The 574,334-nt window shown below is 50.2% G+C and overlaps 3 protein-coding genes, 2 long non-coding RNA genes and 1 pseudogene across 16 annotated transcripts; 3 read left to right on the forward strand and 3 right to left on the reverse strand.

The window, feature by feature from the left end:
• Nucleotides 1–918: 918 nt before the first annotated feature.
• STT3B (STT3 oligosaccharyltransferase complex catalytic subunit B) lies at nt 919–111,645 on the forward strand. Its single transcript, XM_051858910.3, has 16 exons — nt 919–1,368; nt 41,862–41,970; nt 54,927–55,214; nt 73,098–73,163; nt 75,384–75,483; nt 86,250–86,348; nt 87,988–88,134; nt 89,030–89,078; nt 90,414–90,568; nt 94,339–94,550; nt 96,218–96,405; nt 96,977–97,148; nt 98,633–98,806; nt 102,154–102,267; nt 105,092–105,304; nt 110,030–111,645. Exons 1-16 carry the CDS (start codon nt 1,055–1,057, stop codon nt 110,108–110,110), a joined length of 2,481 nt encoding a protein of 826 aa, XP_051714870.1. The 5' UTR covers nt 919–1,054; the 3' UTR covers nt 110,111–111,645.
• A 20,295-nt stretch (nt 111,646–131,940) lies between these two features.
• OSBPL10 (oxysterol binding protein like 10) lies at nt 131,941–428,319 on the reverse strand. 8 transcript variants are annotated; one of them, XM_002716244.6, is made up of 12 exons: nt 427,476–428,301; nt 328,772–328,947; nt 323,812–323,891; nt 279,359–279,550; nt 211,830–212,040; nt 199,824–199,978; nt 172,612–172,761; nt 158,441–158,921; nt 140,580–140,766; nt 139,026–139,208; nt 135,373–135,526; nt 131,941–133,199 (listed from the first exon to the last, which is right to left on the reverse strand). In XM_002716244.6, the coding sequence occupies exons 1-12, from the start codon at nt 427,742–427,744 to the stop codon at nt 133,155–133,157; spliced, it is 2,283 nt and encodes a 760-aa protein (XP_002716290.3). In that variant the 5' UTR covers nt 427,745–428,301; the 3' UTR covers nt 131,941–133,154. The 8 variants fall into 8 exon arrangements, with proteins under 8 accessions (XP_002716290.3, XP_089187343.1, XP_089187342.1 ...); XM_089331217.1 differs by lacking the exon at nt 427,476–428,301 and adding an exon at nt 394,642–395,191; XM_089331216.1 differs by lacking the exon at nt 427,476–428,301 and adding an exon at nt 394,506–395,191.
• Nucleotides 428,320–467,537: 39,218 nt separating this feature from the next.
• On the forward strand, nt 467,538–468,264 carry LOC100346036 (large ribosomal subunit protein uL6 pseudogene; annotated as a pseudogene). Its single transcript, XR_016232144.1, has one exon. The product of XR_016232144.1 is annotated as a large ribosomal subunit protein uL6 pseudogene (transcript).
• A 30,323-nt stretch (nt 468,265–498,587) lies between these two features.
• On the reverse strand, nt 498,588–511,408 carry LOC138843062 (uncharacterized). The gene is made up of 3 exons (XR_016232922.1): nt 511,234–511,408; nt 508,336–508,426; nt 498,588–498,834 (listed from the first exon to the last, which is right to left on the reverse strand). It is a non-coding gene; the product is annotated as an uncharacterized LOC138843062 (long non-coding RNA).
• A 71-nt stretch (nt 511,409–511,479) lies between these two features.
• GPD1L (glycerol-3-phosphate dehydrogenase 1 like) lies at nt 511,480–559,108 on the forward strand. 3 transcript variants are annotated; one of them, XM_051858915.3, is made up of 8 exons: nt 511,480–511,671; nt 527,264–527,441; nt 537,737–537,877; nt 539,650–539,788; nt 546,295–546,407; nt 551,092–551,325; nt 551,545–551,651; nt 556,670–559,108. In XM_051858915.3, the coding sequence occupies exons 1-8, from the start codon at nt 511,625–511,627 to the stop codon at nt 556,764–556,766; spliced, it is 1,056 nt and encodes a 351-aa protein (XP_051714875.1). In that variant the 5' UTR covers nt 511,480–511,624; the 3' UTR covers nt 556,767–559,108. The 3 variants fall into 3 exon arrangements, with proteins under 3 accessions (XP_051714875.1, XP_051714876.1, XP_051714877.1); XM_051858916.3 differs by having other exon boundaries at nt 511,492–511,671; nt 527,264–527,438; XM_051858917.3 differs by lacking the exon at nt 537,737–537,877 and having other exon boundaries at nt 511,492–511,671.
• Nucleotides 512,575–514,011, reverse strand: LOC138849410 (uncharacterized). 2 transcript variants are annotated; one of them, XR_016232920.1, is made up of 2 exons: nt 513,887–514,011; nt 512,575–512,882 (listed from the first exon to the last, which is right to left on the reverse strand). It is a non-coding gene; the product is annotated as an uncharacterized LOC138849410 (long non-coding RNA). The 2 variants fall into 2 exon arrangements; XR_016232921.1 differs by lacking the exon at nt 513,887–514,011 and adding an exon at nt 513,005–513,251.
• Nucleotides 559,109–574,334: the final 15,226 nt, after the last annotated feature.

Genomic DNA, 574,334 nt, shown 5'->3' on the forward strand with positions numbered 1-574,334 from the left:
CGCAGCCCTCGGCCGGACGCTCGCACCCTCGGGCAGACCCCGCGCACCCCGCGCCGGCGGCCGAGCGCCCCGGGCGGCCGAGCCGGCGTGCAGCCCCGCGCCCCGCGCACTGCGCCTGCGCGCCCGGTCACGTGGCGGGGGGCCCGCGGCGCGCAAAGCGGGTTAAAAGTCACGCCCGCCGAGAGGCGGCGAGCGCCCGGCCGGCCGCCTCGGCTCTCTCTGCGAGCCCCTTAAGCCGAGTCTGACGGAGGCCGCCCCGCGCTGTTCTTGAACGCCTCCCGGCCTCTGAGCTCCATGAGGCGAGCGGAGTCGCCCGGCGCCCTTCCGGGCGGAGGCGCGCGAAACCGCGGCTTTCAACTGACAAAGCAGGCGCGGCCGCGCCGCTCGGCGGCTCGGGGCGAATGGGCGCGAGGCCTGGAGGGGGAGGGGGCGGGCGGTTGAGGAGGAGGCGGGCGGGGGCCCGCGCCGCCTCAGCTCGCGCTCCCATTGGCGGGCGCGGCGGCTCTGGGCCCGCCCCCTAACGGACCTGTCGCTTTGTGACAGGCGGAGGGGCCAGTTCCTGCTGGGCGGGGGGCGGAGCCAGAGGCTGGCCGAGCCCCGCCCGGCCCCAGGGCGCTCCTCCCCCTGCTCCTGTCGGCGGGGCGGACGGCGGGCGGGAGGGGGAATGTCATTGCCTCTCCGGGCCGCGGTGCCGCCTCCGACTGCCGCTCTCCCTCCTCGGGCGCCCTCGTCCCGCCGGCTCTCGCCGCCGCGCCGGGCATACGGATGGCTAGTGGGGCGCGGGGGCCATCCGGGTCGAGCGCGCGGCGGTCGCGGCCGCAGCTGAGGCGGAGACTCCTCGCCGCCGCCTCCACCCCCCGTCCCCCGGCCTCGCGGCGCTGAGGGCGGGAGCGCGCAGAGCGCTTCCCTCCGCCTCTTTTTTTTTTTTTTTTTCTTCCTCCTCCTCCTCCTCCTCCTCCTCTCCTCCTCCTCGGGTCCCCGCCCAGCAGCCCTCGCACCAGGCGGCGGCGGCAGCGGCGGCGGCGGCCAGCGAGACCCGCCGCCGGGGCACAACATGGCGGAGCCCTCGGCCCCGGAGAGCAAGCACAAGTCGTCCCTCAACTCGTCCCCGTGGAGCGGCCTCATGGCCCTGGGGAACAGCCGGCAGGGCCCCCACGGGCCCGGGGCCCAGTGCGCGCACAAGGCGGCGGGCGGCGCGGCGCCCGCGAAGCCGGCCCCCGCGGGGCTGTCCGGGGGGCTGTCGCAGCCGGCCGGCTGGCAGTCGCTGCTGTCGTTCACCATCCTCTTCCTGGCCTGGCTGGCCGGCTTCAGCTCGCGCCTCTTCGCCGTCATCCGCTTCGAGAGCATCATCCACGAGTTCGACCCGTGGTGAGTGCCCGCCGCCCCTCCCCCGCCCGGGACCCCCGCCCGCGTCCCGGAGCCGCCGGCGCGCCCCCTGCCCGTGGGCGAAGTTTGCCCCGAGGCGGGGCAGGGGGTGGCGGGGTCGGGGGGTGGTCTCGCGGCGGCGCCGAGACCCCCGGCCGGGCCGAGCCGGGCCGGGGCGGGCGCCGGCGGGCAGCTCGCTGCTCGGCGGACTCGTGGCCGCCTCCCCGCCCGCGGCTCGCGCGGTCCGTGCTGCGCCGGGTGGGATCGGCCCGGGGGCTGCCCCGGTGCCCGCTGGAGGGGAGTCCGGAGGGGTCGGAGCCCCGCGCGCTGCGGGGCTGTGCTGCTCCCCTGGTGCGAGACGGGAAGCGGAGAGGGTGGCGGCGGAGGCGAGGAAATAATACCCCTGAAAGTGATCCGAAAGCCGGCGACTCGTATTTATCCAGCATTAGGTATTTTCAAGAGTGGCTTTTTGTTTTGTTTTGTTTTGTTTTCCCCCAGGGCCTTAAGTGCGCTCAGCACTTCGGTGTTCCACAATCATCCTGGGTTGCTGTGCAGAGCAGGATCAGGACTCTGTTGGCCCGACTGCAGCCCTCCGTGTGCTGTGCACGCGATCCGAAAGCATTGCATTAGTTCCTGTATTGGCCGCTGCAGGACGGTTGTGGGCTAGAGAACCGACTGCAGCGCCGTGTATCCGATCCCCAGGGTTCCCCCTCCCCGTGCGCGAGACCTGCGTGGTGTCGGTAGGACGCGGCCCCAGCCAGTGTGGACACCCCGCTGCTCCGTGCGCTAGCTCGGTAGCAAGACTGCCTTCGCTTTCCCCAGCCCACGTTAAGTTTTCCCCACCTGAGAGTATGCCTCCTGAACTAGTTACCCTGTCAGCCTTGAGCTCACCGCACTCCCTTTCATTAGACGTAACGAAACTTTAGGAGGTTTGTTTCAGCATTTGAACTAGAGAGACCGCTCTTGAGAGTAACTAAATCTATAGATGTTTTAAACAGAGTGAGTTACCCATCTATTAACATGCCGGAGTTACCGTCTGCTGTTATGGAGAGAAAAATTGATACCGCAACATCCAGTGAACACCAGAGGGTTCAGTTTGGATAAACAGTTAATTACTGTGACATTCTTCCCAAGATGTCTTTAATGTCTTTAATCCCTCTTTTTTTGAGGCTTTTTTTTTTTAACACTTTGTTTAATAAGATTTATATTACTTGGAATCACAGAAGAAAATAATATTAATGTGGAGTATTTGTGAGCCTAAGAATACCTCTGAAACCTGTTAATGAAACACAGTATTCTGTGTAGTTTTGGCATTAAAACACTTAAGCAAATTAGATAAAAATGAAATTGGAACTAGAAAGTGAAAAACTGCTAGTGTTTACTGAACAGTGAGAACAGAGAAAGTTCTGTCTTTCCAAATTACAACAGAAGTGTATGGTTGACCAAACATTTTGGGTAACAAAAAAAATTGTGAATTTTCAAAGACTACCATTTTTACAAGTGGAAGACTAGCTACTGTTTAATTTAACTTTGAGGCTGAAATTAAAGATTGCAGAAAAATTCACAGATAATGAGGATATGGTTTTTGTTATCTTTCCCTTATTTTGAAGGAAGGTTACAAATCTGCATCAGGTCAGCCAGAGCTCAAGACTATAACTGCATAAGGTAATCATGACAGGGTTTAGCTGGTTGTTTCATGGAAAATGTAAATATATATCTAAATTTTCTTAAAGAGTGCACGGCTAAGAACTAAACGTGGATTTCATCAGTTTCAAGAATATCCTTGGAGGACATACTCATTCATTCACAGAAAATGTTTCACTGCTAAATTTCTATGTATGAAAACACATTTCTGGTTCCTCCTCTAAGTCTGTACCATTTGAATGCTAATTCATATATATCCACCTAAAAGTACATCTGTCTCTTTAGCCTTAAAGGACTATTTAGGTATTCATATTGATAATATTACATATTTTAATGTTCACATTTTTTTTAAAGATTTATTTGAAAGTCAGAGTTACATAGAGAAGGAGGCAGAGAGGGAGAAGTCTTCCATCCACTGGTTCACTCCCAAATGGCCGCAACAGCTGGAGCTGGGCTGATCCGGAGCCAGAAGATTCTTCCGGGTCTCCCACGAGGGTGCAGGGCCCAAGGACTTGCCATCTTCTGCTTTCTCAGGCCACAGCAGAGAGCTGGATTGGAAGTGGAGCAGCCGGGACTCGAACCAGCGCCCATATGGGATGCCGGCACTGCAGGCGGCTTTATCCACTATACCACAGCACTAGCCCCCATTTATTCATTCTTGATTAAATGGTTATACTCATAATGTTAAGTAATTCTGGTTAGTAAGAAAAATATTTATGGACTGAGATCTGTCCCTGTACCTTGCTGTGAATGGAGGTTTGTCAGTATGAGTCTAATGTGATGCCTGATTTGGGTGACTTGTGAAACAATCAGGTTTCAGATCCCAAAAAGTACTCCTCAGCCCCCCTTTTTTTTTGAAGAGCTTAGGTGGTTAGACATGTCGTTCATTCTTCTCATCTCATTCTTATAATCATTCCTGTTGAAATTTAAAATTGAGGGTGTGTAGATTGCCTAACATCTTGGGATTTCTAAAGCAGTTTTTCTCCTAAGCTTACTAATAGTACTAACAGTTTAACTGGTCTGAAGTCTGACATTTTAGTGTGTGTGCTATATGAGAGGTGCTCAGATTACCATTTTATCATGTAGCAGTGGCATACACCTTTAATGATATTTAACTATTTCTCTTAAGTTTTGTGTGCACAAACTAAGTTGTGCAGGCTTACTCACACTTTCCCAAATCCCCTTTTCCATGTCTCTCACAGGTTTCATTTCTAAAGTCTTTAGTGAGAAGTTTTTCTAACTTTGTGAGTTGTTTGTGCAATTTTTACAGTTGTTCTTGTATTGTGTAAGTCTTAATGTTATACTTGTTAAAATTTGTCACCCAAGTTATTTTGTAAATCTTACCAGCTGTTATAAAGGGGTGGCATATGATGTTGAATATGTTTATTGAACACTGCCCGTTTTCAGAATTTAGCAGTGTTAGAATTTAGCGGTGTTACAGTCTCGCCACTTTAGGAGTTTTCCTCTCAGGTGAGTTGATCAGACATGAGGAAGCAGTTTGAGACTGTTTTACTTGCCAAACACTTGGTTGATCAACTAGTTTAACAGTGCCTAACTGTACCTTTTTTATTGGGAGCACAGTGTAATTTTTATGTTTTTGTTGTAACTATTAATACACTTATATTAAGTAAGCCAGGTCTACCTTTTCGATAACTGATATCTTGTTAAATTGTCGTAGATTTTTCTGGGAAAGCTCCCTTTTAGTATAGAGCACTGTCTTTTCCTGCTTTCACACGTTAAAGTGGGTCCTCCCTATAGAGAATTATGAGTTTTGGGTTTTGGCTGCATTTACCAAAAAAGCAGCAGATGCCTTTTTGGTAGGGCAGGAAGTTGTAAATTGAAAAATGGAGTGCAATTTTTCCATAGAAACTCTGGTATAAAGATGTTAATTAGAACAAATATGTTTTCTTCTTATTTATTTTAATTTTTTTTAAACTTGATATGTTTTATTGTATTCTTAATTCCTCTTATTTATTTTTAAGATTTTATTTATTTGAGAAGCAGAGCTCTATACAGAGAGAGAGAGAGACAGAAAGGTCTTGCATCTGCTGGTTCACTCCTCAAGTGGCCTTCAGGGCCAGAGCTGGGCCAATCCAAAGCCAGGAGCTTCTTCCGGGTCTCCCACGCGGGTGCAGGAGCCCAAGCACTTGGGCCTCTTCCACCGCTTTCGCAGGCCATAGGTAGAGAGCAGGATAGGAAGAGGACCAGCCAGGACTCAACCAATGCTCACATGAGACGCGGGCACCGCAGGCAGACTCCGCATGCTCCGCCACAGTGCCGGCCCCAGTACAGACATGTTTTCAAAGGAATGATAAACCTTTGGGACAGAAGCTGTTAGGGACAACTTCCTGTACTTTGAGCTCTCCATGTTTTTCTTTACTTTGCAGATGACAAAAAAGAAGCTTTAGACCTCAGTTCTGAAGAAGACAAAGTGGATTAAAAAGAGTTTTAGAACACAAACAGCCCCAACTCTTAAAGTCATTTTGTTAGATTAGTAGCAACAGTAGTCCAGCCACACTTCAGAATGAGTATGCTTCCATGGATTTCATTGTACTTTATGATTTTCCTAGGTTTAGCATGTGAGGTCATTCTAGGTTTCAAGTACAGGCAGGGAAGAGGTGCAGGGAGTGCCTTGAGCTGTTGGCTTGGGTGCTGGAATTGAATCTGCTCTCATGCTGGTCAGTGTGGTGGCTCCCATGGGTAGTAATCATGGCTCTCATGAGGCATTGAATGGGTCCTGGGGTAGTTAGGGTCTGTCTTCAGTGTTCATCAGCACATGCATGCTTTCAGAAATAAAGAATGGAAAGGGTAATATTCTCAACCAAATCACATTTGTTTCCATTGAAAACTTAGTGATCTTAGGGAGCAACAATACTAAAATTAACTTGAAATATAAAGTATTGAAGTTTTCAAACATACTCGCAGGCTAAAAGAATTTTACAGTGAATACCCATATACTTGCCACCTAGATCCTATGTACTTTATTGGGGCAGGCATTTGGCACAGCAGTTGGGACTCCTACCATTGGTATTGGTTCCAGTGTGTACCAGTCCTGGTTCGTCTTCTGATTCCAGGTTTCTGATAAAGCACACATTGGGAGGCACTAAATGATGGCTCAATTACTTGAGTCCCTGCCACTCATGTGGGAGACCCCGATTGAGTTCTGAACTCTTGGCCTTGGCCTGGCCCAGTCTTAGCTGTTGTGGACATCTGGAGAGTGAACCAGCCCATGGAAGATTTGTTTATCTCTCTCTCTCTGCTGTCCAAATAAAATGAAAATAAATAAAAATACTTTATCATATCTGTTCATTGCTGCTTTTAAATTCTGTTTAGACACCTGGCTCCTGGCTTCGGATTGGCGCGGTGCGCCAGCCGTAGCAGCCATTTGGGGGATGAACCAATGGAAGGAAGACCTTTCTGTCTCTCTCTCTCACTGTCTAACTCTGCCTGTCCAAAAAAAAAAAAAAAAAAAAAAAATTCTGCTTAGAGACAGACATAACGCGTTGTTAACTGTAATGTGAAGAATGATAATGCTTGTTCTCCATCTCCATAATAAAGAGGATCTCTTATTTTTGTGTAGCATTTGTTTTCTATAATGTTTGAACACTATGTGTATCAATACTTTTTTTTTTAATCTATTAAAAGAGTTACAGAGAAGAAGAGGTAGAGCATCCTCTGCGGCTTTGCCAGGTGCACCAGTAGGGAGCTGGATCTGAAGTGGAGCAGCCTGGGCTCAGCAGGCACCCACACAGAATGTTGTTGCAGTCAGTGACTTTCCCCACTACACACCACAACGCCAGCCCCTAAATCCTGTTTTTGTGTTGTCAGTTGAACTGCAAGTTAAGATCAGATTGTATCATTACACGTTTTGGTCAGTAACTTGAGTATGTTGTAAGTCTGTACATTAACTTTGTCCTGTTAAGTGACTTGACTTTGCTGAATCTGGTATCTTGGGTGAAACTCTGAAGCGTATTGATGTTGACATTATTAGAATCAGTTTATGTGGTACTCCTAAATTGCTTTGAATTATTAGGGGACTTTTATTGGCCAGCCTGTTATGTCTGACATGTCTCATCCAGAGGTAGTGTAACTGCAGAAATGGCTACTGTCAGACTCTACTAAACAGGAGAAAAAAAAGGAAAACACTTTCAGATAATAGAAGATCCACAAATACACTTTATGGGCCAAAGTCTGTTGGAAGCAGAAACAATGAATGGCTAACCAGCTACTCTGTCTTCACCCCTCTGCTTTCTATGATTCTGGTGGATGCTTTATTTTTAAACCACTTTTTTAAAAAAGATTTATTATACATTTGACAAGCAGAGTTAGAGGCAGAGAGATTTTCCATCCACTGGTTCATGCCCCAAAAGGCTGAACCTGGCTGGAGCCAGGAGCCAGGAGCTTCATCCAGGTCCCCCACGTGGGTGCAGGGTCCCAAGGACTTGGGCCATCTTTAGGTGCTTTCTCAGGCTCATTTAGCAGGGAGCTGGATCAGAAGTGGAGCAGTGGGGACTCGAACCATTGCCCATATGGGATGCTGGTGCTGCCTGCTGCTTTACACTCTGTGCCCTAAACCACTTTTCTGAGAAGGTGGCTTTGTCCTGACTTTACCTACTTCTGACCATGAATAATTATTGGAATTTCAAAGTGGATAGAAAGTGGCAATACAGTTTTTAAAAAATAATTGTTAAAATAGGAGCAGTTGTCCTAAAAGGTCCCATATTTTAGGTAAATTTAGGTTAACCAACATTTGTAGACTTGTCAGGATATCTCACCATTATTTAGAATTTTTTGAGAAATGCTTCATAGACTCCAGTGAGACATGTACACATATTTTAGAACGTAACTAGTACGTAAGTTGGTGGATGCTTTCATGTTTCCGGTTTTACTGTTTGTAAACACTGACCACGTCATCTGGGACCATTTTTTCTTTCTGTGGACCTTAGTGTTACAGGTTAACTTTGTTTTAAGTGGTAATACATAACATAATTTTCAGTGCCTTATACAATATGATAGTATCTTGGAATTAAGATGTTTTATTTCCATAGATGAAAATACAATTTAGTATTCCCCCACAAGGATTAAAGAATTCAGGTCTGACTCCAAAGCCTGTTTTATTTATTTAGTTTTTAAATTGCACCTTCTGTCTTCAAGGCAGCCTTAAATGAAAATGTCCTCCATTTAGTTTGTTTTTAAAATCATCTGCACTGATTTAAATCTTAAAATATTGCCCTATGAAGATGCCTGGTCACCATTCCTGCTGTATCCAACTGAGCTCACTAGTTGAATGATGGCTGATTACTTTGCTTTGATATAGGAAAGGGGGAGTAAAACTGATATGGTCCTTAAGTTTTTTTGTTCCTTTTTAAGTCTGAATAAGGAGAATTTTTAGAAATGGGGCTTTTACTGGGAGTAGCTGAATGAATCCAATTGAATGTTTTTATTTAGATTTATTGTGTTGGTAAGAAAGTGATAGTAAATAGGTTGGAAGTATTAAGACATTCCTGTTAAGGGAGTTAGGAGGGGATAGCTGTACCTTCAGAGCAGGCTCAGGATTCAGCAGCCTGAAGAGTTTTTAGAGGATCTTTTGGGTTGCCTGTGTAAACTGAGGACCAGAGGGATGAATGCCTAAGGTGGTATAGTTGTAGTCTGCCCAGATTCCTTACCCCCACGATTTCTTCTTGTTGTTTTTTTGCACTGTGCTTACCTTGGAGGCAGTAGTTTGAGAAGTTGTTTGAAAATGTCAGATGAGGAGTTACTTTGTACCGCTCACTCTAAGTTGACAATTGAAGTTTAGATACCCAAACAGATAGAGCTTTGGGGTTTAGTTTAGCTTCCTTGGAGTTGGTGATTTAAAAAATCGTGTGCACCTCGACTATAATGACTGTTAATTAATAGTTTAAACTTTATTCTGTTCATTTTTTATTGAAAGGGAAATGTTATTGCATAAAGATATAGTTAAAGAAATTTTGTTTATTAGGGAAATATTTAAAAATTAGCCGGCGCCGCGGCTCACTAGGCTAATCCTCCACCTTGTGGCGCCAGCACACCAGGGTTCTAGTCCCGGTCGGGGCGCCAGATTCTGTCCCGGTTGCCCCTCTTCCAGGCCAGCTCTCTGCTGTGGCCAGGGAGTGCAGTGGAGGATGGCCCAAGTGCTTGGGCCCTGCACCCCATGGGAGACCAGGAGAAGCACCTGGCTCCTGCCTTGGATCAGCGCGGTGCGCCGACCGAAGCGCATCGGCCGCGGCGGCCATTGGAGGGTGAACCAACGGCAAAGGAAGACCTTTCTCTCTGTCTCTCTCTAACTGTCCACTCTGCCTGTCAAAAAAAAAAAAATTTAATTGTTAGTTTACAACCAGATTAATACTTTTTCTTTTGGAGTTATCTTAATTTTTTTCATGCTTTACAGGTTTATTAGTTATTTTTAAGTAGTTAAAGATTTCTCTTCAGGTGTGATATTCTTTTGTGATGTCTATCTAGCAGTCTTTCCAATCTACAAAAAACTCAAATGGATTTGTTTTCTAAAACTTGAAATACGGTATTTCTTTGTTTCCTTCCAGTTATAAATAATGTAGCATATGATATATAGCCACCCTAATGTTGAAGGTAAAAGTTTATGCTGTGGTCTACACAGTTAATAGAATGCAAATAGCAATTTGTAATTTATGAATTCTGAAGTTTCAGTACATGCACAGCCTGAATTATTGTTTATTGCTGGTCAGATGTGGTTTAAGAAGATCATAACCAACTTGTGACCACCATTCCAATTTTGTTACTTCATTCCCATTCCTTTTTTTTTTTTTTTTTTTTTTTTTTTTTTTTTAAGATTGGTTGATTGATTAGAGCAAAGAGTGAGCTTCCAGCCTCTGGTTCACTCTCCCAAATGGCTTCAGCAGCCAGTTTGGGGCCAGACCAAAGCCAGGAACCAGGAACTCCATTCTGGTCTCCCATGTGGGAGTTTTTAAGTAGCCCAAGTACTTATCATTTGCTACCTTCTCAGGTGTGTTAACAGGGAGCTGGATCAAAAGCGGAACATCTGGGACTTAACCCATACTCCTCCGATAGGGAATGCCAGTATTGGAAAAGGTGGCTTAATGCACTGTGCCTATTCTTAGAACACTGGTAACTCCTATAAAGTAGACTATAATCTGTTTAAGAAGGTGTTATTGTTACAGTAGATAATTATATCATCTTGTAATCTACAGCAAAAATAATGGAGTACAGGATTATTGGAAGGCAGGGTTCTTGTAATCTTTGAGATATTCTTTGAAAATAAGTCATAACATGTTTATATAAACAGCAGCCAAGAAATATGTTCTGCAAAGGCTTTTCTTATAGGTGAAAGGTATTCAGTTTTGGTCATTTTTTTAGTGATAGTTAACACATCCTGAAAGGTATAAGTCTGATGTACAGGAGAATGAATGCCTCCGTGACCGTTACCCAGATCAAGGTCACTGCACTCGCTCAGAAGTCCTGGTGTTTGCTTTCTCAGTCCCTTATCTCTTCTTCTCATAGGTGGTAAAACCCTGAATTTCTGAGTAATATAATTTTATTTTGCCTTTTAAACAATTTTAAACCAATGGAATTATGACAAGTCTTGCTTTTTTGTTCAGCAATTATTTTTGATTCATCTTTGTTAGTCAAAGGATTTTTGAGAGTATGTAGGTCGTAAAATTCAGAAGTAATTTGACTTAACCAGGCTTTTTGTCCACCTGAGGCGGTTGCCTGCCTTTTTTTTTTTTTTTTTTTTTTTAAAGCTGGAACTGCTTGTTGGAAAGAGGAGAAGGCATCTTTCTCATCACTTGAGATAAAATTATCTGGAAGCTAAACTCTGGAACTTGAGTTTAAATTGTCACCGGATAACCTTGCCGTTTTCTTCTGGCACTAACTGACCAGAAAGATTGACTCTCTGGGTGGATACTGAGAATAAAGAAGCAGTGAGGGGGACATGTCACTGTCTTTCAAGAGACAAATGGTAATCTGATAAGTGCAAAATTACTAGTTTTTAAGTGATGCCTTTTGTCAACCACTGCTCATTTTAAAGTTTATGTTAAAACTGATTGGGCCAGCACTGTGGTGTAGTAGGCTAAGTTTCCACCTGTTGCGCTGGCATCTCATGGATGCCGGTTCAAGTCCTGGCTGCTCCTCTCCCAGTCCAGTTTCCTGCTATGGCCTGGGAAAGCAGCAGGAGATGGCTCAAGTCCTTGGGCCCCTGCACCCACGTCAGAGACTCGGAAGAAACTCCTGGAACTCCTGGCTTGAGACTGGCCCAGCGCTGGCTATTGTGGCCATTTTGGGAGTGAACCAGCACATGGAAGATTTCTCTCTGTCTTGCTGTCTCCTCTCTCTGTAAACTCTGCCTTTCAAATAAATAAATAAATAAATCTTTAAAAAATAATACTAAGTATACTTCTTTTAGAAATAACAACCTAATATAGCATATTTGCCTTATGTGTGAAAGAAAGATACAGGTTTTTTTAGTCACAGTATAAAACAAACTTTAAATTTTGCTTAGAACTGTTCATTTGACTAAATAGACTACCATTTTGAAGAAGACATTAACACATAAAATGTAAAAACACACAGAGACCAAGTTGTCTGTTCTTGTTCTAATAATGTACTGTTGGGGAGTGGGAGTGGGGGTACATGTGTGGGGTAGCTTTAAGATGCCACTTGGGATATCCACATCCCATAGAGGAGTGTCTGGGTTTGAGTCCTGGTGCAGCCTTCACTTCCTGCTTCCTGCTAACCTATATCTTTGGAGGCAGCAGGTGATGGTTGGCTCAAATAGTTGCGTCCGGGTACCACATGAGAGACCAGGGATTGAACTTTGAGTTCCATTTTTTGCCTGACCCAGTCCTGGTATTTGGGGCGTGAACCAGCATATGGGAGATCTCTCTCATTTGTGTCTTTCTGCCTGCCTTTCCAAAAAAAAAGAAGAAAAAAGAGAAGCACTGTGGTGATTTTGTTCCTCCTTTCCTCTCTAATGAATAATAATAACTCATTGTCATTATTGTTATACAGAAAAACTAAAGATCCTTTAAGGCAAGAACATCTTTTCTACCTATAATATCCCATACGGTACTAGTTACATAGTACTCAAAGAAGATTTTATGTTTTGGTAGTCAATAATATAGCAAGTCTCTATCGTGTACTATGCTAAATCTTGAACTTGACTGTGATGCCAGTAAAATCATATGTGTAGTGAATGTGTATCATACTCTTGCCTTTCATAAAGGTATCATTTTAACCTTACAAAAGTTGATGTTGAAGAAAGGAGATGGTAATGTTTACAAAAGAATGATTTTTATGAGTATTGATTGTCATCAGCAGTGGGAGATGAGTGGCTTAGATACCCTTGGAAGAGCTTTGACGGAGATTGTAGTTTCATGAGTATGCCTTCCAGGTACAAAAACTTGAGTTTAAATTGTTTTAACATCACTTGTTAAGGAACTAGTTAATTAAGAGAAGACAGATTTGATAATATCCAAAAACCATACGAGCTCTAAAGGTTTCTTTGTCATTTTTGAGGTTATAAATGAAAGAAGACAATGTCAGTGATGGAAGTAAAAATTTAGAAGCTGGCATTTGAGTTGAGCGTGAGCACTACATCGTAGTTTGAAGGAAAAATAAGAATTGAAATGATTGTATGTATAGGCATTACTTAGACTATACCAAATTGATGAAATGATGAATTTGGGTGGGGTTTGGGTTAATGAGCCGTTTGGCTTACTGGGCTTTTAATTTAACTTTATTATTATAGGTAATTAATATGCAAATTAAGCAACACCTTAAGGACCCATTGCAGCTGTGACTGATCTCATTTAAACTTTACCATAAGAGGTTAAAGGATACTAAATTAAAGTAGTCATTAGGAATGAAGTGGGTTGCTTGTCTCCAGTAAAGTGTCTTTGCAATGGAAATAGCTTTGTCTGTGTCTAATTACTGGGGGAGGGGGGGAGGATCATTGAATATTGTAGATGCTGAGTGTCAAATAAGCCATTATATTCCATTTTTACCTTTTACTATGAATTGAACATTGCAAAATGGCTGGTTGGTGTTTTAATTATGTATTATTCCATATAATAATAGCCATATAATAAACATGTGAGTCCTAAAATGGGTATGCTGCAATGAGCTCAAATGTTTTTGCTTAAAAACTTAATAATATGACTTAAACAATCTAATATGGAGCTGGCATTTGGCCCAGTGGCTGAGACCGGTTAGGATGCCTGAGACTCACATCGAAGTTCCTGTTTTTTGTTGTTGTTTTTTTTTTTTTTTTTTAATAATTAACCTATTGCATTCTTTTTTTTTTTTAAGATTTATTTTATTTATTTGAAAGACAAAGATACAGAGAGAGAGGTCTTCATCTGTTGGTTCACTCCTCAGATGGCTGCAGTGGCTGGAGCTGTGCCGATCTGAAGCCAGGAGCCAAGAGCTTCTTCCAGGTCTCCCATGTAGGTGCAGGGACCCAAGCACTTGGGCCATCTTCTGCTTTCCCAGGCCATAGCAGAGAGCTGGATGGGAAAAGGAGCATCTGGGACTAGAACTGGCGCCCATATGGGATGCCGGTGCTTCAGGCCAGGGCTTTAACCCGCTGTGCCACAGCACTGGCCCCTGTCCCTATGTTGAAATCCCAGCTTCATCTCTTAATTTCAGTTTGCTGATACAGTAGGCAGTAGTGAGGGCTCATGTAATTGAGTCCTTGCTACATACGTGGGAGACTGGATTGAGTTCCCCAGCCTGGTTCAGATTGGTGCTTTGTGGATCTTTGGTCAGTGAACCAGTGGGTAGGAGCCTACTGCTGCACACTAATTTGTGCATGCTCTCTGCCTCTCAAGAAGTTTTTTTGAATAAATAAAAATTTGAAAATCTATTGTCGTGAACAGTTGAATACATTGACACTTAAAACTTTGTTTTCTTAATTTTTAAAATTAAATTAACTTGCTCCACAGAAGTTTAATTTCAATCCTAAGATGATTTTTACTCTAGACACAACTAAATAAGGCTTTTATTTTAACATGCTAAGCAGCTTTCTGGCATTTAAAGGAACGGAATAATGAAACTATATGAGGTAGATGAAATAAATCTGATCTTAAAGCTGTAAAGGCCAATCATGTGTTCAAATAGAAAAATGAGCTTGAGGAGCAACTAGACTCTGCTTAAATAAACGATTTCTTTGAAGGTTGTTAAAATGAGTCAGTTCATTAAAAAGGGAAACTTTTTCTCCTGTTTAGAATACTTTAGTTGGCTTAGAATTTACTATTTTTAAAGTGAAATGTCCATTACAACCAGCCTTTATATGAAAGGTTTTCCTTTTGAAATAAAAACCATTCTGGATGTTTGTGTAACTTGGGTTTGATACTATAACTTTGGTATGACTCATAACAGTTGCAAATACATTCATAATGCAGTATATTTTAAATGCAACATGACTATAAAATAGAATGTATATACTGTCTTATTGTGAAACTTAATGAACACCTGTGAATCTCCTATCCAACTACCAAGCCCAGTGGCTATTACCAGTTTCACATCTATCCATGTTCTTTGTGTACCCTGTTACCTTTGTTTTCCTAAGGCACCAGGAAACCATTACACTGAATTTTGTTTTAATTTTTCCTTTGCCATACTTTAAAATGTCCTGGTGTGTATGTATCTAAGCAATAGATTGCTAAGTTTTACTTTGGCTATTAAAGGATAGTCTTCTATAAATACATTGTTTTTGACTTGCATTTTTACATTTATTAAGTATTTGGATTTTTTTTGCTATTATGAACAGTGCTATTATGAATAATAAAACTTTTCTGATGTATGTGTGTGTTAGGATATATGACTGGGAGTAGAATTTTGTCATAATATATTAGATATTTATAAAAGTAATATCACCACCATAAAACTTAGTGACAGAGCAGCACTTTATTATTTTACAGTTCTGTAGGTTATGTGGGAAGCTCTGCTTCATATATCTGCCTGGGTGCTTGCATGACTACAGTAGTTTAGAAACACCATAGACTGCAGTCAACTGGAGTCAGAATGTGTTGGATGCCTGAACAACTGTCAGTCATCTAGAATCTTAATTGGTAGCTCAGCTAGGGACTTTGGCTGGTTTATGTAGCTGCTTGGGCTGCCTTGCAACATGGCTGCTGTGTTAGAAAAGAGGGAGCATTATGAGAGGGAGGAAGCTGGCAAGTCACTAAGGGCTTGAGTGGGTGTGTATATAGCATCATGTGTGCTGTAGGCTACTGTTGAGAAAGAGGTGTGCCCTTGGCTCAGTGCCAGGAAGAGCAGGCTGCTTCTGTAGGCAAGGGTGGCACTGCTGAGCGGCCATCTTCGGAGGCTCTTCCACAACACGGTTATTTTTATTTCTGCTGAAATATCTGTTCATGTCTTTGAACAGTTTTTTAACTGAGTTTACTTTTTTCTTTTCTAATGGAAAACTTTATACACGCATATACACACACACACACACACACATGTTGCAGATGTCTTATTCCAGTTTGTGGCTTATTGGTCCTTAAAACAGTCCTATGAGATATTTTATTTCCCCTATTTTATACATGAGAAGAGGGAGTACTACTTGATATGTTAAACAATAAAGTCAACCTCAAGAGTGACTTTTTCTTTTCTAAAGATTTATTTATTTGAAAGGCAGTTATGGAGAGGTCTTCCCTCTCTGGTTCAATTCCCCAGGTGGCCACAACTGCCAGAGCTGGGCCAATCCGAAGCTAGGAGCTTCTTCCACGTTTCACATGGGTGCAAGGGCCCAAGCACTTGGGCCATTTTTTACTGCTCTCCCAGGGCATGTGCTGGATCGGAAGTGGAGTAGCTGGGACTTGAACTTGTGCCCATATAGGATGCCTGCACTGCAGGCGGTGGCTTTACCCACTACGCCACAGCGCAACCACCTGTTAGACCCATTCCTCTCCGAAAGATTGAGGCTTGGAAAAATTTTCAAGTGTTATTTTTAAATTTTGGTCAGTTACAGTGTTTCAGAAAAAGGGAGACTTGTTATGAGGAGAATGAAGACAGGTGCTGACTAAAGATGGTCCGTGACATGCCTAGAGTGACAGTCACAACCAGTGCTCAGCCCTAATTTTTTCTAGATTTACCTTTTTCCCTTCTAAATTATTCATTTGGATCAGTCCATCAAAATCTGCCAGAACGCTGAAAATCCTTATGTGTTTAGATAGAATAATTGCTATTGGTTTTCCCTCTCTGAGGATATGCTGGAGTTCCTAGAGAATAGAAAGGAATTGGCTAATACTTGATTTTCTAACCTGCTCCTACCTGCAAATTTTATCACATGGCAGGAATTAAGATTCTTAAGTGCTGTAATCAAAATACTTTTTCAAAAATTATAGTGGAAGCCAGAGATTCACAATGAGTATTTGCCTACCACATTTTATAAAGAACACTGAAGGCATGTGTCAGATGCAACTGAGTTGCTTCAGAACTGAAAATGCCATAGAACAATTTCAAATTCTAAAATAGAAGGCCTTGTATAAAATGAAACACCTTTCTCTCATTTCTGAACAAATATCAAAAGATAGAAATGAACTTAGATACTTGTTTACCTTAAAGTTAGGAAAATTTGTTCGATGAATGAAAGTATAGTTTCGTGTTATTAGTTCTATATGTTAACCACTTTCTAGTGTAAAAGTAATGCTTTACGCAGCATGACTTCCTTTTAAAAATTTGGCCCCTCCCTCTTTCCCTCCTTTTCCTTCTTCCTTTTTTTTTTGAATTTTATTTAAGGAATACAAATTTCATGCATTTCATATATGCAAATTTGGGAACATAATGATTCTTCCTACCCTCCCTCCTGCCAACACTCCCACCCTTCTTCCTCCTCCCTCACCTATTCCCATTTTTTTTCACAAATATCTATTTTCAGTTAATTTAATTCATAAGATTAACCCTGCACTAAGTAAAGAGTTCAACAAATAGTATGAAGAAAAAAACCAAAAAACTTCCTCAACAGTCAAAGTAAGAGCTGTTTAAAATCATTGTATCTCAAAGTGTCAATTTCACTCTTATAGGTTACCTTTTAAGTATGCTAATAGTTACTGCAGGTCAGAGAGAATATATGGTATTTGTCTTTCTGGGACTGGCTTATTTCACTAAGTATAATTGTTTCCAGATGCATCCATTTTGTTGCAAATGACAGGATATCATTTCTTTTTGGACTGCTGTATGATAGCCCATGATGTACATATACCGTAATTTCTTTATCCAGTCTTCAGTTGATAGATATCTGGGTTGATTCCATCTTAGCTAATTTGAGTTGAGCTGCAATAAACAAGGGTATATGGGTAACTCTTTCGTATTCTGATTTCTTTACATTTGGGTTAATTCCCAGGAGTGGGATGACTGTGTCATATGGTAGGTCTATATTCAGATTTCTGCAGTATCTGCATACTGTCTTCCACAGTGGTTTTACCAGTTTGCATTCCCACCAACAGTGGATTAGGCTACCTTTTCCCCCACATCCTGGCCAGCATTTGTTGTTTGTTCATTTCTGAATGAGAGCCATTCTGTCTGCTGGGAAGTAGAACCTGTTTCGTATCACGTTAATTTCTTGAATCTAAGATTCAGAGGCAGAAGTGGAAGTGATAATAGTGCATATAATGAAGGCTGTTTGGAAAGTTTGTGGAAAATGTGTACTATGATAAAATCACACATGGATTAGATACTGGAAATGACCCCTTAAATATGTATGAAAATGTGGTCCCTTAAAGTTCCCCAGAAGTCCCCTCTGGGGTGCCACATCCATTATCGACATTTGGGATGCCATACGATATCACCATATGTTTATTAATAAATCCCCAATATTAATAAGCCTGGGAGGGTTCTTGCCTAATATTTAGAGAAGAATTCTAAATACTGGCATAAATAAACGAAGCAGCATGGTACATTTTAAGCTTTTTTAAGTGAGAGAAATCATAGGAGAGTGAGAGCTTTATCTGAGAGAGAGAGACAGAGGTAAATCTGGGTTCATACCGAGCACCAGGAACCAGCCACGTGGAGGAGCATCTAAGCCAGGAAGCCTGGGGCAGATGGCCTAAAGGCCACGCATCCTGGAGGCACAGGGCTACAGCAAGCCCCCTCCTGGCAAGAGGCAGGGAAAAGGAGAGTGCGGACACACTGACACACCGTGTCCCAGGCTTTTAACCCACTTCCAAAATGGAGTGGTTAACTAACCTGATTGGCCTGTGGGCACCCAGGTGTGGCCAGGTAGGGGCACGAGGTCACACAGGAGTGTGGTGAAGGCGTGGTCTTCCAGCTCACAGACTTAATCGATTTTAACCTGTATGCCTGCCTAGAAAATTCTTTCACCAAAATAAGTATAATTCCATTTTCCATAAACTTTTTAAAGCATCTTTATACTTGTTGGAAGGGTTCTTTGACATGTAATGGGATATTATACCATCTTAAGGCTTTGACCCAAGAATATTTTCCACTGGTGGTTCCAGCCATTGCATGACTGAGCCTCTCATTTTTATTCCTTCCTGCCCAGATTCTTAATCTTTTAGTGTCATAATTAGTTACTCTGCCTTCAGAAGTAAATAAGTATAATATCTTGGCTATAATGTTGATAGGTTACCATGATAAAATGTTGTCAAAAAATTATAACTGTAATGCTAGATTCCACCAGGTTGAGAGCATGGTATAATGCTATTTGTAAAACAGAGGGAAAAATTAAGTCCATCTGAAATTCTTTGAATGTATTTGTGACATTTATAATTCTCAAAATAAGTTTTAAAATGGAGTTGGTAAAATATGCTAATCTCTAAGGAGTTAATGTATTATTTTTAAGAAATGAATAAGCTTACTTTAAGTATGTTTGAGAATACTAAGCTGTCATACAGTTTGATATTATCATCTTCTTCAACATGGTTCAGAAGGTGGAGAAAACTGATATACTCTCCTTGTATTCTTTTTAGCTTGCTCTTTAGTATATTTGCTGATACTTTGTTAGAAAAAAAAAATAAAAAACAGGATAGTTTTTCTAGAATGTAGAATGACTTTCTTAACGGAAAAAAAATGTAGAAATTGTTAAGAGTGCTTGCCAAAGTGTGTTTTGCAGGTGACAGATCCCAGAAATTGCATTTCAAAACAAATAACTTAACAACTACTTAAATTTGAAAAAAACCTGCTTACCACAATTTTAATGTATTCTGCTATTATAGTATTCATATTTAGGAATCACTGCAGGATTTTTTTTAAAAAAATTGTCTTTCTGTCTCTCTGTCTCACTGTCCACTCTGCCTGTCAAAAAGAAAAAAAAAATTGTCCATTTTGTGCTGCTATAACAGTATTTTGAGATGGGGTCACTTATAATGAACAGATTTATTGAAATATTGAGACTGCAACTGATGAGGGCCCTGTTGCTGCATTACTGTGTGGTGGGAGGCGGAAGAGTAGGGGCAGAGAAACAGAGTTTGGAGAAGGAGCTGGACTCATTTTTTTAGTATGTAACAAATGCATTCTGACTGAACCCCACCCTGTGGTAACATTAATCCTCATTTATGCATTTGCCTCTTGAAAGCATCTTTTCAACACTGTTGGATTGGAGAGTGAGTTTCCAATGTGTGACCTTTTAGGGCACCTGCAAACCATAACAGTGTTCCTGCAATTCATTTTGGGAAAAGCATGATCTGGTTGCTTTATTTTGTGGATGAGGAGCCTGAGAATGTTAAGTGACTTTTCCAGAGTCATAGAGGAAAACTAGAACTGACAGCCTTGCAAGTTTTGTCTTGATTCATTTGAATTACTGCATTATTAAATGAAGCATATTTACATTATAATAACAGTTTTTAAAAGAATATCCCTTCGGATTTGTCTTTGTGACTCAGTTGACTATCGTGGCACTAAACTCTTCAATGCTGTCAGCTTGTAAATATGCCTCCCCTAAGTCTTAAAGGCTAAAGATGTCCCAAGAAGACTAAATATACATTGCTTATATTAAGTGATTATTTTAGTTGATCCCTTGTTAATTACCCTACATGCCAGAATATTCTCTGCAGATTGTTGTTCATTTCACTCTTGTGCTTATTAGTTGGCCAAATGACTGTTTTTCTTTTATTATAACAAGGGTCATAGAATATTATTACTATAAATGATGTTTCTTAAAAATCTTACTTGTATAGTATGATTATGTCCTAACTTACATTTATTTACTATTTATTTGAAAGACAAAGTGACAGACACATTCATTGGTTTACTCCCCAAATGGCTGCAACAGATGTGAATGGACCAGGCCAAAGCCAGGAGTCCAGAGGCTCCATCCAGGTCTCCCATGTAGGTGTCAGAGCCATCCTCTACCTACTTTGCCAGGTACATTATCTTTGAGCTGGATGGGAAGCCAAGCAACTGGGACTGGAAGCAGCAGTCCAACATGGGATGCTGGAATTGCTGTGTCGCAATACCAGTCCCCTAATGGCTCCTTAACTTACATTATTATAATACATGTTTATATATCTAATGACTGTTAGTTAAATCCTGTTTGTATAGTACATTATACATAATTATATAATGCCTAATGAGTTAGCTAGTACCTAATAATAGTAAATAAATGTAAATATAATGTTGCTGTTTTTCTGTAATATATGAATATGTTGATATGTATTCGTGCTATGTAGAGAGAAAACAGATAAGCTTGTCCCTTAGGCCTAGGTTTTTTAGATTTCAGTATTAATTGGATTGAGCTGAATAAAAAGTATCACTGGCAAAATTTTGTCAAGTAGACTATTTTAAATGTGATCCTAGACTTTTTTCAGATTGTTTTTGAGGGGGGGTTAAAATACTATCATTTTCTTATTGATATGTTTTTGTTACCTTCTCATTGTTTTTTCCTTCTTTCCAATTAGTTTATTACATGTACTATGCTTAAGGTTTTTAAATTTGAGAGAGACTGAAAGCCCTTATACTGGTTCATTCCCCACATGCTTTCAACAGCTGAACTGGGCCAGAAGCTGGGAACTCAGTCTGGATCTCCCATGTGGGTGGTGGGACCATCTACATGAGCCATCACCACCATCTCCTAGGGTGAGCATTAGCAGGAAGTTCGAATCAGATGGAGTCGGGACTTGAACCCAGGTACTCTGATGTGGGGTACAGGTATCCCAAGTAGTGAATTAATCACTAGTACAAATTCCCACTCCTAAAGTTCACTTTTGATTACATACTTTCACTAATTTTTTTGCAATATCCACATACACGCTTGGAAGTTTTGCTCTGTTCTTTTTGATTTGTGCATCTCACTTTAAGTGGGAAGATAGTAGTTGTAAAAAGTCTGCAAGATGTTTTTAGCATCTGAACAACTCTGATGCTTCAAAGTAGAGATAGAAGTATTTTGTCTGATCCTTAGAGCTTGCTCTCTGCTCATGGAAGATCTTGAATCCAAATGAGTCACATGTCTGTAAGTGCAGAGGTTAGTGAGAGAGGCCTAAGACTCAGTTGCACTTGACTTGTACATAAATGAATACAGTGTTCTTTCTATGTATTTGCATCTTTTCCTTCAGAGTTGACCTAGAAAAAATTATTTTTAAAATTGATTATTGTGGGGAGCAACTCGGACTAGACTAAGTTACTGGAATTAAGACTTAATCTATGCATCTGCTCTCCCACAATATGGCGCTGGGAGAGGAGTAAACAGCATCTACGCAGCTGCCTCCAGTTCGACCAATGACCTGCAGGAGCTGATCCTGCTCCTGATTGGAGGAGAGCAGCGTACTCAGCGTGTGGGTAGCAGAGTTGGGATTGGTGGAAGAGGACTATAAAGGAGGAGAGAGACAACATGCACCAGGAACACCTGAGGAACATCTGAGCAGCCCCCAAGAGAGCCGGCTGGCGGTGTGCCGCTCCCCTGCGGAAGTGGGGAAAGTGGCAGGGGGCACCGCCCTTCCACGGAGGTGGAAGGGTCGGTAGCCAACCCGGGAAGAACCAGCAGCAAACCCGGGGAGGGCCGAGCAGACAAAAGAACAGCGCAGGGTCCTGTGTCGTTCCTCCGCGAAGAGGGGGAGCGACAGATTATTCCTTAGGATTTGTATTGTTGTTGTTACCACCACTAATGTGTATTTTTTTTTTTAAGATTTATTTATTTACTTGAAAGGCAGAGATACAGAGAGAGGGTGAGACAGAGAGAGATCTTCTGTCCACTTGGTCACTCCCAAGATAGCCACAACGGCCAGGGCTGGGTCAAACCAAAGCCAGGAGCTTCATCCTAGTCTCCCAAGTGGATGGCAGGGGCCCAAGCAGTTGAGCTATCCTCCACTGCTTTCCCAGGCTGTAGCAGGGAACTGGATCTGAAGTGGAGCAGCCAGGACATCAGGCATCCAGCATCACAGGCGACAGCTTTACTTGCTACGCCACACCACTGGCCCTACAACCATTTATGTTAAAGGTCTATAATTATACTAGGCTTGAACATATTCTCACATATGTTAACATACTTTAAGTTATAAAATAGGCTGTAGCATGATTCTCTGGACAGTTTTCTTGTGATCACTTGGTGAGATGGGATTTAGATTGTTTTAATAAAATGTACCCCTGCCCCATGTGTACTTAATATATAGTTAATCCATCTGTCATGCTTATTTTTGTTCTGATCTGCCACTAGATGGCAGGATTTATAAAAAGTTGATTGAAACACAAACTGTAGCTGGGTGACTTAACAGGTTTGCACTTTGTTTACCTTAGTTGCCTTCTGTCCCCATTAGTGATGACTTTTGGTTGTACATGAAGTCTCTGAACTAGGGAGACATAGCCCCGTACACGAGATTTGGTACTTTATGTAGCCTGACAGAGCTTAGTAACAGGGTAAAGGAAAAGGAATAGAAAACCTTTCATTCTTGAAGTGATTACTGGTATTATAATATGCTTTTCACTTTTCTGCTTTTATTCTCCCTTTTTTGAATTTTATTCCTTACCTTTAGTTTTATTTCCTGATTGTCTCATGCATATGTTGTCATTCATAGTAGATAATTTCTGTTAGTGACATTGGTATGTTTCCCATTTACTTGGTGAGTAACAAGGTGTTTCAAAAGTTTGTGGGGAAATGGAATTAAATATCAATTTATTTTAGTACAAGAAATTTGAAACTCTCAAATGAAGAGTGTTAAAGTTCATGGAAAATGCATTTTATGAAAACTGTGTGAATTTCAAAATTTTTTCATACTCAAATCAGCTTAGCTTTTTTTTTTTTTTTTTAAGATTTTATTTATTTATTTGAGAGGTAGAGTTACAGACAGTGAGAGGGAAAGGCAGAGAGAGAGAGGTCTTCCTTCCGTTGGTTCTCTCCCCAGATGGCCGCAATGGCTGGAGCTGCGCCGAGCCAAAGCCAGGAGCCAGGTGGTTCTTCCTGATCTCCCACGCAGGTGCAGGGGCCCAAGGACTTGGACCATCTTCTACCACTTTCCCAGGCAGTAGGAGAGAGCTGGATTGGAAGAGGGGCAGCTGAGACTAGATCTGACACCCAGATGATACGCAGGCGCCGCAGGTGGAGGTTTAACCTACTATGCCACGGTGCCGGCCCCAGCTTATCTTTTATTTCTATTTTTCTATAAACTTTTTGAAGTACCCTCACATATGTTAACCTGGCAAGTTTTGGTATCTATTTATGTAAAACATTAAGCTATACTTTGCAAACAAATTCTTGAAGTTCTAAGTGTCTATGTACATTTTTTAACAAGATGAATTCATTTCAGGTAAGTGTGTTTCTTGATAACTTTTGAATTTGAAGAACAGAGTAGTGTACAGAGTCTCAGTTGTTGGCTTATGTGAGTAGCGTTCGTGATGATGTGTCATAATACACCTGTCTTCATAGCTGTCTTGGACCAGAGACTTTGCTTGCTGGTTTCATAAAACAAGCATCAGTATGAGTGAGGCCCATGCTCCAGGGATTAAAGACAGCCTCGCCTCCAAGATGCTCCAGTAAGAGACAAGGGCTTTCAGTCCTGTAGTGTCAGAGAAATATTCTGTCAAGAGACTTCAGTAAACTTAGAAGTGGATTCTCCCCTAATCAAGGGTGGGGACCCTTTTTCTGGTAAGGGTGTTCTGCATATTTGTAATGTCATTTGAGGGCCATACAAAATTATCAACTTAAAAATTAGCCTGCTCGAGATATATTGAATTTTGAGTCCTGCATTCAGTTGTTTTGGCAGGGCCAGGCCATATGATTTCACAGGTCTTGGACATTCCCCACCCCTACATGAGAACCCAGCAGTGGAGACAACTTGATTGCAACCATGGGAGACCCTAAGCAGAAGATAGAGTTAAACTGTCTGGATTCCTGACATGAAATTATGAGATAATGAATGCTATATTTGTGGTAATTTGTTATGCAGCATTGGAAAAACTTGTAACAAAATACCCTTCAGAAGCCTTTCTTCCTGTCTCTGAATGCTCCTACTTAACTTCTCCCCTGATTCCAGTAATCGAGAAATGTTTGTCAAATACTTCTCATATGCAAGGCACTGTGGACGTGGAGGTGTGAACCCAAATAGACCAGGGGAAATAGACTTGAAACAAATGACAAATGGCTGTGAAGGCACACAAGATAAAGTGACAGCAATATAGTAAGGAAATTTAATTATCACGGGTAACCTTTTCAGGTCTTAATTTTTTTAAGCTTGTGTTTCCTATGTTGCTTTCACACTTTTTTTTAAAGCATAATCCTGCCATCACAAAACTTGTTCTAGCTTTATTTTTTGATAGCATTATAAAAACGACATATGTGCATTTTTTAGCCCTTATACACTTTTTTGCTCTTAGACACTTCTGCTCTTTGCCTATCATTTTGCTTAGTAATCCATCCAGGTTTAAGTTAGATGTCAGTTATAGGGGCCTCCCATAAATCATTTAGACAAGCTTTTTTTGAGAGCAGGACAGTCCTGTTTACTAGTATCTACAGCACCCAGTGCAGTGTTAAGATTAGCCCTTAAAAACAAATATGATAACAGAGCAACTGAAATTCTTAAATACTGCTGGTGGGAATTTGAATGGTAATTACTATAAAAATTCAGTGATTCCTTCTTTTTTTTTTTTTTTCTTTTTTTTTCTTTTTAAAGACATTTAATTATTTGAGAGGCTGTTACAGACAGAAAGAGACCGGTCATCCATCTGCTTGTTCACTCCGTAAATGGCTGATGTGAAGCCAGGAGTGTATTCTGGGTCTCCCGCTCAGGTGCAGGGGCCCAAGCACTTGGACCATCTTCCACAACTTTCCCAGGCCATCCGCAGGGTGCTGGATTGGAAGTGGAAAAGACAGGACTGCAACCAGCATGCCCATGTGGGATGACAGAGACTTAACCTACTATACCACAGCACTGGCCTCAGTAGTTCTTTTTTTTTTTTTTAAGGATTTACTTTTTAGTTGAGAGAGTTACACAGAGAGAGGAGAGGCAGAGAGAGAGGTCTTCTATCCAGTGGTTCACTCCCCAGTTAGCCACAATGGCTAGAACTGTGCCGATCTGGAGCCAGAAGCTTCTGGGTCTCCCACGTGGGTGCAGAGGCCTAAGGACTTGGGCCGTCTTCTGATATTCCAGGCCACAGCAGAGAGCTGGATTGGAAGTGGAGCAGCTGGATCTAGAACCAGCGCCCATATGGGATGCTGGTGCTTCAGGACAGAGCATCAACCTGCTGTGCCACAGCGCCGCCCCCTCGGTAATTCTGTAACCTGGGAGTAGAATTGCTAAGCGTTTACCCAAAGAATGAAAACAGTTATCGTTACAAAGACCTTTCTAAGAGTGCTCATTTACATTTTATAAGAATGGACAGTCTTTTAAAAAAAATACTACTTCAACTGGAATCAACTCTCAGGCCCTCAACAGGAGAGTGGGTTGTAATGCTCATAAAGTGGGACGTTGCCTAGCAGTAAGAAAGAATAGACTACTACTTTGTGAATGAATCTCCGAAACATTAAGTGGAAGAAGCCAGACTCCGATGCAGAAGTAGCATTCTGATTCCATTTATACGACACCTGAAAACACAATGAATTTGTGGTGAAGTACAACTGTTTGAGAGAGAGCAAATGGATGGAAAGGAGCATGTGAGAAATTTCTGGGATGATGGTTTTGGGTAATACTTAAAGAGTGATGTTATCCATAACTTGTCAAAACGTACTGAATCAAATATGTGATTATATATTTTAATACATAATTATATTTAAGTTTTTTAAAATGGGAGGAAAAATAGCAAGGTATCCATTGACTACCCCACGTGTTACCTTCTCTGCTTGATTGTATTTGCTTGTTGCCTCCTCCTCTTGAAAGATTGCTAACTTTGTGATGTCTGGGACTACGCTTGCCTTTGATTGTACCTGTATGTGTAATGTCTAGGTTTATTGGCTTTGAGTGAAATGTTATTTGAAAACTTTTTAATTTATTTATAAGCTCATCTATTTTATGATCTCCTTTTCAAGAAAAATATTTGCATTGTTACAGAATCTTGTATTCAGTCCTATGCCTTGTGTAATTTTTTTAGCTTTTTCTGCTCCAGAATTTACAAAAGACATCTGTTTAAGTTTTGGCGGAGTAATCCTGCTCCAACTACAGTTTTGCCAACCACAGTTTGAGATAGTACGATACTATATTTGTAAACCAACTTTTCAAATTTTGATTTTAAAAAAGATGGTTCCTTTGACTCCCTAGAAACAAATGAAAACTCCATGTTAATCCAGGTTTCTCTTAAATCTCCGTCTGCTCTCTCTCCTTAGTTTTTGGAGACAGTAAAAAAAAACAAAGACCAGATTTTTTTAAAATCTTTTATAGAAAAGCTTATAAACACCAGTGTAATTTGAAAAAGAATCAGATGGTTACATACTATTTCTGCCTAATTAATACCATCCCTTGTTTCTGTGTTTTTAATTTTTCTGATGAAAATAAGAAAAAAATTTTTTTAGAATTATTTTATTTATGTGAAAGAGTCATAGAAAGAGGTAGAGCCAGAGAGAAAAGTTCCATTCTGCTGGTTCACTTCCCAAATGACTGCAGCAGCTAGAGCTGATCCGAAGCCAGGAGCTTCTTCCAGGTCTCCCACGCGGGTGCAGGGGCCCAAGGACTTGGGCCATCTTCCACTGCTTTCCCAGGCCATAGCAAAGAGCTGGATCGGAAGTGGAGCAGCCAGGACTAAAACCAGTGCCTGTATGGGATGCCCGTGCTTCAGGCCAGGGTGTTAACCCGCTGCGACACAGCCAGCCCTGGTAATAAAAAATTTTAAATGACTTCATGACTGTGTCAAAAACTAAGTCTGCATTTCCCAAAACTGCCTGAGCAGTTTCTTCTCTTTCATAGGGGATGATTTTTCTGCCACTCTTAAGGAAGGTAAGTCAGCAGGTTTTTTAGGTTTGTTTCTCAAATGTTTAACTTTTTTTTTTTTTTCCCAAATAAGATATGTATTTGAAAGGCAGAGTTAGAAAGTGCGGTATCTTCCGTCCGGTAGTCCACTCCCCAAATGGCTGTAAGCACCGGGGCTGAGCCAGGCTGAAACCAGGAGCCTGAACTCCATCCGGGTATCCCACAAGGGTGCAGGGACCCCAGCACATGGCTATCCTCTGCTGCTTCCCCGGGCACTTCAGCAAAGGAGCTGGATCAGAAGTGGAGTAGCCGGACAGGAACTGGTGCTCCTATGGGATGCCTGCATTGCAGGCAGCGGCTTACCCTGCTGCACCACAGTGCTGGTCCCGAAATTCTGCAAAGCTCTCTCATGCATTTTTCTGGTAAGAGAATCTGTATTTCCATCAGGTTCTCGGAAACTCTCGTCCAGAAAGTTCAAAGACCCTGCCTTTGCCTCTGTTTTCTAGGAGATTTTTACATCATCAGCTGCTGTTTTTGTCAGCTTTTCAGAAACATAACCAACCCTAAGGTCAGTGAGAAATTATTCCATGTTGAGTGTTTACCTGAATACTGTCAGTGTGTATTTGGTATGTTTGTTGAGTCTCTTCTTCATTGTTGTTTTCATTCTTTCTCTGACCCTTTTGGTTGCAGAACTGGGTCATAATTACTGAGTTCCATTGTCTGGCCTTTGTTTTTGTGTTCCAGACCATCTCAGACATAGGGATGAGAATGATGGAGTAGCAGTGTTCCCTTCAGCATACCTGATTTTTTAATGGAATCTCTGATCAGAATATTGTTCTCAGTTATTACATTTTGATTTTTTTATTTTAGTTTAAGAACGTCACCAAATATCGATATACTTTCCATCAAAACTTACTTTGAGGTGGTGGCATTTCTTATTCTTTCTATTGAAAGTTCTGTTACTCTTGCCTCTTTTGGGCTCTAATTAGTGGCAAATTCAGTTTTAACATTTAAGCTCAGGCCCATATAACCTGTATCGTGGGTTTTATTGAGTACTGCCTTATACTTGTTTTGTAATCTGCATTACCTTTGTCTTTCTATGTATTTTGATGGAACAAGAAGATAATAAATCATCATACAATTACAGTTTTTTAAAGTTTTTTTAGTGGACTTTGGCATATTTGAACTATGGTAGAACAAATGCTTTTTAGTACTAACAGGATCTTTAACCTTCATTCACTTAACAGATAGTTACTATGTGATGAATGTGCCCAGCACAGTAGGGTCTCTGTTGTAATGGAGCTTATTTTCCAAGAATAAAATAATTTTAGCTCATGATAAAGGCTGTGAAAAAAATAAAAATATTGCTAGCTAGTGTGTAACGGGTATTTGTAGAAAGTATGGGTAAGCCACCACCACTATTGATATGAAATGAGAGAAGGGCTTTTTGAAGTGATTCTTGAACTAAAACCAGAATGACGAGTTTAGTTCCATGAAGATCTGGATTGAGAACATTGCCTGCAGCAGAAAGAGTATAATAATGCTGAGGAATAAAACAAGGTCCTTATGGCCAGGATATGGTTAGAAAAGTGGTATGGGTAACAAGACTGGATCACATGCTGAGATTGGAAATCGTGGAAATGAAACCCTTTTTAGACTTTTAAAAGAACGAATGGAACAGAAATTCATTTGGCTGCAGCATATGTTTTTCATTTCTGTGTGTAATGCTGAATGGTTTTGTGAGTGATACAGAGAGGATTGATGAAAGACTTCAGAGGCCAGAATACAAAGAAGGACCCAAATGGCATTGAATAAAGTATGTGGAGTGTTCATGAATGAAAATTTAATTAAACTAATTATACAGTTTTTTATTACTCTCTACCTGAATAGTGTATTGCGGTAAAAATGGTTTAGTAGAAAGGGAATGTTAACACATTAAACATTTTACACAACTCATAACCTCAAACTAGCATAAAACTTAGGATGCAGTTATAAAAAATGTTTTAAGCAAGGTTACATTAAAAAATTTCAAGAGGAGCTTTAGCAGATATTTGCTAAACTATTTAAACCCAAGGTACTGTACTTGGGTTTGGAAGATTGATTCATATTTGCTTAGAGATGAAATCACATGAGATAAATTATCTTGACTTTGTAATTCATTAGTTGAATGACCTTGAACAAGTTATTTAACCTCTCTGTGTCTTTGTCTTCTCATCTGTAAATTGGGAATGGCAACTATACTCAGCTAGAGTTGTCTTGAAGAATAAATGAGCTAGTGGAAATAAACGTACCTATCGCAGTGCATAATGCATAATAAGCACTCATTAAATGCTAACTGTTTTTGGTTTTATGATTCATTTAAGTTGGGGATTTCTGCTGTCAGGGACCTTCAGTGCAGTGAAGGAGATGATTTGCAAATTAATACTACCTACTATATTCGTTTGAAAAGAGTGGAATATGAGTGCAAGATCCATTTAGGCCTGTGGAGGAGGGAGTGTCAGTGCTATCTAAAAAGGGTAGTTAGGGACTAGAAAGAGGATTTACTATTCATTCAACAAGAACAGCTTATACACTGCAGGCTCCTGCGAGGCCTGCACACTGTGGGATGGGGGGGTGACGGCGTTCTTTGACAAGTACTGGAGACAAGTTCAGTGAACATGTCTGCTTTATTAATGACCAAGCACACCTTTCAAAGGGCAGGCAGAGGGGGTGTAACTAATTCAGGGCAGTACTAATTCTATAGGATGAGGCCTATATTGGGCACCCCTCTTCTCCAATCAGCTTGAAGGTCACATAGCTAGAATAGCTTTCCAGGTGGGCTTGGGCCACACACGTTTACCTGTTTGGCCAGGATGGGGGAAATGTGCTTGGGGCTCCTGCTGCCTGCCAGCAGTCAGATTGTGGAGTCCATCCCGGAGACTGTGCCTTGCCCTCTCAGCCTCCTGCATGGGCAGGGCAGACAGTGTCACAGGATCACCCACAGTAGTACAGAAGTATGGGAAGACATGAATAGTGCCAGCACATGCTGGTCCATGAGCAGGCAGCTGGATCAGAAGTGGAGCAGCCAGGACGCCAGCCAGCATCCCTGTATGGGATGTTACCATTGTAGTCCAACATAGGCCCCAGACTGTTGGCTTCTCTTATTGTAAAAGTAGTATATAGAAAGAGATAAGGAAACTGAGGGCTCCAAATGCAGGTACAGCTCACAATGTTGTTAATATACTGTGTTTTCTCTGTAAGAGAAAGTTGAAGATAACTTATTCAGAAGATTCTATGATACTTTCTGGGAATTTGAGTTTTCAGAAATTTGCTTCATCGTGGTATAGAGATTATCATATAGCAGGTTAGTCTCTAAAGTAATAATGTGTATCCTAGGATCTGTGAGGTAAGTAAATAGATTGTATTAGAACTATCCTGTTTTGCCTTTTTTTTTTTTTTTTAAGATTTATTTATTTATTTGAAAGTCAGAGTTACAGAGAGAGAGGTCTTCCATCCGATGGTTCACTCCCCAGATGGCCACAGCAGCTGGAGCTGCACCGATCCAAAGCCAGGAGCCAGTAGCAGCTTCCACACCTCGCACGTCGGTGCAGGGGCCCAAGGACTTGGGCCATCTTCTACTGCTTTCCTAGGCCATAACAGAGAGCTGGATGGGAAGTAGAGCAGCCAGGTCTCAAACTGGCGCCCGTATGGGATGCCAGCGCTTCAGGCCAGGGCGTTAACCCTCTGTGCCACAGCGCTGGCCCCAGAACTATTCTGTTAACTGTAAAGCATGAACTATAGCAGCAAAGGCAGTATTAAATAGAAAGAGAAAATAGTGGTCAATTTGAGGGACATGAATTACAGTACAAACCTTTGAGTGCTTGCCATAGGTGAAATGTATCGCATTTGGAATTCTGGTGTTCAGATGTTCTCCATTAGAACAGTCAGGTTTTTTATATAGCTTACCCATACTTTGTTTTTTTAGCTTAATTTTATAGATTTTCATATATATATTTTAAATACTTTAGAAATAATAAGGCACCTATTTCTGTATTTACATTTGTTTAGCTGTAGATTTTCTTCTTTTATTTTATTTATTTGAAAGGCAGAGTTAGAGAAAGGAGTCTTCTACTACTGAAATGACTGCAATGGCTTGGTTTGGGCCAGACCAAAGTCAGGAGCTTCTTCCATGGATACAAAGGCATTTGGACCACCTTCCACTGCTTTCCCAGGTGCATTAGCAGGGAACTACATCAGAGATGGAGTAGCAGGGACTTGAACCTGCCACCTGTGTGGAATGCTAGCACTATAGGCAGTGGCTGAACCTGCTATACCACAACACCAGAAATTGAATATCATTCAACCCAGGATTCTTTACAAAACACTGTAGAACCCTAAAATTAGAAAAATTTGGTTGTGTTTTTTTTTTTTTTTTTTTTTTTTTTTTTTTTTAATTTATTTATTTCAAAGTCAGAGTTACACAGAGAGAGGAGAGGCAGAGAGAGAGATAAAGTCTTCCACCTGATGGTTCACTCCCCAGTTGGCTGCAACAGCCGGAGCTGCACTGACCTGAAGCCAGGAGCCCAGGGGCTTCCTCTGGGTCTCCCATGCTGGTACAGGGGCCCAAGGACTTGGGCCATCTTCTGCTTTCCCAGGCTGTAGCAGAGAGCTGGATTGGAAGTGGAGCAGCCGAAACTCTGACCGACACGCATATGGGATGCTGCCCCAGCAGGCGGTAGCTTTACCTGCTACACCACAGCGCCATCCCCCAAAAATCTCTTTTCTATAAAGCCAATCAATATATTTTTAAAGATAGTAGTTTTTCACAAGGTTTTCTTGTCTCATTTTTCTTGCTACATTTGAAGAAATAGGGAGAGTCTTTCACCACTTTAGACTAATGCTGGAGGCTGGAAGAGGGAATCTAGAAATGTGTAATGAAGGTGAACTCCCACTGCTTCCCTTAATGTGACACCGAGACATCACCTGTGGCATCTAATGGAAAGCTAGAGAAGCTGCAAAGTTGTCATATTTTTCCTTTAGAAAGAGAAAATGACTTAAGACAAAGTCAGTCTCAAGTGGGCTTTATTTCTTTGATTTTTGAATGTGTGTATATCAATAACTTTCTCATCAGTAATTAAATTGTTGAATGATTGAAGGAAAAACTGGGGGTAAAAGTGAAACATGACTTTTGAAACTCAGTGAAGAAATTTATTGAATTATACTTAAAATTTCTCTAAAATTAGAAAGTACTTGATAAGGGGAAGGGGAAAAGATTCAGAACTAATTGTTACATTTTAAATCCCACAAGTAGTTTGTTCAAATCAAAGTACTAGTAGATGGTTATGGTGATAATTAATAAAGAAAATTTATATCTCCTGGAAGATACTGCAGTAATGACCAATAGCTCCAACTTCTTAACATGCCTATTGGCCTTCTTTCCTTCCCTGCATTCTTTCTGTGGATAACTTTTTGATTCATTATTTAATAAAAGTAAACTGGCCTGTTTAGATCAAGTAGAAATTCCTAGTTTTTACCTCATAAATAGGATTCTAAAAGCAGGAAGGAAAAATCTGAGAATAAATGCTTTTATTTATTTTTTATTTTATTTATTTATTTATTTTTTTTTTTGACAGGCAGAGTGGACAGTGAGAGAGAGAGAGGAAGAGAGAAAGGTCTTCCTTTGCTGTTGGTTCACCCTCCAATGGCCGCCGCAGCCGGTGCACCGCACTGATGCGAAGGCAGGAGCCAGGTGCTTCTCCTGGTCTCCCATGGGGTGCAGGGCCCAAGCACCTGGGCCATCCTCCACTGCACTCCCTGGCCACAGCAGAGAGCTGGTCTGGAAGAGGGGCAACCGGGACAGAATCCGGCGCCCCGACTGGGACTAGAACCTGGAGTGCCAGCGCCACAAGTGGAGGATTAGCCTATTAAGCTGCGGCGCCGGCCTAAATGCTTTCTTATCCTTTCTTTTTATTACACGTAGTACTGAAACAAAAGCAGATATATTTATCATTAGACATTGTCACAAAGTAGTTCTTTAGTATTATGTGGCATGCTTCTCTGTGATGGTAGGAGAGTTTGTGATAAAACAAGCCTTTCTTGGGTGGGAAAGTAAGGTTTAGTGGAGTGAAAATTATCTGGAGACTGACAGCAGTTGAATTGGTAAATTTAGTGGATAAGTTTTAAAGCTCATAGAAAATGGAATTAAAGATTTTAGTGCAAAAAATTTTAAATCCATATATATTAGAAGTCTTTTAAAAAGTTTTTTGAAATGCATATTGCAGAAACTATGAATTTCAAGTTTTTTCCTACCAAAAATAAATTTAACTTTCTTTTTTTAAGATTTATTTATATGAAAGGTTAGATACAGAGGGGAAGAAGAGCAGAGAGAAAATCTTCCATAAAGTAGTTCACTCCCCAAATGGCCATCATGATGGGGACTGGGCCAGGCTGAAGCCAGGAGTAAGGAACTCCATGCAGATCTCCCACGTGTATGGCAGGGGTCCAAGTACTTGGAGCATCTTCTGCTGCCTTCCCGGGTGCTTTAGCAGGGAATTGGATCAGAAGCAGAGCAACTGGGACTGGAACCTGCGCTCTCATCTGGGATGCTGGCACCTTAGGCCACAGCTTAACTTGCTGGGCCACAATGTTGGCCCCTCAATTTGACTTTTTAAAAAAGATTAATTATTTTATTTGGAAGGCAAAGTGACAGATCTTCCATCTGCTGCTGTTTTATTCCCCAGATGCGTACAGCAGTTGAGGCTGGCGCCAGGCTGAAGCCAGGAGCCTGAAACTCCATCCAAGATTCAGCATAGGTGACAGGATCCACTGCCTTCCGAGGTGCATTAGCAGGAACCTGGATCCAGAAGCAGAGCGGCTAGGCCTTGAACTTGCATTCTGATGTGGCATACAAGCATCCCAAGTGGCAGTTTAACCTGCTGTGCCACAATGCCTGCCCTGATCTGGATTTTTGTTAATGTTTTCCATGAACTTTATGAAGTATCCTCACAGGAAGTACAGGAAAAGTCTCAAGCAAGGGAGAAATTTTAGGCAGGGGGCTAGGGACCACTCACTTTGGTTCTCCTTTGTGAGAATAGTACTTGAACGTTTTGGTTAAAAAAAAAAAACACACACACATAGTTATGTGCGATCCTCCTTATAAGCAGTACTGGTACAGGTTTCTAGCTGTGATTGTTGAAGAGGTATTATGTATGTACAAAATGTTGAAATCTGAAATGATACGATAAAGCATATGGTGAACTCCTGTCCTTTTGTTTCCAAAGTAACTCAAAGAAGGCATAAGCTTCAAGGTTCAAAGTTGTACCTTAACACATTTTAAGAGCATCATGCCAGTGTTTTTTATTTATGTTTTAAATGTGTACACCATTCTTTATTTCAGACATTTGTTTTAGCTTTTGAAGCTTTTCATCAAATTAGAGTCTACACAAGAGCTCAATATATAAACAACAAATGTAGATTAAATGAATGGTGCCCTGTACCTCACCTCGTCAGAAGTTTTCCCAGAAAAACCTTTGAAACCTTTGTAGTCCCTGGGGCGTCCTGGGGACAGTTTGAAATGGCACTTTGAAGATTCATAGTGCCCAAAAGATAATGCAGATGATCCATTGCTTTGATTTCTCTGTTGCTGTTTGGAGTCATGTGGTCATGCTTAAGAATGTGGGGACCAGAGTCAGTTGCCTGTTTCAAATCCCATCCTGACTACTTAATGAGTGACTGGACAAGTCATGTAACATACTTGTGCCCTGCTGTAGTTTTGTGGGTAGTGGTGTGGTGGTTTTGGTGACTAAACTTATATGTTAGTGTCTGACAAATGTTAACATTAAAAAAAACCTGAAAATAAATAGTGCTCAAAATGTGTCTTATTACCAGTCCACCTCTCAGACAACATTCTTTTCCTTAAAGATAATGGCGCTCCTCTCTCAAGGCCTTTGCATTTGGATACTCTCTGCCTAGGACAGCTCTTTTCCCTAACTGAGTGAGTGGCTCCTTTTAAAGGCCTCAATAGATGTTATATGATAAGATTTCATTTCTACTTTGTTTAAAGCCGTCTCTACCTTTTTTTCTTTATGCCTATCTTACTTTCTTTCACCAGGCCTTTTCATATCTTCCAAAACTCTTGTTTTAATCTGTAGTTATCTGGTTTGTGTTTATTGTATTTAAGTTCCAGGAAAACAGTTCATCTTTTTTCAGTACTTTATTCCTAAAGCCTAACAGAAACTTGGAACTTATTAGTTGTTCAAAAAAGTTTTAAAACTTCAGTGATTAGAAAGATAAAACATAAATGATTACCATTTTGTAAAAGTAAAACCCAGTGTCAGACTTAGAATAACCCTTTATAGAGGCATATATTCTATTGTCAGACATGATTTTGGGGGCGTGTTTTATAGATAAACTGTAAACATATGCTTGTTCTCTGTCTGTAAGAAACAGCTGAGGGCCCTCATTTGGAATCCATGTAATCCTGATTTTTGATAGAAACTTTAGTTAACCTGGTATCTGAACCCAAAGCAAATTAAAAATCGGGTGATTCAAGGTTTTGCCCTGTCTTAAAGGGGACTTTGTTGACGAGTGGTGAAGCAGTACTCCACCCACCTGCTCCCTTTTACATTACTGCTGTCTCTGTCTCTGTCTCTCTTGCCATCCTCTGTTTAAATGTGCTGCTCTTTATCACCATCATTGATCAAAAGCTTTCTGTCCTGAGTTTTGTTTGTTTTTGCTGTATTGTGGTCCTGATTGTTTATTTCTTGGGTTTTGTTTGGTTTTTGGAAGGGCTAAACTAGAAGTGTATTGGCTTGTGAAAATTAGATTTGAAAACTGAACATTTGTGGCATGTGGGTCACTTGTCTCCCAGTTCCCTGCTCCCCATATTGAGTCTGTGTTTTCACTGCCAAAATCTTTCCTTTTGCTGTTGTTCTTTGATTATTTCCTAGTCTGAATTTATTCTATAAAGCCTGGTTTCTAAACTCCCAAGTTGTCTCCTGAATTCATCTCAAGGTATGTTAATCCTGGATCTATATATGAATGTAGTAAATGGGCCAGCTTTGTGGCACAAGTAGCCACGCTGGTATCGCACATAAGAGCTGGTTCGAGTCCCAACTGCCCTACTTCTGATCCAGCTCAGTGATTACGTGACTGGGAAAGTAGCAGAGGATTGGCCCCTGCCACTCTTGTGGGAGACCCAGATGAAGCTCCTTGCTTCAGCCTGGCCCAGTCCCTGCCTTTCTGCCATCTGGGGAGTGAACCAGAGGATAGAAGATCCCCTCCCCAACCTTGTCTCCCTGTTTCTCCCTCTCTCTATAATTCTGCATTTCAAATACATTAATAAATATGTAGAAAAGAATGTAGTAAAGAAGTAAAGAGGGTAAGAAATGTTAAAACTGTTAACTATTATTTCTGTTAAAAGAACTATTAAGACAATTTTCAGATAGTCATTTTAATTCAAGACTTCACTTTAAAAAAAATGCAGAGACCAGCATCATATATGGGCTCTGCTTGGAGGCCCAGCTGCTCCACTTTCAATCCAGCTCCCTGCTGATGGCCTGAGAAAAGCAATGGAAAACGGCCTAAGTGCTTGGGATCCTGCAACCAACCACTTGGGAGACCAGGAGGAAGCTCCTGGCTCTTGGGTTTGGAAAGGCAGAGTTACAGAGAGGGATGGAGGGAGAAAGAGAGAGAGAGAATCTTCTATTTCCTGGTTCATTCCCCAGATGGTCACAACTGCCAGGGCTTGGGCTAGACTGAAGCCAGGAGCTTCATCTGGGTCTTGGTGCAGGGGCCCGAGCTCTTGAGTCATCCTACATTGCTTGCCAAGGATCCTTAGCAGAGAGCTGGATGGGAAGTGGAGCAGCCAGGACTTGAACTGGTGCCCATATGGAATGCTGGCGTGACAGGGATCAACTTTATCCTGTACGCCACAATGTTGGCTCCCTCATCACTTTCTTTAGCATATGTATTTTTTGTCTTTACTTAGCTATAAATTTCAAGCTCAAATTCTACACATGCCTTTTATATTATGTTGAAACATTTAGAACATAATTATTTTATGAAATAGGTATATATGAAATAATTTTAAAAGCTCCCTTCAGGGGTCATGTGTGGCTTCAGTTTGATCATTTTGTTATGGCTAGCGATATACTGTTTTTCATTTTCTTTTCCAATTAATATTTCTAATACAGTTTTGCATTTTAATAAGGACTGAAAATGTTAAACATACACAACCCCTTGCTACCTCAAGGATTTCTTTTGATGATGTGGAAGCCTTAGGTTAATTTGAGGACTAATGCTTTCTTTTTAGAAAAAAGAAAACTTTCAAGGTTAAGGGTATATTGTATAGAATCTTGCGTGAGATAGATATATAGTCATGAGAGTGCTTTGTTGTGGCTTTGAGTACATGTTAGGTATTTTAGTAAAATCTAGATGAAATAAATCTAGTACCAGATGTATCAGATGAGTATTTAACAAAAACTGGTTCTTATTCAGGGACAGCAATTGGTGACTTTGCCTCCTTATTCATAAAAGCAGCCATAGTTCGCAAATAGGTTTGTGCCTAGCCTTTGTTTTTCTTAAGGAATCAATACAACATATATTGAATAAGTCTTAGACCAGCTCATCAAGCCCTATTTAAGCTTTAATGGCTTTGAATCAGCATTGTTGTTCTCAAGAATTGTAACCATTTCTCAACAAATGGAATTACATAATTTTGTCTCCTGTTTCTACCTTAGGAGTTGGTCTGTTCTTCCTGAATCAAGTGCCTAGACTTTTCTTGGCCTAGACTTTTGTTGGGATGAAGAAATAAACCATGGGATTTACAAGAATTTTAAAAACACGTGGCTTCTAGCAAGTCCTATTCTTTTAACTGATTTGTTAAGTACAGTCAAAGGCAGTTGTAATGCAATGTATTTGAATGGCCAGTACACACAGTATTTCTACATATGTTGCAGAAGAAAAAACGTTTGTGTTTTAGCCTCTTTGTAAAGGAGAGTCTGTGAGACTTCTCCCAATTTGTAATATGGCTATTTCTCTTCCTTAATGCCTATATAAAAATCTATTTTATTATCTTATCTAACAATTTACATGTTTAAACTGTTTTATTGCCGTTTTCAAACTATCCATGTGACACTTAGTCATTTTTAATCTTTCTTCCATACATAGTTGTAATTGCAACATGGGCATAGAGATGCAGATTGAGACAATTTAGGGGGGATATTCTCTTTTTAAACTTTAATGAAAATTTCAAATAAACCAAAAGTCAAGAGAAAACCATAATGAATCCCTTTTATCTACTAATATTTAATAGTTAACCTTTTAACATAGTTAATGTCGATACAGATCCTTTTACTATAGTTAAAATACTGAAATTTGTTCTGACAGTATAAAAAGATAAGTGAAAATACTTCAAGTTAATGGAAAATGGAATCAAAAGCTAAGTTATTTTGGTGCACTTTTTTCATTTCCTGTATGTGAAATATCTTATTCATATAAAATGTATATATTTGGAAAACAGTGTACTGATTTCAAAAAAATAAGCTTCTAATAGATTTTTCTACCAACTTTTTGAAGTACCCTCAATACACGTACATAATTTGCTGTGAAACATTTCAGATATCCGGAAAAGTAAAGCTAATACAGCAAGCCTCCTTGATATATGGCACTTATCCTCTGATTATACAGTTACTGTCCATCTGTAACACTCTTTTTCCTGGCTATTTAAATGTGGTGTTTTTTTTTTTTTTTAAGATTTTTATTTATTTATCTGAGAGGTAGAGTTACAGACAGTGAGAGGGAGAGACAGAAAGGTCTTCCTTCCGTTGGTTCATTCCTCAAATGGCTGAGACAGCTGGAGCTGCGCCGATCCAGAGCCAGGAGCTTCCTCCTGGTCTCCCATGCAGGTGTGTGGGCCCAAGGACCTGGGCCATCTTCCACTGCTTTCCCAGGCTATAGCAGAGAGCTGGACTAGAAGAGGAACAACCGGGCCTAGAACTGGTGCCCATATGGGATGCCGGTGCCACAGGTGGAAGATTAACCCACCACGCCATGGCGCCGGCCCCTTAAATGTTTTTTAAAGTGTGTGAATTGGGCATACCAGAATTGGAGATCATTTTTGTGTTCATAATGGCTTGAGTTAAGTGAAGAGTGGGCAAAACTTTTAAGTCTGTTAATAGGAGTAATGGACTAAACAATTACTAATTAAACCTGAGGAGTTATGTGCCAGGAGCCATATCTCCAGGATGCAAAAAAATAATTAAGAAAAAATACTCCACTGTAAAGTGAGCTAAAGTAGAGGTTCTAACATGTTTTCAAAGCACAAATGAAAGTGGAATGGGAGGATAAGATATTAGAGAAGGCGTCTTCAAGAAAGGTTATGAACTTCAGCTCTGAGATCATTGCCTGAGGGGATTTGATTGATAAGCATATAGTTTTCAAGTGATTTACTATAATAGAAAAGAATATTTGCACGGTCCGATGCTATTCATATTTCCTTTGGATTTCTTAAAAAATTTTATTTTTTGAGAGCTAGCAAGACAGATACAGACAGATATTTCCCTGGCTCATTCCCCAAATGCCTGTAAGTGCTGGGGCCGGGCCATAGTGGAGCCAGGAGCTGCAGGGATCATGACCACTACCCTCCCATGGTGCACCTCAGCAGGAAGCTAGAATGGGAAGAAGAGCTGGGACGTGAACCCAGGCGCTCAGATGTGAGACGTGGGCATCTGAACAGCATCGTAACTGCTGCTCCAAACCCCTGCTCCTGGTGATGCCTTTATTAAGATGAGCATACAGACTTGAGAATTTCTTTTTAGATCTTAAAATTTTTTTGTGATAGTTTGTTTTGTTCTAATTGGATCTTCATTCATCCTTTATACTATTTATCCTTTTATGTTGATAATTATTTTTCTAATCAGTATCTTAAATATTAAATAGATCTTTGGAAGTGTTTCACTAATCATAGTCTTCAGAGACACTGTTGTTCACTCATAACTACCTTATATGGATGTAGTTTGATTATCACTGTTTTGCAGATGAAGAATCTAAAACACACTTGTCCAGGACATAATAACCAGTGAGAATGGAAACAAGACTGAAATGAGTTTAGAACCTGTGCTCTTAGCCTCTAGGTTATACTTCCTCTCAGGCTGCTTTGGCTTGTATTAGTCCTCTGAAGATACCGGTTTTGTTTGCAGTGGCATTACTTTTCATATTTGCTAATTTTGGTACTTAGCTTTCATAGGGTGCTTATTTTTCTCAAATATTTGATTTTTGGATGTATACTTGTTTTAGTACTTGGTAATTGTCTAAACATGCTATAAAGTTTGCATCTACTGGTTGTTGAGGAGAGGATTATAACTTAGAGCTGGAAAGGATTTTGGGTATGAGGATTTTCTTAAAGATTCTTTTTTTTTTTTTTTTAATTTATTTGAAAGATAGAGTTACAGAGAGAATTAGAGTCAGAAAGAGAGAGGTCTTCCATTCCACTGGTTCACTTCCCAAATGACTGCAACGACCAGAGCTGAGCCGATCCAAAGCCAGGAGCTTCTTCAGTTCTCCCACACGGGTGCAGGGGCCCAAGGAGTTGGGCCATCGTCTGCTTTCCCAGGCCATAGCAGAGGGCTGGCTCTGAGAGGAGCAGCCGGGACTTGAACCGGCGTCCATGTGTGATGCTGGCGCTGCAGGCTGGGGCTTTAACTCGCTGCACCACAGTGCTGGCCTCGGGTATGAGGATTTTCTGTGAATCCTCTTTGTGTACAGTACTACTCATCTTCTTGACTCATTTGGCTGTGTGTAATCCTCCTGCCTCCGGCAGACACTTGGTACCCACTCCTTGCTTGGCAACAGAGAAGGGGATCCATCTTCCAGGTTGTTCTGAATGCCTTTACCCTGAGGATTGCTCCATGGTTCTCCTCTGCCTCTTTACCCCAAAATAGCTGCTTTACACTACGCGTGGAATGTCTCTGGAATTCCCTCCACAGTTCAGTTTTCTTGTGCTTGCATTTTAGACTTTGGTTTCTCCAGTTTCATTTCTTCTTGTCTCTTTGTCTTTTAGAAATTATCTCTTTCTTTAAGGCCATATTCTTATTTTACAATATTGGTATAGTCTGTTTTTTAGTGCTGTTTATTATTCCTGTAATTTTTAGTTATGGGACTGTGAGTATTTAGATCCCATATATATATTCCTTCTTCTGTTTTGATGCTGTCTTCTGTCATTGCTTCTTAATCTTTTGACAGTCGTGTACTTCATTGAGCAATGATGAGTTTTGTAAACCCTTACCTCCCTTTTTCATCCAGATTTGTAGCCCTCTATCACCTGGACTCCAAACAATAGCCAAATGTCAATTTAAACATTACTAGTTTTGTAGATGTGTTTTTGTAAGGGGAAGGGGGAGTTATTTTTAGTTATATGTTAGAGGCAAAAGTATATTCCTTTGATATTTTCAGGCTTCCTACCTGTTACTGAAGATTACTTTGGAAGAGATATTTAAGTAGCCACAGTTTAAAGAAAGCTGTTTTTCTCCATTGACCAGTTTTATAACATTTCTTTTTTTCTCTTTTCTCTAGGTTTAACTATAGATCAACACATCATCTTGCATCTCATGGGTTCTATGAATTTTTAAATTGGTTTGATGAAAGAGCATGGTATCCACTAGGAAGAATAGTAGGTGGTACTGTAAGTATTAGCAGTTATGTATGTTAATTATGAAATTTTAGTGGTTTGGCTATTAGTTGCTGAGATCATAGGATTCTTGAAAGTTTTGTGTAGGTAATGTATTTTTCCATGTCTGATTATCTTATATTTAATTTACTACTTAGGCTCTACTTGTGACACACACACATCCTCCTATACTCCTGCCTGTTTTTGGGTTATTTCACCCTAGCCGTTATTTCTGACAAGTAGTGAAGACTGAATAAGGATCTGCTGTCACAGTGTATTTTGAATTCAGATTATTTATGTGTTTTTGTTTTATTCTGTAGCAACTTGGTTTGAAAAAATTTTTGGAAGGATCTAGACATTCAATATAACCAGATACTTCTAATTTTTTTTTGTAATTATTTCCTTGGGAGACAGCATGCTTTCTTGTGCATGGAGAGAAATGTGTACTTCCCCTCTTTGCATTCCTATCCCCTGGCTCCCAAATACTCAGAACATGTCCCAAGTCCAGGTTTCCCATGTACCTGGCAAAAACCCAATTTCTTGAGCCTTCACTACTGTCTACTAGGATCTACATTAGCAGGGGGGCTGGAGTCTGGAGCCAGGAATCCAACCCATGTCCTACAGAGTGGAACAAGTGATCTCTACTGGCATCTTAACTGCAAGGCAGAATGCCTGCTGTGTATAATTAGAATTTTTCAAACCACAGATCTCCTAAGTATTAGGTAACTAAGTATTGTCTAGACTTCATGGAGAATTCTGAGATATAAGGAGAATTTAGAAGAACAGGTGAAGGGCAAGGCAGCTATAAGGGAGATAATACATGTATTTAATATGTTTTTCCTTGATGAACTTTGCCACAGGTTTATCAATTTTATTAGCCATTTTTCTTAGCCCGAAGAAACATTTACTCTGATTATCTATGTTATTTCTGTTTTACTAATTTCAGTTCATTCTTTGCTTCTACTTTATTGAGTTTATTCTGATCCTTGACTCTCTTGTAAACCTTTATTCATTACTAATGCATAAATTTTAAAAATAATTATTTATTTTGAAAAGTGGAGTTAGAGCGCTTCCATCCACTGGTTCATTCCCCAGATGTCCACAACAGCCAGCAGTGGGCCAGACTGGAGCCAGGAGCTTCAGCTGGGTCTCCCACATGCGTGGCAGGGACCCAAACTCTTGGACAATCTGCTGCGGCTTTTCCCAGACCATTAGCAGGGAGCTGGGTCAAAGTGGAGCAGCTGAGTCTTGAACTGGTGCTCTGATGTGAGATGCCAGCACAGATGTGCAGCAAGAGACAGCAGAACCTGCTGCACTACAGTGCTGGCCCCTACACGCTTTCCTGGCCTGGCATTTCCTACACCCAGTGCTACAGATGTGGAATGGACATGCACACACATTTGAATGAGTTATTTTTCGTTCAAAGCTTGGAAGGAAGGCAAAGTTCTTTACTGCTTCCCTTGATGGTTAGGTAGAATTTGTCTACTATACTTTCATAAACAGCCTGACTTTGTGTTGGGAATTACATCCTAGTCCAATGGTTGTGGGTGAAAACTCCTCAACCTCCCATCCTTACGACCTATATCGGGCCTGGATTTTTTGGGGTTTTTTTCTCTTCCTCTGTGTGGGCTTCCATTACATCAGAACCTACTTTGAATTTCCTCTTCATTTTTGGCATCTGAAGAATTCTTGTGAGGTTGACTACACCTTTATGTGGTTGCTTTGTTTCTTTGCTTTTGGTCCTTTCAAATTCATCCTAGTCCCATTTGGGCTGTTTTTTGTGTGTTAGCCCAGCCTGCCATATATTTTACTCTATAGGTATGTTGGTCTACCTTGAAAGATGTTTTCAAATTTTCTTTGAATATTATTAGCGGAGTCATGCACTAGGATCTAGAATAGAATGTAAAATGACCCAATTTTTATTTTTAAGCATGATGGTTAATTAATGTACTTTTTTCCTTCCCTCCTTCTATACTTTTTTTTGAAAAAGCAGAGAAAGAGACAGACTAACACAGATGTTTCCACCTGCTGGTTCACTCTCAAAATGCCCCCACAATCAGGGATGAGCTGGGACAAAGCCAGGAACCTAAAGTCAATCCAGGTCTCCCATGTGTGGACAGTGGACAGTTACTTAAGTACTTGACCCATTGCCAGTGCCTCCAGAGGGCACATTAGGAGGAGTCTGGATTGGAAGTGGAAGAGCTAGAATTCAAACTGGGCCCTCTGATAAAAGATGCAGATACCCCAAGTGACTTCGTAACCTCAGTGCCAAATACCCATCTTCTCTGGAATTCAGTCTCTTTCCCTTCCATACATTCAGTAGGTATTGAGCATATGTTTTATGTCAGTTACTGTTAAAAACACACAAAAACTAGGGAAAAAATTCTTGCCATTCTAGAGCTTATATTCATGTAAAGGTGAGCAGTTACTTGATAATAAATAAGTAAAACAATTTCAAGCATTGTGGGGAAAAATGTGGGTTAAAGATCGTGGTGGGGGTGGCCTTGCAGTTTCTAACTCTGCCTGTCAAAAAAAAAATAATATAGCCAAGAAAGGAAATTTTTAACATAACTGCAGTTTCAGTACTGGAGTGGAATAAGAAAGCCGATGTAAATGCACATTTTTTTTTTAAAGATTTATTTGAAAGGCAGAGTTACAGAAAGAGGGAGAGGCCGAGGCAAAGAGATCCTTCATCTACTGGTTCACCTGCCAATTTGCCGCAACACCCAGGACATAGCAGATTGTAGCCAAGGGGTTCACCTGGGTCTTCCACGTGGGTACAGAGATCCAAGCACCTGAGCCACCTCCACTGCTTTCTTTTATTTATTTATTTATTTTATTATTTTTTTGAAAGGCAGAGAGACAGAGAGAAAGGTCTTCCTTTTCCGTTGGTTCACCCCCAATGGCCACTGCAGCCAGCGCACTGTGCCGATCCAAAGCCAGGAGCCAGGTGCTTTCTCATGGTCTCCCATGCAGGTGCAGGGCCCAAGCACTTGGGCCATTCTCCACTGCCTTCCCAGGCCACAGCAGAGGGCTGGACTGGAAGAAGAGCAACCAGGACAGAATCTGGCGCCCCAACCGGGACTAGAACCCGGTGTGCAGGCGCCACAGGCAGAGGATTAGCCTATTGAGCTGCGGCGTTGGCCCCGCTGCTTTCTTAAACCATTAGAAGGGAAGTAGATCAGAAGTAGAGCATCCAGGACATGAACCAGTGCCTGTATGGGATGCCAGCATCACAGGCGACAGCTTAACCCAACATACCCTGTAAGTGCACATTTTGATTACTGAGTAGTAGCTCAAAAATAGTGTCCTATTTACTGGGTTTTTTTTTCCTTAAAGATTTATTTTGTGTTTGAAAGACAGTTACATAGAGAGGTAGAGACAGAGAGGGGTCTTCCACCCACTAGTTCATTCCTCAGATGGCTGCAACTGCTGGAACTGAGATGATATGAAGCCAGGGTCTTCTTCCAGGTCTCCCACGTGGGTGCAGGAGCCCAAGGAATTGGACCATCCTCTGCTGCTTTCCCAGGTGCATTAGCAGGGAGCTGGATCAGAAGTGGAACAGCTGGGACTCTAACTGGCACCCATATGGGATGCTGGCACTGCAGGCCTGAGGCTTTAACCTGCTGTGCCACAGTGCCGGCCCCTACTGTTCTTTTAATCTTCTTACTGTTTTTTGATTTTCTTCTACTGTAAGGGTAAGTGTAACTGTTACCTGGTTCTTCTAACTGTTACCTGATTCTTCTATTTTATTATATTCCTTCTATTCCTAAGAACATTAAATGATATAAAAACTTTAAGCTTTCAAGAGTCTCAGAACATCTCTAAGTTGACCATCTGAGTGGTCTTTTTTTCCTAGAGTTGTTTACATTTCAAATCTTGAGCTTGAGAGGAGGGGAGAGTTATTTATGAATACACTTTATTGTGCTTTCTCCTTTTCTCATTCCCTTAAACATCAACAAGTATGAAAAAAATGGATTGCATTATAACCCCAACCTTGAAGATAAGTTAGAGTTAGGACACTGTTGAGGGATGAAAAAGTTACGGGATCGATGAGAAAGTGATCTATAGTTTAACATTGTTAAAACTCTTCAATCTGAGTTTCATTCTTGTTTCATAGGCACTCTGATCTTTTATTTAGATGTGCTTTCCTCCACATATGACAGAACTTTTAAAAATGGAAAAATGAAACTAAAGATACATTGGTGTGGGCATTGTGCATAGTGGTTAAGACCCCACTTGGGATGCCTGCCTCCGTATCAGAGTGCCTGGGTTTGAATACCAGCTCTACTGCTGCTTCCAGCTTGCTGGTCTTGTGCCTCTCAGGGTGTAGCAAGTGATTGCTCGAGAGGCTCTCAGCTGAGTTCGCTGTGCCTGGGTTGGTCTTGACCTGTTCTGCCAGTTGGAGGCATTTGGAAAGTGAACCAGCAGATGGGAGATCTTTCTATTTCTCTTTCAAGTGAATTTTTCTTTTCTTTTCTTTTTTTTTTTTTACATACTTTTCAGTTTATTTTATATTCATAAGATTAACCCTCCACTAAGTAAAGAATTCAACAAATACTATGAAAGAATCACTGCTCCTCAGCAGTATAGACAAAGGCCATAAACAACAATGTAAATCTCCAGAATGTCCATTCTGCTCATATACATCACTTTTTAGTGCTCTTTTAGTTACCACAGATCAGAGAAAACACACAATATTTCTCTTTTTGGGATTATCTCATTTCACTAAGTATAATGATTTCTGTTTGCATCCATTTTGTTGCAAAAGACAGGATTTCATTATTTTTTACAGCTGAGTATAGTATTCACATTGTATATTTATCACATTTCTTTATATAATCATCAGCTTATAGACATCTGGGTTGATTCCTTATCTTAGCTATTCTGAATTAAGCTGCAATAAACAAAGGGGCACAGATAACTCTTTCATATGCTGATTTTTTTTTTTTTTTCCCCTGGGGTAAATTCCCAGGAGTGGGATTGCTGTCATATGGTAAATCTGTTTTCAGATTTCTGAGGAATCTCCATACTTACTGAATTCCACCATGGCTAAACTAGTTTGCATTCCCACCAACAGTGGATTTGGGTGCCTTTTCCTCTACATCTTTGGCAGCGTTTATTGCTTTCTGATATCTGTAGGAGAGCCATTCTAGCTGGGGTGAGATAAAACCTCATTGTGGATTTCATTTGTATTTCCTTGATGACTAGGGATCTAAGCATTTTTTCATGAGTCTGTCAGCCAATAATTTTTTGAGAAATGCCTGTTCAAGACCAGCGCCGTGGCTCACTAGGCTAATCCTCCGCCTTGCGGCGCCGGCACACCGGGTTCTAGTCCCAGTTGGGGCGCCGGATTCTGTCCCGGTTGCCCCTCTTCCAGGCCAGCTCTCTGCTGTGGCCAGGGAGCGCAGTGGAGGATGGCCCAAGTGCTTGGGCCTTGCACCCCATGGGAGACCAGGATAAATACCTGGCTCCTGCCATTGGATCAGCGCTGTGCGCTGGCTGCGGCAGCCATTGGAGTGTGAACCAATGGCAAAAGGGAGATCTTTCTCTCTCTCTCACTGTCCACTCTGCCTGTCAAAAAAAAAAAAAAAGTCTGTTCAAGTCCTTTGCCCATTTCTTAACTGCTTTGTTTTGTTTTTGAGTTTCTTGAGCTCTTTATAGATTCTGAATATTTAGTCCTTTATCAGTCATAGTTTGCAAATATTTTCTCTCATTCTTTCTGTTGCCATTTCACTTTTTTGGATGTTTCCTTTGCAGTGCAGAAGCTTCTTAGCTTCATGGAATCCCATTTGTTTTTGCCTTTATTGCCTGTGTTTTTGGAGTGTTTTCCTAGAAGTCTTGTGCCAATGTCTTGCAGAGTTTCCAGGATGTTTTCTTCTAGTAATTTGATGGTGTCAGGTCATAGATTTAAATCCTTACCCATTTTGATCTGATTTTTGTGTATGGTATAAGGTCGGGGTTTTGTTTCATACTTTTGCATCCAGAGATCCAGTTTTTGCAGCATCTTTTGCTGAAGACACTGTCCCTTCTCCAGTGATTGATTTTAGCTCCTTTGTCAGAGCTAAATCCTTTGGTTGCAGATAAATGGATTGATTTCTGGGGTTTCTATTCTGTTCCATTCATCTATGTGTCTGTTTTTGTGCTGGTACCAGGCTGTTTTGATTGTAACTGCCCTGTAGTCTGTCTTGAAATCTGATACTGTGTTGAGTCTGGCATTATTTTTGTTGTTTAAGATTGCTTTAGCTGTGTGTAGTCTCTTGTGTTTCCATATGAATTTTAGTTTAGTATCGTTTGTTCAAGATCTGAGAAGAATATCATTGATATTTTGAATTGTATCACATTGAATCTATAAATTGGTTTCATAATATGAGCATCTTAATTATATTAATTCTTGCAATCCACTAACATGGAATATTTTTCCCTTTTTTGTGTCTTTTTTTTCTTCAATGGTTTGTAATTTTCATTGTAGAGATCTTTCACCTCCTTGGTTAAATTTATTCCAAGGTATTTAGTTTTTTGTAGCTATTTTATTGTGAGCAGAATTTATTTTAGAAATTTTCTCAGCTGTGGCATTGTCTGTACACAAAAGGTATTGATTTGTTTGTTGATTTTATATCCTTCAACTTTACCAAAGTCTTTTATGAGTTCTAGTAGTCTCTTAGTGGTGTCTTTTGGTTACCCTATACATAGGATCATTTATCTGTAAGAAAGGATAGTTTGCCTTCTTCTTTTCTAATTTGTATCCTTTTCATTTCTTTCTCTTGCCTAATGGCTCTGCCTAAAAATTCCAGGACTATATTGAATAGCAGTGGTGAGAGTGGGCTGGTTCTAGATCTTAGTGAGAATGCCTCCAACTTTTCCCCATTCAATAGGATGCTGGACTTGGGTTTGTGATAAATTGCTTTGACTATGTTGAGGAATGTTCCTTCTATACCCAGTTTGCTTATAGTTTTCATCATGAAATGGTGTTGGATGCTTTCTCTGCATCTATTCAGACAATCATATGTTTTTGTTTTTGTTTATGTTTGACAGGCAGAGTGGATAGTGAGAGAGAGAGACAGAAAGAAAGGTCTTCCTTTTGCTGTTGTTTCACCCTGCAATGGCCACCACGGCCGGCGCGCTGAGCCCGGCGCACCGCGCTGATCTGAAGGCAGGAGCCAGGTGCTTCTCCTGGTCTCCCATGGGGTGCAGGGCCCAAGCACTTAGGCCATCCTCCACTGCACTCCCTGGCCACAGCAGAGAGCTGGCCTGGAAGAGGGGCAACCGGGACAGGATCCGGCGCCCCAACTGGAACTAGAACCCGGTGTGCCGGTGCCGCAAGGTGGAGGATTAGCCTATTGAGCCGCGGCGCCGGCAATCATATGGTTTTTATTCTTCAGTTTGGTAATGTGATGTAGAACAATTGATTTGCCAATGTTTAACCATCCCTGCATACCAGGGATAAAATCCCACTTGGTCCAGGTGAATGATCTTTCTGATGTGTTGCGGGATTCAATTAACTAGTTTTTTGTTGAGGATTTTTGCATCTATGTTCATTTTTGGTCTATAGTTCTCTTTATTTGTGGTATCTTTTTCCAGTTTTGGAATTAAAGTAATGCTGGCTTCATAGAGTTTGGGAAGATTGCCTCCCTTTCAGTTGTTTTGCACAGTTTGAGAAGAATTAGAGTGAGTTACTTGTTGAAAAGGCTGGTAGAATTCAGCAGTGAAGCCATCCAGTCCTGGGCTTTTCTTTGTTGGGAGGATCTTGTTTACTGATTCTGTCTCCATCTTGGTTATTGGTCTCTTCAGGTTTTCTGTCTTCCTGACTCAATTTTGGTAGATTATGTGTGTCTAAAATCTATCCATTTTTTCTAGATTTTCCTTTGTTGGCAGACAGCTCCTTAGTAATTCCTGATGGTTCTTTTTTATTTCTGTGGTGTCTTGTTATGTTTCCTTTTTTTAATCTCTGATTTTATTGATTTGGGTCTTTTCCCTTATGTTTTTGGCATACAGCTCTTTGTAGTAATTCCTGATGGTTCTTTTTATTTTTGTAGTGTCTGTTGTTACATTTCCTTTATTGTCTCTCATTCTCTCATTTTATTGATTTGGCTCTTCCCCCCCCCCCTTTTTTTTTTTTTTTGGTTAGTTGGGTTAATAAGTGTATCAGTTTTATTTATTTTTTCAAAAAGCCAGCTTTGATTTCATTGATCTATTGTATTTTTTTGTTTCAATTTTGTTTATTTCTTTATATCTTTCCTGCTAATTTTGGTTTTGATTTTGTTGTTTTTCTGGGCCTTGAGATAACATTGATGGTTAATGTATTTTATGCCTTTCCAATTTCTTGATGTAGGCACTAATTGCTATAAATTTCCCTCTTGATACTGCTGTTGCTGTACCCCCCAAGTTTTGATATGTGTATTGTCATCTTCATTAGTTTGCAGGAATTTTTGGATTTCCCTTTTTATTTCTTCTGTGGCTCACTGTTCATTCAGGAGCATGTTGTTCAGTTTCCTTGTGTTCACATATTTTCTAGAGATTTTTAAGTTGTTGATTTCTAGCTTTATTTCATTGTAGTCAGAGAGTATACATGGTATGATTTTGATTTTTTTGAATTTGCTAAGATTTGCTTTTTGTCCTGGTATATGGTCTATCCTAGAGAAAGTTCCATTAACTTAAAAAGAATATTATTCAGCTATGGAATGAAATGTTCTATAGATATCAATTAGGTCCGTTTAGTCCATAAAGAAGATTAGCTCTCTTTTTTTGTTGTTGTTGATTTTCTGTCTAGTTGATCTGTCCATTATGCAAATGGAGTGTTAAAGCCCTTTGTTACTATCTTATTGGAGTCTGTTCTCCCTTTAACTTTATTAACAATTGTTTTAAATAGTCAGACACCCTGGCATTGGGTCAGATACATTTATTAAAATCACATTTTCCTTTTGAATTGCTCACTTAATCATTATATAGTAGCCTTCGTTGTCTCTTAAAAAATTTTGTGTTAAAGTCTGTTTTGTCTGATAATAGCATGGCTACACCTCCTTTTTAATTTCCATTAGCATAGAATATCTTTTTCCATCCTTTCGCTTTCAGTTTGCACGTATCTGTTGGTGAGGTGTGTTTCTTATAGGCAGCAAATAGCTGGGTCTTGTTTTTTAATCCATTTAGACAGTATGTTCCCTTTAATTGGAGAACTTAAGTCATTTACATGCAGGCCGGCGCCGCGGCTCAATAGGCTAATCCTCCGCCTAGCGGCGCCGGCACACCGGGTTCTAGTCCTGGTCGGGGCGCCGGATTCTGTCCTGGTTGCCCCTCTTCCAGGCCAGCCCTCTGCTGTGGCCCGGGAGTGCAGTGGAGGATGGCCCAGGTGCTTGGGCCCTGCACCCCATGGGAGACCAGGAAAAGCACCTGGCTCCTGGCTCCTGCCATCGGATCAGCGCGGTGCGCCGGCCGCGGCGGCCATTGGAGGGTGAACCAACGGCAAAGGAAGACCTTTCTCTCTGTCTCTCTCTCTCACTGTCCACTCTGCCTGTCAAAAAAAAAATAAAAAATAAAAAAATAAAAAAAATAAAAATAAAAAAATTTACATGCAATTTCTGTTTTCTATGGAAGTTTTATTTCACGTACATTCATAAATGAGAGTTTTTCAGGGTACAGTATTATGGGTTGACAGTTTTTTTCTTTTAGGACTTGGATTATGTCTCTTCATTCTCTCCTAGCCTTTAGGGTTTCTGATGAGAAATCAGCTGTCAGTCTAATTGGAGATCCTCTGAAGGTAATCTGGCGTTTCTCTCGTGCACATTTTAGAATCTTTTTTCTATATTTTACTGTTAAAAGTTTGCCTGTAATGTGTCATGGTGAAGATCTTTTCTGGTCATGTCTATTAGGAGTTCTATGTGCTTCCTGTATTTGGATGTCCCTTTCTCCAAATTAGGATAGTTTTCTTTTATTTCACTTAATAGGCTTTCTGATTCATTCTTTTCTTTCCATACCTTTAGGAACTCAAGACCCCTATTTCGGGTCATTTTATAGTATTCCATAAATATTAAATGCTGTTTTTAATTTTTCTGATTTCTTTTTTACCTATCAGATATTTCCAAAGATTTGTCTTCTAGCTTGAATGTTTTTTCTTTTTTGCCTCACCAAGTCCATTAAGGCTTTCCACTGTAATTTTTTTTTCCTTTTTTTTTTTGACAGGCAGAGTGGACAGTTAGAGAGGGAGAAAGGTCTTCCTTTGCCATTGGGTCACCCTGCAATGGCCGCTGCAGCCGGCGCACCGTGCTGATCCGAAGCCAGGAGCCAGATGCTTCCCCTGGTCTCCCATGCGGGTGCAGGGCCCAAGCACCTGGGCCATCCTCCACTGCCTTCCCGGGCCACAGCAGAGAGCTGGACTGGAAGAGGGGCAACCGGGACAGAATCCGGCGCCCCAACCAGGACTAGAATCCGGTGTATTGGCGCCGCCGCAGTGGGAGGATTAGCCTAGTGAGCCGTGGCGCCGGCCAAGTAATTTTTTTTTTTAAGATATATTGTGGCTGGCGCTGTGTACAGTGTGTTAGAGCCCCAGCCTGCAGTGTCTGCATCCCATATGGGCACTGATTCAAGTCCTGGCTGCTCCTCTTCTGATCCAGCTCTCTGCCATGGCCTGGGAAAGCAGTAGAAGATGACCCCAGTCCTTGGGCCCCTGCACCTGTGTAGGAGACCTGGAAGAAGCTCGTGGCTTCAGATCCGCAGCTCTGGCCATTGCAGCCATTTGGAGAGTGAACCATCGGATGGAAGACCTCTCTCTCTATCTACCTCTCTGTAACTCTAACTTTCAAATAAATAAATAAATTTTTAAAAGATTTTTTAAAAAAGATTTATTTATATGAGAGGTTGAATTACAGAGAGAGGGAGAGGGAGAGAGAGACAGAGGTCTTCCATCCACTGGTTCACTCCACAAATGACCGCAACGCCTGAAGCTGGGCCAATCGGAAGCCAGGAGTTTCTTTTGGGTCTCCCATGTGGATGCAGGGGCCCAACCTCTTGGGCCATCTTCAGCTGCTTTCTCAGGCCATTGGCAGAGAGCTGGACTATAAGAGGAGCAGCTTTGACATGAACCGGGACTCATATGAGATGCCAGTGCCGCAGGCAGTGGCCTAGCCTACTACGCTACACTACCAGACCTTCCACTGTGTTTTTTCATTTGAGATAGTCATTTCTTCTTTTCTAATTTCAATTTGATATCTCTTCAAAATGTCAATCTTGTGGGAAAATATTTCCTCCATTTCATGAATGGATATCTTTAACTCATGAATTTACTTCTCATTGCTTTTGAGTATTCAATAATCCTTCTTTTTAATTCCTTTCAGGCATTTCATCAGTCTCTTCATCTTTATGTTCTAATTTTGTAGTGTTGTGTTCCTTCGGGGGAGTCATTGTCTTCCTTGTTCTTGTTTCTTGTACTTCTATACTTATTTTTAGGCATTTGTGGAAACACTTGTTGGTTTTCTCCACTGATGTGTTTTATCTCTAAACTATATCTCTGTGGCTTAGTGGAGTGTCTGCTACTTCAATGAATTCCCAGAGGTGTGTGTTGGGTGGGACCAGGGAGCTCTGGTCAGTGCTTAAGTGTGGGTTGAGAATTCGGGGTGACAGCCACGTTGGGCATTGTCGGTCTTCTCTGTTGTCTGCAGAGGGCAGAGTCTGATCAGGCCTGTGGTGTAATCTCAGCATCGGCTCCTCTCTTCTAAGGTGATCAGTGGCCAGGTTTAGCCACAGCAGGTACAGCTCTCACCCACGCGTCCCAACAACTGCATGAAGGATCTGTGCAGTCTTCAGTGTGAACACGGAGCCCTGTGCACTGACGCACTGCACACAGGGCGCTCTCAGCATTCGACGTGAGACACAGTTATTGCCCAGAGCCCAGCTGACCCCATGCCCTATGCAGACACAGAATTCCCACAGTCACAGTGTGCAAGGCTCTCGTAGTTATGGAATGTAGAGGATCCCCTCTCAGCCCACAAGTCTCCCCATCCAGAGAGACAGCGACAATTCCCAGAGCGAACTGCCTGTGGGTGCTCCACCTTGGCAGTTTGTGCTCAGAGCTGTGATCGGTTGAGAGGATGGGAGCACCTCCGAATCCTAAGTCCCTGTCAGCCCTCTCAGCCAGACTCGAAGTCATTGGGAACTATATTTTTCCCTCTGGTAAAAATACCCTGGCTGCAGGTGAGAGCTGCCGCACCTCTACTGGTATCAAGATAGCACCTTCCCTCTGATTGCTGGGCTTCCTTGTGGAGGGATGTGGTTAAAGAAATGTGCTTCTCTCCCCCTCCCCACCCCCAAACCTCAGGGCTCCAGGCCAGGCTCCAAGTTTACGCAATCCTCAAGGCCCTCCCTAATCCAGTGGCATAGGCTACCACAGTCTGCGCTCACCTCGCTCTCAGAAGCTGGAGTCTCCTCCAGCCCCCAGCCACAGATGTCATGTGTGGTGTCCCTGCCCACGCTGCTCCACAGTGTCCTCCTTCCTTCTGTAGAATCCCCACTGCAAACTTTCCTTGAACTCTCCCTGGGAATGCATTTCGTCCCCTTCCTTCTGCTGTCTTCCCCTGTGATTCAGAAGGTTTCCTGGAGCCCCACAGCAGAAGGGCACACGTGACAGTGGCGTATCCCAGTGTGTTCTGTGGGAGCAGTGCCTCTAAGTGAAGTCCGTGGGAGAAGAGAGACTATGAAATCTTTGGTGCAGAGCGTTGCATAGTTGTTTTCATAATGCACTTTTTGTGAAGACCCAATCTATGCATGAATTACAAAATGGTTTGCACCAAAGTTAACATCTTTTGTATCCATTTTCCATGGACTTTTTGAAGTATCTTTATTCTTTATATTTTGTAATATAAAAAGAAGGCAAACTGTTCTGATGTCTTAAATGTACTATAAGTAATATGTAATTTTAAAGAAGAGTAAATATATTCATAGTTACATCATTTTATATGTAATTATCAATTTTTTTCTTCTAGGTGTATCCAGGGTTAATGATAACTGCTGGCCTTATCCATTGGATTTTAAATACATTGAACATAACAGTTCACATAAGAGATGTATGTGTGTTCCTTGCACCAACTTTTAGCGGCCTTACGTCTATATCTACTTTCCTGCTCACCAGAGAGCTTTGGAACCAAGGAGCAGGACTTCTGGCTGCCTGCTTCATTGCAATAGTGCCGGGCTATATATCTCGGTCAGTAGCTGGGTCCTTTGATAACGAAGGCATTGCCATTTTTGCACTTCAGTTCACGTACTACTTGTGGGTAAGTAGCACTTAGTATTTTGTTACCACTAATACCATATGACCTTTCTGCTGAAATGCTTTGGGTTGTACACTTTTGTCTCTTAACAGTTTTAGTTGCATACAGATAGCTATCTTACTGTTATAATAAATATAATAAAGGGTACTATTTTAAAATACATTAGGTACTGGTTTCTTTCTTTAGTTATAGATGTAACTTTAATGTTATGCCTGATTTACAGATAATGATTATCTCCATAATAGGGGCTATTAAAAAGTAACTTGTTGATTTTATTTGTTTCTTGGTTTGTTTTCAGAGAGAGGGGTAGAAATAGTTACCTAGGAAGATTGACACATGGTTTGATGGCTTGAGATTTTTATATTCTGTTTCTCAGACTACCTTACTTGTTTTACCCAGTTATTCAATCTTTTTTTCTCTATATGGAATGTGGTGCTACTTAAGACTGAGTTAACTTAAAGTTTATATTCATTATTTTAATTTTTAAGCTATGCTTACATTTCTTTAGTGATAAAATGGCTAAAAATTTTTATATTCAATATTTTTACAACATTTAACTGTTTTTAGACAACTAGATAAATGGCAGCGTAATTTTTTTTGCTAATATTTTATGACTTAAAACCACTTGAGTAGTAGACATTTTTGTTTTGACATGTAAATCTAGAAGAGAATGTTGATAAAGCCATTGTAAACAATCTCTTAAGGTTGACTTTAAAGAAAAACACCTATGAAAATGAAGGTTAGGGCAGGCTTTTGGCACAGTGGTTATGATGCTTCTTGGGAGGCCTTTGTCGTTTGGTGGAATGCCAGGTTTGTGTTCTGGGTCTGCTTCTGGTCCAGCTAATACTCAAAACATCAGAAAGCATCAGATGATGCTGAAGACACGGGTGCCCTTCCCAGCCTTGTGGGAGACCAGGATCAAGTTCTGGCTTCTGGCTTCCCCCTGGCCCAGCCCTAGCTGTTGGAGGTATCTGGGCAGTGAAGCAAGGGATGGTGTCTCTCTCTCTCTCTCTCATTCTGCCTTTCAAATAAATAAAAAGAGCAAGACGGGTCCCTCCTCACTCTTTGGCTTCCTCTCATCATTGTGTCTCTTCCTCTGGCATGTCCTCGTGCCCTGATGCCCTCTACCATGTGACACATCCGAAGGGGACTGTCACTATAGCTGAGATGTCTGCTCCGTGCTCTTAAACTTCCACACTGCAATAAACATCTTTTCTGGTGCTTTTTGACCAGTGATATACACACACACACACACACACACACACATATTTATTTATCTATTTTAGGAAATACCTGTTCAAGACCTTTCCAGTTTTGAGTTGGGTTCTTTGTTCTTTTTTGTTGTTGAATTTTAGGAGTATTCTATATACTTGTGATATTAAGCCCTTATTAGATACATGATTGGCACATATTTTTTCCCTTTCTGTGGGTTGCCATTTTGCTCTGTTGAAAATTTTCATGAGGTCCAGTTTGTGTTGTCTTTTGTTCCCATGTCTTTAGTGTTATAGCCAAGAAATCATGGCCAGTTTCAGTATTGTGAAACTTTTGTTCTATGTTTTTAAGAGTTTCTTAATTTTAATTCTTACATTTAGGTCATTCTTATATCCTTAGTTAATTTTTTTATGTGACTATGTGAAGGCCTAGATACTTTTTTTAAATTTATCTTATTTATTTGAAAGTTAGAAGAGAGATCTTCTATCTACTGGTTCACTTCCTAGAGTGGCTGCAATGGCCAGAGCTGAGCTTAATCAGAACTAGGCGCTTCCACATGGGTGCAGGGGCCCAAGGACTTGGGCCTTCCATATCCAGGCACATTAGCAGGGAGCAGGATTGGAAGTGGAGCAGCTGGGACTTGAACCGGCACCTGTATGGGATGCCGACGCTGCAGACCAGGGCTTTAACCCGCTGCGCCACAGCACCAGCTCCCAGATTCATTCTTTTATAGGTAGACTTTCAGTTTTCACTATTTGTTGAAAAGATTGTCATTTCTCTGTTGAATGATCTTGGCATGCTTATTAAAACTCACCATGTGGGGTCTGGCATTATGGTGTAGTGGGCTAAGCCTCTGCCTGTGGCTCCAACATCCCATATCGGTGCCAATTCTAGTCCTGGCCATTCCTCTTCCAATCCAACTCTTTGCTCTGGCCTGGGAAAGCAGTAGAAGATGGCCTGGCCGGCGCTGCGGCTCACTAGGCTATTCCTCCGCCTGCGGCGCCAGCATACCGGGTTCTAGTCCTGGTTGGGGCGCCGGATTCTGTCCCAGTTGCCCCTCTTCCAGGCCAGCTCTCTGCTGTGGCCCGGAAGTGCAGTGGAGGATGACCCAGGAGCTTGGGCCCTGCACCCGCATGGGAGACCAGAAGAAGCACCTGGCTGCTGGCTTCAGATCAGCGCAGCGCGCCGGCTGCAGCGGCCATTGGGGGGTGAACCAATGGCAAAGGAAGACATTTCTGTCTCTCTCTCTCACTGTCCACTCTGCCTGTCCAAAAAAAAAAAAAAAAAAAAAGCCCAACTGCTTGGAGCCGTGCACCCGAGTGGGAGTGGGAGACACAGAAGAAGCTCCTAGCTTTGCATCGGCCCAGCTTTAGCTGTTGTGGCCTTTTGGGGAGAGAACAAATGGATGGAATACCTCACTCTCTCTCCCCCTCTCTGTAACTCTACTCCTTAAGTGAATAAAATATTTAATAAAACAACTGACCATGTATGTTACTATTTATTTCTGAGCTCTGTGTTCTGTTTCTTATATCTATATAGAGGTACTTCAAATGGCCAATGAAAAGATTGAATTATGAGGCCGGCGCCGCGGCTCACTTAGGCTAATCCTCCGCCTAGCGGTGCCGGCACACCGGGTTCTAGTCCCTGTCGGGGCGCTGGATTCTGTCCCGGTTGCCCCTCTTCCAGGCCAGCCCTCTGCTGTGGCCAGGGAGTGCAGTGGAGGATGGCCCAGGTGCTTGGGCCCTGCACCCCATGGGAGACCAGGAAAAGCACCTGGCTCCTGGCTCCTGCCATCGGATCAGCGCGGTGCGCCGGCCGCAGCGCGCCGGCCGCGGCGGCCATTGGAGGGTGAACCAACGGCAAAGGAAGACCTTTCTCTCTGTCTCTCTCTCTCACTGTCCACTCTGCCTGTCAAAAAAAAAAAAAAAAAAAAAGATTGAATTATGAGTATTTTGGATAACAAATTTTGCAATCCACATGTAGTTTTTCTATAATAGTCATTTCTGTGAACTTTTGGAAAACCTTTTATATGTGCATTGCACCAAAATAAACTTATTTTTTAATTCTATTTTCCATGAATTTTTGAGGTACTATCATATGTCTGTCTTTATGCCAGTACTATACTATTTGATATTGTACTTTTGGTAGTATATTTTAAAATCATGAGTTGTTGAGTCCTCCAGCTTTGTCTTTTTTAAGTTTGTTTTGAGTATTTGGGATTCCTTGAAACTCTATATGAGTTTTAGGATGAGTTTTTCCTGTAAAAATAAGTTTTTTTAATTTTTAGTAGGGGTTACCTTGACTTAGTAGATCACTTTGGTTGTATTGAAATCTTAACATTATTAAATTTCCCAGTCTGTCAAGATGGGATGGCTGTATTTTCATTTGCATATGTCTAACTTCTTTCAACAGTATTATGATTTTCATTGTATAGGTCTTCCAAACCCTGGTTACCTTAATTACTAAGTGTTTCATTCTTTTTAATGCTGTTGTATATGGAATTGTTTTCTGAATTCAGGTTTCAAACTGCTCATTTTTAATGTATAGAAATGCAGCTGATTTTTGTTGAGTTTGTATCCTGTTGCTTTTCCAAATTAACTTATTCTAACATTTTTTTTTGTGGCATCTTTCATGTTTTTTAGCTATAACCTCATCGGAAAACATGGCTTTTATTTTTTTGTCTTGCCTAATTGTTTTTGCTAGAACTTTGGTGCTAGGTTGAATAGAATTTGTGAAAGCAGCATCCTTGCCTTGTTCCTGAGCTTAGAGGAAAAGCTTTTATTTTATGTAATTTTTTTTAAAGTTAGAATTTATTCTGTTGTCATGACTAGAAACATTACAGGGCAAGATGAGTAAACAAGACATATAAAGCAAACACTGTTTCTCCCCCTATATAACCAGAAGCAGTATTTTGGAGTTTTTATGATGTGCAGGTTGGCTTTCATTCAGCTTGGATTTAAAGCTGCAGCAGCAAGTCTTCTGCAATTCAGTTTTCCTTCATGGCTGCTCCGTGTGTCTTAGTTCCTGAAATGCACTGTGAGCGCTGAAGTGGTGTTCACAGCAACATGCTTGAAGGTTTCCCATCTTAATCTGACACCTCTTGTTCAAAGAAGAAACTAATTATTAAAAACTATTTCCCTTTTTGCTAACACAGGCCTACCTTCAGTCTTCACTGTTATTTTATAAAAATAAAGTTGTGCTCCCAGTCATCGATGGCAGCTGTCGTACACAGATACCTTGTCTGAGCATTAACTCCCTGAGAGAAAAAAATCTCTCACCGATTGCTTTCATAAACAGAGACCCCAGTATTGTGTACATAATGTCTTTCACAGCAAAAACCAGGTAGTCAGGTAGCCCTGATCTTCTGGCTAGTTTTTTGTTATTTACCATCAGGTGTATTTAAAGCTAATTCTAGACCAAGTATTGTACCCAGGATCCCAAGAAATTGGTCAGTTTTACCTGATGCTAGAGCAAGCTGAGAAATCATCTCAAAGCAGGAAGTAATAATGGCTCCTCCTCATTTACAAGTGGGAGGAAAACACCAAGGAGGAAGAGATGAAAGTCCCCTTGCTCATCAGATTCAGTGGCTGCCTTCTCAGCCTTAGTGGCAAACTCTAGAAGCCCTCAGTTTCCTGATTTGAGTGATCAGTCCATTTTCAAGGTGATCTCCAAGGTCAAGAAGAGGTTTCAGACTTTGTTTTTCTTGGCTCTGAAGCCCAGTCTTTCAAAAAGAATCTCTCCTTTCTTTCTTTCTGAACATCCTGCTGGTAACTCTTGAAGAGCCGGTGCACAGATCCAGGATCTAGAGGCTTTCCCTTGGAGGAGCTTCTTAGCAACCTCAAACTGAAGCGCTAGTCATACTCGGGCTTCGCGTCGGCAGCTTCCTTCCTTCCTGGTGCCATTTGTGGTGATGGCTGCTTCTAAAGGAAAGCTTCCAGTTTTTCACCACTGAATGTTCATGGTGGGCTGTCTGTATGTGCGTTTCATTATGTTGGGATGACTTCCTTCTATTCTTGGTTTCTTGTGTGTGTGTGTGTGTGTGTGTGTGTGTGGTTTTAATTTATTCAGGAGTCAGAGACAGACAACTTCCTGTCTGCTGGTTCCCTCCCTGAATGCCCAAAATGGCCAGGACGGATCAGACTGAGGTGTGGAATTCAGTCCACGTCTCCAGTATGGGGGCAGGGAACTTGCTGCATTGGCAGGAAGCTGGAATCAGAATCCAGATGCAGGTGTCCTAACTGGCATATTAACCACTAGCCCAAGTGCCTGCTTCTACTAAGCAGTTTATCATGAAAAGCTGTTGAATTTTATCTAGTTTTTTTTTTTTCCTTTATGAATTGAGATGATCATGTGGAACCCTTGCCCCTCTTCATTCTTCTAATATGGTGTCCTCATTGATTGATTTTTGTTTGTGGAACCATCCTTGCATTCATTCAGGAATAAGTACCACTTGGTTGTAGTGTATAATTCTTTCAATATGCTACTGAATTTGGTTTGTTAGTTTTTTGTTGTATTCATGGTCTCAGCACCATTTGTTGAAAAACTACTCTTTTCATCTCTGCGAGTGAGATCCCAGTGGAAAGAACAGGTCATCAAAGAAGGAGGTACCTTTCTCTGAAGGGAGGAGAGAACTTCCACTTTGACCATGGCCTTGTCTAAATATGATCAGAGTCAGTGAACTCAAAAGTCTTCCATAGCCTTGGCAACTCATGACAAGAGCCTAGGGTGATTACTGATGCCATAAACAAGAGTGTCAATTTGTTAAGTCAACAACAGGAGTCACTGTGCACTTACTCCTCATGTAGGATCTCTGTCCTTAATGTGCTGTACATTGTGATTTAATGCTATAACTAGTACTCAAACAGTATTTTTCACTTTGTGTTTCTATGTGGGTGCAAACTGTTGAAACCTTTACTTAATATATGCTAAACTGATCTTCTGGATATAAAGAGAATTCCATGTGAATGGAAGGGGAGAGGGAGCGGGAAAGGGGAGGGTTGGAGGTGGGAGGGAAGTTATGGGGGAGGAAGCCATTGTAATCCATAAGCTGTACTTTGGAAATTTATATTCATTAAATAAAAGTTAAAAAAATTAAAAAAAGAAAAACTACTCTTTTCCCAATGGATGGTCTTAGCACCCTTGTCGAAAGTCAGTTGACCATAGATGTATAGTTTTTTCCCCTGAACTCTCCATTCCATTTCATTCCCATCTATCTTTCTGGCTGTCTTTATGCCAAAAATCACTGTTTGTGCTTACTGTAGTTTGCAGTGAGTTTTAAAATCTGGAAGTATAAGTCTTCCAACTTCGTCTGCGTTTTCAGAAATGTTTTAAGTCTTTGAGGATACTTTGAAATTCCATATGAATTTTAGGATTAATTTCTCCATTATATCACATTTTTTAAAATGGTATACTATTTTATTCATTCAACAGCAATTTTTCTAGAACGTAGTATGAAACAGATGCTATTTAAATGTTGATAACCTGGAAAGAGAAATCGTGGGTATTTGTATTGCTTTGAGGGACTATAGGTTGACAGAATGATATAATATTCTCAGAAACCAGAGTGTTGTAAGATTTTTGTTGTTCTTTTAAAGTAAGATTGAGTAAATTAGGTTTAAAGTAGAAATAGCTTCAGTTTTTCAGATTAAAAGAATTGTGTTCTGACAAAAAAATTTCTTTTCTGACTCTTGACAACTTGTTTGACACTTTTTGAGTCTCATTCTTGTCTCTTCATAAGTAAGACAGATAAAATGTTTTGGCCTAGAATTATAGTATGTAATTGATATTTAAAGTTAGATTAGTATCAATTGAAAGTGAAAATGATTATAATTCTAACTACTATGAAAAGTTGTTTTTAGCCAAGATGAGGTTATGAAGGTGAAAGCAGTTTGTATTTGCTAAAATAGAAATCTACATTGTCTAGTTCTTCATCTGATGTTTTTATTTTTAAACCATTAGACCTTTTTTGCAAGGTAGATATTTTTAAAATTTAAAAGAGGAAGTATTCTGTCGTATTATTTTTAAAAGCACTATTGCTTTTAAGAAGCTGGTGTTTATACACATTTTTGTGTATATTTTCATCAGGATCCGGTAATTTACAGTTCAGTCTGGGGCCAAACCACCATGGTTTGGTTACCTTTCGGTTTGATTTCCAGCTCTATCACTTGAAGTTGTTTTAACCCCACGCCCTGTGCCTGTTTAATTAACTGTAAAATGGAAATAATAATGGTTCCTCTCTCATGGCTTAAGTGAGTTAATACATGTAAAGTTGTAGAACATGGTGGGGACATGTTGAGAGATGAGTACATTTCACCAACATCAAAGTACACAGTTTAGAAAAGTACTTAACTAATGAGATAAAATAGTGCTTGGAATGGTGTTTATCAAATTGCCTCTGTTATTTGCTTTTGTTTTTGTGTTTTAGGTTGCCTGCTATGCCTTGGTAATGAATCCTTTCCTTAGCTCCTATTTCTGGCAAGCCTGATAGAATTTCTGTTTGTTCACGGCTTTCAAGGGTTTCTTTTCCAGAATGCCACGTAATAGAAACAGTAGGGAGAACCCTTTGTGGCTTCCTTCACTCAATATAATCATCCATGTTGCTGCATGTTTTAGAAATTTGTTACCTTCTGTTGTTGTAGTATTCCATTGTATAGATGTACTACAGGTTCATTTTGGGGCAAAAATTATTTTACCAAAGAGAATATAAATACTCACATACGAATCTTTGTGTGCAGATGTACTGCTATTCCTCTTATGTAAATGTTTAGGCAGGAATGCTCATTTTTAATGATAGGTATATGTTTAACTTACATTAAAAGGTGTCAAATACTTTTTCAAGTTGTCTGCTTTTCATTTTGCATTTCCTCTACCATTATGTGAGAGTAGTACTTACTCTGCTTACCTAGCACATGGTATGTCAGATTTTTTAATTTTAGCCATCCTGGTAAGTAAGTCATGGTATCTCATGGTTTTAGTTTGCTTTTCCTCAGTGATTGATTAGCATCTTTCCATATGCTTATTTGCCTTCCCTATGCTTTGATGTCAGTTCAAGTCTTTTGTCCATGTTTTGATTAGATTGGTTGTTTTTATTTTGAATTCCGAGAGTTCTTTGTATATCCTAAAAATAAGTCTTTTATCTAGGTATGTGTTTCACAAACATTTTTCTGCCAATGTGTGGCTTGCCTTTTTAAAATTTTAATTTAGTAAAGTCTAATGTATCAGTGTATCTTTTTAATCTTGGTACCAAAATAGACATATCCAAATCTATAATTAACACAAAGTTAATTGATTTTGATAAGGCTACTATGATAGGTAAGTCTGGGGAAAGGGTTATCTTTCCAACACAATGTTAGAACAGGGGCTGGCACTGTGGCTTAGCAGGTAAAGCTGCCACCTGTGGTGCTGGCATCCCATATGGGCCCCGGTTTGAGTCCTGGCTGCTCATTTCGGATCCACTTTTCTGCTAATGGTGCCTGGAAAAGCAGTAGAAGATGGCCCAAGTCCTTGGGCCCCTGCCCATGTGTGGGAGACCCAGAAGAAGCTCCTGGCTCTTGATGGGCCCAACTCTAACCATTGCAGGCATTTGGGACTGAACTAGCGTGTGGAAAACTCTCTCTCTCTCTCTCTCTCTCTGACTCTGCCTTTCAAATAAATAAATCTTTTTTAAAGAAAGATGTTAGAGCTACCAGATATCCACATCCCACAAAAAAGGACCCTCAACCCTTATCTTGCACAGAAACGTAATCAACTCAATGTGGCTCACAGATATGAACATGAAACTTAAAGTTCCTTTCTAGAAATAAACATATGAGAAAATCTTTGTGACCTTGGAGTAGGCAAATATTTCTCAAATAAGACATCAAAACCAAGATTTTGTCTTCTGTTGATCTGCATGTGTCCGTCATTAAAAGCAGGATGCAGTGTTCTGAGTACTTTGTATTAACTCTTAAAATCTTTCAGAAAATATATTTGGACTGTTATCTGAATTCACTTCAATTTTTACTGGATTTTTACATTAGAAAGGAGCCAGTCTATTTGTGGTTTTTATGTCATGTCCAAACTATAGCTAGATTTTACTTTTATTAAAATTTTGATTCTTTTTGGAGTTTGAAGTTTTTAATTTTAATGATGGGTTGTACATTTGAGGTTATATCTTTAAAAAGAAAATTCATCACCAAACCCAGAGTTATTCAGATTTCTATGTTTTCTAGGAATTTTATAGTTTTACATATTAGATTTATGAGTTAATGGGTTAATTTAAGGTCTCTGTCTAGATTGACTTTTTTCAAAATTATGTGCATGTCCAGTTGTTCTGGTACCATACTATCTTTCCTCTGTTGAACTGCCTTTGCTGCTCTGTCAAAGGTCAGTTTGTATCCATGTGGGCATATTTCTGGGCATTTTCCCAGTCCATTTATATATAGTTTTCCCAGTCCCAGAGTGTTTCAGTTATTGTAGTTGTGTTGATAATATCAATCCTGTGATTTGTTCTTGTTCTTTAATATCATGTTGACCGTCTGGGTCTTTTGTCTTTCCATGTGAGCTTTCCAGGGACTGTCTTCATATGAACAAAGACTAACATTCCATTTGTTTAGATCTTTGATTTCTTTAATTTGAGTTTTTCTATATGGATTCTATGCCTCAGTATTACCACATTTTTATGCACTAAATGGTATGTGTCTTAAATTCCAGGTCATTGCTGGTATGTAAAATTGGCTTCTACTAATTAACCTTTTATTTTTCAATGTTGTCTGTAATGGCTTCTCAATCCTGGTAGTTTTGTTTGATGCTTTGTGATTTTCTACATAGATCATCATATTATCTTGGAGGAAAAAAAGCTTTATGCTTCCTTTCTAATGTATAGACCTTCCCAATCTATGTACTTTTCTTATCTTGTGTTATTGTTTGTGGTAGGTGTTCCAGTACAATGCTGAATAAAAAGGTTTGAGAATGGACATACTTGCCCTTTCTTGATCTGAAGGGGAAATCATGGGTTTAGTTCTGGACTTTATTCTGTTCCTTTGATCTAAATAGCTATACTCACAAAATTGGCACACTGTCTGCATACTACACTTTAAAATTCAGAAGACTATAGATTTCTATATATTGTTCATACGTATCCTGTGACCTTACTGAAAGCTTTCCTATTAAAATTTGCTTTTTAGTTTTTGGATTCCATGGAATTACCTGTATACAAGATCACGTTACCAGAAAGTATTTTGCTGCTTACTGTCTAATCTGTGTACAGTAATTGTTTCCTTGCTTGGTTGTATTGGCAAGAACCTTTAAGTCAAAGTTGAATACAAGTGGTAAGAATGGACATTCTTTCTGTTCTGGTTTTAGGTTGAGGGAATTCTTTATCATTATGGTGTTAGTTATAGTTTCTGGGCAGATGACCTTTATCATATTATAAATACTTTCCTGAACTTTTCTTACAATTTGAATGTTTTTATGATGAAGGGATATTTTCTCCAGTGCTTTTTGTTTGTTTGTTTTTATCTATTGAGGTGATGACATGGTTTTCTCATTTTATTAATTTCAGGATTTCTCAACTTCAACGGTATTGACATTTTGGGCTGGGTAATTGTTGTGCGTTGTATATATCTTGGGTATCGTAGGGTGTTTAGCAGCATCGCTTGCCCTTACATTCTGAATGCCAGTAGCATTCTCTACCTCCCAGTTTTTACAACTGAAAATGTCTTCAACCATTGTGTCCCCTGAGCGTCAAAATCACTCCCAGTAGGGAATCACCTCATTGGTTTATTTTCAGATGTGAAAACAGTTTTGCTGGAGATAAATTCCAGTTTCACTTGTTCATAGTGAATCATCCTTTGTTTACACTATCCTCAATTTGTATTGTTGATATTAGGCCAGTTCTGTATTGATGATAGATATCAGCCTGTAGGGTTTTTTTTTTTACGATTATAATATATATTTTAAGCACTATATCTATGAAAAAATTGTTTTATAACATTCTACTGCCTTTAATTATATTATAGTAATAAAAATTATCAGCATTAATATTTAGCATTTATTGAGTGCTTACCATATACCTTTTATTATTCTAAGGTTTTTCATACACCAACTCATGTATTTCTCACACTATTATTATCCTGTTTTATATATGTGGGGACTGAGGTGCAGACAGGCTAAGAAGTTGTAATGCTGTAAATTAGTAACAAAAATCTGACTAAAAACTGTGCTAATTTAGTTTCTTCTGACTTATATCCTGCAACCTCTGGCACAGGGAAATTATACATAATATTAGAAATACTTAAGTGGATGCTACACTGGGTAAATGCCAACAACAGCAACAAAAAACCCTGTTCCACTTTCCTAAATGAGTGTTGAAATCCTTCACTCAGAATCCTAAGAGGGTGACCATCAAGGCTCTAGCCCATACTGCTGGCAATCCCCAACCAATCAAGAAGGAGCAATTATTTGTCCTTGCCTGCTATCCTCCCATCCTCAAACCTTGCCCACTTCATGCTTCACATTGTCTCACCTTATCTGTATATACTTGTCATGTACAACCATAAAAAATGATGATGTGTTATGTTCTTAGCTAACAGATCAGAAAATTACATTCATATGGATTGGTTGCCCAAGTTCACAAGTCGCATTGCATAATACAGAATGGTTTTCCTTGTTCTGTGTCATCTGCAGCCTCATGTGGGAAGACTGAGGCTGGAGTTAATTGGGTGATCTGGATTTCTCTGGTGTGTAATCTGCAGCATGGTCTGTAGTTTTCTTGTGAAATTTTTGTCTATCTTTGGTATCCAGGTTATACTGGGCTCCAGAAATTAGTTGGGATAGTATGTCCTCTATTTTCTGAAAGATTTTTTTTCAATGTTTATTTATTTGAGAGAGTTAGAGAAGGAGAGGCAGAGAGAGAGGTCTTCCATCCACTGTTCACTCTTCAAATGGCCACAGCTGCCAGAGTTGCACCAATCCGAAGCCAGGAGCCAGGAGCTTCTTCCGGGTCTCCCATGTGGGCGCAGGGGCCCAGGGACTTGGGCCATCTTTTACTGCTTTCCCAGGCCCTAGCAGAGTGCTGGATCAGAAGTGGAGCATCTGGGACTCGAACCAGCGCCCATATGGGATGCCGATACTGCAGGTGGTACCTTTACTCACTATGCCACAGCACTGGCCCCTCTGTCTTAGTATTCACCATTGAAACTGACTGGACTCCGAAATATTTTTAATAATTCAATGTTTACTTTATATGGTTCCGTTGTAATTTCTTGTTTCTTAAATGAGTTTACTAATGTGTATATTTGAAAATTTTTTATTTCCTCTAAATAGTTTTAATTTGTTGGCACAAATTATTCAGTTTTCCTTTATATCTTCTTTCTTAGTGTAACTAATTTTTATTCAGCTTCTGGTTTAGTTGAGTTTTTTCCTATATTTGTTTCTGTTTCTTCTTAAAAATTTGTTGTAACATTTACTAGACAGAGAATGTGAAGGCACACACGCTCACATGCATTGGTTCACAGTCCACATGCCTGCAGCAGCCAGGGCACAGTTGAGGCTGAGGCTGTGAGTGGGTAGAGGCTGAAGCCAGGAACCCAGGAACTTAATCGAGGTCTCCCATGTAAGTGGCAGGGACCCAACTACTTGGAGTCACCTGCTTCTTGCCCGGATGTGCATTTGGCAGGAAATTGGGCAACCAAATTAAACCCAGGACTTGAACTCAGGCCCCTTCTTGATATGGATGTGGGCATCCCAAGCAGTGTCTTAATGTTGGGCCAAATGCCCACTGGCCTTTATTGTTTCCTTCTGCTTTGCATTGGTTTGCTCTTTTCTAATGTACTGAGGTTGAATCCTGTGATTTTGCCTATTCCCAATTTTCTCATACAGCCATTTAAAGTTATATTCTAATCACTGTTTCAGCTCTGTTCTGTGTATTTTAAAAGCTTGTATTTTCATTGTAATGCATTTGAAAAATTTTTTAGTTGATAATTTCTTCTTTAACATGTGGTTTTTTGGATGTCATTTAATTTCCAAATATTTAGGGATTTCTCCAGCATACTCTTTCTCTTTGATTTATGATTTCCTTGTTAAAGAACAGCCTGCATGGTTAAATGCAGTGGGACTTGGCACCCGCACTGCACAGCAGGTTAAGCCGCTACTCCCAATCCAACATCCCACATGGGCCCCGGTTAGTATCCCAGCTGCTTCACTTCCAGTCTAGCTCCCTGCTAATGCACCCACGAAAGCATTGGAGGATGGCCCAAGTACTTGGGCCCTGTACCCACGTGGCAGACCTAGAAGAAGCTCCTGGCTTCGGCCTGGCCCCTCCCTGGCCATTCGCTCCATTTGGGGAGTGAACCAATGGATGGAAGATTCTCTGTTTCTCTGTTGCTTTGACTACTTTCAAATAAATAAACAGATAATCCTTTTTTAAAAATGTAATCAGACTTGTTTTATGGTACGGCTTAGGAACCTGTGAATTATGGCTTTACAGACAAGCCACCTGCTTTAGTAAATAAAGTTTTACAGATTGGCTATAGCTGCTTTTGCACTACAATGGTAGAACTGCGCAGTTGTGACAGCTAGGGCCTCCAAGCCTAAATACATAGTCTATTTATAAAAAGTTTTCTTCGTGTGGTCTGTCCTGAAGACTTTAAAAAAAATGTATATCCTACTGTTTGTGGTTGAGTATTCCCAATTAATGAGCAGATCAAGTTGGGTATGTTGTTCAAGTCTTCTGTGTATTCTGTTTCTCTTAAAAGTTGTGTCAATCACTGAGACTGTTGATCTCCAGCTTTAAATGAATTATCTGTTTCTGCTTTTAGTTTCTGATTTATGTCTTTAATATGTCCCTATATATTTCAGCTTTTTTCTAATTTTTGTCAAAACACTATTTAAAAATCACCCATTCAAACTGACCATCTGTTGGCCTTTCTCTTCCCCATTAATGGGTAGTACAACAAGGCAGGAAGCTGGAAGTCCCCAGCTTTTTTGTCCATTACTCCAAGTCTCACAGCTTCCTTTGCGTTGCTACTGCTTGAACTTTAGAGCTCAAAAATCTTACCTTCCTAGCCTTCCAAGTCTTTTATCTCTTAATAAAGGTATATCCTGATCTATTCTTTTACTGGAGTTACCTTTTATAATAGCGTATCTGAACATGCTACTTCCCTATTTTCGAGGCTGCATTAATGGGCTCCGTATTGTTCATAAATGAAGACCAAATCCTGATCATAACAATCAAAGTCCCAGTCTGTCTCTCAGACAACATTTTCTAAAAGACATCTCGGTTCCTTCTGAATGGTTCAGGTGCTGTTCTCTGTTTCCTTTGTTACTGATTCCTCTTCCCCATTTAGAATCCTTCAAGGCTTGCCTCTTTGAAACCTTACTCATTCGTTAAATTAGGTTTTGTTACTCTGATTTTTCTCAGCAGGCTTATACTATCTGCCTCTGTTTCAGCATTTCACCTATGTGTGTACTATTTGTCATCAGTTCCCAAGACATAAACATTCCCCTCATATTTTAGCATCTCTGAAATTAAGATGTGGTAATTATAGATTCTGTGAAATATGGTACTAATTACTTCTCTATTTACAGTCATCTCTAGATTGTGAATTTTTCGTTAGTTCATAATTTTAAAGTCCTGTGCACCTGCTACCTCTGTGTGTGTGTACCTGCCACTGAATTCCTGTGAGTAGATGGATGCCTTCCATCATTCCTGCTTCATTGCCCTCAAGGTTTTGTTCCAGTTCAGCAAACATCTTGTGATGTAATTAATTAGATCAGAAAGGCAGACAATCAGGGATCTTGCATATGTTAATTTACTTCCCAAATCCCCACAACTGCCAAAGTTGGGCTAGGCAGAAGCCACCAGCCGGAGACCCATTTATTTCTCCCATATCAGTGGCAGGCACCCAAGTACATGCGCCATCACATGTTGCCTTCCAGGATTTGCACTGACAGGAAGCTGGAATTAGAAGTGGAATCAGGACCCAGGCACTATAAATGGGGTGAAGCATCCCAAGTGATGTCTTAACCTCTGTACCAGATATCTTCTCCTTCATACTTAGATATTTATTCTTTACTTATTTGATGGGCAGAGAGACAGAAAAACTTATTAAATTTTATCCCAGCCAATATTGTACTGCCGTTGGCATTCATCTGTCGTGTCTATACTCACTGTGTGGCTTCTCTCATAATGTGCTTTGACTAAAGTTTTTCCCTGTGTATTATTTCCCCAGTGGAGTAGGACCTAATTATAATTCGTATGTCCAACATAGCCTAGCAAAGTTTTCTGCCTATTAGTGAATACTGAGGAATATATTAGCTTTATTTTTCTTATTCTCTCTCAGCCTACACAGGTTTTTGTTGTTGTTGTTTTTTGTTTTTTATAGGCAGAAGAAATTTAGGAATATGAACTATACTTGGAAATTAAAAAAATCTTGATTTTCTTATATTAGTCTAGGTCTAGTCAAGAGACAGAAACAAACACAGTAAATTAAATAAGTTTTATAGAAACAAGTCAATTGGGGCTTGCAACGCCGGAATCCAGTATGGACACCAGTTTGTGTCCTGGCTGCACTGCTTTCTAGCCACCTCCCTGCTAATGGCGTTGGAAAAACCAGCAGCATATGGCCCAAGTGTTTGGGCCCCTGCCACCCATGTGGGAGACCTGGATGAAGCTCTTGGCTTCAGCCTCGCCCAACCCTGACTGTTGTGGCCATCTGGGAAATGAACCAGCAGGTGGAAGATCTCTCTGTGCCTCTTCCTGTCTTCTCTGTCACTCTAACTTTCAAGTAAATAAATCTTAAAAAAAAAAAAGTTCTTAATTCAATGGGGAAAAATTTTAGAAATCTTAACTATGATAAAAGAGCTATTAAGAGGGAAATTGGTATCCAAGGACAAACTTGGGAAGTGTTCATGTATCATTGGATGGGGTGTGCTTCTGCCATTTGGCAGTAGAGAGTTAAGTGGTTTGGTCAAACTGGAGCTGATTTGGAGCTGGTGAACAAACAGTAAAACAGCAGTGGAGTGGCCGTGGCAGGGGAGGGAAGTTTGAAGTGAGAGCCGGTGACCTTTGTGGCTTGGTGTGCAGTGGAGGCCAGCTGTCAGTGGAGCAGGTAGCTTCAAAGTGGTCATGGAGGCTCTGATTACTGGATCAGGAAAGGCAATCACCAGATCAAGGCTGCAGAGTTAGAGAGGGGCTGTGTTCTGGGTCCGTGGTTGGGATCAGCTCCACTAGAGGCCCTCACAACCCCTTGGCCAAACCCCAGCCATCTCTGACATAAGAGAGCCCCTTCTTCTATATTCCTCCAATGCCCTCTACTGAGAAGGCTTACCATTGTTCTCACATTAAAAGAGAAGACTTCTCTGGAAACTCTTTTCTATCACCCTGGTGTACCTGCTAGCCTTCCTAGAAATTATCTTCCTCTCCAGTCTCTTTGGAGATTAGATATCAGGAGTAATCTCTGATAGCCTTGGGAAATTTTCTCACTTATTCACATTTTGGACTAAAGCCCACTTTATTTTATTCTATCATATAGCCACTAGCTCTTCTGCTGAAAAAATCAAGGGATTTTAAAATACATATTTAGGAAATATATATGGTCATATACATTCTATGTTGAATTTAAAGCAAATTGTCTTTAGTGTTTTTAACTTTAACTAGTTAAAAAGAATTCAGCTTGATAAATTTTTAAGTGCTATAAACAGGAGATACAATTCTTTCTTCCAAAGTTCATATGTCACCTGTAGCTTGTTACAATCCAGTAGTAGAGACCAATTCTAAGGGTAAATAATTTCTTGAAATGTTCTCCGTAGACACTAAAATTTGAACTTACCTATCAGGTACAAGGATTTAAAAGAGGTAACTGTTACTACAGAATTACTCGTATTAGGACTTCTAGTGGTACGCACTACTCATGTTAAAGACATGACCTTTTGCCATCGGCGTAAGTATTTAGATCTTGTGTTTCCGAAATCTTTAGAAAAAAAAGTTTGCTGAAGGTGTTTGTTTTGCTTTTAGAAATGGAAAGATGAACTTTTATTTGGGAATGACTTTAATTAGCTTTTTAAGACAGTAGAAATTTGTCCACTTTTTGAACTTTACTTTGTTGCAGTTTGCCTTCCTGATTCAGAATAATTGAGAATTGTACTTAATATCATCAGGTCTTCTCAAAAATATCTTCGGTATATAAATTTTCTGAATATTGATTGTAGTTTCTGAAAATTTCTGAATGTAATGATGAAAAGTTTTTAAAAACAGATGGCTCAGAGTTACTGTGAGATGTATGTTATCACAATATTCAAATGAAGAAAAATTATGTATCAAGGTGTGGTATGTAAACAAATCAGCCATATGAAAATGTACATTTACTGAACAAATTTGTTCTTTAGTTAGAGTCCCAATTCATTAATATTAATCAATTTAAGATAGAAGAGTAATTTGTTCTGTTTAAGCTGATTCCTCTTACTGAGAACTGTAACCAGAAGGGAGGTATTCTTGAAATAGCTGCTGAGTGTTAAATATGCATATATGAAGTAGATCTGGTATCTGAATGACCTCTGTACTTTATTTTATTTATTTATTTTTTTTTGCAATAAGACATTTGCTATTTGTAACACAAGTTTACTAACCAAATTTTTTAAGTTTTAGGATTATTGATAAACATTTGTATTATATCAGTTGCTTATTTTGTTTTTTAGGTAAAATCTGTAAAAACTGGTTCAGTTTTTTGGACAATGTGCTGCTGTTTATCCTATTTCTATATGGTAAGATTTTTTAATTTGGAGCTATCTGAGGCCAACAAGTCTGACTATTAGAACAAATTCTCATCCAGGGCTAGTTTTCCACTTCCCTTTTCTTGAAGTCTTTAGGATTTTGATGTAGTTGAGTATACTCTTTCATTACTGTCATCCTTTTCCCTATTTTTTCCTACATACACAACCCTCAAAGTATTTTAACGTGTTAAGTATTATTTTTCTTTTGTTTCTATTTTATTTTTTCAGTTGCTCTGATAAGTAAAATGTAGTCCAAGTTAGATTACAGGCCGGTGCCACAGCTCACTAAGCTAATCTTCCATCTGATGCGCCGGCACCCCGGGTTCTAGTCCCGGTTGGGGCACCGAATTCTGTCCCGGTTGCTCCTCTTCCAGTCCAGCTCTCTGCTATGGCCCAGGAAGGCAGTAGAGGATGGCCCAGGTGTTTGGGCCCTGCACCCGCATGGGAGACCAGGAGAAGCACCTGGCTCCTGGCTTCAGATCAGTGCAGCACGCCGGCCGTGTCAGCCATTTGGGGGGTTAACCAATGGAAGGAGGACCTTTCTCTCCATCTCTCTCTGTCTAACTCTGCCTGTCAAAACAAAAAAAGTTAGATTACAAACGAAAATTAGAGAATAGGAAATTTTGATCGTCAATTATTAAATGTGGAACCATGTTTAGGTGATAAGCTTTTGATTAACACTCTAAAATGTTGTACTAAAGTATTACTTTCCCAAGTTGAAATTGACTAACTGCTTGACGGTAAAATAATGTGAGTTTTTAACAGTCATCATGTTTTCATTAGAGAGACGTGAGTATAGAGCAGTGTCTCAGTGAGAAGATGGAGAGGAAGAAAGAAAAGGTTGTTAGGAGAAATGTCCTTCTAGCTCATCCTGCTGTCTTTTCATTCTTTAAAGTGAAAGAGATAAAACTCTTAAGACAAATTTTTATGAGCAAGAAAATAAATAGAAGTCCTGTGGTCAAAGATCATGTGTAAGATCAACAAATACATTTCAATACTTCAAATTACTTTTAGCTTTTCTTTGTTCATAGTTGACTAGGTAGGGCAAGAACACAGTGATTCTGTACTCAATTTTCAAAATTCTAATAGCTACCCAAAGTCATTACCTTAATATTGGTCACATTCTTTAGGTTAATTTGTAAATTACCTACATGATTATTTAAGGTTGGAGTTCAGTATTACTTCTCTGTTTTTCTGCCTGTCATTTCTATGCCACAGCCCATATAGTAGTCTTGTGTTAAAAATTATAATTTTAGTTAACTTTTTTTTTTACTTTTAAAGTAATGTCAGAGAATAAATACAGGGGTCTTCAAAAAGTTTGTAGAAAATGTTTATAATTTAAAAAAATGCATGGATTTCAGAATTATTTTTGCCCCCAAATTTATCTTTTAATATGATTTTTCTGCAGACCTTTTGAAGTACTGTCACATGAGCATCCAAGTTATTTGTAACTAATTCAAAGTGGTGAAAGCCTGGGACACATTCAGTTCAGTTGTGCTCAGCAATAGCAAACCCCTTCTCTAGGACCAGTGCTCAATCAGGAAAACATTGTTTTAGTGAAGAAAAATATGTGAACTGCAGTAATAAGCTGGTGTTCTTGTATCCCTTGTAAAATAATGGTACCTACTTACAGGGTATTCTGAAACATTTTAGATATGTGGACATACACTCTCCTAAAGTAACTGTTGGGACAAATAATTCCATCAGGCTTTCATTAGAGTACGTCCTGATCTTGAAAAGACGATACTGCCCATTATTGAATGCACTAAAGCAACTAGCCCTTTTAATTTTGAGAATTTCAAAGCATATCCAGATTATCTTAATAGTCCTTTTAGTTGTTGTTGCTAAGTGCTTATATTCATTTTTCTTTCAGTCAACCATCTTGCAGTTTACCCTCAAAAATGAGTAAAATAAAAGCACTTTGATCTATAACTTAAAACTCCCTTATCTCTGTAATAGTTTGGTTAGTGCCAATTCACAAATAATAATGTTCTTAGATTTTGTATTAAGTGAATCTAATTTGAACATTTCTCCAGTGAATTTTGAAAAGCATATTTGACTTATGGAATCAATATAATTCTCAATAAGAGTAAGGAGAAATAGATCACTTATAGGTTAAATAAATGCATAAATGTCTCTCACATTGCTAAAAATCCTAGTGTGTTATATTTGCACAGTATTTGATTTAACTTAGCATTTCTTTCCCCATAGGTCTCTGCTTGGGGTGGTTATGTGTTTATCATCAACCTTATTCCACTGCATGTATTTGTATTATTACTAATGCAGAGATACAGCAAAAGGGTCTACATAGGTAAGTGATTTGACTTAAAAATGTCAACTAAGGAGTGTTTCATATACATACATTCTTTTCATTGGACAGATATTTCTGTTTTGATATGTTTTACACGTGAAATGATAAAAAAACAATGCTTGATATTACAAAGGAAGGTCCCTGTTTTTACATACATATTTAAGTTTACATATATACTTAGGCATCTTTGCTTTTCCTTGATGAGTTTTGTCTTTATAGAAATTAGTCTGGTTTTAAAACTTGTGAACCTCTTTTCTTAATTTTGAGGAATAGACATATATTTTATAGAAATCATTCTTATTTTTTGTATCACACTTAGATTCAGCTTATTTGCCATAAGAGATTTATATCCTCAAGGCAAATAATTGAGTAAGCTTTTTCAAAGTTTTTTATTTGAAAGGCAAAGAGAAGGAAGGAGAGGGCCGGCGCCATGGCTCACTCGGCTAACCCTCCGCCTGTGGCGCTGGCACAGGGTTCTAGTCCTGGTTGAGGCACAGGATTCTGTCCCGGTTGCTCCTCTTCCAGTCCAGCTCTCTGCTGTAGCCTGGGAAAGCAGTGGAGGATGGCCCAGGTGCCTGGGCCCTGCACCCCATGGGAGACCAGGAGAAGCACCTGGCTCCTGGCTCCAGATCGGCACAGCGCACCAGCCGTAGTGACCATTTGGGGGGTGAACTAGTGGAAAGGAAGACCTTTCTCTCCATCTCTCTCTCTCTCTCACTGTCTAACTCTGCCTGTCAGGAAAAAAAAAAAAAAAAAAAAAGGAGAGAAGAAGAGGGTGAGGTAGAGAGAGAGAATGAATCTTCCATCTGCTGTTTCACTTCCCAGATGCCTGCAACAGCCAGGGATAGGCCAGAGCCAGGAACTCCATCTGTATTGTCCATGTGTGGACAGTAATCCAAGCACATAAGCCATCATCTGCTGCCTTCCAGTTGCGTTATCAGGAAGCTGGAGTGGAAGCAGGGCTGGGGCTTGATCCCGGGTCTTCCGTGTGAGATTCAGGCTTCCTAAGTAGCAGCTTAACCTGCTGCGTCACCTTTCCTGCTCCTGAATAAACTGTTAAAAGCCTGTTTGGTGTAATATACAGACGGGTTTAGTCTGTTTTCATGAACACCTTAAAACCTGTCCTTTGACTAAGATGCTTAGTGGTAGAGCATATCTTGCCTTTCAGAGTTCATTTTCTGTGATAAATCTAGAACTTTTATAGGTTGAATGAATCACAGCAATTAAGATTTGAAACCAGTATCTATATTATTATTATTATAATGATGTTGGAAAATAGTAACAAAGATAAAGCTTGGTTCCTTAAATGGGTTCATTTTTTGAAGTATCAAAGTTTATCATAGAGTTCCCGTATGTCCAGTCAGTTCCACTTCTAAGTATTTGCCCAAGAGAACAGAAAATATATGTAAAATTATACTATTTATTATTCCTAATAATGAAAAAAAGTCATACATAAAAGATTACATAGAATAGGATTCTGTTTGTGTGCCATGTCCAGAAGAGGCAAATCTATAGAGACAAGAGAACAGCTTAGTGTTTGCTGGAAGTTTGGGGAGGCAAAGAATGGTGGAGAGGAGAGTATAGGAGTGACTGCCACTAGATACAGATGGTTATAGCATATGAATTGTTTATCAAGAAAATTAGAACTAAATAAAAGCAAAATGTATAATTATGTGTAGCTATTCAGTATAGTTTATAATAATTACCACTGAAATAATATGTATTAAATTCTTACTATGTACCACAAGCTACTCTCAATTCTTTACATGTATTTACCTCATGTAATATTCATAACGAGAAAACAAGAAGAGACAACATGAACTAGTAATGAAACTGAGCCCATGATGCTAAACTGTGTTCCTCCTGTATAGTTGAATATCATTCTATAATGTCTGTTGACCCTGAAATCACAATATACAATAATTGGTATCCAGAAGAAAGAAGGGTAGCTTTAAATATAATCCTGAGAGCTTTGGTTTTAATAAACTTTTTAAGGTGAGGAGCTAAGGTTTTTGGTTGATGTACAGTTGGGGTGGGCAGTGTCCTGCAATGTAATGATCAGGGAATAGAGTAGGGAGATGCATTTTTATATCCACTCCCTGCCACCCACTGTGTGAAACGTGAATTGGGTTCTTGACTCCGGTCTTTGGCCTGGCCCATCCCTGGTTTTTGTGGACCTTTGAGAGTAGACCAGCAGATAAGAGATACCTATCTCTTCCAGTATTTCAAGTAAAATAAATAAATAAAAATTAGAAAAAAATGAAAAGAGATGTACTGTTTTTGAAATGCCCATAGGTCAGGAAGAGCCGAAAGAGACATTAGAAGTAGTCTGGGACTGGGTAAGCCTCTGCCTGTGACGCTGGCATCCCTTTTGGGCGCTGGTTCAAAGTCTTCGCTGCTCCATGTCCATTCCAGCTCCCTGCTAACGGCCTAAGATAAGAGTGTAAGATGGCCCAAGAGCTCAGGCCCCTGCCCGCCACCTGGGGGACTCGGAACAGGCTCCCGGCTTCAGCCTGACTCAGCCCAGGCTGTTCACAGCCATCTAGGAAACGAACCTGCGGATGGAAGCCCTCTCTGGTCTCTCCTCTCTGTACCTCTGACTTCCAAATAAATAGGTCCTAAAGAGAACAATAAGTTAGTAGTCTGATGAATATATTGTTCTAGTGATCAGATGGAAATATTTTCTACATAAGGTTTAAAGCACAAGAAGTGTCCAGCTCCCCTTGGATATTTTACCTAAAAATGTGAAAATTGAGAAAGGACTTTGGCTCTTGAGAATATTCTTTCATAGGAAAGAAAATTAAAATGGTTTAGGGATGTGTGTAAATATATATATATATATACGCATAAAATTAGTAAATGTCTCAAATAATCCTTAGAGTGTTCAGATTCTCCACTTTATTTCATCTCTTTAACTATAATTAAGAATGTTTTTGGTGATTTTTACTTTCATTGGGTATACTCTTTTAAATAGATAGAAAGTAGTATTAAAAAGCAAGTGTTTCTCTTTCATTCAAAATGTCTCAGGATTTGAATATAGTTTCTCCTAATTTAATGGTCCTGAAAAATCTGGAAGCATCATAAAGTATGTGTACAGGTTGTTAGTTTTAGCACTTAACATCCTTTTCTATAGTTTTCACTTCCATTATGCAGAAATAATTAGATAAACAACAATTGGTAAGTGACAAAGTTATATTAATCAGAAGTTTGGTTATGTTGTAAGTATCAAATTAATTTAAAAAGAATTTAATGGAAATTCATTTTAATGGTTTTGTTATAAGATGTTAAATCCTGTAAATGTCTGCCTGATTTTATATTAGTGGCAGGTTAAGTTTTACCAAGATGATAGTAGTGTTATAACCTACTTACAAGGATTAAATATGTCTGTCTAACATTAAAATGATTTTTCTAAGCTCTCTGGAATGTTATCAGTGATGCTCTAACTTAAGTTACTTGTTTTGGATTTCTTTTAAATTGTACCTTCAGGGTATATGAGCCAAGAGTAGACAGGGAAACAGGACAATAACTGCCCTCCCCTATTTTTTTTCCTAGGTTTGCTTTAAAATTAGAAGTTTTACCATATTGATTATGTAAAGCTAGGTGTCCAGATCAATGTTGTAATGGGCATTGGAGCTAGTTGCGGGAAAGGTCTAGGGAATTTTCCTTAGACTTGTTTGTCCCACGTAAGGATCTCCTTGTAGCTTTGTCAGTCAGTGTTCTAGAGGTTATCTAGGGGGAGAATTCCCCGTCCAGTGCACATGCAAACGGAAGATGTTGCTGCTGCTTTCCCCATACCATTAGTGTCGCTCCGCATTTAGTTCACAGCAGGTTTATCTTCTAGTGTCTGTGTTAAGATTCAGACTATTTAGAGCAAGGGTCCTACCTACACTTTACTAGTAATCATTGGCTCGATCGAAAAGTCTTTTTTCAGTGAATTGGAATAATGTTCTACAAACTGAACAGATGTAATAATGTCATTTGGTACTCAAATAGTCCAGAAGAATTAACTTCTATATAGACATTAAAGGAGTCTTAGTGGTATTACATGAATTTAGGAACCCAAGTTATGGTAATGCACTAATTTAGAATGTAAAAAGGATATGGTAGAGGCCTACACTGTGGCATAGTGGGCTAAGCCTCCACCTGTGGGTGCCGGCATCCCATATGAGCACCGGTTCATATCTCGGCTGCTCCTCTTCCGATGAAGCTCCTGGCTCCTGGCTCTGGATTGTCCCAGCTCTGGTCATTGCAGCCATTTAGGGAGTGAACCAGTGGATGGAAGACCTTTCTCTCTGTCTCTCCCTCTCTCTGTAACTCTACCTCTCAAATAAATAAAGTCTTTAAAAAGAAAAAAAGATATGGTACAAAGGACAGTAGTAACATGGTTTGTGATTTCATGTAGTTGCTTCGACATGATAAAACTAGAATTTTAATCCAGATGCATTTTGACAAAAGTTTTTTCTATTCAATTATTGTTTTCATTGTAGATATCAGTATGAGATATATGTGCTGTTTTTTTAATGTTGTGCTTGTCTCAGGTGTTTTTGAACAAGTCTTTGTTTTTGCAAATCTGGAGCTTATAAAAAAAAAGTGTATGAGTAACACTCTTTTCTCTACATAGTTCGCTGTGAACTAGTGTCCTTAGAATAGAAAAATTACTTTTTTTCATTATGTATGCCTGTTAAGTTAATCTTATGTTTCTCTCTGCTGCTCAAGAAAAACGAGTTCTTGTGTTCTATGTGTTGGTAGTTTGAATCTTTAATACATGTCAATTTCTTTCCATTTTCCATCCTGCATATTTGTTAAGGTTCAGGTAACCAAAAATCACAAAGTCATAAGGCATCTTATTAATAAGTTGGCCATTCTTACAAATCTTCAATAATATTTGTTAATGAAGCAAAACTGATTGGATTTTACTGTATTTCCCCACTGTGTTTCTTTTGGTTGATGCCATTTTGGTTGAGAGTGAAATTGGCTAGCAAAGGCATATTTTGTTGGCTATTTCCATTAAATATCAACCAGGGGATAAAGCAGCTCCAAAATGCTAATGTGATGTCAACAAGGGTTTAAATTAATGGGAATGTAATAAGTAGAACAGTAACCTAGGAGTGTGAAGAGTTCTGCCCACCATCAGTTGTAATGCTTTTCAGAGAGAAGACAGTTCAAGCTTAGTTTGGAGAACAGCAGAAACTTCTTGAATACTTGATTTTCGGTGGAACTTGAACCAGACTTTTTGGTGTCGTTTGTTGTACAGAACAATTTGTTTGAGCAAATCAAGTCAAGGGCACTGGTATATTACCTCTGGATTATAAAATAAGTACAGCACTTTAAATCTAAAAATATGTTTAGGCTCTGTTTAAATTATTTTTTGTCTGTCCTAGATGAAAAATATTTTTTCTTTGGTTAAAAATAATTCAGTTGAATGATGCGTGTGTGTGTGTGTGTGTTTACACATATATGAGGAGGTTTTCAGAAAATTTATGGGAAATGCATATTATGAAAATGCAAGGATTTCAAAAAATGTTTGCATTAAAGTGTATCCTTTATATATTTTATAACACATTAGAAGGCTAATCTGTGGTGATGAATGCCAGTAACTGTGCTTCCACAGGATGGCAGTGTGGTAACATTTTCATGATGTAATAAGTGATTTACAACATTAATGGCGGTGTATATTTGCTTAGAGCTCACCACTTTGATGGAGTGCTTCATTCTTCTGGTTTAAAGGGTAAGAAAAATAGATTAACATGGTTGGTTAGAAAGTTGGAGTAGTTCAGGGATAATAGTTTGGCCAGGGTTTCTAGAGAGTTCTTAAGAAGAATTGGTGGAGGGTGATTGCTATGGATTTCTGTTGGGAGTTTTTTGAGACCATTAGAGATCAATATATTTGTTGTCAATTGCCTCTTGCATACCCATGTCAAAAGCAGAAGAGAGCTCCCCCAAACCCTGTTTAAATTTCTATAGGGCATTTTTTTCTTCCACCAATATTGCATATACTTGTTTCATTGTATTATGGTTGTGTACATCTCTGCTTTTACCAGCTCCTAGAGGAAAGGACTGATGATAATAGATTTTTCTGTTTTTAAAACGACTTGACCATCGTGCATGTAAAGTTAATGTTCAAATGAATAGGTTAAGTCATTCAAAGTATTAAGTGCTGTAATACAAAGTCAGGAGAAAAACAGTGGGGATACATTGTGTTTAAGACTTGAATTATTTCTCCATTTTTATTGATGTGCTAGTTTCTTTTTTATAATTGTTCCTATTTTAAAGTTTTATTTTATTTATTTGAAAGACAAAGTTAACAGAGAGGGAGAGACCGAGAAACAGAGATATCTTCCATCCTCTTTTACTCCCCAAATGTCTGCAACAGCTGGAGCTGTACTGGGTGAAGCCAGGACCTGAAACTCCATCCTGGTCTGCCACAAGGGTAGCAGGGGCCCAAGCACTTGAGCCATCATCAGCTGTCTTCCCAGGTGCATTAGCAGAGAGCTGGATTGGAAGTAGATCATCCAGGATCCCAGTCCGTACTCACGGGATGCTGGTGCTGCTTGACTGCATGTGCCACAACACTGGCCCCTAGTTTGTTTCTTTCTGTGGTTTGGAGGACACGCATCCCTATGTAAATGGTTCAGGATCATTGATCCAAAAAAACGGGAATGATTTGGGTCTAGTTTCTGGAAGATGCTCATCTTTGAATTATTGCAGATACCACATTTATTAGATTTGTTTCATTGTTGCATGTAAGCAGGTATAAATGAACCTAATAGGGATAGTTTCAATGGTACCATATATTTGAAACCTTGTCTATTTCTGTTAATTCACCTTTATTTGACATTAAGCTATGTTTATGATGTGATACAAATAAAGTCCCACCTGGCTTTTTGATTGCCTGTATTTTCTTGAACCATCTCCATCACTTATTATTAACTTCAACTCCAGGACATCTGCTTCTATAAAGTATTTTCTTCTTTACTAATGAAAGTGAATGTTCCTGCAAAGTTGCATAAAAGTGTTGATTTGTGAATATTATCAGGCTTATTTTTCTCCCTTTGTGTTTGCCTGGAAATGAACTTAAGCTTATGTCTCAGAAGGAACTCTATTTATCAAGCAAATGATTACTGAAATACTTACATTGTCAAGCAAAGTGTGATCCCACTTGAAAGGAGAATATGATAATGAATGTGTCTATGCCTCTATACCTTCTAGTGTTTATTACTGGAGAATGGGATGTAGAGGGAAATAAATGGAGTGAAGACTTCTAGTTTTTATGTTCTTAAAAAAAAATTTTTTTTTTACCTTTGAAGTTAAAGTCACCTAGTAATCCTAGATACAGATTTGTAGATACCATGGGCTGGAAAAATGGGGGAAGGGAGAGCAATTTGTTAGTAAGTGTGGTATTTCTTTGGGGGTAATGAAAATATTTCAAGACCGGAGAGAGGTGGTGGATGCACAACATTGTGAGTGTACTAAAGTCCCTGAATTGTTCACTCTAAAATGGTTGTGTTCTATGAATTTTACCTCTTTCCTTTGTTTATAGTCAATTTGCAATATTTGTCATAAAATCGAGTCCAAATACTGTGACAGTGCTACAGCATTCAGTGTTCATTCGTATTTATAAGTAAGAGAAATGCAGCCTCTAGTGGTTGTGATGTTTGGATACAAGTGGACTTTACCATAACGAACACCCAGAGATGATGTACGATACTGTCAGGGCTAGTCTCTCTAGTTGTGCTGTGGCGTGTCCAACGTTTGTCTTGGCTTGTTTTCTCAACTCTGGATTTATCTTAAAGGCCTTGTAGTTGGAGGGATCTTAAAATTTTTGTCCAATTCTCATTTTGTTGTAAGAAAACAAACTTGTGTGTTAAGTTGTTAAGTGATTGTTTGAGATCTTGTTTCCCTTTTTTTCTGATTCTGCGTCTGTGACTCTATGTTTAGGCTTCAACATGAGATTGATTTGTAAAAGAAACATTAATACAAGACCTATCAACCAAATTGGTTGACAATTTGTATCATGACAGAGATTCTTATTTTCTTCATTTTCATTGGGTTCAAGTTTCATGTAGAGGGTAATTCCATTCCAACATTAATATGTGTGGAAGTACATTGATGGGTAGATTACATGTGTCGTTTTCTTTAGATAGCTTGAGGTCACGAGAAGCATGATTGACATATTTTGATCCATCCTATTAAATCAATGAGCTTCTTACCCTTTGCCTAACATTGTAACCATCTCTCATCAGATAGCTTAGGAGGCAGCTTAACATTTGAGCCCATTATCCATGATTTATCTTCTGTAGATGGGATTCTTTTTCTTTTTAAATATTTTATATACTTATTTGAGAGGTAGAGTTACAGACAGTGAGAGGGAGAAACAAAAAGGTCTCCCGTCCGTTGGTTCACTCCCCAGTGGCCGCAACAGAGCTGTGCTGATCTGAAGCCAGGAGCCAGGTGCTTCTTCCTGGTCTCAGGCAGGTGCAGGGGTCCAAGGACTTGGGCCATCCTCCACTGCTCTCCCTGGCCATTGTGCGCCGTGCCGACCGCGGGGAGCTGCCCCGCGGGGAGCTGCCCGTGGTCAAACTCAAGGACAAGGAGCTGTCCCCCAGCTGGGAGGCCCTGTTCTCAGGCACCCAGGGCCAGCTGAGGCCAGGAGCCCGCATCTTCTCCTTTGACGGCCGGGACATCCTGCGGCACCCAGCCTGGCCCCAGAAGAGCGTGTAGCATGGCTCGGACCCCAGCGGGCGCAGGCTGACCAACAGCTACTGCGAGACGGGGCGGACAGAAGCGCTGACGGCCATAGGCCAGGCCTTGTTGCTGCTGGCGGGCAGACTGCTGGAGCAGACGGCCGCGAGCTGCCACCTTGCCTACGCCGTCCTCTGCATCGAGAACAGCTTCATGACCTCCTCCAAGTAGGGCCGAGCTGGGACGGCCGAGGCACGCACAGGTGGCCACGGACAGCAGGCAGTTGGCAGGGGCCACCGGCGCCCCCCGGGGACCATTCCTGTGTGCTTCACGTTTCATGTAATCCTCAAAGAAATAAAAGGAAGCCAAAGAGTGTATTTTTTAAAAAGTTTAAGACAAAAAAAAAAAAAGAGCTGGATTGGAAGAGGAGCAGCCGGGACTAGAACCAGCGCCCATCTGGGATGCCGGCGTCTCAGGCAGAGGATCAACCTACTGCACCACGGCGCCGGCCCTGGGATTCTTTTAAAAGCAAATAAATATTCTTTATCATCTAACTTGGGTGAAGAGAGTGTAGGCTGAAGATATACCACGCTGTTTAGTGCACAGTGCACAGAGATGGCCTGCTTTCTAATTAATGTTATTACAGTGATTCCAGGTGGTCAGTTTATCCTTGAGCAACTTGTCTGATAGCGATCTGAATATGTAAACACAAAACAAGTCTTTCACACAAGCTATAACCTCTCCCCGAATTTAAGTATACAGCTTTTTTAAAAATTTATTTATTTATTTATTTGAAATGCAGAGTTGCTGAGAGGCAGAGGCACAGAGAGAGAGGTCTTCCATCTGCTGGTTCACTCCCCAAATGGCTGTAATGGCCAGAGAGCAGGGCTGATCGGAAGCTAGGAGCCAGAGCTTCTTCTGGGTCTCCTACACAGTTACAGGCTCCCAAGGACTTGGGCCATCTTCTACTGCTTTCCCAGGCTATAACAGAGCTGGATCAGAAGTGGAGCAGCCAGGACTCAAACACCAAGCGCCCATGTTGGGTGCCGGCACTACAAGTGGTGGCCCCAAAGTATACATTTAAATAAGCTGAGAATGGAATATTGTAGTAATACTCAGTATTAATAACAACTAAGATTCGTTTCAAAAACACTAAGTTCAATAACATACCTATATTTAGTTCTTTTCTTTTAATCACTGAAAGCTTGGTGGATATGGGATTTTTTTTTAACCTGTGAATATTATGCAGAAAATACTGTGAGATTATAAACAAGTTGTGAAATACCTGAGAGCTTTTGAGATAATAGCAAGTTCTCACATACGTATTTATTAGGTCATATGTATTTTGGGTTAATACCTGGAAGAAATATTTCTCACTTCACATTTACTGATTCAGAACTTTTTGAAATCCTTGCCTCGTTCTTTCCATTGATACATTTCCATTAACTTTTTGAAAGACATTTGAAAGGCAGAAAAAGACAGATAAAAAGAAATCTCCATTTGCTTGTTTGTTCCCTGAATACCTGCAACAACTGCGGGTGGGCCAGGCTGAGTCAGGACCCAGCACTCAGCCTGAGTCTCCTGCGTGGGCGACAGGGGGCTAGAAGAGGCTGAACCCCAGTCACCCTGCTATGGGATGCTGGCCTCTCAGCTGCTGTGCCAACTACTCGTCCCACCTTCTTATACGTGGATCTCAAATTGTTTGCATCTAAATTAACTTCTCTTATTACATTTTCTATAATCTCTATGAAATTCCTTCATGTATATTACATGGCTTCTTAGTTCATGTCAATGATTATTGATGGAAGATGGAAAAAAAGTTAATTCATTTGTGGGAAAGGAAGGCAGTTCAAGTCTCCTATTATAAATCATGTTTTTTAAAATAAGGTACTTAAGATTTTACGACTGGACAGACTGTTCGTGATTTATCGTGTGGCTAAGAAGTGCATTAGCATTCGCTCTAAGATTCTGTTCTTAAAGTAAGTTCATTGAGAACTGTGGTTTAAAAAAGATTTGTGCATGTGCATGTGTTTTCAAAACTTAATGGTAGTAAACTATCCTTTTTTTTTATTTTGTCTTTTTAGCATATAGCACCTTCTACATTGTGGGTTTAATATTATCCATGCAAATACCTTTTGTGGGATTCCAGCCAATCAGAACAAGTGAACACATGGCAGCTGCAGGTATTAAAAAAATACGCTTATTTTCCTTCTTCTAAAAGAATATGTGAATGTATGATTGGCCAGTATTCCAAGGAAATAACAGGTTTTTACTAATACTTAGGTGGTGGTGGTTTTTAATTTTCAGCAATCACCAAATAACCCTAGTCACAATTATGGGATATCTGTCAAATTTTATCAGAGATTCTCAGTACAAGGAAGTCCATGGGTAGTCATTTTACTTGTCACATTTTATAAATGCCAATCTGCATTATATAACTTTTTGAAGTGATATCCCACAATATTTATCGTCAGATTCTCAGTAAAACTTGAACCATCCTTCACCCCCTTGCTAAGAAAGGTAGTAACTTCTACTGTGCTGTTTTATAGCACTTTGAAAACCATGGAATATTTTCTGATAGAGAAATATATATTCAGTGTTGAAAAATGTATGGCAATGCTATATAGATACACAATCGCCTGTCTTTATATTTCCAAAATTGGAATCTTTGATAATGCATACTTAACCTAAAATGGATTTTTTAAAGTTCTTGTGGTTATTTATTTTAAAAAATCAGTATTTCAGATGGATTATGGTTCTCATAGCCTGTTTGAAGATTTACACCTAGTGTTTTTGTATAACGTTTTGTACATTTTGTCAATTACGTATAATTTTCTTCTGTTGCTTTAATTTTTACCTTTGTGTTCACCTTTATATTTACTGATGTATGGAAGAAAATATTAGTATGTTTTTCTCAGTGTCATAAGGCGAATAACGGAGACCCCTTTACAAGAGACAGTTTAATGACGGAAAAGCATACAGGTTTATTTAATATTAGTATAGGTTTTACATGACACGGGAAATTAAAATACAAGGAAAAAGTAGACAGTCATGTACCAGTGTAGTTAGAAAAAATGATGTGCTATCTAATGGTCATAAACTGAGGAAAAGTTGGCCAGTCCTATTTGTTCAACTGTTCCTGGCCATCTGTATCCTCATCCATTTCTTCTGGTACCAGGCGGGTCCCTCTGGAAGGAGGAGCTTATGAGTTTCCTATAGGGCATTCAGAATTCTTTTATGACCTGTTCCAGGGGACGTTCTGTTTTCACAAATGCTGTATTTCAGGCTCGCATGTCCTGAACTCCAGCTCTAAATTGGAAATTTATTGAAGTGTGTATATAAGGTCACAGCCTACCATTCATTCATTCACTCGTCACATCCTATCACACATCTTGCTCTTCATTCTGAAAAGTAAGGAGTTCAGAATTCTCCTGATTCAGGTCATTTGAATCCTTCAGGAAAGCACATTTTTGGAATTATAAGTGACAATTTTATCTCTCCACCTCACCATGTCACTATAAGATAAGGGAAAGGAAGGAACTGAATATGTTAAATAGGCTTCCATCATTCAAATAGGATTTCTTTTGTCTTTTGCAAGTGTGGGGACTCTGATCATTATGAAGTAATGTGTAATGGAATTTTTTTGAACATATTAATTGGCTATTTAATTCATTCGAGAAAGGAATGAGATGTTAACAAGATGAAATAATTAGTCTGGTATGAATGGCTCAGAGTATTGTAAGAGCTCTTTCAAATAGAAGTTTTTAAATGCCTTATAAAAGTGTTTGGTTCATTATTTATATGACCTGTTTCTTTAATTAGGTGTCTTTGCTTTGCTACAAGCTTATGCTTTCTTGCAATATCTGAGAGACAGATTAACAAAACAAGAATTCCAGACTCTCTTCTTTTTGGGTGTATCTCTGGCTGCTGGTGCTGTGTTCCTTAGTGTCATCTATCTGACATATACAGGTAGGTATCATAACTTGTTGGTTATGAATTGCATCTAGATTATTATTCAAAAAGCTGCTTCTATGAAATTTTTACATATTCCATTTATCTTAGTAGGTCAGATACTGTGGTGGGTTTCTGTATGAGCAAAATAAAAAGAATAATCAAAGTTTTAAAATCTGAAGAGTATTTCTACAAATTCTGATTTTTTTTTAAACCAAAGTTATTTCTGCTGCAGCAGATTCTCATAAATCCACATTCACACTTCCTCCTGTTGGGTGAAAAGGCCTAAACTTAAAAAAAAAAAAAAATCGGAACTTCTAGTGTTAATCCTGCTACATGTTCACTCTCTCTTGTGTACATATATTTTCTCTTCCCGTAAATAGTGAACCCAGTCAGTTTCAGTCGAGTTTCTTATCCTTATTTCATTGTTCCTTAGAAACATATTAAATTCTTTCTACACATATTCCATCTCTCAAGTTAACATAGCAGCATACATAGCTCATAAAATCATGAAGAACTGACAAGAATAAACAGTATTAATGTGAAAAGCATTTTTGTAATTATTTGGTAGGCTTTAGCATTCTGGATTGTGTCATTTGGATAACTCACCATTTTAAAATTATCTGATAACGTCTTACCTTCTTTGCTAATAAAAACTTGAGAGAATTGGAAGGCATTTTATCTGTGAACTTAAGTGTGTATTTCTGTGGAAACAAGATCTCCACGGATTTAGTTTTCTTGGTTCACTACCTTATTAACTAACTGCTGGCCATATGAATATGTTAGTACCTATAAAAGAAAACTGAAATTCTTTGAGCATTAGTTTAAATAAATCCATAAGTAACAATAAACTGAAAAAGCCAAAACAATAAAAACAATAATAAAATAAGTTGTTGGCGTTTTTCCTTCCAAGGTTACATTGCACCATGGAGTGGAAGGTTTTATTCTTTGTGGGACACTGGGTAAGTGCAGATAAGTTATTTGACTTCGTATTATATTACTCTTTTTGCTCCTCTCTCTATTCTTGCTTTGTTAGCATTTTAATGAGCATTTGGGAAGCATTTCTAAAGTACCTAAAAGGTATATGTAGATGTGTTTTTATAGGATACATATATAATACTTATTTTGAATGTGCTTTTAGTCCTGTATTTCTGTTCTGCATGACCAGCTCCTTATTTTAATATTGTTTGTTGAAACATTCAGATAATGTTTGTACTTTTGTCTCTATATAAAATTTTCATCTCTTAATGCTAATTGTTAAGGAGAGATGCTACTTTACAAGGCTATATGCCATAGATACGAAGAAAACAATTTGTTTCTAATACCTCATGATCCAAGTTTCTGGTTTTTTCTTCATTTTTGTTTTTCATCTGAGCAGTACACTAATGAATATCTGTTGCATTTCTCTTTGGAATGCTACTATCTAAACATTTTTTAAACATTGGTTTTTAAATTGCACAGCCATTCCAACAGAACTTGTAAATCTCAGATATTTTCCTAAAGGTTGGGAAAGTACTGGGTGATAATTTACCTCCCTCCCTTCCTGCAGGTCTGTCTCTTTTGTTACTCTCTGGGGGACCCAATAGAAGCCTACCACAGTTTATTGAACACACCTTTGGATGTGATCCCAAAAAGGCTCATGTCCAGGTTGATGTAAAGGACATAAGCAGATGACTGACACTAACAGTTGTGCACATGCTTCCAGGAGTTCGTCCTCTGGATCACTGGAGGGTTTGAGGGAAAGCCCCAGTTGCAGAGGATTCTGATTAGGTTAAATCACTGGCTTGGCGTTTGTTGGTTATACTTGATCCTGCTTTTTGCACTCTCTAAAGTTTGACTATGTTGGAGTCTCAAGATATTTCAGGAATAATTTGTCTATTCCTTTCCAATTCCTTCACCTTCGTCCATGCCAGCTCTTTGTCAAAAGCAAAGCGTTGTAGCAATGTGGTATCTTACTCAGTAAGGTATTTCTCCCTCAGGTAATTCTAAAACTTCAAATTCATTGATATAAATATTGGAGATGTTGAGATAAACTGCAAATTTGAGCAAAGATTTTTGTATTAGAAGCCAAAGACAATAGTTTTATGATGGTTTCTAGATAATTCTCTCAATTTTATGCAGGACATACTAGTATCAGTTTTACTAGTGTGAACCAAACATATTTCCATTGGAATGTCCAGTTAAACAAAAAGGAGTATGGAGTAGGAACCATATCTACAATCAGAATGATCTCTTCATCTAAAAGGAACTCCTGTTTTATCATTTAGTTGTAAAAATATTAACTTTTTTAATACCAGGTATGCAAAAATACACATTCCAATTATTGCATCAGTGTCTGAGCATCAGCCTACGACTTGGGTGTCTTTCTTCTTTGATCTACATATTCTTGTATGTACCTTCCCAGCAGGCCTGTGGTTCTGCATCAAAAATATCAACGACGAAAGAGTATTTGGTAAGAGAGATTTTTAATGAATACTTTGATTTAGAAAAATTATTTCCCTTTTGGGGATTATTACTTCACTGTAAAATATGGTTTTTCTTTGCTTCAGCCTGTATATTCAAGATTAATTTTCTCTTAATTTTGCATAGGTGCTTAAACATGAAAAAATTCATTGAATTTGCCTCATAAACATTCTAATTATTAGCTGTTTAACTTAGACCTAGCATCTAAATTTTACATTTTGTATATTTTGGTTTTCTGAGAGGTTAATATTACTATAGTCTATGTTTAAGAGTTGGACGTGTTAACTTTGTAGTCACCATATGTTGACTTCATTTTCTTTTTGTAAGATTTATTAAAATTTTTCTATTAAAAAAAGATTGATTTATTTGAAAAGCAGAGTTACAGAGACAGATGGAGAAACAGAAATCTTCCATCTGCTGGTTCACTCCCCAAGTGGCCACAATGGCTGGGGCTGGACCAGGCTGAAGCCAGGAATCTGGAACTCAGTCTGGGTCTCCCTCATGAGTGGCAGGGACCCAAGTACTTCTGCTGCTTTCCCAGACACATTAGCAGGGAGATGGATCAGAAGTAGAGCAGCCGGGACTCAAACCTGCACTCAGGATGCCTGTATTGCAGGTGGCTGGCCACTTAACTCACTGCACAGTAACAGCAGGCCCAATTTCACTTTCTAAGTTAGGTTTGATTAAGTAGCAGGAAGTTTTCAGTGGTATCCATTCTCCCAAGTTTCAAAGCAAAGAACACTTTATAATGGAATGAGGATCACCTTTGAGTGAGCACCATCCTCATTGGTAGTTTGTTTCCAACTAACAGAATGAAAATGCAAAATATTTACAAGCTAATTGTTAGGGCAGGTGTTCTGGTGCAGTGGCTTATGTTGCTGCCTGAGCTGAATGTCTGTCCCATGTCAGATACTCTGCTTCCGGCTCAGCTCCCTGATGATGTGCCTGAGTAGCAGCAGATGATGGCTCAAGTACCTGAGTTCCTGCCACTCATGTGGGCAGTCTGGATGAAATTCCTGACCCCTGGTTCCTGTCCTGTCCCCAGCTGTAGCAGCCATTTGGAGAGAGAGAGCGAGTGAGCGAGCCTGCAGATAGAAGATCTCTCTGTCTCTTTGTCATTTTACCTTTTAAATAAATAAATCTCTAAAATAAATAAAAGCTACCTGATAATCAAAATGTAAATAGATAAAAATGAGCAAACAACAGGCTTCTGTGTGATTTAATTATCACAGTGGGTGATGCTGGACTGTTTTACGCTTGATGAAAACTGATGCTGAGAAAAACTTTGTGGTGTGCACAGGATCACACAAGCAATCACCTTATAGTATTAGGACTTGAACAAGTATGGACCTTGTCACTCCTGTGAGTGACACCTCAAGTTATTCCAGAGTGAAGTTTGGAGAGAAAAAACAGCAGCCACAAGAGTTCTGACTAAACCATAACACTTATTCTTCTCTATTTTATTTAGATTAATGGTCTCTGTGTAAGGCCATGTTAATTGAAAACTTTTTAACTTAAACATATGCCTACCTGGGTTTTAGGAATGAACTGAGCAATCTCATCCCCAATATATATCCACGAGAAGAGAGTGCATGTAGCCACAAAGGATGTATTAAAGAATTCACATAGCAATTTTATCCCTAAGAGCCCCAAGTTAGAAACGTTTCAAAGGTTGTTAGCAGAGAATAGGTTAAGAAAAAGTTTTTATATATTTATACACTGCAATACAATGGGCAGTTAATAAATGAATCATATGAGTAAAAATAACAGAACCCAGTAAGTCCAAATACAGTCCAAAGTAATAGCCTTTAGCCAGAATGGTGAACCCTTTTCTTGTGGTTAGCGCATTATCTAGGAGGCTCTGGTTGTTGGAAACTTGTTTCTTGGTAGTAACTTCACAGGTTCTTCCTTTGATTAATGATTTAACATTCTCATCCTCTTCTTGATTTAAAGCACACTTTTGGGAGATATTGACACTGCCTTATCAAAACTGTGCCTTAATGATATAACTCACAGATGTTTTGGTTTGTCATCTGTAGATTTTATAATGTACAAGGGGTCTTCAAAACGTTCATGGAAATGCATATTATGAAAAAGCTATACATGGATTTCAAGTTTTATTTTGCACCAAAATAGGCTTTACCAACATGTTACGTCTGCACAGGATTTAGCTTGAGACACTAGGAAGGAGAAGACTGAGTTTGAAAAGAGTCCCTATCAGAGAAACATGAATTCCATTAAAAGTAAAGCAAGAACAAGCTTACAGTTTGTGATGAAGTGTGGGTAGAAAAGTGGTAAAATCATTGCTTTACACAAAGTTTATGGAAAAAGTGTGGCAAATCAGCAGTTTACGAAAAGACTGTGTTGAAGATGAAGATGAAAACTCACAGTGGCAGAGCATCTACATCAATTTGGGGGAAGGGATGATTAATCTTGTTCATGTTCTAATTGAAGAGAGGGAGAGATCTTCCATCTACTGATTCACTCCCCAGATGGCCGCAGTGGCCAGGGTTGGTCCAGGCTGAAGTCAGGAGCTTCGTCTGGATCTCCCATGTGGGTGCAGGGGCCATCTTCTGCTGCTTTCCCAGGCCATTAGCAGGGAGCTGATTGGAATGGAACAGTCAGGACATGAGCTGAGCCCTGTGTGGAATGCCAGCATTGCAGGAAGTGGCTTCACTGGCTATACCACAATGCAGCCCCAGCTTACTCAGTTCTGATGGGAAAATTAAAGTGGAGCAGACTTTCTGCTGCATGGTGCCAAACTGTTGTGCCCAGATCTGCAGATGAGAGAATGCTTAGAATGGAAATTTTGAACAAGTGGGATCAAGATCCTGAAACAGTTCCTTGAAGAACTTTAATAGAAGATGAAACATGGCTTTATTAGTGTAATTCCTGAAGACGCAGCACAGTCAGAGCATGGACTTCCAAGAGGTGGGACTGGTGCAGTCAAGGCAAGAAGATAAGAGCAAAGGTCATGGCAGGAGTTTCTGCTCCAGGGGCTTTTCTGATTGACTTTCTGGTGGGCCAGATAACCCTGACCTCCGCTGTTTTGTGAGAGTTTTGAGAAAGTTGGCTACAGTTTCAGCAGGAAGACTCCTGGGAAGGGTCACCAGAGAGGCCTCCTGCGTGACAGTGCCCCTGGTCAGTTCCTCTCCCCAGACAGTGACAGCTTTGTGAAAGTTTGGATGGAAGTCAGCGGGCATCCACCTTGTTATCTGTCGTCTTCTGTAGAGGACACCCGTTTCTCCTTAGTCAGTGATGTAAAAATGCAATAATGTTAAAAAGACTGCATTGACATAGGTAAATTCCCAGGATGCTCCTTTCTGTAGGTATTGACTGCAAGCTAGTATCACTTACAGAAATGTCTTGAACTTGATGTATGTTATGTTGAAGTTATTATGTATATATGTATGTATAAGTATATATACATATCTTTTATTTTGTTTTTCCCTGAGCCTTTTGAAGTCCCCTCATATGATGCTGTTGACAAATAATGATAAATTAAGTGTAAATTCCCTATATCTAATTTTAGTCATGATAACCCTTTTTGGTACTTTTGATGTATAGTTTTATTTACTCAACATTAATTATCTCTAAATATGACTTAATCAATTGATTGGTATTAACTAATTTAAAAACAGTTCTTTTGTGAAACAGTTGTCTGCTTTTAGACTTGTGTGCTGTGGTGTCAGCTTTCAAGTTTAGTTTCCTGTGAACATTTTTGACTCTGAAGTGTGGTAAGAGAATTTGTCTTTGCAGTTGCTCTGTATGCGATCAGCGCTGTCTACTTTGCTGGAGTGATGGTGCGACTGATGTTGACTTTGACTCCAGTTGTCTGTATGCTGTCTGCAATTGCCTTCTCAAATGTTTTTGAGCACTATTTGGGGGATGACTTGAAAAGGGAAAATCCACCTGTGGAAGACAGCAGTGACGAGGATGACAAAAGAAATCCAGGAAATTTGTATGATAAGGTGGGAAATTAAAGTAAGACCTTTAGAAATTTCATGTGCTTTTTAAGTTTTTTCACTGTTGTAAGAGCTATGTAAGAAATGTGGTTGATCTGAGGATTTAGAGAAAATATGTTTCTAGTTCATCACTTAACTGCCTCGAAATTTAAATCCCATTTGGGCTTTTATCTCAAGCAAGAAATTAGAAATGTAATCATAGAAGAAATTCTTAGTTTTGGTCAGTTGTTAACCCAAAAACCTTGAAGTTTTTAATAACCTTCCATTTTTGAGAGCAAAACTTGGTAGTCTACTAAATTGCATATATTTGGCATTATCAACCCCTCTTGAAACCATGTGGATAAGTTCTTGTCATTGAGGTCCACATTTACTGCTAAGCTTTAAAATGGTATTGAAAGATGTTTCAAAGTGATATTTGGTTGATTAGTGAAAAATACCAGGAATAAAGCACCCATACAATGTAAAGCATTTTTAACCTATTATCTTTCAGATTTATAACAGCAGTATTGTATTTGCAAGTATAGAAAAACTTGTAAAAATTGGAGTACTTGCCTTGGATGACATATTAAACTTTTTTTAATATTGAGTGGTTTTTTGGCCGGCGCCGCAGCTCACTAGGCTAATCCTCCACCTGCGGCAACGGTGCCCCGGGTTCCAGTCCCGGTCGGGGCGCCGGATTCTGTCCCGGTTGCCCCTCTTTCAGTCCAGCTCTCTACTGTGGCCCGGGAAGGCAGTGGAGGATGGCCCAGGTGTTTGGGCCCTGCACCTGCGTGGGAGACCAGGAGGAAGCACCTGGCTCCTGACTTCGGATCGGCACAGCGTGCCAGCCGTGGAGGCCATTTGGGGGGGTGAACCAATGGAAGGAAAACCTTTCTCTCTGTCTCTCTCTCTCTCTCTCGCTAACTCTGCCTGTAAAAATATACATATATATATAGAATGGATTTTTAAATAGTAATAAGCAGTGAAACTTCTTTCCTTATTGTAAGATCAGGGTAATTCACAAAGATTTATTTTAATAAAACACATATCTGTTTTTGTATTTGTTGTTAATTTTTCAGTTTTTTTATGGTTTCTGTACCAGCTTTGTAATGTGGAACTTGATGAGCATAGACCTGTCCTCTTTCCCTTGTTTTGGTGGGTTTCTTGATGGTGCTGTCATGTTTTTTGTTTCGTTTTGTTTTGTTTTCTGAAAGGTAATTTTGAGTTTTAACAAGTCTTGGTTTTAGGATTTGGAAATTGAAAGATGATTCTAAAAAGCAACTGCAACTTTTTCCTACACTAAAGCTCTCTGTGGTCTGGATTAGAGCTGGGCATCTATTTTAAGGATGTGGAATTAAAATTAAGGATTTATATATTAAGATTTTATATTGCAGGAATAGAGCCATTTGGTTATCTTCTTTGTATTTAATTAAAACATAAGAACAACTGGGCTTGAAAGCAGCCTTTTGTTGAAGATACTGTTCTGCTACAGAGCTAGCTTCTAGATTGGGCATATCCCCAGGAAACAATTGGCATTTTAGAATCTATTTTGTTGGTTTTTAGTAAACACTTCATCACTCATGGAAGAGTGTCTAATGGTTGTACCTTTTCTAAGTCATAGAATGAAAGTGATAGATTAACAATCTCCCAACTTGAAGTGATGGATTTGTCTAACCAGGTTTTGTATTTTTCAGGCAGGTAAAGTGAGGAAACACGTAACTGAACAGGAGAAAACTGAAGAGGGATTAGGTCCTAACATAAAAAGCATTGTCACCATGTTGATGCTGATGTTACTGATGATGTTTGCAGTCCACTGTACCTGGGTCACAAGCAACGCCTACTCTAGTCCAAGTGTGGTCCTCGCCTCTTACAATCATGATGGGTAGGAAAATAATTTGACTGCAACGAGATTTCATAACCACCCTTTCTTTTTGTCTTTTGTTATGAAAGGTAGAATTCAAAGACGAGTATTGTTCGCGAGGCTCTACATTTTGGATCTCAGTTTTTCTCAGTGTGGTCTATGACACACAGTATCATCATTACCATGCGACTAAATTCACACTTTAGTCACACACTAAGCCTGCTAAGTCAGAAACCTGGGAGTGGAACACAGAAAGAATCTGTGGTTCAGCAGGGACGGGTGCAGCCAACTTACGTGTTGCCTTGGCCTCCTGCCTTCTCTTTCACTTGGGAGCTTATTAGGCTTGTAGAAGATCAAGCCCTACCCAGAACTGAGGAATCACTTTTGATAAGATATGTGAGAGATTTGTATGCATATTAGCTTAAGAAGCGTTACTCTAGCTTTCGTTGATTTTTCTCCCCTTATATGGAAGCTGTTTTAACTATCATCCTTAAAGTGTGAAATTATTTAGTGGTTTAGCACCTCAAGATTTTTAGTTATCCACTTCACATTTATAAGATCTCATTTAAAGGGATATTGTTGTTCTTTTCAGCACGAGGAATATCTTAGATGATTTTAGAGAAGCTTACTTTTGGCTGAGACAAAATACAGATGAACATGCGCGGGTGATGTCTTGGTGGGATTATGGCTATCAGATAGCTGGAATGGCTAACAGAACTACTTTGGTGGATAATAACACCTGGAATAACAGTCACATAGCACTGGTAAGGATTTGATAAACAGAAATATTTATCAGTCTTCACTTAGGATTAAACATGAAAGATGTAGGTGAAAGGACTCTTTGCCTACTGAATTCTCAAGATATTTCTTGGCCGGCGCCGCGGCTCAATAGGCTAATCCTCCACCTAGCGGCGCCGGCACACCGGGTTCTAGTCCCAGTTGGGGCGCTGGATTCTGTCCCGGTTGCCCTTCTTCCAGGCCAGCTCTCTGCTGTGGCCCGGGAGTGCAGTGGAGGATGGCCCAAGTGCTTGGGCCCTGCACCCCATGGGAGACCAGGAGAAGTACCTGGCTCCTGCCATCGGATCAGTGTGGTGCGCCGGCCGTGGCGGCCATTGGAGGGTGAACCAACGGCAAAAGGAAGACCTTTCTCTCTGTCTCTCTCTCTCACTGTCCACTCTGTGCCTGTCAAAAAAAAAAAAAAAAGATATTTCTTTACACATGTATCCAATAAAGTTAGTTCAAAATATGCTTATTTATTTTGTTTTTAAGAATAGTATGTAAGCAGAATTGTAGCCTGATTTCTGGTAGATTTCATAATAAATTCAGCTTACTGGAAAGGTAGGCAAAATTGGAAACTTTAAAAATGTTTGGCCGGCGCCGTGGCTCAATAGGCTAATCCTCCACCTTGCGGCGCCGGCACACCAGGTTCTAGTCCCGGTTGGGGCGCCGGATTCTGTCCCGGTTGCCCCTCTTCCAGGCCAGCTCTCTGCTATGGCCAGGGAGTGCAGTGGAGGATGGCCCAGGTGCTTGGGCCCTGCACCCCATGGGAGACCAGGAAAAAGCACCTGGCTCCTGGCTCCTGCCAGGATCAGCGCGGTGCGCCGGCTGCAGCGGCGGTCATTGGAGGGTGAACCAACGGCAAAGGAAGACCTTTCTCTCTGTCTCTCTCTCTCACTGTCCACTCTGCCTGTCAAAAAAAAAAAAAAAAAAAAAAATGTTTGACTTTCTGTGTTATAAACCAAGAAAGTTATTTGCAAATATATAAAGCAAAGGCAGTGTATTGGTTGTTATGCAAATGGTATTTTCTTTATTAAAAATATTCTGCAGAAATTAAGATAATCACCTCCTTGTGCTTTAATATTTTGTATTGATAACTAGGTTTTATTTAGCTAAAGTAATTTGTGTTAGTGTTTTACCTAGTCGTCTGCTGGCTGCTACACTTGATAGAAGAATGTATAGACATGTGCTAGCAAGATCACTGCCAGCTGTGGTCTGGGGTTGTAAGAAATTGTCTATTTTGAGCTTGTCTCTGATTTTAATATGTTAATCTCCTAAAACTTAATTACTAGCAAGATATTAGAACACATTTTGATTTTGACATATCTGCTATAAATTGGTTATAGTAGGTGAGATGTTTATACATTTTAGTAAGTTTGTTGAATTTATAGTAAGTAGTTTCTGCAAAAATATAAAAGTTGAGTTTCATCTTGAGGTAAAAGTGTATATTCATTTTAATTTTATTTTCTAGGTGGGAAAAGCTATGTCTTCTAATGAAACAGCAGCCTATAAGATAATGAGGACTCTGGATGTAGACTATGTTTTGGTTATTTTTGGAGGGGTTATTGGCTATTCTGGTGATGATATCAACAAGTTTCTCTGGATGGTTAGGATAGCTGAAGGGGAACATCCAAAAGACATTCGGGTAAGATAATTCACGTATATGAAAACAGCTTACAATGTCCAAGGAATTCCTTATCTTGCGAATTACATTTATTTTCATCCCACCCCCCAAATTAGTCACTTACTCTGACTTTATTTATTAACCATACTGGAGACATTTCCTAGATTGAGCAGTTTGAAACTCCTCCCTGATACTTCCCATTCTGCCGTGTGAAGAGATCCCTTGAAATTGCTGTCTTTGCTTTCGTTTTGTTCCCTCTCCCAGTGTAATATGACACTGATCATTAAACACTTCCTGGCTTAGAAGCCTACAGCAGATTATGGAGAAAGACCTTAAAACCAGACAGATGTGTTAAGAATGGAAACTCTGTCAGCTTGGTACTGTGTGCAAGTTAATTTTTTTTTTTTAAGATGTATTTATTTATTTGAAGTTAGAAGCAGAGGCGGAGTGAGAGAGAGGTCTTCCAACCGCTGGTTCACTACCCAGATGGCTGCAACAGCCAGAATTGCGCTGATCCAAAGCCAGGAGCTTCTTCTAGGTCTCCCTTGAAGGGTGCAGGGGCCCAAGGATTTGGGCCATCTTCTACTGCTTTCCCAGGCCATAGCAGAGCGCTGGATGGGAAGTGGAGCAGCTGGGACTTGAACTGGCGCCCATATGGGATTCCAGCACTTCAGGCAGTGACCTTACCCGCTATGCCACAGCACCAGTCCTCTGTGTACAAGTTAATTTAAGCCAGTCAGCATATGTGCTTTGAGTGCTGGATCTTGTTGTAGTATCTGGAGATATAAGAGTGATAATGCAGACTAGGTTATCAGTAATGGACAGATCAAGAATTTGTAGTGCTGTTGTAAGAGTTTTTAGTAATGTGGATGAAGCCTCAGCCTACTGGCTGATGCAAAATAGAATATTCTCTATGATGAAACGTTGTAAATAGTCCCAATTCCTTAACATGGAATACAAGCCTCTTTTTTAAGATTTGTTTATTTGAGAGACAGTTACAGAGAGAGAGAGAGGGAGGGAGAGAGAGAGAGAGAGAAAGGTCTTCCATGCATTGGTTCACTCCCCAGATGGCCACAGTGGCCAGAGTTGGGCCATTCCAAAGCCAGGAGCCAGGAGCTTCTTCCCATCTCCCAAGTGGGTGTAGGAGCCCAAGTGCTTGGGCCTCCTCCACTGCTTTCTCAGGCTATTATCGGGGAGCTGGGTTGGAAGTGGAGCTGCTGGGTCAAAGTGGAGGCCTCACCTAATAATGCCATAGTGCTGGCCCCCATGAGCCTTTTTATGCTTCGCTTTCCTTTGCTGATCTCTTCTTCTTCTGCCAGCTTTTTCCCCACTATGCCAATATACTGTCCCCTCAATCCTCAACTGATCTGCTACATTTGTTTTTACTGTCTCCTTTTTGGACTCCTTCCTTCCCATAGACTTGTTACCTACCTCTCTGGAAACCTGTTTTGGAACACCCATGTCTATACTCAACATTAGATTGCATATTTATGTAGAAGATTTTATCTTCTCTCTCCTACTCACCTGAGAGCTGTTAACGAGAATGGTCATGCCAAAAAAAAAAAAAAAAAGATAGTAAAATTTGCTATTGATCCAGTATAATAGAGTCATTCAGGGGAAAATCACTTGTTTTAGTGACGAACATGAATTAAAGCCCTGGATTTTCTGGTCCGATGTGTTGATTTTCCTAAATTGTGATAATGAGCATTATTGCCTCGTATTAAATGAATCTATTAAATTGAACTCTTGGTTTGAGATTTTCATTTGTGGATGTGCCTTAGCAATGCCAAGTTACGATGTTATGATGTGGAAGATGAGAAATCACTGTTTCCAAATACATGCTTTGACATTTTATATATGTAGAAATCCTAAATTTCTGTGCTTTCTAAATTAATTTTTAAACTTTATTAATCAATATATTCACTCAAAAAGTAGAGATATGTAGCAAATATTTAGCTCCCCCAAAAAGAAAAAATAGTCTTTCTATAATTAATACTGTCTGACAATAGATTTTTAAGTATTCTCACCACAAGTACTTAAATGTGTGAGGTAATATATGTCTTTTCCCAATTTTTATTTGGAATCTGTGACCAATTCCTTATGAGACAGGCAGGGTTGGGGCAGAGTTGGGGCTGCAACTCTAACCGTGCTGTGTGCTCGCTCACTCACTCTGAACCCTCACTGGTGACCTTAAATTTGCTTAATTTAGCTATTCCACCATGTATGTGTTTTTCAAAACATGATGTACACTGGAAATGTATAGGATTTTGTCAGTTAAAAAAGAAAAACATTCCTGGTAGTCTCTGCTGCTTTGTGTGGTTCTTATTCAAACAGATAACTAGTAGCAAGATGTGTAACCCGTGCATAATACATCTTGACAATCTTTCCTTGTTTGAATATGGAGAACTTTGTTCCTTTTTTTGCTTTTGCACAATGTGTTCCATTTTGTGTGGCTATGATTTATTTAACTTGTCCCTATTCGTGGGCATTTGAGTGGTTTCCAGTTTATGTAGTTTCAAAAGGATACAATAAATGACTTCCTACATTCATTATTTCAGCCATTTACCTGTAGGGTAAATTCCTAAATGAGGAATTTCTGAGTCAGAAATTAGAATAAACTATCTTCCCAATTTGTTTTTTTTTGTTGTTGTTTTTTGTTTTTTTTTTGTTTTTTTTTTTTTTACAGGCAGAGTGGACAGTGAGAGAGAGAGACAGAGAGAAAGGTCTTCCTTTTTGCCGTTGGTTCACCCTCCAATGGCCGCCGCGGCTGGCGCGCTGCGGCCGGCACACCGCGCTGATCCGATGGCAGGAGCCAGGAGCCAGGTGCTTTTCCTGGTCTCCCACGGGGTGCAGGGCCCAAGCACCTGGGCCATCCTCCACTGCACTCCCTGGCCACAGCAGAGGGCTGGCCTGGAAGAGGGGCAACCGGGACAGAATCCGGCGCCCCGACCGGGACTAGAACCCGGTGTGCCGGCGCCACTAGGCGGAGGATTAGCCTAGTGAGCCGCGGCGCCGGCCTCTTGCCAATTTGTAACTTAACCTGATTGAAATTACTAACATTCCCCTCCGTAACTAAAGAAGTCCATTTTAAGAGTCTGTATGGAAAAATTTTGGAAGAACATTTACAGGAATTCAGAAGGAGTAATGGAGATAAGGGCAGGACAGTTGTTGGGAAGATCCAGCCCACCTGACGCCAAACCATGGCATGGGTGTCATTCAGCGTTCCAAAGCTTCATAACATGGGTAAAAATCTGGGCTTTTTTAGTTGTAACTGAATATAGCTTTATAAAGACACCTCAAAAACTGATATATCACTTTGAATGTGTTAAATTGAACTGACAAGGCAATTTTTGGTTTGTTTCTTCTAGGAAAGTGACTATTTCACCCCACAGGGAGAATTCCGGGTAGACAAAGCAGGATCCCCCACTCTGTTGAATTGCCTTATGTATAAAATGTCATACTACAGATTTGGAGAAATGCAGGTTAGTTGCATTGGTTTCCCTGTGATCTTTATTCAAAAGAATATTTTCTAAAAGTCTTTGTGTCTAGGAAACAAGATAATGATGTTTTTGACTGCACTTATAGAGAAATGTACTTATCTAAAGATTCACTTTTTCATTGAATTTAGATTTCTGAAACTTTCATGTGAGAAATTAGAAAGCGGAATTTTAGATCAAAGACTTCTTTCCAAAATATTTATTGACACTAGTCTCAAGTCCAGCTTTTGCTTGCCACCTGGCCTTCTGACCTCACGTTGTTGGAAGGCATCATTCTCCAGGGGAGAGGTCTCCCAGCGGGGAAATGGGGTTATGTAAGGCACTTTGCTGCTTGGTGGGAAAAAGTCCCAAATTACATTGAAATGTGTAGTCACTGCAGCTGTCCACTGGTATTCTCTCTTACCACGGATGGCTAGAACTGCCTGGCTCAGAGTGTCCCATTAAATTAGAAGGATGTGATAGAAAAGCTTAAAAGTCTGCAAAATGAATACGCAAAGAGGCATTGTAGCCGCAAGAAGAGCAGCAGACTTGATGTCATAATTCCTGTGTGGGGATCTGGCCCTGTCAATCTGTGTAACCCTCACATTTAGAGCCTCCCAAGACTTGTTAGTTTTCATCTGTAAATCATGGGGATTTGGACAGGATATTCCTTTATGGCATAAAAATGTTTGAGACAAAGGCAGTTGCAAAGCATCAAATGGAGAAAAAACTATCCAAAAGGCAAGATACAAATCCTCCTTTCCTAAAGACAGTTCACTCTTAACCAGCCCAGCGAAGGCACCAGAGGAATCTACATCGTTACATTAGTTTCTTAGTTATGTTAACCTCCCTCACTCTTCTGCCTTGGATGCCCGGAACCATTTTCCTCTGTCATTTCTCTACAAACTCACGCTGTTCTGAGCTATAGTTCTAAACTACTCTTGAGTTTGATTTTTTTGAGATTTCTTAAGTGTGAGGTGCACAGCCCATGTTGCTGAACTTTGTTTTTCTCTTGTTAATATATTGACAAAAACTCACAAGGCTTGAGGAAAATAGTATTTCCCTCCTCAGCCATTTCAAAGATTTTTTTAATAGCTTTTAGATTACGTAACTGTATACCAAGTTACTACCTTCTTACCAAGAATTCAGTGAAAACGGCTCAATTCCAAATTGACTTGTGGATTATCTAAAATCAGAGCATAAATTGCTTGTTTAACTTTTATGCTGTCACCAAGGCCCAATATAACTATCCAAATTGAAGGGGTTTGAAAAACCTCAATTTGTGAAATAAGTTTTATTCTTGTGTAAAATATCAGTGTAGCTCTATAAAGCACTAAGTTTTTTAAAAAGTTTGCTTATTGCTCTGTTCTTGCTCAGAGCATGGCTTCAAGGTAGATCCATACTGTTAGATGTCTGTCATAATTATTCACCTGGAATTACCCTGCAGATAGGGGACACACACAAAACATGAAAATCTAGATTTAGGTTTTGGGGCTTTTCTTTTGTAGGTCATTGCCTGGTCTGCAAACTCATGCTGAGAAAGAAACACCACATGTTAAGAATGAATTTCTGGCATTAACCATTAGTTTCTCTGTTCATTAATGGTTGCATTGAAGGCCCCTTTTACCTCTCATATTAGCAATTTTAAAGTCATGTTTCTGGTATGTGTTCAGTTTTGATGCCTGCTCTAATCAAGAATAATATAGGGTTAAATGGAACTACAGATTCTGTTACGTAGATAAATAAGAACAAGGCATCCAGCTTTGGAATGCAGTTGATTGTAATTTCCCTCCGCACTGTTTCTTTCCTTTTTTTATTTTTTGTGAATCAATCCTCCTGTTGTTTGGCTTGTTAACCTATAGTTCCCATTTTCAGGATACAGTAGTGTTCCTTCCTTTTGTATTTATTTAAGAAATAACACTGGGAGATAAGGCTGCACTTCTAAGATAAAGTCATCATGTAGCTGGAGAATACAGACAATGTTAAAAATACATAAAAATGTTAGCAGTGTATGCCCATAGAATAAAAGTACAAGGTGCTGTAAGGAAGTAATGGGAGAGTCTTATCAAACAACCACCTCAGGAAAGTAGAGGTGCTGTCTGGGCTAAAATCCAGGCACCAGCCAGTCATGCCAAAGAACTGGCAAAAGGGCGTGTCAGGCAGGCAGGAGGCGGAGCAGGGCACCCTTCTGAGCACCAGCCTTGTGTACCTACACGAAAGGATTTTGATGAAAGTCACTTGGTGTTTTAGGTTTTGGGTGATTTTTTTGTTTGTTTCCTGTGTGTGTGTGTGTATACACATACATGCATGCACATGTGGGTTTTTGAAAGAGCAGGCTCCCACTGCATGTTTAGTCTCCAAATGTCCATCATAGCTGGAGCTGAACCCAGGCTCCCCAGATGCTATCCAGATCTCCCAAGTAGGTGGCACGCACCCAGTTGCTTGAACCGTCACTGCTGCTGTCAGGGTCTGTGTTTGCAAGAGCTGGTGGTAGGATCTGGAAACGGGCAACAAACCCAGGTACTCCAGTGTTGAATGTGGGTGTCTTAATCACATATCCAATGACTGCTCAGGTGTGTGGTTTCTCTGTGACTGTAGGCTGCTCCTCTGCTCTTAGGCATTCTAGGAATTTCTGATTCTGATGTGTTTAGTTCTTCTCTTGCTGATTTCTACCTATCTAGGTAGGAGTATTTGAGAACAGTTAAGATGTATGACTTGATTCTCTTTTCCTTGTTTAAAGAAAGAGCCTTGCTCTAATGATAGCATTTGCTACCTTCTAACACTGTGTTATCCAAATGGTTAACATCCAGTACTAATGTTACTTTTGCAGCTGGACTTTCGTACACCCCCAGGTTTTGACCGAACACGTAATGCTGAGATTGGGAACAAGGACATTAAATTCAAACACTTAGAAGAAGCCTTTACATCAGAACACTGGCTTGTCAGGATATATAAAGTGAAAGCTCCTGATAACAGGGAAACGCTGGATCACAAACCTCGAGTCACCAACATCTTCCCAAAACAGAAGTATTTGTCAAAGAAGGTGCGTGTCAAGTGAAGTCATGCGCTCCCCCCATATTGCCTGCCTTCCCTCCTTCCAACCTTCCTTCATTATTTCTTTCTTTTAAAGATATATTTACTTATTTGAAAGTCAAAGTTACAGAGTGAAAGATGGGGAGAGAGAGGTCTTCATCCTCTGGTTTCTCTCCCCACATGGCTGCAATGACCAGGGCTGAGCCAGGCTCAAGCCAGGAGCCTCATCCAGGTCTCCCACGTGGATGGCAGGAGTCCAAGTACTTCTGCCATCTTGCGCTGCTTTCTCAGTCCATTAGCAAGGAGCTGGATTGGAAGTGGAGCAGCCGGGACACAAACCAGCACCTATATGGAGATGGGACTTGCCAGCCTCACAGGCAGCAGCTTAACCTCCTACACTATAACGCCAGCCCCAAGTGAAGCCATCTCTATAAAAGAGTAAGTCAAGATTGGTTTGTGTATGAAGAGCTACTGAAAACTAGGTTTATATACAAACTGAATACCAGACTCCCCTGTCCATTATTGCAAAGCAGCAGCTTCTGGCTGGCATGGTAGTAGTCAGTGAATTAAGCTGAGATTTTTCTAGAAATATTGAGGCTTTAGTTTATGCCATTCTCATTAGTAAGATTTATTTATAAACTAAGCTGTATCTGTCCATCATTTTCCAAACCGTTGTGAAAGTAAAAATATCAAATTGTCAATCAGTAAAATTGTGATAAACAAGTTTATATTACGTCTTCATGTTCCATTCTTAGTATGTTACTATACTATTCATGAATAAAGAATGGACTCAAGGGGCCAGCACTGTGGCATAACAGGTAAAGCAGCCGCCTGAAGTGCCAGCATCCCATATGGGTGCTGGTTCAAGTCTCAGCTGCTCTTCTTCCAATCCATCCCCCTGCTGGTAGCCTGGGAATGCAGTAGAACATGGCCCAAGTATTTGGGCCTCTGCACCCACTTGGGAACCAGAAGAAGCTCCTGGCTCCTGGCTCCTGGCTTCAGATCAACCCACCTTGGGCCGTTGCAACCATTTGGAGGGTGAACCAGCGGGTGGAAGAACTTTCTGTCTTCCCCCTCTCCATCTGTAACCCTGCCTCTCTAACTAACTAAATAAATAAATCTTTTAAAAAAATGGACTTCAGTTAGGTGAGTTCTTCTAAGGCAAAAACCAATTTCTCTTAACATTAATTATTTTTAATGTGATCATTGTTGACAGATTATAGGAAAGGTTTATGAGACTATTGAAATCCTTTAGTAAATATTTAATAAGTTGAAGTATTTTATTGGGGGTCATTATTGCTCACTTAAGCTAAATAGAGCTCTAATCTTCGCTATGAAAGATTACTAAAAATGGATATTAATATAGGTTGTGGAGCTGTGGGAGATTGGAAATAATGAGCAGTGAAAATATTAAAATGTTATAAGGTACAGTTTTAATTTTACTGATTATTATTAGACTGATTTCCGTCTTTCTGAAGGGGCATTTACTTTTATGTAAGGTGGATCAGCTATTTTAAGTCATAGAAGCAACTGCCTTGTCCCTTTGTCACTTAAAATATACATCAAATATATTCAGTATACAGATGACTTCAGTTTGTACTATATAACAGTGATGAATAGTGCTATGATACATAAATAGAGACTTTTCGTGTGAGTATTTTCTGTGCCAGATACAGACTACCTATCTAGACTAATGTGTTTAAAGACACCACATACAGCTGGCCCTTGTTGTGTTTGTGCTGTCAAATTCACTTACCAGTCTTCAGATCAAACGACAAAGAAATCAAATGATCTGGGTTTCCATAGGCCTGAAGATAGGACAGACTAGTGAGTCACACCAGTGCAAAAGTCAGAGCAAATGCTGCTTGTCCCAAAGCAGTTACTCCAAAGGCATCATAACCTGGTTAAAAATCTGTTTTTTTTTTTTTTTTCTGGAAAAAAAAGTACAAAAGATGTGGGGGCTGCTGTTGAACTTCCTAACTGATGATGTAGTATAAAGTTTTTTATTCTGAATTTTATCTTCCTACCATCTATAAATTAAGTATGAAAGGGTAAATAAAGATTTGTGTGCTTAGGACATATATTCTAGTAGCTAGTAACGTGGACTTTGAATATCTGTTTAAGCATTTTTAGCCTCTTGTTTTGTGTTTGTCTTCCTTTCCAAACCAAGGTTTTGACTTTGGAGAAAGGTTTTGACTTTTGAGGTTGTGGGTACAACAGTCATTCTGGGAGTTTTCCTTCTACCACAAAGCTGGCATGGCTGAGGTACTAGGATTGCAGTCCAGGTTTGCATGGTTCACTTCCAGAGCAGGGTAGGGGATACCCTGAGGGCTCAGTTACATTCTTGCACAGTCCTAAGACACATTACAAGATCTTAGAGAAAATATTTCTTATTAGAAATCTGTATAGGAGCCAGCATTGTGACATCACAGGTTAAGTTTCTGTCTGCAGTGCCAATATCCCATATGGGTGAGGTTCAAGTCCCTGCTGCTCCACTTCTGATCCAGCTCCCTGTTAATGCACCTGGGAATGCAGCAGAAGATGGCCCAAGTGCTTGGACCCCTGCACCCTTGTAGGAGACCCAGAAGGAGCTCCAGGCTTCTGCCTTCAGCCTACCACAGCCTCAGCCATTGAAGCCATTTGAGGAGTGAACCAGTGGGTGGAAGATCTGTCTTTCCCCCTCTGTCTCTGTAAACTCTGCCTTTCAAAGTAATAATAATTTTTAAAAGAAATCTGTGTAATGAAAACAAAGGAAATAACTCCTTGGGCTAGTCGTTAATTTTGAAAATTGTGTTCTCCAATTTTTTTTTTCCTTTTTGTCTAAGTTTATTTAATAATAAGGTGACCTATTTGGTTAACAAGTTAACAATGGCTAATTTATGTAGTCTTAAGGGTTTGTTTAGCCTTGTGTTCTTTTCCTTGTTAGAAAAAATTGTTTTGAACTGAACATCATGAATATAAAGAAACACCTTGCAGCATTTACCCTGAGTTTCTGACACATCATCTATGCGTTGTATATAAATGTGAAAACTGAATAATCTCTTGAGTCTTTCAGCCTTTCCTAACCTAGCACTTGTGTGTTCATTAAATCTCTTATTTCCAAAAAATAAATTATCTAGGAATGTGCGTCAGATTGATAGGCATATATGCCTATTTGATCCGTGAATATTTTTTGCAGTAATTTCTACCAGATTTGCAGTATTTTTTTTTCTTAATTAATTTGAGAGATAAACAGAGAAAGCTCCACTCGGCTGATTCACACCCCAAATGTCTACCACAGCCCCAAGTTGGGCTGGGACAATGCCAGGAGCTGGGAGCTGAATCCAGATCTCCATGTGGGTGGCAGGAACCCAGTCCCTTGAGTCTTCACTGCTGCCTCTTATTGGTCTGCATTAGCAGGATGCTAAAGTGAAAAACCAGGGCCAAGTGTGGAATCCAGGCACCCTGATGTGGACTGTGGGCATCTGAACTGCAAGCAGTTTGTGTATTATACTAGGAAGCATGTATTGGGAAAGTATTTTAGTATAGGCAAGTGTTTGGCATAGTGGATGAGATGCCCCTGGGGGTGCTCACCTCTCATAATGGAATCACTGGGGTTTGGTCCCAGCTCGTTCTCAAGTCCAGCTTCCTGCCAAGCTCATTCTGGGAGACAGCAGACAATGACACAGTTACCTGGGTCACAGCTCTCACTTTGCTCTGGCCCTGCCCTGCCATGCCAGGCATTTGAGGGATGAAGCAGCAGATGGGAAATGTCTGTGGCTGGCTGGCTGGCTCTCGATCTCTCTGCGTTTCAAATAAATAAATTTTAATAAAGCAAAAAGTGCACCAAAAGCTAACTCCCTTTAGCCAAAGACCAGATGAGGGGCTTCGTAGCTAGATGGAGAACTTTAACAAAACAAAGGGAAAATGATACTGGATTGCTGTGGAAAGTGAATCTCAGAGAATCAAGGAATGTTGTTTTTCATTTTTAAGTCCTTATTTTCCTACCTAAAAGAGGATTATTTTGTGGAGTTTGTCTTTCAGTGTTGTAGAAAAGTGCAGTCATCCCTGGGCTCTAAAAGTTACTAAGTTAAATTGAATTTCTGAATTTTGTTTATTTGGAAGGCAGGTAGACAGAGATCGATCTGCTGGCTCACTTTCCAGATTTCTGCAAAAGCTGGGACTGGGCCAGGACAAGGCCACCAGCTCAATCCACATCGCTCCTGGGTGACAGGGACACAGTTGAGCTTTTACCTGCTGCCTCCCAGGGTGCACGTTAGCTGGAAATCGGGAGTACAGCTGGGACTCAAATCCAGGTGCCTCCTGTAACAGATGCAGGCGTTTCCAAGCAGTGTCTTAACTACCATGCCTACCCCTGACTTGTATTTTTGAGGCACAACTAATTCCCTAGAGACTAAACCAGGAGTAGCATTACCATTTTCTAAGTCCTTAGTCTAGTGTTATATTATGTCCTGTTTGGAAATTTGAGTAATCATTATTGCTAAGCATTTAGTGGTTGAGGTTCGCTCATGTGTGATGTGCATTTGAGAAATGCTCTGATCGTTCGTTGGTCTTAAAAGTTAGGGACCCAGTACTAGTCGTCTTGGACTTCTCGATGTAAAACAGTGGTGATCACTGTTCAAGGAGTCCAGTCATAGGAAAAGCTATGAGTTTATGAAAATAGTCTTATGCGATCACCAAAATTTTAGTCTAGAAAACCTGCACTTAACACCATGTGTTCTTTTTTTCTTTTTAGACTACCAAAAGGAAGCGTGGCTACATTAAAAATAAGCTAGTTTTTAAAAAAGGCAAGAAAATATCTAAGAAGACTGTTTAAACACAATGTTCTGGTTCCTGACTTGAAGCAGTTGTCCTTGTGAGAACCGGTCTTTGCCTTTTGCTCATGTCGTGTTTCACAGCAACAGAGGGTACAGAACCATCACTGGTCCAGGTTAATGTACAAAATTTTCTGGCAATGCCTGATTTAAGAAATAAAATTGGCTTATTGAGAACAGCTGTTGTCAATTTGTAGTGTGAAGCAAGACAGAGCACTGCTGCACACGTCTGGCAGCAGATTTTTTTATTGGTACATATTATCCTTCAAACCTGAGAATTTGGACTAACTGCACCAAAGAGCCCTCCGATCTGGTCCCTGGCACATGCGTACTTGTCAGTGTTTTTCCTTCTTCTACAAGACCTGGATTTATTTGAATTACCCAAATAGCAATATGTAAAATACAGATGATAAAATGTGATGAGAGCTTGCTGAACCAGTAAAGTAGTACATGTATGAGGAAGAGGCATTAGAAAAGTAATTACACTTCTTTGAACTATATTTATTTTCATGTTTCTCCAGTGCAAAGAATGTTTCATCAAATGTACATGTTCTATTACTGTGTGCTCTTTGAAAGGTGGGCCTCTGAGTAGCTATTTGATTCCAGTAGTTTATGTTGATGCATTATTACAGCTGTTAGCGTATGTTTTCACCAGGTACGTGCAGAGCAGATTGCGTACATTATTGTTCATTCAAGGGCTAAATTTATATCCTTTGGAAATCATGGCGACTGCACAGAATGTTGCTTACCAAGATGAAGTTTAGCAGTTTGTACGGAGATTAGCACTATGTTTACATGCAAGATTTAGGCAGACACCTTTCGGGTGGAAAGGTATCCAAAGTTCATCTTCTGTGACGCTATAGAATGACAAAGGATTTGTAAACTTTGCCTGGATTTTTTTTTCATCTTATAGGAGTTCCATCCATTACAGTGATTTTGTTCTCTGCTCCATATTTTTTAATACCTTTACCATTTGATGAAACACTCTTTAGTGCTATATGCATTTTCTTACTTTTATTAAGTATGACAGTTGTCAAAAAATGCACTAAAATATAAATGGAGATTGAACATGTTCACTTTCCAGCTTATAGGCAACTTTATACAGACTTGAAAAATTTCTCCAGTTGTTTAGTGAAAGAGAAAAGGTTTTCCTGCCACAGGATATAACTTTTTATATATATATATATATATAACAAGCATAACACACCACTGCTTTTGGTGGAGAAGTGCAGAATAGTATGTACCTTTTATGAAGAAAACTGTAATTTACAATGTTCAGTGAGAATGTTACTGCTGATTTTCTTTTTCAAGGTGTAGAATATTCTTTGATTTATAGAATTCCTTTTTTGACCCAGATGATGGTTCTTTTACAGACCAATAAAATGGCTGAACATTTTCACAAATAAAGTGTAACTAAATCTGGATTTCTGATACCTTGACATTTGGGGGATTTTATTTTACTTTGTTGCTTTAAAATTCAAATGCAGAGAAGTTGTTGACTGTAGGGGAAATAAAATTAATTCAAATTTTGTGTTAAGTGTTGTCTTTGACAAATGTTTGTGAAAGGAGTTACAGAGTACTGAGCACAAACATCCTTCCTTGTTCACTTTCACAAAGCTTAAGCACTAGAACACCACACTGTAGCGGTGCAGTTTTAGTTTGAATTCATTGGCACACACGATGGCCGGCTTGGAACATTGTTTAGAGCTCCAAATTCATTTGATGTATGATCTCTGAAATTGTGTATCACAGAGGAATTTGAAGATTGTGACCATGAAGTTTCTAAACTATAAAATAGCTTTTAGGCTGTAGTGCTTTATAGTATAAATAGGGCAGGGAGGCAGCAGGTCCAAAGACACAGTTCAGTGTTGAGACTTGCATTATTACTACTTGAGTTTGTAGTTGTAGAGTTTTAATTCATTAAGCCCCTAGGCCGTGATCAAGAATCTATACTGGATTTAGAGGAGCATCCTGTGTCTAAAGGAAAGGGGCCATAAGATCATAAAATTTGAGCTGCTCCATTAAAAAAGTCACAAAACGCACGTAAAATTGACTAGTCATACTGAAGTGTTGGGTTTGGTAGTGTTAAGTGCATTGTTTTGCAACCGGTCTTCAGAGCTGTTTGTCTTGCCGGAGCTGCTGCTGCTTGATGGGGGTTTTCAGGCTTCTGCCTTGCTGCTCAGGACCCTCAGTGGAGGTAGGTGTAGTGTAGTGGTGTATTTTACATTACTGTAACAAGTACCTGAAACTGGGTAGTCTTACAAGGAAAAGAAGCTCATTTGGTTTATGATTCTACAGGTTCAAGGCCAAGGGGCTGCCATGCAGTCTCAAGGCCGTGCAGGCATCCCATGGCAAGAAACGAGGATCATGGGTTGCGTGTGTGTCGCTTGGGCTCTGCTCTAATGATTTTTACCTAATCCAAGTTTTCCCTTAAAGGCTGTGTGTCAAAACACTCCAGTTGATTGCATCTCCAACCTCTTAATACATCACAACAGGGGTTAGCAAGGAGGGGGGTTAACATTTCAACACATGAACCCTTGGGGAAAACACTCAAATCCTAGCCAAACCATAAGATCGAGGGACAGATAAACGCAGAGCTCAAAAGCAATCTGCAATTACAATAGTAGGAGAGAAAGCACACAGTAAGGAAATGGTCATGATCTAATTTTTATTGAAAGAACATAAAATGTAGACCTTAGTGAATTACTACGAAGCATGCGTCTTTGTAACCACGACCCAGATCAGGAGCCAGGGGCGTACTGCTGTTCCACATGCTCCCTCCCCAGTGGCTGTGCTACCCTCTTCCCGGTCCAGGAGGCAGTCCTACCTGGCTGGTTCTCACTTTCTGCTGGTAATTGCTCTGATGTTTTTACCACTTAAACATGCTTAGGTGCACTTGTTCTGTGAACTGTGTAAACCGAAAGAGGGGAATTTATATATACACATATATATGATTTTTTGTTGCTCAGTATTTGTGAAATTCATCCAGGTTCTTGGATGCACCTATTGTTACTCACCTGCATTGCTGTGTAGTATTCCCCATGTCTTTCTAGCTCCTCACACAGTATTTGATTGCTGATACAGCTTCCAGTTTTGCAGAAATTACAAATACGGCTTTAAGAATATTGTGGCGTATTTTTACATTTGAATGTGTATGTGCATGCATTTCTGTGGGTATTTACATAAAAGTGGAACCATCAATGAAGGTAGGAAAGTTTTTGTTGCTTCCACACCTTAATCAGCCTTTGTCATTTTTAAATTTTGCCTGATTTCTCATTGTATTTAGTTTGCCTTTCCAGGTTATAAATAAGTTTGGCCATTTGTAAATTCCTCTTTTATAAAGTGCATATTTCCATTGGTCTTTTCAAAAATCAATAACATTAGTAGGATTTCTTTGTCTTGTATGTGACCCCTTCATTTGCCTTGCAAATTGTCTAAGAATAATTTTAACGTATATGTAGCATTTTAGAATGTTTTATGTGCCTGTGTCCTGCCACAGCATCGGCCCCATGTCTGATTTATATATGCCCTGCTTTAAATTTTTTTTCCCAAAACTAGAGCTACAAAGAGAATTTCTTTTGGTATTCTCCAGAAAATTGTGTGACCTATTTAGTTTTGCAGTCCACTTGTTTAGTGTGAATTGTTTTTATTGTGTGTGTTGTGTTGTCTTGTTGGCATGTTTATACCTAATTGTAGCAGCACCAAATAGTGAAAAGACTCCTTTTAATGTTGCTCTAGAGTACCCTTTGCAACAGATCCTATTCTGTATGGTTTATTACATTCCAGAGAGTTGTGTAGTGACGTAATATAGTCAAAGATAAGAGCCTTATCCTTTAAGTCACAGAGAAAAACCTGTGGAGCATTTGATCATTATTGACACTATAGACTAGTTTTGGGGAAATCAACACTTAAAATACTGAGCCTTCTGTCCATGAATTTGGCAGTTTGTTTCATAGTTTGCTTTTTTTTTTTTTAAGATTTATTTATTTACTTGAAAGAGTTACACAGAGAGAGAAGGAGAGGCAGAGAGAGAGAGGTCTTCCATCCGCTGGTTCACTCCCCATGGCCGCAACAGCCGGAGCTGCGCCGATCAGGAGCCAGGAGCTTATTCCGGGTCTCCCACATGGGTGCAAGGTCCCAAGGACTTGGGCCATTTTCTACTGCTTTCCCAGGCAGAGAGCTAGATTGGAAGTGGAGCTGCTGGGACTCAAAACTGGCGCCCATATGGGATGTCAGCACTGCAGACAGTGGCTTTAACTGCTGCGCCACAGCGCTGGCCCCTAGAAAACTTTTATTACAAAATGTGCTTTTATACTATCTTACAAAGTTGTTTCCTAATTGTCAAAACTTTTTTTGTGAACTTTATCATACATCATAACATAGATAATCAGAATGACACTTTTATTGTGTTTGCTGTGGTACACTGGCTAAGACATCCAATGTGTTTCTGCATAGAAAAGTCAACTGCCCTATTTCAAAGAGAATGCTTACAATATTTCACCTTTTGGTATTTTGCTATCTGGTGAATTACAGACTTGTTCACAGAGTTAAACTGGACTTAATTACCTATTTTGGTAAGATTTACTGGTGAAATCATTTTTTGAGTGTAGAGGTTTTAAGTTGTAGATTTTATTTTATAGGCACAGGATTATTTCAGATACTTTTGGTATATGCTTTGGTTTTCATAAATTGTGTTTTTAAAAGAATGTATCCCTGTCATCTAAGTTTTCAGTTAGGTTAATATGAAATTGTTGCTAGCATCACTGAATGATTGTGTCAGTGCCTGCAGGTTCTTTGCCTGCGACTTTTCATTATTGAGCATTTTTATTCCTTTGCATTAATGCTTCCCCTGCTGCCACCTTGCTACCTAATTTCCCTGCCCGTTTTTAAGATTGACTCTCCTGGCTCGCTTTTTCCCCGCACTATTGCCAAAGAGCACATAGTGCTTTCACCGAGATGGTGATGGATTTAAATAAATATTTTACTGACTTCCCCACCACCACCAATATGTTCCTGAAAACAGTTTATTTCAGGGATATATGGAAATAGATTTTTAAGTTTATATGAGGGCCGGCACCGCGGCTCACTAGGCTAATCCTCCACCTAGCGGCGCCGGCACACCGGGTTCTAGTCCAGGTTGCCCCTCTTCCAGTCCAGCTCTCTGCAGTGGAAATGGGGTGCAGTGGAGGATGGCCCAAGTCCTTGGGCCTTGCACCCCATGGGAGACCAGGAGAAGCACCTGGCTCCTGCCATCGGATCAGCGCGGTGCGCCGGCCACGATGGCCATTGGAGGGTGAAGCAACGGCAAAGGAAGACCTTTCTCTCTGTCTCTCTCTCTCACTGTCCACTCTGCCTGTCAAAAAAAAAAAAAAAAAAAAAAAAAAAAGTTTATATGAGGAGACTTGAAAACGTTTGTGGAAAATGGAGTTAAAATGTTCATTTTGGCTTAAATTTTTTTTAATGCATGCACACACACACACACATACATACATACTTACTACAGAGTCTTCAAAAAGTTCATGGAGAATGCATAGTATGAAAAATCTGAGAGGCCGGCGCTGTGGCACAGCAAGTAAAGCCACCGCCTGCAGTGCTAGCATACCACATAGGCGCCAGTTCAAGTCCCAGCTGCTCCATTTCCAATCCATCTCTGCTGTGGCTTGGGAAAGCAGAAGATGGCCCAAGTCCTTGGGTCCCTGCACCCGTGTGGGAGACCCAGAAGAAGCTCCTGGCTTCGGACCAGCTCAGCTCTGGCTGTTGCAGCCATTTGTGGGAGTAAACCAGTGGAGGCAGAATTCCAGCCCAGTCACTCCAGTGTGAATTAGGGGATGTTCCAAATAGCATCTTAACCAGTGTACCAACACTTGCCCCTAAACTTAACATCTTAATTCCATAGTTCCTCAAACTTTATTTTGTGGATATTTTTCTTACATTCCTGAAAGCAATGTGAGTTCTTCTGGCAGTTGGTAAACATGTTTGAATTTTACGTAATTACTGTTTCTTCTGTTACTAAGAGCAATGTATTGAAACTTAAGGTTTTTGGAAGTAACATTTTCAGTAATGCCTGTTAAGAGAGCCTATTTTGTCTGGTTAGTATTAGCATACCAGCTTTTTTAATGGTATTTGCATAATGAGGTTTCTTCAAAAAGTTTGTGGAAAACGGAATTAAAGGATAGCTTTTACTGCAAATTTTTATAATTGCAGTAAAGAACTCATACATGGATTTCAAAGTATTTTATACCAAATGAAACTACCCGCATGGAAGTTTTCTGAAGTCTTCTCCAGCCTCACTGTTCAGCAGCTAAGCATTGCCGGTCCTAATTTGTGGCTCTGAATAACTTTATTTACATAGAAAACATTGTTTTTTTTGGAATGCCGTTTTTTTCCCCCAGAAACCTTTTAGTTAAGGAATTAATAACAATTCATTTTATCATTACAACATTAGAGACATACTTCCCGCAGTACCCATCCTCCTACCCCTCTTCCTCCTCCCTCTCCTACTCCCATTTTTTAATAAGATCTGTTTTCAATTAATTTATATATATATGATTAGCTATGTTAAGAGTTCAACAAATAGTATGGGGAAGAAAACTTCCAAGAGTTGAGACAAGGGCTATTCAAAGTTACTCCTCAAAGTGTCGATTTCAATTCTATAAATTGCCTTTTAGGTGCTCTATTATCAGAGGTCAGGAAGAACATACGGTATATGTCCCTTTGGGAGTGGCTTATTTCACTAAGTGTGAGGTTTTCTAGTTTCATCCATTTTGTTGAAAACAACCAAAATTTTTTTCCTTACTGTTGTGTAGTATTGCATAGTGTACATGTCCCATAACTTTTTATCCAGTCTTCAGTTGACAGGCATTTGGATTGATGTCATATCTTAGCTATTTTCAACTGAGCTGCAATAAATATGGGAGTACAGGTAACTCATGCTGGTTTCATTTCCCTTGGGTAAATTCCCAAGCATTGGATGCCTGAGTCATATGGTAGATCTATATTCAGATTTCTGGGGTATCTCTAGTGGTGTTACCAGCTTACATTCCCACCAACAGTGGATTATGGTACCTTTTGATCTGCAGAAGGTGAGGACCAGCATTTGTTTGCTGATTTCTGTTTGAAAGCCATTCTAACTGGGGCGAGGTGAAACCTCATTGTGGTTTTGATTTGCATTTCCCTGACAGCTAGTGATCCTGAACATTTTTTCATGTGTCTGTCAGCTGTATGGATTTCCTCTTTTGCAAGATGCTATTTAAGTCCTTGGCCCATTTCTTCACTCGGTTGTTTGTTTTGTTGAGTATTTTGATCTCTTTATATATTCTGGTTATTAAACCTCTATCAGTTGCATAGTTTGCCTTTTCACTTTGCTGAGTGTTTTTTTTTTGTTTGTTTGTTTGTTTTTTAAATGTAATCCCATTTGTTAACTTTGGCTTTGATTGCCTGTGCTGCTGGGATCTTCTGCAAGTATTCTTTGCCTATGCCGCCTGTGCCAGTGTCTTGCAGGGTTTCCCCAAGGTTCTCTAATTTGATGTTATCAGGTCATAAATTTAGGTCTTTATTCCAGTCTCAATGGATTTTTGTGTAAGGTGTAAGGTAGGGGTCTTGCTTCATACTCTACATGTGGAGATTGTTTTCCAAGCACCATTTGTTAAAGAGACTGTCCTTGCTTCCAGGGATTGGTTTTAGCTCTTTTGTCAGATAAGTTGCTTGTAGATATGTGGGTTAATTTCTGGTGTTTCTTTTCTGTTCCATTGGTCTATCCATCTGTTCTTGTTCCAGTACCAGGCTGTTGATTATCACTGCCTGGTAGTATGTCTTGAAATCTAGTATTGTGACATCTCTGGGTTTTTGTTGTTGTTGTATAAGATTGCTTTAGCTATTCAAGGTTTTCTGCGTTTCCAGATGCACAGTATGGTTCTAATTTTTTTGTCAAGACTTGCTTTGTGGCGTAGAACGTGGTCAATCCTAGAGCAAGTCCCATACACTGCTGAGAGGAATGTATAATCTGCAACTGTAGGATGGAAAGTTCTATAGGTATCTGTTAGGTCCATTTGGCCTGTAGTGTCGATTAACCCTGCACTTTCCTCACTGATTTTCTGGTGCGGCATTGAAGTCCCCATTATTACTGTATGGGAGTCTGTCTCCCTTCAGATCCGCTCCCATTTCCTTTAAATAGCCAGGTGCCATGTAATCAGGTGCATTTACACTTACAATATTTATATCTTCCTGTTGAATTGATCTGTTAATCATTACATAGTGCCCTTCTTAGTCTTTAAGTTATTGTGTTAAAATCTATTTTGTCTGATATTTGGGTGGCGACACCAGCTCTTTTTTGGCCTCTGTTAGCGTGGGATATCTTTTTCCATCCTTAACTTTCAGTCTGCATGCATCTTTGTTGGTTGAGATGTGTTTCTTGTGGTCAGTAGGTAGATGGCTTTTATCTTTTTAATCCATTCAGCCAGTCTGTTTTTTTAACTAGAGGGTAGAGGCCACTTACATTCAAGGTGACTATTGATCAGTAATGACTTTGCTCTGCCATTTTCCCATAAATATTCCTATCGCTTTGGACTTCTTTTTTACTTTTACTGGGAGATTTCCTGCCTTTACCTTCTTTTGTGGTAATGACCATCTTTGTGGCTGTCTTTAACACATCCTTTTGTAAGGCTGGATGAGTGGTGAGAAATTCTTTGAATTTCTGTTGGTTATGGAAAGTGTTTATTTCACCTTCATTCATAAATGAGAGCTTTGCATAGTGTACTGGGTTTACAGTTTTTTTCTTATCCTTCATTTTCTGAAAATTTATTTTTAAAAAATATTTAATTGAAAGGCAGGGTTAAAAAGAGGCAGAGAAGAGAGGGGTCTTCCATCTACTGGTCCACTCCCCATACGGCTGCAATGGCCAGAGATGCGCCAGTCTGTAGCCAGAAGCAAGACACTTCTTCAGGTCTTCCATACGGTGCTGGGGCCCAAGGACTTGAGTCATCTGCTGCTGCTTTCCCAGGCCATAGCAGAAAGCTGGATTGGAAGTGGAGCAGCCAGCATTTGAACTGGTGGCCATATGGGATGCCTGCAGGCAGCAGCTTTAACCACTGCGCCACAGCCTTGGCTCCCAGTTTTCTCTTAAGACTTGGAATATAGCTGGCCATTCTAATGAGAAGTCATCTGTGTGTCTAATTGGAGATCTTAGGAAAGTAATTGGTGGGCTGGCATTGTGATGTAGCAGGTAAAGCCACCTCCATTGCCACCATCCCATATGGGCACAGGTTCGAATCCTGGCTGCTGCTCTTCGGATCCTGGCTCCTGGCTTCAGATTGGCACAGTTCCGGCCGTTGTGGCCAACTGGGGAGTGAACCAGCAGATGGAAGACCTCTCTGCCTCTCCTTCTCTTTGTGTAACTCTTTGAAGTAAATATCTTTTAAAAATCTGACTTTTCTCTCATGCCCATTTTGGAATCTATCTTACTGTGGAATGTTTGACTACAATGTTTTGTTGCCAAGATCTTTTCTGGCCCTGTCTACTCAGAGTTCTATGTGGTACTTGGACGTCCCTTTCTTTCTTGAAATTGGGGAGGTTTTCTGTAATGATTTCACTAAAAAGTCCTTCTAATCCAGTTCTCTTTCCACACCTTCAGGAACTGTATGTTGGGTCATCTGAAAGACCCCGCACTCCACCACACCCCCACCCCCATACCCCGTCCCCCCGCCAAAAGCCCTAATTGTAAAATTTCCAGAGCTCTGTCCTTAACTTAGATATTATCTTCTTCACTGAGTCTGTTAGGGCTTTCTACCACATTTCTTATTCTGTTGAATTCTTCATTTCTAAAATTTCACTTTGATTTCTCTTTAAGCTCTTGATTTCATGGGAGAAATTCTTTGAAGTCATGTATAGATTTAATTAGTTTGTGGATTTGCTTCTGATTAGTTTTTAGTAATCCTATGATTGGTTTTTGAATTCCAATTCTGGCATTTCTTCAGTCTTCACATTCTATTGAAGTGTTGTATTCTTTTAGGGGCCTCATATTATCTTCCATATTCTTGTTTCTTGAATTGCTTCATTTATTATTAGGCATTTGTGGAGATACTTTTTTTTCCCTTGTGGTAGTTTTTATCTTTAGACAAGGGAGGTTTGTTCTGCTCTGTTGTCATAGTCTAACTATCTTCTGGGCGCTAGTCCCAGTGGGTACAATATTTGTCTGGTGCTATAAGAACCACCCAAATAGCCAGCGCCGTGGCTCACTAGGCTAATCCTCCACCTTGCGGCACCGGCACACCAGGTTCTAGTCCCGGTCGGGGCGCTGGATTCTGTCCCGGTTGCTCCTCTTCCAGGCCAGCTCTCTGCTGTGGCCAGGGAGTGCAGTGGAGGATGGCCCAGGTGCTTGGGCCCTGCACCCCATGGGAGATCAGGAGAAGCACCTGGCTCCTGCCATCGGATCAGCAGGGTGCGCCAGCCGCAGCGGGCTGGCCACGGCAGCCATTGGAGGGTGAACCAACGGCAAAGGAAGACCTTTCTCTCTGTCTCTCTCTCTCACTGTCCACTCTGCCTGTCAAAAAAAATTATTAAAAAAAAAAAAAAAAAAACACCCAAAGGATTTGTGCAGTCCTCAGTATAAGTACAGCTCCCACATTAACGACCCTCACCAGGGAGTCCTGCGTGTGTAGAGTTGCCCACAGTGACTGCCAAAGTCCCAGTCACACCCTGTGCCCTCAGGCATATACAGCGCCTGGCACTCAAGCCACCTGCCATTTCTCTCAGATTTAGGCATCTGGTTGTTGAATGCGGGACTGAGCTAGCACAGCTATACGTATGTCCAAAACAGCACCTGACCCATCTTGGCTTCTTACCCTGGTGCAGGGTGGTTGGGGAGAGAAAAATGCCTGATTCTCTCCTCCAGATTGGCAGGTACGGTGTCATCCAGACTAGTGCCTTGCTCTTCCTGCAGCATTAGCACCAGAGGCTTGGGCTGCTGCAGTTTGGTCTCCCCTCCAAAGCTGGTGCTGGGGCTCTCTGCTGCTGGGGTCCTGAGTTGTGCACGTCCACAGTGCACCTCTGATTTGCATGGAGTTTCCTCTGGCGGTTTCTCCCTAACACCCCTGAGAACTGCTCTCCACTTTTCTTTGAAGTATCTCCTAAACTGGAGCAGTACGCACTCTCCCTATTCCACCTTCTTGGACCAGGACTTGGAATGCTGTTAACAGGTCTTTGAAAGCAGCCTGCAGGCATTTTGGTTAGAACGTCCACTGTCTGCCTTTGTGAGATGGACTTAGGTGAAAGGTAGAATCATCAGGCTGACAACCCAAGCCTACAGGGCAGCCAGAGTGACTAACAGTGCATTGTCTTGTAACCTCAGCCCTGTCTATATATTGTTCAGATAGGTGACATAGATGAAACGTGTTCCTTTGGCAAAATAAGATTAATATGGATTGGAGTTTAATGACCTGTAGCTTGTTAATGAAAAGACGTGTCAGGTGCTAGTCAAGTTGTTACTCCCTTTCCCCCAAGGAATGTAAGTAGCAGCAACCTGTCTGGGCAAACCTCAGTTCATATTATATACAAAGTCACCTTTTACACTTGAGTTTGTACCATATTTGGAGTTTACTTTTGTATATTAGCTGTTTTTTTCTAAATTCAGTTGATCAGCATTTGTTGAACATTATTTTCCATCTTTTAACTGTCACCTTTATGAAAAAAATGATATAAAGTCTACTTCTGGACTCGTATGTTCCATTGATCTATTTAGTGTCTAACACTAGGTATTTCGGTTACTATACCTTTACAGCAAGTCTGAAATAAGGTTACACAGGTTTTCTACATCTTTTATCCATGTGGAGCCACAGATGTGTACTAGGTATCTTGGACAAACAGGGCTGTATTTTCACCAACTCTGTAATTGACAAATATTCAGCATATATAAATAGACTGACAGGAGGAGAAATCGAAATGGCCAACATGTACGTGAAAAGTTTAAAATGTACAAATAAGTCTTAGGGTGTGCAACAATGAAATCTCAAACATGGTTAGTTACACCTACCCTGTGTCTCTGCAGTTCTCAAAAGTCTTCCAGAAAGAGGTCATTGGTAGCAGTATGTTCATATAATCAAACAGTACACAAGGGGGGACATGTTCCTTTATGATGAAAGCATAATTTGAATTAAAAGCCAAGCGAAGTATTTGCACTTATATATAGTACAAAACTGTTTAGAGGTACATAGTATTAGTTATGGCAAACAGTTAATCCTCCTCCTGCGGCACCAGCATCCCGTATGGGCAGCGGGTTCTAGTCCTGGTTGCTCCTCTTCCAGTCCAGCTCTCTGCTGTTGCCCGGGAGGGCAGTGGAGGATGGCCCAAGTGCTTGGGCCCTGCACCCCATGAGAGACCAGGAAGAAGCTCCTGGCTTCAGATTGGCACAGCACCAGCCATAGCGGCCATTTGGGGAGTGAACCAATGGAAGGAAGACCTTTCTGTCTATAAATCTACCTGTGAAATAAATAAAGCAAAGGAAGGACATCATGGCTCAGAATTCAGAATAAACGGGAGAGAGCACTGGAGATGTCGATAGGGAATTTAGAGTAATGCCATGTTACATTTCCTGAGTTGGATTGTGGCTACATATGCCTAATTATACTGTTCTATGAAAAAAGGGAGAGATGACAAACTAAGAAGCTGTAGGTCCTCATCTTTCCAAGAAAACATGAACAAGACAACTAAAAGGTTACCCTTAACGTGCATATTTTTAAAGAAAAAAATGAGTGTTGGAAAGCATAGACCTGGAAAAACCAAAAATTTCCCCCAGTCAAGAAAAACTATTCAAAATGGCAGCAAATTCTGTTTTGTTTCCCAATTCCTCTTTCTGCACCCTCTCCTAGGTGTGATGCGGTTGGAAAGATGCAGGGAGCTCAGTTCCAACATCCAGAGGTGAGCAGAGTAGACTCTACTTGCAACAGTCTCACCTGTTGGGGGGGGGGGGGGCAGCTACAGGAAGAACTAGGCTGTTTTGTCTAGCTTGGAGTTTAGACAAGGAAAAGTAACAGCATAGAGTTTAAGGTGGGGAAAGCTGTGAAAACTGGCAGGCATTACATAAAAGCTGCAGGAGTTCTACAAGAAATATACAGGTAGAGGGATACAGTGCAGCCAAGGCCCCGAGATGGACAGTCCGACACGAGACGTACCGGAGTCCCGAGAACTCGCCTCCGTGAGCCTGGGCAGAGTCCGAGGCTCAGAGCGTAATTTACACTGAAGCCTTCCCTGGCATGGAGCCGGTGTGCAACAATGAGGAGACGTTTTTTCAAAGGCCCAATCTACGGAAGAACAAAAGGTATATGAAGAAACACAACGTGGCCCATTAAAAGGAAGAAAATAGGCCTCTGCCTCTGGCACCAGCATCCCATTTGGGCGCCAGTTCCTGTCCTAGTTGCTCCTCTTCTGATCCACCTCTCTACTTCGGGCCTGGGAAGGTGGTAGAAGATGGCCCAAGTACTTGGGCCTCTGCACCCGAGTGGGAGAGCCCGAAGCAGCTCCTGGCTTCAGATCAGCTCAGCTCCAGCAATTGCAGCCATTTGGGGAGTGAAATCTCAGAATCTTTAAAAAAAAAAAATGCAGCATAAATTGTCCATCACATACAAGCATTAGACATACTAGATACAGACTTTAAAACAACTTTTTAAATATGCTTAAAGAACTAGAGAAAAACACGGGCAAGGAACTAAAACTATTTGAAAAACCAGATTTGAAAGCTGAAAACCAACAACTGGAATGTTGACTCCGTGGACTTGGCTGCAGCCCCACATAGGAAGCAGAATCATGAACAGAGTCGTTGGACTTGGTCTGGGAAGACAAGGTACATGAGCCTCAGGAACCTGGGAGACACCGGCAAGCAGGTGACCGTGGGCGCGAGGGGAGCTCCAGAAGGAGCAGAGGCAGCGAGTGAGGAACAACCAAATTAGCAGACAGACGTGAATCTACAAATTCCAGTCCAATCAACTGCAAGTAGGGGGACCAGAGGGATTGACACTGGACATGACCATCAAACTGTTAGAAGCCAAAGAGCCGCGACTTGTCAGTAAGCGCACCATCAGATTCCTCGGCGGAAACCTGAGGCAGCCCAGCCGGCGGTGTGAGGCATTTGGGGCACGAAGCGTGTGTGCTGGGTGGTGTGCACCAAGGAGTGTGTCTGGGAGAAACGGACATCCTCAGAGACAGACAGGGCTGAGGGACACTCCCTGACCCCCAGAATTCCTCTCAGTATACAGAACCGTAAAGATCTCTGCTAAAAGCAATATATGGACAAAAATAAAAGTGGGTATTGTACTTCTTTTAATGTTTTTTGAAAGAGTTACACAGAGAAGCAGAGAGGTCTTCCATCTGCTGGTTCACTCAACTGGCTGCAATGGCTGGAGCTGTGCTGATCCAAAGCCAGGTTCTTCCGGGTGCAGGGGCTCAAGGACTTGGCCATCTTCCACTGCTTTCCTAGGCCACAGCAGAGAGCTGGATCGGAACTGGAGCAGCCATGTGGGATACCGGCACTGCAGGCAGCAGCTTTACCCACTGGGCCACAGCGCCAGCCCCTGGTATTGTACTTTTGATTCATAGCTCTACTGTTTATGGTTTTGAAAAGGCATCATTATATATATTTTAATGAGTACACAGTATATAAATGCAGCTTAAGCAGAGCTGTACGGGGCTGGTTTTTGTATGTGATTGAAGGTAAGCAGCATCAATTTAAAAGACTATTACTTTAAGATGTTATATGTGGGGCCGGCGCTGTGGCGCAGTGGGTTAGCACCCTGCCCTGAAGCGCCAGCATCCCATATGGAAGCCGGTTCAAGACCCAGCTGCTCCAATTCCCATCCAGCTCTCTGCTGTGGCCTGGGAAATCAGTAGAAGATGGCCCAAGTCCTTGGGCCCCTGTACCTGCGTGGGAGACCCAGAAGCTCCTGGCTTCGGATCGGCACAGCTCCAGCCATTGCGGTCAACTGGGGAGTGAACCAGCAGATGGAAGACCAACCTCTCTGCCTCTCCTCTTTCTGTGTACCTCTTTCAAATAAATAAATCTTAAAAAAAAAATTAACCAAACACAAAATGAGGGACAGTAATAAAACAGTAACAAAATTACAAATGTCAGTTCTTCCCTCTATAGAGGTAATGTCTTTAAACATGAAACTCCTCAATCAGACATTGGCAGAATGAATTAGAACACCGTATACCACAAGCGAGCAGTTGTCAGGAAAAGTACACGTTCAAAGGGAAGGGCAGAAAAAGAACAGTTCCCATTTATCCATGGGGGATCTATTCCAAATCCCAGTCCAGGCCTGAAACTGGACAGTACAGAACGCTATAAATACTGTGTTTTCAAATTTTTTTTTTTTTTTTTTGACAGGCAGAGTGGACAGAGAGAGAGAGAGAGAAAGGTCTTCCTTTTGCCGTTGGTTCACTCTCCAATGGCTGCCGCAGCTGGCGCGCTACAGCTGGCGCACTGTGCTGATCATCGGATGGCAGGAGCCAGGTGCTTCTCCTGGTCTCCCATGGGGTGCAGGGCCCAAGCACTTGGGCCATCCTCCACTGCACTCCCTGGCCACAGCAGAGAGCTGGACTGGAAGAGGGGCAACCGGGACAGAATCCGGCGCCCCGACCGGGACTAGAACCCGGTGTGCTGGCGCCGCAAGGCGGAGGATTAGCCTAGTGAGCCGCGGCGCCGGCCCAATACTGTGTTTTCCTTTGCATACGTACCCATAAATGTAGCTATGATGATAAAGTAGGCACGAGAGGTTAGTAATAAAACAATTACATACTGTAATTCGTTCCATGAATGTGCTCTCACACTTGCTTGCTCTCTCCATATCTTATTTTACTATATTTGTCCTTGTGATAACGTGAGGATACAGTGCCTACGTGAGGAGATGGAGTGAATGACATAGGCACGTGACACACAGTCATAGCTGATACAGAAGAGGAAACTGAACCCAGACAGCTACTTAACTGATTAATGGGCAGGCAGCATGTCCAGGATGGAGATGCTGGACAAAGCAGTAATTCACGCCCAGGATGGACGAGACTGGAGCTACTGAGATCCACTCACGCGACTCGAAATTCTAAACGAGTCCATGAGTTCATTTCTGTAGTTTCCCACTTAATATTTGACTGCAAGTAACCACGGAAAGTGAGACCACTGATGAGGTCATGACACCGTAATCGAAGAGCACCGGTATTAGGCAAAATTAAAAGGAGGAATCCAACACCAGTGCTTCAGAATACATCAGCACTGGCAGAACTGACAGCAGAAACACGAATAAGTAGAAGACCTCCATACGTTACCTTCAGTAACGGGTAAAACCTCCAGATCTGAGCAACAGCAGAGTCTACACGGCCCTCACGTGCGTAACAAACCGTTCCAGCCAACAACAGCAGAGAGCATTCACGTGTGCGTGACATTCTCTGGGACAGGTGCTGTTAAGCAATTAATGAGCTTTAAGAAAAAAATCCTACAAAAGCACTTTTTAAATAATATAATGAAACTGGAAATAAACACAAGGAAACACTGGAAAAAACCACAAATGAGGAAATTAACATGCTTCTAACAGGTGAAAGAAATCACAAGGGAAATTAGCAAAAGCACAAGGATGGCATGCCATGAAAACAATGCCCAATAGGAAATACTTCCATAGCGACAGCCTAAGTTTACCATTGGAGGAACTAGGAACTGATCCCAACGCTGGCAACAGGAAGGAAATAAAGATCAAAGCAAAATTAAAAAAGATGTAAAAGTTCATTTTTCAAAAAGAACAACATTGACTAATAAACAGTAACTGTGGGGCCAGCACTGTGACGTAGCAAGTAAAGCCGCTGCCTGCAGTGCCAACATCCCATGTGGGCACCAGTTCGAGTCCTGGCTGCTCTACTTCTGCTCCAGTTCTCTGCTATGGCCTGGGAAAGCAGCAGAAAATGGCCCAAGTCCTTGGGTCCCTGCACCCACATGGGAGACCCACATGGAAGACCCAGAAGTTGTTCCTGGCTCCTGGTTTCAGAACAGCCCAGCTGTTGCGGCCATCTGGGAAGTGCACCAGTGGATGGAATACTCTCTGCCTCTGCCTTTCAAATAAAATTTTTTTAAAGAAAAACTAAAATGAGAAATGAAAGAGGACATTACTACTAATTCTACAAAAATAAAGAATTTATAAGACTAATTTTATACCATCAAACTGGATAACCTAGATAAAATTGACAAATTCCAAGCTTTCAGGCCTGAATCATGTAGAAGTAGAAAATCTAAACAAACCTGTACTAGAAATTGGATCAGTAATTATAAACCACCTAACAAAAGCCCAGACCAGCTGGCTTCACACAGTGACCTCTACCAAACATGTAAAGAATAAACACTGGTCCTTCTCAATTTTCCAAAAAAATTAGAGAGGAGAATCTAACTTATGAGAACTGCATGTCCTGACATCAGAACAGAGAAAGTACAAGAAAACTACACACCAATATCCCTTAGAAGCGATTCAAAAATCTTGAATACTAACAAATTTAACATTATATTTAGTGGCTGGCTCTGTGGCACAGCAGGTTAACGCCCTGGCCTGAAGCGTCAGCATCCCATATGGGCACCAGTTCTAGTCTCAGCTGCTCCACTTCCAATCCTGCTCCCTACTATGGCCTGGGAAAGTAGTAGAAGATGGCCCAAGTCCTTGCGCCCCTGCACTCACGTGGGAGACCCAGAAGAAGCTCCTGGCTCCTGGCTTCGGATCAGTGCAGCTCTGGCCGTTGCAGCCAACTGGGGAAGTGAACCAGCGGATGAAAACAACCCCCCTACCACCACTTCTCCTTCTCTCTCTTTTAAATAAATAAATCTTTTTAAAAATAATTTAAATTATTATATACACTGCAACAAAGTGGGATTTATTCTTGTAAAGCAAGTGTAGTTCAAACTACGAGTATCAGTGGAATCAATCAATTAAAATAGGGAGGAAAAAAATAAATCACACGATCATCTCAACTCACGCGGGAGAAAAGGCAAGTGACAAGATTCAGTGCCGTTTCATAAAAGCCCTCGACAAACTGGAAGGAAGCTACCTCAGCATGCTGAACCCCGATGTGAGGACCCAGAGCCAACATCCTGGGAAAAGGCTGAAAGCTTGTCTATTAAGATCAGATACGACCCAAGAACAGCTGCTTTCACCGCGTGTGTTCTACAGAGTACTGAGAATTCCAGCCAGCTCAAGTAGACACTCAGAGCAATACGGCTGGGCACTTGGTACAGCAGTTACGTCTCCACGTAGCACACCCTGCATCCCGTATCTGAGCGCGTGCTCAAGTCCCAGCTACGCTGCTTTCAATCCAGTTTCCAGTAACGCACACCCTGGGAGGCAGCAGGTGATGGCCTAAGTATTTCGATCCCTGCCACTCGTGTAGGAGACCCAGACCGACCTTTGGGCTCCAACGTTGGCCTGGCCCAGCTCTGGCTGTTGCAGGTACTTGGGGAATGAACCGGACGATGGAAGGTCTCTCCATCTGTCTGTCTCACTGCCTTTCAAATAAAAATCAAAATAAAAAGCTAAACTACATAAGAACAAGAAAAAGTATCCAAACCAGAAAAGTAAACTTATCTTTTTTGCCTATGGCATAATGTTATCTAAAAATTCTAGATTCTACAGAATTAGGATAAACACATTCAGCAAAGGTGCATGGTACAAAATAAATGCACAAAAATCCAGGTTTTTTTATGTAGCAACAATGACCAAACTGAAAAGGAAATTGAGTAAATTCCACTTATACCAAAAAGAGTGAAATACTTAGAAATCCACTTAACTAAGGAGGTGAAAAACTTGTCCATTAAAAGCCATAAAGCATTGCAGAAAGAAATTAAGGCGGACATAAACAGAAACACATGCTGTGCTCATGAACTGGGACTCATTGCTAAAATGACAGCTCCAGCCGAAGTGATCTAAGAGTCAATCCAATCCCCATCAAAATCCCAATGACTTTTTTTTTTTTTTTACAGTAACAGAAAATCCAATTCTAAAGTCACATGGAGGCCGGCGCCGCGGCTCACTAGGCTAATCCTTCGCCTAGCGGCGCCGGCACACCGGGTTCTAGTCCCGGTTGGGGCGCTGGATTCTGTCCCGGTTGCCCCTCTTCCAGGCCAGCCCTCTGCTGTGGCCAGGGAGTACAGTGGAGGATGACCCAGGTGCTTGGGCCCTGCACCCGCATGGGAGACCAGGAAAAGCACCTGGCTCCTGGCTCCTGCCATCGGATCAGCGCGGTGCGCCGGCCGCAGCGCGCCGGCCGCGGCAGCCATTGGAGGGGGAACCAACGGCAAAGGAAGACCTTTCTCTCTGTCTCTCTCTCTCACTGTCCACTCTGCCTGTCAAAAAATAAAAAATAAAAAAAATAAAAAAATAAAAAAAGTCACATGGAAACTCAAGGAAGCCTGATGACCAAACCAACTGAAGAAAAAAAAAAAAAAAACAGCAGCAGCAAGGTAGTATGGTTTAACAGACAGGCCAATGGAACAGAATAGAGTACAGAAGCCAGGGCTCCTGTATGCAGCAATGGATTTTCAACAGGATAGCAACATCAGTCAGTGGGCAAAAGACAGTCCTCCATCAAATGTCGGGGAAGCCGGATATCCTCACCACACACTAAAACTGACGAAGTGACCTAAATGCAGGGCCTAACACTATGAGAAAACAAAAGGCAGGGCGAAGGTTTCACAGCATGAATGATTTCTTGGATAGAATCTCAAAAACACAGGCCACAAAAGGAAAAAAGAAGTCATTAAAAGTCATTTAAAAAGGTAATTAAAAGTTATTAAAATTAAAAACTTCTGCGCATCAAGTGTCCCTGTCAATGGAGTGAAAAGACAGCCCACGGATTACAAGGGAAGTATCTGGAAATCACTCATCTGGTAAGAGACTTCCATCCAGAATGTGGAAGGAGTTCCTACAGTTGTCCAGCGAGCACTCCCATTCGAACGTGGGCCAGCGACTTGAGCAGGCAGGTCTCCAAAGGAGACACGAATGAGCGCAAACACAGGGAAGCAGCGCAGCAGCACAAGTCATCAGGGAAATGCAAACCAAGACCACAGGGAGAGCGCACACCCCAACCTTCAGGGTGGTTCCTATGTAGAACAACCAACGAGCAAAGAGGAAGAACCAGCCCCGGTGAGGATGTGGAGAAAGGAGGACGCTTTGTGCCGGCTGGGTTGCAAACGGGTCCAGCCAGCCAGCATGACCAACAGCAGGCAGTGCCTCGGAACTGATCCAGTGACTCCACGGCTGGGTAAATTCCCAAACCACTTGGAAGCAGAAAATCGGAAATTTGTACACCTAACAAGTAACTGCATGAGCAATATTTGTGTGTGTGTGTGTGTGTGTGTGTGTAATATTCAGCCTCAAAACCAAAGGCAATTCTGACACACCCACCGCAGCATGAACCTTGCACACACTGTGCTAAGTGCAATAAGCCAGACATGGAAGCCAAGTGTTGGGCCTGGCCTTGTGGCGCAGCAGGTTAAGCCGCCGGCAATGCTGACATCCCGTATATATGGGTGAGGTCCTTAGGGTGGTCCAGTCCAGAGGGATGGAATATAGGTGGCTGCTGCCAGGACTGGGCAGGGGGACAGTGGGGAGGACACTGGAGAGTTATCCATTATGGGAACAGTTTCATGTAGGAGCATGTACCCACATCTGCAGGTGGATGGTCGTATCAGTTGCACAAAAATAAAACGCACTTGAATGCCAATGAACTGTGCACTGAAAGTTAAAATGGCAAGCTGTTATTTTGTACCACAATAAAAAAAAAACTGAATTCAGCAAAGGAGAATCAAATAGAGCAACTCATAGCAACATGGAATAAAATGGTGGCCCAAATAAACCGACGAGAGTGTGACACAGTAGGAGTCCATTTGTGCAAAGTCCAAGACCAGGCACAACCAAAATGCTGCTTACAAATACACAAGTAGCCTTACACAGCAGCAACAGTCCTCAAAGGGGCACCCTGGAAGGTCTCAGAGGCTTTTAAAATACTGACACACTTAGCTCTTGCAATCGGGGGGCGCACGAGTGTTTATTACTGGAGCTGAACTTCTTTGATATAACTCTCCCAGCATGTGATATTTCACAGCTTGTATAAAACAAAATTCACACCCACCCACCCCAAAAGCAAAGCGAGATGGTGAACGCTTCGTTAAGACTGCAAGAACCAGAATCACCACAGTGGGTACTTTTCAGTCTTCTCAGTGAGGGTCCCCTACACCCCCACACCTCGAAACAGCATCTGCTCTGCTCTCCCCACAGCCCAACGAGGTCCCAACACTCCGTTCACACAGGTGTTTTACGGCTATGCCCTAGAGAGGACCAATATGACGTCTTCCGGCAACAGCTCCACACAACACGCAACACTGCACACACCTTGGACGTACCCTCAGGGCAGGTGTTCGGGTCCTGGCTCCTCTGCCTCCACTCCAGCTTCCTGGGAATGCGCACCCTGGGAGGCCGCAGGTACTTAGCTCCCTGCCATCCCCTGGGAGACCTGGATGGAGCTCCAGGCTCCAAGCCACACCTGGCCCAGTCAGTCCTGGCAGGCATTTGGGGAGCAAACCGGTGAAAGGAAGATCTCGATCTCTCTCCCTGCCTTTCAGATACGCACTTGCAAACACACCCTACATAATGCTTATCCGTTGGATTTTTTCTATGTGTTGGCATTAAATAAGAAACTGTGTTGAAATGGACATGGTTGCTATTCATATCAATAACTGGAAACATCTACCCAAGAAAACAAGTTATTCAGAGCCACCGATTTATGAGAACTTTGGAATCCCAGAAAACACAATGCAGACACACAGGTAAGTATAATATTTAATCGAAATATATTTGTCTAATATCTACAAAGTGTGAACAATTGGTCTTAAGAAATCAGACAAAAGGCACAAAATTAGTATTACTACAGAGAAGCGTTCATGCTATTGGATTTTATAAATATCATTGGAGTGGTACAGTAAAAAATAAATTAAGCACTGAGCAAAAATCAAGTCATTTTTCCCCTTGATTTTTATCTTGGTCATGTCTTTGATCTCAAAGTCAAGACTGCAGACTACAATTCAACTGAAACCATGGAGCACATGTATGTAGGTTTTATGTATGTTATGTATGTTCTCATCACAGTGGCTTTTTTTTTTTTTTTTGTGGAGTTTGGATCAAACCAGAGAGATGCACTTAGAAACAAAATTTGCAGGAAGTTATTTTGTCGTTCCCCAAACTACATATAAGTTAGGGGTGGTGGTTGTGCGTGTCTGTATGTGCTTGTGTGTATTTAACTTCTAAAGCCCTTTTTTTCATCATGAAAGTAGTGACGTCTCCTTATGATTGTGTTTTTCTGTAAATGGAACAGCTTCTGAAAAATATATGACCAGTGCTTTGAGACACTGTCCCAGAGACACGTTGTGGGGCCTGGCTCAGCTCCCAAGGGGTTCAGGTACGAACCCTGAACAGTTCCTGCCACCCCCCTCCAGCAGTAACCGTCCTGATTGAGAATGGACAGACAAGATGCTAAGGCAGAGAGAGAGGTCAGAATCACAACAATAATTTTGACTTGATCGCCTCTCACCCTTTTACCAGGAATGAGCCACCTTCTACCACGTGGACATCAGCTGGACTGTGCCACTCCAGAACAACTTGGTAAGTGCAAAACGTTTTTGGCAAAGTGAAAAATAGAAAAATTCAAACTTCATTGATAAAAAGCTTATGGTGACCCACTTAAACCCTGGTGAGTGCAGTATTTACATGTGTCATAGCACTCAGCAGGTGCATCATCCTGTGTGTGTGTGTGTGTGTGTGTGTGTGTGGACACAGTATGTCCACACACATGCCCCGATGGCTCTTGAGATCCGATGTCCCAGCGGAGTCTGCCGGTGCAGTTTTCACAGTAGATAACCTCCGTTACCATTTCTCGAATGCTAGCAAGAGTTTTCAGCAAGTGCCCACGGAACCGTGATACTGCACCACTTTTAATTCCTCCCCGAAACAGGGCTGTTTGAGAAAGCTCTGCACCTCTTCCTGGTCAGTGTGCCTTCCAGAGGGGACTGAGGTACACCCAGCCGTCGCCCTGTAGGAGGAGGAAGGAGACATTACACGGAGCCCTCTCCGCGGGATGTGCAGAGGCCCAGGAGTGGACGCCGAGGGTGGCCGCCAGCCTGGGGGGTGCCCTGTCCCCGACACCCCAGCACCCAGGCCAGGCTGCTGCTCCTGCTGCCCCTTCTCAGCCTGTTGCTTCTGACATCCCCGCGGATCTTCCTTTCTTGGTCTTTCAGGAGGAAACCAAGACCCAAAATGACCAAAAATTCAAGCAGGCTCTGTGGGCTTACATCAAGGAAGACGGCTTGGCAAAAAACCAAAAATAACGACAAGAACAACGAAGCACTCTGAGATGGACGAGGGCAAGAGGGTGATTGGATGAGTGGCCAGGGAGGAAAGCTGAGGGTTTGCACACGCAAAATACGCCCAGACACTGACAGCCCCCTGCCCGCAGGGCAAGGCCCACCAAAGCCTTGCTCCAGGAGGCAGCGGTCACCGGGAAACCGGCACACATGACCACCACTGCTTGTCAAACGCCACGTGAGAAAAAGCCGAGACTTGGATTGGGAAATCCAGCGTGGTGCTCAACTAGAAGGGCGTATCCCCGCGGTGACGGCTCTGGTGGAAGGCAGACCGTGAGTGGTGGGCACAGGTCCCCAAGTCTCCTCCACAGTGGCTCTAAAGGAAACCCAGTGGATGGAGAGGAACTGTCCCTGGAAGCCAGGCAAATCAGCCGTCTCAGAGAGACCAGAACCACAGAGCAGGATGCTTCAAGGGGTTTCCTCTCCTGGGTCCCCAACTCCATGACCCGGAAAGCCACAGTGTCCCCAAGCCGCCTTCCGGTACGAGCCAGAATGCAACCTTGAAGTCTCGGTCCGCAGCCCTGGGTTCCTGATTGTGGGGAGGAGTGGCGACAGCTCCCCGCCCCTGGCCCGAGTCCACCTCCAGCTGCTCCCGACGTGGCCTGAATCCACCCCACAGCCTGTGTCTGCACAGAACAAGACAGACCCACAGACACACCTCGACGGCTCCTGGGTGTTTAACACCCTGAACACTGTGCAAGTATCAGACTTCTGACTCCTCCTCAAGAACGAGACGGCCAAGTCCATGGCCGCCGGGAGGTGAGCAGCATCGCCCTCTTCAGAGGTGGACTCCTGCCTTCCCCCCTCTGGCTGGGGGCTCCTCAGGGCCTGGGCTAAAAACTGTGGCTCCCACGCTCTCGTAACTGCCCACTCTTCTTCCCAGTTACTCCATGAACTTCCTCCCTAGCACGAGGGCCTCAGCTAGGCGTGCAGCGGGCGGCCACGTGGATGTGATTTCTGCCTCGCCATGCCACTTTCCTGGGTGCCAGCAGCAGCACGTTAGGCACAAGACGTATGCAGGTGTGTCCACCCTGCCGAGGAAGGCAAAGCCAAGCACGGCAGCTGTCAATCACCCTGGCAGGTGTGGAGGTGGGCTCTGAGGCACTTCAGGCCAATCAGTGCTACCGATACAGCCGTCGGGATGACGACTAACTTTCTTTTTTTTTTTTTTTTATTTTTTTGACAGGCAGAGTGGACAGTGAGAGAGAGAGAGACAGAGAGAAAGGTCTTCCTTTTGCCGCTGGTTCACCCTCCAATGGCCGCCGCTGCAGCCGGCGCACCGCGCTGATCCTGGCAGGAGGCAGGAGCCAGGTGCTTTTCCTGGTCTCCCATGGGGTGCAGGGCCCAAGCACCTGGGCCATCCTCCACTGCACTCCCTGGCCATAGCAGAGAGCTGGCCTGGAAGAGGGGCAACCGGGACAGAATCCGGCGCCCCGACCGGGACTAGAACCCGGTGTGCCGGCGCCGCAAGGTGGAGGATTAGCCTATTGAGCCACGGCGCCGGCTTCTAACTTTCTTTTAAAAACCAAAACAGTACCCAGGCCTGCAACCCTTCCCTTCCCTCCCTGCAGGCTGGCAGTCGGTGGAGAGAGGGGAAGTGTCAGTTGCACAGTTCAGCCCTTGAGATAGTGTGAGGCCTCCAGACATCATCGCGAACACATTAGCAGAAAAACTACCCTACAGCCAGCCTGGCCCCGGGCTGCAGCCCCCAGCCCGCCCCAGGGCCTCCGCTGCCCGCCTGTCCCCATTCATCCAGCTGCCTGGCTAGCAGGAACACCCATCTGCCCTCCCGCCCGGACACGCCCGCAAGAGCAGGGACCCAGGGCCAGGGGACAGGGTTACCTCCTGGATAAAATACTTGGGTCGCCACGGCGCGCGCAGGTTCTCTCTCTTCCGCTCCTCCACCCGCTGTTTCTCCTCCAGGCGCCGCTTCTGCTCCGTGGCTGCATCGATGTCCCCCAGCCGCAGGTATCGGGTCACCTCCCGCCAGAGGTTCCTGGGAACACACGGAGGAGAGGCACCCATCAGGTGGGGCCGGCTGGCTGGGAGCAGCCAGAGCCGGGAAGCAGCACCCAGGCGAGGCCTCTCCAGGGACGGCTCTCCGGGACCAGGAGCTGCACCCTGGGATCCGTTTGAGGACCAATCTGGAAATGGGAGTGGTCAGCGTACAGATGCTGTATTACCGTCATCTGCGATGTGACCTTAAGCGACCGGCCCAACACCGCCAAGCAGGTAAGCGGTGAACAACACCTGCTTCCCCAGCAGGCAGCCAGGGACCAGTGGGTGCGCACGCCCTCCGCCTCTGCACAGACAGCTGCTTCCCGCCGCGTGCGTTCGTTCGTCATGCAGGGCAGCCTGCAGGAATCCCAGAATCCCTGCCCGGCTTGGAGGAGGCGCCGCGTGCGCCCCCTCGGGCGAGTGACAAACGCAAGGGTGCCTGCAGGCTGCCCTGCCCCAGGGCCCACCATGATCCGGCCATTAAGGATATGCAGAGCACGCAAGGCTCTGGCCCCCACTGTCTCACAAGAGAAGCTTCTAGAACCGAGCTATAAGGCCCTTTGTGCTGTGCCCTGACAGCTCAGATGAGGGGCTGGCCAGCACCGCGAAGGGAGGTGAGGGCAGGAAACGCAAGGAGTGGGGCTGGGCACGAGGACAGACACAGAAGTCCCAGCCCAAGACAGAGGCCCAAGTTTCGAGGACACAGAATCTCAAGGACTGGAGAGGAGGGTGGTGGAAGCAGAACCGGCCCACGGATGAAGTTTTCCCCCAGCCGGGCACAGGGTCCCCAACCTAAGCAAAGGGAGGCCCGGGGAGCCCTCTCAGGGGAGGGGTCAGCCAGGCAAAGTGTTGGGGAGGAGCTGCAGCAGGGCGGCCCAGCCTCTTAGCTGTGAGGGGAGAAGGATCCTGGTCTAGACCGGACCTCACTCAGACCAAGCTCAAAGAGCACATTTTGCAGGCGTGGCCAGACGAGAGGATAACTTGGCTCTGCCGCCTTCCAAGAGGGCTCACTGGGGCCTGGGGGCCTGGCCAGGGCTAGGCACCACCACGAGGGAACAGACAACAGGTCTCCCATGGACACACCTGCCACACTGATGCCCACCCCACCTCCCAGCTCTGCCTTTGCAGACAGGGCCCTGGAGACCTGCTGGGGAGAACAGGAGCCCTTGGGGCAGCTGCCGCACTTCTAAAGGGAGCAAGGGTTTGGGCTCCATTCCTCCATAGCTCAGGGAAAGTCCACATCACTGGACAGAGAGCGGCGCAGGGAAAGTCCTGATGTGGAGCAGCTACTCGGCTCGATATGCCCGAGAGGACAACCAGCAGGCAATCAGGTTCGTTCCCAGCAACCAGGCAGGCCAGGAGGGGGCCCCCAGGGCTCCTCCTTCGGGGAACGCCCCCTGGGAGGCAGAGCAGGCAGGCGGACCCGTATCTCTGCCTTGTTCTGCTCCTGTTGCCCTCCAGGCTGGGCTGGAACGATGACTGATGAGTCTGTGCTGTCCAGGTGGACACAGGGAAGGGTGCCTTTGCTACACCAGAACCAACAGATCTGAAGAAAGAGGGCACTAAGCCTACCACAAAGCCAGGGTTTGGGCTCCTTGTGTTAGGTTCAGCCTTAGTAGACTCTCTGCATGTCACGCGGCCCTGCTATGACACGCCTTCCCCCAGCACGCCTTCCTCCGGGCCACAGGCTCCCCCAGTCACAGCCGACCCCGCCCCAGGACCGGCTGTAATCTCACCTTAGCCCAGTGATGGCTTCGGTGCAGGCGCTCCCCTGCCAGCCTGTGTGGGAACCGTAATTTCTCAGCGCAGCAGCAGCATGGGGAGCTGGGGCCTGGTGGGAGGTGTCTGAGTCGTGGGGTGGAGCCCCCTCTTGCCAGACATCCTCAAGGGAGGGGGCGAACGGCTGGAGCAGGCTGTGACAAAGCAGGGGCGCCCCACTGCACGTCCACTTTCTGCCATGTGTGGAAGCAGCACAAGGCCCTCACCAGAATCCAAGACAATGCTGGCTCTTAAACTTCCTGGCTTGGGGCCAGTGCTGTGCCATAGCAGGTAAAGCCGCCGTCTGCGGTGCCGGCATCCCACATGGGCGCCGGTTCAAGTCCCGGCTGCTCCACTTCCCATCCAGCTCTCTGCTATGGCCTGGGAAAGCAGTAGAGGATGGCCCAAGTCCTTGGGCCCCTGCACCTGCGTGGGAGACCCAGAAGAAGCTCCTGGCTCCTGGCTTCAGATCGGCACAGCGCCGGCCGTAGCGGCTACTTGGGGGGTGGACCAGCGGATGGAAGATTTCTCCCTCATGTGCGTGCATTCTCTCTCTCTGCCTCTCCTCTCTGTGTAACTCTGACTTTCAAATAAATAAATCTTTAAAAAAAACTTTATTTACAAAATCAGCCACAGACTGAAATGGACCCATGGACTATACTTTGCTAATATCCTAGATTTAAAATTAAAATGGCATATACCCAGAAGATCCTGCTTGTACCTGCGTAAGTATCATTTTAAGTGGCTGTATTATATTTATCCCACAGAGTGGCTATAGTAATAGAGTAATACTCCATCATTTAACTATTTCAAACACAGGTGGCTTCTCTTTCTTCTATTGTTTTTTTTTTTTTTTTTTAAGTTTTCTTTCAATCTGTTCTGAATCTCAGAATTCTCCCCTAGAGTCCCGGAAGCAGAATACAAGATATAGCAGAATTCACGAGTTTAAAGCTACCGATCCATGCACACACTGTGGCTGGAAGCGCAGGGTACAGACTGGCCACTTCCCCACTTCTTTGCCATCATTATTAAAAGATCAGGTGCTGGCAATCTGGTAAGAAGAAAAACAGAATCTCAGGGCATGGCTGCAGAGTTCTGTGATGACCAGCAATTCTCTGCACTTAACTTTGCAGTCAGCAACGTATCAGTTGAGTTGACAAGTGTTTTCAGGATAGCTTAAAAATTCACTGCAGGGCAGGTGTTGTGGCACAGTGAATTGAGCCACCATTTGTGAAGCCCGCATCCCATAGCACAGCCCAGTTCAAGCCCCAGCTGCTCCACTTCCAATCCAGCTCCCTGCTAATGCACCCGGGAAAGCAGTAGCCATCATCTACTCAAGTGCTTGGGCCCCTGCCATCCATGTGGTAGACCTGATGGAGTTCCTGGCTCCTGGCTTTGGCCTCGCCCAGCCCTGACTGTTGTAGCCAAGTAGGGAGTGAACCAGCAGGTGCAAGATCTCTATCTCATTTCTCTATCACACTGCATTTCAAATAAACAATTTTTTTAACTAAAAGGCTTCTGTAGACTATCTTCACACCCCACCCCATAAATACAGAATGACTTAACTGAAGTTGAAGCAACTGACACCGTAGTGACACACGGCAGAAAGCCCTAAAGCTGCCAGAGGACCATGACCCGCTGCCATCTCCATTGGCTGAGCTTTCAGCCGTGCCCCCTGCGTGTCTCTCTCAAGTGCAGCTTTACGCCCACCCAGCCGGAGAGGGGCCGTGGGGCCTCACCTGGACTCCATGGGCCCCTGCTTCTCGAGAGGCCGGATCCTCTTGGGGTACACCGGCAAGGTGGCCGTGTCGATGACTCTGGTTTCTCCGTTGCTGTAGGTGAACTCCAGGGAGCCGTTCCATTCCCCGTGGGCTTTACAGACAATGGTGTTGGTCGGGTTGTGCTTCACTTCTGCCGTGACCCTGAAGCAAGGAGCGAGCTACGTGAACACGCTTTGCAAGCTATGAAAAGCCACACTCCCACGCACAGGTGCTCCCGTGTGGGTGGGCTCAGCAGAAGGGGCTGGTTTTTGGTTTTGGGTGGTTTGGTTTTTTTTGGTTTTTTTTTTTTTTTTTTTTTTTTTTGCAGTTCATTCAAAGACTAGCTCTTAAAATAGTATCTACCATCCTCGAACAGAAAAAAAAGGTGGTGTTGGGGAAATCTGAATAATTTGTAGATGAGCTAATAGTAAGCAGCAGTGTTTGTTTCTTAGCTTTGATACACACACAGTGGTTATAGAAAAGGTTATCGCTGGTGTGGACATCGAGCGATTCAGTGAAAACAAAACAGGACACACTCTCTCTTCCCCACGACGGCATCTAACAGCGCTACAGCTTAACTGTACCCAGCGTGGGAGGAGAGCCGCCCAGTCCTTCCCCGAGGCCAGTTCTGCGTGTGGGTTCACCTCGGCTGCTCTCTGCCGGCTCAGCCCGGCAGCCACGCCTCCCCTCAATGAAGCCAGAGCAGAACCAAGACCCCTGGTCTCACCAGCACCCTCCCTCTCACCGTGGCAGCTCGGAGGGCCGCCCTCCACCCTCGCTCTGAAAGGGCCTTGTGGAGATCCGTGGCCTCTCGCTTGCTTGGTGTTTGGGAACCCCAGGTCTCCCCACTCCCTCTCCACCTGGACCCTGTCTGCACAAGCAGGGCCCTGCTTTGTCTCAAGGCCCAGCTCAGGCTGAATAAAGAGTTTTCCAGAAAGGCCTGGAAGCTTTCTCCCTGGGCCTGGAGAGGGTCACAGTTCCGAGGTGCGGCGGCAGGTGTGAGGGGTACACACAACCAAAGGGTACGTGGTAGCGGTGTGCTAGGAACCACTGTGGAATGGCTGTCTCTGGCGAAGGGGGAGATCCTAACTTTAACATCTGCCCACCTCTGTGGCTGATGCCACACCAACACGGGTGGCATCCCTGGGCATGGAGCTGGGGAGAAATACACACCATCCGCTCTCGTAGCCAGTGCTGCCTCCAGCCACCTGCGCGAGCCAGGGCCGCAATCTGACGGCCTTGTGGGGCAATGCTTTCCAGGAGAACAGCCCAAGGTGGCAGCTCGCCTTCCCAGCAGATCTGCTCTGATGGGGGGCTCGTTTGCTTAAACAGCTGGAGCCACTGAAATACTTGGTGCTCCTCTACACAGCAAACTTCTCCTATTTCATAGACGTGGTCCCAAGTAGGGAAAAGACCGTGTCTCTGTATCTCAGTTTGCAACTTATCCTATTGCTGGAAGCCAGCTTTCTATCGCAGCAAGGAAACCCAGGGCCCCGGACGAGACGGAGCCAGGGGCTGGGGGCCATCTCCTACCTGTGGACCTTGCCCCCGTAGAACGGCTTCGTGTGGAAGATCACTGTCGCCGAGTACCCGGTCTTGGCACAGCTGATGCTGACTTTTCCTCCCAGCTCCACCCAGGGAATGGTGAGGATGGACCGGGCGTAGGCACTCGGCAGGGTGAACACGTACTCCTCGCCGTGCTCCAGCAGCCGCAGCACGCCTCGGGGGAGAGAGGAGGGAGTGAGACACAGACCCAGGAGCACGAGACGTGACGGCCACCCGCCAGAGCGCCACAACTCCTGCCCTGCAGCGGGCAGCCGCGGGGCCAGCCGTGCTCTGCTGGGTGCCAGGCGCCGTGGGAGGAACCTGGAACACACCTGGGGAACAGGAAGGGGGCAGAGCCATCTTCTGCCCCCAGGGAGCAGACCAAAAAGGTGGACTTGAATTAGTCTCCAAATGAACAGCCGATTGTCACTGTGCTACAGGTGGGAGGGAGGCGTGCCCAAGGCCTGGAAGGGGAAGTCTCCCCGAGGAAAGAGGACTTGAGCTAGCAAAGAGCCGAGACGCGGAAGAGGAGAAGCGAGAGTATGCCAGGCAGCACAGAGGGCATACGCGAAGGCCCTGCAGTGGGAAAGAGCCTGGTGATTAGGAAGACCCGCCTATGGGGAGGCAGACAGACCCCTGCAAAGCCAGTTCCATGGTCCCCGTGGCGTCAGACAGGGCAGGCTGTACACCTGCTGTCAGAACCCCCGAGAGACACCTGCCCAGAACAGGAGGGGGCTCTCTCCAACCACCGGCCCCCGGATCACGGCTGCCTCCATCTCGGACCCAGAGGTCAGGCTGGGCGGGATCTTAACCTTCCCGAAACAATGCAGAATCGGACACGCGTGCCTGTTTTTCTAGAGGAAACAGTCACCGTTGTCACCCCGTGCTCAAAGACTGACTTGGCTACCCTGAATGCAGAACCTCGCGGGGCTGCTGTCTGGTTGGTATGCAGAGAACCGGTTCCACAGCTCCCTGAGAAGGCACCTGCTCAGAGAACACCCACACAGCTCTGCTCCAGTCATCCCGGGCCTCACCATGATCGAGGGCTGTGAGCCTCAGGACGGGCAGTTCTGCCCTCCGTCCTCACACAGGTGACCAGAGCAAGGTAGCTGGCAACCTCGCCCGCCCTGAGGGTTCTGCTAGACAGGCAGGAGACTGCGGTCAGCAGATCCCACCGGTCAGCAGGTTCTGGCTGGCAGGCTTCCCAGAGAGAAAGAATCTTCCATCTGTTGGTTCACTCCCCTAATGCCCACAACAGCCAGGGCTGGCCAGGCCAACGTCACCAGCCAAGAATTCCATCCAGGTCTCCCACGTGGTGGCAGGGGCCAAGTACTTAGCCATCACCTGCTGCTCCTCAGTGTGGCCATTTGCAGGAAACCGATCAGAAGCAGAGGAGCCAGGAGGCAAACCAGGCACCCCAACATGGAACGTGGGTGTGCCAGTCAGAGACCTCACTGCTGTGCCAATGCCTGCCCCAGCACGTAAATTAGTAACATGGAAATGAGATCTAAGAAAACTGAAGCTGTTGGCTGGCGCTGTGGCTCACTAGGCTAATCCTCCACCTAGCGGCGCCGGCTAGCGGGTTCTAGTCCCGGTCGGGGCGCCGGATTCTGTCCCGGTTGCCCCTCTTCCAGGCCAGCTCTCTGCTGTGGCCAGGGAGTGCAGTGGAGGATGGCCCAAGTGCTTGGGCCCTGCACCCCATGGGAGACCAGGAGAAGCACCTGGCTCCTGCCTTTGGATCAGCGCGGTGCACCGGCCGCAGCGCACCAGCCGCGGCGGCCATTGGAGGGTGAACCAACGGCAAAAGGAAGACCTTTCTCTCTGTCTCTCTCACTGTCCACTCTGCCTGTCCAAAAAAAAAAAAAAATTCAGCCTTAACATGACTAAAAGACCGTATTAAAATCAGACTTACACACAAATGGAATCACAGATGAAGACCCTCAAGCTGGGAGGATCCCGTTGGAAGCCCAGCAAATGTAACTACCAGTCCACAGAGGCCGAGTGCCAGGGCTGCAGGGCTGACACCTGCGAGACGGTCCCGCGCCCGATTCAGCCGAGGAACACAGTGCTGCACGAGGGCCTCTCTGGATACAGTCCTCCTGCAAAGGTGGCCTTGTGACACGGTGGGTTAAGCTGCCACCCGTGGTGCCGGCATCCCATACGAGTCTCTGCTGCTCCATTCCCCATCCAGCGTCCTGCCAATGTACCTGGGGAGACGGCTGAAGGTGGCCCAAGTGCTCGCATGGGAGACCTGGACGGAGGTCCTGACTTCCGGCTTTGCCTGGCCCAGACTGGCCATTGCAGTCACTTGGGGAGTGAACCAGTGGATGGAAGGCCAATCTCTCTCTCTCTCTCTCTCTCTCTCTCTGTAACTCTGCCTTTCAAATAAATAAAATCTTAAAAAAAAAAAAAAAAGACAAAGAACCATACAGGGCCACCCTGTCACCTGCAGAGGCCGCAGCCCTGAGCAGTCTGTCACTCCTCTCGCCAGGACTAACTGCCCTTCCCCCCACACGAGTCACAGGCTCTGCCACCGGCTGGGTGTTGATCCTGGTGTTTTGGGGCCATGGTGGCAAGGGCCTCAGCTTTCCCCAGTGGGGACTGCAAGGGGATTGGCAGAGCCCTCCGCTTTCCCTGGGCATAAGCTGAAGACCGAGTGAGCAGTGCCTCGGTGGAGGTCTGTGGGGCTCAGCTGAGCGAGCTGGGGGTACAGTGAAGCACCGTGCAATGGTGTCATGGTCAGACAGACCGCAGCCGAGAGCAACAACTTAAGAGATAAGCCCTGTGTGATGCGGGCCCCAGAATAGGCAGGCAGTCGGGGAAATGAGCTACAAGATTTTTCTCATTATTTCTGCCCTGGACTGTAACTCCACTGCCCGGCGTGCCAATCTAGCAAGCCCACTTTCCCATGATGCACCTGCATCTCTTCCGGGACCTGGAAGGAGAACACCATGGTGGGCTCCATATGCGGATGCTGCAAAGCTCCCAGGAAACCTCACGTACACTAAACCCCGCCCAAGCTGCTCCCTGTTCACATATTCAGTGAGGCCACCCCACCCCCCCACCCCATAAAGGGGACTGCTGATTTGACGGTGCCCTTCTCGCCCACTCCCTGCCCGTGAGCGGCTCTCACCCTCACGCACCCACACCCACTCAAAAGGAGCTTCGGTACAGGCACTAGACCCTTCTGCGTCAACACCGGGGGTTCTGACAACAAGACCGGGCATTCCAGGGCCCACACTGATGTCCAGCAGGGCCCTCCAGAGTCTCTCTGGAGAAGCTTCTGTCTGTACTCTGCACTGGACAGAGGAGCTCTGCGTAGAATTTTCCAGCAAGCAGAGAAAAGGCAGGGCAGCAAACCCCAGTTCTGCTCAGAGACAGCTCCACCTGCAGGCCCCGGGAGGCTGGGAGGCAGCTTCCGAGCCCCGGCACAGAGCATGCCTGGTGCGTGCCCAGTGAGTGAACTGCTGTGGACCCCATCCACTGCCTGCAGGGAGCGAGGGAGCTAAGGCCCTGGCCACCGGAGGCCTCCAGCACCCAGACGCAGACACCCCATGACTGCCAACGGCTGATGTCCGGGACTGAGTGGGGGCAGTGGGGCTCAAAGGACCTCCTCGGGTGGGACGGGCATGTGGGTGCCCAGGTCTAGTCCTGATTCCACCTCCGATCCAGCTTCCAGGAAGGCGGCAGGTCAGGGCTCAAGTACTTGGTTCCTTGCCACCCACATGGGTGGGAGACCCAGATGCTATTCCTGGCTCCTGGCTCCGGCTGGCCCAGCCCTGGCTGTTCTAGGCACTGGAGGAGAGAAGCAGCCGATAGCAGCTCTCTTTCCATTCTCTGTCTTTCAAATAAAAGATGAAAATAAATCAAAGGATATTTTCTTCAAAAAAGGACTTTGTCGGAGGAGGTTCCCAGATGGTGGAGAAGGGAAGGAGCTTACTGCTCTGGTCTAGGAGAGGATAGCTTAAAAAAAGTGGAGAGAGTGCAGTCTCAGGGAAGAGTTAGAGAGAAAATGGCAGAGCGAACTCCATGCAAATTAGAGGGACACAGTGGACCTACGTGGAGGGCGTGGACACCCACAGCTCAGGACCCAGCAGACAAGAGCCTACACACCAGCGTGGGGGGTGAGGTGAGAGCAGACCACAGCAGCCCAAGCTGCTAGCAATACAGCTGCAGGAGGAGCCCTGTGGGGTACAGTATACCTACCAACTAGAGGGGAGGAAAAAAAAAGGAGGGGCACATTTCTCTCTGCCTGATCACCTTACAATGCTGTCCTGTAACAAGTTGATACAGTGGGTGCCATTTTGGACAATGTAACAGCTGCACCAGCTCATGTCTGCACCTAGTGGAGACTCCTGACTCATGGGGAGAACTAACAGGGGGATGGGTGCTCATGACTGTGGGAGGCTTGTGTGCTGGGACTGTGAAAACACTGAGGCTGTGTGGGAGGACTCCCTGTGTGGCTGGGACACTGGGCAGCCACTGTGGGGCACTCCACACTCTCAGGGCACCCTGGTTACCTGGTGCGGGACACGGCCCGGGAATCTGAACTTACACTGATGACTGCACAGATCCTTTGTGGGGTTCTTGGGACAGAGCAGACAAATATTACACTCACTGGGGCTAGCACGCAGGCATTGGTCTCCTTAGAGAAGAAAAACTCAGCTGATCATAATAAATCTCCTTTCTGATAAAACACAAAAAAGAGATTTACCATACCAAACCTGGGTGTGTCACCACAGACACGCCCTTCAGCCTGGAGCACTGAACAGAGCTCCCTGGCCACACCTACCACACATCTCTAGATATTCACTAAAGGCAGGCATTCCACCTATCTACAGAGGCAGAGTACAAAGATAAAAGCATCACAAATGCCAAATAAAGAAGAATTTGTCACCACCCTTCTGGCCCTATAGAAGATGCTTAAGGATGTGTTGCACACAGAAACACAGAAACACAGTCATCACTACAAAAGGAGGTAAAGGAAGGAAATGTTCCAGTAAAAGTTCAAAAGAAATTCAAAGTAAAAAATAGAAATATATTTGGAGAAATGGCAGGGCAAAGCCATTGCTTATCAATAGTCACCTTAAGTGTAAATGGCCTCAACTCCCCAGTTAAAAGACACAGATTGGCTGAATGGATTAAAAAACAAAGCCATCGCCGGGGCCGCAGCTCACTAGGCTAATCCTCCACCTAGCGGCACCGGCACACCGGGTTCTAGTCCCGGTCGGGGCGCCGGATTCTGTCCCGGTTGCCCCTCTTCCAGGCCAGCTCTCTGCTGTGGCCCGGGAGTACAGTGGAGGATGGCCCAAGTGCTTGGGCCCTGCACCCCATGGGAGACCAGGAGAAGCACCTGACTCCTGGCTTCGGATCAGCGTGGTGTGCCAGCCGCAGTGCGCCAGCCATGGCGGCCATTGGAGGGTGAACCAACGGCAAAGGAAGACCTTTCTCTCTGTCTCTCTCTCTCACTGTACACTCTGCCTGTCAAAAAAAAAAAAAAGCCATCTATTTGCTGCCTACAAGAAACACATCTCATCAGTGAAGAAGCACACAGACTGAAAAGTGCAAGGACAGAAAAAAGAAACCAGAACAGAGCTGGTGTGGCCATCCTAGTATCGGACAAAATAGACTTTAACACACAAACTGTTAAGAGACAAAGAAGGCACTATGGAATGATTAAGACATCAATTCAACAGGAAGATGTAACTATTACAAACGTATATGCATCTAATTACAGGTACCTGGGTATTCGAAAGAAATACTGAGAGATCTAAAAGGAGACATAGACTCAAATACAATAGTAATGGGGGATGTCAATGCCCCACTTTCAGCAATGCACAGATCAACCAGACAGAAAATCAGCAAGGAATCAGCAGATTTAGTCGACACTATAGACAGAATGGACCTAACAGATATGTACAGAACTTCCCATCCTACAGTTGCAGAATACACATTCTTACCAGCAGTGCACAAATCTTTCTCTAGGATCGGCCACGTGCTAGGTCATAAGGCAAGTCTCAGCAAATTCAAAAAAATCTAAACCACACCATGCATCTTCTCAGACCACAATGGAATGAAGCTGGAAGTCAGCAAAATTGAATGGAAAATAAAAAATACAAAAGATCAGTAAAACAAAGAGCTGTTTTTGAAAAAATAAAATTGACACACCATTGGCCCAACTAACCAAAAAAAAAAAAAAGGAGAAGACCCAAATCAATAAAATTAGAGGTGAAAAAGGAAACGTAACAACAGACACCACCAAAATAAAAAGAATCATCAGAAATTAGTACTACAAAGAGCTGTTGGCCAACAAACTGGGAAACCTAGGAGAAATGAATAAGTCCCTGGACACATACAACCTGCCTAAATTGAACCATGAAGACACAGAAAACCTAAACAGACCCATAACCAAGATGGAATTGAATCAGTAATAAAGGCACTCCCAACAAAGAAAAGCCCAGACCAGATGGCTTCACTGAATTCTACCAAACATTTAAAGAACAACTAACTCCACTTCCTAAATTATTCAAGACAATTTAAAGGGAGGGGATCCTCCCGAATTCTTTCTATGAAGCCAGCATCACCTTAATTTCTAAACCTCAAAAAGACGCAACAGAGAAAGAGAATTACAGACCAATTTCTCTGATGAACATAGATGCAAAAATCCTCAAAATTCTAGCCAATGGAATCCAACAACACATCAGAAAGATCATCCACCCAGACCAAGTGGTGTTTACCCCTGGTATACAGGAATGGTTCAACATTCACAAGTCAATCATGTGATACACCACATTAACAAACTAAAGAATAAAAAGCAAATGATTGTCTCAATAGATGCAGAGAAAGTATTTGATACAATACAACACACTTTCATGAAGAAAACTCTAAGCAAACTGGGTATGGAAGGAACATTCCTCAATACTATCAAGGCAGTCTATGACAAACTCATGGCCAAAGCCCTATTGAATGGGGAAAAGCTGGAAGCATTCCCACCGAGATCCAGTACCAGACAAAGATACCCACTCTTGCCATTGCTATTCAGTATAGTTCTGGAAGTTTTAACCACAGCCATTAGGCAAGAAAAATCAAAGGGATACCTATTGGGAAGGAGGAAGTCAAACTATCCCTACTTGCAGATGACAGGATGCTATATACAGGGGATCCAAAAGACTCCACCAAGTGACTACTGGAACTCATAGACGACGTTGGTAAAGTAGCAGAATACAAAATCAATACACAAAAATAACAGCCTTTGTATACACAGACAATGCCATGGCTGAGAAAGAATTTCTAAGATCAATCCCATTCACAATACCTAAAAAAAATAAAATAAAATACCTTGGCATAAAGTTAACCAAGGATGTCAAAGATCTCTACAATGAGAATTATAAAGCATTAAAGAAAGAAATAGAATAGGGCACAAAAAAATTGAAAAATCTTCCATGTTCATGGATTGGAAGAATCAATATCATCAAAATGTCCATTCTTCTGAAAGCAATTTACAGATTCAATGTGATACCAACCAAAATACCAAAGATGTTCGTCACAGAAATAATGATGCTGAAATTCATATGGAAACACAGGAGACCTCAGATAGATAAAGCAACCTTATAAAATGAATCAAACCTGAGGCATCATAATACCAGACTTCAAGACATACTACAAGGCAGTTATAATCAAAACAGCCTGTACTGCCACAAAAAAGCAAATGGATAGATCAATGGAACAGAACAGAATCACCAGAAATCAATCCAAGCATCTACAACCAACATATATTTGACCAAGGAGCTAAAACCAATCCCTGGAGCAAGGACAGTCTCTTCAACAAATGATGCTGGGAAAACTGGATTTCCACGTGCAGAAGCATGAAGCAAGAGCCTTACCTTACACCCTACACAAAAAATCCACTCAAAATGGATTAAAGGCCTAAATCCATGACACAACACCATCGCATTATGAGAGAACATTGAGGAAACCCTGCAAGACATTGGCTCAGGCAAAGAGTTCTTGGAGAAGACCCCAGAGGCACAGCAGCCAAAGCCAAAATTAACAAGTGGTATTACATCAAACTGAGAAGTCTCTGCACTGCAGAAGAAGCCGTCAGGAAAGTGAAGAGGCAACCAACAGAATGGGAGAAATTATTTGCAAACAATGCAACTGATAAAGGAGAAACAACCAGAATATACAAAGAACAAGAAACTCCACAACAACAAAACAAATTCAGTTGAGATGGGCAAAGGACTTAAACAGACATTTTTCAAAAAAGGAAATCCAAATGGCCAACAGACACATGAGAAAATGCCCAGGATCACTAGCCATCAGGGAAATGCAAATCAAAACCTTGAGGCTCCCCCTCACCCCAGTTAGAATGGCTCTCATACAGAAATCAATAAACAACAAATGCTGGCGAGGCCGTGGGGGACAGGTAGACTGGTAAAGCCACTTTGGAGGACAGTATGGCGGTACCTCAGAAATCTGAATACAGACCTAGCATATGATCCAGCCACCCACCCCTGGAGATTTACCCAAGGGAAGTGAAATCAGTAAATAGAAGAGTTATCTTCACCCTCATGATTACTTTTAAGATTTATTTATTTGCAAGACAGAGTTACAGATAGAAGTAGAGACAGAGAGAGAGAGAAGTCTTCCATCCGCTGGTTCACTGCCCAGATGGCTGCAACAGCCAGAGCTGTGCCGATCTGAAGCCAGGAGCTTCTTCCGGGTCTCCCACATGGGTGCAGGGACCCAAGGACTTGGGCCATCTTCTGCTGCTTTCCCAGGCCATAGCAGAGAGCTGGATCAAAAGAGGAGCATCCAGGACTTGAAAGGGCACCCATATGGGATGTCGGAGCTTCAGGCCAGGCCTTTAACCCGCTGTGCCACATGTTTATTGTAGCTCGATTCACAATAGCTAAGACATGGAACCAACCAAATGCCCATCAACCAAAGACTGGATAAAAAAATTATGGGATATATATATATACTATAGAATACTACACAGCAGTAAAAAAAAAAATAAATCTGTTCATTTGCAATTCAATGGATGAATCTGGAAAACCTCATACTTAGTGAAATCAGTCAGTCCCAAAGGGACAAATACCATACGTTCTCCCTGATCTGTGATAACTAACCGAGCACCTAAATCCAATCTGTAGAAGTGAAGGGGTTGACCTGAGCTGCCCTTGTCTTGACTGTTGAGAAATAGTTATGGGGTGTTTTTTTTTTTTTTAGTTTTCCATTTTTTTTCTCTTCATAGTATTTGTTGAACTCATTGCTTAACAGAGTTAATCACGTGTGTATAAAGCCAATTGAGGAGGCTGGTGCCGCGGCTCACTAGGCTAATCTTCCGCCTGCAGCACCGGCACCCCGGGGTTCTAGTCCCAGTCGGGGTGCCGGATTCTGTCCCGGTTGCCCCTCTTCCAGGCCAGCTCTCTGCTGTGGCCCAGGAGTGCAGTGGAGGATGGCCCAAGTGCTTGGGCCCTGCACCCGCATGGGAGACCAGGAGAAGCTCCTGGCTCCTGGCTTCAGATCAGCGCAGCCCACCGGCCGTAGCAGCCATTTGGGGGGTGAACCAACGGAAGGAAGACCCTTCTCTGTCTCTCTCACTGTCTAACTCTACCTGTCAAAAAAAAAAAAAAAAAAAGAGGGAGGAGGAAGTTTGTAACTGTAAAGCTGTATAGTTCTGCATACATTCCTAAGGACTAACTTACAAGGATATAGTTTAACAACTTGTCATCAACCCCAAATCCCATTAAGCTGAGTGATAAAAATGTCATCATGTTAAAGTGATCATATTAAGTGTTAAAGTGAACATTTAGATAGGATTAAGTGTTAAAGTGACCATATAAATAGGATCAAGTGTCGAGTGATTATAATAGAATTAAAAAGGAGAGAATGTTCCAACATGGGAAGCAGTCCACAGAGCAGACTCAAAGAATGACAATTGCAGGGCTGGCGCTATGGTGTAGCAGGTAAAACCGCCGCCTGCAGTGCCAGCATCCCATATGGGCACCGGTTCGAGTCCCGGCTGCTCCAGTTCCGATCCAGCTCTCTGCTATGGCCTGGGAAAACAGTAGAAGATGGCCCAAGTCCTTGGGCCTCTGCACCCGCATGGGAGACCTGGAAGAAGCTCCTGGCTTTGGATCAGCACAGCTCCAGCTTTTGTGGCCAACTGGGGAGTGAACCAGTGGATGGAAGACCTCTTTCTCTCTCTGCCTCTCCTTCTCTGTGTAACTATCTTTCAGATAAATAAATCTTTAAAAAAAAAAAAAAAACCATGAGAGCATTTCAGGTATGGAAGCCAAGACAATGTGGCAAAAAATATTCTACATGAAGGATCTCTGTGAGTGAGACCCCAACAGAAGGAGTGGCCATCAGAGGAGGAGGTACTTTTCTCTAAAGGGAGGAGAGAACTTCCACTTTGCTTATGGCCTTGTCTACATACTGACAGAGTTTGTGGATTCAAAAGGCTTCCATACCCTAGGCAGCTTATGCCAAGAGTCTCGGGTGGTCACTAACCTCATACATAACAGTGTTAATTGTTAATTAACAACAGGAGTCACTATCTACTTATGTCCCATGCAGGACTTCTGTCCTCAATGAGTTGTATTGTAAGAGTTAACTATGATACTTAGTTGTGTGTGTGTGTGCAAATTGTTGAAACCTTTACTTAGTATAGAGTTGGTCTTCTGTGTAGGAAGTTAATTGAAAATGAATCTTAATGGAGAATGGCACTGGGAAGGGGAGAGCTAGGAAGCGGCGGGGTGGGAGTGTGGGTGGGAGGGCGGGTATGGTGGGAAAATTAACTATATTCCTAAAGTTGTACTTATGAAATTTGTATTACTTAAAAAATAAAAAAGCTGGGCCGGCACCACAGCTCACTAGGCTAATCCTCCACCTGCGGCACCAGCACCCCGGGTTCTAGTCCCGGTTGGGGCGCTGGGTTCTGTCCCGGTTGCCCCTCTTCCAGGCCAGCTCTCTGCTGTGGCCAGGGAGTGCAGTGGAGGATGGCCCAAGTGCTTGGGTCCTGCACCTGCATGGGAGACCAGGAGAAGCACCTGGCTCCTGGCTTCGGATCAGCACGGTGCGCCAGCCATAGTGGCCATTTGGGGGGTGAACCAATGGAAAAGGAAGACCTTTGTCTGTCTCTCTCTCACTGTCTAACTCTGTCAAAAAAAGTTATAAGATATATACACATATATATACACACACACACACATATATATGTATGTATGTCACCAATAGTAATCGTGATAAGTAACGGGTAACAGTTGCAGAAATGCGTCATTGTCTTCTCTCTGGTACTGAGGACTTTATCAAGGGCAGGTTATTGTAGCCTTCTAAGTACTATAGTTTGCATATTAGTTTGGATGTAAAGTGTCCCCAAAAGGCCCACGTGTTAAGGGCTTAGTGCCAGGGTCGTGCTCCTGGGATGCGGTGAAACATTTGAGGGGGGGGGGGCTAGTGGGAGGTCTTTAGGTCACTGGGGGCATGTCCTTGAAAGGTAGTGTGGGACCCCAGTCTCTTCCTATTTGACATGCAACCAGTCACCTCAACATCTGCTCCCACCCTTGCCCTCACTGGAGGCCAAACCAATGGGACCCCTGCCCAATGTCGAACTTTGAACTCCTCAAACTGTGAGTTAAATAGATCTCCTCTCTTCATAGATAGAGAAACGGTCAAGGACGACAGTTCCGGGGACAGTGAGAGGAGGTCATGTGCTTGCTGAGCTATGGGGTGGGGGCAGGGAGGGCCTGTGGCTGGCACAGCCAAAGGGGGAGGGCTGGCCACTCCAGAGGGGTGATGGGACCACAGAGCAGGGAAGCAGGGGGAAGAGGGAGGTGTGGAGTCTGGTTCATCAAAAGACAGTCCAGGGGTGGCGCTGTGGCGCAGTAGGTTCATCCTCCGCCTGCAGCACCAGCGTCCCACATGGGCACCGGTTCTAGTCCCGGCTGCTCCACTTCCAATCCAGCTCCCTGCTGTGGCCTGGGAAAGCAGTGGAAGATGGCCCAAGTGCTTGGGTCCCTGCATCCGCGTGGGAGACCCGGAAGAAGCTCCTGGCTCCTGGGTTTGGATCGGCGCAGCTCTGGCCATTGCAGCTACCTGGGGAGTGAACCAGCAGATGGAAGACCTCTCTGTCTCTCCCTCTCATTGTAACTCTACCTGTCAAATAAATAAATAAAACTTAAAAAAAAAAAAGATAGTCCATTCACTGAGCAGTTATTCCAACCAATCGCGATCTAAACTCATCGTGCTTATCTGTAGAGTGGAAAGAGGAGGAAGAAAAGATTCCTGTTCTGTCTCCGTGTCACGGCCCCCCTCTCCCACCTTCAGTCTGTCCTGGGGGTGCTACTCAGTCCAGCAGGGCCTGTGTCACTCCGTAAAAGCTCCGGCCCCTCCGTGCTCCCTGACCTTGTCTCCCCGACCCTGCCCTACTATCCTCTGAACACCCCAGGGCCTCTGCCCTTGCTGGTCTTGTTGCCTGGACACCCCTTCGGACACAATTCACATGGCTGGCTCCTCGCTGGCTTCAAGCTTTCACTTGATGCCCCCCAACCCCGGTTCTATTCTGGGGCTGGCACCGTGGCACAGCAGCCGTCCCGTATCAGAGTACTGGTCTGAGCCCCAGTTGCTCTATTTTGGATCCAGTTCTCTGCTAATGTGCCTGGAAGGCGGTGGAAGATGGCTGAAGTGCTTGGGTTTCTGCCATCCATGTGGGAGACCAGGATGGAGCCCCAGGCTCCTGGCTTGGACCCGGTCCAGAGCCCACCATTGTGGCCATTTGCGGAATGCACCAAGGGATAGATCTCTATCACTCTGCATTTCAAGGAAATAAATAAATCTTTTAAAAAGCGAATTCCCCATTCTTACTGAGGTGTACCCCACTGCAAACCACAGCACCGCGTCTCCGCCACACTCTGCATCGCCCTTCCCGTGTGATTGGCGGGCACTCTGCAGAGCTCACGCATGCACCTTGCCTCCTGCCTGACCCGCCCACGGGCACGCGAGCTCCCCGGGGCAGGCCCCTCTACGCCGTGGCCTCAGCTGCACACCGCAGACCGTGAGTGAATGCGGAATCCACCAGACTTGTCTGAGTCGCCCCTGCTACGGGGAAGGAGGGAGACCTGCTGAACCCAGCACCTGCAGGAGGTGGGTAGGGGGTCATCCATGCACACAGAGCTGGGAGACCACCAGGAGGGGAGAGCCGCCCCCGTGTCTTCTCTCATCTCTCAAGGATTTGTCGTGTTGGGGGTTCAGAGCAAGCACAAACTCAAACAGGGGGTGCATCCCCTGGACGCGAAGTTTTGTTGGTAAATAAGGACCCCTGCCCAGGACAAATCTCAAGGGGTGAGTGGGGCCCTCGGAGACCTAGGAAGTCACAGAGCCCTGGAGCAGTCCCAGCTCGGACCGATGTCACTGCCACTTCTTATAGACAGATCCCGCCCACTTCTTACTGCCAATAAGACCCTCCCGGGGCGGGGGGTGGGGGGCAGGGCGTGTCCTTAGCATGTTGTCACCATTCGACAGCAAGCACTAGCAGGTTATGCCAGCCAGGAGGCCACAGCCTGGGCCCTGCCACGTGGGTTTAACCCCTTCAGTGCTGCACAGGGGCAGCTCCCTGTGGCTCGTGAGGAGATCCCTGGGCTCCAACCTCCACCCCTCCAGAAATTCACCCGAATCAGGCTTGCCTGTTCAGCCCCATAGACAGAGCTCAGACGCCTGCCTCACCCAGCACGCCACCTGCTGCTCGCCCCGCCCACGCTCACCCGTCCTGGCCCAGGGACGCGGAGCGACCCCCGGAAGCCTCTCGGATTCTGACTTCTTACGCACACATCAGACTGCGGCTCTGAAAAGCGGCCCCCCACAGCGTTTTCCCCATGGCTGGTCAGAGCAGCTACAGACCCCTCAATGGCTTGGAGACGCCATGCTTTGTGAGAAGGCCATCACGTCCAGCATACAGCAGATGCGGGCAGGGCCTTCTCCAGCCAGCGTCCACATTCTGTCCAGGAAAGAGCTTGTCACGGGAACGAGAGGCCGGGGTCTGATGGACAGTCGCCCGCAGGTGCTCCACCTGCCCTCACTGGCTGTGCACCTGCCAGGCTCCCACAGCCTCCCACTCCCTTCTTCACTGGCACGTGCTGAGCCCTTGTTTGTTTCTTTAGCTCCATAGGAGCCTCCGCAAGCCAGCTCTCCCTTGAGGCCTGGGACTCGTGCCTGGCTCCCGTGTCTGTGCACATTAATAAAATCTGGGGTCCCCCCCATAGCCTATTTTCTTTCTTTTCTTTTTTCTTTTTTTTTTTTTTTTTTTTTTTTGACAGGCAGAGTGGACAGTGAGAGAGAGAGAGACAGAGAGAAAGGTCTTCCTTTGCCGTTCGTTCACCCTCCAATGGCCGCCGCGGCCAGTGCGCTGCGGCCGGCACACCGCGCTGATCTGATGGCAGGAGCCAGGTGCTTCTCCTGGTCTCCCTTGGGGTGCAGAGCCCAAGCACTTGGGCCATCCTCCACTGCACTCCCTGGCCACAGCAGAGAGCTGGCCTGGAAGAGGGGCAACCGGGACAGAATCTGGCGCCCCGACCGGGACTAGAACCCAGTGTGCCAGCGCCGCAAGGCAGAGGATTAGCCTAGTGAGACGCGGCGCCGGCCCCATAGCCTATTTTCACAACTAAATCATCAAGTCTTAGGGCTGGTGTCATGGCGTAGCAGGTTAGGCCACCACGGGAGATGCTGGCATCTTCTATCAGACCACTGATGTGAGCCCTGGCTGCTCCACTTCCCATCCAACTCCCTGCTAATGCACCTGGGAAGGTAGCAGATCGGATGGCCAAGTGCTTGGGGCACTGTCACCCTCGTGGGAGACCCAGATGGAGTTCCAGGCTCTTGACTGCAGCCTGCCCCAAACCTGACTGTTGAGGTCATTTGGGGAGTGAGCCAGCAGATGTGATATGTGTGTGTGTGTGTGTGTGTATGTGTGCACGCACGTACATGTCTCATTCTGTCACTCTGCCTTCCAAATAAATTAAAAAAAAATAAAATGAAATCATTGCACTTTTCAGAGGGATAAGATCAAGTGCCCGCCCGGCATCCCTTGTCCTGGCTGTAGCGAGGGCAGGGGGTGCCGTTGCGGGTTCTACACGTGACCGTGGGCAGCTGGCCCCCTCAGGCTCCTCTTGTTAAACAAGGGGTAGCTGGATGCCACGGAGGTTTGCTAAGCTTTGTGGAGCAACTGAACCCACTGGGAAGTGAACTTGGGAAATGAGTAAGGCTGGGCGGAGAGGCTTGGGTTCAAGCGCAGGGAGGAGCTGGATGGCTCACATGTGTCTCTCCTCCCTGCTGGGCCTACAAACCCTGGGGGGCTCAGGGTGGGCAGACTCTCAGAGCTGCAGTACCGCCAGCATTGGTAAGGGCTCCCTAAGGAATGAGACCCCCCTCTGCCAGTCCTCGCTCACCCCTCTCGGCGGCAGCAAAAGCCACACAAGCCTGGCCTTGGCATGTTCCCGGCTGGCCAGTGGCTGCACCATTGCATTCTCACAGCAAAGTGTCCCGGGGGGAATGAGCCTCCTTACAAGTGAGACATGAGAGGTGGTCTTGGGCCCAGTGGTTAGGACGCCTGTGTCTCACATCAGTGTCCGGAGTCCAAGCCTGGCTCTGGCTCCTGACCCCAGCTTCCTGCTAATGCAGACCCTGGGAGGTAGCAGTGACGGCTCCAATGACTGGGTTCTTGCTTCCTACGTGGGAGACCTGGATTGAGTCGCTGGCTCCAAGCCAAGGGCCAACAGAGGCACCTGGGGAGTAAACCAGCGGACAGCAGCTCTCTGTCTCCCTCCAAGACAAGCCTGTGCATTACTACTCCCCTGTACACACAACCCCACTCTCTTCTGAATTGTGGACCAAGCCTGAACCTAGGTGGTCTGGGGGCACGCTAGCGACAGGGGGGTCCCTGGCCTGTTTTACAAACAGATGAATTCTTGGTGAACTCCTTGACACTGACTGACCCGAGACGAAGGTGCGAGCCCTATTGCGCCCCTTGGCTGCCGGCTGCACAGGGCTCACATCAGTGGTCTGATAGAAGATGCCAGCATCTCCCGTGGTGGCCTAACCTGCTACGCCATGACACCAGCCCTAAGATTTGATGATTTAGTTGTGAAAATAGGCTATGGGGCCGGCGCCGCGTCTCACTAGGCTAATCCTCCGCCTTGCGGCGCCAGTACACTGGGTTCTAGTTCCGGTCGGGGCGCCAGATTCTGTCCCGGTTGCCCCTCTTCCAGGCCAGCTCTCTGCTGTGGTCACCATCCTGCAGGGGCCTGTGACGCTGATAGCAGGTGCACCTGCAGCAGCTGTGGGGTCACCATCCTGCTTGCACAGGACCTCCAGCACCCCGGGGCGCCCTCTGGCCCTGAGAGGAGCCACAGAAGGAAGCCCAGTGGTTTTACTGACCGGCACAGCTGCACACAGAGAACCAAGAGCTGTCTGGATCTGCTCTGTTTCCCGGCCCCTCTGGAATTTGTTCCAATGGGATTTTCTTTTTCTTTTCTTTTTTTTTTTTTTTTTACAGGCAGAGTGGACAGTGAGAGAGAGAGACAGAGAGAAAGGTCTTCCTTTGCTGTTGGTTCACCCTCCAATGGCCGCCGAGGCCGGCACACCGCGCTGATCCGAAGGCAAGAGCCAGGTGCTTCTCCTGGTCTCCCATGGGGTGCAGGGCCCAAGCACTTGGGCCATCCTCCACTGCACTCCCGGGCCACAGCAGAGAGCTGGCCTGGAAGAGGGGCAACCGGGACAGAATCCGGTGCCCCAACCGGGACTAGAACCCGGTGTGCCGGTGCTGCAAGGAGGAGGATTAGCCTAGTGAGCAGCGGCACCGGCCCAATGGGATTTTCACTAGCAGGGCTCCATGGCAACCTCTGTCAAGGTCACCAGTGACCTCCGTGGTCCAAAAGCCAATGCCCGCTGCTTGGTTCCACGTCACGTGGCTGTCACAGCAGCTGGTCCCTGTCTCTAGGCCCCCAGGAGCACACTCTCCTGTCGCACGTGCTTTGGCTGTGCATCCCTGGGCCTCTGACAGCAGGGAGGGCAGGGGAACAGCGCTCACTCGGTGATCTCGCCCATCCCAAGGCCTGGGTCACAGGCTTTACCTCTGCCGGGGCCTCTCCTGCAACCCCAGCCTGTATCTCCAAGGCCGTTTGAAAAAGTTCATGGAAAAATGAACTACAAGAGAAGCTTATTTGGACAGACAAAAAAAAATTTGAATTCCATGCACAGCTTTCTATAATACATATTTTCAAGAAGATTTTTAGATACCAGCTGCCTACTCATTCATTCTGCTTCAATGCCCAAACCGTAACACACCCAGCACTGCGCTCCTACACTCTCCCTCCAGACTCGGCCCCCACCCCCCTCACTCGGCCTCCCACCTGCTCAGATCAGAACCCTAGGGAGCCCTCCTCCCCCAGGCCTCACCTCTGAACCAAAGCAAACCCCCAGGCCCTCAGCACCACGCCCTTCTCCACTGTTCCCACCTGCTCGGGCAGTCGTTCTCAGAACACTCTCCCCACCCCCGCACCTCCCTGTGGCTCCCTTATGGTCTTACAACGAGCCCCTGCGTGCACGTGGGAGATTGGAAGAAGCTCCTGGCTTTGGATAGGTGCAGTCCTGGCCATTGTGGCCATCTGGGGAGTGGACCAGTGGATGAAAGACCTCTCTCTCTGTTTCTCTGCTTTTCAAATAAGTAAATAAATCCTTTTTTTAAAAAAAAAAAATAACAGAAATCACCATGCATAACACAATCACCAGTCTATCGGGGGTACAAACGTCCCGGCCTGAGAGCCAAGGCCCAGCGACACCACGTGGCTTACCTTCCCCTATCATGGAGACGCCCACGGACATGCCCATGAACTTGCTCTTGGTCCATACGTGAGTGTTCACGCACAGTCTCTTCTCCTTGCACTCACAGTAGAAGCAGGAGATGGGCGGGTGATGGGACACCTGCTCAGCCACAAACCTGAGTTTGTAGCTCTGGGAAGAGTCATCGGCCCCCGGGCGCCCGGGCGGGTCGGCAGGACAGGGGGCAGCAGTCCTCCTCGGCTTGACCTTGTCCTTGGGAACTTCCCAGGAGCAATGAAACGTCTCGCCGATGATGGGGTTGTAGGGCTTCTTGGCCAAGGCCCCCTTGCGGCCCTCGTGAAAGGCCGTGAGATAATACTCCACGAAGCAAATCACTCTCTCCTCCGGCGTGGCCCCGGCGGTGATGGCCAGCAGCAGGTCTGGATGCGCCATGAAGTCCGCGTACATCTCCAGCAAGGACCGCTTCTCCAGGATGAACGTGGGGAGCACCACCTGCAGGCAGAGGACAAGAGTCAGGCAGGACCCCCCCGCGGTCACCCCGACAAGTGGGAAGGGGAGGCGCCGGCCACAGCTGCCACCCAGCACACTGCCAACGGCCCACCCCAGGGAGCAGCTCCCTCCGGTGCACAGGTGACAGATCTGGGGGAAGTGGGGGCTGCAGCAAGATCAACCCGGCTTTGTGGACAAGCAAATTACCAGGAGTGGTTTTTTGTCTTCCACGTTGACCCGGGCCACACAGCAGTCAGTGCCTCCACGACCCCCCTGGCACAGCTCCCCCAACTCACATCCCCCAGATGCAAAGACGGCAGCGTGGGTGGGCTCCTCCCCTGGCCTTTGCCATCAGGCACAGCCAGGGCAGTGGCTCCGGGCATGCCCACAACGGTAGGCACTGGGCCTTGCTGTGTTCCTTGCAGGGGGTCCAGGCAGGCGAGGACCCCCCATCCAGAGTGCGTGTCTGGAGCTGGCGTGCACACCCCCTGGGGACCGCGGTGGGCTGGGCACAGGAGCCCCCTCAGAGCTGCCACGGGAAGAAGCCCATGGTGGTTCCATCTCCAGAGGCTGCAACACGGGGCAGGCCTCTTTGTCTTGCAAATATGTAAAAATGTTAAGAGTTCCAACTTGTTTGACACACAGAACCTCCTAGAAAGAACCCACACAGTGACAATACGCAGGGTCCTCAAAGACAGGGTCTGAGATGGGACAAGATTCTCCCAGTTGGCCCCGAGGGGTGCAGGTGGTCACTCGTGGCTGTACAACCCTAGATGCTGGTGACCCAATGACTTGGTCGCTGAAAGCAAACGACACATTGTGGCCCCGGAAAGTAGGTAAGTCCTTATTATCATTCATGAAAAGCAGACCACACGCCTTCCCCTGCTCTACATAGGTCTTTTTTTTTTTTTTTGGACAGGCAGAGTGGACAGTGAGAGAGAGAGAGAGAAAGGTCTTCCTTTGCCGTTGGTTCACCCTCCAATGGCCGCCGCGGCCGGCGCACCGCGCTGATCCGAAGCCAGGAGCCAGGTGCTTCTCCTGGTCTCCCATGGGGTGCAGGGCCCAAGCACTTGGGCCATCCTCCACTGCACTCCCTGGCCATAGCAGAGAGCTGGCCTGGAAGAGGGGCAACCGGGACAGAATCCGGCGCCCCGACCGGGACTAGAACCCGGTGTGCCTGCGCCGCAAGGCGGAGGATTAGCCTAGTGAGCCGCGGCGCCGGCCTCTAGGCAGGTCTTAAAATAACTTAGTCGCTGGGTAGTGACCCCACCTACGTGGCTGCAAAACACGGCTTCACCCTGCAGCATCTCCCGTTGCTCCTCCCAATGCAAACTCATCAATTCTTACTCCTTTTAAGACAGATTTGAAAACCAGAGAGACGGGGTGGGGGAGAGCTGGGGAGAGAGATTTTGCATCCACTGGTTCATTTACCACGTGCCACAACAGGCAAGGCTAGGCCGGGCCAAAGCCAGGAGCGCCGTCTGGGTCTCCCAGGTAAGTGGCACGAACCCCAGTACTCGGGCCATCGCCCACTGCCTCCCAGCGTCTGTGCTAGCAGGGAGCCGGATCAGAAGCAGAGCAGCGCTCCAACACAAGATGCGGGATTCCACGCGGTGGCTCACCCTGCTCTGCCCCAACACGCACCCCAACTCGCTGGAACCTGAACCTGCGGGCTCCTGCCGGGCAAGCCCCACGTGAGGGCAGAGCAGCCCCACCAGGCTCGGGCGGGCTGACAGACACCACGGGGTGGCCGACACCCAAGGGCCTGTCTGCCCTTCCCTTAGACACAGCCTGACGGCCGTGTTGCCAGAGTAAAGGGTAACATGGCGATTGCCACACGGGTTTACCGATCTGTAGCGTCACCCGCTCCAGCCTTCTAAACACCCTGCTTTGCAAAGGCTGTGGGGACAGTGGAAGCAAGAAGAGATGTCCACACAGAAAGACACGGACGGGCCAGCACGACATCAGCTTGGGTGCTCGGGCCCCTGCCACCCGCACGGGAGATCTGGATGGAGTTCCCGGCGGCTACTGCTTCAGCCTGGCCCAGACCCGGCTGTAGCGGCCGTTTGGGGAATGAGCAAGTGGATGGAAGACCTCTCTCTCTGCCTCTGTCTTGCAAATATGTAAAAATATTAAGAAAACACAAAGAGGAAACCAGACAGCCCAGCCCGTCAGAGCCGTGAGGCTGAGTGGCTCCCTCTAACACGTCTCTAGCTCACATGTGCAAAGTAGGTCTCAGTATGTGTGCGGAGCCAAAAGAAGCCAGATGTGAACCTGAAGATGTGGCACGACCCAGGTAAACCCACAAAAAGACCCCCCCTTCCCGTCTCCCCAGGTTACGCAGAACAGCGGTACACGCCTCTGTCTCGCTGTCTCCCTGCACTGCCCTTAGAACATGCAGGAAGAGGCAGCACCAGACACAAAGCAATGGAGGTCCTCACTCTCAGCCACAGCCTGACCGCGCCGCAGCTCTGGCCAGAAACGTGCCCTTCACGCCCCCTCTGCTGCTCCCTTGTCCTCCCACGGGCCTGGGCCAGCGTCCAGGGTCTGTCTCCAGCGGCTTCGTTGTGACAGCTGCTCCTCTCTCCGGGGTCCCCCTGCTAATGCCCACCTCCCTCCCGCTACCTCCCACCACCCCGTTTCACTGTCCAGTGGTAGAGAGAAGGCTGAGCAAGGGAGAGTCCCCACACCAGGCCTCTCCCACCCCCAGAAACACTCAAGGGCTCCCCCTGCCAGCCCCACCCAGACAGGACACACGGGCTAGGGAGCGGGGACTAGGCCACGTCAGTTAGACCCGAGAAGCAGCCACAGGTGTCAGCATCCTTACACCAGCCCCAGACAGCTCCCGGCAGCTGAACAGTTTTGTCGTCCAGGTGAGCGTGGTCAGGCCTGGTGGCCCTAACCAGGTGGAGACGGTTTCCTGACCTTGGCACCCATCCTGACCTTGGCACCCATCCTGCCACTACCGGGTACCAGCAGCTTCTCTCCAACAACTCTACCTCCGGACAACAGCGCTGGTGTCTGTACTCAAGAAGGAAATGACGGAGGCAGGGTCGGCTACAACGTTTATGGGAAGACGTGTCCCCCGTCATGTAGCCAGCGCAGCTGAACTCAGGGGCTGAGGCCTCCAGACACACTCCCGACCGCAAGCACCGCACTTGGAACCGCGGCCGACTGAGGGCCCCTTTGCGATGGCGCAGCTCCGCACCTTGCTCCTGCAGGTAAGGGACGCAGAGGCCAGAGCGAGCCACAGCCTGCTACCCCACTGCTGCCACCCGTACCCCGGCCCAGGTCCACGTGCTAAAGGTGTGGTCCCCCAGGGTGGGGGTAGCGGAACGCCTGGGAGGTGGGACCAGCCCCTCACGTCAGCAGGGTGTGCCCTGGGCAGGAGTTCGCTCAAGCCCGCCCAAGTGTGGGCAGCCACGCCCTCTCTGCTCCCTGCTCCTCCCAGCACTGCCATCTACCACCCTCCTTAGAGGCCACATCAGCAGAGCTGCCCCATGTGGGACTTGAGCCTCCCTAACTGTGGGCTGAATAAACCCTTTCTCTCTTTTTTTTTTTTTTTTTTTTTTTTGGACAGGCAGAGTAGACAGTGAGAGAGAGAGAGAGAGAGAGAGAGAGAAAGGTCTTCCTTTTGCCGTTGGTTCACCTCTCAACGGCTGCTGTGGCCGGCGCACTGCGCTGATCCGAAGCCAGGAGCCAGGTGCTTTCTCCTGGTCTCCCATGCACGTGCGGGGCCCAAGCACTTGGGCCATCCTCCACTGCACTCCCGGGCCACAGCAGAGAGCTGGACTGGAAGAGGAGCAACCGGGACAGAATCCGGTGCCCCGACAGGGACTAGAACCCGGAGTGCCGGCGCTGCAGGCAGAAGATTAGCCTAGTGAACCACAGCGCTGGCCAACCCTTTCTCTTTCCAAGGTGAGTTGCTTCAGTGTTCTGTCCTAGAAACAAAAAAGAAATGAATTCCCCAGGACACACCTGCCTGTGGTTACTGAAAACCTCTTCTAGGAGTTCACTGGTCCTAAGAATTCACACGGCTGGCCCACCCTGTCTGCTGCCACTTGTTAAAAAGCAGGGGAAGAGGGCTGGGTGGGGGGGCCCCACCCCCACCACATCGCAGCATCTCTGGTGTCGTGGCACAGCGGGTCAAGCCGCCGCCGGGTTGCCTGCATCCCGTATCAGATGGCGCCTCACCTTCACTTCCGATCCAGCCTCCCACGGGTGCACCGGAGAAGCCGTAGGTGGTGGTTCAAGCGCTTGGGACCCTGCCACCCATGTGGGAGACAAGGATGGAGTTCCCGGCTGTTAGCGGTATATGAAGAGTGGACACTCTCACTCCCTGTCACTCTGCTCTTCAAATAAATAAAATAAACTTAAAGACAAAACATAAGGGCTGGTGTTGTCACTGCGTTGCCAGCATCCCATATGGGCACTGGTTTATGACCCAGCCACTCCACTTCCAAACGAGCTCCCGGCTAATGGCCTGGGAAAAGCAGCAGAAGACGGCCCAAATGCTTGGGACTCTGCCGCCCACCTGGGAGAGTGGGGTGAAGTTCCTGGCTATAGCCTGGCCTAGCCCTGGCTGCTGTAGCCACCTGAGGAGTGAACCAACAGAAGAGTTCTCTCTTTCTCACTCTACATCACTCTCTAACCCTGCCTTTCAAATAAATAATCAATCTTGGGAAAAAAAGGCAGCACGAAGTAGCAGGCGAAGGGGGCAGCCCAGGGAGGAGAATGGGACAGTCGGCCCAGCTTCCAGGTCACTGCACTCTTCCCACCACGGCCAGAGAGCCCACCCAGCAAACCCCATGGCTACTGCCGCACAAAGGCCTCGGGAGCCCCTGGGCAGGGCCCCACTCTCTGGAGAGGCACAGCTCCCTCGCTGAAGCCACCACAGCTCTTCACACCCACAGCGTCTCCAACACCCGAAGTCCCACCTGGCCCGCCTCCCTCCACACTCACACTCACTCCCTTTCCCTCTCTCCTTCCAGCCTCACCAGCCCCGGGGGTCCCAGCCTCTGTGGAAGCTTTCAGCTTTCGGGACAGTGGCTGCTGCCAAGACTAAACCAACCAGCACCCCACCACCACCACCAGCACCACATCGCGGCATCTCTGGTGCCCTTCTGCTTGTATGAGCGTGCATGGTTCCAAGCCAGAGCTCTCTGTGAACAGACCCGGGCCCCTGGGAACTTGGCCTGCACCAAGACAGACAGGTGCCAGCCATCAGCAGAGGAGATGCCCTTGTCTGCTTCACAAGCTGTGCAGGGGTCCCTCGCATCTCTACACGCAGGCTTCTCCCTCCGAGCCATCCTGTGTCCTGACCACCGCAAGCCAAGGTTTGCCCTGTTGCTTCTCTTCAAAGGAAGACGTTGGCTGCAGCAGTGAAGGTGCCACTTGGGATGCCCGTATTCCACCCTAGAGTGCCGGGATCAAGTCCTGGCATTGCTCTCCACCCCGGTTTCCTGCTAGTGTGCACCCTGGGAGGTAGCAGGTGATGCCACCCACGTGGGAGAGCCAGATGGAGTTCCAAGCTCTTGACTTCAGCCCAGCCGAGCCCTGGCTGTTGTGGGCATTTGGGGAATGAATCAGCAGATGGAAGATCTCTCTCACTTGCTCTCTGCCTTTTAATAAATAAAAAACGTGGGGCCAGCACTGTGGTGCAGCAGGTCAAGCCACCACCTGTAGTGCCAGCATCCCATTTGGGTGCCGGTTCAAGTCCTGGCTGCTCCACTTCCGATCTAGCTCTCTGCTGTGGCCTGGGAAAGCAGTAGAAGATGGCCCAAGTCCTTGGGCCCCTGCACCCATGTGGGAGACCTGAAAGAAGCTTTGGATAGGCCCAGCTCTGACCATTGTAGCCATTTGGGGAGTGAGCCAGTGGATGGAAGACCGCTGTCAGTCTAACTCTGCCTTTCAAATAAATAAAATCTCTAAAATAAATAAATATGTATTTAAGACAAACAACAAAAGAAACCCAGAACACTCAGGAGCAACCTAGGGCACCTCCAGGCTGAGGTGTGTTGTAGGCAGCTTAGACACGATCCAGTTTATTACAGAACCATGTTTTCTGGGACAACCAACCAGAAAGCAGAGCCTGATGCACAGAGATGCTCACAGAGGGGCTGGCGCTGTGGCGCAGTGGGCTCAGCTGCTGCCTGCAGCGCCAGCATCCACACAGGCACCAGTTCAAGTCCCGGCTGCTCCACTTCTGATCCGGCTCCCTGCAAATGGCCTGGAAAAAGCCATGGAGGATGGTCCAAGTGCTTGAGCCCCTGCACCCACATGAGAGACCCAGAAGAAGCTCCTGGCTCCTTGTAGCTCCCCCTCTTCGTGGAGGAACGACACTAAACCCTGCCTAGGCTTCATATCCGAGTCACGGCACCATTATGTCACTCCCCCTCTTCGCGGAGGAACGACACAGGACCCTGCGCTGTTCTTTGGTCTGCTCGGCCCTTCCCGGGTTTGCTGCTGGTTCTTCCCGGGTTGGCTACCGACCCTTCCACCTCCGTGGAAGGGCGGTTCCCCCTGCCACTTTCCCCACTTCCGCGGGGGAGCGGCACACCGCCGGCCGGCTCTCTCGGGGGCTGCACAGGTGTTCCCCTTAGATGTTCCTGGTGCATGTTGTCTCTCTCCTCCTTTATAGTCCTCTTCCGCCAATCCCAACTCTGCTACCCACATGCCGAGTACGCTGCTCTCCTCCAATCAGGAGCAGGTCCTACAGTTTATTGGTTGAACTGGAGGCAGCTGTGTAGAAGCTGTTACTCCCTTCTCAGCGCCATATTGTGGGAAAGCAGATGCATAGAATAAGTCTTAATTCCAGTAACAGTCTAGTCCGAGTTGCTCCCCACAGCTCCTGGCTTCAGATCCACCCAGCTGACGGCTGTAGCCATCTGGGGAGTGAACCAGCAGATAGAAGACCTCCCTCCCTCTGTCTGTGACTCTGCCTCTCAAGTAAACAAATCTTTTTGAAAAAAGAAAAAGGCTCCTGGGGACCCAGAAGGAAGCAACAGCCCAGCAGGAAGGCAGCACCACCTTCTCCATCCGAGGGAAGAGAGGCTCACTCCAGGTTGTCCACACTCCCGTGGCTCCAACCACAGGGGCAAAGCAAATCCACCGTGAGGAATGGTCTGCCAAAGCCCAGCCTGCTCCTTCAACCAGCAGTGCCACACAAGAAAGAGGAGGAGGGGATCAAAGGAGACCGGAAAGATCCGAGAACCGCACATCTCACAAGGTGGACTGCATGCTGGGTTTCAAACCCACAGCCACAAAGGGCATTGCGAAGACTGCTTGGGAAACTCTAGGTACAGGGAAAGTGTGTCGTATCGACGTTAGGCTCCCTGAGTGTGATGACATGTGCAGACCATCCCTGTACTTAGGAGACAATGGTGCTGATGTGTGCAAAGCACGGCGAACCTGCCCATCGAAAACCAAACGTGTGCACAGACACACACAGGTGTGTGGGTGCTGGAGGGAGGTGGGGAGGAGAGAGAGTGGCAGAAGAGGAAAGGAGAGAGAAGAAAAGAGGCAGAATTGTAATGATTGGCCAGAAAGGAGATGAATATGCAGAAATCCACTGTACTATTCTGTTTAAAAAATTATTTTGAAAGTCAGGGTGACAGAGAGATGGGGGAGAGAGAGAGAGAGAGAGAGAGAATGAATCTTCCATTTGCCGGTTCCCTCTCCAGATGGCCCCAATGACCAGTGCTGGGCTAAGCTGAAGCCAGGAGCTTCTTCTGGGTCTCCCACGTGGGTGGCAGGGGCCCAAGCACTTGAGCCATCTCCTACTGCTTTCCCAGGTGCATTAGCAGGGAGCTGGATTGGAAGTGGACTAGCCGGATCTAAAACAAGTGCCTAGGGTCACAGGTGGCAGCTTAACCTGCTACGCCACAGAAGTCCACGGTACTATTCTTGCAGGGGTAGCACAGATGGCAAAACATCCGAAATAAAATAAATAAAATAAAAATGAAAGAAAACCAAAGACCCTCTGGGGATGCAACCCCTGAGAACCTGTCCACTTCCCAAGCCAGCCCTGCCGACAGTGCAGCCGTGGCAAAGGGGAGCTCAGAGCCCAGGGCAAGCCCGACCTGCTGAGTGTGCCCTGTGGCTCGGCCAGAGCCACAGACATGCGGGATGCCCGGCAAGCCACAGCCGAAGGGGCTGGGGTGGCCGTGTTAGCGCAGCACACGAGACGTAGCACCTGAGTGCTCGGACAAGGTGCCCTGCTGCTCATGAACGGATTTCTGGGTCTGGTCTCTCTGCTTTCTGCTCATGCAACCTCTTTTCCTTTTAGTGTGTGTGTGTGTGTGTGTGTGTGTGTGCATACGCACGTGCGCCTTTGTGAATCAGTCCCTCAATCACCTCTTCCTTGGCCGGTGGATGCTAGCGATGGAGAACCAAGGAGTGGAGAGTACTAATTGGGCTGTCTGCCTCCGACAGAGGGTGAGCGATGGCCCAGCTGTTCAGACTGATGGCAGCCACATGGCCCGAAATCACGGCTGCAGATTTATCGGGCCATCAATAAGGACTGCCTCTTCCCCCATTAACATAATTGAGACAATGAAGTACTCTGGGGGAATGGAGAGAGCAGAGGACCTGCACGAGGGACTCCGAGCGTAATTAATTGCATTGAAAGTCGCATCAGTCCAGAAGTAAAGAGCTCATCTTCAGGCTGGGCCCTCAGAAAGCTAGAATCATTGATGCCCCCATTGGGAAGGCCAAGGACACCCAGGAAGAGTGATGGGCCCTGCCCCACAACACGGAGCACAGAGGGTGCCTGCGCAGGTGCGGTTTTCTTCAAAGAAACATCAGTTCATCACCTTGGGGGTCATTTGCATGATGTTCCATTCTCAGACTGGCAACGCGCCCCGGGCAAGGGAGCCGAGGGAGCAGCCACCACCTGCCAAGGCGAATTTGTGTAATACTTAAAGGAACCCAGGGCGAGAATGCAAAAAGCCAACCTTAAAAAAAAAAAAAAAAAAAAAAAAGCTAGGAGCCCAGCATTGTGGCTCAGCAGATCTAGCTACTACTTGTGATACCAACATCCAATACTGCAGCGCCAGTTTGAGTCCTGGACACTCCACTTCCGATCCAGCTCCCTACTAATGCGCCTGGGAAAGCAGAAGACGGCCCAAGTGCCTGGGCTCCTGCCACCCACGTGGGAGACCAGATGGAGTTCCAGGCTCCTGGCTTCCGCCTGGCCCAGCCTGGCTGTTGCCGCCATGTGGGGAGTGAACCAGTGGATACAAGATCTTTTCTTCTCTCCCTGTCTCTCCTCTCCCTGTATCTTTGTCCCTCTGCCTTTCAGATAAACTAATCTTTAAAAAACAAAACAAGCGGAGAAAGAACGCAGTCTATGGAAGGTCTCTTTCTTTTTTCCCCAAGACGACATTTACTACACACAGATACACGCATCGGATCCATCCCTACATTCCTTCAACGTTGCAAACCTCGGCTTGCAGTGGGAATCAGTTGTGAGCCCAAGGTTCAGCTGTTGGCAAGTTCACCCCGTAAGACCCACCTTCCTCGGCTGTACAATGCGGGAGGGGTGCAGCACCTGCGTGGGTTTGCTGGGAGTATTCAACAACAGAGTTAAGTCAGCCCAGTGTGTACCTAGCACGCGGGAAACGCTTGTTCGATGCTGACACACGTTACGGTCCGGGACCAAGAACCTCGTTTGCAGACCAGAGAACAATGCAGACAAGACACAGGTGCGCCCGTAACACTCCAGTGACAATGCTGAACGCCAGTGACGCCCCAGTGACACAGCAACCCGGGGGCCAGCTCTGACGCTTCTGGAGGTCATCGACTACAAGAGCTGCTCAGAGGAAAGGGAGAGGCGATGGCGCCAAACGAGAGAAGCACAAAGAATGAAACACTCCAGCCCCGAGCCAGGGCCCAGCTCCAGGGTCACACACTGCTCGTACAGTCCTCTCAGATACCCTGAGCAGCCACCGCGACCCCATTCACGACAGGCAAACAGGCGAGAGCCGGAGAATCAAACAGCCGTGCTCGGGCAGGGCCCATGCTGGATTCGTCCTGCAGCCAACGGGCCTGACGGTTCATCCTGGCTGATGCAAACCCTCCAGCGAAGAGTGGGATGGCCGGCACCCTGGGGACAGCACAGATGTCCCCCATGACACACACTGACACAGGCATCCAGAAGCCGGGTCACCCCTGCACCTTCCGTTACAAGGCAAACGTCCAGGAGCGGTAGCAGGCTTTGCCCGGCTACCTATAAAAAACAAGCTGTGAGCCGGTGCCTCAGCTCACTAGCCTGATCCTCCACCTGCGGCACCGGCACCCCAGGTTCTAGTCCCGGTCGGGGCACCGGATTCTGTCCCGGTTGCCCCTCTTCCAGGCCAGTTCTCTGCTGTGGCCTGGGAGTGCAGTGGAGGATGGCCCAAGTCCTTGGGCCCTGCACCCCATGGGAGACCAGGAGGAGGAAGCACCTGGCTCCTGGCTTCGGGTCAGTGCAGCGCGCTGGCCGCAGCGGCCATTGGAGGGTGAACCAACGGAAAAAGGAAGACCTTTCTCTCTGTCTCTCTCTCTCACTGTCCACTCTGCCTGTCAAAAAAAAAAAAAAAAAAAAAGGAAAGAAAGAAAAAAGAAAAAGCTGTGGGGAGGGGCGGAGGGGCTGCAGGCATCAGGAAAGGGCCGGGAAGCAACCCCAGGGGCCGGAGGTCTGCCCGGTGGGGTTCACGTTCAGGGCACACCCTAGGCCTTCCGACCCTTTTCGTAGTAATTCCCCTTTAAAGGGAGGAGCGTAAGCAGAATAGTGCTGACGTTCACGTTCATTCTGGAAACGCAGCCGAATGAGAAAGCTCAAGCCAGGAACACAGCTCTGTCAGCCACGAAGACGTGCTCTCCCACACGGCGAAGCAGAGGGACCACGTGGCCACCGCCCAGCACACGCCGAGCAGGACGTCGCACGTCCACTTAAGTGGGCACAGGGACTGAGGGTCTCCTCCCACACCCAGGGGCAGTACACACACCTTTTTTTTTTTTGACAGGCAGAGTGGACAGTGAGAGAGAGAGACAGAGAGAAAGGTCTTCCTTTGCCGTTGGTTCACCTCCCAATGGCTGCCGCGGCCAGCGCGCTGCATCCATCCGAAGCTAGAAGCCAGGTGCTTCCTCCTCCTGGTCTCCCATGGGGTGCAGGGCCCAAGCACTTGGGCCATCCTCCACTGCACTCCTGGGCCACAGCAGAGAGCTGGCCTGGAAGAGGAGCAACCAGGATAGAACCGGCGCTCCAACCAGGACTAGAACCCGGTGCGCTGGCGCCACAGGCGGAGGATTAGCCTAGTGAGCCGCGGCGCTGGCCCACACACGTCTTATAGTGAGTCTCTACACTGGGGGTCAACAGACAATGACACAGGGCCCACAGCCCCACGTGTTTTCACAACTAGCCTTATTCGAACAAGCTGTGCCCCTCTCCTGTCCGTCACGGACGAGGCGACTACTAGGCAATCAGAGTCCAACAGTGCGACAGGCAGGGGGAGGCCCACAGAGCTCTTCCTACCCAGGCCTTGGGAGAACTGGTTTGCCAAGCCCCGCCCTAGACAATTCCAGTGTCTCATCGTCTTTTGTACAGATTCATCAACATTTCCATTTAACACAGCGAAGCTTCAGGAACCACTCCCACAACGTTCCACACCAGCCCACGCCTGCCTTCTACAGTGGGAACTGACTTTCAAGGCCATCACACCTGCCCTGTGCACACTGGGACAAGGTATATCCTGCTCCGCCGTGGCTGAGTCAGGAGGCGTAAAACGGAGTGGGTGCACAATCATTTTGCTTTTGTATTTCTCTGACTAGTAACAACTTAAGCCATTCTCTTAAGAACTGCACACAGTGAACAGCAAGCGTCTGTCTGAAAGCAGGAATCCTATCTCGCCATGTTCTTGAAGAATGAGATATAGATTGGCTACCTCCACATCAGGGACCTCATTACCCAAGAACAGCCCCTGCCGGCTCTGCTCTGTGCTTGTTTCAACCACAATCTGCCTCCCCCAAACTCCCAGCTGCTCTCTCAAACCAGCTGGGCCTCTGGCAAAGCTCAAAAATCAGCTGTCGTACGAGGTCTCTCTGAACCGCTAACCTCGTAGCTCTGGCTAAATCCCCCAACGAACCCACACAGGCTACACACAGAGCTCACGGCACCGCCAGCTCCTGCACTGCACAATCTCACGTCCACGCACGCCTCCCCGCTGTGAGTCAGCCCTCTTCTTCCAGGCCCCAGCCCCTCGACCTTGGATGGAACGCCTCGTGGCCCTCCACACCCAACGCAAGTCCACAGCCCAACCCTACACTCACCCCTTTGAGCAGCTCTGCCACCCCTCGCCTCCAGGGTTACCAATCAAACAAAACCTCAGCTTGGGTCTAATTCAGCTCTTCAACCCGCTCCCTGCCTCTGCCCGGAGGCCTGGCTTCCCAGGGGAACCGACAGAACACTGCCCGGCCCTGCTTGGCCCTGGGCAACCTCGTAGCTTTAAGTGTCCCCTCCAGGGGAGGCATCGTGACTCCAGTCACTGGCTGCAGGTGGAACCAGGCAGACCCAACTGCAAAGCCCAGCCCTTCCCACCACCCACACACCCTTGACAACACCACACAACCTCTTGGCCATGTCCACAAAGACCTCTCCAGCCCGCCTCCAGAGTGAAGCTGCTGACTTTAGGGGTGTGTGTGTGTGTGTGTGTGTGTGTGTTGGGGGGGGGTGCACGAGGGACCTTCAAGGTGACATCAGCGGCTAGGATGCTGGGGTCTCTTGGTGAGGGTCCTTAGGAAGAATCCCACCTAGGGAGCTGGTGTTATGGCACAGCAGGCTAAGCAGCCACCTTCAATGCCAGCATCCCCTTGAGAGTGATGGTTCAAGTCCCAGCCGCTCCACTTCTAATCCAGGACCCTGCAAATGCACCTGAGAAAGCAGCAGAAGATGGCCCAAGTGCTTCACCCCTTGCCACCCATGCGGGAGATCCAGACGGAGTTCCAAGCTCCGGCTTTAGCATGGCTTGGCCCCGGATGTTGAGGCCATTTGAAGAGTGAACAAGACAAGTGGGTGGAAGGTCCTTCTGTCTCTCCCTTGCTCTTTGTAACTCTGCCTTGCAAGTCAATAAATCTTAAAAAAAAAAAAAAAAAAAAAAATTCAATACGAGAAAGAGGCAGCTGCACTCAACCCGCTGCAGCTGGACAATGAGATCTGGGTCACGAGCGAGGCTGCCCCCTGGGGACAAGCAGTGACCGCTAAGGACAGTGGGCAGCAGGCTGTGAGGCTGGGCAAGCAGCGGCCTCACCCCTGGCCCACCCTGGTCCTCCCTCCTCCTCTCTGTGGCCATTGTGCCTGGGTGATCTCTGCAGGAGGCTGCCTCCTAGCTCTTCCAGAACACAGCGCCGAAGGAGGAGCCCCTGTTTTGAGCTTCCTCCTTACCACCCCCGTGTTTCTCTGCTGCTGTCCCTGCCACCGTGGAGAAGCAGCCACACCCGAGACCCAAGGCAAGGCTCTCCCACGCTAAGGATGAGCACGGGCATCAAAACCGCCACCCAAATTCCACCAAGCACCTGAAATCAACACCAGCCTTTTTGCAGTTCTATTTCTCCCAGTTGCACTGCGGCGAGAAGGTGAGAGGAAGAGGCCCAGGTCAGAGGTGGAAGATAAACACAGAGCTGCCACCACCGCCGCTGCCGCTGTGGGCCGGCCTACCTTGGTCAAGTCCATCCCGAGCTTGAGCTGCGAGATGAGATGCAGAATCACGCTTCGCTGGTCCTCCATGACGCCCAGCTCTGCCTCTTCCTCGTCCTCATTGTCACTCTTCTCATCCTCGGACAGAACCAATTCAGGGCCCGAGTTTGGCTAAAATAGAAGCATCGGTCAAGATCAGCAGGTCCGAGAGAAGGTGCAGCTCCAGCGTAGGAACGCACACGCTCAACCAGGGCACAGGGAACCCAAGCCTGCCCCCACGAGGCCTCCCTGGGAACCAGGCCAATGGCCCCGGGGCAGAAGCTCGCCCCGTGCTCTGACACTGTGCACCCCCCTCATCCCCATGAGGCAAGCTCCCAGCCAAGGGCACACAGGGAGGAGCCTCCTCAACCCCGCCCACTACTGGTAACTCCTCCTCTTAACCGGCACAACCCAGCCACTTGGTACCTAACGCCAACCTTCCTGATGGTAAATCGAAGCCGGATTCTTCCAGGACTGCCAGAAATCTATTTATGGAAAAATTTACTCGGAGACTGTATCTACTCAAACCCGTCAGGGTCAGGACAGCAGATGTAGCCTCTGGGCTGGCATTAATGTAAGGAGGGAAGCAAAATCAATGGCTAAGGAGAAGCCCCGGACCCCTGATCACACGGTGGAGAGGCCTGCTGGCCGGTTCTCCTCCGTGCAAGTTCATTATTGCCATCACTGCATTCCCAGTTTTCAAACCGTACAGAAAGCAGGCAAGTTAGTAAACAATGTGGGGTCAGTCACAATACCCACAATACCCAATACCCAAGCATCTAGGACTTGGGCTAGGACTTGGGTGTCCTAGGAATTCTATCATTGGAACAAACAAGCCGTGCCACCACCCGGCATGCCCCCACAGTCTTCGGGTACCTGCTTATAGGTAAGCAACAGGACTCCACACAGAACACTATGTCTGTTTCCAGTTATCAGTGACAGGTACGAGAGCAAACTGAAGCTTACAGGCAGCAAATAGAAAAGGAGACACACGTGCCCAAGTGTCCACCCGAACTAATCGTCACCTCACTGGTTAACCTCACCTCCTATCGGGGCTTCCCCTGTCACACAAACGTTCCTTAGCAATCAAGGTGTTGGGTACCGTCTGGCTGAGCACCTCTGGTCCCTTCCTCGCCAGCACCCCCGGGGAGGAGGTAAGGATGCCTTCGCCTGCAGAGGCAGGCATCTTTACAACTTGACCCATTTCTCACCGACTTATTCCCCGATTATTCCCAATCACCGCAAAACAGCCCAGTGCGGCTTGGGTTGGGGAGGCCTCGGCGAAGCCCAGGGCCCACTCCTTGGGCTTCACTCTCTGGGACTCCACAGAGGCCCGGACCCCACCCCTACTCCCCCAGACACCAAAACCCTTGATGTCCGAGTTCCTTATGTACAATACAGCATAGTCTACGCACAGCTTCCCGCACACTCTAAACCCCCTGTGTTGCTTCTAACACCCAATGTGACGTGCACAGCTGCATTCCACTGTTCAGGGAGCGACAAGAACAGAAGATCCTGACCCATTCAGCGCTGCCCTAGGCTGTTTTTTTTTTTTTTTTTTCCTGAATATTTTTCAGCTGTGATTGGCTGACCCCACAGACGGGAAGTCATGGGGACCACGGACCACGGGGCAGACTGTGCAGCCAGGATCGGCTGAAAACCTTTGGGGACCTACACCTGCTGCACAGAGAAGCCTACCCAGAGGGAAGTCTGGGGGCTGTGGGCTCCTCTGGTTCCACGAGGGGACGTCAAGGGACAGAGGGGGCCGTGGCCCCATCAGTGGCCCTGAGACCACCCCGCCTCTCCTCCACACCATCCCACCAACACCACCTCTGCTGTCCTGCACAGGCTGCTGCCGCCGCCTAGGCCACCACGGCTCTGAGGCCAAATGGCTCAAGCTAGGATGGACAGGGCCTCCCACTGACCCGCCTGCCCCTCCAGGCTCACCCTCCACGCCTGTGTTAAAGGCAGAACCTTTAACCTCAATTCACCAGGACCTTGCACTTCCAACTGGGTGCCCCTGGAGTCAGCAGACGCCATTCCCTGCCTATGGCCATGGTGCTATGCTGCGACTTCCTGGTGGGCGGAGGGGAGGGGCAGTCATTTCAACTAGCAGACCCTCCTCTTCCCAGCGCCAGCTGGGCAGGGAGCAGGCAGTGCCTGGGCATTCTGCTTTGGGAAGAAAAGGGACAATCCAAACCCAGTGAAATCAAACCACCAGCCAGCATACACCCCACGGGGCAAGAACAGCTGCAGACTCCTTACACGGCACAGCCCAAGAGCCACGGGTTGAGAGTCCCTTAGCCCTGGGATAAGATCTTTATCGGACTTAAAAATAATGAGATACCTTGGGGAAGGAGCCCAGGTCTGAAAGTGAAAGTCGTGTGAGGTTCACGTACACCCGGTACAGAGCCTGAATATTTCCAGTGCACCTGCCTTGTGGCTGTGTTCCATCTCGTGAGGTCAGGTGTGCAATCTTGCCCTTGTGCTACCGGGTCAGCGGCACTCAAAATGTTTCGGATTTGGGTGCATTTCTGATTTTGGATTTTTGGATTGGGGACGCCCGGCCTGCGGCTACATATCAAGAGCAATTATTTCTGTTTGAAACAGCGTCTTGATCATGAACCGGATAAGTCAAGAGTGCGCCCTGCTCTGCGGATGCGACTGCCCACAAGCTGTGCCCAAGGGAGCTGGCGGTCGTGCACACCTGCTGCCACTCTGGGCGTGTCCTGTTCACACCCCTCCCTCTGCCGTGTGCCTTGCTGGAAAACTCAACCCAGCCTGGCCCTGACTTCCAGAAACCAGGAAATCTTCCACACGATACCAAGTGCACCCGCTGACAGGAACACAAACCCACCCCACGCCTCCCAGCATCCCAGACCAACACCCACACCCTCTGTGTGTCCGACGCTCCCTCTGAAAAACCCGGGATGCAGCACAGGGAGTTAAGGCTGGAGCCCCAGGGCAGCTGCCGGCTCCTTGGGAGTGACCAGTGGCCAAAGTCCCAGGGGCCCCACAGTGCCCCCCGCAAGGAAAGAAGGGTCACAGAGAGGCCTGCGAACAGCCCCTCAGCAAGTCCCCCCTCCCCGGCCTGGAACTGGGACCCAGCATGTGCCCCTTATAGTAGGACTGGTAAAGAAATCTCCTACGCCACAGTCGAAACGTGAACATCTCAGAGGCCACTTCAGCCCCCACCCCCACCCCACCGGGGCTCAGTCCATCTGCAGAAAGGAAACTGCTCCCCGCCATGGGCCCAAACTGGGGGTGTATGCAGAGGAAGGTGGGAGCACGCAGCATCCCACTCCTTTAGAAGAGGTCAGAGGGCAATGCCATCTGTCCGCACCCAAGCGTCCCCTCACCATCTACCCGGCCCCCGCCCTGCACCATGAGCAGGCACTGCAGGAACAGGATGGGGGGGTGGGGGGACCAGGCTTTGGTGGCATCTGAAAGGCACAAGAACCCCCTTCCCCTGTAGCAGGCAGGGTTCGTCCATCCTGGGGTAAGCGTCACCCACTCTAAGTGTCATTTACCACAATCGGATCCACAGTTTCCCACACATCCCTAGCTCTCTCTTGGAACTTTATTTGTGAAAGCTAGACAGAGAAAGATCTCTTATCTGCTGATTCTGGCCAATGCCTCCAGCGGCTGGGACCAGGAGCCAAGAACGAAGTCCAGGTCTCCCTCGTGGCTCAGCTACTCGAGCCATCGCCGCGGCCTCCTAAAGTCTGCAATAGCAGGAAGCTGGGGCCAGGAGTCACACCCAGAGCTGAGCTGGGGCACAGGCACCCTAACCGCTAGGCCAACCGCGTGCTCCCTTGCCCTGCCCTTTCTTACGAAGCCCTCCTGTCTCCCTCCTGGCTGACCTGCACCCGCCCAACCTCTACATCTGCGAGTTTGCCCTTACAAAGCATTCACCATGGCCTGGAGCTGATCAGAGGGCCCATCTGTGTTGCTCCGTCTCAGAAGAACCGTGAACGTGAGAAACGGTTTCGTAACACAGGACACTGTGAAGCCTGACGCAGTCTTCAGATCCCCCTTCCCCGGAGCCCTCTGCAAACGAGCCGGCCCAGCCACAAAGATGCACGCCAGCTTCAACATGAAACAGAACTCGAACACGTTCTCAAGAGAACCAGGCTTTGGGAAAAAATAGCATTTTTAATAAAAAGAAGAGTGATGATTCGATGCTTCTACTATACAAGCAGTTCCAAGCGTATGGTGCTTGAACAAAAATCAAGCAATTCACGCCTTTCAGCAAGTACAGGGGGAAATGAGTGAAGGTTTGATAGACGAGAAAAGCGGTGTCATCAGCAGGCTGTGGTTTGGGGACAGTGTCATTGGCAGGCCAGTGGTGACCTGGGCCCCACGGACAGTCCTTCCAGTACCCGCCACCATCCGAGACACTGAGTGCAAAAACTGTGCATCTGGGCCTTGTTCTGCACAGAGGGCCCACAGCCCCTCCCAGACCCTTAGAAGGGCCTCGGTCACTCAGCTGACCTCAGGCAAGACCACAGAAGGAAGCGGTGCTTGGGATGCGAACGTTGTGGTCCCAGAGCGTCACAGCAGGTGCACGCGTGACCCCGCCCTGAACTCCTCACCCCCCCATCTGCACTGCCCGCCCAGCAGCCCACGCGGCTTGCGGCAGGTTCACACGGCTTCACTGGTCTCCTCCAGGGGTTACTGCCGCAGGAAGGTCATGGAGATTTGCTTTCGACACAAATCTCAGTTTTTTAACAGAACTGTTAATGTTTCAAGACAAATGAAAATTACAAACAAGGCTGACATTCTTAATTTTTTTTTTATTATTCAATACAACTGAACTCCAGTTTGGGTCAGTTCCAGGAAAAACCATGATACAGACATCGATCTGCAGAGGCCACTCATTTCCTTACTGCAGGCCCCATTCCACCCCCTTCACCCCCAAACCGACGCCCCGTCCCCACCTCACAGGGTGCACACGCATCACGCCCTCTCTCTCGGCCAAGGCCTGGCTGTGGGCCGGCGGGGGTGCACACCGGCAGCTCAGTCTGCTTGATGCCCCTTAAACCATGTCTTAACCCAAGGGGGGCGTCCTCACTGGTTACTGAGGCGTCCTCACTGGTTACTGAGGCGTCCTCACTGGTTACTGAGGCGTCCTCACTGGTTACCGAGGCGTCCTCACTGGTTACCGAGGCCCACGTGGGCGCATCAGCCAAGTTGCTCAGGTGCTTTCTCCCTTTACAAGGAGGAGCTCGCCCATGCCGGAGCCCTGCCGTCTCCCACAGGCTGGGAAGAGGATTAAGCCGGGCTCCTACAGCCAAATCGTGCCCAAGCAAACAAGCCACCCAGGGGGGTGTTTAACACACGGCGTCCTCGGCAGAAACACCACCTGGGGATTTCAAGTCATCTGCAACTGTTCCAAAACCCACTTGACACCACAGCCAGCCTAAGCAGGTGCATCAGAATCTCTTCCGCCAGCCAACTCTGCAGCGCCCCCCCACCCCCGGAAAGCCAGGCAGCTTTCCCCGCCCACTGACCCCCTGCAGCAAGCAGGTTCTGGGTGCACCGAGCCGTACCAGACCATCTGTGTGTGGAATGTCAAGTTCAACATCCCCGGATATCTCCCTCGCAGAATGGAGAGAAACTGACTAGAACGGCTAGGGGAACTGTGAGGGGATTCTGAGGGCCACAGGGGGCGGGCAGCGGGGGAGCAGCCCCCAAGCACCACCCTCAGATATCCTCCAGTGAGAAAAACTCGGGGCGCATAGCAGCAGGGCAGAGGGGCCGGGCTGGGAATGACACATCTCCACGCCCCCCCATGGCACGTACGTCTCAATTCCGCAACTGCACACGACATGCGACAGCGGGGCAGAGACGGCCAGCAGGGAGGGCAGGGATGCTTCCATCGCTAGGGGCTGACAATAGAAACTGCTCTGCCAGCAAGTGAGAGATGGCAGGGGCTTCCAAACAAAGCCAACCAGCCACTAGGGTTGAGACGTGGAAGAAGTCGGTACATGGGAGAGACAAGGACAAGCATGATGACTACTAGGAGACAAGCAAGGGGACCACAGTGAGACGTGCAAGCGTCCGGGGACCAACCACTGAACACACTTTTCCCTCCAGTTCCAATACTGTTGTTGCCGATACATAGGGAACCCCCCCAAAATCTAGTCACTTTCTCGTGTCAATATTTACAGCACGCTGCCCCAAACTGTCACAACCATTACTTGATCCTCATCATGTACTTTCATGCTGGCAATATCTCACATCCCAAGAAGCCCCATTGAACAGCCCAAGGTCACGGACACTGGCCCAGCTGCAGGTGAACATCAGGTGCGTGTCAATCCCATCAGGAGAGCTAGAGCATGCAAAGGCGGCCAGCGGCAGTGCAGCGAGTGGCCCTCAGCCGTCTGGTCGGCCACTCGCTAACAAGACACTTACGATCGCGGGCCTCCCAAGGGCGAGGCCATCACCACTGGGAGGGCAAAGCGTCTCCTCGGAGGACAGAGACACGAACGCAAACGGCGCTCCGCATCACCTACTGTCTTTCCCAGGCTTAGCACCCGTGGGGTTCCGCGTCCACGAGCGTCTCGCCGCTGCCCGTCTCTAAGTTTCCAGAAGCAGGCCATCTGTGCCGCTGCAGAGTCTCCTGGCGGAAGGCACCGACGCTCCGCTCTGCTCAGCAGTCATGCCGGAGACAGAGGTCGCGGACGCGGGGGCTTGGCCAGCCGATGGCCCTCGGCCCTGACGCTGCACATGGATCCTGGCCCTCTGTGTGGAGCCGCTGCCGAAGCCGGATGGCCGATTCCGCCTTGCAGGCCCCCCGCTGTCTTTCGGGGACCTTATCCGGCCATTTGGAGGTAGGTGTGACGAGGAGGCCACGGCGAGGGCGAACCTGACGGAGAAGCTGGTCTTATCCTGGGCAGGTCCGAGCGCGGGCACAACCACCCAGCGGGCAGGGCCCCGCTGCCATTTTGGAGGTGCTGAGCTGGCTGCTGCTGACGTCACAATGCTCCGGCCGCCTCCCAGGGTGAGCTGGCTGGGTTGCTCTAACCACACATACACACACATTTACCACACTTGGCTCTCACAGACCGGAAGGACACAGGCTCGTCCTGAGCAAGGGGGCCGACCTGCAGAAAGGTTAATGCCAAGTAAAACACGCGCCGTGGAAGGCAGAAGGAAGTCGCTTCTGGGGGCGGGGGGAGGGGCATTCGTCAGCAGCCAGAATAACCAGGGGCAGTCACATTCGGGGGGGACTCAACAGGCGCTCCTTAGAAACGTGGGGGGTGCATTCACGGGTGACAGCCGCATGTCTTTATTTTCCACGGATCTGCTTAGAAACCAGAGTCGAAATGAAAGCAAACAACCAAAGAATCAACAAGGAGTGATACAACCTACAGCAAGCACAGAGGAGCGGCAGGGAGCAGTGGCAGCCCAGGGAGGGGGTGGCGAGGGCCTCCCAGCCGTGGCTTCTAAGCATGCCCGGGATCCCACCATTGACCAGCGTGCGGGAGCCCAGAGGCTGCAGAGCGAGCCGGCCCGCCCCTGTGGCATCAGCTGCTCCCCGCTGAGGACATCCAGGAGGGGTCCCAGACGGTGCAGAGGCCCAGCCCCGCGGCAGGTGCTCTACAGCATTCACTTGGTGAGCAAATCCAGCACGAATCATCAGCACGGCCAGTGATGGAGCAAGGCGTCCCGAAAGCGAAGCTGCCAGGGCCGAGGGGCCGGGCGTACTGCACCCTGGTTCTGGGGCTGCACAAGCAGCATGGGCCACGGGAAGCTGGCTGGCACTGGGATACAAGGCATCACGAGGAACGGCGAGAGGCCGCATGGAGAGGGTAAGGACCATGGCGAGGGCCAACTCTGGCTGCCAGGCCTGGAGACAGAACCCAGAGTCCATACTTGCCACCGACCAGGCTCAGTCTCCCCGTCAGTGAAATGGGAGACCGGGTACTGTGGGCATCTGGAGAGTGACCCGGCTGATGGGAGTGCTGTTTGTATGTCTCTGCCTCTCAAGTAACGGCATTGTTTAATGTACTGAGCACGGATGGAGACAGGCCCAGGCACACGTGAGAAGTATTAGGTTAGGCACAGCCATCACAGGACCCGGGGGCCGGCACCAGAAACACTGGCACACAGCCTGATGCGAGGCTGCTGCTGACGCGCCCACAGCCGCCGCCTTGTCTGGCTGCTGCCTCCCCTCCAGGGGCGTCCCTCGCCAAGCTGCATGACGTCCCCCCACGCCTCTCCCAAGCTTCCCAGCCATGAGGACGCCGAGGCCACAACAGTCCACAGCCCTGGCCACCTGGGGTTGCACCAGGGAAGGCTCCCAACTATGTCCCAGATGAATCTCAACCAAGACGCGCAGGCAAGAGGAACAAGATACTCAGGACACAGCCCAGGGCACGGGGTCAGAGGAGCATCCCGGCACCGGCCTACGACCCCAGCTGCTGTTTGGAGGGGGCAGGAGAGGCGGACCTCCCTCTGCAGCACCTCCCCCGCCCCCATGCTCTCTAGAGGGTCCGGGAGGGCAGGAACCATGGAACACCCTCACTCCAGTCCTGCGGGGCTCTGGTGAGAAGAGAGGCAACAGGGTGGGTGGCAGGGTGAGCGGGCACGGAGCCCGAGGGGTCGTCACAACTCCATGTCTTTGAGCACCCAGGAGGGGCAACGCACCACGCTAGGGACCCAGGATACAGGGACACCAAAGGTGTGGTCTCTGCCTTGAGCAGGCTCAGGAGGACAGCACGGGTCTTCCTCCCTCCCAGCCCTGGGTGGCACTGGTAAATTCTGACCCATCGCCTGGGCAGAGCTGGACCCCACCCGGAAAGCCCCTGCCGTGGGACACGCCCACTTGGGCACTCGGACTGTGCTCCTGGCGGCCAGGAACGCCAGCTCCCCTTGGCCAAAGGGCACTGGTGAGGACTGGGGCTAGGCAGGGCCACGGGTGGGGAGGGACGCGGGTGGGGAGAAAGAAGCCGAGCTGGGGGCCCGGAATAAGAGCCAGCAGTGCAGGAGCCACAGGTGGCCATCGGCTATGAGCTCACCCCAATGCAAACTCCTTAATCACAGGAATTCCAACACAGATTTTCATTTTCCCAACACAAAGGATGGCTTCTAATAGGGGTTTGACAACTGTTGTTTTCTTAATGAATGAGTAAAATCAAAGAAAAATGGGGAAAATTTCAGCATACAAGGGCAAATTCAGGATTAAAGTTAACAGGACAAGAGTGGATATTTCAGCTGGTAATTAAAGACATCTGCATCCCCCATCACAGTGTCTGCGTGTGAGTCCTGGTTCTCACTCCTGTCTCCAGCTTCCTGCTACTGCAGATGCTGGGAGGCAGAGCTGGTGGCTCAAGTGGTTGGCTCCCTCACCCATGGGAGACCTGGATGGAGTTCTCGGCTCCTACCTTCAGCCCCAGCCCGGAGCATTGCGGGCAGGTGGGGAGTGACCCGCGGAGGGGATCTCTCACTGTCTCGCTAATTAATTATTAAACAGCCAGTCACAAATGGCCACATTTTGTGGTTGCATTTATAGAAGAGACCCTCAACTGGCCAATCTATAGAGTAAGCAGGTTCATGGCGGCCAGGAACTGGGAGGAGCGGTGGACCCGGGCAGACAGATCAAGGGCACAGGTGTTCTGAAGTTGTGCTCTCAACGTGGCAGTGGGGACGGTGACAGACACCTGGGAACACACTGAAAGCCTGAGCAGCTGACATGCTGTGACTGAGTGAATCTATGGCCCCACGTTCTTTCTTGATAAAGCAGTTATTAAAACACTAAACAGAAGGACTCACGATACAAAAGCAAACGGCAAGGGCAGAGGAAGCTCGTGACCTGGGTGATCAGAAAGGCTCACCCTCGGGCAGCCGACACTGGGCTGCACCTCCCAAGGCAGCAGTGATGCAAACACGGGGCAGGGACATCCCCACAGAAGGGACCATGCAAGCAAGGGACAGGGACAAGAGCAGTGCGGGGAGGTGTGGCCGATGCCAGGCACAGGGCTTTGGTCTAGTGACTATTAGACTCACGCCCTGGGTGAGCCCACCTGATGCCATGGCATTAAAGAACAGGTACAATGGCAACTTCTCACTTGGTATCTCAAGTCCAGCCTCCTCCCTTGAACTCTGGCTGTCCAGCCTACCTCGCTCCCCGCACCATCTCCGGCAGGTGGAACCCCAAGATACCCTGCCCTGGAGCCAGGAACTTCCCAGGACAAGAGAGCCTGGACAGACATGATGGAGTGAAGGGGCTTCAGGTAGGGGGCGGGGTGCCCCTTATCACTGAGGTGCACCCCCAGTGTAGTCACAGGAATCCCTGCCTTTGGGGAGTCTTTCCTGTTGCAGCCACAGGACTAGGGAAGCAGGTGCGGGCCAGAGAGCTGTGATGTTGCTGGCCCTGGAGATGGAGGAGCTGCCATGAGCCAAGGCCCCAGCAGCCAGAAAGGCCGAGGGAACAGAGTCGGCCCTCAGACCCCGAGAAGGGAACACAGCCCTGCCCACACCCGCGAGCCACGCGGGGCTTTGGAGCCATGGGAGGTGACACAACAACGGGTGGGTGCGGCTTTCAACTTGGAGGCCCACAAGCATTTGCCAGAACAGAGAACCAACGTGCCAGCTCACGGCCGTGTCAAACCTGGGATGCCCAACACACACCTGTCAATCACACCTCCAACATGCATCGTCCCCATCTCATGGAGTGACGGCTCCTCCTCCACGCCCATCTCCTGCTCACGCTCTACAGAGCCATCAGCAGGTGCTGCAAATGCCACCCAGGACCGGCTCGCTCCCCACAGCCTCCACCTCCCTGGCACAAGGCACGCTGGTCCTCACACCTCCACCACCCTGGCACAAGGCACCTGGTCCCTCCCCAGCCTGCATCCCCACCCCCTGCAGCCTGGCTCTCCTCACGGTAATCAGAGGCGTCCCAATGGCGACAGTAGACCGGGTCTCTCCTGCACTCAAAAGCTGCCCGTTGCATTCCAAAGTCCCAGTCCTGCCTGTGGTCTAGGAAGTCCTATAGGAAGTCAGCCCACAACTTGTCTCCCCTCCCACTGAGTTCCCCTCCTCAGCCGCTATACTCTACATGCTTTCCTGGACACATGGAGCATGAGGCTGCCCCAGGACCTTTGCATCTGCTGTGGTCCATGCATCACTCACTCCCTTGGTCCACACTCAGATCTTTGCTCACCAGCGCAGCCTCCGAGCCTCTTCTAAGCCACACCGCACTCTCTCATGGTTTGCGCCTTCCTCTGCTCTATTTGCCCTCCCGTCGCTGGTCACCCCAGCGTACTATGTATTGACCCAGCACACCTCCCCGGGGAGATGGCAGCTCACTGCTGTGTCTCCATCAACACTCGGCTTTCTCCTGTGGAAGTGTGGAAGCACTGAAGATCCCCACGCGGCTGAGTCATAGCACCTGGGAATTAGGTGGTGACTTACGGTAGGCAAGGGTGGGGGTGCTGAGAACTAGAGAGAAGGTTCCGACAACAGCCCGGCGTGAGTGCGACCGACACGCACCGGGCAGCAGTTGCCAGTGCTCCCGGCCTGCCTTCTCCTTGACTCGGTGAACATCCGCACGGAGCTCCGGGCTAGGGACACTGCAAGAGGGGAGTGCAGGGGACAGCCTGGGTCCTCCTGCAGCCTGCGGCTCCGCAGGGCAGTCCATGTGGGAGACCCATGAGCCATCACGGGGCTGTGGTGCCCACGGGGGAGGCAGGGGAATGGCAGGGGCAGGGGAGGAAGCCACACTGACGGCCCACACTGCCTGCGGGTGTCATAACCATGGGGATGTTATAAAACCACTGTGAGGCCTCACGTGGGCGGGGGGTGGGGGTGGGGGCGGCGTTCAGCCGGCAGGGGGCTCAACCACCCTCCCTGTCATCCACGCTGGATGCCCGAAGCTTCCCCCTCCCCCATGTCCAGACACCTGCCTGGTCCGCGCACCCTCCTCTGCTCCCACCCCCCTCTGGGCCTTGGACACGTGACCTCCCAAGGCCATCACTAGACGTCTCTTACTCTTTGGCTAGCGTCACCCCACCAGAACGTTCTTCTCCAAACACCCACCTCCCCAGTCCAAACGTCCCCCCAGTTCCCCACTGCCCGCAGGAAGCTGTCCCGGGACCTGGCCCAACGTGGAAGGCTTCTTCCATGTGACCACTCCCTCTGCACCTGCTCCTCCCCGCGGGGCGTCCAAACTTCTCTCTCCCTCCCGGTCACTCCTGCTCCTTTCCCACTTGCGCCTTTGCAGGAGCAGCACCTGTTCCCCGAGACCGCGTCCCTCCTTTTCTCCTCTAAAACCCAGCGCGAGGTTCTCTGGGGCCGCTCCCGGGCCACTGCCATCAACGCCTTGGTCACATAAAGCCCGGTGAGCGCAGACTCAAGTCCTAGTGAGACACAACTTCACCAAACCTCCAGCTCAATAAAACGACGGAGGATCAACGCAGGTGCAGCAACCAGTAGTCATCAAGACCGCGTGCCTAGAAACCTAGGGAGGGCATTCTACCGCCTCCGAGTTGCTCTGCCCTAACCATGGCTGCAGGACCCGGGCAGCAGTCTGGCTTCCACAGCCACAGGTGACAGCACCGCTGACGTCGGCCGGGTTCCGCGGGCGCTCTTGCTCCGACTCGGTAGAGTCTGTAAGCACTTCATTCAGAGAGCAAACGTGAGGCGGCTCGGCCCACGGCACCAGGCCAGGGATTCTTCCTGATGCCGTTAATTGCCACGTTGCCTGGCTCTTCCCATATACATCATGAAGCTACGGACTTGAACTCGAAGAAGGTAGAGACAGAAAAAAAGAAGCAAAGCAATGCAGGTATGCAGGGGGCAACGGGAAAAAGCCCACGTAGGGTGTGCTCCCAGGCCCGCGGTGTCAGCATAACCGAAGGGAACCGACAGAGACGAAGTCTGGAGGCTCCCTCCAGATCCCCTGGGGACCACCGGGTCAGAGACTCAGGGGGCAAGGCGCAGACCCACTTCTCCCTAGCTTTCATTCCTTCAACTGACGTCCAGTGACAATTTGTCTATGTGGTCCCTGGCACAACGTACAAACCTCGGCACACAGCGTCATGGCTTAGGACGAACCTAATCCCTTACACCTAACCAGCTCAGCAGAGCCAACTCTACAGAAAAGGCTGTGCGAGAGGCTTCTAGAACTTTCTCTACTGGCAAAGTGGACGCTCTCTACCCCTGGAGCAGAAGCTCCCCTCCCCCAGTCCTTGGAAAAACTGCGCTTGCCCGAGTCCTGCAGGTGAGAGGGAAGCACCCTCGTGTTTGTGCGGCAGGCCACGGGGGCTACGAGGAACCGCAGACAGAGCCCAGGGGCAGGCACAGCAGGAAGTAAGTCTCCAGACCCAACCCTGGGAGCCTGGTGGGAACGCAGCCATGGCGAGGGGCGAGGACAGGCAGACGACCTTTCCCATCAACCTGCGCACATGCAAGTCAAAGGAGGAAACTCACAACACCGACCCCCGATAGCTTATCCTCTCTGGCTGGACAAAGGTGACCGTGGTTTCATCAGCGGTCACGCCAGCCGGTCACTCAATTCTGCCTTTGAATTTCATCTGTCCCTTTTAATCACTCAAGCCCCTCGCCTGGAAATCCCCCATCAGTTGCCACTGAAATTCTCTGCAGTGGGAATTCCAGAAGGGGACAGCAAGGCAAATGGACTAAGCAGCAGAACACAAGCCACAGCGCAGCTCTGGTTGACGAATCATTAGAAGCCAAAGGCAATTGCTGCGTGCTGAGGCCAGAGGGGCTGCATCGTGAATGATGGAGAAAGCAAAGGGCACTAAGCCCTCTCCTGCCGACAAAGCCGGGGTACGTCTGCAGAGCGCTGGCTGCTGGCCACGGGCCAGGCACACACCCACACACACGGGGCAGCAGCGCAAACCAAGCCGGCCCACCCCATGGCTTCTGGATAGAGTTTCTGGATCATCAGCCCCCCGACTTCCAGAACATCCAACGATTTGAATCCAAAGCATCTTCAGAGCTAGGGAGGAGAGAGAGAGAGAGAGAGAGAGAGAGAGAGAGAGAGAGGGAACACCTCGCTCCGGCAATGTAGATGTTTCCCCCTTTTCTTGTTAAAAGCTCTGACATATGTCTATTATGCCTGGATTTCTGTAAATATTAACAGACCGAGGAGAGAACAGCTGAGATCAAACAGCCTCCAGCACTTTCGTGGAGAACAAACAAACCAGAACCATCCCAGTGCTCACGCGATCCTTCCGGGATGAGGGATACCAAGAGCACCCCACGGGGCTGCACCTTCCAAGCCCCAGTCAGCACGACACAGTCACATCGCAGGCACTTTCTCCAGTATTTACCTTGCGTTCTATGCATCCGTCGGTCTAGCCACGGGGACAGGGGATGCAAACAGGAGGCCTCCCTGAACGTCTATTGCAACGTGAGTGGATACTCGGGATCAGAGGATGACGGCAGCTACCCACACCTCTCTCCTATCACTCCAGGGCCACACCCCCGCACGACGCTGCCTGCGTCCCCCCACTGAGGGCCACTGCCTCCCTGGAGCCAGTGCTCAGAGGCCACTCTCAACACAGACTTCCAGGGGAAATGCGTGATTGGCTGAGCCCATCCCAGGCTCTGATCAGCACGCGGTGGCTCTGTTAGCGCTCAGAGGGACAGAATCATCACACTCGGAGCAAACAAAGAAACAAAAGTGAGTCTGCAGGTGGAGCTGTATGGAGCTGGGCACCGGGCTCCTCCAAACAAGCCACTCCCCCCAAGGCCCAGGGTTTCCATCTCTGCAGCCTGAGTTAGCCGGGCCGGAGCTCTCCACCAGCGGCCCAGTCGCCTGTGCATTGCTCAGACACAGTCCTCTGCGCCCCAACACCATGCCTCCGCCCATCTGTAAACCGCGGTTGGGAAGCACGTCCTCCTGGGAGCTTGGGATAACCCGTGCTACGTACACGTGATGTGGCGCAGTGGGTTAAAGCCCCGGCTGCGGCGCCAGCATCCCATACGTGCACCGGTTCACATCCTGGCTGCTCCTCTTCCAGTCCAGCTCTCTGCTGTGGCCTGGGAAAGCAGTGGAAGATGGCCCAAGTGCTTGGGCCCCTGCACCTGCATGGGAGACCCGGAAGAAGCTCCTGGCTCCTGGCTTTGGATCAGCTCAACTCTGGCCATTGCAGTCATTTGGGAAGTGAACCATCAGATGGAAGACCTCTCTCTCTCTGTCTCTACCTCTCTCTGTAACTCTGGCTTTCAAATAAATAAAATAAATTAAAAAAAAAAACTACATTAAGGGGCCAGCGCCGCGGCTCACTAGGCTAATCCTCCACCTTGCGGCGCCGGCACCCTGGGTTCTAGTCCCAGCTGGGGCGCCGGATTCTGTCCCGGTTGCCCCTCTTCCAGGACAGCTCTCTGCTGTGGAGTGCAGTGGAGGATGGCCCAAGTGCTTGGGCCCTGAACCCCATGGAGACCAGGAGAAGCACCTGGTTCCTGCCATTGGATCAGCGCGGTGCACCGGCCATGGCGGCCATTGGAGGGTGAACCAACGGCAAAGGAAGACCTTTCTCTCTGTCTCTCTCTCTCTCACTGTACACTCTGCCTGTCAAAAAATTTAAAAAACTACATTAAGGAACCAGCAACATCAGACCCCACACGGGGGACAAGGTTCCCGTCAGTACCTGGGAGCAATGTGTCAGGACATTGACGTTGGCTTCTGAGCCAAGGAGCAGCAGGAAGGCGAGGGCAGAGCAAGAACTCCCCTATGGAGCGGTTCTCTCAGTGAGAGACGAAGGCACCCATCGCTCAGTGTGCACCCCTAGTTACCGTGTCTCCCTGCAAAACACGAGCACACAGGACCAGCTGGTGGCCATTCCGGCCCGCGTTCCCACACAGCAACACCCAGTTCTGGAGCCTCGTGTGAAATGCACGCTACGTTATGACAGGGTGGAAGGGGAGAGAAGTGGCCAGAGAGATCCAAGCCATGGGACCTCCACGTGCAAAGACCTCACCACGCGAGGCGTCACCGCTTCTGACCTCCACGAGCGCATCTAAAAAATGCAAAGACAGGCGCTGCACATGACAAAGAGTGGACTTGATACAAAAACAAACTCTCAGAAAACCCAACAAGCAAATTGAAAATGGTGAAAGACCATTACACGCAATCACGAACAACAAAACACACAGTGGCCAATATATTATAGACACGCGTTTACAGCCATAATGATAAAGCAGAAATGAAAAAAAAAAAAAAAAAAAAACCAAGAAACAGACCTGACAGTAAGATGCAAACTTGATAGGCGTGCCTGAGCAGCAAAGGGGCGGGATCATGGCACCCTGCACATATTGCTGGGGGAGTCGCAATTCTGGCTTAATCTTAGCGGGCAGTTTGGTAACACTTTTCAGTTTCAAATTCTCACGCTTGCTGATAGAATATTACTGAAATCCTACTGCTAGTAAGTTTCCCTATATAAAATGTATAAGCGTGCAAAAATAGATGTAGAACACAATTTGTAACAGTGGAAAACCAGACAAATGTCTCCCCCCAAGTCTGGTTAAATAAAGTGTGGCACCTGTGAGATATGCAAAGATAGGACAGCTTCGCAGGTTTTCAGAAAAACGCAATCTCTACACACTGACATGGGAAAATGCCCAATGTACATTGTTAAGTTACCAATTAAGAAGCCACTTAACACCTTCTGCAGTGTGAGTCCATCAAAACAAGCAATTTTTAAAAGAATACACAGGGGGATGGGGCTGTGTGCAGTGGGTTAAATCGCCACTTGAGACAACTGCATCCTGTATCAGAGCAGCCGTTTGAGTCCCGTTACTCCACTTCAGATCCAGCTTCCCGCCAATGCGCCTTGGAAGGCAGTGGAAGATGGCTCCAGTATTAGGACTCCTACCACCCACGTGGGAGACCCTGATGGAGTTATGGGCTCCTGGCTCAACCCTGGTATAGTCCTGACAATTGTGGGCATTTTGAGTAAACCAGCAGATAGATGGATAAATAGATTAGATTAGATAGATATCTCCCTGTTTCCCTTTCTCTCTCTCTATTCCCCCCTCCCTGTGTGTATGCATCACACTTTTAAATAAATAATAAATACATCATTTCAAAAACTAAAAGGAGCCCACCAATGGCACCTTCTAGGGGGCAGCATCCAGAGAAAGAGTGAATTTTCTTCCCTTGGACTTCCTACAAGTTCTACACTGTATTTTTATGTAGTAATATTACATTGTTTCACAATAACGTTTTAAAAGTCTCCTCCCATACTAAGTCATGAACAACCAAAAAGGCAAGATCATGGGCTCTTAGCCAGCTGATTCAGCGACTGCTGGGGCAGCCGGAGGAGGAGAGGGCGCTGACAGCCGCACTTTGAAAACAAGCCAGGGGTTGCTTTTCTTCCACTGACCAGCCCAGCTGAGCCGACTGCCTTCCTCAAAGGGAGTATTTTCACCTCTTACTCGAGTCCCAGCCAGAGGTCGGCACGTTTCACTTCACGGTCCATCTACCGTGCACGAAGCACACCAAGCTAACTTACCCACTGCTGGAGGCGGAATCGTGGCCCAAGGGTGTCCAAGTCCTAAAACGCAGGACTGTGACCGTGACGTCACACAGCAATGGGGACTTAACCTGGCTGAGCAGTCCACCTTAAAACACGGAGATTCTCCTGGGTTCCTTGGGTGGGGCTCAATGTAACCACAAGGGTCCTTACAAGCCGGAAAAGGCGGTGTCTACAAACAGGTGCAATGTTCCTGGCTCTGCAGAAGGAGGAAGGGGCTGCAAGCTAAGGAATGCAGGCAGAGTCTAGAAGCTGGAAACGCCCAGGAAACAGATCCTTCCCTAGAGCCCCCCAGAAGGGAACACAGCCCTACCCACACCCTGCCTTTCACCCACTGGGACCTGCGTCAGACTTCCAACCTACAGAGCTGTCGGACGGTATATGTGTGGCTGCCATCTGACACAGCAGCAATGGGAAACTCGCACAACCTACTTAAATCTCTTCTCTCTCCACATCTCAGGCTTTCTCTCCTGCACAAACTAGGGGTACACAGCAAAAAGCAGCCTGCCTGAGCACCCCGCCTGTGGCTGCTCGCTGACCTGGGCCCACGAGGCCAACTGGACAGATCATTTCGGGACTTCCCCAGAGGAAACTCGGTCAAGACACCAGCACGACCATGACCTTGGTGATTAGCCGAGTGACCACCTGGGGCGGAGCTGGAGGGGCAGGAGCGGTTATCGGGAGCTCTCTGATCTGCGGTAACTAAGCCATCTGAAAGGTAACCTACAGGAGCGAAACTGACACTTTGTGATGCGATGATTTTGAACGGCCCTTGTCTAACTGTTGAGGAACAATGGTCATTGCTTTTTGTTTGTTTTCTTTTTTCTTCATACTGTTTCATTAAACTCTCTACTTAGTGTAGGGTTAATTTTATGAGTGTAAAGTTAACTGAAGGGGCCGGTGCTGTGGTGTAGTGGGTAAAAGCCACTGCCTGCAGTCCCAGCATTCCATATTGGCGCTGGTTCGAGACCCGGCTGCTCCACTTCCCATCCAGCTCTCTGCTACGGCCTGGGAAAGCAGTAGAAGATGGCCCAAATGCTTGGGCCCCTGCTCCCACGTGGGAGACTCAGCCGAAGCTCCTGGCTTCCAGCTTCAGGTCAGCCCAGCTCCGGCCATTGTAGCCATCTGGGGAGTGAACCAGCAGATGGAAGATCTCTCTCTCCCTCTCTGTAATTCTAATTCTGCCTCTCAAATAAAAATAAAGCAAGCCCAGGACGGCAGGGTTTTCCAATGTACTTCACATCTGCAAATAGGGTGAGTAAGGTAGGCCAAAGAGCAACTTTAATAAGGGCTGAGTCCCGAGTACCAGCAGAGCCTAGTACCAGAAACACGTGCTCTCATAGGAATTCTCACCACGTTTGCATCAAAGTTACTGTGTAAACACAACCGCCCGCCGGTGACTCTGCGCTCCCACGCTTCCGGACTGCATGATGGAAGGGGCTTGGGTCCGAAGCGCTGTGTCCAACTCCACAGCTGGATCCCAGGCATCGTACCAACACCCACCACCTCCGAGAGCAGCTCCAGGTGCCGCTTCCTCCATAGCAAAATGTTCACAAGCAACACCCTCTGCCTGGCTGAGAACCACTGGTCCAGCAGCGCCCGGCAGGCAGACACCTGCCACGATGGGGGTTTCGGGGTAAGAGCCCACTCTAGGGCTGGGCATCTGGGCTGCCCACGGAGGATGCCACGATCCACACGGGAGTACCTGGGTTCAACACCCGGCTCCGGTTCCCATTTCAGCTTCCTACTGGGAGACAGTGTTGATGGCTTAAGATGCCGGGTGTCTGCCAACCACGTGGGAGACCTGGATGGAGTTTCCAGCTCCTGGCTGTACGCTGCACTCTCCTACCCCCCGCTGCAGGTATGTGGCGAGTGAACCAGCAGAGGGGGCTCTCTGTCCACTAAGTACATTTTTTTTTTTTAAAGATCCCATTCTAAATAAAGCTTCTGATGCTGAAAATTCATCATCCTGGAATTCTAAAAAGGCAGATAAACATAAAAGTTTCTGCCTTTTGTTTCCGTTTCTTCTTTCAATTCAGTACATGAAGCTGATATCAATCTACTACGAGAAAAGCTCATCTCTCCCTAAGGAGCCGTTTTCCTCCGGAATCACCTAGTAGATTTCCTTTTACGCCAGCTTTTCACAGGCTGGCACCGTGTTTTAGTGCACAGGCGATTGAAAAGAAGATATCTGAAACAAACACATTTCCTTAAAAAAAAAAAAAAGTCATTCACGGGGTGGGGTGGATCCCTGTGTAGAGTAACGCACAAGGCACTCTGCAACTCTGGATGTGGGTTAGACACCTCGCACTTGGATCAGATGCAATCCTCTTCCGTTTTCTTTTTTTTTTTCTTTTTTTTTTTCTTTTTTTTTTGACAAGCAGAGTGGACAGTGAGAGAGAGAGACAGAGAGAAAGGTCTTCCTTTGCCGTTGGTTCACCCTCCAATGGCCGCCGCAGCCAGCGCACTGCGGCCGGCGCATCGCGCTGATCCAAAGGCAGGAGCCAGGTGCTTCTCCTGGTCTCCCATGGGGTGCAGGGCCCAAGGACTTGGACCATCCTCCACTGCACTCCCTGGCCACAGCAGAGAGCTGGCCTGGAAGAGGGGCAACCGGGACAGAGTCTGGTGCCCTGACTAGAACCTGGTGTGCCGGTGCCGCAAAGTGGAGGATTAGCCTAGTGAGCTGCGGCGCCAGCCCCGTTTTCATTTTAAAATAACTTTAAGGGACTGGCATTGTGGTGCAGTGGGGTAAGCCACAGCTTGTGAGACCAGCACCCCACGTCAGAGTGTGGGTTTGGATTCCAGCTGCTCTGCTTCTGATCCAGCTTCCTGCTAATGTGCCTGGGAAAGCAGAGGATGATGGACCAGCGACTGGGGCTCTTGCACCCACGTCAGGGACCAAGACAAAGTTCCTGGATCCTGGCTTTGGCTTGGCTCAGACCTGGCTGTTGTGGCCGTCTAGGGCGAGACAGCAGATGGAAGATACTCTCTCTCTCTCTCTCTCCCCCCGACATTCAAATAAATATTTTTAAAAAAGAAATTTAAAAAGTTACATGCATGTCTTATTCTTTTTAAAGTAAAGCAATTCTAATGAGGGGGACCAGGAGACGCTGAGGGCAGGGGTGGGACAGCCTGAAGACGGTCCCATGGTTTAAAGGATGCGTTACTGTTCCCAGTTACGTGTCATTTCTCTTCCATAAAGGTGATGGCTTCCTCTTCCCTGTCGCAGCTCACCTGCAGCCCTCTACTTACACACATTAGTGATGAGGTCGTGTACCAGGACTTTGGCTGTGTGAGACACGGGACACGGCGGTGTGTGCTTAGCTGGCTGTGGGTGGCAAGTGACAGAGAAAGAAGCCAGGGCTTGGCCAAGCAATGGGCAGGCACCGTCACCAGACGAACACAGCATCCCACGACACGGACGGCACCTCACGGATCTCACCCATGTGGCCCTGGCTACTCTGCCACCTGTGGGAGTGAGGAGGACCATGGTCCTGGGGCAACAGGGACAGACAGACGGCTTCTAGCTGCTGGCGTACTATGTTCAAGACCTAGAGAACTGGCTATGGAGTCAACTACCTGTGGTATCTGAAAAAGACCGCCAGAACTCACAGGCCACTCTGATACTCACTCTCACCAACTCATTTGTACGCGTGCACGTGCACGCACACACACACACACACACCATCTACTTTCTGCTCTTTTGGTCACACTTATTAAAGTTTGAGATTATGATTTAGCACACACCCACAGCCCCCCTCCCCGCACAGCCCCATCAGCTGCCTGCAGAAGTCAATTCAAACTGCAAAAGGGCTACAACAACCTGAGTAACTTAGGCAGAGCCCGAAGCATGTGACAAATAGTCTACTCTTTCCTTCTGGAACGTCCTCGCCCCAGGATCAGCCATCTCCAAGCAGCGACTTCCCATCTCTGCAAAGGGAACCTGGTCAGAGGCAGCCGATCCATCACCTTGAGCCAGGTCCTACTGTGGCCCGAGAGAAAAGCCAGCAGGTGGGCAGGGAAGAGCCCATTCTCCCAGCACAGCTGCTCCCTGGGGCTGGGTGAGCGGGAGGCAGGTGGGGAGGGAACTGCCCAGCGGGGGCCGCATTGGCACAGTGAGTGTAAGTACCCCAAACAAGCGGACGCCAACAGCGTTCACACCACCTTGCCACAAGTTCTCCGACGCTTTGCCGAGCTGGGGCTTTGTCTTCGCCGGTTTCCGGGCGCCCAGTCCTTGGGGTACCGCTGCACGAGAGGACAGGCTGTGCCACAAGGTGAGGATTTTTTCATACGGCTCCAGCTCTCAGGTGTCAAATCCAAGGGACGACCTCCACCGCACTCTGATGGGTGTTTATGTCACAAAGCCACATGGCCGGGGGGAGGGGAGACACGGAGGCGACTTGGGTCAGTCTACCCAGAAAGGCCCACGTGGGCCAGGGTCAACACCCAGGAAAAACCCCAAAACGCATCCCACCGGCCCTGCCAAGCTGCCATCTGGGAGCCTCCAACAGATCCTACCCCTGCAGAGGCAACACTTGCAAGCGGACAATACTGGCTGTCACCCGTGGAGAAGCAGCAGCAGAGAGGAAGGAGAAACAGGTGCAGAGAGGGAAGCAGACCTTGACCAATAGCACAAGCCGGAACCAACGTCTCACAGCTTCTCCGGAAGCCACACCGCTGTGCCCTGTCATCAGCGAGCTCGCGGAAGGTGCCGGATGCCGAGCCCGAGGCTTTCCAACAACACACGCACGGCTCAGGTTTGCACGTGATGGTGTGGCTGTCGACTCTGAAGAAGGATGGAGGGCACAACACACCACTCGCAAGACAGAAAGCAGCTCTTAAGCCTGGGGAGCACACGTCCAGCCCCTAAAGCACCAGAGAGACCCACCCGCAGCCCGGCGCCCCAGCCCTCTCCCAGACGACCATCTCAACGGCTAGGGGCCACAGGTAGACACGGAGCCACGCCCCACCACCTACCTGGCCGCCGCCCTCAGAGCATCCCTTGCCTAAGGACCATTTCCTCTGCTTCTACCATCAAGAGGCAGAGAATAACTGCTAAGAAGCACATGAAACAAACGAGGCTGTGCGCAGCTACTAAATGAAGGAGGGCTCCGCCCCACGCCGCAGTCTCCATGCTTGCCAAGTAAACAAATAACTAAGTAGATGAATCATCACTGTCTCACTGTACTGAGACACAAAGCAAACGGATGACGGACAACCCGGATCTTTCTGACTTCCATTAAGTCCTGAAGGCATGCAAGCCAGCAGGCTTATCCTCTACATTTGTCTGAATGATGGACTACTTTCCCTCCAGACCACTAAGAGGAAGGAAAAAAAGATAATCAAATCACTGCTCACTCCTCTAGTGTCAGGACCCAAATGGAATGCTCTCAGTGGCCCTCCTTATTTTATTTTATTTTATTTTTGACAGGCAGAATTAGACAGTGAGAAAGACAGAGAAAGGTCTTCCTTCTGTTGGTTCACTCCCCAAATGGCTGCTAGGGCCAGCGGGTTGTGCCGATCCAAAGCCAGGAGCCAGGTGCTTCCTCCTGGTCTCCCATGGGTGCAGGGCCCAAGCACTTGGGCCATCCTCCACTGCACTCCCGGGCCACAGCAGAGAGCTGGCCTGGAAGAGGGGCAACCAGGACAGAATCCGGCGCCCCGACCGGGACTAGAACCCGGGGTACTGGCGCCACAGGCAGAGGATTAGCCTAGTGAGCTGCAGTGCCGGCCTCAGTGGCTCTTCTAAAGGGTTATGGTAAGACTTCCACTTAGAACCACCACCATCCAGCACCTGTTCGCTATCTGGTCAAGGCCAGTGGCTAGAAATGGTCCAACCAATAAAGGAGAGTCCAGGACACTTGACCATCAATGAATCTTACACAGCATACATAAGCCAAACGTCACTCAATAGGTGAAATTATTCTACTAGAAACCCACGGGGGAGACTAAGGACCAGAAATGAGAACAAGTGAGAAGCATGCCCTTCAGTCATGAACACTACTACGGGCCTTATTCACATTCAGATTCCTATGGGATGGTAACTACAACACGGTACTTTTCTTTCTAAGATTTGCTTATTTTAACGGCAGAGTTGGAGGCAGAGAGTATCTTCCACCTGCTGCTCCACTCCCCGAATGGCCACAACGGCCAACACTGGGCCAGGCCAGACCCAGAAGCTTCATCTGGGTCTCCCACGTGGGTGCAAGGGCCCAAGTATGTGGGCCGTCTTCTGCTGCTTTCCCAGGCGCATTAGCAGGAGTCAGAATGGAAGTGGCAGCTGGGAATTGAACTCAGTGCCCATGTGGGATGCTGGCACCGCAGGCAGTGGCTTCGCCTGCTACAGCACAACGCCAGCCCGGCACAGTCCTCGCATAAACCATCTGGACTCTCCAGAGCAGGATCAGACATGGGTCCGCCCCACAATGAACTTGATCTATGAGATCAGACAGCCTGTTAGAGAGGTAGTGGGGATGTGAAGATAAACACTGCACACAGACCATCTGCCCAGGGGGGATTCAGGGGCACAGCAGACACTGGGCCTCCTGTGCCAACAGCCCAACCTGTCACCACGCAGCTTCCATCAGGAAGGGACGTGATACAGGAACTGGGTGCTTACCAACCACTCCTGGGTGAGGGGGCAGAAGTCCAGGGCCCCTTATACTCTGAGATGCAAGGTCACCTCTGTAGGTAGCCAGGCCCCAAGGCTGGGCCCTACCTCCCACCTACGCAGGTGGAAGCAAGGCCCTGGAATGACGCGGCGGGTCACTGCAGACACCACTCAACACTCAGGCCCCTGTGCCCTCGCTGGGCACCAGTCAGCACCAGGAGGAACTTGGCCTTCCAAAACTCACACAGCAGCCAGTGGTACAAAGGCTGGGGGATCCTTACGCTTCCAGTCTTTGCATTCAAGAGGGCAGACTAAAGAACGAGAAAGCCGGTCTCCAGTGTCGACTCCAACCCTCCATCCTTCTTGTCCCCAAACAAGGCACTCTGTGATGAGCAGAGCACCAGGTAAGCCTCTTTCCTGTCTAAGCTCCCATTTGAAATGCCGTTGGACAGTTGAAAACCTGCTCTACTCCTCGGTGAACCCAACATCCAACGCATCTCACCATGAAAGCAGAGGTCGTTTGCACAGGTGTTGGTTCTGGCCCCGGCAGGCTAACATGTTAACATAGCTGCATTTGGTAACAGCCAACCACAGCTCAGATATGAAAACCCACATCACTCTCGGAGCTTGGATTCGGCTGGGAATTAAACCGACTAAGCTTGACAACGCATTGGTATTCCTGACTTAGGCTATCTTACAGGCAAGCCAGAAACAGCAGAAGGGAGATTCCTTTTATGTTCCGATTTTAATTCCCAAAGACCTAAAACATGATTAAAACAGTAAACCAGAAGAAAGCCGTTTTTATTTAGCTAACATGCCACAGGAACCACAATTCTCAAAATTAGTTCCCCAGGACTGCGTGCACGAGTGACCAGATTCTCATCATCAAAAGTAGGCTTCAGGCATTTCACTGCGTCCCTCCTGGAGTTAGCTGTCCACAGTGCGCAGGAGAGAGGCCGTGGAAACCTCGTTTGGTGACAGGAACTCTGTTGGGCGCATAGGGCTTGCTTCTCAACAATTAAGACAGAAAAATGAGGCAAAGCCCAGCAGCCTAAGAACATACAGTGTCTAAACAACACGGACGGTTTGGGTTTTCAGACTCGTCTACCAGCATCGTCATGCGCAAAGAGAACTCTAACTGTCCCTACTCAGAAACCCATCCGGATGCCACCCTACCCCAGCTGTGAGGGAGCGTCCAGCCATAGCTCACAGGGCCCTGGCAACAGCATGAAGGGTACAAGTGCCAGCCAGAAATTAATGATCGCTCACAACTGCACGGAAGACGCTTTGCCGACCTCTTCTCCTGCAGGGCCGACTCTAGAACGCTGAACTTGGGAGCGAGTTATTTCTTAAGGACGGTTATAGGTGAAGCTCCGCCAATGCTGCCAACCAGGGAAGCCAAGTGGGCAGCACATTTATGTACCAACAACAGACCCGGCCTCTCAAACCGCAGGGGCCACAGGATGCAGTCTCCAGGGAGAAGCAGGAGTAACACTAAGACAGTCAGAGCGAGGCTGCCAGGTTACCACCCTCGCTAGGGTTTGCCCAGGACTGCTGCTGGGAAGGAGAGCTCACAAAACGACACCTCAAGGTCTACTAGGGGCCGGCGCTGTGGCACAGGTTAATCCTCCGCCTGCGGGGCCGGCATCCACATGGGATGCTGGTTTCAAGTCCCGGTTGCTCTTCTTCCAAACCAGCTCTCTTCTGGGAAAGCAGTAGAAGATGGCCCAAGTGCTTGGGCGCCTACAGCCACATGGGAGTCTGGGAAGAAGCTCCAGGCTTTGGATCAGCTCAGTTCCAGCCATTGCAGCTGTTAGAGGAGTGAACCAGCTGCTGGAAGACCTATCTCTCTGTCTCTCCCTTTCACTGTCTGACTCTACCTCTCAAAAAAATATTTTAATAACAGATCTAATAGCTCACTTCTCTGTTTTAATTTCCTTCTAGAACAAGACTTTCAATACATTTATTTCCAAGCAAATCCCCAAAAGTCCTTTCTCAGAAAAGCGAAGGACACAGTATTGTTTGCCCCTGGTCCGTCAGCCGTCAGACACTCCCTTCTCAAACACCAACCCAGCCAGGCCCCAGCACAAGCCACGTGACAGTGGGGCGCCTGGTTTTTACACAGCTGCCAACTTACCTTGAGTCACCGTCCACGGCTCTGCCTATGCGCCCAGCCTGCACAGGCACGGGCCAGACGCCGTGCCAAAATTCACACCTCCTGTCTGCTTCACATCCCTCAGGCCTTCTAGGCAGACACAGGCTACCAAGTTACTGTCAGAGCTGGGGAAACCAGGACCACTGGGCGGCTGGACAGAAGGCGATGCCCAGGGGGCGTTCACCCTTACAAGGTAGTGCCACGCCCTGTTCAGGCTAAAAGGAGTCAGAGCGACCTTTCACAACGGTGAAAGCCGCTCTCAGCCCAGTTCAAGAGGCCACGTGAGGAAGGCGCGTGCATTAAAGAACAAAATGCACTCATGACAGACAGGACGACTGGCCAAGGCAACACTGCACCTGGCCCCTTGCCCGCCGCCCTCGCAGAGGCAGAGTTAGGAGGCGCAAGGGTGGACTGCAGAGGCCACGGAGCCGGCTCAGTGGGGGTTCGGGACCTGCAGGAGACCAGGCAGGGCGGTGCCTTGCTCCAGCCGGAGCCCCACAGCAGTGCAGAGCCCCCGGGGAGCCTGGCCCGCCTCAGAGCATGCGGGAGCTGAGCGCAGGATCAGCACAAGCCATTCCCCAGGGGAGTGACCGAGCGTTATTGCGACTGCTCCCGTCATGTCAGCCGCATCATCTTAATCATGGGCCTGTTAGATTTTTTTCTCCCACTTGAAGCTAAAGAGAGTCCCATTTCTATGCAAAACGGGAGAGTCCTCCTGCCTCCTGCCTCCCAGGATCACGACTCACCCGCGGCAGCTGCCAGACACAAGAGCCAGAGGGAGCGTCAGGCACGCACGCGGCTCGCTTTGTCGCGCCAAGGCAATTCTCCCATTTTGTAGTTTGTCTCCTCTGACAAAGAGTTGAGCAAGTCACAGATATCATCACGGTCTCTCGGAACAGGCGGCAAGCGCGCTTACCTCGGGCTCTGGTTGCGAGGGCTGCCCGTCCTCGGCGGAGTTGGGTAAAACGGCCCAGGTTATGTTGGCACTGGCTGGAGGCAAAGAGCCAAGGGCCCCGTTCCTCAGCTGCTCTGCGGAGTGCGACTTGGGCCCGGGCCATCCCAGGATGTGTTCTGAAATAAAGACCTCGCGTGACGCCGAGTATTTTCCAAACAAACATTTGCACCTCCCTGCGTGGGGGCACCCACTTCACACGGGCTCGGGGTAACAAGCAGGTGAGGCCTGCGGTGCAGGAGGCCCTGGGCATAGAATCTGACCTTCAGTCTAGAACTAGGGTCTGTGTAAAAGCAGGAGGAAGACCATCACAGGTTGTGTCGTCTTCCCAACCTTGGACGATGTAATTCCTATGTCACCAAAGTCAAATAGAGATTATGTCTCTTACTGATTTTTTTTTTTTGACAGGCAGAGGGGACAGTGAGAGAGAGAGAGAGAGACAGAGAGAAAGGTCTTCCTTTGCCATTGGTTCGCCCTCCGATGGCCACCGCGGCTGGCGCACCGCGCTGATCCGAAGGCAGGAGCCAGGTACTCATCCTGGTCTCCCATGGGGTGCAGGGCCCAAGCACTTGGGCCATCCTCCACTGCACTCCCAGGCCACAGCAGAGAGCTGGCCTGGAAGAGGGGCAACCGGGACAGAATCCGGCGCCCCGACCGGGACTAGAACCCGGTGTGCCGGCGCCGCAAGGTGGAGGATTAGCCTAGTGAGCCACAGCGCCGGCCCCACAAGTACTTTCATGTTCGCTCCTGGGGCAGCAGGAAGCAGAGGTGGACCTCGCACCCCATGGCAATTCTGCTGTGCAAGTAAATAGGTCTCAAATCAGCTAATTCATGTCTGCAAATTCTGTTCTTGGTCTAAACGCAAGGACAGGAGTGCATGTTCAAAGCCCAGTGTTGGGTTCAATTCCCAGGCCAGGCCCACTCTTGTTTCTAGCTCCCTGCTAAGGTGCATCGTGGAAGGCAGCAGGTGGTGGATGGCTCAAGCAGTCGGGTCCCTGCCACCACGTGGAAGACCTGGCTGGAGTCCCCAGCTCGGCCCGGCCCCGTCGTTGCCGGCACTCAGGGAGTGAGCCAGTGGAAAGGAGCGCTCCTACTCATGCTCGCTCGTTCTGTCTCTGCCTCTCAAAATAAAGAACAGAGAAGGATAAAGGGTGAAAGGCAGAATGAGGCGCAGTCTTACTGGTGTGAACTGGAACTCAACACCTTTGAGGCTCTCAAATGTCCTATCCGTGAACCCACCAGCCTATTCACTGGAGATACTCAAAAGAAAGATCTACAGGGGCCGGCGCTGTGGCTCACTAGGTTAATCCTCCGCCCGCGGCACCGGCATCCCATATGGGCACCGGGTTCTAGTCCCAGCTACTCCTCTTCCACTCCAGCTCTCTGCTGTGGCCCGGGAAGGCAGTGGAGGATGGCCCAAGTGCTTGGGCCCTGCACCCCCATATGAGACCAGGAGGAAGCACCTGGCTCCTGGCTTCAGATCGGCACAGCGCCAGCCATAGCGGCCATTTGGGGGGTGAACCAATGGAGGGAAGACTTTTCTGTCTCTCTCTCTCACTGTCTAACTCTGTCAAATAAATTTTTAAAAAAAGACCTACAGGCAGCTCATACTTTTAACATTCAAGAAGTCTGGCTGATTGGGGCAAAGCAACAGGCAGCAGAAACAGCTGTGCGTGTGTGTGTGTGTGTGTGTGTGTGCGCGCGCGCGCACTGTGGTGTGCAGTACTGTCCAGCCCGAGTACATTTTTATGCACAACTGTTTTAAACAACAGTGTTAGACCATAGAGCTCGGCCACCTGAAACCGTCAAGTAGCTTCTCACTGCAGGTACAACGCTGCCCCGGAGCCAGCCCAGCCTCACTCCCTCTCCTCCTAGCACTGCGCAACACGCTCCACTCACTCTGGGGCCTTCCTCAGTCTGTCAAAGGAACCAAGCGCATTACAGCCCAAGGGCCTTGGCACGTGCAGCTCCTCCAGGTCTTCTCCAGCAGGGGAGGGTAAACCCAGGGCTCAGCTCCACACCACGTGCCAGGCAGGCCTTCTGGAACCTTCTGGTCAAGGCACCCCCACCTCACCCCTCTGCTTCCCGTCTTCAAGGAACCCGGCACTCTCTGAACTTGGCCGGTTCACTGATGGACTTGTCTGTCTTCTCTGCTCCTCAGTGCCAGCTCCTTGAGTGCGCCGAGCCATGGCTGTGTCCCAGAACACGGCCGGCAGGAGGTACGCTCAGCGCACGTCCCCTGAGCCAACGAACAAGTGTTAAGATGTTCAGAGACGGGCCGGCACTGTGGCTCAGCCTGCAATGGCAGCAGCTCGTAAGGGCGCCGGTTGGAGCCCCAGCTGCTCCACTTCCAACCCAGCTCCCTGCTAATGTGCCTGGGAGAGCAGCAGAGGATGGCCCGAGTGCCTGGGCCCCTGCCACCTACAGAGGAGACCCGGATGGAGTTCCAGGCTCCTGGCTTCTGCCTAGTCCAGCTCTGGCCACTATGGCCGCTTGGGGAGTGAACCAGTGAAGGGATCTCTCCCTCTCCATCCCCCCTTCGCCCCTACATAACTCTGCCTTACCCAGAGCTAGCAAATGTCAAGAAGAGTGTCTTTTAGAGCATCCTAAAGAGAGGTGCAGAACAGAGACTGATGGATTGCCAGGGGCTGCAGAGTGGGAGGGGAAGAACAGGGTTCTAGAGCTTCGGGACTGCCAGGTGAGGTTTGGAGACTGGGTTACACACAGGGAGAACTAATTTAACATCACTGAGATGTACTCATAAAAACGGTTGAGGTGAGGGCAGGCACACGGGCAGCGGTTCAGACGCCACCGGGGACGCCCACTCCCTTTCTTTTCACAGTCCCAGCTCCGCTTCCCTCCCAGCTTCCTGCTCATGTGCACCCTGGGGCACGGCAGGTGATGACTCCAATCCTTGGGTCCCTGCCACCCACGGGGGAGACACCATGTGGGCATTGCTTGGCCCTGCCATTATCTGGGGTCTTGAACCTTGCCACCACACTACACGCCAGGAGACAAGAGGAGGAACAGAGGAATGAAAATAAAAGCTCACAGATTTAGAGGGGGATGGCTACGCAAACTCTCATCCCCAGCTAAACTTCCATCCGTTAAAAGCATGGGGCTAGTGCTCAGGCATAGTGGATAAAGCCGCCGCCTGCAGTGCCGGATCTAATATGGGCGCCAGTTCGAGCCCTGGCTGCTCCACTTCCAATCCAGCTCTCTGCTATGGCCTGGGAAAGCAGTAGAAGATGGCCCAAGTCCTTGGGCCCCTGAACCCACATGGAAGACCCAGAAGAAGCTCCTGACTTCGGATGGGCACAGCTCCAGCTGTCGGGGCCAACTGGGGAGTGAACCAGTAGATGGAAGACCTCTCTCATTCTCTCTGCCCCTCCTTCTCTATGTAATGGACTTTAAAGTAAATAAATAAATCTTAAAAAAAAAGCAGCCAACATTAATCAAGCTCTTGCTACGTACCATGGACTACACTTCCCACACATAACTCACGCAGTCCTGATGGCGACCCCAGGAGGCAGGTACCTGCTACCACACCCACAAACACATGAAGAATCAGAGGCATCAAGAACTAGTAAGTGGTGGCCAGCGCTGTGGCGTAGGGTGTAAAGCCATGGTCTAGCGGTGCCGGCATCCTATATGGGCACCAGTTCAAGTCCCAGCTGCTCTACTTCCAACCCAGCTCTCTGCTTGTGGCCTGGGAAAGCAGTAGAAGATGCCCCAGTCCTTGAGCCCCTGCACCCACGTGGGAGACCTGGAGGAAGCTCCTGGCTTCGGATTGGTGCAGCTCTGGCGGTTGCAGCCACCTGGGGAGTGAACCAGTGGAGAGAAGACCTCTCTGTCTCTACCTCTGTCTCTCTGCTTCTCCTCCTCTCTCTGTGTAACTCTGACTTTCAAGTAAAAAATTTTTTTTTTAAAGAAGAACTAGGAAGTGGCAAACTCAAGCTGAAAACCCAGGCAGCCGGCTCCAGGGCCCTCTAGGCCCTCTCAGAGGCGCCACAGAGAACTTGTGCCTCGTAACTCGTTCATGACATTGAGCGGTACGCAAAGGAGAGAAGCAGAACCAAGAACCCAAGACTGGGGAGTCCTGGGGAAAAGAATCAGTAGTCAGCGAGGAACCCAACTACACACAGCTGAGCAGGGCCAGCAGGAGGGCCTGGCTGAGCCCACAGCGACCTCAGGTGTAATAGAAGCGACAAGGCCTTCCGTAATTGAGGTGGTGCAATTTAACACAGTATTTTTACACTTGAAATTAATACAGAGATGCTTGCAAGACTCACCCTCACCTGCCCCACCCTAATCTGCATCCTGTTAGAGCTTGTCTGCTAGGGACTAAGTTTTTATGTTCTTCCAAAATCTCTCGGTCAGACGTGACTGTGTCGTGGACATAATTAAGATTAAATGAGATCAAGCGGGCAGAGTCCAGACGGAACGGGACTGCTGTTCTCAGAGGAACAGAAGACAGCGCAGCTCCCTCTCTGCCTCACGCACTCATCAAGGCCACAGGAAGACCTCGGCAGACGGCAGCTGCCAGCAAGCCGGGAAGCTCACCAGAAAGCCAAAGCAACGGGACCTTGACCTTGAACTTCTAACCTTCAGAACCGTGGGACATACTTTCCTGTTGTTTATGCCATCTGCTCTATGGATTTCTGTTACAGCAGCGCAAACTAACACACTGATCTGAAGTAAGGTTTTGATATTTCAGGGCTGCCGCTGTGGTGTCGCGGGTTAAGTCACCACCTGCAGCACCAACATTCCATGTGGGCACTGGCTCAAGTCCCCAGCTGCTCCACTCCCAACCCAGCTCCCTGCTAACGCGCCTGGGAAAGAACTGGAAGATGGCTCAAGTGCTTGGGCCCCTGCACCCACACTGGAGACCTGGATGAGCTCCTGGCTCCGCACTGGCCCAGCTCTGGTCATTGCAGCCATTTGGGGAGTGAACCAGAGGATAGAAGGCCTCTCAAACTCTGGCTTTCACATAAATAAATAAATCTTCAAAAAATTTGATATTTTGTTCTTCACGAATATTTAAATTATTTTTTCTTTTTAAAAAATTGCCTGAAAGCACCATTTATCCAAACTCAGATTTTGCACTTGTCCCACTCCAGCTCTGGCCCTGGGACTGACTGTGGATAATTTTCTAAACATGGTGATTCACTGAATGTCAACATCAAAGTGACTTTTAAAAGAGTATCGGCCACTTAAATAAGACCAAGTGTCTGGTAATAATAGAATGAAAAAGACAAAGTTTCAACATGGGAAGCAGTCCACACAGCAGACTCATAGAATGATAAATGCCCTAAACAGCATTCTGGCCTCAGAATCAGCCCTTAAGGCATTCAGATCTGGCGGAAAAGCCCATAAGAGCATTTCAGGCATGGAAAGCCAAGACACTCTGGCAATAAAAAAAATGATCTACATGAAAGATCTCTGAGATCCCAGAGAAAAGAAGGGATCATCAAAGAGTGAGCTGCCTTTCTCTGAAGGAGAGAACTTCCACTTTGCCTATGGCCCTGTCTAAATAACAATGGAGTTTGTGGACTCAAGAGGCTTCCATTGCCTTGGCAGCTCATGTCAAGAACCTCAGGTGGTCACTGACGTCAAAAAATAAGAGTGCAATTGTTAAATCAACAACAGGAGTCACTGTGCACTTGCTCCCATGTAGGACCTCTGTCCTTAATGAGCTGTACAATGAGAAATAACTGTAAAACTTGCTCTTAATCTGTACTTTATACCTGGTGTGTGTCTGTGTGGGTGCAAACTGTTGAAATCTTTACTTGGCTTAGAGTTGGTCTTCTGTATATAAAGTTAATGCAAAACAAATCTTAATGAATGGGATGAGAGAGGGAGCAGAAGGTGGGATGGGAGTGGGGGTGGGAGGGTGGGTATGGGGGGAAGAACCGCTGTATTCCTAAAGCTGTACCTTGCAAACTGTGTTCATTAAATAAAAGGCTTCTTAAAAAAAAAAGAAGAGTGCTGGTCGCTCCTGTGCATCCATCAGTATTCCGCTAACACTAAAACACTAAGGACACGAGGCCACGTGGTAACACCCAGAAGTGGAGCAGTGGCCTGGAGGCAAAGGCGGGGAAAGAGGCAGCCCCACTTCATGCTACAGGAAAGATTCAACGACGGCGAGTCGTCCCCAACCTGGGTGACTACTCAAGTGCAGGATAGAGAACGCCTACGAAACGCCACCTCTGGGGGCTAAGGCACCGCCCACAATGCTGCTATCCCAGCCTGGAGCACTGGTTCGAGTCCCACCTGCTCCCTACTAATGCACCTGGTGGGTAGAAGATGATAGCTTGGGTTGGGCCCCCGACACCCACGTGAGACACTTGATGGAGTCCCCAGCTCCTGGCGTTTGCCTGTGGCTGTTGTGGTCATTTGGGGAGTGATCCAACAGGTCTAAGATATGCCTCTCTTTCTGCCTGTCTCACTGCCTTTCAAATAAATACAGAAATCTTAAAAAAAAAAAAAAAAAAAAAAAAAAAAACTCTGCCGCTGCTCACTAGGCTAATCCTCCACCTTGCGGCGCCGGCACACCGGGTTCTAGTCCTGGTCGGGGCACAGGATTCTGTCCCGGTTGCCCCTCTTCCAGGCCAGCTCTCTGCTGTGGCCCGGGAGTACAGTGGAGGATGGCCCAAGTGCTTTGGCCCTGCACCCCATGGGAGACCAGGAGAAGCACCTGGCTCCTGCCTTCAGATCAGCGCAGTGCGCCGGCCGCAGCACGCCGGCCGCAGTGGCCATTGGAGGGTGAACCAACAGAAAAAAGGAAGACCTTTCTATCTCTCTCTACTGTCTACTCTGCCTGCCAAAACAAACAAAAAAAATTTACAGATTTTTCAAAATTTATCACCAAAACACTAAAAACAAGTAAAGGAAATGTAACCCACTTGGTAGTAAGACAGAAAAGAGATGTGCGGCAACATTTAAGGAAGGGGCAAAAAACAGCATAGAACAGCAGAAAAGCCAAGGGCGGTTCTGAAGGGCCAGGTTTGCTGGTTAAAGTCGTCTCAGCTCCGAGCTCTGCTGGAGGCCCAGACTCCGGTCCCTCCACTAGGCCAGCGGCAGCAGCCTCCCTCTTCCCTAGCCTCCTGCATTCAGCAAACCAGAAAGCGTCTTCCAAAATAGACAAGGACCAACATTCCCAAACCTGGGAAAGCCTAGGTGCTGTTCTGGGGGGAAGCCCAAGGCCTGGGAGTGAACTGCTTTCGGTAGGGCTGTGCTGCCTCCCCAAACCTTCACTCGACAGCTGTAAAAAATACCCACGGGGCGGGCGCCGGGCACAGCAGTGAACACGCGGCTTGGCATGCCTGCATCCCCTGTCACAGTGCTTGGATTTAAAACCCACCCTGCTCCGATTCCAGCTTCCTGCTCATGCACATACTAGGGCAGGCGACAGGTCAAGAACTTGGGCCCCTGCCACCCACCCGGGAGAGCTGACCGAGCTCCTGCCTCTTGGCTTTGGCCTGGCCAAGCCCCAGCTGTTGTAGGCATTTGGCTTGAGCTAGCAGATCTCTCTGCCTTACCCACCTCGACAAAATACACTGCAGTGCTAGCTCTTCTATTAATATCCTATTTATTGAAGGAATTATTTCATTTCCATTTTGACTTTTAATTATAAAATTTAAGAAGGTACCTAGGGGCCAGCACTGTGGTGCAGCGGGTTAGGGCCCTGGCCTGAAGTGCCAGCATCCCACGTGGGCGCCGGTTCTAGTCCCAGCTGCTCCTCTTCCGATCCAGCTCTCTGCTATGGCCTGGGAAAGCAGTAGAAGATGACCCAAGTCCTTAGGCCCCTGCATCTGTGTGGGAGACCCAGAGGAGGCTCCTGGCTTCAGATCAGGCAGCTCCGGCCATTGCGGCCATCTGGTGAGCGGGCCAATGGATGGAGGACCTCTCTCTCTGTCTCGATCTCTCTCTGTAACTCTGTCTTTCAAATAAATATAATAAATCTTTTTTTAAAAAAAAGGTGCCTACAAGCAGGGCAGATTTTCACCAGAATCAGGGGTGAGAAAGGAGTGAGACAGAGAACGCAAAGGCTGTTAGTACCAAAAATAAAAAGGGGGCCGGGGCAGAAAAAGGGAGTCTGGGGTGAGTATTTAACCTGGTCCTAAAGGGCCCACGTCCACGCTGGAGCACCTGGCTTGGGTTCCCAGCTCTGGCTCCTGACTCCAGCTTCCTGCTATACCGATGTTGGGAGGCAACAGCGAGTTGGGTTCCTGCTACCGTGCGCGAGCCCAGGATGGAGTTTGCAGCTCAATCCCAGCCATGGAGGACATCTGGGAACCAGCAGTGAATGGAAGCGATCTCTCTGCCTCTAGAACAAATCAAGCTTTGCCTCTCCTTGGGGGCCTGGAGGAATTTCTGGATCAGAGTGAAGTGCCAACAGGCAGCAGAGCCAAGCAGAGGATCTCCGACAGTCTCAACCATTTAGTCCACGTTGTCAAATCCCGCAGTTGGAGGCCCTGTGCAGCCAGGCTGAGCAACTGACCCTCCCCAGACACCTTACAAGAGGATGAGAGGGTACATTAAGGAAGCTTCCTGAATTGTGCACCGGTTCTCCCGCCCGGGTTGTGCCTCCTGGTCCTTTGCCCTCACTGATGTCCCAGGGCACCTGTATCGCTCCCATGGTCCTCCGAGGGTCTGCACCCCGAGGGCTCTCAGCTCTGACCCCAAGGCCATCCCCTAAGTGTGCTTTGCACCCATCGTGCTGTCAAGTAGGACTGGAACAGACTTGCTGGTTACAGGCGTTGACCTCAGTACAAACACTGTCCCCGGCACTGAAGCCTATGAGCCAAGAGCAGGAAGCCCGGAGGATGGGCCCGGTTCTTCTCCCACGCTGGAACCCGCGGACATGCGCAGGGCACGCGGCGAAGCTGGGGAAGTCAGACAGGCGGTGTGCCCGCAGTCAGCCAGACGCCTCGCTCAGCAGCTGAGGACGACGTAGCGGCCACCAGGAACATAAGAGCCGCATCCTTCAACCCTTGGCCACAGAACCCCGTTACCATCGTGCTGCTGGACACCACGCTCCCCATCGACAGACACTACAGGCAGCGTGTGAGACACAGGCTACCTTCGAGATGAGCCGCGAGCCAGGGCTGAAGCCAGAGTGTGCAGGTGGGAGGCGCTGAACACTCACGGGCTTCCAGGTGTCAGCCGAGTGGTGCCGGTGTTTGAGAGGGAGCGCGTCCCCCAGGACACAGCGCGATGCTACAGGGCCACCGGTCACTTCTGATTCAGAAAAGGGCAGCAGGGGTGGGAAAAAAAATAAAAGCTAGTGCAAAGTTCAGAAAGAACCAGGTGAACGGGCATCTCCCAGGCCGCAGGTCCCGGGGGACGCCCTGCCCGCCACACGCCCAATGGAAAACCCTCTAATGGGGCTTTGATTTCCATCAACACAGCCTGAGCGCCCTGGACATAACCATTATGCTTTTATCAGTGTGTGTCGGGCTGATGGAGCTTCTATCGACCTCAGAGCCTGAGATTCTAAACAAACGTGGGGGGAGGGGGAGGGACGGGGTCCCCAGAACTTGGAATTCTAGAATTCTCTTGCCAACTGCTAGCAACAACGGTGTTCTGGATGCAGGAATTTGTTTGTTTTTTCCTCCCCATGTGTGTGGCAGGGACAAAAGCACTTGGGCCATCTCCCGCTGCTCCCCAGGCGCGTCAGCAAGGAGCTGGATTGGAAGTGGAATAGCCGGGACTCGAACTGGCACCCATACGGGATGGGGGGGGCCCAAGAGGCAGCCTGACCTGCTGCACACCACCCAGGCTCTGGCATACAACGAAGGACAGGGCAACAGGCTGGTGCTCCCGAGGCCCTGGGCTCCCTGCAGTCTCCCTGCAGCTCCCTGATGAAGGTGACCGGAGGGAAGGGGGTGGACGCGCGGGCAAGAGCAGGGGGAGGAAGCGGTGCCCGACGGAGGCCCTGTCATCCCAGAAGGCTCCCAGGGCGACCCGCCGCCACCTCCACAAGGCGGGCATTTGAGCTTTGTCTCTGCAGGCCCCTGGGAAACACCAGACACGGAGGAAATCGGAAAAGTGTGTGTGTGTGTGTGTGTGTGTGTGAGAGAGAGAAGGGGGGGGGGAGGAGAGAGGGGACAGAGGGGGGGAAGAGGGGAGGGGAGGGGGAGAGAGAGGGGAAGGGAGGGGGGAGAGAGGAGGAGGGGAGAGGGGGGAGAGAGGTGAAGATAGGGGGGGAGAAAGGGGGAGGGGGGGGAGGGAGAAGATTCCATCCACCAGTTCACTCCCCAGATGACCACATGGTTGGAGCTGGGTCAGGATCCCAGAACTCCATCCAGGCTCCCACATGGGTGCAGGGCCCCCAGCACTTGGCGTATCTCCGACAGCTTTCCTAGGAGCTGGACTGGACGCGGATCAGCCGGCACCTGGACCGGTGCTCTGATCTGGAATGTGGCAGGTTAGCCTGCGGCACCACAACGCCCACCCAGAGGGCCCCTCCGCTTTCTTTTTAAAGACACTGGAAAGTACTTAAGAAGGAAGAACATGCCGGCGCCACGGCTCACTAGGCTAATCCTCCGCCTTGCGGCGCTGGCACACCGGGTTCTAGTCCCGCTTGGGGCGCCGGATTCTGTCCCGGTTGCCCCTCTTCCAGGTCAGCCCTCTGCTGTGGCCAGGGAGTACAGTGGAGGATGGCCCAGGTGCTTGGGCCCTGCACCCCATGGGAGACCAGGAAAAAGCACCTGGTTCCTGGCTCCTGCCATCGGATCAGCGCGGTGCGCCGGCCGCAGCGCACCGGCCGCGGCGGCCATTGGAGGGTGAACCAACGGCAAAGGAAGACCTTTCTCTCTGTCTCTCTCTCTCACTGTCCACTCTGCCTGTCAAAAAAAAAAAAAATTTAAAAAAAAAAAAAAAAGAAGGAAGAACACTTTCACGGAGAGAAAGATGAAGAAGTAGACATCATGCGGGGCTACCCCGGGGGAAACCGACAAGGGGTGCAGTTTTCTGAAGCCTGGAATTATTTCTAAAGAATACAGAAAAGTGAACAGAAGCCAGCCCTGAGAGAATGTGATGCCGGCGACACATGGCCGTCAGTCCCAGTGTGGGGACCCAGAGCCCCGGGTGGGTGCTCTGCACTGAACAGGCTGGGGGAGCCGTGAGCCCGTCTCACACCTCAGCTCTGAGGTGCCGCCCTGAGCCTCAGTGTCTCGCCCGACAGACGGGCCTGAGAACACTCACCTTACAAGGTTCTCGGAAAACAGGCAGCCGTGGCTGGACGCCGGCAGGACCAGAGCTCAGGGCCTCGTGGAGGGAGGTCGTAGAGAGACACCCGAGGCCCTCACACAGGTGCACCCAGAACACCAACCCTCCCTTCCTATCTCAGCGCAAGGAGGGCAGAGGGCACGTGAGGGACGCATGGGACGAGGGGAGTGTCGGGCGCCCTCGCCTTGGCTCCTGGTTCATCAGAAGATCCCAGAGCCACGGGTCAGCCACTGTCAAGTCACTGTCCCCGGCTCCGTGATGAAGACCCAGAGATGCTGCGGTTATGCACCCTAGAGAGATCCTCACACAGGCCCAGCAGGGGACACACCCAAAGGTGTTCAGGACAGCAGGGTGAGGGGGCAGAGCTGGGGGGTGGAGTGTGAGCAGAGAGGGGCTGGCAGCCCCCACCCCACATGGAAATTAGGGGGCAGAGGCTGCACTGCACAGCCACAGACATCAAGGCAGGAGACGCACAACGTGGTGTCAGCAGTTGTAAAAGGAGCTCTGGGTATACACGCAAACATGCCAGGTCAATGTCCCCTAGGCGATCACGTTTCTCATGTGGACGGAGAAAACGCCCCCAACTGGACAGGGATGGGGCACGGAGGAATGGGGCCACACTTCGATACAAGGAGAGGTGAGTGGGTAGTGGAGCCATGGGTGGAGTTAGGGGAGGGAGGCAAGGAGGAGGACACCCCCCCACCACGGCCAGGCAGACAGCCCCGGGGGTCTTACCTGAGGCCCCCGGCTTGTGGCTGGGCTGGCCCACCTGGTGCACGCTCTGCTGTAACAAGCTGAGGCACTCCCCGAGGCAGCTGAGGGTAGCAGCGGACGTGGCCTTGAGGAGCAGCAGGTCCTGGTCCAAGGCGGTGAGCGGGCCGGAGCCCGGCAGGGACTCGATGGCGTGCACCAGGTTCTTCTGCTGCCCCTCCGCCTGGTGCATCATCTACAAGGGGGGGGGGGGGGGCAAGATGGCAGAGAGGTGAGCGCGGGAGCCTCCAGCAACAGGCTGGGCAGCCGGCGCTCACCCAGCGTACCCAACCAGGGGAGGTCAGGGCAGAGGGGGCTGCGTGCACACCAGGGCTCTGATGCCCCAGGCGAGGCGTCTGCGCTGGTACAGCCGTCCCAATGCACTCGCGCCGGAGACAGCCTTAGGACGTCAGAGCTGGAAGGGGCACCGTGTGCCGGCCGACAGGTCTGCAGAGGGCGGATCCACAGCAAACATGCTAAAAGCAGAGGTCGGCGCAAGCATCCTTACGGTGCCTTGACTACGGAAGGAGGCCTGGCAGAGAGCAGGGGGAAGCCCTCGCTCTGCCTGCAGCTCTGTGCGACAGCGCTATCCCAACTCACAGAAATGGAACCTGAAGCCAGCGCAGCCAGAACCACCGCGCCCCACGCGCAAAGAAATGGGGAACAGGACGTGACTCTCAGCAGGAAGAGAAAAACCAGGAAGGGCAGGCCCAGCCCTGCTCCCGGCTGAAGCTAGGGTGGACTGGGCAAAGCCCGACTGCGGCCTGGCTTCAGTCCCTAACGGCAGCCTGACTGTGTCTTTGGCAAATCAGAGAGGAAGGAACTGCAGAGCCAGACCAGGACTGGAACGGTTATCTGCGAAAGCTCATCTCGTTAAACAAGATGAGGTACCCACGTGCCCAGCCCGTATCTAGCACACAATTCGTCATTCCGAGAAGCGGAGGAGCTAAGGCAGCCTGCCCAGGGTCACCGAGGCAGGGCTCAAGTGCTCCCTGGTCCACTGCTGCATAAGCGTCCCCTTCAGAGTGGTCCTGAATTTGAAGGACCATCTCTGGCTTTGTCTCTGTCATCCCCAGCAGGTCCTCATTACCATAACAACGGCACCAGCCGGAATAAAAGTAATACATCTGCAGACTACGGCACTTGAACTCAAAGCTCACTCCCACACTTTTTTTTTTTTAATTTCCCTTCGAAAAGAATTGCCTACTATTTTCTATCTATCTCTATTTTAAATAGTCACCCATTAGAAGAAAAAGTTTCAGGTCCGGCGCTGTGCCGCAGCGGGGAAAGACACAGTCTATGATGCCTAAATCCCACAGGGGCGTGGGTTCACGTCCCAGCTGCTCCACTCCTCATCCAGCTCCCCACCAATGGCCTAGAAAGAGCAGAAGATGGCCCAAGTGTTTGGGCCCCCGGCCACTTATGTGGGAGACCCGGATAAAGCTTCTGGCTCCAGCCTGGCCCATCACTGACCGTTGCAGCCATCTGGGGAGTGAACCAGTAGATGGAAGATCGATGGGTCTCACCCCACCCCACCCACTGAGATTTTCAAGATATATACAGTTTTTAAATTTTTATTTGACAGGTAGAGTTAGACAGTGAGAGAGAGAGAGAGAAAGGTCTTCCTTCCATTGGTTCACTCCCCAAATTGTCACTACGGTCAGCGCTGCACTGATCCGAAGCCAGGAGCCAGGTGGCTCCTCCTGGTCTCCCATGCAGGTGCAGGGCCCAAGCACTTGGGCCATCTTCCACTGCCTTCCCGGGCCACAGCAGAGAGCTGGACTGGAAGAGGGGCAGCCAGGACTAGAACCCAGCGCCCATATGGGATTGCCGGCTCTGCAGGTGGAGGATTAGCCAAGTGAGCCGTGGCGCCATTTAAAAAAAAAAATTCATCCTTTGCGATCCTACTTACCAAAAGAGGAACCATTACATCAAGAGGATTAGAAGAGAAAGACCAACTCACTAAACATGCGGCACCAACGCAGCCTGCAGTGGCTTCACTGTGCACACCCACAATCTGGCCATGCACTGTCCTTTGTATACTGCCAGGCTGTACCTGGCCGATCTGGCTCCGAAAACACACGGAGCATAACAGGTGAGCATTCGTTTCTCCGTCGGGTCTTGGCTTCAAAGCCAGCTTCTCAGGAGAGCTGCCCGAGTCCCCATTGGTAGGAGCACCCCTCCAGCCCAGCCCGACACTCCCACCCTCCCGCACGCCTTCCCAACTCCCCAGCACGTGCAGCCTTCCACCGGCACTTGGAACTCATTTACGTTCCTTTATACTAGCGTGGGAGCAGGGATCATGCTCTGCACTAACAGTCCCAGCTCGGTAGAGATCCCTTGATTGATGAATGAATCCAAACCTCACTGTTCCCTCCGCGTAGTGCGAGAGAACTCATTTAGGACACAGAATCCCCAGAAACCATCAGCCCCGATGAGCTGTACATGACTGAAGCTTTAACAAAGGATAACGTCTCCATTTTCATCTTGGGTTTGCCAAGAGATACTGCCAACTGGCTAAATTTAACTCCAACCAAGATAAAATGTGTTATTAACTGATGGTCAACTCTATGTATAACTGCCAACAGTTAAGGAGAAGTGACTTCCCAGCCACTGACAGCAGCCAGCACTTCTGTTAAGTTCTTAGCATCAAACTGTATCTTTGAAAACTGTCATCGAGAAAGGAATATGATGAGACCTCTAATAATTTCTATTTTTTTACTATTATGAATGATGCCATAATGCTTAAGAGAAAACGTTAGTAAAATCAAGCCATTAACTCCATGGAATATACTTGTTTTTAATCAACAAAAAGAACTATATTGCAATTACACGCTACGGGATAAATACTGGTTGTCTCGCAAGCATGGGCGATTATGTAAATCTCCAGTAATAAAAACGCAGAATCGGCTTACAGAATGCCCTACTCTTATCACAACAGGGGCACGGGGCCAGAGACAGAGCCACGTGTCAGCTCTCTGGAACGCATTTGATGGCATTCACTGAGAGCCTATGGCACTGAGAGAGAGAGAGAGACAGAGACAGAGAGACAGAGACAGAGAGAGATGTTCTCCCATCTGCTGCTTTACTCCCGACATGCCTACAACAGCTGGGGCTGGGCCAGACTGAAGCCAGGAGCCAAAACTCTAAATCAGTCTCCCACATGGGTGGCAGGGACCCCAGTACCCGATCCATCATCTGCTGCCTCCCGGGATGAGCGTTAGTCAGCAACTAGAATGGAGAGCAGAGCAGGGCTGAAGTCCAGGCTCTCCGCCCTGGGATGCAAGTATCCCCAGAGGCCCCCTCCCCGCCCGCCCATGATGGCCTGCACTTGGAAATGGCAGTGGGGTGGGTTTGGAGGGGGCAGAGAGGAGAACTACTGGCTCTGGGTGGAGAGCAGCTGTCTTGAAAGTTGGGGCACAGTCAGGTGCACCCAGCACCTCACTGGCTTCCAACGTCTTTCCGGGTACACTGAACACTAAATAAAACAGAGCTGGGTGATTGGTGCACAGTGGATCACTCCTATAGATTCGTTTTCTTCCCTTTTTCCATGGGATGGGAAACATCTGCCATCAATGTTCATCTTCACTTTACATGAGCTTCCTCAGACTCCACAAAATATTGAGTGCGCCCAGAAAGACACGTGGGATTCCCGGCCCCAGAGCTGTGTCACACTGATGGCTGCCTGACATTCGCCAAGGCTGCTAGAACAGAGGAAGACTTTGCAAGGACAGATTTTTAACCATTTCTCTCTTATGTTAATTAAGGGCACACAGAGGAGGCTGCACGCAGCAAACTTCTCACAGAGCTCCCCCTCTGCTCCAGGGTGCCTAAAATGGTTCATCCAAAAACAGCAAAGTAAAACCCCAACCGGCAGGCTCACTCAGAGCTTCCAGCCCTTAAACAAGCATTGGACCACTTAGCATTTGGACTGATGGGTAAGCATCCCACCAGAACGCCCATATCCCCCATCGGGGCACCTGGCTGTGATACCCACTTCTGATACCCGGTTCCAGTTTCCTGGAGAACAGACCCCGGGAAGCAGCAGGTGATGGCTCAAGTAATCGGGTACTTGTCACCCACCTGGGGGACCTGGATTGAGTTCGTGGTTCCCAGCTTCAAGACCGCCTGCTGTTGCAGACAGCTGGGGGTGCGCCAGCACACAGGAGCCCTCTCTGCCTCTCCATTTTTTTTTTAAAGTTGAACTACTTATTTTAATGGCACAAGTTTCAAACCAGAGCCCTAAACACTTACTCTAAAGCACATTAATGAGAAAACAAACCCCCCCGCCCCCAAAAGCACAAATTTCATTTCTTCCTGGCATTTGGATTCCACAGTGAGGAGTCTCACCGTCTCCTAACACAGGTGCAAAAATCGGGCCCTGAGTTAAAATTTCAAAGACATGCCCCCCTAAAAATGTCAATACTGAGGCTGTCAAAGAGACGAAGTGAATTTCACAGATACGCAAACCTCACTGGGAGGGGAAAAATTCTCTGGCCAGTTTCTCACAGCACACATGATGGCATGGCCACTACCAAATCAAATCACTGGAGTTCACGCTAAAAGGACCAGTGGAATTCATGGGAAGAGAGACTCGGACGGCTACGTCTTCTCTCTTTCTAAAAGGATCAGTGGATGCATAAAGATTAAAGAAGTTGGGGCCAGCGCAGAGGCACATGGGTTAAGCTGCTGCCTATAACATTGGCATCCCATACACATGCAGGTTCGAGTCCTGGCTGCTCTGCTTCCAATCCAGCTCCTTGCTAATGGGCTGGAAAAGCAGCAGAAAATGGCCAGGTGCTTGGGTCCCTGCCATCTCTGTGGGAGACCTGGAGGCTCCAGGCTCCTGGCCCAGTCCCAGTTGTTGTGATCATTTGGGAAGTGAACCAGCAGATGATGATGTGTTTCTCTTTCCCCTCCTCCCTCCTTCCCTCTCTGGAACTCTGCTTTTCAAATAAATTAAAAAGATCAAAAGAAGCTGAAACCCAGATGCCAAGACCACAACCCGGTGACACCCAGCTCAACAAGCTTGAGTCCGGACGAAGACGGAGCTGAAGGAGGTGGCACAGGGGCGAGGGCCTCCCCTGTCGTGACTGCTTGGGACTTTTCCAGGCTCCACACCGCGGGGTGGGTGTTGCAGGTTCCTGAAGGGTCTGGTCCTTCCTGGCCGGAAGTCAGGGACGGCGAGTTCACTCACCCACAACTAAACCAAAGATCAGCACACAGCCCCTCCTAGACACAGAGACATCGTCCCAAAGGAACCAGGGCTGCTTGGTTCGCTGGGCAGAGCCAGCACAGGCCTCCTACCACCCCAGTAACTCCATCGGTCTTGCCAGGAAGGATCTCGTGGGCCAAACGATTGGAATGCAGATGTAAGATGGCTTTGATCTGGCATTTCCCCTACTCTGGCTGGAAACCCGAGCCTCTTCCACATCTCTCCTCTGGGTCAGGGAGCCGGGTCTCTGATTGAGGCACCGTGCACTTGGCTGTTATTCTTGGTTAGCGTAATTCAAGGATCTTTGGAACCAAAACCACACACACACACACACACACACACACTCGCTCAGTGCCTCCAGTAACACGCCTTTACTCTTCTGCTAACCTCCTGCGCATTGCTTAACATTCCTGGAGACTTAACCTTAACTTAAACTTAACTTCCCTTAACCGGAAGCCATCAGGGGACAGCAAACGCCTCCGAGGGCCTTCCTGGCTGTTTGCACCCATCCTGCCTTGTGCCTTGCGCCTGGATCCTCACCTAACACTCAGCAAGTCCCTGCGCCGTCCACCACGTTCTCAGTTCACAATAAACCCTGCCCTTGCCTTGCCCCTCAGAGACACGACCACAGCCCATGGAGGCAGGGTCTCCATCAGTGTGGATGGTGGCATCGCTCCACCTGGACAACAGGACGTGCGGCTGCTGTCCTGAGAGCCGGCACTCACCCCACAACGGCTCTGGGGGACACTAAGTCACAGCCTCCTGCTTGAACACTCCTCCTCCCCCCAGTGCCCGCTGACCCTCTCTACCTGACACTCCACCCCCTGCCTCTGCTTGCCAGGTCACGGCTCTCACCTCACCGCCTGGCGATGACAACCTACTGAACCCCTACAATCCGGTCCTGTGCCGGCCAGTCTTACGCATGGCTGACGCCCACACAGGCGAGCAGTGGAAGAAAGCCCGCATCCAGTACACAGATCTTCAAAGTCCGCTTTCTCAGGAGGACTAAGATGGTGACAGTAGGGCTGGCGCTGTGGCGTAGTGGGTAATGCTGCTGCCAGCGGTGCCGACATCCCATATAGGCACCTGTTTGAGTCCCGGATCCTGCACTTCTGATCCAGCTCCCTACTAATGCGCCTGGGAAAGCAGCAGCAGGTGGCCCAAGTATTCGGGCCCCTGCACCCACATGGGAGAGCTGAAGGAAGCTCCTGGCTTCTGCCTTCAGAGAGGCTCAGCTCTGGCCACTGCACCATGTGGGGAGTGAAGCAGTGGATGGAAGACCTCTCTAACTCTTCTTCTTCCCTTTCCCCCCTCCCTCCTCCTCTCCCCATAACTCTGCCTTTCAAATAAAATACATACATCTTTTAAAAATGGTGACAGTGCCAACAGGGATAAGATAAGCAGGAGGAGGGGGAGGAGGTTGTTGGCTAAACCAAAGAGGTGACAACGAATCAGGTAAAAAGTCACAGGAGGACCGGAGAAACTACAAGGAGGAATATCATACTCTACACTACAAACCAAAGGAACAAAAACATAGCAAGTAAGAGGGGTGGGCGTTCGGCTCAGCAGTTAAGATGTCCCACATCTCAGCATCTGGGTTTAACACCCAGCTCTGGCTCCTGACTCCAGCTTCCTCCTAATGTAGACCCTGGGAGGCAGTGGTTAGGGCCCAAGTGCTTGGGTCCCTACCACCCACACGGGAGATCCGGACTGAGTTCCTGGCTTTGCGGTCCTCTGAGAACTCAGTCATTAATGGGGTCCCTAGACAAAGGGAGAAAGACAGATCTATTGATCTCTCAAATTTTAAAAAGGCTTTTAAGCAGGGGCAAGGGGCAGGCATGTTGGTTCAGCGGGCTAAGCTACCTTAATTGAGATGCCCACATCCCCTATCAGAGTAGCAATTCAAGTCCTGGCTGCTCCACTTCCAACCCAGCTCCCTGCTAATGCGCCTGGGAAAGCAGAAGACGGCCCAAGTCCTTGGCCCCTGCACTCACATTGGGAGATCTGGATAGACCTCCTGGCTTCAGCCTGACCGAGCCGAGGTTTTTACAGGCATCTGGGGAGTGGACCAGCAGATAGAAAATCAATCTCAATCTCAATCTCTCAATCTCTCTCTCTCCTTCCCCCCAATCTCCCAATTAAATAAGTAAATAAATCTGTAAAGTGGAAAAATCAAGGAAACATCTCAAAAACATAAAAAGGCCATCTGTGTCTTCCACAAGCTTACCAAACAGGGTCAGCAGGCTTCTGTCACAGGCCACGCAGTAAACACTGCAGGCTTTGCAGGCCAGATGGTCTCTGGCCGCTGCTCAGCTCTGCCACTGGCACTTGAAGGCAGCCGGCCCGTGTGCAAACAAACAGCCCGGCTGTGTGCCCACAAAACCAACATGTGCTTGCTCTCGGGCCTGGGGCTGGGTCACTCTTACCAGTCAGCTGTGATGTCCCCACGTCGTGGCAGGACCAGAAATGTTCAATTGTATCCTGGACACTTCGGCTGCTACCTTAGGGGACTCGAGGTCCTGTGTGAGTTCTACCCGAAGCTGGCAGGCCCACGTTTAGGGTGGGCATAGAAGTCCTGGCCCAATCTGTGGTCTAGGGTTCCAGCAACAATGGAATTCAGAGCAGTTGCAACACTGCTTTGTTGTTCTATGTTTATCTCCTGCCTCCAGTCCCCGCTGCTATTGCCCAAAGGGCCAGCAACAGCTTCCCTGGGCCACAGACCAGTGCCTCTAGGTGAGGCAGGGAGCCAGCAGGTTGGGAGGACAGGTGCTGGCTTTGGCAGGATCCTCTGTGCTGGCGTCCCCAGCTGCAGCTTGCCCACAGCCCTACGTGAGAGGGGCACGTCTCAGCTCTGAGACTTGCACTTCAAAGGTGTGAGTAGACATCCTGCTTCCGCTTCTTCCAAGTTGACGGCCACACGGGCAGGTCCTCCCAGCCAGTGTGAAGGCTGCGATCATCTGTTTAGCCACACAACCAGTTCTCCATTTCGGAGAACTGACCATGGAGACACATTCCGCATTTCTTTTTTGTTTCTTTAAAGATGTATTTAATTATCTGAAACTCAGAGACAGAGGGAGAGACAGAGATCTTGCATCTGTTGGTTCACTCCCCAAAGGGCTGCCAATGGCCAGGGCTGGGCCAAGTTCAAGCCAGGAACCAGGAGCTTCTTCCAGGTCTCCCTGCGGGTGGTGGAGTCCCAAACACTTGGACCACCTTCTGCTGCTTTTTCAGGGCCACCAGCAGAGAGTGGAATCAGAAGTGGAGCAGCTGGGACATGAACCTGTGCCTACATGGGATGCAGGCATCAGAGGCAGTGGCTTTACCCGCTACGCCACAGCGCCGGCCCCACTTCCTCCTGTCTACATGTCTGTTTTCTTCCTAGACACACGGCCTCTTTGTAGTCAGGTAAGCCTGACTAGAGCCAGGACCCCAGATTCCTCTGACCACCCCCTCCCCTCCCCGCAGGCAAAACAGGCCGTCGGCGTTTAAGTTCAACATTTTGACAAGTGGCTCACCATACGAGATGAGAGGGACAGAAGTGAATGAGGAGTTGGAAGGACATCATGCAGACACAGGACATCTGCAGTGTGCCCCGGCCTCCTCATAGCCAACCCACGGGCACGCTGGCACGACCAGGAAGTCGCCGTGTGTTCATAAACCGGCCCCTGCTGCCATGGGCAAGCGGCAAGGACAACACTGCACGGCGCGCACAGGTGCACTCCAGCAAGGCGCTCTGCAGGTAGGGAGCCCTCGTGTTTCCCAGGGCCTGTCACCGCTCACCACTCCAGCAACACCTCCGCACTGCCCGCACATAAAACGCCAACTTGAGCAACTCCCAAGCAGCAAGCCTTTCCCGAAACATTGGAGAAACGCCAGATCTGGCTTGCTTCGGCAGCACGTGCACCGAGGTGGGAGGACACGGAGAAGGGGGGCGTGGCCTCCATGCCCGGACGACACCGGCAAACCCACACACCGTCCTGCGTTGTCCAGCAGCCCCCGGAAGGTCATCTGACTCCTTGCTGGCCAGCTCAAATGAAACAGCATGAGTCAAAACAAAACGCGTGGCACCCAAGATGGAACCGGCGTGTGAGGCTGACCGGGACGTGAGCACGGAGCTGAGCTCAACGGGGAACAGCACGTGCTGTCACCGAGATGGCTCTCAGGGGTGGGAACGTGCCCCGTGCATCTAAACAGAGCCGCGAGACGGTCCCAGATCAGAGGCTGCAGAACGCGTAGGTCCCACGGCCACACATGAGTGGTGAGGGCAGCACTGACCATTGGTTCTCCTGCTCCATCACAGAGCACCTACGCCATGGCTCGTGGGCCTGTGTGCGTCTTCTCCCTATCTCCTATCAGAAAACAACTCTGGCGAGGCATCTCTCTTTCTGCTGTCCCTCATCCCACCTTTTACCACCACCCGGCACTTTGCTGTGCTGCTTTTGTCTCCTGAGTGCCAAAGGCCAGCTCACTCCATCCATTGCTATCCCAGCAAAATCAGACAGGAGAAACAAAGAAGGAAGTCAAAACGACCAGCTATTCTGCGTAGACACAAGCACTGCTAACATGAGGGTGTTATTGTGACTTTTTCTTCCTCATGTGTAGATACACAGAAGTACATTTAAAAAAAAAAAAATCTTAATTTGAAAATCTCATCAGAGCTGGTGCTGTGGCGTGCAGGGTGAAGCCACCGCCTGCAGTGCCAGCATCCCATATGGACGCCAGTTCTAGTCCCGGCTGCTCCACTTCCAGTCCAGCTCCCTGTTAATGGCCTGAGAAAACAGCCAAGGATGGCCCAAGTGCTTGGGCACCCGCACTCTCATATGTGATATGGAAGAAGTTCCTGGCTTCAGCCTGGCCGTCATGGCCATTTGGGGAATAAGCCAGCAAGCGGTAGATTTCTCCGTCTCTTCCTCTCTCCAACTCTGTCTTTCAAATAAATAAATCTGAAGAGTAAAATCTTGCTGGTCCCGGCGCCGTGGCTCACTTGGCTAATCCTCTGCCTGCGGCGTCGGCATCCCATATGGGTGCCGGGTTCTAGTCTCGGCTGCCCCTCTTCCAGTCCAGCTCTCTGTTGTGGCCCGGGAGTGCAGTGGAGGATGGCCCAAGTCCTTGAGCCCTGCACCCACATGGGAGACCAGGAGGAAGCACCTGGCTCCTGGCTTCGGATCAGTGCAGCGCCAGCCATAGCTGCCATTTCGGGGGTGAACCAACGGAAGGAAGACCTTTCTCTGTCTCTGTCTGTAACTCTGTCAAATAAATTAATTAATTAATTAATTAAAAAAAATTGTATCATTCTGGAAGCCATCAGCCATGGCGCCTGGAGCTTAGTCCAAAGCGGGGACAGGGAGGATGCAACACCACTGGCTTTGGGGGAGCCAAACAGCGGACGGGACACGGGCTCAAGATCTCTGTTTTTATGTTCTACATTTTCTAGAATGCTTTTCAAAGTAAGGGAGAACCTTGGCATTAATGGGTTCAGTTCCATCCTCCCCAAACTCACTGCTGACGCCCTGACTCCCAGCACCTATTCAGGGCCAGGGTCGTCAAGTTCAATGAGGTCACGAGGGCGGGCCCTAACCCACCACGGTGGCCAGACGTCTAGGGGGAAGGTGAGGCAGAGACCCGGGAGGATGGCCGTCAGCCGGCCGTGCAAAGGAAAGAAACCTAAACTCCCAGCAACGCTGCCCGAGCTCTTCAAGTCGGACTCGGGAGGGCACGAGGCCGCAGGACGCGGCACAATGCCAGCTGCACCTGCCACGTGAACTGCACTCAGGTCCTCCCTCTGACTGCACTGGGCCAAGGATCCAGCGGTCACTGGCCTCCTGCTGTGTGGACGTATCCATTCTGTCTTCAGTCTTCTGTGGTCACCCAGCCCCTGCGCCTCCTCCGCATACGGCAGCCCACATCCGCTCTCTCCTTGCCTTCCTCAAACACAGACTCGGAGCTATCCAAATCAGTATCTCCTGAAACCAAGTCCTAAAACTCCGAATCAACTCCTTTTTTACCTTTGCGATTTCTGAGTCTGGAACAGTCAATAAATCTCAAGGGAACAGATCCTTTGCCCCCGGTCCTCAGGAGGCACCACCCCTGGGGCTGGCGTTGTGGCAAAGCAGGTTAAACGGCCACCCACTGCACCAGCATCCCACAGCACCATGGGTTCAAGTCCTGGCTACGCCACTTCTGGTCCGGCTCCCTGCAAATGCTCCAGGGAAGCCAGTGGAAGATCTGCCCAAGGACTTGACTCCCTGCCACTTGGGGACACCTTGATTAGAGTTCCTGCCTCCTGCCCTTAGCCTGGCTCAGCCCTGGCTGTTGTGGCCATTTGGGGAGTGAACCAGCGGATGGAAGATCTCTCTCTCCCTGCCACTCTGCCTTTCAAATCAACCTTTAAGAAAAGAAAACAAAGAATGCAGCAAGCCTGCCAATGACTGGATTTGGGGCTTGCAGCCTCCCTATCGGCGAGACAACAGTGGTTCTATGTTGATGCAGCCCTAGGAACGGGTATCTCTCCACATCAGCGAGCACAGATCTTACTGTCTACGTCGAACTTAATGTTTGCTCTCGACTCCACGCCAAACAGACCCTGGTTTTTAAACACAAGCTCCTTCCCTGCCATCTCCATCACTTCTCCTAAAACAACTTCTGCAGAAGAAAAAAACTGAGGCAGAGAGCGCAGTTCCAGAACTGTGGAAGATGTTGCGGGAGACCGACGATGGGTCACCCCAGAAAGCAAACGCGCCTCTGCCGTGGATTGACAAAACACAACACGCATCCCACACACGCCTCCGTCACGCACAGATTACTGGGGGCTGACTGCCTTCCATCCGCTGGTTTACTCCCTAGCCAGCAGCCAGGAACACCAGCCAGGTCCTCCCACATAGGTGGCAGGGGGCCTGGCACTTGCGCCATCTTTTCACTGCCTTCCCATGCATTAGCAGTGAGCTGGAATGGAAACAGAGCAGCCAGGGCTTGAACCTGCACCCACAGGGCATGGCAGCATTGGAAGCGACAGCTTAACCCACTCCTCAACACGGCCCACCCCCCCACACCCCGCCATGGCTTGCTTTTAAGCCCCTGCCGCCTCTTTGGGATTCACTCACTTGTCCATGCACCTCCCGTGACCACGTGAGGTACACACGTTCTAACGTCTGCTTGCTCCCTTGCTCATGTCTTTTGTTATAGAAGTCCATCTCAACCTAGAACTGCGAAGGGTAGAGAGCAAACTTTTTCCTCCCCTGCCCCACTCGCACAAGGTTAGAACAGGTTTTGTCATTCTCAGTAGTGGCTGCTAGATGTGGGTAACAAGGGCACAAGACACAAAAGCCATCATCTCCTACGTTGTTCTCAACACAAACCTAAGAGGCCAACAGAAGGGGTTTTGGGAGAAGGAAAGGAATCCGTAATGAGTGCTTTATCAACCGCTCCTTCCTCTGCACCTGCTGCCTGCTACAGGCTAACATGCAGGCAGCTCTCACACTTTCTGGACGCAAGGCTGCCTTCCCTCCCACAGCAAACCTGGACTTCCACTGGAGCACCGCTTTGCAGGAGGTAACTCTCTGGTTTCATTTAAAATATCCAGGGCCAGCGCTGTGGCGCAGAGGGTTAATGCCCTGGTCTGAAGCACTGGCATCCCATACAGGCGCCGGTTCAAGTCCTGGCTGCTCCACTTCCGATCCAGCTCTCTGCTATAGCCTGGGAAAGCAGTGGAAGATGGCCCAAGTCCTTGGGGCCCCTGCACCCATGTGGGAGACCCAGAAGAAGCTCCTGGCTCCTGGCTTTGGATCGAAGCGGCTCTGACTGTTGTGGCCAATTGGGGAGTGAACCATCGGATAGAAGAGCCCCCCCCCCCTCTGCCTCTCCTCTCCCTGTGTACCTCTGACTTGCAAATAAATAAATAAATCTTTAAAAAGATATTTAAAATATCCTTCTTGGAGATGGCCACTCAGTAAGATATGGGCAAAGAACTTAAATAGACATCTTTCAAAAGAGGAAATTCAAATGGCCAACGGACACATGAAAAAAAAAATAAATAAAAAGCTCAGGATCAGTAGCCATCAGGGAAATGCAAATCAAAACCACAATGAGGTTCCACCTCATTCCAGTTAGAATGGCTTTCATTCAGAAATCAACAAATGCTGGTGAGGATGTGGGAGAAAGTACCCTAATCCACTGTTGGTAGGAATGTAAACTGGTAAAACCATTATGGAAGTCAGTTTGGAAATACCTCAGAAATCTGAATATAGACCTACCATATGACCCAGCCATCCCACCTCTGGGAATTTACCCAAGGGAAATGAAATCATAAAATAAAAAAGTTATCTGCACCCTCATGTTTATTGCAGCTCAATTCACAATAGCTTAGACATGGAATCAACCTAAATGCCCATCAACTAAAGACCGGAAAAAGAAATTATGGGATATGTACCCTATGGAATACTACACAGATGTAAAAAAGTGAAATTGGTCATCTGCAACAAAATGGAGGAATCTGGAAAATATCATGCTGAGTGAAATAAGCCAGTCCCAAAGGGACAAATACCGTATGTTCTCCCTGATGTGCGATAACTAATAAAGCACCTAAAAGGAAACCTGTAGAAGTGACACTGACACTTTGGGAAGCAATGACTTGAACAGCCCTTGTCTTGACTGTAAAGGAACAGGTTTTTTTTTCCCCTTAATGGAGAATGGGACCGGGAATGGGAGAGAAAGGAGGAAGTGAGGTGGGAGTGGGGTTGGAGGCCAGGCAGGGTAGGAAGAATCACTATATTCATAAAGTTGTAGTTATGAAATCTGTACTCATTAAATAAAAGGTTTCTTTGGGATAAATTTTTAGAAAACTTTTTATTAAATAAATATAAATTTCAAAAGTACAACTTTTGGATTATAGCGATTTTTCCCCCATAACCACCTCCCACCTGCAAACCATCACATCTACTCCCTCTCTAATCCCATTCTTCATTATGATTCATTTTTAATTATCTTTATATACAGAAGACCAACTTAGTATATACTAAGTAAAGATTTCAACAGTTTGCACCCACACAGACACACAAAGTATAAAGTACTGTTTGGAGACTATTTTTACCATTAATTCTCATAGTACAACACATTAAGGGCAGAGGTCCTACATGGGGAGCAGGTGCACAGTGACTCCTGTTGTTGACTTAACAAATTGACACTCTTGTTTATGGCATCAGTAATCACCCTAGGCTCTTGTCATGAGCTGCCAAGGCTATGGAAGCCCTTTGAGTTCACCAACTCTGACCTTATTTAGACAAAGCCATAGTCAAAGTGGAAGTTCTCTCCTCCCTTCAGAGAAAGGTACCTGCTTCTTTGATGGCCCCTTCTTTCCACTGGGATCTTACTCACAGAGATCTTTCATTTAGGTCATTTTTGCCACACAGTCTTGGTTTTCCATGCCTGAGAAACTCATGGGCTTTTTAGCCAGATCCAAATGCCTTAAAGGCTGATTCTGAGGCCAGAGTGCCGGAGATAAACATTTCTTAATGTTTATTATAAATCTGTATTTATTTTAAAGGCAGAGTTAAAGGACAAAAGAAGAAGCAGAGAGAAATCTTCTGCCCACTGGTTCACTCCCAAGTGCCCGGGTTGGGCCAGGCCAAAGCCAGAAGCCAAGAACTCCAGCCAGGTCTCTTATATGGGTGGCAGGGACTTAAGCACTTAGGCCATCGCCTGCTGCCTCCCAGGCACGTTAGCAGGAAGCTGTATCAGGGTGGAGGCAGGATTCGATTCCAGGCACTCTGATATGGGATGTGGGTGTCCCAAGCTGCAGCTTAACCCACTGCGCCACAACACCCACTGCTACACACAGACACGCACATCAAGCAAAGAGAATCAGAGAACGGCGTTCCCTTCCTAAGGATGGAAGGAGGACGCGGACGGCCAGGCGTGAGACAGCGCTCAGGTCCTGAGACAAGTGGAGCGCAGGCTGTGGCAGAACCAGGCGGCACCAGACGCCCTCCAAACACTCCCAGGGCTCATCCTGGCAGCCTGACTTCAGCCCCGCACTTCAAGTTGAGAAAGCGGCCCTGTTCTTCCCCGTCCTGCCTGGCTTTCTTTTCTGATTTTATACCAGGAGCCGCCATCGGCACGAATAGGAGGAAGGGGACTTCGCAGGCCCAATCCTCCAGGCTGGACCGGGACCGTCACTCTTACTTCAGAACCTGGAGGTGGAAAGGTCAACCACGGCCCACGTGAAAATCCACAGCAGTGGACATGTCAGGAGCAACGTCCAGTGTCCGGGGTCTGGATCTCAATGCCACCTGCATCCCAGGGGCAGGCAAAGCAGTGGTGCACCTGTGCCTCACAGCATGAAGCCCCCTCCCCCCACCGACACAAACTCACAGTCTGCATGGCTACCCCTTAGGGCTCAGCCAGCTGGTCAACCCACCCCAGTGGAACAAGAACACAGTAGCCAACTCTTCCCGGGGAGACATCTCGATCCGTCAGCCAACACTGAGTCAGGAACTGTCTGGCAAGCGCCGGGACGTTTCATTCCAGTGTAAGTTTCCCTCTTCAGTCAGAAACCCTAAAACACACACCGTGCAGAAACAAAACCGTTTGGGGGCCAGCGCTGTGGTGTGGTGAGCTACACCTCCACCTGCAGCTCTGGCATCCCATATGGGCACCAGTTCGAGTCCCAGCTGCTCCACTTCCCATCCAGCTCTCTGCTGTGGCCTGGGAAAGCAATAGAAGATGGCCCAAGTCCTTGGGCCCCTGCACCCACATGGGAGACCTGGAAGAAGCTCCTGGCTGCTGGCTTCAGATCGGCCCAGCTCTGGCTGTTGCAGCCATTTGGGGAATGAACCAGTGAATCAAAGATCTCTCTCTCTGCCTGTAACTCTACATCTCAAATAAATATAATCTTTAAAAAACAAACAATTCAAATGCAGCCTTATCACTTTACTCCAGAAGCCATCTGGTGAGCGGGCTGCCCTTCTCAGTGAACACGGGCAGACCCAACCAACCCAACTCAACAAGTGTGAAATGCAACCACTCTCTCGGCTCCTTCTCCATCCTTCTCTCACGTCCCGCGTCCACCCTCAGCCCGTCTCAGACAACCACAGAGCTTCTGGATACTTAGTCTCCACTTGGGAGACATTCTTTCAGTTTGCCAGGAGAGTGGGCGCTAGAGAGCCTGAGCCAATGCCAACAGCCAGCTGCAGCTTGGCAGGGTACATGAACCGTCCTGTAAATGCCCACTCCTCTCTTTCCAAGCTGAACCACCGTTTTCAGTTCAAACCTCCCCCTAAAGCAGCAGACAAGAACACATGGTTCTCCTTTCCAGCCGAAGTCAGTTCCACGGGCACCAACTATCTTCAGGTAAGAAGTGCATCTCCAAAGGGTGCTGGAAGGAGGAGAGAGGGGGAAGAAATCAGGACAAGAACCGCACGGCTCCAAGCAAATCCTGTACAGCATCTGGGCCCTGGACTGAAGCTCTAGAGAGACAAACGCATTTATCAGGAATCTGCTCCAAAGGGAAAATTATGTTAAGGGATGAGCTGCCAGTAATTGGTATTTATGGTACCCTCGGCGGCTAAATGACACTGCAGTCACCGTCTTATGGAGGAGTGAGCACCATGCCCCCAATCTGCTTACGGAGGAATCCTGCAGGGGCTCCAGGAGAGAGAGGAGAATCGCACATAACACGCCGGCGCTGTGCGAAGGCACCACCCACCCTGTAGCTGACGCTGCCCTCCGAGACAGACATTAACTGGCTGGCCTCCATTCCCATCTCCCCTCCCCACCTCCTCACGACTCAGGGCACACACTTTTTAAGAACATATGTTGGGGGGCCGGCACTGTGACGTAGCAGGCTAAGCCTCCGCCTGTGGTGCCAACATCCCATATGGGAGCTGGTTTGTGTCTTGGCTGCTTCTCTTCTCTGCTATGGCCCGGGGAGGCAGTAGAAGATGGCTCAAGCGCTTGGGTCCCTGCATCTGCACGGGAGACCTGGAAAAAGATCCTGGCCCCTGGCTTCAGATTGGCCCAGCTCCGGCCATTTGGGAAGTGAACCAGCAGATGGAAGACCTCTCTGTCTTCCCTTCTACCTGTAATTCTGCCTCTCAAATAAATTTTTTAAAAAAGAACATGTATAAAGTGCATACTCCCTGGCCACTGCTCGTACAGAACAGACAACAGGAACTTACTGGGCTGTAGTCAGTTCCACACCTGCCAACCCTCAACACCCAGCTGCTGATGGAATCAATCACCCATTTATCCACCTGCTGTCATACAGGGTGGGGCCCCTGGGAGCTTGTTCAGCAGAGGCCACTGTCACAGGAGATGCCTGGCACGTTTGTGGCGAGGATGGATGGAGGAGAAAGGGAGGGAGGGAAGGACAGAGATAGAGGAAGAGGGAGCTGAAGGGTAGCATCCCAAGGTTGGCCTGGAGCTCCAGCAAGCTGGCCTGATCCCCAGCCGCCCTGAGAACTCCCTGCCCACTGCCACTGCGTCCACCCAGCCAATACAGCATCTTCTCCCCGAGCCTGGACCTCGGAGCTTGGCCTTGACATCAGTTCTCTGCAGCACCCACCTCCCAGAGCGCCTGCCACGTTCTGTCAGCACGGCGGAACCTCTGGGCACACAGCTCCAAGTCTCTTAAAAGCTCCAACTGAATCTATGGGATTTGGGGCTCAACAAGGCTCTGCCTGAATGGGTGCCGGCTCCGCCCCAGTGCAGTCCACGACGCTTCCCTCTGGGTCTCGTTCTTCCTTCAGACCATGACCTAGCAGGCTGCTCTCATCAGGCAGCTTCCGCCGGCCCCCCCAGGCGCCCACTCCCGCTGTGACTCAGTAACTTGCCATGTTACTAACTGCTTGCTCTCCCTGGCCCTTCTCCAGCTCTGAGCTCCCCGAGGACCAGGACCCCGCGTGTCTGTTCACTGCTGCTTCCCTGGCACCCAGGACAAGGCATGGCAGCTCACAGCCGGAGTCACCAAGCACAGGCGTCGGCACAGCAGGTCAAGTCTCTCCTTGTGACGTCAGCATCCCACGCCAGAGCTGGCCGCAGTCCCGACTCCTCCTCGTCCCATCTGCACCTACGAAGGCAGGGGAGACGGCCCGAGTACTTGGGTCCCTTCCGCCAGCCACGCAGAGGACCCGGATGGAGCTCCTGGTTTCGGCCCATCCCAGCCCTGGCTCTTGCAGCCACTTGGGCAGTGGATCAGCAGAATAAAATTCTCCCCACTCTTGTTCCCCTTTCACTCCCCTCTTACTCTGCCTTTCAAGTAGGTAACAATAAATATTCTTTTTAAAAAAAATTAGTGAAGGAAGATATGACAGAGGACACTCATCAGCACCTTCAGGCACCTAAGATGACAGGCAGATCTGAATGCCACGAGACAGGCACCCATTTGGGAAAAAAATATTCTAACCCATAAACAGCGAGTGAAGACAGAGATGCAGTACCAATTCTGGAAAGAAATGAGATCGCGCTGGGTTTTTCTCCTTGCTGTACTACGATTGGGGACCTCAGCAGCCAAGGGACAAGGTTTCATATTTTCTCGTTGTGTCTCCCAAGGTGTCATTGCCTGTGGGCCCAACAGAGAGTAGAAACCCGCCCAGGCAGGTTCAAAGAGAAGGGGACTAGTTGGAGGACACAGGACAGACTGTCCCGAGTCTACAGAAGGGCCACTTTCTCCCCTTCAGAGACACCGCAGCCTCTCGCCTGCCCCTCAGTCTCCGTGGTCCCGTTTCCTCACCTTGTCCCTCTCCTTTCACTCAGCTGAACTTCCTCCACTCGCACCAATCTCAAACAGGGCTGCTGCAGCCAAATCTACTCAATCCGCAGGGCTGGCCGGCTGGCCGGCTGTTTGCTGCCACCGATTCAGATTCGAGAAAGCCAAGGGGATTTGCTGGCCTCGGGTCAGCTGCCTGCCCCGGTCCCATCAGCTGATGTGAGGCGTGGGGAACACTGGCCACGCAACAGCAGACCGGCGTCCGTGCCCATGCACCTGTCAGCACAGGGCCACCCCCTCCAGTCCAGAATCCTAACAGTCACGATGCAGGGATGGGAACCAGCGGCAAATCCGTGTAGAACTCGCCTCTCGAGAAGATCCGTGTGTCAACGGGAATGTCACTTAACTGTTTTCACCCAAAACAATGAGGCATTCCTCCAGACCTATCATGGCTGTGACACCAACGCTTCCCATCAAGTTTGCATAGTGACCACCTCGACACCCACCTGGATCCACGAAGGGGCTCTGGATCCTGCTACAACACTGGCCGATCCTCTTTCGAGAGCCTTCTTGCGTGTTCCTCGCATGGCTGTGTCAAACACAGTTCTCCATTTCCCGAGAACAAATCCCTCTCATCGCACGGCCATCAGCAACCCAGAGCAATCGAAGGAGAACGTCGGAGCCTGACAATGAGCGCTTGAAAGAAGAAGGGGACCGAGGAGTGGAGTTGTGCACGACCCTCCCCAGAGGTGGTCTGCAGGTCTTGCCTTCCCACGCACGGGCCGCCGACTTGTTCTCCGCATTCACCCACCCAGAAATCCTCGTCTTCTCCTCCCTCGGAGCCAGGATCCAACCAGGCTTCTAAGAACCTTCCTTGGGTCTTCACAGGGCCCGGCAGAAGTCCCCCCTGCTCGCAGCCGCTCCGGGCTGTCCCGTGAACACTCCCTCTTCTCCCCCTCGAAGGCCTTTGCGGTCTGGGGAGCAGCCGTGTCCCGTTCGTTCCGCACCCAGCGAGTGCAGGCCAACACCGGTCTCTGTCCCTGCACCCTTCAGCCTTGGGGTCCAGGCCTCCACCATCAGATCTGCTCTCGTTTGTGGTATTTGTGTCAGCAGTGAGGGCTGCCTAACTGTGGCCAATCTGAGCATTTGTAGAAAAAAAATATGTGCTTGCCCTGCAGTCCAGGGAAGACTTAGAAATAATCTCCCTTTAGGCTTATCTGTGTCCTATTAATTCATCGTCCTTAAATTACACTTTTAGAAAATGCGTACTATTAGTTACTCTTCCAGATATTTTTCTCACATTTCCCAACTGCAAAATAAACACAGGTTGTAATTCTTTCCACACTGCAACGTAAATAAATACATATTTCACTCCAGAGATAAATTGGCTTTATTTTCACGTAAATTTAGTGGCAATAAAAGGTAACAGCAAGAGAAATACTCACTGGCTTCCTTCTTAAACATCTGCCTGTATGCCTTAACTGCTCCCCTACCCCAATAATCCAAAGCCAAAAAACATGCACCTTAAACAAAACAAAGTAATTACCCTGCCCAATAGGTATGTGTCTTAGAACTGAAATTATGCTGGGTTTCAATAAAGTTCCATTTGTTTTAAAAACAATTTCCCAAGCACTCACACTAAACAGGCTCTGAAAAGCCTGCGGAGCAGTGACCATTTCTACCCACACCATTGCCGCCCCCTGCTGGCCAGAGGCTGGACACCCCGCCAGACACTACCCTTTCCTAAGAAAAGGTTGAGCTGCCGGCCAAATGGACCAAATGAACCACCTGATCCGACTGGGGCCAAGTCCAAGGAGAGTAAGAAAGCAGACTTTAAGACACGGCCGTCGGCCACTATGAACGAACGGAGAAGACATGAACGGGTGAGACACACAGCAGCACAGGGTGCCACTGCCGGGTTACAGTCAGAGCTGTGCAGACTCACAGCATCCCGGGTGAGGAAGAGGAGGAGGAGGACGAGGAAGAGGAAGATGATGAAGAGGAAGGCATCTCAGAGGCTGCCGCCCGCATCTTCTCACCACTGAGGGCCCACCTCACTCAGCGGAGGCTTCTTGCTTTCTCAGCTATTGTCTACATCAGTGTAAGATCAAGACGCCTGGCAAGTGTCCACTTAAATCCAGCCAAGAGCACAGACAGCTGCTGCTGGACACAGGGGAGGCAGTTCCAAACGGCCACCTTTAGGAAACAGCTCAAGGACGCCCCTAAGAGAAGGGGTGCCTCTTCATGCTAAGCCAGTGGGCACTTTCGAGGGTCTGGCGACATCAACAATGTCATCAGACCAGCAGAAGGTTCTGCACCTCGATGCATTTCCATCCTGGGGGAAGTCTTTAGCATTCAGTAGATTCGTTCTTTCTTTTCTTTTACAGGCAGAGCGGACAGTGAGAGAGAGAGACAGAGAGAAAGGTCTTCCTTTTGCCGTTGGTTCACCCTCCAATGGCCGCTGCGGTCGGTGCACCGTGCTGATCCAAAGCCAGGAGCCAGGTGCTTCTCCTGGTCTCCCATGGGGTGCAGGGCCCAAGCACCTGGGCCATCCTCCACTGCACTCCCTGGCCACAGCAGAGAGCTGGCCTGGAAGAGGGGCAACCAGGACAGAATCCAGCGCCCCAACTGGGACTAGAACCTGGGGTGCCGGTGCCACTAGGTGGAGGATTAGCCTAGTGAGCCGCGGCGCCGACCTCATTAGATTCTCAGAGGAACTTGGTAACTTGATCAATCAACCTGTAACGGTTGTAGGGTCTGGGATGTCGGGAAAGGGACTCCCAGTGAAGATGATGTCCACTCGTGCTTCTCCCTGGGTGGACCGGGGACAGGAAAGCAACAACTCCACCATTCTTGAACCCACCAGGCACCTCCCCATCAACAATTTCAAAGACTTAAAAAATAGGAAGGAAAAAGGCAACCGCAAAGCCACACGGCTCAACCATTCATCCCGAGAGCTCAGGTCAGCGTGGCGAGCAGGTTCGTCTCCGCAGAGCTGGCCTGAGCTATCGGCGGTCACTGACACTGCTATGCAGTCACCTGAAGAGCTGAGCCGCTAAGACACCTGCTGCACCGACGCTGAGTGCAGAATGTGGTGCGAGGGAGCGATGTGCGCCAGTCCCTCCCGCCTGCTGTCCGAGCAGCAGCAGAGGCCGTGTCCGGGATGTGTCTAATGTTTCTAAGCCTCAGCTCCCCTACTTGAACATGGGCTCAGGGCCGGCGCTGTGGCATAGCGGGTAAAACTGCCACCCGCAGTGCCAGCATCCCCTATGGGTGTCAGTTCAAGTCCCACCTGCTCCACTTCCCATCCAGCTCTCTGCTGTGGCCTGGGAAAGCAGAAGATGGCCCAAGTCCTGGGGCCCCTGCACCCACGTGGGAGACTCGGCAGAAACTCGGCTAACCACAGTCCTTATCGCGGAGGCTGGCTGCAACAAATGGATTAATCAATAAGGATACAACATTCAGAAATGCTCCTAACACACACCAAGTTAATATTACTCACGTGTTGGTGGCTACTGCTATTGCCAATACTCCTACTATTATAATTCTCAAGATGGAGTAAGATGGTGTGTAGGGGCCGGCACTATGGCACAGCAGTTTAAGCCATCGTCTGCAGTGCCGGCATCTCATATAGGTGCTGGTTTGAGTACTTAGCTGCCCTGTTTCTGATCCAGCTCCCTGCTAATGTGCCTTGGAAAGCAGAAGATGGCTCCAGTTCTTGGGCCCCTGTACCCATATGCGAGACCTAGAAGAGGCTCCTGGCTCTAGGCCTTGGACTGGCCCAGCTCTGGCTGCTGCTGCCATTTGGGGAATGAACCAGCAGATGGACAGTAACTCCCCCCACCCTTCCTTCTCTGTAACTCTGACTTTCAATAAATAAATAAAACTTCAAAAAAACCAAGATTACGAGTGAAGTGCTAGACGCAACATTAGGCCTGTGTTGCGTCTCCCCTGGGGCTGACCCTCAGCGTCAGCAGCAAGGGTGATAGTGAATACCAGCAGCAAAGTGAACCCCAACACAGAATTCCCAGCCTGTCATTTTAGCCAGGCACCATTGAACCGTTCATTTAAGAAGCAATATATTCATATAAAACATATTAGGTTTCTCTGGCAGAATCATCTACCTAGTAGTTTGTAAATCCTTTCACCAAGTCAGCTACAGTTGGTTCTCACCATCTGCAGCAGTGGACTACAAAGGGTCCGTACACACCGGGTTAGAGAGTAGCCAACCGTGGCTCTCCAGGGAGATGTACGGTTCGGTTCCTGGGAGTCTCTGGTCACAGTATCTTCATCTAGGAAAACACCATTTGCTTTATGTGGGGTCACTGGCCCAGGTTCTTGTAAAACAAGCCAGTTTCGTTATTCAATGAAAAAATCAGTTTTTCAGCAGAAAAAAAAAAAAAAAAAAGGAGGTCTGAGCTTTGAAGCCAGATCTTTGGGAATAACCCAGTCACAGAAAATACTCGAGACTTGTGGGACTCCATTAAATGAGCAAGCATTCCCATCACGGTGTTCCACAAGGAGAAGCAAAGAGACGGCACGGAGAGCCTAGCCAATGAAACATTAGGGGAGACACGGACATGCAGGTCCAGAGAGAACAAGACTCCCTAGGAAGGCTCAGTGAAAACTCTCTCCAAGGTGCATCACGGTTTAACTAACGAGAGACATCGGAGGACTCTGAACACAGCCAGAGGAAGGCACACGGCACCTGTGAGGGAGCCCCTCTGAGTGAGCAGAGGGGATAACCCCGCAAGTCACGAGAGAAGGGAAAATGACACAATGTTCAAAGTCCCAAGAGAACACACAAGTGCTAGCCCAGAACACTACACCCAGTAAGGCGACCCTTCAGAAATGAGAAGGAGAGACTTCCTAGGACAGAAAAACTGACAGAACTCCTCACTGTAAGACCAGCCCCCCAAGAAATATGTAAGGGACTTCTACGTTAGAAGTTAAATGATGGGAGCCTGTGCGCTGTGGCAGGGAGGTGAAGCCACCACCTGCAGTGCCAGCATCCCATGTGGGCACCGGTTCGAGTCCTGGCTGCTCCACTTCCAATCCAGCTCTCTGCTGTGGCCCCGGAAAGCAGTAGAGGATGGCCCAAGTGCTTGGGCCCCTGCACCCGCATGGTATACAAAGGCTGTTGATTTTTGTGTGTTGGTTTTATATCCTGCTACTTTATCAAACTCCTCTATGAGTTCCAATAGTCTCTTGGTAGAGTCTTTTGGATCTCTTATATACAGAATCATGTCATCTGCATATACTGCAAATAGGGATAGTTTGACTTCCTCCTTTCCAATTTGTGTCTCTTTGTTTTCTTTTTCTTGCCTAATGGCTCTGGCTAAAACTTCCAGGACTCTAATAGCAGTGGTGAGAGTGGAATCCTTGTCTGGTTCTGGATCTTGATGGAAATGCTTCCAGCTTTTCCCCATTCAATATGATGCTGGCTGTGGGTTTGTCATAAATTGCCTTGATTGTGTTGAGAAATGCTCCTTCTATACCCAATTCGCTTTGAGTTTTCATCATGAAAGGGTGCTGTATTTTATTAAGTGCTTTCTCTGCATCTATTGAAATGATATGATTTTGTTCTCAGTTTGTTAATGTATCATATTGATTGGCTGGCGCCGCGGCTCACTAGGCTAATCCTCCACCTTGTGGCGCCGGCACACTGGGTTCTATTCCCGGCTGGGGCGCCGGATTCTGTCCCAGTTGCCCCTCTTCCAGGCCAGCTCTCTGCTGTGGCCTGGGAGTGCAGTGGAGGATGGCCCAAGTGCTTGGGCCCTGCACCCCATGGGAGACCAGGAGAAGCACCTGGCTCCTGCCTTTGGATCAGCGTGGTGCGCCGGCCGCTGCGGCCATTGGAGGGTGAACCAACAGCAAAAGGAAGACCTTTCTCTCTGTCTCTCTCTCTCTCTCTCTCACTGTCCACTCTGCCTGTCAAAAAAAAAAATGTATCATATTGATTGACTTGTTTACGTTGAACCATCTCTGCACACCAGGGATAAATCCCACTAAGTCCAGGTGAATGATCTTTCTGCTGTGTTGTGGGATTCAATTGGCCAGAATTTGGTTGAGAATTTTTGTGTCCATGTTCGTTAGAGAAACTGGTCTGTAGTTCTCTTTCTCTGTTGCATCTTTTCCAGGGTTAGGAATTAAAGTGATGTTGGCGTCATAGAAAGAATCTGGGAGAATTTCCTCCCTTTCAATTGTGTTGAATAACTTAAGAAGTAGAGTTAGCTCTTTAAATGTCTGGAGAATTCAGCAGTGAAGCCATCTGGTCTGGGCTTTTCTTCATTGGGAGGGCTTTATTATGGATTCTATTTCTGTCTTGGCAAAGTGTCTGTTTAAATTTTCTATATCTTCTTGGCTCAATTTAGGAAGGTTGTACGTGTCCAGGAATCTATCCATTACTTCTAGGTTTCCTAGTTTGTTGGCATACAGCTCTTTGTACTAATTTCTGATGATTCTTTTTATTTCTGTTGTGTCTGTTGTTACATTTCCTTTTTCATCTCTAATTTTATTGTTTTGGGGCTTCTCTCTCCTATTTTTGGTTAGTTGGGGCAATAGTTTGACAATTTTGTTCATTTTTTCAAAAAAACAGCTCTTCATTTGTTGATTTTTTTTTTTTTGACAGGCAGAATAGACAGTGAGAGAGAGAGAGAGAGAGAGAGAGAGAGAGAGAAAGGTCTTCCTTTGCCGTTGGTTCACCCTCCAATGGCTGCTACAGCCAGCGCGCTACAGCCAACGCACCATGCTGATCCGAAGCCAGGAGCCAGGTGCTTCTCCTGGTCTCCCATGGGGTGCAGGGCCCAAGCACTTGGGCCATCCTCCACTGCACTCCCAGGCCACAGCAGAGAGCTGGACTGGAAGAGGAGCAACCAGGACAGAATCCAGCGCCCCAACCAGGACTAGAACCTGGGGTGCCAGTGCCACAGGCGGAGGATTAGCCTATTGAGCCACAGCGCCAGCCCATTCGTTGATTGTTTATATTGTCTTTTTGGTTTCAGTTTTGTTGATTTCTTCTCTAATTTTAATTATTTGTTTTCTCCTAGTTTGGGGTTTGGTTTGCTATTGTTTTCTAGATCCATGAGATGCATTGAAAGCTCATTTATTTGGTGCCTTTCCATCTTCTTGATGTAGGCACCAATTGATATAAACTTCCCTCTTAACACTGCTTTCGATACATTGTACTGTCATCTTCATTTGTTCCCAGAAATTTGATTTCTCCTTTCCATTTCTTCTGTGACCCACTGTTCATTCAGGGCATGTTGTTCAGTCTCCATGTGTTTGCGTATGCTCTAGGGATTCCTGAGTTGCTGATTTCCAGCTTCGTTCCATTGTGGTCCGAAACGATGCATGGTATGATTTGATTTTTTGAATTTGCTGAGACTTGTTTTGTGGCCTAGCAAGTGGTCAGTGCTAGAGCAGGTTCCAAGCACAGGTGAGAAGAATGTACTCTTCAATTGTAGGATGGAAATTTCCGTAGATCTGTGAGGTCCACTTGGTCTGTAGTGTTGTTTAACTCTGTTGTTTCCTTGTTGATTTTCTGTCTGGTTGATCTGTCCAAAGCAGGTAGAAATCCCTCATTACTATTGTATTTGTGTCTAAGTCTCCCTTTAAATCCCTTAATATTTCTTTTAAATAGCCAGGTGTCCTGTAGTTAGGTGCATATACGTTTGTAATAGTCACATCCTCCTGTTGAATTGATCCCTTAATCATAACATGGTGCCCTTCTTTGTCTCTTAACAGTTTGTGTGTTAAAGTCTATTTTGTCTGATATTAGGATGGTGACATCAGCTCTTTTATTTCTGTTGGCATGAAATATCTTCCTTCCTTTCACTTTAAGTCTGTATGCATCTTTGTTGGTGAAATGTGTTTTGTAGTCAAATAGATAGGTTTTGTTTTTTAATCCATTCAGCGAGTCTGTGTCTTTTAACTGAAGAATTAAGGCCATTTACATTTAAGGTGACTATTGATAAGTAAAGATTTGCCCTGCCATTTTTCTCTAAGTATTCCTATTTTTTACTTTGGGTTTCCTTTGTACTTTTTATTGGGAGCTCTCCTTCCTTTAGCTTCTTCCATAATGACGACCATGTTTCTGTTTTCTGTGTGTAGCACATCCTTAATCATCTTGTGCAGGGCTAGACAGGTGCCAACAAATTCTCAGTTTCTGTTTGTCATGGAAGATCTATTATTTCATCTTTGTTCATAAATGAGATCTTTGCAGGGTACAGGATTCTGGGTTGACAGTTTTTTCTTAAGACTTGGACTATATCTCGCCATTCCCTCCTAGCCTGTAGAGTTTCTGATGAGAAGTCTGCTGTGAGTTTAATTGGAGATCCTCTGAGAGTAATCTGGTGTTTCTCTCATGCACATTTTGGAATCTTTTGTGTTTTACTGTGGAGAGTTTGATTACAATGTGTCATGGTGAAGATCTTTTCTGGTCACATCTATTGGGAGTTCTATGTGCCTCCTATTCTTGGATGTCCCTTTCTTTCTCCAAAGCAGGGAAGTTTTCTGTTATTATTTTGCTAGAATGGCCTTCTAATCCTTTCTCTCTCTCCATGCCTTCAGGAACTCCTAGAACTCATGTGTTGGGTCATTTTATAGTATCTTATGGATTTCCAACAGTGTCTTTCAGTTTTCTAATTTCTTCTCGTTGTTGTGTTTGGTCTGACTGTATCACTTCCTGTGCTTTGTCTTCTAATTTGGATATTCTTTCTTCTGCTTCACCGATTCTGTTGTTAATTCTTCATTGTATTATTTGTTCTATTGAATTCTTCATTTCCAAGGTTTCATTATGATTTCTCTCAAGATCTCAATTTCGTGGGAGAAATTTTCTTTCATGTCCTGTATGGATTTAATTAGTTCACGCATTTGCTTCTGATTGTTTCCATGTAATTCTGTGAGCAATTTTTTGAATTCCATTTCTGCATTCTTCCATCTCATCATCTTCAGAATTCAGTATTGAGATGTTATTTTCTTTTGGGGGTATCTTGTTGTCTTCCTTGTTCTTATTTTTGGATTGGTGCATTTGTGGAGACACTCATTGGTTTCTTCTTTGTCTCTTCACTGCGGTGGCTTTTATCTCTGGATTATGTCCAAGTGGATTAGTCTGCTTTCAGGAAATACCTGGAGGTGTGTGGTGGGAGTGGCCAAGGAGCTCTGGTCAGTGCTCCAGAGTGGAGGGTTGAAGGTGACACATTCAAGTTTTTTCTTTCTTTTTTTAATCAGAGGGAAGGTTTTTTTCTTATCTGTTGGCTTAGACTTAGCCGAGTTCCTCTCCTCTAAGGAGACCAGTGCCTGTTTGCCAGCCCTAGTTAGTATATTATGCATCCACTTTGCCCCAAGAACCACACAAAGGATCCATGCGGTCCTCACTGTAAGCTGAGATTCCCCAGCAATGTCTCTTGCCAGGCAACCAGGGAGCCCTGATCCTGGGGAGCCTCCCACAGAGACCGCCCAATGTCCCAGCCACAACATGAGTCCTCTCACGCAGCCTCAGTGCTTGCACAGTCCCAGCACACAAGCCTCCCACAGTCACGAGCACCCAGCCCCTGCCTGTCCTCCCCACCAGACTCAGAAGTCTCCGCTTGGCTCATTGCTGGCTGCAGACATGAGCTGGTGCAGCTGTGACGTACGTCCAAAGTGGCACCTGCTCTCTACTGGCTTGTTGCAGGACACCTTTGCTGGGTGGTTGGGGAGAGAGAAAACGTGGCCCCTTCTTTGATTTTTCTCCTCTAGTTTGGTGGGTACACTGTCCCCCCGGGACTCCAAGCTCGGTTCCCTCCAGGCTCTTCCTGCAGCTTTATCACCAGTGGCTTAGGCTGCTGCAGCCTGGTCTCTCCTTGCTCTCCAGTGCTGGTGGGGAGGCTCTCGGTGGGACCCCAAGTTGTGCACATCTTCATATAACTTCTCCATAACTCTTCCCTAAGACTGCACTCTTGGGCCAGTGATGTGGCTCACTTGGTTAATCCTCCACCTGTGGCACCAGCATCCCATATGGGCGCTGGGTTCTAGTCCCAGTTTCTCCTCTTCCAGTCCAGCTCCCTGCTGTGGCCCGGGAGTGCAGTGGAGGATGGCCCAAGTGCTTGGGCCCTGCACCCGCATGGGAGACCAGGAGAAGGACCTGGCTCCTGGCTTCAGATTGGTGCAGCGTGCTGGCCGTAGTGGCCATTAGGGGAGTGAACTAACAGAAGGAAGATCTTTCTCTCTGTCTCTCACTGTCTCTCTATCTGTCAAATAAAAAGACTGCATTCTTTCCCTATATTTTTAATTCGTTATTTTTGGAGGGACAGCATTGTGGACACAGCAGGTTAAACCACAGCTTGCAACATAAGCATCTCCTATAAGCACTACTTTGAGTCCAGCTACTCCACTTCCGATCCACCTCCCTGCCTATGCACCTGGGAAAGCAGCAGCTGATGGCCCAAGTACCTGGGTCCCTGCCACCCACATGGGAGATGTGGGTGTAGCTCCAGCCTCCTGGCTTTGGCATGGCCCAGACCTGGCTGTTGAAGCCATTTGGGGAAGTGAAACAGCAGATGGAAGATCTTTATCTCTCCTCTCCCTCTTCACTCTGCCTTTCAAATACATAACGAAGCTTTGTTTAAAATATCTTAAAGACTGGAGCTATCAAATGAATACAAGTAAGTTCAAATCACCGAAGGCAAATCCGCAACACTGAGCCCACAGACTGGCGCATGCACGCACGAAACCCTGCGGCTCTCTCTTTTCGCGTAATTATAGGCCTCTCTGATTGCTGAGGGAGAGACACTCATTCCCCACCATCTCCACTCGAAAACAGGCCACTTAACTCAACACAATTATCTGAAAGTCCCGAGATGAACAGTGAGTGGAGCCATCTTCCCCCTCGCCGTCATTCATGCTCAGAAGATAGACTCCAAGACGCGTCCCTACTGCTTTCAAGGTATCGATCTGGATGTAGAAGAAAGCTCAAATACCTTTCTTTTTGGTAAATCATTCTCTGGGCGGTCTGTGTGCAGCAGATCCTATTGGGTTTCACAGCCCCGCCCATCACTTCACTTGCTAAATGCTGCTCACCAAGGATCCTGTTCTGCTGCCTTTAAGTGGTGTCGTTTACTTCACAGAGGCACCGTTTTAAAAAGCTGTTTAAAGCTTTTGGGAGGAGAAACTGGTTATGCATCATCTCCCCGCCTCCCGGCAGGGTTCACAGGCCGTTGTTTGACACAGGGGGAGGGCCGTGAAGGAACAGGAAAACCTGCCCACAGCAGCACTACAGCAAGATGGGAGACCACAGATAAACAGGCGTAGGTACCAGCTCAGATGTGATGGGGACCCCGGAGAAAAGCTGGGCAGGGGGCGGGGCACAGGGACTGGATTTCAACAGGTGGGTGATCCGGGAGGGCATTGTGAAGATGTCCTTGGAGCAAATACCTTCGGGAAGTAAGAAGGTGTTCCAGGAAGAGGCATCAGGAAGTGCAAAGGCCCTGGGGTAGCAGCAGACCTGACATGGACAACAGAGAGGCTGGTGGGGCTGTGACCAAGTTAGGAGAGAGGAGCGAGGCAGAGGAGAGGGAAGAGACAGGAAGGGCTCCCACGCGCAGGGCGCGCCTGACTGCAAGCTTTAGGTTTCGCTCTGTGCGAGAAAACTGTGCCCTGAAGCTCCTTCCTTTCAGGTGGGGTTTATTAACGGTCTTTTCCAATTTCCAAAACTCACCAACACTGAAAGAACAGAAAGCCACATGGCCACCACCCGAGTGCAACAATGTATCCGCCAACACTTTATTAACACATGGGCGAGCGCGTCTTTGGCAATTTTTCTCCAAACATTTGACAAGTTACAGCTACCTTGCCCCCTTCGCCCCTGAACCTTAGCAAGCACTTGCTCAAAGCCCACACACTCCACTACTCATGCACAGTGCTCCCCAAAAATGGCGTCCCCCACGTAGAATTTGGTTGCTGTGGCACCGGGGACTTCAGCCCAAGGTCGCCCTCCATGCCTCCCCCACCACGCTGACATCTGGCGAGCGCAGCCTGCGGGGGAACAGAAGGGCGCGTGTTCAGAGTCGGTCCCGGTGGAGCTGCCCTTGTCCAGTCTCTTGCTGTAAAGTGGGAGGTGGGACTAAAGGGCGGACGAGACTGACTGCAGGCGCTCATCACTGTGTCCGCGTGTGTCTCACACACACTCAGCAGGAATAGCCATGCCCCTGGCAGACAGGCTCAGCGCCCCCGCCCCAGCGAGCAGCCACGGGCTAGGTACTGCCCTTGCAAGTTAGGATTTAGGGGCCGGCGCTGTGGCACAGCAAGGAAAGCCGCCACGTGTAGTGCCACCACCCAACATGGCCACGGTTCATGTCCCGGCTGCTGCTCTTCTGATCCAGCTCTCTGCTGTGGCCTGGGAAAGCAGCAGAAGATGGCCCAGGTCCTTGGGCCCCTGCACCCGTGTGGGAGACCCAGAAGAAGCTCCTGGCTTCGGGTTGGCACAGCTCTGGGCATTGCAGCCAATTGGGGAGTGAACCAGCAGATGGAAGACCTCTCTCTCTCTCTCTTTCTGTAGCTCTTTCAAATAAATAAAACTTTAAAAAGAAAAAAAGGGATTTGATTGAGGCTACAATTAGGCTTCAGTGCCATTTGTGGGTTGATGTAATCACACTGGTCCCTTCAGTCTTATGGAATGGATTTGAAAGGTAAGAAATTAATTTTTTTTATGTCCTTCAGGAACCAGCCATTTCAGCCCCATGAACCCTGTTGATCAACAAGACGATGCACCAAAGACAGGCCACCCGCGCCACATTCCCTCAGACCGAATCCTTGCCCAGCGTTTTCCCAACAAACTGGCGATCTACGTGCTATCCAGGCAGCTCCAAGAACAACTTCCAAAACAAAGATTTGTAAACAGCAAACAGCCTAAAGACCCCCAAACCGGTAAGTGATCAAATAAATGACAGGGAATTGGGAATTTCTAACTGAATATACAGTCTACATTAAAATACACATACAATATAAATGGAGATAAGTCAACGAAAAAGGCTGCTAGGAATTCTGTGTACCGTAAGTGTAGAAGTATGAGCAATATTCTGCAAGTTGCCAAAGAGGGGAAAATGTGCTCTTTCTTTTGAAATTCTCTCTCCCATTACGCATTACATTTGTTTACCCCCACACACAACTCGGGGGTAAACCCTAAAGCTGTCAAAGGACCCATACACACCTTCATCTCAGCAACCGAAGCCTGGCCAGGTCCCACAAAGTCCTTCCAGATGTACAGAAACCCGAGGAGCTATCACACCGAGCTTTGGTCTGGAGCAGGCCGGCGGTCCCCGTGCGGTCTCCTGCAGGATCACCCTGGGGCGGGAATGGTTCCGCGCAACAGTGCGGGCACCACTCCGGATGCCTGCACCACAGACCCGAGCGCCGCTTCCAGTCCCGGCTGCTCCGATGCCAGCTCCCTGCTAACACACACTCCGAGAGGCAGCAGGTAAGGGCTCCGATCTGTGGGCCCCTGCCACCCACACGCGAGACCCAAAGTGAGCTTCTGGCGCATGGCCTGCACCCGGCCCAGCCCTAGCTGTTGTGCGCTTGCGGGGTGTGAACCAGCACATGCGCAATACCTATGTGTCTGCTTCTCTCTCCCTGTCCCTCCCTCTCTCTGCCTTTCAAATAAAATTTTTTTAAAAAAAAAATTAGCAACGATCATAGAAGACCGATTTTCCTCAATTCTCATTCAGCTTAGCCTTTTTCCTGGTTCCACCTGCAGCTAACAGGCACACGTGTTATTCTCAATCTTATTTTGCAAATTTGAAGATGCATGGGATGGAGACATTGGAAGAAGGACTGAAAATTAGATAATTAAAAAAGCATTTTGGTTTTTTTCTCTAACATTTAAGAAAGTAAAAAGAAAAAAACTAGTTTAAAAGCTTTACAGAATTATTAAAACCTTACATAGACATTATAAGAAATGTGGAAAATAAAGAAAAGCATGAAGAAAAAATAAAATTCACACATTTACCCAGAGAAAACCATCCTCATCTTGCTGTATTTCCTTCCAGTATTTTTTTTTGTACAAATATTTAATGAAATGTTTTCAAACGTACTTTCATGTCTTATAAATTGTACAGCCTTGGGGGCTGGCACTGTGGCACAGCAAGTTAAGCCACTGCCTGCAATACCAGCATCCCAGAAAGGCACAGGTTCAAGTCCCAGCTGCTCCACTTCGCATCCGCAAGCCTGGGAAAGCAGCGGAAGGTGGGCCAAGTCCTTGGGCCCCTGGTCCCACGTGGGAGACCCGGAAGAAGCTCCTGGCTTCAGCCTGGCCCAGCCCCCAGCTGATGTGGTCATTTAGGAAGTAAACCAGCAGATAGAAGATGTCTCTTGCTCTCTATAACTCTTTCAAAAACATAAATCTCTTTAAAAAAATAAAACTGCATAGCCTGAAAACTTCTCCCTGACAAGCACAGTGGACAGCCCCGGGGGTGGCTGGCCCCACCGAGGGGTCATTCTTCAGGCCTTCCTGAGCAGGCAGTGGGGAGGATGCTGGGCAGGCTTCGTGGGAAGAGAAATCAGGCTCTGAAATCCCTCAGCACCTCTGCTCCTCCAGAGCCAGGCTGGAAGCGGCAGCTCTAGACTCTCCCTAGTGCAGCCTATCGGGCAGCCAGCGCTGATGCTACGCACTGTCTGGGAGGCAGGGACAGGGCTGGAACCAAGTAAGTGGCTGGGGAGGGGGAGCATGGGGGCGGGCAGGGGGGCCGGGAGCAGCACCAGAGGAGAGACGTGGCCACAGAAGGCCACCGAGAGCAAGGTGGGCTGGGTGTGGCCGGAGGCAGGAGGCGCGGGTGCAGCGCTGGAGGAAGACACCAGGCCCCGGCTGCACCCAGAGAGCGCGGCCAGCAGACCCCGAGACCCTCTCCTCCCTACCATGCTGGGGGTCCGAGAGGGGGTCTGGACAACGCACCCAACGTAACGAGGGGACCACTCCCTCGCGGCCTGACTGTTGGTGTCTAAGCTCGTCACCCTGAAGCGTCACCAATGGTTTGTTAAACTGTGATTGCGACACGTTTTTACTAGAAATTTTTCACTTACTATGTTCTGAATACTTCATCACAATCTTAAATGTCTTAATAAAAACATGACTTTAAAACATAGTTCTGGTATCTTACCATATGAATATTCCTTACTTTATTTTTTTAAGATTTTTATTTATTTTATTTGAGAGTTAGATTTGCAGATAGAGAGAGGAAGAGACAGAGAGAGAGGTCTTCCATCCACTGGCTCACTCCCCAAATGGCCGCAATGGTCGGAGCTGTGCCAATCCGAAGCCAGGAGCTTCCTCCAGGTCTCCCATGCGGGTGCAGGGGCCCAAGGACTTGGGCCATCTTCCACTGCTTTCCCAGGCCATAGCAGAGAGCTGGATTGGAAGAGGAGCAGCCGGGACTCGAACCAGTGCCCATATGGGATGCCAGCACCGCAGGCAGAGGATTAACCTACTGCGCCACAGCACTGGCCCCAATATTCCTTATTTTAGTTAAGGGAAAACTGGTGAGACAGAACTGCAAGCAAAACAAATACCAAAACAAAAATCACAAACTACTGGGACAGGCATTTGGTATAGCAGTTAAGATGCCCACATTCCGGGGCCGGCGCTGTGGCATAGTGGGTAAGGCCGCCGCCTGCAGTGCCAGCATCCCATTTGGGCGCCAGTTCATGTCCCAGCTGCTCCACTTCCGATCCAGCTCTCTGCTATGGCCTGGGAAAGCACTAGAAGATGGCCCAAGTCCTTGGGCCCCTGCACCCATGTGGGAGACCCAGAGACCTGGCTCCTGGCTTCGGACTGGCCCAGTTCCGGCCATTATGGTGTGAACCAGCAGATGGAAGACCTCTCTCTCTCTGCCTCTCTAATTCTGCCTTTCAAATAAATAAATCTTTAAAAAATTTAAAAAAAAAAGATGCCCACATTCCATGTCGAAGTGCCTGGGTTTGAGTCCTAGCTCCACTCCTGATTGCAGCTTCCTGCCCATGTCCACCCAGGAGGCAGTGGGTATAGCTCAAGGGCTTGGGTCCCTGCCACCTCATGGAGACCTGGATTGAGTTCCCAGCTCCTGGCTTTGGTGTGGTCCAGCTCTGGCTATGGTGGGCATTTGGGGAGTGAACCAGTCGATGGGAAACCGTGGTCTGTGTCTCCACCTTTCCGATAAAGTAAACAACAAATCATCAAGAAACAGGAGACATCGCTCAGTCTCTCAAGTGATGACAGACATGCAAATCAGGAGAACAATTAGATGCTGTTTCTGTCTGCTCCGCAAGTTGACAGAAATGTTTAAGTACAGGAACACTCAGGGCTGGCAAGGATTCAAGGACGCGGGCAGTCATGCAGGCTGTGGGCCAAGGTGTAGGCCACTTGGCTGTTCGCTGCCAACGTCTTTAAAAGACCATTTGTGTGTGGCAGTACTTGTGAATCCAGTGTGTGCTCAACAAGTGGCGTGTCCCCAGTCACCCCCAAATAACGAGGAGCTGCTCCCGCACACACACAGAACACCCCGACACCTTCCATCCCACGTGTTAAGATCCACCACGTGCCGACGGGGATCAAGCGCAGAAGACGAAGAGGCCGTCTGATGGATCTCGGGGCACGCTCCTTGCCAACTACGGGCACAGATGTCCCCAGAACGCCCTAGGATCAAGACCAACCCCTCGGGTCAGATCCCACAGACTGAATTTGATGATTCCAGAGCTCCACTCACCCACGGCACCAGGCGACCCTTGGCCACCAACTCAAAACTCTGCCCACCCACAGGATGGCACCCACACAGTGATTTCTCCTGGGTCTCAGGGCTCTGTCACTGGCAGAACGCCCCACTGCCTGGGTGCTAGAAGGCCGGACAGGGCCAAGGGCACACACACACTGGCTGGAACTCTCTAATGCAGTCCCCCAGTTCTAAGCCATATAGCAGAGCCTCCTCTGGGTGGCTGGTTAAAGCAAACCGGGCATCTGGGACTCCTTAACAGCAGAAGTCAGACACGGAGGGTTGTATGCTGGTCCACTAGCAGGATGAAGATAAGCGTCGTGGGGGCAAAAATACCTGTGTGACCTCTTTGCAAAATGCAACGTCTTTACAGTAAAATACAGGCATCACTTTATTTTATTTTATTTTTTTTATTTTTGACAGGCAGAGTGGATAGTGAGAGAGAGAGAGAGACAGAGAGAAAGGTCTTCCTTTGCCGTTGGTTCACCCTCCAATGGCCGCTGTGGCCGGTGCACTGCGCTGATCCGATGGCAGGAGCCAGGTGCTTCTCCTGGTCTCCCATGCAGGTGCAGGGCCCAAGGACTTGGGCCATCCTCCACTGCACTCCCGGGCCACAGCAGAGAGCTGGCCTGGAAGAGGGGCAACTGGGACAGAATCCGGCGCCTCGACCGGGACTAGAACCCGGTGTGCCGGCACCGCAAGGCGGAGGATTAGCCTAGTGAGCCGCGGCGCCGGCCCGGGCATCACTTTTAATGCCAGGACAGCCTGTCCTACAGATCTGGCTCTCGTGCCGGGTGAAAAATCATCATTTAAAATCCATAGCCTCAGGTATGGGAAGTATGCGTGGTGGGGCTCGTGGGGGGGGGGGGGGCGGGGGGAGGAGCAAGCATCAACGTGGAGGGCACATTCCCAGGCTGACAACCCCCATTCAGCAAAACCCATCTCAAGTCTGGTGGCCGAGTGTATGGAAAGGATTCAAGCGACGAAACTACGGAGGCACGGGCAGCAGGTTGACATCTGCTGGTGACCTAGCATCGTTTTTGTAATCAGCATTCACAGCAGGATGAATTAGGCCATACGCCCTGCAGCTGGCTCATTATCCTTAGCGTCTAATAGGCAGCATTCTTACAACCATAGCCTGGTGCGAACTTGAGTCCTTGCAGGCTCCTAAAGACAGCTCGCTCCCCCTCCCTGGCGCCCCCCATAGGGCACAGCTGAAAGGCTCCTAATTACCTAGAAATGAGGGACAAACACAGCTGCTATGTGGAGGAGAGGCAGCCCTGGGCACTGTGGGCTTGCAATGCCCACCTTGGGGACCCAAGGGATGCTTCGGACAGCAGCAGGGACGGACTTTGTCCCCGAGGACCCACGCCATTCAGACCTCCTGGAAGGTCAGCGTGAAGCAAGCATCTACCCCATTTGCCGAATGGCCCTGGAGCTCAGAGAGCACCTATCAGGCGATTTTGCCAATTGCACCTGCCCCACCCTCTCCACTTCATGATGCACTTGGCCGTGCTTCGGTCTCCTTCACATCCTGCCTCCTCCTCCAGTGGCCACACTTCCTGCAAACTTGCAGCCAGCCCAGCAAAGCCTGTCACTTTCATTTTCACTCTGCAGCCTCCCCGGGCTTCTCAGCCACACCCGGGCGTAAGCCCCCCACGGCAGAACTAGCGTATGCAGTGCGGGTAAATATAGGGAAAGCGGTCACTTCTTTGCTGACATCAGATATAATTTAAGCAGCAGGAAATGACTGGTATTCTGGATGCCAAGTGCTTCTTGCCCCAGGCTGGGAAACTAGGACACCATGTAGGCTGAAGGAGAGAGGATGACATACAAAAACCACGCTAAGAGACCCAGACCTAAGCCACAAATATCTGTTCACCCTCTCGAAACAAGATGAGCTCCCAGATAATGGTCTTCCCTCCTCTGGTGTTCTTAAAAACCATCTCTGAGGGCAGGAGCCCCCGCGTAGCAGCAGGTTAAGTCTCTGCTTGGGACACCCGCATCTCAGATCCGAGTGCCTGGGACCAAGTCACAGCTCTACTTCCTGTCCAGCCCCCTGCTCCTGGGAGGGCAGCAGCAGACAGCCCAAGTACTTGAGCCCCTGACACCCACGTGGGAGACCCGGATGAAACTCCTGGCTTCAGCCTGGTCCAGCCCTGGTTGTTGCAGCCATGTGGAGAGTGAACCAGTGGATGGAAGCTCTCGCTCAGGTCTTTCAGATAAGTAAATAAAGTTTTTTAAAAGCATCTCTACTTTACAAAATATGAGGACTCTATACTTCCCCAGCGCAAAAGTGCCTGCAATTAAGTTCATACGCGTGACAAATAGTAGCGTGAGGAACACTAGAGAAAACCAACTTTTCCAAATACAAACAGGTCATGGGGACGGTGCTGTGGCGTAGTGGGTAAGGCCACTGCTTGCAGTGCCAGCATCCCATATGGGCGCCGGTTCGAGTCCCAGCTGCTCCACTTCTGATCCAGCTCTCTGCTGTGGCCTGGGAAAGCAGTGGAAGATGGCCCAAGTCCTTGGGCCCCTGAACCCGCATGGTAGACCCAGGGGAAGCTCCTGGCTCCAGATGGGCCCAGCTCCAGCTGTTGCAGCCAACTGGGGAGTGAACTAGCGGATGGAGGGCCTCTCTCTCTGCCTCTCCTCCTCTGTGTAACTCTGACTTTCGAATAAATAACTCTATAAATAAATACAAATAGGTCATGGATTTCATGCCCTCTACCCGCCAACCATTTCAGGGCCAGCACAAAGTCGAGCTGAGCGCCGGGAACAAAGTGAAGGGTTAACTAATCCTCAGCACGGGGGTCAAGCAATGACTTTTTTTTTTTTTTTTTTTTTTTTTGACAGGCAGAGTAGACAGTGAGAGAGAGAGACAGAGAAAAGTCTTCCTTTGCCGTTGGTTCACCCTCCAATGGCTGCCGCGGCCGGCGTGCTGCGGCCGGCGCACCGCGCTGATCCGATTGCAGGAGCCAGGTGCTTCTCCTGGTCTCCCATGGGGTGCAGGGCCCAAGCACTTGGGCCATCCTCCACTGCACTCCCTGGCCACAGCAGAGAGCTGGCCTGGAAGAGGGGCAACCGGGACAGAATCCGGCTACCCGACCGGGACTAGAACCCGGTGTGCCAGCGCCGCAAGGTGGAGGATTAGCCTAGTGAGCCGCGGCGCTGGCCAAGCAATGACCTTAACGGCTGCTAGCCAACAGATCCGACATCACGACCTCACGCGAAAGTCTAACCTCCCCTTCCCCGGGCCCAGGAGGTAAGATGAAGCGGACTCAGGAGATACTTCCATTTCTCTTGTCTATAATCTGTCAACTCTGTCAAAGGCACACCTATTTTTTCTGTACCCATAGAGACATGTTAAACACGCAATGTTCCTGTATGAATTCTGAGGCAAGTCATTCTTTACTGCTTCTACAACACAATGTACCAGAAAGACCAGCCAGGTGTGAGTCCCAGCAGTGCGAACACAGGTACACGCTAGGCACCCGCGCCTTCACCTGTAAAACGGGTAATTAGGGTGGGCATTCGGTGCAGAGGGCGAGATGCCGCTAAGAACACCTGCATCACCCATGGGAATGCCTGGGTTTTAGCCCTGGATTTTTTTTTTTTTAACAGGCAGAGTTAGACAGTGAGAGACACAGAGAGAAAGGTCTTCCTTCTGTTGGTTCACCCCCAAAATGGCCGCCACGGCCGGCGCACTGCACCAATCCGAAGGCAGGAGCCAGGTGCTTCCTCCTGGTTTCCCATGCGGGTGCAGGGCCCAAGCACTTGGGCCATCCTTCACTGCGCTCCCGGGCCACAGCAGAGAGCTGGCCTGGAAGAGGAGCAACCAGGACAGAATCCAGCGGCCCGACCGGGACTAGAACCCAGGGTGCCGGCGCCGCAGGCGGAGGATTAGCCTAGTAAACCGTGGCGCCGGCCCAAGCCCCGGATTTCTAGTCTCCATTCCAGCTTCCTGCAGACGCACGCCCTGGGAGGCAGCAGGCGATGGCTCAGGTACCAGGATCGCTGCCACCCACTTGAGAGACCCACACTGAGTTCCAGGCTCCATGGCTTCACCATCCCGACTCGTGGCTGCAAGCATTTGGATTGAGCGGATGGAAGACCTCACTCTGCCTGTCTCTGTATCTGTATTTCCAATGAGTATGTTTCAGATGGGGGTTTTGCACTGGGTGGTAAATGACAGGCAGCCGTAGTTCTTTCTAGCGCTTTCAACCTAGAGCTCATACTTTGTAGTTTGCTAACTGCAACAACAATGACCACTTTCACACCAACTCTCCCAAAGTCCCAGCACAAGCCCAAGCAGCTTCCTGGAGGCTGTCGGAATTAATCCACCAACAGACAAAGGCCACCCACTGCCACTGAGCACAGGAAATGTGGCTACTCCCACCTCAGGCATACGCATCCTTGCAGAATACACAGCAAGCCTCTAGACTATGGAAAAGAAAATGCAAAATATCACATAATCTTTAATACTGGTCATATGTTAAAATTATATTATTTTGGATATGCTGGGTTAAAATATATTATTACAACTAACTTTAGGGGCCAGAGTTGTGGCACAGCGGGTAAAGCCACTGCCTACAGTGTCGGCATCCCATATGGATGCTGGTTCATGAACCGGCTGCTCCACTTCCAGTCCAGCTCTCTGCTGTGGCCTGGGAAAGCAGTAGAAGATGGCCCAAGTCCTTGGGCCCCTGCACCTGCATGGGAGACCTGGAAGAAGCTCGTGGCTTCAGATCAGCTTAACTCTGGCCATTGCAGTCATCTGGGGAGTGAACCAGTGGATAGAAGACCTCTCTCTCTCTCTCTCTGCCTCTCTGTAACTCTTTCAAGTAAAAATAAATAAATCTTTAAAAAAAATACCAGCATTCCCACATTGGAGTACCCAGGTTCGATTCCCAACTCCTGCTCCCGACTCCAACTTCCCGGTAATGCAGACCCTGGGAGGCAGCACCGATGGTCAAGTAACTGGGCCCCGGCCACTCTCATGGGAGTCCCTGACTTCGGGCTGCCACCCTGGCCAGCCCAGCCATGATAGGCATGTGTGCAGTGAAGCAGTGGATGAAGGCTTCTGCTTTTCAAAAATAAGATTGACAAAAATTAAAAACTGTGGTAGGAAAACATGAGATCCAACATCGTAACAACCGTGAATACCGGGTACACACATTGTGGACGACAGTGCGACTCTATGCAGACCTCTATAGCTTATTCATCTTGCTTGACAAACACTTTTTATTAGTGACTTCATCTTGCCATCCGCAGAAGGTGTATCTTTTAAATGCCCTCTGCCTGTGTCCTGTAGGCCAAACCAGGGGTAAAAGAGCACAAAATTTTGAGCAGCAAGCAACCACAGGGACTGCCCAACTGCTCAGATCTCTCACGGATGGTACAGGTCTGGGTACCGTGTCCTCACAGCCCAGACCACAGACGCTTCTCAACTGAACTGGAGTGGCTTCCACAGTCTCTGCTATCCTTTCCCAAGTGAGGCCCTCAGTATTGTTCAAGTCAGTAATCGGGCATGGCTGGGGGCCACAAGGAAGCAGCAGTATTTATATCAGTTACCCCTGGGTAGCTACAGGGAACTCATTCCAGAAACCCCTTGGAATATCAAAATCCAAGGACTCTCAAGTTTCATTTATGCAGTAGCATAGCAGAAAAGTATCCCCAAAAAGCTCACCAAGAAAAATGAAAGGGGCTGGCTCTGGGCATAGCGGGTAAAGCCACTGCCTGCAGTGCCAGCATCCCGTATGGGCACTGGTTCAAGTCCCAGCTGTTTCACTTCTGGCCCAGCTCTCAGCTATGGCCTGGGAAAGCAGCAGAAGACGGCCCAAGTGCTTGGGCCCCTGCATCCATGTGGGAAGACCTGGAGGAAGCTCCTGGCTCCTGGCTTCAGACTGGCACAGTTCCAGCCATTGCAGCCAATTGGGGAGTGAACCAGCAGACGGAAGACCTCTCTCTTTTTGCTTTTCCTTCTCTAACTCTGACTTTCATATAGATAAATAAATCTTTAAAAAAAAAAGAATAAAAAGGTAAGCTTACTTTGGTGCAAAAAAACTTTTATCTTTTTTCACAATTTGCATTTACTGTAACTTTTTGAAGACCTTTCATATTTGTATATAAGACCTGCACATCCTGCAGGATAATTTAAATCATCTCTTTCATTCGACATGCCTACGGCATTGCAAATGCTACTGCAATAGCTGTTACACCGTATTGTGTCAGGAATCAACAAGAAAACAAGTCTCTGAGTTCATTACAGGCACACTTTCTTTTGCCTGAACGTTTTCAGTCCATGTTGGGTTTAACTCATGGGTGCAGCACCCACAGATGCAGGGGGATGACGGCATTGCACGGTCTCTGATCACACCCAGCAACATGGAAGTCCACTCATCTAAGCAGGTTGCTGGGCCCACTGTGGACACCAGCCTGCCGTCAGGTGGACGGCCCACCCGGTACAGCCAGCACTTCTGCCCCACCTGGGCATGAAGGGAAGCAGAATGTGGCCTGCAGACTGCAAATTACTGCTGAATCAGCAACCTTAGCGGGTGTTCTAGCCCGTCCTTTGTACCACCGTTTTCACAGAAAGTAAACGAGTAGGTAAAACATCCCTGCTTACAGCAATAAACCATCATCATCAAGCCACCCAACACGACAGCAAGGAAAGACCTTCAGTGAACCATACGTGGGGGTCAAGTTCAAATTCATAGCCACACCGTGAAATTTAATAGGCTGTATACAAACTTACAGCACGTATTTCAATTTTATTTTGAAAAGGAAAACATGCCGAGAACCTGCAAAGGAGCCATGTAAGGTTTGTGAGTTTCCAACAGAAAACCGCTGATAGCCAGGAAACCCACAGGGACACAATCCCAGGACCTAAAACCACAGGGACACAATCCCAGGACCTAAACCTACAGACCTTGTCTGAGTCTCACCAGCTGTCTCACTACTCTCTTCTGGTGCAGGATCCAAAGCAGGATCTGGGGTTGCATCTCCCTAGCAAGGCTTCTCCCTTCATCTCCTCCATCGGGGACGCTCCCGGAGAACCCAGGCCAGTCATTTCCGAGATGTGCCTAGAATTTTCTAGACTGAGGTTATACGTCCTTTTAGCAAGGATTCCCCAGAGAAGATGCTGTGTCTTCGATGCAGCACCTCTGCTGGTGCATCTGGCTACGTCTCGGCCCTGCTGGTGCTGCTGGCCTCGATCGCCTGCTTACAGGGTGTCCACTGGGCTTCTCCGCTGTAAAGAGCTGTGTTCTCTTAGCGATAACTGAGCACCCTACAGGGAGGTCATTTGAGACTGTGCAGACATCCGGTTTCTCGTGATTCTTCCACCAGCGGCTCTGACCTACAACAGTCTTTACCGTGGTGTTTGCCCCACGGTCATCTCCCACTTCCCTCCTTCCTTCCACGTTTCTTAACTGGAAGTCTCCCGTAAGGAAGAGCCGTCCCCTTTCTCCCTACAGCCCATTTTGTTGTCTATGCAGTTGAATCATGCCTATCTATTTGAATCTAAGGCTTAGAGCCAATTCCATCAACATCATGGGTTACAAATCCCGATGTTAACTCTCTGGTATTATCTCCATTTTTCAGAGTAGGGAATGAAAGCAGGGAGAGGTTAAAAACCCCACCTGGGCTCGCTGAGCTGGTCAGTGGCAGAGATGCAAAGCCAGCCCCGCTGACTCACAGGGTCCTTCATTAGCAAACGAGTTCCACTGGGTGAAACAAAGTGACGTCATCGCCAATCAGCAAAGCCGCAGAATGTGATCCACTTAGAAGAGGAGCACACGGCACCAGCACCTGCTCTCGCTGAAACACAGAATGGCTTCCTCCAAAACTGCCTGCCTTCTGGTTTGCAGGCAACCCTACAGGCTGAGCCCCTTCCCCCACGGCGGACTCAACGCGAGGGCGCCTACCGAGGGCACTTCCTGCCGGCAAAAAAGCGCTGGCCGCCAAGACCAAGGCGCAGCAACGTGAGTGATGTCAAGGAGGCCGAGAACATTCACCTTTGTCAGACGTCACTGGACTTCACTCGTCCAGCTACAAAATCTGCTTTGGTCTGCAATCTATGCAGGCCTTTTCAAGGATCATGCCTACTACTGTGTCTCCGCACAGCAGAAATGATTCAGATTTTAATTCAAACAAACAGCACGACCTCCAAGGGAAAAATCTTACTTACATGTTTGCCTATCATACCTGACTTTGCTTCTTGTTCTCAACATTATGGACGAAATCCTTAGTAATTATATTACTAACTTAGAAGGTATTCAGGGTCTGATGTATCACTCTCAGCTTCAAGACGAATCTCCCACCCACACTTCAAACGAATTGGCACGGGCTTCGTTTCTGCAAAAATGAACTATTTGGAGAGTAGGGGTTCAGTCTCGCAATGAAGGTCTCCACGTCCCACTGCACAGTGCCTACCCGAATTTCAGCTCCTGCCTCCAGCTTCCCAGAGCAGTCTCTGGGAGGCCACAGCTGATGGCTCCAGTGTTGGGGTCCCACCCACCCACCAGGAGTCACGGGTTGAGTTTCTGGTTCCTAGCTCTACCCTTGGGGCTCACCCCAGCCATGGCAGGCATCTGGGAAGAGAGCTAGCACACAGGGTCTCCCTGTCTCTCTTTGCCTTTCTCTCTCTCAAATAAATAAAATTTCCCTAAGATGCTATGATTCCATACTCCATTCTATGGATTCTCAAAATCCACTTTTAAAAAGGAAATAAAAACTACTACCATGCAAGTTGTTTCCTACAAGGCATTCCACACCCCTTGGTTAGGAGGGGTCTACATTCCCAACCTGCCAAGACATGGTGCACCTCCTCTCCCTGCCCTGCATTCCTGTCACTTTATTTACACAGTGGCCCAGTTTATTTTTATCAGAAAGGCAGAGTGAAAGAGAAAGAGAGAGGCCTTCCATCTGCAGGTTCACTCCCCATATGGCTGCAACGGCAGGGGCCAGGCCAAGGCCAGGCCAAAACCAGCCGAGTGGCACTCCATCCAGGTCTCCCACGTGGGTGGCAGGGGACTAAGTACCTGGGCCATCATCTGCTTTTTTTCCAGGTGCGTTAGAGGGAGCTGGATTGGAAGCAGAGCAGCCAGGACTTGAACCGGCACTCACGTGGAATGCTGGCATTGCAAGTAGCAGCTTAACCTGCTGTGCCACAGCGCCAGTCCCCAGAGTGCTTCGTATGGAAGGCAAGTCCCACCACGAGCTGAAGGCTGGCTAGTTTACGCACTCTCTCGCCTCTGCTCAGCTATGCGGTCACGCACAGTGCTGGCTACACACTTGCAAGCACTAATGAGCGGGTGTTCTCTCCCTCTAACAAATCAAGCCTCCCTGCACGTAGAGCTAAGACATTAAGCGCGAGAACCCATGTGGACACACGCAGGCGACCCGCCTGTGGTCTGGCCTCAGCCTGACAGCTTGGCCACTGCACAGCTCTGCCTGCATCATGCAACCAAGTCCCCACGGCCCCTCCCAGAGCCCCAGCAGGAGGGGGTCAGCTCTTCCCCAAGGGGGTCACGAGCCTCGAGACAGGAGAGGATGGGCAGCCTTTCCTACGCGCACTCTCGCCCTTCTCCAGGAACCCTCCCGTGAGCTTCTCACTACGTGCGTTGCCGGCTGAAGACGCCCAGGTGCCCTTTGTGTACAAGGCGCCAGGCACCTTGCCCGGGGCCACACACCTGATGGCCGACACATCCAGGGCCTGAGCCCTGGAGGTCTGGCTACAGACCATGAGCGCGTGGCCACCACACATCCTGCCAAGGCCCCTGGCTTCCCTCCCTTGCCTGTCCCCGGAGCCCCTGCTCCAAGTCTCACTTCGCAAGGAGCTAGGGATGGACGTGTGACCAACTCACCCATTTGCCCTCAAAAAATTTCTAAGTTCACATGGAAGGCCATCCTCCCTACATCACCTTCCAAAAACCTCTCCCCCCTAAAATCTGAAGTGAACTCGAGTGTGTGAGTTAAAGCAATGCTGGATAACAGGGAGTAAAACAAATCGCAGGGGCCAGCGCTGTGGCATAGTGGATACAGCCATTGCCTGCAGTGCTGGCATCCCATATGGGTGCTGGTTCAAGACCCGGCTGCTCTACTTGTGATCCTGCTCTCTGCTGTGGCCTGGGAAAGCAGTGGAAGATGGCCCAAGTCCTTGGGCTCCTGCATTCGCGTGGGAGATCCAGAAAAAGCTCCTGGCTCCAAATCAGTGCAGCTCTGGCCATTGCGGCCAACTGGGGAGTGAACCAGTGGATGGAAGACCTCTCTCTCTTCTCTTCTCTCTGCCTCTCCTTTTCTGTGTAACTCTTTCAAATAAATAAATCTTTCAAAAAATTCCAAAAGGCATTCACTCCCGGAATAAACACATTAAGCAGCTGCTAATAATAACTCTGTGGTGGCAGAGCCAGACCTAGTCTCTCCTTTCTATAAGTTCTGCATTCCAGTGTGGGACACAGGTGACCAGTAAATATAACACAACCCTGTGGCCGTCCACCACGGAGCACGAAAGACTAGGTGCTTTAAGAAAAGAAACCAGGGGGCGCTGCGGTGTGGCAGGTTGGGCTGCTACTTCCAACCCAGCTCCCTGCTGGAGAACTGGGGAAGGCAGTGAAGGACGGCCCAAGCGCTTGGGCCCTGCACCCGCACGGGAGACCTGGATGAAGCTCCTGGCTTTGGCCCAGCTTAGCTTTAGCAGTTGTGGCCATCTGGGGAGTGAAACAGCAGATGGAAGATCTCTCTCTCTCTCCCTCTAACTCTTTTTTTTTTTTTAAGATTTATTTGTTTAAAAAAGAAAGGAAGGAAGGAAGGAAGGAAGGAAGGAAAGAAGGAAGGAAGAAACCAAGGCCAGGAGACACACAGTGACGGGGCTGGGTGCCACTTTACCCAGAATAACCAGGGAAGCCTTGCCTGAGGCGGCACCGGACAGAGGCTGCAACAAGTGGGCAGGTGAGGACCGTGACAGACACGTGGGCGCACAGCGAGTGTGAAGGCCCTGACACGGGAGTGGGGGACTGCCTGGTACAGTATAGGCAGGGCAGGAGGTCAGTGCTGGAATCCAGGCCGCAGAGGGCCGGGTCGGGGGAAGGAGGCGCCTGGAGATTGAGGTCAGAGACCCTGGGACCTGCAGGCTGTGGGTGGGATGTGGGATTCCAGCGTCCGTTCAGTGGAAACCCACAGAGCTTTTCACCACCAATGGGGTCTGCCTGGCATGTCAGAGGATGCAGGGTGGGGGCCGACGGCTGAGGCAGGGACAGTGCATGGCAAGGGATAAGCAGAATCCACAGAGCAATGGTGGCGGAGGCAGTAAGACACGGTTTGGCTGGCTTTGGAAACAAACGCCCATAGAAAAGTGAGAGGCAGTGAGGAATACATAAGCAACAGGAAGTTACGAGGCCATGTCGTGGCCCAGCGTGCTAAGCCACTGCTTGCCAACTCCAGCGTCCCACGTCAGAGCACCAGTTCGAGTCCCGGCTGTTCCACTCCCGATCCAGCTCCCTGCCAACGCACCTGGGAAAGCAGAGGATGGCCCACGTGCTTGGGCGCCCGCACCCACATGGGAGACCCAGGCTGAACTCTGGATTCCTGACTCTGGCCTGGCCCGGCTCCCCAGCTGTTGACATCGAAGGTTTCACTGGGTCTCTCTCTCTGGCTTTCAAATAAATAATTTTTTTAAAAAAAGGTTTATTTGTTTGAAAGTCAGAGTTACACAGAGATGGAGAGGCAGAGAGAGGTCTTCCATCCAGTGGTTCACTCCCCAGATGGCCGCAACAGCCGGAGCTGAGCCGATCCAAAGCCAGGAGCCAGGAGCTTCTGGTTCTCCCACATGGGTGCAGGGGCCCAAGGACTTGGGCCATCTTCTACTGCTCTCCCAGGCCATAGCAGAGAACTGGATTGGAAGTGGAACAGCCGGGACTCAAAGCGGCACCCATATGGGATGCCAGCACTGCAGGCGATGGCTTTACCCACTACGCCACAGTGCTGGCCCCTCAATTTCTTAAAAATGAGAAATTACTGGGGCTGGCACAGTGGCACAGTAGGTTAATCCTCCACCTGTGGCACCAACATCCCATATGGGTACCAGTTCTCTTCCTGGCTGCTCCTCTTCTGATCCAGCTCCCTGCCAATGCACCTGGGAAAGCAGCAGAAGATGGCCCAAGTCTTAGGCCTCTGCACCCACATGGGAGACCTGGAAGAAGCTCCTGGCTCCTGGCTTTGGATCGGCTCAGCTCCAGCCATTGCGGCCATTTGGGGAGTGAACCAGTGGACAGAAGACCTTTCTCTCTGTCCCTCCCTCTGTAACTCTACCTCTCGAATAAATAAAAAATAAAAAGGAAATTACTGAAGAGTTTGAACACAGTCACTGGGCCATGCTATGAGGATGTATCATGACCTCTCTTCTGTAGAAGGAACAGAAATTGGGGGGAGTTTACCGAGCACAAAGAAGGTAACACCACACACATTTCCACTCTTATTCTGTCACCGGAGTGACAAGCTTGATGACTGAATCTCCCCCAAGCTGACACCTGGAACCAGTGGACCCCGGGAGAAAGAGTACATCCCCAAGAGGGAAGTCACGCCTACTCTCCCCTCCTCCACCCAGCGGGCTTGACATGGAAGGGGAAGGGGTGATGGACAGATGTTTCACCCAAACACTACCCTGACCAGGCCTGGGCCCACAAGGAAAGCTGGTGGCCGGGAGAGGCTGCCAGGGAAGCCAAGACCCTGTCAGGTGTCAAGTTCAGAGGCTGTCATCCCACAGTACACCCGGTTGCCTTGGCAACAGCATCTCTAGCAATGGTGATAAATTACCTTGCTGCCTAACAAATTCAGACCATTTCTTAAATCATCCGTGTCGTGGAAATAATAGGAGGACAAGCAAACACCAAACAGGGGACTGAGAGGACAACTCAGTTCCTAGGTTTGCCCCGAGTCCCCGGGGCTGGGGGAGGAGCAGCTCGTGTGGCCAAAACCACAAACAAAACAGAAAGGAACAACGCAGAGTAAGAAAGCGACACTTGGCAGGAACTCTGCGTATCTTCCCAAGCATTCCAACTAATTCATCACCTCGCTCTGCATCCCGCCCCGTGCACCCAACACGCGCTCGTCATTGGATCTACGTCCTGTCTGTTCCACTAGACGTCAGCCCTCCTGGCCTCCTGGCCCACTGGGTCCCCACAGGTGGACTCCTGCCCGGCCCATGTGCAGGCCTGCACTAATATTTACCAAACGAACCATCCGACAGATTCCTGCAAACTCTGTCAAGCAACACACACAGGGACACATCAGAGTTGCCAGAAGACGGAGCTGTAAGTTGATTTGTGCGAAGACTTTTGAAATCCCTGCCTGACTTAAAGCACTTTCTAGGAGCTTTTGGAAATATCCTATCAACATACAGATACGTAAGTATCATTTCATACTTGACAGGAAAACTAAGTAGTTTCAGGGGAAGGCATTTAGCCTAGCAGTGGACATACCCACGTCCCACACAAGTACCTCGTCTGCTTCCCTGCTGTGGCTCCCGACTCCAGCTTTTCCTCCACCCCAGGGCCTGGGAAGCAACAATGAGGGCTCGCAGCACTGGGTTTCTGCCACCCACAAAGGAGACCTGGCTTGAGTCCTGGGCTTTGGCCCCAGCCCCAGCCCCAGGCGTCGCAGGGGTTCAGGGAGTAAGCCAACAGATGGGGCTCACTGTCCCTCCTGTCCATCTCTCTGCCTCTCAAATGTTTTAAAAATTAAAAAATCAATTTTGAGGGCCAGTGCTGTAGCACAGTGGGTAAAACCACCACCTGCAGTGCCAGCATCCCATACGGACACTGGTTCAAGTCCCGGCTGCTCCACTTCTGATCCAGCTCCCTGCTATGGCCTGGGAAAGCAGTGGAAGATGACGCAGGTGCTTGGGCCCCTGCACCCACATGAGAGACCTGGAAGAAGCGCCTGGCTTTGGATCAGCCCAGCTCTGGCCGTTGTGGCCATTTGGGGAGTGAACCAGCGGGTAGAAGATGTTTCTCCGTCTCTCCCTCTGTAACTCTACCTCTCAAATAAATATAATCTTAAATCAGTTTTTTAAAAAATAATTTTCTGCCAGAAATAAGACCAAGACAAGAATGATCATAACCAGCACCACTATTTAATGTTACTTTGAACATTATGGCCAACACAATCAGAAGAAATCTGACATAAAACAAGTGAGGGGGCAAAATGGTCACTCTGCAACAGGTAAGATTATGTACCTCAAAAACCCAATGGAATAGGGAGAGGAACTACGGCCAACAGTAACAGACCATATTTGATTTGGGGGAAAAGTCAACTTACTGAAAACAGTCTATGTACAAGCCACACAATTAGGTGGGAGCTATAAGGGAGCAAATCCCACCTGCACCAGCATCAAAAGGCTACGATACTTAGCAACTGCAAGAAATATGCAGGATCCATAAGCCAGAAAATGATCCGGAGGGTACACAAAAGAACCCTGGAGTTGAAAGACGCATAATCTCACCTAGATGCGTCATCTGTCTACAGACAGACATGGACCCTCGAGAGCTGGTCTCCCACGCACCTGTTCACAATGCAAAAATCCACTGTTTAAGGAAAGCCAGTTAACAGGGCAGCCACCCCTGAACAAAAGTGACAGCCAATCCCACGTGACCCGGTTATTACAGCTGACAGCTAACACCCTGGGAGGTGCCTCTCCCCACAGCCTGAACTTTGGTTCTGAACTCTCGTCATCCATATATGGCAAACACAGTTTGATACAACCGTTGGGTCCCCCGAGGTGGTCTGTAACTTCTTCCTAGAGTCTCAGATGGAGGGAGCTGTGTGATTATGAAGCATTAACGCTGTGATTTGTGCAGAGATGTTACTAAGTCCAAATAACGCACCTTCGTGTGATCATTTCTCTGCCCGTGATAAATCCTCAGCTCACCTTCCCACCTCCTGAGTCTTAGGCTCATGGACGTTTATTTCGAATGGATGCTGGCACACGTACACGAGAGGCAGAGCAAAGAACTGATTTCCCCAACACGTCAGCAGGACAAGAATTTTTATGCTAGACATTTTTTAAAAATTGTGCTAAAATGTTGCAAGTTCCATTTGTTTATTTTTATTTATTTATTTATTTTTTTTTTTACAGGCAGAGTGGACAGTGAGAGAGAGAGAGACAGAGAGAAAGGTCTTCCTTTGCCGTTGGTTCACCCTCCAATGGCTGCTGTGGCCGGCGCACCGTGCTGATCCGAAGGCAGGAGCCAGGTGCTTCTCCTGGTCTCCCATGGGGTGCAGGGCCCAAGCACTTGGGCCATCCTCCACTGCACTCCCTGGCCATAGCAGAGAGCTGGACTGGAAGAGGGGCAACCGGGACAGAATCTGGCGCCCCGACTGGGACTAGAACCCGGTGTGCCGGCGCCGCAAGGCGGAGGATTAGCCTATTGAGCCACGGCACCCGCTCCATTTGTTTACTTTCACGATTCCTAGTCCATGCCTAGGAGACAATGGGCATAAAATACATAGGAAGAGATTGGGAGCTCTCCAATATAAACAGTAGGAAATATCTAAGATCTCTGAAAATAAAATCACACGACTGCTTCCCTACAGATCTACTTTAAGTCTACGCTCTGGCACTGGGGAGCATCGGCCGGGGAGGCTGAAAGTAGCCACAGGGAAGAGAAGTTCCAGAAGGTCCTTTGCACGGTGACGTTAGGAGCTGGTGACACACCCGGGGCCCTCACTGCCCAGGTGGGAACAAAGGTCACAGGGCTCAGGGCCCAGAACGCGGTCCCAACCCCTCACGTGTTATTCACCCAGCGTCTCGTGCACAAGCAGGATTGCTTTCCCACCATAAAATGCCACGTGACAAAGCGTGAATGCCAACGCAGGCTACAAAAAGGCTAACTCCCTGCTGCCTTTCACACCACGGAGAAGCCGGAGGACACAGGGCCATCAGGGGTCTGTGGCCAATGCTCAGGGTGCCGCACCTGCCCACAGGGGCAAAACGCAGGGGTGGGGAGACGTGGAGCACTGCTGCTCCCCACTCCCATGACCCTGAGCCCACGTCTCAAGCCCCTAACTCAGCGTCCTCCTGCAGACAACGTGAAGGGAGTCCGGCCCATGGTGCCAGGGTCCGGGGGATGCATTGGTCTTCATTGAACAAGCGCCTCTTCCAGGTCTGCACACACGTGCTGACGTCCACGGTCCCAGCCAAGAGTCAAGGGCAGAGTAAGACGGCACTGAGCACCACCGCTGCCCGAGGCTTTGCAATGCCGAGCCAGAACCTGGGTGAGCCAGCCAGCTCCTGTCGGCCAAGCTCTCCTCCAAGTCTCTGACTCCAGGACAAAGGTTAGGGAAAGCAGGAGAGGCCCGGGAGGCAGCACAGACTCCCCACCCCGCCCCCGCCCCGAGCCCGACTAACTCCAGCAGGCCCAGAGTTCTCCCAGCAGCCATGGAGGGCGCAGACCCCAGCAGCGAGGGCTCCCCGACAAGCACACCCGAGAGCCTGCAGCACACGCGGCACCACGCGGCAGCTCTTTGTGCTGAGCTACAAGCACCAAGTCAAAACGCAGAAGACTCCGCTTCACGTGCTGTGACGTCAGAGGACTCCAGACAGGTCTGGCCGAGCTGTGTCATTCAAGTTCAAGTCCACCAGATTCCGAGAACATGATCTTGTTCACAGACATCATCAGTCGGGAACGTTACAGCACTGGCCTAGGGTGGACCCTCAGTGCAGTAGCCGGTGGTGTGATAGGAGGAGGGACAAAGACACAGACATCGAAGGAGCCAGCAGTGGGAGTGATGGAGCCACACGGCCAAGAAATGACCCGGGAGTGCCGGGAATCACAGCACCGGAAACACTCCACCTTCGAACTCCCAGGAGGAGCCAACCGTGCCAGCGTCTTGCCGTCAGACCATAGGCTCCCAGAACCGTCAAAGAGCAGGTGCCTACCGTTCTCAGCCTGCTGGCCCCTGGTGCTTTACCAAGGCTGCCCTGAGTGAAGAGTACAGGACCTAGACCCTGGGAGCCAAAGACCAATAAAGGGAAATGGCTGTTGGGGCTACGCTAACACACGTGGCGCACAGGGATTGCTGGGGTAGATCTGGCAGATTGAAGGAGGCCTCACGTTCTTTGCTGCTTTACGTACTGCTGGGGAGGTGGGGGGGGGGGGGTCTCCGACCCCTCCTCTCGAATCTGCAAAGATTCTGACTTTTCTATAAGACATACAATATGTCACGAGTGACACTGGCCCGGTTTCCAGGCCCGGGGCCTAAGAGATGAACTAGTTGTTCTTTGTATACCCAGAACAGCTGTTCTTGGAGTCCTGAGTTGCAGCATAAGAGATCTGAAGCTGGGGCAGGTGTTGTGGTGGCAGTAAGTTAAGCCATCTGGGGACTCTGGCACCTCGTATCGGTGCTCGCCGGAGTCCCGGACGCTCCCCTTCTCATCCAGCTTCCTGCTAACCCACCTGGGAGGCAGCAGGGGCTGGCTCAGGTGCTTGGGCCCCTGCACCCACATGGGAGACTGAATGGAGTTCCTGGCTTCATCCTGGCCCATCCCTGGCTATTGCAGGCATTTGGGGAGTGAGCCAACCGATGGAAAATCTCTCTCTCTTCCCTCATTCTGACTCTCAAATAAACAAGTCTTTTTCAAAACAGAAATCTGAAGCCACCACACTGAGATCGCATTTGGGGAGGTCCTGAGACAACACGAAGACAGGGAGACGCCAGGTCGGCCCCTGGCTGCTCCTGTCTTCCCACAATCCCTCAGGCAGCCCCGACACCCCACAGTAGCCCGAGTGGGTGGCCACGACTGCTCATCCCCAAGCCAAACCAACGACAGCAGCCATGCCACGCCATCAAGTCTGGGGCTGCTTTGTTCAACAGCAAGAAGTAATCAAGGCAGCCTATGAGGCACAGCAGGAGTTGAAGGTGTTGCACCGGGAGAAATTCAGATCAGCAGCAGAGGGGTGGAGAGATGGCTGGTCACAGGGACCGTCAGACAGTTCACCTGCACCTGTGCGCCGCCCAGGAGTCTGACAGCCACAGAGAGGGGACGAATGGACGCGCCAGCCCGAGGTGATCGCGCTGTGGATGGGGGAGGATCTCAGTCGAACCCTGCAAGACCAGAATGAGCACCTGGAGCAAACTCTGGCATCCTCCAAGATCAGATCAGGAAACACGGGGACCAAGGGTGGCCTGCGCGCCTCAGGGGGAACCTGGCTGACCCCTCCGTGTGCACGCACTCAACACCCAAGAAATAAAATACGCCTCCGCGCACCTGTAGGAAGGGCCCTTGAACTAGTTTGCCATGCGAGGTTAAGAGCCACGGCAGAACAGCCCCTCCCGTGCCAGGCCCACCGTTGGAACCGTGAGTGTTCTGAGGTCCAGAGAGAAGGGACGCGCTGACATGCAGCGACATTTTAATCCTGGGGAGGAAAAGCCTGCAGGCCACAAACCCCGTCCGCCCTGGACGCTGAAGCCAGGCCAGTCCTCCAGGGCTCGCAGGGACAGGGGGTGCACGGAAAGCACAGGGGGTTCCTGTGCTGTTCACTACCGCAGCCCCCTGTAATTGTCATGGGGAACCGACGGCCTGGGCGAGGGTCCTTCCATCCCCGACAGCAAGGGCCGCTCTGGGCCGCGGAGAGGGTGCACCAACCCAGCTTGGGGGATGGTGTGATGGGTGCTGGGCAGGCTCCCTCAGCTCTCCGGAGTCCAGCTGGGGGACACACACAAACTGGCAAATGCAACCTGAGCACCCAGGGTGTGAGCTCCCAGGGAGCCGGCCATGGATCATTGCAGATGGCAACTGGGCAGGGCCACCGTGCCACACATTTGGTCAAACGTTATTACAGAATCTTCCGTGAGGGTGTTCTGGGAGGAGTTCAGTACTTATTTATTTATTTATTTTTTGACAGGCAGAGTGGATAGTGAGAGAGAGAGAGAGAGAGAAAGGTCTTCCTTTTGCCGTTGGTTCACCCTCCAATGGCTGCCACGGCTGGCGTGCTGTGGCCGGCGCACCGCGCTGATCCGAAGGCAGGAGCCAGGTGCTTCTCCTGGTCTCCCATGGGGTGCAGGGTCCAAGTACTTGGGCCATCCTCCACTGCACTCCCTGGCCACAGCAGAGAGCTGGCCTGGAAGAGGGGCAACCGGGACAGAATCCAGCGCCTCGACCAGGACTAGAACCTGGTGTGCCAGCGCCGCAAGGTGGAGGATTAGCCTATTGAGCCGCAGCGCCGGCTACTTATTTATACTTCAAGAATGATTTATTCGAAAGGCAGAGCTACAGAGAGAAAGAGATCTTCCAACTGCTAGTGCATTCCCCAAATGGCCCCAACGGCCCATACTGGGCCAGGCCGAAGCCAGGAGCCTGGAGTTCCATCCGGGTCTTCCAGGTGGGTGGAAGGGGTCCAAGCACTTGGGCTGTCTTCTGCTGCTTTCCCAGACACATTAGCAGGGCGCTGGGGCACCAGCATTGCAGGTGGTGGCTTAACCCCCAGCCTCAGCGCTGGCCCCGAGACGCGTATTTCACTCCGTGGCCCTTGGAGGAAGCACATGGGCTCATCCTCCTGCGGTGGCCCCTGCCAGCAGCCGGAGGCCTGAGTGGAGCAAGAGACGACCTCCCCTGAGGATGAGGAAGTCCTTCTGCAAATACCCTTGAACATGAACTGCAGCATCGTCGCCTCGTCCCTGGGTCTGCAGCCCGCCAGCCCGAGCCACCCACCCGCATCAGACCTGGCAGCGTCTACACTGCAGCAATCAAGTCCTTAGAATCAGACAATGGATCTCGCCCCGGGCGGGTACTTAGAGAGCATGAAAAATGCAATTAGAAGAGGAGTTTATTTTGGGGCAAAAATGTTGAAACCTATGCATAATTTTTCACACTATGCATTTTCCATGAACTTTGTGAAAACTCCTCGCAGGCATGAATTTCACACTGTGTGTACCAAAATAAACATAGTTTAATTCCATTTTCCAAGAACTTTTTCCCAGGATCCGCGTGTGCCTGCAGCACACACACATACACACCTCCTACTGGCTCTGTTCCTCTGGGAAAAGTCTGACAATGCCACGGCAATTGCCGGGGCCTCACACCACCTCCAGGAGCCCCACTCGCTTGTGGCTTAGCTGCCAACTAGGGTAGCACCTAACTCCCACTAACCACGCTCCCCAAGCCCCTGGTGGCCTCTGCCCACTGCTCCATTGTCTCTGCCTGCCTCCCAGTCACATTCTCAGATGGGCAGTTAGTGCCACACTGCCCGAGAAGTCGCCCCGAGGGGCGCACCCACTGGACATCACCTCGAGTCCCTTGGCCAGGCTGAAAGACAAGGCCAACAGCTGGCCTGCTCAGCTCTGGTCTGGCTGGTGCCATCACAGAGGTACACAACCTGATGAGCTGGTCACAGCTTTGCTCAAATTCTTAGTTCATGACGGACTAGGTGGCATGACCACAAGGCATGCCCAGGTCCCATACACACTGGCCCGCTAGCCAGGGATCCCACATTTGGCCCAGCACATGGGTGCTGGGCTTGGAGTACCTGGGGTAGTTACAACACAGTACACAGCGTACGTGGCAGGGAGCGTGGCTCCCGGGCTCAGCACAGTCTCTGCGGGAGCCGGAGCTCTGTCTGCCCGAGGAGGCGGGGCTGGAAGACGGCTCTGTGGTGGCTGGCAGGCCAGCAGGGTGGCAACAGCAGCGTCATGGCATCTCTGTCCCTCAAGCATCGCCATGGCACATCTGGCTCAAGAACCTGCCCTGTGCCACACCCTGCAGGGCACTGTCACTGCCACCTGTCGTCAGGGTAAGAAGTCGCAACCGTTCTGCTTTGCAACCTGGGACATCACGCGACTCGCCAGGTTCCAGGACCGAGGTCACTGCTGTTTCTAATAAAAACGCTGGGCTCAGGTGGCTCTTTCAAGAGAGGGCACCCCCCTGTCCTCCCGGGGGCACTACACACACCGGGGGGAGGGGGCAGCTCAGGCATGGCTACAGGGGAGCAGGGACAGCCGTGGCCCTGGCGGCCACCATCCCCTGAGCTCCCAGTACAAGCACGGGCTCCACGTACGTGGTGTCTGGTCATCCACGTGGGCTCTGGGGTCAACTTCCTCGTCCACGCGTGACCTCTCGTGACGCCATCCCCAGTCGCTGGCTCAGACAGGAATCCGGACGCTTCTGCAAGGTCTTCTGCCAATACGCATCGTCGGCTGACTTTCAACAGGAGCTCCCCTGCGGAATCCACAGTGGGGCCAGTTCCACGGCGAGGCCGGCCGGGAGGGCTGAGGGGCCCCTGGAGGAGGGCGGTCTGCGCGTGGATTCCACGCCTGCCTAGGAAGCTACCGCAGCTGTGTAAGCCCGAGTTTCCAGGAGCATAGGATGCGCACTCGGAGCCCCACAGGAGACGCCAGGATCCACAGGGAGGACTGAACCCCCACCCCCGGTTTCTCCTACACGTCCCCCAGCACTGCTCAACAACGCAAGGCTGTCCTCCCACGGGCTACGTCCCAGTGCGCCACTGCTCCCCTACTCCCGCACTGTGGGGCCACTAGGAAGTCAAAGAAGAGCCACCTGAATACAATCTGATCTGATAACCAGGACGGCTGTTAAGTGACTAACGGGCTGGCACCGGCTGGACCCAAGGACGATGCCAACGCCAGGTGGGACGGAGGAAGGTGGCCTGAGATTCTGTCACCCAGAAGAGCACGCAATTGAGAACTTCTGCACTGCGTCTGGAATCTCCCACGTCATTGTCTCGGACCAACGCTGACCGGGAGCAACTGAAGCTGACCCCACACTACAGCATCCTACTCCCAAGGCAGCAGCTGGGGAAGCGAGGGGGCCATGGGGACCGGTCCCGGGACGCTGCCTCTCAGTCAGTGCTCTCGGGATTGACAGGTGTTCCTCGGACCACACCAAGGTTTAAAATTCCACAGACGCAGATGCCGAGACAGGACCGCAACGGTGGCCGTAGGTCCAGCCTCCCAGCCAACTTGCTTCCTATCAGCAAACACCCACTCTCCTACAGACACAAAGCCTCACTTTCACCCATTTTTACCCAGTAAGCATCTCTATGGTTCTTATTTGCAAACACTCTACTGCTTTAAAAACCATTTAGCAACCACCGCAGGTGACGAAGCCCACGTGACGATTTGTGAAAGCCGAGGTGCGGAGCCGACTTATGTTGGGAGATGACAAATCGCTGCTAAAAATACCTGCCGTGGTAACTTGCGAACGGTTACTCAGTGCACACGAGAATTAACGCAGCACTGTTTCGTGTGTGCTCTCCACGCTAACTGTGGTTTCCCAGGTGATGGTGAGGTCTGTATTCCAGGCTGCCCGGACAGATGCCTCCCTTAAAATTGATTATCTCATAAAATTCATCAGGGTGATGGTTTACAGTTACTGCTTCCATAGTAAAGGCTGTGCGTGAATCGAGGTTTCTAACCAGGCACTTACTACGTCCGTGTGCACACGGGATCAAACTCAGTCGGCCTGAAGGAAGAGAATATGGGGCAATGTGCATTTATAAAGGTGGCAACCTAATTAAAGGACCTTCCCTAAGGATGTGCATTAAGTCAATATGACACTGCAAGTACGTGAAGGAAACAACTCACATGGCTGACCCACAGAAGCACACGTGTCCTCCGACACGTATCATCCCCTGTATAAACCGTTTGTTTAAAACCACATTCAATCACACAGTCTCCGGACAGCCTTTCTAAGCCAGGGTTAACCAGTGCGACGGTCAGCTCAGACTTCAAAGCGGCGCATGCCCGGAAGCCAAATATTTAATACAGAAGTCCAAGAAAAGATTCGTTCCTATGTCAGCGAGTTATCCGAAGTTTCATTGCATCTCAACGTACGCGTCACACACCCCATTACAATTCCACAGCGTGATCGTCTCCCTCACCAAGCTACAGAACACTAAGTCTCCTTCTGGAATTAAGTAGATTTTCTTCCCCTCAAATGTCACAACTAAAAAAGGATTCTGCACATGCGCGCGCATACACACACACACACACACACCACTAAGAACATGCATTAGGGCTTTTTTTTTTTTTCCAGAAAGCATCTGGCAAATAAGAATTTTCTAAAATTCACATTTCCCTTGCAGCAGGAGGTGAATTTGTGTTTAAATACGTATGAGCCACGATGAAACCTGATAATAAACCAGATAAAACCCAAAATACAAGAAAAGGAAGGAAAACAGAATGAATGATACATTTCTATTACCATGTGCTTAAACAGCTGAGAAGTCAAGTTAATTTTTTTCCAAAGATTTATTTTTTGGGGACAGTGTTGTGATGTGACCGATTAAGCTGCCACCTGCCGTGCTGGCATCTCATATGGGCACCTGTGCAAGTCTCAGCTGATCCAGCTCCGTAACACACCAAGCTTCAGCCTGGCCTAGCCCATTGTGGCCATCTGGGGAGTGAACCAGCAGATCAAAGACCTCTCCCTCTCTAACTCTGCCTTTCAAATAAATAAAGTAAATCTTCAAAAATAATTATTTTTAAATTTATTTGAAAGAGGAAGAGACACACACATACCCAGAGAGACAGAGAGAGAGAGAACTTCCATCCGCTGGTTCACTCCCTAAATGGCCACAACAGCCAGCGCTGTACCAGGTCCCCCATGTGGGTGCAGGGGCTCAAGAACTTGGGCCATTTTCCACCGCATTTCTCAGGCAAGGTAGCAGTAAGCAGGATTGGAAGTGGAGCGGCTGGGACTCAAATCAATGTGCATATGGGATGCTGGCATCACAGGTGGGCTTTACCTGTTATGTCACAATGTCAGTCCCAATTTTTAAAAATAATGAGATGCCATCTGCAAAACCATTCCATGGGCTATAGGTAGGTCGGTTGAATGGGAGGCAGTTAGGTCCGTTAACCGCACTTAATTCTTAATCAAAACCATTCCAGCCCCACGGCTCCCCAGATACACAGGAGAGGACCGAATGAGCACCTGACAACACTCACCCAATCACCTGGCTTCTCCTGCCTCATAGCTAAGCCATACGGTTACCTAGGCAACCCTTGAATGCCTCCATGTTCCACTCCGGGTCCTTAGATCCACTTATTCAGCCAACATGCCTAGCCGTCGTGGTGGGTCTGGGATGGGTGAGGCTGAGTGTAGACGTGGCCTTGAAGATTTATTTCCAGGGTCTGGCACAGAGAATGGGCTCAGCACCTCTAGAGTGAATCGAACAGTGAGTGAGTGGACAGGCCCACACACTGGAGCAGCACTGACCACGAGAAATAGGATACGAGCCACAGCCATGACCACATTTTCTAGCAGGCACATTTTAAAGATGGTAGAGAGGAACAGGTGCCATGAATTCTCACGCATCTTACCTAACGGAAGAGTTTGAGAAAATACCGTTTCCATGTGTTATCGGTATTAAGAGGCCTTATTTGTGAGTATTTTCGCCTTCCTCTGTACCGAAGTCTGAAATCTGCTCTGCATCTGACATTCGCAGCCCGTCTCCACCGGCAGCACCCACACTTCAAGATCCTGCCAGCCCCGTGTAGCTAGTGGCTCCCCTAGCACCAAGACACAGAACACTCCCGTCACGGCAGAAAGTTCCAGGAACAGCGAGTGCAGAGCAATGTGAGCACAGGGAGGGGCCGGGAGGGGCCGGGAGGGGCCTGGGGGCAAGCGGAGCTGAGTGTGGGCAGACCTCGTTTGCAGGCTGAAGAGCTCACCTCCTGCCCCCGTGACAGGTGAGGGTGTGAGATGTTGGATGGGCTATAGGTAGGTCGGTCAAATGGGAGGCAGTTAGGTCCGTTAACCGCACTTAATTCTTTATCAAAACTAGACAGGACTGTAACCTCTGCCTTCTGATTAGCTGTTATTCTGCTCCTCCCCTGATTGGTTACATCTAGGTTTGATCATCACAAAGGAACCAATCAGAGAGCCACCACCTCCTGTATAAAAGGGCCGGGAGGTTTCTCACATTCAAAAACTCTTGCTTTGCTCACCGTCCCAGTCTGTGGAAATTCCTCTTCAACATAAGACAAGAGCTAAGATCACCCTCACCCTCATCCTCCCGCAACTCACAGACAGCAAAGAATCAAAAAGGTTTGGGTCAGCGGCCGGCGTTGTGGCTCAGTGGTTTGGGCCACCACATCCAACGCCAGCATCCCATACGGGCACCAGTCCACATCCTGTCGGCGCCACTTCTCATCCAGCTCCCTGCTAATATGCGTGGGAAAGCAGCAGAGGATGGCCCGAGTGCTTGGGTCCCTGCACCCACGTGAGAGACCCGGAAGAAGCTCCTGGCTCCAGCTTGGTGCAGCCCTGGCCATTATGGCCAACCAGCAGATGGAAGATCTTTCTCTGTAACTATGCCTTTCAAATAAATAAAATAAATCTAAAAAAATTAAATTTGTTTGTTCTGCTTTTAACAGCAAGGAGGTGACATGATGAAATGCCATTGTTAAGGGAGTGGATTCCTAGAGAAGAGAGGGGCATGAAGCGGAAGCAGACAGACCACAGGCCTGGGCTGTAGCTCAATGGGTTAAACTGCTGTCTGCAGCGCCAGCATCCCATTTGGATGCCAGTTCAAGTCCCGGCTGCTCCACTTCTGATCCAGCTCCCAGCTAACGCACCTGGGTAGGCAGCAGAAGATGGCCCAAGTGCTTGGGCCCTGCCACCCACGTAGGACACGGATATGAAGCTCCTGGCTTCAGCAGAGCCCAGCCCTGGCCATTGCGGCCATTTGGGGAGTGAACAAGTAGATGGAACATCTCTGTGTGTCTTTCCTGGACTCCCTGTAACTCTACCTTTCAAATAAATCTTAAAAAAAAAAAAAAAATAGAAAAAAGATGGTAACCAGAGCCCAGCACTGGCCACGGCAGACAGGCCGGGTTTGAAGACAATTCTGTATCTGAGATCTGAGACCCAGTGGTACCAGACCTTTAGCCTAGCAATCAGACAACTGCAACCCACATCGGAGGACCTGGGTTTGATTCGTAGCTCCAGCTTCCTGCCACTGGGCATCCCAGGAAGCAGCACCGACGGCTCAAGTGATCGGGTCTCCACCAGCCACGTGGGAGACCTGAACTGAAATCCTGCCTCTGGGCTGAAGCCCAGCTCCGACCACTGGAGAGTGAACCAGCTCCGGGCCTCTCTCCATACTTCTCCCTCTCTCAAGTCAATGTTTCTATTGTTTGAAGGATCATACATCTGTTTAAAAAAATTTAAACACAGATTCACAAGCCAGGCTCAATCCAGAGTGAACTCAGTCCAAGATTTTAAAAAAGTAATAAAAACTTGGAAAATGCAGTCCGTTTTTCATAAAACCTGGCTTATTCGATGCGGCAGTGGCCTTTCCTTCCAGGATTATACTCCTCTGGCGAGAGGCACCCCTTTTTTTTATTACGATTGTCACTGTGCTTCAAAGGTGTCCTTGCTAGGCAAAACAAAACATCCGCGATCGTATGCTGCTCCCTAAATTATATTTCTGAACCTGAATTTGCAAGTAAAATAGAAAATTCTGGGAACCACTGTTTCAAACACCCTTGAGTTAAGACAGACATAAGGTCCAATGTATGCATCTTATCCTGTGGCCTGAAATTCTTATTTCACTTACATATATCCACGTGGTAAAAATGCTATCCAGGAGGTCTTCAAAAATGTCATGGCAAAATGTTTATTATGAAAAACCTGCACATAGATTTCAAAATGGTTTTGCAGCAATATAACCTTACATTTTAATTCCATCTTCCACAAACTTTTTGAAGTGCACGCTAACTGAAATTTAGTATTTTAAATGTACTATTGGGAGTGAGCACTGGGCATAGATTTTTTTTTTTAAATAAAGACTTATTTATTTGAAAGGGAGAGAGAGATCTTCCATCTACTGGTTCACTCCCCAAATGGCCAATAGCCAGGATTGAGCCAAGTCAAAGCCTAGCGCTTCTTCCAAGTCTCCCACATGGGTACAGAGGCCCAAGGACTTCGGCCATCTTCTGCTGCTTTCTCAGGCACATTAGCAGGGAGCTAGATTGGAAGAGGGGCAGCCGGGACTCGAGCCAGCTCCCATATGGGATGCCAGCACTGCAGGCCAGGGCTTTAACCCGCTGAGCCACAGCGCCAGCCACGGGCATGGCAATTAAGACAACAGTTGGGACACCACATCCTGTAGTGATGCCAGCTCTGCTCCCGGTTCTAGTTTCCTGCTAACACAGTAACGATGGCTCAGGAGCTGCATCCCTGCCACCCACAGGAGGAATCCGGGCTGAGCCCCCAGCTCCTGGGGAAGGAACCAGTGGACGGGAGCTGTCTGTCTCTGCCAACCTCTCTCTGCCTCTGAAATAAAGGAAAATTAGAAGTGTTACTGTTTATTTATAGTCAATCCCATACTGTTCTGTGCTGGACCTCTGATATTAGCATGAACGGTTTAATCCAAGTTCACTATCTTCTTCCTACCCCCAGTTCCACGGCTCCTTTCTCCCAGGAGACTGTTCCCAACAGGGAGCCGATGGGTCAGCAGCAAACACGAGTTCTGTTGTATGTTTAGGTTTTATTGTACATTTCAGATCACACCGAAAGCAAAATATGCCCTACTCCCAACAACTCCAAACACCCCAACCAGTGCGCTATCCCCAATTCTGATTCCTTCATGGATGACACGCTCCTCCTCCTCCTCTCCGGCACCCCTGGCAACAACACCCCTGTTCCCCAGGACATCACCCTGTCTCAAGTCCCCTCGCTCACCCCCTCCTGCCGGGACTTCGGGCTCTGACCTTTGGTGTCTCAAGTCTCTCTACTTCGGATGATCACCACTTAATCTTTTAAATTGTCCCATTATTTTCCCCATGCTGTGGCATCCCATTTAATATTTATTCTATTGCCTTTGGCTGGGCTATTTTTCTTTTATTCTTCTCATATCCAGGCACATCTGTCTTGTGCGCAATGATTTTCTCCAGTGCTTCAGTGGCCAGAATTTTATCTTCCCTGCACAGCTGGGATAAAAATACTCTTCCATTTTCTTCTGGTTATTTTACAGATTAATACAGAGGGATCTAAAGGCAGAGACCGCTGTACTCTGAAATTAATACCTGCAGAACTTTCTGGCATGAGTGGCAATTGCTCACATATTTCCCAAGGTGTCCCTATCCACATCATAAAATGGGTGACGTCACAGAACAGCCACCCTTCCACAAATGGGAGTGAAGTGGACGTAATAGCTAACAACCGAGATGTGCCACTCCTCCGAGAGGGGCTTGGCACCCAAAATTCTCTCAACTCCCATCTCGACAGTCTCACTTCAAGTTAATTTTTTAGGGGCCAGCCTTGTAGTTTACTGTGCTGAGCCACTGCTGGCAACAATGGCATCCCATATGCCAGCTTACGTTCCACTGGTCCTCTTCTGATCCAGCTCCTGCTAACATGCCTGGGAAAAGCAAGCAAAGGTGGCCTATGTGTTTGGGCTCCTGCCACCCACATGAGAGACTCAGAAGAAGCTCCTGGCTTTTGGCTTCAGCCTGGCCCAGCTCTGGCCATTGTGGCTATCTGGGGAGAGAACCAGCAGATGGAAGATCTGTCTCTCCCTCTATTTCTTTCAAATAAATACTTTAAAATTTTAACTTTTTAAAGAGTTATTTGAAAGGCAGAGGCAGAGAGAGAGAAAGAGAGAGAGAGAGTGTGTGCGTGTCTTCCATCCACTGGTTCTCCCCAAATGGCTGCAGCAGCTGGAGCTGTGCCAATCCGAAGTCAGGAGCCAAGAGCTTTCTCTGGGTCTCCCATGCAGCTGCAGGGGCCTAAAGACTTGGGCCATCTGCTGCTACTTTCCCAGACCCTAGCAGAGAGCTGGATCAGAAGTTGTGCACCCAGGACTCAAACTGGCACCCATAAGGGATGCCAGCACTGCGGGCGGTAGCTTTAACCACTATGCCACAGCGCCAGCCCCTAAAAATTTAATTTTTAGCAAGAAATGTCAGATATACAAGAACAACTATCTCAAGAGATACCATGTCAGCCAGGTGTACACAAGCCAAATTCAAATGGCTATGGTGGTATTTTCCCTATTTCTCCTATGATGAGACTTTCCTTGATAGAAAACAAAAATGAAATAATTAAGAAAAAAGCAGCATATATAATCACAAAGTTAAGATCAGAGTCTACAGATAACTTTTCAGACCAAATAGAAACAATTCATTGAAAGGTTAACAATGGTTATCTGTAGAAGCATAGAATACAGCAATTTCTTTTTTATAAAGATTTATTTTATTTATTTGAAAGAGTTACAGAGAGAGATAGAGACAGAGAGAGAGGTCTTCTCAACTGGTTCACTCCCCAGATGGCCGCAATGGGCGGAGCTGTGCCGATCCGAGGCCAGGAGCCAGGAGCCTCCTCCAGGTCTCCCACGTGGGTGCAGGGCTCCAAGGACTTGGGTCATCTCCTGCTGCTTTTCCAAGCCATAGCAGAGCACTGGATCAGAAGAGGAGCAGCCGGGACTCGAACCGGTGCCCATATGGATGCCGGCACTGCAGGCAGTGGCTTTCACCCGTTGTGCCACAGCGCCAGCCCCGCAATTTTTTCTTTATACTTTTTACAATATATGCTTGCATTATATACTCTATATATTAAACATTTATGTACATATACACAAGCATACTTTTATTCCTAAAATTTTGATGTCTTAAGAATCAAATGCTACTAAAAAAAATCAAGTAAAGTTAACTCATCTTTGGTTTAGGCGCTTGCTCACAAAATGCAAGTATTCAGGCCTCTAATCACCTAGAGCAATAAGTCTAAGAAGATGCACTGTAATAAAAAGAATTCTAGAAATACCTTTAACTGTCCACTGCCTTTGTTTAAGACAACAGCCTCAAAGGACTTGTAAAATAATCTGCAATGAGGTCTTCATAAAAGCTGAATGACAGCCTTGTAGTTAGGTTTTATAAAAAGTCCCTGTTGAACGAAGACTGACAAGGCATTGGCTGGCAGTAATAAAATGATGCTGTGTGTATCATTTCTTTAAAACATTCTAGCAAGAAAGAAGACTGGTGCAGGAAAACCCCAAGGCTCACACAAGGGCGCCAACTTCCAGCCCAGCAGTGAAGATGCCCTCGGTTCGCATCCCCACTCTGGCTCCTGATTCCAGCTTCCTGCGAATGCAGGCTCAGAGGCAGGAGGAATGGCTTTAGTCACTGGGCTCCGGGCTCCAGCCCTGGCTCCAGCCCCGGCCTGCTCCCAGTGTTACGGGCAATCAGAGAGTGAACCAGCAGAGGAAAATCCCATCACTTGGTCTTCTCAAACTGTTAAAGACTTTTTAAAACATGAGGCCAGAACAACACAAAGGTGAAATTGTTGAAGTTGGGTGATAGGTACCGGGTTACTTTATACTATTCTATTTTGGGTATTTTTTAAAATGTTTCCATAATAGAGGGTTATGAAAGGGTGACATGAAAAACAAGAAGATACATTGTCACCAATTTCAACCCATGAAAGAAAATCAAATGAAAGCTACTTTTTTTTGTACATCAAGGTTACTATTTTGAGGAATGCATCCTACCTGAGAATTAACACAGAATCCTGAATCCATACCTTTTCTTGAACACACAATTCAAAGTATGTACAGGAAAAAAAAACCTAACAATAAAAATGTGTTTCATGTGCATCCAGGAGCAGACCAAGAGACAGCCGACAGAGCACACGCAGGCTGCAACACTCGGGAAGTGAAACCGGATGCCAGCCGCCAGCCCGAGAGCCCCACACATCTGTGTGACAGAGAGGAAGAGCCCTTTGTCCTATCTCGGAGGACACCAAGTCAGTCTGTCCACAGTCAGCCTCCAGACCCCAGCACCCCACAGAACTCAGGCAGCCAGACCAGTGCCACCTGCCCTCGGCAACAGTGACAAGGGTTGATGTGCACAGTAATGTAACGATCTCAGAGACCCAAAATGACGGCTTCCCAGTGCTATCAAGGTAAGAACAGGGCAGGTGATTGGCCTAGAAGTTAAGATCCCTGTGTTCTACAGTCGACGACCTGGTTTCAACTCCCAGCTCCGGCTCCTGACTCCAGCTCCCTGCCAGCATAGGTCCTGGATAACAGCAGTGATGGCTCAACGGACTGGGTTCCTACAACCTGCATGACAGATCTGGACCAAGTTCCTGACTCCTGATTCAGCCAAGGCTTTGCTCCCATTTTCAGAATGAACCAGCATATGGGGTCCATCCATCTCGCTCGCATGCTCTCCCCCAACTCCTGCATCTGTCTCACTGCCTAGCACATAAACAAAAAGCGACCTTATGTCATTCTTACACAGCACAGTTAAAGGGCTCTCCAGGACATGCTGTCAGCTGGCAAAGCGGTCTTGTTTCCACTGTACACATGCAGATGAGGCTGGGGGCTGCTAAAAACACTTGCTCCTTGGCAACAGACTACAAAAGCCCAACTTCCTCTTCACTGCCCATCACCTGCCGTGCAGGGAGACTCTGATGGGAGGCAGGGGGCGAACCCTCCACCAAACACATAAACCAGGGTGGGACAGAGGGGAAATTGGCCTTGGATCCAACAGCTCCTGGGTTTCCCACTCCTGAGGCACATCCTGATTCCCCGTTATCTTACACGGTGGCGTCTTTGCCCTGAGTGCGGAGGCTCTCACGGATAGACGGTGCCCCCACCGATACCCGTGTTTCTGTGGGCACGCCCTCTCTGCCTGCTGAGCCCGACAGAGGCCTCCCGACAAAACCTCCCAGCTTAACCTGAGAAACAGGCACCATTTTCAAACAGGGAGGGAGCATCCCGCTGGGCGGCCAGGAGGTTTGCTGCCGGTCCCCCCTCTCTTGGTAAACCAAGAAGGTGGGCACAAGAGGGCTCAGCGGCCCAGCAGGCACAGCCCCCGACTCCCGGGGGAACTGGGTGGGGGCGCAGAGCAGGCCTACCTCTCTGACTTCGTGGAGCTGGCCGGGGTACTGACTCTTGGTTCTCCGGGCGGCTGCAGGCGACTTGTGATGCGTGATTGTGACAACACCGGGGGCCCCCAGACTGAGGTGTCTCTGGCTACAGGGAGACGAAGAATTGGGTGTTCCGTGGGGGAGCAAAGTGAGACTTCGGCTTCGGGAGCTTGGAGTACTCTAGAATAAGCAACAGGGGTCAAACTCAACAGCTGACCTGCAGAACACGACTAAGTGCTGGCTTCTCTGGGCTGGGGACCTCTCCTCCTTCCCCACCCTCCGCTGTGAGGGATGAAGGCACGGGGCAGCTTGCAACATCGCCACGTGCCCAAATCCCAGATCCCTGCTAGACAAAGACGATTCCCAGTAGCTGTTCTCTTGGGCCGTGTCTCCATTCTACCTTAGCAGCATGAGCAGCCCTTCAAACCCCCCCCCACACACACACACACCATGGCCTGACTCGAGACTCCCCACTGTCCTTGCTAGGATGCCCCTCCCCTCCCCCGGCGACCCTCTGCCCACCCTCTGATGCTATCGGGGGAAGCACCCGCCTGGCGTTCTCATTCCACTGCCTGAGGTCAGATTTACTGTCCAGGGCTCCCCCGGGAGATCCTTTCACTCTCATCTCTGTACCCTGATACCTGGCACATAGCAATCGCTGCATTTATTGAGGGCTGGGCACAAGCTTGCTGAGGGAACGAGCGAGCTAAGTTATCCTTCCCGGGCCGGCATTTCAACCCCTATTAACATAGAATCCGATCAACAAGGGAGAGACTCACTTCCCGCTAAATGGTCTTGGGACAACTGTACCTGAGCAACAAAGACTCAATTCTCAGATCGCAGATGCAAGAGCCGAACAAAGGCCACACAAAAGAAAGCTTGTAGCCACTGGGTAGCGAAGACCCAGAGTTTCAAAATCCAAAGGTCCAGAAGAAAAGCAAAGCTTCAATACATTTGATTACCTAAAAACTCAAAACTTCTACAAGGAAAACAAACTGACCCACTGACCACCGTGGCACCGAAGGCAAATGACAAGCTAGGAAAAACACACTCAGAAATTTATAAGTTATTAAGGTGGGGGGAGATGTAACCAGAGAGCTCAAGAGAAGGACGGACACGTGGCCCTTCAGCCACATGAAAAAAAGCTCAGCTATGCTCCTAAGCGAACCGTAAACCCCTACTCCACCTACACAACCACTTTCACCCATCACATTGGCAAAATCCCCCAAGCACTCGATGTCGAGAGCACCATAGAAGGGGGGAGGGGGGAGTAAAAGGTGGCAAAACTCCTGCCGTAGGGGAGGGTAATGCGGCAGACCCGTCACTGTTACAGACCCAATTCCCCGCACTCCAGCGGTCCGCCGTCTGTGACACGTCTGCTAGACGCACCTGCACCCAGCAGAGGCCACAGTCCCTGCCAGTCACCACAGCATCTGTTTAACGACCAAGGATGGAAACAACTGAATGCCCACCTGTGAGGAATGGGGAGTGGGGGAATGCATCACTGTCCCCTATAAGGCAACATGACTCAGTCAGAGAACCAAGAGGAAGGCCTCCATGAACTCATCTGGAAAATTCTAAGCTATCAAGTTGGGGGAGAAAGGTTTGCTAGGGGAGCTGGTGCTGTGGCATAGCAGGTAAAGCTGCAGCCTGCAGTGCCGGCATCCCATGTGAGTGCCGGTTCGAATCCCAGCTGCACCACTTCCAATCCAGCTCTCTGCTATGGCCTGGGAAAGCAGTAGAAGATGGCCCAAGTCCTTGAGCCCCTGAGCTCATGTGGGAGACTCAAATGAAGCTCTTGGCTTCAGACCAGCCCAGCTCCGACTGTTGTAGCCATTTGGGGAATGAACCAGCAGACCAAACCTCTCTGTCTCTTCCTCTCTTTCTGTAATTGTGCCTTTCCAGTAAATAAATCTTAAAAAAAAAAAAAAAAGTTAGGTGTGGATTTGTGGTAGAGCATGCAGAGTTCCATGTCAAAAGACAGAATGAGGGGCCGGCGCTGTGGCGCAGCGGGTTAACACCCTGGCCAGAAGCACCAGCATCCCATAGGGGCACCGGTTCGAAACCCAGCTGCTCCACTTCCCATCCAGCTCCAGCCATTGTGGCCAACTGGGGAGTGAACCACTGGATGGAAGATCTCTGTCTCTCTCTGTCTCTATCTCTCTCTCTCTCTCTCTCTCTGCCTCTCCTCTCTGTGTAACTCTGACCTTCAAATAATAAGTAAATCTTAAAAAAAAAAAAAGACAGAATGAAAGAGCTTGCACCATAATTTGCTCATAATTTACTTAAAATACAACACCACTCCAGAAGGGCACACTGAAACCACTTAGCGCGGTTGCTTATTTGCCGAACAGCAGGGACAGGTTGTACTGGATGGCTGTTCTTAGTCTTATCTTCAACCACGCGAACGTATTACGTATTCAACAACTTCCAACGCTGCCTAAAACTTGTATCCCGGTCGTTCCGAAGCTTCGCTTCAGCTCAAGAAAAGGCGGTTAAAGAAATGCTGCGATCATGCCGGTTTCTAAGGTTCAACTGCCAGATATCCGAAGACCCACTGTGCGCCCAGGAGACCATCTACATCACGTCTAGGAAAAATAAGAGCTGGACCAATCAGTCTGTCCCCCTGGATCGGGGTGGGGTGTACCAGCCTGCAGGCCAGCAATACCATGTGCTCATGCCCTGCCAATGGCAACCACAGGCAGCGCTCAAAAGTCAGGGTACAGCAGGCTAATGTTGAAGCTGATCATTGTGTATGGCCTGCAAAGGGTGTTATAAATATCCAAATGGCCCTTGATGGAAAAAAACAAAAAGTTTCCCCACCACAGCCCTAGATGGTTACGATACTGCTGGAGACATAAGACACACAGACACAAATACAAGGCGGAAAAGCACAGCCCGGTACCAGGAGGTGACAACGTGGTAAGACAGTGCAAAGATAGGAGGAGGGAAGAGACCAGGACGTGCCCATCTCCGTGGGAGGCGGCTTTGCTGGGGAGACTCCTAAGCAGTACTGGTCCTCAAAGTAGCAATACAGCCCAAAGTATAATGTGATATTCCCTCGGAAATCACAGATGACAGAGCTGGGAGTAGACGCCTTTGCCAGGATCTCCACGAACGGTAATTAATCAAGAAATTCCCCCAGCAACCAAATGATTCTGCTGTGGCAGTCTGACCCCAGGATCATCACTTAATGGCTGTCATCGGAATTCACGGGCAGTAAATTTGAATCGAAAAACCTTTAATTTCTCATTAACTGTGGGAGTCTCTCAGTTTAATTCACACCTGTGTCTCGTCTCAGGGTAAATGAGAGCCGTCTCCCTCTTGGAAAGCCCCACAGGTAATGAGATAGGGGGAGAAAACCAGAGATGCTCCACGCCCCGGGGAAAGAGAGGGCTGTCTTTCCACAAGGAAGCCTGTCTGGAACCTCCAGGTTTTGTTGCAAAATCATGCTTGGATGTCATAGAAACGCACCCTTGCTACTCATTCAAAATAAAATATTAACAGAGTCTGTGGAACAACATGGCAGGGTTTTGTTCCAAATATTTACTTCGACGGGAGCGACGCGCGATGCCAAGTGTGCCATCTGGAAGATTCTGAGTCAAGAGTGACAGTCTCTGCACCCCCCCCCCCCTTCAGAGAATCGCCCCACACGCTGTCACCAGCACCCACCGGCTGCCCTGCACGTCCCCTCCCTCAGTCACGCCTGCCTGCAGATGGGGTGACAGCAACTCAGAGTGTGGGGGCAGGTAGGACGAAGAGCCGCCAGATGCACCTGCCCTGGCACGCCGCACAAGCCCACAGACCTCCTCATCTTGCCCTTAGCGCTCCTCACGGGGCTGCGACTGCTCCCAAGGTCACAAACTGGGGACAGAACACACAGTTTGTAGCTACCAGCTACGTGAAGGCAAGGAAGGCTCAGAAGGAGGGAGGAGAGTCTAGCAAGACTACGTCCAACCAAGGGACTCGGACCACGAGCCTAGGAGACAAAGTCCAGTCTAAGAAGGCTTGGGGGACGGGTGAGCCACACGGCAGTTGGGACGCCCCCAGCCCATTTCAGGGCACTGGGGCTACAGTGCTGGCTCCATTTGCAATTCCAGCTTCCTGCTGTTGTGTCCCTGGGAGGCAGCGGCGATGGCCGAAGTAGCTGCTTCCCTGTCACCCACGTGGCAGACCTGCACAGAGTTCCCGGCTCCTGGCTTCAGCCTAGCTCAGCTCTACTGCTGCAGGCTTTGAGGGAGTGAACCAGCAAACGGGAGGTCTCCATCCCACCCGTCTCTCTCTGCCTCTCCAATAAATAAGATTTAGAGGAAGCAGCAGTGTCTAGAAAAGCTCTCTGGTCTGACATGACGGCGTGGGGAGAGGGTATGAGCACACAGCCCCAGACTGCCATCTGCATGACCCAGTACAGGAATGTGGCCATGTTCATCTCTAACATTTAATACCACCTCCTGCACTAGGAAGCCGGAGGGGGAAATGAGCATGGGCATGTGCCCAAGGGGGCCAGTGCCGTGGTGCAGCAGGATGAGCCTCTGCCTGCAGGGCCGGCATCCCATATGGGGCTGGTTCTAGTCCCGGCTGCTCCACTTCTGATCCAAATCTCTGCTGATGGCCTGGGAAAGCAGTGGAAGATGGCCCAAGTGCTTGGGCCCTTGCGCCCATGTGGGAGACCCGGAAGAAGCTTCTGGCTCATGGCTTTGGTCTGGCCCAACTCCAGGTCATTGCAGCTATTTGGAGAGTAAACCAGTGAATGGAAGACCACTCTGTCTCTCCTCCTCTCTGGAACTCTGCCTCTCAGATAAAATAGTTTAAAAAAAAAAAAAAAAAAAAAAACCTGTGCCACAAGCAGCATGCAACAGTATCAGCATTAACAAGTGAACAAAATGCAGCCTTCAAGTACCACTGTGGGGGAATGTCTGTTGAACAGCCGAACATGTGAACCTCCAGGCTGCTCCAGTCCACAGGGTCCTAAGCACCTGTGTCCTTAACCTAATAAAATAACAATGAGTTAATCATTTTAATGACTAAGAAAGTACTGGCCTCTTAGGGGCAAAAAAAAAGTACATTTGAAAAGGTGACCTCACAAAGCGCCCATGACATATGGCTACAGTAAACATTTTGCTTAAATAAGAAACAGCCATTTTCCAGGAGTATCTGGAAAAAAAATATAAAGCCCCAAATACAAAGGAACATTAGCTGGTTCCAAAAATTTCTTCCTCCTCTTTTTTAAAATCTCTTTGAGAGGCAGAGAGATAACAAGGGAGAGAGCTCGCCCTGCTGGCTTCGCCCTCCAAATGCCCACAGTGGCTGGGGCTGGGCTGGGGGGCTCAGTCTGGTTCTCCCGTGGCTGGCAGGAGCCCAGTGACTTGAGCCATCACCGCTGCCTCCCAGGGTCTGGAACAGCAGGAAGCGGGAGTCAGGAGCCAGAGCCGGGCGTCCAAGCCCTGCACTCCAATAGGAGACACAAACGTCCCAACCAACTAAGCCAAATGCCCGCACCCAAAAATCCTGTTAACACACCTATCAACAGTTCTAATGGTTGAGCTGGAATCAACAGCATAAACGGGAGTAAGGGGCATAAATATCTTAAGTACACATTTGTGGCATCCACTTTCACTGTTGGAAAATTTTCTGAAGGGGAATGTTTTTGAGAGTCAGCTGATTCCAATAGCATTCAAATGACATTTAATTTGAAGCATATTGTCCTCAATTTCTTGAATTCTTTCACAGCAAGGGAGGAGAAAAGTAGCTGTATTTCAGAAGAAAATAGCCTAAAGGAGGCCCAAAAAATTAAACCAGTCTGGCTATGTATTTTGAAGAACAAATGTAAGCAAATAAAGCCATTTTATTTTATTTTATTTCTTTTCCTGTGGAAAGAATTAACATGCCATTTCTCTGTGAATGTGTGAAAGCTAAAAGTTTATTCTTTTTCTTCCAGAAGTAAATATACCATGAACAAAAAAGGAAAAGCATAAGTTTCTAAAATAATACCTTGAGGGCCTTAAAATTATTCAGAATTTCAGTTTCTTGTAAGTCAACATCTGAATAAAATATGAGTTTTTTAAATGGATCCATCTACTATTTTTGCTTAATAATTGCACACTGACCTCCTTGCCCTGATTTTTGTTTTTATTTCTTAATTTTCTGTTATCTCAACCTTAAAACAGACCTACAGTAGAAATAAGATTTTTAAAACTAGGACATTTTCCAAGTTCATTTCCATGATTAACTTTTCAAAATCATTTTGGCTGTCTCTACTCTAGCAAGTTCCTGTTTCCACCCCACACACACACAAAAAATCCAAATTTCAAGTTACCAAGCCTGGTGAATTTCTTCTGTCATTTGCTAATCTTTGCACATAGCTTAAACATTTTCACCAACTCTTAAAATGCACACGCACACAAAGGCATGCAAGCTGGTGTAGAAGGAAAAATAGTGGTTCCAGCAGACAGGCAGCCGCTCGCCTGCTCCTAAACATACTGTCTGGAATTCATGATTACACAGGCAAATGCCAAGTCTCCGCAGGGAAAAAAAAAAATCACTGTAAGCAAACGCATGTACTTCCATTTCCTGTAAAACAGAGGGAGAGAAGACTTGACATTTTTAGCTCTCCTTTTCTCATATTATTTTCAGCCTCATTCCCCCAAATAAATCCTGCTGACTCTCCTCTCTCAGCTAATCCAACTGCTCGCATCTCCCTAGCATCTGTCCAGGGAAGGCTTGAAGGCCCCAACTGCCCGGGAAGCATTGGTCTTGCACCTCTGGCCCCGTGTCACACACCACACTGTCTCTCCGCTCCCTCTACACCCACCCACAAACAGCAGCGTGACGCTGAACCCTACTACAGTCCCAGCTCTGCATCTCCCACCCAGACCATTTGCTCGGGCCCTCGCTACCCCCAAGCACCATGACTGCTTACATGTGTTTTATTCCGAAAGCCCGAAAAACTCTCCTCCTGCTGACTAAGCCCGATTCCATCTACTTTCAGACTTTGCAACCATAAAATCTCAGAGCTAGAAAATCATGATGCTAGCTTAGCTTTTTCCTCTTTCAGATCCAAAACCCACAGCTCCTAATAGGTAAATGAACCATTCAAAAGTAAGGCCTAAATTACAAGTCTCACTCCAGACTCAACTGGAAATAACAACTCGGGATTCAACCCCGCAGCTGGCTGCCCGCCACCCCCCCCTTTTTTTTTGTTTTTTGATAGGCAGAGTGGACAGTGAGAGAGAGCGAGAGAGAGAAAGTTCTTCCTTTGCCGTTAGTTCACCCTCCAATGGCCGCCATGGCCAGCACACCACGCTGATCCCATGGCGGGAGCCAGGTGCTTCTCCTGGTCTCCCCTGCAGGTGCAGGGCCCAAGCACTTGGGCCATCCTCCACTGCGCTCCCGGGCCACAGCAGAGAGCTGTGGCTGGCCCTTCTTTACTACACAAGGACCCAGGCATCTGACCCAGCATCCAGCAGCAGGCTCTGCGCTGCAGCCACCGCTTGCCACGTCCATGTGCCTTTCCGGAGTGCCTGGGACAGGTCCCACCTCTCTTCCAATCCAGCTTCCTGCTGCTGCACCTGATGGCCCAAGGACTTGAACTTCAAGCCATGTACGTGGGAGACCCAGATGAAATTTCTGATTCCTGGCTTTGGCCTGGCCCAGCCCCGCCCCAGCATTCGGAAAGGGAACCCGGAGAAGATTCCTCCCACCCCCTCTAATAAATAATCTAAGTCTGTAAAATAGTGTCTGACACACAGATGTTCAAAGTACTTGACATAAAGGAAAACTGGAGTGTTGTATTACCATTCTTTTTACCCAAAACTCAAACACACACACAACACTGTCTTGAAAGCAGGGCAATTATGCTACATTCTCTTGAAGATCCCCCAAAGAATTTGACTTTATATATGTTGTGTATAACGTGGCACAAAGCATTTTATGCTGAACTGTCATTTTACAGAAAAGAATCTGAAAGCGAGAAATGTACTGAATTAGGTTACATGGCAAAAACCTAGAGCAATTGCATTTAATACAGCAAATTTGCTTTAGTGTTAGGAACAAGGAGAGGAGTCTAACATCACTGATTATTGGGGTCCCGAGCCAACACGATACGGCAAGGTGAAGGGAGACAAGGCGGAAGGAAAGGCACACAGGAGTGGCACTGGCTGTGCAGGTCACCGTCGTGCAGAAAGGAAAACGAACGTGAGTGCGGCGATGCCGGCAGATCCAGGACGCGTCTAGAGAAGTCAACGGCGGCCCCGCGTTCGCATCAACAATAACCGGGCAGAAGCTGTCAGTGACAACAAGGTGCGACTCGCAACAGCAATAAATCAAGAACGGAGCTTATCAACTCATAAGGCGCACACAAGACCTTTGTCGAGAAAAAAGCTTAAATCTATAAAAAGAAACCCATGAAGAACTGAGAAAAATGGAAATAATTGCACTGGGTGAATGAATGGGACCACTTACCATGAAGATATCATTCTTCCCACACTATTTTATGATCCTGCTTATAAAAAACACCTGTGCGGGGAGGGGGCTTCTTGAACAATCCCATAAATTTATTGTAAGCTTAAATGGACCAAAGCTTTGTGAAGAGCCAAATTCATTCTGAGAGAGGAAAACAAGGACTCACCCCACCAAATCCAGATATGAACAGAGCCACAAGGAGCACACACACACTCATATACAAACACTGCCCGGCCCAGCCTCTCCTACAACAAACTCCTAACCTCAAGGTGATGCTGGGAGCAGGTGGGGCCTTGGGGAGGGGATCAGGACACAGGTACATGGCCTCCGTGGAGGCGAGTCACTCGGCTGCCTTCAATTAAGATCCAGAGGGCCAGCCCCGCCCCATCACCGAGTTACGTGTTGGAGAAACATTCCACGGTAGTATCAGAGCCCCACGTGGCTCACCAAATCTCAGGTCAACAACCTCGCTGGGGCCAAGCACAAGGAGCTAACACTTCAGGTTTTTTTGTTTGTTTGTTTGTTTGTTTGTTTTTTAAAGATTTGAGAGCTAGAGTTTCACACAGAGAGAGATAAAGAGAGAGAGCGGTCTTCCATCTGCTGGTTCACTCCCCAAATGGCCGCAATGGCCAGGGCTGCGCCAATCCGAAGCCAGGAGCTTCATCCAGGTCTCCCATGAGGGTACAGGGGCCCAAGCACTTCGCCCATCTCCCACTGCTTTCCCAGGCCACAGCAGGGGTTTGGATGGGAAGAGGAGCAGCCAGGAGGCGAAACAGTGCCCATATGGGATGCCAGCACCATCAGCAGAGGCTTACCTACTATACCAATTCAACTTCAAATTTCTAAAATGCCTTTTATTCAGAGACTCATAACAGGAGCAATGTCTGAAGGACGGTAAACCTCCAGCTGTCAGAGATAAAACACAGAGCACAGCACTCAGTACTGCGTATGTACTGAGTCCTTCACCGCCCCCCTGGAGAGAGCCCCGCCAGGCCACGGACCGCATGCCACCAGCCACCGGCCACTCTGTGGGCCTGACACAGGCTGCCCCTTGCAGGTGCCAGGAATGCAATCAGTACCTCGGAGAGCAGTGCCTTTCCCCACTGCAGCTAGAACCAGTGATTAAACACCGTCTCTTCTCTGAAAGCCCGATTCAGGAAATACAGATTCGCAGGGGTCTGCTCTCGGTTTCCAAGAAGACAGTGGAGTCTGGAAAAGACCTCCCACACTTGGACATAAAGTGTCCAAAACGTGACCTGCCACACCATCACCAACACATGTTACGCCGAGATTCGTGGAGTATGGAAGCCCCATCGCCGTGCCAGGCAGCGCTCCAGCTAACACGACAGATGCCCAAGGCAGTCTCTCCATCCTCATGGAAACAGCGCTTTCCACCGAGAGAGGTACAATGCAGAGGGGTTTAGAGATTACAATATCAAGCAGAGGAAGAAACAGCTGGCAAGGCCTTCCAGTGTTAGACAGGTGACCAGAAAAGGCGACACTGGATTCAGGACTTGCACGAAGCAAAGGAGCGAGCTACATGTGCTGGGAGGGGCACTCTCTATAGCCGCTCAGCAGGTGCAGAGGCCCTGGCGTGGAAGTCCACCTGGCGCCTGCAAACAAGATGGACAGCGAGGCTGAGGGGAGACGGAGCAGGGCACAGAGAACCCAGGTTAAGGTCAAAGAGATCAGCTTCTGAATGAGGAATTGCAGACATTGCAGGCAAGCCAGAACGCCCTGCGTCACAGAAGCCTGGTGCACTCAGAGATGAGCCCAGGAGAACAATGGGTTCCCGTAAGCTTCTGCCTCCCGGCCATACTCAGGTAATACATGGCTATTTGCATAAAATTTGCATATTTCCATGGTGTTTTATTACTGCTTCCCTGGAGTGAGTCATGAAATGGCTGTCTATTTCTGCGGTCTCAATATCGTGAACCCAGAAGAGATTTTCTTCCAGAAATGAGTCACAGAACAAAAGGTGAGCGCAGGCCACAGAATGCCATAAATGATCTCTCCTAGCATGCGCAAAAGGAGCCCCGTTTCCCTTTTCAACTTCTGTCTCGTCTCCTGCAGTGGGGCAAGCAGGCCATGGAGATGAGAAGTCCAGCACAATTCCAAGACAGAACCTTTTCAAGGAGTAAATTTGCTCTTCTTAAAATCAATAACTCATCTCAGAAGCGCACCCACCTTGATAACTCAGGTTATCATCTCCTTCCCAAACGCTCGGGCACAAACGTGCGAAGCTCCACGGGGCTCTCCTACTCATGTTTCAAAATGCTTCATGAAAAAAAGAACTAAAGCATGCCATTGTCAACATGCCCGAGCCACACACAGACTCCCACAGGACCAGGGGGATACAGCCCACAAATGACCGTCGCAAGCTGCGGGTGTCAATCCAGCTAAGGCCTCTGGACCCTATCCCTGGCTCCTGGAGGGCGACAGCCATAGCGAGCTGAGGAACCTTACAAACCTGTGCGTCAGTGAGGAGAGTCTGGAAAATGCTGTATTTGACCCGCACCTCAGAAGCTCTTGGTCACTGCCTTCCTCGCGGCTGGCGCCTGTTTCGTATTTTTGGAGCACACACATGGGTTTGCTATGTTTAACACTTGCCTGCTCTTCCCTTTGGTGCTTATTGCCAATGCAACAATAGGTTCCTAGGCCCCTAATACCAGAGCGCCAAGCCTTTTTAAATTTACTCTGAATGTCAGAGTTACAGAGAGAGAGAGACACAGGTCTTCCATCTGCTGGTTCACTTCCCGGATGGCCACAACAACCTGCGCTGGGCCAGGCTGAAGCCAGGAGCTTCTTCCGGGTCTCCCACGTGGGTGGCAGAGGACTGAACTTAGGCCACCTGCTGCTGCTTTTCCCAGGCCATTAGCAGGGAGCTGGATCGGAAGTGGAGCAGGCAGGATACAAACCAGCGCCCATAGGGGATGCCAGCATTGCAGGCAGTGGCTTTACCTGCTGTGCCACAGCGCCAGCCCCTAAGCTGACTTTCAAAGCCCGATTGAGTTCTGGGTGTGTCCTGGACCTCTCAGGACCCTGAATTCAACACAGCCCGTGGTGAGCATTCGGAGCCAATTTTGTACCTATTTTGCTTTCTACTCAATCCCAAATCCAAGGAAAGAAGCCGATTTCCTCTTGGTTCTCTGCATTTTCCCCAGAACGGAAGATGGAACATCTCCAGATGCACCTGTGGTTCAAGGCCAAGGCCCCCGGCCTTTCCATCCCCAACAGTCACAGGCGTGCCCAGTAAAGGAGTAGCTGGCAAATCTGGAGAGCCCACGGGACAGCCCTCCCCACAGGGACGGAACGTTTTGTGCAGAGAGGTGGGGTGGGGGCAGCAGGGAGGGGCAGTGCGGCAGGCCCTGAGAAGCGGTCAGAACATTTCACACATGAAGATGTGTGCATTGCCCAGCCTCAGGCAACTAAGACGTTAAAGCTACAGGAGACGCTCTCAAGGCCCTCAGTTTAACCAACGCATTGGATTTCCCATCACTCTCCATTTCCTCCATAAAGTCTAGCAACTAGGGGCCAGTGCCGTGGTGCAGATTAAAGCCATAGTGTGCAGTGCCAGCATCCCATATGGGCGCCGGTTCAAGTCCCAGCTGCTCCACTTCCAATCCAGCTCCCTGTTAATGGGCCTGGGAAAGCAGCGGAAGATGGCCCAAGTGCTTGGATCCCTGCCACCTACGTGGGAGACCCAGAAGAAGCTCCTGGCTCCTGGCTTCTTATCGGCCCAGCTCCAGTCATTGCAGCCAACTGGGGAGCGAACCAGCAGATGGAAGATGGCTCTCTCTCTCCCCCCACCCACCTTTCTCCTTCTAACTCTTTCAAATAAATTTAAAAAAAAAAACTACTGACTGAGTCACAGCCTCCCCCCAGTTACACCTGCACACTCTGGCCACCACGAGCTGAGCTGGGTATACCCAGAGCAGACTTAGACAGTCCCTACTCTGCTTATGCTGGTGTACTAGACATTTTTTAAAGATTTATTGATTTGCAAGGCAGTTACAGACAGAGGGAGAAAGGTCTTCCATCTGCTGGTTCACTCCCTGAATGCCCACAATGGCTAGAGCTGGGCTGATCCGAAACCAGCTGGGTCTCCCATGTGGATGCAGGGGCCCAAGCACTTGAGCCATTTTCTACTGCTTTCCCAAGCTATCAGCAGCAAGCTGGATCAGAAGTAGAGCAGCCAGGACTCGAACCAGTGCCCATACGGCTTACCAGTACTGCAAGCAGAGGCTTAACCTACTATTCCACAGAGCTGGCCATTCTAAATATATGATTGAAATAAACTAAGAAAATAGTATGAAAAATAACCAAAATAGTACAAAAAATAACCACCATCATGAAGCTCACCTGGATGATTTGAAAACTGTCAATCAAGATGAGATGCCAAAAACTGCCCCTCAGGTATTAGGTACAGACATGACAACTACAAAAGGGACAAACTCCGAAAAGGTCTAAGGAGTCACAGTTGCCTTGCTCTTTAAAGAAACCAAAGCAGAAAGGACAGGTGACATGTGACAGGTAAGAGTTACCCCCACACACACCCAGCAGACTCAGACATGTGTAAACCCCTGGGGATGACAGGTCCTGGAACCTCGTCTACACAGGGGGAGGACCTGAAGTTAACACTGCACACAGCTTACCATCGGTGCATAGCACACGGTGGATTTTGCCAAGTGGTTTCAATTAAGGGATGATGTCTCGAAACCCCACCAGCCAGGAGGACTTCCCACCAGCAGGTCAGCCCAGAGAAGGGCCCTGCTCTCCACGGCATGAGCTCCAAGAAGAGCACTTTGCGTAAGTTCACCTGCACAGATCCTGGCTCAGAGATAAAGCACCAGGAGATGGGACAAATGATACCGGCAAGCAGGTGTGAACAGCTGGGCACGGGTCGGCGCTGTGGCTTAGTAGGTTGGGCATCCGCCTGTGGCCCCGGCATCCCATGTGGACACCAATTCAAGTCCTGGCTGCTCCACTTCCGATCCAGCTCCCTGCTTTGGCCTGGGAAAGCAGTGGAGGATGGGGCCCTGCACCTGCGTGGGAGACCAGGAGGAAGCTCCCGGCTTTGCATCAGCCCAGCTCCAGCTGTTACAGCCACTTGGCAAGTGAAGCAGCCGATGCACAACCTCTCTGTCTCTAACTCTGCCTCTCAAATCAATCAATCAATCTTTGTGGGGGGGTGGGGGGGATTACCTGGGCATGTCAGACCTGTGTTGGAGGTTGAGCGTCCCTGACCTGATATGCCTGGGACCAGAAGTGTTTCAGCCCTGAGAATCTTTCAAATTCTGCGATATTTTCATATACATAGAGATGATCCCAGGGATGGGATCCAAGACTGAGCAAGAAATCCACTTAGTCCTCATGGACCACACCTCACACACAGAGCCTGGACGGGATCCTCTGCAGTATTTTTCGGGTGCCGGGGTTTCACCTGCCACCCCGCCGCACAGGGTCAAGTGCGGAATTTTCCGCTTGCGGCGCTGGGTTGGCACGCGAAGGTCTGGACTTGGGGACATTTCAGACTTGGGACTTTGGGATGAAGGTTGCTCGGCCTGTGCTACTCGGGATGGGGAGAGATGCCCGATCCTCCAGGGAAACGTGGGTGGAAGACGCGCCACGGGGCTCTACGTAAGCACGGAGCTCTTACTCAGGCTCAGAGCTTTGATGTAGCCCGTCACCATCAGAAGACTTGAGAGACCATGAGGGAGAAAATTAAGCTCTTATCGCTCTGTGCATGATGGGATGTAAGAGTTTTTTCCTCATTTCCTCCCGTCCCCAGAGATGCCACGACCTGCTGAAGACTTCAATGTATTCATTTTTTAAAGAGTCTGGTCTCATATTAGAATCTAATAGGATTCCTACTGCTTTGTCAGACTTTCAAGTCTAATGGAGCAACTGGTCTAATTCCCTCAAAGCCGACCAAGGCAGGGGAAGCCGCAGGGGCACACATCCCACGCCGGAGCCCCAGTTCGAGTCTCTGCTACCCCGCGATTCCAATCCAGCTCCCTGCTAACGCTTCTAGGAGAACAGCAGGTGACGGCTCGAGTGTCTGAGCCCATCACCCGAAAGGGAGACCTGAATGGAGTTCCCGGCTCTCGGCCTTGGCCTTGGCCTACCCCAGCTGTTGCAGGTATCTGGGGAGTAAATAAACAGATGGACGTTCTCTCCCCCTACCCCGTCACTATGCCTTCCAAGTAAGTAAGTAAATAAATAAATAAATAAAAATAAATCTAACAAGGGAAGAAAAAAAGGCAGCAAGGAAAAGGGAGAAAGCTAAGCCAGGCTGAGGAAAAACCACAGGAGAGGGCACGGTCAAGTCTGGGTGTTTCTGAGCCTTGAGAAGTCAAGGCGGGACTTCAGGTGGCACCGTGGGACTCACAGGCCGGGCACAGCTGCGTCCTGCCACACGGCTTCTCCATCCACGTCCTCGTCAGTGACTGCGAAGGCAGCTACCCATGCACAGAGAGCCCGGGCACCTCCTGCCTCTGGCCTGGGCTCGCTCCGTGACAGCCAATTTGCAAAGTCCCCACAAGCAGTTCAGCCAGGTACAAGCACCAACCCAGAAGTGAGAGAGAGAGAGAGAATGGGGGAGGGGACTACTATGGGCAACCTCTGAGCAATGGGAGCCCAGCGCCAATGGCTCAGCAATCCCATGATCTGTATTTGGGGTGGGGAACCCTGCAGCACATTCGATAGGGCTGCTACGAGGTTTGCGGGTGGGATTCAGCTTCAATGGCCCACAGCAGGGACCGGCACGACAGCACACTCTAAGCGTGTTTACTCCGTCTGGTCTATTTGCCGGGGACCACATTCCTGCACCCACGCCTTCAACTCTCAGACCGATTTCTATTCAATTTTGATTGATTTATTTGAAAAGCAGAGAGACGTATCTGCTATGTCCCTCCCCAAATGTCCACAACAGCCAGGGCTGGGCCAGGCTGAAGCCAGGAGCCTGGAACTCAACCTGAGCCTCCCACAAGGGAGGCAGGGACCCAATTACTCGAACCATAACCTGCTGCCTCCCAGGGTTCAGGCTCTGCTTTCCGAGGGAAGCAACAGGTGCACCCGGGTTCCTAGGACACAGATAGTGCTGAGGTGGCCAGCCTGCTTCGATCCAACATCTCTGGGAGCTGCTGGTCCTCTTTCCTTTCCCACCAGACCTACTCCAAGATGTGACATTAACATCTCAGTGGCCATAACACCAAACTTCACTTCTTTAATAACTATCTTGAGCAATGCCAAAACAAATCTCCAGAACGAGGCCCAACCTAGATAGCATAAATAGAGCGTAACTAATGAAAAGCTCATGCTTAGTATCTCCAGGACACACTCAGGTGCCAGGGGAGTCACCTGCTAACAGACCCACAGTCACCAGTGACCCCATGACCTTTGTTCCGGCTCCAAAGGTGGCAGCCTTGAACGCAGGCGCTGAGCGGAGAGAGGGCGGGCGAGCCAAGGGGAGGGACACTGGGCTGGGGTCGCAGAACCGAGATCTGCTCACTGCAGAGCCATGAAAGATTTTTTTCCCCATGAGCAGAGATGTCGAGACAGCTGAGACTGTCCTACATTTTCACTTTGCGCGTCCGAGATGCTGAGCTCGGATTCCTGTAACAAAGCACCCATCGCTCTCCATCAGCCAAGAGAGACCCCGTATATTATCTTTGGGATTATGACCAAAATCAATATCATGCAGCGAAATGCTTTGCAGAGAGCTGAATGTGTGGCTTTCGACCTTGAGCTGCCAAGATCCAAGCGAGCCGCCTCAACCTGTGTATTTCACGACCCACGGGGTCAGGAATAAGAGGAACGCCTTTCCCGAATGAATTAAAAACAGACTCAAACAGATGGGCACATGTGCATGCCCACAGAAGCACTACTCAGAGTCCAAGGGAAGAAACAACTCGAATTTCCATCGGCTGATGAATGGATACACAAAGCGTGGCACGTCCATACCGCAGAAGGAATAAACCCTGGATACACGCGACACCATGGCCGGACCCCAGAAACGTCACGCTAAATGAAAGGAGTCCGACACAGATGTTATACACCACAGGATTCTGACACAAAACAGCCAGAGCCACTCAGTCCACAGAGACAGCCAGCCGGTGGTGGCCGCCAGCTGCCCAGAAAGGGGAAAATGGGGGGTGACTGTTTAGTTGGGGTTGGGGTGCAGTAAGTTCTCGTGGGACTAGAGAGAAGCGGCGGTTGCCTAACGTTGTGACGGTACTAAGTGACGTGGTTCAATCTGTATGCAAATCTCATCTGTTTTAAAGGCTTCTTTCCAAGCAAGAAAAAAAAAGGTAAATTAAGCATCAATTAGATTATTCTGGGATTTCCTTCCAACACTGACTGTTGGACACACACGGCAGAATGTGGCTGGAAGGCAGTATCTCTCCGGCTTCCCTGGGACGCTGCAAAGCCTACGTCCCGCGACGCACACGACAGGAGGAGGAAGGGGCAAAGGCAATCACTCTACTGACCCCAGACAGGAAGCCCTCGGCTGCTCCGCCCACCCCGTGGAGAGGAGGCCTGGGCAAACCGATTCTCCTCAGGGCTCCCCACACCTCTGTTCCCTGCAGCGAGCAGGCCTGTTCGGGCCCGTGTGCAGCCTCCCAGGCCCACCCAGGCAGCACGATGTGACTGCAAGAGGGGCCTTGCACAACGGTGGCCATGGCACTGAGAAGAGGAAGCATGCATTTTGCAGAGGGCAAACCAGGAAGCTGAACAAATACAGAATGCAGAAATGGCCGTTTCTAAAATCCTGGCTGGCACAGCTAAACCAGCACCCACAGCCAAGCCTAACAGAGCCCTGTCCCCAGCCTTCCCTCGGCAATTCAACATGGTCTTTTCCAAATCTCCCGGCTTCATTTCTCTACTCTGATGCCACTGAACCCAGGGCCGTTTGAAGCCTTAGGGCTGATACATCAGAGCGTCCGCCCATGACCAATGCCCAGCCGTGTCCTCCAGCCTCGACCCCACAACGCAGGTGAACCCCACGGTCCAGGTGAACCCCACGGTCCAGCCTTCAGTACTTCTGTTACACAGGAAGGAACCTCACAAGTTCATGGAAGGAGCCAGCGCTTAGTCCGGCACTTAGGGCACCCACATCCCATACCCCAGGGCCTGGGTTCAACTCCTGGCTCTGGCTGCTGATGCCAACATCCCCCCGATGAAGACCCTGGGAGGCGGCAGTGACAGCGAAGGCTCAAGTAATTGGGTTCCTGCCACCAACGTGAAGACCTGGATTGTGTCTCTGGTTCCTGGCTGTTGCAGGCAAGTGGGGGAGTGAACCACTAGGTAACATCTCTTCCTGTCCATCTCTGCCTCTCACATAGTGTAATTCTTTAAAAAAAAAAAAGTAGAGAAAAATGAATACTATGAAAAAGCTATGCATGAATTTCAAAAACTTTTGCACCAAAAAAAAAATCAGCTTTTCATTTAATTCCATTTTTCTACAGATTTTCAGAGGTTCTCTTGTACTTTCCTCTCCCAGTAACTTTTCTCACTTCTCTCAACTATCACTTCCCAGAGGACCCACAAATGCCCACTGTCCGTGCTCACAATAACTCCACATTTCCAATCGTCAGCAAAATGTTTCCACTCAAGGGATTCCCCAACCTCATCTCCCCTTTCCTTATTACACCATTTATCCACCAGTTTGGTTTCCCCTAGCTCAGCGTAAAGTCTCCCCATTCTTTCACTTCCGCTCTCTAGTCTTCCCTGCCGCCAATGGTCCGTTCCCAATTCGGCCTCTGTGTGCGCTCACGGTGGGCGGGCAAGACCCGGGACCCCGCACACTTGGCAGTGAACACGCTGGTGCATTCCGAGATGAAAATCAGGAAATCCCAAGTGTCTCAGAGAGGGGATTTGAGATGGAAAAGTCACCCACAGACGACGCAAGAGCAGAGAGTACAGCCTGGACTATCAGCACACCATCAGGACCGCACCTGATGCCCAGGGCTGGAGGGGCCAAGGGGGAAGCAGAGGGAAGCACAGGCCAGGAGCTGCAGCTGCCCCACCAGAGCCAGACACACCACGGGGCTGCCCTGCAGGGCGAAGGAGCCCCCCCCGGGGGACAGCGCGAGGCACAGACCTGCCGGCCTCTCCCTCTTCCCGAACACAGGGTTCCAGCAGCACCTCCCACGGGTGTGGCCAGGCAGGCAGCAGAGCACTAAGGATCCTGGGAAAGATCCCTCCTTGACAAGGTGACGGGCACTGCAAATGGGCTCTCTACAAGATGAGGCAGGACCAGGGTGTATGGTACGGGACGTCTGTCCCAAAGGTTTGCCGTTTGGTGCTGAACACAGCATTGTTTAGGTGGCCAGGGTGTCAGGTCCCCGTGTTCCGATTCCTCCAGGTTGGCCGCCCTCAGTCCGACTTCCTGCCGAACTGCCCACTCCACCCACACACAGACACACACATATACACAGAGAGACACACACAGAGACACACACCCACCCACACATCCACACACCCACCGCCCACCCCTGCCATTCTCTCCTCTGCTGTCACTGGTCTTCTGGGAGAATTGTCCATCTCCCCACCCTCCCCTGCACACCCCATATCCTGTTCCAATACAGACATGAAGCAGGCGCAAGGTCACGGTTAAGAACATTTTGCGATTCTCGTTTCAAACACACAGAACACGAATTCCGTTACGTGGTTCCAATCCCACCCAGTGACTTTTCTCCTGTTCTTTTAAAGCTCAGGCTCTATCGCGCTCCTATCTCCTACAGAAAAGAATACCAGCTTCCTAAACAAAGCCACTGCTTCAACCTCTTGTGCCACACTGTCAGCATCCCACGTGCCTGCTGCTGGCCACGTCCTCTCTGCCCAGGCTGAACACATAAAAAGTCCAGAGTTCCGTGGTCCCGTACTCATGGGGAGAGGAGGGGTGGCTCTTTCCATTCTTCTGCTCAGCGACTTTGGCCTGAAGGTACACTCCCTCATGGTGACACACTGGCTGCCACAGCCCCAGGTGACTTGTCCTCACACATCAATACCCAGGGTGGGAAGGGAGGACGCCCAGGGACCTTCTCTCATACAGCTGTCCTTTGAGTAGAGTGAAAATCTTCCCTCTGCCACCGGGAGCCACTGGTCAGAACTGGCTCTCAAGACCATCCTGGGCAGGGGGGAGTGGGCAGGTGGGGAACAGGTGAGCGGATCAGAGATGCAGACCCCGGCGCCATCCATTCCGAGGTCTAGGATGGTTGGCTCACAGCGTGATAGGTTCTCCTGGCTGGAGAGCAGACACCGGCTGAGGGCCGGCACCCACGGGCTCTGTTACAGGCAGTCTCTCCTGAACACGCCTCTAGGCTGCTCAGAAAGAACCCAACAGCAGAGCACAACCAGCCACTTCTTTAGGCCCTCACAGGTGTCCTCAGCGACTCCAAACTCATCGTGGAAGCAGCAGGGAGTCAACACTATCCCTCGCGATAGCCTGCGTAGCGCATGGTCACACACACTGGAACCCGAGAACCACACACACGTCTCGTCTTCAAGAACAACCCCGGTGGTAACAGCCAACTGGTTCACCAACCCAGACAAAGAACTCCTAGGCCTGCCTGGCTGCATTTCCCTCCGCGGTGACACAAGCACTTCATGGGCTTGGTCCAGGGACAACTCCCACCCGTGATGGCCCTCCCAGGCCCGAGGCCTGCGGCTCTGCAGGGCACAGGCCTTCCTTGGGACTGCGAACCTCTTCCCACGCCCACCGTGTGCCTTCCCGGCCTAGTCCATGCGCACTCATCCTGCTAGAATCAATTCCACCAACCCTGCTCTGACCTCCCACGTGGGACTGCAGGCCCTGTGTGGGCTTTCACAGAACTGAGTTTCTACTTCTAGATTACAGTCTGCTGGTCAACCTACCAAAACCCACACTCAACAACTGCAGAGTGGAAGCCACGTGGGAGTTATCTTCACAGTCCTGGCATTGGTTAGAACAGCTATTGTGTACACACACACACACACACACTCCACTAGCAGCAAGGGCACTTAGCACTGAAGGCAAAAAGTTCTTGCAAATTCCACGTTCCGCCTCTGGCCAGTCTTTCCCCCATTTTCTATAATTGCTATTCAGAAGCTGAGTTTACAGGCTGTAAAAACGGCCAGAATCCTTGGCAGTTCTTTCCAGGAGGAGTTGTGGTCTATTTCACCACCCTCTGAATCTGGCTGGCCTCTTGATGTGTTCCGACCCACAGAATGCGATGGAAGTGATACTGGGTCAGTTCCAAGCCCAGAATCCCTGCCCAGACCCACCTGCTGGAGGTAGAGGAACATGTGATTCGTCAACACCTGACGCCCCTCTGCCCACCCAACAGCCAGGCACCACCAGACATGGGACGGAGGCTGGCCGGGAATACTGGCCTCCCAATCCCTGCCAACAGACTGCAGACACAGAGCAAGGCCAAACAAGAACAACTTGGCCGCAGCCAAAGAGAGTGAAACAATAGCCTACAGCAATGCCAGCCCAGACACACCCCATCTCACCCGAACTCGGAAGCTGAGCAGAGTCGGGCCTGGTTGCCATTTGCACGGGACAAACACCCAGCATCACTTTAAGCTAAATGATTGTGATCAAGGCATTGATGTTTGGAGTGCTCACTGGACAGAAACAGATAACTAACACTGAGATCTGAGGGTAGATTTATCACATTTAGAGCTGGTTAGGCTATGAGAAAACCTTTGCACACAAGTCCTTTATTTATTTATTTTTTATTTTTTTTTTGACAGGCAGAGTGGACAGTGAGAGAGAGACAGAGAGAAAGGTCTTCCTTTGCCGTTGGTTCACCCTCCAATGGCTGCCACGGCCGGCGCACTGCACCAATCCGAAGGCAGGAGCCAGGTACTTATCCTGGTCTCCCATGGGGTGCAGGGCCCAAGCACCTGGGCCATCCTCCACTGCACTCCCTGGCCACAGCAGAGAGCTGGCCTGGAAGAGGGGCAACCGGGACAGAATCCGGCGCCCCGACCGGGACTAGAACCCGGTGTGCCGGCGCCGCAAGGCGGAGGATTAGCCTAGTGAGCCGCGGCGCCGGCCTACAAGTCCTTCTTTAATAAGAAAACTGAGGCCAAACAAAGCAATTATGTCTACCGTGGACAGAGGCTGCAGGGTTAAATATCATGCAGCTGATTTGTTTTTTGAATGATAGACCCCTATACACACACACTGGCATGGAAAGACACCCAAGACCGAGCAAATGAAAAATACAAACAAGGTACAGAACCAGTACCAAATCCCAAAACAAAGTGTACAATGGACCCACTCGCCCTACTTGCTGCCTGAGCCCAGCAGGGTACCTGGAGAGGCCAACAGCACAGGGCCCCCCTGGCCTGCACATTGTGTGGTGGACGGCGGAGCGAGGACAGCGCTGGCTCAAACCCCAGCAAAGCAAAGCTGCCAGTCAAGTTCAGGAAGACCAGAGACACGGGATTGTTTCTTATTTCAAAAGTCCACCCTCTCTCAGTATGTTGTCTACATAAGGTAGTTTGGCCAGTCTGCAAGGTGTATCACGCCCAGGGAAGAGAACCTTCACAGCCCGGTGACGAACAGAAATGCCCAGTGCCCCGAGCCTGCGTCCAGGAAGAGGCCTAAGAAGGTTTTTTCCCTCCACCCCCACCCCTCCACCTTTACCTTAGATGGCCAGCGCCCAGGTATCCCGCAAGAGCCTCTGTCTGCACGGGCCCGCAGTGGGAGAAGGCAGGAGGCGGCACTGCCATCAGCCCGCACCATGGCCGACTGCGTGCAGCCCATGGGGAGGGCAGAGGACCCTGCCCTGAGCCCCGCCAGGCCCGGCACAGCTCACACAACGTGCTCTTTCCCTTCAGCCTCCAGGGAGCGTCCTGCCCAGGCTGTCGCTCTGCCGGCGTGGCCCGGAGCACGGGAGGAATAAAACTTCAGAGATCAGAGTTGCCTCTTTGGCAGCAGCGACATGCAGAGGCGCTGTGCCACTCAGACCTGCACAGAATGCCAGCGACGGGGAGCCAAGGCTGCGAAGGGTTGGGGACCCTCCATCCCGAGACAGAGCCCCGGGGGCCCTGGAGCACGTCCCTGCCGGCCAGGGTGCAGCGTCATGGCTCACATCTCGGTCTTTATCGGCATCCCGCCCCCAAGAGCATGACAGACAGTCTGCCCTGTGCCTGCTTTGGGCCTTTCCCAAAACAAAGGTTCCGCTGCAGAACCACTGCGCTGGCCTCACACGTGGCCGCCACACCCGAACACCAGAGCCCCAAGGAAGAACTGAGCACACACCGAGAACCAAGCATGCGGCCGAGTCTCCCTTCTGTCCCGCTTCGACCCGGTGGCCCAAAGCCCACATCTCCAATCGGCCTGGGAGTTACAAGGCTTCTCAATGAGGATCCCCCCTCCTCGCCCGGGCCCCACCACCCAGAGCCATCGGCAGAGTCTGGAGAGCTTTAGGGGACGTCACAACAGGAAGAAGAAACGGCTGTGCCACTAGAACCTGGTGGGTCCGGGCCTGGGACGTCACCACGCAGCCCTCGGTACCCCAAGAGGCCCCTCCAGAGTCAGGAACACCATCGTGGAGAAGCCCCGGGCCAAAGCACCCTACGCGCGACGCTGCGCCATGTACCACCGTCACAGGAGAGCGTCTCTGTGGCGTCTAAGTGAGCAGCTTCCATGACAGACTTTTTCTTGCCTCCTCCCACCCTTCGCATCAATATATGAGGAGGCTCAGGGACTGTGTGCCAAGGGCAGTGGGCGGCACGGTGGGCGGTGCACAAACACCTGCTGTCCGGTGCACAGGACAGGAGGGGGACAGATATGCCAAGGAACAGGGCCTAAGGGGGATGGAAGATGCCGTTAAGAGCTGCCAAGTGGGTGGATGGGAGCCAAACACCCCGAGCTCAGGGATCCAGCATCAGCAACCTTCCCCAGCTGCTGACCTGGCCTGAGGAAGATTCCGAGAGAGGGCGGGCAAGGCAGGCGCCAATCTGCTAATGCAACTCAGGGCTCCGTTTAAAACGTGCCTGCACCCTTCCCCCTAACAGGGTCCTAACAACCTGGCTGGGTCATTGAGGGTGGGGGCCCATGGCTCTGTGAAGGGCTAGAAAGGAAGCTGATGGGGTCAAGTTCGTGTTAGAGCAATGGGACCATCGACCACCTTGGAACACAACTCGGATGGATGGATGGATGGATGGACGGACAGACGGACGGACGGGATAGCTTGTCCACCCTAGCACTGACTCAACTAATGTCAATCCCCAAATGATGAATTTGCTTTTAGATATCTTCATTTCTCTACATAACTTATTAAAGGTTTGTTATTTACAATTGTTTTTTCTCTCATTGGTCTGAGAGGGACCAATTTACTTCCTTTCCCTCCAGGAACTCTAACTGGAGACAGCACAGCGTCTGCTTATGCTGCTACACTATTCACGCATCAGACCTGGCCCCCGGCTTTGCGCTACCAGGGATGTGCGTCCAAAACTCAGCCGCCTACTAGGCACGTGGCCCAAGATGGTAATTGTAACCTCTCAGGGTTTTATCTTCATTCTCTATTAAGAACGTAAAACCGGAGTGGGCATTTGGAGCAGCACTTTAGACACTGCCTGGGATGCCCGACCTCCCAGATCCGAGGGTCTGGATTCAAGTCCCAGTTCTACTCCCAATTCCAGCTGCCTGCAAATGAGCGCCCCTGGGGGCAGCAGAGGCGGGCAGGAGTTGGCCCTGCCATTCACGTCAGAGACCCAAACCCCGTTACAGGCTGGGGCCTCCACCCTGGCCAGCACCAGCTGTTGTCATCGGGGGAGTCAGCCAGCAGACGGGAGGTATGTATCTGTCTTTTTTGCTCTTTCTCTGCCTTTCACATAAAAATTTTTAAAAGAAATTAAAACCTACTTTATAAAGATCAAATTAGATCATTTCACACTGTGTCTAGAATTTTACCCACTGGCATGACTTATATATGTGTTAAGATATTGTTCTAAGTCATCTACAGCCTCCTTTCATGGTATGAAAATCCTACCCCAATAAAGTTGTTTTAACAAAGACAAGTTCAGGGCCAGTGTTGTGGCATAGCAGGTTAAGTCACCACACGCGACACCAGCATCCCATATGGGCACAGGTTCAACTCCCCACTGTTCCACTTCCCATTCAACTCAATGGTCTGGGAAAGCAGCAGAAGATGGCCCAAGTATTTGGGCCCCTGCCACCCACCTGAGAGACCTGAACTGAGTTCCCAGCTCCTGGCTTCAGCCTGGCCCAGCCCTAACCATCACGGCCATTTGGGGAGTGAACCAGCACACAGAAGAGCTGTCTCTCCCTCTATCTCTGTAGTTCTCACAAGTAAATAAATAAATCTTTTAAAATGTTCTTTAAAATTTTTCTATGCAGACAACTTCAAACACACAGAAGCTACCAAACCCCCCGCCAAAAAAAAAATCCACATATCCCTTACTCAGTTTCACCAGTTGGTAACATTTTTCTTTATTTAGCATCTGTTCCTCTTGTCTCACCCCGCCTGTGCAGAAGCGTGCATGACTCCAATACTCATGCAGATTCATCAATGACTGCGTATGGCCTTTTACCCTCTCCGGCCTCTGACTGTCCCAGGAATCTCTCCTTGCTCAAGGACACCCTCTTCCCCTTCTACAACCACAGCATGGTGGCCAACACCTTTATCCCATCTACCATCCAGGTTCCCATTTCAGCCACGGAAAATCGGATCTGGTTTAGAGTCAGGGGCTGCATCTGGCTGTCCTGTCTCCCCAGCCTCACTCCATCTCAACACTTCTGCAGCCTTCCTGGTCGTTGTTGGTGGCTGACATTTCTGAAGAATACCGCCGACACAGGGTACGGTTCTGAGTAACTCACCAAGTCCGCTACTGCTCTGAGCCCTGGCCCTGGCTCTGTCTTCACAGAACCGAGCCCCACTCGACATAATACACACTGCTGTACCCCTCCCCACAAAAGTATGCATTCCCTGGGGCCAGGTTCCAGGGTCCAGCGCCGCACCCTGCTGTCCAGAACATGCCAGCACGTGTGCACCTGGCATCTGCTGAATGCTACTCCTAGGCTGACCTTCTCCCAACATGAGCGAAAAACAGGGAACAGGCAACCTCCACCGGGAACTGACCCCAACTTGACCGTCTAAAGTCAAGTTCAGTGCGGGAAACGTCCCAAGCCCAGACTAGCACAGCTCTGCCCTACCTCGGTCAGAGTTTCTCCCAGAGGCCAATCCATACAAAATCATGCCCCAAAGTCCTAAACAGTACACAGTAACTCATGGACACAGATGGACGTGTGGTGTGCTCACACACCTGAATCCAAGCGACGCCATCTTGCTTTATCCTAAGACAATTTTTTTTTTTTTTTTTTAAATCACAAGGTGTACTTGAGCTAAGGGAGTCTTCCCAGGCAGCGCTACTACCTTCCTTCTCCAGGCAAGGCACACGGCCAGATTTTAAGAATTATGCTTGAGGAAGTATGCAAAATTGTTTTGCTTTATTAAGATAATAAAAGAATCCCAATTTTATCGTTTTAATAAAATCCATTCTTAAATTGTGTTTTATTTACTTAATTTGATGGTATGTTTAGGAGGGTGATGTTTTACACTTAGCTTTAAGTACCCAAAAGGTAATTATCCGTGAAGAAGTCTAGATGAAGAATGGCACTGGGCTGCGTATAACACAAAAGGAAAGCTGCCGACAGCAGCCACAGGAATAGGGCCGAGGGAGGAGTAAATCCTCGGCCGAGCTCGTCCAGCTTTCCTTACGGGGAGTTCATCAAGCTTAAGCTCATCAGACCGCGTTCCCCAAAGACCTGCTCCTCGGGAAAATAGATATTAGCCTGTGACTCAGCTTTGCAACCCAGGGCACGTTACACCTAAGTCTCCATGGGAGCCAAGGTGTACTTGGCTTTTCACCCAACAATTTGGGAAATACAGTTTGTAGATATGAAATCAGGCCTGCAGTCAGGGGTATTTCAATCTGTGGGAAACACATATTATAAAAAAACCAATGCATGGATTTCAAAAAATTTCTCTAAGAACTTTCTCTTTTCTTAAAATGTATCTAAGAGGCAGAGAAACAAAAATCCTATGTGGTGGGTCACTCCCCAAAGGCCCACAAGAGCCCCTGGCTGAAGCCAAAGCCAGGAACTCAATCTGACTCCCACCCAGGTGGCAGGAACCCAACCAGGTGAGCCACCACGACTATACCCACGGGTGCATCAGCAGGAAGCTGGTGTCCAGTGCTAGAGCGCGGACCCCAACCCAGCCACTCCAACACAGACACAGACATCAACTGCTAGGCAAAACACCAGCCCCTAAACCTCCCTTTCAATTCAATTCATCCGTGAACCTTTGAAACAGGTAAGTTGAATGTGTTAGGATTTACAAGGGTATAAGTACAGTTTCTGTGTGTAAAAAAAATTTAAAAGATATTCGTGAGACTTCTTAAAAATGTCTTCTTGGGCAGGCATCCCATGTAGTTAAGATGCCACTCAGGATACTGGCATCCTATATTGCAGTACCCAGATTTGAGTCCCAGGTCCACTCCACATTCCAGCCTCCTGCAAATGTGCAGCAGGCAATGGTGTAACTACTTGGCTCCCTACCACCCACATGGGAGACCTGGATTGAGTTCCAGCTCCTGGCTTCAGCCTGGCCCAGCTCTGGCTGCTCTAAGCATATGGGGACTGAACCAATATGTGGAAGATCTCGATGCCTGTCCCTCTCACCCCCCTCCCCCTCCCCTTCCCTCTCTCTGTCTTTCAAAAACAAAGCAAATTATAAAAATGTTTTTAGAATGTGAAGGCAGAAAATCTCCTAGTGAAAGAACCAAAAAAATCCAAAGCAAACACCACAAATATTTATGGAAAAACTGCAGGACAAGCCATTACTCATCAATAGTAACCCTGGATGTAAATGAGCTAAATTCTCCATTAAAACATACATACTGACCGAAAGGATCAAAAGACAAGAACCATCTATCTGCTGCCTACAAGAAACACACCTCAGCTACAAAGATACACACAGACTGAAAGTAAAGGATGGAAAAAGATTCCATGCTAGGCCGGCGCCGCGGCTCACTACGCTAATCCTCCGCCTTGTGGCGCCGGCACACCGGGTTCTAGTCCCGGTTGGGGCGCCGGATTCTGTCCCGGTTGCCCCTCTTCCAGGCCAGCTCTCTGCTGTGGCCAGGGAGTGCAGTGGAGGATGGCCCAGGTGCTTGGGCCCTGCACCCCATGGGAGACCAGGAAAAGCACCTGGCTCCTGGCTCCTGCCACTGGATCAGCGTGGTGCGCCGGCCGCAGTGCACAGGCCGTGGCGGCCATTGGAGGGTGAACCAACAGCAAAGGAAGACCTTTCTCTCTGTCTCTCTCTCTCACTGTCCACTCTGCCTGTCAAAAAAAAAAAAAAAAAAAAAAAGATTCCATGCTAACATAAAGCAAAAAAAACAAGCAGGTGTAACCACACTCATATCAAACAAAATAGACTTTAACACAAAAAAAAAGCTAAAAGAGATACAGAATGGCATTGTGTAATGATTAAGGGATCAATTCAACAGGAAGATGTGACTATAATTAATATATGTGTACCCAAGGCCAGGGTGCCTGGCTTTTAAAATGAATGTTAATGGATATAAAGGGAGACAGACTCCAATACAACAGTAATACAGGACTTCAACACCCCACTTTCATCAATGGCCAGATCAATTAGAAAATCAACAAAGAAACAGCAGAGCTAATCCACACTATGGACCAAACAGACCTGCTATCCACAGAACCTTTCATCCCACTGTGGCAGAATACACATCTTCTCATCAGTCCATGGAACTTGACCACATGCTAGGCCATAAAGCAAGCCTCAGCAAATTCAAAAAAAGCTAAATCATACCATGCATCTTCTCTGACCACAATGGAATGAAGCTGGAAATCAACAACTCAAGAATCTCTAGGCTGGTGCTGTGGCTCACTAGGCTAATCCTCCGCCTGCGGTGCTGGCACACCGGGTTCTAGTCCCAGTTGGGGCGCCAGATTCTGTCCCAGTTGCTCCTCTTCCAGTCCAGCTCTCTGCTGTGGCCCGGGAGGGCAGTGGAGGATGGCCCAAGTGCTTGGGCCCTGCACCCCATGGGAGACCAGGAAGAAGCACCTGGCTCCTGGCTTCAAATCAGCGTAGCTCTGGCCATAGCAGCCATTTGGGGGGTGAACCAACGAAGGAAGACCTTTCTCTCTCTTACTGTCTAACTCTGTGCAAAAATAAAAAATAAAAAAAGGACTCTCTAGACCACATGCAAACACATGGAGACTGAACCACATGCTCCTGAATGAACAGTGGGTCTTAGAAGAAATCAGACAAGAAATAAAAAAAAATTCCTGGAAATAAATGAAGTAATACATCATATCAAAACTTATGGAACATAGCAAAACCAGTGTTAAGAGTGAAGTGTATAGTAACTGGTGCCTACATCAAGATACTGGAAAGGTACCCAAAAAAAATGAGGTTTCAGTGCAACTCAAGGGCCTAGAGAAACAAAACAAACCCAAGATTAGTAGGAGGAAATATATAATTAAAATTGGGAAACAAAATTGAAACCAAAATATACAAAAGATCAGTAAAATGAAGAGCTGGTTTTTTGAAAAAATAGATACACCATTGGCACAACAACAACAACAACAACAAAAAAAAAAAAAAAAAAAAAAAAAACAAGAGAAGACTTAGATCAATAAAGTCAAAGATGAAAAAGGAGTCAGAAGAATAGATACCACAGAAATAAGAATCATCAGAAATTACTACAAACAGCTATAGGCCAACAAATTAGAAAATCTAGAAGAAATGAGTAGATTCTTGGACCCATACAACCTACCTAAATTGAGCTGTGACAACCCAGAAAACCTAAACAGACCAATAACCAAGATGGAGATGGAATCACCAGTAAAGACCCTCTGAACAAAGCAAAGCCCAGGGCTGGATGGCTTCACTGCAGAATTCTATCAGACTTTAAGAAAAACCAACTCCAATTCTTCTCAAACTGTGCAAAACAACTGGAAGGGAGGCAATCCTCCCCAACCCCTTGTATGAAGCCAGCATCACCTTAATTCCAAAACCAGAAAAAGATACAGAGAAAGAGAACTATAAACCAATATACCTGATGAACAGATGCAAAAATCCTCAGAAAATATTAGCTAATCAAATCCAACAACACATCAGAAAGATCATTCACCTGGACCAAGTGGGATTTATCCCTGGTATGCAGGGATGGTTCTACATTAGCAAATGAATGTGATACATCACATTAACAAACTGAAGAACAAAAACCATATGATTGTCTCAATAGATGCAGAGAAAGCATTTGATAAAATACAACACCCTTTCATGATGAAAACTAAGCAAATTAGATATAGAAGGAAGATTCCTCAACACAATCAAGGCCATCTATGACAGACCCATAGCCAGCAGCCTATTGAATGGGGAAAAGTTTCAAGCACCCCCACTAAGATCCAGAACCAGACGAGGATGCCCACTCTCACCACTGCTATTCAACAGAGTTCTGAAAGTTTTATCCAGAACCATCAGAAATCAAACTGATAGAAACTGAAAGAGGAAGTCAAACTATCCCTATTTGCAGATGACATGATCCTATATATAGGGGATCCAAAGACTCCACTCAGACTACTGGAATTCATAACAATGTTTGGTAAAGCTGTAAGATAAAAAATGAACACACAAAAATCAGACAATGCCATGTCTGAGAAATAATTTCTAAAAAATCAGTCCCATTCGGGGCCAGCGCTGTGGTGCAGTGGGTTAAAGCCCTGGCCTGAAGCGCTGGCATCCCATATGGGCACCAGTTCTAGTCCTGCCTGCTCCACTTCTGATCCAGGTCTCTGCTATGGCCTAGGAAAGCAGTAGAAGATGGCCCAAATCCTTGGGCCCCAGGATCCACGTAGGAGACCCAGAAAAAGCTCCTGGCTTCGGATTGGCACAGCTGCAGCCATTGCAGCCAACTGGGGAGTGAGCCATCAGATGGAAGACTTCTCTCTCTCTCTCCTCTCCTGTGTAACTTTGACCTTCAAATAAATAAATAAATCTTAGAAAAAATCAGTCCCATTCATGACAACTACAAAAGCATTTAAATACCTCAGAATAAATGTAACCAAGGTTAAAGATCTCTACTATGGAAAATTACAAAACATTAAAGAAAGAGGGGCCAGTGCTATTAAGCAGCACATAAAGCTGTCGCTTGCAGTGCCAACATCCCATATGGGCACCAGTTCAAGAACTGGATGCTCTACTTCTGATCCAGCTCTTTGCTATGGCCTGGGAAAGCAGTGGAAAATGGCCCTTGTTCTTGGGCCCCTGCACCCACATGGGAGACACGGAAGAAACTCCTGGCTCCTGGGTTCGGATTGGCTCAGCTCTGGCCGTTGTGGCCATTTGGGGAGTGAACCAGTGGAAGGAAGCTTGCTCACTCTCTCTGGGCCTCTGCCTCTCTAACTCTGCTTTTCAAAATAAATCTCTTTTAAGAAGTTAAAGAAATAGAATATGACAAAAAATAGAAAAATCTTTCATATTCACAGATTGGAATAATATAGTCAAAATATCTATACTACCAAAAGCAATTTACAGATTCAGTGCAATCCCAATCAAAATACCAAAGACATTATTCTCAGATCTAGAAGAAACAATGCTGAAATTCATATGGAAACACCAAAGACTTCAAAGAGCTAAACCAATCTTAAAAAACAAATACAAAGCTAGAGACATCACAATACCAGATTTCAAGACATACTACAGGGCAGTTATAATCAAAACAACCTGGTACTGGCACAAAAACAGATGTGTAGACCAATGGAACAGAAAAGAAACTCCAGAAATCAATCCACAAAGGAGCTGAAGTCTATCCCTGAAGAAAGGACAGTCTCTTCAACCAATGGTGCTGGGAAAATTTGACCCCTGTGTGAAGTGTGAAACAAGACCCTTACCTTACACTTACACAAAAATCAACTCAAAATGGAACAAGGCTCTAGATCTATGACCTGATACTATCAAATTACTAGAGATCATTGAGGAAACTCTACAAGACATTGGCATAGGCAAAGTCTTCTTGGTAAAGACCCCAACAGCACAGGCAATCAAAGCCCAAATTAACAAATGAGATTACATCAAGGTGAGAAGCTTCTGCACGGCCAAAGAAACACTCAGCAAAATGAAGAGGCAACTGACAGAATGGGAGAAAATATTTGCCAAGTACACAATGGATAAAGGATTAATATCCAGAATCTATCAAGAGGTCAAGAAACTTAACAACAAACAATCCAGTTAACAATTGGGTAAAGAACTTTAATAGGCATTTTTCAAAAGAGGAAATTCAAATGGACAGCAGATACACACAAAAAAAAAATGTTCGGGATCACTAGCTCAGAGAATTGCAAGTCAAAACCATAATGAGGTTTCACCTCACCCCTGTTAGAATGGCTTTCACACAGAACTCAACAAACAGTAAATGCTGGCAAGGTTGTGGGGAAAGATACACCCTAATCCACTATTGATGGAAATGGAAACTGGTACAGTCACTGTGGAAGACAGTATGGAGATAACCCAGAACGCCGAAAATAGATATCTTATGACCCAGCAATCCCACTCCTGGGAATTCACCCAAAACAAATGAAATCAGCAAATGAAAAAGTTATTTGTACCCCCATGTTCACTGCAGAACAATTCTCAATAGCTAAGATAGGGAATCAACCCAGATGTCATCAACTTACGACTAGATGAAGAAATTGTGGTATATAATATGGAATACTACTCAGCCATAAGAATGAAATCCTGTCTTTTGCGTCAAAATGGATGCAACTAGAATTCATTATACTTAGTGAAATAGGCCAGTCCAAAAAGACAAATGCCATATGTTTTCCCAGATCTGTGGTAACCAGTAAGAGTACAAAAAATGTAGGAGCAAAATTGACATTTTGATATTGGATGACTGTTTACGGCTCTTGTCTCTACTGTTGAGTAACAGTGTTTTCTTACTATTTGTTGAATTCTTTAATTAGTGTAGGGTTAATTAAAGGAAGGAATTGGAAAAGAAGGAGGGAAGGTGGGAGTGTGGGCGGGAGGAAGGGTAGGGTGGGAAATATCACCGTCCTCCTCAATCTGTATATTTGATATACACAGAATTTGTTCATTTTAGAAAGATTTTTTTTTAATTTTAAAAAATGTAAAATGTGAGCCGGCGCCGCGGCTCAATAGGCTAATCCTCCGCCTAGCGGCACCGGCACACCAGGTTCTAGTCCCGGTCGGGGCGCCGGATTCTGTCCCGGTTGCCCCTCTTCCAGGCCAGCTCTCTGCTATGGCCCGGGAGTGCAGTGGAGGATGGCCCAGGTGCTTGGGCCCTGCACCCCATGGGAGACCAGGATAAGCACCTGGCTCCTGCCTTCGGATCAGCACAGTGTGCTGGCCATAGTGCACTAACCACGGCGGCCATTGGAGGGTGAACCAACGGTAAAAGGAAGACCTTTCTCTCTGTCTCTCACTGTCCACTCTGCCTGTCAAAAAAAAAATGTAAAATGTTTTTTAATGTTCTCTTGTGGGAAGCCTGAGTGGCAATTACACCTGCTGCCCCCTGGGGATGGCACAGCTCCACTCATGGCACCGGGGCGGAAGCTAACCCTGCTAATCAGCCAAGCACCAAGCAACCTGAGGGCTCAGTCAAGGGAGGGCCACTTGACCGCCATTCATCACCACTGAGTTCAAACAGAGGAGAGAAAATTAACACCTCCCTCAAAGACAATTAAACTTTAAACACTCCCAGTTATATCAAGTAAAAATCAATGCACAGGGACAAGAAGAGAAGGCTAATCTGAATTGGCAGGGATTCGGAATTATCAAGGATCTTCAAGGACACTTGGTCCTTTCAAGCGAAGAATATAATGGGAAGCAGGTTAATCAGTGACTGCCTGGTGAACAGAGTCTCCCTGCAGATAAAATGACCAACCTGACAGTGGCCCGAGAGCACACAGCACTCAGCCCAGCAGTCTCAATGCTACCTTTACAAAGGGCAGCTTTGTTTTATCTGGCCAATTTAAACCTTAACCATTTGAGCAACAACCTTAAATACATATAATTGATCAGTGCACATGGTAGAAATGTGAGATAGCATCAAAAGCTACACCTAAATACCTACTGGTGTTCAACCCGAAACCTGAGGTCTTCCCCCGTCGCCAGCCGCTGTGTGCCCTCCCACGGGCAGCAGGTGTGTATGGGGCTGTGCCTGGGGCTGCCCCTCTGACTTCTGGTTTTGTCAACTGGTTCACCAATAGCACGATTCTCCACCTGTTTAAGCCTTTTCATCAAGTTCAAGGTTGTTCAGATCAGTAAAATGTTTTCTCTTTTGGTCAGAGATTCAGTTGTCTACAAGAAATACCCCATTTCACAACCCATGCACTTCTAGCTATGTGCAGACTGGGATGGGCCATTTTGGGTGGGCAATCCCGAGGGGTCTCTCCGTGGGGTCCCCCCGGGGTGTTTCCGGACTAAGGACCTGAGCGACATGGTCCTCACCATCACACACGATTCAGCCCCTACATCCACAGAAATCACCTTCCGCTATGGTTCTGGCTCTGGACCCGGTCCTGTGCAATGCATAGCCTACGGCACTCATCCTCAGGCCCCCAGAGAGCAAGATCAGAGCCAGCCACAGGCACGACACAAGCAAGGCCAGCCACCTTACATCGGATGACACGGGAGCTTGCTGATGCCTGTGCAGTACACTTGTGTCGGCAGCCCCTCAAACCACCCCGGGTTTTAGCGGCGACCCTTGGCTGCTCCTCCTCAGTGATCCACCTGCAGGTGGGACCCAGCTCCACCATGGAGTTGGTCCTCTCCAGCCAGAGAGAGCTGGCTGAGCTGTCATAAATGGAACCAATTCTCATGGCATGCTTAGTGCCATTTGGTCCTAAAAACGGCCCTGCAGGGTTGATGCCCCATCCACAGAAGCAGCTACTAGGTGAGAAGCGGTCACTTGCTCATGCAGTAACTTGAGATTACAAAGCTAGCTAGTGACTTGTGCGTGGCCTGGGCACCACCAGAAACCAGGTCCTCTGATCCACTATACCTGACACTCCATGTGCTCCCCAAATTGTTGAGATTCCACAGAACGGAACACTCGCAAATTATGTATGAGAAAGGACCAGTATTCAGAATGCATCAAGAACTCAGGACTCAGTGAAAAATAGAAGTGACAAAGGACTCGGTAGACATTTCTCCCCAGGAGATACAGGAGCAGCCAGTGAGCAGGTGACAAATTGCTCAACCTCAGTATTCACTAGGGAAATGCAAATCAAAGTCATGCGCACCAATTCAAAGCCAGGAGCCAGGAACTTCCTCTGGGTCTTCCCACACAGGTGCAAGGGCTCAAGCACTTGGCCATCTTGTACTGTTTTCCCAGGCCATAGCAGAGAGCTGGATCAGAAGTGGAACAGCCGGGACTCGAACCTACATCCATATGGGATGGCAGCACTGCAGACAGCAGCTTTACCCGCTACACCACAGCGCCGGCCCCCTCTCAGTTCTTTGCCGAGATGCTTGCCTGGCCTGTCAGGTGTATTCTTTCCATTAAACTTGGCTTGCATGCTCACTGCTTTAGAAAAAAATCTAATAAAGCACACAGTCCAAGAGGAGATGGAGGTACCCTTTGCAGAAACCATTAATGGACTGCGCTGTGGCACAGTGGGTTAAAGACCCCAGCCTGCAGCACTGGCATCCCACATGGGCACTGGTTCGAGTCCCGGCTGCTCCACATCTGATCCCGCTTCCTGCTAATGCACCTGAGAAAGCAGCGGAGGATGGCCCAAGTGCTTGGGCCCCTGCACCCATGTGGGAGACCTAAATAAAGCTCCTGGCTTCAGCCTGGTGCAGCCCTGGTCATTGTGGCCATTTGGGGAATGAACCAGCAGGTGGAAAATCTCTCTCTACATCTAACGCTGCCTTTCAGATAAAAATGTCTTAAAAAAAAAAAAAAAAAAAAAAAAAGAAGAAACCATTTAATAACTGGAGCTTTATCAGCTCTGTCCCATAGAACTTCCTGTGATGATACAGATGGTCTAGATCTGTGCTGTCCAGTATGTAACCATTTGCCAAATGTGGCTACATGTGACCAAACTCAATTTTAAATTTTAACTTCAAGGTTCCTGTGCATACAGCCTCCATTTGGACAGCCTGGCTTTGGAGCCCACATCTGTCCCTATATCTTGCTTCTGTTCTGTAGACAAGCTGAGCAGTTTGGAATCCTGCCCCACCTGCTGGTCCCCAAGGGTTACGTGCACTCAAAATGCCTGTGTGGGAGTCCCAGCCCCAAGGTGAAGTCTTAGGAGCCAGGGCCTTGGAGAGATCATCAGGGCTCTTATTATGAAAGGGCCTTGCAAAGCTCTCTTCCCTTTGCAGCGGGTAGGGGCGTGGTGAGAAGGCTCTGGCCAGGGAGAAAGCAGCACCTGTTGTCTGTAAGTCACTCAGTGTGTGGTACTGTGTTCCAGCAGCCCAGATGCCCCACGCTATCCTCCTCCCATTCCCTCTGAGCACCTTCATGACTGTGTCCCCCGTGTTGCTTCCCCCCAGGAGAGAGGGATTCGACGTCTGTCAGATTGCCAGCAAGATGGTCGGGATTACCAGCAATGCCCTCTAGAAGGAAGTGGGTCTTGTTCAGAAAACCCGGACATCAACCTGCATTTCCTCCTTATGGTGGAGCAGCCCTGATCTGAGAATCTAAAATCCAGAATGCGTCTAAATCCACAGTGTCTGTGTGCCAGTGTGACGCCACAATCGTAAAACTCCACGCCCGACTTCACGTGAGGGGCTGCAGTCAGAACACAGAACTGACAGCCCCAAGACTACCTTCAGGCCCTGTGGACCCAGTGCGCAGGGAACTAAGAACTCTGTTCAGACGTGGGTCCCACCACTGAGATGACTCTATTGTTACATGCAAATGTTGCAAAAATCCCAAAAATCCCAAATTTGAAACACTTCCAGTCTCAAGCAACTTGGAAAAGGGCTACTCAACCTGTATCAGCACAAACACTGGGGTGTGTTTCTGTGTAAGCAGCGGGGTGAGGCAGGGCCAGGACGCTGGGCTGGAGGACTCCTGACAGCCCTCGAAAACCATGTGGTCAGTCTGCAGCTGTCATGGGTTAGACCCAGCAGGCAGGTGCTTCCTATTTTTTTTTTTTTTTTTAAAGATTCATCAGGGCCGGCGCTGTGGCGCAGCAGGTTAACGCCCTGGCCTGAGGCACCGGCATCCCATATAGGTGCCAGTTCTAGTCCTGGCTGTTCCACTTCTGATCCAGCTCTCTGCTGTGGCCTGGGAAGGTGGTAGAGGATGGCCCAAGTGCTTGGGCCCCTCACCCACGTGGGAGACCCGGAAGAAGCTCCTGGCTTCAGATCAGCACAGCTCCAGCCATTGCGGCCAATTGGAGAGTGAACCATTGGATGGAGGACCTCTCTCTCTCTCTCTCTCTCTCTCTCTCTCTCTCTGCCTCTTCTCTTTCTGTGTAACTCTCTCAGATATATAAAAATAAATTTTTTAAAAAATATTTATCCATTCATTTAAAAGGCAGAGTCACAGGGAGGCAGAAGCAGAGACAGAAAGAGAGAGAGATCTTCCATCCACTGGTTCACTCCCCGAATGGCCGCAACAGCCAGAGCTGCGCAATCTGAAGCCAGGAGCTCCCCCTGAGTCTCCCAGACAGTGCAGGGACCCAGGCACCCAGGCCGTCCTCCACTGCCCTCCCCCCAGGCCACAGCAGAGAGCTGGATCAGAAGAGGAGCATCTGGGTCCTGAACTGGCATCCCCATGGGATACCAGCACCTCAGGCAGCAGCCACCCCACCTTTTTTTTAGGTGCCTCCTACCCCAGATGCCGAAGCACCTCGCCAAAGCCTGCTGGCTCACCACCAGGACTGCACAAAGTCAGGGGAGTGGTCATCTCTCACCAGCAGGAACCCACGTTGCTGGGAGAACCAGTTACACCACCAGAGCTTCAAACCTCCCTACATTCTGCTGCGGATGGAACACTGAGTTCCCCACAGCTCACTGCCTCCCACCCCAGCAGACAAACCTTTGCATTTCCCAATGCAGTCTGCACAGCCCCTACAGCTCCCCCGATCAAGACTCTAAATGTCCCCACACGGGAGTGCCTGCACCTCGCAACTCAGCTGCCAGGGCCAGGGTCCTCAGTTGGGTCTCTCAACCCATCCACTCCTGTGCATTCAACCAAGCTAGGACCAATGAGACCCTGAGGACAGAAGGCACCCTCAGAGCAGACGTGCAGCCCACCGAGGCCACTGGTTCTCCAGGGCACCCCTTCCTCACTCTCTGGTACGCCATCACAGTCTGGAGGAATGGCAACACGGGAGGTGTCCCAGGTGCCAGGGTGAAAGTGGGGGGGGAGGGGTGAATCAGGGACTGGCTCGGGGTGACAGCTGCCCTGGGAGCTGTATAAACATGGACAGGTTCTCTCGGGCAAGGAGGAAGGAGCCACCACACCACCTACTCATAGCGTGCATGTCTGAGACCACAGAGCCTCACGTGAATTAATATGCACCCAGCATGCGAAAGGGGTGGGAGAAAGAAAACAATTTGTGATTCGGGCATCTTACAGGATGAATATTTATATTTGCACTCCCCAGATCTCAGCAGCTTTCACCACTCATTCAAGACCTCCTAAGCCTCAGAGTGAATTTAAAGTCATGCATTAGACAATCATACTTCCCCGCCCCCCCGTGACCGAATCTGCATAAGACGTTATCTTACAGTTTGCATTTTAATTTAGAATTACCTAGCAAGCTCAATAAGCTAACCACACACAGCCTGACGTAACCATCCCGTCTTCAAGCTCTTTTACACAGATGGTTTCCAAGGACTATGCGTGGCCATCTCCATCTTCCCTGAGCACAAGGTCAAGTTGCAGAGACAGGAAACCAGCTCACTCAGGAGAGAAAAGACCAAGACAGTCAGGGCACAGGCAGAGAGAGAGGTCTTCCATCTGCTGGTTCACTCCCTAAGTGGCTGCAACAGCCAGAGCTGCGCAAGCTGAAGCCAGGAGCTTCCCCTGGGTCTCCCACACGGTGCAGGGACCCAGGCACCCAGGGCATCCTCCAGCGCCCTCCCAGGCCACGGCAGAGAGCTGGATCAGAAGATCCATAAACCCAAATACAGTAAGTATTGTCAACTATTCCAAATACCCCAAATATCAACATTCCCTTCCTCAATTTGTCCACAGAAGGGGGAAAAAGTGCTGCACTCGCTGAGTTGTTGGAGAGGAAAAATACCAGTTCAGACACCACTGCTTCCTCCACACCCCACCTGCATCTAACCACACTAGGGTGCTGGGGTGCCTGGTCCACGTTCCGGCTCCGCCCCCGAATGCAGACCCTGGGAGCCAGCAGGTGATGGCTCAGGTGACTGTCCCCTGCCACCCACGTGGGAGACCTGGACTGGAGGCGGGGGGTGGGGAGAGTTAGGGGGGTGGGGGGTGGAGAAGTGGGGGTGGAGGGGGAGGGGAAATTTATTTATTATGAAAGGCCTGCTGTGGGGAGGAACTCAAACACAGTACACGTAAGTTGGAGGCAGTAATTACGACTTCTGCCAGCAGGTCAGCCTCCCTCCCACCCCGGTGCTTATCAAGTTCCCAGAACTGTCGCCCCAGTGCGAGGAGGGGCAGCGGCCCCTGGATGACAGGAAGGCCCCCACTCCTGCACTGCACACCTCCAAAGCCACACGCAGGTCAACTCTCGCGAGGCCAGCCCTCGGGCTCGCTCTCAGCACTGCGCCACGCGACTCGAGTGTTAGCAGCATTTAAGGGCACGATGCTCTGTGGGTGGCGTCAGGGGAAGCTGGCCTACGCTCTTGAGCAGGGCAAGCCCATCCCTGCCGACTCCACCCCAATAACCTGAGTGATGTGCAGATGACCCTGTGTTCGGCCGTCTTACCCTGGAAGGGACCCCTGACCCAAAGAAGGAAACATCGGCCAGCCCCTCTGACTTGTGCCAGGCAAGAGCTCCAAGTTGGAGTCTTAGTTTGACCAGCTGTTGGTGGGTGCATCTCAGGTGTACACCACAGGGGGCCAGACCAGAGAGCCACACTGACCCACTTCAAGGGTCAGTACACCTCTGAGGAAGCCGGGCATTGATGCAGTCACCCCCCTCTGATTTCTGCAAGGAAGGAGATCAAGAACAAAAGGTATCACATAACCAACTAAGTGAGTTACGATTTAAAAGACAGAGTCAACATTGGTAACAACGGCACAGACGCAATCAGCATCATTTTGGAAGTGAAAAACGTTTGACATGAAGGGCTGTGTAATTTCAACCACAGAACATTCTAGAAAAACCAAGACTGACAGTTGTGGGTGTGGGGGCAGGGAGGGACAGAGGGTGGGGGCTGACCATAAGGAAGTCCTGAGGGAACATTCTGGTGACATGACCTTATACATGTGCCCAAACTCCTCGAACTTAAAAGGAGTCAATTTTATTGTTTGCAAATTATAGCTCAACAAGCCTGAATGTTTTTTTAAAAGGCAATTGTTCAGTCAATAAAAATCCTACCACCTGCAATGAAAAAAAGACTTCAACCTTTCAAAAGGAAAGCAATAGGGGAAAGCATCGTGGCACAGCAGGTTAAGCCACAGCCTGCAATGCCAGCATCCCACATAACCACCAGTTCAAATCCCAGCTGTTCCACTTCCAACCCAGCTCCCTGCTAATGCACCTGGGAAAGCAGTGGAAGATGGCCTGAATGCTTGGGCCCCTGCACCCATGGGGGAGGCTCAGATGCAGCTCCTGGTACCTGGCTTTGGCCTGGCCCAGCTCTTACCATTGTGGCCATCTGGGGAGTAAATCAGTGAATGGAAGATCTCTTAGTCTGTCTCCTTTTGCCTGCCCTCGCTCCGCAACTCTGCCTTTCAAATAAACAGGTTTTTTTTTTTAAAGCAAAGCAACACAATATCTGGACACAGAAGTCCCTTATACGGAATACAAGTGTCCTGGGGATCCCCTGCTGGCTTTCTCGTGTCACTGCTGGCCCGGGGGAAAGTCCCGTGAGGGAGAGATGGAGGCAGGTCTCGGGGTTTGCACTGCCAGACTGCGGGTCCTGAACACCTCCCGTAGCTCTGGGGCTACAGGAATCCGGCTCTCCTGCACCTGTCACTCAAGTCAGTATGAATGACAGCACCCACCCACCTGCCCAACGGTCGATCGTTCCAGGGAGCATCAGCTTTAAATGAAGTCTTTAAAGGATGTAATCCCGGGCATCTGCAACAGGTATATTCTCTAGACCCTGCCGAGGGAGGGAGGGAGGGAGGGAGGGAGGGAGGGAGGGAGGGAGGGAGGGAGGGAGGAGCAGGAAGAGACGGCTTAGCGTGCATTCCTGTCACCGCACGTGCGGCAGCAACGCTGTGGCTAGCTGCCCATCAAGAGCAACTTCCGTCTGCTCAAGCCTTGGGATTTATGTGCTCTGGCTGAATAACAAGGTCTGTTCACAACTTAAAAATTGCAATCCTCCCGTTGATCATGTCGGCTAAAACAGAAACGGGCAACTGTCATTACTCAAACTGGGCCTCCGAGGCGCCTGAGCTCTACTTTTATTTATTTTGGATCCAATATTGTTCATCAGTATTGTGGAAATTTGCTAGACAATGTATCGGGAGAGCAAGTTCTGAGAACCTCAGGATTCTTCCTTGTCAGTATCACCCTGCCTTCACTTTCCTTCTCAACAGTGAGTTAACAAGATACATTTAAACTTGGTTCCCCTACCTCAATTCTGCTCCCCTCAAAACTCCAGAAAAACCAAGGATTTAAGCATAATTAAACCAGAAACTCAGCAAGAAAACAACAGTGAGGGGCCAGCACTATGGCGCAGTAGGTTAAAGCCCTGGCCTGAAGGGCCGGCATCCCATATGGGCACCTGTTCTAGTCCTGGCTGCTCCACTTCCAATCCAGCTCTCTGCTATGGCCTAGGAAAGCAGTAGAAGATGGCCCAAGTTCTTGGGCCCCTGTACCCATATGGGAGACCCCAAAGAAACTCCTGGCTCCTGGCTTCGGATCAGCACAGCTCCGGCTGTTGTAGCTATCTGGGGTGTGAACCAGCGGATCGAAGACCGACCTCCCTCTCAGCCTTGCCTTCTCTGTGTATAACTCTGACTTCCAAATAAATAAATCTTTTAAAAATTAAATTTAAAAGTCTCACAAAAAAAACTATAAATCAAGAAAAAATGAAGTCAATAGAAAAATTAGATATAAACTGGCAGCTTCCATACATGTAAGTAGCTGATAAACATTTGAAAATATCCTCCTCCCCAGTCAAAATTTAAGAAATTAAATGAACGCGATGGAGTACCCACTTTTGATCCCGGATGGTATGAAAAGCTGAATGGTAACAACGTCCACAGTTGAGGAGAGGGGAAGGTGACCCTTACACACAGAATGGGCAGCACTACCAATTAGGGCAGCTCGTTCTTGGAGGATAATTTAGCAACATACATGGAGATGCAGAAGACACACCCTCTGAGCCGGCAGTTCTACTGGTTTAGGTTCGTGCTACCGCTGGACACCTACAGGCACAGAAATACACACCCGCCAAGCTTTATTTTACACCACAGCAAGGAAGCAACCCTCAGTGTTAAATAGGAGACTTAAACTAAGCTCTGACATCCATTCCTTAGAACACCATCCAGCCTCCCTAGAAGAGCGAAGTGCACCGTGTGTCTATGGAGAGGCTTCCAGAACATAGCAAGTGAGAGGGGATAGTAGGCACCCTGGGATCCTATTGGTCTTTAAAAAAAAAAAAAAAAATACAGAGACAGGTTCATATGTCCACACCCCAGTACAGGCCGGCACCCCTACACGGGCTACAACAACACGAAGTCCAGGGCCATTCTCTATTGAACATCGATGATAACTTTCAACTTCTCCTGTGTTTTTATAAACAGTTGAAACATAAAAGGAAAAAAAAATCAGTTGAGTTTTTTTATAAAATGCCAATGAAATGTGCAGAATTCCTACGGAAGCTCCTAGAAAATACCGAAGGTCAGAGGAAAAATGCTTTAGAATCAAGCCGCTCCCTAGGGTTCCTGGACTCAGCCTGGGCCAAGAGGGACAGTACAGGTGACCATCACTGCCACCAGATTGTCAAGGAAAACAGGGTCTCTAAAAATTGTTATTAGGGGCCGGCGTAGTGGGTAAAGCCGCCACCCACAGCACCAGCATCCCACAAGGGCGCCGATTAGAGTCCCGGCTGCTCTACTTCCAATCCTATCCAGCTCTCTGCTGTGGCCTGGGAAAGCAGAAGATGGCCCGAGTCCTTGGGCCCCTGTGCTCACGTGGGAGACCCAGAGGAAGCTCCTGGCTTTGGATCGGTGCAGCTCCGGCCGTTGTGGCCAATTGGGGAGTGAACCAGCAGATGGAAGACTCCTCTTTACTCCCCCATGCCTCTCCCTCCCTGCCTCTCCCTCCCTCTCCCTCCCTCTCCTTTCTGTGTAACTCTTTCAAATAAATCTTTTAAAAAACTGTTATTAACATATAGAACAGACTTCACGTATCACATAGACAATTCTAAGGGGTGTCTCTTTAAGACAGACATCACTGTTGGGGCAGGAGTGTGGTGAGGCACTGGCTGTGATGCCACTGGGCGTGCCTGCATCCCCCATCAGGGCGCCTGTGCCGAGTCCCAGCTCCACGTCCGACTCCCGTTTCCTGCGATGCACACCCTCAGAGGCCGCAGTGACCGCCCAAGCACTCGCATCCCTGCCGCACACACAGACCTTGACCGGGTCCAGACTCCCGACTTCAGCCTGGTCTGGCCCTGGCTGTCGTGGGTGTTTGCAGAGTGGACAGAGGGTGTCTGTCTCTGACTTTCCAATACATGAAAACAAAGGAAATTTTTAAAATCCTTGCGAAGAAACCACTTCAGGTCGTACTTAGAGGCAGAACAGCCAGGTGTAAGACAGACAGACCTTGGCCGGCGCTGCGGCTCACTAGGCTAATCCTCTGCCTGCGGCGCCGGCACCCCGGGTTCTAGTCCCGGTTGGGGTGCCGGATTCTGTCCCGGTTGCTCCTCTTCCAGTCCAGCTCTCTGCTGTGGCCCGGGAGGGCAGTGGAGGATGGCCCAAGTGCTTGGGCCCTGCACCCGCATGGGAGACCAGGAAGAAGCTCCTGGCTTCAGATTGGCACAGCGCCGGCCATAGCGGCCATTTGTGGGGTGAACCAATGGAAGGAAGATCTTTCTCTCTCTCTCACTGTCTAACTCTGCCTGTCAAAAGAAAGACAGACCTTGATTGCACAGGGGCCTGGAACAGGATAGCATAGTCAGGAGCCAGGACGCATGGAAAGTTCGGCTCTTCCTACCAGATGCACAGAACACAGAAAGACACTGCACGCAGTACAGTAACACAATCTGAACTAGCGACACAAAGTGGGCAGCCCTGTGAACACTAACTTTAACAAGTGTCTAACGCCCTAGATAAATGCACTTGTAATTTCTCCCCATCATTTTAATGGCTGGGAATCCTGCACGAGAATCCCTATCAATGCCCATCTCCTATGCTGATGCCAAGATACCCAAGGTCATTTTCACGCACTTAGAACACGGAAGCTTCTTGCAGAGGATGTTACCCGCTCGGGGCCCCCGTGTTGTTCAAGGATCAGGGACTAAGAGCAGACACCAGCTCTACATCCAACCACGCTGAAACCACGCACTCACAGCCTCAACTGACCCTCGAAGGCAAAGGGTCTTTCCAGCATCGATTCCCAGGGCGTCCACATGTCTCTGCGCTCCGCCTCCAAGAAAACCCAGCCACTTTCCTCCTGGCTCTCGGCTTAAATGCTAAGTCCGCGTTCCATCACACTGGGTAACTCAGAAAAGAACCTGAGAAACACCTTCCCCCAGGGAAGTGGCAACCGGGCTGAAAGACAGCCACCCAGGCACCCGGCTGCCTCCGTCCCGCCCACATTCACTTACCTTAGAGTTCGTCTCCATGTGGTATTTGGCACAAGCTCGAAGCTGAGTCACCCAGAACTGTTTCTCTTTTGCATCGGCAGCTAAAACAGAGAAAGAAACGCTTGCATAAGTTGTTCCAAAACATCCAACTCCTTTCTACACCCACCTAAGAAGGGGGCCGAGGGGGAGCCACAGGGAGAAGGCAGGAAAGGGCAGAGGCAGATCCCAGTGTTTGAGAGACCCGAATTCACACCAAAAGACAAATTACACCCAATCTCTGCACAGGATGCCCTCCAAACCCCAGTAAATACGTGTCCTGAAAGATCTGTTCCAAGAACAATTTTTCCTATATTTTTATTTTAGACCATCTCTAATCAAAGCCATTTCTACTTCCCTAAAAAGGCAACAGAGAAAGTAACGGGGTTCTGTGCAAATGACTCTACCCCAAGCGGGTAATATGAGGCCCAAAGCACAGTTTCCCAGGGCCTTTGTTGTCCGCCAGGGTTGTACTGTGCAGTTGTTAGCAGGTGCGAAGCCAGCATTCAGCTGAATTACTATACCAATATGTGTTCCCAGGACTCATCTGATGGGAACAGAGCGAGACACCAAAGGCTGCCTTCAAAGTCTTCAAATCGCACCCCAAAAGGCATCCGAATCCAAGTCAACCACATTGCATCTTTCCACCAATAGCCCGTCATTCAAATAACACAATTATTCTGAATGATTCTGGGCATGGAACAGGTTCTGGGAAATCCTAAGTCACTAATTGCAAAAGTCTAATATTAAATGCAGCAATGTCAACTACACAGCCAGCAGCGCAACTCCCCCTGGAAGTTGGCAACGCTCACTAACACGCCCCTCATCGTCATTTGTCAGCAAAACCGACGTCACCTTGAACTTTGCTCTGAACTCTAGTGTGGCAGAATTCTTCAGCGCAGTCTCATTTACGGCAGGGAGAGGGCTTTTCCCGATCCAACATGAGTTGTTTGGCAGAAGGCCCACTGCACAAATAGGATAAGCGCTGCTTAACACCAGGGCAAATTCACTTCCAAAAACAAATTTTTGCTTAGGACACTCTTGGCAAGCGGTATCTGAGGGCTTAGCCTACGAAACGTGCTCCAAAGCTGGGCACCCCGTGACATCACACTCCAACTCTGCTGCCTGTAGGTGAGTTGTGCCATGAGAAACCCAAAAGCCAGCTCCCTCCGGTGGGCCAAGGACAAGACCCAAGCAGGCCGAACTTCTGCCTTTTATGTGGTTGACAAGCGTTAGCTAAATTTAGCACTGGTAATGACTTTATGCAAATAATAAAACTTTACATTCGCTCTTAAAACTACCCTTTAAAACAGTGAGGTGTAGAAGTCCAATTAGCGATGCGGTAGCCAAACGAGATGGTTCACCTGTCCAACAGGTTGCATTTTTCTTATGTGCGTGCGGGGGGGGGAGGGGGGTGGACATTGTATCACTTCATAAACCACAGCCGGCAGCGGTAGGGGGCAGGGGGAGCTATTAAGTTGTTCACCAGCTATTGTTCCTGCTCCGACAATTTATTAAGCAATAACCAGCAAAGCCAAGCCCAGAACCTTGTAAATCTCACCAGCTGGAACGCACGCCGCATGAAACGTCCCAACGAGACTAGGAATCTTACCAGGTTTCCAAACAACCCAAACACTTTCTCTTTCAACGACAGGCGTTTTTATTTCACAGGTATTCAGACTGTTTATAGATTCTGCAAATATGATTTTTTTTTTTTTTGACAGGCAGAGTGGACAGTGAGAGAGAGAGAGAGAGACAGAGAGAAAGGTCTTCCTTTGCCATTGGTTCACCCTCCAATGGCCGCCGTGGCCTGCGCACCGCGCTGATCCGATGGCAGGAGCCAGGTGCTTCTCCTGGTCTCCCATGGGGTGCAGGGCCCAAGCACTTGGGCCATCCTCCACTGTTTCCCGGGCCATAGCAGAGAGCTGGCCTGGAAGAGGGGCAACCGGGACAGAATCCGGCACCCCAGCCGGGACTAGAACCCAGTGTGCCGGCGCCGCAAGGTGGAGGATTAGCCTAGTGAGCTGCGGCGCCGGCCCAAATATGATTTCTTGATAGAAAATAAAGACCCAGTAGCTTAGTCTACCTCTTGGGTAGTGAAGCCGAGCAGAACAGCAGGAACTGGACCAGGCAGTGGGGACTCGAGACCCTTAGTCTGGCTTTGCAGAGGCACCTGTTTCAGCAAGGGGACGCACAGGGGGGCTTCTCTTGGTCCTGGGGGCTTACTCGGGCAAAGAAAAGTGTTACAGGAGAAGTTCAAGTTACCACCCGTCCCCCAGAACCTCACACATAGCACCTTCCCTCAGGCCTGGAAATACAGAGCGTGTGCTCACGTTTGGATTTTTGCTTGTTGCATTTTGCTATTTCCTGCATGGCCCAGCAGTCACGTCACACCACTGCACCCTAGGCTGGCATTCCCACACAGCGAGTGTGCACCGAGACCCAGCGCTGCTCTCCCCGGCCAAGCAAACCTCCGTTCTCGGGAAGCAATGGGAAGAGGAGGCAGCAACAGAGGGACATCGACCCCACGCCGGCAGAGGACTGGCTACAACCTGCAGAAAAGAGCCCTTGACAGAGGGTGCTGGAGAAACGGTGGTGGGACCACACTAGGGCTCTTAGAAGGCTTGTTTTTGTCCTGGCCGAGCCCACATCGCACCGTAGCAAAGAATCATCTAGAAGGTCACAGCAAGCAGGCTGAGCTCATCTTACAAAGCTTCACCAGTCCTCACGTCCAGCCCTGCACTAATTAGAATGAGCAGCTTCTCATGCCCACCCCACCTCCCTGTCCCGCTGCTGTTAACATGAGGTCAGAGACTGCTGGCCTCTTGAATAAACCCGTCTCCTCGCATCAGCTCCTGTCTCTGCTGAACTGGCTGGCCAGCGAGGAGCAGCCCGGGCCTAGTTTTAGCAACAGGAACCGGTGAGCCAGCCAGGGGACGGAGTGCACTCTGAGTGGTCTAGCCCTCTCACGGTAGTGGAAGGGGGCAAGCTGACCCCCCTGGCTGGGACTGCAGGGCCCCCCAGCAGCTGCCAAGACTCATTTTATCTCAGGGACTCTGCTGCTCTCCCTGTCACAGCGCCAGCTGCCTTTGAACACTTCACTAGTGCAAAGAGCTGGTACTCCGGGAAGTTATCGAGCCCCACTGGGGAGGGAGTGGGCTCCAGGATTGGCTGAGTCCAAGTGGTGTGCACACCAGGCACCCTCCATCCCCCATGTTTGGGCTTCTTTCCCATACGGATGGCGGGAGAGAAGACAGACCACTGTCCCAGCCCCTCCCCGAGGAGATCTGGTTTAGAAAAGTACTGTGTGTTCCCACGAATTGCTTCCTCTCTGGTAAAGTATGGGCGACTCAATTTCCGTTCCGCCTACAAGCCCTCTGGGGCCCTATGCTAGCTGATGAGGCAGACGCCAGTCACGACTGCCGAGTAAGTGGGGGTGCTGCACAGCTTATGTATGTGGATTCCAAAGGACAAGGCGGCCCAGGGCTCCCTCGGATCTTGCAAAGCCAAGTGTCATTCTCCACGGATGTCCCCGGTACAACTGACAGCGGGGAACAAGTGTCCCAAGAGTACAGCAACAAAAAGCATTTCTCCAACGATTTAAGTGCCAGCCGGAAGCCCTGAACAGGAGACATGATTTTCTGTACATGCAAGAAAATCCAACTCCTTTGCTGGAATAAACGTTATTTTGCAAACTCAATGTCCATGTAATACTTTTTACCCTGCAGGTCCAGCTGAGATGTTGATACGACAACTGGAAACTGCTTACTGCATTTCCACTAAAAATTAAGGTTACTTAAGGTCACTAAGAATAAAAAATAGCCGGTGCCGTGGCTCACTAGGCTAATCCTCTGCCTGTGGCGTCAGCACCCTGGGTTCTAGTCCCAGTTGGGGTGCCAGAATCTGTCCCTGCTGCTCCTCTTCCAGTCCAGCTCTCTGCTGTGGCCCGGGAAGGCAGTGGAGGATGGCCCAGGTCCTTGGGCCCTGCACCCCATGGGAGACCAAGAGGATGCACCTGGCTCCTGGCTTTGTATCGGTGTAGTGCACCGGCCGCAACACGCCAGCCGAAGTGGCCACTTTGGGGGTGAACCAACGGAAAAGGGAAGACCTTTCTCTGTCTCTAACTCTGCCTGAAAAACAAAAAAAAATTCTAATTGATTAACATTAATTTAAAGAATAAGATTTTTTAAAACCAAACCATGGCCGGTGCCGCGGCTCACTAGGCTAATCCTCCACCTTGCAGCGCCGGCACACCGGGTTCTAGTCCCGGTCGGGGCGCCGGATTCTGTCCCAGTTCCCCTCTTTCAGGCCAGCTCTCTGCTGTGGCCAGGGAGTGCAGTGGAGGATGGCCCAAGTGCTTGGGCCCTGCACCCCATGGGAGACCAGGAGAAGCACCTGGCTCCTGCCTTCGGATCAACGCAGTGGCCGGCCACAGCGCGTTGGCTGCGGCGGCCATTGGAGAGTGAACCAACGGCAAAGGAAGACCTTTCTCTCTATTTCTCTCTCTCACTGTCCACTCTGCCTGTCAAAAAAAAAAAAAAAAAAAAAAAAGAAGCAGCAGCAGCAGCTTAGGATGATACAGTAACTTGACTCTCCCTCCTGGCTGGCTCACCAACTGATGTCGCCAAAATTAGACCCAGGCGCCCTGCCGCTGAGCAGCCCACCGACCGGAGACAAGAGCCAATACAGGGCTTCCTCCGGTTCCTCTGCATCAGCTGTCATGTCCAGCGAGTTGGCTGCCCAGTGCCAAGTCGCCTGGGCCTGATCTTAAGGCCATCAACCTCATGGCTAAGAGGGCTGGTGTCCGTGTCACCAGTAAGCCCTCCAAACACAGCAGATAGATAAAAGGGACTTATTAGAGAAGAATCCAAAAGCAGACAGCCACCCCGTAACCCCTGTAGGTGACGCCCAAGAGGCCACCCACAGGGTCACCAGGAGCACGCACCTCTCAATCTATACATCTCTCCGCTGGCAGAATACACGACCAGCATGTGGGGGGCTTCGTCGCTCAGCGACACGATGGCCCCAGACAGAGACAGCACGCCTCTGGGCTTCTGGTGCTTGCTTTGCTCATTCACAAAGTACTGCAGGACGCCAGCCTCGAAGTCCAGAACAAAGTACCTGCGGGGAGAAACCAGAACACGTGACTGTCCTGTCCCCACCAACCCCACACAGCAAAGCATCCTCAAGCCCACACAAGGCACCCAACCCAGCAGGCTGGAAACCCCAAGTCCCTCCCAGAGGCCCCAGGGCCATCAGCCTGGGCGGGGAGAGTGCTCAGGATTCTTAAGGCAGAACAGAGCTCGCCACAGTGGGCAAGGGCCAGGCCGGAGCAGGTGTAACGTCCACCACTTCGCCTGGTCCCACAGACACCGCATTGAAGCTCACAAGGGCAGACCAGAAGCCGCACTGCCCCGCAGCCCCTTTAACGTGCCCCACCTGCCTCTGTGGGAGCCACCGGCAGGCACGAGGCCTTTACGTCAAGTGCACCAACACCGGGCGCCCTGGGAGCCTGGTGCCACCTGCCAGGGACCTGAAGGGGCATGTGCTGCCCCCCGAGCACACGCCAGCAGGCTCTTCCGGAAATTCTTGACACCAACAGGCACGAATTCTCTCTGCTCTGGGAGGCTGTAACACTGAACTTGGCATCCAGGGAAAAAGAGGGCCAACTGCAGATGGCCCAGTAACAGGAAGTCTATGCGGCCCGGCACCACCCTGCTTCTCTCGTCATCACCTATGAAGTCATTTCCCTCGGCTGCTAGGACGGGGATGTCGTCATGCGCAGCTCAAACTCGTCCTGTGGCCTTTGGCCTCTGCCTTCTCACCTTACGCTCCACATGCCCTGCCTCTTCATTCCTCCCTCATCCTCACCATGTTACTTCCCGCCACAGGACCTTGGCACATGCTGCCCCAGCTGAAGCAGTTGCTCCAAGCGTGCAGTGTAAATTGTGACGGTGCACACGTGGTTACCAGCCTCAACAGCCTTTCTGGAACCTGCCCTGCCTCTGGCTCCTGGTCATCCATCAGCTGGACTCGTCTCCCTCAACGAGTCCTTAATTACAACCTGACGGGTGTGGGGAGGGGCTCCTGTCGGATCCCACAGTGCCCCATCCACGCACCGAGCCCGCCCTTGGGGACACAGAATGGTGACTGCAGAAGCTAAGTCAGCACGCCCCGTGCTGTGAAGCCACCCTGCAGCTCATTTCCCGATAGCATGACCATCCAACAAACTCCAACCTCACCCAAGCCAACTACTGTGCCTTAACAAGCCAGCTTCCAGGGGCCGGTGCTGGAGCAGCAGGTAGAACCATCACCTACAACACTGGCCTCCCACACGGGCACGGGTTTGTATCCCAGCTGCCCCACTTCTGATCCAGCTCCCGGCTGTTGGGAAAGCAGCGGAAGGTGGCCCCAGTGTGTGGGCCCTTGCACCCCTGTGGGAGACCCAGAAGAAGCTCCTGGCTTTGGCCTGCCCAACCCTGGCTGTTGTAGCCATCAGCACAGTGAACAAGCGAATAGAAGTGTGTGTGTGTGTGTGTGTGTGTGTGTGTCCCTCTATCATTCAAGTAAGATAAAATGTAAACAATTGTTCAAGTCAGCTTTCCAGTCTTCGGGCCATCATAGGAGAGAGGTTAATGGCCCCTCTGTTTGCCTCTCTCTGAATCCAGGAAACACCCAGTGGTGAGACCGAGTGGGGACTGTGGTGCCCTGCCCTTCACCAAGGTCAAGGCTGGTGGCCGCAGCCAGGTGTTCTTCCACTTTCAAGATGACTCAGAACCACGAATAACGCTGCCTTGTTTACCCCCCCGGATCCAAGGCGTGGCCCCCTCTCGGCTGCCCATAATCAAACTTGGGCTTCACAGGAGGAGCTCAGCTTTAAATCCAGAGCTGGACTCGCTGGAGAAACCTCCCCCCTCTCGGACCTCCACCCAGTCTATCTCAGCCGCCTCCCCGCAGCGGGGTTGGTGCCAAAAACGCTGGCGTGCAGCAGACTCCCGGGTCTGGACCAGGGCCCCTCCCCTTCTCGCCATGTTAATGTCCCCTGACCAGGCCAAGAAGCCTCCTCAGTGGTGCTGGCCCCGCTGGAGGTCTCCAGTGACCAGGTGAGTGGAGGGCCAAGAACCGGCGCCCGTGGAGGCGGGATGTGTGCCCACCCGGCTCGCTGCCCGACACTTCGCAGCTACTCGGGGCACGCTTGCTGTTGGAACGAATACAGCAGATCCAACCAGACCCCACAGCTCCCCATCCACGCACCGAGGCGCCCGAGTCAGACCATCAACTCCGAGAACTGCAAAACCCTGTGCACCTTGGAGAGGGACCCAGCGACACCGACACAGGTCGGTACCGTCCACACAGCCGACTCGGAGGTTTGCAGTTGGACTATCAGACCACACCACGTTCCCATCAATGACACTGCACTTCGGCAGGCGCTGGGATAAAACCAGACAGCGGCGTAGAACGAGGAGAGGCAACAGCAGTGTCCAAGAGGACCCCCAAGGGGTGTGATGCTGTGCCGTGGGCACAGATGGACATGTCCCATTAACAATGAGGGGCGGGCACTGGGCACAGCAGTTAAGTGGCCGCCTGGGACACGCGCATCCCATTGAGAGCGCCTGGTCCAAGTCCCAGCTCCCCCACCTCTGATCCAGCCTCCTGCTCACACACACACTGGGAGGCAGCAAAGGAGGGCTCAAGTTCTTGGGTCCCTGCCACCCATACGGGAGACTGATCTGTGGCTCCTGGCTTCACCCTGGCCCAGTCCTGGCTGTGGCAGGCACTTGGGGAAGTGAACTAACAGCTGGAAGATCTTTCTGTGTCTGTCCCTCTGTCTTTCAAAGAAACTTAGAATTGCAAAACAAATAACTGTGGTTAAAAAAAATTGTCTTTCAATTAATACTAATTATTTTTGAATGGCAACCAAACTGTTAGGGCATAAATATATATAAAGCTTTTTGGAGCCAAGCGCTTAACACACAAGGCCATTAGAAAATCCTTTAACCTTAAAGTACCACCACCACCCTTTCCCAACCTTGACCTAATCTACCCTCACGGCAACCCAACCGGCACACATCACTCCCCTTGAACAGGTGTCCTGAGACCCCAGGCCCAGCTCATCTGCTTCCGACGTCCAGGCTTGGCCCACGTCATCAATCATAAGCTCCCCTTTGATTCTCATTCCAGTCCGCCCTCGGCACCTTCTCCGTGTCGCTTCCTCAAGTACTTTGCTCTCCATACCTTCCTGCGCCCACTTAGCTAAGAAAGCTGGCAGCGCCAGGGACACCTGGCAACCGAGTTCCCCACCGCCCCCTCGCAGGGGGCAAGGCGCAGCCATCTCGTTAGCACACCACTGCCCCTGTCTCAGCCACCCCAAGCTGCAACCCCTCTGGGAAACCTTCCTGTTTTAGTTACCTTTCCACGTGGCCTGGCCATGACTAGTTACCCATTTTCACTCTCCCATCTCCCAAGTCACTGCAAGAGAGATACTTCTGGGTCTCATGAACACCGAGCCCATGGTATCAAGACAGAAATAGGTGTCACAGGCCGAGGCTATTCAGAGGGTGGTCCATTGCTCAGCACTAGCTAGCAACATGATGTGGCACCTGCTGTAAACTCTTGCCCCCTCCCCCAAAACCTGCTGAATCTGAGCCTTTTGGGGGAGGAGCCCCATAAGCCGTGTTTTAGCAAGCTTTCCAGGCAACTCTGATGCGGGTGAGGCTTAAGAAACACATCGCCAGCTTTCTTTGTTGGGAGGATGTGATGGCTGGACTACCAGCAGAATCAGGATCGGAGACAACCCCCAGGGCAACTTGGGAGTCCTACTGCCGCAGCATGAACAAGATATTGCTCTCAATTTAGGAAGACAGTGAAATCCCAAGGTCACAGGCTGGATGAGGTCCAGAGGGTGGAAACTGGATCCAATTACAGTGCTTCCCAGGTGGGCTTCATGGGAGGTCCTCAGGCCACGGCCAGCACCTGCTCTCCAGCCCAGCTGCTCTCTGCTTCCTGGGATTCCATGGGATCCCTCCCCTCACACCTCCTCTGGCCTCGCCCCAGAGCAGAACCAGTGGCACGTGTTCAATCTTGGACTGTGAACCTCCAAAACTGTGAGCCAAAATAAATCTCCTTCCTTCCTAAGTACTGTGTTAGGTATCTATGGTGATAAAAAGCTGACTAATTATGGGTATATAACAAGGACATTCAAGGGAAGGAGCACCCTGGGTGTTGCCGCCCCTCTTCCCCCCTCCCCAATACTAGCTGGCTGAGAATGCCCCACTGTGGAGCCCCCACAGATGGACAGTTCAGGAACTAATTAGCCCACTAAGCTCGAGACCACTGTAGCAGCTGCCTGACACCACCAAGTACACCAAGACTCGATTCCTGTTTCTATTTTCAGGTCCTTTATTTGACATTTGCACCTGGGTCTTTCACAGGGCTAAAAGCCAAACTCCTTGAATGAGAACAGAACCAGGGTCACCTCTGAGCTGCCCACTGCTGGGTTATGTAGGCGCTGGCCCTGCCTCCTCTTGAGGGCTGAGTGTCTTCAACTAGACCCCGAGGTCAGGTCACGGCAGACACTGCTTGTGGCCAGTCCCAGCACTAACAGTCACCCTTCCCAGTGTCCCGGAGATGGGGCTCCAGCCCCAGCACCCTGTGCCCGCTGCACACCCTGTGCTGTGCGCTCCGGGAAGGAGGAAAGCAAGGCATAACTTTTCAGACAAGACAAAAGCAACCTGCCCTCCACTTCCTCCACCTCTCCACCCGCTTTGTGCCCCTGGCCGGGATGGAGAAGGGTGTGCCTGCTCCTGCCTGCATCTAACCACCTTTCCACTGGAAACCAGCTGCTTCTCCCTCTCCTGGAGCTTCCTAATGCGACACGTTCAGCCAAGCAACTACACGCTGGCAAAGGACATCGCTCAGAGGCCGCACACAGAAATGAACTGAACGCTTTTTTTCCAGTAAGGATGACAGAATAACAAACTGATGTCACATTATGCAGGCTACGAGGACACGCTAATGATTTTTCCTAACACCTGTCTCAACCTGACACGTTAATGCTGACCTCCTGTCTCATGGGGAGCAGGGGCACGTTCCCACTGCCCTGCGGAACCGTTTAAATGCAAATGCGCAGGTTTGGACCGTGGGCACTCGGGAAGGTCATCAATAATTTACTCCTTGTCTAAAGATGGTGAAAATTGTTCTCCTGTTTGGGAGGGAGCTGATTCAAACGTGCCACGGGCTGCAAGCAAAGTGTTCTTTCACCATGGCCTTTGAAAGTCACGTCCATGGGGTCTCACTCACAGAGATCCTTGACAGCTAAGAGCTGCCCACTGGGCATTAAAAGTTCCTGTTGGTCCCATCTCCTGGGAGCAAATAAATGAAACCGGGCTCCCTGCAGGTCATGGCTCCGTCGGAACCACTGCTTGGAGCCTGCAGCTGTATCTGAAGGGCACCATTTCCCCTCTGAATGAGAAAGTTCACCATATTTCTGCTTTAGGAATCACTATACAGTGAAATAGACAAAATGCTGAAACATTAAGGGTCTTCCTCATAGAGAAATGAGTGAAGCAAACCCATTAGGATCTTGGAGCTGTGGGGTACCAGTTGACTGCTGTGTAGGTGAACTTGATTATACACAGAAAGCATGTTTTCTATACTGTTAAAAAAAAATTGAAGCATGTGGTGGGGGCGAGGGGAGAAAGCAAAGAATGAGCAGAGAAGTCAAACCCATGAAGAACATCTTAGTTCTTACCGGGCCGGTGTTTCTCGTGGGTCCCTGGCCCAGGCCTAGAGCTGGGGGCTGAAGCAGCTGGCAGGCCCCTCCTGGGAAGGGATGAGGACCGGCCACAGCCTGCTCCTCTCCTTCATGCTAATCCACGGCTTCGGAGATGTGCACACACACACGCACACACTCACGTACACTCACACCTGCACAGTTACACTCACACAGGCTCACCCCCGCACACCTGCACTCACGTATGCTCACAAGGATACCACACTCACACTCACGATGATACCACACACTCCTGCACTCACACCCGCATATCTGCACACTCATGCTCACAATACCACACACACACATGCATAAACTCACACCTGCACATCCACACACTCCTACATGCACACAATGATACTCCCACACACACATTCACATTCATCTCAAAACCACAGAGGCCCTACATCAAGGATCTCTGTGAGTGAGACCCCATGGAAAGAAGGGGCCATCAAAGAAGGAGGTACCTTGCTCTGAAGGGAAGAGAGAACTTCCACTTTGACTGTGGCCTTGTCTAAACCCTGTAGGAGTTTGTGAACTCAAGAGGCTTCCATAGCCTTGGCGGCTCATGACAAGAGCCTCGGGTGATTACTGACGCCATAAACAAGAGTGTCAATTGTTTGATCAACCGCAGGAGTCACTGTGCACTTGCTCCCCTTGTAGGACCACTGTGCTTAATGAGTTGTACACATTCTCACTCACTGGCTACCACACCCCCACGGTGCCGTCCCGTGCGTCTGCGAAGGGAGCTCTGTTATCCAACCCCCACCTGCCCCACAGTTCCACCAGAGTCCAGGTCAGGTTCTCCACGTGGACAAGAACACACACGCTTACTTCACACGGGACCCAGAGTGCACCACTGCCGTCCACCCCCCAGGTCAGAGCAGAGTCACCCAGGAGCAGGCTGGGGCAGGCAGAGGACAGCGGCTCAGCCATGCCGACCAGCACGAAGGAGAACTCTACCAGCCAGACTGGTCCTGGCAGAAAGCGAAACCATGCCACCTGAACCCCCAAGCGAAAATTCAAAGGACAGGAAGCAAGGGCCTGGGAAGACCAAGTCCCAGCCCTCCCCCTCGCCACCTCCAGACCCCACCACAGGACTGGACCAGGGCAGACCCAGAATGGAGGAAGCAACACGGCGCACACTGACTCCCGAGGGCACGGGAGCCTTCTGTCCCCTTCTTCCCACAAATGCTTCAACATGGCTTTTTTTTTTTTTTTTTTTGACAGGTAGAGTTATAGACAGAAAGAGAGAGAAAGGTCTTCCCTCTGTTGGTTCACCCCCCAAATGGCTGCTATGGTCAGAACTGCGTTGATCCGAAGCCAGGAGCTTAATGCAGGGCCCAAGCATTTGGGCCATCCTCCACTACCCTCCCGGGCCACAGCAGAGAGCTGGCCTGGAAGAGGAGCAACCAGGACTAGAACCCGGCACCCATATGGGATGCTGGCACCGCAGGTGGAGGATTAACCAAATGACCCACAGAACCGGCCCCAACATCACATTTCTGAGAGCAAGAATCTCCACGTGTCTCAAACTCTCAAACTCCCCAACTCCAGAGGAGGTGGGGGCTGGGAATCAGCAAAGCCAAGTGTACTTGTGAAAGGAGGGAGGGGCAAACCATGGGTGCAGTTTCCTGAGGTCACCTTAAGCCTTCAGAATCCGTATTGCCCGTTGATCATTCACTGAACCCGTCTCATCTCCAGAGGTCAACATTTTTAAATATATTTCTTATTTTTATTTAAAAGGCAGAGAGACACAGAGACAGACTAGGAGATATGGTCCATCTGCTGGTTTGCTTCCCCAAATGCCCACAACAGCCAGGGCTGGGCCAGTCTGAAGCCAGAGCCCAGATCTCAACCTGGGTCTTCCACGAACATGGCAGGAGCCCAAGAACTTGAACCATCACCTGCTGCCTCCCAGGGTGTGCATTAGCAGGAAGCTGGATTGGAAGTGGAGTGTGGGTGATCCCGTGAGACGGCCTGCCTAGCCCATGCAGTTAGCCTAACTGCTGGCAGGTGGTGGGAGCCCCAGGCACATTTCCCCCCCCCGCCCTTGCCTTCTGCCAATCAGGTAAACTGCTCCCAGGCCCACCTGCAAAGCCACCCTAGCTACGTGACCTTCCAGCTGATTGGAGAAGCATAGCCGTGCCAATACTGGCTTCATCCTATAGAATCAGTATTGCCCCGAATTATTGCCCCAAATTAGTTACACTCCCTCTGCCTGCCCTTTAACAAGCATACACGGTCGTTAATAAGGCGGACATGTTCACCGAAGCCTGCCCCTGGTGCTTCCTGTGGAACAAGACCATCGCCCTGCTCTCCCGGACCGTGCGGGCCTCGCAGGATGAGCCCGCAGTGGAGTAGCCGGGACTCAAACCAGGTGCTCAGCGTGGGATGCAGCCACACCCAGAGACCAACAGATGAAACTCCTCCGGAAGACGTCCTCCCTGGAGCTGCCAGGCTCACGGGAGAGGTGTCTACGCATCCCCAGGGGGCCTTATTGCCTGGATGGAGTGGGTGTGGTGAAGGAAAGCCAGGTACACCGCCGCCAAAGGCCACCCCCGAACCTAGGGGCAGAGGAAAAGACAGAGCACCGCTCTGCCCCTCAAGGGGCCTGGTCACCTCTGGAGAGCTCCCACAGGACACGTCTTCTAGAATTTCTCTCCTGATGACCAAACTTCCTGCCAAGGAAGATGCTGCAACCTACAGCTGAGGCACGGCCCCCCAGGCAAACCGAACCTGGCCAAGCTTGAAAGTCCAGAATTTTCTTTACTCTGGGAACCTGTGGCAACGGCTGGAAAACAGAGGTCATCTTGCATCTCCCTGCTGCCAGCTACGTGTCAGTGACCCGAGGGTCCCAGCGCTGCCACCACCACTCTCCAGAACGGACTACACTGTCACAGGGCCCTCGGGCTCATCACCACACAGGAAAAACACAAGCACTACCTAAGCATTGCATTAGAAGGCGAGTGTTATTCAACAGTCAGGTGCATGAGGGCCACTCTCAATGGATGCAGCGTGTACTGTCGGCACCAAGGCCACTGTGCCCGGCCTCAGGCATCTTGAGGTTATCAACTGAATCGTGTACAAGGATTTACTGGGCACTTTCTGCGCACGCCACACAGAATTAATGCATGCATGCCTCACGGCATGCAAACTTGAGTCTAACCCCTTTCTCCAGGTGCAACCTTCAAGCACAAAAGGATGGCAAGTCGACCAAGATGTAACGAGAAACCCCAGCAGCTGGCTTCACAGCCGAGGGTTCTAAACCATCCAGACACTGGGTGTTGACAGGACAGGGCGTTCTGCACGTCCAACAGCAACGCATGGAGCACGAACACATAGGCACGCAAAGAGAAGAGGCAACACGGCAGGCACTTCGCCTAATGGCTCAGATGCTCAAGTCTGAGTGCCCGACTCCAGCTTCCCAACAGTGCAGTCCCGGGGAAGCAGCAGCAGCAATGGCTCAAGTAAGTGGGCTCCCCACACCTCATGGGACACCCGCGTCGAGTTCCCGGCTCTGGCCCTGGGCCATCGCAGGCATTTGGGGGATGAGCAGTGGGTGGGAGCTCACGCAGTTTCTTTCTCCACACCACCCCCGCCACCTTCCCCTCACTAGCCTCTGCCTCTCAATTATAAAGACAATATAATCGTACCGGGAAATTTTACGATCACCTAGAATTTGACAGATCTGCAGAAAACATACATTTATATAGAATATAACCGCAAGTGTTTACGTTTTAGAATTTTAAGTCTTACAAATAATTATGAACTCCTATTTTTCATATTTTTCATTGGACTTTTTAAATGTCCATGATGGGACCCGCGTTGTGGCTTAGTGGGTTGAGCTGCTGCCTGCAACACCAGCATCCAACCCGGGTGCTGGTTCATGAACCGGTTGCTCCGTTTCCAATCCAGTTCTCTTCTAAGGCACCTGGGAAAGCAGGAGATGGCTCAAGTGCTTGGGCCCGTGCGCTCACATCGGAGACCCGGATGAAGCGCCTGGCTCCAGTCTGGCCCAGCCCTGGCTATCGCAACCATTTGGGAAGTCAACCAGTGGATGAACGATCTTTCTGTGTCTGTCCTCTAGCTTTAAAATAAGTCATTTTTTTTTCATGTGCAAACATTTTTTTAGATGTCAGTTAAAGCATCAGATGACGTGAACACCTGGCAGAGGGCTAAGACGCCAGCAACCTGCATTGAAGAACCTGGACCCAGTGCTCAGCTCCGTCCCATGTTCCTGCTGTTGTACGCACAGGGAGGCAGCAGCTGAAGGCTCAAGCAGTTGGAGCCCTGCTGCCCACGCGGGAGACCTGCATGGAGTTCCCAGCCCAGCCCTGGCTGTTGCAGGCATTTATGGAATGAACCAGTAAATGCAAGATCTCTCTCTGCCTTCCAAATAAAAAACAATGAAAATTTTAAGCCTAGTATTTTAAAACAAACGAGTAGTTTCAATACATTTCCTAAGGTTAAAATATAAACTGTAACATTTAATAGCATTACCTAATGATATATAAAATATTTGTATTAGGAGGCAATACAGGTGAATATTTTTAATTTATTTATCTGAAAAGCAGAGTGCGTGATCTCGCATCTGCTGGTTCATTCCCCAAATGCCTGCAAACAGCCATGGCTGGGCCAGGCCAAAGCCAAGAGCCAAGAACTCCATGTGGGTCTCCCACGTGGGTAGCAGGGACCCAAGTACTTGAGCCATCACCTGTGCCTCCCGGGGTGCTCATGAATAGAGAGCGAGCAGAAACTGCTACCCAGAGACTCCGATGCGGGATGCAGGCATCCAATCTACAGGTTTAACTACCACATTGAATGCTTGCCCTGAAAAAAAAAATTATGTTCCTGAAGTTTGTTCCAACTACTTTCTACTTCTGAACCAATCAGGGAACATGTTAGAAATGTAGGTTTCTGGGGCCAGCGTCACGGCTCACTTGGTTAATCCTCCGCCTGCGGCACCGGCATCCCATATGGGCGCTGGGTTCTAGTCCCGGCTGCCCCTCTTCCAGTCCAGCTCTCTGCTGTGGCCCAGGAGTGCAGTGGAGGGTGGCCCAAGTGCTTGGGCCCCTGCACCCACGTGGGAGACCAGGAGCAAGCACCTGGCTCCTGGCTTCCGATTGGCACAGCACCGGCGGTGGTGGCCATTTGGGGAGTGAAGCACCAGAAGGAAGACCTTTCTCTCTCTCTGTCTCATGGTCTATAATTCTATCTGTCAAATTTAAAAAAAAAAAGAAATGTAGGTTTCTGTGGTTGGAGTCAAGAAGTCAGAAATGTGAATTTCAGAAGGTTTCCCAAGTGACTCAGGATTGGCCTCAAGTGCAAAAACCAGTTCAAAAATCCAGGGAGAGAAAACCCCAGGGCGCCATCCATCAGCCCCTTTGTCTTTGGGTAGGCCCAGCCTCCCGCCACCCGGCCAAGTTATCCGAGCACAGGTGCCCACACAACACAGAGGAATGGATCATTTCCGTGCGCACCAACCTCGTTCTCCGTCCGAGAGAATCCACACCCCACTTTCCTAAACCACTCCAGCCTAGGCAGTGGGACTTCTCGGTCCCGTCCCTTTGGAAGTACTTCTGAGAAAGACCGAAAGCAAAGTTGTAAAAGCACCTGGCGCCAAGTCCCTGCATCATCAGATCATCAGCTAGCAGTCTGCAGGGGGCGCAGGTGAGCAGGGGCCCCGGGGCCAGGTCAGCGAAGCACCTGCCGGTGAAGAGCCACCAGCGCGGGGCTCCTGCTCCAGAGAACTGGTAAAGCTCAGAAGCGCTGGCGAACTCCTCACGCGAGAGGCGCCGCACCGCCCTGGAGCTCTACAGCCAGGGTCGCCCTGCTGTCACAGAGGCCAGCTCCAGAAGGAAGAACCGAGGGGCGTCGAACGAGGATCAGCGCAGGCTTGGAGAACACTGCTTCTCACCCGCGGAGCCGCTGCTAGTGCCTGGGTTTCCAGTGCCATCTAAAATAAAACACTGAGGCTGGCGGGAACAGGAAGTAGTACAGCCGCTTGGGAAAAACGTCAGCTCAGCCCACAACGCAGCAATTCCAGTCCCGGGAGGCCACTACACGGAGATGAAAAGGTTGTCCGTGCACGTGGACGTTCAGAGCCGTGTTATCCCAGTGGCCAGAAACCGGAAGTAATCCAAACTCCATCAACTGGCGCAGAGATCAACCAAGTGACCTCAGCACACCATGGAATACTCGGCGTAAGAAGGAAAGACTACCAGATCAGGGGCCGGCGCTGCGGCTCACTAGGCTAATCCTCCGCCTTGTGGTGCTGGCACACCGGGTTCTAGTCCCGGTCGGGGCGCCGGATTCTGTCCCGGTTGCCCCTCTTCCAGGCCAGCTCTCTGCTGTGGCCAGGGAGTGCAGTGGAGGATGGCCCAAGTGCTTGGGCCCTGCACCCCGCACCTGGCTTCGTAGTGGCCATTTGGGGGGGGGGGGGTTGTGAACTGACGGAAGGAAGACCTTTCTCTCTCTCTCTCTCAATAAAAAAAAAAAAAAAAAAAAAAAAAAAAAAAAAAAGACTGCCAGATCACTACACAGGGGTAAACCTCAAAAATACCCCAGCAAGTGAAAAACCAGGCTCAGGGGACTGCATGTGGCCTGACCCCACTCACGGGAAAGGCAGAGGAGAGCGGGGTGGGTGGGGTAGGGTAGGGTGGGGTGGGGGCTGCCACCATCCCACCGCAGCACACACTGCGGGCCTGGCGACTCTGCTTGCAATCCAGCTTCCTGCTAACGTGCCCGGGAAGTCACTGGATGAGAGCCCGAGTCCTTGGGCCCTTGCAACCCACATGAAAGACCTAGATAAGGTTCTAGGCTCCCACGTCGGCCTGGCCCGGACCTGGCTGCTGCAGCCGTCTGGGGAAGTAAACCAGGAGATGGAAGACCTCTGTCTCTGCCTTTCAAATACATAAATAAATGTCTTTTTTCAAAAAAAAAAAAAGTCAGTGGTGATCTGAGGCAAGGGGCGGGAGAAGGATGAATTTCCTCTTTCTTTAGGTGTTAGAAATGTCCTCGGGGCCGGCGCTGTGGCACAATGGGTAAAGCTGCCACCTGCAGTGCCGGCATCCCATATGGACACCGGTTCGAGTCCCAGCTGCTCCGCTTCCGATCCAGCTCTCTGCTGTGGCCTGGGAAAGCAGTAGGGGGTGGCTAAGTCCTTGCACCCACGTGGGAGACCTGGAGGAAGCTCCTGGATCCTGGCTCCTGGCTTCAGATCGGCACAGCTCTGGCCATTGCGGCCAATTGGGAAGTGAACCAGCAGATGGAAGACCTCTCTCTCTCTCTCTCTCTCTCTCTCTCTCTGCCTCTCCTTCTCTGTGTAACTCTTTCAACTAAATAAATAAATCTTTAAAAAAAGAAAAATGTTCTCAAACTGGCCTGTGGCAGTTGCACAACTAAAGTCACTAAAAATAACCAACCGTACCCTTCCCATGAATGGACTGAATAGCGTGTAAACCACGCCTTAGTAAAAGTGTTCTTAAAAACCCTGCAGTGTTCCTGGCAACGGTCTAGACCAGGGTGGGGTGGCAGAAAGACAGGGGCCCAGGCTGGCTGAGCCAGGGTCAGTCCGCGAAGGCGGCCTTCGAGACCCTGTAAGACTTGCCCAGGAGACGCCTCTCGGCAGCTGGACAGGCAGACCCGGAAATCCTCTGAAACGAGCGGCCACCGAGGCCACAGCCGGGAAGAGCCCACAGGGAGGAGCAGGGAGACAGGAGAGAGCCCGGCCTGACCCAGAGACCCGAGGAGCTCCCACGTGCAATGGCGAGGCAGGAAGGAAAAGCAGCCCGAGGCTCAGAGAGAATACAGCTCGCGAGAGGAGAGGCGAGCGCACTGAAATGCTAACAGGCTGTGCGCCAGCAGGAACTGACTCGTGGCCTACTTCCCTCCCCGCCACTGCGCGGATCTGTTTATTTCCCGCTCCGTGAACTCCCAGGACCTCCCTGCTTGACAGCGAAGGCAAGCCCGTCTGTATCTCCCGCACACTCACTGCCCAGCCCACCAGCGAGTCCCCGCACCCGCACCCTCTGTGCCAGGGGGCAGGAACCTGGACGGGACCCTCAGCTCTGCCCTGAGGTCTGACGCTGTGGCAGAGACGGCCCGCACTCCACAAACCCGAGTGCCTGTTTTCTCTCCCAAACTAAGGCAACCCAATTTCTAGCTGGTCACAGTACACTACGCCAGCATGCATTTCCCAACCTTCCCTTCTCCTAGACCTGGTCGGTAACCTGAGCAAGTTCTGGCTGATGGGGCACAAAGATGTAGTTGTATTACACTCCCTCCCTCCTCCACCTGCTTCCTGGAAGAGGGACGTGACGGCTGGAGCTCCAGTACTCCTCTAGGGCCATGAGGACATGCCACACCCTCTGGATGGGGATGCAGAGTTGGAAGGAGCATGGGTCTCCAATATCTGTAGAAACCCTAATCCAACCCTGAAAAATTTTGCTTCCAGTCTCCTTTTATATGACAAAAAAGGGGGCGAGGCTGCAATTAAAATCATCGGCAGGCTTTTTACAACTCCCAGTCCCCAGCATGCACTTGGAGCCATTAATTCGGAATCTTGGGGTGGGGTGGCGTCCCGGGCACTGGCATTTTATCACAGCTTCCCAGTGAGGGCAATGGCAGCCAAGTCCAAGCTCTGAGGTAGACTGTACGTCCAGGCGGACCATCACAGCTGAGCACAGCTCCCGTTTACCCCAGCCAGGGGCCCCTTCCTCCTGGGCCAGCTTCAGCGTCTTCAACGCAGGCTGTTACGGTGTGTGTGTGCGGCTGTGAGCCTCGGCCACCTGTGGAGGACCCCCCCCCCCCGGGAAACGGCTCGCAGTTCCCCGCCCCCTCCAGAAACGTACAGGAAGGTGAGCAAAGTTTCGCGGCGTTGACCGATGAGCAGAAGCACCCACTCACGGCACAGCGGCGATTCTGTGTGGGAACCAAGTGCATCACCGTTAGGGGACAGCGAGCCGATTCCAGGGAGAACTCCGCGGCGCGAGAGCTCTAATTGCTAGAATAATTCACGTTGCTGCTGGCTCCTCCATCACACACACGCACACACACACACGCGCGCACACGCACACGCACACGCACGGCTCCAGACGCGACACTTAGCAGCGCCCACATTTCTTACTGATGACAACAAGAACAACGCACATTCATTCCAGGAAGCTCAGACTGACTGACTGTCTGACGGCTGCAGGCACGAAGCACTCCCCACCGACCCCAAAGCTTTCAGAACACGAAGTCCCCTTAGAAACGCGTGACGACTGCCGTCACACTACATCAGCCGTGGAGGAGAGAGCTGCCGCATCGTTTCTTGCACCCAGACACAGTAATTACCCCCCCTTCCCCCACCAAAGACTGAGTGAGACCCTGCCCTCGAGCCCAGGACCTAAGGGAATGGACGCCGCCTGCCCGCAGCTTCGTGCAGAGGCTCGTGCCTTGACGGAGCTGTGCCGCTTCCAGTTCCGGACACTGCCGGCTCCTTCCTGGGAAGGCCACCCTGGAAGGGCCACGCGGGTGGCGCCAGGGGCTGCTCCGGGAGGGGCTGGCTCCAGGAGAGGCCTGCCCGAGTCACCGCCAGCTGCAGGGGGGCGCAGCTCCAGTGGGAGAGGCTGCCGTCCCGTCAGGGCCATCGACCGACCGGAACAGGTGCACCTGCACCGGGCCAGGCAGCTCGTGCCCAAGCCCCCTCCCGCTCAGAGCCTCTCCCCCGGCCACGGCCAGGCAGAGTTCAGAGAGACCAGGGCCAGTCCTGGGGGGGTGCCAAATAAGAACATACTGTTCATAGGAGCTAAGCCGTAACTTTCAAACGTCTCACCATAAAAAAAAAAAAAAAAAAAAAAAAAAGCGGAGGTGACAGATAAGACCCTCAGCTGATGTAAATCAGCATATAGCAGCACATCACGCTGACCCCTTATGATGTGAATTAAAGCTAACATGAATTTACAAAGAGATTCTCAAGATGGGTAAAGCCACAGATGAGAGAGCACCCGTAAGAGATACTCAAAGAAATCATCCCAAATGGAACAAGGTCAGAAGAGAGAGAGAGAAATGCAGGAGACACGTTAGGAGATCCGGAGACGGGACGCTGCTCAAATCAGTGCCGGCAGACAGAGAGCAAAGAAAGGCAAGGCCACACTGCAGGAGATGGGGGCTACACATTTCCCACACATGCACGACAAAGCACATCACACTCACGTCTACACCCACCGCAGGGGAAGCAAGAAGGCCAGGCAAAGACGGTGAAAGCAGCCCAGGACAAAGCTCCGAGCCTGCACAGAGGGACAAGCAGAGGCCAGCAGGCTTCTCCAGGGAACAATGGGACCAGGACAGCACCGCACCCTGCCCAGAATTCAGAGGGGGGCGTCTGCGTTTAAAACTGTGCGCCCATGGGGCTGGCGCTGTGGCGTAGCAGGTAAAGCTGCCTGCAGTGCCGGCATCCCGTATGGGTACTGGTTCGAGTCCCGGCTGCTCCACTTCTGATCCAGCTCTCTGCTACTGCCTGGGAAAGCAGTGAAAGATGGCCCAAGTCCTTGGGCCCCTGCACCCGTGTGGGAGACCCAGATGGAGCTCCTGGCTCCTGGCTTCAGATTTGCACAGCTCTGGCCATTGTGGCCAACTGGGGAGTGAACCAGCGGATGGAAGAACTCTCTCTGCCTCTCCTTCTCTCAGTGTAACTCTTTCAAGTAAGTAAACCTTTAAAAAAATAAAAAATAAATGAAACTGTGCACCCAGTCCAGAATGTCCTTTTTTTTTAATTTTTTTTTTTTTTTTTTTTTGACAGGCAGAGTGGACAGTGAGAGAGAGACAGAGAGAAAGGTCTTCCTTTTGCCGTTGGTTCACCCTCCAATGGCCGCCGCAGCCGGCGCGCTGCGGCCGGCGCACCGCGCTGATCCGATGGCAGGAACCAGGTGCTTCTCCTGGTCTCCCATGGGGTGCAGGGCCCAAGCACCTGGGCCATCCTCCACTGCACTCCCTGGCCACAGCAGAGGGCTGGCCTGGAAGAGGGGCAACCGGGACAGAATCCGGCGCCCCGACCGGGACTAGAACCCGGTGTGCCGGCGCCGCTAGGCGGAGGATTAGCCTAGTGAGCCGCGGTGCCGGCTCAGAATGTCCTTTAAAAGCGAAAATGTGGGGCATGGGCTTGTAGCCTAGCGTTAAGATGCCGATGTCCCACAGCCCAGGGCCTCGATTCCACTCCGGGCTCCCAACTCCTGATTCCAGCTTCCTGCCAGTGCAGGCCCTGGGAGGGGCATGTGATGGCTCACGCAGTTGCATCCCTGCCACCCATGGGAGACTCGGATGGAGTTCCCCGCCCGTCCTAGTCCCGGACACTGTGACCATCTGGAGAGTGAATCAAATGATAGGAGCCCTCTGTCGCCCTCCCCACTTCCTTCTTCTTCTCTATGCCTCTCAAAAAAATAAAAAAATAATTTTTAAATTTTAAATTTAAAATGAGAATGAATTCTTGCCTTTTACAGATATACAAAAACACAGTTCACCACCAAAAGGCCTGCACAGGATATCTTTATGTTCTTTCGGAAAAGAAAAACAATCCCAGAAAGATACCTGATGTGCAAAAAGAAATGACAGGTAAATAAAACGGTGAACACGGAGGTAAATCCAAACAATGTTGTCTGCATAAAATGATAAAGAACTAAAATAATGACCAATATTAGCATGTGAGGGGCCGACATTGTGGCGTAGCAGGTTAAGCCTCTGCCTGTGACACAGCATCCCTTATGGGCGCCAGTTCAAGACCCGGCTGCTCCACTTCTGATCCAGCTCCCAGCTAATGTGCCTGGGAAAGCAGTGGAAGATGGCCCGAGGCCTTGGGCCCCTGCACCCACGTGGGAGACCTGGAAGAAGCCCCTGGCTCCTGGCTTCTGCCTGGCCCAGCCCTGATCATTGAGGACATTTCGGGAGCGAACAAGGGAATGGAAGATCTCTCTCTCTCTCTCTCTCTCTCTCTCTCTCCCCCTTTCTCCCTTTCTCCCTTTCTCTCTGTAACTCTGCCTTTCAAATAAATAAAAATAAATCTTTAAAAATACATATTAACATGTGAGATAGGAGGGAATCATTGGAATTAAACCACTCAACACAGTTTGGGAGGGAGTTTAAGACAGTTAACTTTATTTATTTATTTATTTATTTATTTATTTATTTATTTTGACAGGCAGAGTGGATAGTGAGAGAGAAAGGTCTTCCTTTGCCGTTGGTTCACCCTCCAATGGCCGCCGCGGCTGGCGCACCACACTGATCTGATGGCAGGAGCCAGATGCTTCTCCTGGTCTCCCATGGGGTGCAGGGCCCAAGCACTTGGGCCATCCTCCACTGCACTCCCAGGCCACAGCAGAAAGCTGGCCTGGAAGAGGGGCAACCGGGACAGAATCCGGCACCCTGACCGGGACTAGAACCCGGTGTGCTGACGCCGCAGGTGGAGGATTAGCCTAGTGAGCCGCGGCGCTGGCCAGGACAGTTAACTTTAAACTTTTTAAAGCTCATTATGCACGGTAAAAATTTCAACAGCAACCACAAAAAATATAGGGTTCGAAAGCTAAAAGAGCAAGAAAGAAAAACAGAACATCAAAAAAAGCAAAAACTCTGATCTAACCTCTTCACAAAGCAAGATGGGGAAAAAAGAAAGAAACATGAAAAGGAGGAGAGGGGGCCGGCGCTGTGGCATAGCAGGTTAAGCTGCTGCCTGCAGTGCCGGCATCCCACATGGGCGCCAGTTCAGGACCCGGCTGCTCCATTTCCTATCCAGCTCTCTGCTGTGCCCTGGGAAAGCAGTAGAAGATGGCCCGAGTCCTTGGGCCCCTGTACCTGCATGGGAGACCCAGAAGAAGCTCTTGGCTCCTGGCTTCGGATCAGTGCAGCTCTGGCCATTGTGGCCAATTGGGGAGTGAACCAGGGGATGGAGGGCCTCCCTCTCTCTCTCTCTGCCTCTCCTTCTCTCTCTGTATCAGAGGTTACAATGCAGAAACACATCCAAATATATCAATAATCACAAAACATGTACATGAGTTGTTTTCCACCTAAACAGTTCATGCAAATTAAATAGATGTTTTAATATTTCCCTAAACACACCCCCCTAAGCTGCAAGTTATGAAAGGAAGAGACAAAAACATACACCAGGCCCTTGGCAATCAGTATCACCGAAGACAAAAACAAGAAATCAAAGACAAAAACCCACAGCATTTCAGTGGACACGATGTGTGTGTGTGTGTGTGTGTGCGTGTGTGTCTAAATGTTTAAAAAAAACCTCTTAGCAAAACAGAAGTTGTACAAACCTCCAGGACCTGATAAATGGGATCAAACTTAGACAGACAGCTACCCTACAAGTGGAAGCTGAAAAAGTGCTAAAAGCTCTCCCGTTCACATCATTAACAAGACAGGAATGCCTGCTGCCATTATTACTTTCATTGGATAACTATGCCGAGGTGCTAATACAGTATAAAAATAAAAACCCCAGGAATTGAAGGATTATAACTGTCTATCTAAAGAACAGAAAAAGAGTCTGCAGAAAAAGACTACAATTAAAAGGATCTTAGGGGGGCCGGGGCTGTGGTGTGGTGGGTAAAGCTGCTGCCTGCAGTGCTGGCATCCCACATGGGCGCTGGTTCGAGACCCAGCTGTTCCACTTTCAATCCAGCTCTCTGCTATGGCCTGGGAAAGCAGTGGAAGATGGCCTAAGTGCTTGGGCCTCTGCACCCACATGGAAGATCTAGAAGAAGCTCCTGGCTCCTGGCTTCAGATCGGCTCAGCTCTGGCCTTTGCAGCCAAATGGGGAGTGAACCAGCGGATGGAAGACCTCTCTCTCTCTCTCTCCTTCTCTCTCCGTGTAACTCTGACTTTCAAATAAATAAACAAATATTTTTTTAAAGAAGATCTTAGTAATATACTATTTTCAAAACTCCATTTCTCAAGTCGTTCACCGTGGTGAACGTGGTGCCCCGCACCGTTCTGCAGCTTTGCCCCTGATGGAAGCTCCAAGCAGGAGAACTGCCTCCCTGGGCGGTTCCTGCTCCCACGCCTGGCGTTTCCCACACCTTTGGTTCCCTACGATCGACCAATCGCTCCTCAGCTCCCCGCGCTGAGAAATCACATGGCGTCAGGGCGGTTGCAGGACAGAAAGAACAGTATGGGTTTCGCCATTTCTCTAGTTGCCGCCATGTCGGCTTTCCCATGCAATCAACTCTCTGGGATGTCACAGGGACTGGGAAGGAGCAGAATCTCTGCTCCTGGCTTCCTTTTCCTGCCTTCTTGCACAGCACGGAGTCCTGCACTGAGCACAGTGCGCAGGCAACTTTGTATCATCTTCAGGAGGGAAACACCTGGCAGCCTAGGATTCAGTCCAAGCTAGCTGCTGGCTTCAGAGAGAGACTGACTTAGGAAGGGGCACATCCACTTCTAGTTTATTAAGAGTGTTGATTAAAAAACAAACATGGATTGGGGGCAGGTGGAAGGAACATGAGAAGCCCGTCCCAACCAGACAGACACCACACGCTTTCCCTGATCCGAGGTAACTAACAGAATACCTAAAATGCCGTGCACTGGAGTGAGATGCACGTTTTGAGTTTCCATGATTGCTTACAGCCCTTTTCTCTAGTGGTGAGGAGCTGTGGTTTTTTCTTCATACTATTTGTTGAACTCTTTAGTTGGCATAAGGTTAATCTTATGAGTATAAAATGAACTGAAAGTAGATCGTTGTACAAATTAGGAGAGGACACAGCTGGCGCTGTGGCACAGCAGGTTAAAGCCCTGGCCTGAAGCGCTGGCATCCCATATGGGCGCTGGTTCCAGTCCCGGCTGCTCCTCTTCTGATCCAGCTCTCTGCTATGGCCTGGGAAAGCAGTAGAAGATGGCCCAACTCCTTGGGCCCCTGCACCCATGTGGGAGACCCGGAAGAAGCTCCTGGCTCCTGGCTTCAGATTGGCACAGCTCTGGCCATTGCGGCCATCTAGGGAGTGAACCAGCAGATGGAAGACCTCTCTCTCTCTCTAACTCTACCTCTCTCTGTAACTCTGTATTTCAAATAAATAAAATAAATCTTTTTACAAAAATTAAGAGGGAATAGGAGAGGAAGGAGGAGGAAGGGGGTGTGTGTGGGTGGGAAGTATCGCTATGTTCCTAAATCTGTATACATGAAACACATGACATTTGTATGCCTTAAATAAAATAGAAAAAGAAAAATCAGCAAAAATAAAATAAAATAAAAATAAAAATTTAAGAAAGAAAAAGTCACCACTTTTTGCAACTTGATTGTAAATCCAAACTTATCTCAAATTAAATGTTTAATAGAAATCGATGTTGACCTTTGATGTGTCTTTTCAGCATCTACCGAGGCTTTTAGACACTTTGAAATCCCGTCCTCAAAGCGTAAACCTGCCCCCTAATCGAGCCTCGCTCACCTCCGCTCCTTCCCCCCCCCCCACTCCACCCAGTGGCTTCTGTCAACGTGCAATCCTCTCGTACTCCTGACTCAGACTCTCAGAGGGCTTCCTGCTGCGTTCATGATGAAGTCCAGAGTCCTTACATGGCGTAAAGGCCTTGCACGCAGCCTCTCAGCTCACCCCACGGTCTGCTCGTTCCCCCACGCGGGCCATCGCCCCATCTCCTCCTCCTCCCTGCCTCCCGGCATCCACCCATGCTGACCCCACGCCCTGCACACCCCTTCCCCACTCTGGGTGGCTGGTTCTTCGCATCCTGTCGGATCCCAGCCTCACAGCACCTGCCCTTGTGCACGGCCACCCCTTCGTCCCCATGCCTCACTGCCACCCTCGTTTCTTTCACAAGTCACTGTCCTGCAGTTACTGTGCAGGGTCGCTGTTAACACCCACAGCTCCCTGGACTGTCCTTGAGGGCAGGGCCATGTCGGGCCAAAGCCAGGGGCTGGGAGCTCCATCCAGGTCTCCCAGTGGGTGGCAGGGACCTAACTGCTTGATCCATCACCCACTGTCTCCCAGAGGGTGCACTGGCAGGAAGCTGGAGTCAGGGACAGAGCCGGGAGTCGAGCCCAGGTACTCCAATGGGATGCAGTGCTCAGCCAGCCATGTGCCCACCCCAGGTAGTAAGTGTGGCTAGTGCTGGCATCCAGGAAGTCACTGAACCTCTGATGCCTCGGATTCCTGCCTGTGAAATGAGGCTAGGAAGCCCCACCTTCCAGAGCTGTGCTGAGGTTTAAAGCAGCTAATACACACTGAACACTTTAAAACCACAGAGAAAGCGCCAAGAGGTTCTCCTTGCAGTCCTGGTGTGGCCCCCACGTCGGTCACTGGCCTCCTGGGCACCCTTCCATGGGGGCAGGGAGGAGAGAGTCGGCTCAGCAGAGCAGAGAGCACCCAGGGAGAGGGCACGCGCCCCAGCTCCTGCCCTTCTCCCACTCTCCTCCATCGTCCCTCTAATCTAGAAACCCAGGGGCCGGCGCTGTAGCTCACTAGGCTAATCCTCCGCCTGCGGCGCCGGCACACCGGGTTCTAGTCCCGGTTGGGGCGCCGGATTCTGTCCCGGTTGGCCCTCTTCCAGGTCAGCTCTCTGCTGTGGCCCGGGAGGGCAGTGGAGGATGGCCCAAGTGCTTGGGCCCTGCACCCCATGGGAGACCAGGAGAAGCACCTGGCTCCTGGCTGCGGATCAGCGCAGTCTGCAGCAGCCATTGGGGGGTGAACCAACAGAAAGGAAGACCTTTCTCTCTGTCTCTCTCTCTCTCTCACTGTCCTCTCTGCCTGTCAAAAAAAAAAAAAAAAAAAAAAAAAAAAAAAAAAAAAAAACCTAGAAAACCAAGAAGCCACAGCAAAGAGCATTCGCACAGGTGCCCTCAGAAAGCTGCAGGCACTGTTCAAGGTGCCAAGCAAACAACAGTGAGAAAAAGACAAAACTCCCTGCCTTCATCTCGGGGCGCTCCATGGAAAGCAAGGAAGATGGAGAAAGGAATGGTTAGTACGATTTCCCTAATCTGAAGATGTAGGTGTGATTACTGCCCTCAAAACCAAAGCACCAGCATCACACAGCCGATCAGCAGCAGGTGCAATATAAAACCAGGCCACCTGGCCCCAGAGCTGCGTTCCAACCACAACCCCCTTTCCTCCAGTCTCTGGAAGACAAAGACACATGAAACCTTCCACCTCTGTCCAGGGCCTCACCTGCAATGACTCCTATTTTTTTTTAAAACAAGGAGAGGCTGGCGCTGCAGCTCACTCGGCTAATCCTCCGCCTGCAGCGCTGGCACGCAGGGTTCTAGTCCCGGTCAGGGTGCCAGATTCTGTCCTGGTTGCTCCTCTTCCAGGCCAGCTCTCTGCTGTGGCCCGGGAGTGCAGCAGAGGATGGCCCAAGCACTGGGAGACCAGGAGAAGCACCTGGCTCCTGCCTTCAGATCAGCACAGTGCGCCGGCCGCGGCACGCCAGCTGCGGCGGCCATTGGAGGGTGAACCAATGGCAAAGGAAGACCTTTCTCTCTGTGTCTCTCTCTCTCACTGTCCACTCTGTCTGTCAATAAATAAATAAATAAATCAAGGAGAAAGCAGGGTGGGGTTGTAGGGGCAGGAACCAAGGCCAGGAGGGAGGAAGTCAAAGGGAGGCACCTGCTCAAGCCAAGGACTCCCAGCTGTCCCGGACCAATCTCAAAGGATTCTGCAGGCAGCCAGGACCTAGGAGACGGAGGAGGGAGGCACATGGGGGAATCCAAACTGCCACGCCCACAGAATCCCGCCCAGGGCTGACAGGCCACCGAGGATGCGCAAGGGCCTGCTCCCCCTCCCTCTGACCCTTCCAGGCCTGCTGGAAGGGGCCTCCCACTCCCAGCACAAGCTTCACTGCCTGATTCTCTTTGCCCAGCCTGGGATCCCTCCCCTCCCAGGCTGGCAGGGAACCAAAACACTCGGCAGGAGCTCTGGGAGGCAGGGAGCAGAGCCTGGCTCCCGCAGAGCAATTAGGTCCCGGCGGCACGAATGCGCGCAGACGCCAGGGAGGTCAGGGCTGCCACAGAGCGCTGGGGAGAGCACACATTTTCCCAAGGCCAAGTCTACCCAGGGCCAGCTCTGGCCACCGGTTACAGAAGGTACCCTGCAAGGGGCAAACACACCCAAAGCCACCAAAAGCAGGGTTACCAGCTCGACTGTCTCCCACAACTCCAGGCAACAAAAGCATGGAGACCATAACAATAGTCACACCTCCTACCCTCCCGGGGGCTCTCCACCAGCCCGTGGCTTCCTCTCCAGCGATCAGAGACCCCAAAGGAAGCCTGAAGGGAACAGAGCGTCCCGCACCAAAACCATTCCCCATCTGGACCTGAACCCGCCAAAACCTCTGCCCATGCCAACAGCTGGTGTGGAGCCCATGCCAACAGCTGGTGTGGTGCCCCAGCTCAGACATGGATAAGACTTGCCCAGTTTTCCAGGGAGAGATGCTGGTGTCATTGTCAGCTCTGAGGTTTTCTCAACATATTTTTCTTGACTCCGAGGCAGCTACAAGTCTCTCCTTACAGGCTGCCACCTAAACAGAGCAAGCGTGTAAAAGCCCCAAGTACATCGCCCACACAGGACTTCTAAGAAGATCAAATAAATGATTGTTCGGGAAGTGGTTTGGAACGGCATCTGGCAGGAAGCACGCACAATCAAAGTGTCCGTCAACATGAATTACGGCGACACGGGTCCCAGGCAATCGCCCTGCAAAACACTCCCAGGCTTGCCCACAGGCTCGGCACGGTTCTATCAGAGGTGTGCGTTTCTGACGACGCTGGTGCCCGAGCTGGGATTTCCTTATCCCTCTAGTCCCATGATGCCATCAAACACATCTCCGTGTCTGACAACCACTCATCTCAGTAGGTAAGACACGGCCGCGTGAGAAGACAGCACGGTGATGCGTAAACATCACCCCACTGCAGCGTCAGCAACCTGGACTGACATCACCAATGGCTCTCTCCAGAAAAACATCTGAGGCCTCTTAGCAGGACAATCAAATATTTCCCGTCAAAGAACTACCATTGACTAAGTGTCCTGACTATGCCCATGGCCTCCAAGAAAGAAACAACCACAGGGAGAGAAGAATAGAGACGTGAGTGCCCCTGTAGGTGAACAAACAGGGACAGGCCTCACCGGAAGGCTGAGCTACTTGCCCAGCCACTCTCCTAGGGAGGCGCCTCGAGCTGGGGCATGCGCCCCGTGAAGGAGCGCCAAAGCCGGTGCACAGAAACGCGGGAGGGCTGAAGGCTCCCTCCCTTCAGCTGGCTCCGCAAGTCTTCCGCCACTTCCGTGTGCCAACGACGACGAGCAAAACCATCTCCTTCACAAGACGGGAACCGCAAAGGCAACCCATTTTGGCTCTTTGCAGTTTGTTTTGTTTTGTTTTGTTTTTGTTTTTTTGTTTTTGACAGAGTTAGAGAGAGAGAGAGAGAGAGACAGAGAGAAAGGTCTTCCTTCGGTTGGTTCACCTTCCAAATGGCCTTATGGCCAGCGCGCTGCGCCTATCCGAAACCAGGAGCCAGGTGCTTCTCCCGGTCTCCCATGCAGGTGCAGGGCCCAAGCACTGGGGCCATCCTCCACTGCCTTCCCGGGCCACAGCAGAGAGCTGAACTGGAAGAGGGGCAACCGGGACAGAATCCAGTGCCCCGACCGGGACTAGAACCCGGGGTGCCGGCGCCACAGGTGAAGAATTAGCCTAGTGAGCCACAGCACCGGCCTATTTGCAGTTTTCATATCCCACCCATGGCCAGCTCTTAAAAAGTTATTTTTTATGAAGATTAAAAATGAAAATAGCCCCCTCTGGACCAGAATTCATCTTTCTGCAATTCTCCCGTCAGGAGACCAAGGCGAAGGAGCGGGGGAGGGGAAGGAAGTCATTGGGCTGCTTAGTACCAGTTAACAATATCTAATGTTATGGCTATCTCTATCAGCTCGAGGAGTGCACTCAACTAAGCACCCCTCCGGGCCTGGCGCTGCATCACACACAGGGCAGAGAGGTAACACAGGCTCCCTGATGGGCACTGGGTTAAAAAGAACAACAAACCTGCGTCTCATCCAACCCACCACCAACACATACCAAGCTCATTAAAGCCAAAAGTATGGTCCATATTCAGCAACATCACTGGTATTTCGTGAATACTGATATTCAGCCAGCAGAACAAGTCATCCGCAGTCCGGCAGAACCCACTTGGTCCAGCCAGCCAGCTTGACCCACTGGCCCGCATGTCCCCCTAACCACTCTTCCCTGGGCAGAAAGGAGCCGTCAGCCAATCTGCCAAGCACGATGGACAACCAGCAGACGGGATTCGAGGCTCTTTAGACCCTCCCTGGCCCGAGGAGGACCTGGTTTGGAACGGCTGTCACTGTAGTCGTGGACGACAGCCAGTCTGCCAACCCCATTTCTGCACATCTTTCGTCAAGCACTTGGGTGGCTCCGGGAAGCAGGCCATTTCTCCAGCCCTCTGCAGACGCAGGGGAATCACACAAGCCACCCCTGAATGATTGATGTCATAATTTACTGAAAGGTCTCTGCCAGGTGAGAGGTCACACCCAGAGGCAACGCCATGGACTCACCCATGGGGCCGTGCTCAAGGAGCCCAGGCACTACAGGGAGGGCTGTTCTCGTACATCCACTGCATGCAAAGGCCCTGTGGCAGCACACCAAACAGGACCCGAAATCTGACCATCTCAGTTCCCCCACCCCATAAACTAGACCAAGGGGCTAGCACTGTGGCATAGCACGTTACATCTCTGCCTGCGGCGCCAGCATCCTATATGGGCACTGGTTCGAATCCTAGCTGCTCCGCTTCCCATCCAGCTCTCTGCTATGGCCTGGGAAAGCAGTGAAAGATGGCCCAAGTCCTTGGGCCCCTGCACCTGCATGGGAGACCCTGATGAAGCTCCTGGCTCCTGGCTTCAGATTGGCACAGTTCCAGCCACTGTGGCCATTTGGAGTGAACACAGATGGAAGACCTCTCTCTCTCTCTCTCTCTCTGGCTGTAACTCTGCCTCTCAAATAAATAAATAGATCTTTAAAGAAAGAAAAGAAAACAAAATGAGACCAGGATTCTTTACGCCTTTCCACCAATAGGAAAGGCCAGACTGCCAAATTTAAGTGAGCTGTCCTTTGTCTCAGGGTTAACTTGTAGAGGGGCTGGGCATTTGCACTTAAGGCCTAAAGTTTATTTCATCCAAGCATGAGGTCCCCAGACTTTGTAGTCACCAATGGGCAACGAATCCAACAAGTGAGCAATTCTGCCCTCCTGGAGCTGTTACTCCAGTCAGGGGCAGGAGATTAGAAACTTACTAACAAATGTCCTGTATCCCTTTAAGTGATTTAGGAAAAACAAGAGGGGCGGGTGTTTAATGGCGAAGACACTGGGTGAAACGCCTACATCCCATAGAGAGTGCCTGGGTTCAAGTCCCAGCTCCAGCTCCTGCCACCTGCTTCCTGATGGTGTAGACCCTGGGAGGTAGCAGTGATGGCTCGGAGTTCTGGCCACCCACCCGGGAAATCTGCCTGGAGCTCCTAGCTCCTGTAGCGTTAGCGCAGCCCCACCTGCTGCAGGTATTTGGAGAGTGGTCTGTCTGTCTCCCTGTCTCTCAAATAAAATAAGAAAGTAGGAAAAAAATTAAACCAGGGCCTAGTGTCAGGGAGTGAGAAGAAGCCGCCGTGTAGGAAGTTCCAGCATCACTGGTCGGGAAGGGGTGACTCTTAGCAAAGAACGGAAGGGAGAGGGCGAGGGGTGTCCCAGAGGCGGAGCAGGTGGGGCAGGTACAGCATGTCGGACAGCAGCAGGAAACAGGCCAGTGTGGCAAGAATGGGCAAGGGAGAAGGAGAGGATGGGATGTGGGATGAGCAAGGTGGCCAGAAGCCACAGGTCTTCCCGAGGTCATAGGGACTGGGGGATTTATTCCAGATGCGAGGGGAGACCCCTGGAAGTCTCTGAGCAAGACATGACACTGGAGACTCACTCCTGGACCACAGCCCCGTGGCCGGGCAGGTGCACGCGGCCCGTCCTGAGTTACGGCCATCGTCCCCGCAGAGAAGTACAAAAACAATAGACACAGAAGCTCCACCTCTCGATTCCGGCCCCCTCCCCATTTCTTCCACCTGCAGCCCGGCCATTTGTTAATCCGCCAGCTGATTCCGGGGCAGGGAGGCCGGCAGGGGACAGGGGTGCCATTTTGGCACATAAATGGTTCACCAGGGAGAATAAGGTTAAGAAAAGGAGTGGACGGGGAAGAAAAAACTACACTCGTTGGCTTTGGTTTCCTATTACTTCAGGATGTTTGCTCGCCTGGAAACATTTTGCAATTCTCTGGGCCGGGTCGATCAATTCCCTGATAGAAGGCGCTATTCCCATTGGCTGGGAGATTTTTAAGTACCGGAAGGATATTGATCTCCCATAGACACTGCCAATGCTTTCAGGTAGAGGTGGAGGCTTCCCGGGGCGCTGCACGGAGCATTGTTTTATTTGATGATTACCAACAGCAAAACTTGAAATCACGTCCACAACAGCATGGACAGAGGGCAGAGCGTGGTCGGGCCCCCCCAAGGAGGGAAGCTGAGGCCACCAGGGAGAGTCTCGTTTACCTTAGAAGGTGGTTGTGGCACAGTGAGCTAAGCCCCAGCCTGCATCGCCAGCACCCTAGATGGGCACCAGTTCAAGTCCTGGCTGCTCCACGTCCGATCCCACTCCCTGCTAATGCACCTGGAAGAGTAGCAAAAAATGGTCCCAGTCCTTGGGCCCCTGCACCCACATGGGAGACCCAGAAGCAGCTCCTGGCTCCTGGCTTCTTTCTGGCCCAGCCCTGGCCATTGCAGTCAACTGGGGAGTGACCCAGCAGATGGAAGCACTGTGTGTGTATATATGTGTGTGTGTATGCGCGCATGCGCGTCTGCCCTGCCTCTCTCTAACTCTTTAAAATAAATAAGTGCATCTTTTAACACAAGAAGGAGGTGTCTCAGCCTGGGGGCTCCACCCCTGCCTGGCTCACCAGCTTGGCCCTCGAGTGCTCTCCCACCTCCATTTCTCTAGCATTCTCCTATCTCCTGGGGCCCAGCCGGGCAGTCCGCCACTGCATTACCAAGACCCACAGCTCCCACGTGTAGCAATACATTAGCATGTAACCTGAAGACCCACGTGATGTGGCTTCTGGGCTTTCACATTCGGCTCTGTGAGGCTGTTTCGAAACACATCTGGGCAGCAGAACTAGTGAAAGGGAAAATGGAAGATGCCGTTGACTCTGGCACTCTGGTGGGTAACGGGAGCTGTCCTTGGTGGGCTCAAGGTGAAATGCACAAAGGGGCGGGGGGACTTCCCTCCCAGCAAACCATTTCATTAGCCAAAAAATGCTGATTGCCATCTCCACAGCGGCTCACAGCAATTCTCCCTCCCTTTGTCTCTGCCCGGTGCTGGGACTTCCACGACCAACCACACCCTTCACATCCCAGGCTACAAATGTCACTGAGCCTCTCAGAACCTCAGATCCATCTTCTGCGACTGCCCTCACTCCAAGCAGTGGCTTGGAAATCAACCACCTAGCACCTTTTCTAAAAAGGGGGAAAAGACAACACAGGGGCAGGCAGGTGGTGCAGCAGTTAAAACACAGTGCTTGAGACCTCCATATTCCAAGTTGCGATCCACAGCACCCAGACACCTCGGCTTCCTGCTACTGTGTCCGGGAGGCAGCAGACGATGGCTCAAGTCCTTGGGTTCCTGCCACCCACACAGGAGACCTGGACTGGGTCCCCAGCTCCTGGCTTCAGTCATGGCCTGACCCCAGCTGTTGCAAGCATTTGGGCAGTGAACCAGAGGATGGAAGAGCTAAGAAAATGCAAATAAATGTTTAAAATGTAAAAAAAATACTTAAAAACCAAAATCTGAGTTGAAGACACAGAAACGCCCAAGTCCAGGAGCACCGGGAGGCTGGTGGTCCTGGAGACACAGAGATGACCACCAGGTCGCGTCCTTGTCCTCTGGCCTTTAACCAGGAAGCAGCCCGGGCCTTAGGAAACGACAGTCCTTAGCAGGACTCAGCAGCTGGGATGTGACACGTCTCTCCTTACAGTGTCTCTGACGACTGAAGACAGCGCCGGGCACCGGCTCAGGCTTGCACTTCAGAATGTAACCAACAGCTGTCACTGCCTGGATCCCGGGGTCTCCCCAGCCCTACAAATATCGATAGCTGGCTGGAATTACCTTCCCAGTGAACCACTGCATGAATTACGGGGCCCCTACCGCCGTGGCACAATTCATGATGGAAGCCAGCGGGCTCTCTCTGCTCGAGCACGGTCCAGAATAAAAATGCTCTCCTTAGTCAGAGGACATCGTGTCACAGCTGGGCTGTCACTCTTTTTTTTTTTTTTTTTTTTTTTTTTGTCATCACAATGGCACAGCCTTTCAGGGCAGGGCCCCACATGGAGCAAACACTTAACAGGGCACAGGGAGGACTGGGCCTCTTCAGCCCGCTGTGGGAGAGGCAAGTGGCCGAACACACAGAGCCAGAGAGAAGGTTCTAGAACAGCCACTGACAGACCTCTTTCCAGAAAGTAAGTCAGCATTCCAGGCTCAGTGAGCCAGAGAGTCTCTGCTGCAGCCACTGACCGGTGCAGAGGGGGCACAAAAGTGACCACAGTAAACAGATGTGCTTGGCCAGGTCCCAATAAAACTTTATTTATACAGTGTGGATAATAGCAAAGACATGTTGCAGGGGATAGGCAGAAACGGAAGGCCTCACGGGGCGATCGTCACACACCCACAAGGGAACGGTGACCACGGCTAGGCTTGGGGTAATGTTCGGGGTCCCATAGCCAGCACAGCTCTCCTTCCGCCCATCACGCAGGGAACACGCACACAGCAGGCATTCTCCTTTTGTACGTCTAGTTACACTGCAGGGGAAATCACTCATGGCGGGCAGGTCTTACTTCTGAACAGTCTGCACCTGTTAACCCAGGACAGATGATGGAAAGGCAATCCCACTGGGGGCGGGGCATCTCCCCTCCGGCTCCATGGAAACGAGCATTCGTCACAACAGGTACAACTGGGGCGGGTGTCAGGGCACAGAGAGTGCCTGCTGCTCCACTTCCCGTCCAGCTTCCTGCCGATGTGCCTGGGGGGCAGCAGATGACGGTCAAGGACGAGGGCCCATGCCGCCCACGTTGGAGACCAGGATGGAGGGCCTGGCTCCTGGCTTCACCCTGGCCCAGACCTGGCTGACGCGGGCACTTGGAAAGTCTCTTCCTCTCTCTCACTGTCATCCTGCCCTTCACATTTGTACATTTGTCAGCTGAAAAACAACGTTAGCGCACACAATGCCACAAGAAAGCACACTTACAAGTGGCTACACAATGCATTTCCGTATGTATGCTTTACCACAGCAAACCAATGTTGCTATTAAAAATCTTCTAAGGGGCCGCTGCGGCTCACTAGACTAATCCTCCACCTTGCGGCGGGCGCCGGCACACCGGGTTCTAGTCCCGGTCAGGGCGCCGGATTCTGTCCCGGTTGCCCCTCTTCCAGGCCAGCTCTCTGCTGTGGCCAGGGAGTGCAGTGGAGGATGGCCCAAGTGCTTGAGTCCTGCACCCCATGGGAGACCAGGAGAAGCACCTGGCTCCTGCCATCGGATCAGCGCGGTGCGCCGGCCGCGGCGGCCATTGGAGGGTGAACCAACGGCAAAGGAAGACCTTTCTCTCCGTCTCTCTCTCTCACTGTCCACTCTGCCTGTCAAAAAAAAATCTTCTAAGGGAGAAGGTTGATAGCCACAGAGGTGGAAATGGCACATTTGAGGGGAAACTGATTATTGGGGACTTACAGGTGGCAAAATGAAGCCACGACCTCTAGTCTGCTAGAATGAAACGGAAAGTGAAGGAGCCCCAGGGCTCCGGGCCTCTTTCAAGTCCAACAACCAAGTTCCTCACAAACCTTTCTCTTCTGTTTAGGGGAGAATGATGTTTGTTGTTTTAAAATATCAACTTCTGGGATCATTTGCTATGGGGCGATAAACAACTAAGACAAATTTTTTTTAATATTTATTTATTTATTTATTTGAAAGGCAGAGTTACAGAGAGGCAGAGAGAGAGAGAGAGAGAGAGAGAGAGAGAGAGAGAGGGAGGTGTCCTCCACCTGCTGGTTCACTCCCCAAATGGCTGCAATGGCCAGAGATGAGCTGATCCCAAGCCAGGAGCCAGGAGCTTCTTCCAGGTCTCCCATGCGGGTGTGGGGAAAAAGGACTCGGGCCATCTTCTACTGCTTTCCCAGGCCATAGAAGAGAGCTGGATCGGAAGAGGAGCAGCTGGGACTTGAACCGGTGCCCATTTAGGATGCTGGTACTGCAGGCAGCAGCTTTACCCCCTACGCCACAGCACCAGCCCCTAACACAGATCTGGCACCTGGAAGCGAGGCGCTGTCATAGTGAATCCCTCAACAGGCGGGAAGGCTCTGGGACCAAGTCGACGTGCAGAAGCTGGGAAGACTGCGGAGAGAGGGCGCTCACGTGCCTTGTACCTCGCTCACTGTGAACAAGCCAGGGCTGCCGGGAAACCGTGGCGAGCCTCAAGGGAAAGTGAGGGGCGCCCGCCGTAGCACTGCCTCTGCGCCCGTCTCTCCCGTGACGCTAGCCTAGCGGTGGAGTCAGCACACAGTACACTGTCGTGCTACCAAGAGAACTCATATATATATATGACTCTTGTTCTGGGTAACCTAGGAGCCCACCGAAGTCATATATATATATATGTGTGGAGGGGGGGGGGGTCTTCCATCCGCTGGTTCACTCCCCAACCGGCCACAACGGCCAGAGCTGGGCTGATCAGAAGCCCGGAGCCAGGAGCTTCTTCCAGGTCTCCCATGTGGGTGCAGGGGCCCAAGCACCTGAGTCACCCTCTGCCGTCCCCAGGCACATTAGCAGGGAGCTGCATCGGAAGTGGAGCAGCCGGGCCTCCAACAGGTGCCCATGTGGGATGCCGGCACTGCAGGCAGGGGCGGCTTTATCTGCTTTGCCACCATGCCGGCCCCTGGGAAATGCTACTGGTCGGGTGGGTTTTGCTATTTTGCACAAACTGAATAGAATAAATCCTTGCTTCTTGATCTCAGCGGATAAAGTAAATTCAAGGTGCGCATTAGTTTACATAACGGGTGGATTAGGACAACTGGCTGCCACAGGGCACCACACACAAACAGGAAACTCCCATGCAGGAGGAAGCCCACGCCTCCTCCCCACTGGTCCGCTTAGTAACCAGACACCCAGCAGCAGAGCCTTGGAAGGTACAGGATCAGTTCATCAAAGCAGGGAACCTGAGGGCCGGGGCAGCACTCAGTTGCAGCAGATCAAGCCGCCAGCGGGAGTGCTGGCTCTGAACCCCGCTGGTCCACTCCCCACTTCCATCCAGCTCCCTGCTAACAGCCTGGGAAGGCAGTAAAAGATGGCTCAGGTGCTTGGGCTCCTGCACCCATAGGGAAGTCCCAGAGGGAGCACCTGGCTCCTGACTTTGGCCTCGCTCAGCCCCGGCTGGCAGGCCATTTGGGGAGTGAACCAGCAAATGGAAGACCTCTCTCTCTCCCTCTCTCTTTCAAACAAATAATTGTTACAAAACAAACCAACAGGGAACCTTGAGTGGGCTAAGGCTCTTTTTCTCTCGGCACCCAGTACAATTACTAGATACTCTAAACAATAAAAAAGCCAGCCTAAGATCAATGAGGAAGTAGAGATAACGCCCATATCCCCAGGAACTGCTAGTTTGGGATCAGACATGTAAGCCCTGAGCTCCATCTGAAACATTTAAGGAAATCCATTTAAACGCCGAGGTAAGACTTTCTCGTACTCAGGAGCTGCTGAGAGACTGGGGGTTTTGTTCCCAGCCTTAGTTAAGCTTTGAGCGAAACAGCTATTTCATGATGAGACGTAAAAATGTTAATGCATGCTGATTAAATTTGCGAAGGGCGCTGACAGCCTTAAGAACTTTAATTTGCTAAATTTAAAAGTGATGTTAATGAATGATTGCAACCATTTTAATGTGAAAACTACTCTTTTATAAACAATAACATCTACAAGTGAACCTTTAAGAAGCACCAGGTTTTAAAATTTACAATTTTAATAAACATAATAATTGAAAAAGAACAACTAACCATAAATGTTTCTTTCCTAACATAAAAACCCTTTTTTAGTCATTAAAAATACATGGCTAGAGATCAGTGCTGTGGTACAGCAGGTTAAGCCACAGCTTGCAATGCTGGTGTCCCAAAGGAGCACCTGTTCAAGTCCTAGCTGCTCCATTTCCAATCCAGCACCCTGCTGTGAAAGCAGCAGAGAGGGTCTGAGTACCTGGACCCCTGCTACCCTTGTGCAGACCCAGATGGAGCTCTTGGCTCCTGGCTTTGGCCTGGAGCAGCCCTGGCCACTGCAGCCATCTGGGGAGTGAATTAGCAAGTCAAAGAGCTGTGTGTGTGTGTGTGTGTGTGTGTGTGTCTGTATTTCTCTCTCCCTCCCTCTCTCTATTGTTCTGCCTTTGAAATAAATAAGTCTTTTTTTTAAACACACTGACAATTCACGTGTCCTTCATACCACTGTTTTAAAGTTTCTTTTTTGGCTTTTAAAAGATGGTAATAATGATGAAGTTAAAAGCAAAATGAGGAGCTGGCGTTGTGGCATAGCAGATAGAGCCACCACCTGTGATGTTGGCATCTCCTGTGGGCGTCATTTCAAGTCCCTGCTGCTCCACTTCTGATCCAGCTCCCTGCTAACGGCCTGGGAAAGCAGTAGAGAATGGTCCAAGTATTTGGGCCCCTGCACCCACGTGGGAGACCCGGAAGAAGCTCCTGGCTCCTGGCTTCGGATCAGCTCAGCTCCGGCCATTGTGGCCAGCTGGGGAGTGAACCAGCGGATGGAAGACCCCTCTCTCTGTCTCTCCCTCTCTATATATAACTCTGACTTTCAAATAAATATGAATCTTATAAAAAAGAAACAGCAAGATGAGTCCCGTGGAAAATGCAATAAACCACGTTGGAATACATGGACACATGTATACAGCGGACACACATGTGTGGATGGATACATAGCTGATACACAGACAGATACACACACAGCTTTCCCTTCTGACAGCGGAGACACCGCTGTGGCAAGAAGTGCACCTAGTTCCCAGGTCTCACTGTCTAACACCACCCTCCTTGGAGGATGAGGGCAATCAGGGTTCCTTGGAGAAACGGCTGCTTCGAAGACTAAGGCAGGCAACCTACGGGGTCAGCCTGGGCCATCCTTTAGTGCAAAACGTAAGGAAGTACTTTAAAAAACGGAACCCCCGACAACCTCGAGTTATGTCAAAGCCATGCAGACGCTACACTGGAAGCGCCTCCAATGGCTAACAGAAGTGGGGTTGTCGTTATGGCCCAGCGGGTAAAGCTGCCGCTTGCAACGCCAGCATCCCATACTATTTTTTTAAAAAAGCAGACGAGAAGAGAAGAAAGGCAAGAATTCGGGGCTGTTGGCTTTGAGAGGGAGCTGCTGGCTTCTGCACCCCACCCTGGGGAACCGCCCCCTCCTGCAGATCACAGCAAGGTGCAGCCGCCAGCCCCCAGCGAGTGACAAGAGCCGCCCAGGACACACAACAGAAGCTGTTTTTAAACCACCCTGGGAATTTTCAAAAACATTTCACGCAGGTGGTGTGAGGGTTTCAGATGAACAGAAATAACTCGGGGCTCGAACCGATCCCTGGAAGGGGGTCTGAACACTTCACAAGGCAGTGGCCAGGGCTAAGGTCCAGACCACTGAGGACGGAAGGCCTTGTCCACGCGTCGTAGCTGGAGGCCTGGCGGGCCCTCCCCGCTCACTGCAGCCAAGCCTACAAGAACCTGTGCTACCCAGAGGCTGCAGGACCTGGTCTCGCTCCAAAGCCCCGTGTTTACCCAAACACCAGTGTGCAGCTTGACCTGAATACGGGTGCCAAGTGTCACTTGGAAAGGGAATAAACAAACCTGGGCACTAAACTGAGAGGAGACCAGAGAATTATGAGGAGGAAATAAGTACATCAGGACACCCCCCCCCCCAAAAAAAAAAAAAAAAAAAAAACAACCTCTTTTTCTTCCTGTACTTTTAAAAGCTAAAAATACTCTTAAACTCATACATTTCATATACAGTAACACTCAGAAAACTCGAGGGACAGGCATTTGGCAATGGATAAGAGGCTGCGTGGGGCGCCCGTATCGCATAGCCAAGTGCCTGGTTCTCTGCTCCCAATTCCAGTTCCCTGCTAACACGCACCCTGACAGACAGTGGTGATGGCTCAAGTGGCTGGTTTCCTGCCCACTCCCGGCAGGAGACCCACATGGCACTGGTGGCTCCTAGCTTCAGCCACGCCCAGCTGCAGCTGTTGCAACCATTTGGAGAGTGAACCAGCAGATGGAAGATTTCTCTCCCTCCCTCTCTCTCTCTGCATCCCAAATAAATTAATAAAATTCTTTAAAGACGTGAAATTGTGACATCTATTCGTCCTGCAGCTCTGACTCAAGCTGAAAATGAAAAGCCCCCAGGTGTGCCCCAAAGCCGCCAGGCCAGCTGTCACCAGTGGGCAGTGCCTGCCACCCAGAGCAGACAGCCCTGGCAGGTGGCCTGGCCAGCGTCAGCACCTCTTCCCTGTGAATCGGTGACAGGTCTAGAGAGGGGACTCGGGACTTCCCGAAGACAGAGAAGCCAAGCTGCAGAGCTTTATCCCTCTCGGTGAAATCCTGCATCACACGGTACCTTCTGTGAGACTGCAAACACCAGCCAACTCGGAACAAACACGCGTACTAAAAACAGCATAATTTATTCCCTTCCTAAAACCGTCTGAACCACAGAGAAGATGTGAAAATGACTTCAGTGACGTGACGAGGAGAGACACGGACTTCAGCTGGATCGGGGACTGGCAAGCTTCCTCTGTAAGCCTCAGCTAGTAACTTTCGATGGAGTACCGCTCAGAACTATTCAACTCTGCATTGGTAGCTCTGAGAAAGCTCCAGGCAATGCACACAGGAATGGCTGTGACTGTGTGCCAATAACACTTTATTGACAAAAACAAGAGCAGGCTTGATTTCACTCACAGGACTTAACTATCCTGAATTACATAATTCCTCTTTTAAAAAAAAATTTCAAACAGTAGCCATCCATTCCAATATCAGTAACAAAGGAAAATCCATTCATTCATAAATCAGGATGAAAGTCAAAATGGATCGAAGACTCTGACATACTCAAAGAAGCTCTGCTGTGAGCAAGACCCAAACAGAACCCACCCAAAGAGACCTCCTGGGGTCCCGTGCCAGGAAGTACCTGGGAGAAGCAGGAACCAGTGGAAAAGGCTGGAGCTTCGAGGGCCTGAAAAGCTTGCCGGAAGCTTCAGTGGGCTCCTAGGTTACCCAGAACAAGTCCAGCTTGCGAGGTAGCAAGCGCGACCCTCCTCAAGGGGCCCCAACCTTATTCCCAGCCATCTGCGTATCCCTCCCACCCCCTCCCCATGCCTCACCTCCAACTCTCAGAGTCGCCAGCTCCTACCAGAGTGACCTTATAACTTATCAAAGCAGGGCCTTTTTGAGGGTGCAAATAATCCTGTTAAGAACTATGCTGGAACAAGCATCGCCAGTAACATAGCGTCCCTTAGCCTTCGTCTGCCATTCAGCCTTTGCCCGTGGTGCCTTCTCCATGGGCAACCCGGCCCCGGGGAACTCCTCCTGACCCACAGAGGCCCACAGACGCCCAGGCCGAACACCTCCCCCTCTCCTGTGCTCCACTGGCCTGTTTCTGGCAGAAGCAGCAGCCCCTCTTCCTCACGTCCAGTGGAACCTTCGTCACCTCGCATTTCATTTCATTGTCCACATGCACGGACAAAGACTTAACTGAGAGATGAGGCTCTCTCGAGTCCTAGCTCGCCTGTAGCTGTAGACTTTGCGTTGTGCTGGGGTCGGCACAGGTCTGGTGCTCAACAAGGATAAATAATGTTTATCATTTTCCAGTCATCATCTGAACTTCCTATCTGCCTTCAAAACCACTCTTTGGGAGCAGAAATGTGCCAACATCCCACATCGGAGTCTCTTGGTTCGAGTTCCAGATCCACTTCTGATTCCAGTGTTCTGCTAGCGTGCACCCTTGAAGGAAGCAGGTGATGGCTCAAGTACTTGGGTCCCTGCCACCCGCACGTGGACTGAGTTCCGGGCTCCTAGCTTTGGCCTGGCCCAGCCCTGTTGCAAGAATTTGGGTGAGTGAATCAGCAACACAGGAGTTCTCTCTCCCTGCCCTGCCTGAAATAAAATGAAAATAAGCTGGCGCCGCAGCTCACTAGGCTAATCCTCCGCCTTGCGGCGCCGGCACACGGGGTTCTAGTCCCGGTCGGGGCGCCGGATTCTGTCCCGGTTGCCCCTCTTCCAGGCCAGCTCTCTGCTGTGGCCCAGGAGTGCAGTGGAGGTGCTTGGGCCCTGCACCCCATGGGAGACCAGGAGAAGTACCTGGCTCCTGCCATCGGATCAACGCGGTGCGCCGGCCGCAGTGCGCCGGCCGCTGTGGCCATTGGAGGGTGAACCAACGGCAAAGGAAGACCTTTCTCTCTGTCTCTCTCTCTCTCTCACTGTCCACTCTGCCTGTCAAAAAAAAAAATGAAAATAAATAAAAACCACTCTTTATAAAGGCCAGTGTTAAACCACGCCCAGAGACAACAGCATCTCCTATGAGTACCTGTTCAAGTCCTGGCTGCTCCATTTCCGATCCAGCTCCCTGCTAAAGCATCTGGGAAAGCAGCAGAAGACGGCCCAAGTCCTTGGGTCTCTGCCACGCACATGGGAGATGCAGAAGGAGTTCCAGACTCCCGGTCCAGTCACACCTATTGCAGCCATTTGGGGACTGAAGCAGCAAATGGAAGCTCGCTCGCTCTCACTCTCTCTCTCTCTTGTCTCCTCTATCACTACGCCTTTTAAATAAGTCTTAAAACATACACACACAAACACACACACACACGCTCACACACACACATACTGTATAGCATAAACCATAAACCAGTGGTTCAACTATGGGTAATTAATACCCCCCCACCCCCTGCTCCACCACCCCAGGACAGCTGCACATTCTACAGATGTTTCGGTTGTCAGGACCAGGAGAGACAGCAGCATCTAGCAGGTACAGGCTAGGGATGTCTCTAGGCATCTACTACACACAGGACAGTCTGCCCGACGAAGAATTACCTGCCCAAAATGCCTACGGTGCTAAGGCTGACAATCCCAGGAATACACTTAAAACAGTAACTCAGTTTCTCATGAAATTGCTACAAACTCTAGAATAGGAAGATAGCAAGTCACGAAAATTTCCAGCACACACACTCAGAAAGCCAACCACTAAGACCCTAGTGAAATGGAAGACAAGTGCATACAACACAGAATTGTCCCAGAACTCACGGGCTGGTCTGGGGGGCAAGGCAGAGCCAGGCTACCTACGAGGAGCTCTGGGCGTTATCCTTACGCAAAGGATACTGCTCATCAGCACGCATGTGCATCAGGGGTCACCATGTAGGAAACCAGAGGTAAAGGAAAAGGACCCTTCCCCCATCACTGACATTCGGGGCATCAGCAGGGGGCTGGATTGGAAGTGGAACAGCCAGGACTTGAACCGGCACTCATACAGGATGCTGGCGTTGCAAGCGATGGCTCCATAGCACCAGTCAGTCCTCCAAGGTCATCTTACCAACCATGTTTAACATTGCACCATACTGATCTAACATTCTCAGCCTGTTGAGAGAGGTTTGCTCACTCATTAAACCGTCTCCAATGGCTGCAGCTGGTGTACCCTATGTTGTAATTTTCAGGATCACCCATTAAACCACAACGATAATCCCTTACTGTAATCGCCTAACTACCTCTGGCCGTCATCTCCAGTTTCTTCTAATTGGGCTCTCCCAGAAATCTGCTCTAAAGTAAATTACCCAAGAACACGGACTCTAAAGGCCGGGTGTGGACGCTGAGGGAAGGAGGGGGGGTGGAGTTGTCCATCGAGCAGCTGGTGAGCCCCCACCCCGGTGTACAGCAGGTGCATGTCAATGTCTCGTAGTCCTCTGTCCTGGCCCCCAGCCCTCGCAGTCAGACACAGGGAGGCTGCCATGAAGATGAGAAGAAAGACATTAAAAAGGACCAAGAAGGACAGGCTGCTTAAATAGCACGAGGACCAAGAAAGGAGCGGAGATTCTACTGGCGCCACGATGAGGGACACAAGGCTGTGGCACTCCCCAGGGTCAGTTCAGGTTGGTTACATTCACGACAGTCACCTTCCGCGCCTCAAGTACAAATACCTCCCAGAAAAGGAACTGAGATTTGCAGATGTTATTTAAAACTACAGAACAGACGCACTTAGATCCTGGCAAAACTTGAATTCAGAGGGATTGATTTTTTTAAAACAGGCAACACATACCCAAAACATCCTGTCCATTTGGCATCTATCTTAACCTGCCTGGAAAAAAAAATCCCCACTAATTGAGAGTTTGCAAAATGACTCATACATCAAGGTGACTTTTAAAGGTTGTCTGCCCGCTCCCAGAACAGCGAGTGCATGTACCTTCCCCTCCCCACCCCCAATATCCTACCCTCAGAGCAAAGACACGGTCCTTAAACCTCCCTCAGGCCGGCACAACTAGGAATGCCCTGAACTGGCGCCCACTGAACACCATCGAGGCTAGCAGTTTAACTTGAAGCTACCAGAAGGTGTTGACGGAAAACAACAGAACTACAGAACTCACTAGCCAGAGGCAGCCTACCCTCGGCTCTGTGTTTAACATATCGCTACGCTCAGTGCTGAACAGTAGTGTCATAGAGACATCCAGTCCTGAACCATCTCACGCCCAAGCCTGCATCTCCTGCACACCCAGCCAGGGTTTAAAAGAAATGTTGCAGATAGTCCGACAGACTTCAAATGACACAGGATCTGAAGGGGCATCTGACAAAATTGTTGCCCATTCTTGGAAGAAAGGAAAGGACAGAGATGGGTACTTTCTAGCACCAGAAAATATATCCCGACATGAGAGTCGGCAACAGGCGTAACAGAGGAATTCTAGTCAGGAACAAAGCAAGGATGTGTTCTGTCACCAGCATTTTAACCCAGATCTGCAGATTACGGTCTATGTAGTTAGCCAAGAACATTACTAAGTCAGAATTAGCATAGCATATGTTAATTCTTTAACACAGACAAAAATAACGTATTGTAAAATATAATCAAAGAACAGACCTCATTCGTGATAGAAAACACATTAACTAAAATAGCTAACAGTAAGTTTCACAAGAAATGCACCAGTCTTATATGACGAATCTGTGACATCACTAGAAGACGGTCATAAAAGACAGCCCATATCTCAGGGATAAACTTTACCTCATCAAGATGTTAGAAACCAACAGACAGGTTAGCCAAGGAAAATCTGAAATAAAGGTGATAAAGAGAAAGCAGGTCCGCCAGAAGTTCAACTATTCTATCAAGCTACAACAATCAAACTGTGCGATCAGAACAGCGGAGAACAGGAAGTCCAGAAACCGACCCACACGGCACAATCCAGAATCCACAGAGGTGGCAATCTGAACCAGCAGGCACACCCGACTTACTCATTATGAGATGTGGGGCCAGCCAGGCAGCCACCCGGAAAAGCAAGCAAGCAGGATGGCTACCTCGGACTGACAAATATCAAGTTAAACATCAGGATAAATTCTAAGTGAAGCAAGAGCTTAAACACGGAAGCCTGCATTGCCACACGGCAGGCTAAGCCACCACCTGCAGTGCCAACATCTCAGACCAGGGCGCCAGTTCAAGTCCTGGCTGCTCGACTTCCAATCCAGCTTCCTGCTAACCCATCTGGGAGGCAGCAGATGATGGCTCAAGTGCTTGGACCCCTGCCACCCACCTGGGAGACCTGGATGGAGTTCCAGGCTCCTGGCTTCAGCATGGCCCAGCCCCAGCCATTGAGGCCATTTGGAGAGTGAACCAGCAGATGGAGGATTTCTTTCTTCTTTATCTCTCCCTCTTTCTTTCTCTAGGTCTCTTTCTCACTCCCTTTCAAATAAATAAATCTTTTAAAAATGCTTTTAATCATAAAAAAGGCAAAAGTTATCTTAGTTTCTTCTAATGAACCTGGAGTTTTTCTGTGCCATGTCTGACAACTGCCAGTTACACAGAGATTAGAAGTTCTGCATAACCAAAAAAAAAAAAAATTGGAAAAGTATTTGCAGTTCCTATCCAAGATAGAGGACTAACTTTCCTAACATGGAGAGCTCCTCTCACTAAGACCAATAACCTGGCAGAAAAACAGTCACATCATACAGACTGGTTAACAGATAAGGAGCGATATATATGTGACCTTTGATGAATTAAAGATGTCCAACTTTATTTACAATGAGATGAATGCAAATCATTTTTACCTTTCAGACTGCCATGAATCCAAAAGCCTGACAACACGCCCTACGGATGCACACTGTTCTATGTGGCTGATGGCAGTACATAACCTTTGTAAGGGGCAATTAGGTCCCTTATAAACCCCATCACAATACACAATGCCCATACCCTCTGCTCAGCTGTTTCTACTCTCAACATCTACGCCACAACAACAGGTACACAAACAAGAAGTGATGCACGGACAGTCATTGCAACATAATTGTTTCTAAATAGAAAAAACCTAAATGGACATCAACAGGTGAATGATGCACAAATCCCTCTCCATCTATACAATGTCCAGTGACGAAGCCAGAGTCAGACAACAAGGAAGCCTTTTACCCACTGCTTAGAACGATCTCTACAAACACTGCTGAATGAAAAACAAATGGCTCCTGGGAAAACAACAGTCACACCTCACCTATCTGGCATTGAATATTTCTGGAAGATTTTACAAAAAACAACACTAGTGACTACGAGGAGTGAGACTGTGAGACGGAGGTAGGAGCTGGAAACATTTCGTCGCATAACTTTAAGTGATAACCCATGCAAATATAACACCTGCTAAAAACTGAATTCAAACTTAGAAACTTTTAAAGCTTCATGACAGAACACTCCCTATACCCAACACCCAATCACTTACTTAATTTCTGATGAATCTCTCTCCAAATGTTTACCCATTGCCTTAAGCCAACTACAACCCCCTGGGCAATGGTCAGGGGTCTCCTGGCCATCTCTGTATTCCACCCCCACTCCTGTTGAGAGGGCAGCTACAGCCCACTGCCAGATCCATCTCCCTCCCCGATCAGCTTCACCCAGACCTGATGAAGTCCCTTCTCTGAGCCTCAGTGGGTGCCAGCTGCCTACAGATGTCCACCCCCGTTTGGGGCCGGCGCTGTGGCATAGCACGTTACCCCTCTGCCTGTGGCACCGGCATCCCATATGAGCTCCGGTTCAAGTCCCTGCTGCTCCACTTCCAGTCCAGCTCTCCAGTATGGCCTGGGAAAGCAGAAGGTGGCCCAACTCCTTGGGCCCCTTGCATCTGGGTGGGAGACCTGGAAGAAGCTCCTGGCTTCAAATCAGCACAGCTCCAGCCACTGCAGCCACGTGGGGAGTGAACCAGTGGATGGAAGATCCCTCCCTCTCTCTCTCTCTCTCTGCCCTTCAAATTAATAAATAAATCTTAAAAAAAAAAAAAAAAAAAAAAAAAAAAAAAGTCCACACCTCTCAACCCGGGACCAGACCAAGCTAGACTGCGGCTCTGTTTCCCCAGGATGCTTTGCGTTTATTTTTTCTCTCTCCACCATCCTAATAGACTCGAGGGTCGGGGCTCCAGTCTACCATCATCTGCCTCGCCAGTGACACCTCTGCACCGTGAAACGAGGTTCACTTGCTAACATCCCCGTCACCTTCAACCGTATGATTTTCTGTGAGGGTACATCAAAAAAAAAAAAAAAAAAAACGCAAAATGCATATGATCAAAAAACTATGCATTGATAGCAAATGTTTTTTGCATCTAAATAAACTTACCCTTCATTCCATTTTCTAGATTCTTTGAAGTACACGCATACTTTAGATACATAAAATATATTTTAAATGTCCTTTAATGGAAAAAAAAAAAAAAAAAAAAAAAACAAGAACAGAAGCACTTTTACCAGAGAATGGCGGAATGGCGGAACAGTGTAAGAAAACCCCAGGAAAATCCAATTTTCAGAAGAGCAATCATTGGGTGTTCAATAAAGATTTCCAACTTTATAAAAAGCATTCACATTAAGAGATTCCCTGGGACATGGAGGTATTGGTTTACAGACCATTAATCTTAAAAAGAAAGAAGACAGAAAATGTGTTAAGTACCATAGTCAACAATAAAATCATTCGAAGGAAGCTAAGCACCTCTGATAGCACAATGGAAATAAAGTCCATCTGAGTCAATTCACTTAAAATTTTGAGAACAATTTTTTTGTGAAGAAGGCAGAAACAGACCAATAAAACCACCTCAGTCATTTAACAATCTGGCATACACAGCGCTTGAAAAAGTTAATGCAGGAGTGGGCATTTATCCCAGCCATGAAGGCGTCTGCTTATCATACCACAGTGGCTGGACTGGACGCCCCACTCTGGCTCCCGACTCCAGCTCCCTGCTAATGCAAAACCAGCAGGCCATGGTGACGGCTGAGACACTGGGCTTCTGCCCCCAGCCTGGGAGACCTAAACTGTGTTTCCAGCCCCAGGCTCTGACCCCAGCCGGTCCAGCTCAGCCCTAGGCCCTGCAGGCATCTGGAAAGTAAACCAGCAGATGTGGGCTCTCTCTGCCCCTCAAACAAAGAAAGAAATCATCGTTCTTGAAGTTCATGGAAAGTAGACTTACAAAGTAAGTTTATTTGGGTGAAAAAAAATTTGAAATCCATGCATACAAGGAATCTTCAAAAAAGTCCACCAAAAATACGCATTCTGAAAAACCTATACATGGATTTCAAATGTTTTGCGCCAAATCAATGTATCCTTTATTCCATTTTCCATGTACTTTGTGAAGTACCCTCATATATAAAAGCTGTAACATAATTATGAAGTTTTTTTAACATAGCAAAACTTCTCATATGAGAGGTAAGAAGATCAAAGTACAATACCCTAATTCCACAAAGAATTCATACTTAAAGAAAAAAATCATACTTAAAAAATTCATACTTAAAAAAATTCATACTTAAAGAAAAAAAGCTAAATGTATGTGACTATGCTTCCTTTTTTAAAGATTTATTTATTTATTTGAAGGCAGAGTTACAGAGAGACAGGGAGAGAGAATCTCCCATCTGCTGATTCACTCTCCAAATGGCTACAAACGGCCAGAGCTGGCCCGGTCCAAAACCAAGAGCCAGGAGCTTCTTCCGGGTCTCCCACATGGGTGCAGGGGCCCAAGCACTTGACCCATCTTCTACTGCTTTCCCAGGCCACAGCAGAGAGCTGGACTGGAAGAGGAGCAGCTGGGACTCAAACTGGCACCCCTATAGGATGCCAGCACTGCAGGCAGTGGCTTTACCTGCTGTGCCACAGCGCCAGCCCCTGGACTGTGTTCCTACTGATAGATTCTGTAAGGCAGCACTCCTCATGTACATTTTAAAGAAGAGCAGGTGAGGCCGGCGCCGCGGCTCACTAGGCTAATCCTCCGCCTTACGGCGCCGGCACACCGGGTTCTAGTCCCGGTCAGGGCACCGGATTCTGTCCCGGTTGCCCCTCTTCCAGGCCAGCTCTCTGCTGTGGCCCGGGAAGGCAGTGGAGGATGGCCCAAGTGCTTGGGCCCTGCACCCCATGGGAGACCAGGAGAAGCACCTGGCTCCTGCCTTCAGATCAGCGCGGTGCGCCGGCCGCAGCGCGCCGGCCGTGGCAGCCATTGAAGGGTGAACCAACAGCAAAGGAAGACCTTTCTGTCTCTCTCTCTGATGTCCACTCTGCCTGTCCAAAAAAAAAAAAAATAGAGCAGGTGATGGCCTGGGAAAGCAGTGGAGGATGACTCGAGTCCTTGGGCCCCTACACCCACATGGCCACATGGGAAGACCTGGGGGAGGCTCCTGGCTGCAGATCGGCACAGTTCCAGCCATTGCAGCTAATTGGGGAGTGGGCCAGCAGATGAAGACCTCTCTCTCTCAATCTCTCTCTCTCTCTCTCTCTGTGTGTGTGTGTGTGTGTAACTCTGAATTTTGAATAGATAAATAAATCTTTTAAAAAAGAAAGAAAGAAAGAAAGAAAGAAAGAAAGAAAGAAAGAAAGAAAGAAAGAAAGAAAGAAAGAAAGAAAGAAAGAAAGAAAGAAAGAAAGAAAGAAGAGCAGGTGTCCAAAGTTAAAGGAGGTGTAGTTACTGTTCACTGTATCACTCTGGTACAAGTTAAGATTGCCTTCGGCTGCACGGAAAAGGGTATTTGCAGAAGTTCATCAAAGGGGCTGGTGCTGTGGCATAGTAGGTTAAGCCTCCACCTGCAGCGCTGGGATCCCCTATGGGCGCCAGTTCAAGTCCTGGCTGCTCCACGTCCTGTCCAGGTCTGGGCTAATGGCCTGGGAAGGCAGTGGAAGATGGCCCAAGTGTTTGGGCTCCTGCACCCATGTGGGAGACCCAGAAGAAGCTCCTGGCTTCAGATTGGCCCACCTCCAGCCATTGTGGACATTTGGGGAATGAACCAGCAGATGGAAGACCTTTCTCTCTGTGCCTCTCAAATAAATATATCTTAAAAAAAAAAAAAAAAAAAAAAAAAAGTTCAGGGCCAACAGACAGAAAACCAAGCACGGTTTTGTAATGATATGCTCTCCTCCTGAATTTCTTGAAACACTCTTATATAGAAACTCGTCTACAAGGGTTTACCCAATCAGGGCATTGTTTTTCTACTAGAACAATCCGCCCAAAGCCGGAGACCGCAAGGCTGGTAGGGTAGCGTCATCAAGACCTCCTGCAGTCTGTCTTGTCTGCAACTCCGATGGCACGTGGCCTCTGTTTCCCTGGTGCCAGCTGGCGACAGCTGCTTCCGACAGGTAGCCTGGGCCATGGGAGAGGCACGTGCCAGCCTCATGAGAGCCTATGTGTCAGGAGACCAGCGGCTCGCCTGCGAACCCGGGGAGCTCTACTTGTATGCCACTGGCAGCACTGGTCCACCTGGAGCAGCAAGGGCGTCTGGCCAGGCGAGAATTTTTAACCAGGTCCACTGGCACCCGGAGCAAAGCCAGAATCCCAGTCAAGGAGAGGGAAGGCTGGATGGCTTGGTGGCAATTAAAAAGCTGCTTCTCATTCAAAATGCACAGGAGATGTTAAGAGGCTTTAGAAATTGCAGCAAATAAACCTATTCAGCTTTTTTATAAAACAGGTCTTCTCAGCCCATCTGAATACACAAGTCTCATTTCCTTTTGAAACAGCCCTGGTACAGTCTATCTTGGGAAACGCTGCTCTGGGAATAAAAAGAAGGAAAAAAAAAATCTACTGTGCTGAAGGAGTCTGTTTTCACACATAGGAAGGCAAAGAAAATATGTGAGGGTACAGCAAAGGGTTCTGGAAATAAAATGACTGAAGCGCTAACAGGCAGGATCTGACTTTTGATTTAAAGTCGCCATTCTAGCTGAGACCGGTCCCTGCCTTGTATGCTTCTCCAGGAGGGGCCACACACCTCACCTCCTCTTGGTCAGCTCCAAGGCCAAGGTTCCATCCAGGGCTTCTCGCACTTTAACCCTTTCCTTCCCATTTCCTAATCACGCGCCCAGTACAATTTGGGATTTTGCATTTATTTTACAGGGTCAGTCCCTCCTGTATATTTTGCACTGGGTCTTTTCAGCACGGTCCTTTGACACCTCATTGTAGGCTGCGGCGAATTCAACACGGTAATAAACAGAATCCAGGATTGCTTCAAGAAGAAACGCTCCTATTCTTTTTGAAAAAAAAAAAAAAAAGGAGGAAGAAAAAACCCAAACATCATTTTTCATTCGGATTCTAAAGCTCTCAAAAGAATATCATTCAACAAAGCCAGTCCCACTGAAATAGTCTTTGCTTTGAATCAATAGTTAAAAAGGGGGGTGGGGGGATTAAAAATGACATTTTTTCCATTCCCAAACACCATCATTTCTACGGCACACACAAGTATCTCCTCGCTATGGGTCCTCTGTTTCGGAAGAGAAATAAGAAAATGATACCTGCAGAAAACAAATTATATAGGTCAAATATATAAAATTTTCATGAAAAAAAGCAACACTTAATCATTAATGGCAAATGCGCTCCAACTCGCCAAGGGGATTCCTGCTAAACACTGAGAAAGGTTTATCGCTGCTGATCTGAAAGAAGCAGACAGGGCCACACTGCAGGCAGCCAGACCCCAGCAGCCCCCTGTCTGCTCTCCAGGAAACAGGAAAGGGGGCTAAGAGCGCTCGCTCCTCCAGTAGCCGGGACCCTGGAACATCCAAGGACCATGAGCCCCCTCCCCATAATAAATGGGCCTTTCGGGGCCAACTCCTGGCTGGGAGCCGTCTCCACTCAGGACACAAGAGTCAGAGCCTCGCTGTGTCTGCCCAGTACCAACAAAGGTCCAGCAGAGGCCGGCGCCGCGGCTCACTAGGCTAATCCTCCGCCTAGCGGCGCCGGCACACCGGGTTCTAGTCCCGGTCGGGGCGCCGGATTCTGTCCCGGTTGCCCCTCTTCCAGGCCAGCCCTCTGCTGTGGCCAGGTAGTGCAGTGGAGGATGGCCCAGGTGCTTGGGCCCTGCACCCCATGGGAGACCAGGATAAGCACCTGGCTCCTGGCTCCTGCCATCGGATCAGTGCGGTGCGCCGGCCGCAGCGCGCCGGCCGCAGCGCGCCGGCCGCGGCGGCCATTGGAGGGTGAACCAACGGCAAAAGGAGGACCTTTCTCTCTGTCTCTCTCTCTCACTGTCCACTCTGCCTGTCAAAAAAATTAAAAAAAAAAAAAAAAAAAAAAAAAAAAGTCCAGCGGAGAACCCTTCAGAAGACCACTCCCCTCCCCCACCATTAAGAGAGCCACACTCCACTCCCCCTTGTCTCAGCACCGCCCAATGCTCCAGGCCCTGCCTGCACCCCAGACCGTCCCACTGGCTCCCACCCGCATGCCTGACTTCCTTCTGCTCCCCACCAGCCCACACCTCTCACCCCGGCCTCCCTTCCTGTCCCCTTGTACTTGAGAGGCAGAGAGACGGAGAGAGCGACAGAGCAGGATCTGCCGTCGGTTGGCTCACTCCCCACAATGGCCTGGAGCCCAGAACTCAGCCCGAGTCTCCCACGTGGGTGGCAGGGACCCGAGGACTGGAGCCATCACATGCTCCCTTCTAGCATTAGCAGGAAACTGGAATTGGAGGCAGAGCAGCGTCTTAACAGCTGTTCGCCCTGCAACTTTTGACGGAAACACCCTGTGGTTTTGTATTTCAAAGCTGATTCCAAAACAGGACTTCTCCACTCTCAGTCGAAACGTCCTCCAACTCACACAGTCACTGTTTCTCCCTCATTAAGCTCAGCGCTCCTGAGTCTGCCATTCTGAATGGCGGCAGATCCCACCAAGCCCCCTGCCTCGTTGGCTCCCTGCCCTCACTCCGTAATCCCCTTCCGGCACTGTCTTCCTCCCAGCGCCACTGAGAACCACTGCCCCTCTGCCAGTGCCGCCCCAACATCCACTGCCCGTAACCCTCCACAAACGCCTTCCTCTTCAGCTCTCTCGCACCTTCTCCCGGGACACCGTCTCGCCCACCTGCTCTGGGGCCACAGTCTGCCACCTGCTCTAACTCCTCCTCCCATCCTCCCCGGCGCGCCCCTCCACCCTAATGCAAAAGCCCACTGGCCAACAGCCTCAAGCCCTCCGCACTCACACCCCCACCTAACGGAGTCCCAAGCCCTGAACTTTCTGCTTGTCACCCTCGCCGCTCCTCTATCACACGCCCAATGCCACAGAGAAAGCCACAGCCCCACAGCACGGATGTCCTACCGCATTCACGCCCCCTGTGTGCTGCCCGGCAGCCCTGGGCGTGCTCGGCTCCCCTCCCATTTCCTACCTGCCCCACTGTACTCATGTCCAGCACCCACCACTCCATTCCCAGAAGGCAGCCTCACCTTGCACTTTGCAGAGAATGGAGCAAGAACACTAACACCCTGCCCACCCCCACTCACTTTCACCCATCTCCATCAACACCTTCCTCCCCGCGCCAACACACACCCCTGCCTGCAACTCCCTCCACACCTGACCTCACAGCCCCAGGACCCCCTGAGCACAGCCTGGCTCTGGTGCTCACACTGGCTGCTCTCCCAGCTCCCTCGGAAGCCCAGCACCTGCTCCAGCCATCTCTCCCCTTCGTGGCCCTGCTGCTTGAGACATTTCCGCCACGCTAAAGCTGGGTTCCCTCCCTCCAGTGGAAGCCATCCGCACCCACTCAGCATCGGACTCCCGGAGCACACCTGAGACCTGGCTTGACCGCCCCTCCGCCAACACTTCCTGCACCCACTCCCTCCTCTCTCAGCCTCTTCCCAACCTTCCCTTTCTGCCTCTAACAACACTGGTTTTCAAAATGTGGTCTTGAACCTAAACCATCTCAGAGGACAGTTTCTCTACCTTGGCGCTACTGGACATTTCGAGCTGGGCCATTCTGTGTTGCCGGGGGCTGATGCGTGGCTTCTAAGATATTTAACAGCATCCTGACCACCACGTGACAGTCAGGACCATCAAAATCGTCTCAGGGCGTGGCCTGCCTGTTAAGACACTGATTGTGACATTTCCACCCACGTGGGAGCACCTGTGTTCTATCCCCAGCTCCAGCTTCCCTCTAATGCAGACCCTGGGAGGCAGCAGCAATGGCTCAAGTAATTGGGTTGCTCTCAACCACATAGCAGACATGGAGTTCCCGGCTCCCAAGCTCAGGCTCATTTAGAAACTGAACCAGCAGACGGGAAATCTGTCTGTTGCATCCTCTGCCGTTCATATATTTTTTTTTAATGTGTATTGGCTGTGAGACCGGTGTTGTGGCTCAGCAAGTTAAGCTGCCAACCAGAACACCAGCATCCCTTCTAAGAGCCCCGGTTCAAGTCCCGGCTGCTCCACTTCCCGTCCAGCTCCCTGCTAATGCGCCGGGGAAGGCGGCAGAAGATGGCCCGAGTGCTTGGGTCCTGCCATGCAAATAAGAGATCAGGATGGAATTCCAGGCTCTTCCCTTCCGCCTGGCTCAGACCTGGCTGTTCCAGCCAGTTGAGAAGTGAACAGTGGATGCAAGATTTCTGTCTCTGCCTTGCAAATAAATAAATAAAACTTAAAAAAAAAGTCTATGGTTGCAACCCTCTAAGTCAGTGGTTCTCAGCTGGGAGTGATCCCTTCCCAGTCTCACAGTGAGGGACCATCAGCAAAGTGTAGAGACTTAAGTGCTTAGGGTTCAGGTCCTGGCTCTGCCTCCAACTTCAGCTTCCTGCTAACGCGCACAATGGGAGGCAATAGGTGATGGTCCCAATACTTGGGTTCCTGCCACCCATGTGGGAGACCTGGATTAAATTCTCAAAGCCTAGATTTGGCCTGGCCCAGCCCTCATCATTGTGGGCATTTGGCAAGCAAACCAACAGATGACAAGACTCTCCTCTCCTCTCCTCTCCTCTCTCTCTCTACCTTTCAAATTAATTAATTAGATGAAATAAAAACCACCCGAGTGGATCTCCTAAAAGTTTTTCATTAAACATTTTTATGTCTTATTTGTTCTGTCTATGTATACAAGTAGAAACGTACAAGATAGTTCTTTCTGTGACTCAGGCAGGGTGAAAATACTTTACAACCCAGTGCCTTATGTGTTGGTACAACTACTCAGGAAAACAGAGCATCACCGAGCTGACAAGTCCCCACAGGGCCCCTGCCACGCTCCGAGAGGAAACCGCCACTTAATCAGTGTCTTCCCATTTCTACCATGTTTGAATGTGAGTCCTTCAATAACACAGAATACTATTTTGCTCAGTTAACAATGTTTTAAAAGAGTACTGTTACAGTCTTCTGTGATTGGTTTTCTTTAAAAAAAAAAAAAAAGAAAGATTTATTGATTTATTTGAAAGTCAGAGTTGCAGAGAGAGATCTTCCATCTGCTGGTTCACTCCCCAGATGGCCACAACAGCCAGGGCTGGGCCAAGCTGAAGCCAGGAGCCAGGAGCTTCCTCCAGGTTCCCCACATGAGTGCAGGGGCCGAGGACTTGGGCCGTCTTCCGCTGGTTTCCCAGGCACCTTAGCAGGGAGCTGATTTGGAAGTGGAGCAGCCAGGACTCAAACCAGCACCCATATGGGATGCTGGTATTGCAAGAGGCAGCTTAACCTGCTACTACACAGTGCCAGCCCCACTTTTCTCTCTTTTTTTTTTTTAAGATCTATTTATTTACTTATTTAACAGACAGTGCAACAGAAAGAGGAGAGAGAGAGCAAGATCTTTTTTTTTCCCCCCGACAGGCAGAGTGGACAGTGAGAGAGAGACAGAGAGAAAGGTATTCCTTTGCCGTTGGTTCACCCTGGGTTCTAGTCCCGGTCGGGGCACCGGATTCTGTCCCGGTTGCTCCTCTTCCAGGCCAGCTCTCTGCTGTGGCCCAGAAGTGCAGTGGAGGATGGCCCAAGTCCTTGGGCCCTGCACCCCATGGGAGACCAGGAGAAGCACCTGGCTCCTGCCATTGGATCAGCCCAGTGCGCCGGCCACAGCGCGCCGGCCACAGCGGCCATTGGAGGGTGAACCAACGGAAAAAGGAAGACCTTTCTCTCTCTCTCTCTCTCTCACTGTCCACTCTGCCTGTCAAAAAAAAAAAAAAAATTCTACCCTCACAGCATGGATCTTCTGTGTGCTAGCAAGCCTATGTGTGAACTGCGCAGGAGCTGAGTGAGAGAGAGGCTGAAGCCGAGAGATGCCTCTTTGGTTCCTAAAGACACCTCTGTTGCCTAAAAAGAAAGACAAAGATCCCAAAGGAATCCTGTCCTCTGCCCATCCACGGCGCCTTTCATGAAATGGGACCCAGATTAATTCGGCATCACTAGGTGACCTCTCTGGAACCCTTCCAGCCACACGCACCACGCTCCCACAGGTGCTCTGGCTGCCCTGTGCTCCTTCCACCATTTTTTTTTAATATTTATTTATTTATTTATTTGAAAGGCAGAGTTACAGAGAGGGAGAGAGCAAGGTCTTCCATCCGTTGGCTTGCTCCACAAATGGCTGCAATGGCTGGAGCTGTGAGGATCCTAAGCCAGGAACTTCTTCCAGGTCTCCCACGGGGGTCCAGGGGCCCAACGACGGGCCATCTTCTTACTGCTTTCCCAGGCCATAGCAGAGAGCTGGATCAGAAGTGGAGCAGCCAGGACTTGAACCATCGCCCGTATAGGATGCTGGCACTGCAGGTGGCAGCTTTACTGGCTATGCCACAGCACTGGCCCCCCTCGATGTTCAACTCTCTGCTCTGTTAGAACCTCTTGGGTTACATCTGATTTCCAACCTCTAGACTGTTTTTCTGCAACAGAACAAGTGGAACCTGGATGAAGCCTCAAAGTACTTCAAATGATAATTGTTTTGTCATTGTAATAGCTGAACAAATAAATCTAGATTTTCTAGAAAGAAAGAAAAGAAAAAGGAAGCTTGGGAGGGAGGGGAGAGAAAGAGAGAGAGAGAAAGAGAAAGAGAGAAAAATGGGAAAGGAAAGGAAGGGAAGGGAGGGGAGGGGAGGGGAAGGGAGGGGGAGGAAGGGGAGGAGGGAGGAGAAATAACTGGGACTCTGAAATGAGAATCTGGCGTAGCAAGCAGCAGGTGAACCACGTAAGCCACAGCGCTGGCCCCCTACTCTTCTTCTTACCATTGTCTGTGAGATTCATCCTGCATTTTAGTGCACTGTTTTTCATTGCTGTATATTATTTCACCGAACAACTACAGCACAGTTTCTTCTTCCTGCATTTTTCTGGGGCTGGACACTCGGGCGGTCCCCACATTTGTGTGCATATAAACAGTACATGCGCATCTTCGTGTAACGCAGCTGTGAGACGGACTTACTGAGCTGTATGCTGGGGAGTAGAACACTGCCCTCCTTGAGAGTGTGTTTTTTGTTATGCTCACATCACATAGGCTGTCTCCCTCCTCAGATGTGCCACTGCACGGCCAGGGGCTGTGAGAGCCAGCACTGCTTCCTGTCCTTGCCCTCCCCTGCTGACCTGACACTGGGCTTTGCCCAGGCAGCAGGAGAGTCTGTCACTGTGGCTTCCACTGCATTCTCCTGGCGAGGCTGGTGCATCCGCACGAGTTTAACAGCTATTCTGTTTCCTCATCTCTGGGAAGCCTCAATTTACCATCTGCCCATTTTCTAAGAGACTGTTTACCTTTGTCCTATTGATGTTTAGCTCCAAGACGAGCACACTCAGAATCCAATGTTGCCTCCACTCTGCTGTGTCTCAACTCTCCCCTCCTCGGCCACCCCTCCTCTCCCATGGCCTCTGCCCCCTCCTCTTCCGTGGCCTCTGCCCCCTCCTCTCCCGTGGCCTCTGCCCCTCCTCTCCCGTGGCCTCTGCCCCCTTCTCAGGGGTAACTGCAATTCACCAGCAGCCCCTGTGGTTCTCTTCCCTCTGGCTTCCCTCTCGTCCATTACCTGCTCCTGTCAAGTCCATTTCCTGAGTAAAAGGATCTTTTTTTCCACTCCTACCAACCCCCAGGATTAAATTCCCTCGTTCTGAACACCGTCATCTCTCACTGGGATTGTGCACCAGGCTCGCTGCCCCCTGTCCTCACATGCAATATATTCTTTAAAAAACAGACATGGTAACCCCCACTGTGAAATATGCACCCAGGAGAACTGAAAATACATGTCCACACACACACAAAAGACATGCACAAAAATGTGCGTAGCAATGTTAACCAGCAAAGCCACAACACAGAAACAACTCAAGCACTCATCACCAGCAGATTGGCTCAACAAGCATGGTGGAGTCATACGATGGAATATTACTTAGCAATAAAAAGGGACTGTTCTATTGATCAACAGGACAATGTGGATGGGTCTCAAGTCATCACACTGATTAAAAAAAAATTTTTTTTAAAGCCAGGTGCGACTGAACGCCTACTGTGCTGCATGTAGCTTGAGGTGGTGCTAACACAAATGTATACAATTGTCAAAACCCATTTCCTTGCTTAAACCGCTTCTGAGAGTCCCATGCCCCAGGCAGAGGCCCTGGGACCGACGTGCCTTCTTCCCTCAAGCCTACATTGCTCTCATGCACAAGTTCACGGACATTGTCCTCCCCCCCCCGGCCCCCCTGCCTGGACAGCCCCAGCCCCTCTGCTGCAGCCAACTCTTACCTCCCCTCAAGCCGCAGGGCACACATCCCTTCCTCCAGAAATCTCAATCCCTCCAAGCTGGCTCACGATACCCCCCCCCCGCCGCCCCGGGGGTCCTGCCACTCCCCAAGCCCCGGACCTGTCCACTTGCCACACCAGAACGCCCCGGGGCCAGGCTCTGTGAGTTATTTGGCTGCTGGCTGTGCCAGGGGTTGAGCATGGTCAATTAGTGCTTATTCAACAGATCAATGAAATACTCAAGCAAAAGTGCAGTGACAATTTGCGTTACTAATATGTAAGGGAGTAACTTCAAAAAATAAAAAGGTAAATGTTTTACACTTAGTACTTCAGTCACCACACACACAGCAGCGTCCATGGTTTCGGTACAAACAGAAAGAAAAGTGAGACAACCCGACTCTGCTAAGGCTTCCTCCCAACGCTGAGTTAACAGCAGGTGTATGGCCTCGAGGTTAAGGGGCCCACTACGACGCCCGTGTCCCATAGCAGAGTTCCTGGGTTGCATACCTGGCTCCCGCTGCCTGCTAAGGCAAGGAGGCAGTGGCGATGGCTCACGACTGGGTTCCTGCCAGGTCATGGACCGAGTGCCCGGCTCCCGGCTCCAGCTGTGGGCAGCTGGGGAGCGAGCCAGTGGATGGGAATCCAACCTCTCTTGTGCTCATGCTCGCTCGCTCGCGCTCTCTCTCTCTCTCTTCCTCTCCCCCCTCCACTTTCTCCCTCTGCTTCTCAAATGAGTCATTTCTTTTGTTAAAAGCTGAGATGGGAGGAAACCGGAAGTCATCTTGGGTGACTAACTCTGTCCCAGAGCAGGCATCCTGAGCACTGGGCAGCCTCTCTGATGGGTAGCAAAGTGGCCACTTTCTCAGTTGACCCAAGGAGAGCTAAGAGCGCAGCAGATTGCAGCATCGGCAGCCAGCAGCTGACCGGAATCTGGAAACACACCAAGAGTTCAAGAGCTTCGCGGTCAGACACCTGAAACTCTCTCCCCCGCCCCGCCACCCCGTCTGGCTGCCTGCCTGTCTGCCTGCCTTCTGCAGAGACCCCTGCAGACCCCAATTGCTTGCCTTCCATAATCAGTTTTGGATGAACTGCTGAAAAGCGACTTGAGAGAGGCAGGCTTTCCTTTGCAAGGGAAAGGAAATGGACCAGTGCGAAGTGGCAAGTGCAACGAATCCCTGACGTAGGAGGAAGCAGAGAATGTACCATCTTCCTGCAGCACCTCTTGCTGCCACATGAACCCTCAAAGCCAGAAGGCTCTGGCTGGCTTCCCCCAGGCGCTGACTGATGTGCTGGACTGCTTCCAGATGTCCCAGAACTATGACCGGCTGCCGGTTCCCCTCAAGACTTCTCTTCCTTCCTGTTCCTCTCAGGCAAGAAATCCCAGCACACTTCCCCTTACACATTTCTAGTCATTTAATAGACAGAGACAGAAAAAGAGCATCCGCCCACAGGTCCACTGGCCATGTGCCCACAATGCACAGGGCTGGGCCACGGAAAGCCAGGAGCCAGGTACTCAATCCGGGTCTCCCACGTGGGTGGCAGGAACCCAACTTTTTGAGCCTTCTCCCTGCCTCCCCCAAGGGCTGCACCAGCAGGAACTGGGATCTCTCTTCCTCTCCTTCTCTCTCTGTGTAACTCTGACTTTCAAATAAATACATAAATCTTTCAAAAAAATCTATTTATTTGAAAGGCAGAGCGATCCACTGGTTCACTCCCCAAATGGCCAAAATGGCCAGGCAAGACTGGCCCAGGCTGAATCCAGGAGCCTCTTCTGGATCTCCCAGGTGGGTGCAGGGACCCAAACACTTGAGCCACCCTCCTGCTTTCCCAGGAGCACTAGCAGGGAGCTGGATCTGAAGTGGAGCAGCCGGGACTCGAACCAGCGCCCATATGAGATGGCGGCATCGCAGGCGGCAGGTTGATCCACTGCCCCACTAACAACGGCCTCTTCATTATGTTTCCAATTTGCTCTGAACCTTCACTACTATCTCTTTCCAAACATTCTTGGGGGCTCAGATCAGAAACTCTGTGACGAGGAGGGAACAGCTAACTCCTGGCTCCCGTCTTGCCCAGCCCTTGCTGTCCTGTAATCTGCTTTCTGTGTAACTCCATGTACATGGAACCATGCAATCACCCTTCAGTGGCTGGCTTATCTGACCTACCAGCACCACGCTACCAAGACCCATCTGTGTTGCTGCAGGCAGCGGAACTTCATCCCTGGTCATGGCTACATCAATTCCACTGCATTTTCACTCCACGTTTTGTTGATCCACTTATCTGTTGATGGACATGTGAGTGGTTTCCATCTTCTGCTTCTTGGGAACAACATTACAATGAACTCCAGCACCCCAGTACTGCGTGAGTCCCTGTTTGCAATTATTTTGGTACGTCTAGGACTGGGACTGGGTCACATAACACATAGCTGTTTTATCAAGGACATTCAATTAGCTGAAAAGGGAAAATCTAAACAAAACTGGGGGCTAGCATTGTGGCACAGCGGGTTAAGCAGCCCCCTGCAAAGCCAGCATCCTATAGGGGCACCAGGTAGAGTCCCCGGCTGCTCTACCTCGGATCCAGCTCCTTGCTGATGTGCCTGGGAACGAGGCAGAGGACAGCCCAAGTGCTTGGGCCCCTGCCACCCAAATGAGAGACGGAGATGAAGCTCCTGGCTTCAGCCAGCCCGGCCCAGCCCTGGCCGTTACAGCCAACTGGGGAGTGAACCAGTAAGTGGAGGTTTTCTCTTTGTGTCTCTCTCTGTAACTGACTTTCAAATAAAAATTTAAAAATTAAAAATATGCATTCATTATGGAAAAATGAAAAAAAAATATACCACTGAAAGAAAACTGTTAATGTTTTGGAACATTCTCTTAAAAACCTTACTGTCTAGTTATACAGACACATCTGGGTATTTTAATTTTAATTTATTTTAATTTAAACCAGCTTTTTTTCACTTATCACTCTGTCAAGAGCATTCACTCCACTCCACTGTCACTAAACATTCTTCAGAACCCTTAGTATCTGAATCATGCAAGGATTTCACTCGACAAACAGGACAGCCTTATTCGCCATCCTCCTATTAAGCTGTTGTTTATTTTCCACAGTCGTACATTAAACAGTAACGAACATCTTCATGCATTATTTCTCGTGCACTGCTCTGATTACCACCTTAGAATATCTTACTGCAAATAGAACCGCTGCCTCAAACAACGGGAACGTTCTTTTTAATTTTTTATTTACTTATTTACTCAAAAAGCCGAGAAACAGACGAGACAGACAGAGTGTCCACCTGCTGACTCACTCCCCAAATGAGCGCAACAGCCCGGGATGGGCCAACCAAAGCCGGAAGCTGGGACAGCACTGTGGGTCTCCCCCGGGGGGTGGCAGGAACCCACCTACTTGAGCCATCGCCATTGCCCCCAGGTGTGCATTAGCAGGGAGCCGGAACCGAGAGCCGAGTGAGGATTCACTCAGGAACCCCAGCACGGGACGCAGGGGCCTCGGCCTGGTGCCTTAACTGCTGGGTCACGCACGGACCCCAACACGAACATCCTACAGGCTGCTGATGAAGACACATTTGTCAGAGAAGCCACGCCTGTCTGCCTTCCTAACAGCAATGGCAAGCAGCTTTTTGAAGTTAAAAAAAATTATAATTAGAAAGTAATATGGGGCCAGCACCGTGGCTCACTTTCTAATCCTCCGCCTTCGGCGCCAGCATCCCATATGGGCGCCGGTTCTAGTCCCAGCTGCTCCTCTTCTAGTCCAGCTCTCTGCTGTGGCCCGGGAAGGCAGTGGAGGATGGCCCAAGTGCTTGGGCTCCTGCACCCACATGGGAGACCAGGAGGAAGCACCTGGCTCCTGGCTTCGGATCGGTGTAGCTCTGGCCGTAGCGGCCATTTGGGGGGTGAACCAGTGGAAGGAAGACCTTTCTCTCTCTCTCTGTCACTGTCTGTAACTCTACTTGTCAAATAAATAAATAAAAATCTTTTAAAAAAGAAAAGAAAGTAATATAAAAGAACTGTTTCCAAAATGGTAAGCCATGAAGTCACAATTTTCTTTTTTAAAGATTTATTTTTATTTGACAGGCAGAGAGAGAGAGAGAGAGAGGGAGAATCTTCCATCTGCTGGTTCACTCCCCAGATGACCACAACAGCCAAGCATGGGCCAGGCAGAAGCCAGGAGATAGGAGCTTCTTCTTGGGCGCAGGGGCCCAAGGACTTGGGCCATCTTCTACTGCTTTCCCAGGCCATAGCAGAGAGCTGGATTGGAAGTGGAGCAGCCCGGATTGGAACTGCCGCCCATAGGGGATGCCGGCCAAGTAGGTAAACTCCCAATGACGGTGGGCATCAACCTTGTACTGCAAGCGAGGAAGAATCAGGTCTTTGGAAGGATGCCAGAGAAATCCTTGCATCACCAGCCAAATGCAAACAGAAAGAAGCGTTCAAGTCAATGCACTCGTTAATTCTTATTTACTCTCTGATGACACAGATCAAGCATCAGACAGCACCAGGAGGAAGGCAGGAGAGTTCCAGGTTGATTTCTGCCTCAGTGGTCTTTCCTAATACACCACACTGATTCATTCACGAAGGAACGCACCGCGTACCCATCAACTGGCAAACAAGAGAGAAAGTTCCGATGGCAAACAGCTAACTTTACAGAAGCCTGGAACCGAACACACATCACTCTCTTTCTCAAGAAAATGTACAGCACGGGAAACAGAAAAGGATACATAGTCCCTACCTCACACCGTGGACAGGAAAATCCAGACAGATTGAGGACTTCAATGAGAAAGGTAAACTCTTGGCACGTTCAGCAGAAAATGCTTGAGGGTATCTTTCTAGCTAACCGCCAAAGAACATCTGGGAATTCTACGACATGCACCCAAAAAACTTGCTAACTCTGGGTCTGCGGACTGCCTTGGTTGGGATCAGGTCAGCTGGGAGCTGCTCTCGGTGAAAAATTTGAGCTGTCTATTCTGCCGTGGGTTAAAGCAGATGTCTAAGAACCAGCAAGAACCTTTAAACCAGGTCTCATGGAGAAACCCTCCTTCCGCTCCCTTGTGTTAGCTTCCCGGGTATCTGAGAAGGGCCTCTCGGGAGGTCCGGCTCCTCCTGTTTGGGAATGGAGCAGCCGACAGCAGAATTCCTGTTGAAAAAGGTAAGAATCTCTGTCTTTCCAAAGTATCGCACAGTAAGAGGACAAAGAGGAGCCGAGCAAACCATTTCCCATCACGCTCTCGGCTTCAGCCCCATCTTCTTAGACAACTCCACGCCATGAGCGCCCAGTGGAGGAAGCAGCAAACCCACAGGCAGGTGCAGAAGGAGGGCGTGGCAGAGTCAAGGCAGAGGCTGGTGTGTGTGCCCAAGACAGGCAGGGAGCAGAAGGAAGCAGACACGGAGCCCGCGACGCAGGTCCAAGTTGTCGGACTGCCTGCTACTATCTACAATTCTACAACTTGTCTCGAAGCATCTGGAACTTCCATCACTGTCCCATGGCCAAAACCACCTTGCTGACACCAAAGCAGTCCCTGATGACCCTGTGCCCTGGGGCTGGGACACTCTGGACCAGCTCTGTTCTCAGTTGTGGCCAAATGTAACGCCTGTACAATACATCCTCTCTTCTGCTGTGTTAGCCCAAGAATCAGAAAAATATATATAGGGGCTGGCACTGTGGCATAGCAGGTAAAGCTGCCACTTGCAGTGCCAGCATCCCATATGGGCACTGGTTCGAGTCCCGTCTGCTCCATTTTCAATCCAGCTCTCTGCTATGGCCTGGGAAAGCAGTAGAAGATGGCCCAAGTCCTCGGGCCCCTGCACCTGCATAGGAGACCCAGAGGAAGCTCCTAGTTTTGGATCAGTACAGCTCTCGCCATTGAGGCCACTTGGTTCCAGCAGATGGAAGGCCTCTCTGTGTCTCTGCCTCTCCATAACTCCACCTTTCAAATACACAAATAAATAATTATATAATCTTTTCACAAAAGAGGGAGCAAGAATGACCTTTAAGCATCTGAGCTATTCTCTTTCTGTTAATCAGGGATACACAAATTAAGACACCAATGAGACATCATTTATGCCTACTGCCTTAGCAAAATTCAGAGAACAGCAAGAACTGGAAAAGCTATGGAACGAGAGGCGTGTTTACACTCTGCTCTGCGGAGAGACATCATGTTGGTGCAACCAACACGGAAACAATTTAGCCTCATCTTGGAAAACTGAGCTGCCAGATATCCGAAAGCCCAACAATGCCACTGCTACACACACATCACAGGGACGTCCCTGCCGTGTGCCCTGGGAGACACGGGCGTGTGCACACAGCAGTCTGGCTCTCTGAGCGTGCAGCACTGAACATCCCAAGGATAAACAACTAGAGTCACACAAAGGAGTGTTACGCAGCACCGAAACCAGTAACAAGAATCAATTCTGGTATCATCGTGGGCCAAACGACAGTTGCAGGAGACCAAATACAAGATTTTTCCCCCCATACATAAAAATGAAAAGCCAAACTTAGCAAAGTATGGAGATAATAACTGTTATTTACTCAAAATATCTATAAAAAATGTACATTATCTACTAAAAAGCAAAGGAATAATGTATTCAAAACTCAAGAGTCAGTGATGACCCGAAAGGGACGAGGGTGACATTGGGAGGAATACACGGGGAGATGAGCTACTAGTGGGTAAACCATCTCTCCCGTCTTGCACGGGGGGCTCACCCCTTTTCATTGTTTGTGCTGAGAATTGGTATACCGTGCAACACAGGTGTAACTGCTCACGTTCTGTTGTGTCAACCAAACAATACAACTTTAAAAGATGAGAAAAAAAGATAATTACGTCACATATTTGTCCTGTGGCAGTGATAAAATTACAAAAACGAAAGCAGGCACGTGGACACACGATAAATTAATGATACGGAGCCTCTGCCATTATCCTATTTTGCCGAGAAGGCAAATAAGACCTGGAAAAGGAGGGCCTGGGCTTTCAGTTAACTGTGAAGCCCACGCTCGGGTCAGCAAGAGTGCTACAGTTTGGGGAACAGTGGGGTGGACCCCCAAAGGCTCACATCCCCCAAAGTCTTTTCTGCATGCTCAGTGAATCCAATGCAGGCTTGGTCTAACCACGACTCGGCATGGGGCCAGTGGGAGGTCCCTGGGTCGTCCGGCGCTTGCCCTGGGGAGGCAGATCTCCAAGAGGTCAGCCGGGGTCCGGCCTCGCTTCTCTCTGCTTCCTGCTCTGCCGAGAGCTTGTCCCTGTGCCCTTCCCTGGCCTCCCCGTGGGGCCGCCCGGTCCAGCACTGTGAACCTCCACACTCGAGGCTGAAGTCGGCCTTCTTCCTTGCTAAGTGGCTTCTCGGGAATTTTGAAGTAAGCGAAAGCTGACCCTTGGGACGCGATCCTGTTAAGGATTTCGTGAGACAAGAAACCAAAACAGAGACCTGGGAACACTCCACACGACCAGGAGCCCCTGCGCCAGGAGCCCTTTAGTAACCACTGCTCACAGAACCCCTCTGCCAGTGGGAAATGAACATTATTTACTCAGGATTTCTTAGCTCTAAGTCCTAAGTTTCTTTACATCCTAACATACGGTTATATGAAGCAAAAATACCAAAATCCACCCAAAGTCGATGAAACGGGGTTCACAGAAAATCTACGCAGAAGCGCCCTGTTTATTTCACAGAAGCCAACAAGGATTCTTGGTGCAAAGAGGAAGGCGATGCCTTACGCACTGGGCGGGCGCAGAAGTGGGTCATCTTCCAGGAGGCGACACTCCACCTCCAGGCTCTCTTCTCCAAGCATCTCCCACCCTGCCCCGGAGCCCTCGCTCCCTCTCTCACAGCTCCAGGTCTTACCTACAGGGAATTTCCTTCCAGAAGTGCTCCCCACCCTCCTCCTGGCCTGGGCGCCCGCATCAGGCTCCACAGGGGCACTGGCCAGGCTGCAGCCAAGCCTCCCCGCGCCCCTACACCCACTCCAGGTCTCCTTCCCACCCACCAGCTCCCTGGGGCAGGGACCCTTCTACCACACCCCCCACTTTACCTCCAGACACAGGCTGGCAGACAAACAACCGAAGAAGGGGATGACCACCCTACCCCAGCGAAATCTACTCCGACAAAGGGAGCACAGAGTATCAGGAAGAATCAGACTGGACCCTCCTTGACAGGTGCACATTGGCATCAGGTCGCTCCCCGAGAGTGTTACAAAAACCTGCCTGCTCCCAGTCCGAGTCTGCCTGCACCGCTCTAAATAACACCAGGACCGGGTCGTTCATAAAGAACAGACACGCATTTCCTGCACTTCCGGACGCTGGGAAGCCCAACGTCACTATGAGGGCCCTCCTAAAGCCATCGCGACTCAGCAAGAGGGCAAGGGGCCAAGCTCAGGGTCTCAGGCCCTTTCACACTCGGCATTAACCCATATGTAATGCCAGGCACCAGGCGCATTGTGGATTCAGTGTCCAACACGTGTCTTGTGGGCTTCCGTTTCCAGCAGGGCATATGGTAATTAGGGCTGGCAGGAAAAAATGTGCATGAAAATGGGTCCCCAGGGTTCTGAGTCAGTGACTGCACACTGCGGCTGCCAGGGGAGGGGCGCACATCCTAAAGTTCCACTGGTCTAGGGTGGGTCATGTTCATGGTGCTTTTATGCAATCTTCCCACATTTTTTTTTTTTTTTGAAAGACAGTTACAGAGAGAGGTAGAGACAGAGACAGAGAAAGACAGAGAGAGAGGTCTTGCATCCACTGGTTCACTCCCCAAATGCTGCAACAGCCAGAGCTGTGCTGACCCAGAGCCAGGAGCCAGGACCTTCTTCCAGGTCTCCCACGTGGGTGCAGGGGTCCAAGGACTTGGGCCACCTTCTACTGCTTTCCCAGGCCACAGCAGAGAGCTGGATCTGAAGAAGAGCAGCTGGGACTAGAACTGGCACCCATATGGGATGCCTTCAGGCCAAGGCATTAACCCACTTCACCATAGCCAGCGGCTCACCCAGATACTTTTTTTTTTTTTTTTTTTTTTTTTTGCCAGGCAGAGTTAGTGAGAGAGAGAGAGCGACAGAGACAGAGAGTTACAGACAGTGAGAGAGACAGAGAGAAAGGTCTTCGTTCCGTTGGTTCACTCCCCTAATGGCCGCTATGGCCAGTGGGGACTGATCTGAAGCCAGGAGCCAGGTACTTCCCAAGCACTTGGGCCATCCTCCGCTGTCCTCCCAGGCCACAGCAGAGAGCTAGACTGGAAGAGGAGCAACTGGGACCAGTACCTGGTGCCCCAACTGAGAACCCAGGGTGCTGGCGCCGCAGATGGAGGATTAGCCAAGTGAGCCACAACGCCGGCCTCCCCCAGATACTTCTAATAGGCAGGTAAATTCCAGAACACCTTCACAGGACAGAAACAAAGGGAGGAAACAGACGTAGGGAACCCCAGTGAACATGCAACACGTGGATGCCACGACCAACATGACTTGATGACCCACCCCACGGAGCAGCATTGCCTCCTCGTTACCAAGCAACGTGCATTCCTTATTCAACCTCCCTCCTTCCTCCTCCCAGACACATCCATCATCCTCAAAAGATCGACCTAAACTTCCAACCAAGGCAGGGAACAGTTCATGCTGAAGACCTCTGCCTGCGACAGAGAGTGACAGCGTCAGAGAGAAACAGGAGGAGGAGGCAAGGACTGGGGCCGAGACGAGAGAATGACCCCTTTCCCCAACGGGGAGCCCAGCAGCTCTAGCATCGTGGTTAATTCCTTCCCAGAAGAGCTAAGCAGGAAATTCGTCTCCAGCTCCAGCCGCAGCAGCCGACTTGCCCTATAATTGCCAGCACGTGCAAATCATAACATCTCCAGCAACAAAAATCATTACGTCAAGGCTGGATTCGGCCTTCATTTAACCCTGCAACGATTCGCGGCTGAAGGCGCACTGGCCATCAGAAAGATGGCCACCCAAATTTCCAAGAAGTCACAGGCCGGCCAGAGCTGTGGCGCACCAGGTTAAATGACCACCTGCAAGGCCAGCATCCCATATGGACACGGGTTTGAGTGCCGGCTGCTCCACTTCCAATCTGGCCCCCTCTAATGGCCTGGGAAAACAGCAGAAGATGGACCAAGTGCTTGGGCCCCTGCACCCATGTGAGAGACATGGAAGAAGCTCTTGGCTTCAGCCTGGCCCAGCCCCGGCCAGTGGGAGCATCTGGGGAATGAACCAGCAGACGAAAGATATCTCTCTCTCTCTCTCTCTCTCTCTCTGTCTCTCTTTCAAAGAGCTAAGTATTTTAAAAATAAATAAACAAACATAAAATGTTAGTTAGAGACTCTAGATGGTGGATAAGTGTGTTTTCACTACGATTCCTTTTTGCTGGGCAACCGCTCTGCAGCGGAAGTGGATGCGAGAGGGAGATCCCCTGCCATGCGGTAAGTGACGTTACCGTGACAACCTCCCTGCGAGGCAAACACATCCCACTGTATAGATGATCAGACTGAAGCCCAAGGTGATACAGTCATTAACCTGGAGGTCACACAGCCTGGAATCTGACACTGGTTCTGCCAGCCTCAAAACTCCTTTGCTGTATCTTAAGAGAACCAGGACCCAGCGCTTCTTTCCTCTTAGGCCAGGTCAAGACCATGCCAGGGGCTCAGGAATGACACGGCAGCCACTCCTACCACAGTGCCACCCCACCACATAGCACGGTCGCTTGTGTTAAACCCACTGTTGCGTCATCCTCCCAATAGCTCCTATGGGGTCTCTTTCACTCACCCTCTGCTCTCTTCTCTTTTCCCAGCAAGAAGAGTCTACCGAGCAGGGATTGAGGCTTCATCTCCACACACACAACCTTAGAAACTAACAAGGCACCGTGGCTAATTCAGCACCACACAACAGGGGTGCGGCCCACCTTCGTGATCCAGAGACGAGAAAGCTAACAGCCACACTGCACTGACTCCCTTGCAGCTAGGTTCCTCCAAGCAGACAGACTTCTGCAGCATCTGAAAAGCAGAGGGGAAGAAGAGGAAGCAGGAGCCCTAAACTGGGAGATCAGAACGTTGCGTAAGATCAGGTGTAACTGGGTTTTGGCTTCTCGAAGCAGCTGTGGCGGTTTTTCTCAAGTGCTACCAGCAGGGAGGCAATGGTGGGTCAGAACCATGCTAGACTTGAGAATAGTTTTATTGCTCCTGAACAGGCGGCACTGAGCTCGGTTCCCCTGGACACAGTGCAAATGCCTGTAATGCACACCCTGCTGCTGAGACTGTTACAGGATTCCACCGTCAGCAATGAGGATCCTACCCAGCCCCACTTCCAAAAGGCTTCCCAAGTTCTGAGCCAACACAATGCCTGCCAGACAGGAAACCGCCCTCGTGCAGGACATGGGCTTCCTGTGCCCGTGTCATAAGGAAGACAGGGCGAGACAAGGGGAGCAGAGGGAACATACTGCACTCCATCAGGTTTGGCCAATACGTGCAGGGTCTCCCAGGAAAGCAAGTCTAAAACAGCCTTTCAAATGCCCCAGGGAGGGGGAGGGGTTGGTGTTGTAGCCCAGTGGGTTAAGCAGACAATTGCCACACCCACATCCCACATCCCGGCTGCTCCACTTCCAATCCAGCTCTCTGCTAATGCGCCTGGGAAAGCAGCAGAAGATGGCCCAAGTGCTTGGGCCCCTGTATCCACGTGGGAGACCCAGGTGGAGTTTCAGGCTCTTGGCTTCAGCTTGGCCCAGCCCCGCCTGTTGCAGGCATTGGGGAGTGAACCAGTGGATGGAAGATCAACCAATCTCTCTCTCTCTCTCTCTCTCTCTCTCTCTCTGTAACTCTACTTTTCAAATAAATAAAATAAACCTTTTCTTCCTCTTCATCAGTTGTGTTTTCCTAGAGAAGAGGGAAGAAGTGCAAACATCAGCTATAGTGTGGCCTGTGCAGCCATTGCTAAAGGAGGACACAGTGACTCTCAAGCCACCAGAAGACCCTGCTGACCACAGCGAGGCCCCGGCTAAGGCATGACCTTGCCACTGACCATCACTGGACTCAGAACAACCTGATTTACTTTAGGTGTGGCCTGACTTCTAACAACATGTAGTCCTCCGGGCACAGCATTTCTGCAGACAAGTAAACATTCTAACTCTTATTGGAAAAGCCCAAACTACACAAAATGACATTGCACCTCAAAAATTCACGCTTAAAACAGCTTCCCTGCTGGGGCCGGTGCTGTGGCATAGCAGGTTAAGCCACCGCCTGCAGTAACAGCATCCTACATGGGTGATGGTTCGAGTCCCAGCTGCTCCACTTCCGATCCAGCTCCCTGCTACTGGCCTGGGAAAAGCAGTGAAAGATGGTCCAAGTGCTTGGGCCCCTGCACCCTGGTAGAGGACACAGAGGAAGCTCCTGGCTCCTGGCTTCAGTTCGACCCAGCTCTGGCTGTTTTGGCCACTTGGAGAGTGAACCAGCAGATGGAAGATATTTCTTTCTCTCTCTGTAACTCTTTCAAATAAAAAATAAATAAAAATAAATCTTTAAAATTATATATAACATAGATCCACATATAGATATATAAATAGATATCTTCCCTGCTGGATCTAGTCTGTATCTTTTTTTAAGATTTATTTATTTATTTATTTACTTACTTACTTACTTATTTGAAAGGCAGAGTTACAGACAGGCCGAGGCAGAGAGAGAGAGATCTTCTACCCACTGATTCACTTTACAAATGGCAGGAGCTGTGCCAACATGGAGCCAGGAGCCAGGAGCTTCTTCCGGGTCTCCCGTGCAGGTGCAGGGCCCCAAGGACTTGGGCCATCTTCTACTGCTTTCCCAGGCCACAGCAGAGAGCCGAATCAGAAGTGGAGCAGCCGGGACTCCAACCGGTGCCCACATGGGATGCCGGCACTGCAGGCAGCGGCTTTACCTGCTACGCCTTAGCGCCGGCCCCTCGTCTGTATCTTCTAGGCCTCCCCAGAGCCCGATGTGCCTGCTACCTGCTGCCAGGTGCGTGGCAGTGTTATGCTTTTTAATAACGCCAACTCATGAGCAAAGTACATATGCCAGGGAGCAGGACTCCAAAGGAACCACAAATGAACACAGAGCTGCATCAGGAGCGCGGGTTTGGGGGCCAGCTCTGTGACGCACCAGGTTAAAGCCCCAGCCTGCAGTGCTGGCCTCCTACATGGGCACCAGTTCAAGTCCTGGCCGCTCCAGTTCCGATCCAGCTCCCTGCTAACGCGCCTGGGAAAGCAGCGTAAGATGGCCCCAGTGCTTGGGTCCCTGCACTCATGGGGAGACCCCGAAGAAGCTCCTGCCTCCTGGCTTAGAGTCAGCTCAGCTCCAGCTACTTGGCTATTTGGGGTGTGAATCAGCAGATGGAAGATCTCTCTGACTCTAACTCTGCCTTTCAAATAAATAAATAAATAGTTAATAGTTAAATATTAAATATTTAAAATATATTTAAATAAATATTTAAAATACTAAAACAGTTTTAGAGTTCATGTTTTCCTCCAGAGGAGCCTTTATTTTTGTTAGATTACTTTTAATTTTTTAAAAAATTGATTGAGGGGCCGGCACTGTGGCGCAGTGGGTTAACGCCCTGGCCTGAAGTGCCAACATCCCATATGAGCATGGGTTCTAGTCCTGGCTGCTCCTCTTCTGACCCAGCTATGGCCTGGGGTAGCAGAAGATGGCCTAAGTGCTTGGGCCCCTGCACCCACATGGGAGACCTGGAAGAAGCTCCTGGCTCCTGGCTTCAGATAGGCGCAGCTCCGGCTGTTGAGGCCATCTGGGGAGTGAACCAGCGGATGGAAGAACTCTCTCTCTCTGTCTGTCTCTACCTCTCTCTGTAACTCTGTCCTTCAAATAAATAAAATAAATCTTTAAAAAGAAAAGATTGATTGATTGATTGATTGATTGATTTGAAAGGCAGAGTTACAGATGGAGAATGGGAGTATCTACAGTCCACTGGTTCACTCCCCAAAAGGCCTCAACCCAGCTGCGGATGGGTCAGGCCAATGCCAAGAGCCTAGAACTCAATCCCAGTCTCCCACTCGGGTGCAGGGGCCCAAGGACTTGCGCCATCCTCCTCTGCGTTCCCAGGCACATCAGCAGGGAGCGGGATCAGCTCTGGAGCAGCCGGGACTTGAACAAGTGTCCATACGGGATGCCAGTGTCACAAGTGGCAGCCCCACCCTTACACCACAAGGCCAGCCCCGAGAGGCTTAGACTTTGAGTATCAGGTTCCTCTCTTCATCACCCACAAGAACCACTCAGGAATTTCAGCCCCGTTTTCCAAAAGAAGTGACTAAACTCGGGGTGGACAAACCACTTAGGCTCGTAAAGGTTTCACTGGCACACAGCCGTGCTTACGTGTTTACACACTGTCTCTGGCTGCTCCCATGCAGTAATGGCAAAGCTGAGACCATCTACTACACGGTCGGGTACAGAGTCTGCTGACCCTGTGCTAAACCCAACGGCAAGCCCTGTGACACAGCCTGCTCGCGAATGCGCCATCAGAGGGACCCTCCAGGGGTCAATGCCATCTGTAAAGAGTCGGCGTTCTCAAAGACACTTTCACGACTGTGGTCCCACGTGCCAGTCCTCTAGTGGAGGTGCGTGTGACAGAGCCATACATGCCACGCTCCCCAGCCAGCCGGCGTCCTGGCCATTAGAGGATGCTCTGTCCTAAGGCACTCCTGGGAGACACCAGCTCAGACGGCAAAGCCTCAGGTAGACGCCAGGTAGCCAGGTGCCCTCCTGGATTGGAAAGGCTGTCTCCTGCTTCTGCTTCCCTGTAAACAGGGTGCTTCCCAGGGACGGCGTGGAGGCTGCCCTGAAGGCTGGCTCTTGATTCATTGTCTAGAAAAGAAAAGAAGAGCAGGGGTTGGCACTGTGGCGCAGTGGGTTAATCCTCCACCTGTGGCACCAGCATCCCACATGGGCGCCGGTTCAAATCCCAGCTGCTCCTCTTCCAGTCCAGCTCTCTGCTGTGGCCCGGAAAGGCAGTGGAGGATGGCCCAGGTGCTTGGGCCCTGCACCCCATGGGAGACCAGGAGGAGGCACCTGGCTCCTGGCTTTGGATCGGCACAGCTTCAACCGTTGCAGCCATTTGGGGAGTGAACCAGTGGAAGAAGGACCATTCTCTTTGTCTCTCCCTCTCACTGTCTGTAACTCTACCTCTCAAATAGATAAATAAAATCTGGGGCAGGCACTGTGGTGTAGCGGGTAAAGCCACTGCCTACAATGCTAGCATCCCATATGGGTGCCTGTTCAAGACCCAGCTGCTCCTCTTCCAATCCAGCTCTCTGCTGTGGCCTGGGAAAGCAGTGGAAGGTGGCCCAAGTCCCTGGGGCCCTGCATCCACGTGGGAGACCCAGAAGAAGCTCCTGGCTTCAGGTTGACACAGCTCTGACCATTGCGGCCACCTGGGGAGTAAACCAACGGATGGAAGACCTCTCTCTCTCTCTGCCTCTCCTTCTCTCTCTATGTAACTCTGACTTTGAAATAAATAAATAAATCTTTTAAAAATAAATAATATCTTCAAAAACAAAAAAATAAGAAAAGAAGAGTGCCTCTGGCCCCCAAAAGCAACCAGGAAACCCAGATCTCTTAGCTCTCTGCTGGGCAGAGGGAGATATACCACTCCCCCAACCCGTCCTCACACGCAGGAAGCCAGGGTTCAAGACACCCCGCTTGCAAGCAGCTCATGAATGATCAAGAACCTGAGCTGAGCCTCAGGGCGTCAGCCAGACAATGAGAAGCAGTGGGCACCCTTTGCTATTTAACAAAACCACAGGCCCCATGGCCATTTTTAGCATCACCTTAGGAGAGGAGAAGAGATCCGTCTGCCTCTAACTCTGAATGAAACAGCATCTCTCTGTGGTGTGTCCTCACCTGCCACCCAGAGGCTGGGCAGGCCCTTCCAGGGCCTGGGTGCACATTAGCCTCCCTCTCCCCTGGCCGGTTATTTTGGTTTCTTTGGGAAAAGGCTGCCAGAAAAAAAGGACAGAGAGGGAAATGCCAGGATGATTTCTGGGTGGAGACATGGCTGCTGCGCTAGTTAAATGCAGGTGCCGAGAAGGAAAGCCACCTATCAGGGAAGAGAAGCGAGAATCTCTCCCAAAGGCCACACTGCTGGCCACAGGAACTCTGAGACAAGGTCGCAGCGCTCACGTGACCACACGCACAAAGGCTTCCTGGAGCGAGAAGCAGCTCAGGAACCCAGGGGTCCCGCAAACAGGGAGCCCCCAGGACTCCCGGAGGAACTGCCCTGAACACCGCCACACCAGCCTTCCTCAGCCCTCCTGGCCACGTTCAACCACTGGATGGAAAATCAAACAAACCAGAACCCTGACCCAGCCCGCATCCAGGACGGCATGAGCCTGCCCGCCAGCCAGGATCATCAACAAAACGAGCGGCAAGAGGGGACCCAGTTCAATATCCCGTCACCAGGCCAACAGACCTCAAAGACAGATACCAGAAAGTCTCACGGGCCCTCCCCAGCCCACAAGGACCCCTCACCAAGAAAGGGCGGAGCCTCTGTCTTCCCTTTCTCCAGCTCGGAAACCAAATGGGCACCTCGCAAACTCCCCACTCCCTGGAAACGGCCACAGGAGACAGCGTGGCCTCTTCTCCCTCCAGGGCTAAGCCACCTGCCACCCACGCCCCTCCCCACTGCCCGCCTGTCACCACTAGGGGGTGGGGGTGCAGCGGGGTGGAGGGGATTATCTGCTCGCTGGCTCTCACAAAAACCAGCCTCTTCGATCTGCATTCCTTCTCTGCAGGGAAAGCAGACCCCAAGTTTTTGCAGAACTCCCTTGCAAAGGGCAATCAGAGGACCTGCTTGAACCCCAAAGCTGAATAAGAAATGGTGGGACCGACCGAGCAGGTCACAAGTGCCCTAACAGGCTGCTTTCTGTTGATGTGTTTGTTTCAGTTCTTTGTTGTTACTGATTTTGTTACTTTGTTGTTATTTATTTTACTTTATTTTGTTGTTATTTTATTCATCTGAAAGGCAGACAATTAGAGACGGAGTTAGACGAAGATCGAAGATCGCCCATGCACTGGTTCGCTCCGCAGATGCCCACAACAGCTGCGACTGGACCAGGCTGAAGCCAGAAGCCTGGCTCTCAACCAGGTCTCCTACACGGATGTTAACAGGGACCCCAACTAGCCAAGCCATCACCTGCTGACTCCCACAGTGCACACGGACAGAGAGCCAGGACTGGAACCCAGACACTCCGAATGGGATGTGGCCTGTCCCAAGTAAAGTCTGAACCACTGTACCAAACACCCACCCACATCTGCCAATGTTTCATTGAGAAGTCAGTGTTCGCCAGAGAAGTTCTATTTTAAATAGTCCTCACCATAAAGAATACTTCCGAGAAAGTCTGAAACACAGCCAGAGTTGAAGCTGTGCCGATCCCCTTGGTGGCCCAACAATCAAATATGGAGCACCTGCTAATCAGAGTCCAGTCCTGCAGCTGGGGCAACCGAGTCGGAAGCCACCAAACAAGGAGGAGGGAGACAGCCGTGGTAGGACTTGAACTCAGGGGATCTGTGATGGCCCAGAAGTGCAGGAAGGCTGCGGGGACCAGCAGGTCCTGAGAGCTCGCCGCAGGCAGGCACTTCTGCCTTCACTTCACAAGGGCTCCCCAGAGAGTTCACGGAAAACATCCAGCATGAAAAAAAACATGCATTGACTGCATAAACTGCGCCAGGATAAACTTGTCTTTTAATTCCACATCCCCACAAACTTTCTGAAGTATCCAAAAAGCAAGTTGATACTATTTGTTACACCTAGAATACAGTGACAGCCGCTGCAGGCGTGTTGCGGCAGGGGGCACAGGGTACTCTCTGCTTTCCCCTCCCCTTTGCTGTGACCCTAAAACTGCGGGGCACAGGGAAATCTAAGGGGGTGGGGGAGGGATGGGAAGAATGCTAGCACTTGTCCAGAGGCAGCTGGGACATGATTGGTGCCTTTTGTTTTCTTTCACCTCTCCCAGAGTTCCACTTTTTCTCTATAAGGAGCACTCAACAATAATACCTTCATCACCAGAAAAATCGAAGTCATTAACACACAGAAAAGATCCCCCAAAATGGAAGCAATGGTATTTGCATCCAAGAAAACATTCCCAAATGCGCTGAATTAGACACCGGCAACAGGTGCGCTCGTCTACTCATTATGCCTCCAGGAAGTCAATGTAAGAAGTCAGAAGGAAAGCTTTAGAATCTTGACATTTCATCTTACAACCTAGTGTGTATCACAGCGCACGGGCATCATCGCTGTGGAAAGTTCAGCCATGCACAGCAGATGTTACTGTAAAAATATCGAAGGCTCCCTTTCAAAACAGCCACCATTCATCAAATTGAAGCAAGGTCCCTAATTTTGATGCCACCGATTTTGGATGCGGGGTCCTGTGGCCTATTACTAAAGACACTATTGCAATTCTATTGAACAAATGGTCCACTGAGCAAATGATAATAACAACAAAGTTACTGTTAATGGGGCTGGAGTTTCAGTGTGGCGGGATGAACAAGTGCTGGAGACCGGTGGTGGTGAGCTTTTCACACCAATGTGACTGTAGCTGCTGTCACCACCAAACTGTACACTCAGAAATGGTCAAACCAGGGGCCAGCTCTGGGCACAGCCAGGTAAGCCAACACTTGCGACCCCAGCCCCCCTCCTGGAGTGCTGGCTTGAGTCCTGGCTGCTCCGCTTCCAACCCAGCTTCCTGCTAATGCACCTGGGAAAGCAGCAGAAGATGGCCCAAGGGCTTGGGCCCCTGCCATTCATACCGGAGACCCAGAGACCCGGATGGAGTTCCTGGCCCCTGGCTGTGGTCTGGCCCAGAGCAGGCTGTTGCGGCCATTTGGGGAGTGAACCAGCACGTGGAAGATACATCTCTGTAGGTGTCTCTCTCTCCCCATCACTCTGCCTTTCAAAGAAATAAAATAAATAATCGTTTTTAGAAAGAGGTCAAAACAGTAAATTTGATGCTTTGTTAAAAGTAAACCAACCTTTCCTTTTTGGCCATTTCTTCACTTTTCAATGGGAACCAGTAGGAGAAATGTCACAAAGGCCCCGCCCAACTCCTCAGGGCAGCTTGGCCAGCAAGTCTGAAGTCGGGGCTTGACCACTCCCATCACAATAATGACACTAATGCACTAATCCCCTCGCCAGTGCAAGGCCCCGAGACAAAACTCCATTCGGTGGCTGTCACCAAGCCCACAGGGACAAAGCTGTGTCTGGAGAAGTGGATCCACATCTCCTGGGTGCAAGGCACCCACACGATGGGTCCAAGTCACTGCTGCTGACGCCAGGCACCGTTCTAGAACTCAGGGTGGGGCCGGTGCTGTGGCTCAGGGAGTGCCTGCAGCACTGGCATCCATATGGGCACTGGTTCAAGTCCCAGGCACTCTACTTCTGATCCAGCTCTCCGTTCATGCACCTGGGAAAGCTGCAGAGGATGGCCCAAGTGCTTGGACCCCTGCACCCACGTGGCAGACCTGGAGGAAGCTCCTGGCTCCTGGCTCCAGCCTGGCCCAGCTCTGGCTGTTGCAGCCATCTGGGGAATGAACCAGCAGATGGAAGACCTCTCTCTGTGTCTCCACCTCTCTCTCTCTTTCAAATAAATAAAATAATATTTAAAAAAAAAAAAAAACACCTCAGGACAATGGCTGAGCTCTCAGGTCTCCGAAGGGAAGGACTTGCTTTCCCTCAAAACACTTCATTTATCCAGCAATCTCAAAGAACATTGCAGGACACGGCGTGACTCCCGGTTCCCAAAGGAACACGTATATCCCGGCTTCCTCTTTTTCTTTCCACTCCTAAATGGTTCGACTTACAGAAGAGCTGCAAAAATATTTCAAAGAACTCTTGCACACACTTGCACCCGGGCCAACAGCGCTGACATGTGAGCACGCCTGGCCATCTCACTTCTGCCCCCCCCCTTACTCCTCCCCCGCCCGCCTCAGTCCACCGGCATCTACCCCACCCCCTTTCCCTCCCTCGTCCACTCTCCCTCCCCACCTATCCTATCCCCTCTCTCCTTACATAACACTCTCCCTCCCCACCTATCCTATCCCCTCTCTCCTTACATAACACTCTCCCTCCCCACCTATCCTATCCCCTCTCTCCTTACATAACACTCTCCCTCCCCACCTATCCTATCCCCTCTCTCCTTACATAACACTCTCCCTCCCCACCTATCCTATCCCCTCTCTCCTTACATAACACTCTCCCTCCCCACCTATCCTATCCCCTCTCTCCTTACATAACACTCTCCCTCCCCACCTATCCTATCCCCTCTCTCCTTACGTAACACTCTCCCTCCCCACCTATCCTATCCCCTCTCTCCTTACGTAACACTTTTCTTGAACCCTCTGAGAGTGACCTGCAGACATCTCCTTCCCTCTCTCCATAGGTTATTATGCATTTTCCAAGAGCAAGGACATTCTGTCCTCTCACAACAACACAACGGTCAATCGCTGGCTGATTAACAGCCGCCGGTCTGCATGAAGAGCCAGTGGTCCACAGGATGGGAGAAGGGCCATAGAGCTTTCCAAACCCTGAGCTGATGGGGGCTGGCGTTGTGGCACAATAGGCTTAAGTCTCCACCTGCAGCGCCAGCATCTCCTACGGGTGCCGGTTTGAGTCCCGGCTGTTCCACTTCTGATCCAGCTCTCTGCTGTGGCCTGGGAAAGCAGTAGAAGATGGCCTAAGTGCTTGGGCCCCTGCACCCACATAGGAGACCCGGAAGAAGCTCCTGGCTCCTGGCTTCAGATCAGCCCAGCTCAGTCCATTGAGGCCATCTGGGGAGCAAACCAGCAGATAGAAGACCTCTCTCTCTCTCTCTCTCTCTCTCTCTCTCTTTGTCTCTCCCTCTCTCTGTAATGCTGCCTCCCAAGTAAAGCAAATCTTAAAAGAAAGAAAAGACCACTTGGGATGCCCACATCCCATAATGGAGTGCCTGGGTTCAAGTCTCAGCTTCTGCCACTGTGCACCCTGGGAGGTCACATAGCTGGGGTTTTACCACTCACATGCGAGAGCTGGATTGAGCCCCTGGCCCAGGGCTGGCTGCTGTGGGTGTTGAACCAGCAGATGGGAGATCTCTGTCTCTCTTTCTCAAGCAATGAAGACAAAACAAAACGCCTTCCCGTACTACTTAATGAAGTTCTCTAATAACAACTGCCTCACATTTATCCTGACTTCTCTAAGGTACAACTGGGTCCTATTTTTTTTCTATCTATAGTCACTGCAGGTCTCTGGGTAAAAATATCTTCATGCAATAAAATCCGGTAGCATCGCCTTCCACACCTCCCAGTTAGAAACGGTTCTAATCCCAGCAGCCTGCTCTCGGCACCTCTCTGAACATGCCCAGTCTCGACCGTTTTCCCACCCGCAGCCCCTAGGGGGCCCTTTTAGACACTCTTTCCCCAGATCAGCCCCTCACGACACTTCAACACAACAGATGCTCGGTACATCCACGTGTGTCCTGCACCACAGCGCGTGTTCTATATACACCGGTACCACTGTGGGGACCAAGTCTTTAGGCCCCCACTGCCAATGAGTGCAAGGTCCTGGAAAAAGACTGCAAGATGCTACCAGCCCAAGGAGGAAACCAGACCCAGTTCAGCCCAGAATCCTCGGCTGTGCCAGTATCCTGAGGACCCACATGGCCTCGGAACAGCCCACCTCTGCTTACGCAGTCTGCAATCCAACAACACTCTCAAATATGGGAGATTCTGGGGCAGAGGGTGAAGTGCCTCCTGCAATGCCAGCACCCATATGGGTGTCGTTTCGAGCCCCAGCTGCTACGCTTGCAATCCAGCTCTGTGCTAATGCGTCTGGGATGGCAGTGGAGGATGGAGTGCGAGGGCCCGTGCCACCCACGTGGGAGACCTGGATGGAGTTCCTGACGCCTGGCTTGGGCCTGGCCAAGCCCCAGCTGTTGCAGCCATCTTGGGGTGGTGAACCAGCAGATGGAAAATCTCTCTTTTTCTGTCCATCTCTCCATCTGCCTTTGTAATTCTGCCTTTCAAATAAATAAAGTAAATCTTTTAAAAAAAAATTATGGAAGACTCTGCACACCCTAAGCCCAAGTGTAAGTCTTGGGAGACACTGGAAATATTTTCAAAAAGGAGGCGGGAGAGCCAATCTACACAGCATAGTTTTTTTTTTTTTAATTATTTATTTATTTGAAAGTCAGAGTTATAGAGAGAGAGACAGAGAGAGAGAGAGACCTTCTGTCTACTACTTCACTCCCCAATTGGCTGCAATGGCCGGAGCTACGCTGATCCAAAGCCAGGAGCCAGGAGCTTCTTCTGGGTCTCCCACACGAGTGCAGGGGCCCATGTACTTGGGTCATCATCTGCTGCTTTTCCAGGCACATTAGCAGGGAGCAGGACTGGAAGTGGAGCAGCCAGGACTCAAACTGCCACTCAGACGCGAGACGCCGGTATGACACACTGGGACTTGACCTGCAGCACCACAACGCCAGCCCTACCCAGCACTCTTAATGGGTGAGCGGGGGTCTCAGAGCCTCTTAGATCCCACCAGCCCAATCCAAACAAACAATTTTCCCTTGTTCATTTCAACGCTCCCTTGAGGAGGTGAAACACGTGTTCATACTAAGTGGGGATTGGAGTTAGTGTAGCTGTCTGATAGAGCGCCCCCACGTGGCTGTAAAGCTGAATTGCAGTGATTTACATAAAAAAACAGCAGGTGCCACGTCCTCAGAGTGCCTCCTGTAAGAAAATTAACAGCACGCAGTCCTGAACTACTTGTGGCTTTAAGAAAAACAGATACCAAGTTTTTTTTAAATGTATTTGTTTATCTGAGAGAGAGTTAACAGATGGAGGAAGAGAGAGAGAGATCTTCCATCTGCTGGTTCACTCCCCAAATGGCCACAATGGCTGGAACTGGGCTGATACAAATTCCAGGAGCCAGGAGCTTCCTCCGGGTCTCCTATGTGGGTGCAGGGCCCAAGCACTTGGGCCATCTTCTACTGCTTTCCCAGGCCATAGCAGAAAGCTGGATCGGAAATGGAGGAGCCGGGACTCGAACCAGCGCCCATGTGGGATGCTGGCACTGCAGGTGGAGGCTTAGCCTATTATGCCACAGCACCAGCCCCCAATACCAGGTTTTTATGACCTATCATTTGATGGATGCTATGGGTGATACTCAGTAAAATTAAATAGAAAACTAAAGCAATCTGTGAGTGACTGAGGGAAACTTCTGAATACAAATGACATGTTATGAGCAGATCACAGTGATCTTTCCAGATCACAGCTCATACAATTTTCAAAAGTCAGGGAGTGGCCGTTTAGCCTAGTGGTTAGGGCGCCCACATGCCTCGGCAGAGGACATGGTTGGAAGCCCAGTTCCAGCTCCTGACTCCAGCTTTCCATGGATGCAGGCCCTGGGAGGCGGCAGTGACGCTTCAAGCAGTCGGGTTCCAGCCACGGCCTCGGGAGACCGGGACTGTCTCCCAGCTCTAGGCTCCGCCCCCATCCTCGCCTGGGCTGTCTCAGGCACCGGAGAGCGAACCAGTGAATGGGTGTGCTCACCCTCTCTTCCTCATCACCCACTCTCCTCTGCACCACCAGCCCCCATCTCCCTGCCTTTCAAATACATGTCCTGCAAAATCAGCCAGGATCTAGAATTCAACAGCCTCATTAACCAACTGGATCGAACTGCCAACTGCAAGACAATTCGCCCAGTGACAACCAGATCCCTACTCAGGTACACACAGAACACTCGTCAGAACGGACATGTCCAAGGTCAGCCCTTGATGGAACTGCAGTCATTAAAATAATAAAAAACATATTCTCTGACCATAAAAGAATTAAATTATAAATGAATAACAGAAAGATAAGAAAAGCTTCACTCCACAGCACCGGCCCCTAGACCTACAGATCTTTGCCAATCATCATAACACTCACTTAGAAGAGAAAATATCAGGTCACAAGTTACTTTAGTTGCTACATGAGAGATCATATAAAGTTTTCAACTAAGTAACACAGCAAAAATAAAGAAGGGGGACCAGGGCTATGGTGTAGCAGGTAAGGCCGCCACCTGCAGTGCTGGCATCCCATATGGGCGCCGGTTCTAGTCCTGGCTGCTCCACTTCTAATCCAGCTCTCTGCTGTGGCCTGGGAAAACAGTGGAAGATGACCCGAGTGCTTGGGCCCCTGCACCACGTGGGAAACCCGGAAGAAGCTCCTGGCTCCTGGCTTCGGATCAGCGCAGTTCCAGCCTTTGCAGCCATTTGGGGAATGAACCAGCGGATGGAAGACCTCTCTCTCTCTGTCTCTCTCTCACTGTCCGTAACTCTACCTCTCAAATAAATAAATAAAATCTTTAAAAGATAAATTCTACAAGCAGCTCTGCATGTACAAACCCAACAGTTTACAAGAAATGGATCAGTCCCTCAGAGAGCATCATCGGTCTCGGGAGAGAACTCTGAAAGTAACAGCAACCCAGCTAAAACCCAGCTAAAACCCAGCTTAAAACGGACAAAAGACTCGGCAGACGCCTTCCCAGGGGGGACTCTAAGGACAAGAAAAGATGCTCAACGCTGAGCCGTCAGGGAGTTACAACTGAGAACCACAACGAGGAGCACCACTCTCCGAGGAAAACGGCTGCGATAAACAGCCGCGAGCACCAAGCGCCGGCCAGGACGCAACACTCGGCGTCTGAGCAAGTGCGGGCGCCACCTTTGAGGGGACGTCTTTCGTCGCGTTTTTGGTGATGAAGGGTTAAAACGCACCCAACATAAAGAGCTGCGTGACGTCCACACGAGGACTGTCTACAAACCTAATCCACGCTGCACATCGAAGCCCCATCCCCCACGCGGCCACCTTCCCAGCCCTGGGTAGGGCTGCAGGAGCTCAGGCTCCTACGGTTGCATCTTCCACACTCACACGGAGCTCAGCACGCCCCAGGCACCGGCCCTTGAACGTCACTGACGCTGACTCGCGTATTTCTTAGTACTTGCAAGTTCTGTTTTTATTGATTTACTTTCCCTTTACTTGAAAGGCAGAGTAAGAGAGAAACAGAGACAGTGAGAGAGAATGAAGAGTGAATGAGAATGTGAGAGACTCAGAGAGAGAGAGAGAGAGAGAGGAAGGGGGGGTCACCTATCCACTGGTTCACTCCTCAATGCCCAGAACAGCCAGGGCTGGCCAGGCTAAAGCCAGGATCCCAAAACCCAGAGTCTGAATCTCCCACATGAGTGGCAGGGACCCAGGCACCTGAACCATCACCTGCTGCCCCCTCAGGGTGCACAGAGGCAGGAAGCTAAACGGGAAGCAGAACTGGGACGCAAGCAGGCACCCCAACATGGGATACAGGCACCCTGATGTGGGATGCGGGCACACCAGCATGGGATGCGGGCACCCTAACGTGGGATGCGGGCTCCCCAACGTGGGATGCGGGCACCCCAACATGGGATGCGGGCACCCTAACGTGGGATGCGGGCTCCCTAACATGGGATACGGGTACCCCAGGCAGCAACCCAACCCTGAGCCACACACTCCTCCCTGAGTCACTGAGCTGGTGTTGACGTTGGCCCTGCTCTACGACTGCTGAAACTAACACACATAAGCCTCTACTTCCCCAGGCCACCTGTCTCAGCAGGCCTGACGTACAAGGGCAGTGCTGGCCCAGCTTGGAACAGGAGGAAAACCCCAGCCCAGCACTGGCAAACCGGGGCGGCCCTCACCTCCTTCCCTCCCCCTCCCTCCCTCCCTCTCCCTCTCTCTCTCTTTCTCTCCCACTCCCTCCCTCCCTCTCCCTCTCTCTCTCCTCCTCCCTCCCTCTCCCTCTCTCTCTCTTTCTCTCCCACTCCCTCCCTCCCTCTCCCTCTCCCTCTCCTCCTCCCTTCCTCTCTCCCTCCCTCTCCCTCTCTCTCTCCTCCTCCCTTCCTCTCTCCCTCCCTCTCCCTCTTTCTCTCCCCTCCCCTCCCCCCCCCCCATAGCCTGTGTTCCGTGTAGGAGTCCTTTGCCTTCTCTGATTACAAACCAGGGAGGGCTGGATAACAACATTATCAGGGTCAGGCTGACCGAGTGCTTGCCACCTCCAGGCCATAAATGCAAAGGGAACATGTGGGCCCTGGAGCCGCCCACCAGCAGTCACTCCCGGGCTGCTAATCATGGCCCAGCCTTGGTCCGGATGAGAGCTTACCCTGCTCAGATTCGGGAGGAACGCACGGCTGAGGTGCCGGGGCTCAGAGGAGTGGCCAACAGGACCCTGGCTTTTGTGCAAACAACAGCAGAAGCCCTGGTCAGTGGTGGAACCGCTGGCAGCCCGGAGGTCCATCAGGACTGCAAGGGGAACTCGATGGTGGCTCAGCTACAAACCTCTGCTGCTGGACACTGGGGCAAGGGCTTGAACTGCCCCCAGCCCCGCAGCCTGGCTCTGTGGACCCACCCGGGCAAGGGCACCACAGGTGCACAGAGCGGCCGCCTGCAGCCATTGGCCCACCATCACACCAGCTCCAGAGACGCAGCCCCCTAGCCCTCTTTGCCAACAAAAGCAATCTTAAAACAAGCATCACCACAAATCTAGGTAACAGAAGTCTCCATAGACGATAAAGCTGTGCATTTCAAAGTGCTTCTAAGGGCACTGGCTAGCACGTGGGACACTGCTTAGGGCACCTGCAGAGGGCTGCCTGGATCAACCCCCGCACTGCTCCCAATTCCAGCTTCCTGCTCACCTATGCCCCGGGAGGCAGCAGGTAACCACCCAAGTACTTGGGTCCCCACTCCTCACGTGGGAGACCCCGGCTGAGTGCCAGGCTCCTGGCTTTGGCCTGGCCTCGCCCCTGCTGCTACAGACATTTAGAGGGAGGGAACCAGCCCATGGAAGCTCTCTCTTTCAAGTCAGCAAAATAAATGTTTAGAGTGCATTTAAGCGATCACTCATTCTACTTTTCCTGTGTTGGAGTAAAAGGGGGAAGCCAGCAATATGCTTCCCACTTCATCCCACTGACAGATGAAAGGGCCAGCTGACAGTTATGTAAGACAAAACAACTAAACAGAGAAGAGATAAACACACAAATCTCCCAAGCCTTTGCTTTAATGGTCCTTTTATAAGCTGGGAATATGCTGGCTTTACCCAGTTTAACGGACAGTTGCTCATATGGGATGCCGGTGTTGCGGGCAGCAGCATAATCGGCTAAATATCTATGTAGCCTCTTTAGAAGACGATCAATAGAGGCCAACGCTGTAGCACAGCAGGTTGAGCTGCTGTCTGCAGCACCAGCATCCCAAATGAGCACCGGTTCAAGTCCCGGTTGTTGCACTTCAGATCCAGCAGAAGATGGCCCAAGTGTTTTTGGTCCCCTGTACCCGTGTGGGAGAACGGATGAAGCCCCTGGCTCCTGGCTTTGGCCTGGCCCAGCCCCGGCCATTGCAGCCATTTGGAGAATGAACCAGCAGATGGAAGATCTCTCTCTCTGCCTCTCCCTCTAACTCTTTCAAATAAGTAAATAAATATTTTTATAAAAAGACAGTTAATAATGAATCTTCGATAATTTCATTAGATATATGCCATCTTCAGTCAAGAAGTATACACGGGATGCACTATATTTTCAAATAGGCCAAATGAGCTATTACTACCTTTTTAATATAATTTCGAATTCAATGACAAGTTACAAGCATAACACAAAGAACTGACTACTACAGAACTCTTAGCATTTTGCCACAGCTGCTTTATCATTTTTTCTACATTTTTTCTTAAACCACTGACAGTGAATAGTCAATAAAAGGGCCTTTGCCCCTCAATGCTCAATGTACAAATATTAAAATGAAATCATGGCCGGCGCCATGGCTCAATAGGCTAATCCTCCACCTGCAGTGCCGGCATCCCATATAGGCACAGGTTCAAGTCCTGGCTATTCCACTTCCCATCCATCTCTCTGCTCTGGCCTAGGAAAGCAGTGGAGGATGGCCCAAGTCCTTGGACCCCTGCACCCACATGAGAGACCAGGAAGAAGCTCCTGGTTCCTGGCTTCGGACAGGCCCAGCTCCAGCCACTGCAGCCATTTGGGGGTGAAACAGCAGATGGAAGACCTCTCTCTCTGTCTCTCCCTCTCACTGTCCGTAACTTCACCTCTCAAATAAATAAATAAAATCTTTAAAAAACTGAAATCATTAACATAAGGGCCGGCGCTGTGGCGTGGCAGGTGAAGCCGCCATCTGTGGTGCCGGCATTCCGTGCGGGCGCTGGTTCTCTCTCTCTCTCTGTCTCTCTCTGCCTTGGCCTCTCTGTAACTCCACCTTTCAAATAGAGAAATAAATCTTTTTAAAAAAAAAGAAAACCTCATTAGGGCCGGCGCCGTGGCTCACTTGGTTAATCCTCTGCCTGCGGCGCCGGCATCCCATATGGGCACCGGGTTCTAGTCCCGGTTGCCCCTCTTCCAGGCCAGCTCTCTGCTGTGGCCTGGGAGTGCAGTGGAGGATGGCCCAAGTGCTTGGGCCCTGCACCCCATGGGAGACCAGGAGAAGTACCTGGCTCCTGGCTTCAGATTGGTGCAGCACCAGCTGTAGCGGCCATTTTGGGGGTAAACCAACAGAAGGAAGACCCTTCTCTCTGTCTCTCTCTCTCACTGCCTACCTCTACCTGTCAAAAAAAAAAAACTCACTAACATAGAAACATTACGGCTTGAGCATCCCTAACCCAAAAATCCAATACTCTGAAATCCTAAATTTTGAGTGTCAAAATGACATCACAAGTGGAAAATTCCATGAGTGACCTCTACATGGACTCTAAAATTACCTTCGGGCTAGGTGAGTGAATTCATGCTCAGACTTGTTCCTTTCCCATAGCCGAGACATCTCATTATGTATATGCAAATGTTCCCAAATGGAGGGGCGGGGTCAGATCTCCTAAACCCTTCCAGGTCCCAAGCCTTCCAGATACGGCCCCAGCTATAGATGTACAGATCTTTTTTGTTTTTAAAAAAGGTGCATTTATTTATTTGAAAGGCAGAGTTACAGAGAGGCAAAGGCAGAGAGAGAGGTCTTCCATCCACTGGTTCACTCCCCAACTGACTGCAACAGCTGGAGCTGCGCCCAGCCAAAGTCAGGAGCCAGGAGCTTCTTCCGGGTCTCCCACGTGGTGCAGGGGCCCAAGCACTTGGGCCATCTTCTACTATTTTCCCAGGCCACAGCAGAGAGCTGGATCGGAAGTGGAGCAGCTGGGACTCGAACTGGCGCCCATATGGGATGCCAGCACTGCAGGCGGCAGCTTTATCCTCTGTGCCACAGTGCTGGCCCCTAGCCCTACAGATCTTTGCCAATCACCATAACACTCACTTAGAAGAGGGAAACACATCAGGTCACAAGTTACTTTAGTGGCTACAGGAGAGAACATATAAAGTTTTCAATTAAATAACGCAGCAGAAATAAAGAGGGAAAACAAACCGTTCAAAAACCACAAAAGACGCCAGTGTCACTGCGGTGCTGGACAGTACACAGAAATGCTGACAGCTCCACCAGGACACCGGCAGTGGGTGGCATCAATCAGGGCACGCTTTGCCGTCGGAAAAAGAAGCGCATCTAGACCAGAACTTGATTTCCCATCCGCAGTTCAGCCCTCCGTTACAAAGATTCTCTTAACCATATCTGCGCGTCTAATCCCTAAAAACACCTATGAGGCTCAGTATGAGGGAAAAAAGAAAAAAGAAACTCAGTACGGAATTTTGGCTTTAAAACCCGAGGTTCCTGAATTTTGGCTGCCTCCCAAGGAATCACGAAAAGTGACGTTTGCCAGAAATATTTCAGTTACAGGAAACTCCAAGTTAACTAAGAAACTGTCCAAGGGCGACGGCGTCCTCAGAGCCAAAGTTCCAGCTGCAGATTTCTCAAAGAAAGGGCAGCCATCAGTTAAAGCTCAAACAAATCGCTCCAGACGCTGGCGCTGTGGAATGCTGGACCTCGGACGGCACTGAATCTGTCCAGCGACCAGGGGCCGGGCGCCCAGGGAGTCAGCGGGAAGACGCACGCGCGGCGGCTGTGCGCCCTGTGCTCAGCCACAGGGTCAGGAGGCCCATGCTTAAGGCATTGGTAATAGGGCGGAACCCAGACACACAGGAACCCCAGAGGCAAAGCGCGTGCCGTCAACACAGGATCCCGTCTCAGCCAAAGTCCACACTCGGGAGGTTAACGCACCAGGAGGCCTTGCTGTCAATCCAGCGTCACCTGGCACTGCTGACCAATCTCCATAAGCCCTGGAATGCCCCAGGGGCGAAAGGCTGGGCCTGACCAGGGCGGCCACGGACACTCCGGCCGGAGAGGACAGAGGTTGGCAAAGGAAGCTCGAATCACACAGGCCTGAACCAGGGAGGGCTTCTGACCACCACCCACTCAGAGAAGGCCAGGCCGGCCCTGGGAAGGCCACAAAATCACTGATTACATCCAGGGTCCCCGCTCTGGGATGGCTGTGGATCGGGGACAAAGGGAGGGGTCCACGGTGGAGAGCGGACAATGGCAGGAGCTGGGTCTGCCCCAGGCCAAGCCCTCCCGATCCCATCTGGACAATGAAGGGGTGGAGGATCTCCCGGGCCTTCCCAGAGGGCTTGGGAAAAAGCAGGCCCCAGGGTCTGACCTACCCGGGCCTCACAACTCACTACCCGGGCAACTCAGTGTCTGAAAACAGGGAGACACCTGCAGGGAACAGGGTGGCATCTGACTGCGAGCAGTGGCCTGCCGCAGACCAGCCCCCATGGGAGACCCAGAGCTTGGCCATCCAGGCTGTGATCCGCAACGTCCTCCAGAGCGAGGTGTCGAGGCCAGGGCTGTGGCGTAGTGGGTAAAGCCACCGCCTGCGACACTGGCGTCCCACCCGGGCAATGGTTCAAGTCCCGGCTGCTCCACTTCCAGTCCAGCGCCCTGCTAATGGCCTGGGAAACCAGCGGATGATGCCCAAGTGCTTGGGCCCTGCACCCACCTGGGGGACCATAAGCAAAGTGGGAGTTCTCTCCTCCCTTCAGAGAAGAGTACATCCTTCCTGGATGGCCCTTTCTTTCCAGAGATCCTCCGTGTAGCATATTTTTTTTGCTACAGAGTCTTGGCTTTCCATGCCTGAAATGCTCTCACAGGCCTTTCAGCCAGACCAGGAATGGGCTAAGAGTCAAAACAGAGTCACTCATGCTGGCATTAAATTTTGCATGTGACTTGAGAAAAATTAGGACTGCAGGGATGCCAGCCACGTCTCCCAAAGAGGCAGGCTCACCTGGCTGCGTAATGAGCGCCTCTCCCCTAATCCGCACACAAAAACAGAACCTCAGCCCCTGACGAGGCAAAGCAATCTTTTTTCTTTTTTCTTTTCTTTTTTTTAAAGATTTATTTATTTTTTATTTATTTGAAAGGCAGAGTTACAGACAGACAGAGGCTGGGGGAGGGGAAGGTCTTCCATCTGCTGGTTCACTTCCCGGATGGCTGCAATGGACAGAGCTGGGCCAATCTGAAGCCAAGAGCTTCTTCTGGTCTCCCTCGTGGGTGCAGGGGCTCAAGGACTTAGGCCATCTCCCACTGCTTTCCCAGGCCATAGCAGAGAGCTGGATCGGAAGTGAAGCATCCGGGACTTGAACCACTTCCCATAAGGGATGCCAGCACTGCAGGCAGTGGCTTTACCCGCTAGGCCACAGCACTAGCCCCAAGGCAAAGTAATCTTGAAGTGATAAATCCATGTATTTCTGTCTTCCATCTATAGAACCGAATTCTCCTGTTCAGTTCATAGAAACTTACTCTATTTTATCAATGAAGTGTTATCTGATTCTAGATTTGAAAAAAAAAAAAAGCATATTTAAATCGTTAAATTGGGGCCTGTGACACCAGCATCCGTATCGGGGTGCAGGTTCAAGTCCCGGCTGCTCCACTTCTGATCCAGCTCCCTGCTAATGCGCCTGGGAAAGCAGTGGGAGATGGCCCAAGTCCTTGGGCTCCTGCACCCACGTGGGAGACCCAGCAACAGTTCCGGGCCCCTGGTTTCAGCCTGGCCCAGCCCCAGCTGTTGCAATTATTTGGACAATGAATCAGCGGACAGAAAATCTAACGCTCACTTTCAAATACATAAATCCTCCTTTTTAAAAAGTCTTTAAATCGTGGTGATTTTGTCCTTTGACACATTTAGGTGCTTTGTGTGTCCCTTTCCACACAGCTTCTCAGTCAACCCCAGCAACCCACGGACCCGACGTTACACCCATTTCACGGATGGAGACCCAGGGGCAGAGAGGTTAAGCGGTTGGTCCAAGGGTGCACAGCTAAATATTGAAGACCAGAGATGGCTCCGGGACCTCAGGCTCCAGGCTAAGCTGCCCCATGAAGGCAGCCCCTTGCGTCAGGGCTCCCGGGGTCCCCAGCCCACTGCCTGTCCTGTCAATAAATCTTTACTGGAACACAGCCCCACCCACTCGCACAGTTGCCATGGAGACCGTGCAGCCCACAGAGCCTGCACCAGCTCCCCCCGTGGGCCCCTCACAGCTCAGCCCTACCCTGCGATACAGAGCCGGTCAGACTCAGCTTCTCCCTCCGGGGTCTCCTGCCTCTCACCCGGTCCTGGGCAAATATAGCAAAGGCCCTCAACAAGTGCGGGGCGGGGGGGGGGACACTCCATGGGGGGTCTGGGGGAGGGTGCCACAGCTCACTCCCAATTCTGTGCAGATTCCACTTAGCGATCAAGGCCCAGGTAAGCCGCGGGACGACATGTGCTTGCTGCGAGCAGCCCAGGGGCTTCTGTCTCTGTCACCTACCCCACCCGAGCCAACACAGGGCCCAGGTCCAGCCCCTGCCCTCCCTACCACAGAGAAAAACCTGAACCCCAGCCCTGCCCAGGAGGCTCCCTGAGCCCAGGCCCCCCTCACGGCATCTTTCACTGGCCACGTGACTGGCGCTGCAGAAAACCACTTAAAACATCCCGGAAGAGAGTCGCTAAAACACTGATGTGGGCCTGCCTTTCCTCTCGTTAGGTTTTCATCAATAGATTTACAGAAAGGGACGAAACCACAGAGAAGCAAACCGCCTCCTAAAAACAACAACCACCCAAGGACAAAGAGGCACCCAGGGCTGCCGGGCCGCCTTTGACCTTCAAGGAGCAGACTTGGACAGGGGAGGGTACCCAGTGCTTCCTAATTTTATCGTTATGATTGAGACTGGAGACACAACGAAGCACTTTCTTTCTGGGCTGTGACCACAGACGATCCAGGCTGAGTTATCAAAAATCAAATTCTGCATGGTGTTCTTCTTAATCCTGTCTTGGCCTGGCCCCAAATCCCATCAGTGGGAGCCCGGCAGAGCTGCAAGAAGCCGCCCCTGTTTTCAACACGAGATCACTTCAACCCTTCTTTGGGGGCACAAAGGCCCAAATCGCCTGCTTCTTCCTAAACCCCTCAAAAGCTCCGTGAGCAGACGCCATGGAGACACCAGCCAGGCAGCCGACGAGACAGTGGTCTCTGCACACCCAGCCGTTCAAGGCCACGGGGTTCTCATGCAGCAGGGAAGCACGGAAACAGGCCTACAGGACTGCTGGGACCTGGGCCTGAAAGATCCTCCACGCACCCCCAACACACCACAAAGCCCCTGTAACTCACTGTCCTAAGATACAAGACTCCCTGGGCTCCAGTCCTGGCTCAAAGGCACACTCTGGGAGGCAGCAGGAGATGCCTCAAGTAGTCAGGTCCCTGCCACCCATGTGGGAGACCCAAACTGAGTCCCCAGGATCCAGCTTTGGTCTCTTTGGAGGGGTAGAGAGCTGTTGTGGGCACCGGAGGAGTGAACTGGCAGATGGCAGTGTGCAAGAGAAAGACACGGGGCCGGCGCTGTAGCACACTGGGGTAAGTCTGTGACGCCGGCATCCCATGTGAGCCACCGGTTTGAGGTTTGAGTCCCTACTACTCCACTCCCCATCTAGCTCCCCACCAGTGTGCTGGGAGGCAGCGGATGATGGCTCAAGTCCTTGCGTCCCTGGCATCCACTGGGAGACCCAGAGTTCCAGGCTCCTGGCTTCAGCCTGGCCCAGCCCTGGCCATTGAGGCCATTTGGGGAGTGAACCAGCGGATGGAAGACCTGTCCTCTTCTCTCTATCTCGCAAATAAAATAAATAAAAGAAAGAAAGGAAGGGAGAAAGAGAGAGAGAAAGAAAGAAGAGAGAGAGAGAGAGAGAAGGAAGGAAGGAAGGAAAGAAAGAAAGAAAGAAAGAAAGAAAGAAAGAAAGAAAGAAAGAAAGAAAGAAAGAAAGAAAGAAAGAAAGAAAGGCATATTCTTTATTTGCAGTAGCCCAAAACTGCAAACAACCCAAATGTTCATCTACAGGTGCATGGACAAACTGTGATACATACACAGGATGCAATATCCTTCAACAAAAAGAAACTAATTATAAACCACCTATAGGCACAGCGACAAGGATGAACCTCTGAACATTACCCAAACGCCAAAAAAGACTTCCTGTACCACTCCATCTGTAGGAAAGGCAAGAACAGACAGAACTAACTCACAGTAGCAAAGCGGAGTCTGCAGTGGAAAGAGAACTGGCTGGAGAGACCCACAAAGCAGCTTCCTAGGTGGGTGGGGCGCAAACACCTGGCACCTTTGGAGCAGCGGTTACAGGATGGAAACAAATGTCGCAACCCGAGCAACAGCGCACCTGAGACCCTTGCACTTAGTAGTTACACTGTTGTTGAAGTCTTCAGCCCGATGACATTGTGATGATAAAATGGAAAGCACCTACTGCTACCTGCATATTTCTAAAATTGATTGCTCAACAGGATTTAAAGAAACTCTGATTTTCCAGGGAAAGGAATTACATTTCCCCACAGGCATCAGAAACAGGGTCCCTGGGCTGGCGCTGTGGCTCAATAGGCTAATCCTCCACCTGCAGCGCCGGCACCCGGGGTTCTAGTCCCGGTCGGGGCGCCGGATTCTGTCCTGGTTGCTCCTCTTCCAGGCCAGCTCTCTGCTTTGGCCAGGGAGTGCAGTGGAGGATGGCCCAAGTCCTTGGGCCCTGCACCCCATGGGAGACCAGGAGAAGTACCTGGCTCCTGCCTTTGGATCAGCACAGCGCGCTGGCCACAGCAGCCATTGGAGGGTGAACCAACGGCAAAGGAAGACCTTTCTCTCTGTCTCTCACTGTCCACTCTGCCTGTCAAAAAAAAAAAGAAAAAAAAAGAAATAGGGTCCCTTCACAGTGCCACCTGCCAGCCTTCTACCACCTCCCCCCAACGGGGTGGGGGATCTATCTACTAGACAGACGAACAAGCCCACCCACAGGCATGACAGCAAAAGATGCTGGTCACCATGGTAACCATGGAAGGGTGGGAAAGGCAGCTGGGGGAAGGGCGAGATCTTAAGAACCAGCCTGGAGCCATGGCTCTGGGGGAATCTGCCCAAGGCTCCCTGCCCGACAACACCCACATCCTCATCCCTGGACTGCTGCTTCACATGGCAAAGTGAGGATGTGATGAAGTTAAAGGTCTTCCAGGGGCCGGCGCTGCAGCATGGCAGGTTAAAGCCCCAGCCTACAGTGCCACCATCCCATATGGGTGCCGGTTCAAGTCCTGGTTGCCCCCACTTCTGACCAGCTCCCTGCTAGTGCACCTGGGAAAGCAGCAGAGGATGGCCCAAGTGCTTGGGCCCCTGCACCCATGTGGGAGACACAAATGGCCATTGCAGCCATTTGGGGAAGTTAACCAGTGGATGGAAGACCTCTCTCTCTCTCTCTCTCTCTCTCTCTCTCTACTTCTCTCTTTGTAACTCTGTCTTTCAAATGAATAAAATAAATCTTAAAAAAAAAATCTTCAGAAGATTGCCCCAGACCACCTGGGTGGGTCCCAAAGGCACCCACATGAGTTCTCCCAGGGAGGAAGACAGATGTGATACATGTAAAAATGGGGGTGGAGGCCAAGGCAGCAGAGAGCAGCTATGGGCCCAGGAACAACAGCAGCCGCCAGCAGCCAGGAATGCGGATTCCCCTAGGGCATCCGGAGGGAGCAAGAGCAAAACCTTGCCCTGCCCAGCACCCCGATGTCCGCCCAGTCAATCCGATCTGGGAGCGTGGCCTCCAGCACCTCAGGGGAACGAACCTGAGCTGCCTGGATCTCCCTGGTGTGTGGCAATTTGCTGTGATGGCCCTGGACTCTCACAGGGCCTGCAAGACTCACACCCCGGATTGCTTCTGCCTGCGCTCCCTCCTCTCACAACACCAGCTGAGCCTCTTGATCAACACTCAAATTCATCCCAGTCTTGTTTTAAATTTGATTTTCATTTTATTTTAAAGGCAGAGAGACGCAGAGAGAGAGAGAGACCATCCATCCACTGGTGCCCCACCACACAGGTTCCAGCAGGTTCCCGGCAGGCCAAAAAACTGGGAGGAACTCCAATGCCAACCTCCAGGAGATTTAAATGAATTTAAACGCATTGATACAGGGAATACCAGAGAGGAGAGAAAACAGACGGCCACTGTACAAGGCAGCACGGTGTCTCACAACGTAACAAGGATGGCACAGCGCGTGACGCCAAGTTCAAGGAGAAGGCAGCCCATCTAGGCATTGCGGTGTGAAGAGCGAACACTTTATGGGGGAAGGCAGGTGAATGTGTGGGATGGGAGGGGCTGGCGGCTGTTCCCCGATACAGGCGTGCTGCACCGTGAGAAGTCACCAAACTCTCTGCACTCAGATTCAGCGTCAAATTCACCTCCAAAACCCAGCCGGTCCAAAACAATGACAGCAGCTGAGAGCATCTTTTCTCTGCCTTTTTCAAACTGAGAAATGGCCCTAAGTTCACCTTAGGAAAAGAGAAAGGGAGAAAATAAAAATCACCCACCACCCCGCCAACCCAGGAAAAGCCACAGCGGCCCTCTGGACATAAATCTTTTCCAACGTGTGTTCTTCATACATTTTAAAACCAGAGGCGGCCAGATCTCAGGTTAATGCAAAGAAGGTGCCCAATAAATATTTCAAACCGTGAGTGAGTACATCTTACAGCACCCAGCTTTGTAACCCAGGCAACCATCCCTTCATTATCACCATCAATGAAGCCATCCGGGGCCCACCCCTAAAGGGCTGGAGTGGCCAGCCTCAGAAGAGCCAGGCAGCCCCAGGCGGGATGTGCAAAGACGCCCTCTGCACACACGGGTGCAGGCATAGAATCCAGGGTGGGTGATTTTCAACCCTGGTAACGCTGATCACCTCCACAGTTACTGGGGGGAAAAGACACTCCCTTTAACTCAGGGGGGTTTGAAAAGGTAATACACGCTCCCAGATCGGATTGACTTTGTTAAATGGGACAGGTGGCCCCAAAATGCTGGAAGCTACACAGAGCGTGAATCCAAATGGAGTCAAAAGCAAGTCCCGGGCATCTGGTCATGAGCAGCCCACACTGCGGGTTGCAGCAGGTCTTCTTATCACGAGTCAGACTCCACGCCCCACAAGACCAAGACTGATGGTTGCAGACGACAGGGCAAGTGATAGACATACCAGCACCAGGACAAGGTGGCCAGCAGGTGCAGAAGCACGAAGCCCAGTGTTCATAGCAGCCGGCACTGGCCAAGGCAGAACTAAGCCCTGGCTTGAATTCCTCTGTGTCGCTTGTTCATTTTCTTATCAATTCAACAATACCCATGCCAGCCCCTGCTCTTGACACGGGACACAGCAGTGACCTGACAGACAGAATTCTCCATCCTGAGGGAGTTTACGTTCTAGTGCTCAGACAAAATCAAGGAAAATCTGGAGCCGGGAGCCAGGGTCAGAGACAAAAATAAAGTGGGGGCAGCAGAGAGAGGAAGGGGAGGCCAGGGGATGTCTTCAGCCCCTAAGTCACCATCTTGCCCCCAGAGAGCTCGGTGATGATTATGCTAAAGAGGTCCCAGGGACACCACAGCACTCAAAAATCAAATCCAAGGGGCCGTCACTATGGCACAGCAGGTTAAACCCCTGGCCTGCAGTGCCGCCTTCCCATCTGGGTGCTGGTTCGAGTCCCAGCTGCTCCACTTCCAATCCAGCTCCCTGCTAATGCACCTGAGAAAGCAGCAGAGGATGGCCCAAGTCTTTCGGCCCCTGCACCCACATGGGAGACCCAGAGGACGCTCCTGGCTCCTGGCTTCAACCTAGCCCAGCCCCGGTCGTTGTATCCATTTGGGGAGTGACCCAGTGGATAGAAGACCTCTCTGTGTCTCTACTTCTCTCTATAACCCTGCCTTTCAAATAATAAAATATTTTTTAAAGAATCAAATCCAAGAATTTCAAGGACCACAAGAGGGTAGAAGGGATACACTGAGGGTCCCATGACAGCTGCCCTGTCCCCACCTCCCGCATTGCACTAGTCTGTCCCTCGCACGCCAGGAGTCTCTCTTACTCCTCCCCTTGACTAAGGAGAAGAGTGGCATCGCTTCCCCAGGCAGCTGTGAGACACGAAGGGCTGGGGCCCGGGCTCACACATGTGCCAAGCACTGCTGGCGGCATCTGAACCTACCGTCACCTCCACAGGAGGCGCCCACGGTGGACTCGGGGTACTCCTTCTGCCAACGTCAGCCTGCCTTAGTCCACTCAAGATCTGCCTGTCTGGGTGTTACCGAGCCGTTACGTCCCTACCAACCACCAAACCAAAGACAAACTGCAGGCCGGTAACCTAATCACCATATCCACTCCTCTCCAATTAACAACACCCAAATGGCAGCGAACAGCCTCCAATATCTACACAGCAATGCCTAGAGCCAGGGAGAAAGTACTTCCTTAAATACTTGACGTTTATCAGCAACCCCAGAGCAGTTCCACTTGGGAGCCAGCTTGTGGGGCAGCAGGTAAAGCCACTGCATCCCATAAGGGCACCGGTTCAAGTCCCAGCTGCTCCACTTCTGGTCCAGATCCCTGCTAATATACCTGAGAAAGCAGCAGAAGATGGCCCAAGTCCTGGGCCCCTGTACCCATATGGGAGACCCAGAAGAAGCTCCTGGCTCCTGGTTTTGGCCTGGCCCAGCTCCGGCCATTGCAGCCATTTGGGGAGTGAACCACCGGATGGAAGACCTCTCTCTCGCTCTCTCTCTTTGTAACTCTGCTTTTCAAATAAATAAGCCTTTAAAAAAAAAAAAAAAAAAAAAAAAGGACATTTCCCCAGAAAAAAGGAGCAAAACTGGCCAACTCCTGGCCAGGTGTAAAGCACGTGGTTCCACAGCCTAAGCCCACCCACACTCCTCTCCTGGGATCCTCGTCTCCACCACAGCCCCTCAGCCTCCAGGCCTCACGCACCTGCAGCTCGAGGTTGCAGGTGAGCACTGGTGGCAGGTTGCACTGGGCAGGAACCGCGCTCCCTGCTTCACACTCTGCCCCGGAGAATCACATCTCCACACGGCAACCAGAGTGAACTCTTTATTTTTATGTTTTTTTTTTTAATGTTTTCAAATTTTATTTCTTCCTTTCTTTCTTTGAAAGGCAGAGACAGAGAGAGATCTCCCATCGGCTGGTTCACTCCCCAGACATCCACAAGAGCCGGGTCTGGGCCAGGCCGAAGCCAGGAAGCAGGAGCCCAATCCGGGTCTCCCATCTGTGTGGCAGGGATCCACGCCCACTGCTTCCCAGTGTGTGCATCAGCAGGAAGCTGGGCTGGGGAACAAAGCCAAGACTTGAACCCAGGCATCTCAAGTGGTGCTAACTGCTGTGCCAAATACCCACTCCAGGTGAACTCTTTGAAGCACAAACTAGACCGCGCAAGTGTCTAAACCTCGTAGTTAAGATACCCACATCCCACATCCGAGTATCTGGGTTCAGTTCCTGGTTCTGGCTCATGACTCCAGCACCCTGCTAACTGGAGACCCAGGAGGCAGCAAGCAATGGCTCAGACTAACCAGGTTCTTGCCTCCCATGTAGGAGACCTAGAGCTCGTGGGTCCCAACCCCCATCCCCGCTCAGCCTCAGCTGGGAAGTTCAGTCAGAAGATGGGGGAGACAGAGCTCACTCTCTCAAATGAAAAAAATATATTTCATTTGAAAATAAACAGAAATGAAAATAGTAATAAAAAAAAAAAAAACTGGGCCAGCCAGCATTGTGGTATAGCAGGTAAAGCCACGGACTGTGACCCCAGCATCCCATAGGGGCACTGCTTCAAGTCCTGGCTGCTCCACTTCCAATCCAGCTCCCTGCTACTGGCCTGGGAAAAGCAGTGGAGGAGGCCCAAGTGCCTGGGCCCTGCACCCACACCAGGGAGCTGGATGAAGCTCTCGGCTCCTGTCTTTGGTCTGGCCCAGTGTTGGCCTTCGCAGTCATCTGGGGGGTGGCCCAGTGGATGGAAGGTCGCTCTCTCTCTTTATCTATCTCTGCCTCTCTCTCTCCAACTCTTTCAAAATAAATAATAAATAAATTTTTAAGAAAAAGAAAAAGCTGCCTTAAACATCAGCATCCCAAATGGGCAGCAGTTCAAGTCCCAGTTGCTCCACTTCCAATCCAGCTCCTTGCTAACTGCCTGGGAAAAAGCAGATGTATCAAGTCCTTGGGCCCCTGCCATGCACAGAGAGACCTGGATACAGTTCCTGGCTCCTGGCTTTGGCCTGGCCCAGCTCAAGCTACTGCGGCCATCTGGGGAGGGAGCCAGCGGATAGATCTCTCTCCCTCTCCCTCTCTCTGTAAATCCCTCTCTATATATAACTCTGACTTTCAAATATAAATAAATAAATAAGCCTTTAACAAAAATAAAATAAAATCCGCCAGGCAACCACAACAGAGTCTGAAATTCTTCCCCTGACCGCTAACACGCCGGCACCAGCCTCCCTCCCTGTGTTCCTGGAATTAGTTTACTCTTCTCCAGGTTCACTCCCTACAAAAACTAAAAACAAATGGGTGATAAGGTAGTGCCCTCCATCAAAATGTGAATAACAGCAAAGAAACTAGAGCCACACCTAAAATCACTCCCACAAATACTTTTCTGTATCTCTCTTTAAAAAAAAAAAAAGATTTATTTATTTATTTGAAAGAGTTACACAGAGAGAGAGAGAGGTCTTCCATCCGATGGTTCACTCCCCAGATGGCTGCAACGGCCAGAGCTGGGCCAATCTGAAGCCAAGAGCCAGGAGCTTCTTCCCAGTCTCCTACGTGGGTGCAGGGGCCCAAGCACTTGGGCCATCATCTGCTGCCTTCCCAGGTGCGTTAGCAGGGAGCTGGATCCGGAGCTGAGCAGGAGTCGAACCAACACTTGTTTTTGGGATGCCGGCATCGGGAGCTGCGGCTTAGCCGGCAACAACACAACACCAACCTCTGAAATATTTTAAGCATCTGCAACACTGGAGAAAACAGCACTGTAACATAGCGGGTAAAGCCGCCGCCTGTGACCCCACCATCCCATATGGGTGCTGGCTGGAGTCCTGGCTGCTCCACTTCCAATCCAGCTCCCTGCTGATGCACCTGGGCAAGCAGCAGCAGATGGTCCAAGTGCTTGGGCCTCTGCACCCACGTGGGAGACCCGGATGAAGCTGCTGCAGCCATTGGGGGGGGGGGGGACCTTTCTTTGCCTCCACCTCTCCTGTCTGTAATTCCATCTTTTGAATAAATAGATAAATTTTTAAAAAACCTCTGGGGCTGGGGCTATATTGCCCCCTGGGACTCCGCCCACGGGTCAGCACCAGGGAAGTCCCGGGAGCCCAGCAGGGGTGTTCGCGCTTTCCTTGTATTCTCCCTCTCCTCCACTGCTTCCCGAGACGACACCAAGTGTGGTGCTCCCTGAAGCACCTCCAGCCCCTACAACTGGCACACAGTAACTGCTCAGTAAAACAGCCTCTGGCTACACGACCACACCCCCAAGGCTGCTACCTTCTCCCTCCTCGCCGACTCAGCTCTCCCTCCACAAGACCACGAGAGCAGGGAGCCGAGTGCCAGCACAGAGTCGTCATAAATCCTCCCAGACCACTAATGGACACGCGCGCGCAGTCCAGAGAACACAGTGTGGAAATGTAAACTCCGGCTCGGAGCCGCTGTCCATTAGAGGCGCGGCTTTTGGAGCCTGTGGTCAGCTCGGAATACCATGGGTCTGCGGCGAGGCTGCTGGCAGACAGCTGTCAATCCCAACTCGATGAAGGCGGGATTTCACTTGGGCATGCTGGGTGTGCACAGGACGCCACACTGCACCTGGGCAGCCGCAATCAGGTAGGTTGGTTTATTAATCCTGCCTCTTCTCAGCCTTGCTTCCAACCTAAACCTCGCAGCGGGTTTTAAATTACACCAGCGAGCACCACTCCAGTTCCTCCTAAATCCACCCCAACGGATAAATCCTTTAATTCACCCTGCAGGTAAACTCTGTCCCCAAGCAAGTACAATAACCGTAATCCAGGGTCAATGCCCTTATGGCCTCTTTGGCCATGGGAAGAAACCGCATTACACGTGACCCAGCGACGCAAAGCCGTCCCCAAGTGCCACTAACAAGACACAGGTACCAAGAACCGAAACCAGAGGTGGGCATCTCCCTCCTCTCCCACTGTGCACTCCACCTGGTTTTTGTTGTTGTTTTTCCAGCTTTTAATTGAAGGGAGAAGGGGAGAGAGGTGAGGGCTGACACCAGAGCTATTTTGAGACATAAAAGATTTCAAAATAAAGTGCAGCTTCCACTGCCATAGTTCCCGATGGCCAACGGAACCCAGGTGAGTAGGAAAGTTCTCCACGGAGAACATTCGCACAGAATCCACTGTCTCCACACTGGCCAAGCCACCTTCCCCCCAAGCCGAACGTCCTGTAAATGGCTGCCTGCCAGGCTTCAGCTGGGCGCAATCCCCACCTTTCCCCGACAGCCTCCAGCAAGAGATGACCAAGCGGTCAAGTCCACCCAGCAGGCACAGAAGCTGGACTTCTCCAAGGCGGGGATTCGGGGCCCACCGGCATCAGTAAAGGCCCGGATCTATGAAGATCTGGCGGTTACTAAAGGCAGAGCAGAAGATCCCACAACCCTCTCTCCAGCAAGCCTGACCCTACCCTTCTTGCGGGTGGGCGGGGGTGTGTGTGTGGGGGGGGGGGGCATATGTGGTGCCTCCGCTTCTTTCTGAAACCCGGAGCGATAAGCAACACCAGTGCCCGATCTGTTCCCATCGCAGTCCGCGCGCCGCCGTCATCCCCGTCATCCCCAGAGCCCCTTCCCTGGCAGCCCCGCCTTTCCGTGAGTTCGGAACCAGGCTGCCCAACCGTGCAGGGAGAGTGAGCAAAAACTTGCCAGGCACCTAAGGGGAAACTGACAACAATTAAAACGGCCAGCTGCCCGTTTGGAAAGGGAAGAGAGTGATGTTTTCTTGTACAAAATCTGCGTCGCCGGGCAAGCCGCAAACTGGGGAAGGGGCCGTCCTCCCACCCCGGAGGGCACGGAGGACGCGGGCCAGCGTTTCTGCGGTCAGTGCTGCTGGACTTCCAACACCAAAGTTTCCGGAAAACTGTGTCACGGACACAGGCTGCTGTGATCCGAGCAGACGTGCCCAGAGCCTTCCCAGCAGGGCACAAGGCACGCCGCTCTGCCCTCCCTCCCCCGCCGTTCTTTAGGGATGCGGAGACCGCTGGCACGCAGGGCACGGGGGCCACTCCAGTCCCCGCAGGCTCTAGCCCTCCTCCCCGCCACTGCGCTGCGGCCCCGGGGTGGGGTCACCGAGCGCCCCATCCCGGCCGCCGCACTTGCGGGGAGCAAGGGACGCAGACACGGCCCGCGCGTGCGAAGGCAGCCCCCCGGCTCGCGGGGTGGCACCGGCGCGCGCGCGCGCGCACTCACGCGCCCCGAGCAGCGCGCGGGGGGGGCGCGTTACCTGTTCTGCCAGCCCTGGAGGAGGTTGGTGTATTTGCTGAGCACGCCCTCGAGTGCCGGCTCCCGCCGGCGGCCGCCTCCTCCGGACGGGCTAGCAGCCACCGAGCCCGGGCTGCTGCGGCTGCCCCCGCCGCCCAGCCCGGCCGCCGCCGCCCGGCTGGAGACCCCCCGGCCCGCCAGGGAGCAGGAGGGCGAGGAGCCGGCCGAGGTGGCGCGGCTGCTGCTGCTGCTGCCCCCGCCGCCGTCCGCGCCCTGGGCCGCCCTCTCCATGGTCCGTGCGCGCCCGGGACGCGGGTGCCCGCCGCGGTGGCGGCCCCGGCACGGCGGCGGTTGCTGCTGCTGCTGCTGCTGCTGCTGCTACTACAGCTCCGGGCGCCCGGGCCGCGCGTGGCTGCTCCGGATCCCGGGGAAACGCCTGACTCATACAGGAGGAAGAGGAGGAGGCGGCAAAGGAGAGCTGGGGAGGAAGCCAACGGGGCTGGATGCAGCTGCGGCCGCCCCTCCTCCCGGCGCCGCCCCTCCCTCCGCACTAGTTTCCCGAGCAAGTTGGGCGCCCAGGGCCGCTTCGGCTAGCGCCCTGCGGGTCCCTCCTCCGCTCCCTCGGCGTGCGCGCGGCCGCTCGGGCCCGGCGGCCGGGGGCCGGGCTGCAGGGTGGGCACGCCCCGATTCCACGCCCTGTCACTCTCGGAGGCGAAGGGGCGAGAAGGAATCTCGGCGCGGCGCTCCCCACCCCCAGCCCACCTCGGGGCCCGGGGGAGGGGCGGCCCCACCCACTAGGTCCACCCGGATATGGACCCGCCCGGCCTGACCCGGGGACACCGCGCGCTCCCTCTCTCTCTCTCTCTCTCTCTCTCTCTCTCTCTCTCTCTCTCTCTCCCCCCGTCTTCCGCACACACGCCTGGCCCAGGCACGTACGCACAACCCTGGAAGTCTGGCTCCCCCGGCGGAGCGCGCAGAGCGGGCCGGAGGCCCTGCGGCTCCGCCCGCCGGGCTGGGGACCGGGGCGGGGCCGGTGGCGGACACAGGTGAGCTGCCCCGGCGTTTGCTCGCCACGCAGTTACGGCAAATACGTAACGGTCGGGGGCGCGGGGGACGAACTCGGCGGCTTGTGTAAATGTGTGCGCCACGCCACTCGCAGGCCCCACACCAGTCCCCAGCCCTGATGGGCACGCAGAGACCTGGCGAGGCCAGACCTACCCTTTGTGGGCGTGGAGCACCTGGCGCCTGCGAACCCAAGGCTCCACTGGCGCGCTCGGCCCCACTGACAATTTTTTTTTAAATAACCACTGCACCCTGGAAGTTTCTAAGCCGTGACTACGAAAGGGGTCACACCCGTGTGAAGGCCAAAGGTGATGGGTGAGGGGTGAGCCCTGTGCAAAGGAGCTGCAATTCAAGAACGCAACAGTGAAGACAATCAGCAGGTACAGTACAGTCAGCTCCCTTGGGGGCATTCCCCGCCTGACCCCTCCCTGGCTTGCCAGCCTTTCACGTGGTTTCGCTCTAGACGTTTCCATGGAGCTACTTCTGGGACGGACGGAGCAGTGGTTGTGTCCCTGAATAAATAAATGACAACAGCGAAACTCACAACAGGACTACTTGGGCAGGGGCCGGCACTGTGGCATAGCAGGTAAGGCCTCCGCCTGCAGTGCCGTCATCCCATATGGCCGCCGGTTCTAGTCCCGGCTGCTCCACTTCCGATCCAGCTCTCTGCTATGGTCTGGGAAAGCGGTGGAAGACGGCCCAAGTGCTTGGGCCCCTGCACCCACGTGGGCGACCCACAAGAAGCTCCTGACTTCAGATGGGCACAGCTCCAGCTGTTAGGGCCCTCTGGAGAGTGAACCAGCAGATGGAAGACACTCCCCCTCTCTGTAACTCCGCCTTTCAAATAAATAAAATAAATCTTAAAAAAAAAAAAATAAAGACTACATGGGCCAACACGGAAGCCAGACGCAGCCTGCTTCTCATCTACCACCTTGATCAGGTTCGCGCTTGCAGCCTTGGTTTTCTCACCTGTGAAATGGGACGGATGCCTGTGATGTCCTAGGGAAGAATGGAGGAGCAGCCTCCTGGCACGAAGAGGACCTCAGGCTTGGCCAGGACACAGGAGTAACCCACGCCGCTGTGGGTCCTCCATCTCTGTCTTTCCCTTATCACAGGTGAGCAGCAGGTCCCAGTAAGTGCCTCCTTCAGCTTGGCTCTCCGAGCGAGAAAACAGGAGGCAGATGAGGTCAAAGCCGGTTAGTCTTAGCCGTCTAATAGAACAAAATGAGTATTAGCCTGCTGAGATTTTTAGCATATTTTTTATTTAAGATTTATTTTATTTATTTGAAAGACAGAGTTACAGAGAGAGAGAGAGAGAGAGATCTTCCATCCGCTGCTTCACTCCCCAGAAGACTGCAACAGCCAGAGCTGTGCCGATCTGAAGCCACGGCACCAGCCCCTTTAGCATCTTTTTAAAAAAAAACCCGCAGCTCACTCGGCTAATCCTCCGCCTGCGGCGCCGGCACACCGGGTTCTAGTCCCGGTTGGGACACCAGTTCTGTCCCAGTTGCCCCTCTTCCAGGCTTCCACAGCTCTCTACTGTGGCCCGGGAAGGCAGTGGAGGATGGCCCAAGTGCTTGGGCCCTGCACCTGCATGGGAGACCAGGAGGAAGCACCTGGCTCCTGGCTTCACATTGGTGCAGCGCTGGCCGTGGCAGCCATTTGCGGGGTGAACCAATGGAAAGAAGAACACTCTCTCTCTCTCTCTCTCTCTCTCTCTCTCTCTCTCTCTCACTAACTCTGCCTGTCAAAAAAATTATTTATTTATTTGAGAGAGTTACACAGAGAGGCAGAGAGTCTTCCATCCTCTGGGTCGCTCCCCAGTTGGCTGCAACAGCTGGAGCTGTGCCGTTCCAAAGCCAGGAGCCAGGAGTTTCTTCCGGGTCTTCCATGCAGTGCAGGGCCCAAGCACTTGGGCCATCTTCTACTGCTTTCCCAGGCCACAGCAGAGAGCAGGATCAGAAGTGCAGCAGCCAGGACTCAAACCGGCGCCCATAGGGATGCCAGCACGGCAGGCGGTGGCTTTATCCCCTACACCACAGCACCGGCCCCTTTTAGCATCATTCTTTGCCTAAGGTGACTTCCATGCAGGTCAGTGTGTCTGTCCAAGCCCTTTGTTGACAGAGAGACTGAGGAGGTGAGTGCACACTGAACTGTCCACATCACTCAACCCATTGTATTGGAGATTGCTACCCCAAACTCCTGCTGAAGGGCACAGTGCAGGCCAGAATGGGCCAGGAGCAAGCCCGCTGGGAGGGGTGTGCATTTGGCCTGGTGGTCAAGATGCAGGTTAGAACCCCCGAGGGCCATACCCAAGTGTCCAGCATCTAGTCCTGGCTGCAGACCCTGGGAGGCAGCAGTTACGGCTCAAGCCGCCGGGTTCCTGGATAGATCTCCTGACTTCCAGGACACGCGGGGAGTGAAGCAGCAGGTGGGAGGATCTCCCTCCCTCTCCTTCCCTCTCCCTCCCTCTCCCTCCCTCTCCCTCTCTCTGTATGTGTAACTGTCTCTCAGATAACTCAATGTTTGCAACAGCTCAGGAAGTCTGTAGCAAGAGGCGAGTGGAGCCTGTAGCCTGGAAGAAGAGGCTGAGCCAGGAGAGACATGCATGGCGCATGCTGTTCCCTCTGCTGGTACTACTTTCCCTGTTCTCTTCACCTGGCTGGTGCCTCTCACCCGTGGAGTGTTGAACTAAAAGCCACTGCCTCCAGAAAGTCTTCCGTGTCGCACTCTAACACAGCCAGCAGGGAAAAGCCCCCTGCAGAATTATCGTTGGAAAGGAAAGTGTCTTCTTATTGGAAAAGGGATTTGAGAATAAAGACATGATAGGTTGGCAAAAAGATGCAATGCACGTGCTTAAAGTAGTTTCAAACTTCTCAAAATATATATGCCCAGCAGACGGGCTGTTTCCTTAACTTACCCAGGTTGTATAAATCATTAAGAAAAATCAGAAATGCAGATGGAATGAAACCTAACAGCCATGTGAAGATTTTGAAAATGGAAGCCAACTATGACTGGAGCAATAAGATAAACACATCACAACTCTGAGGTCAGCATCGTGGTGCAACAGGTTAAGTCACCATATGGGACGCTCCAGCTCCCTGCTAATGCGCCTGGGAAGGCAGCAGAGGATGGCTCAAGCGCTTGGGCCCCTGCACCCAGTGGGAGACCAGACGGAGTTCCTGGCTGCTGGCTTCTGCCCCAGCCTTGGCTATTGCAACCATTTGGGGAATGAACCAGCAGATAGAAGATCTCTCTCTTTCTCTCCCATCCTCACTCTTACTCTTTCAAATAAATAAATAAATCTTAAAAAAAAAAAAAAAAGGCACAATCAGCCTCCCCCAGGCGCTGGCTGCCCTATCTCCTGCCCGCTGACGCGGACCTGGGGAGCTGACGCGGAATTCCCGTGGTTGCCCCGCCTGGCAGGGTCTTTCTTACCAAAGGCCCGCAAAGCCTGGGGAGGTGTCGCTGAAGCAGCAGCAGAGTCCATGGACGTGGACGTAGCTGGCCACGTGACGTGAACAGAGCCTGGCCGTGGAGAGAAAAGTGTCACAAACGGTCACCGTCCGGGATCCACGTGATTGCGTTTGTATCGGAAACGCCTTGCGCCCTGTTGTCCATCACAAACAGTCGTAGTGACTGTGACGCTAATAATTCCTGAGCCCTCACTCCGTGCTGGACACAGCGGCAGTGCACTGAGCCCTCGCAGACAACCCCTTGGGGGGAACCCCAGTTCTTGTTCCCATTTTACGGAAGGGGGAAACTGAGTCAACGAGCGGTTGAGCGACATCCCCCAAGTTCTCGCAGAGCGAGGGTTTGAAAGCGGGCAGTCAGTTCATAACCACTGCGTTAGACTGCTTGCTTCGTAATGGACCCAGTTTCATTTCCTCTGCGTAATGAGACCACTGAAAGTACAGCTCAGTGCCTGGAATTCCATTTCCTGTTATATTTTTGTTCAGTTAGAAATTAATTCTCCCAGGCACGAATCCGAGGGAAGCAGGCAGGTGCTTGGGCCGCCAGCATCCAGCCTCACCACCCACTGGGTGTTTATTGTTGGATGAGTGAAGTCCGATGTCACGAGGAAGAAACAGAGGCTCGGGAGGAGTGAAAACTAAACCATGGTCTTCTGACTCCAAGCCTGGTGTCCTTGGAAATGCGGCACACTGCCTGAACTTGACACGGACTTGGGACTGTGGACGCGCAGCTGCGCCATCAGAATCACGGTATGAGCACTAGCCACCCGATGAATGAGCAGCTCCACACAGATCACTCTGGAAATCCGGCGTCCCATATCAGAGCGTTGGTTCGGGTCCCGGCTGCTCCATTCTGAACCAGCTCCCGGCTAGTGCACCTGGGAAAGCAGCAGAAGATGGCCCAAGTGCTTGGGCCCCTGCACCCACACGGGAGACCTGGAGGCTCCTGGCTCCCGGCTTCGACCTAGCCCTGCCCTGGCTGTGGAAGACTTTTGGGGAATGAACCAGCAGGTGCAAGATCTCTCTCTTTGTCTCTCATGTCACTCTGCCTTTCAAATACATAAAATAAATCTTTAAAAAAATTTTTTAAAAATCAAACCCTCACTGCTACAGGGGCTGCATGCAGCTTTGCAATATAGCTACACATGCAATATATTAATATTTTCCAAGACGGGACTATATCATTGTTTTCATTGTTAATTTTACTATAATAGATGCCCACATTTAAAGATTTACATGCACAAAATTGTAAAATAGAAACTGGAAACTCATATATAACCCCTCCCTCAAACAAAAACCAGGAGCCATAGCTGTGGCGCAGTAGGTTAAAGCCCTGGCCTGAGGGGCTGGCATCCCATATGGGCACTGGTTCGAGTCCCGGCTGCTCCTCTTCCGATCCAGCTCTCTGCTGTGGCCTGGGAGAGCAGTGGAAGATGGCCCAAGTCCTTGGACCCCTGCACCCACATGGGAGACCCAGAAGAATCTCCTGGCTCCTGACTTCGGATCGGCGTAGCTTTGGCCGTTGCGGCCATCTGGGGAGTGAACCAGTGAATGGAAGACCTCTCTCTCTGTTTCTACCTCTCTAACTCTCGCTTTCAAATAAATAAAATAAATCTTAAAAACACACACACACACACACACACAGAGCCTGTCGTTTACACTTGGATCCTTCCAGGCACTTGGCTATGCAGAGACACAGTTGTATCTGATTTTCTTCAAAAAACAGGGCTCCGGCTATGGGACATATAATGCCTTCAGCCTTGCTGGGTCCTCCAAAGACCTCAGAATGGACAGTTTCCCTCCAGCTGTAGCACCATCTGTAGCCATTCCAGAGTAACTCACTGTGGTACGAACCCCAATCCAGCCATCCTGCTACTGATGAACACCAGGGTGTTTCAGACTTGGGCTATTATGGGAAAAGTGTTCTTTAAGGTTTATTTGAAATGCAGAGTGATGAGAGGGGGAATGGGGCGGTGAGAGAGAGAGAGAGAGAGAGAGAGAGAGAGAGAGAGAGAACTTCTATCCACTGGTTCACTCCCCAGATGGCCACAACAGCCAGGTCTGTTCTAGACCAGTGCCAGGAGCCCAGAACTCCATCCGGGTCTCTCACCTGGTGGAGGGTCCGGGCACCTGAGCCGTCCTCGCTCTGCTCTCCCAGGTGCGTTAGCAGGAAGCTGGATCAGGAGCAGAGCAGCCAGGACTTCAACTGCTGCTCTGATATGGGGGGCTGGCACCACCAGTGGTAGCTTAGCCCACTGCACCACAAGGCCAGCCCCCAAAATGTTCTTTAAATAACCTCGTACATGAATTATTTCCTCAGAATGTTGTCCATGTGGCTCGGGTACTAAAGAATTACCTCCAGGGCCGGTGCCGCGGCTCACTAGGCTAATCCTCCGCCTGCGGCGCCGGCACCCCGGGTTCTAGTCCCGGTCAGGGCGCCGGATTCTGTCCCGGTTGCCCCTCTTCCAGGCCAGCTCTCTGCTGTGGCCCGGGAGTGCAGTGGAGGATGGCCCAAGTGCTTGGGCCCTGCACCCCATGGGAGACCAGGAGAAGCACCTGGCTCCTGGCTTCGGATCAGCGTGGTGCGCTGGCCACAGCGGCCATTGGAGGGTGAACCAACGGCAAAGGAAGACCTTTCTGTCTGTCTCTCTCTCTCACTGTCCACTCTGCCTGTCAAAAAAAAAAAAAAAAAAAAAAAAAAAAAAGAATTACCTCCAGGAAGTCTGAATCCGTTTTTCCCATGATGAGCCTGGCTAGGCCTCACTTATTGGAATGCTGGATGATGTAGGCTGGCTTGGCTGGGCACCAGGGCTCTCTCCTCCATCCGGCCACTCGTACTGCAGCAGGCTAGCCTGGCCACGGTCTCTCTCATAGCACAGAGAGGGCGGGCGCCAGAGAGACAGCAAGCTATACAAAAGGCCTCCTGAAGGGAACTGGTGCAGAATCACTTTGAAAAAAAAAAAAAAAACAACACATGCTGGAGGGGCAGGTGCCATGGGGTAGTAGGTTAAGCCCCCGCTTGCAGTGCCAGCATCCCATATGGGCACTGGTTCGAGTCCCGGCTGCTCCACTTCCGATCCAGCTCTCTGCTATGGCCTAGGAAAGCAGTGAAAGATGGCCCAAGTCCTTGGGCCCCTGCACCCACGTGGGAAACCCAGAAGAAGCTCCTGGCCACAGGCTTCTTTCTGGCCCAGCCCTGGCCATTGCAGCCATCTGGGGAGTGACCCAGAAGATGGCAGATATCTCTCTCTCTCTCTCTCTTTCTCTCTCACTTGCTCTCTCTCGCTCTCTGCCTTTCAAATAAATCTTAAAATAAATAAATAAGCATGCTAGAATAATTTATGAACTTGGATTAGGGAGTGGAGTAAATGCATGCTCCCTGTTGTGAAAGGGGCTGGCAGGCTGAGAGGGCACAGCCAGGGGGGCGGGGAAGGCAGCCAGCAGCCACAGAGACAGCTCCCGGCGCTTGGCCCAGAGGGGGAGCATGCAGCTTGGCCCCGCTGGAGTTCAGGGTCACTCCGGCTTCTGACCATGCTGCCCCCAGCAGTCTCCTTTTTGAATGGGACGCCTCTCTCTCTCTCACCATCGTGTGGTGTGGGAAGGGGCAGACAGCAGTGTCTCCAGCTTCATGGGCCAGAGGGGTGGGTCTCAGCGCGCTGCCTGCCAGGAACTACACCTGAAGAGTCTCTTTCAGCCCACACACAGTGGAGACAGTCACAGGAGGAGGTTAGCAGGTGTACAGGTGCAGGAGGGGACCACACGCTCCTTGAGCTGGACAGGTGCGTTTTGCAGGTGGCAAGGATACAGATAATCGCAGCGAAAGGCAGATCATGATGATTTCAGATATGTCTGGGGTGCACAGGGGCCCAGCAGCTGAGACACTCCCATCCTACACCAGAGAGCTGGGTTCAAGTCCTGGCTCCACTCCCGAGTTTCCTGCTGATGTCAACCCTAGGAGGCGGCAGGTGACGGCTCAAGTAATTCGGTCTCTGCCACCCATACAGGAGACCTGGACGGAGTGCCCGACTTTGGCTTGACCTAGCCTCCGCCGTGAAGGCATCTGGGAAGTGAGCCAATGATGGGAGCTCTCTTTGTCCAGTTGTCTTTGTTTTTCTGCCTCTCAAAGATACGTCTACAATTCTGTGATGCACCTCTCTTCAAAAGCATGGTTCCTCCCTTCTGAGCGCGAGCTGGACTTGGGGACCCACCCCTAGTGAACAGAACACGGCAGAGGCGATGTGAGAGCCAAGGTCAAGTTATAAGAAACAGTGGCTCCTGCCTGAGGTGAGCAGGTTCTCTCTCTGCGTCTCCCCCGGAATCCTCTGATGGCTCGCTGCGGGGAAGCAGCTGCCACATCCCACGGCCTCTCGGCAGCCTGGGGAGGAGCCCACGGAGGTGGCACGAAGCCACGCCTGGGAGCAGATATCTGAGGCCAGTGAAGAGCCACAGGAGAGACCGCGACCACGGAGGGTCAGCTGTGGCGCCCTGCGACATCTGCGACCCCCTGAGAGATCCTGAGCCAGAAACCCAGCCGGCTGCACTGCCCCGGCTCCCGGGGCACGCACTGCGTGAGTTGGTCCACACCTGGCGCTCGTTGGTAGCTCGGCAATAGATGGCTGGGAGGGCGTGGTTCCTACCCATTTGCTTCCTTCCCCGTTGACCGACGTTTCGAATCCTGAAGATAGGAAGCTGGGAAAGAGAACTCGAGACAGGTTAAAAAAAAAAAAGTGTAATACTGACAAAAGACGTATCAGTGTAATACTGACAAAAGACGTATCAGTGTGGTATTGGCACGTAGAAAAATGGAGCAGATTAGACAGTGTAGAAATCGTTCAGCATGAAAATAACCAATTGATCTTTGACACAGCGCAAAGGCATTTCAGTGGAGCCTTCAGTCTGATTGGTTTCCTAAATTAGTTCCTTATTGCTGCTATAAAACATAACCATAAACTTAGTGGCTTAAAACAATGCATATTTACTGTCTTCAGTTCTGGAAACCAGGAGGCTGACTTGGGACTCAGGTGAAAATCAGTGTCAGGGGCCAGCGTTACAGTGAAGCAGGTTAACCTGCGGCTCACAATATGGGAGACTTCCAGTATGGGAGTCCCAGCTGCTCTGCTTCTGATCCAGCTCCCGCCAACGTGCATGGAGAAGCATGGAAGATGGCCCAGTGCTTGGGTCCCTGCCCCTGTGTGGGAGACATGAATGGAACGCCTGGCTCCTGGCATCAACCTGGCCCAGCCTCGGCCATTGTGGCTATCTGGGGAGTAGACCATTAGATGGAAGATTGTATCTCTCTCTTCCTGTGTGTGTGTCCCTCTCTCTGTGTGTTATTCTGCCTTTCAAATAAATACATTTTTTGTTTTCTTTTTTTTTTTTGCCATTCAAAACAGTTTTTAAATTTATTTTTAAGTGTGGGGAGCAACTCGGACTAGACTAAGTTACTGGAATTAAGACTTATTTTATGCATCTGCTCTCCCACAATATGGCGCTGGGAGAGGAGGAAACAGCTTCTACACAGCTGCCTCCAGTTCAACCAATAAACTGTAGGACCTGCTCCTGATTGGAGGAGAGCAGCGTACTCGGCGTGTGGGTAGCAGAGTTGGGATTGGTGGAAGAGGACTATAAAGGAGGAGAGAGACAACATGCACCTAAGGGACATCTAAAGGGAACATCTAAAGGGAACATCTATCTGAAGGAACACCTGTGCAGCCCCCGAGAGAGCCGGCCGGTGGTGTGCCGCTCCCCCACGGAAGTGGGGAAAGTGGCTAGGGGGAACCGCCCTTCCACGGAGGTGGAAGGGACGGTAGCCAACCCGGGAAGGGCCGAGCAGACAAAAGAACAGCGCAGGGTCCTGTGTCGTTCCTCCACGAAGAGGAGGAGCGACATAATGGTGCCATGACTCGGATATGAAGCCTAGGCAGGGTTTAGTGTCGTTCCTCCGCGAAGAGGGGGAGCGACATTAAGGAATACAAATTTCATAAGTACCACTTTAGGGTTATAGTTATTCTTGCCACCATGCCCGCCCTCCCACCCACACTCCCACCCCTCCTCCCCTCCTCCCTCTCCCCTTGCCAGTCCCATTCTCCATTAAGAATCATTTTCAGGGCCGGTGCTGTGGCATAGTGGGTAAAGCTGCTGCCTGCAGTGCAGGCATCCCATATGGGTGTCAGTTCGAGTCCCGCCTGCTCCACTTCCAATCCAGCTCTTTGCTATGGCCTGGAAAGGCAGTGGAAGACGGCCCAAGTCCTTGGGCCCCTGCACCCATGTTGGAGACCTAGAAGAAGTTCCTGGCTCCTGGCTTCGGATTGGCACAGCTCTGGCCATTGCAGCCAACTGGGGAGTGAACCAGCTTATGGAAGACCTCTCTCTCTCTCTCTCTCTTTCTCTCTCTCTTTCTCTCTCTGTCTCTGTCTCTCTCCCTCTCTGCCTCTCCTTCTCTCTGTGTGTAACTCTGAATTTCAAATAAAAAATAAATCTTTTAAAAATTCATTTTCAGACCAGTGCCATGGCTCACTTGGCTAATCCTCCACCTGCGGCATCGGCACACCGGGTTCTAGTCCCAGTTGGTGCGCTGGGTACTAGTCCCAGCTGCTCCTCTTCCAGGCCAGCTCTCTGCTGTGGCTCAGGAGGGCAGCGGAGGATGGCCCAGGTGCTTGGGCCCTGCACCCCATGGGAGACCAGGAGAAGCACCTGGCTCCTGCCTTCGGATCGAGCACCAGCCACAGCGGCCATTAGGGGAGTGAACCAACAGAAAAGGAAGACCTTTCTCTTTATCTCTCTCTCTCTCTCACTATCTAACTCTGCCTGGCCAAAAAAAAAAAATCATTTTCAATTAATTTTGTATACATAAGACCAACTCTATGCTAAGTAAGGATTTCAACAATTTGCGCGCACACACACACACACACACACAAAATATAAAAAACTGTTTGAGAACAAGTTTTGCAGTTAATTCTCATAGCACAACTTATTACGGACAGAGGTCCTACATGGGGAGTAAGTGCACAGTGACTCCTATTGTTAATTTAACAATTAACACTCTATGTACAACATCAGTGACCACCCAAGGCTCTTGTCATGAGCTGCCTAGGCTATGGAAGACTTTTGAGTCCACAACCTCTGTCAGTAAATAAATATATTTTAAATTTTTTTTAACAAAAGGTATAGATAAGAGAATGAAAAGAAAAGCCAAAAACCAGAGAAAAATTGTTGCAAATCACATGTCTGACAAAGGCTTGTCCCCAGAAGATGTAAAGAATTCACAGAATACATTAAAAAAAAAAAAAAGCTCTTTTTTTTATCTATTTGTTTGAAAGGCAGAGAGAGAAAAGAACAGAGGAAAACAGAGAATCAGAGAGAGAGAGAGATCTTCCATGTACTGGTTCACTCCCCAAATGGCTGCAACAGCCAGGGCTGGGCCAAGGTGAAGTTAGGGGTCAAGAACTCCATCCAGGTCTCCCACATAAGGTGGCAGGGGCCCAAGCACTCGGGCCATCCTCCACTGCTTTCCCAGGCACATTAGCAGGGAGCTGGATTGGAAGAGGAGCAGCCAGGACTGGAACCAGTGCCTATATGGGGTGCCAGCCTCACAAACAGCAACTTAACCTGCTTCGCCCCATGCCAGCCCCCACACCTTGCTGTTTCGGTGGTTAAAATGTCAACAGTCACTTCACCATAGAGGGGTGCAGACGGGAATGTGCGTTTGGCTCAGGCAAGCTGCTGTATCAAGCGCCTGGGTTTCAGTCCCAGCCCTGCGTCTGATTCCAGCTTCCCGATACTGCGCATGCGGGGAGCAGCAGGGATGGCTCGATACTTGAGTTCCTGCCACCCATTAGGAGACGCTGACTGAGTTCTGGGCTTCTGGCTTTGACACGGCCCAGCCCAAACTATTGCAGGCATTTGGGGAGTGAACCAGCAGATGGAAGACCTCTCTCTGTCCAGGATGTCTCTGTCTCTCTCTATATATATCAATGTCTGCCTTTCAAATAATTAAAAATACAAGAAATTTTAAAACTCCTTTAAAAAATAAACATGGGTACAGGTTACGGTACAGGGAGTTGGGCCACCTCTTGGGACACCAGCATCCTGACTCTGAGCCCCAGTTCAAGGTCCAGCTGCTCCACTTCCAATCCAGCCCCCTGCAAAGCCCCTGAGAAGCAATGGATGATGACCCAAATGCTTGGGCTTCTGCCACCCATGTGAGAGACCCGGGTGGAATTTCATTTGGGGAGTAGACAAGCGGATGGAAGATCAATCTCTCTGTGTCTGTCTCTTGTCTCTGTCTCTGTCTCCTCTCACACTCTGCCTTTTAAGCAATCAATAAATATATCTTTTTAAAAAGACAAATAAGTGGCAAATAAGAACATAAAGGCATACTTAACATCATTGGATCTTAGGAAAATACCAATTAAAACTACAATAAAATATCACTAGTACCACCTATCAGCATGACTAAACACACACAGAAGCAACAGAGACTACATCAGATGCTGGTGAGAATGCGGAGGTGGGTGGGTAACTGGATCTTGTATACATTGTTGCTAAGAGTGCAGAATAGGACAGCCACCTTGGAAAATTGTTGGACAGTTTCTTTTAAAGTTAGATATGGGTTTTCCATGTGACCTCATTTCTACATAATTATCCAAATGTAATGAAAACCTACATCTGCACATGCGTGTGCACACACACAAACCTGTATGTGAACACGTTTTTTTGTTGTTGTTGTTTTAAGATTTATTTTATTTATTTGAAAGGCAGAATAGCACAGAGACGCGCCGGCCGCAGCGCGCTGGCCGCGGCGGCCATTGGAGGGTGAACCAACAGCAAAAGGAAGACCTTTCTCTCTGTCTCTCTCTCTCTCACTGTCCACTCTGCCTGTCAAAAAAAAAAAAATTAAAAAAAAAAAAAGAAAGAAACAGAGGTCTTCCATCCACTGGTTCACTCCCCAAATGGCTGCAACGACTGGGGTTGTGCCAGGCAGAAGCCAGGAGCTTCATCCAGGTCTCCCATGTAGGTGCAGGAGCCCAAGCACTTTGGCCATCTTCTGCTGCTTCCCCAGTTACATTAGCAGGGAGCTGGACTGGAAGTGGAGCAGCCAGGACATGAACTGGCACCCATATGGGATGTCTGTGTCGCAGGCAGTGGCTTTACCTGCTGCACCACAGCACTAGCCCCTCAATGGCAGTTTTAGGTGCTGTGCACAGTAGCCCTTCCAGATTCCTAGCAGGCAAGCCCCAAGGAACAGAGCAGCCGATGACCAAAGCCACGGCAATGTTCCAGATATACAGGAAGGGAACAACAACTCCGTGTTCCTATAAAAAGAGGCACCTATCCAAAGAAACCTTTGAAACCTAAGACTTGTTAACTTTTTCATTGTCACAACTGGCTGGGGAGGACTGGGTTTCTCTCAACTCTGCTGTGCCGGAGAACAAAGCGCCGATTGTGAGCTGTGTGGTTTGGAGTGTTCCTCAGCCTTGCAGTTAAACCTGACAGCTAACCACTGTCTGATCTGAAGGGTGTTTAAAAATACGCATTGCTAAGGAGCGAGAGGAGGGAGAGAGCCTTCCTGCTCTATCCTCAGATCTGAGAGTGGGCTCCCCCTGAGTTTAGAGAGAAGATCGCTTGACAGAAAGTAGCCGACATTGGCCGGCGCCGTGGCTCAATAGGCTAATCCTCCACCTTGCGGCGCCGGCACACCGGGTTCTAGTCCCGGTCAGGGCGCCGGATTCTGTCCCGGTTGCCCCTCTTCCAGGCCAGCTCTCTGCTATGGCCAGGGAGTGCAGTGGAGGATGGCCCAGGTGCTTGGGCCCTGCACCCCATGGGAGACCAGGAAAAGCACCTGGATCCTGGCTCCTGCCATCGGATCAGCGCGGTGCGCCGGCTGCAGCGGCGGCCATTGGAGGGTGAACCAACGGCAAAGGAAGACCTTTCTCTCTGTCTCTCTCTCTCACTGTCCACTCTGCCTGTCAAAAAAAAAAAATTTAAAAAATTAAGAAAGTAGCCGACACATCTTTGGTGTTCCCCAGTCTAAGAGCAGGCAGCAGCTCCAAGAAGAAACTGCTGCCACGTGCCAATGCCAGGTTTTGCATGAAACCCTGATTCAGGTCTGCTTCTGCTGCTGTTAGAGCCCATGGGAGAGAAAAAGCAAGGTCAGTTGAGCAAAAAGCCAAAAAGCAGTAAAGAGCTCCCACTTTCAACCAGATAGCACAGAATTTAAAACTAAGCAAAATGGGCTGGCGCTGTGGGCACAGCGGATTAAAGCCCCAGCTGCAGGTGCTAGCATCCCATATGGGCGCCGATTTGTGTCCCGGCTTGCTCTACTTCCAATCCAGCTCTCTGCTATGGCCTGGGAAAGCAGTGGAGGATGGCCCAAGCACCCACAAGGGAGACCCAGAGAAGCATCTGGCTCCTGGCTTTGGATCGACTCAGCTCCAGCCATTGTGGCCATTTGGGGAATGAACCAGCAGATGGAAGATCTGTGGGAAGACCTGTGTCTCTCCCTCTCTGTAACTCTATCTTTTTTATTTTTTTAAGATTTATTTATTTATTTGAAAGGCAGAATTACAGAGAGGCAGAGAGAGAGAGAAGTCTAGTTCACTCCCCAGATGGCTGCACCAGCCAGAGCTGTGCCAATCCAAAGCCAGGAGCCAAGCTTCTTCCAGGTCTCCCACGCGGGTTCAGGGGCTCAAGGACTTGGGGCATCTTCTACTGCTTTCCCAGGCCATAGCAGAGAGCAGGATAGGAAGTGGAGCAGCCAAGACACAAACTGGCACCTACATGGGATGCTGGCACTGCAGGTGGTGGCTTGACCCACTAAGCCACAGTGCCAGCCCCTGTAACCCTGTCTTATGAATAAAATAAATAAACCTTTTTTAAAAATGTTCATGATTGGGACCAGTGCTGTGGTGCAGCGGGTTAAAGCCCTGGCATGAAGCGCCAGCATCCCATATGGGTGCCAGTTTGAGACCTGGCTGCTGCACTTCCAGTCCAGCTCTCTGCTGTGACCTGGGAAAGCAGTAGAAGATGGCCCAAGTCTTTGGGCCCCTGCACCCGAGTGGGAGACCCTGATGAAGCTTCAGGCTCCTGGCTTTGGATCAGTGCAGCTCCAGCAGTTGCAGCCATGTGGGGAGTGAACTAGGAGATAAAAGACCTCTCTCTCTCTCTCTCTCTCTCTCTCTCTCTCTATCTCTCTCTCTCTGCCTCTTCTCTCTGTGTGTAACTCTTTCAAGTAAAAGAAATAAAAAATCTTTAAAAAAAAAAAGCGAAGGGTTTAAACAAAAAGTTCATGGAAAGTGTGTATAATGAAAAAGTGTACATGAGTTTTAGTTTTTTGTACCCAAATACAATTTACCTTTATTAATTGTTTTAAGAGAGGGAGGGGAGAGAAAGGGGAGAAAGAGAGAGAGAGGAAAGAGAGAGAGAGAGAGAGAGAGAGAGAGCAAGCTCTCACCTGCTGGCTGGCTCAATCCCTAAATGGCTGCCAAGGCCAGGGTCTGGGCCAGGGCTGAAGCCAGGAATACGATCCAAGTCTCCCAGGTGGATGATAGGAATTCAATTACTTGAGCCATCCCAGAAGCCAGAGCTCCAATGTGCGACATGGGCACTTAAACCACTAGGCTGAACGTCCACCCCCCACTCATCTTTTAAGTCCATTGTTAAGCCCCCTGTGCTAGATATGTGCTTACAAAGGCTGTGGGAATCAGGCTGCCTCCAGTCGGTTCTGCTGCTTCAGAGCCTGTGACCTCTTTGGGCTCTGTCTGGGCTCCGTGGATCAAAGGAAGGCTCCTGTGCCCTGCCAGTGGGCTCCTGTGGGCTTGAATGAGATTGTAAGGAGGCCAGCACATTGGCTCACTGATAAAGGATGCTCACCGCCTTGATTCTGAAATGGGGAAACGAGGCCGGGAGATAGACAGAAATAGGTGAAGTAGAGCTGGTGTTGTGGCATAGAGGGTAAAGCCACCACCTGCAAAGCTGGTTTGAGCCCCTGTGTGGGTGATCCTGTGCCTGGCTGGGAGACTACCTGCCTAGGCCATGCAGCAGGTTAAGAGGGCATGGCACACCATACCTCCCGAGAAAGACCCTAGTCGAGGGCTCAACACACTGAGATCCACATATGACCTGACTCCAGGCACATTATCCCCACCCCTAATTCCTGTTGAGGGGCCTTGTAATTGTCAATCAGGAAAACAGCCCCAGGGTGTGGCCCAGACCATAAGACCACCTGGACAGCTATGTGGGCTATGTGACCTTCAAGCTGATTGGAGAAGCGTAGAAGCACCAGTATCGGCTTTATCCTATAGAATTAGTGCTGTCACCCTGAACTAGCTACTCCTCTTTGCCTGCCCTGTAAAAGCTTGTGCCTGACTGTTAATAAACGGACATGTTCACTGAAACTGTCTCAAGCGCTTCTTGTAGAAGAACGTTGTCACTCCACCATTCCAAACAGTGTGGGCCTTGCAGAACAAGCCCACACCCCTGCTACTCCAATTCTGATCCCTGCTGATGGCCTGGGAAAAAAGCAGCAGAAGATGGCCCAAGTGCTTGGGCCCCTGCTGCTCACGTGGGAGACCAGGAAGAAGCTCTTGGCTCCTAACTTTGGCCAGGCCCAGCCTCGGCTATTGTAGCCACTGGGGAGTGAACCAGCAATTAGAAGACCTCTGTCTCTCCCTCTGTCACTCCAACTTTCAAATAAATAAATAAACCTTTAAAAAGAAAATAGGTGGGCTGGAATTTTTGCCAGCCCTGCATTGTAACTTTATACTGTCACTTGTTAGTCTAATATGCCTACCATCCCAGGATGCACCTGTGTTTCATCCAGGTCTAGGAAGGAGGAGATGCCATGATGACAACAACATGGAAGTTAAACTCCATGTGGCAGGGCCGGTGCTGTGGTGTAGCTGGTAAAATTGCTGCCTGCAGTGCCAGCATCCCATAAGGATGTGGATCCAAGTCCCAGCTGCTCCACTTCCCATCCAGCTCCCTGCTAATGCACCTGGGAAAGCAATAGAAGATGGCCCAAGTGCTTGGGCCCCTGCACCCACATGGGAGACCTGGAAAAAGCTGCTGGCTCCTGGCATTGGATTGGACCAGCTCCAACCATTGTGGCCATCTGGGAAGTGAACCAGTGGATGGATGGAAGACCTCTCTCTCTGCCTCCTCTTCTCAGTGAACACTGCCTTTCAAATAAATAAATATTTTTAAAATTAATTAATTAAAAAATTAAAAATAAACCATTTGTTTATTCAATTAAGGCACCACCCCCTATCTCATAAAAGAGGCTGAGGATGAGGGAGAGGACCCTCTTTTGCTCTAAACAGTCTTGGGGACCCTACTTGGACTTCTCTCCACACCCCCTCCCCACAGGCAGCTCCCTGGCCCACTCACAATGGGTCTCTCTCCATGCCAGGTGGCCCACACTCACACGAGAATTTACGTTCTGGGTCTCTGTCTTGAATAAATCCTGCTCTGACTTGTGTTCTGTGTTTATGGGTGCCCTTGCTTTGAATTCTGACCTCTGTGGTGGCAAGACCTTGGCGTCAAGCTGATGACGCCCAGGCCCACAACCATTGTTATCTAAGCCCTTGTTATCTGAGCACTCTGCAAAAGTCACGGCCCCGCCCATACTCGGCCCTGCCCATTCTCGGTCCCTCCCCTGCCAGCTGAGAGGGGGAATGAGGCAGTGAGAGAAAGAGAGAGAGGGAGGGAGAGAGAGAGAGAGAGATCTTCTATCCACTGGTTCACTCCCCAAATGGCCACAACAGCCAGGTCTGTTCTAGACCAGTGCGGGTTCTAATCTGGCGGGTTCTAAGCGGTGACACTTCTCTCTCCACGCCAGCCCTGAGGCAGCGGATGAGGAACCTTCTGCCGGCTGCTCAGTGCTAGAGCTGCTGTCGGCTCTGGGTCCCGCGCTGCGCCTCATGTGGCAAATATCTTTTCCTTACGCAGCCGCGGCTCCATCAAGAATTGCAGTTTTCCATGGCAGGGGCATCCTGGAGCCGAGCCCCTACCCGGTGCCTGCACCACAGACGCTCGATACCATCAGAACCCAGTCTCCCTGCCTCCCTCCCTCAGCTCCCAGGGTCCTTGCCCCGCATTTTGATAGCAAATCAACCTCTTAGGTAAAATTAACTCACTGAGTGGAGGGAGCGGCACGGCCGGCCCTACAAGGCTGTGATCACTGGACTCACAAGGTCATTGGCTTTCGGGGGCATGCCAGATCCAGGCAGGGGAAAGCCCACTTGGGCCTCGTAGAATTTCCCTGAAGAGCAGGCATCGCTGACCAACCAGAGGGAGGCCATGAGCACCACTGACCAACCAAGAACTTGGACGCAAGTTGAAAGACCACCTCTCAGCCCCAACTCCAAGCTTCAGGAACCTGCACCCTTAATCCTTGCTCTGCACTGTGCAACAAATGCCTACTTTTCTTCCACCACCCTGAGGTCAGGAACTGGCTTTGTACACACCCAGGGAGCGGACCCAGGTTTGGGGGTTCTATGGCAATGCCTCCAACTGGTTTGGGGGCTTGTTCCACAGCAATTCCCAGGAGGCTTTGGGGCTGGAATCCAGAAAAGCCTGTCCTTCTCACGGTCACAGCTGTGGGGGTGGGACTTTGGGGCTGCTGCCGTGTTCCCAGCTGGGCGCACAAGGACAAGACCGGTGTGCAGAAGTAGGGAGCGTGTCTGCAGGGAGAGTGAGGGTGTCCTGGGGCACTCAGATCCTCAGGTCTGGCTGCAAGGGTGCTCCTGGAGGCTGCTTGTCCAACCTCTGCTCCGGGACATGGGTGCCACCTGTTGTTCCAGGCAGAGCTCCGTGCTCACGACCGAGACATGCTGCAGCCAGCCAGGAGAAGCGGCCCCTCTTCAGCCCCTCCCCGGTCCGCCTCTCGGGCTGGGCTCCCGACTGACCGAGCCAGCCTCGCTGTCATGCTGGCACATTCTGTCTGGCACCCCAGACTGCTAATGCACTGATAATCATAGCTACCGTGAGGGTCCCTGGCAGAGCCAACGTTTCACACCTGTTCTCGCTCTTCATTATGCTGAATGATGCCTTCCAAAGCTGCAATCATGACTCCCCTACACATGTGAAATGAATACGTGTCAAAGGTTTGATCCCGCTCCCTAGTTAACAGGAAACCAGGTGTTACTGGTTCAAATAAGACTTTGAATGACGGAGATTTCTAACCTCTGCCAGGCATGATTAATGGGCATTGCTATGAACAAGAACTGATCCCATCTGCGTTCTACAACTTAACTTCTATCCTTAGAGTTATTAAAAAAAAGAAATGTCAAGGATGGACATATGGTATAGGGGTTAAGATCCTCGCATCCCATCTCAGAGTGTCCGGGTTCGAGTCCCGGCTATTCCACTCCTGATTCCAGCTTCCTGTTGAGGTGCAACCTAAGAGGCAGAAGGTGATGGCCCCAGTGCTTGGGTCCCCGCCACGCACGTGGGAGACTGGGACTGAGTTCCTGGCTCTTGGCTTTGGCTGGCCTGGCCCTGGTTCTTGCAAGCATTTGGGGAGTGAACCAGAAATTGGGAGACTTTTGTCTCTCTGTCACTGTCTCTTTTTCTGGCTTCCAAACAAAAAATAATAATAAATAGGCCTCGTCAATGGCACATCGATCAAATTTGTGCAGCACTATGAAATCAGAGGGCTTTAAAATCCCCTGGAGGGCCGGCACCGTGGCTCACTAGGCTAATCCTCCACATAGTGGCGCCGGCACACCGGGTTCTAGTCCCGGTCAGGGCGCCGGATTCTGTCCCGGTTGCCCCTCTTCCAGGCCAGCTCTCTGCTGTGGCCAGGGAGTGCAGTGGAGGATGGCCCAAGTCCTTGGGCCCTGCACCCCATGGGAGACCAGGAGAAGCACCTGGCTCCTGCCTTCGGATCAGTGCAGTGCGCAGGCCGCAGCACTCAGCCGTGGCAGCCATTGGAGGGCGAACCAACAGCAAAAGGAAGACCTTTCTCTCTCTCTCTCTCTCTCTCTCACTATCCACTCTGCCTATCAAAAAAAAAAAAAAATCCCCTGGAGAGGGGCAGCACCCCCTGAAACCACACCCACTGGTCTCTTTTTAAAATGTGCTTTCAAAATTTTTAAAAATTTATTTGAGAGGCAGAGAGATCTTCCATCTGTTAGTGCATTCCCCAAATAACCGCAGTAGCCAAGAGTCTGGAATTCGATCTAGGACTCCTACATGGGTGGCAGGAACCCAAGTAATTGAGCCAGGGTGCACATTAGCAGGAAGCAGGAAGCAGGAGCAGAGCCAAGCATGAAACCCCGGTACTCCAATTTTGGATGCAAACACCTCTTCTTTTTTTTTAAGATTTATTCATTTATGCCAGCGCCGCGGCTCACTAGGCTAATCCTCCGCCTAGCGGGCACACCGGGTTCTAGCCCCGGTCGGGGCGCTGGATTCTGTCCCGGTTGCCCCTCTTCCAGGCCAGCCCTCTGCTGTGGCCAGGGAGTGCAGTGGAGGATGGCCCAGGTGCTTGGGCCCTGCACCCTATGGGAGACCAGGAAAAGCACCTGGCTCCTGGCTCCTGCCATCGGATCAGCGCGGTGCGCTGGCTGCAGCGCGCCGGCCGCGGCGGCCATTGGAAGGTGAACCAACGGCAAAGGAAGACCTTTCTCTCTGTCTCTCTCTCTCACTGTCCACTCTGCCTGTCAAAAAAATCAATAAATAAAAAAAAAAAGATTTATTCATTTATTTGAGAGGACAGCTACAGAGAGGAAAGAGAGACACACACACACACACACAGAGAGAGAGAGAGAGAGAGAGAGAGAATTTCTTCCACCTGCTAGTTTACTCTCCAAATGACCGCAACAGCAGGGGATGGACCAGGCTGAAGCCAGGAGCCAGCAGCTCCGTCCAAGTCTCCCACGTGGGTGCAGGGGCGCAAGCACCTGGACCATCTCCCACTGCTTTCCCGGGGGCATGAATGGGGAACTGAGTTAGAAGCAGAGCAGCCGGGATTTGAACCGGTGTCCAATATGGGATGTGGGCGTCGAGACACGCCCAAGGACACAGGCCTCTGAACCACGAGCCGGACACCTGGCCCCAGCAGTCCTTTGAATCCAGTTCTGAACTTGGACATTTTTTTTTCTGACAAGTACAACAAGCTGAAAGGGAGAGATGATGATGTTTGATGAAATCTCGCTTCATTTTGGAGAGGAAGACGGGGAGGTCCCGAAGTGGGACACTCACTTGCCCAGGTGACCAGTAATCCGCAGGTCAGGCCTGGGACGCGGCTCTGACTGCAGACTCCCAGGCTGAACACATGAGCAGCAGGCGGCCGGCGCCCAGGGACCCTCCCTGGGTCCTCCTGCTCTGCCTAGGGCGAGTTTCCGTCCTCAATCAACCAACCCGAGACCAGCAGGGGCCGGCCGGGTGTGAGGAAGCCACGCCCCCTGGCCCGTGGCAAAGGCCTCGCACCAGGAGAATCACGCAGTAAAGGAAAAGAGGCCGGCGGGACTGGTGGGGGCGGGCAGGGGGGAGCTTGGGGTAAAGGCGGCAGCATTTAGACAGCGAAGGGCAAGGGGTCAGCGTGCACGCTGTCCTGGGAAGCAGAACTGCAGCTGTTTGCTCAGAAACCAGGAGGTTGCAGCCGCTGTGGCCTGCACTGTGCATCCAAAGCTCAGCACCTGCGTGAGGGTCAGGGTCACGGCTCCGGGCCAGCGGCTCAGGCCCTCCAGGCGAGCCTGGGAGACTTCATTCTTACTACTGCTGTTTCAAACAGTGAACGACCTGACAGTCCACCATTTTTTTTAATTAATTATATACATTTTATTTGAAAGGCAGAGAAAGAGAGAGAGAGAGATGCAGAGGTCTTGCAACTGCTAGTTTACTCCCCAGACGCCCTCCATAGCTAGAGCTGAGCTAGGCTGAAGCCGGGATCCTGGAACTCAATCCGAGATGCCCACGTGGACGGCAGGGGCTCAGGTCCTTGAGCCGTCATGGCCACTTCCCAGAGCGTGCATTAGGATGGGAGCTGAGCTGGGACTGGAACCCAGGCTCTCCAAGGTGGGGTGCAGGTGTCCCAAGCGACATCAGATGCCGGCCCCAACAGTCCGAAACTTCTGAGAAAAACTTCTCCCCATAAGTAAGAAATCAATACTCACTGCAAGAGAAGCGTTCGTGTGACCCTTTGCAGCTGCACGGTGCCCTTGGAAGAGAAGTCTTTGTTCACTTCGGAGCTCACTTTATCTCTCATCCCAGCCCCATGGCAGGCAGACGGGAATAGCCCCAGCTGATGCTCACTCCCCACGGCTCAGTGGGGCAACAGACAACCAGACCATTATGACGCAGTGTGGGAAGAGCAGAAGTCGCAAAGGCGAGGGAGAGGGGGGTAAATTGGAGGAATCAACAGAACGTCTGGAAGGCTGGGGAGGACTGCGCAGCACAGTTAATTAAAACTTCAGCGAGGCCGGCGCCTCGGCTCACTAAGCTAATCCTCTGCCTTGCGGCACCAGCACACCGGGTTCTAGTCCTGGTTGGGGCGCCGGATTCTGTCCTGGTTGCCCCTCTTCCAGGCCAGCTCTCTGCTGTGGCCAGGGAGTGCAGTGGAGGATGGCCCAAGTGCTTGGGCCCTGCACCCCATGGGAGACCAGGAGAAGCACCTGGCTCCTGCCATCGGATCAGCGCGGTGCACAGGCCGCAGCGCACCAGCCGTGGCGGCCATTGGAGGGTGAACCAACGGCAAAGGAAGACCTTTCTCTCTGTCTCTCTCTCTCACTGTCCACTCTGCCTGTCAAAAAAAAAAAGAAAAAAAAAAAAACAAACAAACTTCGGCAAGATTCTCCTATGGCCAAAGCTAGCAAGCACAGATCATGCTTCGGCTTGGCCAGGTGCATGTCCCTCTGCTTAAGGGAGAATGATGGGAGTGTCTTCCCGTGTCTGTACGGGTGGAAGGCAGGTGGCCCCCCGCCTAGAGGACCTGTGCCAAGTGGGAAGCAGTCCCAGGCCAGGGGCCACCGGCCATGGCACCCAGTGTGCAGAGCTGAGCCCCATTCCGTCACTGTTGTGCCAACTGGCCCCTCGGTGTTCCTGAGGGCCTCAGGGAGCCAGGCTGGCCCTCAACCAGTGCCGAGCTCCAGAAAGGGACAATGAGACCCCAGAAGGAAAATCACCACCGGGCAGCCGGGCGTCCTCGAGAGCAGGAACTGGTGTTAGCGGTGGGTGTGTGATGGGCCTACATCTCCTAACGCTGGTTCCAGGTTCTGGCCCCACAGAAATAAGAACGAAGGCATAGATGGAGGGCAGAAGAGAGAGCAGGATTTACGAGAGAGAGAAGACATGCTTTCACGGGAGAGTGGGACACCCCACTGTCTTGCGTGGCTCAGTGAGCTGCTATGAGCAAAGGAGGGGGGGAGGGGAGGCCAGAGAAGGATGGCGCATGGGCCAAGAGCAAGAGCAGGGTGTCCCCCATAACCAGTCTCCCTAACGACACAGGGGGTGGCGCCCTAATGGAATAGACAAATGGGGTGGAGTTTAGTGTGTCTGAGGCTTTCTGGGAGCTTCCTAGCGCCTCCGTGCTGAGTTTATCTTCCCCGCGGCCATCATGCGCCTCCTCCCTCCTGATCTCGGGTGAGACACAGGTGCACCCATGGGACAGTGGATGCACCAGACTGGCAGGGAGGGGGGCGGGGTTACAAGGCAGAGCTGTACAGAAGCTGGGAGACAATATTTGAGCTCAACTTACTCCTGCCTAAGTCCCCGTCCCCGTCCCCCCCCCCCCCCTCCGTATCAGGTTGTCCTGCTCAAGGTCTCGGGAGGGAACAGGCTGCACAAGGAGCATTCTCCCACTGGTCTCTCATGGGCCCTGCCCCAGGGGAAGTGGAGAGGAGGATGCCCGCCCATGCTGCCTGCCCCCAGGCCAGCCTCCAGGACTCAGAGCCAGCGGGAGGGGGCAGAACTGGGGCTCTGCAGGGACAGCAGATGGTGCTGGCACACAGGAGTCGATGCTAAGAGCTGCTTCTGACCTGTTCGCCCCGGCCCAGGGCCTGTTGTCTGCAAAGCGAGAGCTGAGCTTGGAGAGGTGAGATAAAAGGAGTTGTCCCTCTCATCATGGCGCAGCAGGCCCTGGTCTTCAACAAGCCCTTAAGATGACTTATTTACTTATTTTTCATGATTTTGTTTAAAATGGTTTAAAAAAAGTTATTTACTCCCGTGCCCCCAATACCCGCAGTAGGCAGGACCTGGATCACCTGGAGCCGGGAGCTGGGAGCTGAGCCCAGGTCTCCCAGGAGCGTGGCAGGAACCCACCCACTGGAGCCATCACCACCGCCTCCCAGGCCTGCCCTGGCAGGAAGCCGCAGCCAGGAACTGGAACAAGCGGTGGACCGCAGGAACTCTTGATGTGAGAGCCGGGTGTCTTTATCAGACTGAACTCAGGTCTTAGTTAAACAAATTAACAGGTGTGGCCTTGGCCGCACCCTGTATTAAAGAGCACTTAAAATGGCAAGAGCCCGGGCAGGCGCCCCGAGCAGCTCTGGAAGGGCTCCTCTGTCCAGGGGACCCCCTCCCCGGGGGCCAGTGCGGCCCCCCAGCGGCCTCAAGCTGGATCGGCGCCACGTGCGAGGGGCCTTCGCGGGGCTACGGCCGCAACAGGCACGCGTGCGCACGCGCACACGCAGCCGGGTTGCATCTCTGCGAGGCCTCTCTGGCCCAGGTAGAGGCCCGCAGGTGAGCCCCGGGGCTGGGGGCCGAGGCAGAAGCCACGTTCGGTTTGGAGCCTTGGAAACACGCAGCCAGAGGACTACGAACGCTTGTTTCTAGGCACCAGGCTCTTGGGCTCCTCTGCGTTTGTCTAAGCTTTTGAGGAATGTAAAAATTGGTTTCCAAAAATGGACTGAGTTTCCATTCAACAAACACCGTGAGCTGCCGAGAGGAACACACGCGTGCGGCCCTCCAGGCTTCCACAGCAGAAAAACCGGACGATTAATGAGAAATGTGTGCCGAGCCCTCAAAACAAGGCAGGGAAAAGCTAACCTGGAATCTCCCCGGGTGCAGACGAGGGGGTCAATTGCGGTATTTACTGGCATCAGTCGGCTTTATTTTATTTTTTCCACTCAGTTCTCACTTGGATTTCTCTCCCCTCCCTTGGACTTGATAGGCACCTGTGGACGTGTTGGCATCCTTGTAAACTTGGACAGGAGTGATGTCACGCCACGATCTTAATCTGCTCTTCCTGCCTTTAACCACAGGCAATTTGAATATCTTTTTGTTTTTTTAAGATTTATTTTATTTACTTGAAAGAGTTACAGAGAGGTAGAGACAGACAGAGAGAGTTCTTCCATCTGCTGGTTCACTCCCCAGATGGCTACAATGGAGCTGCACTGATCCTGAGCCAGGAGCCAGGAGCTTCTTCTGGGTCTCCCACATGGGTACAGGGGCCCAAGCACTTGGTCCATCTTCCGTTGCTTTCCCAGGCCATATCAGAGAGCTGAATGGTAAGTGGAGCAGCCGGGACTTGAACAGGCGCCCAAGTAGAATGCCAGTGCTGCAGGCCAGGGCTTTAACCAGCTGCGCCACAGCGCCGGCCCCAACCTTAAGATCTACCCATGATGAACACATCACATGTAGCCCGCAGCCTGCACTGCTGGTGCTGCACGGTTCCATGGCACTAAGCCACTCTCCCAGCAGTTCCACTGCACCATTTACCCAGGGGCCGGCTGGGTGGGTCGTGCGTATAGGCAAGGTTCCCGATTACTCACACTGGCATTGTCTGACTTAATGTTTGCAGATCTACTGGCTGCTAAGTGGCATCTCGTTCTGTTTTCCTCTTCTGTGGCTCTACCCATCGTAGAGGGAGGAGAGAAGCCTAACTGGAATATTTATTAGCTTTTCATGGAACACATAGACTGATTAGAAGAGGATGAGCACTTTTTTCATTGTCTTTTTTTTTTTCAATTTTATTTAAGTAATACAAACTTGATGCATTTCCTATACACAAATTGGGGAACATGGTGGTTCTTCCCACCCTGCCTCCCTCCCACCCATACTCCCACTCTACCTCCTCCCTTTCCCATTCCCATTCTTATTTTTTACAAAAACCTATTTTATAGTTAATTTTATACTCATAAGATTAACCCTACACTAAGTACAGTTCCCCAAATAATATGAAGAAAAAAGAAAAAGAAAACAAACAATAACAAAAAAAAAATTGTTCCTTAACAGTCAAGACAAGGGCTGTTCAAAATCATCGCATCACAAAGTGTCAGTTTCATTCCTATAGATTACCTTCTAGGTACTCTATTAGTTACCACAGATCTGGGAAAACATATGACATTTGTCTTTTTGGGACTGGCTTATTTCACTAAGTATAATGGCTTCCAGTTGGATCCATTTTGTTACAAACGACAGGATTTCATTTTTCTTTTACTGCTGCGCAGTATTCCATAGTGTACATATCCCATGATTTGTTCATCCAGTCTTCAGTTGATGGACATCTGGGTTGATTCCATCCCGTCGCTATTATAAATTGTGATGCAATGAACAAGAGTGCACAGATAACTCTTTCATATGCTGATTTCATTTCCCTTGAGTAAACTCCCAGGAGTGGGGTGGCTGGGTCATATGTTCATCTATATTCAGATTTCTGAGGTACCTCCATTGTGTCTTCCACAGTGGCTGCACCAATTTACATTCCCAGCAACAGTGGATTAGGGCACCTTTCTCTCTACATCCTTGCCAGCACTTATTTGTTGATTTCTGTATGAGAGCCATTCTAACGGGGGTGAGGTGAAACCTATTGTGGTTTTGATTTGCATTTCCCTGAGCTAGTGATCCTGAGCATTTTCTCATGTGTCTTTTGGCCATTTGAATTTCCTCTCCTGAAAAATGTCTGTTCAGGTCCTTTGCCCATTTCTTAACAGGATTGTTTGTTTTGTTGTTGTTGAATTTCTTGAGCTCTTTATAGATTCTAGAAATTAATCCTCTATCAGATGAATAGTTCACAAATATTTTCTCCCATTCTGTTGGTTGCCTCTTCACTTTGCTGAGTGTTTCTTTTGCAGTACAGAAGCTTCTCTGTTTGAAGTAATCCCATTTGTTAATTTTGGCCTTGATTGCCTGTGCTGCTGGGGTCTTTTCCAAGAACTCTTTGCCTATGCTGATGTCCTGGAGAGTTTCCCCCATGTTCTCTAGTGATTTGATGGTATCAGGTCATAGATTTAAGTCTCTGATACATTTTGAGTGGATTTTTGTGTAAGGTGTGAGGTAGGGGTCTTGCTTCATACTTCTGCATGTGGAGATCTAGTTTTCCCAGCACCGTTTGTTGAACAGATTGTCATTCCTCCAGCGATTGACTTGTGCTCCTTTGTCAGATAAGTTGGTTGTAGATGCATGGACTGACTTCTGGAGTTTCTTCTGTTCCATTGGCCTACACACAGGTTTTTGTGCCATTACCAGCCCGTTTGATTATAACTGCCCTGTAGTATGTCTTGAAATTTGGTATTATCATGCCTCCACCTTTGTTTTTGTTTAATATTGCTTTAGCTATTTGTGGTCTCTTGTGTTTCGATTTGAATTTCAGCATCTTTTTTTCTAGATCTGAGGAGAATGTCATTGGTATTTTGATTGGGATCACATCTTTCTGACAGTAAATCATTCAGTCTAATGTTTTGGATGAATTCAGATCATCTTTATTTCCTTTTTACTTCTTTTTTTTAAGATTTATTTATTTACTTTGAAAGAGTTATACAGAGTAAGGAGAGGCAGAGAGAGAGAGAGAGAGAGAGAGAGAGAGAGGTCTTCCATCCGCTGGTTCACTCCCCCAGTTGGCCGCAATGGCTGGAGCTTCACCAATCAGAATCCAGGAACCAGGAGCTTCTTCCAGGTCTCCCACACAGGTGCAGGGGGTCCAAGGACTTGGGCCATCTTCTACTGCTTTCCCAGGCCACAGCAGAGAGCTAGATTAGAAGTGGAGCATCCAGGACTTGAATCGGCACCCATATGGGATGCCAGCACCACAGGTGGTGGCTTTACCTACTACGCCACAGTGCCGGCCCCTCCTTTTTACTTTTGATCCAGCTCTCTGCTATGGCCTGGGAAAGCAGTAGAAGATGGCCCAAGTGCTTGAGCCCCTGCACCTGCATGGGAGACCCAGAAGAAACTCCTGGCTCCTGGCCTTAGATCGGCACAGCTCCAGCCATTGCAGCCAACTGGGGAGTGAACCAGTGGATGGAAGACAACTCTCTCTCCCTCTCTCTCTGCCTTGGCCTCTCTGTAACTCTGCCTTTGAAATAAATAAATAAATCTTTTAAAAATTATTTATTTTATTTGAAAGATGGAGACAGAGAGATCTTCCATCTGCTGGTTCACTCCTGAAATGCCTGCAGCAGCTGGGGCTGGGCCAGGCCAGAGCCAGAAACTCCACCCGGGTCTCCCACGTGGTGGCAGGGACCCAGGTGCGTGAGCCATCACCTGCTGCCTCCAAGAACATGCATGAGCAGGAAGCTGGAATTGGAAGCCAAACCCAGGCATTCTGAATGCGACGCCGGGATTCCAAGCAGGTCTTGATCACTGTGCCGAACACCGCCCCTCCGAAGAGACACTCTTTGATGTGTTACTTCCTGGATACTTTGCCATTTTCTTTGTGAATGATATCACACTGTGTTATATTTTATAATTGTTTATGGCTAGTGTAAGGAATGAACACGATTGTGTTTTATAAGGTGATATTTTTCCAGTGACCTTGTTAAATTCTCATAAAGTCTAATTGTTTATTGATTCTGTTGCATTTCCTATGCAGTTGAGTATATCATCTGCAAATAGTGACAGTTTAATCTCTTCCCTTCCTACCCTGTTGTGCTTCGTTTCTTGTGGCTGTCTTTCTGCACTGGCTCGAGCCATCACTGTGGCACTTGATGCTACTATCACAGCAGGCATTTCTGCTTTAGTTCTGATCTTGCAGGACATGCATCTGCAGCCTTTCGTTTGCACAGTTTACTCCCTGGACCTCGGACAGAGACACATAGATGCTCACCCTCATCTAGCTCGCTCTTCCGGGACGCCTTTGCTCAGTTTCCCTAGCAGAAGTTCACGTGCAAAGAAAGTCTACATGGAGAGCAGAGAGGAGCAAAAGCCAAGGACGTGAGGTGGGAAAGGGGGGAAGGAAATGCACTCCCAGCTCACACTAGAGAGCACGTGGCCCCCGAGGGGGGACGGAGACAGCGGAAGCGTAGAACAGCCTAACAGATTAGCAGGAGGAGCGCTGTCTCTGCTGGGCCTGTCTCCCAGTGGTGCCGGGCGGTCCCGGGAGGCCTTAACCCCTTGCACGTGTGGATGCACCTCTAGGCCCGTCAATAGCTTCTAGGAAACTCAGGACCTCTGCGGTCCAGTCTGGCCAGTGCACGCGCAGGGAGACCTTGCCCCGTGGGAGCAGCACTGCCACCTAATGCATACTCCAGGAACTCAAGGGGAGGGGACGGCTCAGCATCACTCACCCAGGCCTGCTGTCCTCGGGGGTAGAGCTGCATGGCCCCCAAGACGGCACGAGGTGTCACCGGGGTCCCCCTGCATGTGGCTCAGGCAGGCATGGCCACCAGATGTGGGGCAGGTGCACAAGAAGGGCTGTCACACGTGGCCACAGAACTTCAGCTTCCGCTGCCCCGACTGCTGACAGCTTGGTGGGACCATGCGCCCGGGCCCTCACCAGGGCACTGTGTACATCTGGGCCTGGGCCTGCTGCCTGCCTGATGTCTTCATCAACCCCCCGTGGCCCCACAAGTAAACACTGCAATGCTACGTGTACAAGGATTGTATTCTGCACGCATTCCTATGTGTGTGCCTACATACTGCTGGGTTCAGTAGGCTGGTGTTTTGTTTTGTTTTGTTTTGTTTGACAGGCAGAGTGGACAGTGAGAGAGATAGACAAAGAGGAAGGTCTTCCTTTACCGTTGGTTCACCCTCCAATGGCCACCGCGGCAGGCGCACTGTGCCGATCCGAAGCCAGGAGCCAGGTGCTTTTCCTGGTCTCCCATGGGGTGCAGGGCCCAAGCACTTGGGCATCCTCCACTGCACTCCCTGGCCACAGCAGAGAGCTGGCCTGGAAGAGGGGCAACCGGGACAGAATCCGGCACCCCGACCGGGACTAGAACCCAGTGTGCCGGCGCTGCAAGGCAGAGGATTAGCCTAGTGAGCCACGGCGCCGGCCTAGGCTGATGCTTAATTTAGAATTTTTGCACCTGCATTTCTATATTGAAGTAAGTTTTAAATTAGTCAAGATTTAATTGTAGGAGCAGAAATCACGTCAACTCTTTTAAGCAGGACAGAATCTGATATGGAGAATTTAGTGCTTATAAACTCGTTAAAGAGACAGGAGAGCCAGGTCTAGGCACCAGCAGCAAGTGTAAGAGCCCAGGTTCTATGGTTTATTCCCTGAAGGCGCAGGTGCTGGAGGCTCGGTCCCCACATGGAGGTGTGGAGCTGGTGGAACCTTTAAGAGGTATGGCTCAGGGGCCAGGGCTGTGGCGTAGCGGGTAAAGCGGCCGCCTGGAGCGCCAGCATCCAATATGGGTGCCGGTTTGAGTCCCAGCTGCTCCGCTTCCAATCCAGCTCTCTGCTGATGCACCTGGGAATGTAGCAGAAGACGGCCCAAGTGTTTGACCCCGTGCCACATACATGGGAGACCTGGATGGAGTTCCAGGCTTCTGGGTTCAGCCTGGCCCAGCTCCCAGCCGTTGTGGCCCTCTGGGGAGCGATTCAGTGGCTGGAAGACCTGTGTGTGTGTGTGTGTGTGTGTGTGTGTGTGTCACTCTCTGTAACTCTGCCTTTCGAATAAATTAAAAATACTAAAGAAATAAAAGTGTCTCTGAGTACAAAGGAGATGGGAAACGTTGTATTTTGTTCCCCAGGTTTGCAGAGTGGGCGGGAAGAGTGTTTTAATAGCATCATCCAGTCCTTCCAGGCCAGGGATGGAGTAGGCTATGAGGCAGCAACAAACAGCCCCCAACCATGGTAGCTTCAGATAGCTAAGGTTTAGCCATCACGTAGGCTGTACGGCCATCACAGGTCGGCAGGGAGGGGACCCTGTTCACTGCGATGACCCCGGCATCTCACACAGTGTAGGTTCCTGTGCTGGAGAAACCAAAGGGTCTCAAACCGGCCACTGGGTGTGCCAGCTCCCAAGTCACATGGCCATGGAAGCTTGCAAACATCAGTTACAACTGGTAGAACTTCACAGGCTCAAGGGAGCCGATCAATGCCACCCTTCCGTGCACCCATATTCCTGGGGGAAAGCTGTCAAGATCTGGTGAGTGGGGCCGGCGCTGTGGCCTAGCAGGTAAAGCCTTTGACACCAGAATCCCATGTGGGCGCCGGTTTGAGTCCCGGCTGCTCCTCTTCCCATCCAGCTCTCTGCTGTGGCCTGGGAAAGCAGTGGAAGATGGCCCAAGTCCTTAGGCCCCTGCACCCCCTTGGGAGACAGACCTGGAAGAAGCTCCTGGCTTAGGATTGGCACAGCTCCAGCCATTGCAGCCATCTGGGGAGTGAACCAGCGGATGGAAGACTTCTCTCGCTCTCTCTCTCCTCTCTCTGTCTCTATCCTCTCTCTCTCTTTCTCTCTCTCTCTCTCTCTCTCTGCCTTTCAAATAAATAAATAAATCTAAAAAAAAAAAAAAGCCAGAAACTCCAAAGTGCGACAGAGATGAGAGACACCAGAGACGCCTTGTTAACCAGTGTCTTAACTGCTAAACTAAATGCCCACCCCTACTTTACTGATCTTTCTATTTATTATCTCCTTTTGTTTCATTTTTTCAGGTTTACTCTTCTTTAAACAAATCTTTTTTAAAGTGTTTTTATTAGCTGTGAAGCAGAGTTTCAGAGAGAGAGAGGCAGAGAGACAAAGACAAAGGTTTTCCATCCACTGGGGCAGGGCTGATCCGCAGCCAGGAGCCAGGAGCCAGGAGCTCCAGGTGGAGGGGGATCGTGGCCAGGGCCGCGCCCCCTGGACTCAGTAGATGAGAAGGCACCTGCTCCGGCTCCCACCCCTGCTGGCCAACAAGCCTCCTTGGCTGGTGGCTGCACCACTGGGCCTCTGGCCCGTCTTCACACTGCCTCACTGTGACAGCATGTACAGTTCCCCTAGGCGCCCAGGGGATCTCCCCAACTCAAGATCATTATGTTAATCGTTTCTGCAAAGTCCCTCTTTTCCAGGGTGACATTTACAGGATCCAGGCACTAGGGTGGGGACATTTTGGGGCCCTTTCCATCCTCTTATTGAAATGACCGAATCATCATCTTCCCCTACAATGAAAGACAGGGTCATCATTAAGAAGAAAAAATGGAATGATGTATATTTATATGAAACATGTCAAAGATATACTTTTATGAGATTTAAAGTATGCTATAGAACAATAGGCGTAGTATTACTGCACTCTATAATTTACAGATATTATACCTGACTTACATGTATTTTAAAATATGTCTGAGGGGCTGGCGCTGTGGTGTAGCAGGTAAAGCCGCTGCCTGCAGTGCCGGCATCCCATATGGGCACTGGTTCGAGTCCCGGCTGCTCCACTTCCCATCCAGCTCTCTGCTATGGCCTGGGAAAGCAGTGGAAGATGGCCCAAGTCCTTGGGCCCCTGCACCCACATGGGAGACCCTGAAGAAGCTCCAGCTCCGGCCATTGTGGCCAATTGGGGAGTGAACCAGTGGGTGGAGGACCTCTCTCTCTCTCTCTCTCTCTCTCTCTGCTTCTCCTTCTCTCTCTGTGTAACTCTGACTTTCAAATAAATGAATAAATATTTAAAATATATATATGTCTGAATAGAGTCATGACAGCAGCAATACTTTTCTCTGGAGAATGAAATTGGGGATGGGCTAGGAAGAGGAAAGAATTTACCTTTCCTTTATATATATATATATATTCATTTATTTATCATTTATTTGAAAGGTAGAGTTAGAGAGAGAGAGATCTTCCACCTGCTGGTCATGCCCCAAATGGACCAAACAGCCACGACTATTCGGAACCCGGGTCTCCCAGGTGGGTTCAGGGCCCAAGCACTTGGGCCGTCTTCCACTGCCTTCCAGGTGCACGAGCAGGGCGCTGGATCGGATGTGGAGTGGCGGGACTTGAACCAGCACTCATCTGGGATGCTGGCATTACAGGTGGCGGCTTAACCTGCTTCTCCAAGAACACCGGCCACGATGCTTTTTACTTTTTACACTGCTCGTGCTCTTTGAAGCTCATAGATGGGTTTCTGTTGTTGTGTTACAATGCATGTGAAAGTTTTTAGTTACAAAATATTTTCTGTATGCCCTGATCCTGCCAAGCAGGTCTCTGCGTTTTCCCAGTGGGAAGCAGAACACAACTTCCAGCGCCCTCTGCAGGGCTGTGGTTGAACCTGCAGGGATAACTCAGGATGGGGAGGGCACAAGCGGCTGGTGCCTCGGCTCGCAGTGAGCAGGTGCGAGCGGTGAAGTCTCACACTCCCGGCCACGCCAGGCCGTGTGTCTTCGCAGCGGGGGGAGCCTGAAGGAGTCACTTCGGGTGCTTGCCGTCCGCTTGGCCCGGCGCCATAGCAGGCCTCCTGGGTTCTGGGTCGGATGCTGCCTGACTCCCACGGAAGATTCTTCCCCATTCTGGGCCCGAGTTTCATCAGCCGCGAGACGAAGCATGGAGCTAGGACCGCTGAGGTCCCTTCTGGCTCTCACATTCTATCGTTCTGGGCGCACGGACGTGGGATTCAGATTTGCGCCTGTCAGTCAACACTCTTCCCTTGAGGACGGAAGTCTGAATGGACTTGAGGTTTGCATGCAGAGCCGTCACTCCCTGCATGACTGTGCTAGCGGACGAGACTTTTGTAGGGATCTGTAAGATCTCATCTAACAGGCTTGTGTTCCTGTGGCAAAGGATGCAGGTTCACAGAGGAAAGGCCATGTGAACTACGGTGAGGAGGCAGCCACAGTGAGCCCAAGAGGGCGGCCTCAGCCTGCAAGACCTTGACCTTGACTCCAGCCTCTGGATATGGAAAATAAATCCCTGTCACCCAAGCCACGTGGCAGGTATTTTGTTATGTCAACCCAGCCAGCTGAGACAGGATTCAGAAGCCAACAGTGGGAACTGGTGCTGTGGCATAGCAGGTAAAGCTGCCGCCTGCAGTGCCAGCATCCCATATGGGTGCCGGTTCAAGTCCCAGCTGCTCTACTTCTGATCCAGCTCTCTGCTATGGCCTGGGAAATGGTGGAGGATGGCCCAAGTGCTTGGGCCTCTGCACCCACGTGGGGGACCTGGAAGAAGCTCCTGGCTCCAGATCGGAGCAGCTCTGGCCATGGCGGCCAATTGGGGAGTGAACCAGCAGATGGAAGACCTCCCTCCCTCTCTCTGCCTCTGCCTCTCTGTAACTCTGCCTTTCAAGTAAATCTTTAAATTAAAAAAAAAAAAAAAGCCAACCGTGGAGCTAAGAATTTCATTTGGAAATGTTCAAGAGGTTTTGCAGGATAAACAAACATTGAAATTTTTTCTGGCATCATAAAAACTCTGTGTAGACATACTGTCTTACAGATTTTGACCATTAGAATAGGTTGTCAAAATTGTGCAATTTTTAAAAATTGTTTATTTGTTTATTTTCATCTACTAGAAAGGCAGAAAGGGAAGGAGAGAGAGAGAAATGTCTCCCTCCCACTGGTTCACTCCCAAATGACTGCAACAGCCCGGGCTGGGCCAGGCTGAAGCCAGGAGCCCGGGGCTCCATCCGGGTCTCACAGCTGGGTGGCAGGGCACTTGAGCCACGATGCATCAGCGGGAAGCTGGATAGTCAGTGACTGGGAGGAACTGGCCCTCTAGGGGATTGGGCCACAATGCCCGCCACAATGCCCGCCCCAGAATCTGTGTGATTTTTGATAGTCTCAAGATTTACTGTTCTCAACAACCCAGTGTGGGAGGAGGAATTATGTCGCTCCCCCTCTTCGTGGAGGAACGACACTAAGCCCTGCCTAGGCTTCATATCCGAGTCACGGCACCATTATGTCGCTCCCCGTCTTCGTGGGGGAACGACACAGGACCCTGCGCTGTTCTTTCGTCTGCTCGGCCCTCCCCGGGTTTGCTGCTGGTTCTTCCCGGGTTGGCTACTCTCCCTTCCACCTCCGTGGAAGGGCAGTTCCCCCTGGCCGCATTCCCCACTTCCGCAGGGGAGCGGCACACCGCCGGCCGGTTCTCTCGGGGGCTGCACGGGTTCCCTTAGATGTTCCCCATAGATGTTCCTGGTGCATGCCGTCTCTCTCCTCCTTTATAGTTCTCCTCCGCCAATCCCAACTCGGCTGCCCACACGCCGAGTACGCTGCTCTCCTCCAATCAGGAGCAAGTCCTACAGTTTATCAGTTGAACTGGAGGCAGCTGTGCGGAAGCTGTTTACTTCTCTCCCAGCGCCATATTGTGGGAGAGCAGATGCATAGAATAAGTCTTAATTCCAGTAACAGTCTAGTCCGGTTTGCTCCCCACAGAATTATAATGACACCGTGGAGTAGTGCCAAGTTGGGACCAGGGTTAAACCAGGTACTTAACCTGCATGCGTCTGAGTGCCTTTTTTTTTTTTTCTTTTTTGACAGGCAGAGTGGACAGTGAGAGAGAGACAGAGAGAAAGGTCTTCCTTTGCCGTTGGTTCACCCTCCAATGGCCACCGCAACCGGCGCACCGCACTGATCTGAAGCCAGGAGCCAGGTGCTTCTCCTGGTCTCCCATGGGGTGCAGGGCCCAAGCACTCGGTCCATCCTCCACTGCACTCCCTGGCCACAGCAGAGAGCTGGCCTGGAAGAGGGGCAACCGGGACAGAATCCGGCGCCCCGACCGGGACTAGAACCCAGTGTGCCGGCGCCGCAAGGCGGAGGATTAGCCTAGTGAGCCGCGGTGCCGGCCCTGAGTGCCTTCATGCCTGACTCCGGGGTCCACTGTGGGGACGCAGAGAAAGGAGAGCCTGTGTGTGAAGACACGGGGCCCCGTGACACCTGCGCTGTGGCTACTGTCCCTGCTGCATCACCAGCCGTCCTTTCCCAGGGCTCCTGAGAACCACGTCACTCTGGAGAGGAGGTCGGACTTGATAATAAAATATTTTTGCGGTGGAATCTGAACTTGGCCGCTGGAGGGCTGCGCTCCCGCTGGAGCCCGGGAGTGGCTGCTGGAACAGCTGGGGAAACCTGGGCTCCAAGGACGGCCTGCCCGGTCCCCGGTCCCTGCGCCACGCCGGCCTCTCCCCACGAGCAGCGCTGCTCCAGCTGCGCCTCCTCACTGCACGCACACTCCACATCTCCCATCTCTGCGACAGCTCGATAGAGTCGGCGGCGCAAGATGTCCATCACTGCTGTACAGGCGAGGGAACTGGCGTCTCATCTAGTGTCACTTAGCAGGTGGCAGAGCTGAGCCAGCTCTGAGTCCCAGGGTCTCCTCTCTCTCTCTCTCTCTCTTTTTTTTTTTTTTAATTGTTTTTAAGAGATTATTTATTTATTTGAAAGTCAGAGTTACAGAGGGGGTTGCGGGAAAGAGAGGTCTTCCATCCACTGGTTCACTCCCCTGATGGCCACAACAGCCAGGGCTGGGTCAGGCTGAAGCCAGGAGCTTCCTCCAGGTCCCCCACATAGGTGGCAGGGGCCCAAGCACTTGGGCCACCCTCCACTGTGTTCCCAGGCTCATTAGCAGGGAGCGGGATTGGAAGTGGAGCAGCCGGGACTTGAACCGGCGCCCACACCGCAGGCAGTGGCTTCACCCACTACACCACAGCGCTGGCCCCATGGAGAGGTTCTAACACCTGCAGGTTTGCCTCGAGAGTGCTTCTTGCTGGTATTCTGATCAGAGAACAGATGTGAAGCCGCATGGGGGAACAGCCTACAATAAACATGTTGGGCTTAGGCAGTCAAGGTGCCTGTGTCCCACCTAGGCGTACCTGGGTGAATCCCCAGCTTCCTGCTAATGCAGACTGTGGGAGGCCGCAGGCGATGGCCACAGTGGTGGGTCCTCGCCGCCCACGTGGGAGACCTCGAGATTCCAGGCCCCAATTTCAGCACAGGCCAACCCAGCCCAAGTGGTTGTGAGTGTATGGGCAGTGAACCGGCAGATCAGAAAGCCGTCTCTCTCTCTCTCTCTCTGCCTTCTCTCCCTTTCAAATTAAAATTAAAGTAAAAGTCCCTTTTTTCATGCTATAAAAATGCATAAGGAGATCTTTCTCAACATGACAGTGGGTATCAGTGGCTGGGTTTGGAGTCTGGTCCAGTGTGTGCATTAAACACACCAAGACAACGTTTACAGGCAGTATTTTCTGTGTGATCACATTGGAAACAACTGAATGCAAACAGGAAACCAAAGGAAAAAATAAAAACTGGCAGCTAAGCGAGGAAGGCTTCACAAGGGAGAAAAGAGGAAAAGGAAAGGGAGTGGGGGGTGCAGGAGAGAGGGAGAAAAGATCATTTCTGAATTTGCAGTCTCTACCGACCACTCCTGATGTGGGGGCTGTCCTTGAATGGACTTTGGCAAGTTGAGCCCTGGTTCCTCCACCAGGGGGCAGCAGGAGGAAGGCTGGTTGGGACACCCATCAGCCAAGTCCACATGTGTTTCCCTATTCAGCCACCAGAGGGTGGTGTATCCCATCCAACCCAACCAGCTTTGGGGAAGCCCCGGTGCAGGGTGGCCACGAGTCCACCCCGAAGGTGGTGGCAAGGTATTTACACGAGTGATTGTGACTCAAGAAGGCATGAGCCTCGCAGCTGTGCGTGAGCGATGTCTCCAAGGCCGGCTGGGAATTCGTACTGTGCAGAGATGTGCGTGGCCGGCCGGAGGAAGCTTCCAAAGGCAGGACGTAACAGAAGGGAATATGGAGCGAGCTGCTGTTACAGTTGTCTTATTTGTTCCACACCCACAGAGTGCTTAGTGGGGATTGGCCACATATGGAATAACTGGATCCTAGACGTGAGCTGTTTAAGAAGAATCAAGCCCATGTTTAGAACTTCTCGGGGAGCAGGGTCAGCTTGCTTGCCACCTCTCACTTCTCTCACTGTGCTGTTCGGTTCCATGATCAACAGCATGAATTGCAGCCTGCTTTTTCATCACGTTTCTTTTCTTCCTCTTTATTTCTCCTGAACTGGCACGTCTAAACGCAATGACAGGGCTCCGGATATGGTGGCAAGGGCCGGGCTCCGCTGGGTGGTCCTGACATTTGGATGCAGCTTGGACCCTGAAGCTAAGGGGGAATTGTTCTCTGTGCTTCATCCACGTAGCTCTGCAGAAGCCGAGTTCATGCTAAAAGACAGAGGTCTGGGTGCTCACCCCCATCTGCGGCACAAATTCTCTGTTTGTTTTGAGAGACAGAGATCTGCTGCCTCACTCCCCAAATGCCCACCAATGGCCAGGGCTGGCCAGGCTGAAGCTGAGAGCTGGGAAGTCAATCCAAGTCTCCCATGTCGGCAGCAGGGACCCAAGCCTTAGAGCCATCGCTGCTGTCCCCAGTGTCAGAGCTAGCAGAAGGCTGGACAGAGTCAGGGCTCAAAGCCTGGCACTGCAACATGGGCTCTGGACATCCGGCCTGAAGCTTAACGGTCGGCCAAATGCCCACCTATGGATAGAAGTGGCTGGGGTGGGGTGATTTTGTTATCCGTGGCAGCATTTGAATTCTACCTTTTGTTCTTTGTGTGTTTTTTAAAAAGATTTACTTATTGATTTGAAAGTCAGACTTGCAGAGAGAGGGAGAGAGAGAGAAAGAGAGAGAGAGAGATCTTCCATCCATTGGTCCACTTCCCAGATGGTCACAACTGCTGGGACTGGGCCAGGCCAAAGCCAGGAGCCTAGAATTCCACTAGGGTCTCCCATGTGAGTGGCAGGGGCTCAAGTACATGGGTCACCTTCAGCTGCTTTCCCAGGTGCATTAGCAGGGAGCTGGATCGAACTGGAGCAGCTGGGACTTGAACCGGTGCCCATAAGGGATGCCGGTGTTGCACGCAGCGGCTTACCCCGCCGGCCCCTGTTCTTCGTGTTTAGTACATCTTTGTTGAAGTATACTTCATATGTCACAGTGTCCACTCGTACGTACATCATCCATAACTTTCAGTCAACCTAGAGCTGTGCAGTCGTCACCACATTCAGACATTAGAAGCCCCTCCCTCAGATGTCCTGTAACCTGCTCTCAGTCTCTCTACCCCTCACTCCCACGGCTCGTGCCAGGCTACCTCTGCTCTCTGTCGGGCTCAGTTTTCCTTCTCTGAACCTGGTGTACGAATGGGACCATCCTATATGCAGTTTCTTCGCGTCTGGTTCTTTCCAGTTAGCATAATGTTTCCAAGGCGTGTCTACGGCGGAGCAGACATCAGTCTTTTTGTGGCTGAATAGAATTCCACTATGTAGATGTACACTTTGTTTAGCAGCTCACCAACTAATGGGCACTTAGACCGTGTTCAGTCCTTGAGTAACACTGTGGCGAATGACTGCAGGCAAGCCTTCGTGATGTGAGAGACAACATGCACCGGCAATGGGGAGGGAGAGGGGGCAGATTTCATTCAGGCCACTGGAACAGGCCACAGGCTTATAATGGGAGCATCTCCAGGAAGGGAAGGGGGCCTGGGATTTTAGAGAGGCAGAAAAAGAGTCATCGCTCTTTTTGCCGCATCTACTGCGAGAATGAAGACCGTTCTCAGCAATCAGACGGTCGACATCCCAGAAAATGTCGACATCAGTCTGAAGGGGCGCACAGTCATTGTGAAGGGGCCCAGAGGAACCCTGCGGGGGGACTTCAATCACATCAATGTGGAACTCAGTCTCCTGGGAAAGAAAAAGAAGAGGCTCCGGGTTGACAAATGGTGGGGAAATGGAAAGGAACTGGCAACTGTTCGCACGATCTGTAGTCACGTACAGAATATGATCAAGGGGGTTACACTGGGCTTCCGTTACAAGATGAGGTCAGTGTATGCTCACTTCCCCATCAACGTGGTTATTCAAGAGAATGGGTCTCTTGTTGAAATTAGAAATTTCTTGGGTGAAAAGTACATCCGAAGGGTTCGGATGAGGCCAGGTGTTGCCTGTTCAGTGTCTCAAGCCCAGAAAGATGAATTAGTGCTTGAAGGAAATGACATTGAACTTGTTTCAAATTCAGCTGCTTTGATTCAGCAGGCAACAACAGTTAAAAATAAAGATATCAGAAAATTTTTGGATGGCATCTATGTCTCTGAAAAAGGAACAGTTCAACAGGCTGATGAATAAGACCTAAAAGTTATCCGGCTGCAGAAACAAGAACCCAGATTGTGTTTTGAGGTATTTTAATAATGCAATAAAAGATTATTGATTTGAAAAAAAAGAAAAGAAAAAGAGTCATCAGTGAAGCTTTTTTTTTTTTTTTTTTGAGTTTTGAATTTTATTTGCAAGGCAGAGGAATAGAGAGAGGACAGACAGAGGCAGAGAGAGATCTCCCATCTCTAAGCCACAAGAGCCAGCTCTGAGCCTGGAACCAGGAGCTCCACTGGGTGTCCCACGTCGGTGGCGGGGCCTAAGCACTTGGGTGTACATACGAGTGGACACTGTGCTCTGATATGTGCCTGCATGGCAGGTGGCAGCTTCACCCACTGTGCCCCAACCATGGCCCCTAATTCTAGTTTGTTTCTAGTGTGGATTCTCAGATTTTTTTTCTGCACAAAGGATTGTTTTACCTTGAACAAAAAGAATATTTCCTTTGAAATAAGGGGTCTTAAATTGTTTGTTTGCTCTGCCGTATGGTTCAGGCTAGACCCTCCGGTACCGAGCTGAGCGGGTGTGGTGAGAGTAAACAGGCCTGCCTTGCTCATCACTATAGCAGGAAAGCCTTCAGTCCCGTACTGTTGACTAGGACTGAGTTGTGGCCTGTCTGCAGGTGCCCTTGGTCAGTTTACGTAGTTTGTGGTTTTTTGTTTGTTTGTTTTTTGACAGGCAGATTTAGACAGTGAGAGAGAGAAAGAGAGAACAGAGAGAAAGGTCTTCCTTCTGTTGGTTCACCCCCCAAATGGCTGCTGTGGCCAGCACACTGCACTGATCCGAAGCCAGGAGCCAGGTGCTTCCTCCTGGGCTCCCATGGGGTGCAGGGCCCAAGCACTTGGGCCATCCTCCACTGCACTCCCGGGCCACAGCAGAGAACTGGCCTGGAAGAGGGGCAACCGGGACAGAATCCAGTGCCCCGACCGGGACTAGAACCCGGTGTGCCGGCGCCGCAGGCGGAGGATTAGCCTAGTGAGCCGTGGCACTGGCCTGTTTTTTTGTTTTTTTTTAATCATGAATTGGATCTGAGTGTTATCAGAGGCCTTCATTCCATCTATGGGGCTTTTCACGTTTATCCTGTTAACATCACATCAACCGACTCTGGGGTGTTAATCCTGCTTCCTAAGACACAGGAGGCATTCTGTACACTTGGTCATGTGTAGAATACTATGTTATGTTGCTGAATTCGGTCTGGTAATACTGTATTAAGGATTTCCGTGCCTAGCCCCGTGAGGAATGTCAGTCTATAGTTTTCTTGTGATGTCTTCGTCTTTGTTATCAGGGTGGCACCGGCCACACTGAATGAGTTGGGAAGTATTCCCTACTCTGTTTTCTGAAATAGTAAAGTGTTAGCATCAATTATTTTTAAAGCCTTATCCATTCACTTGAAAGGCAGAATGAGGTCTTCCATCCACTGGTTCACTCCCCGATTGGCCACAACAGCCAGGGCTGGGAGCCAGGAGCCAGGAGCTCCATGTGGGTCTCCCACGTGGGTGGCAGGAACCCGGATGCTCAAGTCATCACCTGCTGCGTCCCAGGCGCATCCCCAGGGAGCTGATGGGAAGCAGAGCGCGGGAACTGGAGCCTGCACTCTGCTGTAGGATGCGGGCATTCCCGGTGACGGCTTAGCCCGCGCGGGGGCATTCACGGGGCAGCTACCTGGCACGGGCAGTTCTTTGTAGCAAGGCTTGCAGCTGCTCACGGAACTCCCTTCCTCATTCCAGGACCATTCAAATCTCCTTTGTTTTTTTTTTGTTTTTTTGGTTTTTTTTTGTTTTTTTTTTTTCAACCAGCGACTTGTGCTGTTCCAGGCGCTTGTCCATTTGGTCTGTTGCGTCCTCTCCTGGTGTCCCCACTTCACTCTGTAAGGTCAGTCGCCGTGTCCCCTATTTCAGGTCCACGTCTGGGTCCCTCTTCTCTGGGCTGACCCAGCAGAGCTTCCTGGCTTCCTTGCGTGTCCGCCTCTGCCAGTCGGGCCTGAGTGGGCGTCTCGGGTCTGTTCCGCTCCTTGCTGTGCGTGCCCACAGTCTCTGGTCGACACGGGGCAGGCATGGTCTTAACATTCTTCAAGGAATTCCTTTGCTGCTTTACATGGTTGGAGGCCTGCTAATTTCAACTTGGCACCCAGGCTGATCCGGTTACAGTGGTGCCGAAAGAACCCCAGGCGTGATGACACCAGCGTGCCTCCTACCCCATGCAGCCATGGTCACGAGAGGAGGACACAGATGACCCCCAGCCGCTGTGCCTTTTACCTGGTGAACTCAGAGAGCTCTTGGGAAGTGACCAGCCATGGCAGCATTGCCTGGATTTCAAAACCAGGAGCCCACGCAGCTGCACTTGGCAGGTGCCGAACAGCTTCTGCTGTTTCCCGCTGGGACAGCTGTGGGCCGATGTTCCCCCCCACAGAGCCGGTTTCACTTCCTCTCACTTCCTCGGGAACATCCCTCCCTCCCGGGCCCACCGTGCCTGTACTAGCACCCACCCGGGTTCGCAAAGTCATCAGCCCTTACCCTCCCAAAGTCCACTCTCCCTCTGAGAGCGAGCTCAATGGAGACAGCAGCTAGGACCTCAGCTGGAGAGATAGCAGTTACGGCCAGCTGGGGAGTCATTTATGAATAAAGAGATCTGCCAGCTAATGAATGTTGGCTATAAATATGCTAGGAAATGATAGACTATGGATTGGAAGATACGGATCACATTCCGTGACGTCACGGGTGGGGCGGGGCAGGGCGGGGGACAGGCTTAGGGAAATCACTTAAAGAGACACCAATGGCCGCTTGTGATGCCGCCATCCCATATGGGTGCCCGATCAAGTCCCAGCCGCCTCTTCCCATTCCGCTCCCTGCTCCTGTGCCTGGGAAGGCAGTGGGGGATGGCCAAAGTGCTTGGGTCCTGCACCCGCATGGGAGACCAGAAGGGAGTTCCAGGCTCCTGGCTTCAGCTCGGTGCAACCTCAGCCATTGCTGCCATTTGGAGAGTGACCATCACAGGAAGATTCTCTCTCTCTCTCTCTCTCTCTCTTTGAATTTCTAATTCATAATCTTTATTTTCAAAATAGAACGCCAGCTTCATCTGTCATGTTCTATGTTCACGAATGAAAAGACTAGAAGTAAGACAAATGTTGTTACTAATTCTTCACGTGTTTGCTAAATTTTTCTCCATATCTTTAAGTATTTCAGCTCAAAAAATTAATATGCATCAAAACTTGAATGTGGAACGGGCCTCTGGCATAGGTTTAACCTGCCGCTTGGGATGTCCACATCACATACTGGAGTGCCGGGTTCAACTCCTGAGTCCACTCTAAATCCCACACCCTGCTGAGGTGCGTCCTGGGAGAGAGCAGGTGACCGTTCGAGGACTTGGGTCCCCGGGAATCAGTATTGCAGCACTGTGGGTTAAGCCACCACTGTGACATAGGCATCCCCTATGAGTGCCAGTTCAGGTCCCAGCTGCTCCACTTCTAATCCAGCTCCCTGCTAATGTGCCTGGGAGGCAACCAAAGACGGCCCAAGTGCTTGGGTCCCAGCCACCCACGTGGGTGACCAGGATGGAGTTCCAGCCTGGTCCAGCCTCAGCCCCGCTGTGGCCATCTGGGGAGTGGGCCAAAAAATGGAAGATATTTCTTTCTGTGACTCTCTGTCTCTCTCTCTCTCTCTGTAACTCTTTCAAATAAAGAAATCTTAAAAAAAAAAAAAAAGTATGGGGCTTCTGAGACCCATGTGGGAGGCCGGGACTGAGTTCCTGGCCCCTGGCATTTGGGGAATAAACCAGCAGTTGAGAGCTTTCTCCGTTGGTCTCTCAAATAACTAAAAGAATCGAATGTGTTCAGACTTAAAACGCAAGATAGTTCCGCAAGAAAGGGAGACGCCCCTTCGGAGTTGACAATTTTGTCTTTCCCGGAGCAAGACTAGACTTGGAGCGTCTTCCGTCTCCTTTTCCTGAAGTGGCAGAGGGAGGCTGGGACACCCAGCTCCAGTCCACTGGGGGGCGGCGCCTGCCCCTGCCCCTGCCAGGGATGGCAGAACACGCCGGCCGCCTCTCTTAAGCAGGGCACCTCCCAACGCATCTCCCGGGTCGCAGGTTACGTGGCCCCTACTCATACACGCTAATGTGTGGGTGCCAACTTGGTCATCGTGTCCAGTGGCCTCTGGCCACAGTCACCATGGCCGGGGGCCACCGCGCTTAAGAACTCACACATGGTGCAGTCAGAAATCCTGGCTTCTTTCTCTGCTCTCTTAAACAGTCTTCCTCCCCCTTAGTGGCCCCTCTCGGCAGGTGGTCCCACACAAGCCCAGCACAACTGCCAAGCACCCCCCCTACACACACACGCACCCTTCGGCTCAGCTCGCCTTCCTTCAACCCCTGTATCACACACAGAACAGACAACGTGCGCGTGCAAAACACACGCACTACACACCCCGACACGGAGAAGGCCACGGGGAGATGGCTTTTTCAATTGTATCCTTTTACAGGATCTTGGAAACTGCCGAAGACCACACAATCTCCTTTTCTACTGTCACTGCCAAGACATCAGAAAGCATTGCAGTGGGGGCGGCGGCAAGCGAGGACATGGACAGCAGAGCGCATTCTACGCTGGCCGTTTCTCTCTGGGCTAGCCTGCCACCCTTGGAACTCCCAAGGCATTCCGTCTCAGATCCCCCTCTGCCAGTACCCACTCACGACCTTGGGTTTCAGTTCCTGGGCACACATTATTTTATCCCCCCGTGGTGCTGGGGAAGCCTCCTCGTGTTTCACGCTGCTAACCCTGCCTCCCGGGCTCCGCCCACCGCCCACTGCCCGACCCAGACCTTCAGAAGAGTGCCTGAGCTCGCATCGCTAAGGGGAGCGTAGGACTTGAGGCCTGGCTGGAGGAGGGAAAGGTAAGGCCGGCTTCTGCCTCCCTCCCAGTTTCCTTCTTCCTTCCTTCCTTTTCCCTTGGAGAACGAGACACGTATGCTCTGCGTATGAAGGGGGCAGGGCCGCCCTCAGTGAGTGGTACAGTAAGCTGCGGCGCACACGGGGTCAGCAGGCTACAGCCCGGGGGCGCATGGCCCTGGGCGGGCTCCTGCCAGGTAGGAGTAGCCCCTTCACCTCCTCCCCGTGGGGCCGTTCTCTTCCTATTCTGGTGGGTTATTTCCCACGCCTGCTTCCAGATGTGAGCTTGCAAACGTGACCACAGGCCTTGGGGTCACCAGTCCACGTTACGTTCCCACAAAGGCCACTGGGGTACCTCCCAACTCCGGTGCATCCTCTTAGGGGGTTTGGCTCGTCCACCAAGGAGTCTGACAGCGATGGGGAGAGACAGCCAATAAAAGTCCGGTGAAAGGCATCTTCTCACTGTCCCCGGCCTGTTGCCTGCAGGGGAGGGTATCTGAGGCTGAGCCCGGGAAACCACATGGCGACTCGGTGTCTTTATTCGCCAGGTGATGGGATGTGGGGCAGTGGTTAGGGCATCCTTACGGCCCTCGTAGCTTCCAGGCACAACCACTGGCAGTCAACAAATATTTTATATAATAATGTTATAACCAAGAGCCATAAATCCTCTACAAGTGCCCAGGAAAAGGAGCTGGTAAGATACTTCCAGCCAGCTTCAGACACAACTCTACTAAGCCACTGAATAAAACAGGAGAGACCTGGTTGGTCATTGAATGAGGATGGGGTCACGGTGACAGCGAGAGGCTGTCTTTACACAGACACAAGTGACAGAGCTTCACTGAGCACAGCCCCTCCCTAAGTGACATAAAACATCTCCTGGTTGAACCTGCATTTCCTCCAATAGCCGTCCTTTATCTCAAAGGAGTGGTGAGATCATATGAAATTTTTTTTTTAAGATTTATTTTATTTATTTGAAAGAGTTAGAGGGAGAAAGAGAAAGCTCTTCCATTGGCTGGTTCACTCCCCAAGTGGCCACAACAGCCAGAGTGAGGCCAGGTGGAAGCCAGGAGCCAGAGCTCCATCTGGGTCTCCCATGTGCTTGCAGGGGCCCAGGGGAGCAACCGAGACTTGACCTGGCGCCCGTGTGGGATGCCGGCGTTGCAGCTGGTGGCTCAACCCATTACACCACAACACCAGCCCCCATAAGAAATCTTTTTTTTTTTTTTTTTTTTTTGGACAGGCAGAGTGGACAGTGAGAGAGAGAGACAGAGAGAGAAAGGTCTTCCTTTGCTGTTGGTTCACCCTCCAATGGCCGCTGCAGTCAGCATACAGCGCTGATCCGAAGCCAGGAGCCAGGTACTTCTCCTGGTCTCCCATGGGGTGCAGGGCCCAAGCACTCGGGCCATCCTCCACTGCACTCCCTGGCCACAGCAGAGAGCTGGCCTGGAAGAGGAGCAACCGGGACAGAATCCGGCGCCCTGACCAGGACTAGAACCCAGCGTGCCGGCGCCGCAAGGCGGAGGATTAGCCTAGTGAGCCGTGGCGCCGGCCAATAAATCTCTTAACGGGGGATAGAGAAAGGTTGAAAATAATTGAGGAGCATTTCAGTGAACTTCATCTACCAACAAAGTAAAATATTTCACAATTTTACTCTATCTCACAAAATTTTTCCTTTAAATTACTATACAATAAGCCAGTGTTTGTTGTATCTGAATTTGGAACATATTTTAAGTTCACAGGTGAAGTCAAGGTTGCTGGTGCTTAGACTTTCAAACCTGTATATATTGGACATAATTCTTTACTATTTTTAGTTTTACGTATTTATTTTTGTTTGAGAGGGAGAGAGGTTCAGAGACAGACAGAAAGCCATCTTCCATCTGCTGTTTCACTCTACCCGCGCGCCTACTGCAGTGTAGGCTGGGCCAGGCTGAAGCCAAGACTTGGGAAGCCCAGGTCTCCCCCTGGATGGCAGGGACCCAAGCATCGCCTACTGCCTCACTTTAGCAGGAAGCTGCAGTTTGAAGTGGCACTGGCACTCAAACCCAGGCACTCCCATATGGGATTTGGGATCCAAGTGGCATCTTACCCACTACACAAAATGCCCACCCCAGATAGAATTTTTTTTTTAAAGATTTGACTTAAGTCAGAGGCCTGCTTCTTGCAAAAAAAAAAAAAATCACCTTTGATTGTTTAATCTGAAGGACATTTGATATACTGAAAAAATCCACAATAAATAACAAGTATAACTTGTAAAGAATCATTTGGAGATAGAGTCAAGAGGAAAAACAAAGGAATGACGATGAGAAATAGGAAACAGAAATGGAACAGGAAAATGTGTCTGAAATCTCAGAACGCTTCAGAAATCAATCCAGAAAAATGGGACAGATTGCTCCTTTAAAATCATAAGGCAATTCATGTACTTTGATGTCATGAAAAAAATTCCTTCTTAGATGACAACTCCTTCCCTACACCCAAAAAAAAAAAAAAAAAAAAAAAAAGGAGGAAAAGAGAATGATTAAATTAAGTTTTTCTTCCTTAAATTGAAATGCCAGAAAGCCAAGACTCTGTGGCAAAAAATATCCTACATGAAGGATCTCTGTGAGACCTCAGTGGAAACAAAGGGCCATCAAAGAAGGATGTATTTTTCTCTGAAGGGAGGAAAGACCTTCCACTTTGCTTATGGCAATGTCCAAATACTGTTGGAGTCTATGGTCACAAAAGGCTTCCATAGCCTTGGCAGCCCATGGCAAGAGCCTCGGGTGATCACTGACATCATAAATAAATAATTGTTAAAGGAACAACAGGAGTCCTGCGCACTTAGTCCCCATGTAGGACCTCTGTCCTAAATGAGTTCACCTGTGAGAATCGACTGCAAATCTTGTTCTCACACTGTACTCTGTATGTTGTGTGTGTGGGTGCAAACTGTTGAAGTCTTAACATGGAGTTGGTTCTCTGTATACAAAATCAGACTAAAAATGAACCATAATGAGGAAGGGGATGGGAGAGGCAGAGGGATGTGGGACGGGAGTCGGGGTGGGAGGTTGGGTATGGGGGAAAGAACCACTATATTCCTAAAGTTGTACCTATGAAAAATGCATTCATTACATAAAAACTTTAAAAAACAAAATAAGTTGAAATGCCATTTAAATAGCATACCAGAGGTTTTTTTTTTTTTTTTTTTTTTTTTTGGTGAATATGAAAATGAGCAAGAATCTAAGATTTACTTGACTCAAGCTGAATTGCTAACACTATTCATGGTCATCTCCTTAACGTCTCAGGAGTAGAGAACTGTACCTTAGCCTTCAAGTCAATGGATCTATGTTTCAGATTCTTATTAATAGAACAGGAACATTATCAGGAAAAATTACTCCCAGCTCTCGCTCTCAGATAAACCTCCCATTAGCACAGAATTTCGTGAAAGATGGGTTACTGGATGCCCACTGAAAGGAAGCACACCACTGGGGCGCCCACATCTGATATCAGAGTGGCAGTCCCTGCTCTGCCTCTAACTCTAGCTTCCTGATAATGAGCACCCTGGGGGGCAGCAGTGATGGCTTAAGTATTTTGAGACCACTACCCATGTGGGAGACCCACATGAGTTCTCAGCTCCAGGGCCTGACCCTGGCTGTTGTGGGCATCTGGAGAGTGAATCAGTAGCTGGAAGATCTGTCTCTCTGCCTTTCAAATAAATGACAAAATAAATTAAAACAAACTAAAATCTAAGTACTTATTTCTTAAAAAATGATTTATTTGAAACATAGAGTAACAGGAGAGAGACAGAGAGAGAGATCTCCAGCCACAGGTTCACTCCTCACATGCCCACAACAGCCAGGGCTAGGTCAGGCCACAGACAGGAGCCTGGAACTCCATTCAGGTCTCCCATGTGGATGGCTGGGGCCCAAGGACTTGAACCATCACCGTTGGCTCTCAGGATGGATTAGCAGGAAGCCGGATCCGAAGCAGAGCAGCTGAGACTCAAACCCCCCTACTCTGATATGCAATGCAGGCATCCCCAGCAACAGCTTAAACTGCTGCACCACAATGCCCACCCTAATCAATAACTGAAGAGTCCAACCAAGGACTTCCAACTGAGGAAAGAAAAAAAATGAATAATTTCACTGTTCTGTGTCTGCACTGGGAGACATCACTTGTCTCCCACACCTCACCCAATGCACTTTGATCCTTCAGTTAAACCTCGTTGAGATATTGTATTGGGGTCGGTGCTGCAGCGTACCAGGTAAAGCCACTGCCGCAGCACTGGCATCTCATATGGGCACTGGTTCGAGTCCTAGATGCTCCACTTTCCACCCAGCTCTCCGCTATGGCCTTGGAAAGTGGTGAAAGATGGCCAAGTGCTTGGGTCCCTGCACCCACGTGGGAGACCTGGAAGAAGCTCCTGGCTCCTGGCTTCAGATCATCCCAGCTCCAGTTGTTGTAGCCATTTGGGGAGTGAACCAGCAGATGGGAGACTTTTCTCTGTCTCTCCCTCTCTATCTCTATGACTTTACCTTTCAAATAGATCAAATAAATCTTTTTCTTTTATTTTTTTAAAAGACACTGTATTGCCAACGTAGAACAGTATCAGGGTCACTTGGCAAATCCAGTACTGCTGAATTTATCCATTCTATATCAGACAGCTGCTATGAGAACCAGGCGTAATGGATGTGTGATTAAGTCAATCACATGCCCAGGGCTACAAGATGTTTCTGTTAAATGGGATATGTTTGGACCCTAGGCTCTTGGGAGCACGGATGGACACACAGAAGATTACTGATCCATCTTGATCTAGACCGATCTGAACCAGGCTGTACCCGCACCATCCCCAACCCCCACTCACCAGCACCAGCCGTTCTCTTTTGTAACCACTCAGTGACCACCCCCTGCGGAGCCCAGGTCTTCGTCGGAGGTGAACTGCCACAGCATGTGCAGTCCATTCTAAGGACAAGGGAACATGAGCTTCCCACGCTGTGCCTCCTCCACCGGCCGCCCACGCCTTCTGCTCCCCGGCCCTTGCCCCAGGCAGGTGCTCGGCCGGCTCTGCAGCTGGAAACACCTAGAATGAGAGCAGGGACCACGAGTTTGGCCTCTGTGTGAAATGGCTTTGGGGAGCGTGCAGCTCCGGCTCCATCCTGACGCTTCCACTCTGCAGAGGGGAGACCAGCTTACTCACCTCGTTCCAAGCACAGCTCTCCAGAGACGTCCTAGGAAGAAGGCTGCAACTTCAGGGAAAGGAAGCAGTGCCCCAAGAGCTTGGGAAAGCACAGCTGTGAAATGTTTTGTTTTGTCCTATTTGAGAAGTGCAGAGAGAGAGAGAGAGAGAGAGAGAGAGAGAGAGAGAGATCCAGCATACATTCCCATCCACTGGTTCACTCCCCAAAGGCTCACAAAGGCAGGGTCTGTGGTGGGTGACAGCCAGGGACAGGGAACTCCATCCCGGTCTTCCAGGGGGTGGTGATACCCAAGGACTGGAGCCATCACTCCGGGGGCGTGTATTGGCAGGAGGCACAGAGTTGAGCATCCGACCCAGGCACTCCCGCATGGGACAAAGGCTTTATTGTTGTTGTTGTTGTTGACAGGCAGAGTGGACAGTGAGAGAGAGAGACAGAGAGAAAGGTCTTCCCTTTGCCGTTGGTTCACCCTCCAATGGCCGCCGCGGCCAGCGTTGTGGCCGGCGCATCATGCTGATCCGAAGGCAGGAGCCAGGTACTTCTCCTGGTCTCCCATGGGGTGCAGGCCCCAAGCACTTGGGCCATCCTCCACTGCACTCCCTGGCCACAGCAGAGAGCTGGCCTGGAAGAGGGGCAACCGGGACAGAATCCGGCGCCCCGACCGGGACTAGAACCCGGGGTGCCGGCGCCGCAAGGCAGAGGATTAGCCTAGTGAGCCGCGGCGCTGGCCTGACAAAGGCATCTTAACCACCAGGCCCAACACCCATCCCTGTTAAACGTTTTTGCACCCGAGCACAGAACGTTTTAGAAAAGGTCTAAAGATTTTGGAGCAGAGATGAGGGAGTTGCACCAGGCGGGTGTTTCAGAGAACTGCACAGTGCTGATTTCTACTCGCCTACCAGGATGCTCCCTGGGTCCAGGGAACGAGCTGCCAGAAACGGAAGAGCACGATCCCACAGGCCAGGTTTACTCCATGCTACACGTGAGACACGCCACAACACGGGTGAGCCACAAAAGCGTCAGCTTCAGTTTAAAAAGGCAGCTGCAAAGACAAGGGATAGGAGGCCATTGATAGGAAACGTCCAGGAAAAGCAACTGTATCCATCTAGAAACAAGACTGCAAACAGGAAGTAAGACTGTAGCCAGGCAGCAGGGATCTCCCTCACACAGGGGCTGTGCTGACACCTGGTGGCATTGAAAAACTTCAGTGAGGTGGGTAATCTGACCTTACCCAGATTGTTTCAAGAAGAGAAGGGGTGAGTGCCGTGTGGTGCAGTGGTTAAGCCTTAGCTTGGGCCACGCCCCATCTTGGAGTGCCTCAGTAGAGTCCAGGCACCTCTACGTCAGATCCAGCTTCCTGCCAATGCATCCCAGGAGGCAGCAGTGTCCCGGCCCCTGCCACCCGCAGGGTCGGCCTGGATGAGGCGCCCAGTTCCTGGCTGCAGCCTGGGCCAGCCCTGGTTGCTGCAGCATTTGGAGAGGGAACTCGTGGCTGCAAGACATCTGTCTCTTCCTCTCTGTGTGTCACTCTGCCTTTCAAGGGAATAAGTAAGCATTTTTTTTTTTAAAGAAGCAAAAAAAAAAAATCATTACAAATTACAGTAGAGGTTTATAATTCAAAATGGTCTAATAGCAGTATTATGCATTTTTAATTTTGGAGAAATAGATCATTTCTATAATATATAATCCTTTAGAGTAAGGAAGATTGAAATAATCCAATTTAAGAAGCTGACTAATGCTTTTACCATGCCTGTCAATGATAGCCTGGTTTGGGGCCAGCATTATGGTGTAGGAAGTTAAATTGCTGCTTGTGATGCCGGCACCCCATACTGTAGCGCTGGTTCAAATCCCAGCTGCTCTTTCTGATCCACCATCCTGCTAATGGGCCTCGGAAGGCAGTGGACGATGGTCCAAGCACTTGGGCCCCTGCCTCCCACATGAGGACCAAGATGGAGTTCCTGGCTCTTGACTAAGGTCTGGCAGAACCCTGCCTATTGTGGCCATTTGGGGAGTGAATGAGCATATGGAAGATCCTCTCTCTCTCTCTCTCTCTCTCTCTCTGCCTTTCAAATAAATAGATCCTTTTTAAAAGACGGCCTCACCTATGGATAGCAATGTGAAATATCCTAAGCAAAACCCTAGCAGCTCAACATCAACAGCCCGAAGACCAACAGCTCCTGACCACTTAGGACATGAGCTAGCTTCGCGTCTTGAGAGCCAGGGACAAGGTCCGGCAGGTCCTCTGTAAGTTTAAGAAAACTGCCACAGGACTCAGCAGTCCCCCCCCCTCAGCTCGATACACTCAAAGAACTGAACACAGTGTCCAAACAAAACCAAATGTGCATCGCCGCATGAGTCCCAACAGTCCCAGCGTGGCCGTAACCACTGCCCACACCCTGGATGTGGCCCATCCGTAAGACAGGACATTGTTGGACTGTAGAAGGGAATAAAGTGTTGAGTGAAATTAGACAGGAACTCAGGACGAATGCCGCGTGACCTCACTCATACGAGGAATGTGGAGTTCATCTCCGGAGGCTGAGTGGACAGTCCCTGCTGTGCTCTGTCCCGCTGGGGAGAGTGGGAGTGGGTGGGGCAGGGAGGGCTTGGCCCAGGAGGACAGTGTTACCATTGAAAAGGAGGAACAGGGCCGGCGCCGCGGCTCACTAGGCTAATCCTCCACCTAGCGGCGCCGGCACACCGGGTTCTAGTCCCGGTCGGGGCGCCGGATTCTGTCCCGGTTACCCCGCTTCCAGGCCAGCTCTCTGCTAAGGCCCGGGAGTGCAGTGGAGGATGGCCCAGGTGCTTGGGCCCTGCACCCCATGGGAGACCAGGAGAAGCACCTGGCTCCTGCCATCGGATCAGTGCTGTGCGCTGGCTGCGGCGGCCATTGGAGGGTGAACCAACGGCAAAAGGAAGACCTTTCTCTCTCTCTCTCTCTCTCTCTCTCTCTCACTGTCCACTCTGCCTGTCAAAAAAAAAAAAAAAAAAAAAAAAAAACCACCACAGGAGGAACAAACCTGCTATTCTATTAAGGGGAGGCTGGATGCAATTTGCAGTAATACGTCCAGATGGCTAGAATAGAGGATTTCGAATCTTCTTATCGCAAAGCAATGCTGAAAACTGGAAGTGACAGACATGCTAATCACCCTGACTTCATCACAACATAGCGTGCACCTGAAACAAAACACCCCCGTACCCCCCAAGTGTGTAGGGTTATTACAGGCCAACCAGAGATATCCAAGTGTAAAAGAGGAATAGAGTGCTGACACACAGGTATTGTGCTGTGACAAGGATGAGCCTTGAATGTGTGCTAAGTCAAAGAAGCCAGGCACAGAAGGCCACCTGCTGCACTGCTGATTGACGTCCAATAGCCAGAGTAGGCAAAGCCCTAGAACAGGGGCAAATCCGTGGTTGCCAGGGACTGGGGCTGGGGTGGAAAGGGGAGGGACTGCTTAACGGGAGGGGACTTCCTTGCAGGCTGGCGGAAGTGTGTGGAGACTGGTGACCGTACTGGAAGGTGCCAGGGCACTAAGTGATGTTTCCTGTCTCTCCACTGTTTAACAAGGAGGGCGGGGGTGCGGGGAGAGCCAGGGCAGCCTGGGAGCTGCTGGCCAGAAGCCGTCAGAGAACTGCCCTTTCCTAGCGCTCCGTGTCGTACACTGCTGGGTGAGCCGTTCAAGTCCGGGGGAACACTCTCAATCCCAGAGAGGACGGTGTCACGTGACCGCTCCTTCAATCCCAGAGAGGGCAGTGTCCCTGCCTCTCCCTCTTTGCTCTGCATCCTTCCACGCAGGAAGGGGGAACTCACTGGAGTCCAGTGTTTGGGTTTCAAAGGCGAGGTCCTTTTGACATAAATACCAAAGGTCAGATTCACACTCCCAGCCCCAGCCCCAGGCACAGGCACAGGCACAGACACAGGCTGCAGGGTTAGTGCCCAAACAGGGACCTGCTGTGGTTGGACACCCGTCCACTGCCACTGAGGCCGGTGGTGATGGGAGGTGGGGCCTGTAAGAGGTGACAGGGACAGGAACGGGTTAATCTATTACGGAGTAGCTTTGTTAGCAAGCTGTCTGTCTCCCCAGGGGATGCTCTCTGCCCTGTGAAGATGCAGCAGGAAGGCCCAGGGCCCTGCTCCTGGACTTCCCAGCCTCCACTCAACCTCTGTGCCGCCGCAAGCCCCAGCCGGGGCCCCTGAGCTACAGCAACAGGAAGGGAGCAGACTGAGACGGGCCCTGCGCCTGATGGGGGAGACCTGGGCATTGCAGAGTGCAAGGGCCTGGTTGTCACCCTCCCCCCACACTGGGACCCTCGGACGTCCCAAGGTTTGTACATGTCTCTGTGCCTGCAGCTGGCCCACGTGGAAAGCCCAGCAGGTGTGCAGAGGAGGAGGACCCCCGCCCGCCGCTTCCTGCAGTCCGAGAGACACAGGAGGTCTTCCCTGTATCCCCGCGAAATAGAAGCAGCCATCAAGGATACTGCTGCCACCTGCTTGAAACCACGACCCAGGACAAAACAGGCCCAGGAACACCCAGTAGGTAGACACCAGCCTGAGCAGAAACCAGCTCCCTCCCTGACACTGGCCCACTGGTACATGCACAGGTGCGCATGCGTACGTGCACACACACACACACACGTGCACACGCGTCCCAAGCTGCTGCAGCGACACTAGCCAGGAGTAAGCATGAGTCAGGACTGGACCCGGGCAACCCAGAAAGGCAGAGACCTGCTCAGGATAAAGGGAGGTTAACTTGCCGCGCCCTGCTGGAATTTCTCCAGATAAACCGTAGATTGACTCATCGGTCCACAGAGTTTTATTTCTTCCACGATTCGTGGCTTCAGACACGGGACCTGGCCCACAGGCAGTAAGGACAGTTCACTCTGTGACCCAATCTTGTTTCCAATCCCGACTGGACGTGTCCTTGCCCTCCCCTGCCACCCCAGCAGGCCAGGGGCCGCTCCTGCGTTCCCCCCATCCCCGCCTCTTCCACCAGGAGGCGGGGTCTTCACCTACAGAGTCCGAGCTGGTCAACCTTGGTGAGCCTCCTGTAACAATGGTAGAAATGAGCCCACCATGCTCCCCACGTGAAGTGGGGAAATACCACGTGGCGTCCAGTTGGTTTTCTCAGATCGCCCATGTTAAGAGCTCTGAGCTGCCTCCACAGAGATCTGACTGCCCTGCAGGGGCCAGGCTGTGAGGAACAGCAGGATGACGGAGGCCACGGGGCAGATTGTGGCCAGCAGCTCCGGCTCCTGGGGTCAACTGCCAGACGTGCGAGAGTCCCCAGATCATTCCAGCTCCCTGCTGTGGGGTTGCCCCAAACCTTGAAGTCATTTATTGAAAAAAAGGGGGGGTGGCACTGTGGCGTAGTGGGTAAAGCTGCCACCTGCAGTGTTGGCATCCCATGTGGGCGCCAGTTCGAGTCCTGGCTGCTCCACTTCCGATCCAGCTCTCTGCTGTGGTCTGGGAGAGCAGTGGAAGATGGCCCAAGTGCTTGGACCCCTGCACCCGTGTGGGAGACCTGAAAGAAGCTCCTGGCTCCTGGCTTTGGGGCGTCGCAGCTCCAGCCATTGCGGCCAACTGGGGAGTAAACCAGCAGGTAGAAGGTCATTCGCTCACTCTCACTTTCTCTCTCTCTCTCTCTCTCTCTCTCTCTCTGCCTTTCCTTCTCTCTGTGTAACTCTGACTTTCAAATAAATAAATAAATCTTAATAAAAAAAAAAAAAAGGGAGGGTGGCGAGGGGAGACAGAGAGATCTTCCATCTCCTGGTTCACTCTTCAAATGGCCACAGTGGCCTGGGCTGGGCCAGACCAGAGCCAGGAGCCAGGAGCTTCATCCTGGTCTCCCGTGTAGGTGTAGGGGACCAAGCACTTGGGCCACCTTCCACTACCTTCCCAGGCACATCAGCTGGGAGCTGGATGGTAGCTTCGGGATCCACAAAGAGAAAAGGCCTACACTTCCGGGAATGGAGAGTCCCTACCCGCAATTCCGGGGAAGAAAAGTCCTTGTCAAGGTCCCCGCAGGTGCCTAAAGGTCAACCAATGAGGATCACACCTGCCTCAACCTTTAACCCCCACACCCTGTATCTATAAAAGGAGCCCTCCCCATCTCTGATGTGTGACTTCCCCGGCCTCTGCTCTGCTGGGACCGGATTATCTGGCTGGGAAGATTTGTTATGCGTCAGATACCTTGCACTGGATGCACCCATATGGGGAGAAATAGAGTAGCTGGGACTCAAACCAGTGCCCCTATGGGATGCTGGCATGGCAGGCGGCCCAAGCTTTGAAGTCTAACCAGTGGACAACTCAGATACTGTAGCACTGATATACTCCACCTCTATCCCACCCTTTCCAAATTCCTGACCAACAGAATCTGTAAGCCTATGAAAATGCTTGGGGTCCTGGCTGCTCCACTTCCAGTCCCGCTCCCTGCTAATGTGCCTGGGAAAGTAGCAGAAAATGGCCCAAGTGCTAGTGCTCCTACACCCACATGGGCAACTTGGATGATGCTCCTGGCTTCTGGCTTCCACCAGGCCCAGCTCCAGCCATTGCAGCCATTTGGGGAGTGAATCAGCAAATGGGAGATCTCTCCCTCTCTCTAATTCTGCCTTTCAAATGAATAAATCTTTTTTTTTTTTTTTTTTGGACAGGCAGAGTTAGACAGTGAGAGAAAGAGAGAGACAGAGAGAAAGGTCTTCCTTTTCCATTGGTTCACCCCCAACAGCTGGCGCACTGCAGCCGGCAAGCTGCGCTGATCCGAAGCCAGGAGCCAGGTGCTTCCTCCTGGTCTCCTGAATAAATAAATATTTTTAAAAAAGATTTATCTACAGTGGTAGGTGTTTGGCCTGGCAGTTAAGATGCCCACATCCCATCAGAATACCCGAGCCTGGGGCTGGCACTGTAGCATAGTAGGTAAGCCCACCGCCTGTGGTACAGGCTTCCCATGTGGGCTGCTCCTCTTCTTTTTTTTTTTTATTTTTTATTTTTTGACAGGCAGAGTGGACAGTGAGAGAGAGAGAGAGAGAAAGGTCTTCCTTTTCCGTTGGTTCATCCCATAAATGGCCGCTGCAGCCGGCGCACCGCGCTGATCCGATGGCAGGAGCCAGGTGCTTCTTCTGGTCTCCCATGGGGTGCAGGGCCCAAGCACTTGGGCCATCCTCCATTGCACTCCCTGGCCACAGCAGAGAGCTGGCCTGGAAGAGGGGCAACCGGGACAGAATCCGGAGCCCCAACCGGGACTAGAACCCGGTGTGCCTGCGCCGCAAGGCAGAGGATTAGCCTAGTGAGCCACAGCGCTGGCTCGGCTGCTCCTCTTCTGATCCAGCTCTCTGCTATGGCCTGGGAATGCAGCAGAAGATGGCCCAAGTCCTTGGGCCCCTGCACCCATGTGGGAGACCCAGAAGAAGCTCCTGACTCCTGGCTTCAGATCAGCACAGCTCCTGCCATTGTGGCCAGCTGGAGATTGAACCAGTGGATGGAAGACTCTCTCTCTCTCTCTCTGTCTCTACCTCTCTCTGTAACTCCAACTTTCAAATAAATAAACAAATCTAAAAAAAAAAAAAAAACAAAACTCCTGAGCCTGATACCTGGCTCCACTCCTGACCCCAGCACCCCAGCTTCCTGCTAATGCAGACCCTGGGAGGCGGCAGCGATGGTTTAAGCAACCGGGTCCCCGCCATCCACCTGTGAAACCTGGGTTGTGTTCCTGGCTCCTGGCTCCTGGCTCCTGGCTCCTGGCCTCAGGAACTGTTCGTGGGCATTTGGGGAGTGAAGCGTCAGATGACAGCTCTCTTTCTCTGTCTCTCTGCCTCTCAAATAAAATAAGTAAAATTTTTAAAAAAATTTAATTTGTAGCATGAGATAATCTAGAGTATTTAATTTTGCTTAATCAATATTTCACTTGTTGAAAATTTTCAGAATAAAACAGGCCTTGGCTTTAAGATGGAAGAGTCGGTGAGGCCATGAGTGAAGGAACTAAGACGTAAGCCTCAGCCGGTCTCACTCATTGCCTAAAAGAGAGATAAACATTGGAAAGTATTCCTTGCCCTAGAATCTCAGTTGGGTCTCACACCCCATTCCCTTCATACACCACCCTGCATACTTTCCCAGGTTCCCAAGGCCCTGCCCAGTTCCAGGAATTCCCCTCTGCCTGCTGCCCCCTACCCCACCCTCAGCCCTAGCCCTCCAGAAATATAAAAAGGGCCTGCCCCGTGTGGGTGGGGCCTTCTGCCATGTGTTCCATCACCCACCTCTACGGATTTATTTTCTCTGAATAAATTCGGTCTGGCTATAAACTCGTACATGGCGCCTCTCTGTTCTGCGCCTCTTCTCCTAACTTTGATGGTGCCCCGTGTGGGGAGGCACCCATCTGCGACTCTCCTCCTAACCATAGGCTCATGTGGATGAGCAATGGTGTGGAGGGGGCACAAGCTGGTTTCCCAAAGGCAGGGCAGGGCAGGGCAGGGCAGGGCATGGTTCCCATTTGGGGCAGGCCTTCTGCCGGCAGGCAGTCCAGATCCTTTGGCATACGGCTTTGCCTTTGCTTCTTTCCATGCAAAGCCACTTTTGTGAGCCAGTAGAAGCCAGGTTACACAAAGTCTATTATGAGAGCAAATTTTAAAACATTTTTAATTAAAAAAACTTTTTTTCATCAACTGCTCCCAGGGCGCGCATTTGCAGGAAGCTGGATCAGAAGTGGAGCAGCTGGGACTTGAACACAGGCATCCCAATCAGAGTTGTAACTGCTGTGCCACACAACAGCCCGGAGAGCAAATTTTAATAGCTGCTGTTAAGCTGATTGTGATAAAAGTAAATTAATAGCTGAGTGCATGCTAACAGATCGATTGCAAAAAGCCAGCAAAGACTGTTACGAAAGAGCGTGGGAAAAGGTGAAAAAGGTGCCGCTTAGGGTACACAGCGGAAGTCACAGGAAATCAGGACGAGATCAATACTGGAATGACCATCACTGTAGCTGTCCACCCACACTGGCTCCCAGGGACAGTGCTCAGCTCCAGCCAGAATGGAGCCACTGCCCCACGGACAGCCTCGCAACTTGACACGGAACTCACTCAGAGTTCCCACAAAAGCTGCCTGCAGGTGGCTAACACAGCCACACTAAGATTCCTGCCTTTCCTTCTTAGAGGGCTGGGCTGATTCAACAGCCTGAAAGACAGCTGGAGGAAGGGATCTGTGTGGGTGTGGACCAGGGAGGGACGAGGGACGGGCATTTGTCTCGGGTGAAGCTGCCACGGTGTGCTTGTATCCCAAAGCAGAGTCCTGGCTCCTCCGCTTCCGTGCTGGCTTCCTGGGAATGCACACCCTGGAGCACAGCAGGTGGCAGCCCAGGTGGTTGGGTCCCTGCCACCCAAGTGGAAGCACTAGACTGAGCTCCTGGCTCCCAGCCCTGGCCATCGCAGGCATCTGGGGAAGGAACCAGTGAATGGGAGCACTCGCCTGCTGTGTTTTTCAACTAAATAAAACTATTTTAAAATTTTTGAAATTCATGAAGACAGGGATCTTCAAAACAGTTTATGGAAAATACTATTATTAAAAGAATACTGGGGCCGGTGCCGTGGCTCACTAGGCTAATCCTCCGCCTTGCGGCACCGGCACACTGGATTCTAGTCCCGGTCGGGGCACCGGATTCTGTCCCGGTTGCCCCTCTTTCAGGCCAGCTCTCTGCTGTGGCCAGGGAGTGCAGTGGAGGATGGCCCAAGTGCTTGGGCCCTGCACCCCATGGGAGACCAGGAGGAAGCACCTGGCTCCTGCCATCGGATCAGCGCGGTGCACCGGCTGTAGCAGCCATTTGGGGGTTGAACCAACGGAAGGAAGACCTTTCTCTCAGTCTCTCTCTCTAACTCTGCCTATCAAAAAATTTTTAAAAATAATAATAATAAAAAGAATATGTATGGTTTTCAACATTTCTTGTACTAAAATAAACTCATCTTTTAATTTGATTCTCCACAATGTTTTTGAAGTACTCTTGTCTATACAGCAGTTTTATATGCCTTCTAGCTAATAAAAGTTACAAAAGCAAATGAGAGAGCTGTGCATGTTCTGATAGGGACTGATAACCCAAATACATATTGATAACCCAAATATTTTTATACATATTTGAAAAGATAATTTTAAATCAAACTGAAGCAGTGAATGGATGCTGGCCAAATTCCTCTGTGGGCAAGATCTACTCTCTGCTCGATTGTACAACACTACTCCTACCTAGTGTGCATCACCGGCCAATCGCTGAACCTGCCTCTGTCTCACTGTCCCTCCAAGGCCAAGGCCAGACACCTCTCCTCCTCTCTCTTACTCTGCTGTTAGTCATCTGCAAAAATTGCTGACCTTCCCATTTATCTCAGACCTGCCCCCTGCTTCGCATTTCCACCCTAGCCAAGGGCAGAAATCCCCACTTCTCGTCTCTGATCATCTACAACTATTTCCATCAATTGCAGAATCAATCTATGCTCAGAAAAACAAAGCAGACTATGTGACTCCACAGCTTCAACACCACACCGGGTGGGCATTTGGCCTGGTAGTTTAGATGCCAGCATTCCACACCCGTGCCTGCTGCAGCTTCCTGCTTCCTGCTCCTGTGCACACTGGGAGGCAGTGATGAGGGCTCAGGTGGTGGGGTCCCTGCCCTGCCACCCACCTGAGAGACCTGTATCTTCTTCCCAGATCCCAACTTCCTTTCAGTCCAATCCGGCCCAGCTGCTGTGGTCATTTGGACAGTGAACCAGTGCATGGAAGCTCTGCCCATCTGTCTCTCTGCCTCTCTCTCTCTGCCTGTCAAATACATAAGGAAATAATGAAGACGTCAATGGCTCTTGGACCCAAGCCTGACTTGCTGACGCGGGACACAGTCCTCCCTGCCCTGACCCTCTGCACCTTCTCCTCGCCTGGGAGACTCCCCAGCTCCCACGCTGCCCCTTCCTGGGTTCCTGAGATGCATCCCGCTCTGTTCCACTCCCAGACCTCCCTCATCTCACTGATCCCGGGGCAGCCCCAGGCACTTCCTTGGCACTGAGCCGGTCCTGCTCTGTCTCCTGGGCACCCCCGTGCCCTCAGCTCATTGGGATGATTGTTTAACATCTGACTTTCAGGCCAACTCTGAGCACTGAGGATCCAGTCCCAGGCCTCCGGGTGGGAGCCCAGTAAATGTGTCTTATGTGAGTGACACCATAGGGGTGCCTGAACGCAGCTTTAATCTCTAATTATCCACAGTAAACCTGAAGTTATCCTTCAGAGCCAAGTCCTTAGCAGGCACTGTCCATGGCGAAGGGCTCAGGAGGAAACCCTGAGGGTCTCTACCATCTAAGGCCCCTTCAGTGAGTGCAGTCTCCCCTTACCAGCCAACTGTGTCCCCTCTCCACCAACAGAGGGAGCAGGTTTGCCCAAGACGCAGGGTCCAGCAACTTAGACAGCTACTTCACCTATGTACAGAGAAAGCAGGCGTCTAGTTCTGCTTATTGGAGAGGGAAAAAAAATGGGTGCTCTCTGGGCAGAAGAGAGAAGAGGAAGTAGAAGAAGAGGTAGAAGGAGAATCCGTATCGTGTGCCTAACCCCCACCCGTCTGGATGCCAATGTAGAAAACAAAGGAAACAGCAGATCAGAGTCGGGAGAAGAAAGGGGGAATTGAGGGAGCCCCAGTGAGCCCCAGTGACCCCATTGCCAACCTAAGGGAAAGGAGAGGAGAGCTCTGGGGTGCCCCTGACACCCTACATTGGAACAAGGGAATGCAAAGACCACATGAGCTACACAGAAAGACATGCGCTGGCTTGGTTGGGAGGCTTGGATTCTGGACCCAGTCCTGACGCTGCTGGCTGGGCTGGCCTTAGGCAAGTCACTTAGTCTCACTGGGCTTCACACAGACCCGGACTGCTGTTGGTTTAGGACTTTCTTATGACAAGGCAAATGAAAGAACAGCTTGGAAAACTTCAGTCCTCTGACAGTGATGACCTTGACAAAGCGTGTAACTGTTGTCCCCTGCAGTAAACCGTTCCCTTCCCGCACTCTCACGTCGGAGGTGCGTTTTTCTCTGGTACAGTTTTCCTCTAGAACTTGGATTGGGCTTCAGTCACAAGAGCTGGTGTCTGCACCAGAGATCTTCAGGACTTAGGGAGTTCTTTCCCTCCGAGGACAGACATACAAAGCTGCCGAGGCACACGGCACTCCGAAGGCGAGAGCCAGGGCTGAGAGGGTGGGCCTCGCACAGGGCGGAGTGCTAACAGGGCCAGCAGCCTCCCGCGGCCTCTGACACACTGGGCCTCTGGCCAAGGTCACGTGGGCGCACTCTGGGCTTCCAGACAGAAAGGGCAGCAGTGCTGGGCAGTCCACAGGTCCTTAATCTCCTGCTTCTGTTCTCTGACATGTTTTGCAAATAGCAGAAACTTCAAAAGAAAGTCTGTTCTGTTTTTATTAGCGGCTTCAGAAGCACACAAGACAATCAAGCCTTTCACGTAGAAAGCCTGCCTCCTTCCGGTATGTGTTTTTGCCTTGACTACACTGGCAGAGCACAAAGCCTGATGGTATTTGGGAATCCTGGATAGCCTCAGTCCACTGCAGTCCCGGATTCGCTGATCTCAGAGCACGAGAGCACCCTCTCAGAACGGCCCTGTGGGATGGGATGGGGCAGGAATCGCCTCCCTGAGTCTTTTCTGGGTTCACTCTGTCTGTGGGGAGTGGGCCCAGCATGGAACCACAGAACCTCGCGTTCCGCCTGCAGGATGCGGCGCTGGGTGCCACCTGCTTCTCAGGGAGGAGTCGACTGCGGGAGAGGAACCCGTGGGACAGCGGGGTGTGAGCAAGCAAGGGGTTTGCAGCCCCGTGTCGAAGACCAGGAAGGCTTCCAGGTTCTCATCTCCACTGCTCAGGGACTTCTGGCTTTAACATAACAAACAGCGACCTGTGTCTGGGGTAGACAGATGGAGAGATGCAGCAAGTCAGTGATCTGCTGTGTGTGGTATCCTTGGAGCCTCCTGTCCTGACAGCAGGAGCTGGGGTCCTTTCACAATTAATGATCCGGCACCCAGCACTCTGCTCAACACCAAACAGCAGCTCATTGAGACTTTCTTGAATGTATGAGTGGGGGTGTGAAATGCTTAGCACAGAGCCTAACTCATTGTAGATACTTGGGGACAATACGCTGATTGGCTGCTTTACTTACAGTTTGGGATTGGTAGTACCCAGTAAACAGTGAACGCTGATGACAACACAGGACTGATTTGTACCAAGACCCCACATAAATAAGAAATTCAAATGGCAGGTGGACTGACTGAAGTCTGTATTCCATTCCCCGTAAAGCGGCCAAGCTGGGATAACAAGATGGGCAGGCGTGTATAGAACCGAGTCTCTCACTAGCGTGGTGGTGTAGTAGGTAAAACTCCTGCCTGCAACGCCTGCATCTCATTCATGTCCCGGCTGCACCACTTCCATTACAGCTCCCTGCTAATGCTCCTGGGGAGACAGTGGAAGATGGCCCAAGTGCTTGGGCCCCTGCACCCACGTGAGAGACCCAGATGGAGTTCCTGGCTCCTGGCTTCAGCCTGGCCCAGCCCAAGCTGCTGTAGCTATTCGGGAATGAACCAGCAGATGGAAGATCTTGCTATCGCTCTGCCTTTCAAATAAGAAAAAAAAAGGAGAACAGTGAGTTCTCTTGGGGCTAAGGTGGACCTTGAGAACTGAAGTGGCCTTCCTGCACACACCACTCAGGTGGGGAGGACTGCAGCTCCTGGTGCCCCAGGCCCCTGAGCCTCGGCACCCCGTCCTCACCAGCTTCAAGGTTCTGCCCAGACGCAGCTGCCCTGATCGCAGTAGCTTTCGGAAAGACCCATTAACTCTTCTTTTGTTTTCACTGGAGAAGCCTAACACTTTGATTTCAAGAGCCTCCCGAGTCCAACCTGCAGACAAGCACATGGCAGGAACTTTCACATACTGGCCACTGTTAGCATCTTGACACCGATCACATCATTATCCACATCACTGATCCTGGTGCCACACGGCGCTCACCGGGGCCAGTGCTGTGCCACCTGCAGTGCCAGCATCCCATACTCCTAGCTGCTGTGGTGTTTTGGGGAGTGAGCCAGAGGATGGATAACCTTTATCTCTCTTTCCTCCTCTCCATCACTCTTCCTTTCAAATAAATAAATGTATCTTTTTTTTAAATGGTAGTTACTAACTCATGCTAGTCCACTAAAAACTAATTTAATATTATTGGTTAAAAAAAGTCATACACACATTAACCCTTGAAGTATCTTCTCACTTTCTCATTAAAAAAAAAAGATATATTTACTTATTTATGTATTTGAAAATGAGTTATAGAGAAAGGGGAGAAATAAAGAGCAAGAGAGGTCTTCCATCTGCTGGTTCACTCCCCAGATGGCCACAACAGCCGGGACGGGCCAGGCCAAAGCCAGGAGCTTCTTCTGGGTCTCCCATGTGGGTGCAGGGGCCCAAAACTTAGGCCATCCTCTGCTGCTTTCCCAGGCCATTAGCAGGGAGCTGGACTGGAAGTGGAGCAGCTGAGACTTGAACTGGAGCCCACACAGGACACTGGCATCCAAGGCAGCAGACTCACCTGCTGTGCTACAGCACCAACCCCGGCTTTCTCATTTTCTATACCATTCAAGTTCCCATTTTAATCACCTCATCGTGATTTTTAAAATTTGATCTGTTTATGCATGGATTTCAGATGTTTTTGCATCAAAATAAACATCTTTTAATACTATTTTGCCACAAACTTTTTAAAAAAATTGTTTTAAAGATCTATTTATTCGTTTATTTGGCAAAGAGAGAGTGTGTGAGATGGAGAAAGATTGAGATCTTCCATACATGGGCTGCAACAACCAGAGAGGGGCCAGACCAAAGCCAGGAGCTGGGAACTCCATCAGAGTCTCCCACCTGGGTGGCAGGAACCCAGAGGACGTGGGCCATCATGCGCTTGCTTCCCGAGCACATCAGCGGGACGCTGGACTGGAGACGGAACAACTACGACTCCAACTTCACTCCACTACGGGATGTCACAAGCTGCAGCTTACCCCGCTGCACCCCTGCAGTTCCCCCAGGCAAGCAGCCCCCCCCCACCGCAGCACCCCTGCAGTTCCCCCAGGCAAGCAGGCCAGCACCACCGATGGCTCTCCTGTTGATGTGAACCGAGTCAGTGCTTTTGCTGCGTCTCACTGTACCCAGTAAAGCACAGGGGGCAGGTGGGGGGTGCAGTGGTTAGGACTCCGTTTGAGATTCCCGCATCTCATGTCAGAGTCCCTGAGTCCGGGTCCTGATTCCAGCTTCCCGCTAAGGCACACCCTGGGAGCAGCAGGTGACGACTCAAGGACTTGGGCCCCTGCTACTCACACGGGAGAACTGGCCTGCGTTCCTGGCTCCTGGTTTTGGCCTGGTCCAGCCCTAACTGCTGTGGGCATTTGGGGAGTGAGTCACAGGTAGAAGATGTTTCTCCATCAGTCTCTCTCTGTCTACGCCTTTAAAATACATTTAAAAATTATTTTTTTAAAGATTTATTTATTTAAAAGTCAGAGTTACAGAGAGAGACAGAGAGAGAGAGAGAGAGAGAGAGAAAGTCTTTCATCCGCTGGTTCACTTCCCAAATGGCTACAATGAATGGAGCTGGGCCAGGCTGAAGCCAGGAGCCTGGAGCTTCATCCAGGTCTCCCATGCAGGTGCAGGGGCCCAGGGACTTGTGCCATCCTCCCCTGCTTTCCCAGGCTTGTTAGCAGGGACCTAGATAGGAAGCGGAGCAGCCAGGACTCAAACCAGCGTCCATTTGGGACTTACCTGCTGTGCCATAGCCCCAAATAATTTTTAAAGATTAAAAAAAATACACTCAGAATCACTGACGGATGCTCCTTCGTCTTCTCCCCCTGAGCCTGTAGACGTCTGAGTGTCCTACAGGCTACACTGCTGACGTCCCTGGCACTTCCTATTTCCGTCTCTCCAGAAACAGGTGTGGGGTGCCACACTCATCTTTTTTTTTTTTTTTTTTTTTTTTTTGACAGGCAGAGTTAGACAGTGAGAGAGACAAAGGTCTTCCTTCCATTGGTTCACCCCCACTAATGGCCGCTACAGCCAGCGCTGCACTGATCCGAAGCCAGGAGCCAGGTGCTTCTCCTGGTCTCCCATGGGGTGCAGGGCCCAAGCACTTGGGCCATCCTCCACTGCACTCCCGGGCCACAGCAGAGAGCTGGCCTGGAAGAGGGGCAACCGGGACAGAATCCAGTGCCCCAACCGTTCCACTGGACATGCTGGCTCTTCAGATGGAATGCCACACTCTCTAGTCTAGAAAGTTCTTCACGGACTTTTCCAGGTGGCATAAACTGTCACGGAAAAAGGTCGCCCGTGGCTTTGGCAAGCATCTCAGCCACGTCGTCAGACCCAGACTCCACAGGGCCCTGTGCCTGCCCTGTGCCTGTCCTGTGCCTGCCCTGTCCCCGCTGTCTCCAGATGGCTTCTGCAGTCTGAATCTGCTTCTGGCAGGAAGCGTGCTTATGCTCGGGTGCGGCTTTGGAAGGCACTGGACGGGTGTGTCCCACAATCTGTGTATCTGGCCCCGTCTCTGGGCTGACAAAGATTCTCTCCTTTGTCCAACACTAGTCAGGCTTCCCAGAGTCCTGTGCGTGAGGAGGCCTGACCTTGGGCTTCTCTCGCTGACCTTGATCACAGCTGGAGCGAAACCCCTGCCCCTGTGATTATCAGACCACCCCTGTGTCTTATCACCCTGACCTGGCCCCAACAACCTGATCATCTTGGACGTTTCTTCTTAGTGATTTTCCATCCCCTGACTGTGCCGGCCTGCGGCACAATGAACTGGGTTTTCCTGAAACAGAGAGTGGGAATGCGGGGACAAGGACACAAAGAATGGAGCCAAGACAAGTCCTGATCAAGGCTCGTTTATTGAACAAATCCAGTAGTATTTAAACATGACCAGTTGTTTACAAGAAGGAGCACAAAAGATTTACATATCAAAAAGGCTTTTAAGGTTACAATAAAACACTTCGGTGATAAATGCAGGTTTCAGGTGTGACTGATTATCTATATTATCTCTTGTGAGAGGTTTAGGTTCTTCCTGCCTCTTCCCTAGCCCAATAGTCTGTGCCTGGGAAGTCTCCATTCATATGTTTAAGTGTAAACAAAGGGAGTGACTACCTGTGGCTGCCCACACCTGACCCCCATGCTACCCCTTGGCTATGAATCCCCTCACCCAACTCTCTCCCACTGTGAGATCCTGCTAGCAGTGGACGCTATGCCCATCACCCAGACCCCTTGGAGTCTGCCTTAGCCCTCCCTCAGCAAGTGTGGGGATTACAGTTCCCCTCAACGGAGTGAACGCTGTCAGCTCCTCCCATAGATTGAGCAAGAGGAGCAGCTTGGCCAGGCCAGCAATGTCTAGCAAGCTGAGAGCACCCAGGACCCGAGACCTGAGTTCTTCAGTGGAAACCGTCAGCAGAGTTTGCACACTGAGATTTGCTGACCCTCTCTCCTCAAAAGCCACACCACTCCTGGGCAGTTGCATTAGCCTCACCCGGTCCCAACCCCACCCCCCACACCTTAAACCAAGTTCCTGTTAAGTCCAATGTAGCGCAGGCGTCGGTGTGGACAGAGCCCCTGCACCAGGCCCTAACAGATCACTCGAGCCAACGTGCCGCCGTGCCAAGTCAAACCTGAGTTGTTTATCTGACCTCCAAAGAGGTGGGAGGGAGAGGCAATGGCCAAGTCCCGAAACTGCCCGGCTTGAGCAAGCACGATAAGGAAACTCCGCCCGCTTTAACCTTCACAAGGAGAGGCTGCAGAAGAACCCCGCGCTGGCCGATCTGCGTTCCTCGTTCTCGCTCAAGCCACCAAGTGTCCTGTGAGGACAGCACAGAGCCTTCCTCGTATCTTTACGCTGGATGTTGCCAGACCGTGGATCACTGACAGAAGCCCATTCGATCTTCAAACTAATTTCGTTGTCATTTTGCCTTTTGAGGCTCTCAATTCTAAACCCCTTTCTACCCAGCCTTCCCCTCTCGGAGCCACTGCCCAAGCTCTGTGCGGGTGGTGGGTGGTTCTCACCTTGGGGAACGGTGACTTTGCCTTTCCCTGGTGACACTAAGGGAGGCTGCACTAAGAGAAGTCACCTAGTACAAGAACAACTTGGGGCATCTGGTCCACCGAGGGTTCTGGTAAACTGTAACCCAGGCAGGTGCAGCTGGGAGACCTTGTGCCAAGACCCTCCTTTCTGGGGGGCCGCCCTGCCTCTGCCCAGCTCTCCTGCGACTTCTCCCCACAAATCGCGGTCCCGCCGCTGCAAATGCTCCCAAAGACCGGTCTCTCTTGCAGAAATCAGCTGCCCTGTGCCCTCCGTCAGCTGTCTCTGCAGGCAGAGTCCCCAAAGCCAGATCTAGAAACTCAAGGCAGAGTCTGCTCAGAAACTCCGTCCCTCGGCCAGGACGTGCCCGGTGACCGCATCTGCTACAAGGCTGGGCAGAGACGGGATTTTGCGATTTTGTGTTCCTAGCATCGCCGCCACACACCCACACACACACACACACACACACACACACACACACTCAGTGCAAATACCTGTTAAGTGAGTAAACAAACATACTCCTGTCGTAACTGCTAGGGGAAGTGCTTCAGGAACTCTTGGCTCCCTGCAGGGAATCAACTTCCTATCTAAAAGCTGCTGGGGAGAGGCGTGGCCATCTCCCCCCTCCCCTTTCAGGATGGGGCAGGAATCTCTAGAACCCACCTCTTGGGAAAGTGTAACCTGCTGGGAGGAAAACTGCCAAGAAACAGCTTGATGCTGTAGCGCCATCAGGTGAGCAAGGTGGATTTGGAGCAGCAAGGTCACTGGTTTCATCAGATTGGGGGTTTTTGGCTTTTTGTTTTTTCTGTTTGAGAAACAGGAGTGGGGGGCCTCCCATTGTTACAGCCCCTCTCCCGCTGGAGATTAAAGGAATCAGTTGGAGGGAATGCTACAGACTCCCTCCTGCTTGCTAGCCAAGGGCCTCCCTGACTTAGGAACCGGTTCCCCACCTGCCATAGTTGCGTACCTGAGATAAGGCCCGGTGAGCCTCCTGAAACTGCCAGGTCAGGCTATAATTTACTGGCTCCTGCACCATAAACCTGTCCTACCTTGCGCTTGTGATTTGCTAATCCCTGAGGGCCTAAGATAAGAGTGTGCACCCCGAAACTCCTCAAAACTGCCTCATTACTGCCTTGCTAAATTTAGGGCATAAAAATAGGGAAAGACCTATAGGAGGAGCAGAGCCTGTCTCTGGAGACACGAGTCCGGTCAAGCCCGCATGCATAAGTAAACAGTGCCTTTGTAACACCATTAGCAATAGCTGCAGCTAGGCCAGACTGAGGAAGCCATGAGGCTGGAACTCAGTCCAGGTCTCCCATGAATGTGGCAGGCACCCTACTACTTGAGACATCACCACCTCCTCCAGGGCCTGCCTTGGGAAGATGGAGCCAGGGGCCGGAAACCAGGAGCTGAACCCCGGGACTCTGATGTGGGCTGTGAGCTTCTTAACTACTGGGCTAAACGGAGCCCTGGTAATCTGTGCACGCTGACCGGAGGTGTGGGCCTGGGAGGAGTGGGCGTGATCACCCACAGGGAGGCACGCCCTGGCTCTCTGCACATGGCTCATGCGAAAGATGCCAACGGCTGGTTCTCTGACATTTGTATTTTTGGCAAAGGCAGCAAACTTGGGTTTCTCTGCTGAAGCGAGAAGGGTAAGACTGTGGTGGCCACACAGAGCCGAGGGTGACATGGTCTCTAGTGACAAGCCGGAAAGGTCCTTGTTCTTTTTTTTTTTTCTTTTTTTTCTTTTTTTGACAGGCAGAGTGGACAGTGAGAGAGAGAGACAGAGAGAAAGGTCTTCCTTTGCCGTTGGTTCACCCTCCAATGGCCACCGCGGCCGGCACGCTGCAGCCGGCGCACCGCGCCGATCCGATGGCAGGAGCCAGGAGCCAGGTGCTTTTCCTGGTCTCCCATGGGGTGCAGGGCCCAAGCACTTGGGCCATCCTCCACTGCACTCCCTGGCCACAGCAGAGAGCTGGCCTGGAAGAGGGGCAACCGGGACAGAATCCGGCGCCCCAACCGGGACTAGAACCCGGTGTGCCGGCGCCGCTAGGCAGAGGATTAGCCTAGTGAGCCGCGGCGCCGGCCCAGGTCCTTGTTCTTCATTAACAACAGCACAGAGCAGGCACTTGGCTCAGGCGCTCAGGCGTTGTCACGCCAGACACCCGCTTTCCATATCAGAGAGCCTGGGTTCAAGTCTCTGCTTCATTTCCAATTAATTCCAGCTTCCCGCTAAAGCGTGCCCTGGGAGGCAGTGGTATAACCGTAATAAACAGCTTCTTTTCCTTTTCCTTCTTTTCACATTTTTTAAAAAATTTTATTTGAAAGGCAGAGTTACAGAGAGAAAGACAGAGAGAGGTCTTCCATCTGCTGGTTCATTCCCCAAATAGCTGCAACAAGCTGGGGCTGGGCCAGGCTGAAGCCAGGAGCCAAGAGCTTCCTCTGGGTCTCCCACGTGGGACCAGGGGCCCAAGCACTTGGGCCATCTTCTACTGCTTTCCCAGGCCATAGCAGAGAGCTGGATCAGCTGGCAAAAGAGATACCAGGACTGCAGACAGCAGCTTAACCCCTAAGCCACAGCCCCAGTCCCTGTATTTTCTGTAACAAAAGCCAGCCACTGATATCGTGCCTACTCCTGTGAATAGTAACATCTGCATAAGAATTTCAGGAGCCCCTCCCTCCCAGGGGAGGTGATTTGGCATGGTGGACTTTGGCCCAGTTCACCGAGGAGCCTCCGCCAGTTGACCCTGAGCCCCAGTGTCCAGAGGCCCCCACCAGGTGGATGCCCTGGACCTCCCCATAGGCGCTGAGTGGACCCTCATCAGAACAAAGGCTGAACACCTGCACAGCTGCCAATGGAACAGACTCATTGTTTTATGTCTAACCCCACCCTGCAACTATCTCTGTCCCTTTAAAAACTCCTCTTTGGGGGGAGGGAGGTCGGCGCTGTGGCATACCGGTTAAGACACCACCTGCAGTGCCAGCACGGGCGCTGGTTCGAGTCACGGCTGCTCCACTTCCAATCCAGCTCTCTGCTATGGCCTGGGAAAGCAGAAGATGGCCCAAGTGCTTGGGCCCTGCACCCACGTGGGAGACCTGGAAGAAGCTCCTGGCTCCTGGCTTCGGATCAGCTCAGCTCTGGCCATTGCGGCCAATTGGGGAGTGAACCAGCGGATGGAAGACCTCTCTCTCTCTCTTTCTCTCTGCCTCTGCCTCTCTGTAACTCTGCCTTTCAAATAAATAAATAAATCTTTAAAAAAACATATGGTCTTAATATTTTCAAAATTCACCAAAATAACTCAAACAGGCAAATAACTGGAAATGAGGAAAGAAAAGACTTAAGGAAGGAGGATGACTAATAAAAGAGAACATTTCAGACAGAAATTACAAAGAAAATGGAAAGGAACTCCTTCTTGAATAACAAAGGCAAAACTATTTCTAGACTTGCAAAACATCAATTCAGATGCAAAGGGCACAGCAGGCTCGGGACCGGGCTACAGTCCTGAAATTCCAGAGCACTGAGGGTAAAAAAGAGGATCCTACAACTCCAGAGAGAGAGGAGAAGGAAAACCCTAGGGATCACAGGCAGAGAGAGTGCAGGGGCTTCAAACCGTTCATGGAAAGTGAGTATCACGAAAAATGATGCTGGCAATTCAAAATGTTTTGCACCAAAACGAACTTATCTTTTAATTCCACTTGCCATGAGCTTTTGGAAGCACTGTCTCGCGTTACTGAAGAATCCATTCTTATTCCTGACTCATAGCCCAGGTCAGAGGTAGAATCCGGGGCTGTAAGTACAGCTCTGCAAACATCTTCATGGAGTTTGACTCAAGAGTTCCAGGGGGCAGCTGAGGTCCCTGCATCACATCTGCATCCCAGCATGGGGAGGAGGGAGAGACCTATCAGATGCTGGTTCTGTGGGACACAACCTGGCCGTGGAGAGTGTAATTTCAACTCGCACCCCACTCACCAGAAAGCATTGCAAGGCCAGCCTCCAACGAGGCTGCAGGGCAGGTGCTCTTTTGCTAAAGAAAAAAAAAATGGGTATTGTAAGACAGAGGCCTGTGCCACAGACAGGAATTAAAGGACCTGTCTTCCTTCACAGCCCCACTGGACACTGCCTGGGAGGGAAGGGGCGTGTACCCTATCGTGAATGCCATACGGCTCCAATCCCAAAGGTGGGGTCCACAAAGACCTGGACATGCCCCTAGAAGCTTCTGGAAGTTCTTGAGTGGTGTGTTCTAATTAACACGGGGCAGTTCAAGAGAAAGGAACACCTGGATTCCGGGAAGTAGGCCTGGGGTGGGAGGGAGGCTAGGGGAAAATCTAACACACTGGATCACTGGCAGCAAACTACCACCGGGAATATTCTAGGTCCAACGCAGCAAGTGGAGAAAGAACTTTAAGGATAAACAGGTGAAAAACACATGAACTTTAAAAGATGGCAACTACTAGGGCCGGCATTGTGGTGCAGCGGGTTCAGCCAGCAACACCTGGCATCGCATGAGTTCTGGGTTCAAGTCCTGCTAACGCGCTTGGGAAAGCAGTGGAAGGGGGCCCAAGTGCTGGGGCCCCTGCACCCACGTGGGAGACCCAGATGGAGTTCCAGGCTCCTGGCTTCAGCCTGGCCCAGTCCCGGTGGTTGTAGCCATTTGGGGAGTGAACCAGCAGATGGAAGATCTCACCCTCTTCAGCCTGTCTGTCACTGTCTTTCAAATAAATAAGTAAATCTTTAAAAATAAAAAAATAAATAAATGAAAAGTTTAAAAAGGCAATTACTAAGTTAGGAGAAATCTGGGGAAAAAGTACACAGGAGGGAATGTTTACATATTCAGGACACTCTCTGGCATTATGCTAAATGTATGTTCATGGCATATTAATGAAAACAGATTACTGAACAAACCCAGAACCGTGATACAACTGTATGAAGCCCAAGGGGTGTGGGGGAGGGGACGTGTGTATGGGAGTGGGGTTCCTGTTAAAGAGGCCAATTGTCAAATACCATTACAGGCTTCCTGAATTATACAGGAATCAGGAAGCAGCAGAAAATTCAACTCTATTCAGAGTAAGGGAACTACAATGGAAATAGCTCAGCCTACCAGGCTGGTGAGACCGAGCGTGAGAACGCGCTCTCTGGACAAGGCTGCGGGGAAGCCGGCAGGCTCCTGCTTTGCTGGTACTAGAGACTGGCCTGATTCCTGATGAGGGCCATCTGGCCGCATCTCTCAACATGACAAACACGTACACCCTGTGACCCAGCACTTCCCACTATGGAAATTTATCTTACAGACACATGCAAAGTAACATCTGTGTGTGTTTATGGACTACAGTGTGTTTTGTAAAAAGAAATACTGGAAATAATGAAAACGTCCATCCGTTTAACAAATAAAGAGGACGCTATGTTCATCCAGGCTGCCGTGACATAGAACCGTAACTGCGTGGCTTGGGCAACCAATGCTTATCTCCCCCCAGTTCAGTTCTCACACAAGTGTGGAACCAGGGTGCCAGCAGCATTATACGTTTTTCCTTTTTTAAAGATTAATTTACTTTTTATTTATTCAAAAGGCCAAGTTACAGAGAGACACAGAAAGACACTGTTTACTCCCCAGATGCCCACAATGGCCAGGGTTGGGCCAGGCTGCAGCCAGGAACCAGGAACTCCATCCAGGACTCCTGTGTGAGTGGCAGAGATCCAAGTACTTGAGCTACCACCTGCTGTTTCCCCAAGTAAGCAGCCGCAGGAGGCTGGATTAGAAGTGGAGCAGCCAGAACTTGAGCCACGCACTCTGATACGGCATCTCAAACACTTAGCTAGTGCACCACAATGCTGGCCCTCATCTTCTAAAACACTTCTTAATCTACTTTGCTTTTTAATCTCAGAGAGAGAGAGAGAGAGAGAGAGAGAGAGATCTGTCTTTTGGCTCACTGCCCAAGTGCCTGCAACAGCCAAGGCTGGAACAGGCCTACGCCAGGAGCCTGGAACTCAACACAGATTTCTCACATGGATAGCAGGAACCCAGCGTCCAGGGTCACCCATCACCTGCTCCCTTCCAGGGTGCACATAAGCAGGAAGCTGGGACTAGGAGCAGAGCCAGGACTTGAACCTTGGTGCTCTGAAATGGAACACAGGTGTCCTAAGTGGCATCTTAACCATTGAGCCAAAAGCCCACCCCTGCATATTCGTTATGTTTCATTTTAGAAGTACGTGAGATGTTGGGGCTGGCACTGTGGCCTCAGCCTGTGGCACCGGCATCCCATATGGGCACCGGTTCGTGTCCTGGCTGCTCCTTTTCTGATCCAACTTTCTGCTATGGCCTGGGAAAGCAGTAGAAGGTGGCCCAAGTCCTTAGGCCCCTGCACCCACGTGGGAGACCTGGAAGAAGCTCCTGGCTCCTGGCTTCGGATAAGCACAGCTCCAGCCATTACAGCCAACTGGGGAGTGAACCAGCAGATAGAAGACCTCTGTGTCTCTCCCGCTCTCTGCAACTCTACTTCTCTAATAAATAAAGAAAATCTTTTTTAAAAAAAGAAATATGTGAAATGTACTACTAATGTAAAAGGGTTTTCAAAAAAACAAAAGCAGCATAAAGTCATTATGCAGAAATATGGACGTAAACATGAGAGGAAGCAGCAGAAATGGCTGGAAGGGTTGTTTCTCGGAGGGGCAGCTGGGGAGTTCAGTGTTACTTAGTCCTAGATCACTGTAAGACCCTGTGTATGTGTTCAGTGTTACTTAGTCCTAGATCACTGTAAGGCCCTGTGTATGTGTTCAGTGTTACTTAGTCCTAGATCACTGTAAGGCCCTGTGTATGTGTTCAGTGTTACTTAGTCCTAGATCACTGTAAGGCCCTGTGTATGTGTTACTTTGACTTCAAAAAGTTTAGAGATCCGCAACAAAGTAGTTGTAACTGGAAAACTTTATACTTAGTGAAATAAGCCAGTCCCAAAAGGACAAACACCATGTATCCTCCGGATCTGTGGTAACTAACAGAGTGCCCAAGGCAAGCTATAGAAGTGAAATTGACACTTTGAGATGTAATGACCTTGAACAGCCCTTGTCTCAAGGGTTGAGGAAGGCTTTTTTTCCCCACACTATTTGTTGAACTCTTTACGTAGTATAAGGTTAATCTTACATGCATAAAGTTAATTGAAAATAGATCTTAGTAAAAAACAAGAATGGGAATAGGAGAGGGAGGAGGAAGAGGGTGGGAGTGTGGGCAGGAGAGCAGATAGGGTGGGGAGGATCATTGTGTTCCTAAACTTATACTTATGAAATGCATGAAGTTTGTATACCTTAAATAAAAATTTTTGGAGAAAAAAAATTTTTTATTAAAAGTTTAGAGAAAAAAGTTATGGAAAGGGACCAAGCTTATATCTGATGAAGTGATATTGTGAGGGCTAAACACGTATCATGCATTGGAAAGCAGCCTAAAGGGGCTGGCATTGTGGCGTAGTAGGTAAAGCACCCTCTGCGATGCTGGCATCCCACATGGGCGCCGGCTTGTGTCCCGGCTGCTCCACTTCCGATCCAGCTCCCTGCTAGAGGCCAGGGAAAAGCAGCAGAAGACGGCCCAACTGCCTGGGCCCCTGCCATCTGCAGGGAAGACCTGGATGGAGCTCCAGGCTCCTGGCTTTAGCTATTGTGGGCATATGGGGAGTGAACTACTAAGTGGAAGATCTCTCTCTCTGTTGCTCTGCCTTTCTAATAGATAAACAAATACTTTTTAAAAATCCAGAGGTCACCTTTCACTCTTCCCCTCCGTTACCCTGCAGACCCCACAGTTGTCAGCTGCAGCTCTGGGCCTGGCAGGTTCTCTCATCAGCTGCCTGCTGCTTAACCGACTGTTCTCGCTGCTTCCAGTTAAAAGACCAAGCTCACCCTATCACTCCAAGCTAAGCTCTCAATACTGCGCCACCACCTTCCAAATACAATCCAAACCTCTATGACAGGAGCCCGCCTTAGCCAGCCCCTACCCACCTATATGCCTCATCTGCCTCTACCTCTTGCTCTACTCCCAAATGGAATGACATTTCGGTTTCTCAAAGGAACCCGATGCCTATTTCTCTTTTGCCTCTGAACCTTCACCTTTGCTGTTCCTTCTGCCACACACACTCTCCCCACAGTGAACTCCCCTCTCACCCTTCCTTCAGTCTAGAGATCTTTTCTCCAGAAAGTCCTGCCTGGCACGCTGGGTGCGGGCTGGCACCTTTCTTGTCTGTCCCCAGAGTCCGTCAGCACAGCATCAAGTTGGCTCTAACTGAAGGCACCTGCTAGCATGTCAGGTCCTGTTATCCAGATGCGAATCCCCCAAGGGCAGGGACTTTGCAGGCTCCCACACTGGAGCCCCAGCTCCTGGAACACAATAGGAGTGTCTACAGAATAAACCAATGGACTAGTCTCAAATAAAAACCAAGTTCAGGCTGACACTTGACTTTTCATCAAGTAGAAACTCTGACTAAATCTCTCCACCTGTGGCTGGGCTATGGCACAGTGCACTAAGCTGCACATCCCATAGGGGTGCCAGTCTGAGTCCCAGCTGCTCCACTTCCCATCCAGCTCCCTGCTAATGCTCCTGGGAAAGCAGCAGAAGATGAACCAAATACTTGGGTCCCTGCACCCACATGGGAGACTCAGAGGAAGCTCCTGGCTTCGGCCTCGACCAGCCCTGGTCATTGAGGCCATTTGGGGAATGAACCAGCAGATGGAAGACCTCTCTCTGTGTCTCCCTCTCTCTCTGTAACTCTGCCTTTCAAATAAATAAATAAGTCATAAAAAAAATCTCTGCCCTTCTCTGAAAAGGTACAATACGAAGTCTGGTGATTTCATCCTTACAACTCCAAAGTGTCCAGGCGGTCCAAGCCGGCTGGCGTGCCAGATCTGATGGAGTGTATCCAGCGCTAGGATCGGAGCTGGGTTCTACCTGAAGGTAGGCTGTGGGGGTGGCTTTCAAAGACACAGAAGAGCCTCCAGATCTCAGCTGGAAGGACTGGTGAGGAGGCGCAGCTGCTGGACAGAACCTGGTACGCAGACAGCCTCACTGGTTTAATCAACTCTGACACCTGCGGCTGCAGGGGGCTGCTGTTCCCCTCGGCTCTGACAAGCGGCCACACGTGCCTTTCATCCAGCGAGATTCTATTTCCGAGCAAATGGGATAAAAGCCCATGGAACTTCCCAGAAGGAGGCATTGTTTTCTTCAGCCCGAAGTCTGCAATTTCTCACTCGACTGTCAATGGCAATGTTGAAGACTGGTGATTTCACCTTCAGCCGCTGTCCCCAGAACAAACGTCACCCCAGCGTCTGCACAGGGCACAGTTAGGAAGCAAAGCCGTGGCCAGTGTAGGAAAATGGCTAAAACAAAATGTTTCTCCAGAGTGTGTCGCACCTGAAATAACTTAATCAGTATCAGCCTGTGAAGAAGTTCTCCGTGCTAGAGAGAACTAAGACTTCGGGAGAGTTTTCAGAAAAACTAGATTTCTTAGTTTTAAGTTTTCGTTATGTACATATACCTCTCTGAAATTATTTATTTGAGAATGAGAGAGAGGAGAGGAGGGGAGGGGAGAGGAGAGGAGAGAAGGGGGCAGGGGAGAGGAGAGGAGGGGATGGGATGGGATGAGAGGGGAGAGGAGGGGAGGGGGAGATTGAGGGGGTGGGGGGTAGAGAGATTGCCCATGAACTGGTTCACTTCCCAAATGCTTGCAAAGCTAGGTAGGACTTGGCTGGCCTAAAGCCAGGATCCAAGAACCCAATGCAGCTCTCTCATGTGGGTATCAGGAAACCAACATCCTTGCCGCCTCCCAGGGTGCACATTAGCAAGCACCTGGAATTGGGAATGGAGCCGGGACTCAAACCCAGGCACTGTGATGTAGATGTGAAAGGCCCAAGCACTGTTAACCACTACACCAAACACCCACCTCCAAAAATACCTTCGATCTATAAGATCCCTAAGTCTGGGGTTGGCGCTGTGGCATAGTAAGCTAAGCCTCTGCCTGCACTGCTGGCATCCTTTATGGGGGCCAGTTCGTGTCCCCGGCTGCTCCTCTTCAGACCCAGCGCTCTGCTTATGGCCTGGGAAAGCAGTGCGGGATGGCCCAAGTGCTTGGACCCCTGCACCCACATGGGAGGCCCAGGGGGAGCTCCTGGCTCGGGATCCGCTTGAATCCATCTGGGGAGTGAACCAGCAGATGGAAGACCTTTCTCTCCGTCTCTCCCTCTCTCTGTCTGTAACTCTACCTTTCAAATAAATAAATAAAATCTTTAAAAAGAGCCTGGGAGCTATTCCCAAAATTTTTGTACAACAAATCAATATGAAATAAATGCATTTCGATTCCTGTTAAAGATGGCACACATGCTGGCTTGTTCCTCCTCTGGGGCTGTGGACAAAAGTGGTGTCAGCCAGGTTTCTCCAGGGTAAGGTTCCTCTTCCCTCCTCTGTACGGAGACTTTGAGGCCAATGAATTCCTGTCCCACAGGACACTTGCACCACTACGCTTAGCACCCAGTGTTGGCTACCCAGAGACGCCCACCCTCCCTCCGATATTCCTGTGTGGAAGCTTGTTCACTTCTCTAAATCATTATAGACTCATGGATTTCACGTATTCAAGGAGATCCATTAGTAGTGTTTATTTTGATGCTTGTGTTGATGCAGACCTGGCCAGTGGGAAGTCCTTAAATTTATTTTTAAATATTTATATATTTATTTATTTGAAAGGCAGAGTGACAGAGAGGAAAAAAAAAAAAAGAGCCAGCCAGACAGAGGTCATCCATCCACTGGTTCACTCTCAGATGGTCAAAACAGCCAGGTCTCAGGCAAGCTGAAGCCAGGAGCCCGGAACTCCATCCTGGTCTCCCATGTGGGTGCAGGGGTCCGACTACTTGGGCCATCATCTGTTGCTTTCCCAAGTGCATTAGCAGGGAGCTGGGTCAGCAGCAGAGCAGGCAAGACTCAAACCAGAGCTTCAGTTGGGATCTGGCATTGCAGGCAGCAGTTTAACCCTCCATGCCAAACCACCAGTCCCTATCCATTCTTTTTTTTTTTTTTTTTTTTTTTTTTTTTAGATTTATTTATTTATTTGAAAGTCAGAGTTACACAGAGAAAGAAGGAAAGGCAGAGAGAGAGGGGTCTTCCATCCAGTGGTTCACTCCCCAATTGGCCACAACAGCTGGAGCTGTGCCAATCCAAAGCCAGGAGCCAGGAGCTTCTTCCGGGTCTCCCACAACGGGTGCAGGGCCCCAAGCACTTGGGCCATCTTCTACTGCTTTCCCAGGCCATAGCAGAGAGCTGGATTGGAAGTGGAGCAGCCAGGACTTGACCAGGCGCCCACATGGGATGCTGGCATCACAGGCGGCAGCTTTACCCACTATACCACAGCACCGGCCCCCCATTTATTTTTTAACCACCAAACACAGGACCCTGCTATTTAACCTGAGGTGCTATGTTCCCTGAATAGAACTCTAGGGGCGCTCTCATACCTGTTTGCTACATTGTTGCTTTCGGTTCCTTAAACACAGAGGTTCCCCTGTGCCTCTGTGCCTGTGTGCTGGCTGTCTCCTGCCCAGAGTTCTCTTCTGCACATCTTCCTACCATTGGCTCCTTCCATGCATTCAAGTGTCCCCCACTCAGGGTCTTTCTGCTTCCTACTGCTTTTATTTTGAGAGACAGAGACAGAGACAGAGAGAGCTCCCATCTGCTGGTTCAATCCCCAAACACCCACAATTGCCCAGTTGGGCTGAAGCCAGGAGCCAAGAACTCCATCCCGGTCTCCCATGTGGGAGACTACATGAGCCATCACCTGCTGCCTCCCAGGGTGTGCACTAGCAGGAAGCTGGCACTGGGAGCTGAGTCGGACCCTCTGATACGGGATGCAGGCAGTGCCCCTGCCCCTTCTGTCTTCTGGATCTGTCCCTGTCTACTACTGCCTCCTTCCTCTGACTACTTCAATATGTTCCGGCCTCCCCCACTTGATTTAAAACACACACACAAACACTAAAATTACTTCCTTTCCCATGTTGGCTTTGCCTCTCCCTTACCACATGTTCCTGTCTTCTGGTCAAACTTCCAGAAAGCATTGCCTACTGCCATGGGGTGAATGTCTGTGGCCCCTTCCAAGTTCACGTTGACCTGTAATCCCCAAAGCAAGAGCATTAGGAAGCGCAGCCTTTATATGATTAAGTCATGACCATGGCACCCTCATTAATGGAGTCCATGCCTTCACAAAAGATCATTTATTATTTATTCAAAAGGCAGAGTAACACACATACACAGAGAGCGAGAGAGAGATACAGAGCTTCCATCTGCCGGCTCACTCCCCAAATGCCCACAACAGCCAGGACTGGGCCTGGGCAGGGGCCAGGAGGAGGAGCAGCCTAGTGGTGCTGCAGGTTAAGCCACCACCTGCGAAGCTGGCTGCTCTCTTCCAACCCAGCTCCTTGCTAAATGTGCCTTGGAAGGCAGCGAAGAAGATGCTCCAAGTTCGTGGGCCCCTGCCACCCATGTGGGAGACCTTGATGGATTCTTGGCTTCAGCCTTGCCCAGCCCTTGGGTATTTCAGCCATTTGAGGAGTGAACCAGGGGATGGAAGATTGGTCTTCTCTCTGTGTCCCTCTGTCTTTCAAACAAATAAGTAATCTTTCAAGAAAAACAAGGTGGAGGCAGCACTCAATCCTAGGCGCTCTGATACATGATGCTCCCATCGGGGCTTAACTCTTTGCTAAACACCTGCCCCGGAACTAGTGTCTTTATACAAGGCTGGAGGGGACTAGCCAAGCCCTTCACGCCCTTCTACTCCCCTTCCATGGGAGGGCCAGCCAGGAGATCCTCACCAAACCCCACAAGCTGGTACCCTGGCTTTAGACTTCCCAGCCTCCATCATGGTAAGAAGTTTCTGTTCTTCCTACGTGACTCAGTCTCCGGTGCTTTGTCACAGCAGCAGAGGGACACAGCTACACGTTTTCAAGCTCCGTGTCTCTGCCTTCCATGGAAACCTCCACCCATCGCAAGCTGAGCCTGCGCCTGCCCCCAAACCAAAAGGCAACTGCTCTCAGGTTTTGCACAGAATGGAAAAACAGTCCTCCTCCAAGACTTCCACCTCTCAGATAACAGCTCTTAGGAACACCAGTCTGCAATGTACTCCCTGCACACGCTCACGGGGCGGGGTGCATCTCCTGCTAGCCGTGGAGATCCGCTCCAGGCCTTATCTTACTCGCCCAATCTCAAACCCCCGTGATCACCCCATCTCGAAAGGCTTTCTCCAGAACCATGGTTCCCCCTAGTACCCCTGCTGCTTCTCTCTCAGCCCCCTCCCACTTGACACCTAGTCCACGGCAGAGTCCCGTCCTGCTGTCTGCCTTCCTTCCTTGACCCACTTCCTTCAGCGACCTCATTCACTTTCATTCAATATTTATTGAGTGTCCAATCTGTGGCCAGCTTTGTTTCAGCAACCGACATCCATCCTGTTGGCCAGACAGGAAAGCGGGGGTCACGCCAGGCACTCCCCTGTCTCCCAGCTCTCAGCACAAGGAGAAGGCAGCCTCTCCCCAAGACCTCCGTTTAGTAGCTACGCCAAAGTGGTTACAGTATATGCTAACTGCAGAATGAACAAGTATGCTCCCTCCACCATGCCCACAAACCTGTATCTGTGCTTATCTCGTCCTCAATGGTTTCACTACACCAGGCTCCCTAGTGAAATGAAGTGACTTCAAAAGGTTACCTTTTAGCTCATTTCTCCCACGAACTCTTTGAAGTACCCTCCTCTATTTAATTTGCTTGTTTCTGAGCCAACAGAAATGGGATCCTACTTTGCCTGCTCCTGCAATTCATTTTATTCTCTCAACATCACGTGTGTGCATCTGACCTACTTAGCCTTAGCTTTGATCTCAGTGGCTGGTCCTGGCACAACGTGTCGTGCACGTCAGGTGCTCAGCGGACACCGCAGGACGGTGCTGGGCCCGGTACGTCCACAGCATAGTCAGGCAGCCCCGATGAGGCAGGTGTAATTGTTCCATTTAGGAATGAGCGTGTTCAGATGAGGTATAAGTTTCCGGGGAAAGGCCAAAAAGTCAAGTGCATCACTTAGTGCAAATCTCCGCCGTGCACAGCTACCAGCCAACAGCACCACCTCATCACATAATTTGACAAGCGCGTTTTGTAAGGCAAACGCAGGAAGAATTAACACAGCTTGACCACTGAACCGATATTCCTGCATATGCATCTCCGCATTGCTGCAAACCAAGAGAGAGGGAGCAGACAGAGGCCCTGCCTCCCCCAGTCCTGTAAGTATTTCCTTAATTAACACAGACGGTGGAGGCGAAAACAGTAATCAGCTAATCCTCGGGCCATCAGACCAGCAGGCCCAGGTCTTTCACAGCTACCAAGGTATCTGCTTTGTCCGTCTCCACTGATGGATGTTTCAGGGTTGGTACCCGTCATCTCCTGAACTCAAAGAAATCCTGGCACCGGCACCCCAGGGGTTTCTGATGTGGCTGATAGGGGCTGGAGCTGGGCGGGGGCGGGGCGGGGCTGGGCTAGGCCTCCACTGCGCAGCAGTTTGCCAAGTATTCTGTCCTCCTGCGGCGCGCCTGGCTCGGCGCCTACAAGTTAAAGCTTGATCTGCCGGGAAGAGGGGAAAAGGTGGCGCCCGGAGCACTAACGCCAACCGGGAGAAGTCAAAGAGCGCAGTGCCAGAGGGAGCAAGGCCCGCAGGCCAGAGGCGAGGGACCACGCCCGCTGCCTTGCACCTGTCTATGGGACTCCGGTTAGAAAAAGCTTCAACCCAGGAGTGGGTGGGTCCAGTGCAACCCAGTCCCCAAGGCCTCAGGAACTCCCAGGTCACGATCAAGCGCAAGGCCGCCAAGGCTGTGTGGGGTGGGCCCTCGGCGCTCCGCCCCAGGTCCACTCCACGTTAGAGGCAACCCAGGAGCCACGCTCACCTCCAAACCGCAGTGCGGAGCTCTTCCCGCGCTGGGGGACCCGCTGGGGGCGGGCTCAGGCCCTGGGCGCCCCGGGGAGGGGGCGGAGCGCACGAGCGGCGCAGCAAACTGGCGACTCCGGCCTGCACGTGGCGCAGGCAGGAGAGGCCGCCCAGGGATGCGCCGGCCACGGGGCGCGGACTACAAGTCCCGACAGGCCTCGGGCAGGGGCCGGGCGTGCGCAGTGGGTCCTGGGAGGGGCGGGGCGGGGCCTCCCGGCTGTCAGCTGTGGCCCCAGGCGCCCGGGCGGGGGTGGCCGCGGCCATTGGCAGAGAGGAGCCGGCGGGCGGGCAGGCGGGCCAGGCGGAGCGGCTGGGGAGGCGCGGCCCGGGCTGCTGCATTCGGCCTGGCCATGGCAGCGGCACCCCTGAAAGTGTGCATCGTGGGATCGGGAAACTGGTGAGCGGCAGCGGACGCGCGCACGAGCTCCGCCCCCAGGAAGCCGCTGTCTCCGGGGGCGCACCGGGCGGCGTGGGCACCGGGCACCGCGCGCGCGGGCGACCTCGCGGCCAGGCTGGGCACCGTGCGCCCGGGGGGAGGCCGCGCCGGGGCCCCGGCTCGGGAGGGGCTGGGCGGGCGCGCCCGCGGGGGGCCACCTGTCTGCGCCCGGGCCACCTGCCCGCCACGCCCGCGTGTTTGGCGCGGCCGGCGTTGCCTGCTAAGGCCAGGCTCTCGGGGTCCTGGGAACGTGGTATCCGGAAGCAAAGCCAAGTTCAGCAGGCCGCGCTGCTACGGGCGTCGCGGATTCCCCGGGGAGGCGTTTGCGGTGCTGTGTGTCCCCGCCGGGCTCGGTGGGACTTGACCGGGAAGAGAGCGCGTGGTGCCCCGGGCTCTGGCCAGCGCTTCGCAGATGGCAGCCCTGTGGGTGCCCTTCCCGGGGGGATTCCTGGTGTTGGGGAGGAAGGCAGAATATGGCATCTGGCATTTGCAGCCCGTTTTTGCTTTGCGCGCACTCTTTCTCACCCTGGGTGAGGGCCTGACATAGAATAGCTGGGCGGGACCCTGTCCTGTAATGGCTTGTGCCCACTTGTCCTTTCCCGAGGCTTGGCATGCCCCACAGTTGGGTCTTCTAGGAGTCCTGTGGCAGGTACTCGAGGTACTTAGTGCTAGGAAGTGCATCTCGCGGCAAACCTTCCCTGGTGCCTCAGCAAAGCAAGGGCCCCCTCCCCGCGCGCCTGGCGCCCACACTGTAGTGACTTGTCAGGTGCTCTGTCTCTACTCCCCACCCGGCTTTGGAGAAGAGCACCTGCCCTCCGGCCTGACGCTGGCTAAGTAAATGCTACACGAATGTCCAAAAACTAGTTTTTAAGATTTATTTATTTATTTGAGAGGCAGAGTAGAGAGGTCTTCCATCCGCTGGTTCACTCTCCAAATAGCCACTGCTGCTGGAGCTGGGCTGATCTGGAGCCAAGAGCCAGGAGCTTCTTCCGGGTCTCCAACATGGGCGCAGGGGCCCAAGGACTTGGGCCATCTTCTGCCGCTTTCCCCAGGCCACAGCAGAGAGCTGGATCGGAAGAGGAGCAGCTGGGACTAGAACCGGTGCCCATATGGGATGCTGGCGCCCCTGGTGGAGGCTTAAGTTACTAAGCCACAGCGCTGGTCCCTGAAAACTAGTTTTTAAAACTGTATTTGATTAGGTAATACATCCAGGCATTAAAAAAAAAAAAAAAAGGCAAACAGTGCCAAAAAATACAGGGAAACATTTCCCATCTGCATTTGTCCCCCTACGTACCTCCTGGAGGACAGCCTGTTAGTAACTGCTCTGTGCTTTCTGGAGGAATTCCACCAGACCCAAGCAAACGGTTCCCCAGATTCCTGTAAACAACTACTAGTTTGGACTCCAGGGTTTTACGCACTTTTCTGTAAGCTGCTTTTTTCAACCCGTGAAAGAGCGTTTCGCACAGCAGTTCATGGACTTGGTCCCCGTCCACTGCAGAGCTTCATTTACACTCAAAGCTTGGCTCTGCCCCGGGGACCCCAAGGTCACTCGAGTGAGGTGTCAGCTGCCCAGTTGGCCGTGTCCCTGGAAAAGCGCTTGTTCTTCTAACTATAGTTTCCTCTTCTGTAAAATCCCACAGATGCCACCCCTGTCCTCCTCTGCCAGGGGCAGCAGCTTGGCCACACTGCGTTTGAGTCAGAGCAGTGGAGGGGACCCCCTGCCTGCTTCCCCGGGGATGTGGCTGCTGCATGCTCACGTGCTCTGCTGTTTTCTTGGCCCACTGCAGCCCCGAGACATGGGGTAAAACTTGGCCAGTGAGGCTGAGGCAGAGCGATTGAGAAACGTGCCGGTGGTTTGGGCTGGCTGCCTGGCTCCGCTAATTATGGCATCAGCTGGGAAGGGTTGCGTCTTCTCGGTCACTGCCATGGGTGCAGAGGCGCTTCAGTCCTAGACAGCAGAGCACAGGCTCCCCAGAGAGACGTGGAAACTGAGCGCAGCCCGAGGGGCGGGGGTGCACTTCTGGCCCAGTGGACCCCATGGAGGTACTGAGGTCTTTCTAGGTAGCCAGCCACCAGTGGCTCCAATCCCTGCCCTTAAGCCACATACCTCCGGGTCTGAGAATGCATAGGGGCATGGAAGATCAAAAGAAATACAAAGTCTGAGATGAGATGGCACCTTTTACACAGCGCTCCTGCAAGTCTGGTGGCAAGATCAGGTGCATGGGTGTTACCCCTGAAGCTACACTCACCGAATCCCATTCCTGAGGGCGGGACAGACAGATTGCCCTCCCCCAAGGTCCTTTAACCTTCTGCTGATTTTAGAACGACTCACCAAGAGGTAGACCTGCCCTTCCGGATTGCCCCCCCCCCCCCCCCCCGCCAGGAATGTCAAGTTGCTTAAGCAATATTTACTCTTGGGATTTCGACATCGCCCAGGCTGCTCATGAAGATGGGGTGTTGTCGCTTTGAAGCTCAGAGGTGAAAGGTACTCCAGCCCTCGGTGAGTGTCTCGCCAGTGTTGCCTGTCTCACCTGTCGTCCGCTTCTCTGAAGCTGGCTGGCTGGCTTGCCAGGCACCTGGGCGGGAAAGGAAGAGGGTTATGTAACGTGCCGTTGTCGCGGCCCTTGGCGAACCTTCTTTGCCCCGGAAAGGCCAGAGGGAGGAGGAGGCCTGAGGAGGTGCCCTTGGCATCGACCTGAGCCCTGCTTTGCTGGGGTGGGGGCTTCCTAACCTGCATGACTTCTCAGGCTGTGTCTGTGCCTTGTGCCTTGGGGAAAAAAAAAACAAAAGCCAAACCAGAGGGGAACCAGGTTTCCTTACCAGTGTCTTGGGAGGGTAATCCACACACAGCCCAAATCCAGGTCAAGAACTAAGACCATGGGACCTGATTGGCAGGGAAGCGAGCGTCCAGACACACAGCCCGAGCCACCTGTGGGAGTCCCGCTGCCCGGGCCGCGCTTGGCAGCCCACCTCTCTGTTGCTTACAGCACCGGTCTTGCTGTCGGGGATTACGGTTAGGATTACGGGAGCTGATCCGGGGCGTGTGCGTGGTGACGAGCACCCCGTGAGCGTCAGCCGCTGCTCTCATTGGTTTCCCCATCCTTGTCCAGAGCCTTTATTAAGGCACGCAATGCACTGGTTTGGAGTCAGGCCAACCTGGTGGAGGATGGGGGAGAAGACAAAACCCCCGTGGAGAGACTGAGGTGTGGCTGGAGCACTGCCCATCTCGTCTCAGCTTCTATCACCCCTCAGCCAGACGCTTGCTCCGAGACTAAAGACCAGGGAGAGCTTTTGCCCACTTCGCGTGGACAACCGTAGCTGCGTGTGGGCCTCGTCTGCTCGGGCTCCTGGTGCCGGTGCTCTGTGCTGTTCAGTCCCTGTTGTGACCTGGCTGCTTCCTGGCTCCTCTGGGGCCAGGCGTAGTCCCTTCCCTGTGCGCGGTGGCGCCATCTGCCCTCGGCTTTGGGAGCTGCATGCAGACTTGCGTGAGGAATGGGCTGGCATATTCAAGGTTCCCCCGTGCACCAGGGTGAGAAGATTTGTGCAATTAGAAAGAAAAAGGATACTTCGGCAGCAGTGTGTATCATTCCCCCACCTGCTTGGTATAAAAACCACCAGTACTAGGGCCAGCGCTGTGGCATAGCAGGTAAAGCCACTGCCTGCAGTGCCAGCATCCCATGGGAGTGCCAGTTCAGGTCCTGGCTGCTCCTTTTCTAGTCCAGCTCTCTGCTGTGGCCTGGGAAAGCAGTGGAAGATGGCCCAAGTGCTTGGGCCCCTGCACCCACATGGGAGACCCAGAAGAAGCTCCTGGCATTGGATTAGTACAGCTCCAGCCATTGCAGTCATCTGGAGAGTGAACCAGTGGATGAAAGACCTCCTTCTCTCTCTCTCTCTTTGTCTCTCTCCCTCTCTCTCCCTCCCTCCCTCTCCCCCTCCTTCTCTTTCTTCTTTCTTGTTTGAAAGGGAGAGTGAGAGATCTTGCATCTCCCAGTCAATCCTCAAGTGGATGCAACCTCAGGCTGAAGCTAGGTACCAGGAACTCCATCTGAGTCTCCCACGTGAGTGGCAGGGGCCCAAGCACTTAGGCCATCATCTGCTGCTTCTAAGGTGCACTAGCAAGGAAGCTGGATTGGAAGCAGAGCAGCCAGGACTCGAACCTGTGCTGTCACATGGGAACGGCTGGTGTGCGTGGCAGCTTAACCCACTGCGCCGCAATGCCCACCCCAGCCTTGCACCTCACCTCTCCTTTCTCCTGCTCCATCTCCTCCTCTCCCTTAGAGAGATCAGAGTGGCCACCCCTTAGGGATCGTTTTCTCTATGTCTGTTATTTCACTAAATTTCTTGACAACCCCTGTGGTACTATTATTATCCCCATATGACATAACTGGCATTTAGAAAAAAATGTGTTCACTGTCAGCTAATAAGGTGGTGTTGAAACCCAGATCCTCTCTCTGCAACTCCGTGTCCCTACAGATTCTTTGCATTTCCAGTGAGAAGCATGCTTTTAACTGGAGAACAAATCTCGTCATAAAAATGTAAGGAATCTATTCTCCCAGGGAAAGCCCAACCTGGGATTCCAGTCAGGAGAAACCAAGTAGAAACGAAGTCTCAGGAAGCATAATTTCTCCCTAAAGCAGGACCGGATCATAGTTTACTCTTTATTTAAAATATTTGTTTATATTATTTGAAAGGCAAAGTTACAGAGAGGCGGGGCGGGGGGATCGTCCATCCGCTGGTTTACTCCTCAGATGGCTGCAATGGCAGGAGCTAGGAGCTTCTTCTAGGTCTCCCATGTAGGTACGGGGGCCCAAGCACCCAGGCCATAGCAGAGAGCTGGATTGGAAGTGGAGCAGCTGGGACCCAAACTGGTGCCCATATGGGATGCCAGTACTGCAGGCCCAGGATTAATCTGCACCATGGTGCCGGCCCCGTTTTTTGTTTTTTTTTTTTTTTTTTTTTTGACAGGCAGAATGGACAGTGAGAGAGAGAGACAGAGAGAAAGGTGTTCCTTTGCCGTTGGTTCACCCTCCAATGGCCGCCGCGGCCGGCGCGCTGCAGCCGGCGCACCGCGCTGATCCGATGGCAGGAGCCAGGAGCCAGGTGCTTTTCCTGGTCTCCCATGGGGTGCAGGGCCCAAGCACTTGGGCCATCCTCCACTGCACTCCCTGGCCACAGCAGAGGGCTGGCCTGGAAGAGGGGCAACCGGGACAGAATCCAGCGCCCCGACCGGGACTAGAACCCGGTGTGCCGGCGCCGCTAGGCGGAGGATTAGCCTAGTGAGCCGCGGCGCCGGCCTCCGTTTTTTTTTTAAGGTTTATTTATTTGAAAGACAGAGTGACAGAGAGAGAAAGGGAGAAGGAGAGACAGAGGGAGAGATTCCGTTTGCTGGTTCAGTCTCCAAATGGCTGCAATGGCCAGAGCTGGGCCAGGGCACAGCCAGGAGCCTAGAACTCCATCCCAGTCTACCGCTTGGGTTCAAGCGCTCCAGCGCTTGGGCCATCTTCTGCTGCTTTCTCAGGCACATTAGTGGGAAGCTGGGTCAGAAGTGGAGCAGCCAGAACTTGAACCAGCACCTGGGGGCCTGGCATCACGGTGCAGCGGGTTAAGCCACCACCTGGGAATCCAGCATCCCATGTGGGCACACCTTTCCAGCAAGAGGCTTTTCCCATCTGCAGATTTAGGGGACCCCTAGCCTCTTACATGATTGTCTGTATACTTTTTGTACTTATGGCTTGCAGCCAACTGACATACAGTTGACATCATGACCCAGGACGCTCAGATACAACCGGACACAAATTGTTTCACAGTTGCAAGTGTTGCTGTGAGTGTGTGGGGAGCAGCCCGGACTGGACTGAGTTACTGGAATTAGGACTTATTCTGTGCATCTGCTCTCCCACAATATGGCGCTGGGAGAGGAGAAAACAGCTTCTACGCAGCTGCCTCCAGTTCAACCAATAAACTGTAGGACTTGCTCCTGATTGGTGGAGAGCAGCGTACTCGGCGTGTGGGCAGCCGAGTTAGGATTGGCGGAGGAGGACTATAAAGGAGGAGAGAGACGGCATGCACCAGGGAACATCTAAGGGGAACATCTAAGGGGAACATCTACGGGGAACACCTGTGCAGCCCCCGAGAAAGCCGGCCGGCGGTGTGCCGCTTCCCTGCGGAAGTGGGGAATGTGGCCAGGGGGAACTGCCCTTCCACGGAGGTGGAAGGGATAGTAGCCAACCCGGGAAGAACCAGCAGCAAACCCGGGGAGGGCCGAGCAGACGAAAGAACAGCGCAGGGTCCTGTGTTGCTCCTCCACGAAGAGGGGGAGCGACAGAGTGATGAACACTGATATTTCCCTTGAGTTCCTGCTGAACTTCAGGCTGAGAAACCGTGTCCTCTTCCACGGTAAAGCAGTCTCTCACCCTCAGCATCACAGCTGGAACCCCTCCCCGGGTGCACAGGGGCCTCCTAGGACAACAGTATCCACCTCATCTGGCTCGTCTCTACCTGGTTTTTCAGCACTGAGAGAAGAAACAGGTTTGCATGTGTTGCAAGCAACAGAAGACCCGAGTTTGTGTCTCTCCAGCCCTGGAGAGGGAGAATTCTGACCAGGAGCTCTAACTCTGGCTGTGTGGACAGCCATCACCAGGACGAGATGAGTCAGCCACATAACTACCATATTTTGATGGAAGCTGTTTCGAAGCAGCTAAACCTCTGTTGTCTAAGACTGCACCTGGGGCGGGTCCACCCCGCGCTGGGAAGTGCCCTACGTGACTGAGCTCCAGGGCTCCTGCTCTTGGATGTTGGCTGTCGAGGTGCTGCACACACAAACCCTCGGAAAGCTGCAGATGTTGTGTTAGAGATGATTACGGGTCGGAGTGTGTTCCCGTGTGCAGTGATGTGCCCACGCGTTCCCATCGGCCTGGGACGGTGGTGCACTGTGAACGTGTTCCTTCACTCTCAGCAAATCTTAGGATGATTTCTCTGCTTATAATGAACTTCAGAGAGTTGGGGGCACATTCTGATCTTCAGAACCAAGACCAGCAAAGATAGCAACTCTCTTCATCCCAGGCACTGAGTGTAGTTAATTGGCTACATGAGAGTTCTGTGCTGACAAGGATTCTGAAGAAGAAAGGCTGTTGGGATCTATGGAAGCTGGGGGTTGGGATTGGGCAGGGGACTGGCAGGGTGGACTAATTTACTGCCACTTGTTCTGGTTACCTCTGCCAAAGGACTGCCCATCTGCGAGGCCCTGTTCTTGCCAGTTCTTGCTCCGCTTTGGCCTACAGCTGCACAGGTGTCACGAGGACGAATGCTCTTGAATCTTTACCACAGGCCAGTTGTCTAAGCAGTTTCCGTCCTAGCTGAGTTAATCCGCGCGGTACCAGTACCGGGTCTTGGCACCAACACAGGTTGTGCAACATGCTCCAAGTTACGTAGTTGCTAAGGGGTGGAACGGCTGGACCATCTCTGCTCACCTTACTTGTTGTGGGAATTTGGAGGAGATTTCAATGTTAGTTTCAGTGAATTCACATTTAAATACTGCATATGGCTACCACATTGGATGTACTGTTTTTGTCCTTTTTTTAAAAAAATTTATTTGTTTGTTTGAGAGGCAGAGTTACAGAGTGGTTGGGGGAGAGGCAGAGAGAGAGATCTTCCATCCGCTGGTTCACTCCGCAAATGGCCAGCTGCAACAACTTGAGCTGGGCCAATTTGAAGCCAGGAGCTTCTTCCAGGTCTTCTTCCAGGTCTCCCACATGGGTGCAGGGGTCCAAGCACTTGGAGCCATCCTCCACTGCTTTCCCAGGCCATCAGCAGGGAGCTGGATTGGAAGTGGAGCAGCTGGGACTTGAACCAGCGCCCACATGGGATGCTGGTGCCATAAGCAGAGGCTTAACCTGCTGCGCCACAGGGCCAACCCCTGTCCTTTTTTATTTAATGTCTTGCAGATCCTTCTGTGTCTGTCCTTGGAGAACTCAGTTCTTTTCCCATAGTTGATTGTATTCTCGGGGATGGATGTTCCCGTTTAACCAGTCCCCTCTTGAGGGGCTTATAGGAATGCCTAATTTATTTATTTATTTATTTTTTGCTTTTATTAACAGTTCAGCAGTGAACAACCTACTCACCCATCTGTGGATACATCTGTAGCCACCAGGACTGTTAACAACACGTGGGAAGCAAGTTCCTTGTGATCGCTTATTTCATTTTTCACTTTGGAATGAGCAAGTGTTAGGGAGGGGGAGGGCAGCATCCCGGCCATGGAAGGCGCAGAAATGTGCGCGGAAAAGAGTTTGCTAACTGTGGATCCCCCTGCACGTCTGGGGTCGGGTCGGCTTGGATTTAAGAGCTCAGATTTCGCAGGAGACTCCAGCGGGTGTTTGGAAGTAGTTTCCAGTGCTGCTGCCAGGGCAGTTTGGTAAGGCTGTTCAGTTAGTGTGTCAACAAAGAACAGGTGCCAGTGGTTGTTAGAATGTGTGCTGCACAGTTTAATTTATTGTCTGAGAGGCAAACAGACAGAAATATTCCATTTGCTGGTTCACTCCCCAAACCTGCAGCAGCAGGGCTGAGCCGGGTCAAAGCCATGACCTTGTAACTCAACCCGGCTCCCCCAGGTGAGTGGCAGGGGCCCAGGTATCATTATCTGCTGCCTCCCAAATTTTCTTGGGTGGACGTTGTCCCAGCTTCGACAGCGTGGCGGGGCTGTCGGGGGGTGGGTGTTTTAGGACTGACCAGGAGGGGTGTGGTCCACCCAGAGCTGCTCCAACTTGGCTGCTCTTTGAAGCCCTGCTTTTGTGTTCCCGATGGGAAACGTGGAGATTAGGGCTGTGGGTTTCAGTTGCTGCACTGGTCTCTGTTTTCTGGTTGGCCGCCCGGCCTTGGCACTTGCTGTGACTTGCCTGCCTTGGACTTGGCTGCTGAAACACCTCAAAAGCTGGGGATGAGTTGTAATCAGAGGGAAGCAAACGTAAACAGCACACATCTGTTTTCAGAAACTACAGAAAAGTACGGGGGTTAGAGTCCGTTCGCTTGTAATCCTGCCAACCAGAACGTGATGCGTTCATGCACCGAGTGTTTGCTGAGCACCTGCGCTGTTAGCACTCCTCCAGCCCAAGGTGCACACGGCTCTCTCAGGCGCTGAGGCTCAGCATCTCTTACAAGCTCCCAGGGATGTTTTGGCTGCCCATCTATGAGCCACATACTTTTTTTTTTTTTTTTTTTGAGAGCCAGAGCCAGCTCCAGCTCCCATCCAGTGGTTCATTCCCCCAAATGCCCACAGCAGCTGGGCCTGGGCCATCTAGAAGCCAGCGGCTGGTAACACAGTACAGGTGTCACACCCGGGTGCCAGGGATCCAAGTCTGTGAGCCACCCGCTGCTGCCTGCCAGTGTGCACTCAGCAGGAAGCTGGAATTGGGGGCCGATCTGCGACTGGTACAGGCACTCCAATATGGGATCTGGGTGTCCCAAGCTGTGTCTTAATGCTGTGCCAAATATCCATTCCTGTGAGCCATGCTTTGTTTTGTTTTGTTTTTTAAGATTTGTTTGAAAGTCAGAGTTACAGAGAGAGAGGTGGAGACACACAGAGAGAGAGACATCTTCTACCTGCTAGTTCACTCCCCAGATGGCTGCAATGGCCAGTGCTGGGGCAGGCCGAAGCTAAGAGCCAGGAGCTTTATTCGGGCCTCCCACATGCGTGACAGAGACCCCAACACTTGAGGCATCTCCTTCTGCTCCTCCCAGGCCATTAGCAGGGAGCTGGATCAGAAGTGGAGCAGCCAGGATACAAACCAGCACCGATATGGGATGCCAGTGTTGCAGCTGGTGGCTGTACCCTCTACACCATGATGCTGGCCCGTGTTCCATGTTTTGATTAGGACCTGACTGCTCTGGTGTGCTTTCCTGCAACCCTATTTTTGTGTATTTTTTAATTGTAGTAAAATGTCTATAAGATGTACCATCTTAACCATTTTTCAGTATACAATTCAGAACTGTGAATTTACATTGTTTAACCAATCTCCAGAACTCTTGTCATCTCGCACAACCGAACTCTATAGTCGTTGAACCACAATTCCTGGTTCTTGTCTCCCGGCAGCCCCTGGCAGCCACCCTTCTACTTAGTCTCTCCATGAACTTGACGCCGCTCGGTATTGCGTGTCAGTGGAGTTATGCTGTGCCTGGCTTATTTCACTTAGACTTGTATGTTCAGCATTCCACACTGTAGCGTGTGTCAGAGTTTCCTTGGACGGCCAAGAGTCTCCCTGTGCATGTGACTTGGCTTATCCGTCCACGTGCAGGGGACACGCAGGGATGCCTCCACCTGGTAGCTGTTGTAAACAATGGTGCTGTGCATGCAGATACGCACCTAGCTCTCTGAGAGCCTGCTTGCGGCATCTCCCCAGGAGGGGAAGTGCTGGATCCTAGGGTCGTTTGATTTTTAACTGGAGAGGAACATCTCTCCTGTTTCCCACCACGGCAGCACTGTTTTAGGATCATGGCGACAGCACACGAGGCTTCTGGTTTTTCCACATCCTTATCGACACGGGTTATTTCTGGTTTTGATGGTGGCCATCCGAGCTGGGGTAGGCGGCACGTGTGTATGAATTGTCTGAGGCCGCCACGCATCCTGCTTTCTGGGAAGTCTCCCAGGCGGTCCCTCCGCAGTTTCAGTTTGGATGGGCCGGGAGCCTTTTTTGGTCTCCTCCTATCCCACCTCTTTAAGTGAAGTGGCTCATGTTCTCATCTTTCCCCCTCTTTGGTTTCTCCCTTTGACTAGAAGCTCAGAAAACCTCTGTACCCGGAGATTAAACAGACATTGTCCAAGTTGAATCTATCTTTAAAATACTTCCTTTTTTATATTTGCATCCAATGCACTGGCATTTGTACTTTAAAAGCCCTTTGGCTGCAAAGAATCATGCAGGTTCTTCCTGGGTGTTAAGACTAGTCATAATTATTTTTCTCTTTCTTGTGTTGCTTTTGTGAGTGTAGATGTTATTTCAACCAAATTTTTTTTGCATTAAAAAAGTATTATGTGGGAGACAGAGATAAAGAAAAAGCACTCCCATCTGTAGGTTTACTTCCCAAATGGCCACAGGCGGCGGGAGGGCTGGCAGCAGGAGTCTGGAACTTACTGCCTCCCAGGATTTGCATTAGCAGGAAGCTGGAGTCCAGAGCTGGAGCCAGTTATCCCACCTGGACTCTCTGATGTGGGCCTTTATCTCTCTCTCTCTCTCTCTCTTTTGAAGATTTATTTATTTATCTGAGAGGCAGAGTTACACACACTGAGAGGGAGAGAGAGAAAGACAAAGAGAGAGGTCTTCCATCCATTGGTTCACTCCCCAAATGGCCACAACAGCCAGAGCTAAGCTGATCTCAAGCCAGAGCCAGGAGCTTCTCCAGAGTCCCCCATGCAGATGCAGGTGCCCGGCACTTGGTCCATCTTCTGCTGCTTTCCCAGGTCATTAGCAGGGCACTGGATCAAAAGAAGAACAGGGGTTGGTGCCATGGCACAGCGGGTAAAGCCGCCGCCTGCAATGCTGCCCTCCCATGTGGACGCTGTAACTCTGCCTTTCAAATAAATAAATAAACCTCTTTTTTTTTTTTTTTTTTTTTAATAAAAAGGACTAACAGGGACTCAAACCGGCGCCTATATGGGACTCCGGCACTGCCGGCAGAGGCTTAACCTACTAAGCCACATGCCAGCTCTGGGAATTTATTAACTGCTAAGCCAAACTGGCCACTTTCTTGCTCATGAAGCCATACTGGAGATGAGCCCCGAGGAAGTGATGGGCGTGGGAGGGGGGGAGGCTGGCTGAGCCCATGCCACTTCTCCTCCCCGGACCCCTCAACATCCTCCTTGGCAACAGAGAGGGAGGGGCTGCAGGTTCCCTGGCTGATGTGGCACATCCCCAGTCTGGGGAACACATTACACCTTTTTAGAGAGGAAGGCCGTGGAGGCCGTGGGCAGAGAGCAAGTGCCTGGGCCCTGCTGGGGGTCGCTGAGCTGGAGATTAGGACATGCAGCGGTGGGTGTCATCAGCCGGGACCCAGTGCAGTGGGCAGAGCGCAGAGCTACGAAGACCCGGCCAGCAGCGCACAACCCCTCCAAGTCCAGCTTCCTCACTAAGGAAGGGGTTAATAACAGCGCCTGCCCCTGGATGGGCAATTGGGCAACTGGCATTTTGCAACAGACGGGCACCAAATCGTCCTGCTTTGTGCTACTGAAGCCGTCTCTGCCCCTGTGCACCCCTCGCCTCCTCTTCCAAGCTCCTCCCCCTCCCCACGCCGTCCCACCATCTCCTTCTCCTGCCTCCTCTCTCCCTCCCCTCCTCCTTGTTCCCCCCACTCCCTCCCCTGCCCCCTCCCTGGAGGCGCTGGTTGAGTGACAGCAGTGCTATGTCACTGTGTCTCTGCAGGAGAGAATTTCCAGTGCTGACCTTTGTTCCAGGGGCCTTCCCCATCCTCAGGGACTCTCTAGCCCCTCCCCAGGTAGGGCCACTCAGCCCAGCCCTCAGAGCCCAGCCCTAGCCCTCTCTCCTCCTGGCCACCCCCCAGCCCCGCCCGAACTCCCTGACACCTGCAGGGGCCCCTGTGTCACTGTCAGCCACACAAGGTGCAGTCCCATTGGTCTGTGTGCCTCCTGGAACAGTTCCCGGAGCACAGAGACCTGTTTTCGACAACCCCACAGAAGTAAGCGGTGTAGCTGGGGTGTCCCTCACTCCTTGTCCTGTCAGTTTAAGCCCCTCTGAACCCCAAAGAATGGACAGACACGGTCTGGTGGGCTCAGCTCTGCACAGCACCAGTGGTCACTTCCAGTGGTCACTTGCATTTTCCTAATTCATTCCAGCGGGTACTGCAGACAAAATGCCCCTTGGCTGCAAGTGTTTTCCTTCTCTGGGAGGCGGCTGTGTGTTCTTGAGTACTTGTTTGCCCTCTTGGGGCACCAGACTCTGACTCCTGGGGTCTGCTGGCCCTCCACCCACTGATGCTCGGACCCTCAGAATCCACATCCCCCCCACCCCCCCGGCTCTCGTTGACCTTGTGTGAGTTCCCTGATGCTGTGGAACGCTCTGGGCTGCCAAGTGTGCGAGCAGCTGTGTCTCAGATTAGACTCAAGGTGATGGTGGTGGTGGGGCAATTCCTGGCCTCCCTCCTACAGAGTGCGGGAGCATTGGATGAATGAGTGTGGAATGAGCTATCCTGATGGCATGCAATGAGGATTTTGCAGGCACAGCTGCATGGCCCTGATATTTATAGCTATGTTGTGAGCAAGGAACACATCCGAATTCAAGATCACTGGGCAGAGCAGCCGTGTGGAGCCCGGGCTGAGCTACTGGGGAGCTTCAGAAACTGCAGGCGGGGACAGACATTTATCCACATTGGAGCACCTGCGTTTAGTACCCAACTATGACTCTCTTTTTTTAATTAATTATTTGAAAGTCAGAGTTACAAAGAGAGAGAGGGAGAGACAGAGAGAGAGAGGTCTTCCATCTGTTGATTCACTCTCCAAATGGCTGGAATGGCCAAGTAGGGCCAGGCCAAAGCCTGGGGCCAAGAGCTTCTTCCGAGTCTCCCATGTGGGTGCAGGGGCCCAAGCACTGGGGCCGTCTTGCACTGCTTTCCCAGGTGCATTAGCAGGGAGCTGGATCAGAAACGGAGCAGCCAGGACTTGAACCGGCACCCATATAGGATGCCGGTGTTGCAGGTGGTAACTTTAACTGCTACGCCACAGCGCCAGCCCCTCCACCTGTGGCTCTGGACTCCAGCTTCCTGCTTGTGCAGACCCTGGGAGATAGTATTAATGGCTCAAGTAGCCGTGTCCCTACCACCCATATGGGAGACCATAATTGAGTTCCTGGTTCCTGCCTTAGCCTCAGCTCAGCTCCAGCCAATCACCGGCGTTTGAGGAGTGAACCAGTGTGTGGGAGATTGCTCCTGTGTATCCGTCTCTCTCCCTCTCATGTAAATTAAAAATTACAGATGGCCTGATGCCGCCGTAGAGGTGCCAGGCTCATTGTCCTGGGGTGTGGCCTGGGAGTCAGGTTCTTTTAAATCTCCCAGGTAACTCTAGTGGACAGCCAACATTGAGAGCCACTGGTTTAGTTTATCAATTCCGACTCAGGAGAGGAAGAATACTTATAATGCATGATAGAACTCTTTGCATTTCCTGGTTGTTAGAGCACCAAGATTGCCATGCTGGAACGAGCCGGCGTTGGGTTGGAACAGCTGAGGTCATCCGGGAGTAGGGATCCGTGTCTCTAAGTTCTTCTGCATCAGCTTGGCTGCCCCTTCCCTGTGGTCACTCCCTACCCACTCCATCTCACCGGACTGTCTTGAGTAGCATGGTCTGTGATTTGCTCCTCACACCTGCAGAGTTGTCTAAGAAACAAAGTTCAAAGTCCTGAGGCAGAGGCTGATTGGCTGAGCTGGCATCAGGTGTCCACCGCCGCCCAATGAACGGATTCTGTGGGGAGGCACAGGTGCCTGGGCCAGCCCCCCTCTGGAGCCTGCATCATAGCTGCCCAGGACTGGTGTTAACCAGGCTGGAGTTCATGTCCTCCCCTGTAGGGCAGTCTATGGGCAATGTCTCTTACCAGGTGGCGGAGAAGGGAGTGTGGGGACAAGGGCAGAGGGTGGGGAGGGATGCAAACCACTTGGAGACCTGGGGGCAGCCCTCTTCCCTTCTCCCTTCCTGGCATCCACTCAGGTCCTTGTCGTTCCATTAGGATTCTACCTTGGGTCTTGCAGCTCATCTGAACACAACGTGTTTTGCCATAGCTACGTATTGCCCTCCTCGATGAATTCAGAATATAGCCTTGTTTCCATTGAGGCTTTGAAAAGCCTGGTGTCGTCTTCACGCCTTTGGGTGGCTTTCTCTTCTGCCCGTGACTTTCTCCTCAAGATAGGCTAATTCTTAGTACAGTTTGAATGTCTCCCTTCCTAAATGCCCGGGACCAAAAGTCTTTCAGATTTTGGAATATTTCCATATGTATAATGAGATGTCTTGGGGCTGAGATCCCAGTCTGAACACAGAGTTCATTTATATTTCATATATACCTTATTTATGCACATAGCCTGAAGGTAATTTTATACAATGATTTTTATAATTTTTTAATAAGACTTATTTATTTGAAAGGCAGAGTGACAGAGAGAGGGATGGAGAGGGAGAGAGAGAGAGAGGGAGAGAGAGACTTTCCATCTGTTGGTTCACTCCCCCAGTGGCCACAGTGGTCAGGGCTGGTCCAGGACAAAGCCAGGAGGAGCCTGGGACTCCATCCAGGTCTCCCAAATTCTGAATTTGGGAGCGTGTTGGATTTGGGGTTTTCAGATGTAGGATCTCAACCTGATGTTTCAGGGAGTGGTGCTTTAGACCTTGTACGCGTTCTGAGCTTTTCTGACCACAGGGGGTGGCGTTTCCGAAGGCTCAAGCCTGACGCACATCACGTGTTGAGTGAAGCCCCGTGCTTGAATCAAGTTCACAACGCATCTCCTGGATCCTGCTTAAATGCTTCTTACTCTTCTGCCCAACCGAGTTTTATGTTTTTCTTTTCCGCGATTGCTTTCCCAGGGGGTCTGCTGTTGCAAAAATCATTGGCAATAATGTCAAGAAACTTCAGAAGTTTGCCTCCACAGTCAAGATGTGGGTCTTTGAAGAAACCGTTAATGGGAGGAAACTGACAGACATCATCAATAACGACCACGAAAATGTCAAGTATCTCCCCGGTCACAAGCTGCCGGAAAACGTGGTAAGCCTCTGGGGCGCAAGTGCGTTGGGCTCCTTCTGCTGAGCGGTTCCGGGATCTGAAAATGGGGGAGCTGCCCACCTCTCCTCCTGCTCCCTTCCCCTTGTTGGGTGGATTTTCCTGACTCTGAAAATGCCCCATGGCACAAGGCCCCAGGCGTGCTGGCTTCAACAGCAGAAATTAATTTTTGTACAATTCCGGAGGCTTCCAATACGAGATCGGGGTGTTGACATCTTCTGATACGGCTCCCCTTGGCGTAAGCTCGGCTGTGTCTCCCCATGGCCTTGCCTCCGAGCCTGCCTGTGCCGACCGACATCACTGGCAGGCGCTTGTACCTTTTTAAGACACAGGTCCCCAAAGACAATGACGCCCGAAGGTACTGAGGTTAGGACTTGGATATTTGAATCTTGGTGGGGGTGCACTTCAGCCCATGATGGTGTCTTCCTTGGAGTTGGGAGCGTTGACCGCATGGGAGCTGAACTAACAGCCTTGCCTTTGGCTGTTCAAGCCCCGCAGGTAGCTCCTGAGACGCCATGGTTCTCCTGGGCCAATGCTCTGGCCTGTCATTAAAATCAGGGTCCAGGCCTGACTCCCAGAGGGAGCGAGGAGGAAGCGAGGCATTGACACTTGAAAACTCAAGCTTGTACGCGTGGGAGAGGGTTACAGATGCCCTTCCCTGGGCTCGTCTTGTTGGCTTGCAGGACAAGGAAGAAGCGTGGGGAGTGAAGCCGGGGGCAGGGGGAGGTGCCTGCCGCTTGTCCTTGTGGAACTAAGAACTTGGTCGCCAGATTCGCCTCTCGGTGGCTTTCTGTCAGTCCGCTGCCAACGTCTTCGGCTGTCCGATTCCTGTGGTTAACTTGAGAAGTCACCTCTCTTGCTAACGAAGTGCCCTTGGCTGCCTGTGTCTACTCATCAATGCTTTCTGAGCATGTGCCGTGCATGCAAGACTCAGTGTCAGGTGCTAGGCATGGGAACGGGAGAAAGACGGACTTGGCTGCTGGAGGGAGGTGAGCAGGGGCGACTGACGTGTAACCCAATGCACGTGGCGAGGTTTGAGGTGCAGAGCCCAGCTTTCTGCAGCCCTGTGTGCTGGGGTCACAGCGTTGTTCAGTGTCAGACGCGGCGCTAAGCACTGTGCATTTTGTCTCCTGGAATCCTTCTTTGGTTGATCCTGTTCCTTTTCCCATTAGGATTGTTTGCTGGAGAAACCCAAGTGACCCTAGTGACCTTGACAGCCCTGCCCAAGGTCATGCAGGGCAGAGGTGTGCCTGCTTCCTGGGCGGCTCCCTGCTGAGCCTGCAGACTCTGTTGCCCCAAGGCAAAGACAGCCTCCCGCCCTGTGTCCCTGAGCCGGGGTGAGCCGGCCTTCCCCACAGTTGTTCTTGGTGCTGGACCCTTAGGGTCGGGAACTTGGAAGTTAGGCCACGGGAATCCTGCGGAGAGGGGAAAAGGAACAGCTGGTCCTGCCGCAGCTTTGGGGCAGAAAATTAAGTTTCACTTTTCTTTTCTTTTAATATTTATTTATTAATTTGAGAGGTCGAGTTACAGCAGACAGGGAGAGACAGAGAGAGAGGTCTTCTATCCGCTGTTCACTCCCCAAATGGTGGTAATGGCTGGAGCTGTGCCAGTACGAAGCCAGGAGCCAGGAGCTTCTTCTGGTCCGCCACACGGGTGCAGGGGCCCAAGGACTTGGGCCATCTTCCACTGCTTTCCCAGGCCATAGCAGAGAGCTGGATGGGAAGTAGAGCAGCCGGGACTTGAACCGGCACCCACATGGGATGCTAGAGGCTTAACCTACTAAGCCGGCCCCATCACTTTTCTTGTTTTTATCAGAATTGATTGTTTCTTCCCTCTGTAAACTAAAGGCTTCATTTTTTTTAAAAGATGTGTTTATTTTATTTGGAAGGCAGAGTTAGAGAGAGAGAGATTTTTCCATCTGCTGGTTCACTCCCCAAATGGCCTCAACCGCCAGGGCTGGGCCAGGCCAAAGCCAGGATCCTGAGACTTCATCTTGGACCACCCAGCGCTGCTTTCCCAGGCACGTTAGCAGGGAGCTGGATTAGAAGCAGAGCAGCCAGGACTCGCACCAGTGCTCGTATGGGAAGCTGGCATTGCAGGCAGTGTGGCTCAACCCACTAAACCACAAGGCCAGCCCCACTTGCTGGCTCTTTGTTCGCCCACGGAACCTAGCCCCTTGCGTTTCCTACCGTCGCTTCTCAAGGTTATTGGGAAAATGAGTCTGCCAGGTGAGTGTGGGCAGCTAGAGCTGTGCTGTGAAGAGGGGGAGTGTGAGGGATTCCAGAGCCACCCCCACTCAGCCTGGCTCCGCCGCCCGCCCAGGTCCCCACGTGTGGACGAGTAGGGAGAGAAAGGAGAGAGCGTCTACTCCCAGGACCCACCTGGTGTCCACGGCCTTGCAGGTTCGTGAACACGCACAGACGCGTTTTCTGGAGCTGACGCTGGCCGTGTGCTGTCACAGAGGGCGCTGCTGGGAACGACCTTGCGCGCGTCCCAGGAGTGCAACCCAGGGTCGCAGGGCCCCTCACACTGTGGTTTCCACGGTGGTGGCGCCACTCACAGCAGTGCTTCAGAATCACAGCCTGCCTCCTCCCCGGGACGCGGCAGCGGGTGTTGGAAATGCCTCTTCCTCAGCTGCTGGGCGGTACACGCGTGTTCCTCTTTATGCTTCAAGCGCATGTGCACAGCACTTAAGTGGGTCTGCAGTGCCGGGAGATCGCTGTGCTAAGTGAAATAAGCCAGACCCAGACAGACTTATTTGTTCTAGTTGAAAATACGGGGAGACGGCCAGCGCCGTGGCTCACTAGGCTAATCCTACGCCTGCGGCGCCGGCACACTGGGTTCTAGTCCCGGTTGGGGCGCCGGATTCTGTCCCGGTTGCCCCTCTTCCAGGCCAGCTCTCTGCTGTGGCCAGGGAGTGCAGTGGAGGATGGTCCAACTACTTGGGCTCTGCACCCCATGGGAGACCAGGAGAAGCACCTGGCTCCTGCCATCGGATCAGCGCAGTGCACCAGCCGCAGCGGCCATTGGAGGGTGAACCAACGGCAAAGGATGACCTTTCTCTCTGTCTCTCTCACTGTCCACTCTGCCTGTCAAAAAAAAAAAAAAAGAAAGAAAGAAAAAAAGAAAATACAGGGAGAGTATAAAAATTGTGGATGTCAGATCATTTTGCATGTATTTATAAACATTGCCGCACTGATTCATAAATGACAGGACACTCTTATTGCACACATAAAACGAAAATAAATGGAGAGGGGACGAGTGAAGACCCTTGGGGTGCTGGTTATGTTTTGTTCTTAATGTGAGTGTTGGTTGTGAGTGATCTATCTGTATACTTACCTGCATGTCCTGGCATGTAGACTGTATTTCAGTAAAATGTTTTTCACCAGAGAAGCCATCTGGCTTGGGCTTGAATATTCCTTGAGTGGCTCTGGACTACAGCTCACCCGTGGTATGGTGGGCTCTTACTTGTACTTTGCCTTTTTTTTTTTTTTTTTTTAGATTTATTTATTTATTTGAAAGTTAGATTTACAGAGAGAGAGATCTTCCATTTGCTGGTTCACTCTCCCGATGACTGCAATGACCAGGGCTGGGTCAGGCCAAGACCAGGAGCCAGGAGCTTCATCCAGGTCTCCTACATGGGTGGTAGGAACCCAAACACTTGGGCCGTCCTCTGCTGCTTTTCCGAGGTCATTAGCAGAGAGCTGGATCGGAAGTGGAGCAGCCGGGACTCGAACCGGCGTCCATATGGGATGCTGGCGACACAGGCAGCAGCTTTACCTACTATGCTACAATGCCAGCCCCTTGAACCTTACTTTAGGGTTTTTGTGAAGTAAAGAAGATGACCCACATACACCTCTTAGCTTAGCAAGAGTAGTTTAAAAAGTAATTTCAAAAATATGCTATTTCAGGGGTAGGCGTTTGGTCTAGTGTTAAGATGCCCACAGCCCGTTTGGATGTCTGGGTTCAGTCCTAGGCTCCTGCTCCCAATTCCAACTTCCCAAAGCTCACCCTGGGAGGCAGGAGTGATGGCTCAAGTGGTTGGGTTCCTGCCACCCATGTGAGAGACCTGGATTGAGTGCCTGGCTCCTAGCTTTAGCCTTGGCACAGCCTCAGCTGTTGTGGGCATTTGGAGAGTGAACCAGCAGATGGGACCCCTTTCTCCATCTCTTTGTTTCTCTACCTCTTAAATAAATAAAAATAATGTGCTTATTTCTGAATGATTTTTTTTTTTTTTTGACAGGCAGAGTGGACAGTGAAAGAGACAGACAGAGAGAAAGGTCTTCCTTTACCGTTGGTTCACCCTCCAATGGCTGCTGTGACCGGCGCGCTGTGGCCGGCGCACCACGCTGATGCAAAGCCAGGAGCCAGGTGCTTCTCCTGGTCTCCCATGGGGTGCAGGGCCCAAGCACTTGGGCCATCCTCCACTGCACTTCTGGGCCACAGCAGAGAGCTGGCCTGGAAGAGGGGCAACTGGGACAGAATCCAGTGCCCCAACTGGGACTAGAACCCGGTGTGCCAGCGCCGCAGGCAGAGGATTAGCCTAGTGTGCCGAGGCACTGTACTCTGAATGATTTTTAAAAACACCTCATTCAATCATTTAAAAAATCAATTAGGGGGGCCGGTGCCATGGCTCACTTGGTTAATCCTCCGTCTGTGGCGCCGGCATCCCATATGGACGCCGGAAGGCAGTGGAGGATGGCCCAGGTCCTTGGGCCCTGTACCCGCATGGGAGACCAGGAGAAAGCACCTGGCTCCTGGCTTCGGATTGGCACAGCACTGGCCGTGGCAGCCATTTGGGTGGTGAACCAACGGAAAAGGAAGACCTTTCTTTCTCTCTTCTCTCACTGTCTAACTCTGCCTGTCAAATTAAAAAAAAAAAAAAAAATCAAGTAGGGCTGGGGCTTGTGCGGCAGGTTAAGCCTCTGCTTGAGACACCGTCATCTCTCCCCAGAGCCCCTGGAATTCGGTCTCACCTACACTTCAGATCCTGCTCACGCACCTGGGAGGCAGCGGGTGATGGCCCAATACTTGGGTCCCTGCTCCCCACATGGGAGACCTCGATGAGTTCCTGGCTCCTGGCTTCAACCAGGCCCAGTCCTGACTGTTACAGAAATTTGGGGCATGAACCAGTAGAAGGAAGATTGATCTCTCTCTTTGTTTCACACTCTGCCTTTCAAATAAATAAATCTTAAAAACAAATAAAAATTGAACTAGTGATAGGTAATACTCTTGCTATTTTTAAAACAAGAATCAGATATAGAAATTAATTGACTCGTGTGGATCTGGAGGTAAGAGACTAGCTTTTTTTAATTGACAAGTGAACTATGTATATATTTGTGCTGTACAAAATGATATGTTGATATGTATATTTTGAGAATGCCACATCAAGGCATTTAAAAAAAAATTTTTTTTTTGGACAGGTAGAGTTAGACAGTGAGAGAGAGAGAGACAGAGAGAAAGGTCTTCCTTCTGTTGGTTCACCTCCCAAATGGCCGCTGTGGCCGGCACACCGCGCTGATCCGAAGCCAGGAGCTAGATGCTTCTCCTGGTCTCCCATGGGGTGCAGGGCCCAAGGACCTGGGCCATCCTCCACTGCACTCCCGGGACATAGCAGAGAGCTGACCTGGAAGAGGAGCAACCGGGGCAGAATCCAGCGCCCCGACCAGGACTAGAACCCGGTGTGCCGGCGCCGCAGGTGGAGGATTAGCCTAGTAAGCTGCGGCTCCGGCCGATATGTATATTTTGAGAAGGCATTTAAAAATTCTTTTAAAAATATTTATCTATTTGAAAGGTAGGGTTACAGAGAGAGATGGGGAGAGAGAGAGAGGTCTTCCATTCACTGGTTCCCTCCCCAAATGGCTGCATCAGCTAAGCCTGGGTCAGGCTAAAGCCAGGAGCCAGGAGCTTCTTCCGGGTCTCCCATGTGGGTGCAGGGGCTCAAGCACTTGGGCCATCTTCTGCTGCTTTCCCAGGTACATTAGCAGGGAGCTGGATCAGAAGTGGAGCAGCTGGGACTTGAACCTGCACCCATGTGGGATGCTGGAGTCACAGGGGGCAGCTGGACCCACTGCACCAGCGCCGGTCCCGTAGCTGGCTGGTTTGTAATCATCGTTGCCTTGTGACTGGCCAGCAGAGGGCCTTGCTGCAGCTCTCCCCACGCAGATCGCTGTTTATGACGTGTGTCTGGTGACGTGCTGACTTGAGACTGTGAATCTAACAGGACGGGGGGGACCCCAGCTGCTCCCCACCTGACCCTTACCCCCATCCGCACTCATCATGTGACCCCTCCCACAGAGAAGCCATTGTAGCAATGATGTCACCGTGTCCTCACGTGCTCCCTGGAAGCCGGGCCACTCTGAACGTGTGACGTCTCCCAGGCTTGAGTGGAGAGAAAGCTGGTGACATCCTGCTACCCCGCGATTGGAATTGTCCATCCTGGAGTGCAGCTCACGACCCAGAGCCTGTGTTTAGAGCTGGCCCGGGCTCCAGGCCCTTCTGTTCTTGTCTCCAGCTGCAGCCATCCCCTGCTGCCCCCAGGTGGTTTTAGCAGGAAGCTGGAAGAGAAGCAAAGTCGGGACTTGAACCCAAGCTCTCCAGCATAGGATGCCGGGTGTCCCAAGTGGCAGCTCACCCACTGCGCGGAGCACCTGCCCCACCCCTCGTCTTTGTCTTCCACGCTCTGCCAGCTTTTTCAAGAAAGTGCTCTGCTAAGATATCCACACACTGTACCATTCAGTCACATTCAGGTAGACAAAGCTCGCGTCTGCTGGTTCACACCCCACATGCCGAGAGAGCTGGGCGGGGCCAGGGCTGAAGCTAGCAGCCAGGAGCTCAGCCCAGGTCTCCCCGTGGGTGGGAGGAGCCCGACCACCTGAGCATCCCCACTGCTTCCTAGGGAGTCAGGAGGCAGAGCCAGGGTTGAACCTACGTACTCGGAGAGTGTGGGTTGGGGGGTGTCTGAGCCTCTAGGCCAAATGCCCACTCCCACAACTTAAGAGGCCGGATGTGTGAAGGCCACGTGCTATACATCGCACCCGTGGACTAACCCCTAAGTGACCCACCCGTGAGAACAGAAGGACCTCCTCAGCCACCGCTGGCCCTCAGTGATGGAGACCCAGAGCAGTCCCACCACCTGCAGGCTCTTCTTTGATTTTTTTTTTTTAAGATTTATTTATTTATTTAAAAGGCAGAATTACAGAGAGCAGAGGGAGAAAGAGAGAGAGAGAAAGTCTTCCATCTGCTGGTTCACTCCCCAGTTGGCCACAACAGCCGGAGCTGCACTGATCCAAAGCCAGGAGCCAGGAGCTTCTCCCGGGTCTCCCACGGTGGGTGCCTGAGCCCAAGCCCTTGGGCCATCTTCTGCTGCTTTCCCAGGTGCATTAGCAGGGAGCGGGATCAGAAGTAGAACAGCTAGAACTCGAACCAGTGCCCATATGAGATGCTGGCGCTGCAGACCGGGGCTTTAACCCACTGTGCCACAGCCCCGGCCCCTTTATTTTTATAAGGAAATGTAAGAGACACGAAGAAATCCTGACCAGCCAGCCCCTTCCTTTTTAAACAAAAGACATGGGGTCTTTGTAGTTTCAAAACATTCTCGTTCATGCTACTTGGTTTGAAAGCGTTCTGGGAAGTAGCCAGATAGGAAATGCGGCTCGTATCCCCCCTCTGTGTGTGGGTGACTGACGTCAGCGACGTCACCTGCCACAGGTCGCACAGCTGGTCCTTGCCAATGTGAACCGCAGACCTTCAGACCTGCACCATCTACCTTTGATTCTGATGTCTTCATTTTACTCTGTTGAAAATGCCCTGGGAAGGAGGAAGAGGGGACATAGGGCCGTGGTGGAGGTGAGCAGGGGAGACAAGGAACAGCAGGGCTGGAGACCTGGAAAGGTATTGATTGAAATTCAGGCTCCCCGGGCCAGCGCTGTGGCCCAACAGGTTAGGGTGCTCCCTACAGAGCCAGCATCCCGTGTGGATGCCAGTTCAAGTCCTGGTTGCTCCATTTCCCATCCAGCTCCCTGCTAATGCACCTGGGAAAGCAGCAGAAGGTGGCCCAAGTGCTTGGGTCTTTGCACCCATGTGGAAGACCCAGAGGAAGCTCCTGGCTCCTGGCTTCAGCCTGGCCCAGCCCTGGTCATTGAGGCCTTTGGGGAGTGGACCAGCGGATGGAAGACTCCCCTCTCTTCTCTGCCTCTGCCTCTATAACTCTGCCTTTCAAAAAATAAAATAAATCTTTATTAGAACAGAAAAAAAAGTTCAGGCTGCCTAGATGAGGCTCATAGCTGAGGGGGTGCGGGTCTGGTGCTTCTCAAGGCCAAGGGCAGGGGACCCCAGGCGAGTGCACGAGAGGCTGATGAGCTCTGTCCACGGGAGACGCGCAGGGCGCTTGTGGTGGGCACGGAGAGGTTTGTGGAGTAGAATGAGGAGCTGCCTCGTTGGAGGGGTGGAGTCTCCAGAGGCCCGAGTCAAAGCAGCGAGCCCGTTCTTACCATCGTCAGGCGTCATGGCTGACACAGCTTCGTGTGCCGCGGGGGCCTTCCCTCTGAAGACCCACGGAGCCAGGACGGCTGTGCCTAACCTTCCTGGGCTCGGGTTGGGTGAAACGTGGGCAGCCATGGCCGTGGGAGCAGGTGAAGAGGCTCTGATGTGACATTGGCGGGCTGGGTGGGGGGGTGGCACCGGTCTGCGGGGATCCTTCCCCCCGGGCTCAGCACAGGACCCCTTCCGAAATGGGGGTCTGAAGATCTACTCAGACAAGGTGGGCCAGAGAGCTTCTCTGTGGTCAAACCTGGGAGAGAAAGGCAGGGGGAGACTGGAGTGACGTCAGGGGGAGACTGGAGTGATGTCTGTAGGTTTTTTTTTTTTTTTTTTTTTTTGGACAGGCAGAGTGGACAGTGAGAGAGAGAGACAGAGAGAAAGGTCTTCCTTTGCCATTGGTTCACCCTCCAATGGCCGCCGCGGCTGGCGCACCGCGCTGATCCGATGGCAGGATCCAGGTGCTTCTCCTGGTCTCCCATGGGGTGCAGGGCCCAAGCACTTGGGCCATCCTCCACTGTACTCCCTGGCCACAGCAGAGAGCTGGCCTGGAAGAGGGGCAACCGGGACAGAATCCGGCGCCCCGACCGGGACTAGAACCCGGTGTGCCAGCGCCGCAAGGTGGAGGATTAGCCTAGTGAGCCACGGCGCCGGCCCATCTGTAGGTTTTGTGGCTGGCTTTGTGGCCTGCCATAGGAAAAGAGAAGTCTGTTTTCCATAGCTTGCTTTGAGGGAGAATGAGGGGTGAGAGACAGGAGGCCAGGAGATGGTCAGAGAGAATTCCCTCGAAGGTACAGTTCCCCGGGCCCAGCAGCGGTAATGGATCCTCGTGTGCTGGCACTACACTGGAGAGTGTTGGGTTCCTGTAACACAAAGGCCCGGAGCTGGTGTCAGCTGCAGTGGCTGAAATGGTAGCAGAAGGCTGTTTTCGTCTGTTTCTCTGTTCTGCCTTCCACAAAGCTGGCTTCGTCCACATGGGAGCACTGTGGCGTAGGGTCTCTCCTCATATGTGTAAAATGGCTGCAGCAGTTCCAGACTTCACACTGTCATCCCACGCTGTTCCCAGAAAGACTTGTAGCTATTGCAGAAGAGGAAGGAAGTTCCTGTTCCCCAGAATTCCCAGCAGACATCTGCTGGGTCCTCGTGGACTATGCGGGCTGATGTGTCTGACCCTCCCTGGAGTAGGGAAGGGGCCAAGTCCACCCAAATTACATAGTTAAAATGCAAGCAACTGCTTTTCTTTTCTTTTTTTTTTTTTATACAATTGATTTTATTTATTTGAAAGGCAGCGTGACAGAGAGAGGAAGAGAGAGTGAGAGAGAGAGGGAGGACGCGTTTCCATCAGCTGGTTCACTCCCCCTCCAAGTGGCGGCATCGGCTGGGACTGGGCCAGGAGGCTGGAGGCAGAAGCCTGGAGCTTCCTCTGGGTCTCCCCTGTGGGTGGCAGGGATGCAGTCCTTGGGCCATCTCCTGCCTTCTACGTGCATTAGCAGGGAGCTGAGTCAAGGGCGGAGCAGCTGAGACTCGAACCAGCACTCAGATAGGGGATGGGGGGGCTGCCGTCGTGACTCCACCCACGTGCCACAGCGCCTGCCCCAAGCAGTCACTTTGGAAAGGAAACGTGGGGGCCCTTGTGCTAGGCAGCACATGACAGGAGCGCCCCCCACCCCTACTTGCAGGGACGAGGGCGTGAGTCCTGGCACCGCAGCCCGGGTCACCTCGGCCGTGCCTTGCCTTTGCAGGTCGCCGTGGCCAACCTCGGCGAGGCCGTGCAGGACGCAGACTTGCTGGTGTTCGTCATTCCCCACCAGTTCATCCACCGCATCTGCGACGAGATCACCGGGCGGGTGCCCAAGAAAGCGCTGGGAATCACGCTCATCAAGGTGATGGGCGGGGGGGTGGCCGCGTTGGGTTTCTCCTGGGCTTTGAAAGGTGCCTGGGCGGAAGTGAAAACTCGCCGGGCGCACACCCGAGCAGCGCTCAGATTTAGGAGCAGGGCTGCTTCCCGCGGCTGCTCGGAGGGGCTCCAGCCGGGGAGCTGGCCACCGGGGTGCCCACTCCAGGTCTGCTCCCCACAGCGGGGGCTTTTTAACCTGGCGTCCCGGGCCGGCTCACCGCTAACTGCGTCCGGAACGGGCGTCTTCTCCACTCGCACGTGGGCTGCGTCTGGAGTCCCAGCTTGTGTGACTCTGCGGTCGCCGGAGGGCGCGGTCTCATCTGGGTACAGCCGCGTCAGGTGGCTCCGGGCGCCGTGGCCAATCGGAAGTGGCCGTCATCCTTAGACCTGCGCGGCGGCTCGGCCTGATTGAGTTAACAGCGCAGTGTGTGTGTTTATCACAAATGAGCCTCATTGGCTCCCTGGGCAGTCTTGCGGGTTCTGTTCGATGCATATGCAGCTCCCAGAAATGAATCTGAGAGTTTCACCAAGCAGCCAGGTGGAGAGAGCGGGTGTGTCTTCAAAGAGTGTTCCAGGGTGTGCAGAGATGGGGACTGCGGAAGCAGACTGCAGCGACCCGCATGCACCCGGCGGCCCAGCGAGTTGGTGCCCACCTGCTGTGCGGCAGGGACCCGGGCTGGAGCAGGGCGCTCACACAGCCCCGGCACGCGTCTCTAGAGCAGAAATGTCGCAGAGTACCGCACCAGGGAAGAATGGTACACTGCCACCCAGAGCCTTCCACCAAAACCAGGAAGTAGCGGGACAGTCGGGAACAGCAAGGGAGCGGCTGGCTTGGGGTGCAGCGGGCTAAGCCGCCGCGTGCAACACCGGCGCCCCATATCCCAGTGCTGGTCTGAGTCCCAGCTGCTCCACTTCACCGGTGCTTGGGCCCCTGCCACCCACGTGCAGGCCCAGGATGGCTCTCCTGGCTCCTGGCTTCAGCGTAGCCCAGCCCTGGCTGTTGTGGCCATCTGGGGGGGTGAACCAGTGGATGGAAGCTCTAAGTCTCTCCCTCTCTTTCTGCCCTTCGAGCAAATGAATAAATAAATCTTTAAGGCGTGGAGAGAAAAGCCAGGGAGGAGTGCATATGGCGCCCAGGACGGGGTTCACTCTGGGGAGCAGGCAAGAATGGGGGGAGGAGGAGGGAGCTGGAGAGAGACGCTGTCAGTCATGTTCCGTTTCTTGTTTCTTTCTTGTTTAAAGATGTATCAATCTGAAAGGCAGAAAAATAGGGGTAGGGGGCAGGGGGAGAGGTCTTCTGTCCACTGGTTCATTCCCTAAATACCTCCAACAGTCTGGGCTGGGCCAGGCTGAAGCCAGGGGCCAGAAGCTCCATCCCGATCTCCCAAGTGGGCGGCAGGAACCCAAACACTTGGGCCATCGTCTGCTGCCCCCAGGCACGTGAGCAGGAAGCTGGATCGGACGCAGAGGCAGGACTCGGTGCCAAGCACTCTGCTATGGGATGCCGGCCTCGCAAGCCAGGGCTCAGCCTGCTGCACTACAGCGCCCAGCCCCAGGTTCCCTCCTTAGTCTGAGTGCCGGCTTCGTTTTGTTCTGCTTGCCTGATTACTCTTTAAAGAGCTTGTATACCACGTATGCGGTCACTCTGGTAGCTAAGAGATGTGTCGCAAGCTGTATGTGCCACTGGGCGTCTGAATCTAGATTACTCGTGGAGCAAGGACCCCGTGGCTCCCCTCTAACGTCTCCCCACGGTCACAGGGCATAGACGAGGGCCCCGAGGGGCTGAAACTCATCTCCGACATCATCCGAGAGAAGATGGGCATTGACATCAGCGTGCTGATGGGAGCCAACATCGCTAGCGAGGTGGCCGCGGAGAAGTTCTGCGAGACCACCATCGGTAAGCCTGCCGGGGCCCCCGGTGTGTCCCCGTGGGGGCTTCTCCCCGCCCTGCAGCCACCCCCATGGAGCAGCGGGGCCCGAGTTGGAGTCTGCTGTTTGCTGATACAGTCAGCTCTTTCTATGTTTCTTTTATTTAAGGTGTATTTATTTATTTGAAAGGCAGAGTTACAGACAAGAGAGGGAGAGACACAGAGAGAGAGAGGTTCACTCCTCAGATGGCTGCAACTGCTAGAGCTGGGCTGATCCGAAGCCAGGACCAGAGGCTTCCTCCAGGTCTCCCATGTGGATGCGGGGGCCCAAGCACTTGGGCCGTCTTCAGCTGCTTTCCTAGGCCACAGCGGAGAGCTGGATCAGAAGTAGAGCACCAGGACTCGAACCAGTGCCCACGTGGGATGCCGGTGCTACAGGCGGAGGCTTAACCCACTGTGCCACAGCGCTGGCCCCAAGAGTAGGACTTTCAGATGTTTTGAAAAGCTTGTTGAACTTACTTGTGCTTTAACAATGTGAGTCCTTTCTTCTTGACAGTTCTGGGACAGGCAGTCCCTGAGAAAGGGAATGCACGGGAAATTGTCACTCCAGGTTCTTACGTGCACCCGTACAGAGGGCGTTTTAGCTTTGTGCACTCTTCCCCTTTGTGGTGGCACAGTGGGTTAAGCCGCTGCCTATGCCAGCATCCCATATGGCTCCTGGTTCGAGTCCTGGCTGCTCCACTTCCAATCCAGCTCCCTGCTAATGAACCTGGGAAAGCAGTGGAAGATGGCCCAAGTGCTTGGGGCCCTGCACCCGTGTGCGAGACCCGGATGAAGCTCCTGGCTCCTGGCTTCAGCCTGGCCCAGACCTGCCATTGCTGCCTTTTGGGGAGTGAACCAGCCAGTGGAAAAATTTCTCTCCCTCTCTCTTTCTCTCTCCCTCCCTCTTCCCTTTCTCTGTCTTTCAAATAAATAAATAGATATTTAAAACACACACACACATACGCATTGGGGCTGGTGCTGTGGCACAGAGGGTAAAGCCAAAGCCTACAGTGCCGGCATCCTATACGGACACCGGTTTGAGACCCAACTGCTCCACTTCTGATGCACCTCTCTGCTGGTGGTCTGGGAAGGCAGTAGAAGATGGCCAAGTGCTTGGGCCCCTGCACCCACGTGGGAGACCCGGAAAACCTCCAGGCTCCTGGCTTCAGATCAGCCCAGCTCCAGATGTTGTGGCCATTTGAGGGGTGAACCAGCAGATGGAAGACCTTTCTCTCTCTCTGCCTCTGCCTCTCTGTAACTCTGCCTTTCAAATAAATAAATAAATCTTAAAAAAAAAAAAAAGGCACAGGGATTTTACCTCATTGTCAAGGAAAATGCAGATAATCAAAGAAAAACAGGTTTTAGTTTTAATTTTCATTACCTTGCTACTTATCCTATTTTTCAATTTACATAAACTATTATGTATGTAGTAACCCATATGCCCTTTTATAATTGCTTTATTTACTTACTATGTAACAACTTTCCAAGTGGTCTACTTACGTTTTCATGGCTGCATAGTATCATATTAGCAATTCCATATATTTGAATACTTTTTTTTGAGAGGTAGTATTTTTGGGGAGGAGTGGTACCACAAATAATATAAAGAGGTTCAGGGAAGGGGTGGTGTAGCGGCTACAGCCACTGCCTGTGATGCCAGCATCCCATTCGGGTACCAGTTCATGTCCCGGCTGCTCCACTTCCGATCCAGCTCCCTGCTAATGCACCTGAGAAAGCAGCAGAGGCCCAAGTGCTTGGCCCCTGCACCCACATGGGAGACCTGGACGAAGCTCAGCCTGGCCCGGCCACAGCCAAGCTGGGAAGTGAACCAGGGGGTGGAAGACCTCTTTCTGTCTCTCCCTCTCTGTAGCTCTGACTTTCAAATAAATAAATAAATATTTACAAAAAAAAAAAAAAAAAAAAACAAAACGCTGCCGTGGTTCACTTGGTTAATCCTCCGCCTGTGGTGCCGGCATCCCATATGGGCGCCAGATTCTGTCCCAGTTGCCCTTCTTCCAGGCCAGCTCTCTGCTGTGGCCCAGGAGTGCAGTGGAGGATGGCCCAGGTCCTTGGGCCCTGCACCCCATGGGAGACCAGGAGGAAGCACCTGGCTCCTGGCTTCGGATCGGTGCAGCGCCAGCCGTAGCGGCCATTTGGGAGGTGAACCAACGGAAGGAAGACCTTTCTCTCTGTCCCTCTCTCTCTCTCACTAACTCTGTCAAAAAAAAAAAAAAAAAAAAAAAAAAAAAAAAAAGCCAGGGGAGCTCAAACTCCCCCTGTGTGGGCTGGGAACTGAGTCTGAACCAGCGGGCAGCAGGTGGCCGGGAGGAAAAGCGCCCGAGTGTCCTGATGTGCCAGGAGCGGGGCAGAGCCTGGAGCTCACGGAGGGCCCCGTGGTGAGGCTGAAGGGCCCTCTTCACGGGGGGGGGGGGGGGGGGAGTGGGAGTGGATGACTTTCAGGGGAGAGGATGAGCCCGGAGAGCAGACCATGGCTCCGGGGTGGTGTGTGGTCCCAGTCTCTCCCTCTGCGAGGAGTCACGTGGAAGTCCCTCTGTCTGTGCTCTCGGGTCGAAGCCCAAAGCCGCGCACGCTCTTGGGCACTGTTTTCTGAGTGGTGCTGATAGGGGCCAGACTGCTCCCCCAACACCCTGAACTCAGGACTTCTTATTACATTTCCCGATTGCATTTTAAATTTTCAAGATTTATTTGCGATGCTGATGGCCACACAGAGAGGCAGGCAGGCAGAGTCCCCTTCTGCTGGCTCACTGCCCAGTCGCAGCTCGTTTTTAATTATGGTGGATTCAGGAATCTTGGCTCACTTGAGTTTTCTCTAGAAGAAAAGCAGCATAGAACGCACTAGTATTTTTTTTTTTTAATACAGTCATGGTGAGCCACAGCTCCCCCTTGTGGCGAGAGCGCCCTTCCTTCCTGGGGCCGCAGAATCAGACTGGATTCAAAGGTGTTTGGCTCAGTGCCGAGTCTAGGCTACCTGGGCCCCTTGCGGGACATCTAATGAACACAGAGGTTTTTAAGCACATTTGTTGACTAGTTAGATTATCTCTAAAACTGGTAAGACAGAGAGGGGGTTGTCCTGTCCCTGGTTCATGGTGGTTTTGGGAACTCTGCCGCATGGCTGTTGGGCCTTCCCTGTTCTGTACAGGTGGCCTGGGCCCCTGCCACATCATTGCTTATGGCTGGTAGTGATACTAAGGTTAGCACTTCATCATCCTTCTTTAGAAGTCATACTTCTGAAAAGGCACAGTTGGGGCTGGTGCTGTGGCGCTCAGGTTAATGCCCCAGTCTGAAGCCATATGGGCACTGGTTCTAATCCTGGATGCTCCACTTCCAATCCAGCTCTCTGCTTATGGCCTGGGAAAGCAGTGGAAGATGGCCAAGTGCTTGGGCCCTTGCACCTTCGTGGGAGACCTGGAAGAAGCTCCTGGCTCCTGGCTTCGATCAGCTCAGTTCCAGCCATTGCGGCCATTTGGGGACTAAAAAGCAGATGGAAGACCTCTCTCTCTCTCTCTCTCTGGCTCTACCTCTTTCTGTAAATCTATCGTTCAAATAAATAAGAATAAATCTATTTTCAAGAATTATTTTATTTATTTGAAAGAGTCAAAGAGAGAGGTAGAGCCAGAGAGAGAGAGAGAGAGAGAGAGAGAGGTGTCTTCCATCCGCTGGTTCACTCCCCACATGGCCACAGCAGCCAGAGCTGAGGTGATCCAAAACCAAGAGCCAGGAGCTTCTTCCAGGTCTCCCACGAGGGTGCAGGGGCCCAAGCACTTGGCCCATCTTCCGCTGCTTTCCCAGGCCATAGCAGGGAACTGGATTGGAAGTGGAGCAGCCAGGACTCAAACTGGCACCCATATGGGATGCTGGTGCTGCAGGCCCCAACACTGTGTCACTTCTGAGTATTTTTTTTTTTTTTTAATTCAGAAAGCAGCTCCCACCTGCTAATTCTCTCTCCAAACACCTGCAGCAGCTACACTGACTCAGGCTGAAGACGGGGGCTGGGAACTTAGGGCAGGTCTCCCACGAGGGCGGCAGGAACCTAGTCATGTGAGCCATTGCCACTGCCTCCCTGGGTCTGCATTAGCAGGGAGCTGCAATTGGGAGCCAGAGCCAGGAATTGAACCCCGTCACTCTGATAGAGGATGGGGTGAATACTTGATGGTATGGGTGTAATCTTAGCAGTCGGACTTTTTTTTTTTTTTCCCCAATGATTGATTTATTTAAAGACAGAGTTATGGAGAGAGAAAGAGAGCTAGAAGGAGAAATCTTCCATCTGCTGGTTTACTCCCCAGATGGCCACAATGGCCAGGGCTGTGCCAGGCCGAAGCCAGGAGCTGCTTCTGGGTCTCCCACGTGGGTGCTGGGGCCCAGGCACTTGGGCCAACTTCTGCTGCTTTCCAGGTGCATTCGCAGAGAGCCAGATTGGAAGTGGAGCAGCCGGGACTCACACTGGCACCCATGTGGGATGCCAGCACTGCAGGCTGTGCCACAGTGCAGGCCCCATGAGTCATATTTTTCAAAAACGATTTCTGCATTTTATTTGAAAGGCTGAATGACAAAGAGAAAGGGAGAAATAGAGAAAGAGCTATCTTCCCTATGCCGGCTCAGTCTCCAAATAGCCATAATAGCTGGGCTGGGCCAGGCCAAAGCTAAAACCAGGAACTCCTTCTGGGTCTCCCTGGGGGGCAAGGGCCCAGGCACTTGGGCGGTCATCCACTGCATTCCAGGTGCATTAACAGAGGCGTGGACCTGGGGCTCAAACCAACACCCTGATACGGGACGCAGGCATCCTAAGTGGCCGTTCAACCTGCTCGCCACAGCACCCACCCAGGTCACGCGTCTCTCTGCACTGGAAGCGTTAGCTCTCATTATGCTGTGTGTGGGTTTGGGCTTTGCTTGTTTATCTTCTCTCCTCCCACCCCTAACAGGTGCCTAGCACAGAGCCAGGGTAGTACGTGGGTTAGAATCTGGGCTGTGTCCTAGCTGTGTGACCGTGGGCAGGTTGGCAAACCTCTCTGGGCCTGCGCTCCCCTGTCTGTCAAGGGAAAACTCACACGCAGGCCGACGTGAGCCGACTCCATCATAATCACGCACGGTCTTGAGTACTGCCTACGGCTGGAGACCGTTTGCACTTCCGAGTCTTACTGAACGTCACGCGGGCCTGAGCGTGCAGCAGCGTTCCTCCTCACCAGGAAGCTGAGCGAGAGGAGGTTCAATCGGAGTCTGCAGCACTGGGTGCCTGTTGCAGCCGCCTGGGAGCTGCAGCCGGTATCCAAGCCTGCCCCGGGCAGACTGTGGCTTAGCTGGGCTGAGGTGCGGCCTGGGCGCGGTGTCTTTGGAGCTGCCGGGTGACGGCTAGGTGCTGACAAGCTTGGGAAGAGCGGCCCTCCTGCCTCCAGGTGCCGGGTGCTCCGGGCGCTTTGTGCCGCCCTGGCGTGGAGACGTCGGCCTGGCAGCCCGGCCCCACGGTGAGTCCATTGCCACCCTGGTGCTCAGAGCCCGGCTAAGGAGGGCAAATGGTTGCCTCCCCCTGCACCCCAGCAGCAGCCAGGACACACCACACACCACACATAAGGGCGGCTTTTATTTTTGTTTGTTCTTTTTTTTTTTTTTTTTAATCGGAGATCTCTGAAACCACACAAAAATTATAAACATGCAGAAACATCAGCGCTCGCATCACGGGCAAGGCTGGGCCAGGGCAAAGCTGGAGGCCCATAACTCCGTGCAGGTCTCCCGCGTGGGTGGCGGGGACCCGAGCGCTTGAGGTGTCACTGCTGCCTCCCAGGATGCGCGTCTCCTGGAATCGGGAGCAGGGCTGGGATCAAGCCCAGGCGGTTCAATAGGGAGTAGACGCATCCGAGTGGCCTCTTAACTGCGGGGCCCAGTGCTCGCCAAAATAAATTCATCGCTTAATTTCTACTGTATTTGGGAGAGAGAGTGCGCTTCTCTCTGCTGGTTCACTCCCCAAATGCCCACAGTGGCCAGAGAGGCCAAAGTCTGGAGCTGGGAATGAAATCCTGGTGTCCCCCGTGGGTGGCAGGACCCCAGTCACGTGAGCCACCGCCTGCCGCCTCCCAGGGGCTTCATTGGCAGGAGAGTGGAGTCAGGAGCCAGAGCTGGGGACCCAGGCGCTCCCATGTGGGATGCGGGCATCGTGACCACTGGGTCAAGTCCCACCCCCACACAAGGACTCCCCGAGTGCATTTGCGACCCCTTACATTTAGGGAAGGCACTCGGTGAAACCACATAGCCACGCTTCCCCGTGTTTGAGAAGAACCATTCATATTCAGCAAGTTAAAGACCCGTGTCGGGTTGCAGCTGATCACCCCTGGGGAGATTTCAGGAGCATTTCTCCTTCTGTTTCTGCTCCCATGAATTTACCACCTTTCCCACAACAAACGCGTATCCCTTCTCCAGCCGGAGGCCATGGGACAGCTGAGATGAGCGGCGGTTGTTAAACTGCTTTCCTCCGACCTGTCTACAGGCAGCAAAGTCATGGAGAACGGCCTCCTCTTCAAAGAGCTCCTGCAGACCCCGAACTTCCGGATCACTGTGGTAGATGACGCGGACACGGTGGAGCTCTGTGGAGCCCTGAAGGTAACGTCAGCCGCGCGGAGGCGCTGAATCCGGCCGGGCCGCTGGCAGCATCATCGCGCGGGACCCTGCAGAATGGGCTCTGTGTCCCAGGCGCGCTCTCTGGGGAAGAATAGTGAATCGGGAGCCTTGTCTATCACTTCCTCTCGGGCTGCAGCTTCCCCGGCCGGTCAAGTTCCCCTCGGCCCCGTTTTTGCTTTTGCTTGTAAATACGGGAGATTTCTGAGGCTGTGTTTCCTGCGAAACGGATGGCATTAATATTTGGATTTTCCTAGAGGTCCACCCAGGAGCCAGTGGTCGCCCTCATCCATTGATTTCTCCTGAGAGCTTTTTCTGGGAATAGCTTTATCCTTGCCCCCTGGAAGGACAAGGTCCCCACGTGGGAGCATCAGAGACACACCTTTCACACTGAGCTGTGGATCTCAGTGGCTTCTGTTTGTGACTCATGGGTGGGACAAGCATCCATTCTTCAGAACGCAGTGGGAGGGGACCAGGAGACAGAGCCCCGGTTCACATCGGGTTACCTCGGGTACTTCTCCTTGGATCGTTAATGAATTTGCAAGGCTGAGACACAGAAAACTCCCATCCGCTAATTCAATCCCTAAATGCCTACAAAGCTGGGGAGGAGTTGGACCCAGCTGAGGCCAGGAGCTGGGTGAGTGACAGAGACCCAGCTACTTGAGCCAATACCTGCTACCTCCCAGGGTGCACGTTAGCAGGAAGCTAGAAGCCGGAGCAGAGCTGGGAGTCCAACCCAGGCACTCCAGTAGGGATGCAGGCACCCAAGTGGCCTTTTAACCACTGCACCAAACTTCCACCCTGTTACTTTTTTTTTTTCCCTAAGATTTATTTATTTGGGGCCGGTGCTTGTGGTGTGGCTGGTAAAGCCATCGCCTGCAGTGCTGGCATCCAATATGGGCACTGGCTGCTCTACTTCCTATCTAGCTCCCTGCTGGCATGCCTGGGAAGGCAGCAGAAGATGGCCCAAATACTTGGGCCCCTGCACCCACATGGGAGACCTGGAGGAAGCTCCTGGCTCCTGGCTTTGGATCAGCGCAGCTCCAGCTGTTACTGCCATCTGGGGGTAGTGAACCAGCGGATGGAAGATCTCTCTTTCTCTCTCTCTGTAACTCTGCCTTTCAAATCAAGTAAATAAATCTTAAAAAAAAAAAAAAAAGATTTATTTGTTTCTTTGAAAGGTAGAGTTACGGAGAGGCAGAGGCAGAGAGAGCAAAAGAGGGAGCGAGCGAGCTTCCATCCACTGGTTCACTCCCCAGATGGCCACAATGGCCAGAGCTGTACCGATCTGAAGCCAGGAGCCAGAAGCTTCCTCCGGGTCCCCCACACAGGTGCAGGGGCCCAAGGACCTGGGCCATCTTCTACTGTTTCCCAGATCCTCCACACAGGTGCAGGGGCCCAAGGACGTGGGCCATCTTCTACTGCTTTCCCAGACCACAGTAGGGAGCCGGATAGGAGGTGGAGCAGCCAAGACTTGAAGCAGCACCTATATGAGATGCTGGCACTGGAGGCAATGGCTTTACTCACTCCACCACAGCACCAGCCTCAAGTTACTTAAAAAAAAAAAAAATTATCTTTATTTGAAAGGCACAGTTACAGGTTGGGGAGTTGGGGGACAGAAATCTTCCATCAGCTGGTTTACTCTCCAAGTGGCTACAGTGGCTGGGGCTGGGCCAGGCTGAAACTAGAAGCCAGAAGCTTCATGCAGGTCTCCTACATGAGTTCAGGGGCCCAAGCACTTGGATCATGGTCCACTGCTTTCCCAGGTGCATTAGCAGGTAGCTGGATAGGAAGTGGAGCAGCTGGGATTTGAACCGGCACCCCTATGGGAAGCTGGCATCACAGGCAGAGGCTTAGCCTGCTCCGCCACAACGCCTGCCCCCAAGTCCTCTCTTTTGTAGCAAAAAGAATCTTAGCTCCTATGAGACAGTTAGGCCTCCTGCAGGCAGGAGCCCCAGACAGGTGAGAAGTGCAGAGGTCTCCACTCCTTCTCATGAAGTCGCGCGGCTCTCCTTGGAGGCACAGTTGCAAACCACTGGCTTAAATTAGTGTTGTATGTGTGTGGTCATGACGGACAGCGAGCGTTTAGCAAATTAAAGTCAATTGCAGGCTTAGGCTCCCAGCCGCACACACTGTGTTCCTAATTGCTGGCGTGGGCGCTCTTCCTGTGAGGAGGTGCCGTCCCGGGCCACTCTGTGTAGTTTTGTTGGTTGAGATTTTATGTTTTTAAGAGTCTTTCATTAAACTAATGACCACTGGCCAGCAGGGGGCGCCATCAGTGCCAACCGCAGCCCTGGAAAGCTTGAGCCGGCGGGAGCCCCTGCTGGGCTGGCCTTAGGTCTCTCCTGTTTGCGGGGGAAGCTTGTCGGTGGGCGTGCACCTGCTGCCTTGGGGGAGCGTGGTTTGGGGGCCACGTAGCACCACCCCCGCCCCCGCCGTTATCCGGTGAGTTCTGAGGTCTCTGGAAATGGAGAAGCGGGCACGGCGGTGGGTTCTGAGTCCCCCCATTGCCCCGGACAGATAAGGAGAGCCACGTGCAGAGGGGGTCACGGGCCCAGGGCAGCAGGGGTGGCCGCGGTGGGAACTTGGTTTCCGCGGCCTCAGTGCCGTGCTCCTTGCTGGCTGTGCTCGCGTGGCGTTGCCCGCTGTATCCAGTGTTGTGACGAAAGCAAAGTGGGTATCAGAGCCCAACGTGAGGACCAGTGGCCAGGTGTCGCCTTCACGGTGCAAGGGGTAGTTTGGCCACTGCTTCTCCCGATGGTACAAGCGTCGTCTTCGCTGGGTTTCACACAATGGAAAGGGGTAAGGAAGAAAGCTGTAAAGGAAGTCACTAGAATTCCTGTGCTGAAGTAACCCCCGTCAGTGTTTGCTGTGTACATTTGGTGGGGGCTGAAAACAGGGCGTTCCGTCTCCCACCTGCCACAGAGGCTCAGGGCCGACACCCCTGTGACAAAGGACAGGTTGACAGGAGAAAAGCCACGTTATTGTATCTGATCATAGTTCTGTGTGACAAGGGTGCCTTCGGGGTAAAGACCCGGGGACCCAGGACTACCTGGCTGTTTGCAGCGTGGGCAGCCACGTGGGGATGCGATGGGACAGAAAGGGTGTGACCCGTGGAAGCTGGGGGGCAACCCAGCCAGGTCCCTGGGCTGTAGCACCTCTCCCTCCAGGCTGCAGGGTACGCTTTCTGGGGCAGGGGTCTTACCTTATCCCTGGCCCGCAGTTGCATGGAAAGGTGGGGGGAAGGTTGTAGTGACAAGTGCAGGTCTCAGGGCAGACTCTGGGGAAGGGGGCTCTGGTGTCTCCCGTCGGCCTGGGGAGGAGTTGTTTCCTTGGCTTGCCTGGAGGAGAAGGGCAGGAAGGGGCAGAGGGAAACCTGGCTTCCACCATCAGCCCTTTAAGGTCTGCTTGCAGGAGCCCCAGCACCTCCCATACTTTGCACCTTGCACGCCGTGTGCACACCTTCGCTCCGAAACTGACGCTGGGTCTTCCCATTCCTGCGGCTTCCTGCGTCTGACTTTTATACAGATCGCTAGCAACCCTTAGTAGTCTTCTTCATACAAGATGATCACAATGTCTGTGGTCCTGTCCATGCTAAAGAGCTGGGCATCGGACTGACAGGACAGAAGCTCCAGTATGGGATGTGGGCATCCCAAGCAGCGGCTCCACCTGCTGGGCCACAGCACCTGCCCCGAGACAGCATCTTAACTCCTGGGTCGCACCCTACAGAGTTGCCTGCCCAGAGTCACCGAGGGAGGTATACCGCGTGGCCACAGCTGCACCTTCTGTGATGTCCCCACACTGCCCCAATGCAAGTAGATAGAAGAATGAATAAGTAAATTGCAGTATCTTCACGCTGTGGTGTAATGGGTAAAGCGACCACCTGCAGTGCCAGCATCTCATATGGGCACTGGTTCGAGTCCTCGCTGCTCCACTTCCAATCCAGCTCCATGATAATGTGCCTGAGAAAGAAGTGGAAGATGACCCAAGGGCTTGGGCCCTGCACCCATGTGGGAGGCCAGGAAGAAGCTCCAGGCTCCTGGCTTTGGATCTGCCCAGCTCCAGCCATTGTGGTCATTTGGAGAGTGGACTGTGGATGGAAGACCTCTCTATATATATGTACTCTGACTTTCAAATAAATAAATAAATATTTAAAAAAATTCAAAAGGTAAAGTAGTTTGTCCCAACAGTGTTTGATCAAAGACAACTGTTAGCCCAGGCCCCTCAGCCACTACTCTTACTGACCCCAAATGTGGGGTCCTTTTGATGGGAATATAGAAGCCCTATCACTTCTGTCAAAATAGCTCATTCATACAAGAACATCTTTTAAAAAATGTTTATTTGAGAAGCAGAGACTGAAGAGAGAGCTCCCATCACTGGTTGAGTCTCCAGTTGCCCAGAATGGCCCAGGAACTCCATCCAGGTCAGCTTCCTAGCTGGCAGGAACCCAGTCACTGAGCCATCACCACTGCCCCAGGGCAGGAAGCTGGGTCAGCACCCGGAGCTGGGACTGGGAGCCAGGAGGCTGATGTGGTTCATGGACGTCTATGCAGCGTGTCGACTGTGGACCCAGCACCTGCCCCGGGCTGAGCCTTCCAGGGGGGAGTCGCTGCCTCCTCCCACTCTGCAGCAGGTGCTGAGCCGGCCCCCGGGGCTCTGTCCTCCACAGAACATCGTGGCCGTGGGAGCCGGATTCTGCGATGGCCTCCGCTGTGGCGACAACACCAAAGCCGCCGTCATCCGCCTGGGCCTCATGGAAATGATTGCCTTTGCCAAGATCTTCTGCAGGGGCCAGGTGTCCACCGCCACCTTCCTGGAGAGTTGCGGGGTAGCCGACCTGATCACCACCTGCTACGGAGGGCGGAACCGCAGGGTGGCCGAGGCCTTCGCCAGGACAGGCAAGGTAGCCTCCTGCCCGGCCCCATCCCCACTCTCCATAGATCCCACCAGCATCCCTTGTGCTTGGGCCTGTTCTGTTAGCACTGTCCCCGGCCCCTGGCCTGTGTGTATCTGCCCTTGGCTGCCTGCAGGGGGCGCCACCCTCTTCCCCCACCCCACTCTCCTCTTGAGGCAGGGTCTTCTCTGGTCTGGGGCTAGGTTTGTTTTTGATCCTGTTTTTCAGACCATTGAGGAACTGGAGAAGGAGATGCTGAATGGGCAGAAGCTGCAGGGACCTCAGACTTCTGCGGAAGTATACCGCATCCTCTCGCAGAAGGGACTCACCGACCGGTAAGTCTCCCGTCATCCTGAGCTCAGGTCCCTGGGCTGCCAGTCCCACATGCCAGTGTGTCACAGGTGCACCCACAACTTCGCTGAATCTCCTCCAACCTCGGGTGAGGTGAAAACATCTACCCGCCCGTCCCAGGAATGAGCATCTACACCCAGCCTCGCTCAGCATGTGAGGCCTGCGGACACCGTGTGGAGCCTCTAACCCCAGTTGGCCTTGTGGGTATGTGTGTGTTGGGGGGTGTTGGGTGAGGCCGCCGTGCCACAAGATTGACATTTTTCAAAAAGGATGACTTTTTTGGCTTAAGAAAAAGGTATATTCCTGTTCATCAAATACCAAGCAACTCAGCAAAGAGGGACGGGCAGTTAGCCGGGACATGTGCTGAGGTCCGATGTGCAGTCCTTGGCGCCCGTGGATGCATGGGTGTCTACATCATCCTCCCCAACCCTCCAGCTGAGTCGGGTGCTGCAGGTGAGCTGAGGTCGGCTTGTTCTGCCCCTGACTGTGAGGTAAGCCCTGTAGCCCCCCGCGGAAACTGCTTGATTGCCACCTGGCCTTCCAGCCCCCAGCCCTGTGGTTCCCCTGGATCAGGATCCAACTCCACCTTGTAGAGTCTTTCCCTGTGTATGGCGTGTGTCCTTAACTCCACTTAGTGCTCCCGGGGGAGGGAAAATACAGCTGCTGTGGGGGGAGGTGGCTGCTCGCTGTGTGGCCGCCGCCCATCGCCACTTTCTGTCTCAGCCCTCTGGCTGTGTCTCCCTCGTCTGTTCCGTCAGGCTGGTGGTCTGTGGGTTCCCACCCACATCCTGACCTTACCCTGCCCCCGCGCAGGTGAGCCAGCCGAGGCGGTCCTAATCGGAAGTTGTAATGAGGACGGACAGGGAGTGGTCTTCCCACTTTAACATTCCCCTTGGTTTTTCTGAAGTGGCTTTGGGAACCAGCCAGGGAGAGCTAGAAACAGGCCACCAGAGGAGGAGAGGCACCTTTTAATCAGGCCTCAAAGGGAAATGCCCTTGGCCTGCCTGGCTTTCTGGCCCCGCCCAGCAGCAGGCGCTAATGCCGGCACAGCACATGGGAGTGGTCGGGCCTCAGGGAATTCTTAGTTCTGAACAGCAAGTGCCTGTGTGTCCCAGCAGCCTCCGAGCGTGCCTCTGCCTGGGCTCTGTGGGCAGGGGTCTGGGTGCATCACTAGGCCCTGGGGACGTGGGCTGGCGCTAGGACGCCACCTGTTCTAACAAGCAGCGTGGGCGAGCAGGTGGCGCTGTGTTCCCGGGCCTGTCGGTGTTTCCTTTGACTGGAGTGGGAGCGGCTATGTCTGTGCTCGCTGACCCTGCTGTGTGGTCGGAGGCGACACCGCCCACCCCCAGAAGCCACAAGGCCAGGACCAGACGGACCGTCCTCTCCCTGGATCTCTTTGTCCCTGCAGCCGTCGCTGCTGGGGTGTCCCTGCGCCCCCTCCTCCTGCACCCCCCTTCTGCACTGCTCTAGGAGAGCAGTCGGCAGGAGGGCAGCAGGTTCCTATTTTTAGCTGTTCCGTGCCCCTTCTGTCCTTGTACACATAGTAAAAACGGTAGACCAGTTGATCGCCCTGACCCTGCTCCTCCCCGAGGCCTTGGGCTGGTACTGAGGCAGGCCCCTGGGTCTGGCGCTCACTTAACCCCCAGCAGGGTGTCCTGTTAGCCCTGCTGTACCTGCTTGAGCCGGACATGCCCCTCTTTGGGACCTCCGTCCTCCACGGCTGCGGACGGTCCGCCGGCTGGGAAGGCCCCCGCTTCGCCCACCTCCCGGGGACATTAGAGCTGAGTGGGGTTTCAGCTGTCCCACGCCGGCGTCCCTTGCTCATGTGTCTCCCGAGCACATGTGGGCGTGTGCTGCCTGCCCCGATCTCCTTCAGCGCCAGGCTTGCGTTGCCCTGCAGGCATGGTTTCTCCTGGGGCGGTGCAGGGCGTGGCTGCCGCCCGCTTCTCCCGCCTGCGTCCTCTCTCCCCACCGCCAGCCTCCCCGGGGCAGCCGAGGGCCCACCTGGATGCCCTCGGGTGAACCTAGCCGCCTCCCTGCAGGCCCAGCCTGCGAGCGCAGCCCCCTTCTGAGATGCCGGGGGCGAGGGCTTCATCGTAGGCACAGGGCCGGGCACAGGGTTGCCAGCTCCAGAGGGCACAGCCACGCACCTCAGCCTCAGCCGTCCGTGTCCCTGACTGGGGATGGCTGGCACTTGGAGATGCATCAACCATGAGTCTGAAATGTCTTTTGTTCTACCTGCACCTGTAGAGAAAGCTCCCAGAACCCCCCGGGCCCCATAAGCATTTTTGTATCACAGAAATTGGGTGCCATGGTCTGGGGCTGGGGTGTGGGCTCCAGAGTCAGAGACCGGGCCTCCGTCTCCTTGTGTCTAGGATGGGGGCGAGACTGTTTTCTAGCCTGTAGGGTCAGCGCGAGGCCTGCACCAGCCACACTCTGTTCTCTGCTCAGCTTCCTGTCTGTGCCGTGTAATTGGGAAATGCTGGTTTGCAGAGCTGGGAGTGCTTTGGGCTGCAAGGGTGGCTCAGCGAGGGGCGTGGCAGTGGGCAGGGTGGGTGTTGGCTCCTGGCTCTGGTTAAGAGTCTCCACTTAGCCTTCCCCTGAACCTCAAGATGGCTGCAGCAGCTCCCACCATTACACACACTGCTGAGCTCAGGGAGAGAGCAAGAGCAGTGGGGGCAGCAAGTCTCTCCCCCCAGTACGTCTCAAGGAGAGATTCTCCCAGAGGTCTTAGATCTGGCTGACTTGAATGGGTCACATGGCTAGTTCTATGAGAGAAAGGTGGGAGATACATGTGTGAGGCTGTATCCGCCCTGGTCAGAGGAGAGGCAGGGTGGGGAAGACTTTGGGTGGCCGGTCAGCACGTGCCATACTGCGTAGTTCCCATGTTAGGATCAGGGAAACTCAGACACGGAAAGACAATGTCCCAGCTCTGAGGCTCACTCACAAGAACCCACTGGGCAGATACTCCCTGGGCGCCTGTCCCTGGCTGTGCGCTGTGCCAGGCTGCAAGGCGGACTCAGGCCCTGTGACCATCTCGTGGCGGCATTGAGGAGCCGTCGCTCGCCTGTCCCCCGTGGGCTCAGTGCACCGTGCCCTGGACGTGTCAGTCCCCCAGGACTCGGAGCAGGCCCGTGTGTCCAGCCCCATTTTACACACGAGCGAGCCGAGGCAGAGGGCTTGGTGAACTTCCCCAGAGTTAGTCCGACCCGACTGCAAAACACAACAAAACATTCCACTCCTTAAATCTACAATGAAAAGAAAAGAGGAGAAAAAACATAAAGCCACGGTGATGGACTCTAATAGAGATGTGATCTGTCAGCGCTGTTGCTGTTGCCAAGTAACAGTTGTTACAGATGCTACCCAGCTCATTTTCAGAATGGACTCTAAGATGCTGCTGATTCTGTCAGGCTCACTTTGGGCTGTGTGTGTGTGTGTGTGTGTGTGTTTAAAAGCCTGCCAGAAATTAGTTTGGTTTTTGTTTTTTAAAAGCGATTTCTATCACTAGAAGCAAACTTGCAGAGCCAGCGTTCCCTGGGTGCGAGTTATCCTCTTACGGTGATTCTTCCCAGCCCACTGCTTTGTACCCTCAGCCATCCCCGCCCCTCGCGTAAGTCTTGGAAGAACAGGCCCAGTAAATCCAGCTTCCCACGTGAGGTCAGCACCTGGCTCATCGTGGGTGCCCGCTGTGGTCCTTGCGGGCACGCCCCAGGCCCGAGTTACCGTGGCTGTCCCTTGTGGAGTGGGGGACAGCACCCCTGCCCGCTGTGGTCCTCGCAGGCACGCCCCTGGCCCGAGTTACCATGGCTGTCCCTTGTGGAGTGGGGGACAGCACCCCTGTCCCTTGTGGAGTGGGGACAGCACCCCTGCCCCTGTGGTCCTCGCGGGCATGCCCCAGGCCCGAGTTACCATGGCTGTCCCTTGTGGAGTAGGGGACAGCACCCCTGCCCCTGTGGTCCTCGCGGGCTCACCCCAGGCCCGAGTTACCGTGGCTGTCCCTTGTGGAGTGGGGGACAGCACCCCTGCCCCTGTGGTCCTCGTGGGCTCGCCCCAGGCCCGAGTTACCGTGGCTGTCCCTTGTGGAGTGGGGGACAGCACCCCTGCCCCTGTGGTCCTCGCGGGCTCACCCCAGGCCCGAGTTACCGTGGCTGTCCCTTGTGGAGTGGGGGACAGCACCCCTGCCCCTGTGGTCCTCACGGGCACGCCCCAGGCCTGAGTTACCATGGCTGTCCCTTGTGGAGTGGGGGACAGCACCCCTGCCCGCTGTGCATTTGTGAATAGCGACACAACCTTGGACCCCTTCTGGTTTTTGCCCTGGAGCCGGGGCCACGACTTCTTGGTAAAAATGCTCGCCGTTCACCCTCCGGACTTAATCGTCATGGGCCTGGTGGACCCAGGGCCTCACTGCCGCCGTGCAGAGGCTCAGTGCAGACCGAACGGTGCAGAGACGTGGGAAGTGGGCACTGTGGTTTCAAAGGAGCGAGGCAAGTGCAGTGTGGGAGGCAGACTTCGGAGTCGACCAGATGGCCTCACCTCCTCTCTATTTCTCTCTCTCTCTCTCCCTCTCCTCTCCTCCTCCCTCCCCCTTCCCCCATCCTTCTCCCTCTCCCTCTCCCTCTCCCTCCCCCCTCCCTCTCCCTCTCTCCCTCCCTCTCTCTCTCCCTCTCCCTCTGTCCTTCTCCCCCTCCCCCTCCCTCTCTCCCTGCCCCTCCCCATTCTCCTCCTCCTTCTCCCCCTCTCCCTCTCTCCCTGCCCCCTCCTCCTCCCTTCCCTCTTTCCCCCCTCCCCCTCCCCTCCCTCTCTCCCCCTCCCCCTCTCCCTGTCCCTCCCTCTCTCCCTGCCCCTCCTCATCCCCCTCCCTCTCTCCCTGCCCCTCCTCATCCCCCTCCCTCTCTCCCTGCCCCTCCCCATCCTCCTCCCTCTCCCTCTCCCTCTTTCTCCCTCTCCACCCCCCTCTCCCTCTCCCTCTCCCTCTCCCTCCCTCCGCCCTCTCCCTGACCAGGTTCCCGTTGTTCACCGCCGTCTACCAGATCTGCTACGAGGGCAGACCGGTCCAGGAGATGCTGTCCTGTCTCCAGAGCCACCCAGAGCACATCTAAAGTGAATCCCGCCGCGCGTTTCGGGCAAGTCCTGCCTTTCTCGTCCGTGTCGCGGGCTCGCGTGGAAACCAGGACTTGGCAACAGGATGCTCGTCTGACGGTCACCCCATTGTGGATGTGTGTGAATTTTTACAGGTTCACTTTTTTAACTGTGAGAGGGAGTTCACTGGCGGAGACGCACGTGTGGACGTGGGCGTGTGTGTGCAACTCCCATGCTGTGGATGTCTCCACAGCAGATCCAATGCCCTTTTTAAAAATGGCTGGGGAGTGTCCCCCACGGTGGTAGCCTTGAAGATCGGAACTGTCTCAGCCAGATGTTTTAGACGTTGTTCATCACATATTTTGATGATAAGTTTAATCAGCATCGAGCCGGAAGGTAGACGGCGGAGTGCGTTTCAGAGATGAACGTATTTAACTCGCAATCACTCTCTCCAAGCCAACCGAATTAACCCCTTTGATTGGGGGTTGATTGATCTTTTTTTAAACAATTAGCTCTTTTTAATCAGAGGCTCCACGTCCTATCTGCTCCTTGCCATAAGGCTCTGCGCCGTTGGCCTCTTTCTTCGCTGGCTGCCGGCGTGTGCTTTGTAAGGGCTGGGCACTGGCAGACGGCAGGAGCCTCGGCGGGGATTTTCCTGCCGGGACCCACTTTCTTCCGCCTAACAAGGGACGGAGCCAGGAGTCACGGGCAGCGCTCCTCCACCTGGTCCTCAGAGCAGAGGCGTCGCCCACCTCCTGGGGGGGGCTCGGCAGTGCAGGCTCCCAGGTCCCACCCGGCGCTCCGAGGTGGTGTGGTGCCCCAGCTTCCCCAAGCCTTGGTGCCCGACACTCACTGCAGCCGAGAACCACTACTCTGGGAAAATACAAAGCATGCCTGAAACCCTGTCCCTTAGGGAAGCGAGCGGTTGTCCCCGGGGTCCCCTGGGAGAAGCCGCGTGTGTACGCCCTCTCGGAGGCACAGAGGGGCAGTTAGCTATGGAGCCGTCTCGGCCAGGGTCCGCACGGGGCACTGTTCAAGGCCAGGGTGACCCTGGGACGGCTCCCACGGCCGCTCGGCTCCCTGGAGGAATCCGAGGGGCGACCGCCTGCCGCCCTGCGGGCTCCGGGCCTGGCACAGCTCCGTGGCCGGGGGGGGGGGGCGGGCAGTGCCACTCAGGCCACCTCTGGTGAAGCTTTCAGGCCGGGTGCCGACTGACGCCAGGTAGACGCCGACCTCGCTGAAAACGCACAATCTAGGGAGAAGTGCTTGGACCTCTAGAGTCAGGGTGGGAGTCCCGGGTCTTTTTAGACGAGGTTAAGGTTTCGGGACAGCATTGCACCGATACCTTATGCAGCATTTGATAAGCTAGGGAGCGCATGAGTGTCACTTCCTCATGCGTGGATTTTCACCGACTTTGTAGGATTTTGGCCTGCTCCTCCCTCGCAGTCTTAGATTTTTTTCCCCACCTTCTGCACCTAAAATGATGATAGATTTCCGTGGCAGTTTTTGAAAACTCTACCCTAAACATCCGGGGCGTTCTAAAAACCCGAGACATGGACACTTACGCAAGCGCACAAAATATTGCAAGTGCCCGCGGTTCTGGGGCCACTGTTAACCTGTTTTGCTTGTCTCACGGTGGATTTTTTTTTTCAAAGCTTGTACGCAAGTCACAGAGTAGAGGGCGGCGAGCTAGCTGCGGCGGCTTTGGGTGGCCTGGCAGGGTGTGAGGATGGGGGTTTATGTGTTTCCTGCGTTCCCTCTGCTCCCCGCTTCCTCCTCTGGGCTTTGTACTTTAGGTTTTGTTCATCTGAACTCTGCTGACTGTACCTCTTGGCCACACTCCGAATAGCTTCTGCACGTTATGTAAAAGGCGGCGTTTCCAAGCTTAAGCTCTGTTCCCTGCTGAGGTGTATTCTCCGAGGTACCTATCTTTGTGATCCCCCGTGGTCCGTCGTTTCTTTTCGCTCCCATTTCTCACTGATCGCGCTAACAGGGAGGGAGACGCCCAGATCAGGATCTGAATTCGTACTACTTCAGCCAACCTGTGAATGTAAAACTACACCGCTGCCTTGCTGTAACCCACCCCACTCCGATACGGAACACACGCCTGGCCTGGGGGAGCTGGGGGCGAGCTGCGTGCCGGCGATCCACTCACCCCCACCCCCACCACCACGCCGTGCCCCGCGGCAGCAGCCCCACCAGTGTGTTGGGTGAGGTGCATGTGCAAGGGCCCTGTGGTGGTTCTGCCGGATCGGTCCGCCAGCCTTTCGCTTACATGTGTACTGTATATTTTGACAGACTGTGGGTGGGCATATAATTTAAAAGGCTTGATTTAATAAACGTTGACCCCTCTACACGTGTACTCTGCGTCCTGTTTTTCTTTTTCTCAGCCTAGTGAATGGTTTTATGGAAGCCAGCTCTTTTGTATTGTTGCATCGTCGAAGAATGGTTTTATGGAAGCCAGCTCTTTTGTATTGTTGCATCGTCGATGCTAAAGGCGGTTTTTGCCAGAAAGGCTGAAGCCTTTTGTGTCCAGTCCCAGCCCCCAAATATCTCTTTCCATTGCCTGCTGCTATTTTTACTTTGTTGTCATTTGCGGTGGGGACTTTCCAGGTCCAGCCATCCAGTGGGCAGCCCTATCAGCCGATCTGACAGAGCTGCAGATAGATTAACAAACTGGAAAATAAATCTGAGGATATTAGCAAATAGCAAAGAAAAGAAGTGAGAATTTAACAAGTAAGTGGAGAGAGGGGTAAGATTCTATGTACATCTGATCGGGTATGGAAGAGAGAAAAGAAAGAGGCAATTTTTGTAGAAAGCAAAGGCTGAAGTTGTCCAGAATTAATTGTATGCACTCAATACTATGGTATTTTCCATAATGGATTTCCATTAAGCATTTATCACATGGTCTTTGTAACCTTTTATGACTACCTATAAACTAAGTTGATGGTGAGCATTTTTATAAGCTTTAGCTTCTGCGTAGCCGTTGAATATTCATGTCATTTAGTCAAATCAGTTCATCATCCTCATTGCAAAGTGGGAGGAACAGCTGTGCAGGTCGGCTCAAAGGAAGACGACGGAGAAACGTCACGACCGTGGCAGCAGCTGCTCATGGGAGAAACCGGGCCACACGCCCACCGCGCTATTTTAAACTTTGGTGCAGATGCACTGTGAAACCACATCTCAGCCCAGGCAGTGAGGTGCACCGTGTCTCGGGGCGCCAGCCAATGGCAGCGAACGAGGGCCACTTCTGGGTGCCGTGCTCTGATCGCCTGCTGTCTTCTGCGGGCCAGCCGAGCACCAGTTTCCAAGACGACCTGGAAGACTGAAGATTGGAGAGCCGCTCTTAGCCCGGATCCCTACAGAGCACGGTGGACGCAGCCCCCGTCCGTGGTGCACAGGGGACTGTGACGGGCACAAAACAGAAACCATTGTTTGTGGCCCTTCCAGCTTGTCACAGCAGCCAGCGTTAACTGACTAAAAAGACATCGAGGTAAGAAGCGGAATCCAGACCCGATGTTTGTGTCCCCAGCTGTCCCTGTGTCCCCAGGACCGTGGCCAGCAAGGTGTGGGATTTACAACCCCGGCTTCCTTAACACTGGAGAAGCCTTGGCCAGGTGCAGGGGTCCGCAGAACGTTGGGTTTGTTCCAGTAGCTCTTAATTGGAAATGTCGCTGGATCCGAGACAGGGCCCAGTGCCAGCCGTCAGCTCTCACGCCGTCAGCTCTCACGCCCTCAGAAATGAAGGAATTCCCCGTCTCTGTGCTTTGCACGTTGTCGGGGAAAGAGAACCAGAGGAAAGTACCTCCCCTCATGCTCAATGTACCCTGTAATTTGTCAAATCTGTCACTTAACTTGTTGCAAATAGAAATGCTTTTATGCTATGATAGCCGTGCTATTTACAGTTCTTTTTTTTTTTTTTTTTTGTCATTGCTCTCTCCCTCTCTTTCCTACTAATTTGAGAGGCAGAAGACAGAGAGTGAGAGAGCTCTCATCTGCTAGTTGATGCACCAAATTCCTGCAGCCAGGACCCCGAAGCTGGGTACCGGGAACCCCAGGCCCCACATGGGTGGCAGTGCTCCGAGTTCTTGGGACGTCTTCTGCGGCCTCCTGGGGTCTGTATCAGCAGGGAGCTGGAATCAGGACAGGAATCCCTGCGCATTTTATTTTTTAAGATTATTTATTTGAAAGTCAGAGTTATACACACAGAGAGGAGAGGCAGAGACATCCACACCTGCTGGGTCACTCCCCAACTGGCCACAATGGCTGGAGCTGCGCTGATCCGAAGCCAGGATCCAGGAGCTTCTCCCGGTCTCCCATGCAGGTGCAGGGCCCAAGCACTTGGGCCATCCTCCACTGCACTCCCTGGCCACAGCAGAGAGCTGTCCTGGAAGAGGAGCAACCGGGACCAAATCTGGCACCCTGACCGGGACTAGAACCCAGGGTGCCAGCACCACAGGTGGAGGATTAGCCTAGTGAGCCAGGACACCATGGCTGGGCATATGATTTCATCTGAACATGGGCAGACTTGTCGTTATTCCCTAAACACGGCAGTATAGCAACTGTGTAAGTAGCATTTCGAGTGTATTGCATATGACATGTAATCTAGGGAGGGCTTGCAATGGACGAGAGGATCACACAGGTTATATGCAAATACTGTGGCATTTATATAAGGGGCTTGAACACCTGTGGGTTTGGGTGTCCATGCATCCCCCACAGGGCTGTCTGCATATGTTCCTTTTTTAATTCTAATATTATTTATAAAATGATTTTACTTATTTATTGGAGAGGCAGAGCTGCAGAGAGAGGGAGAGACAGAGAGAAAGATCTTCCATCCACTGGTTCACTCCCCAAGTGGTTGCAACAGCTGGAGCCAGGCCGATCCGAAGCCAGGAGCCAGGAGCTTCTTCCAGGTCTCCCACCGGGTATGGGGGCCCAAGCACTTGGGCCATCTTCTACTGCTTTCCCAGGCCAAAGCACAGAGCTGGATCAGAAGAGGAGCAACTAGGACACGAACTGGCACCCATATGGGATGCCAGCACTGCTATTTCTCTACACAAAATTGAGCTTACCAGGGCCAGCATTGTGGCACCTGCAGTGCCAGCATAGGAGTACCAGTTGCAGTCCCGGCTGCTCCACATCGATCCCCCTCCCTCCTAATGTGCCTGGGAAGGCAGTGGCAGATGTCCAAAGGCCGTGGGTCCCTGCACCTGCGTGGGAGACCTGGGTAGAGGTCATGGCCTCTGGTTTGGGACTGGCCCAAGCCCAACTATCACAGCCATTTGGGGAGCGAGCTGGCAGATGGAAGATCTCTCTCCTTCCCTTTCTCCCTGTCACTGTGCCTTTCAAATAAATAAAATAGACCTTTAAAAAAAAATAGCTTGCTCCCCTCGTGGGGAAACTAAAGCCCAAGGCAGCTGAATAGCTTGCCCAGTAGCAGAGGTAGTGACTGCTGAAGCCAGCGTGTGAACACGGCTTGCCTTAAGCGCTCGTGCTCTGCGCTCCGTGACCTCCTTTGAGTAAGGAGGATTCGGAATTAAGCAGAACCAGTGATTGGCAGGTTAGAAGCCGCGAGGCTTTTGCAGGCTTTCCTCAGAGTACTGCGTTTGTACATCAGCATCTCAGACACACTGTTACTCTGACACCTTGTGATAGTCACTACGCAAGAAATTGCCATAGCAACGGCGAAGGAGCACATTGTTTCAAATGTCTGCATGGGGGCTGGCCTGGGCACCACCACTACATACTGGAGCGCCAGTCCCAGCTGCTCCACTTCTGATGCAGCTCCCTGCTAACACGCCTGGGAAAGCAGCGGAAGATGGTCCTAGGCTGGGGCCCCTGCCACTCATGTGGGAGACCAGGGTGGGATTACAGGCTCCTGGCTTCAGCCTGGCCCTGCCCCGACTGTTTCGGCCATCAGGGGAGTGAACCAGTGGATGGAAGACCTCTCTCTCTCTCTCTCTCTCTCTCTCTCTCTCTCTCTCTTTCAAATAAATAAATCTTTAAATAAAACAGCAATTGTGCTAAAGCAGCCACCTTACTAATAATTGTTAACAGTTGGTAGTGGTCAAAATTGCATAGGCATTGGCCGGCGCCACGGCTCACAACGGCGCCGGCACACCGGGTTCTAGTCCCGGTCGGGGCGCTGGATTCTGTCCCGGTTGCCCCTCTTCCAGGCCAGCTCTCTGCTGTGGCCAGGGAGTGCAGTGGAGGATGGCCCAAGTGCTTGGGCCCTGCACCCCATGGGAGACCAGGAGAAGCACATGGCTCCTGGCTTCGGATCAGCGTGGTGTGCCAGCCACAGCGGCCATTGGAGAATGAACCAACAGAAAAGGAAGACCTTTCTCTCTGTCTCTCTCTCTCTCACTGTCCACTCTGCCTTTCAAAAAAAAAAGTTGCGTAGGCACAAAATGGTTCAAGGAAGGGGACTGTTTGCAAGGAGGGTTGAAATAAGCAACACCAACAGCACAAATTCAGCCTGTAGGCAAAACCCCCCTCCCCGGGGGCTGTTTAGAAACAAGCAGAATGGGGGCGCGTGGCTTTTCTGGGTGAGTTCCAGCTCCCTAGGAAGCTTGATCCTCATGTCCACTAGAGGTCGCTGTCCCCAGTGCCCTTTCCCTCCAGGGGTGGGGAATGTCCGGCCCAAGGGGCCTGTAGAAGGTCCCCAAATCATTAGGCCTGGCCCTGCGGAGGTAACTGTGGGAGGGGCTCGAAATTCAATAAATGTGTAGCAGGCTAATTTTTTTAATGTTATTATTTTTTAAGATTTATTTATTTATTTGAAAGGCAGAGTTACTGAGAGGAGGAGGCAGAGAGAGGGAATCTTTCATCCCCTGGTTCACTCCCAAAATGGCCACAACAGCCAGAGCTGGGCTGATCCAAAGCCAGGAGCCAGGAGCTGCTTCTGGGTCTCCCACGCAGGTGCAGGGGCCCAAGCACTTGGGCCATCTTCCACTGCTTTCCCAGCCCATAGCAGAGAGCTGGATCGGAAATGGAGCAACCGGGACTTGAACCGGTGTCCATGTGAGATGTTATCAATATCCAAATGGCCCTTGGCCGAAAAAAAGGTCCCCACCCCTGGGCAGCTGGCTCCTGTAACAAAAATAGCGTCGTCATCCCTGCTGCCATTGTTCAGGGATTTCGGACACACGTTTGTTAGGAACCCAGCTGTGCTTGTGCTAGGAGCCGTGCAGTGCTAAGGATTTGCTGTGACTTGAACTCAGAATGGGCCAGCGGCGTCGTCTTTGCCTCCAGCCTGGATCCTCTCCACACCTGGCTGGAGCGCTGTCGCTTGTGGGTGCAGAGTGTTAGGAACCCTCTTGGGAACACCTCTGCTCTGTCCTGTTTTCTTTTCTCCCAGTCTGACACTGATATTCCAAGGAGAGCAGTAACGCCCGCGGCCTGCCGCTTGCTCTTGGGAGAGATTCCAGGAGCCCCAGGAGAACACTCGAGAGGACAGGGAGTCGGCCGTGCTTGGGAGCCGGGGGAGTGGTGGGCATCGGAAGAGAAAGCTCTCAGCACCCGGCCTTCCCTCCGAATTGCTCATCTGCTGTTTTTCGAATCTGTGGGATGCCGGCACAGGCTCACCATACTGCTGCATGGCACCACCTGCACTGGGCGCGTTTCTCCACCTCTCCAGGCCTCAGTGTCCGTGTCTACAAATGATAGCCTGAGTCAGTTTCTGGAGAAGTCAGCTGTGTGGGTTTGAATTGCTTGGGGCATCCACCAGGAGATGTACAGGAAGCCAGAGAACATTCTGGACTACCGGTCCCAGGAGGATGCGGCGGGGAGCCATTGTTAGGGTGAGGTTAGCATCCAGGCAGTTACTGCTGGTGGAAGATAAGGGGGGTATGTGTGAGACCCTGGGGGACGTGGGAGCCCAGCCCCAGCAGTGGCTAAATAAGACTGCAGGGTCTGGGGCCAGCTCTGTGACGTAGTGGGAAAAGCCGCCGCCTGCAGTGCCAGCATCCCATATGGGTGCCGGTTCGAGACCCGGCTGCTCCACTTCCTATCCAGCTCTCTGTTATGTTCTGGGAAAGCAGCACAAGATGGCCCAAGTCCTTGGGCCCCTGCACCCACGTGGGAGACCTGGAAGAAGCTCCTGGCTCCTGGCTTCAGATCGGCACAGCTCCGGCTGTTGCAGCCATCTGGGGAGTGAACCATCGGATGGAAGATCTCTCTCTCTCTCTCTCTCTGCCTCTCCTCTCTTTGTAACTCTGACTTGCAAATAAATAAATAAATCTTAAAAAAAAAAAAAAAGACTGCAGGGTCTGGGGGCCTGGACAGAAGTTCACGTCCCGTCCCTCTGGGGCATTTGAAAGCTTGCACCGCATTCCTCGGGAGTGGTTCATTCAAAGCCCTGGTCTGGGGCCACAGGAGGGGAAAGGCTGCAGTACTCAGAGGACTCACGTGAGGGCAGCACCGAGCACCAGTTGTCCAACGCCCATCATTGATTCCACAGGTCCTGAGGGCCAGACCTGTAGGAGGCCCATTTGTGACTAAGGCATTGAGCCACCCCGGGCAATCAGGCGAGGCTTCCCTGAGGAAGTGGCCCCTGAGCCATGCAGCAAGATAGAGTTGAATTAAAGAGGGACGGGAGAGGTGTTCCAAACGAGGGGATGAGCGTGAGCTGGGGCCCTGCAGGGGTGTGCAGGGAGATCCTGTTCCGATTGTGTCAGTGTTTACTGCGAGTTCCCTCTGTGCCAGGCTCTCTCCCGTGACCTAGTTCACCTGGACGCAGCGGCAGTCCTACGGCAGCGCCAGCAGGGAGGCGTGCGTGGCTACCCCCAGCCTTGCTTCCAGCCACTCTCCCTCCCAGAATCCTCGTCCCACCGGCACCGAGTCCTAGCTCTCCTCTGTCACATGGGGCCCTTCTCTTCAAGCTGAATCTCCCTCTGACCAGTCTGCATCTGTCCTGTCCTGCCAACCGGGCCGGGTCTCCCTGAGCCAGGGCATCTACTGACCCTGCGTGTGTCCCCAGTAGACTCCTGTCTGGCTCAGGCACCATGACGCAGTGGTGTGACAGACTACACTCGTGGCACCGGTGCCTTGGCCCTGTCTGTGTCCACACCTGTAGCCCCAAGACCTGCTGAGCAGAGTCCTGAGCCCAGCCTCGTGGCTGTGCCAGTGCAGGGGGAACTGATGGCAGCGCAGGTCCAGGCAGCACACCGGGGTCTTCACCAAGTTGATGGAAAATGTGTGTTATAAAAACTATGCATGGATTTTTTTTTGTTTTGCACCAAAATAAATTGACCTTTTAACTCCATTTTTCCATGAGATTTTTGAAGCAGCCTTGTGAGTGTTTATCAACTTGGCTTTCCCTTTAACTCTTTGGTCTCATTTCTAGGAGCAAAAATATGAATCGTTTATTACATACAGTAGCTCGAAGTCATTGACCTGCTGTCTCATTTTGCATCGCTCAAATAAATCCCAGTAGGAGTATCCATTTCCCTTCGGGTCGTTTGAAATTTTTACTGACACAGAAAAGCGTAGAAGCGTATTGGTGTGCACAGCTCCTGGCTGGCGGCACTTTCTCAGGGGCGTATACTGGCAAGTCATGGCGTACACACCTCTTCCGTTTTACTAAAATGCTGCGAAACTGCTTTCCTAAGATTTTGGCCCAATATACTTTCCCAGCAGCCGTATTTGCGGAGTATACGAGAGTTCTTTTCCCACACTGGGCATCGTCGAATGCTATACAGATGTTTGTAGGGCTTTTTGTTTGTTTTGTTTTTGCCAATTGGACAGCTCTGAAATGGTGTCTGGTTGAATTTTTTTTTTAAGATTTATTTATTTATTTATTTGAGAGGCAAAGTTACAGAGAGAGAGGGAGAGACAGAGAGAGGTCTTTCACTGCTGGTTCACTCCCCAAGTGGCCACAGCGGCCAGCGCTGGGCTGATCCAGAGCCAGGAGCCAGGAGCTTCTTGCAGGTCTCCCACGTGGGTGCAGGGGCCCAAGCACTTAGGCCATCCTCCGCTGCTTTCCCAGGCCTTTAGCAGGGAGCTGGATGGGAAGTGGAGCAGCTGGGACTCGAAATAGCGCCCAGCTGGGCTGTTAGCACCGCAGGCAGAGGCTTGACCTACTGCGCCGCAGCACCGGCCCTGTGGTTGTTTCCTCTCCCTGACTCCCAAAGAGGCTGAGTCTGTCTGTGGCGCTCACTGGCCCTCGTGGTTTCCCCTGTGGACCGGCTGTGTGTGTCTTCTATTCTGTTGCAGGTATTACTGTATTTTAAGTCAACTTGCTTCTTACAGAGTATGCAATCTATGTATTTATATTCTGTACAAATGTGCATCAGTATAACATAAATGTAGCACACAAAGAATATAATGGAGTTTAGGCAGTGCATGTAAACTCTTTATTCTTTGTATTTGGCTATTTATATGCTCTGCAAAGATCTTCCATTCATTTTTGTCCCAGAAAATGACGAATTATGCAGAAGTTTAATTCCCAATCTCTTTTAAAAAAAGATTTATTTATTTATTTATTTGGAAGGCAGAGTAAAAGAGAGAGAGAGATTTTTCTATCCACTGGTTCATTCCCCAAATGCTTGTAACAGTCAGGCCTGGCCCTGGCCAAAGCAGGAGCCAGGAATTCCATCCAGGTCTCCCAGGTGGTCCAAGCACTTGGGCCATCCTCCGCTACCATCCTGGGCACCTTAGCAGGGAGCTGAATTGGAAATGGATCAGCCAGGACTTGAACTGGCACTCATGTGGGATTGCTGGCATCACAGACTGAGGTTTACGCCACCCTGCCACAACCCCGCCCCCTGATTCCCAGGCTCTTGAAACAGTGTTGCAGAGTGTCCCAGCTTAAACCAAAGGCGCAACATCAAAGGAAAACACGTGTGACGTGAAGAATTCTCGCAGGCTGCAATCTTTCCACTTTGTTCATAACTATTTGGGATGTTCTGCCCTGAGGCCACTTTTAAAACATTTTTTTAAGGATATGAAATAATGTAGTATTTTTAAAAAGTGTCACCAAGACCTCAAAGTAAAGAAACTGAAGAAGACAAGATCCAATGTGCTTCATTCTCAAAATGGGGCAGCCACATACACAGCCCAGCAGGGGAGTTCCCAGACACCTTTGCTAAGAAACATCTCCCAAGTTCAGGGTTAAAAATAAAGCAGTCTTCCCATCTGGAAACATCCAGACATCATTTAATTAGCAAAAAGCTAATTTAATGAGCAAAAAGCTAATTAAATCTGTTCCCCCTAATTTTAAACTTTATTTAGTCATTGTAAATTCATGAGAAAAGAATAAATTGTATTTATTGTGGCACAGCGGGTAAAGCCGCTGCCTGCGACATCAGCATCCCATATGGGTGCCAGTTCGAGTCCCAGCTGCTCCACTTCCAATCCAGCTCCCTGCTAATGCCCCTGGGGAAGCAGCAGGTGATGGGCCAAGTGCTTGGGCCCCTGCACCCATGTGGCAGACACAGGTGAAGTTCCTGGTTCTTGGCTTTAGCCTGGCCCAGCCCTGGCCGTTGCAACCATTTCAGGAGTGAACCAGGGGATAAAAGCTCACTCACTCTTTGTCACTCAGTATATTGAATAAATAATTTTTAAAACTGCAGATTTTTAAAAATCTTAACAAAAATCATGGGAACAGCGCTGTGGTGTGGTGGTTAAACTACCACCTGCAATGTCGGCATCCCATGTGGACACGGGTTCAAGTCCCAGCTGCTCCACTTTTTTTTTTTTTTTTTTTTTTTTTTTTTTTTTACAGGCAGAGTTAGACAGTGAGAGAGACAGAGAGAAAGGTTTTCCTTTTTCCATTGGTTCACCCCCTAAGTGGCCGCTATGGCCGGCGTGTTGTGGCCGGCGCACCGCACTGATCAGAAGCCAGGAGCCAGGTGCTTCCTCCTGGTCTCCCATGTGGGTGCAGGGCCCAAGCACTTGGGCCATCCTCCACTGCACTCCCGGGCCACAGCAGAGAGCTGGACTGGAAGAGGGGCAACCGGGACAGAATCCGGTGGCCCGACCGGGACTAGAACCCGGGGTGCCGGTGCCACAGGCGGAGGATTAGCCTAGTGAGCCGCGGCGCCGGCCCTGAAGCTGCAAATTAACCCTAAGTCCTCAACAAAGGTCCCCACCAGGAGTGCTTGCCCATGGGGGGCAGGCCCGCCACAGTGCAGGGCTGAGGGAGCCACACTGGCCTCTGCCGTACGCAGCTCGGATCCCTGGTTCTGTCCTCTCACCAACCCAGTCTCCTTCCTCGGACTTCCCAGCTGGGGGAACCCTGTTGGATTGTTAAAACCCCCCTCGGCCTCCGCTTTAAGTTAACAGGAAGTGTCCCTGATTTGGAATTGGGAATGCACCATACACACGGGAAATCAGCACTGGGGACCTGGAAAACAAAGCAGTGGGACAGAAGCAGATCAGGTTAACAGCCTAGCGACTCAGCTGCCTGTGGAGGGAAGCCAAGAGGCCATTTGACACTCGCAAGCGCCCTGCAAGCCCGGTGTGCATTTCAGGAAACACGGGGGCCTTTGATTCTTACGTCCAACTGGCAGGAGCTTGGAGGCGGCTGAAAATACCGTGGCCAGGGGACCTCACATGCCTATCTGGGAATTGGACAAGGGCAGGACACACGGACAAACACATCCCACTTCTGCTTCCTGTTTCCTTTAACCCCGAAAGGTGGCCTCAACCGCGGTGCTGGGACACCGCCTGGCATGGCTGCGACACTGCCTGGGACAGATGTAGGGTAGGGCTGTGACAAGGGGACACAGGCCACCCCCTCCCCCAGTGAAGTGCCTCTCCCCCGGTGATGGGTACTGCAGTGGCTGTTGGTGACATCCCAACGACAGGATGGGACGCCAGGAAGCCGCTGCATGGGTGGAAACCCCCAGAGAGCCGAGGAGGAGGGAGGGAAATCGATTTGACAGCTTGTTGCTGCCCCAGCTTCCTAAGATAAGGCCAGGATGGGGCTGTCTAAATAGACAGGAGTCCTGGCGTCCACCCCAGCTGCCTGGCCTTGCTTGTGTGCAGTCCCTTGGCGGCGGCAAGGAAGGTCAACACTGCTAAACACAGGGGCCACTCCCTGCAAAGCCGGTTTGTAAACTGTACTCTCAGGAGGGACCACAGCTCTGGCTAGCACATCCTGGGCAGCCTGCACCCTGGGCATCCCCGGGGCTTCCGCGGGCTTTCCTAGGAACACAGCCTGGACGTCCACTCGGGGAGGCCGGCACGTCCGCACAGGTACACCATTCCTAACCCAGAGTGGCTTACGGAAGAAACTCCCAATTGGTCCTTAAAAATATCTGCATCAAGGGTTCCTGGACGCCCTGCAGACCAGAATCACCGGCATTGCCCACATAGCCGTCCTGGCCATAGCGACCACTGGGGGGTGAACCAACAGAAAGGAAGACCTTTCTCTCTGTCCCTCTCTCTCGCGCTAACTCTGCCTGTCAAAAATAATAATAATAATAATAATAATAATAATAATAATAATTTGCAGCTTCACTGCCTTGCCAGTGGCTTCCCGGCTCTGCACCTCCCAGCCAGCCCTGGCCTGCCCCCCTGCCCTGCCTTTTACATTTTTAAAAACTGGCTTCATCCTTTTAAATTAGAACGCCAATAAATAATTCAGGAACTTGGCCGGAGGCCCCCTGCCTCTGGCAGGTGGGAGCGCGCACGCCGTGTGTCTCACTCGGCCACTTCTGCTGAAGGGTGGGTGTTGTGCCATTTGCAGCACGATTTGGTTTCCCCGCAGACCAGACCACAGCTTCTCAGCCGCTCTGACGTCCTCTGCAAGCCTGCGCGTCCCCGCATGCGCGCCACCGGCAAGGGCTGCGTTTTTCAACCTCAGTGCACCAGCTGCCGGGGAATCTTCCAGTTCGGAGATGGCTTGGTTTCTGGTTTCTATGATCCAGCCGTCCCGCGACAGACCAGGGTGTGTGTGTGTGTGTGTGTTGGGAGGGAGTGAGAGTGAGCCGGTGCTTTCTGGAATCTGCCCTGTCTCGGCTCCTGCTCCTCTGTGTTGTGACATCTCTCTAAAGTTTATGCTGGCTTCCTGTGACTTCTCCTCCCGACCGCCACATCCAGCCTCTCCCGCCTCAACACAGCTTTGTGCGGAAGTCCAGTTTCCCAGAGCTTCCTGAGTGCTGGCCCTCTCTGTCATCGAGGGTCACCAGAATGGAGTGAGTCCCTTTCCCGTCCTAAGGAAAGGGAAGGTGCCGTGCTTAACATGCCTTTTCCTATTGGTTTTGTGAGCGCCACATTTGTGCACCTGTTTGTTCATTTATTTTTATCGATTTGAAGACAGAAAAATCTTTCATGGGCTGCTTCCCTCCCCCAAAGCCCCAGGGGGCTAGGGCCAGGCTGGGGCGGAAGCCAGGAGCCAGGACTGAGACTGGACAGGAGCAAGGCTCACCCCAGCAAGCTAAGCTGTCCCCACCTGACTGTGTACCCATCTCCAACTCACACCTGCCGGGAGCTCTGAGCCTCTACATTGTAGCCACAAAAGACCCCCCACTGCCCTGCTAGGAGCACACAGGCCCAGAATAGCGCAAAGCCACCCTCCTGGGGCAGCGGTTGTGAGCAGCCAATACTGCTGCTTCCCCCGGGTGTGGGCTGGCAGGAAGCTGGCGCTAGGCGCTGAGCCACAGGGGGGACACAGGTCTTAATTTTGGATTCTACAATTTAATTGTATCTCCATTGGTAGAATTGCTAGTAATAGTTACAGGATACAATGGGCATATTTTAAAAGCTCTTAAAAATATGACCTAAGTGCCTACCAGTCGTGGAAGAACACCCAGATTCCTGCTTCTTTGTCTGACACTGAGAAACATCTTGGAGAAATAAATTTGTGCCCACTTAATAGGTGAAAATGGTATCTTCGTTTTTTAAATTTGCATTTAATTATCTGTGAACTGAAGATTCAGAATAACAGCATTTAGAAAAGGAAAATATTTACTTGCAAGAAACGTAAGCGCTTCATGAAGAACTGCTCATCAAATAAAAAATACAACAGGTCAAGAAAGCCGCACACTGCAAAATTACCGGGGTTACTCAATTTATGGCTTGCGTGTTCGTGATAGAAAACCGGCAATTTTCTTGCAAGGTTGTCATTTCTGCAAAGGTTGTGGCAAGCTTCCAGACAACAGCATTGCAAAAGTCAGGGATGAAGTAGTTAGCGTCCAGGAGTCAGCAACTTAGGGGAGATGCGCACTTATTTAGAGCTGGAATTAGAGGGAGTTCAAAGTGTCGGCTCTCCTCTAATCGTGGGACTTCATGGAAGCAGATACTGGTTTTGCTTCCACAGCCGGTTCGTAACGTAAAAAGAAGCGTGTGTTTCTTCCCGGTATCTGTGTGACTTTTGCCTGGTTTAATTTTAATGAAGCTCTTCATTTGTTTATTGGATTTTTACTTGCCACGTGTTTGGCTTGTTTGCTTTTTTAAGATTTATTTTCATTTATTTGAAAGGTGGACTTCCGGGGTGGGGTGGGGGAGACAGAAAGATCGTCTATTTGCTGGCTTATTCCCGAAGTGGCCCCAACAGCTGGGCCTGGGCTGATCCAAAGCCAGGAGCCAGGAGCTTCTTCCATGTCTCCCACATGGGTGCAGGGGCCCAAGCACTTGGGTCATCTGCTGCTGCTTTTCCCAGGCGCGTTAGCAGGGAGCTGGATTGGAAGTGGAGCGGCTGGGACTTGAACCAGAGCCCATATGGGATGCCTGTGGGGAGCAATCCGGACTGGACTAAGTTACTGGAATTAAGACTTATTCTATGCATCTGCTCTCCTCTGTGGGGAGCAGCTCGGACTAGACTAAGTTACTGGAATTAAGACTTATTCTATGCATCTGCTCTCCTACAATATGGCGCTGGGAGAGGAGAAAACAGCTTCTACCCAGCTGCCTCCAGTTCAACCAATAAACTGTAGGACTTGCTCCTGATTGGAGATCAGCGTACTCGGCGTGTGGGCAGCCGAGTTAGGATTGGCGGAGGAGGACTATGAGGGAGGAGAGAGACGGCATGCACCAGGAACATCTATGGGGAACATCTAGCTGAAGGAACACCTGTGCAGCCCCCGAGTAGAGCCGGCTGGCGGTGTGCCGCTCCCCTGCGGAAGTGGGGAATGTGGCAGGGGGAACTGCCCTTCCACGGAGGTGGAAGGGATAGTAGCCAACCCGGGAAGAACCAGCAGCAAACCCGGGGAGGGCCGAGCAGACGAAAAGAACAGCGCAGGGTCCTGTGTTGCTCCTCCACGAAGAGGGGGAGCGACAGATGCCAACACCATAGGCAGCAGCTTTATCCTCTACCACACAATAGCAACCCCAGCAACATTTTTTAAAATTTTATTTATTTATTTGATAGAGTTACAGACAGTATGAGGGAGAGACCAGAGAAAGGTCTTCCATCCGCTGGTTCACTCCCCAAATGGCCGCAACAACTGGAGCTGGGCCGATAAGGAGCCAGGAGCTTCTTGTAGGTCTCCCACTTGGTCCCTGGGCCATCTTCTACTGCTTTCCGAGGCCATAGCAGAGAGCTGGATCAGAAGTGGAGCAGCCGGGACTAGAACCGGCACCCACATGGGATGCCGGCGCTGTAGGCGGAGGATTAGCCTACTGAACCACAGCACCAGTTCCCCCAGCAACATATTTTTAGCACATGGCAAGTCCTCTCTCTACCTCTCTCTGTAACTCTGTCTTTCAAATAAATAAAAATAAATCTAAAAATAAATCTAGAAGTATTGGGGGCTTTAATTTAAAATGTTTTAATTTTTTAAAGATTTATTTATTTACTTGAGAGGCAGAATTACAGAGAGAGAAAGAGAGGGAGAGACAGAGGGAGAGGTCTCCCATCTGCTGGTTCACTCTTCAGATGGTTGCAAAGGCCGGAGCTGGGCCAATCCAAAGCCAGGAACCAGGAGCTTCTTCCAGGTCTCCCACATGGGTGCAGGGGCCCAAGGACTTGGGCCACCTTCTGCTGCTTTCCCAGGCCATCAGAAGGGAGCTGGATTGGAAGAAGAGCAGCCAGGACTCAAACCAGCACCCAAAATGGGATGCTGGCACTGCAGGTGGAGGCTTAGCCTACTATTCCACAGTGCTGGCCCCTTAATTTCATTTTTCACAAATTTTGTTTGAAAGTGAAACAAAAGAGAAATCCTCCAACCATTAAATCCCTCCCAAAGTGCCCACAACAGCCAGGGCTGGGCCAGGCTAAAGCCACAAACCCAGAGTTCTACCGGAGTCTCCCATGCAAGCAGCAAGGAGCCAAGTACTTGAGCCATTACCTGTTGTCTTCCAGGGTGTGCGTTTGCAGGAAGCTGGACCAGAAGCAGGACCAGGACTCGGCCCTTGGTGTCCCTAAGGAGCATCTTCATAGCTCTGCCTCCCCTGGGGTGTTTACCAAGTGCCACCATTTAGATAACAAAGGATGTGGTCTTTTTTTATTTGACAGGTAGAGGTATAGATAGTGAGAGAGACAGAGAGAAAGGTCTTCCATCCATTGGTTCACCCCCAAAATGGCCGCTTCAGCTGGCGCTGCACCGATCCGAAGCCAGGAGCCAGGTGCTTCTCCTGGTCTCCCATGGGGTGCAGGGCCCAAGGACTTGGGCCATCCTCCACTGCCTTCACGGGCCACAGCA

Source organism: Oryctolagus cuniculus, chromosome 4, assembly GCF_051225735.1.
Source record: "Oryctolagus cuniculus isolate XC-2025 breed Fujian yellow rabbit chromosome 4, ASM5122573v1, whole genome shotgun sequence".
In the NCBI taxonomy this organism is placed as follows: domain Eukaryota; kingdom Metazoa; phylum Chordata; class Mammalia; order Lagomorpha; family Leporidae; genus Oryctolagus; species Oryctolagus cuniculus.

Coding starts and splice junctions, on each gene's coding strand:
- GPD1L (XM_051858915.3), top strand. CDS start 511,625: ATGGCAGCGGCACCCCTGAAAGTGTGCATCGTGGGATCGGGAAACTG. Junction 527,442..537,736: donor ACAAGCTGCCGGAAAACGTG/GTAAGCCTCTGG, acceptor TTGCCTTTGCAG/GTCGCCGTGGCCAACCTCGG. Junction 551,652..556,669: donor CAGAAGGGACTCACCGACCG/GTAAGTCTCCCG, acceptor CTCCCTGACCAG/GTTCCCGTTGTTCACCGCCG.
- OSBPL10 (XM_002716244.6), bottom strand. CDS start 427,744: ATGGAGAGGGCGGCCCAGGGCGCGGACGGCGGCGGGGGCAGCAGCAGC. Junction 172,762..199,823: donor CCTCGCAACCAGAGCCCGAG/GTAAGCGCGCTT, acceptor CTTCTATTTTAG/CCAAACTCGGGCCCTGAATT. Junction 140,767..158,440: donor CGTCTCCATGATAGGGGAAG/GTAAGCCACGTG, acceptor CTCTCCCCCGAG/GCGTGCTGCGGCTGCTGGAG.
- STT3B (XM_051858910.3), top strand. CDS start 1,055: ATGGCGGAGCCCTCGGCCCCGGAGAGCAAGCACAAGTCGTCCCTCAAC. Junction 41,971..54,926: donor GAAGAATAGTAGGTGGTACT/GTAAGTATTAGC, acceptor TTTTTCTTCTAG/GTGTATCCAGGGTTAATGAT. Junction 97,149..98,632: donor ATAACAGTCACATAGCACTG/GTAAGGATTTGA, acceptor TTTATTTTCTAG/GTGGGAAAAGCTATGTCTTC.